The sequence below is a fragment of the Cydia strobilella genome, chromosome 2 (assembly GCF_947568885.1).
Source record: "Cydia strobilella chromosome 2, ilCydStro3.1, whole genome shotgun sequence".
NCBI classification, from domain to species: Eukaryota; Metazoa; Arthropoda; class Insecta; order Lepidoptera; family Tortricidae; genus Cydia; species Cydia strobilella.
In genome coordinates this window covers 26,446,611-27,023,326 of record NC_086042.1, presented here as the reverse complement: position 1 = coordinate 27,023,326, position 576,716 = coordinate 26,446,611, and the positions used below count along the sequence as shown (strand labels likewise).

Below are 576,716 nucleotides of genomic sequence, written 5' to 3'. Positions count from 1 at the left end.
GCGTCCGCATCAGTAGTAGAGGCGGACACAGCTCTTGCGAAGTCACGATCTCCCGCCATCTCTCCCTGTTAGCAGACTGTGTAGCACGCTCAGATACGCGGTTTCCCACTGCGATTTGCCGCGCGATCTGGTTCCCTCTACTCTTCCTTGTACGACCAGTCACTCTATGGAGTCGTTATTTCGCCTAGAGACATGTCCAACGTACTGTAGCATTATGCGTGACTGTACTACGCACCCAATCCCAAGCATCTTCCTCCAGCACCTCTTCTCCTTTTCCAACTCGCGCACTGTCCACGTCTCTGCCGCGTAAAGAAATATGGGAAATACAAGTGTTCGCACGAGCCTGTCCTTAGTGGCTTTGGTAATGTTGCGATTACTCCATACAGCATACTTACTGACGGCTTAGAACCTCTTAGTCTTCGGAGAGACGTTGGCTCTCTTTGCATGTTCTACCGTCTGTACAATGGGGAATGTTCCGAAGAACTTTTTGATCTGGTGCCATCGTCTCGTTTCTATCACCGCACCTCCCGCCAAAGGAGCAAAGCTCATCCTCACTTCTTAGACACATGGCACACCATGAATAAGCGGGCATCCCGCTCGTTTCTTCCCAGAACGTGCAGAATGTGGAATGAGTTGCCTCCTGAGGTATTTCCTTTGTGCTACGACATGGGATTCTTCGCGAAGCGGGTATTTAGGGTTCTCAAGGGTCGGCAATGCTTAAGTGGCTCCTGTGATGTTGCTTACGTCCATGGGCGACGATGACTGCTTCCCATCAGGCGGCTCGTCTGCTCGTTTGCTGAATATCACATTAAAAAAAAAGCAGCAGCATCAGATAGCAGTTTTGGTAATGGCCATGGGTCGTTTCACTTCATCTACGCAGCCGCAGTTCATCTGCATAAAGGCATAAAGGGTAACCCAACCTCAACTCAAGGTGACTATGACTGTGTTTTTAAGATACTTATTGATTTCAATGTTTTTACTTAATTGTCAATAATGTATATAGGTAAACATCATTACAAAAAAGTCATGATGAATTCATGATTTTAAGTAAATACATAACTTATGTTTTAAACTAGGCCGAACTATGAGTTTTGCAAATTGCAGGGCATTATAATATATTTATATAAATATAATAGCAAATGCATCGATCTCAATCCTCACACTTTGTCCCGAGCACTATGGTGATTTGGTGGTGGTGGTGGTGGTGACTAAGCCATTCTCCAGATTCGTGCCTGCGACTAAACTCCATCAAATCATACTAAAATTATGAACGGTTTGACGGAGTTAAGGCTGACCGCAGTCATATAATTTGAGAACTACCCAACTAAGAGTTTACTTGACTTCAATCCCGGGTAAGGTAAAGGCGTTCCGCAATTGGCTCCAAACAGCGAGTTGAAATTCCGACGTCCCCGACCAACTTACCCTACATAGTTATCTCGCACTAAAAAGTGCTCCCAAGTTCGCCGCAGTTTGCGCGAAGTTACAGAGAAGGAAATGAGCCGCCGAAGTTGATGCACTTTTAAAAATCGGTCAAGCACGAGCCGAATTGGGTAATGATGGTTTCATGTTTAAAATAACTTTTTAGTAAATGCTTACTTAGATTTGAAACCCCGTTTTCTTGAGTAGGGGGAATCCGGGAGACTTGCCCGGGTGGGAGACTTGGACCATTATACATGTTTTAAATGTATTTATCATGCAATGACCTTTTATTGATAATAGACGCGTGACGTACATAGTTGACAAAACTAAAATGCTGGCAATATGTAGCAGATAATTTTGACAATCTTGACACATTGGCGTCAGCCGTACGACTTACTCAATATAGGTTCCGGAACGTATATTTGATGGCTCACGATCGAGCGCCTGGTGCCATATCCATTTACTTACATCCATGGTATGTCCAGATAGGTATCGTTAGGTGATACTGGAAATAAATAATTTGATTTTAGCACTTTTTTAAATAAAGTGGTCCAAGTCTCCCACCTTGACAAGTCTCCCGTAACCACTAAGGGCCGATACTGACGGACTGCAAACCGACTGTAATTTGTATATGAACTGCACGCCGACTGCATGCCAACTGCAATGTCGACGTGCTGTTCCCATACAAGTTGCAGTCCGTCTCTACCGACCATAAAAGTGACATTCAGTCTCCAGTTCATTTAGTAAAGGAATCGACATCTACAGGAAAAGATAAGCGACCCCTTGGGTACATAACACTTCCACTGCACATTACTAAATGATTTCATCATCATCATCATCATATCATCGTCCACTGAGCATAGGCCTCTCTTCGAGTACGCCACTTATCCTGGTCCTGAGCCAATCTCATCCAGAAGTAACCCGCAATCTACCGATTGTCGATCTCCCAACGAGCCAACGACGCCAGGCACTCCTTTCCTCCGAAATTGTATTGTATACCATTATAATTATTGTTCAATTTGGAATGTGTAAAAACGTGCTGCTTGCTGTCTGGAATGAATTTAACACATTCACCACCAGTTACGCGTTACGAGCGTAGCCGTTAACACGGGAAAAACTGTACATATGTACCGAAAAGCGCCTACCAGCAAAGAACCCGCCTAGTAGGTCACTGCCGTCACTGGCAGTGAATGTGAAAAGGTAAGATCATGATTCAGACCGCACTAGCGGTCACACAAATTTAATATAATTTCACTTGCCTGACCTAAATTTATTGAACCCTAATATTTTACAATAAACGCGTCCGCTCGATACCAATGCGATATCGCGGTCTTCACTTATTGCTCAGTTATTTAATGATTCGTCATATAAACTGTTTATTATTATTATTATTTAGCTTTATCCCACATTAGTAGGGTATAAGCCTCCTCCATCTGTCTCCACCTCTCTTTGTCGGTGGCAACATCCATCCATTTTTTTCCCGCAGCCTGTACAATGTCATCTGCCCATCTTTTTCTTTGCCTTCCCGCTCTTCTCTTTCCAGCTGGGCCTGGCCATTTTGTTACAAGATTTGTCCACCTTTGATCCTGATATCTTGCTACATGACCTGCCCACCTCCACTTTTGTTTCAGACTAAACTGCAGGGCATCTGTTATCTTTGTTCTCTTGCGGATGTCTATATAAACTTTAGACATAGATAAATAACGTTATAAGTAGTCGACTGCTCAGTTGTGTGTAATAGGTAAATAGATTTCCATTTATGTCAGTTATATTTCCATTAATGTTACAGTTATGTTCTATAAATAGACTTTCATATAAATAATTTTTATAGGTTTTAAAGTCTTATAAGCAGTCTAATAAGGTTTAAGTCTGTTCAGAAACAAATATAGTCTGAACTTTTTTGTGGCTTTCTATTGATTTGTCAGTGTAATTATTTTTTTTATTTATTTAATAAAATACAGAGTATTCATACAATAATCATAGCTCCGCAAAACTCAATAATGAGTTTGACTGTGGGGTCATCAGTCTCTAGTTACATAACTTAATTTTATAGTAGGTAGTGCAATTACTACAAAATATTGAGGTAGTGTATTTTTAACATAGATTTAAATTTAGACTTCTTATTTTCACATCTTATGGCTTCGGGCAAACTATTAAGCAAATATGGTATTCTTTTCCTAAGGGTTCTATCCCCGTAGTAGTTATTAATTCTAGGAACGCATAGTTTGCCTGAAGTCACAGCCTTTGTGATGTAAGTGTGATTAACTGGTGTTAATGCATCCTCTGAGCTAAGCTCCCGCCGGCCATGATTATTGATCGCAAGTAGGTATTTATGTTTTAAACTGACAGGTAAGATGTTGCAAATTTTGAATAGAAGTCTGTAGTTACCTTTACATTTGAGTTTAGTTTTATGGTTAACAAGTAATTTTAAAAATCTGATCTGCATATTTTCTAATTTATCGATATTGGTCTTAGTTGTGAGTCCATAGCTGTCAAGAGCATAGCTCAGTATTGAATGCTCAGTATTGTCGATTTGTGTTATCAATAATCAAAAATCTTATAATTAGCGTCAGCCCTTTATATTAAGAGTTAGAGTCTGCAGCAATAACAATGTAAGTTGGCAATATCCCCGCGAACTGAATCAGACCACATTTAATTACGGACAACACGAACACTACTACTGTGGAAATAATAACGCAAATCCATGGGTAGCGCCGGGTGGGACAAGTCATGAGAGTAGCGTTTCTTTCATGCGGGAGACAAACGAGCAGACGAATTGACTGATGGTAACCAACTACCACCGCCCATGGAACACCAGAGGGGTTGCAAGTACGTTGCCAGCCGTTAAGATGGCAGTACGCTCTTTTCTAGGAGGTTTGAATGTCGTAAATTTAGGTTATAACGTTATAAGTAGGCGACTTGAGAAACTGCTCACTTGTGTGCAATAGGTAAATTAAATAGATTTCCATTTATGTCACAGTTATATTTCCATTAATGTTACAGATATGTTCTATAAATAGTTTTTTTTTTTTGACGCAGGGGGACCTTATTGGGGGGGACGGTATGTGGGACTCGCTCCTCCCAAGGCTCCCTCTGCTAGGCATATTACGAATACCCACTAACATCCCCTGCGGCGTTTTCGTCACCTGCCGTTGACGGGAGGCGCCATGTGATGATGTGTGAGACTGCCAACCAACTAAGTGGTGACGAAGATGGAAATTTTGCGTTGATGTATTACTAAAATTGGAAGCGATATTCAACTATTAAGTAGTGTTGAGGTACCGTTCGGATTAGACTACACCAACATTAGGTACTGCAGCAGTATTGCGGTGCGACATTGCTACTGCAAATCCGGGCCACAACATGAATTTTCAACAGCAACAGTCTTCACAGGGTGGCCGAGCGCCTCGACGGCCCGGTTATAAAGTTTTGGTTGGAGGTGACAATGGGAGAACTAAATAAGTAGATCTGCACTCCTCGTCTCGCAATGGCCACACAATATCTGTCAAATGCTCTTAGGTTTTAGTAATTAGTTTTTATTTTCATATTATATTTTTTATTCGTTCTTTTATTTTTATTTTCTTTAACATAGTTTTTAAGTTTACCTATACCTACTTATAACCATATGAATCAATGATCTAAAATACACGGTTTTTATTTTATTACTAGACTGCATCGGCACTTACCATCAGGTGAGATTGCGGTCAAATGCTTGCCTTTAAAAAAAAAAATTTTTTTTTGACATTGCATCAGCAATGATGTAGGCAGTTATGTCGCGCTGTAATACTGCTGCAGTACCTAATGCTGCCGACTTCATTACTCCCGCATGTCAAATTTAATATAAATTTCTTGATAAATTGACTTTATTTGACGTTTCCTCCCGTTGCTGCTTGGATTTTTGACATTTGCGGCAGTAAATGCAGTCGGAGTAATGTCGCGCTGCAATGATGCTGGTGTAGGTACCTAGTCCAACCAACCAAACGGCAGCATAACCCATCAATATGGCACCTTTCATGACTTAAACTGCACCCTTAAGCCTTAGAGGGTTGCATTGCAGAGATCAGCCGAATAACCTCATTTGGTTCGTTACATAACTCCTCGTTTCACGACGGAAGCTGATGGGTTATCACGTAACTTTGAAGTCCGTTTGGTCCATATATCCCCTAAGGATTCCGACAACAATCGAATAATTATGTTATTCGAAAGTTTCGTGATCTAGACAAGATCTTCGGTCCACCTTGTTTCTCACGTCAGTGTAAAACAAGCATACGCCCTGTCTGATGATCCCGTGAAGCCGTGGCTTTGGGCGTGCTCTACACTCTTGGGGATGGTTAGCCGAGAGTGAGCTGTGAATGTTCGGACTGAACTGGAGTGAGGCCAGAAGGATCGCTGAAGTTTTGAAGGCGTGGCGCGAGTTCGATAAGGTCCTCTGCACCTCTCTTAGCTGTCCTAAAGCACCCCGCCTTAGGACAACATCAACATGAACACCTAATACAGTTCCAGGTATTACGTTACGCACCTTTAGAAACGTGTACATTTATTTTTATCCCCAAACAGTAAAGCGTCGAAAAAACTGGGCTAAAAAGTCATTTCGCAGCCGCAGCATTTGCGGAAGAAAATTCTTGTGAAACTGCTCAGCGCACTAGCATCCAGGATGCGAAGATGGAAGGCGACGCGACGGCGAAGGTGGTAGAAAACAGCTTGTTAGGGGCTTTTTCATGCTCCGATACGCACCTACAGTTTTATGTCACTCGTGAGTAACTTATTACTATAATTTAGTGTACTAAAGGCGAACTTAGTGCCATGAGGCATTCTCTATCGGTCAACCTTACGACAAAGCAGAGGGTTCTACTACTATGCTTTTGTAAAATATTATAACCTCTGTGGTTTCCTATATTGACCCTCCGCACCAGTCATGTCTAGAATTATCCGCCAAATTGTTGGCGGTTCGCTAAACGATTTACGCCAACCTTGTTCAACGTACGTCAAAAATAAGTACACATTTATCGCCGTATTACAAAGACGTAAGGTGCAAAAATGTTCATTTATTTTGACTTGGAGCTTACCTTGATTTGTGGGTGTCCCTTCGCGGGTCGGCATTGTTGGCAAACTTGGAGAGTTATGGTGGGTCATGGGGTATTATGGAATCTTTTATATAATTTTGTGTAAAAATGACGTGTTTGATTTAGGATACTTGCAGCGATTTTTATTACAAGGTATTATTTAACTTGACTTCGTGTCTAAGTAGGTATAAATGTAAAGAAATTTTTAATCGGCTGTCCTAAATATATCAGTTTTAAATAAAAAAAATGTACGTGAATGGGTAGATAAATAACCACTGTTTAAATCAATTCATATCTTGTAATATATTATAATATTATATGCTTTATTTATTTTTCTTTTTAAGTTAGGTTTTTATAATATGGATATAAAAGTAAAATACAAAAAGTTATACAAAATTGATACAAAATACATATAAACATATCATAAAAAACCTAACCTAAGGGTTCCGCCAGCAGCGGGGCAAGGCCCAAGCTGCCGGTGGTCAGGGCCGCAGAGAGAGGAACCAGCGGACTATCGGCACCGTGTCCAAGATCACCGCCTTCTGCATCTGACCCTTGATCCAACCACCTAGCGAGTCTCTCTTGATATTGAGACTCATCACTATTAGACATCGGGAATAATTTGCCCTTATTAGGTTTTACAGCCTTACAAATGTGTGTCTATATTGACTAAACTTTTCAAATTATTTTCGACCACTGTCCGCGGCCGGCTAAACGTCCCTTGTCGCTTGCCATAAAGACGCATTGACAGGTTATTCGTATGATACAAAATCTCTTCCTTATGTTAATCGACAAAGTGGGACGTTTTGCCGGCCGCGGACACATAACACAGATGAAGTGTCTGCCAGAGATCTGTCCACAGCTAGCAGGATATAACCAAACGGAGTAGCCATTAACAGGCGTTCCCCTCTGTCGAAAATAGTCGGCCAATGGTCATACACGATGTATGGACTGACGTTTATCAGACATGGCTATTTGACGTTACGTATACATTTGACATTCCCCTCCCGCGCAAAAATCGGCAGACTTTTTTGTACAGAAAATAACAGACGTGGCGTCTTCGTTTGGTTATATCCTCCTAGGTCCACAGCCACATCATCTGTTTAAAGGGTTCGAAACGTCGTAATAAATTTTAAATAATTAATACACCATAAACTCCGTTTAAATAGTTTTATTTTACAAGTAAAGTAACTAAAGGAATTATAAATGACAAATTTTGACGAGACAAAGTGTTAATAACAACAAATTTACTACGAGATTGCACCAAGCTGAAGCTCTTTATCTTATGTTTATCTTTATCTTTATGTCTCACACTAAGTGTTGTGCCGGCAGTAAATTCCTATCTTACCCAGTAACGTTACCAAAAACTGGTAAATACAATTTCTGTGGGCGGCCCACTGTGAGCTGGATTGGCCGAAAAGAGGACATTCGTACGTTTTTGAGAAATGCTTTTTTTAAATGCTATTCGATGGATAATTGTGTAAGGAACAATAAATGTAGTATAATTTTTTTCAAATAAGGCATATTGAAAGCAGAAAAAAATAAAGTCTGTTTTTTTTTATGGGACCCAAAAAAAGGTGTCTTGTTTTTCGGAAACTATTAGCGAACCCGTCTTCTACCTTTCAGCACTTGATTTTTCTACTTTTATAGAATACGAAATGATAAGCAGGTTTTGTTCTGTAGGTGCGCGTTAATTTCTTAGTCGAGACAAAAGTCCACAGCTCACAGAGCCATTAGATAGCTTTATCATAAAATAAAATATCATACTTTACTCTAAAGTATCTTACTATAACTAAATACTTAATAACAATCAAGGTACCTAAAGATAAAATTACTATTTCTATTCGTATTTAACAAAAGAAATACCATAACAAAAGTAAATTGTCCCACGGAAATTGTATTTACCGGTTTTTGGTAGCGTTACTGCGAAAAATGGTAATTTACTGATAAATTTCCCAAATGGGAAATTACTGGTAATGGTAATTTACTGCCGGCACAATACTAAGTGTGAGACATACGATAAAGATAAGATAAAGATAAAGAGCTTCAGCTTGGTGCGATATCGTAGTAAATTTATTGTTCTTTATTTCCTTTTTCTACCAGTAAATGCAGATTCCCCTTCTCACTTCTACTGCATCTGTTTGTTTGCGGCACCTGAACAGGCATCTATTTTTATATGTAGTATAGTTTCCATTTAATCTCGTACAGACTGGAAGGTACACATCCGGACATTGTTTACATGGCACCTGTATAAATATAATACAAGAGTAAGTATGTTTAATTATATCTTGCATGATTAATGATTATTCGTGTTGTATTGACTAAATGCTGCGTGTATTTTTGATTCGTCCACATAATTATTCTAAAGGGACCCATTACTAGTCCGCCGGATAAAATAAGATAAGATAAGATATTTCTTTATTGTACAACGGTGTTACAGAGGTGTTATGTGGTCATCAGCCTGTCAGTCCGAACTGTCAAATTTTTGTTCTAATAACTGTCAATGACAGTGACAGTTCTTAGTGACAGTAAGATGTCATTCTGATACCAGACTACCCAAGGGCCTATAGAGAAAGATAGCCTTATTGCGATTCCTATAAGAGGAAAGAGAAAATAGTGCCATGCTTTGTCCTTATCACCGACCGGGTTTTTTTTTCATGGTCGGTTTATGGCAGCATAGGTAGGAGGCGATGGCGAAATACCGAAATGTATAAGAGTGAAAGAGAAAAAGGATTATGCTGCCATATAACATTTAAAACTTTCGCGGTTTGAACACATATTAAATCACATTTAGAAACGGTTCTATCGCGAATTTATTTTGTTACCTTTATTTACCGACGTTTCGACACAGGTTTCACTGGTAAATTGTGATTTAATATATGCTGCCATACTTAACCTGTCAATACATGAATATGTCTTTCTCTTACCCCTGGTCGCTCGGTTTCATGTCTTAACTACAATACTATCTCTATGAGACTACCAGTGTACGTTCAGATTGGCCTGTAATGTATGTACATTCCCACTGACCGATTGGAGTCGGGCCGCACCGGAGCGCAATTTCAATGTGTCTATACATTTTGTATGGCAGAACAGAAGCGATGGAGTTCGTCCGGCCGGAGCCGGTCGCGTCCGCGAGGAGCCGACGGGCTAGCTGCCGCAAATGTGAAATGCGCTCTGACTCCGCCCAATTCACTATTCGCATAATGATATAAGCATTGCATGCTTATAATTAGTCACAGCGGTACGATACCGACTGTCAGTGTCAAAAATCACATTTTATCAAATCGGTATCGTACCGCTGTGACTTCTTTTAAGCATTGTCCAATCGGGCCGCAATACAAACCGTTAAATTCATATTACGCAAAGTAGCTTGGAAGTATTTTAATGTAGTAGCTCTCTGATGTATAGCTAGGTTCGGATACGCTCTAACAGAAGCGTTAACGTATTGATTATCATAGTAGCGAAGCTCGCCCAACACATGTTGGTATTGCATTTCTTTGTCTGACTGGAATAATGCTCCTCGAAAAAATATCCCAATGAAAAATAGCACCAAGTCTGAAAATTATTAAGGTCTTTCAATTTTTAGGGTTCTGTACCTCAAAAGGAAAAAACGGAACCCTTATAGGAACCCAATTTGTTGTACGTCTGTCTGTCCGTCCGTCTGTCTGTCAAGACCCTAAAGGGTAAATCTCGGGAACGCGTGGAGGAATTGAGTTGAAATTTAAAACCATATACTCAGGTCTGCAGTCCATTGAAGGTGTTAAAAAATTAAACTTCTAAGTTAAGACCGTCACATTTCGCAAGAAAGAACGAGAAAGACAATGCGCGCCAGGTGTAAATTTTGATCGAATTTTGTCGATTTTTATTTATTTTAAAAACCTCGCCTTACAATATCGAAATTCGAAAGCTGTCAAATTACTATATTCAATTTAAGATTGTTTTTGTTTTTTTTTTGTTTATAGTGTCACATAATAAATAACCGAGTAAAGTTTGATTAAAAGTTCGAGTTAGAGGTTACTTTGGGAATTAATTGTATCGAGCGAAGTGTCCATAATTCGTGTATCGGAAGCTGTGTTATTAAAGATAATATAATCAAGAACTACATATAGGTATATTTTTTCTACGTCTACGAATATCAACGTCTTTTAGAAAAAATATGATCATATATTATAAGGAGATTTTTCGCCTTCTGGCTCAGGGAACGGCCTTCACGTAAAAAAATTATACGCCCGTTTATGCCGCAAAAAACGTTTATTAAGTACTAGCTTTTGCCCGCGACTTCGTCTGCGCGGACTTAGTAACAGCAGCTAAAGTAAGTATAGCGCCTGGAAAAAAATTCATAGCAATTATTCACTTTGAGCATATTATGCACACAAATTAGCAGACACTTCATTAATTATCTCAATTCCACCCCGCTTTTTACTTTCTTAACGGATGATTTTCGGGATAAAAACTATCCTATGTCCTTCTCAGGGACTCAACCTATCTCTATGCCAAATTTCATCTAAATCGATTCAGCGGTTTAAGCGTGAAGAGGGAACACACAGACAGACAGACAGACAGACAGACAGACAGACAGACAGACTTTCGCATTTATAATATTAGTATGGATTTCGACACTCTCAAGGGAATCAAAATTATAGGGTACTTTGCTCCCGATTTGGTAATTGTGCTCCAGCAGTTTTAAAATATGAAAACTACATAACAATCTCATTTAAGTGATACCTAATGAGAGCAGTGATGGTCTACTTTAAATCGGCTTAATATATTATACGAGTATATAAGCAATACGAGTATAATAGTTTGTAACGTTTTCAACCAAAAGGTACCACATTGTCGGTTGTCGGTATGGTTGATTTCAAATTAAAGCTACATGGAAATAGCGCCTTATTGACAACCGACAATAAGTACCCTTTTGGTTGAGAATGGCACATTTTAACTGAACGCCACGCCGATCGTACGCGGTGCGTCATAATGAGCCTTATCGGAATGCAGGAAGGTTGATATTGGGCAGTAGCCGGGCGCGTCAGTTGACGTCCTTGGCGGTCAAAGGTTTGAAATTGAAATTAAGTCACAGAATAAATAATAGTACTACCGTACAGAAAGGAAACATCCTACAAAACCGAAGTTTGATAGCGGTTCGGGGTCGAATCATGCTATCCCTTTGTAATATATGGCACTATCCCTTTCGATTATTTAGGGTTGTCAAAATTCAAGTCATTAGCTTATCTGTGGTCGTGCACTCAAAGGGACTTCAAGTTGTGCCAACCCTAATAATTGCTCGGAGCAGTTCTGAGCCGAACGCAGCCGAGTTTGCCCGAAGCGAGGAGTTTCGCACCCCTGATTAAGTTTTGAATTTTGGAACCAAGAAGGCACATTTTACGGTAAACTTTTTTATCGGTTTTTATAAAACTCCCCGCGACTTTATCTTTATAATTTCCGAAATAAAAACTAGCCTGTTTGTCTTCGGCTCTCATAATATCTCTATAGGTACAAAATTCATCTAAATCGGATCAGCGGTTAATTGTGAAGTGGTACTGGTAACAGACATAAAATAATAAAAAATCGTACTTGGAAAGTAAAATGCTCTAGTGCAGAAACGTATCACTTTCTGCACACTTTTTAGAACAACGAAGACCCTCTTTCTGAGCATGAGAAATAAAAAATATTTATAAGTCTTTCCAATCACGGAACAATGGTTCGCCAGACAAAAAAGTTTATTGGAATGACATTCTTAAAAAGTTATACGTTTCAGTTTCGAGGACAAAATCTACCCTACCAAGCTCGTAGATTAAATAATTCTTCAGATTATAATAAATACCTATAACGGATACTTACATGTGATTGCCATTTTGCTTGGCACCTGCCTCCTCTTTAGTGGTTTTCTTTTGATAGCGAATGAAATGGTATATAATTACTTGTGTTTTGTTTCTTAATTACTATGTACAACGTGACTGCAATTTAGGCCTTAATGCCCTTAATCACATAGTTGTACACGTGCAACCATTTACGTCTAATTACCTAAACACTTGAATTTGGCTATACTTCGTATATTTGTATATTAATCATGTCTGCTTCAAATTTTGTAACTGAAATATGAACCTTCATGGTATCTCATTCAGTTGAAATGTATCGTAATAGTCCTCCACATCGATTTCGATGACGATGACCTCAACAATCAAGGCTTTTTCCTCTCATGAGCTCTTATGTGGCTGGCCAGGCCAAACTTGCTCTTAAAAACTCTTTCACACTCACGGCAGTAGAGTTGACCGGCCGTATTGTACGTATACACGTAGGAGGGCTTAGGTCTTTTCTTGCGCAATTGTCGTTTTACATCTAACGTCGTGAGGCGGTTTTCCTCAAACGACTTGATGGATTCGAAGATGGTAGACCGCCAAGATGACCGTTTCGCAGCGAGCTCCTCCCGACGTGTAGGATCGATAGAACATGCGTTTAGGTGACGCTTAAGCATATCTTTATATCGAAGATGTTGACCGCCGTGCTTCCGCTTACCATCTGCTAACTCTGAGTAGAAAATAGCTTTAGGCAAGCGGCGAACATCCTTTCGGGCATGTTCTCCGAATGGATGATCGCCGCTTGCCTAGCACTTCCAGTCCTCCTGAGCTGGCGCTGCATCAATAGTGCCTTCATACCGTACATCCAGAAACGACGCAGAATCGAGCTAAGGCGCAAATTAGAAAGCTCTTTTCTTTGACAATCTTACACAGGTCGACCTAGCCCCAGTAGCGACGATATACATACGTATATAGATAACTACATACGTATATAAATAGAAAACACCCATGAGTCAGGAACAAATATCTGTGTTCTTCACACAAATAAATGCCACCCAGCGCTGCGGTGGACTACCGCTCCCTCGGGTAGCACCACCACCACCAAATAATCTAGTTTATTTAATTCCATCATCTTCCAAATAGTCCTTACACCCTGGCGGGTGATGTCTCTGCCGCGCGTGGTGTGTGCCCTGCCTACGCAACAGGAGGTCCTGGGTTCGAATCCCGGCAAGGGCATTTTATTTGTGTGTTTATCACAAATACTGATTCCGGAGTTATGGGTGTTTCCTATGTAAATAAGTTTATAGATATACAATAACTATATATTATTGTAATGACATTCATTATTCTAGCACCTAAGTTTTTTGTCAGAAATTTCATTCTTGCTACAAACTTTTACCGCTGACTATACTTTTCTTTTAACAGGCAACTAATACTCATCGAGACAATTCTAACAAACTTATAAACAATTAGGGTGCACTGTTTTATCACAGAGTTATTACGGCCACCTCCTGTGTTCATCAACAGATCAGCTCGATGGTACCATAAAATTACATCGTCACTCAACTTACATTATGTACCTACCTACTTATGTGAAGGTTCAGCTCAATCGAATAATGGGAAGTGTAAATAAACTTTCTGTAAAAAACCCTGAAATAAAGGCCTCAAATGTTGCTTCTTTTGCCTTCGCAGGTAAGTGAATAGGTTATTTATTTTATTAACAAATATTGTAAGTAGAAGGTTATTAGTTTGTCAAAGGACTGTCTCATTTCAAACATAGACAGAGAGAATTATACTATCTTTATCATACTCTAGTACTAGCAACCAAAAGAAAAGGATGAGACTGAGAAACGAAATTTGATCTTTATTTTAATTCATCTTTATTTCTGGTATATACCGACAGAAAACAAATTAAACCATATCCCAGGTAATTCCATAGTCGTGACATGCTCCCATATAATCAACGGTAACAGTTTCACCTTCATTATTTGCGTAATTATCGCACACCATGTAGCATTTATTCGTAAAGCTTCGTCCATTCGATGCGCACACTGGTAAATACACAGTAGGGCAATCTTTACAGGTGGATGGTTCACCCAGAATTGGTAGATTTGTCTCCGGGACAGGTTGGAAGAATAAGGAATTCCACTTTTCTACAGATTCCTTTTTGTAATTCACCATTCTTACCGGTTTTTTTGTTTTTTTTGTCTCTGTTTCGAGAAAAGTAGCTAATACAAGCGTCAGCACTGAAAAACAAATATACAGTAGGTAGTTAGTGTACTCCGAGTGATTAGCGTTTAGCGGAGCGTTGGGCGGGGCGGGCAGCGTCAATCTGTGACTAGTGCAGCGTGCAATCAGACTCGCATGTATAATATACTCGTTTGCAAGTATAATAGTGCTCACTACTCTGTCACAATGTCAAAACAGGTGTTGCTGTCCAGATTTTTAAAATTTGTGGCCGCCGCTGTATCTGTTAATTGCCTAGATAAAATGAGTGACGGAATGAACGTTCGAATCGTGACTGTAATGTGGCGGCGAACGTTACTAATTTTATGACAGAAATTGACAGTTATAAGGTGTTATTTCATTGCCAATTTATCAAAGACATTGATTGATACAGCGGCAGCAGCAACGACGCCGCGACAGTAATTCAGATGCGGTTGAAATTCGAATATATATATATATCACCTTAACTGCCTCAACTATGCTCGCCTGGTAAAATCATATTTCCTGCCCTTAGTGTGAATCTTCTATTCTGTAATATATATTTATCCCGTAATGTAGAGCTAATCGAAGAAATTTGTTTTAAATTTCAATTCTTACCAAAAAAGCGGAACATTTTCTACAAAGGTGAAATGGTAATGCCTAACTTTACGGAAATGAAATGTTATAAAATTGACATTGATTAAAATTAGGGGCTATAATTAGCAATTTTATTATGTTTGCACAGCCTTAATTACTCATTAAAATTTTACGGCTTTTTAATTAACTTTTATGAAAATTTATGGACATAAATGAAGTTATATAAAATAGATAATATGTAATGATAAGAATAGTTTTTTATTTAATAGTTACATAATGAAAGCCCGTAAAGGCGAGTAGGTAAGTACTTACCGTGTTTAGTTACCGATGGTAGTACAAATTACAAGTGTTACTTTTCCTTGTTGGACTTTACCTATAGAATAGATCGTGTCATTCACGGAGACGCGTGCCTTGACTCGTAATGTCACGTTATTAACCTGTTATCTACCAAGCTGTCAAGAAAAACCCTCTAATTACCCCGGTCGGAGATTTCCGTCCAATATTTTGTCTCCCATATTCAGCAGCAGCATGCTGAGATGGGGCCATTTCGTGACACTTTATTTTCATTATGTTCTTTTAATGTATGTCTATTGTCTGCGTGTTTACGAATAAAAACTATTCTATTCTATTCTATATTTGTTACGGACGGAGATCGCCGGCCATTTTAACCACAGTCAAAAAGCAGTGTTTTTAAATTTAATAAAAATAAAGCTGCTTTTCACCTGTGAAATTTTCTCGGGTGCAAAATAAATCGGTCGTTACAAACGTGGGGTGGCCCATACGGGTGGGGAGCGGGAGACAAGGGCAACTTACAATTTGCCGGAGAAATCCGTTCCGTACGGTTAAAGGTTAGATTTGCCAAATCTGCGATGAATCGTGGATGACACGAACTATAGTTTTATGTACATTTTCCAGTTTGCTATTATGAACGTATGTCTTCTTCTTCTTCCTCGCGTTATCCACGCGCCCGGCTCATGGAAGCCTGGGGTCCGCATGACAAATAATCCCAAGAATTGACGTAGGCACTAGTTTTTACGAAAGCGGCTGCCACCTGACCTTCCAACCCAGAGGGGAAAATAGGCCTTATTGGGTTTAGTCCGGTTTCCTTACGATGTTTTCCTTCACCGAAAAACAACTGATAAACGTGTGTATACCTACGTTCTTGAATTAAAATTGGGGTACTGGTAATTCAGTCACTCTATATACCTATAATACTCTATTAATATAGATTTGCAGAAATGTGATGCGTCTTTTCTGGCACTTAGATCAGTTATTGTTTTTCTCGTCGAAAAATGTTCGGACAACGTTTTATTTTACTGCAATTTAATAGAAAAAGTCTGTTTAACTTTGCAATGACTTTAACAGCACAAAGTGAGGGAGTGTCATTAACAACGACATATTTTTATAGTTGCAAGAAAAGAGGGTGGCAACCTCGAAAAGCTTTTTGTGACCGGCAAAGTGGAAGGGAAAAGGCCTGGAAGGGGATTCAGTCCAATACGTTGGTTTGACCAGATCCGCACCGCTCTTGACTCCACAGTTCACATGGCTCTCCACACCGCCAAAGACAGAAGCAGATGGAGAAAGATCGTAAGAGAGAAAGTGTTACAAAAGAGAGGTCACGACCCTCAACACTGAGGAGTACGACGCAAGGAGGAGGAGGATTTTTATAGTTGACAATAAGGTCCGTTTCATACGGACTGAAAGCCGACTGCAACTTGTATCCAGAGGGGCTACCGCGAAACCCGAAATTCGCAAATTGCGGGGATCTTTCTCTTTTACTCCGATGTAGGCGTAATTAGAGTGACAGAGAAATATGCCCGCAATTTGCGAATTTCGATTTTTGCGGTTATAGCAAGTTGCAGTCGGGTTGCAGTGCGTCTGTACCTAGGGCCTGATACTGTGATAGAGAAAGATAGTCTTATTGCGATTCCTATAAGAGGTAAGAGAAAATAGTGCCATGCTTTGTCCTTATCACCGACCGGGTGGCATCATAGGTAGGAGGCGATGGCGAAATACCGAAATTTATAAGAGTGAAAGAGAAAAAATCCTATGCTGTCCAAATTTTATATAATATTCTTTCTCTTACCCCCGGTCGCTCGGTGGAGCGTCTATAACTACTTGTATATACTATGTCTTTGGTCTGTATCGACCCTAAAGGTGTCATCGCCATACTTTTTATTGCAATTAAATGCCATGCAGGTGCAGCAGATTGGCCCAACTCTATGTCAGTTCAGGAGTGGCTGACAGATATTAAACACTGCACCATGAGTTTTGGGAGAGTTAAGAGGCCCACTGATTATCAGTCCGCCGGACGATATCAGCCTGTCAGTTAGAACAAAAAGTTGACAGTTCCGAACAACTGACAGGCCGATATCGTCCGGCGGACTGGTAATCAGTAGGCCCCTTTATAGAAAACTTACGTCTCGGCCACTGTACTCGCGCTCCGTAAACGCTCGACGCTTGTTAAAACAAATGGTATGAACCGTCATATAGCTATCTTAGGCTTTGAAGTCAAAATTGTAAAAAGCGGCCGCCATCTTGAATGTCTTTATTTTGGCTCTTATCATGATGAAAATTGATATCTGAGTATTTTGCGAGGCTCTATACTATAAAACTCCGAAGCCAAAATTTTGAAAACTCGGCCGCTATCTTTTATCTTTTTTACTTTAATCAAGATGAAAATTTATATTTAGAGATCCGAAAGGAACCTTAATATGAACTACGAATAGTACGAATAGTCTATATTTTATTGTAAAAAATGGCCGCCATCTAGAATTTCTTTGTTTTTGGTATGACCATGCTATAAATTTGATATCCGAGGATTCGAAAGGCTCCGAAAAATTGTAAGCGTCAGCGTTAAGCGTACACACGCGCGTAGCGTGCGTTCTGTGATGTGTGGTCTTTAGGTTACTTACCATGAGAAATTATCATTAAAACATATTGAATATTTGTTATTACATTACGATTCCTCATAATCTTCTAACCAAGTGTAGCAATTACCCATGTGCAGCAAATATACGGGTTTCTCTAAAGAAAAGAAAAGTGTGTTATTATGATACACATAGCCGAAAAAAAGCGATATTTTGTTTTCCATGAAAAGACAGGTCTACGCCAACAACTTTACTTTCTATAGATTAAAATTTACTCTAGGGGTTCTGGTGTCCCATTTAAATGTCTAAACAGATATTTGTGTAACTAAGTCTATAAAAAAGTTTGGGGGGTTATAAACATGTTTTAATAGTTATGTGTTGCTAACTTAAATGGAACTGGGCGGGACATGTTGCCAGACAGAGTGATGGCAGGTGGGCCAAAATGTTAACGGAATGGTGGCCGCTTTCAGACGAAAGGAGTGCTTGGCCCGTTGGCTCGTTGGGTGGACGACATTCGGAAAACTGCGGGTGACTTCTGGATGAGATTGGCTCAGGACCGGGATAAGTGGCGTACTCGAGGACAGGCCTATGCTCATCAGTGGGCGATAAAAGGCTGATATGATGATGATGATGAATTGTTATGTGTACAAAACGCGAAAGTTTTAGCTTCAGTAGTAACCGTTTAACTAATAAATAAGATTAACGTAACAATAAAAACTGGTCTCTGCTACTCTTTAGGGTTCCTTACCCAAAGGGTAAAAACGGGACCCTATTACTAAGACTCCACTGTCCGTCTATCCGTCTGTCTGTCACCAGGCTGTATCTCATGAACCGTGATAGCTAGACAGTTGAAATTTTAACAGATTATGTTTTTTAATTCAGTTTTTCACCTTCATTAGACCTTCCTGCTTAAGGCGCGTTTTATGCGTACCTTTTTTTCCTAAGAGTCCGCAGCAAGCTCGGTTCTCCATACAAACGCTCTCATTTTAAAACGACTAACTAGATTGCTCTGAAACTTTGTACATACAATAGGATAAGGTACATTTAGCCCTGTTATTAGTTTATGTAGCTTCAGATACCATAGTTAAAAAAATACAGCGAATTTAAGTTTTTAATACAAAACATGTTTTTGCGCTATTTGATTTGTTTTATAAACTGGAGCTATACAAACTAATTAATTACAGGATTAGATATAGGTACACGCCTCATGTCATTGTATGTGCATTGTGCATATTTTCATTAAAATCCAACGCGTAGTTTTAAAATGAGAACGAAACTCCCTATGTATGGGAAGGTGAAATTCATCTGAGCTTGCTAAACCACTAATTACTTACTTGCCATGTTTCCCCAGCAATTCATCCAGCATATATTAGTATACGTTCTCTTATTAGTAGCACATACAGGAATATGGATTCTTGGACACTCGTCACAATTCTGTATTTTCTCTAAAGGGGGCAGCAGCGAAAATTCGTTTATAGGACGTTTGAAGTATTCTTCCTGCCATTGTGCTACTGGAGCTGAATTGTAATGTATTAGTCCAAGGGCTATGGTAGTTGTTGGAGGTTCTGTTTTAGGCGGTCTGGTGCCAGGTCGTCTGCTACCGCCAGGCTGTTTGCCACCGCCAGGCTGTTTGCCACCGCCAGGCGGTCTGCCGCCGCCGGGCGGACGTTTACCACGTTGTCCGAAGCATAAAGATGTTAGAAGAAGTAAAGTAACTAAAAAAATAAGAAGTCCAAAACGAATGCGTGGTAAAGATGTAGTGCATAATTATTTTCTATTGTATTTTCACGGAAACGTAAAAAAAAGCGAGTTTCTTTATCTGTTTATTCGGCGGTTTATGGATTAGATATGCCAGTGTCAAAAGTGACGTTGCTTCAAACAAAAAAGTCTCTTTTGACACTAACATATCTAATCCACATAGTATCTAGACGTAATATTTGACGTTACATCTTAAATTTCGAATCGGGCCGATTGTCACTTGTCAACGAAAATAATTATTATAATATGAATACTGTATTCATGAATTAGTTTTTCTTATCCTGTCAATATATTGTTCAATGGCTTTTTGGCAAGTCGGTTTACCGTAAAATAAAATTGAGTGCATAAAAACAATATAATATTTACTGTCGGCCGTAAAGCGTCCACTTTCAGCCCACTGCGCTAAACAAAGTTGCCGCTTTCCGGATTCGTCGAACAGAAAAATAGTATAAACACCTCGGTCAGTAAGTTAAAAAGCATCCGACTTTTCTCAATTTTCTGCCCTCTCAATAACTATACAATTTACTTACCAGCAGTTCGTACCGAGAACATTTATTGTTTAACGTTAACAATCCTCTTTTAACATAATATACTTCAATACGCAGCAAGTATCAAAACACTAGAATGCTAATTTAAATTTAACGTTTTATGACTTTTCGAAGATTGAATTGTAATTATTTATTGTACGTAATTTTAAAATAAATTATTTCTTTAGATTAAAGTTGACGTAATACCTATTTAATCATTATTATTTGTTGCAATGATCTCTATCTTGGTATTGTACTTAATTCGTGTATTGTACAGTATTTTTTAAACACGAAATATACGATGACAGGACAGGTGTGATCTCAATACTCTTTCGTTACTCATGAAATAAAACTATGAAAACGGATTATATCGCGTATATTGAATTTATAATACATCCCGACGTTTCGAACTCTTTACAGCGTTCGTGGTCAACGGGTGTATTATAAATTCAATATACGCGATATAATCCGTTTTCATAGTTTTATTTCATGAGTAACTATCGCGGTAACCGAAGACAATATTACTCTTTCGTTACATTTAGCGTTATAAAACTGCAAGTTATTTATACCGAGAGTTCCGAACACACTCAATTATCTCATATAAGTAATAAACATAAAATACTTTTGACCAGAAGTTTAGTATACTAAGCATAATTATATACAGCGCCATCTATCGGCAAATCGGCTAACTAATTGGCGAGACCTGTAATATTTATGTTGGTTTCTCAGGGATCATTAATGTGAACCGATTTCAACGATTTTTATTTTATTTATAAGAAGGTGTTTTAAATGTAATCTCATAGAAATTACAAGTATATGCCCACCTTGCCAGCTCATTGTGTGGCCTAACCTTCATTCAAAACTTTTGTGTTACTTGGGATGATTTTCATCGAGCGAAAGTCAGAAAATTAACAGTCGAATCGATGAAGTTACTAGAGAAAGGCCTCAAGATTCCTAATTAATTTTTTGATAACGGTAATCTAAAGAAACGCTACGATTTTTTAGAAAACTGCTCTATGAACCTACGGCACCCTAAGCAAATTTTAAGGCTGCGGGCACTTCGGACCTTGAAACCTCGAAGAAAAGAGCGTACTTTCCCATCTTAAAGGCCGGCAACGCACTTACAACCCCTCTGGTGTTGCGGGTGTCCATGGGCGGAGGTATCGGTTACCATCAGGTGATCCGTCTGCTCGTTTGCCTCCTATATCATAAAAAAATATGCCCTACGACTAAATGTTAGTACCTATTGACACTACAACTTAGAATCGGCCTCCTAGGATAGTTGACAAATTTGTTTTTAAATTTTAAATTAAAGGAAAAAATGGAAAAGTTACATTTCCGGCAGGATTTGAACCCGCAACCTGTGCGTTGCTCTTAACCAATTGAGCTACGGAAGCCTACGAGAACCTTGCAAATCTTTCCATTCCTTCCCTTATGTATACACGCCTTTGGGGTTTGGGGTTGGGTGGGGTTTGGGGTTTGGAATATCGCTCGCAGACGTATCTGCATGTAATTTTTTTTTTTAATAATATCAGTCGAACAGGTTTGTTTTGAGGATCAAATGTCTGTATGGGATCCGTTGTCTTAAAGCAATACAAAAGTCTCAAATGATGTTCAAAGTCTGGCATCGCCACTTTACTGAGCAAACGCTCTAACACAAATGGCAACACATCGTGACGTCACTGCAGTGTGACTTTGTTTCGATGTATGGAAAACAAGGAAATTGCGATTTTGTCGGTGAAATGTTGCGTTTATGTATATTGTTGCCATATAATAAAATAAAATAAAATGTTAAAAATCGGATGGTACCGTTATTTTTGTCCTATTTGAGTTAAAATTTTTTTTTAAACAGGTCTAGTATTCTTTTGTTATTCCCATATATTTTTTAAGTTTCCAATTTATTGTGATAAATTGTCCATTTCCTATCTGTTTAACTAGATTTAGTTATAAAATTCAACATGTGTCAAGTACCCTATTCTCGAAAGCACCAGCCGTGATGTCAAAGTCGTTGCAAAATTGAATTTCCTCGTTCCGAGTGAGAATTTTTCTTCATGCGACCACATGGCTTCCGCTCGAGGGATTGAAATGTCGGAAATAGTCGGAATATTTAAATATTCGAGAGCAGATTTAACGGCAATGCTAGGCAAGCGCATTGGACCGATTGATTTTTACAATTGTAATAGATAAAAGTTGCAGCGTTGTGATTTTAAAGATCGTTCGTACTCAATGGGTTCTGTAAATTTATTAAAACAAAAAGTAGTGAGAAAACCTACTGAATCGAATTACCTAGTGAATTGTTAGATAAGTACTTACCTATTGTTTTGACTATGAAATTTATTTTTGTGTAAAATCTTGACATTTAATTTTCTGTAATATTTTGGTGGTACATTGCTTGTTTCTTAATGTACTTGTAAATAAGTATTGCATGCCTTATGTGGTAGAACATAAGGCATTCTTTTGAATGTTTATCACCTTATGTAATTCAACTATGTATCTGGCAATAAATTATTGATTGATATTGATTGATTGATTGATTCTGGGAGTACCGGAGTTCCAATTACAACCTTGTATTTTATGTACAGTCCTGCAATAATATGTTGCTCTTCGAAGGCCGCAAAAATATGTGACACTCTCTTATGGCTATACAAATAAGACCGTGTCAGATATTTTGGCGGCCTTTGAAGAGTAACATATTATTGCAGGTGATTGTACGATAGTAGATAGATTCAATGTCACTTTGCTGCCGCAGTTGTGACTGCGGGCTTGGCTAATTTTTTTTTGCAATTGAAAAATACTACATAATATTATCTTGACGCGTCTCTATTGAAAAACACTTTTGAAAAATAAGTCACAGCAAATATGTAACAATTATATAGCACACCTATAATTTTTATTTTTATTTATTTACAGCAATACAAAAATTAATACAAATCATAGTGAACAGAAAACATAGCCAATAACAGATGTCCACAAAACTACAATTAACATGCAATAACTAAGTGGAAACACAAAAAAAAGAAGGGAGTAAAAAAGCATTCTATACAAACTAGATATGGCTTGCATAACATGTGTACGTGTGTGTTTTGAGTGATTGTGTGTGCGTGTTCGTGTGTGTGTGTATGTGACTGTGACTGAGTGTGTAATGGAAGACGGAAAGATTAAGGTGTGTAATTATTTACCTAGTTAGATTTCGTCAATTGTCGTTATTTTTAGATTTCAGTAGCAGTGACTGAACTCGTTTTTTTAAAGTTGATTTTGTGCAGTCGAACAAGTCGATACTATTAAATTGTTTATTATAAAGTTTTAGAGTACGATTTATGGGCGAATTTTGAGCATAGTTGGTATGAACTCTGGGTAGACTAAACAGGCAGCGCTCAATTATGTTCATTTCCTTTCTGTTAGTTTCATGAATACCATAGACAGTTACTTTTTTTAAGCGTTTTTCATATAAAAAGACACGTAAAAATCGCGTAGTATCTTCTAATGCTAAAACACCGAGGTAAGCGTCAAAAGTATTAGTAACTGCCATCATTAACTTTAACTCGTTATCGATTTCCAAATTCAATTAAAATAAGGGTTGGTAAAATTATCTACCGTAGGGAACCCTAACTTCACCGTTAATGCTCAACTTCGCCTGAGTAAAATATGTAATAAAATAACAATTAGGGACACCATTAAATGGACGTCCATTGAATTATTAAAAAATAAAGTGAAAACATTAAGTAAAAAATACAAATTCTAAAATAACTTCACCACCCCTCCCCAACTTCGCCTAATATTTTTTATTATGAAAATTATACTTAAACTTCCAATTCCTCTACATATTGAATGACTAAAACTCTAAGAACAAATTAAATTATTTTATATGAAAATATTTTTAATTTGTTTTTTTTCAAGTAGACACACTACTATTTAAACTATAAACTGAAATAACCGTGACCGGATTGCCGAGAGGTTCAGGCACCTGTCCGGTAAACGGGGGACGCTGGTTCGATTCCAGTTCTGGACACTGAATTAGTAAAAAGTTATAGTAGACTATGATTTAATGCTAGTTAAAAAGTTATGTACTAAAGGCGAATGCAGCTTTATTTTTAATGAACTGCAACATTGATAACGGGGTTTGGTAACTACCACCATTACCATTTTCTAATGGCTTTACAAAATGAGATCATGCCTTTAATTGTGAAACAATTGGAGTGTGACGCTGCGTCTTACGTAGGCGAACACTCGCGAACGCGAACCGAAGCGGCGCTGCGCGGCGCGGCAGGTCCAAGGTGTTCGCGTTCGCAATGAGATCGCTCACGTAGGACACTTCCGACACTATCAGATAGGTATCAAACAAGGGCCTGACACTCTTTGATAGAGAAAGATAGTCTTATTGCGATTCCTATAATAGAAAAGAGAAAATAGTGCCATGCTTTGTCCTTATCACCGACCGGGTGACATCATAGGTAGGAGGCGATGGCGAAATACCGAAATTTATAAGAGTGAAAGAGAAAAAAATCCTATGCTGCCCACATTTTTTATGAATATTCTTTCTCTTACCCCCGGTCGCTCGGTGGCGCGTCTATAACTACTTGTATATACTGTCTATGGTATCAAAGGATTTGATTCACCCCGCTCCGCGCCGCGCCGCTTCGCGTTCGCGTGTTGTTCGCCTACGTAGTACCGTTAACGCTGCGTGACAGTTACGTTTGACGTGTTCTTGTTGACTGTACAATATTTTGTATCTATGGAGTTATACCACTGCAAGTAGATACAGTACGTGTGTACATACGTAGAATGTATTGGATCCATACATTTCACGACTCTTTTCGCACAGACTATTATACAGTAAAATTTGGTACTATTGTAAAGTACTCTCAGCTATAAATCGTGTTTAAAACGTTCTTTTCTGAAGAAACTAATTATAAAACAATGTCTCACTTTTTACTTTTTTTTAATACTACGTCAGTGGCAAACAAGCACACGGCCCGCCTGATGTTAAGCAGTTTCCGAAGCCTTTGTACGCCTGCAACTCCAGCGGAGCTACATGCAGTTTTTAGTTACATAAATAAAACTACAATACCATTTTAATCCTCGGATTTATTTCTCCAGAAATTAAAAACAATTAAAACACAGCATTGACGCCTTCAAACACTTAGCAAGGCCCCATTCTGTATTTCTTAAAACACAGCATTGACGCCCTCAAACACTTTGCAAGGCCCCATTCTGTATTTCTTAAAACACAGCATTAACGCCCTCAAACACTTTGCAAAGCCCCATTCTGTATTTCTTAAAACACAGCATTGACGCCCTCAAACACTTCGCAAGGCCCCATTCTGTATTTCTTAACTTTAAGAGAATCATTCGTGTTTTTATTTCTAAAATTGAGGCAGGCGATGAAACATTCGTTGGTAAATGTCCTGTTGTTACTCCCACACACTGGTAGATAGACATGAGGGCATGCCCTGCAGTCTTCAGTTCTAACGATTATATTGGCGAGAGACTGAACATCTGTGGTCCAGGGGTTGAAAAAGGACATGAATGCTGGTTGCATGTTCCCGATGGTGACGAATGCTGAAATAAAATGATGTTTAACAGGACAGCCAGGAAACATGTTGTCAGTAAAACCATTAGCTTAGCATACCTGCATAGGTACTTACATGCTTGTATGCAGAGACGCTGACGCAGCGTCTTACGTAAGCGAACAACTCGCGAACGCGAAGCGAAGCGGCGCGACGAGATCGCCCACGTAGGACACTTCTATAGGTATCAAAGGATTGATTCACCCTACGTCGCATCGCTTCGCTTCGCGTTCGCTTGTTGTTCGCCTACGTAGTACGCTGCGTAAGCTAATAACAGTAATAACTTTGCTGACTATGCCTACGTCAATAGTTTCTATAACCTAACCTAAGGACGCTTATTATATTTCCTGACACCATGTGACTATGTCACATGATAAGCAGTCTCCGTGTTCTGGTGCTGAATAAACAAGCATTGTAAGTTAAATAACAATCTTTTAAAACGTATATATACAGGTAGGTTCATAGGATCATAAACTTTAAACGATCTTTATTTTTATTTATCAATCTCGATAATCGTTAATTTAATATTGTACATGTCTGATCAAATTCATATTTAAATATAGCGTTTATTGTGACGCTACCACAATTTGTCACTTCCAAAAATCCCAACATGTTCGCAAATATAAATTTGTAGCTCAAGTACCTCTACTAGTGAAAAACAGTTGGCCAGTTGTTTAGTTCCTTACAACTTGTATGAAACTATACTGTTTTGCACCAGAGCCGACTTAGCGTGCTTTACCTGCACCAGTTAGTGCAAGCGAGACGCCTTATGAAGCGACTTTCATTACCATCTGTGTCCAACAATCAGCGTCAGCGATTGCGTATCAAAACAAGAGCTAAAGCTTAAGAAACTGTTAAATCAGAATTGGCCCCTTGGCTTGCCAAGGCTTTTACAGACTCGTATCCGCATCGCCCTACGTGTCTTTAGAAAATCGGGCACATAATAGAAAATGTGAATAATAAGTTAATTCAATCAAATACGTGACTTCAGACCCCATTATGACATAACCCCTATTAGGGTAAAAAATCGTTTTCACTCGGAAATCGAACCCGGAAACATTTCAAGGGCCGACCCATTAATAGTAGGCCAGTTGTTGTCATTCAAATAAGGCATTCGCGGAAATGCCGGAAAGGCGCACTTAAGCCTTCAGGTTAAGGTGAGGTTCTTCGACCAGCTTAACGTTTAGGGGCTGTACTCCCTTTTTGGCGAAAATTGTATTGCCGAATTTCACTTGGCAACCAACTTTTCGCCAAAGTTTCATTCGACAAACCAATCGTTACCAAATAATTATTTCGCAACCATTTCACTTACCAACCCCATAGTTGGGAAATGAAAATGACGTACTAGGTTGGGTTAGGTTAGGGGTGCAGGGCTGGTAGACCTCCTTGTGGTGCACCCTGGGAGGGGGAGGATAGCCGCTCAGTTGCGCGTTTGCTATTCTCCCTCTGCAAACTACCAGTCACAGTCGGCAATGGCAGTCGAGTTTTCTCCTGCGCTGGCTTTAATGCCGTGTTTTTGTGTACTCCAATGATCCTCAGGGCTATGCCGGACAGGGCCTCCCTAACCGGACAGGCCTGAGGAGAGGGGTCCCGATGTGCGGCTCCGCGTGTCCCTCTGAAACCAGCAGAGGGCACAGTGTGAGACGCCAGGTCCTCCCGGGACGGAGTCGGTGCTCCAAAACGAGCTGCCGTGGGTTGGCGCAGACCGCCTGGTGCGACGCTGTGGTTACGGCCACCGTCGGGCAACCCGTAACCTGCACTGAGCGGACCGGGGCCTGCCTCACTGAGAGGAAGGTCACGTGGAGTTAACCACTATAAAAAATCCCAAATCCTAAGGTGTGGCTGGCGTGCCGATAGGATGCGTGGCTGGGGGGAGCCCAGTCACTGTTGTAAACAATGTAATAAGGTTGTATATGTTCTATGTGAGATAGGTATATTAGCTTCTCACTCTACCCCTTTTTGTGTGTCATGGCGCTGCTAGGCAGCACGTTATGTTCTGTGTTCGTTAATTAATAAAGTATATTAATTCATTTAAACCTAGATTTCATTCTTATTTTATCTGGTTATGGGCCCAGGTCACTAACTAGAATGAATTGAGAAATATAGGCTTAAATGGTTGAAAAACTGTAGTGCTAGAACGTTTTTGATAATACCGGTTTGCGGGGCGGCGACCATTTTGAATTATCGCACCGGGAAGGAAATTACTTGGTCGGAGTATTCGTCCAAGGAAGGAGGGCCTACAGGATGGAAGACAAAACGGATCCTACACAGATCGGGGCAGTCGGGGCTGCAATTAAATTGGAGGGTTCCAAGAATTGGAACGTATGGAAGTTCCAAACGTCGGTATCGTTGAAAGGGCAAGGACTTTTCAAGATAGTAGACGGGACGACAGTAAAGCCCGAAGATGAAAAACAACGTGTTCGTTGGGAGTCACAAGATGCAAAAGCACAAGCGCTGATAGTGACAAGAATGAAAGAAGAAGTAATGTTGCACATCATGTCGTGCGAAACGTCAGCAGAGATGTGGACGAAGTTACAGAGTGTGTACGAGCAGAAATCTGAAACTAGTATTCATATAGTTCAGCAGCGTTTCTTCCAGTTTAAGTATGAAGAAGGTACGGAGATGTCCGTGTTTCTGTCAAAGATACAGGAGATGAAAAACCACTTGAAACAGTTGGGCGAGACTATTTCAGACAAGTTTGTAATAACGAAGGTACTCATGTCTTTACCTGAAGACTACAAACATTTCGTCTCAGCATGGGAGTCTGCTCCGGACGACAAGCAGACATATGACAACTTAGCTGCTAGACTGCAAATAGAGGAAGAGAGAATGAAAGAGAAAGATAAGAATTTGCCATCAACGTCGGCTTTTGTGGCAAAGAAGGTGGACAAGAAGACTGTAAAATGTTTTTCATGCAATAGGCTCGGACATTATCAAAGTGAGTGCAGGTATAATAAAACGGAGAATACGCATCACAACAAGGACAGTCGTCCAGTTTTAAAATGTTATTTTTGTAATAAACCGGGACATTTGAAGAGCCAGTGTCGCTTTAGAAAGGACAAAGAGAAGAATGCTTTTATGGTCAATAGTGTGGACGATAATGAACATTTCCAAAGTGCGAGATTTCTTGTCGATCAAGGTGCGAGCGAGCATATGTGCCGTGATATTGAACTTTTTTCGTCTTATTCGCGCGTAAATAATAAATACGTGGTCGTAGGAAACAACTCGAAAATTAGTGTACTCGGCATCGGACAGATGGCAGTGCAAGTATGGAACGGTACGGATTGGATTGACACGACCTTAGAGAACGTACTTCACGTTCCGGAATTGAAAACTAACTTGTTTTCTGTCTTTTGCGCAACGTCAAAAGGTTATATTGTTGTTACCGGTGCAAATGAAAGCAAGTTTTACAAAGAAAATAAATTGATGGCTATTGCTGAGAGATGCGGAAGAATGTATTATTTTGATTTTCGTTTTTTGAATACATGCTCAGCTAATGTGGTTGGTACTAAGTGCGCGGACTTACACGAGTGGCATGAAAAGATGGCCCACCAAAACATGAAGTATGTGAAGGATGTCCTCAAGAAATATAACATCGAAGTTAACGAGTCCCAAACCCAAACTTGTGAGGGCTGTTTAAAGGGCAAAATTCACCGCTTGCCGTATCCAGCGAGTGAAAATGTTAGCACAAGAACATGTGAGATTATTCATGCAGACACTTGTGGACCAATGGAGGAACCGTCAATTGGAGGCTCTAGATATTACGTAGTATTCAAAGATGACTACTCTAAGTACAGGCGGGTATATTTTGTCAAAACGAAAGATGAGATTAAGGCGTGTGTTAAAAACTTTATTAATCAAGCAGAGAAAGAGACGGGTAACAGTGTAAAGATTTTTAGAACAGACAACGGCACGGAATTCTTAAACAGAGAGGTCAAAGAGTTCCTTTTAGCGAAAGGTATAACACATCAAACGTCAATTCCGTACACAGCGGAACAAAACGGCAAAATAGAGATTGAAAACCGTGTACTGGTAGAAGCTGGCAGAACCATGTTATTATCTAAAGAATTACCAGTCCGTCTGTGGGCGGAGGCTGTGAACACAGCCGCCTACGTATTGAATAGAACTGGGAAAAGCCGGATAGAATTAAAATCGCCATATGAGTTATGGACAGGAAAAAGTTATGATATTAATAACCTAAAAGTATTCGGGACTTCAGTATATGCCCATATTCCGAAGGTGAAAAGGCACAAGTGGGATGCTAAAGGAGAAAGAGGCCTCCTAGTAGGATATGGTGAAACAACAAAAGGGTACAGAATTTATTATCCTGACAAAAATGAAGTTGAAACAAAGAGAGACATTGTGTTTGTGACTAAAGATAAGATCACTTCACCAACCTCGAAAGGATCAATGATACCGTGTGAAATGCCAAGTCAAGAAAAAGAAGAGGCTCAAGAGCAGGATCAAAGCGCAGTGAGTGACTCGAGCCACGAGGTACGACCCACTGATGATTATACTCAAGTAAGTACAGAGGTCCTCTCAGATTCCGATCAAGACCCTGTTTATCAGGAGGCTGAGGACAGTATCATACAGGTTGACAATGGTGATGACAATGTCAAGGTAAGAGAGCTTGAAGAACCTCTAGGTCGAGGTAAGCGGATTAAGAAACCTGTTATCTGTGATTGTAACAATGTGTTGAGCAATGAAACGGAACCTAAAACTTATAGTGAGGCCATTCATAGTCCAAATGCGTCTGAGTGGAAAAGTGCAATGCAGAGGGAACTGCAAACCCTAAAAGACAATAACACTTGGACAGTTTGTGATAATAAGGTCAGTGATAAGGTAATTAGTAGTAAATGGGTTTTTAAAATGAAACCAAATCAATATAAAGCTAGACTTGTAGCTCGCGGCTTTGAACAGAATGATGAATTAGACCTGAATGAAATTTATGCGCCAGTTGCCAAGCTTGCTACTTTCCGACTGTTCATGGCAGCAGCCACTAGACTAGGTTTGCCGGTCCATCAGATGGATGTGACAGGGGCTTTTTTGTATGGGGAAATTGTAGAGGATGTTTTTATTAGATTGCCAGAGGGAGCTTTTGAAGATGGCAAGAATATTGTAAAGTTAAACAAGGCATTGTATGGTTTAAAAAAATCCCCTAAATATTGGAATGACAAGTTTAACTCGGTAATGATAAGGGAAGGTTTTAAGAGGTCTCAGTCTGATTGCTGTCTGTATTCAAAATGTGAAGGTAAGGAACAAATGTATCTCCTTATATATGTTGATGATATGTTGATTTTTGGTACAGATGAAAAGCAGGTCATGGAGTTAAAAGCAGTGTTGAAAAAGGAATTTGAAATGAAAGATTTAGGCTTAATTTCAGATTTCTTGGGCATAAATGTCAAACAAAATTTAGAAAGTCATGTTACTGAGTTATGTCAAAAGAAGTATCTTGAAAAAGTTTTAAAAAGGTTCAATATGTATGACTGCAAACCTGTTAATACTCCTATGGACTACAACTTCAACACTCAAGTGCTTGAAGGTGATAAATGTAAAGGTAGCACAAAAAATATTTGTAGGCAGATCATTGGGTGCTTGATGTACGCGGCTTTAGGTACAAGACCTGACATTTGTGCTGCTATGTCCATACTAAGTAGGTATCAAGATTCGGCTAGTGACATGTTGTTAGCAGCTTTAAAAAGAGTACTGCGGTACATCAAACACACATTAGACTATAAATTGGTGTTTAAATGTAATGATGAGATGCTTGTAGGTTCTTGTGATGCTGATTGGGGCGGAGACCTGAAGGACAGAAAATCTACCACTGGGTATTGTTTTAGTTTTGCTAATTGTTTGATTTCCTGGTGTTCTAAAAAGCAAAGCACAGTCAGTATTTCTTCTACTGAGAGTGAATATGTTTCGCTGACTATGGCAGGTACTGAAGCTTGCTGGCTGATTAATATCTGTCATGATTTAAACTTGAGAAATGTGTCCCCAGTTGTGATTTTTTGTGACAACCAGTCTGCTATTAAAGTGGCTCATACAAATAGTGTGAAAAGATTGAAACACATAGATATTAAACACCATTTTATTAGAGAAATGATAGAAAATAAAAAAGTAATTGTTAAATATGTCAAGACTGAAGACCAGGTGGCAGACATGTTCACAAAGTCCCTGAAAAAAACCATGCTGTTAAAGTTTGTGAAAATGTGTGGTCTGGTTAACTAAGTTTATTTTTGTGTTCTTAATTTTGAGAAGTGTTTCAAGTTGAAAGTATTTTATGTTAGTCAAAGAACTATAATAGTATTATGTTAGTTAAACATTATTACATTGAAAGGGGGTGTTGTAAACAATGTAATAAGGTTGTATATGTTCTATGTGAGATAGGTATATTAGCTTCTCACTCTACCCCTTTTTGTGTGTCATGGCGCTGCTAGGCAGCACGTTATGTTCTGTGTTCGTTAATTAATAAAGTATATTAATTCATTTAAACCTAGATTTCATTCTTATTTTATCTGTCACTAACGTCGCAGGAGGGGCATACCTCCCTAAAATAGCAAAAAAATAAGTGGCAATAACGAGTATATACTACCCCAGGAGGTCTCAATCCTCTGTGACACCACAGAACGGGCAAGTACCCGCGCTGTGGTGTCATGCTGCCCACCGTATTCTGGGGGGGCACACCGCTCAAGGACGAAAACCGACGACCATGGCAAACGTTTACTGGACAACGATGCATGCGGAGTAGTTTTAAGGTTGCGCGGAGGAGGGGACGAGGAAGGGGCGAAAGCGGTTGCTACGACACCCTCTCCAAACCCCCCAACCATGGAGTTCCGACCAGTTCGAGACAGTCAGGGGCGTTTTATACATCATGCCGTCCCTGGTGGCGAGGACGGAGAGGAGGAGCCCGTGGCACCGCAGGAGTTCGTGCGGTCGCCCACACCAATCCCTACGAGAGTGTTTTGTGGAAGGAGGGCTCGCGGCGCGCCGGAGAGGCTTTCGCCAGGAAGGGAGGAGTTCTTTTCCCTGTTCTTCTGGTCGCCGGTGCAGACGGACGCCGACACTGAGACAGCCGATTCGGATGGTTCGGTGCCTATTCCTGCCTCAAACCAATCCGGGGAAGGACGGAAGCGGCTGCTAAGCGAGGGAAATGGATCGGAAGTATCCAGTGATGATGCTTCCGACCCCGGAGCAAGGCCTAGCTTCGGGCCCAATAAGAGAGGACGAGGCCACCCTGCAACAGCACATGGCGTGGGGCTGGCCCGGGCCCAATTCTTAAAGTTAAACGAGGAGGAGCTTAAGCTGCAAGCTGCGAAGGAGGCGGCGGATGCAACCCGTAAGGCAGTGAGCAGGCGCCTTACCCGCCTGCCAGAGTCTCCCCGGACACCAAGCGGAGGCGAAGACGGGGACGCTCGCTCAGCCCTGGCCCTAACCCAGCAGGTGCTGGACAGCTTAGACGTCGTCAACCACGTCGCCACTAAATCCAAAAACTTAAAAGGGACGTTTGTGCAAGCTAAAGCAAGCCATTGATACGATCCGCAAGGCGGTCACGGAGTTAGGGGGGCGCTCGGTCTCGGACGAGACCGAGAAACTGGCCGCGGAAAATACGCGCCTAAAGGCTGCCGAACTTCGCAAGGAGATGGGTGAGCTTCGCGCCAGTCTCACGGAACTGAGGGTAGGCACAGATGGCCAGCCGCAGCCATCCAGAAGCTCCCGCAAGGATACTGCAGGGTCCCCGGACACGGAAGAAACGATGCGCTCAATGACGGAGAAGATAGGGCAAATGCTAGACGCGAGGTTCGGAGCGTTGAAGCTGGAGGGTAGGCTACTGCCGGCCCAACCAATGCGGCCCCCGTTGGCTGCTGACCGGATGCACAAGGCTCTTCAGAGCCAGGAGTCCGAACCCGCTCCCAGGCCAAATCCAAAGGTTCGGCGAGGTCCTCCAAATCTCACAGAGGAGCCCCAGAAAGGGAAGAAGAGGAACAAGAAGAAGGCTACCCTCGCAGCAGTCGAAGCCGCCGCGGCTCGTACTGCCGCCATACCTGCTCCTAGGTCTCTGCCTTCAGCCCCTACAACCACGGATAAAGCGTGGAACATGGCGGCTAAAGGAGGCAAGAAAAAGAAAGCGGAAAGTAGGGGACTGCAGCAAAGGGAAAAGCTCGCAGCTAAATCTCAGGGCCAAACGCCACCACGGTCGCAAAGGCAAGTTGCCCGTAAACTGCGCCCGCCCCGCTCTACTGCTGTGGTTTTGTCCTTGCAGCCGAAGGCCGAAGAGAAGGGCATCACTTATAAAAGTGTGATTGCAGCCGCCAAGATACAGGTTAACCTGTCTGAACTCGACATCCAATCTGTTCGGTTCAAAGTTGCAGCTACCGGCGCGCGACTACTGGAGGTACCGGGAGCCGCCAGCGGCCCAAAAGCAGATAAATTGGCTGAAAAACTTAGCCAGTTGTTTAGCCCCGAGGAAGTTAGAGTGTCTCGGCCTACAAAATGTGTCGAACTGCGCGTATCTGGCCTGGATGACTCGGTGACATCAGAGGACATCGCTGCGGCGATTGCGCAAGCTGGTGACTGTGCGATCCAGGAGGTCAAAGTGGGCGAGATAAAATCGGACCCTTGGAGTTTAGGCTCGGTGTGGGTTCGCTGTCCTATCGCTGCAGCTAAAAAGGTGGCTGGAAAAGGAAGACTATTGGTTGGATGGGTGTCGGCGCATGTTAAGCTGCTCGAAGCGCGCGCCCAAAGATGCTACCGGTGCTTGGAGCCGGGTCACGTGAGGGCGAAATGTCCTTCCGACATCGACAGGTCCGAACTATGCTACCGTTGCGGCCAGACAGGGCACAAGGCGAAAGCATGCTCGGCGACGCCACACTGTAGCGTTTGTGCAACGTTGGGCAAAGAGGCGGGTCATAGGATAGGGAACAAGAGCTGTACTGCCCCACCCAAGAGAACGAAGACAAAGGCTGGCGATGGCTCCCGGGCCTCCTCGCAGCCTGTCAACCCGTCCACTGCTACTGTGGATGTGACACAGGGGGCTTCAGGAATGGACACGAATTAAATATGGCCATCCAAGTTCTGCAGACGAATCTTAATCACTGCGCCAGGGCTCAGGACCTCTTATCCCAGAGTATGGCGCAGTGGTTAATAAATATAGCGGTGATAGCAGAGCCATACTCTGTTCCTGCGAGAGCAGAATGGGTCGGGGACCTAGACAATACCGTGGCCCTGGTGACGCGGAGCACTGCTAGCTCCCCACCTTTTCAAGGCGTCATAAGGGGTCATGGTTTTGTGGCAGCGACATGCCAGACCATTGCAGTCGTTGGCATCTACTTCTCGCCCAACGATAGTCTGGCGAATTTCGAGCAGTTTCTGTTAGAAGTGGGTACCATAGTTAGGCAACTGCACCCCACACCTGTTTTGGTTGCTGGAGATTTTAATGCGAAGTCCAGGGGGTGGGATTCTGCGGTAACCAATCCTAAAGGACGGTGCCTGGAGGAGTGGGCCGTTGCGTACGGGTTGGTTGTAATGAATCAGGGGACCGTAAACACATGTGTGCGGCAACAGGGTGGTTCAATTGTCGACATTACGTTTGCGAGCGCTCCTCTGGCACGGCGATTACACGACTGGAAATGTTTGGAGGATGTAGAGACACTTTCGGACCATCGCTACATTAGGTTCAATATCTCTACACCCTCGACCGTAGCGATAGGCCCTAGAATTCCTCCAAGGGGAAACAACCCTCGATGGGCGCTAAAACGACTAGACCGTGAAGTACTGGAGGAGGCGGCCCTCGTTAAGGCCTGGCTGCCGGCACCCGAAGGTTCTTTAGACATCGAAGCTGAAGCCTCATGGCTAGGAGATGCCATGACCGAAACCTGTGATGCTGCCATGCCTCGAATGGGGCCCTTTCTCCCGCAACGCAAGGTGTACTGGTGGTCTGCAGAACTGGCACAACTGCGAGAATCATGTGTCGCAGCGCGACGCCAGTACACAAGGAGTCGCAGGCGGCAACGGCGAGATGCTAACGAGGAGGCACATCTCTATGCAACGTACAGAGAGCTAGCTGTCTCTCTTAAGACGGCTATTGGCCGAGCTAAAGACCGGGCTAAGAAAGAAATGCTGGAGAGTCTCAATACAGATCCTTGGGGGCGACCGTATAAGATGGTGAGGGATAAACTCAGACCATGGACACCCCCGCTGACACAGACTCTTCAGCCCCAACTTCTGCAGAGGGTGGTAAACACTCTTTTTCCGGATACCGCAGAGTTCACACCACCCCCGATGGCGCCGATTGACGCTGGTGCAGACGATACCAACATACCAGAGGTTACCGAGGGCGAACTGGGTGCCGCTGTGCTCCGGCTAAAACTAAAAAATAAAGCACCAGGCCCCGATGGCATACCAGGCCGTGCTTGGGTACTAGCACTAGGTCCACTCGGACCCCGGGTGAGAGCACTATTCAGTGCATGTCTCGAACAGGGCCGGTTTCCGCGGACGTGGAAAACAGGGAAACTGGTGCTTATGCAAAAGATAGGACGTCCGGTCGACTCACCATCGGCTTATCGACCAATCGTTTTGCTCAACGAGGTGAGCAAGCTCTTCGAGCGTATTATCTCGCTTCGTCTCGTTAAGCACCTCGAAAATGTTGGGCCAAATCTTAGCCACAATCAGTTCGGTTTCCATCGCTTCCGATCCACAGTTGACGCGATCGCCAGAGTTAAGACCCTGAGAGAGGAGGCAGTGTCCCAAGGCGGGGTGGTCCTCGCAGTATCTTTGGACATATCAAACGCATTCAACACCCTGCCTTGGGGCTGCATCAAGGAGGCACTCAGACACCACACGGTGCCGAGGTACTTGCGCAAGATTATCGAGGCGTATTTATCAGAGAGGGCTGTCAAGTACCCAGTGCCAAATGATAATGGATGGGACCTGAAAACCATGTCGTGCGGCGTTCCGCAGGGATCGGTCCTAGGACCACTCCTGTGGAATATTGGGTATGACTGGGTGCTGCGCGGCAGAAATCTTCCGGGGATTGAACTGACGTGCTATGCCGACGACACCCTAGTTACAGCGAAGGCTAGTACCTTCAGGGAGGCGTCACTAAAGGCAACGGCGGGAGTGGCTCAAGTGGTTACAAGGATCCGTAGGCTGGGTCTAGAGGTGGCTCTCCATAAGTCGGAGGCCATCTGCTTTCATGGACCCCGAAAAGCACCTCCAGCTGGCGCTCAACTTGTGGTGAGTGGAGTTCCCATCGGCGTTGGGTCGACGTTGAAATATCTGGGACTCGTCCTCGACAGCCGGTGGAACTTCAAGGAGCACTTCAAGCGTCTGACTCCTAGGTTCTAGGAGCAGCCGGTGCGCTTAGCCGACTCCTACCAAACGTGGGAGGGCCGAATGTAGGATGCCGCCGTCTATACACGATGGTAGTGAGGTCGATGGCCCTATACGGTGCACCCATCTGGGTAGATGCCCTTAGCGCCGAAAATCAAACCCTTCTACGAAGACCCCAAAGGATCATGGCGATAAGGGCCATTAGAGGGTATCGCACCATCTCCAGTGATGCAGCATGCGCCTTGGCCGGCACCCCGCCCTGGGATCTGGAGGCAAAAGCCCTGGCGGAAATGTATAGACGGATTGCGGAATCACGAGCAAGAGAGACGGAGCCTATGCTTGAGGAAGTGAACCGCTGGCGGACAAATGCTCAGGTCACCGTTCTCCGAAACTGGAGTGAGAGGCTTGAGAATCCATGCGCCGGTCACTGGACAGTCGGCGCGATTCAGCCTGTCCTCGAAGAATGGATCGGTAGACAACACGGTGTGGTGTCTTTCCACCTCGCACAAGTACTCTCGGGCCATGGGTGTTTTGGCAAATACTTGTGCGAGAAGGCCAAACGGGAGCCAACGCCAGCGTGTCACCACTGCAACAGTGCAGAAGACACAGCGCAGCACACGCTGGCTGAATGCCCAAGTTGGGTGGCGCCGCGCAATAACTTGGTTGCGATAATCGGGCCTGATCTGTCATTGCCGACCGTCGTAAAGGCAATGACAGAAAATAAACGATGCTGGAAAGCTATGACCACCTTCTGCGAGGTGATCATGACCCAAAAAGAAGCAGCGGAGCGCGCGCGGGAAAAGGCTGCGGAAGCTCACCCGCTGCGGCGCAAAAGAGCAGGGCGGAGGCGGGTCGCCCATGACCGCCGCCTGCCGCCTTAACGAGGGCCTAGGGGTGGCAGTCACGGGGACGACAGCCATCTAACTAAAACTAGGTCCTCAAGTCGAAGGGTGTGTCAAAAAAAAAAAAAAAAACGTAGGCACGCCCCAAATGCCGGTTGGGAAAGCAATTTCCCGGAGATGGGGCTTAGCAGCCGGCCGCTGCGAGGTCACGGTAGTGTGCACTTGGTGTTCCCGTGGCCCCGCCTTACAGCACCGAGGCGACAGACGGGGGGGTTGTTTAGTGGGTAGACTTGGGGTCCCATCAGCCCAAAACAAGGAGTCCCACATAACCACTCGGGTTCGTCCCCGCGCCCGAGTGGTATGTGTAATTGCATTTTTCCCCCCTAAAAAAAAAAAAAAAGGTTAGGTTGGATTATGTTAAGTTGCGAAATGATATTCGGCCAAAGGAAACTTTGGCGAAAAGTTGGTTGCCAAGTGAAATTCTGCAATACAATTTTCGGCGAAAAGGCAGAGAACCCGTTTAGGGACTTATTGCTCTGCTTTCGCAATGCGCAGCGATTCACCGCTGCCTATATGTTGAGAAATAATGTGCGTACTGCATGTACATATTTACTAGACTTATATTGACCGGGATATAGACCGTGATTACCTTTTGTATTGTTTTGAAGCTCCCGATATTTCGACGCAGTTACATGCATCTTGTTCAAGGGTGACTGAAGATAGCGGGTGGGTGGCGGTCAATATAAGTCTAGTAAAACTAACCGTGAATCATTCAAAACTCTTATTGTTCATATTTAGATAGATACATAGGATAGGAGTAAGATTTCTAAAAAGGATTATTTGTCTGTTTCTGCATCATAGACGGTACCTAGTGGGTCTCTATTGTTTCCAATAAAGTTTTAAGTCAGAATGTATTGTTTGTCCACATTTTTCGTTAGTCATAATTTGGTTTTTCTCAGAAACGCGTAACTTTTCAGGATTCCCATAAAACAAACCTAAGCTATAACCTATCTGTAGGATAACCTTACAAAAATCCTGAAAAGTTAAAGGTTTCAGAATTATGACTAATGATAATCTGACAATCATTACATTATTACTTTCAATAATTACGTCAAAAAAAGGGACCCCGTACCTAGTTTTTTTTTATTTTTTTTTATTTTTTTTAAGCCTACTAAGTGTCCCACTGCTGGGCAAAGGCCTCTCCCCTTGATTTCCACGACTCCCGATTTGGTGTTTCCTCCGGCCAGTTGTTCAGGAAGCTGTCCAGGTCATCCCGCCATCTCCGTTTGGGCCTGCCCCGTCCACGCCCCTCTACCGGCATCCACTTGGTTGCTAAGCTAGCCCACCTCTCCGGATGCATGCGGTGGACGTGACCGGCCCAGTCCCATTTGAGCCTAGCGGTTTTCTCGCCTACGTCAGCGATGCCGGTTTTTGAGCGCAGCGTGGTGTTTCTTATGCGATCAGCTAGTTTAACGCCTAGAATGGTGCGCTCCATAGCGCGTTGGCAAACCTTCAGTTTGGACTTCTGGATCTCTGTGAGTGACCAAGTTTGGGCACCGTAGGTTAGAACAGGCAGAACACACATGTCAACGAGTTTGCGCTTCAGTGGCAATGGAAGGTTACCCTTCATTAGCTCTTTTATAGACCAGTAGCTCTTCCAGGCATTTTGAACACGGCACTCAACTTCCTTGTCTTGCCCGTTACTGAAAGAAACTAGCTGGCCCAAGTAGATGTACTCGTCAACATAATGTATGATCTGCCCGTCTACCTCGACACTATCTCGTGTCTTGCTATTGGTCATCACCTTTGTCTTTGCGCGATTCATTTGAAGTCCAACCTGAAGGCTTGCGTTGCTCAGATCTTGGAGCATTTTCTGTAGTTCTGCTGCAGAAAGGGCAAAGAGAACAATGTCGTCGGCGAATCGAAGATTAGATAGCCTCCTATCACCGACGACTATTCCCTCAGCCCCCCAGGAAACCGCCAGGCTCTTGAAAACTTCTTCGAGGGCGCTTGTGAATAGTTTAGGAGACAGCGGATCACCCTGTTTAACACCTCGTTGTATAGGGAACGACGGACCGGAGTACTGAAGTTTTATACCTACCTAGTAGATAATTATTTTTGTAATAACTGTTTTCAAATGTGCCTGACCCAATAATAGAAGACACCGAGGTGAGTTGCAACAGAGGTAAGTTGCAACAACGTCAATTTTGTGGAATTCATAATCGTCTAGAGGCAAGGACGCATATTGTGGGACCAGCGGACGGTTGTTGTTGTTCGTCCTGGGGCACCCCAGAGGTGCATAGGGCCTCCCCAGCTCAGCCAGTCTTGGTTTCGTTCCAGCTCAGTCCTACGGCTGTTCGTATATGTTACCAACAGAGGCTGCAAATCTATGAGACATGGACTTGTTGCGATGTAAATAAGATCGTGTTAGATATTTTTGAAGCATGTAATCAAAAAATAAGATAACCTAGCCTTAATAAAGCCAACATGTTACTAGCGGCAAAAGTCGGTCGACAGAAAATGGGTCAAGATACGCGTGCGAAACAAGATCTAAGAGAAGTTACAAATGCGGTATCACAAGAAAATATATCGTAGATTTTTAAGAGAATAACGGAACCGCTTCTTTTTTTCTCATGGGTATTTAATATTATAGAAAATATTTTTACATAATTTACATTTTAATACAGTGTTATTTTTGCATTTATAGTATGCATTAGTATGGATCGGAAATCCCCATGAGAAAAAATACCGATGACCCATGAGCACTTTCGTTCCTTGCCCCAGTGTCTACCAGAACAGAATACAACACCTCTAATGTCCAACAAAAAAAAAGTGTGTGTTACTAACACTATATGGATCAAAACGATTCGAAATAAATAATTGAATTGAATTGTAATATTTACGCGCGATTGAAGTTAAACTTCTTTGACGATGACGTTTATCGCTATGTTGGCACTTTGAAATGTGTCCTATTGTGCGTTTGTCACTACTGAGCGTTACTTCCGTAAAAAAAAACAGAGATACCCTCTAGTCGCGCCTAAAGAAGTTTTACTTCAAAAAAGAAAACCTTAAATTTACCCAACAACTGCTATTTAATACTAACAACATTTGGAAACTATTTTTGCAAAAACTTATAAGCCAACAATCGTACATTCCCGGATCCCATTTCCAGAAAGCGTGGTAAACTTATCTTATAACCACATAAAGGCAAACGGTGTGACAACAGAAATAAAGTCGCGTATGTAACTATCCGCATGCCAAGAATGCTAACCCTTTTGCGTTCTAACCCTTTCTGACCCAGGTCCAAACATAATGACCGTTTACGAGTTTTACCATACTAGCCGTTGCTAAAAATTGGGTATCATTTATGTAGGTGTCTACAAACTACAATAGCGACATATTCATTTCAACTTCGACCTTATTTTTATGGGGATAAGATTCGGAATATGCTTGCTGGTTTAGAAAGGTGTTTCAAGAACACAATTTTCATTATGGAACTTCGTATGCGAGTTGAAATTATGACTGCCACGGGAGTGGGGACATCTTGTGTGAGAAAAGATAATAGCGGGTGTTAAGACCTATCTTAACAAGTAGCAGATAAGTAGGTATTAGCATACCTAAGTACCTACTTACCTAATCTAGACAGATTAAGTCTCTCAATCGTCCTATGATATGTAAAGGTGACATCTACCGAAACTATTGTGTACTAGTTTAAGTGCTCAATAAGCTGTTAGCTATGTCAATGTATGTAATAGTTCCTAACCAATCCGTAGTGTCATAGTGTGGCGCTGTACTTTACTATATAAGCTTCTACATGTATGTAGATAAGCACTTTTTCTAACCAGCCTTCTGTAAAACATTAAATTAAGATATCAGATTCTCTGCTTTCATTTGGTCGCCATTACCTCCAACGCTGAACAGCGGGAATGTGTTGAAACTATGCTTATTCGGTTTCGTTACTGTCGTTTGCCGATGAGGGAAGATTTAATAACTAGTTAAAATTACTGTATAATAGATAAAAGTTAAGCTTACCTACATACACATACACATACACACATACATATAGCACACACACATAGCTTTTATATATTATTGATGTCAAGGCGGTATGTAGGCAAAATGAGATTATTATAGGTACCTAGTCTTCGCCTACATTTGGCGTGCAATTTCAGCCATATGCAGTGGAAATTAGGTAGAACTAACATTGCTTATACTCGTATCGATAGTCATACAGAAATAAAATCATATATTATACCTAAAAGCAGAATTACGGGATTTCAGAAACTATGCAAAAGGAAGGTGAGCAGATCTGTATGGACACATTAGACACTGTATGGCCACTAAGAATAAACGACATATCATCGGCATATTTTTATATACTTCTTTATTTTATGGCGAGACTTGTCAAATCAGTCAAATCTCTGTTTAAAAAAAATGATAAACATAAGAAAACGAATAAAATACTAAAATATCGTGACACAAAATCAACGACAATAACAAAACCTTCATGATTTGTGACACTGGAACTTAAATTAGTATGGAAAAAAAGCTATATTTATTCGTCACGTTTCAACTGACACTACATACTTTTAGTGGCGATAACTTTTTTCATTCACACAAAGATACCTGCCAATAGTAAAAGTTTTACTTACAACTTAGAATTACCTATCCGGTGACACATCGGTTGCCCTTATTGGTCACAAGGGTCAATCAGCCCACCCTCCATTGTTCTTAGTTTTATGCGAATGCCGTCGAGTTCCGGGACTTCGTCTGGGTTTTGGCATATTTCTCAATAATTTTCAAAATTACACGTATTTGGGATCGCGATGATTAATATCGGTTTAAAGGTTTAAGAATTTGTACAAAATGAACTTAAAATGAGAAATATATACATTTTTTTTACATATTCCATGTCACAAATTAAAGGAGCAATATATGATTTATAAATTATTTTAAAAGAAAGGTTTTATGCAATTTGAGCTATTTCAACGTTTAAGGTAGTTCTGTTGGAAGGTCTAATTAATTCATCTACTCTGTTCTGTCAGAAAAAAAACTTACATAGCATCAAAAAGATCGTATATCGACGGGTTTCCATGACCTGCTTGAAAACAATCGAGAATTTAAGTGTAAGTGCCAATTAAATTCAGGAACCTAACTGCAACTGTTTTTGGATAAGGTTAATTAAGCATACGCGTGTGTTTTCTTAATATTTAATATCCACATTAAGATCAAGGGTTGTAAAATATTAATTACGAAATTATACGACTAATTTACAGTTAAAGTCCCTCATAATGTTGAAACATACTGCGCATTTGTCAGTGAAATTTGAATCTACAATGTAAGCAACAGAGTCGATTTTATTTTGTTTAAAAATAAGAACGGAACAAATTGCATTTGCAAATCTGTTCATATTAAAATGATTTAAATTTCATCGAACTTTTACTGCCTTATCCTGTAGATAAGATAAGATATGGACCATTTAATATAGATTACATTTAGCACGTCATACATTGCAGTAGATTTAAAAAATTTAATAAAAATGTATGTCATAACTACATAGTATAAAACAAAGTCGCTTCGTGTTGTAAGTACGGACGTAAATGACTATTGTATTATTTAGTTTTTACGATGTAGTTTGTTGCTTGTACTTGTACGGACAAGTACAAGCTACCAATGCGTTACATTTTCAATAATAAAATCGCCAGGAATCACGATCTCCACATCCTTTCGCGACGTATTTTTCCAATTTCGCGGCATCACAATACTTATACTTTCCATTTCTCTCCTATACTTAATACAGGGGCCCAGTCTTCTCAGGATCTTTTTGTCACAGAGCAAGATGCAGTGGTTTGGATAGGTAACTCCCTCTTCACTGCAACACGGCCAATAGACTCTAGGACAGTAGCAATCCAACATTTTTTCTAAGTCTTCGAAATCTCCGTGTCGCCACTCGTAGGGGTACAGGAGGTTGTAAGTTTTCATTAATGCATGAGTATCCTTTCTTTGCTCCGCGGATAAGGTTGTTTGGGGGGAGATTGGGTAGATGAAATATGCAATGAGTACTGTAAAAACATTGAAATTATGTTCGCACTTAAACTATCGTGAGACATATTTCAAAATATATATCAGTACGGTTTTTACTCACTACCACCACCAGACCACTCCTACCAGACCTTCACTTAACGACTCCATCTGCGAACTGCCCCACGCCCCCCGCCCCCGTGCGCAACGAGCGACGAGGCGGGCGGCGCGGGCAGGGCACGACGTACAACCGCCGCGGACACTCGTGCCTGAGGAAGGATTCCCAAAGAATCCGAAACATGTCGCCAAAAGCGACTAAAAATAATAGTGAGTAAAAACCGTACTGATAAATATATTGAAGTTATGTTATTTTATTTTTAAAGACCTATTGAATGACGTGCCAATGCCAAGTGTTGAATTGTGTTAAGTCATCATGCACGTTTCATTTTTCTTTACTAGAGGCTCACAAAATACGCCTACGTTATAAATTTAATTTAAAAATATAATTATCTTATAGGTACTTTCTGAGTAAAATGGCTGTGACATATGGACAGACAGACGGAGCTACCTATAAAGGTTCCGTTTTTGCTATTTTGGCTACGGAACTCTTCGAAAATTAAGTAGGTATATTAATGGGGCGCGGAGCCAACAACTTTTCTTTGGGAACTGTGTCATCATCGAAATTTGGTTCAATTTGGTTCATTTATTAAGACTTATGGCTAACTATAACCCCACATTTCATGAACATAGCTCAACCGGTTATTAAGATACAAACATCTAAAAATCCGGATTTTTCTCACTGATTGCCTTATTGACTGACTGTGTAAGTACGTACTGACTCACTTAACATCAAAAACCTAAACCACTTCCAGGTGACCTTGCAAGTTGAAATTTGGCATCCAGCTGGGTAATTATGTGGTTACGAACCTAAACTCAACAAACAGTGTTGTTTTTACGATTTGTAAAATTTTCCAAAAAACAGTTATTATTTAACTAAGCGCCTAATATGCAATTTGTAATAGCAAAAATGAATTTTAGTTTAGAAATCAACTATGATGCATAATTGCGTACCTACTAATAATTTCTGTACAAAAAGTAACAATATCCCATCAAAAACATAAATGTTAAATGAGAGCCAAGGTTTAACATTTAGAATATGTCGCAAGCATTTTGTAAGAATCCGCCGTTTACAAACGGCGTCGTCGCCATTTACGTTTGTAAAAGGCGGATTCTTACAAAATGCCTGCGATATAATATATAGGTATAACTATTGCACAAAATACTATTTTGGCGAAAAATATCATATGAAATTAAATAATACCAATTTTAATCCACATTGTAGACGGTTAACTTTACTGAATCTTCATTCAATTTCAGAAGTTTGATTATCTTGATTTGGACATCATTGGAATCTAGAAAAAGTGAGTATTGTCAATAAAACCCTAACACAGACAGAGAAATTGAAGTTAAGTACCTAAACTATCGTGATTATGCGCCATGTTAGTATGAATGTCATTTTTATGATTTCAAAGGTACCGTTCGGATTCAAACTGGCAACAGTATTAAATAAAATAACCATAATACCTAAATATTAGAGATGTGACGACCCCATCGTCCGCTGGTTTTACCAGTGCAATCAGTCAATGCAGGGCAGCCTATGGCGAGCTGTTAGGGATTAGCGACCCCACGTACTCGAGTGCTCCTGGGGAGTTCTGTCACCCGAACCGAAAAATGTACTTACAGGTAAGTACTAGTGGCTCTGTGAGCAGCTGTAGACCTTGCGATAAGCTTAATAAAAAACAAGTTTTCAAACTAAAACCACATCGAACTCGCAATAGTCTTAAGCGCCATAGACTTTAATGGCGCTTAAGCCCTTGGTGGCAATTTCCTATTATTAAACATTTTACAAATAAAACGAACAAAAACATTATTATGTCACTATCGAACCTGCTTACAAAATTTCACGAAAATCGGTTATGAAATGCGACTTTTTGAAAAGCTGAAACAGAGACTTTCGTTTTAGCGAAAAAAGTTATAATTATCGAACCTGCTCACAAAGAACTGAGGGATGCGAGGTGCAGAGGAGAAAAGCTAAATGAAAGCTTTTTTGTCCAAGCTGAAAGAGACGCTTCGCGCTCGTTCGTTAAGCGTGTCAAGGAAATAATACTAGTTATCAAGAAATGCTCATTTACCTCTTTATGCGCCATTTTGCGGCATGCATCGACGCCTGAAGTTCGCTGTTCATAATTCAGCGCACGGCATTTTCTCGAGCACCCTCGAGGCTCCGCGGTCGTGTGAACGTTACAGACCACTTGCCGTAAGACCGTTTAAGTTTGTCCAGCATACGTCCATCAAGCTTATGATGGAAGGCTTAATTCATGTGACAAAACTCGTGGTGGCACAGACATACGATGTCATGACATGATTGTTTAGAAAACCAGTCAAACCTTTATGCACCATTTTGCGGCTTGGTCGGTGCCTGAAGTTTGCTGCTAAAGCACCCTCGGTTTTCTAGTAAAACTGTCCAACTTTGTCCAGCCGACCTATATTATATTATTCATGGGACAAAATAAAACTCGGTTTTTAATTCCATGTCAAGTGCATAACCGCCATCATCATATCGATACAGTACAGTCTAAAGTTCGCTGCTCATAATTCAGCGCACCCTCGAGGCTTCCCTGGTCGTGTGAGTGACAGCTCACTTATCGTGTAACCGTCCAACTTCATCCAGCAGGCCTATGATGGATGACATTGTCTAAATAAACGTTAGCTTTTAACATCGCGGTATTGAATAAAACACGCAATGTTATCATAATGTCACATCACATGCATAACCGTTATTATCGGAACAGCCGCTGCCTGCCGCCTGAAGTTCGTTGTGTATAATTTACGGTGCACGGTTTATTCTCGAGGGCCCTCAAGTCTCCTGCAGTCGTGTGTTAACTTTACAGAAAAAAGTTAACAGAGACTGAGAACCCTTGATCTAGTAGGCAAGTGATCAATGGCATAAGTCTTCTTAGTCTTGCCAGAGCAATTGGAAGGAACCTCTAGAACTTGTTGTCGTCTCTTCTAATATCTCCAACTATGTAGCGTAGTATGTGGGGAGCAAGAGAGGAGGTGAGAGGTGGGGTTAGGTACGCACCTAGATAGATAGAATACTCTTTATTGGCACAGCTCAGTAAATAGTTACAAATAAAAAACAATTGATTAAATGTAGAGGCAGACAACAGGCGCTTGTCGCTAAAGAGCGATCTCTTCCAGACAACCTTTGGGTAGCGGAAACAGAGAAATTAATCGAAAAAGTAGGTGTTGCAAAAACGTTATGAAGCCTACATTTACATACACACACAATTACAGTGAATAAACATACACATATATAAGTAAAACAAAAAGACATACATAAATATATAATAAACCGGAATATAGCTAAATATGACAGCAGCATGTCAGCCACAGAGTAAAAACTAACTATGTATGTACTATTCAAACACTAAAAGATAATTAATGTTATTTAAGTAATTTTTTGAAAACAGTAAGAGATTGAATTATTGAAAGTCATAATGTAATGATTGTCATATTATCATTAGTCATAATTCTGAAACCGTTAACTTTTCAGGATTTTCCTCAGGTTATCCTAGATAGGTTAGGTTAGGTTTGTTTTATGGCAATCCTGAAAAGTTACGCGTGTCTGAGAAAAACCAAATTATGACTAACGAAAATGTGGAGAAATAATACATTATGACCTAAAACTACCTATATATGGGAAACAATAGAGACCCGTTGAGCGCGTCTAATGCCTAAGAGATCCAGAGTCGGAAAGCTTGAAAGGTAAATGAAGTGTCGTAAAATGTTGAAGAAGAAGATGGGACGGAAAGAAGCAGACTGCGCGACAGCCTCACAGAATTTAGATAGTTGAAACGCTCCTTGAGATAGCGGGGAGTTGATGGAAGGAAAAGAATATAATATAGGAGAGACAGAATATGAAAGTTACGACGAAGACGAATAGGCAGCCACTTGAGCTGTGAGCGAAAAAGAGAAACATGGTACTACTTGCGTAACCCAAATATGAACTGGATGCAAATATTTTGGATGCGGTCAAGTTTATTAAGTTGCTCCTCCGTTAGATCAGGATATGAAACGTCAGCGTAATCCAAAATGGGAAGAAGGAGGGTTAGGTATAAGTATGAATGAATACATGTTCTTTATTAGGCAAGTTACCTGTTTTATACATATGAAGTTATCGCTGAGACAAGCAATATGCGTCTCATCATCATCATCATCATGTCAGCCGATAGACGTCCACTGCTGGACATAGGCCTCCCCCAAGGCTCGCCACTCCGACCGATCCTGTGCCGCTCGCAACCACCGAATTCCCGCGACTTTCACCAGGTCGTCGCTCCATCTCGTTGGAGGCCTACCGGCAGTTCGTCTTCCGGTACGCGGACGCCACTCCAGAACCTTCCGGCCCCACCGGCCATCAGTTCTGCGAGCAATGTGCCCCGCCCACTGCCACTTAAGGTTTGCAATTCTGCGAGCTATATCGGTGACCCTAGTTCTACTGCGTCTATGTCGCAGTAAACTATAGCGTCGCTGCGAAACACTAAAAGTGGGCATTTACCACATTAGACCAGTATTACTTCTACAGTAATGTCCCGCCGCATTACTGCAGCAGTAATGCTGGTATGGTCTCAATCCGAACGGTACCTTTAAGGTTAACAAGGTGTCCAGACCTCTAACGTGAACAGCAATTCAGCTGCTGTTGACATCCAAACGTCACCTTTCCAACAACAGCAATTCTGCCGTCACAATCGGAATCTAACCTTTGTTGCGGCGGCTATCTAAATTTTTCGGTTTATTTAAATAACAATGCATTACCTTTATATAATATTCATTGTCTTCCTTTAGGAAATAACTTTTCTTATTGCGTTTTTTCCTTTGTTGTTGTTTATTTAAAAAAATACATGCTTTGTATGTTCAGTGGTATGTAATATTGTCAGGTATGCAACATTTCTATTTTACGTTCAACAATAAAATTTGTTTTAAATTTATTATATTACATACCATTTTCTTATCTTATAATTGAATCGGAAAATAATAAACCTTTTGTGATTTAGCCTCAGTATTTTTTTCTCGCTCGGTCAACACTTACTCGTATTTACTTACTTGCTGCTGTGGCGCACCCGAAGTGGATCTTGGCCTCCGACAGCCAAGACTTGCTTCTCTGTCCAAAGCCGTTTCTGTCCATTCGACGGCGCTGAGTTCGATACGGTCTCTCGGTCAATAATCTCTCTTAACTAGTGGCTCTGTAATCTGTAGACCTCGCTAAACTCAAGGCCACACCATTCACTAACCCGGGGTTAAGTCCCCGGCAAGCTCGGCCGAACTTCACCTTCTCATACAAATGGACTTTCGTTCTCATTTTAAAACCACGTGTTGGATTGTAATGAAACTTTACTCTTACAATGACATGAGATATATCTATAAAACAAACGATATGGAGCAAAAACAAGTTTTGTATGAAAAACTTAAATTCTTTGTTTTTTTTTTACTATGGTATCTGGGTCTGTAATTCATTATTCATTGAAAACTCGGCACCATCAAAACAAATGAAAACCTGATACTCCTATAATGGAAGCCTTTCGTCATCGAAATGAATGGCGTTCTCAAGTTTCGTGTAAAAAATCGACTAAGTATTGGTGGAAATTGACACGCAGCGGCTTTGCCGAGTCCATCATAAAGTTCCAACATTAATCTTCCAAGTCAATTCAGATTTATCTTTGTTTTAGCAACTTTCTAAATTCTCCCTCCCGGGTTGTTCCTGTTTCTGCTTGGGTTTTCAGAAAAAATGTTACCATTTACTTTTTTCCGAAAACCATCAACTTTTGGGTTATTTAGACTCAGAATTCCGAGTACTATTGAATGAGACAAAGAAAAAAAGTGTCCCCAGTTTTTTATAAAAATTTTGAGTGTCAGTTTTGTAACGGTCCCTACAAAACGTATGTGAAAATGCGTTACAAAACTGAAAGTTTTTGGGCATATTTTTTTTCTTTTTAAATCGATAGTCCTCGTGATTCTGAGTAGAAATAACCCAAAAGTTAATGGAATTTGAAAAAAAAGTAAATGGTCCAAGAACGTGTTTAGGTAATAAATACCTAAGTTTTAAACGAATCTCCTTTACTTAAAGCCGCTAAAAATTCATCAGAACCAAAATGATCACTATACAGCCGCGAGCCGGTTGAAATTAAGTGCACTTTTCGGATGGCGAAGTTGTAAAAAAAGATTTCCTTTTATTATGATATGACAAATTTTGAAATTTGGTGGCCAACATTTGCGGTCAAACAATGTGTCAAAACGAATTGGTTTATCTACTTAAGTAATTACATAATATGATACACACGCTAACATTTCATTCCTTTAAAAAAACGATTATGACCTTCAGCAATCGTAAATTTTATTCAATTTTTTTTGGCACTTGCAGAAAAATAGAGTTTTAATAGGTACTTATACTTTTCCCTAAAAATAGAAAGACGCATAGATACGTATCTACTGCTATTAGTGTTTAAAAGATGACTCACGTTAGACCGGGCTGGATCCGGGCCGGAGCTTCCGTAGCTTTATTTTCTATGGAAAGCATCACGTGATTTCCGGTCATCTGTCATACAAAAGTTTAGTAAGCGCCGGAAGCTCCGGCCCAGATTCGGCCCGGTCTAACGTGAGTCATCCTTAATAAATGGGAAAAGTTATTTTATTAAAGAATACGATAGAAAGCGGACTAACCCTATACCAGATAAGGTGTAGAATTTCGATCGCTCCGAATAAATTAGGGCAAAGTTTCAATTCGGAGTGGAGTTGAGTGTGCGTTCACGCTACCGTGCTTCTACTTCGTCAGTTGAATAGACTATTAATTATTACTGTGAGGCCAGAGGTTAGTGAAATATTTAATTTATGAAGTTCAATGGAACCGTAAAATCACCCAAATACGGCCCAAAATCTCCCAGCTAAGGTTCAAAATTAATTTGAACATATCTTTGTTTAGGCATGACTATTATTTAAATGCGGCAGTTCTGAGGATCTGGGGCGTTATTTTCAAAAAACCGGACAAGTGCTAGTCGGACTCGCCCACCGAGGGTTCCGTACTTTTTAACCGACTTCAATTTCATAGAAGGAGGAGGTTCTGTATTCGGTTGTGGCTGTTTTTTTTTTTTTTTTTTATGTATGTTCACCGATTATTCCGAGACCCGTGGTCCGATTTGAGTAATTCTTTTTTTGTTCGAAAGGAGCTACTTCCAAGTTGGTCCCATATTAATCTGGTTCTGATCTGATGATGGGATCCCTGAGGAATTGAGGGAACTCCTCAATTTTTAAAGGCACATGTATGGTGATTTGGGTGTTTTCATAAGCAACTTTAGCATTTTCTCTCGAAAACGACCAATTTGATGAATTGCACCTGATGATGATGATGATTGTTTTGAAGATAGTGATGATGATTTTTTTATTGTAGGATGTTCAGCGAATACTCCGAGACCCGTGGTCCGACTTGAACAATTCTTTTTTTGTTTGAAAGGAACTACCTCCAAGGTGGTCCCACATTATTCTGGTGCTGTTCTGATGATGGGATCCATGAGGAATTGAGGGAACTCCTCAATTTTTAAAGGCACATGTATGGTGATTTGGTCGTTTTCTTAAGCAAATTGAGCATTTTTTCTCGAAAATCACCCATTTGATGAAGTGGAGCTGATGATGATGATTGTTTTGATGATAATGATTTCAGCGATTACTCCGGCACCCATGATCCGATTTATTCTTTTTCTGTTTGAAAGAAGTTACCTCTCCAAGGTGTTTTCGTAATATTTTTGGTTTTGATCTGATGATGGAATCCGTGAGGAATTGAGGGAACTCCTCAATTTTTAAAGGCACGTGTGTGGTAATTTCGGTGTTTTCTAAAGTAACTCAAGCATTTCCTCCCCAAAACCACCAATTTGATGTAGTGCAACTGTAGCCTAACCACGAGTTTGACACTAAATATTCTTCGTAACTTACTTTGTACACTAATATGCTAGTACGAGCGAGATGCATAAACAGTAAGTTACGCACACGATAGCGAATATATCAATGTCAAACTCGTGGTAAGGCTACTGATAACTTCCCTCGTATGTGTATTATGATTTTTGATGTAGGTAGTGTTGGAAACAACCAAAGAGACTGAGAGGTGAAGGTAGAGGGTATTAGTGTTTGGGGGGTTTGAGGTTGGGGGTTGAGGGGAGGTGAGTTGATGGGTCGGGGACTGTGGGGTTGGGAGTTAAGGGATCGGGGGTTAGGGTTAGAAGTTAAGGGGTCTGGGGTTAGGGGTCGGGGAATGGCGGTTGAAGGGTTGGTGGTTTAGGGTCGAGGGGTTCAGTGATCAGGGGTTGATGTGCTGTGAGGTTGAGTGATCACCGGGTTTGAGGGATTGGGTCAGTGGCGGGGCGGAGAATGGATTTAGTGACAGGAATGATTTCCCAGACGGACTCGAGGAAAATTCTGATTATTTAATAAAGTTTACGAATTTACAGTTAAACATCATTATGTTTTTCATTCATGCGTCACGCTCTTAACAATGTTTTAAAACTAAAAATGGAAAAATAAAAACTTATAAAAAAAAAGATAAACCGACTTCAAAAAGGATGAAATAAAATATTATCCTTTTTAGGGTTCCGTGTTTAAGTATATGCGTTACCAACTGATATTTTTGAAGTCGGTGCCAAGCCAAGTACTCCAAGTAGTAACAATACCAGTCAAAAATAATCAGCTTTATGTCTATAAATCCCATTACAACTGTACAAATATTATAAACGTGAAAGCAATTATGTCTGCCTTTTTGTTACCTTTTCATGGCTAAACAACTGAACCGCTTTAGCTGAAATTTTGCATGAAGGTTCCTTGAATTGTTTTATATTTTGAAATGTAGTCCTCTGGATAAGCGACAGTCCCAATCCCACACTTGCGTGCTATGACTGTTCAAGAATTAGTAAGAAATGCTCTTTAAAAAAATACGACGACAAAACGTATTAGATTTACACTAACGTGCCGACAAGCATGGTACGAACTGCGCCAAGAAGGTTCAACCGTGTGTTCTGTTCTGAGGTGTACAGAAAGTTCGTTTATTGTCGTCGTGTACGCTGCGTCTTACATAGGCGAACACTCGCGAACGCGAAGCGAAGCGACGCGGCACGGCGCGGCCGGCCCAAGGCGTTCGCGTTCGCAACGAGATCGCCCACGTAGGACACTTCTATATCTATGTATCTTTATCGAGTTGCACCAAAATCATTATGAATATATGGTTTAAAATTTGGCTTGGCACCGACTTCAAAAATATCAGTTGGTAACGCATATACTTAAACACGGAACCCTAAAAAGGATAATATTTTATTTCATCCTTTTTGAAATCGGTTTATCTTTTTTTTTATAAAAGTTTTTATTAGTATTTGTTGTTATATTAGCGGCAACAGAAACATGTCATACTACATACAATTGAAAAACATAACTTAGTAAATCTGGTAAAAAAAAATCGTTTTTACGATTGTAGCGTAGATACATACGCTACAATAGTAAAAAACCGGCCAAGTGCGAGTCGGACTCGCGGCGAGGGTTCCGTACTTTTTAGTATTTGTTGTTATAGCGGCAACAAAAATACATCATCTGTGAAAATTTCAACTGTCTAGCTATCACGGTTCATGGGATACAGCCTGGTGACAGACGGACAGACGAGACGGACAGCGGAGTCTTAGTAATAGGGTCCCGTTTTTACCCTTTGGGTACGGAACCCTAAAAACAGAGACACGAACAAAACACAAATACACACACACGCCAATACACAAATGTTGTTCACAATTTTTTTATTCAAATTTGAAGCGTATACTCCAAAAATCCATTACATTTAACGACAACCCTTAAGACTTTGTATCATCTTTAGACATTACCCCGTCATAACAATAAAACCCAAACAAAACGATATATTTGAAGTATATCACCCAATTTCCTTTTCGACGAAAATGTGCCTCATTTTAGCTGGAACCAAATAAGTGATATATACTCGTAGCAGTAAAAATATATACGTCGCAAATAAAATTTTCATGCCACATTTTTTATGTTAACATACGCGTATTGATTAGATGACATTGAGTTCATAAAAAAAACCGGCCAAGTGCGAGTCGGACTCGCACACGAAGAATTCCGTACGATTATTAATAAAAACGGTCACCCATCCAAGTACTGACCCCGCCCGACGTTGCTTAACTTCGGTCAAAAATCACGTTTGTTGTATGGGAGCCCCACTTAAATCTCTATTTTATTCTGTTTTTAGTATTTGTTGTTATAGCGGCAACAAAAATACATCATCTGTGAAAATTTCAACTGTCTAGCTATCACAGATCACGAGATACAGCCTGGTGACAGACGGACAGCGAAGTCTTAGTAATAGGGTCCCGTTTTTACCCTTTGGGTACGGAACCCTAAAAAGTACATTTATTCCATAAGGTCTTCGGATCCGTACCATAATCGTAATATGCATATGCGAGGAAATAGTACGTCTTGCAGTAAATAATACTGTCAGGATGCGGAATACTTATTGTAAAAAGAAAACTAGATTCGGAACGGCAGCCCGCTTCAGATTTAATAACTTGTTACGATTTTGATTCTATTTAGATACGACCTTAATACAAAAGTGGAGGACCCGCGCGAAATCGTTTTTTCATACAAACATAGTGCTAATTTTCCTCTGGATATTATCTATATTGAAAATATGTCGACACAATTTAATGTACATGAACCACACATAGTTAGGAGCATTTAAAAATTTGTATGAATTCTGTTTAATTTATACTTAAAAAAAAAAAACTGTAATAGATGTCATATATTAAAGAAAAAGTGACGAAGCCCTCCAGTGGTGAAGGCCGGATCAAAATATTTCATAAAATAATTTGATTTGTTCCCAAACTTGATAATTTTACTTTATTTAATCGTATGGCGTATATACATAAACATTCTATATAAAATTGGATAATATCCGAAGAGAAAAATGGGGACTACATTTGTATGAAGAAGCGACCGTCCCCTTTCCTCTTAAAGATCGTTCACGGTGATTTGCTGTCTGCGCAATTAAAAAAGTTGTGCGTGAATTGTTCCAATCACCAAAACGATCGTCAAGACCGTATAAAAACTAGTTGAAACCCATAACAAGTTTATAAATCTGAATGGGCCTCCGGGTCTTTATCTTACAGAGACGTTTTGGTTAGCAACTTCCATTTTCGCTTGACATCTTTATAGATATTCCCGCAAAATGATAAAATGCGATACAAAGCGGAACAGCAAACTTTGTGAACGACGAGGTAAACTGTTTATTTTCTTAAAACTTCTTATCGTAGTTTTCTGTTGATACTTTCTGTATTATGAATTTGACCAACTCTAAGGGAGAGCAGTACGTGCTCGCATACGAATCCTTGGATTACGGTATAGCGAGAAAGATGGTGCTGCCATCTATTCTAGTAGGGAACAAATCAAATTATTTTTATTTTTTCAGTTTTTCTTTGGTATATGATATATAATTATTTATGTTTATAATTTCAATATAGTAGTGTGACTACTCGAAAAGCACAAATCAAAATATTTCATAAAAATAATTCAACATCTAATGTTTGTCAAAGGACTATCTCATTTCAAACATAGACAGAGAGAATCATACTATCTTTGCATTACACTAGTTTTTTTGTTCTTATTTACTGACAATTTGGTTTGACCAACTATAATACATTTTACACATTTCATGTGGTGTAATCAGAAGCATTAGTGTGTGTTCATGTTAACCAGATACGACAAGACATTGAATCAACATGACACGTGTCCACTGAGTGGAGTTATATTGTCTGTGGTGATACATACATTTACAGTAAGTCCAACGTGGATAACCATAGTGATGTTATGGACAATCTGAATTAGACATCATAGACAAGTATACGGGGTAGAATGTTGCCAAACAGTTCCATCGCTTTGCCGCTGTCACTGTCACATTTCGCAAGAAAGAACGGGAAAGATCATGCGCGCCAAGTGTCAATTTTGATCGAATTTTGTCGATTTTTATTTATTTGAAAAACGTTACCATTGTCAATATTGTAAATTGAAATTCGAAAGCTATGAAATTACTATTTAAGTTAAGATTGTTTTTTATTCTGTTTTTGTTTATATTATCACATAATAAATAACCGAGTAAAGTTTGATTAAAATTCCGAGTTAGAGGTTACTTTGGGAATTAATTGTATCGAGCGAAGTGTCATAATTCGTGTATCGGAAGCTATGTTATTAAAGATAATATAGTCAAGAACTACATATATTTTTTTCACGTCTACGAATATCAACGCATCTTAGAAAAACATGATCATACATAAGGAGATTTTTTGCCTTCTGGCTCAGGGAAACGCCTTAAGGGGTGAGATTATGCGTAATGCTGTCCTTATGCTGTACATAATCCAAATTTTCTTTTATCTACGTTTTTATCTTTTTCGCAATGGCATTTATTTGTAGATTTATTGGGTGTGGGTGGGTGGAGGTTGAGACTAAAGGATGACTCACGTTAGACCGGGCCGTGTCCGGGCCGGAGCTTCCGGCGCTTACTTTACTATGACATAACAGGTGATCACGTGATGCTTTCCATAGTAGTAATAATAATAATAATAATTATAATTGTATAATGCTTTAAATGTCACGGCCATAAGCCTCAATTTCTGTCCATATGTAGTAGTACTCTATGTTACATAATTAGACACTTAACCTATAGGTATAGACACTTAGCCTTAAGAGACTTGACTGACAGACTGACCAACGTAAATCCCTAGTAGCTAAGGTTATTAGCATTAGCACCTATCTTTACCTTTAGACTTACTTTTTTTTCAATCTAGTTTTTAATTCACTAACTGGTCGCCCAAGATACAGGCTATGCCTAGTTTGGGGACCCCTGTTCATACTGATATAAATGTACCGCTGTATGTGCGCAACCTGGACCTCATGTATACTCCATCTGCAAATTCCCATCCTTGTGTGTGAAAAATAAATATATTTTTCATTTTTCATAGAAAACGAAGCGCCGGAAGCTCCGGCCCAGACACGGCCCGGTCTAACGTGATTCATCCTTAATTTTTAATTTCACGTGTTTGCTTACTCGAATCCGGCCAATGAAAAACGAACCACCAGAAACACTACCAATTTCAATAATTTTGTGAGCATAATTAACACTATGATTTTGAGAATATCATGGTCATATCATGATACTTTTGGGTCAAACACATTTTAGATATAGGTCACTTCTGTGGACAATACAATAAAATATTAACGACTCTGGTACATACACATCATGTTTTTCTTATTTCAGTCTCAAGTACTGAAAAAATTTATCCCGCCTGTAAAGGTGCCGCGTGAAAATTAGCTTTAGATTCCGTTGAATTTGCGATGTCCACAGAAAAGACGCGAACAAATTTTCTATAAAATGTGTATGACCCTTTTATGGTTTTGATTTAACATTGTTAGGTTGTTTGGCATCGACAGTAGGTTGAAATTTAGTAATATATCTTAATTATGTGTGGACTGAGCGAAGATGTAGTGACAAAAATTGAGAAAGGTATGTTGAGATGGTTTGGACACGTGGAAAGAATGAGTGAAAGAAGGCTAACAAAGAGAGTGTATAAGGGAGAGGTAGAAACGGGAGTTGGAAGGGGAAGACCTTGGCGGACTTTCTCTGATCAGATCGGGGAAATCCTGAAGAAAGGCCAGGTCAAGAGCACCCTAAACCGGCGAGCGTGTATGAGGAATGTTATGAAAGTGAAGGAAGCGAAAGAGGTATGTCAGGATCGTAGCAAGTGGAAATCCGCGGTCTCTGCCTACCCCTCCGGGAAATAGGCGTGATTATATGTATGTATGTATCTTAATTATGTATATTGTATATTATTACAAGTTAAGTTATGTATATTTGTATATATATATATATAAATTCGATGTATATATTTATGTTAGTAGTACTCTATGTTATTATATCACGTCGTCCACAACGTGTCCCGTCCCGAACTATGCTGTCCCGCACACTCCGCTGGCTCCACAGAAAACCAGCGCCGTTGACCACGCTAGTCGTGCCAGCTGCATTGCTGAGTGGAGACCATTTCAGCTTCACATCTCTATTTCTACTGTTTCGTTTATCTTTGTCTTGTATTTGCTATATATGTGTTGTATTGATGTGTTGTCTGAATAAATGATTTCTATTCTATTCTATTCTATTATTCGTATATCAATAATTAATGAGAGTTTGATTTCTAATATAAAGCGAGGTACCTATTTCTTAATACAACGATCAGCTTGGACTTTTAAATATTATAATTTTATAGAACACAAACAAGCAGTAAGAAAACAGGTGGAAATAACTCGTGCCTAGAGTCCCGCGGGAAATCTTAGCTGTTTGTAAACTTAAATTACGAGGAAAATATTGGAAAGTAATCTTACGTTGAATTGAGAAGTTTTTAGAAGAATGGTGCATTGTTGTGAAGGAAATCATTGTTTGTTATTCTTTAGACTGCCAATTTTGGTATTTGATTTGTAAACTTTACACCTTTGTTATTTTGCACTGCCCATTTTAACTTATTTCTAGCCACTGAAGGTTGTCTGGAAGAGATTAGCGATAAGTCCGCCTGTTGTTACCTACTCACTCATGTCCTGTCTTTGTTTATAACATGTATTTTTCTTTGTAGTGCACAATAAAGTATTTTATTATTAATTGTATCTCCTTCTGGATTTCACGGGCCTATAAATCCCGGTCTTTTGATAGGCTTGCGTGGGGATATATATCCAACACGTAGAGGCCCCTTGGAGAGCTTTAATGTCATGTAGAATGCCTGCTGGAACCCGTTCACAGGTGCAACAATAGACACCCATGAACCGGTCGCAGCAGGCATTGGGACTATTGTAGAAAAAGTGAGCAGTATACCGGTTTATGGATTGAAGTTTGGCTGGTCAAAAGATTGGGCTATTGCTGAGAGGTCCGGACACCTGCCATAACAATGTCTGTACACGTTATCGAGGCAGGCGGTGACTTGCCGCCGACTAGATGGGCCCCTGAAACTGCCGTCGTAAAGACGACCAGGAGCAACACCGGTGTGAGCGGCTCAGGGGTGTCGAGAGGTGTGCGCCGCTTTCTACCCAGTGGCTGTTACCAGCCACTGTGCCAACTCGCGTCTTATGCATCTTTCACTTCCACCCCTGGAGCATATAGCTCTTACGACTCCCCTCTGGACGGCCAATGAAGGCAAGCCAGAGCTGAGAACCCTGCGGGTCCCCTTGGGGTCCACTCCGACCGACGAAGACACGCCGGAGACGGAGACCCTGACCGACTCTCTGGAGCACTCGGGTCCGTGGGGTCGTCACTCCCCAACAGCTCGCCACAAGCTGCCCTGCGGGCTTATTATTATTATTAATATTATTATTTGGTTAAAAATACTCTGAATTAACAAGAAGGGAAATGAGTGCGCTTGTTTAGTTTTGATGTTTTATTTCGTCATTTATTGCGCAGTATTACAAACGGGCGGGCGCGACCTTGGTTCGTGGTCCGCCTTAAGTTAGTTAAGGACGCAGCTATAAGTGAGAGCGAGAAAGAGATATGTTTACCGAACCTAGGTCGCGCTCCTGTACGCCCGTCTGAAGCGACTTTAAGTAGGTATTAGTTGACCGCCAAATTGAAATTTAGCGAAATTTAGAAAGAAAAGTTTATTTTTTAGGGTTCCGTACCCAAAAGGTTAAAAACGGGACCCTATTACTAAGACTCCGCTGTCCGTCCGTCTGTCCGTCTGTCACCAGGCTGTATCTTATGAATCGTGATAGCTAGACAGTTGAAATTTTAACCGATGATGTGTTTCTGTTACCGCTATAACAACAAATACTTAAAACAAATACTAAAAAAAAAAAAGTGATTTTTTGCCGTGTTTTGCATTCCATTGTGTGCCATTGTGTCTGACAATGGCACGCGCCGTAGCACGCGCTTAGACTCAATGGCACATAATGGCCGACCGCTCGCATAAAAGGAACAATGGCCTTTGTTTAACAGATTACCGTCTTAGGCGTAAAAATCATTTGAGGGGATGCTGACGAAACAGAACCCTTCGTGCGCGAATCCGACTCGTACTTGGCCGGATTTTATGATAGGAGCCAAACAAGTAGACGAATCGCCTGATGGTAAGCGATTACCGTTGCCCATGGACACCCGCGACACCAGAGCAATTTGTTATGGTGTTGAACTGGTTCTGATACGAGCAATACGACATTTACGATTATTTGGCACGCATCTCAATCACGACTTTAGCTTTCATTCCGTATGCACCAATCAGCATGACGCTCTTTAAGGTGGTATCAAAACAAAAACCCGTAACAAAAAGTTAAATCAGAATCGGACCCATGGTCCATATTCTTATTTCTCTTACGCAACTCTTTTGCCTATAATGATTTTACACTGATTTTGTAATACAAATTAAACACGATTGTATGAACGTTTATACCAAGACATTCAACTTGAGTTCTACCGTAAATAATGTAAACTTTCTTAAACAATTCAGTAGCAAATTATACAATAATTACTTCATTATTTGAGACGAAAGGTGTAAAATAAGTAACAGAGTTAAGCGAGTTTAGCAAACTCTCTTTCGTACTTGAATACTTCGACTTTAGACCCTTTTAATATTTATATACCTTGTTCTAAAGAATTTGAAAGTTTACTAGTGTACTCTTGAAATCTAGTATTTAACTTTAACTTTAGGATTTATTAGAAAGTTCACAATCTAAGTTATTTATAGAGCTTAATTAAAAAAGACTTAATTCCACTTGGATTAACTTATCTTTTCCAGTATGTTTATAATTAAATTGATTTAGTTAAAAACTGTAATAGATGTCATATATTAAAGAAAAAGTGACGAAGCCCTCCAGTGGTGAAGGCCGGATAAATTGATTTAGATTAGAAATATCATCATCATCATCATCATATCAGCCGCACTTTATCGCCCATTGCTGAGCATAGGTCTCTCTTCCAGTACGCCACTTATCCCGGTCCTGAGCTAATCTCATCCAGAAGTGACCCGCAATTTTCCGGATGTCATCCACCCAACGAGCGTTGGCCAAAAATATAAGAAAGAAAAATGCAAAAGACGTTTGGTTCGTTTCCAGCCTTCGGTACTGGAGGCCTTGATCACTTTTTCTTTCATTATATGACCTCTTTTTCGGTCCTTGTACTTAAAATGAAATTCATATACTTCATTCAAGATAACATTAGAATCTAGAAGATAACGGAATCAGAATAAGTAATAGTACAGAATTAAACAGTGCCTCGTTTAGTTATTGCCTCGCAAATGTTGTTTTTTAGGGTTCCGTAGCCAAAGGGTAAAAACGGGACCCTATTCCTAAGACTCCAATGTCCGCCTGTCTGTCCGTCTGTCCGTCTATCTGTCTGTATTTCATGAACCGTGATAGCTAGACAGTTGAAATTTTCACAGCATTGAAACGCTGATGTATTTTTGTTGTCGCTATAACAACAAATACTAAAAAGTACGGAAACCTCGGCGGGCGAGTCCGACTCGCACTTGTCTGGTTTTATTATTTAGGATAGTTTAGTGTTAGTGTTACTAACATAATAATATATAATTAAGTTTAGTATGTAGCGTAAAACATTAAATATAAAGAGTGTTTCTTAATCTACAGTCTACAAACTGTCATACAGTTAAGGGTTTTGTGTAAAAAAAGTATATTTGTTAAGTATAGTAAGCTTAATATGTTTCTAATAAGATTAACGTATTTCAATTTCAATTTCAAAATATTTAATGTCAAAATAACGTATTCTCAATTAACAGTGTAGATGATTGTAATGTATAATTATATTCAAGTACAGTTTTTATTTCACAGTATTATTTATATTTTATTACTTTTCCACGAGAAACGAACACAAACATGAATGAACATCCCACAAAGCATATTTTATTTAACACTTTGGGAATATCAATTTCCTGAGGTTCCAATTTTAAAACACCCACATATTCATTAATATTACTTTTTAGGGTCATGCGTGGATATGCGTAGTAGGATTACCAACCAGCCGGTGTATGATGGTCACTTTTATCAACGCGATTGCTTAATTTAATTAATTCAACCCGAAACGTCACTTTTGACACTGGATTTCATATTCATTACAAATCTAGATGAAATTAAAAACCTGTTATTACAATTAGAATACGTCTAAGTCGAACTTACAATATTTTCATATACAATTACTTCGAAAAAATGCATCTGTAAAGCAATCTATCAAATACTTCAGGAGTCCATTGCAGTTCAGCGAAGAAACTCGTCGGGAATAATGGGGACCTTTAAGGCAGGTACGACCCAGGCCGCGTTATTTTAAATTGAATTTTTTAATATTGATTGATGAAATTGTGTATTGATTGTATTTTATTGTTTTAGAATTAATTGCTTATTTATTTCTTAATCATTAGGATTACCTATGTCATAGTGACGTAAAAGAAAATTTAGAACTAGCGGAGGTCTCAGCACATCCGCAGAAAAACGCACAGCAAAACCACAGTAGCTTCTTGTTATTCCACCACACTCAAAATGCACCCTTACCATGAGTGTGACACTGAAATATTCACTAGCGACTGCGTAAATTAACTCACAAATTGTGACACAATGCATCTCCCTCCTACCGACATTGCTGCAAGCGAGATGCACTGCGTTTGAGTTGACTCAGTCGCTAGCGTTTAAGGCCACGTAAAAACTCATGCTGAGGGTACAGTCTAAAACATAAGCTTTACTCTACATTAACAGATTTGCCAGACACAAACCAGGCAGATAAAACGAACAAATCTGTATGTATATTAGCTATCCAGTCACTCGCTACCCTCACTCATTTACATGGTAACATCGTCTGAAAATTGCCCGCTGGTGTCGTGAATATATGAATTTATATGGGAAAATATTGACAGCTAGCCCGTCACGAATAACAATGAGATTTGTCGGAATGAATCTTTCCGCTGAGCCGTTGGCTTATTCGTACCTACTGGCTACTGATAAGGAGATTGTAGCCGTGATTATGCGTGTTTTGAAAGCATAAGGCTAGAGATACGTTTAGGTAAAGCCTGACAATGACAAGATTCTATTTTTCCTTTGCCATGTTGCGGATTTTCATTATTAAGTATAGTATGAATTCTCTCAGTTGTTTTTTTCGGGCTCGGTCCCTAATCTGTTTAACAAAAGGTATTGTACATAATTCGATCTTAATATATATTTAGTATGTCTGTGTCTCACAGTTTTTTAAATCCCATTAAAGCTTACCCACACTTCTGATAGTGCAAGTCAGCTTTAAGCGTCAGCTTTAATGTTAGACACTTACTGGAAGCTAGGTTCAAATAGCTCCAATTCTAAGTTCGGTCCATACTCAGCTATCAAACTTGAACCCAAAAGCGTCATTCGAATTTTACCAATAATTTGCAATTTGATCTCATAACTCGCAGCGCATGGCCTATAGTTAACGCTATCTCTACTGAGCTCGTTCACTTACGTACTAACAATGGTATTCTGTTAAACAAAAGCCATTATTCCTTTGTGCCTGAGGCTCACACACAATGGCCATGCGCCCAATCACAAAGGCCACGCGCTAAAGAAATAATGGCTTTTGTTTAACAGAATGCCATTGTTAGTACAGGTAAGTGAACGAGCTCAGTAGATAGCGTTAACTATACCTGTAACACCAGAGGGGTTATGGTTCATATTTTAAAGGTGAGATTCGGATTGCCACTGCAGCAAACTTGATAGTGACAGATTGTACATTCTAATCGTGACAAAAATGCGCCTTTGTTACGCATCTCGATGACACATTTTAAACTGGTTCTGGTTCTATTAGCGTTCGACTCGCCGGCACTCAATAACCGCAGAGACCACACACAGCCTCGCATTATATTTTTCCATTAGTTTATTTTGAATCTTATTCCAATTACCATAGGAGTCGTAATTCATTAATCGGTTAAATCGATCCAACCATTTTTTTATACAGGTAGTAGCAGGCGCCGTTTTACTTAACAATAGACAAAGGATAAGCCGTTCGGGGCCCGTTTGAAATCAAAAGACCATATGCAAATTGTAAAATCGTATGGGTTACCATGGCAATACACTAATAATATTAGTTTAATACAATTAAAAAAATTGGTCCCTGTTATATTTATTTATATATATTAACATCGTCCACGTCAATGCTGCCAGTCGTCATCCGAATGCCACAGGCTGCGTAGCCAACGTGCCAATCGTTTACGCTCAGTAGCGAACGAAACACAACTGGCTCTGTCGCACTATTATAGAAGAGTGATAGAGAGAGATGACTACCCTACGTCACAAAGCGTTAACGATTAGCATATTGGGGAGGCACCCAGGTGTGCAGGTGGTATCAATACGGAATCAATTTATATTAAAGTTCGAACATCACCGGGATTCGACTGAACATGTCCACCTCTGAATAATGCAGTGGCCTGGTCGTCTTAAGGCGCGCGGGCGACGTGAACTTATTAAACTCCAGTTAACTGTCACTTAACTTGGCTGGTTAGTTAGTTTGTTAGTTACAAACGCTTTGTCCATTGTTGAAGTTGCATCCTAAGTTATGGCGTTGAGACGGTGATAATTTCTGCTTAGCATATTCATTTTACCCCGTAGGGGAAACGAACTCGTAGTACTAGTATATCGACAGTGGATATTTCAAATCTCGTAAGGGACAAACACTAGTTATAGTAATAGTTATTCAGGATAACCAAAAAACTGTTTTTTTTTTGTTTTATCAAAAGCACATTACATTATAGCGTAGCATTGCGAATTGACTATGTTAAGCGACATGTACTAACCTCTACATATAAAATAATAATATATATATTTTTTAATACAAATATTTTGTTTAGGTGTAGGTAATGTGAACCAAAAAATCACTTTTAAAACCTGTTTTCACATCACATAGGGTAAATAATAGAAAAACCGTGCCTACCCCCTCAGCTGTAGGAAGGCCTGATAGGCTTGAGCAATTTAATAAATTATTGGGTTTTCCCACAGCTGAGGGCCAACTTTACGTAGAATTTACTGCTAAGAGTAAACGACGACGTGGACGACTGGGTAATCGGAATAATTCATAAGACTCTGGCTTGGTTTGGTATGGGTATCCCAAACTAATATTTTCTTCGGTTACCGCGATAGTTACTCATGAAACAAAACTATGAAAACGGAGTATATCGCGTATATTGAATTTATAATACATCACGACGTTTCGAACCCTTTACAGCGTTCGTGGTTCGAAACGTCGGGATATATTATAAATTCAATATACGCGATATACTCCGTTTTCATAGTTTTATTTTATACCAAACTAGTTAGAATTTTATGAACAACGGAAGTAAAAAAAAATGTAAAACCTGCTTAGAGTAAAATAAAAAAAAAGTGAATTAAGGTTATTAAAGTGCAAAAAAGTACAAATGCTTTTAACTCCCCAAAACCTGTGTCTATTCAGGCTTGGCAAAAATGACACTTCGATACAGAAGATTGATACCCTTTTTAAATGTTGCAATCAATGCAGGGCTTTAGCGATCTTATCATTCAGTTTCCTAGAGAAATAAACCATCAATCATTTAAGACCATTAAGCTCTTGGGAGTTTAATCGGCTATTTCTAGGGTTCCGTATCAACAGGGCTACAAACGGAACCCTATAATTAAGCCTCCGCTGTCCGTCTCTACGAACCGGTCCGTAATAGACAGGTGAAATTTAAACAAGGCCAATTTCATATCAAAATGATGTCATTTTGTGATCCATCGAGCGTGCATTTTGACTCGCCTGTGTTCGTACATGTATTGACGTAAGCTAGACACACAAGTTCGGATTAACTCAAGATGAGTATTTTTCTATTGCTGCTACAACAATAAAACATAAAAATAAAATTAAATAGAAAATGAATAGAAGATTCTCCCAATAGAAGAAACGTATAAAACTTGGTATGATAATAAAAATAAATATACTGCATACTTACCTACTATAAAACTAGCCAAGCGCGGATTTAACTTAAAGGAAAACGTTAAACGTTGTGAAAAATTTAGAGACGATACGGAACCCACGGTATGCGAGGCTGTCTCGCGCTTACCCGACTTTCAAAGGTTTTTGTAGAATATTGGAGTTTTATACCTATAAAAAAGGTGTAGACTGAATTAATTTTAATCATTAAAAACCTTATAGTATTTTTAATTAAAGAGGGGTGTTACAAGTTCGCTATGTGTGTGTGTCTGTCTGTGGTACGTAGCTTTTAGCGGGTTTACCAATTTGAACGCAGATAATTTTTATTAGAACGCAGGTTTTTCAACGCTGGTTATTATTATTATTTTTCAGAATCTGTTCATCCATTTCATTAAGTCGGGAGTTTTTTTAACTTTTAGAGTATATGAAGTTATAGGTACTTAAATAAATTTAAATGATACTTAGAGCTTGATAAAGAAGTTTTTTTGTTTGTTGCGTGTTGAAAAATGGCGGATGCCGTTTCAGTTGCAATTTCAATTGAATTATTGGAATATACTTTAGATGTAATAGTTCTATCACTTAAATTTTCAACGACTAAAAATGTACAAATGCAATTTAATTTAATTTACATGCGATTAATTTTTCCCATCAGAGTAACTAACGACTTTTTTATTTTAATCCCGAATTCACACAGTGCTACCGGCCCGTCCAAAGTGGGTGCATCACAAGGCACATATAGTATGTGCAACAGTAATCGAAAGCGAAACCATTAATGCTCGCCCGACATGGCTGGACTGGTTAATCATTAATTTTCGCAGTTCGGGGTGCAACCGGGCTACTGAGACTAGATACCATAAAGTGTGCACGTAGGCACAGAATAAGTAATAGTATTATCATACAGAACGGCCACGCACCGCCCCGCCCCGACTCGAATTACCTCGCCCCGCGACAGCAGATTGGCGGCCGTTTGCCGGCCGCTCTGTACTATTTTTAAGCAACTTACTCACACTATGACGCATGACGCGTGTACAGACGTGCCGTTCACACACAGAAACGCAAGTGATTTTTGATGTTTAGCGTGTCCTCCCTGTGACGTAGGTAAAGCCTTGATTCACTAAACATGGTTTTAAAAATGTATATATAATAATTCTGCCTATATAAATCCCACTGTTAGGTATCAGCCTCCTCTCATAGGCGAGAGAGGGCTTAGGTTAGTCCCCACGCTAGCCCAATCCGGGTTGGAGACTTATATTGAATTTCTTCGCTGATGTATGCATGTTTTCCCGCGATGTTTTCCTTCATCGAATAGAAAGCTAGAGGTAAATATCAAATGACTCATTCGTACCAAAGAGGATATAATAGGATAGAGCGGTACTGTCATAGTAAGTAGCGGTCACGACGGGCGGTCGTCACGTACTCAGGCACTGTTAGTGCTTGAAAATCGCGCGAGTGACTAAAAAAACGTGAGTGAAACCGCTAAGTTAGCTAAGTTAATATGTCTCACGATAGTTTAAATTCGATCAGTACCCTTCTGTTTCTTTCTGTCGAAACACCTAGAATTTGGCCAAAAGTTTGAAACAAGACGTAATAAAGTTGTAACATTTGCAACACGTTGACGTACCTTTCTTTAACAGCCAAATATCAGTCTGCGGCAGGACCCCAACTGAATTCTTAAAGGTCCCGTGTGGTAGATTCTGATTACACATTTTGTTATGGTTTTGATATCTTAAACTCAGGTAACTTTAGTCCACAACTTACAACTATGGTCCAAATTCAAGTTCCAGTAAAATATGTATAAATATTTTTCAAATTATGTTTATATAATATAGAAAACCGGACAAGTGCCGTGCGAGTCGGACTCGCGCACGAAGGGTTCCGTACCATTACGCAAAAAACGGCAAAAGAATCATGTTTGTTGTATGGGAGCCCCACTTACCGCGAAGCAAAGCACTTTACACAGAAATAGATAAACAAAAATTTTATTATTACGTGCCAAGGGCGAGATGTTTTGAACATCAGCTTTAACGAATTGACATGAAACATTTTTTATGTTTATCTTTTTTTTACATTAAATCATATACAAAGTTGTTACTATTATTATTAATTATCAGGCATCGTAAACTGCGAGCGAAATCCATTAAAGTACTAGGCTTTTCATACGTCATTTAAATGGATTTCGCTCGCAGTTTACGATGCCTGTTAATTAAACATTAAGATGGCTCCTTTTCCAACCCCAAGTAAAATAAATGTATAAATTAGTAAGTTAACTACAAAACAGTTCTGGTTTTCGAACGATCAAACGCCACAAGGATAAAACGAGATAGATTTATACGATTCCTATAGCGTCATCCTTTTCGTGTCAAAGCGATTCAGTTGCGGACCAGAGACAAATATCGGTCTTTCATTCACTTGTAAGCGATTGAGATTCGGCTCTGAACAGTTGAGGTCATGGTAGCAAATTGAGAGGAACAGTTTAAGGTTCCTAAACTGAACTGCTCTGCGTTTGGATAGCTTTTAAAGATTGTCATAAGGCTCAGACTTATTGGCGTACGTGAGATGCCAATTAAGACGATTCACGGTCGTATCAAAACGAAAAGAAATCATATCAAATTATTTAAGCAGAATCGGCCCCGCGTGAGCAACTGCACGTATCTATGTGCTTTTCCTTCCTTATTTATTTACGTTGCACCATTTTTACGTCGACATAAGCACATTGGACGTCAGACTGTGGCTATACTATGGCGATTATAGTTGCCCCAGTTTTGTGAGACACGTTGACTATTGTTATAAAGTGTGTTAAAAGTACTTTAAAGAGATATTCAAAATATCTGCTGTCTTAGTAGGAACAATCAATAATAAGTACTTAGTAGGTATTTCAATTTTTCGATAATAGTTTTGACAACCACCGAATTCCCGCGACCTTCACCAGGTCGTCGCTCCATGTCGTTGGAGGCTGGTGAAGGTCGCGGGAATTCGGTGGTTGCGAGCGGCACAGGATCGGTCGGAGTGGCGAGCCTTGGGGCAGGCCTATGTCCAGCAGTGGACGTCTATCGGCTGACATGATGATGATGATAATGATGAGTTTTGACAAAGTCGAAATCAGATCAAATCGATGGCATTCTATAAAAAGACGTATTTGATGGCTCAAAGTCCCTCGAACATCTTATCAAAAATTACCCCATTAAACATGTCAGTGTGACGTTTTTGTTTGAAGAAACGTCACTTGACACTAACATATCTAATCCATATCGTATCTAGACGTAATATTTGACGTATCTTAAAATTCGAATCGGGTAATTTTCGTGTGTTATAAACGGACCCGCACGTGCCGAAATATGCACAATTTTGTACGAAATGTGCTTAGATAATAATGGGTCGCGGATCCACAAATACATATCAAACTGAATGGACAGATACAATCCTGGTAAATTAAATTGAACACCATTTGTATGCATACTGCGATTTGATAATGGTATTTCGGTATAGATTATATTAATACTTTAAAACTCAAAGCATTTATGAGATTATTAATGGAATTTAAAGCATTCTATGTCTCCAAGGCTATTTGCCACTTTTTAGGTAAAGATATAATTATTCAGTTCGTAAAAAAATACTGTATGGGAGGTACCCTAAACAAAAAAAAACTTGTAGTTTTGTATTTTACCGTTCCGTCGCCATGCATGATTTACGTAAGTATCATGCTAATTTGCAGCTTCCTAGCACTAACGATCACGGAGCAAAACCGCGGACGGACGGACAGACGGACATAGCTAAACTATAAGGGTTCCTAGTTAACTACGGAACCCTAAAAGGCGAACTTGATGCCATATAGCACTCTCCTGCATCTGTTTTTCTCATAGGCGCTTCCGACAACTTTAATCATGTTGGAGCCGTGTCAGCTGTCGCACCGATAATAGAGGTATTCGTTTGTGTGCGTAAGTGTAGACTTGTGGCGTTATTCATAAACGCGTTACATGCCTGAATTTGTTATGAATCGTTTGTCTTTATTTGTCATTATTTGTAAGAAAAGGATAAAACATATTTTAACTAAATCAGGCCCGTAAGCCACCTGAAATGGAGTTGCCTGGACGAGTTCATGGAGCGTCTCGCGCGGGTCATGTATGACCGTGCGGACAACTGCAGCCACGACCATTTACGAGGGATCGCGCACACTACACGCGACCACCGGACCTATACGGGGCTCGGCATCTCCCCGAGCCCTCTTACAACCCTCTAAGACACAACACAACACAACAATCGGATGACGCCAACACATAGGCACGACGCACACGCCAGCCTAAGCTGCCGGTCGCCTTCACTGCGTCCCCAAAACCTGGCCCCGTTCAAACGGTAACCAGGCTAGGGGTCGTGGGGTTAGATAACGGCCGGTAGTGACAAAGCTGGCAAACACCAGACAACAATCATCCAGAAAAAGACGACGGAAGACCGCACCACGAGGATGGGGCGCGAGTGGATACAGTTTCCACAGCAGGAATGCGATCGAGACCTCTCTCACCCTTCTAAAAAAGGGTGTCGAACGGAAATACTACTACGCAAAATCAGCACCAGATTTCAGTGTACAAACTATTAATATCAATTGGCAACTTTATTAGCTGTTAGAATGCAAATTTATCTGCATCCATTTATTTCGATTTACGTGAATATGCAATTTCATCGTTAGCACATTGTAGCATAATGCACGGAACGTGACCGGTTGTTACCGAAAGCGGGCATAAGCATAATGTCATTTCAAATGTTCGGATTTGCGGGTGCTTTCATGAGCAGAAACAATACGATTAGCTCATGTTTGTAGTTCGCAAAAGCACAGATTAGTAAATAGTATAGAGTGGTAGTCTGTGCGGAAGGAGAATAGTGGAGTATAAGGAAACCAATACATTCTATGACTCTAATCTTCTCTTTCCGCACAGACAACAGTAGTTAGGGTGGTCAGCTGTTTTTGGTTTATAAGGAATTATTCATTTTATTAATTTATTAAACAAAAACAGAAGTGTACAATACCTAGGTCATTTATTAATTTAACTTGGCGGAATTTACAAGAACTGGTAACAGAGCACAAAAAGGACAATTCGTGTAAAAGTGTAGACAAATAAAGAGCATGTAGTTGTAGGAGCATACACCGTCGGCCCAAACTAACAACAGAATCTATTAATTAACCAAAATAAAACTTAGATCTTAACTATTCTACCAAAAACTAACGCTTGCGCCATGAATCTAGTTCTAGACGCTAACGCCATCTAGCGAAGCTTTGCACACAAGGTGTAATAGGTAAATCCCGTGAAACTATGAAAAACAAATGGTTGCGTGATGTATCTCGACGCCCGCGCCATCTAGCGAACGGTTTGCACACTAAAGTGTACTTATTGGAATAAACTAGGTACTGTTATAAAATCAATATCAATATTTTAAAGTTGTAGGCACCGATCCAATACCAGTTATACTAAGGTATAATAAATAAGTTAAAACTATAATTTAATTTCCTTCATTAAGTAGAAATTTACCAAGAGGCATTACCGGTATTCTTAGAACCCAACTCGTTTATCAGCGAAAAATAAATTGCCTAGCAACTAACAAATTATCGGAACTTGGTACCTATGAATTTTGGTGCAGATACCTTAATTTTAAATAATAATAGGATAGGTATGCTATTCCAGTTAACCCAGACAGACACAATAGCTGATTCTGAGTAAAAGTGGAACCGTATCGAAAATTCATTTTCAAAATTATCAAGGAAAATTACCATTGAATTATATATCTGCAGTATTAGTACACTAATTGCTCTCTTTCTAAGGTATTAATACTTAAATATACCAAGGTACAAGTGAGAAAAGTAGGAGTGCGAATTAACTATTCACACGTGTATCGTACAACGTTTTACAGTAATGGCCCTTTACATTTTCGACATAGGCACGTAGTGCTAATTACCCCACTAGTGCGATAAAGTACTGTAAATTACATTTTTGCATACTTCATAATATAAATCAGCTTCAAGTATACCTACTAGTCTGTAGCTGACCATATAAACTTACCATTTTCTATAACAAACGAAAGTCGCTCTAATTTACTGTACAACAAGGTTCAAAATAAAATTAGGGAAACTATATGGTGGGCCTGACGAGGCTATATGAACGTATTGCGTGACCTCCAGCCCTAAAGGCTTCTAATTCACCACCAAATTGAATCGATGTACATTCGATTTAGTGGCGAAGTGGTTTGCGGTGCTACTAAAGCATATTGATTGCGCCAGAAACTTGTGAGATGCATGGTACTCCAACGTAAAGTCATTTAGGAGTACATGCAATGGAATAGCTTTTGGAATTTAGTGCAAGCGTTTGAGTGTTCTGCAGCAAATTTGCCAAAACTGCGTAGAAGAAAATAGTATTAACAACCAGCCAAATGTATTAAATACGCTAAACGAATTAAATACATTATTCAATTCGCAATAAACAAAAAGGGGATTATTGCGACAAATTTAAATTTATTTCAAATATTATTATTATAAATCACTAGAATTCATTGTATTTAAACTGACAAATACAACAGTTTAAACAAAATCTTAAATTTTTAGAACAAACACTCAATAGAAAAACAGGTTACCCCTCTCAACCCCCTAAATTACCCCCTAAAATAAGAAATAAGCGGTTTTGACTTATTTACAATATTAGTGGTGGTAATTGCTATAACTATTAAATCATTTTACGGTTTAGACTCACTTGTTTTAGTCACTCGCGCGACATGTTTCGGAGAGCCTAGGTCTCCTTTCTCAAGCACTAATAGTGCGAGCAGCGTTCACGACGACCGTGTGTTGAGTACGCAAACAAGTGAGTCTAAACCGCAAAATGATTTAATATTAGTATGTCTCACAACAGTTTAAATTCGATTATTGCTATAACTGTTTCAAATTTTGGGTATCTATGTCAAACGGTCTCTGAGAAAAACGCATTTAACTGATTTGCAAGACCGAAGTGATCCCATATTAAGTGTTCCGTTTGTCAAAACGAAGTTTTGCACGGAACACTAAAAACCACGATTTTTTGGATTTTCCTTTTAGGTACTTGAGCTACTTATAGCAATCCCAAACCCGTTTTGTACTCTCATCTTGTATAAACCGTTTTGTAATATTGTCTTAATATATCTTGCGAAATTTTGTTTCTAGGTATTGACCTAATAATATTTTACCATTACCATTTTAGGTTACCCTATAATTTTTTATATTCATATTTATTTAATAATTTTGATTCCCTATCTGAGAGTTTAATTAGACCGCCTCTATCTTTAATAAATTGATTTTTTTTTTGTCTCTTTTACTGAGACAAAAAAAAACAATAAAGAGCAAATATTCTATCTATCTTGATGTTAAATTTAACTTGATATTTTCCTTCTCGGGTTTTTGCAGACGGACAAATTACATTTTATAAGGTTTTTAGGGTTCCGTACCCAAAGGGTAAAAACAGGACCATATTACTATGCTAAGACTTTGCGGTCCGTCCGTCTGTCTGTCTGTCCGTCTGTCACCAGGCTGTATCTCATGAACCGTGATAGTTAGACAGTTGAAATTTTCACAGATGATGTATTTCTGTTGTCGCTATAACAACAAATACTAAAAACAGACTAAAATAAATACTTAAGTGGGGCTCCCATACAACAAACGTGATTTGTTTGCCGTTTTTTGCGTCATGGTACGGAAACCTTCGTGCGCGAGTCCGACTCGCACTTGGCCGGTTTTTTCTTTTTCTGGCACGGGACCCTTAATGTGTAACAATAACAGTACTTAATTAAGAAGGATCATATTTAACGCTAGCTAGCTTTAAAAATACAAAATCATGAAAGAAAGTCTCTAAAATTCTTATTTTAATTAATAATACAATGAAAAAGTAAAAATAACGGCGCCGAATACAATTTTGTTCTTTTTGGCGTCGAGACCCTTGGCCCGTGAGGTCCAAGTGCCCTAAAGCTTATTACGTAAATTTCCAAAAGGTTAGCAGAGGTCACCAGTGACCGCAGAGCTGGCAGCTTCCTCGCTCAAAGAATAAGTCTTGCAATACAGCGAGAAAATACTGCCAGCATCTACGGCACCATCCCGCCGGGGGATATTTTTTTGTATTTTATTTTAAGATTAGTATTATCTCTTTGTATTTTCTCATATTTATTGAAATTTCGTATTAACTAAAACTGACGATAATACAATATCACAAAGAGATTAAAGGGGCCCACTGACTATCAGTCCGCCGGACGATATAGGCCTGTCAGTTGTTCGGAACTGTCACATTTTTGTTCTAACTGACAGGCCGATATCGTCCGGCGGACTGATAGTCTGTGGGCCCCTTTACAATAATAAAGTTACACTCAACAAATTCCTGTTCTCGAATAACAAATACAATTAAATAAGCACTTACCTCTATTCCCTGTTTCTATTTTTGTATAATTAAAGATACCTCCAATATTATTACTGCGGAAAACTCCGAAGAAACATTAATCAAATGCCTTTCGCTGAAAGAAAACATTACGTGAAAACACTGTGAACCTTCGCTGGGGAGTTTTTAGCTCGGATAAAGGGATCGGTGCAAGTAAAAGGTGATAAGCGAGCATATGAACCGTATGCCAGTAACAATTTTTATGACTTCATCAAATGCTTCATCCACATCCACATGGACCCGGGTATGTCCTTAAACTACGTCCAAAAGAGAGGTATGGGCACTGTGAATGACATCTCGCTTTGTGTGGTAGGGCACAGGACAGCGGATGTCATTCCAGATCTAGAACAGAGCCCAACTGGGGAGGTACCTCCACCTTACAGAAAACCGCAGCCAAATAACACTAGACCCTACTAATAGTGTTGTGTTCCTGCCGGTGAGTAAGGTTGCCAGAGCTCGAGGGAGAGGAGTGTTAGGGTCGGCAACGCGCATGTAACTCCTCTGGAGTTACAGGTGTACATAGGCTATGGAGACTGCTTAACATCAGGCGGGCCGTATGCTTGTTTGCCACCGACGTAGTATTTAAAAAAAAAACATGTTTCGGTGAATCCCATCTTCATAGAGACAACTTCACCTCTAGTCTGACCTTTAAAAGGGAAATTTAAATAAATTATATTTCCCTCAACTATTAGTTATCGGGCCGATCCCTTTAAGTATAGATAAGAATTGAGCCAAGTGAAAAGAAGATAAACTATTAAGTAAAGCACCTACAAAAGCAAAGACAGCCGAAAAGAAGCGAAAAACAGCAAAATTCGGTATAATTATCTGTTAGTCAAACAAATAGTAGTAATAAAATAATCCGCTCATCTTTACTATACTTCTGTGATGTTCAGCATACGACATATATCATAATTATAATCATGATGACAATGACTGAGTCATATGTTCAGCCCAATGTGTGTATGTATATACTTACCGTATGAAATTTTGTTACGTAATTTTCTGTAGAGCGAGCTTTATACTAGCAAGAATTTGCATGCAATTTTCATCACATTGCGGTATGTGATCAAACTTTTGAATGCCGTTTACCTTAGTAGTCGGCAATGTAATGTAAATTGCATTTTTTTTTATACTACGTCGGTAGCAAACAAGCACACGGCCCGCCTGATGTTAAGCAGTCTACACATGCTTAGCCTATGTACACCTGTAACTCCAGAGGAGTTACATGCGCGTTGCCGACCCTAACACTCCTCTCCCTCGAGCTCTGGCAACCTTACTCACCGGCAGAACCCAACACTATTCTAGGGTCTAGTGTTATTTGACTGCGGTTTTCTGTAAGGTGGAGGTACCTCCCCAGTTGGGCTCTGCTCTAGATCTGGAATGACATCCGCTGTCCTGTGCCCTACCACACAAAGCGAGATGTCATTCACAATGCCCATACCTCTCTTTTGGACGTAGTTTAAGGACATACCCGGGTCCTTTTGGACGTAGTTTAAGGACATACCCGGGTCACGGGCATGCAAGTTCTTGCTAGTCTACGCCTCGCTTTAGACCTATAACTTGCATTAAATCGTTATGTCGAATAAAAGCCGAATGAAAAACGATGAGACTTTAAATGGGACATGACAATAATAACCCAACAACTTATTGAAATTTTGTCGAGCATAAAACTCTTATGTTGACAGAAATACTTGTAAACTGAAGCGAATAATAAAGGTAGATTGTCTTTTCCGACGGCAGGCAAGCGTAATATTCTGCGCTCCAGTCACAACACGCACCGCCATACTCATACTCGTTTATTCATAATATTCTTAAAATATTACATGTCAAACATCAGAATATAAATTATTATCATCACATAATTGATAATGAAAACAAATTATGTCTAGAATTCAAATTACAATAAATCATTATGTTCAGTAAATTAAAAATAAATTATAAATAATTATGTCAAGATTAAAATATCATGTCATGTTAGTATATAGTTAGTACATAGGTCGGGCATGTCGAATAATTGCATTACAGTATAAAAAGTTTTATCAATTAGCCATTTTTAAGTTTGTTAATAAACATATTCGTACTGTCTAATATTTTGATGGATAGGTAGAGATGGGCGAAATGTGTCAATAAAAAGAAAAGTGATATATATCTTTCTCTCACTGGGATATATATTACTCTTTTATATCTTTATATCCGTATGTATCACTGGTCCCGCTCGCAACTATGCACTTTGCGTCATCTTATGAGTGAGAGAGAGGAGACTAGAGTAGTTATTATACCGTGGCGAGATTGTTTATTCTTGTTCTTGTTTCTCATAGGCACAGTTGTGCGTATGCTTCGGCAGAGAGGAAATAGTATGAATGCCGTCTCCCTTCCCGGTGTTGCTCGAAGTAACCTAACTCTGTAATTCTTCAGTCCAGGTGACCTGTTACTTATAAAACAAACCCTAAAAACGGAATCATAAAGTTTATCGCCATCATTTTAAGTAACCTAACTGAAATTCTTCAGTCCAGGTGACCTGTTACTTATAAAACAAACCCTAAAAACGGAATCATAAAGTTTATCGCCATCATTATAAAATGAATAGGACAGAAACACAAAAACTATTAATTTTTACGGTTCCGCAATCAATTTGAAGTTATATAAACCGAGGGCCACGAAACGCATTGTTTTAACCAATGGCGGACAACGTCAGCGTCGAGCGTAATTTAAAAGATAAGATAGTTTATTATTAAAGTAGGCATATTACAATGCACTTATGAACGTCAAATAAAGTTACGCCAGCTCTTACCCTACACCTCTGCCTCGAGAAGATTTAAATCCCCCCTCAATTGGAGGAGGGTATCCCAATCGCACGATCGCGAAATGCACGATCACTAAATGACATCATTCTGATATCTATGTACGTTTGAATTGGCCTGTATGTCAATACAAAAAATAAGTCGAGCCCCCGCGTAAAGAGGCCCACTGACTATCAGTCCGTCGGACGATATCGGCCTGTAAGTTAGAACAAAAATTTGACAGTTCCGAACAACTGACAGGCCGATATCGTCCGGCGAACTGATAATCAGTAGGCCCCGTCAAGACTTTCAAGTAACCAAAACGATACTTATATAACTTTACGATTGAATCGATTAAAACCATTTATAGCTGTTTTATTGAACGTGGTTTTTATTCTAAGTGCTTTCGGATCAGATCGGCCATATTTTATTAATGGCTGAGTTAACGATGCGATTACTAAATTAGTGGCTAATAAAAAATTGGGTTAGCGACGGGTTTGTTTTTTACGTTAACTAGTTTACTGCTGCAAATGTCAAAATTTCGGGCAGCAAAATTGGCTTTGTCTGATTATGGGAACCATTAATTTATAGCCCACAATGACCCAATAACAGCTGAGTTAAATTGGAGAGCTCCGTAAGCATTTGGAATCACCCCAGGATGGATTGTTAACCTATTTATTTTAGCCGAACGGCCTATCAATCTGCGGATTATCTTCTAACGCGGACCGTGTTTCATTATAGTCAAATTATGCGTTAAAGTTTCACGTTAAACTGTTATTAAGCAAATGATAACAGATTTTAGGTGTCCTATTAATGTACCTAGATTTTGTTAGTCTTAGTCAAGGAAAAAATAATAAAAGAAAATATAATGTGCTGCCACTGATTGAGAAGACAAATCAAAACAACAGAACATTTGTTCTGTTGTCCTTTCTAGACTGTATCATGTACCTAGTTTGTATAAATACTTTCTATTATAAATTTCTCAGTGTATTAGTTCGCTGTAATGCTGTGTAAATTTTTGAATTAATAAAATAAAATAAAAAAATAAAATAAATGCAAGCTGACTTATTGCATAGTCATTAAAACTGCCAATAGGTACACGGGTTGTTTTTTTATCCCTTAGCCTTTTTTGGTCCTACTAAAAGTTGCTTACTTTTATTATGGGAACAACCCCAAAATCGCAAAAATGAAAAAAAAAAGATCCTCTGATCAGCAAAACAGTATGAAACAGCCAATTGGTTTTGAAGAAAAAAGTAGTGGTCTGTATTTTACGTTAACTATCTATCTTAAAGGGAATATACGTTATTAAATTAAGGCCGTTCCATCGGTTTGCCACTGTCTTTGTCACATTTCGCAAGAAAGAACGGGAAAGAACATACGCGCCAAGTGTCAATTTTGATCGAATTTTGTCGGTTTTTATTTATTTTAAAAATGTTACCTTACAATATCGAAATTCTAAAGCTATGAAATTACTATTTATATTAAGATTGTGTTTTTTTATTTTTTGTTTATAGTATCACATAATAAATAACCGAGTAAAGTAAGATTAAAAGTCCGAGTTAGAGGTTACTTTGGGAATTAATTGTATCGAGCGAAGTGTCATAATTCGTGTATCGGAAGCTATGTTGTTTAAGATAATATAGTCAAGAACTACATATATTTTTTCCACGTCTACGAATATCAACGCCTCTTAGAAAAACATGATCATATAAGGAGATTTTTCGCCTTCTGGCTCAGGGAACCGCCTTAATGAATATTACAGAACTTCCTTTGTCACATATATTAAGGCTTACAGTAATCTCAATTAAGCTTGTGCTGTGGTTACAAGACAATGATAAGTATACATAGATAATTAGATAAATCCACGATACGAACCAATTAGATACGTGGAAAACATTCACGAGACTAATATGAATATCTTTTTTCATTACATTATTATATGTCGCAAGTCGCAACCTAGTTTCGAACCCAGTTCATAATCATAACCAGACTAAAATGTCCGATAAATCTTGTTTTATTATTATAAATTATCATATCCACGGGGGATGTAAATTATCAAATTGCAATTCGATTAACAATTTGATTAATGCGCAATTTATGTACTTGGTATAGTTACCCCCTTACTAAAACTTAGTAAACCTTTGTTACATTTTGTCTCACTCTAACCAAATAGTTACTTTTGTCAAAATGTCAGGGAGACAAACGCTTACCAAGATTTGTTATAGTTGACCAGGGGCCTGACACTCTTTGGTAGAGAAAGATAGTCTTATTGCGATTCCTATAAGAGGAAAGAGAAAATAGTGCAATGCTTTGTCCTTATCACCGACCGCGCATTTTTTCATGCTCGGGTTATGGCATCATAGCAAGGAGGCGATGGCGAAATACCGAAATTTATGTGAAAGAGAAAAAGGATTATGCTGCCATACATGAAACTGTCAATACATGAATATGTATTTCTCTTACCCTTGGTCGCTCGGATGTCTATATAACTACTTGTATATGTCTATGTAGTTGACAGACGTTTATGAGTAACGATATTAGTAATTGAATTAGCTTTGCAGAAAACAAACATACATTAGTCGAGAGCCTCTTGCCAAGAGTCTCTGCACTGATCCGACCGGAGAACCGCGAGACGAGACGAGAAAGAGCGAGATGAAAAGGGAACAGTATGTACACACTCGTTCTCGACCTGTCTCTCGACGAGTGTGTATAGCCCGCATTAGAGTTAAAGATCTTACCGTTTTAGTATACGGGATGTACAACAATTTTCATATTCTTCTACAGCATCCACTGTAATTCTGTTTGTGATTACTGATTAGCACTTACTCGTAAGGTTGCTCTTTATTGCAAAATCAAATTGACAATATATCCAACAATAACCCATTTTCAGTCAATTCAAAGCATTCTGTTGCCCTAATTATTTCTTCGCTTACATCCATATCACGAGATATTCCTCTCAAGCGAATTGCAACCTTAAGACCCACGTATAAAATTGAAATTTTATTGCAGTTTCATCATCGACAAATCTGCTGCCAGTTTTCTTTTGCGCGTATTGTAGTATTATTACAACGGGGTAGGGTTGCTTTTAATCAGTTTTAAGTGTAAGTATATACGTGTTTGTTATCAGTGAATAGTGTTGTGCTGAATCCGGAAATATTACTTAGACTGGATTTTGCTTTTAACGCCATTATCGACTATCAGTTAAAGATATTATAGATAACATGTTGGGACCCGGAAGGAATTTTCTATACACCAATTAAACAGAACAATTTCCTTAACTAAGAATAGTTATTTGTTTTACAAGGGGGAAAAGTTGTTGTCCTCTATTGATACCCGAGCAAGCGAAAGATACCAAAATTGAACCACGAGCGTAGCGAGTGGTTCGAAAAATGGAATCTTGGGCGTTGCGAGGGTTTCAAGGCACGAGGGTTAAACAAATTTTGCCACAGTTAAAAACAAGATTTTTTACCACACAAATACTAACTGTAAAATATCAAACAAAATCAAAGCAAACCGATTCAAAATGAATGTTATTAAATATTTAACAATCAAAATCATCATTTAAAAGTCAATTCTACCAGCAGGCATAAGAAAACAACTCAAAATTTGCATTTGATTACTTTGCCTCACATGCGGATAAAATGCAACTTTCTTATCAGTGTTTGAACAATCAAGAGAGCCTTTACCAGCCGGTGTGATGAAAGTATTTAATACTCTTAAATTAAATAAAAAAGGTAAAATTCAAATAAGCTCTCATGGGGTTATTTGTGTACATTCTGTAAACGTGTGTATTTTATCTTAATACCTTAATACATTTTAATATAAACAACTTACATCCATCCAATAGTTTTCTTCCTTATCTATACCTAAAATTGGGTGAATTACGAAATCACATAGTTTTGTTGTTTTGCTAATATACCAAAAATATTATATATTGTTAATTCCTTCAAAAAGAGACTATTGTTTAAAGAACAACGCCTTATATTCCCAAAAATAGGAGAATTCCGGGAACGCAGTTATTTCATGACATCACTAGTCGGTAGGTAGATTTTTATTGCATCTAGTCACGTACAATGATGCCCACGTACCGCCTTTGCGGAAATTGGTGTAACATGCTTGACTTTTCTATTAATATTTTTATACATAGTATACCTAGATTCCTCCTAGAATCCTCGGTCCAACGCAGATACCCGATGGCAGTTAGAGAATCCGCAAAAACGCCGAAGTTGAACAATTAGTTGCTGAACCAAACATCATTGGTGTGACAAAGGCGCAAAGGCTTCGGTGGCTCGGCCATCTGGAGCGAATGGGAGACGATCGGGCGGTGAAAAGAGCGTTTGAGGGAAAAACGACAGCACGCCGCCCGGTCGGGCGACCTAGGTACCGATGGGCGGATGTGGTGGACGCTGATCTGCGCGAGCTCCAGGTCCAAGACTGGCGAGAAACTGCACAGGACCGGGATCAGTGGCGAACTGTCGTGTTGGAGGCCAAGACACACTTTGGGTCGCTGCGCCAGAGGAGTAAGTAAGTATACCTAGATTTTTTTAATGAGTCAATAAGACTAGCTAATAGATCTGCCGTCCACGCAAAATAATCGTAGGTTACAATTGAAAATTCATTAATTTACTATAACAGTTTTGAATGATTCACGGTTAGTTTCACTACACTTATATCGACCGGGGTGAAACGGGGGGTCGAAATATATGGAGCTCTAAGGGAGGGGGAGGGGAGCGGGAAGAGAAGGGAAGGCTATAAAGGGGGGGAGAGAGATATGTCTAGTCTTATTATAATTAAAACATCCAAAAAAAAACTAACGAAGGGTAAAAATCTAGCTAATATGGTTAATATACATCAAATTGCTTTTTTTCTAAAATATTGATATGAAGAGAGGAAAATGGGTACCATAAATTCGAGTTACATTAGCCCTAGAGGGAAATTTTACCCACCTATAAAAACCAGTTTTACTCAATCAATAAATTCTTTAAGTTCCAAAGATTACCCTAAACGAATTAATACATGATGTCGTTTTTAATAAATTATTTAACCATTATAAAAAGTTTCCGTGGATGGGTAATGTGCCCTTAGGGCTAATGTAACCCGAGTTTGCGGGACTACGTTGGTATTGAGAAGCGGTTACAAGATTTCGTCCCCTTTCGTCTTAACGCTACATACGTCATTAGCAATTAATTACAGCCACAGATACACTGACACAGTGGCACTTGAGAGCGAGTTTACAACCATTGAGAGTCTTAGGCCGAGCAATGACTAGAAAATAAAATAAATTAATTAAAAAATTAAAAACACGACTGCGGAATTTTAAGCGAACTGAAAAGCTAAAAATAATGTTGATGTTAGTTACATAACTTGATAAATTTAAATTAGAATATAAATGTACACTTACGGTCATTTACAGTAAATACAAAGGTTTTTGCACATTTATGACAGTAAGAATCAAACGCATATGTTGCATATATATTTTGAATCGTCTCTCAACGCTCTTCATTTTGATACCCCACTCGATAAGTTTCCAAGATTTTTTTTTTTCCAAATGTCGCACGTTATTGTGTATTACATCCGCCATGTTGTTTTTATAATGACGTCACATAGCCTATGTTACCCGGGATGACGTAAGGATTCTAATGATATATCATACATCTAAATTGGTTAAGGCATTCAAGTTATGGCGGAATAAATAAACTCACATACATACATACAAACATGAACGCTGAAAACAATACACTCCTTTTTTGGGCAGTCGTGTAAAAAAAGAGAGAGATTGAGTTTTAAAAACTAGTTTTCAATTTAAATGTTAATATATTATGATGGGACGTACCACATATGTCGCTAGTGACGTCGTCACAGTTGCAATGACTAAATTCGCGTTGATTGACGGCAGCGGCGGCTGGTGATTCTATATTATGGGTGTTCACTATCACAGTAAAAAACTACACATTCAATTAACCGACACAAAATACGGTCATTGAACTCTCTTATAGAATTTCGCTATTACGAATATCTTGACGACCGATAGACGCTAACTGCAGCTCATTTTACAAATGGATTCTAGGTTGTGAATGTTGTTTTAAAATTTTATGGAAATATGTGCTAAATTGTTAACACATCGGTTTCGGTCCAAGCAAACTCACCGCACAGCCGTCGCCCGGCCCGCCCGCGCCCGCTCCAAACAAGACATATGTACTTAGGTAGGTAACACGATAAACTAAAACACCTAGTTACTTTTATCACAGCGACATAACACAACCACGGTGTTTTTGCATATTGATAATAATAATAATAATAATAATAATAAAATACTTTATTGCACACTACAAAATAAAGGTTACAGAGAATACATTGGAATTGATCTTATTTAATGACATATAAGTTTTTGTTTTTGACGAACATTGTTACGAAAGTTCAAGGTTTTCCTTTTATATTGAACTCGAGTCGATTTTGTAAACTTTTTTCACATTCTCCCGTTAAATTCATTCATTTTAAATACCTCACAACAAACAAATTATGTGCACTTACTGCTTAAACTCTTGGTTAATTATTTATAATAAAAAAATGCCAAAATTCCATTCACGCGCGTACTTTAAAATTGACTACTAACTAAGGTCTGTTTACAAACAAGTGACAATATGGCGCGCACAATGCGCGCGCATTCGACGAGAGGGCGCAAGGTCAAACGGGCTACGGAGCGCCGCTCCAATTTTACCTCTTTCTTCATAGAAAATCTTCTGTTTCACGTGCGGAACTGTAGCGAAACTTCTCTTTCGCTCTCATTGAATTTCCTATTGATTTTATGTACTAAATCTTTTTCATAGGAGCGCAATCCAAAGCGCTCCGCTTCGCGCGTTACCTATGATTCCTATGAAATTATAGGAGTAGGCCGAGTAGTATAGGCCGTCTATAAACTTATAATGAATAAAGGTAATTATTTAATTGGTATTTTACTTTTGTACGATAGATCTTAAAGAGTAATATATTAATTAGGCACTATAATTTCATTATGATTATTTATGGGAGTGCACTGCACAAGCGCTCCTTAGAGGAAGCCGCGCCTGATTGACGGATTGTCAGCTGGCGCAATTGGTAACGCATTGGACCGGCAATCCAAGGATGTGGGTTCGAGTCCCACGTTGACCAGTTGTGATCATCGTTAATTTTTTCATTGTGATTGACATCTGTATATACAAATTTATAGATAGTTTTCAATTTGTACTTTTATTACTAGCGACAAGCGCTTCATCTTAATTTAGCGAATACTCCACATTGTACCTACCTTATATTATGTATTACACAATATCAGCTGCAGAGAAAATGTACCCCCCTGCATAGAATTTTGTATGCAAAGGTGCTAAGCGAACAGTATTGCTGACTGTACTATCGAACAATCTGATTCCTGATCTTTTCACATTTTACTACGTCATTGGAATTACATTGATTTAACCTTTTGTACGCCAATCACCGATATATACGCACCGTAGGTTCAACGCCAAAGACTGATTAATCGGTCATAGACCACAGAGCAACATAGACCTATTGCTCATGCATAACGTTAAATTTCAGTTTTGACACTTCGGTGACGTGGCGTCTGGATGACAGCTTTTGTGTTTGACACGGCGTCGAAAAGGTTAATTTTTTTTTTAATTTTTTATTTATTATAAACTGATCGGAGATACACCCTAGTCACACCTGATGGAAAGTGAAGACAGGACCTAAGATGGAGCTCACCGGTTCAGTAAAAGCCTATTCACTCTTGTTTTAAAGAGACCGAGGTCATATTGATCAGGGAATACAGATGGCGGGAGCGCATTCCATTCCTTAGCCGTCCGTACCAAAAAGGAGGAGGCAAAATTTTCAATTATTATTGAAATTACCGTGAAAACTCAATGGTGGGTCATAAGTCAGTTTGTTCGATGTAATGTAGTGACGTTTGTCTTTTGTGTTCTTAGATTCATGTATATTCCAAGTGCTATAAATAATGGCTGGAGTGACTGAGTAATGCAACTATGAAGAATAATGAAAAAAAAAAACCGGCCAAGTGCGAGTCGGACTCGCCCCCCGAGGGTTCCGTACTTTTTAGTATTTGTTGTTATAGCGGCAACAGAAATACATCATCTGTGAAAATTTCAACTGTCTAGCTATCACGGTTCATGAGATACGGCCTGGTGACAGACAGACAGACAGACAGACGGACAGCGGAGTCTTTTTAGGGTTCCGTACCCAAAGGGTAAAAACGGGACCCTATTAAAATGAGCAGTATTTTACTTTGGTACAACATACACTAATAAATGACGATATTCGAAAAACACGTGAGTGAAACCGCTATGTTAGTTAAGTAAATGACAATATTATACAATAACGTAACGTCCTCATCAGGACATTCTTAAAAGTGATCATTTGCCTTATCCATGCCGATGCAATCTAGACCTAAGTTACTGCACAATATTGCACGTTTACTGTTACAACTAATTATTATATGACCCATAAATGTTAGCAGCTGTCTCCCGGCCTATACATTGTATCTGACACTGACAGATAATGCGAGCAACAGTGCTTGCAAACAATTTGCGACGCGTTGTGAGCCGTGACAGAATGTGTCATGGCAACACAGTTGGAATGCCCGTGAATGCCCGTTATTTCTTGAGTGCTGTTGTTGAGTACACTGGAACTAGATTAGTTAGCCAGATTTACCTCTTGGCGTCGAAGTGTAGGGTGAGAAACACGTGTTTTCCATGTATCTAGAGGTAGATTCAAAATTCTAATTCTTAATATTGTCTTCGGTTACCGCGATAGTTACTCATGAAATAAAACTATGAAAACGGATTATATAGCTGATGTGTGGCTGATGTCAAGCACCGTCGACCTAGGTCTGCAGTCTGTGAGCATGTCATGGATAAAGCCAATCACTCAATCAAGTTTGATAAGCCTCTGGTTCTTGCCAAGGAGAAGCGTTACATACCCAGAATGCTGCGCGAGGCCATTGAGATTAAGAAATATCCAAACTTTAATAGGGAAGATGGCTTTTCTCTACCACCAGCTTGGGATCCTGTAGTCCATCTGATAAAGGAGCAAGCGAGACATAGACTGTGAGACCTTAGTGTTGGATGATGTTGGACATTAATATGTTTTGAAAAGATGTGTCCCGCCGAGTTTGTTGCCGGTCCCATATTGGGATACCCCCCTACAATTTGGGAGGGAATTAAATCTTCTCGGGTCCGTGGTGTAGGGTTGGAGCCGGCGTAGTTTTTATCGCGTATATATATATCTTTACTTGAAAATAATTGTAGTGTATAACTAGCCTTATGAACCGATTTTGCATGTACAACCAGCCTTAAAGTTTATAGTCTATGATTGTTCATTATTTTAGTATGTGGGTATTTTTGCACTTTGTAATTTTTCCTCAGTCACCCGTTGACCACGAACGCTGTAAAGGGTTCGAAACGTCGGGATGTATTATAAATTCAATATACGCGATATAATCCGTTTTCATAGTTTTATTTCTAATTCTTATTTAACAATCTGTAACTCTAAATTCTAATTCTAATTTAACAATTTAACAATCTGTTACAGTTTTGAACTGGCTTTTTTGAAATTCCTCTTCGCGATTTAGTTGAATGGTATATAGTTAGTTCTGGGAAAGGACATAGGATAGCTTTTATCCAAAAATCATCCCTTGAGGGTATGAAAAGGGGGACGAAAGTTTGCATGGGAAATGAATAACCGCTGAACCGATTTAGATGAAATTTGGTATAATCTACATTTTTGATTTAGTTGAAAATGATACCGAACCTAACATGTATTATTTCTAACCTGAAACATACGTTCGAGCTTCGCAATCTTGTTCAGTGGAGAAAGTTAATTCCGATGGGTATTGAGTTAAGATTGCTCTACAATAAAGTTACCTAAGTATACGAGGATATAGTACGTACCATAAACATAAGTATCCACTTTTCTATATAGCTAAAGACAGGACGCTTAGCACAAGGAAGGCTGTTTCTAGGTACAGTACAGGTTTATAGCACGACGTGGATACTTAAGTTGGGGCACTTACTGCACCTAAGGTAAGTACTGAAGATATATAGGTATAATAAACTGAACTTCGCCAGAACACAAACTCGTTAAATCAGTTTGGTCGAAGCGATACATTATCTGTTTTTATCTAATCCCCGCTAAGGACGAATCCAATTTGACAACTTTGCCAATCTTGTCCAAACTTTGCCTGGCTACAAGAGCCACTCTCAACAGTTTGTCCTATCGCTTGTTGTGAATTGTGATCCACTTGTTGATATGAGTGAATTTACGAGCCAGCGAGCGGACAAAGATTTATTTATTTTGATCGAGTGATATTTCTGTGATTTATTTCTATGTATTTTTGTGCGATAATTTTGATGCCGACTTTTTTTGTGGGATGATTTATAGAGTATGGTCAAGAAGTTTGATTTCTGTACTATTTCGTACTTACCTCTATATCGCGTATTTTTGTCAACGTGACACTAATATGAGATTCCTAGCTACATTCATAATTATTGATTCTTAAGGGCCCACTGACTATACTATCAGTCCTCCGGACGATATCGGCCTGTCGGTTAGAACAAAAATTTGACAGTTCCGAACAACTGACAAGCCGATATCGTCCGGCGGCTGGTATTGATTGTTGACACTAGGAATTAATCGCAAGGCGTAAGGAATTCGTTTAGGAGGTGCAAGCGCGCACTGCTTGCCCTTAGAGCTGGTCAAAGACGCCTAGTCTTACTAAGATGGCATATAGTCAAGGAATTGGGACGGGTACCGCCGTGACGAGGTGGCCTAGGGGTTCATGGCGTTAGCCGCGATAGCTAAAGACGCCGGTTCGAATCCGGCCTTCACCACTGGACTATTACAGTTCGCAATTATCTTATTAATGATATAGGAGGCAAACGAGCACAGGAATCGCTTGATTGTAAGTAGCTACCAGTCGCACATGGACACTTACAACACCAGAGGGGTTGCAAGTGCGTTTGCCGGCATTTAAGATGAGACTGATGATACTAGCATGTTACTTAAGTCTTTCTGAAACATTTATTTTCCTTTAATGTCCTTATGTTTTGTGTTGTTGCCATTTTACTCTTGAACTCAAACATTTAATTTATCACCTGCACAAATAAGCACTATGTGCTTAAAGAACTACACAAAACAATAATGCAAACTGAACGTGAACACAAAAGGAAATCGACGCCCGGAACTAAAATCCGCTAAGGCTGTTATAAGAAAAAACAGTGAAAAAGCAATTGTATTTCTAGAACGCTTTCTTCAGCGAAAACCGAAGTTAGTGCTTTGTCGTCAAATTATTTCTCAAATCACGATAAAGGGGTGACCCAATTATTTCTTTTTTCGAGAACTGCCTTCATTTTTGACCCGGTTTAGTTTAAAACGGAGAAAAAAGTAGTTTTTAGGGTTCCGTACCCAAAGAAATAGAAATAAAAATAGAAATAGAAATAATTTATTCGTTAGATCACACAAATAGAAAATTATACAAAACAGAGAAACATAAATAAAAAGAAAAAGTGCCACGAAATGGTCTCACCTCAGCATGTTGCTGGCAAAGGGTACTGGCTGTCTGTCTGTCTGTCCGTCTTTCACAAGGCTGTATCTCATGTACCGTGATAGCTAATAGTTGAAATTTTCACGGTCCGTGTGACACTAAAACCTGCCTAAGAGGTTCCAAACCGACTGAGACCGGGATCACCAAAAATACGAACTGCCCTCCTTATTCCGTGCTGGATAAGTAAAATCACAACTTGTCCCGAAAAAATGTAGGTTATAAATTTTCCGATACCATACTGTTTCGTAACTCAGTGGTAGATTTTTTAGGACATACGGTGGAATTGCGGTTATATTGTACTAAGGGAACTCCTTTCTTTTCATCACATTTTATCGAAATCTGACAAAAGAAATCAACAAAATAAAATTCGACGCAAGTACGAAATATTATTTGAAATTTACCAGCAGGCTAACGGGAAAACATATTGAGGATCACGTTTCTTAACGACGTTTTTCCGTCACCGTACTGCCACAAACCTTAATTATAATTACATTGGGGGGAGTAGGGGGATGGGAAAGAGACTACAGACTAGGTACCTTAATCCTCTTATTTAGCGAGCGAAGGCCTGTGTCAGTGGGAAGTATACATACTGGCTAGTAATGAGTTAAAAACGCAATAGTAAATCAAATAACCCCAAAAATCAAGGAAAAAACTTCTTGTTAGCTCTACTCAAACTTATACAGTTATTCTGGTTCGTTGAGTGTCATACACACATACCTTAGTTAGAACAATGAGGATATAATAAGATAGAGCGGTACTGTCATAGTAAATTTTGTAACCACTTTAAATTCACTGCCATCTATCGACATACTTTAAAACTAAAAATGAAGATTTATAAAAATACGTTAAAATGTATTTAAATATGGATAAATGGTTTTTTTTTATTTGCATTAATTATTTTTATATGATTTTGACCCATGTTCTTTCACTGGTATGAGTTAAAATTATAAATAACAAACGAAACAGTCCCTCTATACGAGAGTAGTCGAAAACTAGTGGCGCCATTTTCGAGGCACGTTTTTTCCTTAGACTGTATCCATCTATTACGGAGTTATATCTATCTTTGGTTAGAAGTAATTGTAATCGTATCAAAATAAGCATTATAATGTCATTGATATAGTGTTGGTTACACAGTGTATACAATTCTGACATGGCACTATTTCAACAGGTGGCTTCATAAATTATGGTTTATAAACAAATTTTATATTGTAAACAAAGGAATGTGAAACTAATTAAAGTTTCTTTGTGAAAACCACCTAGCGTGTAATTAAAAATGACTTTAAAGCATAGTTTTGAGAAACGCGCGTTGTATTTAATTTGTTTTATTAAAACTAAATCCGCTGCAACGGATTACCATTCCACAAAGCCGGAATGCTATTGAAATATTCATGAAACATTCCATTTCTTGGAACAATTTTAAATTTTCTAGCTATTCCGAGTGGTTTTTAGTTCGACGGCTTTATGGCGTATGCCATTATTGAGATAATTCTTTGGTATTTTATGTAATAAAAAATACCTACTTTAAAGCATAGTTTTGAGAAACGCGCGTTGTATTTAATTTGTTTTATTAAAACTAAATCCGCTGCAACGGATTACCATTCCACAAAGCCGGAATGCTATTGAAATATTCATGAAACATTCCATTTCTTGGAACAATTTTAAATTTTCTAGCTATTCCGAGTGGTTTTTAGTTCGTCGGCTTTATGGCGTATGCCATTATTGAGATAATTCTTTGGTATTTTATGTAATGAAAAATACCTACTAGTAATTGATCATTTCATAAGTATTAAATTCCACAGTTTTCCCATATTAAATTTGACACAGATTTAACTTTTGTTTTTTCACGTATTGTTGAAGTAAACTAACCAAATAAACATTCGAGCGATAGCAAAATGAAACAAAAATGAAATAGAACAAGTTTGGGAACAAATCAAATTATTTTATTAAATATTTTGATTTGTGTTTTTTTAAGTAGTGACACTGCTATATATAAATTAAAAACTGTAATAGATGTCATATATTAAAGAAAAAGTGACGAAGCCCTCCAGTGGTGAAGGCCGGATCCGGTTTTTAAAAATGAAATAGTTTAAATTATACCAAGAATTAGAAAACAAAATAAAATTTGATCTAACAATAGAGTTATCTCAGATACAGAGGTAATAAAAATATTAATTAAAACATAGTCTAAGTAAATAAAGCAAAATACACTTACTGTTTCAATTTAAGAGGTAATTATGATCCCAAGTATCGCTTAGCCAACGTGCCAATCGTTAACGCTCCTAGCGTATCGTAGTTATCTCTCTCTATCACTCTTCTATATAAGTGCGACGTGCGACAGTGACAGTTGCGTTTCGTTCGCGTGCACGTTGGCTACGCAGGCAGGTTTGTTTTGTTTTTTCTCACTATCAGAGGTAATTCAGTACTTAAGTGTCGGCATCGGGACCTCAATATATGAACGTTTCTCGCTTATCCAGGTACCACTTAACTAAGTTTTACTGTAGTATAAGAACACAACGTAGCAGTATAAAAAAATCGGCCAAGTGTGAGTCGGACTCGCGCACAAAGGGTTCCGTACCATTACGCAAAAAACGACAAAAAAAAATACGTTTGCTGTATGGGAGCCCCACTTAAATATTTATTTTATTCTGTTTTTAAGGGGCCCACTGACTATCAGTCCGCCGGACGATATCGGTCTGTCAGTTAAGACAAAAATTTGACAGTTCCGAACAACTGACAGGCCGATATCGTCCGGCGGACTGATGGTCAGTGGGCCCCTTTAGCATTTTTTGTTATAGCGGCAACAGAAATACATCATCTGTGAAAATCAACTGTCTAGCTATCACGGTTCATGAGATACAGCCTGGTGACAGACGGACAGACAGACAGACGTACAGCGGAGTCTTAGTAATAGGGTCCCGTTTTTACCCTTTGGGAACGGAACCCTAAAAAACCACAAATAAAAAACACTACATAATAAAATTACATAATACCTACACCTTCAAAATCACGCAGCCAATAATTGGCACAGAAGTAAATATTAAATATTTGATTTTCGCCCGTTGTAATAATGCCCATTATTAATAAATGCACACATTGTTTGCGCACCTTGATTGGGTTTTGTATAATATAAATTAACTTTGTTTTATGTGACAGCTATAATTGAGTTTGAAGATTAATTTTAGCCAAATTCTGCAGAGCCTCGAACACCGTAGAAAGGTAGCTTGTTTATCGGTATTCTACAGGATCCATTTGGGGGAGTGTGCGATGGGATTACATAATCTAATCCCCCCATCTCCGTTCTGCCACAGTGGGACTAGACGCGGACTTACGTTTCACCCTTACGTCGTTACTCTGCCACTGATTGGTACTAAACGGCATCCAGTTTTATCATGCGAACGGCTAAGGAGACGTGGAATTCAGTTCCTGCAAATCTTTTAGGTAAGCATGTTCCATCCTAGACTGCATCGTCACTTACCATCAGGTGAAATTGTGGTCAAATGCTTATCTTTTTCTAATAAAAACAATATTGGTGAGGAGTCAGCTTAAATTAATTCTAGACTTTCTTCACTACCTACTTGTATAAAAGTGCATTGGGATAACTTCGAAAGCGGGGTAATTTTGAAAATGGTAAATAAATTATCAACTAAACCAGAAGCACTATTTCTACTGGATGAATAGCACAGAATAAATAATAGTACTAGGTACAGTGCCAATACAAACAACGCGAATAATGTCTAATATTACAGCCTGACATCATATTTGTCGGAGCAATATGGAAATCGACCATAATAGCGGCTTGTCACGGCAGCGCGGAACCAACTAGGTACAATCCTTGCAAATTTCATGCGATACATACAACTGTACGAAGCTTTAACAAAAAGTATTTAGTACCTGTAATTAATATTACCAATAAAGTATGAGTACATAGTACTTTTTCGTAGAGTACTAAATATATTATGTCTATAATAACGTATCTGAGTGCGTCTTTGAACTTTAAAATTTAAACGAGTGATGATCGAATGTGCGACAGATATTGCGATACGCGATGTGACTGTGACGATATTTTTTTAGAAAGATCGGAATCGCGAAAAACTGCTCGACAGAATGGTTTTGCGATCAATGTTTGTCCGAAAGATCGGTATCCAGTAACATCGTTTTCTCGGGATGTAACAAAAACGTTTCAAACAACGAGATGTAACTCCGTAAAATAATCTATTTGAGCTAAGTTATAGAGTAAATATACAAACGGACAGTCATGTGACGCGAAAGGTATTAAAAAGGAATGTGGAGGAATGTAAGAGGAAAGAATTACCAAGGAAAAGGATGGACTGTGTCAGAGATGATCATATGAAAATAAAGCAGGTGAATTATGAGATAGGTATGGAGAAAAAAGACATGCTGTGCCGACCCCAGATGATGGACAATAGGAGGAATAGACATATATCATTATTATTATTGTTTATTATTGTATACATATATATGTGTATATATCATATAACATAGTTAGGCGTTAAGCGTAAATAATTTTCCCCACTTCAATCTTTAATCAGATTTGTTTTTTCAAAACAATAGTTGTGCTTCGCTCGCAAATTATTGAGGATGGTTCCCTTTTGCTAAGTAAAATAATATATTACCCATTTTCTACCTCGGACCGGAGTTTTCAATCAGGATCAGGACCCTATTGTATGAAAGTACCCGGATTGTTTTCGACGAATCTTTACAGCAATATTTCGTACAATTTTGATCATCGGTAAGGGGGTATGTATGTCCGCAGCTAAATATTTTTACCATTAACAACTGCAGCAAATTAATTCAAGCCAGCATTATAAATGAATGCCAGACGGAGATAGGGTTCAATTGCAAATTTAGAAAAGCAATCTCTTCAAACACTATATGTATCAAAATGGCAAAAGTTATATTATTGAGACTTTAGGTATTGCAAGCACGCGATATCGTAGCTAACGTCGTAGTTCATTTATATAAGTAATTTATCTTCAATCCATTGACGGGCTACTGATAATCTGATAGACTGTATCCATGCGATATCTGTTCGCCATAAGTACTCTTCACCTGCCGAACTTGCTCGTTTTGCCGCCCCAACTCACGCCTTACGCAGCCATGAAGAACGTTCTATCTCAACATGACACTGTTTGAATAGTTTGCCACCACAGATAGGTGCTCTTTTACTTGAAGTACGAGTACTTACTTGCGATTTGCAGTCCTATTTTATATCATAACAGCTCATAATTGCCACTTGAACTCAGTTTGTGTTTATATTAATACTAAATTAGTGATCTTCATTCATCATTATAAGTTGGCATCTAGTTTCTGCAGGGCTGACAAAAAACGAGGAGGCACTTGTATTTTATTGAGAAAAGGGATGGATTGTAAAGCGCTACCATTATGCAACGAATCTTCTATAGAAAAAGTATTTGAATGCTGCGGTATAGACATACCGTCACTCAATTGTATTGTTATTTGCATATATAGAGTACCACAAAATAATTTAACTCAGTTGTTTTTCCAACATTTGGAGAATCTTCTTCATAAAATTTCCGGTAAATCAAAAAAGAAAATAATAATTACAGGAGACTTAAATATTGATATTCTAAAAGAAAATACTGCGTCATGCGCACTGAAGGGACTATTGAAAAACTTTAACTTAACATTGCATATAACTCCGCCAACACGTTTAAAATCATGCATAGATCATATAGCAAGTGACATCAGTGATGCTAAGGGGTATGTCTTCCCTGTCCAGTTATCTGATCATGATACTTGTCAAGTCATTGAATTTCCGATAAAAGTTAACACATTGAATCACGTGGAGGAATACTGGTATGTGATTAAACGAGACATGTGTAAAGACAATGTGCAAAAGTTTAAGGAGTATATATCCCAAATTTCATGGTTTGAAGAGTTTTCCGTTACTAATTTAAATACGGCGTTTAATACATTTCATGATACCTTTATGTTGTTCTACAACCTTTGCTTTCCTGAAAGTAAAATAAAAATTAAAGCAAACAGCTCTGGCCCTAAATGGATTACAAAAGGACTTATAAAATCTAGCAGGACGAAAAGAAAACTTAGAGCCTTGTACTATAAAGAAAAAACTACCCAAAGTAGGCTAGAATTTAATTCATATTCAAAACTGTTGAAAGCATGCGTTATTATATCCAAAAAAAATGTTAACAATAAATATGTACATAAATCGAAAAATAAATGCGGAGCAGTTTGGAATATCATTAAAAACAAGCATGATGGCAATACATCTCGACAAGAAATCGATTCCATCGAGTTCGATTCTAAAACCATAACCAACCCAGCTGAAATTGCCAAGGTATTCAATGACTTCTTGATTGACTCAACGAACGTCAACATTAATGCTAAAACGACAGCACACGGTCAAAAGCCATCATTGAAGGTTGAAAGACTTCGGGATAGTTTATTCCTAATGCCATGCACAGCAGATGAAATAGAGAAAATTATTAAATCATTAAATAATACAAACTCTGTAGGCTTTGACGGTATAGCAACTAGTGTCCTCAAAGAGTGTGTTTCGGAGATCTCTCCAATTTTGACTCATCTAGTCAACCTATCCTTCATTGAAGGTACTTTTCCTGAACGGCTTAAGAAATCCATAGTAAAACCTATTCACAAGCAAGGTAGTAAAACTGACGTAAGGAATTATCGACCTATAACACTGGTTCCGATTTTTTCTAAAATATTCGAACGAGCGTTCCACAATAGAGTTACCCAATTTTGAATAAATTCAACATAATTGCCCCGGAACAAAATGGGTTTCAGAAGCAAAAATCGACTACGCATGCATCATACTCACTTGTTCGTAGAATGACTCAATATATTGATGATAAAATACCAGTAGTAGTAACATTTTTTGATATGACTAAAGCATTCGACTTTGTTGATCACAAACTGTTGATTCAGAAGTGCCAACATTATGGACTTAGAGGACCTGCTCTTAGCTGGATCGAGAGTTATCTGAGCAATCGTATGCAATGTGTCGAATTAAATAAACTTGACAATTCCAACCTTAATGCCGCTTATCGATCGGAGTACAGATGCAATGGGTACGGGGTCCCTCAGGGAAGTATTCTTGGTCCACTGTTGTTTCTTTTATACATAAATGACCTACCTAAGGAGACACAGTACTCGATGTCCCTGTTTGCTGACGATATAGCCGTTATAATACCTGCTGATGACACAACAGTTTCTTATACAAACCAATTGAATGAAACAATAAACGCAATATACTCATGGTTAAACAGAAACAACTTACAAACTAATACATCAAAAACATGTTATATTCAGTTTCGGAACTACAAAACGGAACCAATGGACTTAGAACTACATTGTCGGAATCAGATAATTGAGGGAGTTAACGAAATGAAGTTTTTAGGCATTATCGTAGATCAACACTGTACATGGAAAAATCATGTAAAACTAATATGCGACAAACTCGATAGGTTTGTCTACGCTTTAAAACAGCTTAGGACCGTAGCTGGAAAAAAAACAGCATTGCTTGCCTACCATGGCTATGTTGCATCAGTGTTAAGATATGGCATATCAATATGGGACAATTGCACAGATGTTAATAAAGCGTTCTTGATTCAAAAAAAGTGTGTTAGAGCGGTATGCGGAGCTAAGCCGAGAGACTCTTGCCGACCTTTGTTTAGGAAACTTGGACTGCTAACCTTATTTGACATGTACATACTAGAATTAGGGTGCATTGTACGGAAACTTCCACTTTATTTTAAACCGTCATCTACTAACAATAGATTAAGAGCCAGGGATGAATTTAAGCTACAAATGCCCCTATGTAACACCTCTTTATTTAAAAAAAACTGCTATGTAATGAGTATTCTTGTGTACAATAAGTTGCCATATGAAATCAGACAATTACCTGACAAATTATTTACCACCAGATTACACAAATGGCTAAAAGACAAATGCTTTTACTCATTAAACGATTTTCTGACTGATTCTGTTTACTAGACACTAGACTAGATATAATTATAATACTTAATGGATTATTAAATAATATACTTGAATGTATGTACTATTAAACTTTATGTGATTTGTTATAAAAAAAATATATGTGACTTGCATGTTATATTAATCATTTTAATAAATTTGTTTTTCAATATTAATTTTGAAATTGTAATAAAAGTTCTTATTTAGTTTTAAATTTGCATGCCATTTTTTGGCTTAACATGTGATACTAAATCAATTAATTTATAACATCTGTATGTAATTACCATGTTTAAGCAAATAAATATTTCATTTCATTTCATTTCAAACAATGAGCGTCCTGCATACAAAACCTACTAACTATAATTTTATTATAGTACTACCAGGGCCACCTAAAGCTAGGTTTTAAGAGGAGCGATCATTCGTAGTATCCATTTGATCGTTCGGAGATGAGGTACTTTTAGTTCTTATACTCTGCCAGTGCTAAGTTAGTTGCTGAAACGTTTAGCCGAAGGATTGGTTCAAAGTTTCAACATGGTTGTTCAAAGTTTTGTTTGTTATTTAGATTTTCGTGTTCAAACGATTGAATATTAGCTTGCATTTGACTAAAAGCTCCTAATCTTTGAAAAACATTATATTATAAGGTATACTACTGTTCGTCACTACCGCCAGTACATGTTATATTTAAACGTACGTCATTAGCAATATGAGTCTGGTACTTGTGATCTTATATCTATTGTCCATTTCTTATTTTGCTCCTCATGTTGGCATGCTTCTTAACTCTCAAAACTTTCTCCTTTTCTGCTCTTTTTCTAATAAATTGCACATAACGTCCTGTGTTGTCTGGGATATCTTTGTTTTAGGTTCTCAGCACAATTCCTTTTACCAAATCAAAAGTATTCATCGAACATTCTTATGCGTATCTTATGGTACATCATAAAAAGTCGTCATTGGCAAAATCCCTCCTGCCAAAACCCACAAGAGGGGAAAGCCATATAAAAAAAAAACAATATGAGTAGAGGTAGCCAGCCAGCAGGGTGTCAAATATTGGACATTGGCTTGTCGAACAATGATAAGTTTACTATCGCCCCCTAAAAGAGCGACTGGTGTTGTGGGTGTCCATCGGAGACGGTGATTGCTTACCATCAGGTGTTTCGTCTGCTCGTTTGCCTCCTATATAATAAAAAAACAAAAATTGAATTGTGAAGAGTTTCTGTGCAGAATTATAGAATTCAAAATATTGTTTGTTCTTTAATATCATCATTTGGATGCAAATTGAAAGTTTCTTTAGAAATTGAAATAACTTGGACGGGACGCATTGAAATTGAAATTGTAGCACAATTCAATATTCAATTTAATTATTTTCTTTTCATCTTGAATGGGATATTATATGAATGTTTTTTTAATAAAAATATGGTGTTCGTAAGAGTAAGAAATGATTCCTCCATACTAATAAAAATACTTTTTATTGTACAGGTATTTATATGGCTACAAAATAAATATAAAAAAAGAAATTACAGTTAATGAAATTGAAAACAATAAGAGCTCATCGTTATCGAGTATTAACTTACAAATAAAATTTGGTTAGGAGCCACTTGAAATGTTTATCAAATACACAGCTGAGTAACAATAATAAGGTAATTAAAGTAAATAACATGTACAGCTTGCAAAACGATATCGTAAGGCACTCTGTCAAAAACCACAATGCACCAAAACACTTTGCCAACATGCACAAATCCCTATAAAATGCATTCTTGCTTGCAACCCAAACTACGTCCTTTAAGATTTCCCACATAGACTGAACAGTTAAATACCCGGTGAATACTGAACTCATTGCCCTCGTTTTGCATTTAAACCCACCCACTAACAAAATTCATTCCTTTATCAAAAAACTCGACTTTAAGTCATGCATTTTAGGTGGTTGAATCGTTTTTCGAACGGTAAAATTAAGTTGGTAAATCGGTAAGAACCAAGCCTCGACTCTGCCAAATTGTTTCCAGAATGTCTTAATGGGAAGAGTGTTCTTGCGTCAGCCAAATTAAGCGTAAAATTTTACATTTCGAAGCATCGGGGTTCTTGCAAATGCGCGGTGTTACTGCCACGGGTTTGGAGAGTAAATACATATTCAGATGCGCTATGCGGAAGAAAAGTCTACCACTTAAGTGAGCTATTGGGTAAGATATATTATGGTTGGACACACACCAATGTAAGAAAAATACTAACTGTCCCTACCTAAACATTAAAAGTCAAATTCAAATGAACGTTATTAAATATGTATCATTCAAAATCATCACTTAAAAGTAAATTCTACCAGCCAACATGAGAAAACAACACAAAATATGCATCAGATTTCTTTGCCACTTAAAAAAACACTTTGGATAAAATGTAACTTCTTCATCAGTTTATGAAGTAAAGTGAAACAATATTATATTATAACAGAGTCCATTCATCAAAATAATGAAACTGCCAAATAAAGGTATTTTTTAATTTAATTTTCTTATACTATAAATTGATGGCATTACAACGTTGTGTAATGTGTAATTGGTATGCTTATTATACAAAATTGTATCTGACGTGTACCTATATCGTACCAATAAAGATTACCTTATCTTATCATTATTTAAATGGCAATCAGGAGAAACGATTCAAATTGATTATGTCAAAATTTTAACATTAAATCGCTTGCATATACGAGCACTAGATTTGGATTTCGATTCAGAATCGTACTGGACTGAATTTTGGGACTGACATCGCAATTTATCGGTTCAAATGTTGGAATGTTAATTGAACAAGTGTCAAATTCCGAATAAAATTACACCAGAGTGCATTAAAAACGGGCTAGTAACAAACAACCTGTATTTTTTTGGCCTATACCTACTTGTATTTATTAAGGCATTAAAAACCAAAATGGTGTTTTGACTCAAAACGTTTGAGTCTCTTCAGTAGCTGAAGCACAAGTAGGCATCACAATCCAGCGAGTGACTGTAGCCTTATGGGCACCCATATACATATGGGAATATGGGGTTTAAAAAAAACACCGAAGCGCTTAGAGAAAAGGTAGTTTTTATTGTTATTTTTAGGCAGCAGTTCTTAGGTATAAATGTTTTTGACGCTTCTGAATGTTTTAATTCATCCAAGCAAGATAATGAGATAGTTTGGGACGTGTCCTAGCACTATAAGGTAGGATTGTAATTAACTCTACTAATTGTTGTCCGTATTTGCGCAAAAACAAGACTATTTAGCCTAATTGGCGAAATTCTACTTGTAATCCTTTCCTTAAGCGAGAAAATTATTGTTAATTTTTTATTGTGTCTTACTCTTAGCTATTTTATTTAGTATTATTATTGCACTATAAATAAAAAATAAATAAATGTTATAGGACATTGCTACACAAATTGACTAAGTCCCACCGTAAGCTCAAGAATTAAGGGTGCACCCGAGTAGTATGCGGAATTCATTTTCCCCCCTATAAAAAAAGGGTACTTAATACAACGATATATTATACCTATAATATACAAATACTTAAAACAACTAACTAATACACAAACAACAACACACAACAAACCAACAAACAACAACAACAACACACAACAACAAACAACTAACTTATTAATATATTATGGAAATTGAATTTCTGAAATAAATAATTATTTAATTTAATTTAATTTTAAAAACATAGAAAACACCAATGACTCAGGAACAAATATTGGTGCTCATAACACAAATGCCCTTGCCAGCATTTGGACCCGGGACCATTGGCTCCATAGGCAGAGTCACTACCAAAGGCCAATGAGGTCGAATAAAGTGAGGCCATGGAGCCCGATTCAGATCAAACAACTTGTTACGTTGTTGAACTAGTTTTCACGATTTGCGTGCAACTCACGCACGACTTAACCAATCGACGACACCAATCACCGTAGCGATCTTCAAGGCCACGTCAAATTAAGATCAAAACCGTAGTAAGTTTGATAAGCCTCTGGTTCAGCCAAAGCCAAGCTAACACCAAGCCAAGCCAAGTGTGTTGGTGGCCAAGGAGAAGCGATGCATGGCCGTTGAAATTAAGAAATATCCAAACTTTAATAGGGAAGATGGCTTTTCTCTACCACCAGCTTGGGATCCTGTAGTCCATCTGATAAAGGAACAATCGAGACATAGACTGTGAGACCTTTGTGTTAGAATATTGGACATTCTGAATATCATACAAAACAGATATAACAGAGTACAAGATGTAAGTATGCATATGTACAGAGGCGAACTTATCCCTAATAAAGATTACGACGATTTCATTGTTTACGACTTAAAATCAACCTGTAACCATGTTTGCGATACAACGAGGAAATACCGCCAGCATCCTTGGTACAATGCCTTAAGGGCCTATTCTAGATTTAAGCTAATTATTAATTTAGTTTAGTATTTTTATTGTAGTACCTCCGTATATTTAATTATGTAAATAAATGTTTTTTTTCAGTAAACAAAATAAAAACATGTTTCGTGCTATATAAATTATACATGTCCCGAGAAACTCAGTACAAGTTAAGGTTTGAATTAGAAATGTATATCAAACCAAAGGGGCTGCGATCCACGCTCCGGGTCGTATCTAGTGCAGGGGAGTTCGTTGGTTAAACAGCGTGGAAACGCTGCTAGTGTAATGGGAACTTTTGGGCCGGATGCGGTTCGGGACGGTCCTTTTTGAATGACTTTGTATCAGAATAATTAGCATAAGGGAAAATGACGGAGCTTGTTGTGGATAGCTTTATTGTTTGTGTGTAATGACGACGCCTGTTGTTGATGTTTTACCCACCTGACGAAGTCTACGTTGCAGATTTGAATTTGTCACCTAAGTGAATTAATAATGTTGTTAAATAATTTATACTAAACAACATATAACTACCACTACTCCAAAAAAAATGGCTGTTGATGTACAATGTCATCTTGGCTAGGTCTGCAATCTTATCCCCACATAGGTATGTCATGACATATCCATGAAATGGAGTAATAACAAACAGTGTGCTCGGTGTAGTTCAAACTGCCCCGTGGGAAATCTAACGCCAAACCGAACTAGCGTAACGTTATAGAAAGATAAATAACGCGCTCTGGAAGATATTTAGTAAATTAAATAGCCGAATTCTTGCTTTAATAAGTATTTCTGTCTATATGGCACCAATTCCTTTGATGCGATACAAAATTAAGAAACAAAAAAAGTGACAATCGTACATAACGCACAAAAGACGTCTAAGTATGGAAAAGCGCCGTCTGAGCTACGGGTATCTGTCATACCCGTTCAGACGGCGCTGTCAGTCGCCGCAACTGGATGCGTTCAATTTTACGAGGCGTGCCGTACAGCTGCGATCGTGGCCCATAAATGGACTCGCCGGAAGATCAGCGCTGACACTTGGGTAGGCATAATGCTGAGGCGAGCCCATTTCGTGGTAAACACTGCAAATATGTTCTAATTTAATTTTCCTTGTAATGTAGGTTTATCACGAAATAAATAAATAATTATGATTTATGACTATGAAAACAAGAAAATTGTCATTTAACCGTAAAATAATGCGTTTATCATCATCAAATTTTCCTTGCCATATCCGGCAATGGCGACTCCATCAACAGTTCTTGTCCGGATTATGACATGCTCTAATGTAACTCGCAAAACCAAACTTTGTATTGAAGATGTGGTCATACGATGCACACTTGTTGTCTAGTCGAGTTGCGGATGTACGTGTAGGAGGGCTTAGTTCCCGTCTTCTAGGTCTTCTAGCATCTAGGTCTTCCACTGCTACTCAAATCGATCAATTATCTATTTTTTGCGTTTATATATAGTTGCTATACAATTTATTTTCCATTATAATGTAAAGAATCAAATGCTACCATTTTTATGTAAGAATGGTCTGTATGAAGCTGAAGATTCTTAGTTCCAGTCAGTTTGCGAGTTTATCATTAATATTTTCAATTCAACATTACACCAATGACGACCAATGGCGAATTGTCTCTGGCACGCTAGACAAGTAGACAGCCCACAACTTCTGCAGGCAATCAATTGGATAGTTCCTCGCCCGCACTCTCGGATAGCAAACTTTCGGCCATTCTCGTATAAAACATATATAACCAATGTTGGATCTCATAGCATTATATCAAGAATAGAAGACTTATTACAAATGTCACATAACCAATTTAAAACATATTTGCACAAACTCAATGCCAATTGTTAGTTTCAAAATAATGTATCAACATTTTAAAATTCGTTAAATATGTATTTCAAAAATTTCTATGCAGTTTGTTAATTAACTTTACATTTGCGATTTTCTAGCTACTCAATATATATAAATTTACTGCTTATATAGGAAGCAAGAATTGGTTTTTAAACTACTTAGTTTAAGTACTGCCTTGGGTGAGACTTGAACTCACGGCCTCTGGATATCCAGCGGCCGTGAGTTCAAGTCTCACCCAAGGCAGTAATTTTTCCACTTTTAAATTTATTCTAAGTTTACTTAGTTTAAGATTTATGTAAGCAATTACTTTCATATGCATGTATGTTGTGTTTGCCTGTTATTGGGTGAATACTCGAGCAATTTGTTTTTATTGTTACGTTTTCAATAAGTTTAAATATGTATTACATCTGTTGGCAAACCTTAATATAATAAAATAAAATTAGAACAACTGGGTTATGCCTTGTGAAATAGATCCTCATCATCTTCTTCCTCACGTTGTCCCGGCATTTTGTCACAACTCATGGGAGCCTGGGATCCGCTTGGCAACTAATTCCAGGAATTGACGTGGGCACTAGTTTGAACGAAAACGACTGCCATCTGACCTTCAAACCCAGAGGGGAAACTAGGCCTTTTTTGGGATTAGTCCGGTTTCCTCACGTTTTTCTTCACCAAAAAGCGACTGGTAAATATCAAATGATATTCCGTACATAAGTTTCGAAAAACTCATTTGTATGAGCCGGGGTTTGAACCCGCGACCTTCTTGCCTTGTGAAATAGATCCCATTACCATAATATATAAAGTGTTACGCATGAAAGCGTTAAACGTAGCAACATTGTCACTTTCCAAATAGGTCATCACTCGACTTAAGAAACAAGGCAAACAAATTGTTTTAGCTACGATCGTTTGATGTGTAATGAGGCTCGGCAGAGTCTGTGACGTACTGTCGCACTTAGACTGGGGGCTTTTACATCACACGTTCAGTAACAGGAAAACCTTAAGAGGAATGAACGGGTCACTTGTCACATACAGATTGGCTAAAAATAAGTGCATTCCCGTTGCCAGGGAGGTTTTGGGATTATACTGAGCAACTTTTACTATGGGACAAACCACGAAATCGCAAAAAAAAAATTTACCCTCCCATAGGAAATGAACCAGCCATAATGTATGAAACGGCTAATTTTTTTTTTCGATTTCGTGGTTGGTCCCATAGTAAAAGTTGCTCAGTATAATCCCAAAACCTCCCTGGCAACGGGAATGCAATTGTTTTTTAGCCATCGTGTATACTAGCTAGTGTAGAGCTGTAGACCTCGCGATAAGCTTTATAAGCTTAAAAAATGTACAAGTATAAAATACTTAGTTCGTTAAGTCATTATCACAGCGAACTTAAAATAGTCTTAAGTGCCATAGACCCTACTGGCACTTAAGTCCTTTATGCCAATTGCCACCATTTGGAACATTTTCAAAAAACGAAACGACAAAATAATTCTATCTGACTACCAGACTTGCCCACAAAATTTCAAGTGAATCCGTTGAGAAATGCGACCTGCAGAGCGAAACGAAAGCATTTTATTTTTAGCCAAGCTGAACCTTAGACCCTTGATAACGTTCGGTCAATTAATTACACTCACAAATTGCTGCGCCGATTGATGTGTAATGAGGCTCGGCCGAGTCAGTGACGTATTTCACATCGTATAGTTAATGATACAGTGCATCTGGTTTCTGAACTTAAAATTGAATGGTGGTAAACTGAATTCTAGGCTTATTTTGTTTGATTTGCGACACTAAGTCCATAAATAACTTGCATTATCCTCCTGACGACCGGGTATCAATATGTATCCGGCTGTCAAATTAACAAACTCAAAACTTAATAAAATTGGGGCCTTTTGTAATAAGTAGGTATAGTTTGAATCTTCTCAAATTATTTTTACGCCTAAGACCGTAATCTGTTAAACAAAAGCCTTTGTTCCTTTGAGTGAGCGCGTGGGCATTGTGCCTGAGCGCGTGGCCATTGTGTGCGGCGCGTGCCACGCGCTGACACACAATGCCCACGCGCTCGCTCAAAGGAACAAAGGCTTTTGTTTAACAGATTACGGTCTTAGGCGTAAAAATCATTTGAGAAGATGCAGACTATACGATGGTCGTCAGAACCCCTAGTGTAAATTTCATTCGATAGCGTGACGGACACGCGTTTGCGTGAAGACGTAAGCGGAGGACTCGCGCGATATCACCCTTTCATACAAACGTAGTCCTCATTTTCCTCTCTAGTGTCCAGGCGGACAATAAGAAACCCAGCAATACTTTACAAAATTTATTACTAGGTTCACAGTTTGAATTAAAGTTACGAAAATAAAGAAATTGGCTCTGAGCAGCGTGCGCGTGCGTTAGAGAGGACGCGGGCGCTCGTTCACTATAGATATTAATATTATTGAAAATATTTTGACACAATATATGTTGTATGTCAACCACAGGTATGCCCCTTGAATTTTTTAATTAGTAACAGAGTTAGGAGAATTTAAAAATTTGTATGAAATATGTTTTTCACTCCTAACTTTTACAATAATCAAAAAATCTTCAAAAGTCAAACGTAGGGGGCATAGCTATGATTAATATACATCAAAATATATATACATTATGACGTCATTATCACATCATTATGACGTGGCTGACTTCACTTTGCTACCTGGAATCTTGTATTTATTTTTTAACGCGGATATCATAAACCGTGTTTAAGTTTAATCGAGTGTGATGTGTAAAGTGCCTTGCGACGATCAGCGTGTACCTATATGAACCTTGGCATGCCTCCGAGCGCCGCCAAAGTGCTTTAACGAACGAGTCGTCAATAATTTGTGAATCACTTCTTAAGGAGCATGAGAAAGCATTCAAGTATGCAGACAATATTTTGTTCAATTAACCCGTATACTCAACGTGGCCCTCTCTACCCTTTGAATGATAGGAGTGATAGGATTTAATCGAGTTATTCAACATCTATCAGTACTTGGTGAATAGGAACTGCTTGAAAACTTTGTAATGAAATACTGAATCCTAGGCTAGCTTGGACTAGGTAAATATTTTTGATATGCGATGCACTAAGGCTATAAATAACTTGCATTATAAACTGTGAAGATGATTTTTTCGTGAAAATATATTTTCGTAAGAGATAATTTCGAAATCGAGGCAATTTTGAAAATTACTAATACCTATACTAAACCAGAAGCTTTTCATATTTTGGCAACACTTACGCCAATGCAACGCCTACCAAGACAACTCGCTTTTTTTTGCTACAACATAAAGAGGCTACGGAGACTGCTTAACATCAGGCGGGCCGTATGCCTGTTTGCCATCGACGTAGTATAAAAAAAAACTTCTAGTTTAGTAGATATGTGTGTGGCGTTCCATGGCTAAAGGGTAAGGACTCTTTAGGATGCTCGATATGAAGTTAAGAATAGAATAGAATACCATTTTATTCGTAAGCACAAACAAACATTACATTATAAAAAAACATAGAATAAGATTAAAGTGCCACGAAATGGCCTCATCTCAGCATATTGCTGGTGACTTCCAGCGCTGATCTTCCGATGGGACCATCAAGTGAGAAGAGTCACAGAAGGTAACAGACAAGAAGAAAAAACACATAAAATAACATACAGTGAACACAGTTAAATAAGAAATAAAGTTACACAGCAAGAGGATACAACATATAGTTTGTCAAAGGACTATCTCATTTTGAACATAGACAGAGATAATCATACTATCTTTGTCGTACACTAGTAAGTAAGTAGTTAAGCATGAATGTACGTTATATAAGCTACCTAATACAAAAAATCATGACCATACTTTTTTTAAATCATCAAACCTAGGTACACTTGCTAAAACCGCGTTTTAGAGAAAAAGTTAAAATAAGTTTGATACATAAAAGTTACATAGATGATGATTGATTATGTATCTTTAATACATAAATATTTATTTCAATTTTACTTACATATTGTGAAAAAATTGGTTTTGATTACAGCAAGTCGCCGAGAGTATAAAAAAAAAATTGTGTGAATTATTCTTCTATATTTTGCTATCTTGGACCCTTCTCTCATGGCAAGGAACTTTTGCTTTTGAAGAAATTTCCCTTTCCCGTTTTATAACGTCGTGTTATAAACATCGAAGGTAACATTCAATAATTAAAGTCCCGTTATAGTTTAAATAAGATTTAGTCCTGTTTCTGTTTGGCAAACAAGTAAAAGGTCAGGCTTGTCATCAAAGCATTCAACCCAATTACTGACATTAATTCACTATACACCTTATTTCCAAGCAATACGTCTCAATTTACAACCATCAAGTATTATTAAAGTAAGTATTTACAAACAAAACGATCTCCTATTCAGGATAATGAGTCGGTGCCCGATTCACATTTAACGAACTTGTTACGGATTTGAACGACCTTGACGATCATTTATTTAAACTTTACTACTAACTAAAATATAGAAAAAATTTAAAGGCATTATCTACCAGTCAACCATAGGTCTAAACAGATCATCATTTCGGTGATTGGCGTTCATCTCACGCACGACTTTAACTTTATTTCGCATGCACCTTTGGGGGCGTTCAAATATTACGTAACGCAATTTTCGTAGATTTTTAACCCCCCTCCCCCCGTGTAACGCGTTGTAACGTTTTCGTGTACCCCCCCTCCCCCCTACCTAAAAGTAACGTAACACCTTGTAAAAATGACATTCTTCTATGTAATAAGCTGCATTTTTGATACATAAATAAATCATTTTTCATTTTCATTTTATTTTTTATTTTCAATGTTCAGCGAAGTATAATCATAAAATTGCCTACCATTCCGGGAAATAGGCGTGATTATGTATGTATGTATATTATTTAATAAAAAAAAAAACACTGTGTCCTAACGCCTTGCTCCAACACCCCCTCCCGCCCCTGTAACGCATCGTAACGTTTTACAAGACCCCCCCCCCCCCCAAATTGCGTTACGTAATATTTGAACGCCCCCTTTTAGTGTGAGCAATCTTCAAGGTAACAAGTTGTTAAATCTGAATTGGGCGCGCTATTTAGTAAAATGAGTCGCTCACATAAATTGCCATCCGAATGAACCGAATGAGACGGCCCGCTAACTAATTATCAATCATAGTGTCCTTTGATCCCAAATTAGATGGCCCATTTGCAAATACTCGGGTTCCTGTTTTGTTTATGGGAATACTTATTTGAATTCGGATAAATGTGAGGAGACTCCGAGAAACGAAATGTATCAAGAGATTGATATTATCATGTAATAAATAAATAATTATTATAGGACATTCCCACGGTAAGCCCAAGGAGGCTTGTGTTATGGGTACTCAGACAACGATATATATAATATATAAATACTTAAATACATAGAAAACACCCATGACTCAAGAACAAATATCTATGCTTATCACACAAATAAATTCCATTGTTCTTAAAATTTGAATGAAATAATATTATCGAAATCGATGTTATTATTTAGCAATAATAACATTTTCACAGATAAAAAAATTGCTGTAAGAAAACAGTTTATCTTAATGTTGGCCATTATTTACACATTTTGAAGGCATTATAAAGGGTTTATGATATGAGTGTAGATAAATTATGTTACTTGCAAATTTAAAGCACGACTTCTTATTGTTGTCCCATCGCAGACAAATCTGGCCCATAAACAGAGGGTTAACTGCGAAAAACAGAAACTGAAATTTCGTCAGGTATCTGCCTTTTTATCGCTCTTCCGTATTCGTACGATAGAGAAGCCGATAACGAAATTTCGATTTTCACAGCCCTGTGATTACAATCTCAATACGGACCTCAAAATCAAGTGTATTACAGTATTATTTACGTCTTCCATCATAAAGGTTTATTTGCCCGTAATATCCAAACGAAGGCTTATTGTTGCCTGAATTTGATTTGTTTATTTTGTACATTGTGTCGGGTTGCTTTTGATTGGTTCTTATTGAAGGGTTTGACTTCATTTTCTTGACTTGTGTATCAGTGTTTAACAAACATTTTCACCAGTTTAACTTCAAAAATCTTCAAATTAAGCTCAACACTGCCGAGTCGCTGCGGCAGTCCCAGTCGGCCAGTCAAATCCGTAACCGTTATTGGATGATACTTAGAAATAAAGGAAAAGTGGAAAAACTCACTGTCTAGGGCTAGACTCAAACTCTAGGAATACCAGCCCGCCGCTCTACCAACTGAGTTATCGAGACTTACCCACTTTTCCTTTATCATTTCTAGACAATGTGGTATCGTTAATACAACATTAATTCTGTATGGGATGAATCCGTTTTAAATTGGTATTAATTAGATTCCGGAACTTGATAAAGCCACTCTAATTCAAGATGATTTTTGTATCATGAATCACTGTTTTGAGCGGAACCAAATTTTACTCACTGTTTTTAAATATTAAAGTAACCTTGTTCAAGTTTCTCAGGTGAAAAAGATAACTATTACGTCTCAATAGAGGCTCAAAATTCAATTCCTTTAAAACTTCACTATCTATTTGCTTGGCCGATATAGAGCTAGTGGGATTCTAAATTCTAAAAGCTAAACTCTTCGAGTACGTACTTTAGAATATGAAAGGCACCCTAGTTAACACCTTCAGTTACGGTTATATCTAAGGCTTAAATCTAATTGGAAGTTTAGGTACGCTACCTAGCTTACAAGTAAATTCATTAAGGTGGGAGATAGACTAGAATAGTTTAGGTGTGTTGATCTCTGGGTTAGGGGGTCAGGTAGTTCTAACAATAGTGTGTGTTTATTAGAGCTAATTAGCCAAAGCCAGACAGACGTAGGGTTTATGGTATTAAGACTGCGTCTTAGACAAAATGATATTATCTTATGGTAAGAGTATAGAGGTCTCAATAGAGCCTCAAAATTGATTCTAAATAAAATTGAAAACTTTATATCGTGTTTTAGTACCGTCCGGATTTCTAAAGCAAAAACAAATTCCATTAAAATCTTAAAGCTCCTAACTCTTATAATAATAAATAATTCGAAGAAAATCAAACGAAATGGCATAGATATGATTAATATACCTACATAAAATTGTGTAAACATATTTTCTATAATGTTAAGAAAGTAAAAGGGTCTACGTTTGTATGGAGAAACTATCACCAAGACGATCGTCAAGGTCATATCAAAACAAGATCAAACCCACAACAAATTGTTAAATTAGAATCAACTTCCTGGCTTTATGTGAACGAACCACTGGACGAACAGAGCACTGATTTAAACTGTCACGATTTTTATTAATTTTTATTTCTTATTTTTTACGCAATTTAGTCCCGTTTTAGTAAATAATAATTAACCTTAACAATTTGGTGTCCATTCTCCATCTTGCTTATAGTAATCGGCACGGGCGGTGCCACACTGTGGGATTCCAAACAAAAATCTTAATATGGATATGAATGGACATGACTCAAATGCAGCGATCTTGTTCGAAAAAGTAATTCTATTGAGTTATTTTAAATATTATTGTAAAAAAAAATTGAATAAGATTTTTAATCGGAAACCCGCCTTGTAGCACCGTCCGATCATTGATTATAAAACACCCCGCAAAGGTCCTAATGAATCACTGTTAACCTTTGTCCACGACCGGACGTAACCTTCTAAAACTTCGACATTATTTCATCAACAAACGCGAACTGAAATTAAATTTCACGTAGCGATTTATCTCTTCAGAATTTTCATTAATGTGTTCGTGTAATGGCAACACTGATAAAAGGGGGGCATAAATCAAGTTCACGCCGGCTATTGTTAATATATTTTTCATAGTGAAACACCTAGGGTTGCGGGGGTCGAACGTGGAGTGAAGAAGTTGGAAGAGCCACGAAAAAAAGCAAATAAAAGATATGGAGAGAACTTGATACCGCAATGAAATGCACAATGCTTTCCCATAAAAGTGATGCTTAGTCCGAATCTGCCACGGTGGAACTTGTCGAAAGTACAAAAAACTTCCGGTGAGAAATAAGGGGGAGGGGGGGGTCTGAGTCTGTTTTTTTTTAACCAAAGCATGGAATATCGTAGCGACCGACCAAGATACAATATACTTCCTTCAGTATTTCCTTAGCTAAACTGTGAAATGAACTGTCGCCCGCGGTATTTCCGGACGGATAATACCTCAAACTTTCAAGAAAAGAGCGTACTTACATCTTAAAGGCGTCAACGCACTTGCCACCCCTCTGGTGTTTTTTCTGCTTGTTGGCCCGTATATCACAAAAAAAACTTCTAATAACAAAAACGAGTAACGTTCACAAACAACAATCTATGTAAAGTGAAGAGTTGAAGACACATCTAGAGCAACGTTTTCAATGATGCCTTTAACGGTTTACACACAAAGGTACCGACGAGCCAGGCACGAGCCTACGGTGGGCACATTAATTATCAGGTTGACCTTGAGGAAAATGACTGATTTTCGATTGTAAATTTGTAATGAACGGCGTGAAATGATATATTGCTAGGTGATAAGTTTGGCGATAACATTAGAAAGCCGATTGTAATTTGAAAACTAGTTTTAGTCTTGAACTGGTTTTGACACGACCTTGACTATCGTATTGGTGATTGACGCGATGACGCGCATCTCAATACTCAATATCTTTATTGCTAATAACACGCACGTCTCACTTCATTTCACATGCACCATCCATCGCGAGCGATTTTCAAGGTCGTATCAAAATAACATCAAAACCGTAAAAAGTTATTCAATCTGAATTTCACCAATAATTATGTGATATACTTATAAGAACTTACTGTAAACACAGCTTAAGCTATAAATAATAAATTTTAAATAATAATTGTACCTACATGAAATAATTATCTTATACCTAATATTATATAATTATAGACTGATGTAACCTAGATATAAATAGTTGTAAATATGATATACTGTGACTAACATGTAAAACTATGTTTTTTCAAGTAATGAATGTATGAATGAACCGGCTCTTCGCTAGGTGACAAGTTTGGCGATGGCAACAGGAGATTCTCATTCACCAATTTCTAATAGTGATCTCAGTACAAGGTGCATCTCACGCGCACCAATATACACGAGCGAGATGTCTAAGGACACGACGTTCCAGTGCATGTCAGTCAAAACAAGATTAAAACCATAACATGTTGCTAAATTTGAATCGGTCTCCAGTTTGAAATGGCTGTCATTAAATAAATAATAACATGTTTGAAACATAATTACACGATTATTTATAAATAACCTATTACATCCATAACGACGGAACTGAACTAAATGTTTGTATTTTGTAGGTAGGTACCTATTACCTATGCATAATAAATAAAAAAAATAACTTTTATTTCTATTACATTTTTTATAAGTATTTATTATATTATAAATTCAGAAGTATAAAAATATTTTTTAATAGTTTTATTATTTATATAGAACTAAGTTATTTAAAAGCTAACTAAAGTACCTATTAAACTTGAAGCTTTAAATAAATAAAAAAATACAGTTTCTACAAAAGTGCTACTTTACGTAGCTATTTAGCGTTCGCAAAAGTTGTTTTTTGCGAACTAGTGCTTTTACAGCTTTTTAAATTTAATTCTGACCGTAATCGAAACGTCCACACCAAAGAGTTTGGATGTTCAAAGACGTTATATATTTTTCATTTCTCATGCTCTGAAAGAGGGTCGTTGTTGTTCTAAAAGGTGTGCAGAAAATGATACGTGTCTGCACTAGAGCATTTTACGTTCGAAGTACGATTTTTTAATTTTTTTTAGGATAAGCAATTGAAATTTTAGTTTAAATGGATTTGTTATACATTTTCCATTCTGATATTAGACTGTCCATTCCATAAATAACGATACTTTTGCATAAATTGTTAACTGAAAGTACCCTTAAAAAAACCACCACCATACCATACCATACCATAAAAATGTATACTTAGTCATGTCTTAAAGAAAACACAATTCGAAATGAAAAGTAGAGTGTTTAACTCGGGTGAAAGGCATCATTTCAGCCTCGGACTATTGGCGCTCTCACTGCGTTCGAGCGCCAAAATACCTCGGCAGAAATGAGTGCCTTTCATCCCTTGGTTAACAATCTACTATTTATTTTACTATTAGAACATTTATTACGTACAAAAAGTATTGTTACATGATGGATTATATAATAAATATTTTTTTATTATATAAATAAACCGTGATTATCTCACATACATATTATGTATAATACACGGGCCCGCGCACCGGCCGCCAGGTACAACAGTGGCAGTTTGTAGGTATAGCACGTTTTGGACTTTATTGCTCAGTAAATTCGGATCGCAATAGATGATTTTATGCACTAGAGCATAAAAAGCAGCTATATGCCGCCATACACATGACTTAAATTATATAAACTTTACGAGCAAGAGAAGTGAAAAATGTAAATCTAAAGTAGCGTTCATGAATAACGGCATTATTACGACCGGGCCCGAAGTTTATTATTAGAACGAATTCAACTTGAAATCCTTGTATAAAGTTTAGATTCAATAGCGATGTTTAGAATACAATACCGCTGAATGAGGCTCTAACGAACTTTTGAGACGTCTTTAGAATTTATACAACTTCAAAGACAATTTAACACTTTGAATCACACTACACATTTTAGACACAGTACCGTAGTGACTAAGCTACTCAATTATACAGGTGATCGGACGCTTTTCTCCGTTGATAATATAAATACATACATTAAAAAAAATCAAGTTCATAGTCTGTCAAATAAATTTATTATCGAGCGCTTCTCGAGAAAAAGAATAATTGAAACTTATATTTTGATTTCAAAATTATATAATATTGTCTTCGGTTACCGCGATAGTTACTCATGAAATAAAACTATGAAAACGGATTATATCGCGTATATTGAATTTATAATACATCCCGACGTTTCGAACTCTTTACAGCGTTCGTGGTCAACGGGTGACTGAGGAAAAATTACAAAATGCAAAAATACCCACATACTAAAATAATGAACAATCATAGACTACAAACTTTAAGGCTGGTTGTACATGCAAAATCGGTTCATAAGGCTAGTTATACACTATAATTATTTTTCAAGTAAAGATATATATATATACGCGATAAAAAAAAAAAAAAAAAAAAAAAAAAAAAAAAAAAAAAAAAAAAAAAAAAAAAAACTATGCCGGCTCCAACCCTACACCACGGACCCGAGAAGATTTAATTCCCTCCTAAATTGTAGGAGGGTATCCCAATATGGGACCGGCAACAAACTCGGCGGGACACATCTTTTCAAAACATCAGAATGTCCAGCATCATCCAACACTACGGTCTCACAGTCTATGTCTCGCTTGCTCCTTTATCAGGTGGACTACAGGATCCCAAGCTGGTGGTAGAGAAAAGCCATCTTCCCTATTAAAGTTTGGATATTTCTTAATCTCAATGGCCTCGCGCAGCATTCTGGGTATGTAACGCTTCTCCTTGGCAAGAACCAGAGGCTTATCAAACTTGATTGAGTGATTGGCTTTATCCATGACATGCTCACAGACAGCAGACCTAGGTCGACGGTGCTTGACATCAGCTATGTGTTCCTTCACCCGAGTGGAAATGCTCCGTTTCGTCTGCCCGACATATGATAGGCTACACTCACAGTCCAGCCTGTACACTCCTGCAGTCTGTAGAGGGGTATTGCATTTTACAGGCCTCAGGAATTGTGACATCTTCTTCATTGGCTTGACATATGTTTTTATAGAAGCACGCTTCAAGATGTGGCTGATCCTGTCCGTGACCCCCCTGACAAAAGGCAGAATGGCAGGCCTGCGCTCAACTGTGGGGATCTTAATGTGGGACCTCTGGTTGACCCGCGGTATCCTGAGCTCGTTTGCCTGGAGCGCGCGCCTGGCATGCTGGAGCTCCGCGGCCAGATGCTGGTCATCACATATCCTCTGGGCTCTCTGAAACAAAGATTTGCCTACTGTAACAAGTTGACTGGGATGGTGATGCGATTTGCCATTTAAGTACCTATCAGTATGAGTAGGTTTCCTATACACAGTGCGACCTAGGGTGTTATCAGGATTTCTTTTTACCAATACATCTAAGAAGGGGAGAGAACAGTCTTTTTCCAACTCCATAGTAAATTTTATTTTGCTATGGATGGAATTTAGGTGATCCAAGAAAGTTGAAACACTACTTTTTGGAAGTATAGTAAAAGTGTCATCTACGTATCTTTTAAATATCTTCGGTCGCACAGGAGCCAATGAGAGTGCCCTCTCCTCGAAGTCCTCCATAAAGATGTCAGCGACTACTGGAGACACCGGAGACCCCATGGCCACGCCGTCGACTTGAAGGTAGAATTCACCATTCCATAGCAAGTAGCCAGATGTAAGGCAATGTTCCAACAGCTTAGCATATTCCTCTGACATGTTCTGCTCACATAACCTCTTCTTGACAATTTCAATGCAGTCTTGTACCGGTAGGCTTGTAAATAGCGACTGGACGTCAAAACTGACCATGATCTCATCATCAGTCAATGTTAGGTCTTTAATCTCACCGATGAAATGGTAAGAATCCTTTGTATGCGTGCTAGTGTTACCACGTAATGCTGAGAGGGCTCCCGCGAGGTACTGAGCCAATTTATATGTGGGAGCATCTATCTGGCTCACTATGGGACGTAGTTCAAAATTATATCTAACATCATCATCATATCTTCATAATGTCTCTTAACAACCTTCGGATATCAACAGCATCATTGCGACCTCGTTGTTGCCGCCACTGTATCAGATAATTTACTTCATAAAATGAGTGACGTTCGCCGCGGAATTGCTACCCTGATTGTGACGTTCATTCCATCATTCGTTTTATCTAGGAAATCGAATGAACGTCACCAGGCTAGGCACCAAAAACTAGGACGCTTACCGAATAAATATTTATACATCGAAGAAATGTAACAATTAGATAAACATACAACTTATAAACTAAATAAACCTATAAGAATAAGTAAAACTAAATAACTTTGTTTGATCCTACACCAAACCTAACAAATACAATATTACCCCCTTAACAAATACGTGTAAATGTAGCGTAGAAGATACATTTTAATCCCAACATGACCAGAACGTGAGAAATATGGACCCAAATGAATTAGCAACCGTCAAACCTCTTCATCATCATTATCGTTCTAGCCTTCAGTCGCCCACTGCTGAGCATAGACCTCTCTTCGTGTACGCCACTTATCCCGGTCCTGAGCTAGTCTCATCCAAAAGTACCCCGCGATTTTTCGAACGTCATCCACCCAACGAGCCAACGGACGCCAGGCGCTTCTTTCATCCGAAAGCGGCCACCAATTCGTCAATATTTTGGTCCACCTGCCATCACTCTGCCTGGCAACATATATTATCCCGCCCAACTCCATTTAAGCTTGGTAATGACATCTCCCACATCTCGCACCTTGATGCGGCGTCGGATCTCGACATTTCTTACTCGGTCTTGAAGTTTGATGCCGAGCATGGCACGCTCCGGGGCTCTCTGTGCTACTCGTATTTTATGCACAGCCTCCTTAGTGAGCGTCCATGTCTCGGCACCGTATGTCATGGTGGGCAGAACAAGTTGATTAAATAGGCGAGTTTTCCGGCATTGTGGAACGTTATCGGATTGAAGTATGTCCGCTAGTTTGTTGAATGCTGCCCAACCAAGCTGGATGCTTCTGGAGATCAAACCTCTTAATCCTATTATAGCGAGCTAAATCCCTCACACCACATGCACACCCTTTGAAGTATTTTCTTATTTAAAATAATATTTAAATGGACGTCTGATCAAAAGCAGTAACGCTCAAAGGAGTTTATTCATTCGTGTCACATTTCAAACCCTGATCAGTCTTGCATGAAACTAGAGTGGTATTCAAAGTCGTTTATAGTCAAATTGAGACATTTAAGTATAAGGTTGTTACGTGATGGTAAGTTTGATATAAAACTCCTTCTACGGTCATTGTTGCCGAAAATGTCAAAATCGATGTCACTGCCCGGATTTATAACGTTTGCGACAGCAATGTAGCGCCGCAATAATGCAGCAGATGCTGGTTTAGCCTGAATCCGTACGGTACCTTAAACGGCACCTGAGAAGATAGCCGAGTGACCTGTCATTGTTGCTTACTTATTTCCTTATGGTACAGTCAAGTGTAAAAATACTAGTTCTTAATTCGCTGACAGCTAGCTGTGGGACATATGACTGTACTGTAACTGATACCTGGGTCAAAATTATTTTCGTTGTCTTGTATTTGTCCTCAAAAACTGTGACGGAGTGGAGCTTTTCGTCTCGGGTGAAATTCAGTTTTTTTTTTTTAAGAATTATAATCTACAGCTAGAAAGACATGCAATTACACTCAACTTTTTTATTTATTTGATAAAAGACAAAAAAAAAGCGTGACAGAGTGGTCAGAAAAAATACAACGAAAATAATTTTTGACCCACCTACTCCCTAGTTAATCTGAGTGTTAGCCTCGCCTTGTAACAATCGGAATACAGCCCGTAATGTGTATTGGCTAAGCAATGCTCATAATTATGGATTATCTAGCAAGCTGCCAACATGCCTGGTTAGGCCGATACCACATATTACATGCCCAATGCCCAGTGTTGCATTCAACCTCAAATGTACGTGGGGTGTACGCACCGCAGTTGACTAATAGTTCTGCAGCTTTGACCTACCGACTACTACCATGTGTAGCTGTTTGAAATATCATAGCAATTAATTTAAAAATTATAAATAAATTGAAACTATAATTTTAGTTCAATCATATTGTAACTGTTAATTACGCCTCTGCATTACTTAACATTATAATACACATATAAAATAACTATAAACTTTGTAAATTATATTGAAAATAAAAAATAATCGTGAAAACCGGTTAAATTATTTCCTAGCAAAAATTCTTACTAAACTGGAAAACCCAATGAAAAAATATACAATTGTGTATAATTATTTCACTTTAGTATCTTGCCTATTATTTTCAAACGAAGCTCGAAGCTTAATATCTAAATCCATCTCACTATATGTAACTTTAATATACGATATACGACGATCGGTCTTGCTGTACTTATGGTCTGTTATTTGTATATAAGGTATTTATATGTAATATTGGCCTTGTTCCCTGTTTCATATTTTGATATAAATAATAAATAAATATAATAATATTATGCAATACAACTCCAACGTACATTTATTGAAGCATTTCCATTGGTCCTCCAGTTTTATTTCTTAACATTTTCCTATCCTAATATATCTTCAATAAAACGAATATTCCCCGTAACTAAAGTAAAATCATATCAAAGGTTACAAAAGCAAAATAGATTTACGCTCGAAATTTTTTGTACAACAAAAGTCATAGAAACGACCCTTTAGCTGCTACCCAATTAGGCCAACACAACATTTTTATAATGTAGCCGTGCGTATGCCCCGGATTAGAGACTATGTAGACACGACTTAACCTGGGAATTTAATTTAGGGCGTATGTCTAAACCCAGCATTATGTTTGCATGCATGAACGCTTTAAGCTGAACTGATGAAGTGGCTTGAGCTATGGCATTTTTATTACGAAGATAAAATTTTGCAACAATATTACAGCAACATTCTAAAAGTATAAGTACGTGTACTTTTTACAATGTTCGTGTTGGCACTAACTATGTCATTGTGTGTGCGTGTGTGTTTTTATATAATGGGGTTGGCAACTGTCAAAGGTTTGCAGAGATGGCGCCATCATAGCTTGCCCCTTTTTCTATGAGATTTCGCTTAAAGGGCTGGCATCCAGGGCATTAAAAAAAAAACAAAAATTTGACACAATTCTAGCGATTGACAGGGCAAGCAAATCTGCTAATTATTTCGACCGGTCAACCCTATTGTGTTACCGTAAAACCCGTTTTTAGTAAAAACGCGTTTTCCCTAGTTAAAACTACGATTGCTTACAGTTCCATTAAAATTTCTTAACTGCAATCAGGCATTTTGCCTTTGGCTGATTTACTGAACATGCCTGATATGTTTCAATCAGTACTTCAAATATCTATAAAAAGATATAAAATTGTATCGCGATATAACTTTGGAAATTAGCAAATCAAACAAATAGTTTCACAAAGCGACTGCAGTTCTTGTTCCCTAAATTTAAATGCTTCTGGTTCCCATTTAACCTGTAGGTACATCTCACATGGAAGCAGTGTCAGCTCTACTTCGGTAATCTGTAGCTTACCTCAGTTAATTATGTTCCCTATCCCGCACGAGATTAACCCGAGGGATTCCAATGAAATTTCATCCCGTGGCATCTACTTTACAAATAAGTTACGGTTTCTGAGCTAGTGCCCGCGGGGACAGACGGGATCTTGGAATTCTAACATCACATGTATTTCAGACCAATTCTGAATGTAGGTAAATTTAACAGGTAAAGTCAAAAAAAATAGAAGTAAAGTACAATCTCACTAATCCGGCACTAATGCTGACACAAGAGAAACGGATTACTGGAAAATTCGGATTACTGGGATATTTTGAACTTTTTGAAGAGTTTCTTAGCTGTCCATCTGTCAATAGGCTGTGACAGACGGACAGACAGACAGACGCGCGAGTGATCCTATAAGGGTTCCGTTTTTTCCTTTTGAGGTACAGAACCCTAAAAACATAGTAAAAATTTGAGTTGCCATTCGAGTCATAAATAGTAGATTGTTAACCAAGTGCTGAAAGTCACCCATTTCTGACGAGATATTTTGGCGCTCGAACGAAGTGAGAGCGGAAATGGTTCGAGTCAGAAATGGGTGACTTTCACCCGAGTTAAACACTCTACTTTTCATATCGAATACGAGGAAAGTAAAAAAACCGGCCAAGTGCGAGCCGGACTCGCGCACCGAGGGTTCCGTACTTTTTAGTATTTGTTGTTATAGCGGCAACAGAAATACATTTCAACTGTCTAGCTATCACGGTTCATGAGATACAGCCTGGTGACAGACAGACAGACGGACAGACGGACAGAGGGTCCCGTTTTTACCCTTTGGGTTATGGAACCCTAAAAAAACACAGACCGAAAATTTTATAATATGTTTATTCAATGTATACAATTATTTGAAATTAATGGAAAAATTAGAGCAATTTGCAAATTTAAATGTAACATTTTTGCCTGGAATATTCACATTAGATATAGTTTGTGAGATTTGACTTTCGTTTTGAGGTATATCAGTAAACGTCGGAGAAGGCATTCTTATGTTGGTCAGTGACGCTCGTAGATTGTCTTTTACTGGGTCCAAGACCTCTTCTGTACTTATATATTCGTGTTTATTAAAGTCTTTTGAACTGCCTGGACGCGGCGTAGTGCAATGTAGGTTTATTTTATTAGAAGATATTTTTTCCTTATTCTGCACTACAACAGGTACAGTTTGCGAGACTTGAGTGGTGTTTTGAGGTGCATCAGTAAATATTTGATAAGGTATCGTTGCGTTTGACGCTGGTTGATTCACCTTTACTGGTATAAATACTTCTTTGGTACGTAACTTTTGGAACTCAGCATAGTCTTTGGATGTACCTGGACGTGGCGAAGCGCTACGTATGTTTATGGTATTTGTAATTTTATTAGATATTTTGGACTTATTTTGCACTGAGTCCTCTATATACCCTTCTGCCACTGTGCTCGACTTCCATCCGCCGTGCCTTTTCACCATTGTCAAGTCGGCCCCAGAATCGGCTAAGAGAGTTGCAGATGTTCTGCGAAAACAGTGTCCTGAATATAGATCAGGGTTTGGCAGTTTCAAAAATTCTGCAATTTTTCTGGGCATATTTGAGATTTTGTTTCTCCCAATATTTTGTCTTAGACATCTTCCTCTCTGGTAGTTAATAAAAAAACGATTTGTTTGTAAATTAACGGGGCGAAGCGCTTGATATTTTAACACAATTCGAACGAATTCTTCCCTCGCAACGAATATTCGGTCGATTTTTGTTTTTGTATTGAGAAGCTTTACCAATAATAATTCACCGTGCTTTTCTACGTTGTCTACTGTTATGTTTGTAAGTTCAATGCCTCTGCAAGCACCGCATATACCCTAAATTAGCGCCACCTGAAAACAAAACAATTATAATTAGAGATACTTAGGTATTTGTAAATTACGTAGGTATTTGGCAAAAGCTATTTTTTTACCATTTCTATAGAAATTTAATTACATTCACACTAAAAATATGATTTTTTTATTACCTTAGTTGCCAAATAAACATCATCAGGGGCTTCATTTAAGAAGGTTTCTATCTCATTTGCAGTAAAAATTTTGGACTTTTTGCTTTTAAAGCCATCCGACTGCCTTTTTAGAAAAGATGTCAGCTTACTGTAGTTCTTTAAATTCACATCATGTTTGGTGCTTAAAGTGGCTTTAAGCATCGAATATATACTCCACAGCGTTGATGGTTTTAATTTCTTCGATAAATCACTGAAATAAGTTAGCATCACACTTTCCGAGAATGATTTTACTCTCTTTTCGGACCGCCATTTTATAAAATCGGTATATGATTTCATATATCTTTCTTTTGAAATTTGCGGTAAAAGGCCTTCCACGATAGATTGGGCTTCTGTTCTGATTAAATCAGGCGTTAAGTCGGTTTCAGAATCACTGGATGAACTCATTTTAATCGCGAAAAATAATTTTACTTACATTCGCCTTACAATACAAAAGTTCGCACTAGTTTTGCTTCCCCGCTCTTTTACTTTTTTAGGCGTTGCGTAACTTTTTTCAAGCACCATAATGCAAGTAATCATTTTTTACGCGCGTTTGCGGTGAATTAATCGGTGTCTTAAATAGTATATTTCTTCTACTTCTAAAAACGTCGCCTTCGAACGAGAAAGAGATATCTCTTTCTCGCTCTCATTTATGGGTACGGCGCACCGTGACCTTGGTGCGGTGCGGTAGTCTGATACGGCCATTTAATATTAAACGCTTGTTTTTTGTGAAAAACTAGTAATAAATATTCACATATATTACAATAATTATAATTACTATTGTAATTTGAATATTTTCATATTATTTGTATTTATTATTTGGTTGTATTAGTTTAAGTGTGGCTGTATGCGTTTCTGCCTTGGCTCACATGCAGAGCTTTAAGTAAAAAAGGTTTGTAGCTGCATTCCACTTGTCACCACCTCATAGAGCCTAGTGAATACTTCAGCTAAAATAAAAGTAATGAATTTACAACATATACTTATTTTATAACTCATAAAATAAATTCCATGAACTAGTAAAAATAAAATTATTTCCCTTTGTCAGTGGCGGGGTAAGTATTGATATTAATTAGAATGATTTCCCGCATAATGCTTATGAGGCGAGGACTAATTGGAACACACTACTTTTCTGCACTAGAGCAGAAACGTATCACTTTCTGCGCACTTTTTAGAACAACAACGACCCACTTTCAGAGCATGAGATATGAAAAACCATAATAGGCACTAAAAGATTCCCATAAAATAACAACATAAAATCTAGCCATAAATTAACCATCAAATAATTAATCTGCATATCGCTGCTTCGTAACCACCAACGTTGACTTACATCAACTAGATGGCGCGTAATTATAATCATCATCAGAAAAGCTGCGCTCTTGTCGGTGAAGCATTCTCCAGTTATTTCTTTCCTTGCCCTATTCCTTGACAGCCTGATAAGACACGACGTTCACTTTCTCATTCCCTTCGTCCATGTATGCCCTTCTTGGCTTTCCTCTTTCCTTCGACTTTCCCTATCCTTCTCACAAGACAAATTTAAATCATGTGTAGTTATTGTAGTTACAGCGTGACTACCGCAGTTGACGAAGTTTCTTGATAAAGGATGACTCACGTTAGAACAGTCCGGGCCCGGGCCGAGGCATTCGATACTTCAGTTTTCCGTGGAAAATATCACGTAATCACCGATCACCTGTTGAATGTTGTTGTTGAGTGAAGTGTGATGTTGTTGAATGAAGTGTTGGAAGCCTCACGCTAAACCGGGCCAAACTCGGGCCGAGGCGTCCGACATGTCATTTTCCGGCTGATCGGTCATCACATGGTGGTGGTGGTTTCCATAGAAAACGAAGCTCCGGCCCGGCCCCGACCTGGTCTATAGCGTGAGTCATCCTTAATTCTATTGTTTTTAGGGTTCCGTACCCACAGGGTAAAAACGGGACCCTATTACTAATAAGACTCCTATGTCCGTCTGTATCTCATCAACCGTGACAGCTAGACAGTTGAAATTGTCACAGATGATGTATTTCTGTTGCCGCTATAACAACAAATACTAAAAAGCACGGAACCCTCGGTGGGCGAGTTCGACTCGTACTTGTCCGGTTTTTTTTCTCGTGTTTTTCCCCTGCATTGGATTAACAATGCTAAATCTGTTTGAGGTGGTCAGTGATAACCCAACCGCAGCCGGAAAGGTTGTTATCCGAAAAAGAGAAATGAGGCCATCACGTCCCAAGACCCATTATGACTAATTGATGGTGCAACTTTGACGAACTTCATCCATTATGGCAAGGGCGCGTTGTCATTGATGACGCGAGACTTATTAAAGTAACCAGTGTAGCGTGGCCTTTATCGAGTAACCCCCTTCTTCAGAACCCCTAGTGTACATTTCATTCAATAGCGTTACGAGCATTTGTCTATTTTTGTATGGGATTTTGAACAGCGCGCCAAGCGGGACGTTTTGGAAACTCAAAATCCTATATAATATGTCACTTAACGCATAACATAAATTCATGTAGGTCTAGCATAATTTATAATGTAATTTCATATTATGAGAATAAATATCTAATCTAATCTAATCTAATACATAAAAACACGGAAAACAGGCATACATGGAGACTATATAAAGGAGCCAAATCTCTATGTATGAAAAGTGTCCATCAAAAAACAGTAATTAGGCGGCGCCACCATACACCGAAATACTACCAAAAACAACCTACGTAATTTGGTCGGGTTATTTGTTGCCTTATATGGTTCATGTTATACTCGTGTCCCAGAGCCTTACTAGCGCCACCGGAGAGATTAGGAACTATTATTTAAAGCTGAAAGCGGTCACTTTTGCAACAATTCTGCCATAAGAGATTGGCATCCTTTCTATACTATCCATACAGGCATAGCTTAGGTAAATCACACTTCTGACAGTTCGGGACGCGCCACTTGTAGTGTGACCATCGACACCGACCATAGGGTTGCGCTCAAGCAAACCACATAATTGGTTATCATTACCTACATTTTTTCGTCTCAAATTTCCTGTTTATTATGAATAAAAATCGACAACAAATAAAATAATGTAAATATATGATCGCCCTAGCTCGCGCTAGGCAAGGGATTAATACATCTGAGGGTCTACCGCGAAACACGTTCGACGTGTTGCCTCTCTGTCGCACTTGTAAATTCGTACGTAAGTGTGACAGGGAGGCATCCACGTCGAACGTGGTTCGCGGTAGGCCCTGTGGTCTCCCTGACATCCCTCAATAACCCCACCTAATTTGGCACCCTTTACCCTTTTTATGGGAATCAAAGTTCTTTAGCCTTGGAAAAATGGGTGACTCGGGAGTCAAAATTTATCACGAATACTTGGAATGAATGGGTTATATATTGAATATAAAGCAATCGAAAATTGTACAGATTTAAGAACATGTGGAAGTCGAGAACAAGCGGTTATCTTCGGTTAGCAATAATAAAACCGTTCTTCAAACTTAACAGCTTTTTATTTTTCTTCACACAATATTTACACAGAAAGTACAAACACAATTCGGAAGTAAATTATGCTTGAAGCATTAGAGCGCTAACAGTATTTAAAGATTTAAATAAACGCAAATAGGATAATTATCTTGACGTGACAGAGCATTGACACACAAGAGATCTCGATAGGCCTGCGCGATTGCGCGCATCAGCCAGTGCTTGCCACAAACCAAGGGCCTGACACTCTTTGATAGAGAAAGATAGTCTTATTGCGATCCCTATAAGAGGAAAGAGAAAATAGTGCCATGCTTTGTCCTTATCATCGACCGGGTTTTTTTTCATGGTCGGGTTATGGCAGCATAGGTAGGAGGCGATGGCGAAATACCGAAATTTATAAGTGAAAGAGAAACAGGATTATGCTGCCATACATTAACCTGTCAATACATGAATATGTCTTATCTTACCCCTGGTCGCTCGGTTTCATGTCTATAACTACTATACTATGTGTATGCCATAAAACAAATTTAATCAGTTATTTTAACGTCACGTCATGCCTTGTCCTCGCTTGCATTTCAAACACTACGCACATAGCTAATAGCCAACGTGTGCTCTATTAAATACTTAACCCTAAAACTCCCACATAATTGGGCCCAATCCTATAGACGAACTAGGAGCCAGTTGCCTACTCCTGAACAGCCCTAACTTTGTCTAGTGCCTGCGTTGAAGTTTTTTCATTACTAGCCCGAGTTGAGCGATGACAGAACTTCGTGATTTAACTTAATTGTCTTGTTTTGGCCTAGTTTGCTTCTAGTTTTTCATTTCGATAATAGGGAATATTACGCGAAATTCTGCGTAGGGGGCGCCACAATATGAGGGTATATCGCGAAACAAGAAAAACGACGAAAATGTGTGAGTTTATTAACCTCTATAACTGGTCTCTTAAATGTTTTTATAATTGTCATTAGGATGTTAATGGGGAATTGATGTTTTCACCCGTAGTTTTACGATCTGTACATATATATTATATAGATCGTTTCACCTTAAATGCCTGCGTGACATTCTGAACATCTCATGGTCAGATTATGTCAGGAACACAGAAGTGCTACGCCGTGCTAATGTCAGCGGCATTGAAGCCTATATAATGCGGCGTCAGCTGCGATGGTGTGGTCATGTCTCCCGTATGTCCAATGACAGAGTTGCTAAGCGCATCTTTTACTCGGAGTTGCAGAGTGGGAAGCGGAAACAGGGCGGCCAACTTTTGCGATACAAAGATGTACTGAAGCGTCACATGCGGAGATGTGACATTGAACCATTGCACTGGCAGACTTCGGCACGAGATCGACCGAAGTGGAGGCATACAGTGAGTACAAAAGTGCAAGCCTTCGAAGAGCAGAGACGAGTGGAACTCGACGCGAAGCGTGACGAGTTAAAGGCCCGACCACCTGCGGTCATCAACTACAATTTTGTCGGAGGGGTGCTGACCTGCGGTGAGTGTGGCCGTACATTCACTGCAAAAATAGGCTACGTCAGCCACCTGAGAGCTCACGACCGTCGCTCTCACTAGCCAGTACAAACCCAGTCGCCGTGGCCGAAACCGGCCAGGACAGGATGATGATGATGATGATAGATCGTTTGTATATGAGTTGTTAATTGGGCTTTTGTTTTTGTTCGTTTACTTATTCAATTAATGATTAATAAGATTATTATGTTTTTAATGCATAGTGTAGTTTACCGACTTTTAAACTACAAGTAGGGTTAAAAATAATGAAATCAAATAGAAAAGCTACAGCTAATCAATAGTAAAGATAAATAATTTGTCAATTTATTACAAAAAAAAGTAAAAAAAACCCGCATTGAATAGATAAATAAATTAAATAAAACTGATTAAATAAAATAAAAGCAAACAACTATATCGTTTACGTCAGTAGTCAATATTGAATTAATCAATTGCTCCATCGTTATAGCTAAAGCAATAAAAAATATTTGATTATTAAAAACTCTTATAAAATTTGTTTTATTGATTACCAATCACAAAATTGGGTTGCGGCTTCACGCTGGCCAAATTAGGTTACCAGACGGAAAACCTACCCCAGTTTAAAATATCAGAATGTAAATCTGGCTTTAACTTTGTTTGCAGAAAAAAACTTTGTTTCGGAACATGAGTTTTGGTGTATTCTGTCCTACTTACACAACCGACGACCGGTCTTTTTTTTTTTTTTCAAAAAAGTATAACACATTTTAAACTTATACAAGTTTCGCCAAACTTGCGTTTAACGGCGAAATGGTGCACTCTGGCCTAGTGGGTAGTGACGCTGCCTAATAAGCTGATGCGGTAAGGGCATTTATTTGTGTGATGAGCACAGTTCCTGAGTCATGGTTGTTTTCTATGTATTTGAGTATTTATATATTATATATATCGTTGTTTGAGTACCCACAACACAAGCCTTCTTGAGCTTACCGTGGGGCTTAGCCAATTTATGTAAAAATGTCCTATAATATGTATTTATTATTTACTACATAAGGTAGCTGCACCAAAGAAGGCCCACTGTTATTTTTATATTTTATATTTCTAATAAGTATTCAATAAAAATTTGCAGTTTTATCAACGGTACTCGTTACAAATTAAAAACACACACACCGGTGGATACAGAATTAGAACACATTTTCACTTGTAAAATTATGAGATTTTAAAAGGAGGCAAGCTTAAAAACCGGGGGGCTTCTTTTGCGCAAGTACTTTATACATACTAGGAGGCGTTTTCTAAAATAAATATTGAAAACCTGATTCTGACGATCGTATTGATATTGGGTTATTTCAACTCAGAATCACTAGCATGTTCAATTTGATGATTAAAAAATGGCGCATTTTTTTCTGTGAAAATTTTACGTTCATGTCACGCACATACAAGCGAAAAAATTGCTCACACTAAAACGTGACGTAATGAAATGGAAAATCCCACCATTAAAACTGGTGGGATAGAGAATGCTGTCGATTCTGAGTAGAATGAGCCCAAGAATGTCCAGATTTGATTTGTGAGAATCAGGTTTTCAATATTTATATCTCTTTAATTTGTTAATTAAGTTAAAAAGTAATTATCCATTTGACTATTTCTCCATTTTACGCTGGACCTATAAAAAGTGTACAGAGGGGCAATCGTCTTTACTTTGCTAATTATGTTGTAATTTTTTCCGGGCAGTACGTACGTTTATTAAATTTAAGTTTATTCTTGACTAATCTGTCGTATTCACGGCGCGCCCTCGACCAGTGAAGACGTGTCGTGCTCCGTGAAGACGGTCCTCGTAAATTGGACCGAAACATGTCGAGCTATTCGACTTAATAATACCTGAGTAACCCGTTTAAAATAATTTGATAGTCTGTCGTATATGATCTAACTTTTAGTCTAGTCTGGATCAATTGTGAACAATTTTAATTGTCCCATAAGGTGCTCGTGATTGCCCGACCAGCAGTGTCGGGTAAACACAAACACTAAGAGGTTTAGTTTTTGTTATAAAAGTTGATTAAATAAAGAGAAATTAACACTGTTGATTGTAGTAGTTTAAAGTACGATAATTTACCTTTCAGAAGAAGCTATTACAGTTAACCTACAAATACTATCCTTTGATTTATTTCAAAACTCCCTGAGGTGTTCGTAATTACCCCGCCATCCCCTAATGAAATTTTATTTGCGTCTATTAGCAAATTTTCTTGATCAAAACCTTGTTTAATTATTCTCACTTTGTCTTAAAATATTTTTTTCTGATACCGCCACTGGAATTGAAAAGCTATCTGTCAATTTGTTGAATTCATTATGTTAATTGAGACGGGCCTTCAGTGGAAAAATTTAATAAATCTGCTAAGTCTTTTTTGTTTTCAAAACGTGCCTCAAGCGTTTTTTTCTTCGTTTGCTGACAGATGGTCATACAAATTAAATATCGAACGAAATCTATTAAGTATTTTTTCCTCCCTGTTTGCGTCGTATTCCTCAATATTGAGGGTCGTGACCTGTATACTAGGCGACGATATAAACATACTTAATAGATAAATACATACTTATACATGTTCATCACACAAATAAACCCAGGACCATCGCCAATGAACCCAATGACGGGTCGCGCGCTTGCTAGCGCCCTTTTTTTTGTTAACGGAGTGGGCGAATGCTGTTACGCACCGTCCAGAAGGCCATTGATGGGGGAGGGGGACTCGCCGCTCCTGTCCCCTCTCAACTGGCGAGAGGGGAGGGAGAACCTGGCCCTACCCACTAAACCCACTCCGCCGTTTCGTATCCTCTCTGCCGTTTATGAGGGCGCCATGGGATCGAGTACACTCTACCATGGCGCTCCCCGGCAGCCCCGGCTTGGCGCCAGGACACCCGCACAATGAGGGGGGGATCAGAAACGCTGGATCCCCCCCGACGACGTATGTGGGGCCGTGCAATGTGCTAGCGCCCTCCGTAGCCACGACCCCTGGTGGCAGAAACTTGATCTAGATGGAGTCGGTATTGACCAATCAGCAACCGTCACGTCACAACAAACAATGTTGCCTCTCTCAAATATTAATAGGCTTTGAATAACGGTACAGAAGCTTAATAATAATAATAAAAAAAAAATTAAGCCCGTTTGCAAGGATCCTATTAAATTTAATCATTTGACAAATTGTTGTCAATTCGATTTTTTGTTACTATAAAATCCGAACGAGATACACAGCGAGTAATGACAAAAAATAAGATATTTATTAGTCTTCTGTTTTTGATGTCTGGTCGAGCGTAAGCATACTTAAATACTCGTAATATACTTACTTAACTTATGTAGGTAATGTACTGTTATGCTTACAGTGTAATGGGTGTCATCAAGCTATTAGACTAATAGCTACATGCATCCAAGTTTCTTGCTTTTTTTCGTATGTAAATATTTTTATTTTATTTATTCAGCTATGGCAGCATACTAAATGAGCTTGTGTGAGATAGCGGAGTTGAATGAGCGGCCTTAATCATCGTGCGACGTCAGGATAACGGCCGAGATACGCCAACTCGTTTGTTTCAGGCTGCATCACACGTTAGGCGGAGCGGATTTTTAAAAGCTTTTATTCACCTCAGTTTTGCCTAGTGATCAATCAGTTTTCTGAATCAGACAAACTCAACAGCAAGCTAAAAAAACATTATTATTAAAAAGCAGAAAGCCGACTTTAAAAAAAAGATAAACTAAAATATGTGCCATTTTCAACCAAAAGGGTATTGTCGCTTGTCAGTAAGGCGCTATTTCCATATAGCTTCAATTAGAAATCAACCTTATCGACAAGCGACAATGTGGTACCTTTTGATTGAAAACGTCACATATTATCCTTTTTATATGCGCTACAAAATGATGTGTTTAAAGTTGGGGCCAATTCAAACAGTTGCAATACCGTCTATAATACCCCTAAACTACCACTGCAACTTACGTCTGAAAACTCATGGGACATCAATTCTACTATTTTATTATAAATATGAAAGTAACTCTGATCATGTATCTGTTTGTAACCTTTTTAGGGCTTAATTAGGTACCTAAGTACTAAACTAGTTTTGAAAACAAAAAAGTAATTTCTACGCATACTAAGCTTAGGGCACAAGGCTACTATTTATTTTGTTTATAAGTTACTTTAGGTCGAATGAATTGTCGGGTACATATTTTATTGTACCGTAAAATGTGCCTACTTTGACCCAAAATTCGAAATTTAATTTATATTTTTAAAATAATTATATTTTGGTAGGTTTGACAACCGGTCTGGCCTAGTGGGTAGTGACCCTGCCTGTGAAGCCGATGGTCCTGGGTTTGAATCCCGGTAAGGGCACTTATTTGTGTGATGAGCACAGATATTTGTTCCTGAGTCATGGGTGTTTTCTATGTGTTTAAGTAATTGATATATTATATATATCGTTGTCTGAGTACCCACAACTCAAGCCTCCTTGGGCTTACCGTGGGACTTAGTCAATCTGTGTAAGAATGTCCTGTATATATTTATTTATATTTATATTTATTTATTTATATATATGCCAATTTAAAGTAAATCATCACTACTATCATTTTGTAACACTAAAAAAATAATGAAGTTGTGGCATACTTTTCACGAAAGTAGAAAAACTATCGGCGCACAATTCCTAGGTAGGGAGTAAAGTAGGCATATTTTACGGTTACCATAATTCGACATTTCTCATCCCGCCCGTACAAAAGCCACAGCCTTACCAGGTTGACAAATTGATTTTTTGCCTGATTTCCTCAGTCCTTTGACACTTAGATTTGCTGAATCCCCGTCATCGGACTGACAGTTCAGATTGCTATCTCAGCTAGAAGCACTAATCAGGTACCTACGGCGATTTAATCACGTCTTTATCGGCCTACCGTTTAAATGAGTTGTGCATACTGTCCCTAGGCAGGCGAGGGGAAAACGGGGCGCGTACCAATATTGCAATTCAGTGGAAATCAGGGTTGGCAAAAGTATCAACCGTAGGGATTCCTTACTTCGCTGTTGGGACCCCACTTCGGCCTGATAAAATATTAAAAATATATTTTACCAAGAAATTGATATCTATAATTCACAATAAAAAGCTGTGTAAAAATAAAAATTCTTAAACAACCTATCTCAACTACGTCTTATCATTTTTTAATTATCAAAATTATACTAAAACTTACGTATTTCAAATTCCGTGTTGTGTACGCCCAACACGGGATTTGAAATACGTAAGTTTTAGTATAAATGTTGAATACGCCCGTGATCATGATACAATCTGTAGCGGATTTATATTTAAAAGCTAGTCCATAAGACGAAGTTAAGTTTTTTTTATAAATTTAAGATAAATAGTTTAGAAGTTATTTAAGAAAATAGGCAAGAAATATAGTGCTCAAATATACAGGGTGATTCATGAGACGTGAGCAGGACTAATCCTGCACACTCAGTAACTGTTAATTGATCGATCACAGTCGTATTTAGGGGAAACAACCGTATTTTTTCCTATTCTTTAACTTTATAGTGAGGACAAAATTTCATCAATCATGGTCACCCTACAACACCTAATTAATAAACATAAAACCTCTTTAACTTTAGTTTATGAAGAAAATAAACTGTCAAATTTGAGTGAGATACGAGTTTTCAAATGTAACAAGACTCAGATGACAGTGATGAAAGGATGACACTCAATTTGACACAAAATATCAGTAGTTTGGTACTTATTCTAATTGTAGGGCGACGATGCATGTGGTAAATAAATTAATAACTTTTTTTACAACGCGACTAAAAACAACGTTTATGTCACTAAACAGTTGCTCGTAATTTACGAAATGCGCAGTGTTGACCCTGCTCACGTCTTCTGAATCACCCTGTATAAAAAGCGATCCTGCCATGTGCCAGTTGCGTTCCTATTAAAACATTTCGGATTAAAAAACTGCCAGTTTGCCGGTGACATCGCTATTATTTCAAAAAGCTACTCTGCTAATACACCCACAGATAGAATGACAAATTCGTTTTTACTTTCGGGGTACGGATCGATAAAAAACGTCCGAAATCAACCGTTCTTTTTACAAAACGTTACTAAACATATGTCAGGAACAGGGCACGGGTTAATTAATCTAGTTATGTTGTCCGGGTGGAGATAAATCAAATATCCTATCATGCAGGGAGCGAGGACTTTTTACGGCCCAACTTCTGACCCCGAGTTGTGGCTCAAGTCAAAAAAGAAAGGTCATAACAGCGACACCTATCCATCATCATCATCATCATCATTAGCCACGACATCTATAGCAGATGATTGTTGCAGCGTCGGGTAAAATCAGCCCCCCACACCCCTCCCAGGTCCAGGTCAGGTCCCCGTAACAACTGATTTTACCCGACACCTATCCGGCAGATAGATAAAACGTAAGCTTTTACTGTTAAAACAATTTAAATACTTCGAAGACTTGAGCTGATGAAAGTGAATTACTACACGTTTTACGTGTGCATCTCTAGAAGAACTGTTGCTATTGCCTGCTGGGTACACGGTCTCTAAGAAGAGTCTTCCCCAAGTTGTCAATATCAATGAAACATACGGTTGTTATGTGTGGTAAAGCAGTGCTGTGATTCCATGCCTTGAAATGCGAAGTCACCAAAGAAGTACCAGATTTTCATAATTAAGATAGAAGATTTAGAGACTTTATGCCTTTCTAAGATTCATTGCTTGTGAATTGAAGTATTATACGAAAAATAATGCAAAAATATGGGCGAATAAAAGACAAGATCTTATTTAAGACCATTTGATTAGTCTCTTAAAATTAAGAAGTGATCTGTTTACTTTTTCGCTGCTTTGTGAGACACCACCCGACCTAGTATTATGCGCCTTGTCGCGTGGTAGGCTTCATTAAGAACCATTGCATATTTAATAAGTGGTTATCACACTTGCACTGATGTGAATTTGCAGATCGCCCCGAAGTATAAGGCTGACAGCGCTAATCGTATTTATAGCGATGTCCTGCCTGCACACCTAAGTGACATGCAAATCCACATCCAATGTGAAGACCGCTCTCTTGTGACTTGGGCCACGCAAGACGTGAGCGCGCGAACTCCGCGCATTAATCTCTGTACAACTCAGATTTTGCGAAGTTAGCAGCAATTTCCTCGAAAATCGGAAACAATTTACGAATAACAACAAACCTCATAATTCTAGCTTTCACCTTTGCCATTGTCGGTGACTTTGGAGCTGAAATTCTACGTGAATTGGATTTAATACTCAAGGTTTCGAATTGAGTTAAACATTTTGATTGTTCAACAATAACGCATTCTCCTTAATATTTGCTTTCAATTTAAATGTGAACGTTGTTCTCATTTATGAAGTAAAGTACTCGTGAATACAATTCAGTTACGGTTTGATTTTATTTTAGAAATATAGCAATGATTAGTTTGTGAATTTTTTGTTTTTGTTTTGAAACAAATAAAATCAAATTTACGTTACGTACTCCTCTGTACCTACTTATCCAGCTAATTTTTCTTAACATATCAAACCTACCAATGGAGCGGCAGCTGCCGTCCACGAGGGTTCATTACACACTTTAACCATTTTACGAGTTATCATCCAGTTATGATTTTTGTTATGGAAATCTGTTCCTGAGTTATGGTCTATAGCGAAGAACAGGAAATTTCTTCGTAGAAAAAAATCTTACCAGTGAACAAGCAGCGATCAACAATTTATATGTTACATATATTCTATCCCATTGGTTCTCCACATACGCGTACCTATGTCTTTAAGCTAGAAAATAGTCTATCACTCCTTTCTCGTCGCCCTTAGGACCGTTATCTACTAAAGGCTGTACAAGTCACAGGTGATGAAGCCTGTAGCTGATTTGTTGTTGTAAGCACTTGACGAAGCCTGCGTTGCTGATCATAAACTATGTATATTTTTTATAATAATTGTAATATAATATCATTACAATATGACTTTCCAATCTTGTCTTTCAATTTGACTTTCGCCTTTACATTTACTGTCTCCTCTCTGTGTTATGTACATGTTTTGTGCAATAAAGTGTTTACTACTACTACTACTACTACTTTCGATAATTATGTCAAACAAAGGGACTATATACAGGACATTCCTTGTTTAGCCGACGATTGCAGCCACAGGTGGAGAGGAGCTAAATAAGAACACTAGGGATACTTTTTGAGGTAAGTGTTAGAGCGCATGGACATGCGTGTATCGCTCGGCGGCGTATAGGGAACTGACTCATGATTGGTCGATAGCCGAGGCTCGTTGCACACATATGCATGCTCTCGCGCACACTTTATTCACACATAGAAAACAACAATGGTAAGTAAGGTAAGTACCTACATTTTTATAATATTAAACTAAAATGTATATTAATTACTAAGTTTTATGTTTCAGGTTATTCATTTCAGGTCCAGTTTATTGCGTCGTCTACACCTTGGTTAAGACCTTTTCTTTATCCGTGTGGAGACATTATCAAATTAAAAGGAAGTTTCTCACGTGTTCTAGGATACTAAAAGGCAAATCAAATATTTGTCATACGTGGTGGATTTTGAATTATAAAATTATAACAACCAACAACCTTTTTCCTTTTATAAACTTTGATCTTTGTTTGACAAAGTGCGTACAATAAACAAATATCCTGCATATATATTATGTTTCACCCAATACAAACTCGCCTAAACACTCAGCCCCTGCCCTTTCTAAGCAGGTACGCAAATATTATATAGGGCGGCTTCCTTCAATAGGCCTCTTTTAGACCAAAAATGACTTCTTTTGTCGGCATCAACAAAGCATGATTTATAGTCTAACCTCAAATATGTTAAATAGAGTGAATAATTAAAGTAGACGTGACATGTCTTAAATGGTCTGAAATGTAATGGTGTATATTCAAGGCTGGGTAAGACATCAATTATGTATTTTAAGATGGAAGCAGCTTACGAAGTGGGCGTAAAACTAAAATATTTGCAGGCAGCGTTTGCTACAACTTGTTCAACTTGTTAGGTACTTACTTAAAATAGTTTCGAGGTTTAGAAGATTGGGCTTTGAAAAAATGCCTGTTCATTAGTGACTACTGTAGTACTTATATTTGTTAGTTTGTTTAGATCAAAAATATTTCTTGGAGATGTTTAATTGTTGGAATTAGGTATTACCTATGAGCCCTACGACACTTCGTTGACATTGAAATGTAATGATTCCATGACTAATATATAAAATATGGAAAAAAACTGCCATTTTTTTTACTGGAATGAGATTTTTTTCTCTTTATTTTGGTACCAACAGTCATTACAGAAGAGTGATATTGAAAAATATTACATGTAATATTATTACATATATTGACAATACAGTGCCGAAAGCGTAATAGATTATAGTTATTCATTTTGATATGACATTAAAACAAGGAAGACGTCCAAGCGCTGACCACTATCCCAGTAGGTACCTACATGGCGCCTTTAAGTACCTAAAAGTGACAGCAGGGTCTCATTTATTGAGCATTGATATAACAGTGAAGGAATTCAATAATGTCGTTAGAATGCTTATAATACATTACAACACATATATGTTAAACTGCCTAATAGGTAATTAAACGAAAAACTTAACTAAGAAAATAATGTAGGTAAAATATCACGAGAAATTACCTAACTGCGATAAAACTGAAGTCACTAAAAATGAATCGTTATAAAACTTATTCTCAAAGTTATCGAACTGAATCGAAATTGATTGTAGAATAATGCTGCAGAAGCGAAAATTCGGTGTCTAAACTTGCGCCGGCGATGCGCCAAGTCGCCAACTTTAAGAAAACTTGATATGCACTTGGTTTTCTCAAAGTCGCTACTCTCAATGGAAAGTCGATTTTGGTCTTGGCTTCTTGTAAAGAGATTAGTTTATGAGCTTTTTGCTTGGCGCTGTTTATAAATATATAAAAATTTATTGTTTATTTCTGCAAAAATACGTAAACATTTTGAATATTTTGAAGATGTGTGGTTTTTTTTAATGACATTTTGTAAAATACTTGTATGTAAGAAAAATATTCCTATAATGTTTTTGTCAACGTATTTTTGGCCACTTCTACATACTCATACTTTATTGATAATATAAATTACATATTTAACTTACCTTGTCTTCGATGGGTTTATTTATACATTTATTTTCATCTTTATCAAGTTCATTCTTAAGTTCCTTCTTAACTCTGAAAGCGTTCAGCGTAGATATTTTAAACCTTCTAAATCAAAATTCTTCTGTCGTTTCGTTTCGCTTTGCAGTTTGAAATATATCATAAGTCTGAGTGTTTACCTGTTATTTACTGTATACTTATATAACTCTAAATATTAGTTTCTAAAATACACAACTAAAAGGTTTTCTCTTAAAATACTTTAGCTACATATTTTAATCGACAAGAAAAATGTGGGTCATTAATTGCCAGGCGCTGTCTAGCATCATTAATGTTGTAAAACTACGCTCCCAGGTTTAGAATGGATACCTGATTGGAATTTACTTTAAGACTATCATTACAATTTCAATTTAGAAATTAGGTACAAACCGGCAAGAAATACTAGAAATTTATTGAAGGCGCCGCTGAGCCCCAACAGGCAACACATTATGCAAAAGTCTATACATCCATATGCTTCTGGCGCATATTTGCACCTTTTTTAAAATTTTACGTGTACCTATGCAATTTTTGAAAGCGCTTTGCTTTTTGGCCTATTGTTTAAAAATGTTTTTACATGTAGTTTAAACCATATAATTCTTTTTATTTTACCAATCAAAGTAATACTTCAAAACACACTCAAACTAAACTAATCTTAATTTTCTATCAAACAAACTCTTCAAAACACGCTCAAACTCTATAAGTGCAACTAATTCAATATGAAGTTATTTCACTCCACAAAATATAAGTGAGATATTTCCCAAACTGAAGATATTTGTTACCGTCAACAAATGCGGGTTGCGCAACCCTTTTACCCCAATAATGTCGATTTTCGGACCTCGCCGACATATTGAACGCTGATAAAAACCCTTTTTTAAGCCTAGAATTCTCGGACCGACAAACAGCTGCGTCTTTAGATGAGGATAAATTTAAAACTTCAGCGACGGTTTAAAAAGAGCTGTAACGTATTGCTCACGCATGTATGATGTAAAAGATTATCTTACTGTAGGGAGAGACTTCGCACAAGACAACACATCGTTTATATTTTTGTACCAAAGAAAAAACGACTGCTTCCGGCAAGATTCGGACTTGCGACCTTTTGAAACACCGGCCAATCGCTCTTAACCCACTAAGCTACCGAAGCTTAACAGAGGCGTGCGAATTTTTCCATTCCTTGCTATTGTTTACACGCCTTAGGGAGGCACATAGCAACATCTACCGTAAGAATTACGGAGTCGGAAGTCTAATCGGAAAGAGAAGATGGAATGGAATGGGCTCCATACATTCCACGACTCTTCTCTTTCCGCACAAACTCTACAGTAATGGTACCGAGGAGTTTCTTGCAATTTTAAAAATAATAACATTCTTAGAACACAGGGACGCAAGAAAATGCCAGATACTCGAAAGCCAGGTAAAGAAAATATCGTGACCTAGTTTTGCACGTCGTTTAGAAAAAAAGCTTAGTCGTACGTTGTTACTTGACTAATTTCATCATTTAAGCATGCATCCAGTTTCATCGAGATAAAAGCCATTACTCACGACGGAGACATATCTGGAGCGCCTTGGACACAGATTCCTCTACTAGATGAAGAAATAGTTATTTATGATACTAGTGTGGAATGTAGGAAATTTGCAACGAGTGGTGGGTGATAAATCAAAACACGACTAAAGGGAGTGTTTTAAATCGACACGAGTTGCGAATTACCTATTCACACGTGTATTGTACAACGTTTTACAGTACATAATATGGACCTTTCAATTTTTGACATAGGCGGGAAAGTGCTTATTCCCGCACTCATGTCGATTTAAAACACTCCCTACGGTCGTGTTTTAATTTATCGCCACTCGTTGCGAATTTCCTACTTGCCGCACTTACATCGTAAATAACTATGTTTAATTTTCAAACGTTTTAAACGTTTCAGCATGGTGTTGCATATCTTTGCAAGCATTTTTTGGAAATTAGAGCTGGTTTTTATCAAAATATTGCAAGAATTTAATGTAATTTTAGAAACAAGATCTAGAAAGTCACTCGCTGTTGTTGGGGCAAAATCGTACAACTCGCTTCCTGCTGAAATAATTGAATCAAGCGATACAACATTCGATAAAAAAACTCAGAGCACTTTTAACTGAACTGGCGTGTCACGTCGTCGACTACTTTGTCAGTAGGGTAGCCAACCCAACCACATAAATAATCAGATACGTATTTGTAAAATGTATAAAGTAAGTAAATGAACCCCCCCACCCACTACCCACCCACTGTCCAACTATGTTTACCACTACATTTTTGCAAATAAATATATCTTATCTTATCGTTGGGCCCTCTCGTCTTTTGTTTGGCAATGCAGAATGCAATAACGGCTTTAGAATCACCTTTGAATGTTTGGTACCTTGATGATGGCACTATAGGGGGTGGTTCTGAAGCCGTTCTTAATGATATTGCTAGGCTCTTGCCGGCGTTGCGATCCATCGGTTTGGAAATCAATTCCTCGAAGTGTCCCTCCTTCCGGAGGAGCACCAGCTTGCCTGTTTTCCACCTATCAGGGAACCGCCCCTGAGTCAAGCACGAGGTCAATAACTCTCGGACGCTTTCCTCCAGCTCACTGAGTGCGACTGCCAAGGCACGCCCAGGTATGCCGTCGGGCCCGGGGGCTGTCTTTTTAGAGCGGAGCTTGACGACTGCCACACTCATTTCGACCTCTGTCACCGGCGGTACTTCCGTCACCATTTGGCGTGGTCTCATGGTCGGCGCCATAGCTGGTGGCACGAATTCACCTCTTTCAGGGAAGAGAGCGCCCACGACTCGGTTTAAGAGCTCTGGTTGGAGGCTGCTTGTTAATGGGGGTGCCCAAGATCGGAGCTTTTGCCTTACAGCTCGATACGGCCTGCCCCACGGATCCCTATTGAGCTTATCTTGCCACTCCTGCCAAGCTGCCTCCTTGGCCTGTGCGATTGCCGTCTTTAGGTTTGTACGAGTGGCCCTGTAGGTGTCGTACAGAGCATCTTCCTTGGCTGGGTTTCGGATCCGCCTTCTTCTGTACCTGGTGTACTGGCGACGCGCGGCCACGCAAGTGTTCCGCAGTTGGCGGAGTTCTGGTCGCCACCAGTACACACGACGCTTTGGACTGAAGGGTTTGGCCCTGGGCATTGCTGCGTCACATACGCGAGTCAGTGCGGCGCTAAGATGTTCGGCCTCTCGTTCTACCTGCGCTGCCTCCGCCAGGCCAGTGCTGACATTCCAGGACTCGACAATGGCCGCCTCTTTTGCAAGCTCTCTATCCATTTTTGACACTAACCATCTTGGGCTGTCCCCTGCAGCGGGTCGGTTTCCCCTCCCAGCGGCAGGATGTGTCGAGACGTCGAACCGGATATATCGGTGGTCCGATGCCGTCTCTGCATCCACCACCACCTTCCAGTTTTGAGCACGGCGTGCCATGGCGTTTGACGCAAAAGTTATGTCCACTATGGACTCGCCTTGTGGCCGCACGCACGTGCTTTCCGACCCGGTGTTGAGGACAGCCAGTCCTAGTGATATAGCCCACTCTTCGAGAACTTCCCCTTTGACGTCTGTTGCTCGACATCCCCATGCCGTGGATTTCGCGTTAAAATCTCCGGCGACCAGCACAGGTATTGGGGATATCTGTCCGACCAGAGCGCCGACATGTGAGATCACCTGCTCGAACACAGCGAGCGTGAGACTGGGTGGGAAGTACACGCTGATGAAAGCAATACCACCTATGACGGCATGCACGAACCCCCTCCCCCTCACGATGTTCTCAAAGGATTCAGATGTAGCGGATGTTATGATGGCCACTGATTTGTCGTGGTCTGAGACCCAGTCGTCCCGATTGGGAATAAAATAAGGCTCCGAGACCATAGCTACTCCTATATCCCACTCTGCCATGGTTTTGCTTATATATGACTTAACCTAGCCCTTGACAGCCCTCGACCCCAGGTCAGACCAAAAAATCGATGGCTCGATGTCGTGAAAGCCGATATGAGCATAAACGGGCTCACACGAGAGCACGCCCAGGATCGCACAAAGTGGAGAAAGGCAAGTAGGAAAGCGGGCCCTGGCAAAGGCCGGGATAACGCTTAGGTAGAAGAGAAAGCAACCGCTACAGGAAGTAATCTAGGGCCTCAGGATAATAAAATAGAGTGCGTGCAAGTGAAATAACGCAAGGTTTACTTCTAAAGTAACGTTGTTTTGACACTACTTACCAGGGGTGTAAGTAGATTAAACATGAAAGCGAAACTTCGTTTTTGATTGTTGTTCAATTGACTAAATTGGAAGTATTTTTTTCATTTAATTAATATATATTTTTTAAAAGTTTATTTATACCTAGTTTGTATCAACTTAAATGATATATTTTTTCCTTTTTTATTGTGGGACGTACCACATTATTACAATCTATAAATTGTATGTACAGATGTCAAGTCTCTAAGTAAGTAAGTGTCTAGTTTGTATCATTCTTTTTAAGCCTATTTGTATATATACACACATGTATCGTTTTTTTTTAATTAATAAATAAATATTTAATATGATAATTAATTATAAATTGAAATAGAATGATGTCATATATTCCTACAAAAGAGAACTAGTGGTAGTAGTAGTTTTCAGTTAATAATAGTAGTGTGACTACTTTAGAAAACACAAATCAAAGTATTTGATAAGTAAAATAATTTGATTTGTTCCCAAAGTTTTTCCGTTCACTGGGTTACAGTCATTGCGTTTGGTGTACTTCCGTTTGGGCCAAATACCTTTTGCCAAATTTCACTTCCCAACAAACTTCATCATCATCATCATCATCATCATCATGTCAGCCGATAGACGTCCACTGCTGGACATAGGCCTCCCCCAACAAACTTATTGCAGTAGTTTCATTTCCCAAATAAATCTTTAGCAAAGTTACACTTCGCATTTAATTTATTTGGTCAAATTATCATTTGGCATGATTTTACATTGTCGTATGTTATTAAGGCAAAAACTTACTTAGCAAACGTTTTTTATTGGCTAATATTATATTCTAAAAAGATGTTTAATCAAATTCTCACGCCGCAAATTTGGCATTGGCTTGGTCATTTTTTCTTTAGTGTATGATATCTATTTCAGTTAGTAATGCTGCCATCTGCAGGAAATATCTAAAAGTTAAAAATGGATGTTGCTGCCCGGAAATGTGCCATTTGCGGCAGCAATGTACCACTGCAATACTAACGCAGTATAATTACTGATGTAGTCTGAATCCGAACGGTACCTTTAGATCTGATATCCCAATACCTTTGCCTGCTAGATAACTGACATAACCGTACGTCTCTGCCTTCTACGCTGTTCTTCTTTTACAAGTGCTTTCCTTCATCATTGTCTTCATATAATTTTGTACGTATATATTTTCTTTAATACTTAAAAGAACAGTACAGATAGTATTTTACAACCTCATAAGATAAAGCTCATAAAATGAAATTTCCTCCCTCCCAGCGCTCGACAATCTTTTTATAACATTATTATCTCAAGCATTATGAGTTATTAATGCGTTAATGCGACCATATTTTATTCGACCCAGATTAATTGCGTAACTTGAATAGGTAAGCTGGTTGACAGTGGGTTGGTGGTGCACAGTAATTATTGCAAATTCTGAGAAAACGCAAAATATTTCAAATACTTTTTTCCGCATAAAGGTGCCCCTTAGCAACAAGTTTTTACTAACCTAAGTACATCATATTCTATAAAGTGAACACAACGACAAGGAGATCTGCTTAAGTGAATTTTCTGCGTGGGCAAATATTTACGATTATTAAAGATTACTGTGTTTATCCGAAATATATAACTGTATGAATTCATTTATATTTTTATTGTTAACTAGTTTAGCATTTATATGGCGATGGTTTAAAACTCATTGTATATTTTTTAATTTAAATTTATTCTGTAATTTAGGCCTGGGTCGACAGTGGATCGACTGAATCAGGTTGACAGTGGGTCAAAGCTCGCTAAAGGAACCCTGACATTAAACATTTTTAGCGAATAAAAAGTTAATTTTGCTTTAAAACTGCCTGGAGAAGTTTCCTAAGTAGAAAATCATTGTTTTATTGGCTGAGTTGCTTAGAGTTGTCTAATTAGGATTTTACCTCATCTGAAATTAGAAAATTTACATCAATACTTTTTTTTACTTATTTCATTGATCAAATATGTATTTTCAAGAAGATCGCAAGTCGTTTGAGCAAAAAACCAACAAGTGGAATTATTTAGCAGACGATTTCCATCTTTGATTAACTGTAGACCACCGGGTGATTCAGTGCACCCTACCCCCTGTTGCACAGTGAGTCGATTTCCATTTTTCATTAAAAGCGTAACTGGTGCTAAATCGTTCTAAATTTAGATTTTAAAGTATAACATAATTAAACATGAATAAATTATGTCTACTAAATTCACTGTTATTATTCGAGATACGGGCATTAGAAAATGGGTTGATCCAGTGTCAACCATCTTACCCTACAGCAGAAAGCGTGTAATAAGTAATAAAAGAAAATGTTAATTCAAACTTCAACTATATTAACTTTCACCGTCTTTTTTAATGAATTTTCTTTCGCGGAATCGTAATTTAACCGCAGTTAAGTAGCAAAGTGGCGTTTTAAAATGGCCCAGGCAGTCAATTAGCCAGTCTAACTTTAACGGATTTTTAATAAAGTTTATTTTATTTTATTTTAAGTATGCCATACCTTTAAAATGTCATTACATTGTGGTTGTACTCAAAATTTTCACTGTCTAGCTATCACGGTTCATGAAATACAGCCTGGTGACAGACAGACGGACAGCGGAGTCTTAGTAATAGGGTCCCGTTTTTACCCTTTGGGTACGGAACCCTAAAAACACATTTCAAAAGAAAACTAACAAGTTAGTAATTTTAATAAATTTTATATCAATAATCTATCTAGGAAAAATAAAGTTATGTGGCAACTCATAAATTTTACTGTACTTAGTGTAGTGGGTTACTAACAATCCATGTAGTTAACCTTAACCTCAGTAAAAAACCACCTTTGATGACCTAATCCCAGTAATAATCACTGAAAACTACAAACTAAATAACTACAAACATTTTCTACCAGTCAGTACCAAAAGATAAGTTCATGCATTAGTATTACCCATTATTGACTATGCCGTCGTGTGCACCACTAACATCTCTGAGAAGTACTTTAACAAATTAGATCGCCTCCGCAATAATGGCATAGGCTTCATCTATGGCCTTCGTAAATACTATCATGTGTCCTATTATCGCCGTCAGCTCAATTGGCTTTCCATTCGTCGTCGTAGATCCCTTTGCACATTATTTTCTATCTTGTACCTAGCCTTCTGCTCCAGACTATCTCAAAAGTAAATTTAATTTTGATGCCCCACGTCCCGGGTGTGAAATGCGTTCCTCCCGCTCACTTACTTTCAATCCTTCCTCACCGTACCGGTTTTATGTCTGATTCTTTCGCCGTTCAAGCAATCCGTCTCTGGAATGCACTCCTTCTCCCTATAAGACAAGCCCCAAGCAAATTAGTTTTCAAGCGGATGCTCCGTCGTCATCTGCTAAATTTAATGAAGAACTCGTCTAGTCCATCATCCCATTTATGTATTAGGATATTTATTTATATAATATATGTATAAATTACGATTACAAAAATTAAAAAAAAATCCATGCATGGAGCTAATTGCATGGAGAATGAATGTATTCATTGATAAAGTCACCATGCACTTTTACGGATGGTACATGCAAAATGAAATTAAAGTCGGGCGTAAGATGCGCGCCAATTGCCAAGGCGATCGTCAAGGTCGTGTCAAAACCAGTCCAAAACCATACCAAGTCCAGATGGAGCCATTAAGGGTAGATAGAAAGAAACACGTGAATTGTAAACACCAGAGATCGGCAACCTTTTATCACTCATTGAACCTTTAGAGCGTTTTCACATTGTCCGATCCGATATCGGATGTCAGAAGGAAGTAAGAATAGTAAGATATGTGTTTCTCTGGGTTTACTGATGTTTCGGCTAAAATTACTTGACAGAAATTACTTTCAGTTCCCAAACTATTTATCCCATATTTTTAGTTGGGCAAAATTTTATTTCGCAAATTTACATAATCCAACCTAACCTATCCCAACCTAGTACGTCATTTTCATTTCGCAAGTATGGGGTTGAGAAATGAAATGGTTGCGAAGTAAGGTTATGCCAACGATTGGTTTGCCAAATGAAACTTTGGCGAAAAGTTGGTTGCCAAGTGAAATTTGGCGAAATAAATTTCGCCAAAAAGGAATATTACTAAAAGAATATAGTCGCGCAGTATGCTGCCCCGCGCCGCACTGCACACCTCGCAGCGCTGGCTCCGCAGAAAACCAGCGCCGTTGACAACGCTAGTCGTGCCAACTGCAATGCTGAGTGGAGACCATTTTAGCCTCACATCTGTCTTTTGTATACATTCTTCTTTCACATTTTTGTTTAAATGCATTTTGTAATGCAACTAATGATGTGTTGCCTGAATAAACATTATTCTATTCTATTCTATTCTAATAACGCAAAAAAGGCGGACTTAATGCCAATGGCACTCTCCTGCTGTTTTTGTCATAGGCGCCTTCCGATATTGGAAAGGCGCTTCCGATAAATTCAGCCATGTCGGAGCCCCCTGTCAGCTGTCGGCCCTATAATATTTGTTTGCTTTTTGTAGTGTGCGTGACCGCTAAAGACGGCGCCCGGGCGCGCCCCCTCGGGCTGACTACGCGGAATGTAGGATCCTACATCCGATATCGGATCGGACAATGTGAAAACGCTCTTAGGCTGAATGGGTAAAACGATGCGTAAATATATTACCCACGCTATTTACCCAGAACGCTCAACGTGATAATTGTGTGACTCCAATACGGCCCCAGCAGGTATCGTAAACCTTTATTGACAATTTGTTTGCACTGACATGGAAGGGTTTCGTTTTTTTAGGCTTACAATCAACTGCCTTTACGATTGAATACGATTTACGTTCGATCGACTTTAATAAGGCGTGTGATGTGTGAGGGTAATTTAGTTCTATTTTAGGTAATGGTAGGGAGAATACTCTTTTATTATCTATTTGTAACAACAAAATATTTAAGAGAGTGTATAAGGGAGAGGTAGAAACGGGAGTTGGAAGGGGTAGACCTCGGCGGACTTTCAATTCAATTCAATTCAATTCAATCTTTATTTGCAACCAAGTAGATACAGTTTACACAAATACACATGCGACTTAATGCTAGGTAGGTACATACATAACTACTAGGACCCGGTAAGGGCTTAGTAAAGTATTAGGGTTTTTAAAATATCTTTCTCTGGTCAGATCGAGGAAATCATGAAGAAAGGCAAGGTCAAGAGCACCCTAAACCGGCGAGCGTGTATGAGGAATGTTATGAAAGTGAAGGAAGCGAAAAAAGTATGTCAGGATCGTAGCAAGTGGAAATTCGTGGTCTCTGCCTACCCCTTCGGGAAATAAACATGTTTATATGTTATTGTTGTTTTATTTAACCGGTATAATTGAATTTAAACTATCGTGAGACACACTAAGCTAATTCAAAGGTTTCACTCACCTCAAAATAGAGACCCTGGGTCAAATGGAGACCTAGGCTCTCCGAAACATGTCGCGCGAGTGACGAAAAATACGTGAGGGAACCCGTAAAATTAGCTTAAACTGCCAGTATAATTATTTGTGATTTTTTTACTTGACATTAAGGTTAATTTTCAGCATTTGACACTATTCCTTTAATCAGCAATGCATCGTCAATTTTATTAATAGTCTCAAGTGATCTACTTAACGTAAGTTGGATGGCTGGCTGTGGCTTTAAATTCTGGGTCGTACCAATTACTTTTTTGGAACTTATGTACGAATTGACGTTCGGAAATCACATTATTTTGCCTCACTCAAGGAGGAATGAAAAAGTTGTGGCTCCTGATTTTCGAATTGAGTTCTTATGATGTGTATTATTTGTATACATCCATACAAAAAAGTCATCAGCGCCTAAAAAATCGTGAATGCAATTTTATCGACATTTCATAATTTCAGGATTTTTTATTACGGAAACGGTAAGAGATAGAGCAAAATGGACTGCAGATTCGGACCGTCTGATATTATCGTAGATAATATCGACGTTTACGTAAATGTATGGGTATGTTTTTTATTTTATGTTAAAAAAAAGCAAAAATTTTACTTTTGTGATGAAATCTTAAAACCGAGGTTACCATAGGTGATGACAAAAATAAGTTATGAATTGTTTCATGCCCTGAAAATTATCGGATTGCCTTGAAATTTTCAGAGTACGTAGCTATCACTATCGCCTTCGTTGTTTGTTTGTTATTGTTGTTATTGTTGAAATTTATTGTTATTTCATTGTTTTTGTTGATTTTTCGTTAAAACGTTTGTTATTTGTTTTGTTATTGTTAGTGTGTGTGTGTGTGTGTGTGTGTGTGTGTGTGTGTGTGTGTGTGTGTGTGTGTGTGTGTGTGTGTGTGTGGGTGGGTGGGTCGTACTCCACTACCACTTACATATACTAAGAAGTTTTTAATTCACTTATCAGATATACATAATTTGTACACCATGAGTCTGTCTAACATTAAGGCATATGAACAAATATCAACAAAACCGATCGGGTGTCTATGGATGATTGTAAATTAATTGCTAGAGCATTAAGTAATACTACCTGCAAGTTTAGGTATGCCAGTCAATTGTTTAAAATAGTAAACAAAAACAACAAATTTAAAAAAATCCATTTTTGCTCTGGCGAAAAGAATGTTGACATCATAAAACTATCACAAAATGAATTGAAGCGTGCGCTGATTATTCATAGCTTACCACAAAAACCGATCTCGCATAAAAATAAGGAAACTATTTGTTATACAGTACTAACGAATCATTTCAAATTGAGAAACAACAGCAAGAATAGAAGGAAAATTTACAACTTATGGTTGGTGTTAGATAGGTCACTTAGAGAAACATCCCCCGGAAAGATCGTAGCATCACCTGTGACTTTATGTGATTCAGATTCGAACTATTCGAAAGTTGACGATAATAACATTTCTCAGGTACTGGTATCGAATGATGCTTCTTCGCTGCCAAAGGATAACTCAATAAGTCCTGTATATGAACCATCAGACGAGTATATACAGTTGCGTTTCGCCACTAGCACATCATTCGTCGGCTTCACTAGTGACTCAGGGTGAGGCAGTTTATCTAGTAGACACACTAGAGAATGACTCAGTTAGCCGCGTATCCGAGCCACCAGACGAGTGTAGTTTTGAGTGGCCACAATCACTGCCGGAGGTCAAGACCGGCTTTTCTAAAAAAACATTAATTCGTAATCCTGATCTGACTGACGAGGATACCCCAATCATTAAGTCTAATGGTTTAGTAGACAACCAAACAGTGCCGCCTAAAAGAGTTTCATTGCTCCCAAACAATAACTTAGTTTGCCGCGTATCCGAGCCATCGGACGAGTGTAGTTTTGAGTCGCCACAATCACTGCCGGAGGTTAAGATCGGCTTTTCTTCTAAAAAAACATTAATTCGTAATCCTGATCTGACTGACGAGGATACCCCAATCATTAAGTCTAATGGTTTAGTAGACAACCAAACAGTGCCGCCTAAAAGAGTTTCATTGCTCCCAAACAATGACTTAGTTTGCCGCGTATCCGAGCCATCGGACGAGTGTAGTTTTGAGTCGCCACAATCACTGCCGGAGGTCAAGATCGGCTTTTCCAAAAAAAAACATTAATTCGTAATCCTGATCTGACTGACGAGGATACCCAAATCATTAAGTCTAATGATTTAGTAGACAACCAAATAATGCCGCCTAAAAGAGATTCATTGCTCCCAGACAATGATTTATTTAGTTTGCCGCTTATCAGAGTAATCAGACAAGTGTATAGTTTTGAGTCGCTACAATCACTGCCAGAGGTCAAGATCGAGTTTTCTAAAAAAACATTTAATCGTAATCATGGTCTGGCTGACGAAGATACCCCACTCATTAAGTCAATTTTTTTAGTAGACGACCAAACTGTGGCGACTAAAATAGCTTCATTGCTTCCAAATAAAGACTTAGTTGGCCGCGTATCCGAGTCATCAGACAAGTGTAGTTTTGAGTCGCCACAATCACTACCAGAGGTCAAGATTGGATTTTCTAAAAAAACACTCAATCGTTATCCTGATCGGGCTGACGAGGAAACACCAAAATCACGAAAACATAAGTTAATTATTCCAGACAAGACCCTGAACACACATCTTAAGTTTAAAATAGAAAGGCTGGCTGAAGACCGAATTGTTTGTCCAGTAAACGACCTTTCAGACGCATCCAGAATACTTTCACCACTACCAGATAATAGCTTTTTGGCTTCAGTTTGTGAGCCATCCGATAAATTTTACCCTGTTACGCCACGTCCGCTACAAGAGACCGCGAATAAATTTTTTTATGGCACAAAATATAATTGCTGACGAAGATATTACAAAAACAAAAAAAAAACATTTCCCCGAGACTGCAAAAGTCGACAAAGACATATTAAATTTGTCAAGTCCGACAAATAATGTCCCTATTCTACCGCCAACTGCCAGCAATATATATGGTATTGACAAAAAGTTGAAATGTGAAGTACTAGAGGGTAGTTTCGCCATACCACGTGAAATGTGGAACAAACTTTTCAAAAATAATGAGAGAAAATTGGAAATTTTTACCTATGCGTACATTTTTTAGAAATACGCCAATAAGTATGTACGTAGTACGTTTGTGTTTTGACGAAGCATGTGGCGGATTACCTTTTTGTATGATTTAATTATTAAATAAATAGTTTATCGAATAAGTATGTTAACAACACATGCATATTAATAATTAATTACGTAAAGTACAGATCTAATGGAGAAATCATCATCAACTGCCAGTGCAAACATGAATGTTGCAAAAGATTCAAACTGGTACTCAAACCTAATAAAACTGTTGACGTTTTTAGTCAACCTATAAACTACTATCATTCTACTTTACTAACGTCACCAATTAAAATTAAAATATAAAATACCTTTTAGTACCCGTAGAATGCTATACATGTCACTAGCCGAATCGATAATTAGTTACAGCTTAAGTAGTTACGGCAGAACTTATAAAACTTACCTGGATAATGTATACAAACTACAACTAAGCCTGATAAAAACAATTGTACCTAACTCGATAAGGAAAATGTATAGAAATGACGAATCGAAGCTATTTGAGTACTGTAAAATAATTAATGTCTATGATAAGTTTAAAATGATGCTAGTATGTGATGAAATCGCTAACTTACCTAACCTTAAAAATAGATCTAGGTCACAAAAATTAAGAAATATCAATATACCAAAGTATGTATTACCGCCTTACAAGAATACCTATGGGAAAAGAACCTGGCAATTTCTGTTACCCGATACTCTAAATTCATGGCCTAATGATGTTAACCAAAATATACTTAATAACACACATAAGACTAAAATAATTTTAAAAAACATGTTGTTATCAAGTACAGGTGCGCGCCCGAGTTGTTTATCAACATCTCGGGCAAACTACTCGTAAATGCTGATTGCTTAACTTACTAGTATTTCCTTAATATTAAATTTAGATTTTAGATAGATACCTAACCGGAATGTAAACGAGCGACAATGGCGGCAGATAAACCGTACGCGGTTTTCGTTCGCTGTTTCCAATATTTGTACATAGTATTTTAAGATTGTTTTTGGATAAATAAAAAAAAAAAAAAAAATTCGAGGTATTGACAGGTTAATTAAAATCAAAAAACTTCAGGAAGTCAATCCTTCCACCTATAAAAAAATTTATCTCATTAATTTAAATACATTACATTTAACGAAAAATTTACAAAATGTTAAATCAGATTGTGCAGTAAGAGAAATAAGATCTAAAGCCCTGTACTTCAACGATCGGTCCAAAAACGACGTCATGGACCTCGTACTCTATCAGCAAGAGTAGCAAGACCATCCCAATTACATAATTGAAGTTTCATTTACGTTTACGATAAAAGTACTTAGTCACGAACAAATATTGGTTTTAAAGTCACAAAAAGGAAAGGGCCCGTTACTACAATTGGATGGTGAAATACAAATTCTGTCGCATAACAGAATATTTAGCGTCTTCGATATGATTACTGCATGTCATAACACAAACTCTGTTTATAAAATGCTTTATGAACTAAGACGTCATTGTATAGAAAACAATGCATGGCCAGTATTCTCAGGCGTTGTCACTGATATGAGTTTTGTACTCATGAATGCTAGTTGTCAAGCGTTTAACCATTGTAGCCTATTAGAGTATTTAAAACACGGGTATTATGATGACTTAACGCATGAAGAGGGTACAGAAAACCATAATTACACCGCTTTTTATGCTGCGCACACCTAATAAAGGAAACTTGTAAAGAAATCGATGCGAGCCACGTCATGGAAAAAATATGTTTAAAGTCATAATGGCCAATCTCGTCCTGACGAATTCATTGACGGAAATTCACCAGTTTATTGAAAATATTTTCATTTTATTACACAGCGTGTATGTGTCGGAGGTTCACTGTTTTGATCTAAATTTGGCGATAAAGTTGAATCCCTTATTAACATGGGAATGAAAGTTACTTCGCTACTCAAGGATATGGACCCAAAATCATCCATTTACAACAATAGTCCTTTCTACAGACGAACAATAATAATAAGAAGAGTCGAATACACCAATGTTGGAACGAATAAAAATATATTCCGTGATCCCGCGATATTTCAGATAGGTATTTACCATTTAAACCCATGTGGACAAACTTATTAAAAGACAAAAGAGTAAGCAATGCTCCAGAAGAACATTACTTTGGACATTTAAAAAACAATGTTTTAAAAGGGCAAAAATAATTGAAATGTTCTCAATTGATACGAAAACTAAGGACCGAGACAGTTTCTAATTCAATAGAAATAATACACAATATTCCAAAAACGAGACTTACAAAACTTCAAAAGGAAAATCAAAATCAAGCAGAAATATGTAAAAGAAAATCCATAAACAAAACTTCAAAAGGAAAATCAAAATCAAGCAGAAATATGGAAAAGAAAATCCATAAGTGATCAAACGCATTTTGTTGGTAAATTCTTGAAAAAACCGACACGCCTTGATGCCACGAAGTTAACACCCGATGTTTCCAGCTTACAACCAGCTCCAATACATTTAGTTTAAGCCGAAGAAGAAATTTTAAACTGCTTTTATTGTGGTCATGGAACTGGATTCACTTAGCCTGCGTAAACTACCGAAATGAATGTAGTCGATGAATTTTTCATTTGTGACATTTGCACGTTAGTTGCTAATACAACTGCCAGTCCGGTTTATACATCAGAGTTTAATCATAAAGATATCTCACCATATGAACATTTACCTCGGCATGTAAACGAACTTTTCAAAAATCCGAAATTTTATGATGCTTTACCAGACAATAGAGGATAATAATTATTTTGTAACCAGCTTGCACCTACCTAATAAAAACTCGAGAGGTCTTCTTATAGAGGATTTTAAAAGTTTAGATCCAGGTGAAGAACTGACCAACATTGTAATGGATCACATTTTTGCACACGTACAATTTCGAGACTAAATTTAATGTAATCAGTGTGGCAAAGTCTAATCCCATATTCGAAAATTCTAGCAAATTACCAGAATTTGTTGAATCTGTAAATTTATCCATTTAAAAAGGTAATGTGTTTCCTTTGTGTATTAATAACCATTATACAATGGCAATTTTATATTTGAAACAAAAAACTTTGCTATTTTTGGATCCCCTGGGATGGAAAAAAATATTCGAACACTACAAAAATAAAATTAACGAATTTCGTGCAATGAAAAAGATTTCAACGGTTATAAAACGAACCGAAACGCCTCGTCACGTTTTGCAGCAAGACAATTACAATTGTGGTCCGATATTGATTCATTTACTTAGCCTCTTTGTGCAAAATAAAACCCTTATCCAAAAAGAGACTTTGATGTATATCGCGAGGAACTAAAATACCGATTACTTGAATATAGTGACAACATGGAGCACGTATGCTTGTTTTGCAGTCAAACAATAAATTCAAAAGAGTTCAGTTGTTTGTGTTGCAAGAGATCTATTCATTACATATGCTACGTAAGTCAGGAAGACCAACAAAATCGATTAACAGTCAAAGAAAAAATTAGAAAGTTTGAATTTTTATTCGATTTATGCTATTACAAGAAATCAATGTTAGATTAAATGTCGTACTGGTGATTAATAATTTAATGATGTGTAATGCATGATGTGTGTAATGTCTGTCTGTCTAATGTACAAATTTAAATAAGACGCACACTGGACACTACTGCTTACTGACTACTTCTGAAGTTCAATCAATGACTGTGTCTGAGAAAATAACATACCTTAACAAGACTTGCCAACTGTGCAAAGATTATTCAAGCAATAGAAATTAATAAATACATGTACACTTGTCTGATTACATACCTACATTCTAATTTAAGGTTCACTTAATTTTGGAATTATTTGCTAAAAGCGAATCCCGATCTCCATTAAGATGCAACCTGAAAAGCGCTAAGTAAAAAGAATAGTTATAACAACTTAAAATTTATCTCACAAATCCATTAGCTAATCGCTAAATGCTATTCTCCAAGCTTCCGCTTATCTTTCGATAACGCTCAACACCACGTATTCTGAATTCTGAACCAAGAAATCAACCATCACTAGTTAGAGATACAGTTCATATTTAAAGAAAAAACGAGATCCAAGTTTGAAGAATTGTTATGAAAATGTGAAACTCAACATTGACTTTCATCAATCGAAGCGGACCAATTTGCAAAAAGCTACTGCATCAGCGGATTGCGTCTAGTTTTGTTTTGAGTAAAAGGATTAAATTGTGATGGACGGCAAGGCATCCGATTTGGTAGTCAGATTACAAATATAGAGCGCAGTCAGAGGTTTTCTGGACAGAGTTTTGGTAAACTGAAATAAATGTCATATACTAAGTAAAAGTGACTAAGGCCTCTGATATCGCGGCAGGTGCCTGTGTCATTCAGCCACCGGGCCACAGCAGCATAGGTCGAATTTTTCCAAGTATATGTACTTCTTACTGAAGGCTAATGTCGCCTCCTATGCTTATCGCGGCCCCCTAGGTTTATGGCGATGGCCGAATGGCACAGGCACCTTTATTTCAGTTTAATTTATATAGTAATATTTTTACTCGAAATAAAAACAAATTAAAAATAGCGTTTTGGTAGCCAATTGGTGAAAGTAATATTCGATATTTCTGCAGCATTGGCGCGAGCGATCGCTGTCAATCTCCCTTATAAAATGCGTTGTTGTTCTGATAGGAACGTTTAATCTGTCACTTAATTTATTAAGGAGATTGACAGTGACATCGCCAACGTCAACGCTGAAACAATAACGGCGTAAAAGGAACGCTACCTCATGCATTTACAAACCGAATGCGACTTTAAGGCGTGTAACTTTCGCGGGTTTAAAGCCCGGCAGAAAAAGTGGATATATCTTAAATGTGGCCTTGTAACTGGAAAGTGGAGGGGAAAACCGAGAAGACAGCCCGATTCGATAAAGTGATCAGGCAGCCTACTAGCTGAGATGACAACCGTACAGCAAACGCCAAACGGATAGAAAAAAAATATCGGTATGACTGATGGTACAAAAAGTCATGTGACTATATATCGCCGCTATACTTACTCAACCTCGTATCTGCAACACTCATTTGATGACAATAACAACAGTATTCTGAATGAAAGAAAAGCGACATTTCCATCAAATGATTGTTGCAGATATGAGGTTGAGTAAGTATAGCGACGATATGTCCATAAATTATTTAAGTTTCATCTTGGCTACTCAGATAGGAGGTACTCAGGCCCCGTAGACAACATGCCAATCGCTAACACTATACGTAGCGAACGAAACGCAACTGTCACTCTCACACTAATATGGAAGAGTGATAGAGAGATAAAAAGGCGATTCGATGGCGAAGCGATAGCGATTGTCACCTTGGCTAGGCCGGCAGATCCTCAACACCTCGATAATTACGACCTTATACCATTCCAAGTATCGACATATTGGAGGAAAATCATTAAACGTTTTTAACAAGGGGCGACGCTACGGCCTCAGCACTGAGAAAATCGACACAAGGAGGAGGAATAAATTTAAATCCCGACTAAGGCGCCTTTTCCAGACACATTTACATACTTATACAAAACCCTCAGGGAGCATATCGGAAGCTAATTCATGTTAGGCATGCAAATATTTACCGAAGCCTCCGAAGCCTACAAGCTATTGGAGATGCTCCAAAGTGGATCGGCCCAAGAAAATGGCCGTGTTGATAGAAGAGATGGGTGTTTTTATGTTGGTGGCTATAATGCCCATAATATATGGAAATCGTAATCCTATTAGGTATCAAACAATATAGACTCAGTGAACTTGGTTTGAAATGAAAGGGTTTGATTTTTACTTTTACAAAATTCTTTTAATCTTAGGTTATTTTTTACCCACCTAGGGGAAAGATTACGAACTTACTGATTATTATGCATTGAACTATTATTACTAACGTATCTTAGAACCGGCACAGAGAACCAGTATTTTGCGCTATGAGTTGCTGCCGTTTTGGCATCAAACCATAGAAGCGGAGCGTGATTTCCCGACCTAAACGCGTAAGCGCCATGAATTTTTGCAGCGTTTACGACGTTTTGGTCGCATAGTACAGGTTGTAATTGCGACAATTTCATTGTTTGGTATGTCGTCTCTATAGTTATAATAACTCAATGTTATTACGTCGAGTATTCCATCGTAGCATCAAAAATACTGAGCCTTTTCATAAGTGAGGGCTCAATCTATTAGTTTTTATGGCGTGGATAACTCAAAAAGAATGTTAGTAATCCAAAGAAGGGTACAGTCGAAGGCAAAAATATTGATCCAGACAAACGACTCAAAAATATGTGAACACGACTTTATTTTCTGGTTTTAGAGCGTAAACATATTTTTGAAACTTTGGGAATGTATATTTATTTATGCCTATACAAAAAAATCTGTGGTCGAGTTAGTTATACAAACTTGTCTTAGCTCGGAATGAATAAGTCAAATAACTATTGAATTTTGTCAAATTTGTTGTGGCTGGATTAAGGCTGATTTCTGGCGTTCCATTTCGAAACCAGGGGATCTGGGGGTACCTAATTCTTTCAACTCGAACCTACTAATGACATCTTTCAGTCTTACGTCTTACTTAAAAACGTCATTACCTACAAATAACTGAAGTAAAACATCAATAGAAATCCAACTCTGAATATGGACTCTAATGTGATGGTTATACGGGTGATTTTAGGAATTACCCGAATATACGTTACTGACTTGCTTTGTATATTTAATTAAACGAACGGGTCTACCGCGATTTAATTTCATTGTTTTCACCTTAAATTCCGACGTTAATTCGTATAATTAAATGTGTGTTCAAAACGCGAGTTTGAAGTGACTTGCTTTATTAGGGTCCCGTACCCAAAGGGTAAAAACGGGACCTTATTAATAAGACTCCGCTGTCTGTCCGTCTGTTTGTCCGTCTGTATGTCTGTCCGTCTGTCACCAGGCTGTATCTCATGAACCATGATAGCTAGACAGCTGAAATTTTCACAGATCATGTACCTATTTCTATCGCCGCTATAACAACAAATACTAAAAACAGAATAAAATAAATATTTGTTCCATACAACAAACGTGATTTTTTTGCTGTTATTATCGTAATGGTACGGAACCCTTCGTGCGCGAGTCCGACTTGCACTTGCCCGGTGTTTCAATAAAGTATTTATTACTTACCCATTCATTTAACTACTCTAATACTATTAATATGTAAACTCGAAAACTATATTGTACTATATAAATAACCATCCTCAGGTCTCACCTGCTGGCATTAGTTGCGTTCTCGCGTGTGACTCCATACATCCCAGGTAGCAGTGACGTCAGCGACGTCATAATGACGTCATTTATACGTTATAATGACGTAATGGACGTCATAATGACGTATAAATGATACCTGGGATCTAGCGCGATTTACGTATAGACTCGCGCCAGGGGTGCGAAACTCCTATCGGGTATTCTCGGCTCCGTTCGGTTCAGCATTGGTCCGAGCAATTATTAGGGTTGACACAACTTGACGTCCCTTTGCGTACACGACCACAGATAAGATAATGACTTGAATTTTGACAACCCTACATAGCCGAAAAGGATAGTGCCATATATTAGAAAGGGACAGCGTTATTCGACCCTGAACCGTTGTCAAACTTCGGTTTTGTAGGAAGTTTCCTTACTGTACGGTAGTACTATTATTTATTCTGTGCTCGCGCGCGAGAACGCAACTCATGGTAGTCGGTCAGAGATTAGATTTAGGCAAGTAATGATCATAATTACGATTAAAGCTTAATTGTGTGAAAGTTGACGTAGGTTTATCAAGGATTAGCTTAATCTAGGCTACGTCAAATAACGCCGTAGGTATGTATTGTTTTCGCTGGCTAGCTAACATGCCAATAGTTAACGCTCGTAACCTCTTTCTATCACTCTTCCGTATTAGTGCGACAGTGACAGTTGTGTTTCGTTCGCTACGGAGCGTTAACGAATGTCACGTTGGCTACGCACCCTAATCGGATACCAAGCATACGGTAGCACAGCATAGTATGCCCTTTAGGTCATGTTCACCTAATTGCTAGGCGCTGTCAACAGCCATAACTATTACTGGTTTGTCGTTTATGATGTCTTATTTTTAATGTCGTCATCGCGTGACAGAGGCCAGAAAACATTTCTCTGCGTCACATTTTAGTTTGACAGTGTCTAGACATCTATTCCAATACTATACGAATTCTGAAGAGAAGCTACAGTGCGCCTTAGCATTGAACTCGCCAACGCGCAGGCAATGTGAATGTGGCGGACTATTTGTAGCCGTAATCTCGCCTTAATGTCCCCGTCGCGTGACGCAGGCCAGCAATCGTCCTATGTGTCAATTTAGCGGACCTTCGCCTATTTGTTGTATCACGACAATCAGAAAAAGGATTATGTAAATTAGTAGGTAGGTAATAGGTAGGTATTAGTAGGTAATCTGCTAATAAAAGTGGAGGAAGTCCCGTAACCACGGACGGCATATAGTGTCGGACACACATACTTTCTCGGCAACTAAAAACGTGAGCATTTCAAGGATAAGTAAAGTAGCGTGGGGGGATGTACCAACGTCGAGAAACGGGATGTGCAATATGTGCATTGCTTGTGACGCGCGCAGTGACTGTGGGCGACAGCGGGCAAGGAAAAATGGAAGAGAAAAAAAAAAATGTTCGGAAAAGAGGGTGTGAAAAGAAGTGAAAATTTGATATATAAAGGAAAGCAAGCTACCAATATAAAAAGTAAAGAAAAAGGTGATGCTGAGGGGAACTAAATAAACAAGTGAAGAGCGATGTTAAAAAAGGAGGAAAAACAGAAGCAGCCATTGCTTGAAGCAGCCTGCAGTATGTTTAGATTATGGATACAGAGCTCCAGTTGCCACGGGTGGGCGCATGAAGCCTGTGTTTAACATTCCAGTATATTCATAAGATTATATTTGTGATCGGTGTCAAATGTTTTTAAACCGTCCGGTGCTAGGGGTTTGAAATGTAGTCCGTCCGGTATGAGTTTTTTTCCACTAAAGTTTACTTTTCGTTTTAGAATTAGTTTATGTAGAAGTTGTTGTGTTTTTTTATTTTGTTTCTTAAGTTTGTCGACTAAAGTAATTCATAAATAAAGATATGTTTTTTCAAATACTTTTTTATTTTATTCAAAAAGGCTTAGGTGTCCGCCACTGGGAGACTTCCCCCTATTTGCAAGTATAAAATCAAATAAATTTATATGTTTTTAGGGGGACTGGCTTAAAACGTGCAAAAAAGCCATTATATTTTCATTTTTTATTATTTTTTTTCTAAATAAACTGTCATTACAATCAGAATACGTGTATTAGTACCTATGTTTAATTTCAGAATATTCTCAACACAAACATAGTTTTAGACCTTGCTTAATGTATAATCATATTTGCAAACCGTTCATAAACTAGGTATTAACTTTATAAGTAAAACGTCGACGAAACGTAAAAATAAAAAACACCGGCCAAGTGCGAGTCGGACTCACGCACGCAGGGTTTCGTACCATTACGCGAAGAAAGGCAAAAAAATCACGTTTGTTGTATCCCAGCCTCACTTAAATATCTATTTTATTCTGTATTTAGAATTTATTTGTTGTTATAGCGACAACAAAAATACATCATCTGTGAAAATTTCAACTGTCTAGAGGTCTATTATTGTTTATGAGATATACACTACGAAAACCGCCTTAATATTATCAAAGATAGATATAAGTCCGTAATAGATGGAAAAAACGTGCCTCGAAAATCACGAAAATTTGATTCTCGATCAGATGGCGCCACTAGATTTGGCCTACTCTCGTATAGAGGGCGTTGACGGTTTCGTTTGTTATTTATAATTTTAACGCATATCAGTGAAAGAACATGGGTCAAAATCATATAAAAATAATCAATGCAAATAAAAAAATCATTTATCCATATTTAAATACATTTTAACGTATTTTTATAAATCTTCATTTTTAGTTTTAAAGTATGTCGATAGATGGCAGTGAATTTACAGAATGACAGTACCGCTCTATCCTATTATATCCTCTTTGATATTATTAAACCAGTTACAAAGCAGCAAAGCACATACCTGACAAATCAAAAGTTAGAAGGCCGTGTAGGCAAAAGTATCACAGCACAATATATCGTGCCTAATGGGGGGCGGAGTAACACAATTTACACAATGTACTCCTTGGTTATGCAGTAGCGTAATGCTATTATTGTTACCGTAAAATGGGGTGAGTAGGCGCAAAACTGACATTCAAACCTCGATAACTTTTTATTTTTACATAATATGTAAACTGAATGGTGTATATAATAAGTGTTCCGGACGTTTGTATTTTAGTTTTTATTTTATTTTGGGTAGTTCCATTTCATAATTTTGACGATAAACAGGAAATTCCACCTCACCCCGTAGTCCCTCGTAATTGGGGTGAGATGGGTTTTCATACAAAGGTGATTTTGGAAGATTGTTGGATCGTTTTTTTTAAATACGTGTATTACTGTAGCTCCATTTTAAATTGGAATAAATTATTTTTGTAGCAGTAGCCTTAAAAACCCATCTCACCCCCCTTTCATCCCTTCTCTCCCCATGCATAACCCAACTCTCCCCGCGAACCCTACTCACCCCATTTTACGGTACTGACGGAAAACAATCCATACTAATATAATAATAGTACTACACATATATTATATCTGTTTGTCCATCTTCATAACTATTAAAGCTGCAATTTTGCACCGGCTCCAATAAATATCCACCACGCTGTAATAAAAAACCAGACAAGTGCGAGTTGTACTCGCCCACCGAGGGTTCCATACTTTTCAGTATTTGCTGTTATAGCGGCAACAGAAATACATCATCTGTGAAAATTTCAACTGTGAGTTACAGACGGACAGAGGAGTCTTAGTAACAGGGTCCCGTTTTTACCCTTTGGGTACGGAACCCTAAAAACAGCTTTTAGGCTTAAAGTAAAAACGACTCAATTGATAGTGTGCAAAATAAATTTTGTTTCAAGAAGGTATATTGATCCAGCATTTAAGCGACATTTTTCACAGACTGGAATATAGAAAAGTACAATTTGGCTAATCCTTGTTTTCGCCGAAAACTTTCATGTTTATAATTGGATTACTGCCAACATGTGTACTGCAGTAAACGCTCGTTAGGTAAAAGTTCGTGTGAAAGTCGAGATGGCGAAGTTTGTCCCTAAATCTGGGTTAGGACAATTTCGCCGTCGTCGCGTGGATATTCATTAAGGTCACGTCATGCCGTGTGGCCGGCTGGCTTTTATATACTTATAATGTGAATCGTTTACTATCACCTCATATACACGCATTGTTAAATGACGATTGACGAATGTGTTTATATGCCCAATAAAGGATGTCACAATGTATAACGGTCCAAATCCGGGCCAAGGCGTCCGACACTTCGTTTTATATGACAGGTGATCACGTGACGTTTTCTATATAAAAAACAAGTGCCGGACGTCTCGCCGTGGACCCACACCGTTCTAGCGTCATCCTTAAAGGTGACCTTCGGATTGCGTAGCAATGGTGATGTTGAGTGTTACTGATGCAGCGTTGCAGCAGCGGAATACTTCCTTTCTTGAAGCTGTTGGATCTGGGTGGCTCAGGTGCTGCGGAAGGGCAGCCCTTCCGCCCTCGCGTGACAGAGCACGGTCACTACAGAGGGCTGCCCTCCCTCCGCGCCTCCGTTTTTGGAATTGCTCTGTAGGGGTAGGACATACAAGACCACATGGATAGTGGGGTATATATAGCAATAGACGCAAAGGCCAATGATGACACGACAAAATCTGGGCATTCATGATTTGGTAAATCTAAATGAATGTGCATTATCAAGCAGCATTTTTTTAATAATTCGTGGTTATCATACTACATAATAAAATTACAAAACATAATTTAACATTAGCTTGTCTGTGACTTAGACCATTATATATCCCACAGTACCTATATTTTTTGTACATGGTCATCTGACAGTCTTTACCAAATTCTCCTGTTGAAAACATTTTATTATTTTAATTTTACAAGCCAAATTATACGTTGTTACAAACATTACCTTTTCATAATAGTTAAAACTTTTTTAATTGTACTCAGATTAAGATAGTTCTGAGATGTTTTAACTTTAGTGAATTTGACTTTTTGACAAAAAAATGCCTCCCATATAAAAATGACTTTCAGTGATTGGAGTCGAGTCTTCCTGACTACCTCAAGTAGAAGAGTTAAAAAAAATATTTTTTGTTAAGATGACATTCGGATCAGCATAAAACAGTTTATAATTTTAATCTTTTTTTTTAAATTCAGTAAAAATATATACCAGATTATGCATGCCCGGATTTTGTCGTGTACATTCTTAATTTCGCTTTACGTGTCGCACTTCGATTGCTCCAAGTCATTAAAGCATTGGAGATTGTGGAGGAGATTGAAGATCTGGTGTCCGAGCCGAACATCATCGGAGAAACGAAAGCCGCCAGGCTCCGATGGCTCGATGGGGAAGATCGCGCAGTCTGGAGGGCGTACTCTGGAGTACCAAATGGCCGAAGACTGTCTGGACGCCCTAGGTACCGCTGGAGAGACGAAGTGCAGAAAGACCTCAGCGAACTTGGCGCCGTCGACTGGACAGAAACGGCTTTGGACAGAGTAGCATGGCGGTCTTTGGTGTCGGAGGCCAAGATCCACTTCGGGTCGTCGCGCCACAGCAGTAAGTAAGTAAGTAAGTAAGTAAGATACTTTTGACGCTTCGCTACTTTTGATGTTGACTGTACCTGGTCTACTTTCCTACTATAATAAATATTTTTAAAAAACCGTAAAATATATTAGTTTATTAATAAATGACGAGGGTTGCTTTTGCTTACCTAGTGCAAATGCAAACGTTTGTAGCCTAAAGAAACAATTTACTTATGAAGGTACAAAATATTAAAAAAGAAATACCTTTTTAAGCCGCGAAAACGCGTTATATCTTTTCAAGGCCAAAGCTTATTTTTTTACATTTTCCTCTTTTTGTCCCGATAACAAAGACCGGACTTTATGAATTCCTACAGATTTTATTCATACCAGTAATAGAGTGAATACCGCTGAAAGTATTTGTTGAATTTTATACCTCTCATCGTATTCTTCGTAAATAAAAGCCCACTTCATTCACATCAGTTCTATTGTTCGTAGAATAACAACTAACATTAGCGACTAAAAATGAAACTGATCTATTAAAGAAATTATTAAAACCATTAAGATAAAGGCGCCTAATACCGTGGGTCTCAAATTCAGCGCCTATCACCGTGATATTTTAAAATACGCATTTTGTGAGCAAACCGATCGATTTTCTAAAAAATATATTTGTGTTTTAGTGCCAGCGTGTGTGAATGAAACAAATAACTCACAATTCGCAAATTTCCGCAACCGCAGCGCAAAAAATGCCATACAAACGAGTGACGCCTTATGTAAGGGAGCTTGAATCTTATTTAGTACCGTAAAATGGGGTGAGTAGGAGCAAACTGACATTCAAACCTCGGTAACATTTTATTTTTACATATGCAAACTGAATGCTGTGTATAATAAGTGTTCCGGACGTTTGTATTTTAGTTTTTATTTTATTTTTGGTAGTTCCATTTCATAACTTTGACGATAAACAGGAAAAACCACCTCATGCCGTAGTCCCTCGTAATTAGGGTGAGATGGGTTTTCATACAAAGGTGATTTTGGAAGATTGTTGGATCGATTTTTTATTATTATGAGTATTACTGTAGCTCCATTTCAAATTGGAATACATTATTTTAGTAGCAGTAGCCCTAAAACCATCCATTTCACCCCCCTTTCAAACCTTATCTCCCCATTCATAACCTAACTCTCCCCGCGAACCCTACTCACCCCATTTTACTGTATTTTTTACTAATAGTTATTGAACTAATGTTATGGTTTTTAGTGGTTATTTATAGCTTTCTGCATGACTTCTGAGTACCTGTTATATGTTTTTTGGCTTAGATATACGCTAAAAATGTAAAATAAGCCAGCGGTGAAAGGCACAGTATAAATAAATAAAATAAATATTATAGGATCTTCTCACACAGATTGACCAAGTCCCACAGGAAGCTCAAGAAGGCTTGTGTTGTGGGTACTCAGGCAACGATAATATACAAATACATAAATACATAGAAAACACCCAAGACTCAGGAACAAATATAAGTATGTATAAGTTACTCTATGGTTTACGATAGGCGCTAGTGCTGCACTCTGGCGGCAGAACATTGCAGTAATACCCCCTATTCTCAACATCGATTGACGGATTGAACGTTCTTGAACTTGTAGAGGTAGATGGCGTTTTGTTATTTTTACAAATTTTACAAATGTACAGTCGAGGTCAGAAATATGTTAATAAATTTGCACCTTACTCCTTTGTAATAAGGCAAAATATGTAAAACACATATTTAAAGTCGATTATACCAGTAACCCTGAGGGTTATTAGGTTAATAGTCTATCAATTTAAGTTACTTTGGTTGGTGAACAAAGTAGATTAATTTCTTTAATTGAACAATTCGTCGAAAGGGCAACGTTAAACAATTATTTGTTTCAAGTTCAAGCTGATTTTTAGGGTTCCGTACCTAAAGGGTAAAAACAGGACCCTGTTACTAAGACTCCTCTGTCCGTCTGTCTATCTGTCACCAGGCTCTATCTCATGAACCGTAATAGACAGTTGAAATTATATTTCTGTTGCCGCTATAACAACAAATGCTAAAAAGTACGGAACCCTCGATGGACGAGTCCGACTCGCACTTTTCCGGTTTTTAACCTCAATATTGTTAACTTAACGAAATTAAGTTTAAACTTAAAGATAAAATCTCCCCTTCAGCGATTAAGTCATAAAAAGTTTCAACATTTCACTTCAGCGGTCGTAAAGTCGTGTCGTGAGTAGCGGTCTTTAGCCATAAATTAGTTGACGAACTAATAAAATAAATCTACTTGGTAAACATTAATGGACGGAGACAATAACAGTAGGTCATCTCGACAGTTTCGTTAGGCTAGCGGCAAATCAAGACCATCAATACATTGCGCTTGATCAAATGAATGACCGGCCTTGATTTGCCGCTCTCTGCGCTGCGTGCCGCTTACGACCAGTCCGCGGCCTAACGGCTCGGCCACGACTGGGCGACCGGCGACGGCGGCGGCGATAACTTACGCTTGTGATCTGTAGTCCACGCACCTTATTATATACATACGGCAACTACTAATCTATTCTACTATTATATCTACTATTTGGTTATGTAATGTATATACCTACGTTAAATATAGTAAATATCTGGGAGGCCGAGCTTTGCTCGGAAAACATATAAAAACTCAAAAATGCGCGTTTTCTTAGACATAAGACCTAGCTAGATCGATTGTTCGCCCCCGAGAACCCCCATATAGCAAATTTCGTCAAAATCGTTAGAGCCGTTTCCGAGATCCCCGAAATATATAAATATATATACATAGATAGATAGAGATATAAATTGCTCGTTTAATGGTATAAGATATATATTTTTTTTATATATTAGCCTATTTTGGTGTCCCACTGCTGGGCAAAGGCCTCCCCTCGTTTTCTCCACTCGACCCTGTCATCGCCATTTTCCCACCATTTGGGGTAGAATGCGTCCAAGTCGTCCCGCCATCTCCTTTTTGGTCTGCCTGAACCCCGGCCTGCACCGTCTAAGATATATCTAATCAGAACCCACTGTATTATTTCTCCTTTGCGTTTGAAACATTAATGTTTGGCCATTGGTGGAAACGATTACGCCTTGCTAATTCTATCGTCGATTTAACATTCCACCATCGCAGGCTTAATAGTTACGTAAATTAAATCGCTATGGTGTGTCACATCAAAGATAGATATAACTCCGTAATAGATGGATACAGTCTAAGGAAACGTGCCTCGAAAGTAAAGAAAATTTGATTCTCGATTAGATGCGTACCTTTGGCCTACTCTCGTAAAGAGGGCGTTGACGGTTTCGTTTGTTATTTAACAATTTCAAGGCATATCAGTGAAAGAGCGTGGGTCAAAATCATATAAAAATAATAATTGCAAATAAAAAAAATCTTTTATCCATATTTAAATACATATTATCGTATTTATAAAATCTTCATTTTTAGTTTTAAAGTGTGTCGATAGATGGCAGTAAATTTACTGTGGTTACAAAATTTACTATGACAGTACCGCTCTATCCTATTATGTACTGTAAAACGTTGTACGATACATGCGCGATTAGGTAATTTGCAACTCGTGTCGATTTACACACTCCATTCGGTCGTATTTTAATTTATCGCCACTCGTTGCGAATTTCCTATTTTTCGCACTTGTATCGTAATACTATTAATCATCAAACCTGCTCACAAATTTTCACGAGAATCGGTCTACAATTTGTGACCTGTAGAGGAGAACATCGGGACATACGAAAGCATTTTTGCTTAAGCTGAAACGGAGACTTTCACTAACGCTCGATCAATTAGTTCCAAAATATTTTATATATTTTCAGGCACAAGATTCGAACTCTCTGTTTGAGGGTCGTATGCAATAAACTCCATGTAAACTTGTTATCATTCGAAATTGAGGACTAAGGCAAATTCGGCGAGTCCTTGAAACTTATTCACAATATATGTGTGTGTCATAGAGTAACTTATACTAGAGCGGTACTGTCATAGTAAATTTTGTAACCCCAGTAAATTCACTGCCATCTGTCGACACACTTTAAAACTAAAAATAAATATTTATAAAAATACGATAAAATGTATTTAAATATGGATAAATGATTTTTTTATTTGCATTAATTATTTTTATATGATTTTGACCCATGTTCTTTCACTGGTATGCGTTAAAATTATAAATAACAAAGGAAACAGTCAACGCCCTCTATACGAGTGTAGGCCAAAACTAGTGGCGCCATTTTCGAGGCACGTTTCTTCCTTAGACTGTATCCATCTATTACGGAGTTATATCTATCTTTGGTGTGTGTATAAAGCTATGTCTACACCAGCGTGGTATATGTGTAACAGAGTCTTCCTCAAATGCCATAGCGCATGCCTTATAGTATTTTATTAAGACTGCCACCTACTTAATCTTTCTGGTTTAACCCATTGGTTGACTGTTAGAGAATGCCTTAAGTTATTATGTCCGCCACTTGTATTGTGCAATAAAGATTAAATAAATAATATATAAAATATTTATCAGTACGGTTTTTACTCACTATTATTTTTAGTCGCTTTTGGCGACATGTTTCGGATTCTTTGGGAATCCATCCTCAGGCACGAGTGTCCGCGGCGGTTGTTCGTCGTGCACTGTGCACAACCGCTGAACAACCGCCGCGGACACTCGTGCCTGAGGATGGATTCCCAAAGAATCCGAAACATGTCGCCAAAAGCGACTAAAAATAATAGTGAGTAAAAACCGTACTGATAAATATTTTGAAATATGTCTCACGATAGTTTAAGTGAAATAATATATAAATACATTTTCAAACATCTTGGTACGGTGACAGGTGGCGTCTCCGTACAATTTCTAATCTTAGAACGCAAAATCCTACCCCTGGATCCGCCTATGGCCTATGGTTAAACTCATAATTCAATAGGGGATATTACTGCAATGTTCTGCCACCAGAGTGCGGGACTAGCCTTTTTAGTAAACCATAGAGTAACTTATATATACAACTAATATAAACCTTTAACAGGTTTTTGACAAGTTTTCGAGATAATAAAATATCACGGATTTAGATTTTAATAAACCGGATGGAGTACACGGGCCAAAAAGTGTGTCCACATGAGAAGTCAAAGTGGGCGGTTGCATCTCGTTCTAATTAGGGTGACCATAAGTCATATGTATGTGGGATATTAGGATAAGTTGGAATGTATAGTTTGGCCAAGATCTTTTTTTCATTCATGCATAGGAAGTCAGAGAGAATGGATATAGTTTTTTTCTCCTCTGTAAAACGCTTCACAAAACCTTACTTAATTTAGTCGTTATAAAAGGTGTTACTGATGACATATACGTAATGGCTTCTCTTTTGCACACTTCAGCTATTCTTTAAGCGTCATCGTAGTTAATTGCACCATTTTTTTTTATTTGCCGCCTTTGTGTACTGACGGAAATGTGTATTCAACCTATATAGAATATTATGTATAAATGTGCCTGTAATATTTAAGGATTTTGGATTTAAATTTTGGCAATTATATAGCTCTCATTACGTGCACAAATACATCATTTATCTATCTATCTATCTATCAACCAAATAGTTAAACATGCCGAAATAAAGATATACTTATTTAGGTAAACTTATTTTTACATTAAGTAAGTACGTAGGTAATAAGAACTCTGTAAGGCCGATTCACATCGTGCCGACATCATAGTCACCCTAATGAGTTTGACAATGTTTTCTTGTATTTTTATCGTAAACTTTAATAGTTGAGGCTTACCTGTGAAAAGATATACCACAATCAACAAAACTTTCACTTCTGCAACCTTTCACACAACATCTTTTACCCATTTTATACTTTATTTCGCAAATAAATCTTGAGCGCCGCCATTCATGTATTTTGAAAATTTCTTGATCAAGTTGGGGATACCAATTAATATTCAAAGTTACTACAATGTCTACCATATTAAAATTAATGTATTTTTTGTTGTGCACATGCTTGGTTAAATCAGTTAATAATATTGACATTATAACTATTTACAAATTACGTAAAAGATATCAGAACCGCACTCTGAATATAGCACTTAAATAATATAAGAAGGTATTTAATTTTAGTAGTTATTGATATAAATACTACCAAAATGGTATTTTTTTAACATTGGCAACATGTGCGAGTGGGACACCGCGACCCACTTTTGCTATCTCATGTGGACCGTTTTCTCTAGTCTGGTACGAACACCTTTCTGGCTCAGTGATAAGGTTCAATTTAGTATGGCAAAAAAAGTGACAGCTCGCTCCTGTTTAGGGTATAACTTCATGTAAAATATGACATTGATGCATCAAGGCGGTTTGTTTACAGAGGACTGGACCTACCGGGAAACGCAAATTCGAAATTTGCAAGAGTGACAGAGATAACGAAATTTCAATTTTCTTGTTTCGCTATAGACCCTCAGATTGTGGTAGTGGCGCCCTGGCGCCCCCCACGCTGAGTTTCGCGTAATATTCCCTATTGAAATTACATTTTACAGTGCCTTACTCTTTTTATGTAGATGCGTTAAATGCGTAATGTCTATAGAAACATTTATTTTCAAGTAGTTGCAAAATGAAGATAAATGAATAAATAGGTACTCTTACTGATGTGAACGTAGCTTTATAAAGTAACTTGGCATAGTTCGATCAAAGCATTTAATGAGCAAGCCTAGACAATTGTCGATGCTTGCTTCATTAAATGCTTTGTAAGTCAATTACTTAAGTCATTACTTGACATAAGTTCTAAGCCTCAGTTTAGGCAGTAACCAGTTAAAGATAAATACTGTTCTGCATACAAATTCATTTTTGGTACAAGCTTTTATCGCTGACTGTACTTTTCTTTCCACAGGCAACTAATACTGATCGAGAGAATTCTAAAAACCCCAAACACAATTAGGTTGCGTTGTTTCATCACAGAGTTCCTATTACCACCTCCTGTTACCACCTCCTGACCTGTCTCCATCATCAGATCAGCTCGATAGTATGTACCATAATATTGCATTGTCACCCGACTTACATATGTATGCAAATTTTCAGCTTCATCAGAAACCGTAAAGTGGGTCAAATTTAACTTGCAAGATTTGACCCTTACAAACATAGTTACATATTACATATAGGTACATACTTACTTACATAGGTACATTGCAAGTTAATAAAAAGCTTGTAAAAGAGGCGTCGGCACTGTGAAAGTTTTTAGTTGTAAGCTATACCACAGATTATATATGGCTATACCATTAAGTTACAATTACAAAACCTCACCGTGACTTTAGTTTCGATGATAACTTAAAATTGGTATCGCAATTTAAGTTTAAGTTAGAGGAACGTATTAGGTATACTCATGGTAAGAAAAAGTAATTTTAAATAACACTGAAAAAAACCTTATTAATTTTGGACAAGATAAAAGTGTAAGAAACAGATGTATACTTTTTGTTGGTATGTGTTAAATACATAAAAAAACGAATTAAAGTCCTACACTAAAAAATACTTTAACCATGTCAAAAAAATCTTAATTCGTTAACAATGTTTCTTCATACATAAATATAGGTACTGTACCAAAACTGTGCAATTTGCCATGGAAATATCGATAACAACTCCCATTACGACGGCCATTAGAAGTTTTGACGATCGTTCAACCGCCATTAACCGACATCAAGTCAAATACGTAATAATAATAATATCACCGCAGGGCAGCTTGTGGCGAGTAACGACCCCACGGACCCGAGTACTCCCGAGAGTCGGTCAGGGTCTCCGTCTCCGGCGTGTCTTCGTCGGTCGGAGTGGACCCCAAGGGGACCCGCAGGACTCTCAACTCTGGCTTGCCTTCATTGGCCGTCCCGAGAGGAGTCATTAAAGCTATATGCTCCAGGGGTGGAAGTGAAACATGCATAAGATGCGAGTTGGCACAGTGGCTGTTATGAGCCACTGGGTAGAAAGCGGCGTGCACCTCTCGACACCCCTGAGCCGCTTACACCGGTGTTGCTGCTGGTCGTCTTCACGACGGCAGTGTCAGAGGCCTATCTAGTGGGCGGTAAGTCACAGCCTGCCTCGATAACTAGTAAAAACATTGTTTTGGCAGGTGCCCGGATGTCTGCAATATAACCCAGTCTCATTGTTCACCCAAACTTCAATCCATAGACCGTTATACTGTTCAATTTTTCTACAATAATCCCAATGCCTGCTGCGACCGGTTCATGATTGTCTATTGTTGCGCCTGTGAACGGGTTCCAGCAGGCGTTCTATATAACATTAAAGCTCTCCAAGGAGCCTCTACGTGTTGGATCTATATCCCCACGTAAGCCTGTCAAAAGACCGGGATTTAAAGGCCCATGAAATCCAAGGAGATAAAAATAATATGATATTTTTTATTTTATTTTAGACAATCCAAGATCATTGTGTTAGAGATATAAATAATCTTATCCAAGTGTTTATCCAAGTGGTAGAACTCCCGTCACCTGTTCACCCGTTGACCACGAACGCTGCAAATGGTACGAAACGTCGGGATGTATTATAAATTCAATATACGCGATATAATCCGTTTTCATAGTTTTATTTCATGTTAGAACTATACTTAACAACTATAACTGTACATTTATTTATTACTACGTGAAGCAGCAGTTATTCAGACACAGGCAATCAATTATTGCTAACATTCTCAGAATGCTGTTGGAGCTGGCCCTCAATTTACGTACAAGGAATGTAGCTTGCTTGAGTATGGTGGTGTAGAAGCAGTCTACTCGCGCCTCCGCGCACATCCCCGATGCACTACAGAATTTGGGCGGCTGCCATCAGCACTGAATGCGTTCTTGTTACATATATTGAACACGCAGAGCGCTGTACCGTTTATGAGTATAATCAGCCCACAGCAGGTTGCTCCTTATGTGTAGGGGCGTACAATAAGCCCTGAAAAGGGTGCCTTTTACAATTTAATGACATAATTAAATGTTTACCGTTTTGTTGGATTTTAAATGTTCGTTGTAGTTTGTGGCCTGCGATTTACAAAGCTACGGAAACTACTGCAAACCTCGAAAATATGAATAAGAATCAGAATATCATTTATTTGCCTACCTTATGTACCTACACTACAACACTGTTTGCTGTGTTCTATTTGTTTGCGCAATATATTTTCGAAAATGTTGTCGAATATTATGCAAGAGCGCCAAAGCTCGAGAATCGAAGTTTCTTCTATTTCCCTCTCTATTAGTAGAATATAATATAAGAGCGACGGACCTCGAAAAATGAAGTTTTGGCTATATGCCTCTGTATTGCAAATTGCAAGAGCGACAGAGAGGCGAATAGACGAATGAACGAATAAAATGGTTGGCATTTGTGGTATTTTCTATAAAAAGTTATATTGTCGATGGCGCTTAGGCCATTATTAACGATGCTCCGATATAAATACAATGCCGCGCGACGCTGTGTGGCGTAAGCGCCATCGACAATAAGGTCCCTTTTCATAGAAAATGCCCCATTTGTAGCCCAGGGCTTGCACAGCTACGAATAAAAGAAAAGACAGTTATTTCACTCCCACGTCCTCAATTGCTAGTTACTAAAAGGCTAAATGGGTTTTCTTTTCTTACCTTGATTAAATAAAAGAAATTAATTAAATTTGGTTCAAAGAAAAGATTCAATTTACCTAGCTGAGAGAGAAAAACTTTTTAACTAATTTAATAAGCAACTTTTGCACGCGTCTACGCGTTATTTTATTTGTGTTTTAGTCTGGTCACGTTGGAGATGTTTCTAAAGGAGTTGTACTCGTGCAAATACCTACCTACAATACGTCTAGAGTTAGACCAAGAAAAGTCTGCAACGATTTTGATAGCACTCGCAGTGCAAGTGTTATATTAAACGTCAAACTTCTATGAAAATATGACGTATAAATAACGCACTGCTTATGCTATCAAAATCGTTTAAGACTTTTCTTGGTCTCTACATACGTTGCCTACCGTCAAGTAACGGTCGTGGTCTCCGGTCGCGGTCTTCTGTCTCGGTCGCTGTCTGTGTCGCGGCGCGAACCGCCACCTTCAGACCACTTTTTCCTATAAGTACGTACCAGTAGGTACAATTTTGACGTGCGTGTGTCTATCGGAATAACTCTTAAACCTTTGTACTAACAAAGTCAAGGAACTTTATCGATATCGTGCAAGTTCGTTCCCATGAGGCCGCACGAAGATAAATAAACTCGGATAGCGAAGGAAAGTAAAACAAAAGTAAATTCAAGAAACGGTTTGTTTTAAACGGTGTATTGTAGGTTCGCCTTGGGGAGTACTGTCAATAGTTAACGTATTTAAGGAGGGTTTTATACAGCAGCTGTGCACTCACCCACTAGACGAACATCTATTGGCGCTCTCATACTAAGTACTTTATAACGTTAAGGATGACTCACGTTAGACCGGGCCGTGTCCGGACCGGAGCTTCCGGCGCTTACTTTTCTATGACATGACAGGTGATCACGTGATGCCCTCCATAGAAAACGAAGCGCCGGAAGCTCCGGCCCGGACACGTCCCGGTCTAACGTGAGTCATCCTTTACTCGACGTGGTGAATGATGGTCCCTTTGACAGTTCCGCCAATTCGCTTTTAGATAGACTTTATTTAAAAAATAATTGAAGAAATAGGTTTATACCGTCCTTTTATTACTTTATTGTTACATTTCTAAATAAAAAAATGTTTTATAAAACCCAAAAAACGGGCCAAGTGCGAGTCGGACTCGCCCACCGAGGGTTCCGTACTTTATTTTTCCATTCCGTTACCATTTTTCAAACACTTTGCATGGCCGACTCGTTCCGTACTTTATTTTTCCATTCCGTTACCATTTTTCAAACACTGCATGGCCGAGTACGGCGGTAACGAAATGGAAAGTACGTAAAATGTATGAAAATTTTGGGACATTGTTTCTTTCCTAGGAGCATGCAATCAGCTCATGATTCCGGGCACAAGTAACATTAAATTTACATATCCTAAAAAAAAGTCCAGTGCATCTATCTACAGAAAAAAATGCCCATATATAAAAATTAATCTAAAATTGAAAATGTATGTAAAAGCGCGAACATAAAGTAATATTAACATCATTATTAAAATGGCACAAAGAAATTTGTACAAATCATGTTAAAATGTATGATTCAGTTGTTAACACCTTTTGCTAGATTCATGGTGTGGGTAATTAATGTGGTTAGCTTCGGATCTAAATGTATTAAATTCCGATAAATCAGTACAGTCAGCGATTACATTTTAAATCGAATTTTAAGGATGGCTGCTTACGCACAAAAAAAAAAAATTATACTAATCTGAATCTCGGAAATAATATATCGGTCCGACTGCCTTAATTAACTGAGGTAAGTAAATACTTACCAAAGCTTGCTTGATCCCTGTGTAAAAGTAATTCTATCACTTTAATTAATTTTACGGGTCTAACGCTAAGAAATTTCATTATTTTACCTTTTCTCCGACGTTCCAGTGGGGACCAGTGATTAAGATGTTGAAACCAAGGGATCTATCTTCGGACCAGTGTGCGGATATTGTTAGTGTTGCGTGTCGTGCCGTGGACAATATTATACATAATAACCAAACGGAGTAGCCATTAACAGGCTTTCCCCTCTGTCGAAAATAGTCGGCCAATGGTCATACACAATGTATGGACTGACGTTTATCTGACATGGCTATTTTGACGTTACGTATACATTTGACGTTCCCCTCCCCCGCAAAAATTGGCAGACTTTTTTGTACAGCAAATTACAGACGTATCGGCTCCGTTTGGCTATATCCTCCTAGGCCGCAATAGTATTAGGTGCTTTAAATACGACTAAAATTGTACGGTTAGTGCAAGACAGTGTACGGTGATTTTATTAGCACTTGTAAAGCGATAGCTGGACTTTACAAGTAGCACGTGGACTTTTGGCCGTTGACTCCAAAATGGTAGTTAAACGCGTTTCAAGATTAATTCTCCATTCACTGCACACTACCACATTAGTTTACTGTGTAATAAGCTATCGATATTACACATTAAACCATTTTCAAAGTGTGCTCTGCGGACCCCTAGGGCTCCGCAGGGCCTCTGTAGGGGCTCCGCGAGAAAAAATAAAAAATAAATCAAAAACCAGCTTTTCTATGTCTGGTTCACGGATCAATGGTGACGGAAGATTTTTTTTTAATTTGGGGCTCCGTCTAATATTTTGCTTTCTAAAAGGCTTCCGTCACCAAAAAAGTTTAAGAACCGCTGCTTTAAACAATATTAATGAGCAAAAAACGAGGCGTGACTATCAAGATGGCGCTTGAACCGTAACTCCAACTTTAAGAGATTTAGGTACGTCAAAAATTTGCTATTGTCTAAAGTGCATTTTTAGGGTTCCGTACCCAAAGGGTAAAAACGTGACCCTATTACTAAGACTCCGCTGTCCGTCTCTCCGTCTGTCCGTCTGTCCGTCTATCTGTCTGTCACCAGGCTGTATCTCATGAACCGTGACAGTTGAAATTTTCACAGATGATGTATTTCTGTTGCCGCTATAACAACAAATACTAAAAAGTACGCAACCCTCGGTGCGCGAATCCGACTCGCACTTGGCCAGTTTTTTGTTTGAAGAAACGTCACTGACATAATATCCGATCCGTCGTATTTTTAGCAAATTTATGACATATCTTAAAGTTCGAATCAATCCGTTTGACTGTAATATCTGACTTTTGTATTCCTTAATGTAATGGGTCCCATATTGACATTTGATCCTCAAAACAAACCGGATCGACTGATACCATTAATAAAAACATGTCATCAAACCTATTCTGAGAAACACATAGTCACAATCTAGGGGTCGAACCCGCGATCTCTGGATTGAATATCACGTCTCACCTACCAACCCTACACCAGGTGTAGGGTTTGTAGGTGTGACAGTCAGGCCCTGATTGTAATTAGCAGCTATAATTAGTAGTTGCGTAACTGATGACCAGATATGCCAAGCTACAAAATTAACTGCCCTGTTTACTGATCTGCTGACGGTATTAAATGATAATCCAATGAACCGAATGGTCATTGCGCAATCGGTGTTCGTACTCCATAACCTAAAGTAGCTATTGATGCCACATGATGAATATTACACGACTTTGACGATACGAATTTGACGACCGGTCTGGCCTAGTGGGTAGTGACCCTGCCTGTGAAGCCGATGGTCCTGGGTTCGAATCCCGGTAAGGGCATGTATTTGTATGATGAGGAGCACAGATATTTATTCCTGAGTCATGGACGTTTATGTGTATGTATAAGTATTTGTATAAGTATTGTATATATCGTTGTCTGAGTACCCACAACACAAGCCTTCTTGAGCTTACCGTGGGACTTAGTCAATTTGTGTAAGATTGTCCTATAATATTTATTTATTTATTTATTTATTTATTTATTTATTTATTTATTTATTTATTTATTTATTTATTAATTAATTAATTTATTTATTTATTTATTTATTTATGTATTTATTTATTTATTTAATACATGAATTGCCAGCCAATATTAATCACACAGAGAATCATCAGTACGCACAATACCGACAACGCGACAACAATACTTACTGTATGTGTTAGAAAGAGAGGCGAACGGCGATTACAAATTGCGGAGACTTTTGCAAAATGCGACCCATGAGGGCTATTTGAACTTTACGAAATTATCTCATTTTGACTTCAGCACTCTTAATGTATCGTGCTTATTTATATACTACTGGAGCCCAATTCAGATTTAACAATTTGTATTTTTTTTATGAAGCAGAAACGTCTGCGAGCGTTACTCAAAATTTTTAAATTAAAGGAAAAATTGAAAAATTTACACCAGCAGGACTCGAACCTGCGACCACTGAAACACCGGTCCAATCGCTTCTGCCCTTACCCTTAAGGCGTTGAGGGAAGGGATGGAAAAATTTGCACACATCTGATAGGCCTCCGTGGCTCAGTTGGCAGAAGCGATTGGACCGGTGTTCGAATGGTTGTAGGTTCGTGTACTGCCGGTGTAAATTTTTCAATTTTTCCTTTAATTTTTTTTTAACAATTGCTTACGGTTTTGATCTCATTTTGATACGACTTGAAGATCCCTCACGCTAATTGGTGCATTGCATGCGAAATGAAGTTAATATCGGTCGTATCAAAACCAGTTCAAAACTAACAGATTCCCTCGTACTAAACCTCCGACTACTTTATACCCACAACTTTGTCCGTGTAGAAATTGCTAAATACTTTTAACTCCAATCTCGTCCACCTTCGAGTTTAATATAATAATATAAACAAGTTTTGGAAACAAATCAAATTATTTTATTAAATATTTTGATTTGTGTTTTTTAAGTAGTCAAACTACTATATATAATATTGTCTTCGGTTACCGCGATAGTTACTCATGAAATAAAACTATGAAAACGGATTATATCGCGTATATTGAATTTATAATACATCCCGACGTTTCGAACTCTTTACAGCGTTCGTGGTCAACGGGTGACTGAGGAAAAATTACAAAGTGCAAAAATACCCACATACTAAAATAATGAACAATCATAGACTATAAACTACGCGATATAATCCGTTTTCATAGTTTTATTTTACTATATATAAATTAAAAACTGTAATAGATGTGGTGAAGGCCGGATTCGAACCGGCGTATTTAGCTAACGCATAATTTCTTTTATTTTTCTTTAATATATGACATCTAATAATATATTTTCATTTCTCATTGCAGTAACTTTTCTAGAATACGCACATTTGTACGTGTCAAATGTCAAGATCCTATTTTCAACGGGTTAGGCTGTGCGTTATCTGTCTGTGTCTATATCTATATAGGTACAGAAACGTATTCGTTATTCGAAACTTTCAAACTAGAAATAAAATTGTATCTGTTGGAAGAAAACAGCATATTTCGTATTCGGACGAAAACATTGGCAAACAACAAGAACATTCCCAACTCTACTTGGCAAAAGGACCTCTGGACTTTTCTTTGTTAGTTCGAAGATACGGGCGGAGTTCCGAACTCAACCACTTGAAACGGCGTTCTTGTTACGAGATTCACTTGATTATTTTGTGATTTGGCTGGTGTTTGTTATCGACAGTGAGAAACAGAAATGTGACGTTTTCAATCAAAAGGTACCACATTGTCGATTACCATAATGACGAAATTGGTTTGTTTCTTTATACGAATAACCTGTCAGAGCGTCCTTATGGCAAGCGACAATGTGGTACCTTTTAACTGAAAACGACACAAATATTTATTCGTGGTGAACTACATTTCATACAAACGTATTACAAAAAAAAGTATATTTAAAACTATAAGTATATAGTTTACCACGAAATAGGCCTCAGTATAATGTACAACAATAATACCGTAAAACCTATTAATATTATTTTAAACAGGTTACTAATTTGAATTAACATTCGACATGTTTCGAACCAATTTTCGAGGATCCTCATCTAGGAGCGACGATTGCACAGCACCGCTTTTATAGTTTTATAGTTACCGTAACCACCAAACTTTAGTCCAACAGCTCCCAACTATGATAGTCAAAACTAACTGGAATTAGTTCAAGTGTAACAACTAATTGAATAAACTGAAATAAATGTCATATACCAAGAAATAGTGACCAAGGCCTCCAGTGCCCAAGACTGGAGTTAAACCAGCATCCTCTGCTACCGCGACAGTTGCCTGAGCCGTTCGGCCACCTGGGTCACGGCAGCATAGGTCGATTTTTTCCAAGTACCTATATATGCATTTCTTACTGAAGGCATATGGCGCCCCCTGGCCATCCCTAAGGTAGATCCCAGTATGGTTCGACCTTCTAACTGAATTAATGGAATCAACTCAGGTGGTGTCACTGTTTTCTTAATCTCATTCAATAGTACTCGTGATTACCATTTTTACCATATATTTACCGTATATACCATTTTTCTGAAAGCCTCCACTTATAGAAGGTCGGTAGATCAGAAGGAGCAAAGCTCTTCCTTTCTGTCTGTGTGTCTTGCTGAGGTATGTATACAATTACGAGAGTTCTTGTCCTATTGGACAGTAATAGGATAAGAACTCTCGTTCCCAACCCAACCCAAACAAAACCCAACCAAAAAATGTATATGCTAGTCTTCTTCACATTGACCTGATGGAAGAAAAAACTCACACGACACCAAAAGAAGATTCGTATTCAGACTTACGTATAAAACTTATGGACTATAGTCATGGTCCTGGACTGTAGTTGGTTTATTCATTATTACAGACATGTTGTTGTGTGCGTGACCTCAACTCTGATACCGTACCGTCTGACCTACGTATAAAACTTGTGGACTATAGTCATGGTCCTGGACTGTAGTTGGTTTATTCATTATTACAGACATGTTGTTGTGTGCGTGACCTCAACTCTGATACTGATGTCGCCTATACCACAACCTCAACCTCAAAAGATCTACGTATACCTATGTGGGAACAACCTCAACACATTGGCCCGGTATAATTATAGGCCACCTTTGTACGTCTGTCGCGAAGTGACACTTCCCTTCGTGTTGCGGTTCTGTGACGCCCTCATTATAGCCTGTTTGTGACACCAAAAGGTTTTGCTTTGAGTTTTCTCTCAATTCTAACTCTTTAGCGTGCGTTTTGTAGATACTACTTAGCTAAATTGAGCGCAATTAGAATAACCATTACATTGATGTTAATTTTATACAGGTGAGTGAGGTGACCCAAAACTACGCTGATAAATATTTTTTTCTGTGCATACTGCATACCTATTGTTGATAATTTTATCAAACTTTTGCGTATGTGTATCATAGCTAAAGCTTTAAATTTTAAAATACGTTTTGTAAAATAAACGTGTAAGTAAGTAAAATATTACGAAAAAACAATTTAAACGTATTTTTGTGCCACCGTGTAACGTTTTGCAAAGTCGGCAAGCCGACTCAGCTCCGATCCGATCTGAATCCAGATCTTACGAATGCTCCGTACAATTTCGATCTGTATTGCAAAACCTCAAGTCTTTGTTCCTATACATAAGATAAATCTTACCACATAGCTACACGTATATTAGAATCCGCTTATCCTTGGGCTGCAAATATACAAACAACACAAACACGTACAAAGTGAATTACTCTACTCTAGAATAGCGACCTCTAAATGATGTTTAATTGCGTTCAATTTTGGTATGGATAATTTTTCCGTATATTGGAATAAAAAGCCGTGTGGAAAAGGAATTTTCAAAACTTCATATTTTTGGACCACCCCACTGCTGCAGTACCTAATGCTAAGTCAGAATCCGAACGGCACCATGATGGTCCCCCTTTCTAAAGAAGTTGTGTGAAAGCACATATAAAATGAGGAACTTAAATTATTTGATCTTTAATTGGTTTTAAACACCGAATTAAGAGTAAACCCCCGAAATTAACGAAATCCTCTCATACGTCCCCTTTTAATAACAGTTGGTGCTCGTGCCGTGACAAATTAATTTCGGTCACGAGACATGTGCTTTTCGTCACACAGGAGGATATTTGAACCTTATTTTGAATAAAGTTTTACGCATTCAAATTGTATTGAAATCAGAGTGGGTTAAACTTATGCTCGTTATCCAGAATCAGAGAGCGTTAATGTCATAGTTACGTACGTACTTGTATGAGTCTTATCTTAGACTTTATGTTACTCTTATTTATATGGTTTCATACCATACTTACCTACATTTATTTATTTTTTAGGTAGATACGCTTTGTTTTCTAGACTGCCTGCTATTTGACTCTTTTTTAGGGTCCCGTAGCCAAAGGGTAAGAACGGGACCTTATTACTAAGACTCCGCTGTCCGTTTGTCCGTTTGTCTGTCACCAGGCTTTATCTCATGAACAGTGATAGCTAGAAAGTTGAAATTTTCACAGGTGATGTATTTTTGTTGCCGCTATAACAATAAATACGAAAAACAGAATAAAATAAATATTTAAGTGGTGCTCCCATAATTACAACAAACGTGATTTTTTGCCGTTTTTTGCGTAATAGTACGGAACCCTTCGTGCTCGAGTCCGACTCGCCCTTGTCCGGTTTTTTTATGATAAAGGAGGCAAACGAGCAGACGAATCACCTGATGTTAAGAAACTACCGTCGCCCACGGACACCTGCAACACCTCATATCGACCGGGATATGAACCGTGATTACCTTTTGTATTGTTTTGTCCCGGTCGATATAAATCAAGTGAAACTAACTGTTTCGTTGCTGGCCTTTAAGATCGCTCTTTACGCTCTTTTCCTGAAGGGTTCAAGGTCATACCTGTCTGGAAATACCACATGGTATAATTCCACACTTTGGTCGTGCGAGGCAGGAAGTTTCTGGAGAAACTCGGTTAAGCACAGTCACAACCATCTATCTATATGGTGAAGAAACCTCTAATTCCTGGATATTACTTGACGTTTTCAAGTCTTAAGTCTATTAGAAGACTAATCTTTAGACTCTTCTAGAGCTTTGAAATGTGTTAGCAATGGATACTCTAATTATTCTTTAATCGTCGTTAATAGGGATGATGACACATGTTGAATTTTATAACAAAATCTAGTAAAATATATAGAAAATGAGCAATTTATCCCAATAATGTGGATAATAAAATAATATATGGAAATAATACAAAAATACAGGACCTGAAAGTTTCAAAAATTAAACTTTTTAATTTCCAAAAAGGGAAAAAGTAAGGCACCATTCGATTCCTTACATTTTATTAGAAAAAAGATTGTATAGCAACTATACATATACTATAAACGCAATATTTCACCGACAAAATAGCATTTTTACTTATTTTACATACATTCAAGATGGGCTCTCAGTGAACTTGACGTCACGTTCACTTATCGTTTTGTTAGAAGCGTTTCGCGAGTGAAGTACGACTGTCAGACTTTGACTATCATTTCTGACTTTTGTATTGCTTTACTGCAATGGGTCCCATATAGACATTTGATCCTAAAAACAAACCCGATCGATTGATACCATTTATGAAAAATTTACATCTAGCCTATTGTTTCTCCATCTCTCCGCTCGCGGCTATATGTCAGTAAGCGCGAGAAATTCATATTGTATTGATAATTTTCTGAATAAGGCCCTTCAACTCCGAAATTCAACTAATTATGGCACTGAAATCAAAATCTCATTAAACTGAATCCACTTTGTGCTGAACCTTGTAAAGTAAACGGATACACGTCACGTTTAACGGTATCATCATTTAATTTTTAATGTCAATTATGGGGTCCGTTACAATATTTCCGCCACAGTGGACATTATTAAAATGTTCACAATGATAAGCACATATTATTAAAATGTTCGCGTAGCTGCCATTTGGCGCTAGTTACAAGCAAAGCAAAGCCAAGATGGGTTAGGTCTGATAATATTCAGTGATATATACCCATTTTTTTATTTTATTTAAAATCTAGTAATATGACTATTTTTAGCGTAACGGTCAAACCTGTTAATTGTAACTATAGCAAGGATTTTAATGATATTGATATCTTTAGCAGTTTGGATAATAACTTTGCTATTGCATTTTCGACAAATTCCGTTTATTTTTAAGCGGCCACCATCAATATGTGTGTATATTAGCGGCATAAGTAAAGGTTTTCACAATTAGAAAAGATTCAATATGTAAGTAATTACGATTTACCTTAAGATATTTCTAATATGCAGCAAGATCACTGATACAATGTATTCCATAGCTACCGATTAGCATTCACTAAAGGGCACATGACGAGGCGTTCTGTGGGGTGATAGACAGAGATATGACGTAGTTCGGAGTATCGCTAAACTTAAGTGCCGTAGGGTTGGGTATCACTCGTAAAACTGATGGCTGATGGGGTTCAAATTAATAGTAGCTATTTATAGGTACTTAGGTAGGTATGGGTTATTATCATTGGAACGCAAAAAACGTGCACTAGATACACACACAGTGCACATTTGTTAATTATTTCACATGATACGTGAAATAGACCCGTTTATTTTGAAGAAGGCATTAAGTATTAATATTATTGTGATAGCAAACTTACTTCGTATATAAATGTAGATTAATTCGGTACATTTGGAATCGTATTTTTGCGTAGTAACATTATAAAGATACAGTATAAACTATAAACTAAAATAGATGTCATATACCAAAGAAAAAGTGACCAAAGACTAAGCCCTGTGGCCGAGCCTGGAGTAGAACTGGCGTCAACAGCTTACGCGGCTAACATCTTAACCACTAGACCGCCTGGCCTAGGAGGGCTTGGTCACCGTATATTTCAGTTCACAAACTTATAAAGTTTACCTATACCTACCTACCCTCTATACCTAGTTGTTTAAGTGTACCTATTAATACCGGTTTCGAAAGGCAGTTATTATAGCCTCGGTATTATTGGTATCTCCTCTCAAATCTGAATAGGTACGCACCAACACTTGATCCTCCATAACTATCCCTCACATAATCGCTAACACCTCGGATTGTCCCAACTATGAATAGTGTCCGGGACAAAGAACACGTCTGTCCCCGACAGGCGTGTTCAAGATTGTGTATGAACACGGATAGGCGCAGTTTATGATTTTAAACCCTATTCCAATAGTGTTAAGATACAGTTTTATTGTTAAGTTGCTTGGGGAAAATCGTAACTTTTCAGTGACAAATGTTTTGATAACTACGAGGTTTACACAGAGAAAAATAAAACTTGTTGTGTTGCCAAAAGTTTCCGAGTTATCTGAATACGTTCTTTTTACATAATTTATGGTTTAAGTGGTTCTTCTACGAAGTACAAATTTAATTTTATCTATACTATAAAAAAACCAATTTTGTGAAGGAAACCCCTAAGTGGCTCAACAAGTAAAGTCCGTTTCTGTAACTGTCCCACCACGCATGACAACAAAACCCCGTTATCGATGTTGCAATTCATTGAAACTCAGGTTTGGCAAAAATACCTACCCTAAATTCGCCTTTAGTACACAAGTTCGACTAGCATTAAATCTTAAGGCCGCTATAAATTGTATCGTGGGATTCATGGACATATACAACGTTTAGGATTTGGAATAAGTTTTATCCATTGGTATGCTTTGATGTCGATGATAATCCTGATTTTCTCCTGATTTTTTATGCAATCGGCAGTATGTGGCGCTGCAATACTGGAGCTGTCATTTTGGTGCAGTCTTCAAAGAAAAAAAACTTTATTTATTAAAAATATGTATACATTTTTGTGATACAGGGGATGGAGCTGCCCGGTAAGCAAAACAATAGCAGCTTCTCCGTTTCCTCATAAGTTTTAGTTTTAAACCATTTAGTGAGATGTAATTTACATTCTTTTCATTTCATTACATTTACACATGTATGTAATTTGTAATTTACATGGTTTTGAGTGAAAGTCTATTCTCTGTTGATTTTATTATAAAGGATAATATTATAAAGTCTTAATCCGAATGGTACCTTTAGGTATCATTTTCGTATGGTTGATTTACTTGGTGGTGCAGGTTACTTCTTTCTCCTTTAATTTACTAAACTGCCCAAAAATAGTTATTTGTGCAACAAGAGAGGAAAGTTGGTTTTTCTTGCGAGTGTTTATTTTGAGTCCCGAGAAAGCGAAAGATTCTAAGGTAGAATCTTGAGCGTAGCGAGGGACTCAAAAACACGAGATGTAAAATAACTTTGCTCTCGAGTTGCACACATAATTTTTCACCTCAGTAGTGAGAACATATTAAAGGTTAAAATGTATTTTGCTAAATTGCTTTGTGCTTGTAACACGTGTCGTGTTTTTTTTTAATATGAAAAAGAGAAGTACATTAATTATTGCTACTTATCTGCCAAACTGCCAACTGCGAACTGTTGAAGCGATATTGTCTTTATTGTCCCGTGAATGAATGGTGTCACAGAACAAAGGACCAGCCTGTCTCTTGTAGTTACCGTTTGCAACATTCCATACACTAAGGCTGGACGCACATTGCACTCGGAGTCAATTACGGTAGATACTTATATTTTAACTTACCTAGTGTCTGACCGAAGATTCGGTTTCGGTTTCGGCCAATTTCAGCCAAAAAATCAATGTTTCGGCCGAACCTTTCGGCTAAGCCGAAACTTACGAAATGGTACTTCGTACTACGAAACTAAACTATGTGACACAAATCAAAAGTTGGGGAACAAGTAGAACAACATTAATATTCTGATTTATGTACACAGAAATTAATTGCTTTAGTATAAAACACAATTACCCTAATGACGGTCGACGCGGTCTTAATATGTGTATAAAAGAGGTTTTTTGACATTTTTTCAATGATTTTAACAAGTCTACAAAATATTGTCTTCGGTTACCGCGATAGTTACTCATGAAATAAAACTATGAAAACGGATTATATCGCGTATATTGAATTTATAATAATTATAAAAAAAAAAATTGAAAAATAATTATAGTGTATAACTAGCCTTATGAACCGATTTTGCATGTACAACCAGCCTTAAAGTTTGTAGTCTATGGTTGTTCATTATTTTAGTATGTGGGTATTTTTGCATTTTGTAATTTTTCCTCAGTCACCCGTTGACCACGAACGCTGTAAAGAGTTCGAAACGTCGGGATGTATTATAAATTCAATATACGCGATATAATCCGTTTTCATAGTTTTATTTCAAGTCTACAAAAGTTTCGGTTTCGGTTCCGGCCGAAACTAGAGCCAACGCCGTTGTTTTCGGTTTCGGTTTCGGCAAAAAAACATACTGTTTCGATGGTACTTCGTACCGGCCGAAACATACGAAATGGAACTTCGTACTATGAAACTAGACTATGTGACAAAAATCAAAAGTTGGGGAACAAGTAGAACAACATTAATATTCTGATTTATGTACACAGAAATTAATTGCTTTAGTATAAAACACAATTCGCCTAATGAGGGCGCCACTTAATATGTGTATGAAAGAGGTTTTATGACATTTTTTGTAACGATTTTAACAAGTCTACAAAAGTTTCGGTTTCGGTTTCGGCCGAAACTAGAGCCAAAGCCGAACCTTCGGTTTCGGTTTGGGCAAAAAAACATACTGGTTCGGTCCGACATTACTATTCACTCATTCACACGTAGTGGTACGCCGTAGTCGATAGGCTGGTAATCATAACAGGTTTTAAAGTCAGAATGTTTACCGCTATGGGTTAACAGCATTTGTTTGATTTTCTGAATATCTACTCAGCTGGCTAATTTTGAATACGACTTTAATGATTATCATTAATATCGGACCCGGGTATTGTCCTTAAACTGCGTCCTGAAGAGAGGTATGGGCACTGTGAAGTCATCTAGCTTTGTGTGGTAGGGCACAGCACAGCAGATGTCATACCAGATCTAGAACAGGGATCTTCCCAACTAGGGAAGTATGGACCTTGCAGAAAACCGCAGCCAAATAACACTAGACCCTACTCATAAAGTTGTGTTCCTGCCGGTGAGTAAGGTTGCCAGAGCTCAACGAGGGAGAGGAGTGGGGTCGGCAACGCGCATGTAACTCCTCTGTAGTTGCAGGCGTACATAGGCTACGGAGACTGCTTAACATCAGGCGGGACATATGCTTGTTTGCCACGGACGTAGTATAAAAATAAAAATAAAATAATTTGAAGCTGGCCCAAAAATCTTATTACACAAACTAGCAGAATTTATTAATAAAACAAACGAGCTTGGCACGTTGAATTCAAAATTATTATTTATTCTTAAATCCAAGTGTCGATAATTACATTTCTCTTATTACATACTTATTGTAAGTATTATTTCACAATTTATGTACATTAACATTATTGTACTCAACTGGTATACTTTTATTTATTAACTGTGATACATGACAAATCTTTGAAAAATATTTTGGTGTTTTTCAGCCAGTTTATTGCATTTTAATAAAATATTTTTACAGCTAGCGAAAATGATTTTCCAAAATTTGTATATTAAATGAAGGCGGTTCAAAAACAGTTTTGATTGTGTTTAATTTATTGGCAATACATTTTTAAATATACAGCAATCCAATTGAAAATTACCACATAATTAGCCAAATTCCTATGTAACAAATAAAAGTTTTCATTAAGTATTGAGGACATGACAATTCTAATAATGGCTTTCTAATATAATAATGGTTTTTTTTGTTTGTGTCGTTGGCGTATGTGTCGCCACCAACTCATAGTTTTAAGTCAGGTCCCACTGAAAACCAGCGCCGCGGATTACCGCGGCATTATGCTGAGTGGGGTCCTATTTTAGCGTCCAATGTTTTTTGTCTGTATGTTTCCTTTTTTTCATATATGTAATCTGTTGTGGCGTTAAATAAATGTATTTTATTTCTTTCTTTCTTATAACAACAAAATAGCTGATAAATAATATTAGTACAATCACAACAATATTATATCATTTAAATATAACATTTTGTCTAAAATATAGGTAATTTATATGGGTTTCCTAATAAACAATTCTAGGAAAAGACAAACAGACGTTAAACATTTGCTGAAAAAACACCATATTTAACACCAGATCATAATTATTTATTATAAACAGTAAAGGTGTAGGTAGTGAAAAGAAAAGTAGCTCAATGAATTAGACGCTTTATTAATAAGTCTAACGGAGCTAAATTTTAAGCTAAGTAACATAATAATATCCTAATCACAATAACATAAGTGGCAGCTAAACCAAAACACAATACGATATTAAAATATTTTATTTTTATTTTAGGAGTAAACTAAAATACACACCATCGTATGACTTACTGTAAAAAAAACTCAATATTGATATTGACGTTGACGTCCAGGCCAGTAGAAACAAACCTCAATTTTTAATCCATCATCTAGGCGTCCTTTGCGTTTATTTTGCAAAATGAGCTACTTTTCTTCCCAACTAAAGGGATAACAAAATATTATTTTACGCTTTTATCGCTATCCGTATTCTAAGGATATTTGTGTCAGCAAAAGTCTTAATGCCAATAGATAAACGAAGCTGCTGACCAGCAAGTGTAAGCTGGTGGTTCGGGCTGAAAAGTTGTTGCCGTGCTGCATTGCTGCCGGGGTTTCACCTGTGAAAGACAAATGTTTTTTAAAAGAAGATTTAGCCTCAGGAGGAGACGCCAAATGGTAAGTCGATTACCTATAGTGCGACCTTGAAGGTGAAATTCGGATGTCAGCTGCAGCTGCACTACTGCTGCATAATTGACCGATTGGCAGATACAGCATTAATGCAGCCACTGTATCTATCAATTTCATTGATAAAATGTGTGACCAATTTGGACATCATGAAATTTGAAATTCGTAAAACTGGTGATTTCTGCGGTTGGCTCTTCTCAAGTTTGCCGACCGCTGGCGTAGACGATTGACGCGATTTGATACAATCATGAAGACGAGTTGCGGCAAATTGTGCTAGAGCGGTGTATGGGCAATGACAGTGACAAAGGAATGTCATATATGTATACACGGTAGCTAAAAAATAAGTGCATTCCCGTTGCCAGGGAGGTTTTGGGATTATACCCAGAAATTTGGCTGTTTCATACATTTTGGCTGGTCCATTTTCTATGGGGGTAATTTTTTTTTCCGGATGTCGTGGTTTGTCCCATAGTAAAAGTTGCTCAGTATAATCCCAAGACCTCCCTGGCAACGGGAATGCACTTATTTTTGAGCCACCCTGTATACTGGCTTAATACCGTAACTTTAGCATAGTTTAGCATATTTTTTATAATATGAACTACTGAAAAAAGAAATTCGTTCCAAAATATTGTCTTCGGTTACCGCGATAGTTACTCATGAAATAAAACTATGAATCTTTGTTTCAGAGAGCCCAGAGGATATGTGATGACCAGCATCTGGCCGCGGAGCTCCAGCATGCCAGGCGCGCGCTCCAGGCAAACGAGCTCAGGATACCGCGGGTCAACCAGAGGTCCCACATTAAGATCCCCACAGTTGAGCGCAGGCCTGCCATTCTGCCTTTTGTCAGGGGGGTCACGGACAGGATCAGCCACATCTTGAAGCGTGCTTCTATAAAAACATATTTCAAGCCAATGAAGAAGATGTCACAATATCTGAGGCCTGTAAAATGCAATACCCCTCTACAGACTGCAGGAGTGTACAGGCTGGACTGTGAGTGTGGCCTATCATATGTCGGGCAGACGAAACGGAGCATTTCCACTCGGGTGAAGGAACACATAGCTGATGTCAAGCACCGTCGACCTAGGTCTGCTGTCTGTGAGCATGTCATGGATAAAGCCAATCACTCAATCAAGTTTGATAAGCCTCTGGTTCTTGCCAAGGAGAAGCGTTACATACCCAGAATGCTGCGCGAGGCCATTGAGATTAAGAAATATCCAAACTTTAATAGGGAAGATGGCTTTTCTCTACCACCAGCTTGGGATCCTGTAGTCCACCTGATAAAGGAGCAAGCGAGACATAGACTGTGAGACCGTAGTGTTGGATGATGCTGGACATTCTGATGTTTTGAAAAGATGTGTCCCGCCGAGTTTGTTGCCGGTCCCATATTGGGATACCCTCCTACAATTTAGGAGGGAATTAAATCTTCTCGGGTCCGTGGTGTAGGGTTGGAGCCGGCATAGTTTTTTATCGCGTATATATATATATCTTTACTTGAAAAATAATTATAGTGTATAACTAGCCTTATGAACCGATTTTGCATGTACAACCAGCCTTAAAGTTTGTAGTCTATGATTGTTCATTATTTTAGTATGTGGGTATTTTTGCATTTTGTAATTTTTCCTCAGTCACCCGTTGACCACGAACGCTGTAAAGAGTTCGAAACGTCGGGATGTATTATAAATTCAATATACGCGATATAATCCGTTTTCATAGTTTTAAATTCGTTCCACTTTAGATGACACTCGAGTGCTCTTCCCTGTCCCAGTACATGTCATCTTTAAACTTTAAATGACAATGGTTTAGCATTATTTCTTTCGAAGATATCATTTCTATTCTAATTACAAATAACAAAGAACTTCCAAAATTACATCACGCAACTGCCCTAGTTTACCTTACACAGCCAAAGTTCAGCTATAAACCTATATTAGTAAAATATAGCAGTTATATAAGCTATATAAAGCACGTCATTAGTACAGCGCGAGTAATACTGATGGCCGCCATCGCACTAATGTTGGGGATTTATCATCCAGTCATTTAGCAGGCGGTAAACATTTCTTTTGATTTTAGTTGCTTTTACTGAAGTATTTCAGTCACATTTTCAGTATTATTTCTTAAGTAAGTAAGTTCTTTATTGTGCACCACAAAGTTAAAAAAATACATAGAAAGCGATATATAACCTTAAGACTAGGTAACAACAGCTAAAAAGCGATCTCTTCCAGACAAGGTAATTTTTAAATCCCTATAAATTTATACCCACGACACAGTAAGCACGTCGATTTTCATTTTATTTTGTCACAATAAAACGTCTGGTTAGCATGCCTTCAGTGACACTCGAACAAATAAGAAAAAAATGTTGACGTAATAGGCCAAGCAATAAGAAGGTATAGAGGGAAATGCTAGGAACACAATTATTAACTTCCTAGGTTTGTTTGGACTAGTTAGGAGATGAACATATCAAAAGTCCCCGGCCGTAACCCTGGTGCTGGGGGGGAGAGGGGGGTTTGAAGGTTCCATTTTTCGGTTTTTCGATTATATCTCGGAAACTATGCGTCTGAGCGACTTGGCCAGTTATATAAAATGAAAAGAGATTTAATTTGTTACAAGTTTAATTCCGTCAAGTTTTTCGATATCTTGTATAGTTTTTGAGATATTCGCTCTTGAAGGTATATTTAGGGCTCTCATTTTTATCTTGATTACCTACATCAGTAAAGCTGCTAGGCCGGGTTTGGTAAGGGTTATGGCCGGGGACTTTTGATATGTTCACCTCCTAACTAGTCCAAACAAAGCTACGAAGTCAAAAATTGTGTTCCAAGCATTTCCCTCTATACCATTTTTTGGGCATTTATTTCCTGGCCTATAAGTTAGAATAATTAAAATTGGCCCACTCTTTTTGGCCTCTTAGAGTGGCACAAACGAACAAAGATATATCGGGTGTCCCTAAAACCAACGCCAAGACTTTAACACCCCGGGACTTCCTGTATATACTACATAGGTACATTTATAGACTGATAATCACATTATACACTCCTTTACGTCGGGTAAAAAGTAAATCATTTAAATCATTTCTAACCAAAAGTACGTTTCTAAAATTTTTCAAACAATTTATACAAAACTTGAACCGAGCCTGTCGCTGTCAGTTAAAATAATCCCACAGATTTCACAATGTCCAGTCGTCAAATCCAATCAATCAATCAATCAAATGTTTTATTCGTGATAAACTTAAAACTAAAATTACATACAAAAGTATAACTAAAGCTATAGGAACTCCATCCATTATCCATTTCTGATTTTCAGTTTTGACAGTTAAATCTATCCATGAAACAGATATCCATAATATTAAGATTCGTTTTTCCGAGCCATAAAAAGTATCTGATTGTAATTAAATAGGGCAAGAACTGAGAACCTTCATTTTCTGCCACTCGACCTAGATCAATGCTGGATTCCACCATCCTGCAGAGAACTCTTAAGCGGATTTAATATTGTCAAGTTAAGAACTTAAAGTACTTCCATCGTGCAAACTTTGTAAGTGCCTTTATTAAAGTTTTGTCTTCTATCCTGCGTAAAAACATTTCCTAAGGGAGGGATTTTGGCGAACTCATAATCAGAAAAAATATTCGGGATATCATCAACATGTCACAAAATTTATCATGTTTTGTTTATGTTTGGTATTAAAAAATTCACGCGCTTTATGTTATTCGTTTACTAGACTTAAAACAGTGACATGTAAAAGTAGTGTCACTTTTCCGATTCAATTTCTACTAAAACACGTTATTTTATATTAATAAAGCACCAGTGGTAAATAAATATGTGTTTGAATCAATAGATTATAACCTGCTACCCTAAGGTTGTCTGGAGGTGGTGCAACAATAATAGATTGTACAACAAGGGCATAAAGCCATTTTTATCCGAGGCAATTTATTGGTCTGAGCGCAGCGAGGACCAATAGGCGAGGACAAAAATGGACATTTATGCCTGAGTTATACACTCTGCTTCTCACTTCGATTGCGAGGAAAATATACAATATTATATCCAATATATTAAGTTACTTTACCGAATGTATTTAAGACTAAAGAAAATTGTACTCGGGCCGGTCGGGGGTGCGGGGTATGCTGGTCAGAAGCGCGCCGGCTGGCAGTTTGTATGGCAGATTTTAGAATTTATTGCTAAGTCAATAAGGGTCGTAATGGATGATTTTACTTTATACACTAAAGCTTAAAAAGCGATTTTATGTCGTCTACGATCGACTTAAAGTCGAACTTTACGAGCATGAGAAGTGAGAAAAATATTTATGTACCTACCTATTTGTTACAAGGTCAAACAATATAACAGAGACCGATGCACACGATAGAAAGCAAACAAAGGGAAAACAGTTTACACATAATGTGAATTAAAGTTAATAGTAGGTATAGTAAAGACATACTTTGAACGTTATTAGTAGAGCTCTATTTCATTTATTATATTTTAATATTTTACCAATTATTGGCTTTCAAAAAGTGTTCTGTTAAAATCTATTTTAAAATTGAAAATAAATAAAGGAACGACATTGTTTTGGAATAAAACCATTTTGTCTTTGACTTTGCTTCTAAACTTAGTGCATTAATTAATTGCAATTGTTTGGTTTCTAAAAGTAACCCAAGAGACGTCACCATCGCAACCAGATGCACGGAGGGATAAAAATAATTCACTTAAAAACAAGCATTTTCATCAAGCTGTTTAGTGTCCATTTCCACGCGATATCCGAGTACTAAAGTGGCTATTATGAGAACGTCTCAAACGTTATAGTCCATAAAGTGCAGTCTTCATACCGTGGTATCTCGTGAGGTATCTCGGTTCATTCAAACTTAAAGGACTCCAGAAAGAACGGTCCGGTTCCGGACTGAGGCGTCCGATACTTCAGTTTTCTATAAAAAGCATCATGTCTCGTGATCACCGATCGCTTAGTCATAGAAAATGAAGGACCTGAAGGACTCTAGTGTATTTTGGTATTTTGTTGCAAGTTCACCCCGAATATAAGACCCGGCCTGGAGGTATCTGGGTTTTCTATCTTATTTCATACTTTTTAGAGAGCGATTTTCAGTAGTCGGGTTTTAGGTTTTGAACTTATTTTTTATTTAATTAATTTTGAGATCATGATTTCATTATTAACTATTTCAAATCACTTTATATTTTGCGAGGGCGTCCTCAATACAGAAATGCACGCAGAGCGCCGCATATATCGGGCTATGCTAAATTGTATGCCTTCGGCGCTTGGCTTTGGACCGCGTGCAGCGCGCCACATAAGTACGTCGAGTAATAAATAGTACGAGGGCGCCGAATTTATCAGAGGTCTAGCAGCAGAGCTGGGCTGGGCGTACTTAGAACTCAATTCCTACAGGCTTACCGCGCAAGGAAAGGAAAGAAAGTAGCTCCGGCTCGACTATGAGTAGTGATAACGTTGACATAGAGCAAATTTTACGGCTTAACTCGCGTATTTTTTTGTCACTCGCGCGACATGTTTCGAAGAGCCTAGCACTAAAAGTGCATAAGTGGCATTCACGATAGCAGCGCGCCGCGTACTGTCGCTCACCGCGCGATGGTATAACTAATTCGGGGTGGTCTTGCACTGCTTGCTACTCATGCACTGTTAGGGCTTGAAAATGGAGACCTGGGCTCTCCGAACTAGGTGCGCGAGTGACTTAAAAATAACCCTGCCAAGACACAGGTTTGCGCGTTTACCGCAAAAAAGTTAAAGTTTGTCGTATCACCTCGTTTTGAGAGCACTCCCCTGACTGCCGCAGCCAGTATCGGAATCCTCGGCGTCGACATTTCGAGTGAAGTCCAGTTCCGCGGCCATTTAGAGGGTAAGGCCAAATTAGCCTCAAAAAAGCTCGGTGTGCTCAACAGATCGAGACAGTATTTCACGCCGGCCCACCGCCTACAGCTGTATAAAGCACAGGTTCGCCCACACATGGAATACTGTTCTCATCTATGGGCAGGGGCACCCCAATACCAGCTTCTCTCTCTGGACCGCATCCAGCGAAGAGCGACTCGAATTGTCGACTGCCAGCGTATTTCGGAACGGCTTGACTCCTTGGCGCTGCGTAGGATGTGGCCGCGCTCTGCATTTTCTATCGCGTGTATAACGGGGAGTGCTCCGAGGAATTGTTCGGATTAATCCCCTTTTCGCCATCGCCCTACGCGACAACATTACCATCCTCACCACTTAGATGGTTGGCGGTCCTCAACTGTGCGTTTCTCTAGAAACTTCCTGCCTCGCACAGCTAAACTGTGGAATGAACTGTCGCCTGCGGTATTTCCGGACCGATATGACCTTCAAACCTTCAAGAAAAGATCGTATTCCCATCTTAAAGGCCGGCAACGCACTTACAACCCCTCTGGTGTTGCGGGTGTCCATGGGCGGCGGTAATCGCTTACCATCAGGTGATCCGTCTGCTCGTTTGCCTCCTATTTCATAAAAAAAAAAAAAAACCGTAAAATTTGCTATATGTTAGTATGGCTCACGACAGTTTAAATTCGAATAATGTTGACGCACCGCCACTGCTGAGTAGCTTCTATTTTTCTCTACTGTACTTAGAGATAAAACAAATAAACCCTTAAAAAGTAAAACTCGTAACCAGAATCGGTGTTATTTTCAAAATGAGATAAAAGCGTAATTTAATTTAAATCTGATCAACTTTCCAATATTTTAGCGTTCCTTGAATACTAAGCAATTTATTTGTTGTCTTTGAAAATAAATTAAGTTCACCCCGCTTTTAGACTCCACTTTTTTCCCTTTCAAGACAACAATCATTTGCATTTAAACAGAAAATTAGTTTAACTTGAGAAACTTTTTAACGAAAGCTTTTAAGTAATTAAAAATGGCCTTAGCTCTTGTTTGTGCGAGTAATAATATAAAAACGCGGAAGGAAAATCCTGAGCGAAAAATATCTTGTACTTAAAAAACGTTATTTACTTATGAATTACCTGTGTTTGTGGCTGTATGGTTTTTTTAAGGAACCTATCTCACTAATATTGTTTTTTTATTAATGCATTTTAATCGAATATGTACAACATGGTTTCCAGACCGCTTAATTCGTGTTTTACTATGCTTTTATGATCACGAGCTTGCTGGAGGTCAATTCAAACTTACATTTTGATATCTGACTAAACTGACAGCGAAATGCATGAGCGACTGATATCATTCAGATATAATTTTGATGTATGGTAATTTACACTGAAAAAATAATTAGCCGAAGTCTTTTATGAAATCTATAATAAAATACAAAATCACTTACTCTGTACAACGTGGACGGTGACAGATGCAGCTTTGGCGTTGGCCGGCACGCAGGTGTAGTTTCCTGCGTGCCGTGGCTCCGCTTTCCCAATAACCAGCTCACTGGTCTGACGTCCGTTGTGAACGCTCACGCCGTCTGTAACAATTGAAAATCAAATATCAAGCAGGATTCGGAAGATTTCCGCTTAACCGCGCTCACGATGGTTTCTAGCAGGGACCGAAACAAAGAAGAAGTTAAATCAGCAGCTTTTAAAGAGGTCTGAGGAGTAAAACCCACGTCATTAAATGGTGTTTTTCCTGAAGCGAGTATATAAGTATATATATGACCGCTTCCCTTGAGGCACTTCGTCTTAGATTAGCAGACTATTATATAAAAAAATATTCCATTATCCATAAACCTGCCCACGGGGAATTTGTTTGTGTTTTTCTAACGGTGTCGAGCGATCCGTCTTCAGATAAGGAAGGAATTATGTAAAATGTTTGTTGAGGATCGATGGGTTTGAGCACCAGGGTCGCCTAATCTTTGCAAAGATTGCCAGTACAGCGAGCTGCAAAATTGTACGCAATTTTTTATAGATACCAAACCTTTATAAGTACACAAATTTATCTGTAAGCATTTGTTTAGTGAACTACGACGATGATTTAAATATTTATAGGTATACCTCCCCTAGCTTTTCCATAAAGCCAAAAATTCCTAAATTATTTTCATGGCTTTTCAGTGGCTTTCCACAGAAAGGTCTAATTTGCGGGGACGTGACGAATAGGTATGGCAGCTAGCTACTTTAATAACCTGCAGAAATCTGTATTATATACAGTTGAATTTAAAACTAAGTTATCGTATCATGCCATTATCGGTTTCTTAGTTTTATCAGAAGTGTTAAAAAATAGCATCATGTACCCGATACATTCTGGAATGCCTCCTCAGTGCATAACTATCACAGTCCATACGCTACAACTAGTACTTTCAATGGACCTCGTGATATCCCAAGAGACAAGACGACGTATACAATACAACTTTGAGATTCCTAACTTCCGAACCCCCTGGCCAAATCATGTTCAAAGTTACACAACCCTTGTTACAGCCATTCGATCTTGTTTCAATTTGTCAATTATTCGTTTAAAAACCAACACAATAACAACGAACAACAACGCATTTAATTAAATGAAAGGCTTGGAAAATACCTCAAATTACCTAAGCCTTTGGCGTTCCGCTAATAATAAATAATGATCGTAAATTGATCATTGGATATGTGTGGCTAGTTTCCCTTTTTGGTCATTTAGTCTAATTAGTAGTCCACTATTTTACCTATTTCCATTGTAGCGGTGTAATAATCACATGTTAACTGATTTATTTAGTAACTGTATTAATGCATGCTTGTAATTTTAACTGCGATATCTAAAAAAATAAAATAGTTGTGTTATGTACTTAGATACTGCCCAGGTAGCAAAATGACGTCAGCGACGTCATAATGACGGCATTATTACGTCATAATGACGTCACTGACGTCATAATGACGTATAAATGCTACTGGGGTGATATGCAGGTTGATTTTTAAGTCGTGAACAGTAACCGCATTTCCCGATAAATCTCCTTAATTAATTACCAATAAAAAAACTCCCTACTTATCAAAATTCATGTTCACTACTAGTCACGTGACTTAATATGGGGCATTTTCTATGAAAAGGGACCTTATTGTTGATGGGCTTACGCCGCACAGCGCCGAACAGTATTGTATTTATATCGGAGCATCGTTAATAATGGCGTAAGCGCCATCGAAAATAAGGTCCCTTTTTATAGAAAATACCACATATATATTATATAAAATACGTTTACAGATTTATGAATATTCTACGTACAAGTGTTTATACTAAACGTACAGAGTAAAAAATACAAATACATATCCCTTGAAGCGTGGCAGGAACCGGTTCCCGAACAATATACGTTATTTAAATTTGAAATTTGATTAATTTAAATAAAATCGATTTTTCAACAACTTAAAAGTGACGTATGCCACTTGAAAGCAGAGATCGATAACCGGTATATTTTTCATACAAACCGGTATTCAATTTCGGTATCTCGGTTGTTTATGTACATTTTTCCATTTCATTTAGGCGATCTGATAACTCATTGTCCTTACTTAAATACTATTCTACAATATCAAAGAAATATTTCGAATGCTACGTGATATTTTGATTTTAAGTTATACCGGTTACGATCCCTGCTTGAAAGGCTATTTACTGATCACGACTTATGAATATAGTGATCGACTTTTTAAAATCTTTCGCTTGCTCGGGTATCACAATATTAGCACGAGAGGTTAAACACCAACTTTGCTCCCTTGTGAAACATATAAATGAAAAAAAGAAAAATGATATAAAATGTACGTACTCATCAAACGAAAGGTAAGTATGATAAAGAGATTAAACGTCCGTTTTATAGCGTGCCGAAAATCAATGTTCATAGCCGAAATACAAGTAAGTGGATCAATTAATTATAAGCGAGTGTTCGAGCAATTAACAAAAACACTTTTAGGTAATTACCCACGTTTATTGCTGAGTCACGTGTAACGTTTGGGATCTTCGCAATCTATTTTCACGCAGGAACATTATTAATAATGCTAATTTTCAAAATGATTTATAAAAAAATACAGGTTAACTTTTGCAGACCTTGGAACAAAATACAACAAATTCAAAAATAAAACGGCAAAGAGAAAATGTGAAGAGAAAAAACCGGCCAATTGCGAGTCGGACTCGCGCACGAAGGGTTCCGTACCATAATGCAAAAAACGGCATAAAAATCACGTTTGTTCTATGGGAGCCCCACATAAATATTTATTTTATTCTGGTTTTAGTATTTGTTTTTATAGCGGCAACAGAAATACATCATCTGTGAAAATTTCAACTGTGTAGCTATCACGGTTCATGAGATACAAGACAGATCACGGACAGAGGAGTTAATTAGTTATAGGGTCCCGTTTTTACCCTTTGGGTACGGAACCCTAAAATGTACAAAAATACTAAAATAAAATGGCATGTGATATTAGATAATTGCTGGCTGTAGGGGGCAACGAATTCAATCGATCGATCAAAGGCGAAGAGAAAAAGAGACTTACTTTTTAACTTTAAGTAAAATAAGTAACAATTTAAATTAATAATGAATTTGAGCCTTAGTGCCCGTGCCATAAGACACGAAATTGTAAACGTATGTTTAATTCTACCAATATTCCTACAAACTAACTTTTCTGGTGACAAAATAAATATGAAAAGCTTAAGAGATAACGCTTTTTATTAAGTGTTGCATCTCAGTAGTTACGGACAATACGGATATTTTGCCAACATTTTAGTATGAAATTTTTTATAGTGACTTTTAAAAGCAGGCTTTTAGATACAGCGACTTGAAAAAGTACATTAGGGCTTTCAATAAAACTCGCTTAAGTATTTTTAATTTAATAAAGTTAAATAGAAGTACTGACTGGATCTAACTGGATTTTTCTAAATATATGGATTTAAGAAATAAAACTATGAAAACGGATTATATCGCGTATATTGAATTTATAATACATCCCGACGTTTCGAACTCTTTACAGCGTTCGTGGTCAACGGGTAACCGAAGACAATATTATATGGATTTAATTTAATTTAGTACTAAGAATGGCCAGCTATACTTAACATGTGGTTAATTTGATACCCATTGCCATTATTTTTACTTGGACATAATATATGCCATAAATAGTTACGCGTTCTATTTTACCACCCGCACCCATTCAATTAAAAATTAGGGTGAAATTAAAAATTCACCATAAGTAGTAAAACATACATACATACATACATGTATATTATAGTAAAAACTGGCCAAGTGCGAGTCGGACACACTCACGAAAGGTTCCGTACCATTACGCAAAAAACGGCAAAAAAACACGTTTGTTTTATGGGAGCCCCACTTAAATATTTATTTTATACTGTTTTTAGTATTTGTTGTTATAGCGGCAACAGAAATACATCATCTGTGAAAATTCCAACTGTCTAGCTGTCACGGTTCATGAGATACAGCCTGGTGACAGACAGACAGACGGACAGTGGAGTCTTAGTAATAGGGTCCCGTTTTTACCCTTTGGGTTCGGAACCCTAAAAAACAGTATTGAAAATTTTTGTGTATCGTTCAATATTGGACTCCATGGAAATACCGATAGGAGCTAAAATAGGTTAGACATTTGAAAACCAAGCCAGAATGTTTGCATAACTTATTGCACAGTCTTGCAAAATGGCTGGTGAATTTAAAACTAGGGCAAATATTGTTTTTAAATGTTAACGTTCATTAAATATTCCAATCAAATATCAAGTAGAATTTTGAATGATTCACGGTTAGTTTCACTAGACTTATAATTCATGTAACGTCGAAACACGCATAAATAAATCAAAAGGTAATCACGGTCTATATTCCGGTCAATATAAGTCTGGTTGTCAAGTGTTGCTGTCGAGATATATTTTTTGGAAATATTTAAAAAACTATTTGAGAACCGTAAACCGTAAAATGAATGATGATGAGGTACCTAAATATCTTCTTTTTAGTAACCTATTGGTCCTCCATTACCAGGTAGGAATGAATTTAAGTTTAGGAAAGTAGCATTACAAATACCTAATGGTTCTCTTACACTGGCAATTATATCCGCCAAGTCCGTACCGTCCAAAAACTATCATTTCACACTCATCATTACTCAAACAATTTATTACTATTACCATTGTACCGGATAATTACCCCAAAAGTATCGAATATTGTATATAAAGCATCGGATTAAAAGGCAAATTGTAGTTGATATCCGGTAAAATATTCTCACAAATGAAAATATCAACTACAATTTAAGCCTTCTAATCCGATCCTTTATATACAATATTCGATACTTTTGGGGTAATTATCCGGTACACAGTTCCGGCATTAATTAACACCGGGCTAAAGGAACTGAGATTGAATTGATGTACTTCTAAATTATTTTATTAACGGTGCATAGCCATCTTTACTTATATAAAATGCGATTGTGTATTGCATTCTTTTGAAATCCATTTTGAATTTCGCTTTATAATAACAATTTATATGTAAAATTACTTTGATGTCTGATAATTTTTTGCACATTGTAGCTTTTCTTCAGTCACCCGTTGACCACGAACGCTGTAAAGGGTTCGAAACGTCGGGATGTAGTATAAATTCAATATACGCCATATAATCTGTTTTCATAGTTTTTTTTGTCATATATTATTTGGATAGGATACTATATTATTAGGTATTTAAAAAAGGACGACAATTTTTTTGAGATGCCGGTTTTTTATTTGATAGAATGGATGGTGGAATGGCTCATTACTATGAAATTAATACCTTATAATTAAATTACTACTACAGCCTCCAACGCTGGCTTCGAAATTATGAAGCCAAGCTATAAAAGTATATAATAAAATATATTATTATTACTTTTAAAAATACCTAATTTGCCTAAATCTAGATTTTGAATTACGTTCTTGAGTGTGATTGATTGAGTTGAGCGTTTATTATTATCTTTCCAACTACTTAATGGAATTTATGGATCCTTCGTAACATTTAGATGATTTATAAGCGTCGGATCTTTAATAAACTGTTTTTATTACTTTTCGTTTACCGCATGTAATACCACAATATAACTAGGTATACTGCTATCTAAAAATACAAAATAGTTAGACAGACAACGCAGCCAAAATCCTTTTTTATGTTTAAGAGCTATGAATTGTTTTTTTTTTTTTCAGTTTCGACACCTAAGGTGACAATGTGTGTGTATGTTTTTATTAGCTTTAGTGCAGATGAAGTCACGGGAGAAGGATATTCACAGTTGTTATAAATCAGTGTGGCTACCACCAGTTTGGCACTGACATAAACGCTATCGAGGACGTAACTTACTTTCTATGCATCTCGCTCGTACTCGCATATTAGTGCGAGCGAGATGTATAGAGAGTAAATTACGTAGACGTTAGCGTATGATGTCAGTTTTGACAGTGTCAGTGACTGATGGTACGGACTTAGATTTCAATTCAGAACTTGGACATAATATGCGGCGTTAATTTATAAAAATCAAAATTTACGAAATTGTAATTTTTTTTAGCGATTTATACATTTACCACAAATAAACCGAAATACAGAATATTTATTTATTATTTATATAATAGGATAGGTCGGCTAGTATAGCCACCAAGTGGATGCCGCAAAAGAAGCGCGGACGTGGCAGGCCCAGACGGAGATGGCGGGACGACTTAGACACCTTCATCAGTAACTGGCCGGAAATAGCACAACAGCGGGAGTTGTGGAGATCAAGGGGAGACACTTTAACGGGCTTTAATAATAATTTATATAATTAGAATAACTTACTCAGGTCATAATTGATCATTCTGTTCTCGAAGTACCAGAAGACGTACGACGGCGGCTCGGTGGAGCGCCGCACCACGCACACTAGCCTCAGCATCGAGCCCTCGTGAATAATTTTCTCGGATTCACCCATGATCTCCGCGTAGGCAGCTGTTAAAGTAACATTTTGTTAATAATAGATAAAATAATAAAGTAGGTAAATACTTATTTATTGTGCCGAAAATTTAGAAACACGCAAAATAAAAATTCAATTTCAAAACTAGTTAATCGACCACAGGTGGTTTTATAAATTTGTGTGTTAAATGAGATCAGGAATTTTATTCTAAGAATTACTGGAAGTCAATTATCGTTGGAGTACTAGAAGGATTATGTTGTAGAAGTATTTATAATTGACGCTCACCCTATTTAAACAAATGAACATAACTACATTATACGAGTACATGCAGTTTTGAACAGAAAAAACTACATTTAAAAACTACTTAGAACGTGCTTTACACGTTTTTAAGCAAAACAAGACGTTTTAAAGTAACTTTGCACATAATTAGGTAACTTAATCTTCTTCGTCGTTCCCTCATGACTGAGGATCGTGACCAAGAACTATATCCCTCCATTTAACGCGATCAAGGGCTATGTGGGCTGCCCTCTGCATGGAACCACATGCTTGTCCATTAGACAGGTAACTTAAGAAACTAATTAAATCAAGGAAAAAATGGGTTTTTATATTTCTAGCATCTCAGAGGGTGAATTGGAAAATTAAGTGAAACGACATTTACCCAGACTCAAGTCCATAAATAATAAATGAAAATATGCTTAAGACTGTTGGCTTTTTAATTAAATGAAAAACATACCAACGAGAACTAGCTTAAAGAAGATACTCGTAGGCGGGTGCGTTGGAACTTGGCACTCGTAGTAACCACCGTCTGCAGATGTTGAGAACCGTATGTGGAGGGCCCAATCCTGGAACAAAAAAAACGGCATTGAAAACACTATGACCTAGTTTTAGTAGTCGTTTTTAGGGTCCCGTACCCAAACGGTAAAAACGGGACCCAGACTCCGCTGTCCGTCTGTCCGTCTGTTCGTCTGTCTGTCTGTCACCAGGCTGAATCTCATGAACCGTGATAGCTAGACAGTTGAAATTTTCACAGATGATGTATTTCTGTTGCCGCTATAACAACAAATACTAAAAACAGAATAATATAAATATTTAAATGGGGCTCACATACAACAAACGTGATTTTTTTGCTGTGTTTTTCCGTAAGGTTACGGAACCCTTCGTGCGCGAGTCCGACTCGCACTTGGCCGGTTTTTTAAAATTATAAACTGAAATAGATGTCATATATTAAAGAAAAAGTGAAGAAGCCACTTTTTCTTTAATATATTTAGCAATCCACGCTAACGCCTTGAACCCATAAGCCACCTCGCCACGGCGGAACCGGTCCCAATTTCTCGACTATTATGCCATCTTACTAAGACTAAGGGCGAGCAGTACGCGCTTGTATATAGTAGTGTGACTACTTAAAAAAAACACAAATAAAAAATATTTAATAAAATAATTTGATTTGTTTCCTGTCGTTTTTAAAGATAGAAATGCAGCAGGCCGTTTCAAATTTCACTTAGTATTCATCTTAAGATTTGTATCCTGACGACACCTGTTACGCATCTCTCTGATCTGATTATTGTTACGCATTAATCTCAAAATCGATGTTGCTGCTCCGATTTTCGATATTTGAAGTTGCGGCAGCAAAGCTGTCGGCAGTAATGTCGCGCTGCAATACTGCTGCAGTATTGCTGGTGTTGTCTGAATCCGAATGATTACTTTACTAAACTTATAACAATATCACTCAGAGCTAATGTTTATTTAGACATGTTGGTAACTAGTTGATAATTGTACACGAGGAATTATAGACGAAACAATATAAAAAAAAATATATTAGGGGACAACTTACACAAATCAACCGAGCCTAAAACTAAGCAAAGCTTGTACTATGATAATGGGTGCTAGGCGACGATATACATACTTATATATGTATATAAATACATACTTATATACATAGAAAACACCCATGACTCAGGAATAAATATTTGTGCTCATCACACAAATAAATACCCTTAGCGGGATTCGAACCCATGACCATCGGCTTCACAGGCAGGGTCACTTGACTACCAGGCGTGTCTCACTCCGCGATTTCGTCGCGTCGCTACAAGTACCTGCGGCCGCCTCAATTTTGAGGTTTTCCATAGTAATTGCCGCGCACCGCTACGGAACGCACGCCTGCCCGCTCTTGCGCCGCCTTGCGCGTAGTACACGCGTTTTGTTAGGGAGTGAGTCTTCTGTACCTAGTACTATTATATATTCTGTGTCACTACCCATACCCACTAGGCCAGACCGGTCATCTGGTCAATTAAAGCTGTAGCTTAGAGACGGTGCTTTGTCGAATTTAAACTATCGTGAGTCATTCTAACATTTAGCTAATTTAACGGACTTTTTAGTCACTCGACATGTTTCAGACAGTTCCATTTTCAAGCACAAAACAGTGCATGAGTACGTAATACGTGAGTGAAACCGTAAAATTAGCTTTACGGTGCTTTTTGTATTTAAAACTTTTAATATTTTTGTAGCGTTGAGACAAACTTCCTAATGCTGGACATACTCACACCGAGGACACCCTAATGTTACTTACTAGTACAGCGAGCTGCAAAACTGCACGGACACATTATAATAAATAATAATAATAATAAATTCGTTTATTGACAGGCAAGTGACACCCATAGAAATGTTACATACAAATAATTCAAATAATTCAACTAAAATACAAAGAAAAAACAAATAATAAAAATTAAAATAATACGATATGTACTAAATAGCACATATATAGTCACTTCCGATTCCCGTCCCGGTGCACAGATAGCCAATATTGGAAGATTTGACTATCCGGATCCCTGAAAATGGTTTTTATAATAACGTTTTCTGAACAACTAAGTCTCTCCCAGAAGGAAGCCACACGCGTCCTCATCACAGCATAAAAATCCGGCACTCGCGCGTCGGCAAACATACCGGATGCGCTGCAGCATCGCGGCAGCCTCATGAGGGCACGAAATGAGTTATTATATTGCACCCTCATGGTGCTATACGACCTGCGCGTGAAAGCAGTCCAGAGTTGGCAAGTGTAGAATGATGAATTATGAATGATGCAATGTTACGGCTGGGTGTACAAAGTGACAAGCACACGGACTACCTTTAATATCGCATAATATGTACGTACAAACGCGTTAATTTCAGATTTCACCATTAATTATAGTGATACATGACGTTTCATTATAATGATTACAGCTACATATTTGCATATTACATGCATTAATTTGTACATTTCGTGTTTTATAATAGTCATTGGGGACAGATCCATTTTATTACGTTCACTCCATTCCCAAGCGTACCCGAAAATTCCGTATTCATGCGATCGCTTCCACTATTAAAATATAAAATGATCTTTGCACACGTGCTCGTCCAATAAAGTAGTATCAAACGTACAACGGTTTCTACACCTTATTAACATCATAATAGAGTCACATTTGGTTTGAGCAAAACATTCCCAATAATGTTGGCAGTTTATGCCATGGATTTTTGCAAGCGTATGAAATGGAGCTCTTGTTAGGTACGCGGAAGTACGAGTATATAAAAATGAAGATGCTGTGAGTGCTTGAGAGAAATAATAAAATTGTGGCCTATGGGTTATTTTAATTTTACAATCTATGAAAGTAAAATTTAACTGATTTGAGCATGAGTTAAGAAGTTTAGATACTAATTGTCAGTACCACCATCCGCACTTGACAGACTGATCAACGTTAGCCGGCGCGCCGCGGCTTATGAAACTTTCCATACAATTACAATTTTGCGATCTCTTTAACGATTACAAACCGCTTGGGGCAACCGACCCTTAATGTGTAATTTTTTTACAGTTAAATTAAAACTACTACACTATATTATTATAAGCTTACTTACTTTCGTAAAATGTAAGCAATTCGGTGATAATGATTTTGATGATAAAGATCGAAAATCCGTATAAACAACACGTTTAATTTAAAGATATTAAAATTGTCTTGAGCTGATGGCTGTCCTAAGTGTCTAAGGAAAGTACAATTAGCTAATTTTATCACAAATATATTTGCTGCTATTATGAATCAGCTTTTCTAACCATCTCAATGACACCTTAAATGAGCACTTTTGCACCGTACAAGTATGCGGTAAGGAACTGCAATTATCACATGTTACTATATGTATGTAATCATTTTCATTTCAAATCTTCATCATTTTAAATTTAAATCATAAATGTATTCCGTGTAGTTTTAAATGTCAAAAAATTTTTGGCATTTGAAGGTAACAAGCTGTTGTCAACCAACCTAACAAATCCATTATTACTGAGAATTTCCAGTTCCCAATTACTACCATTATTCCCCTTTGCTTCAAAATATTGACAAAAGGGATGACAACTCTCCGAGACAAGAATAGAAACAGCCAAAGTTAGTTTAATTACTGTTGGGTTGACTTCGAGACCCGGAACCTTTGTTGTGTTTGTCTTTGTGGAAAAGCTATTCGGTTGATTAACTCAAACATTTTAAACGCAGGTAAGCACAATTGCCGTGAATATTTCATAATTATTATTTAAACACAAGGAACATAATACACATTTTATAGTAAGCTTTACTCATTCCCTGGAGACTGCACACTCCGAAACTTCATGTAAAATATCAGTCAAAAAAAGGAGTCGACTGAAAACTGTTAATTAAGTAGGTGTAGATAGTGTAAGTACATTAATTAAATGAATGTAAATTGGACATGAATTCTTAAACAAAAAGTGGAAAACTGTGAATAAAGCGACACAAAGGATATTTTACCTTATCGTCGACAATGTTGACTGACGTTTTGACTTTCATGCCCATATGAAACTAAAATAATTAATAACTAATTTCGAGATTACTGTCAATAGACCTTAGGAGTCCGATTCAGATTTAGAAATGTAATACAGTTTAGATAGAATTCGGATACGACCTTGAAGCGATCTTCAAGGTCGTGCATACTGATCTGTGCATGTGAAATGAAGTGAAAGTCGTGAATGAAGTCAAGGTCATATCAAAACCAGTTCAAAACCATGAACGACGTTAAATTGGGATCTACCTGAAGTTATATTAAATTTTTATTTAACATTAAGGCCCTTAGCACACGGCCTCGTAACGTAAAAGGAGCGTAAGGGCGTAGAAAATCCGCACACGAAACGTTGTTGCCGCGAATTGTATGAGATTACGCTTCGTATGCGGACTTGTTTGACCATATTGTATGGCCTGTTCGATTTTTAAGACCAAGTTCGCCATACATTTAATAAGGCGTACTTGATCTTAGATAAACGGACAGACTATACGTTCTCGTACCACTCTCGTCCTACGCGCGTATACGATACGCTTACGCTGCGTCTTACGTAAGCGAACAACTTGCGAAGCGAAGCGGCGCGGCGGGCCCACGGCGTTCGCATTCGCAACGAGATCGCCCACGTAGGACACTTCTATAGGTATCAAAGGATTGATTCACCCCGCGCCTTTCGCTTCGCGTTTACGTGTTGTTCGCCTACATAGTACGCTTCTCTTACGTTACGACGCCGTATGCTGAGGCCTTAATAAAATCACAAATCCTTCAGTTAGAAGTGTTTGAACTACTCTACAACCAGCTCACCGGTAACGAGTAACTATTGGGGTCAAAAACTTCTTGTTGATCGGCGTATACTGTTTACAACTTAGTTTATGAATTGTACGGAGTTTCTAGTTCCGAATGCTACCTCTGTTGCTAATAACTAAATTCCGTTATGTTGCAGTTGAAAAGGGCAAAAATATGTACCCTAAATTCGCCTTTAGTACATAACTTCGCCTTGACCAGCATAAAATCATAAGTCCACCATAAATTGTATCATGGGATTCATGGGCATAGTACAATTTTTGAAATAAAAAATAATAAGGCGATTTTGGAGACTGATTTTCAATTGATAACATTGACATTGATAACGAGGTTTGCAAATTACAATTCTGCCACATTGTTCCCGTTACCTATGTCGGGGCTATTAGCAGTAAGCAGTGTAATAATTGCAGAAGGAAACAATACCTTTTGTTTAACAGATTAGGGCCCAAGCCCGAAAAAATCATCTGAGATAATTTATACTATATATATGGCCTTTTAAATTTTCGACGTTGTTGCGTAATGTATTATTAAAGCACTGGATGTCGTAATAGAGCACCAGATGTAAGTACTGTAATTTTTTCTACCGTATATTCGGGAAATAAATTCCAAATTCAAATTGATTTATATTACACACATCTCTGAAAAACAAAGGAATTGAATTTGACATCAGTATTAGTTGAGATGACGTTTTATTTTAAATTAAATACCAATAATGGCATTATTATAATGCCAACAGTGTGATCAAATGCAGCGATGGCGTTCGTAACTTGCGATTTTTGAACACATTGAGAGCTTTGAGTATGTTCGCTGTAGGTAGTTAAACAGTGTAGGTATACTAACCTACTAATTTAGAAATTTATTTGTATTTAAACCCACGCTCTTATTTTAATGCCTTTCATTATGAAACAGTCACATAAACTACTATAAATGGCTACACGTGTTAAGGCAGAATTCAATAAGTAACCTAACCTACCTTCAATCAATAACGGAAATTTAAGGTTTCCTGCGGTTGTATTTGGCTAAGGTCTTAATTTGATCTGGAAATATTGCGCAACAAATAATCAAAGGTAAAAGACGAAAGATAACCAACGAAATCAACAAACGGTAAATTCACTATTCATTTTGTTAGCTGTCGACGAGATGTTTAATATTAGGTTTCTGCCTTTCATCTTATTTCAATTGAAATTTATCTTGGTTATACAATACTTGTATTGACTTAGTACCTAGTGACATAAAAAAAAAATGAAATCGGTAGATAATGCAGAATTGGAATTTATGGTTTCAACAGTTTGTGGTATTGGAAATCTAATTTTATAGCAAGGGCCTGACACTCTTTGATAGAGAAAGTCTTATTGCGATTCCTATAAGAGGAAAGAGAAAATAGTGCCATGCTTTGCCCTTATCACCGACCGGGTGGCATCAAAGGTAGGAGGCGATGGCGAAATACCGAAATTTATAAGAGTGAAAGAGAAAAAATCCTATACTGCCCAAATTTAATATGATTATCCTTTCTCTTACCCCCGGTCGCTCGGTGGCGCGTCTATAACTACTTGTATATACTATATCTATGTTTTATAGTCACGAAATTAATAATGTATAACTATTATTTAAAACGTAGTTCTTGCCATGTCTATTATTCCCAATCGTCGTCAGGTCGTTATAACGTAAAATTGTATTCATGACCGTACTTTTATATTCTGATATCCTGATGTCCAATAAAATAACATTATAAAGAGCTAGCCAACAGCTAGGTTGTAATTTTACAATACTAATAAAAACCGGGCAAGTGCGAGTCGGACTCGCGCACGAAGGGTTTCGTACCATTACGCAAAAATCGGCAAAAAAATCACGTTTGTTGTGTGGGAGCCACACTTAAATATTTATTTTATTCTGTTTTTAGTATTTGTTGTTATAGCGTTAACAGAAATATTTCATCTGTGAAAATTTCAACTATTTAGCTATCACGGTTCATGAGATACAGCCTGGTGACAGAGAGATGGACAGACGGACCATAATCTGAATTTCACAGTCCTTGTCCTAACAGCATATATTAGCCATACACTTGAGCACCAATCGATACCCTTAAACAAAAAATGTCATTACCAGCGTGCTCAGCGTACTCGTATCTTAGGACCATTTATTTTCCGAATCCCTCACTTATCTTTGTTTCCCGCATTACATGACTGTTATTTTTCTCCTTTACGAAGATAAACAATTTTATTGTGACCTCTAGACACACATATATGTTAGTAAAGTTAAGGTCAGATCTTTATTGGTTTGTTACCAATGGCTTCGTTGTGGTTGGAATAATCAGTAAGTGCCAAGCTACCTCCAATAGACTCCGCATTATAAAAGGTTTTTTTTTGTTACGAACACTTGTGGTCAGAAAAAAATAGAAGTTTTTACTTGAAAAACACTACAGAAGAAAAAGAAAATCCTTTTACACTTTTTACCTTGTTCACCTAAAAAATATTTTATTGACCGAAGCGTAGCGAAGGTCTACGTTTTGACTGGCATTTTGCTTTCGTATGTCCGGATGTTCTCCTCTACAGGTTGCAATTAATTCTCAACCGATTCTGGTGAAATTTTGTGACCAGATTCTATGATTAAATAAAAAAAATTGTCTATCCGGTTTTTAGAAATTTTTCAAAATGGCCGAGTCGTGATAGCTAGCGCCTTAAACATCAAACATCAAACATTTATTCAGCAAATAGGCCACAGGGGCACTTTTACATGTCAATTTTTACAAACAATAAAATTAACCCAAAATTACAAAAAACAATTACATAAATATAAATGTCAAATTACACAAAAAAAAACTAATAAAAAATATACAAACAACAGAAGTACTAAAATTGTTTAGAAATGTAAAAGTCTCTAGATGTCAGAGATAAAATGTATATAATAATAAAAAAGATCATCAAATTATCCAGAGATAATTATTAACTATCCAAGACTTGAATTGTTATATAATTAAAAAAAAGACAAGATATTAAATCAGACAAACAGACAAGAACCGAATGAAGTGCCTCACGTTAATGCCACTCAAAAGTAAGGTTACATAGGTAAAATAGTCGTATTGAGTTTATTTCTTTTTAAGACATGTTTATAGAGTAAATGGCAAAAACTGCAGAAAATTTGTATGGCTGCTTATTTAGATATTTAGTTTATACTCGATAATAAGTAGCCAAATTACATCAGCTTGGGTGGAGAAACAAAGTGCAGAAAGCCCTCAGCGAACTCGGCGCCGTCGACTGGACAGAAACGGCTTTGGACAGAGTAGCATGGCGGTCTTTGATGTCGGAGGCCAAGATCCACTTGGGTCTTCGCGACACAGCAATAAGTAAGCTAAGAGCTATCATGGCGCATTTTGCAAACATTCGCTTTAAAGTAGGGAGGTCCCTGGTTCGATCCCCAGTTATTGTATACTGGGACATAAACTTTTGTATTTTTTTTACACTTAAAATTCGTTTTTTTTTTTGAAAAAAAAAAATGATTTTTTTGTATTATTGATTGATTAAGGGCGGACTAAGCGTATTCGTTTCATTTTTACAAGCTTTTATTTAACTAGCCCTAAAAAATGTTTTTTTTTTTGTCATTTTAATCTCGCGAAGTCTACAGCTCACAGAGCCACTAGTTTGTAACTTACGTACCGTACAATACAAGTCGCAAAAGAGACCCATTATAGCCTATGTCCTGTAGTGTTAATTACTCTCAATTGAAATTTTAGTTCTAATAATAACAGTGGCTAACCAAATTTAGCTACGCAGCTATGGCTTGGAAGTGTAAGCTAGTTTTCTGTACGTTATGTACCCTAGCTGACAGCGCGGCTGTCATCGGAGCAACCTGTCGACCTGTCAAGCTTCTTGCGAAAAACATGGTCGTATAGGTAATTAACTTAAAAATATATCGTGTACTCAAAACTTGGTAGTCACTGATGAAATGCTAAGTTATCTTATGTGTGCCATCATGTATTGTCCGCGCGCCAATTCCGTGCATTCGGAGGTCGAGGAAGTGGGAGGGTGTGCGCCGCGCCCGTACGTACAAAATGACACTACTCTGTCATGACGCCCAACATTCCTAACATTCCTCAGCCGTGCACGGAATTCGCGCGGGGACAGTAAGTAATCTATGGACAGGGCTTACCTTCACATGTCGGCCATGGGCAGAAAAGAATCGGTTGTCTGCGCTGTATGTAACCAGCCCCACTGATAACAAGGAATAGTCTTTTTTTCTTATCCACGTTACCTGAAAAAGGGATTTCGGTAAATTCTTAACGTTATACAAAATCTATTAGAACGGTTTTGGAGATCGGCAACAATTAACTATTGGAAAGAAAATTCCTAAAGAGGCAATCGAAATTTAAAAATAGCTGGCAGAACTTTTTGCACGCACCAGTTATATGAAAGAAAACCGCTGGTAGCCTAGCTGTGAGAACGTGCGACTTTCAATCCCGAGGTCGCAAGTTCAAACCCCGGCTCGTACCGATGAGTTTTTCGGAAACTATGTAGGTACGATGTATCATTTGATATTTGCAACTCGTAGTTGCTTTTCGGTGAAGGAAAACATTGCGAGGAAAACGGGCTAATAAAAATAAGGCCTAGTTTCCCTTCTACGTTGGAAGATCAGATGGCGGTAGCTTTCGTAAAAACTAGTGCCTACGCCAATTATTGGTATGTGTTGTGTCGCAAAGCGGACCCCAGGCTCCCATGAGCCGTGGAGAAAAAGCCGGGACAACGCGAGGAAGATGATGAGTTTATATGAACACTGTGTAAAAGATCAATATCCATCCAAAAAAAAGTCCATCTCGCTCGCACTGATGTATTGGTGCGATAGAGAGGCGATTGAGTTCACGCAGTCGCTAGCGTAAATGCCAACTCGCGATAGCCGTGCTAAAAATTATAAAAGTATTTTGAACTACTATTCCGAAAAATGACTTAGGTACCTACTGTGAGTACTACTTAATTTTAAGGACTACAGAATTTTTGAAAGGCAAAGAAAAAAAAGGCTGAATAAAATACTGAAGTATTTAAAAGTAAAGTTTAGACCTACATAGATAACACACTATTATTTATGTCTACTTTAATTATAAGCACTTCCTGGAGTCTACTATTAAGTTGTTACTGTCGTCCTTGCAGCATATAATTTAAATTTCAAATGATAATTTAAACTTTCTGAAGAAACTGTAAAAGTCAAATGGATTAAAATTTAACTTTGATTATAGTGGAAATCGTAAATGTAGGTTGATAGTTCCAAATGAAGATGATTTAATTACTACTATAACAAGCTATGGTTACAAAAGAGACAGTTGTTAAATTCGGGTTAGTTTTAGGTGAATTCATAAGTCAACTCAAAGAGTAGATTTCATTTTGGCTCAAAAATGTTCGGGAAAATATAAGTATCGAAACATATAAGACAAAATATATAAAAATGCTTACCGTGTTCTCTGTGATATCGCTAACTTCACAGTGTAAAACAGCTGTAGTTCCTATCTGTGCTATAACAGTTGTACAATTCTCAGTCAAAAATATACCCGTCTTTCCAACCTTCCCACTTAACTTATTAGCGGCCGACCCCGCAGAATCTCTGTACATTTTCTTAACTTTACTAAAAGATTTAGCTAATGATGTTTCATCTAGCTCTGTAAATTTCTCATGGTGCTTATAACCTTCTATAATCTCACTTATTTCATCTTCAATTGCATTTTTATCTATATGTACATCGTAGTCTTTGTATGAAGATAGCCTTTGAGGTTTAGGTAGTTTGGGGTGGGGGGTGGTGAGGGTTTCGCTGGTGGTGAAGGGGTTGGTAAGGTCGTCCTCATTGTCCACAGCCGTCGTGTAGATGACTGTTGTTTGTGTTGTGGTGGTTGTTCTTCTTCTGTGACCTGTTGAAAAAGGTTTATTGGGTTAACATTCTTTTTTCTTTGTGTCAGGGTAAATATGATTTCTTGAAAAGGTAGGGAGCCACGTGCATAAAAGTAACTTAAAGCCATTAAACTTCTAATATAACATAAACGAGATAACGCCGCCATTTCGTGAAATACACTAGGTATATATTTTCTGGATAGGAATATACCTAGTTAGTTTTACCCGACTAGGGCAAAGCAAAAGTAGAAAATTAAATATAAAGAAGAGAAAGGAGCAAAAAAATATTGGGATCAATAAAAAAATTGAAAACTGACCGAGTATGGCAGACACAAAATTATCTAGGTACATCAAATGACTGAATGAACAAAGCTTTATAAACATCAGAACTTGAAATTTAATTAATCTTTCAAAGCTTTTCTAGATCCATATTCGATTTGAGGAAAGTAAACAATGGAATTATGCCTATTTAGCTCCTTTGATGTGGTCACATTAAATTTGAATTCAAATCATAGGTAATCTGCGGGGATTTTAAATATATATTTTCATATACATATTAATTTATAATTAAAACGTCTATTTTTTATACGGTTAATTCCGCGGTTTTCATTGAAAATTTAATGTAATTTATAACAAAATAGCATGTTTTAAGATAAATATATTTCATTATTTAAGTAGGCATATTTATTATAATGCGCTTATGAACTCCAAATAAAGCTACACTGGCTCTAACCCTACACCTCTGCCTCGAGAAGATTTTTACTCGACTTCTCGAAGTAGGAGGATCTCAATTCTGTAAATCCTTCAAAACAAAAAAATATAATTTTTATATCGCTCCAGGATCTTCGTGAAATTGGAGAATACCTACTTAAATAAATAAAATATCCTGTCATATTGTGAATCACTTCCTGTTAGAACTGGATAAAAAATTTAAATAGTTGTTATTGTTAAACCTTCCAACTCTTCTCTGGAAGGCCAATGTGTGCCAATGACACCACCATACCATCAAACATTTAAGAAAAGCAAAATTTAACTGAGTTATAAGTGAATATTATGTAATAAATAGAGTCCGACTGATTCTGCATAGAATTTTCAATGACAAAGTGTGGCCATGTCATAATTAATGCAATTTTTTTATGAAAATATGACACTGTTCTGTCCAAGTCGGTGAAAAGTTAGTTTAGACGGGCTCTAGTAATCAAAACATCGAACTAATATGCTACAACTGCCCTTTTGACCCATAGGTAAAATCGGGGACATTCCCATTGAATCACCTTAAGGCCAAAAATCGTTTAAACGTCAGGCGATATCATAAAAGTGATGATCAATAGCATGGCACTTGAAAATGTGGGTGCTGAAAGAAAAAGGTTAGCTCAGGTAAAGTTTATTGCCGTCCATTGTCTTTGTGACGGCTGGCATTTGCAAACTAAGATAAGTAATCCAAAATGCATCCTAATTGGTTATGTTCATGGGGAGGTGAAGCTTAGCCTAGATAACAACAATATTTTTTTTACCCTTTTCATTATTAACATAAATAATCCTAAATGCATCGTAATTGGTAATCTCTATGCGAGGCGGAGTTTAACTCGTTCGTAAGGATCGAGGAAAAAAATTTCTGAAGTGATTCACTGAGAATATCCTACTGTTCACCAGGAAACATAGCCATCAAGCTAAAAATAAACAAGTTCCTGATACAAAATCTTTTCCTACAATAAAATTCTACAAAAGACACCAATTTCCGCCGCAGCTTGTAAACGCCATAACGACAAAAGTACTGCATTGCGTATTACGAGAGACGGAGGTAATCAAACGCTTAGATGTACTGCAGCAACGTTAATGTTCGTTTGATGGTTATTCTTGGTTTTAATGCTCTTTTTGATGACTACGGTGCGTTAATAATAAATTTGATGTGATTGCTTATATGATTAGGTGAATAATTTCGTTAAACAGTCATTATGCTCAGTATTTGGGTCAGGAATTTATTAATCTTTAAAAGAAAAAAACCGATTTCATAAAGCAGTTAGAAACGCCATTTAAATTATAACAATCGTAGTGCATCTCATAACAATCACAATTAGCCTCATGACATAAAAAAAAAACTTTTGTTTATGGTTTTCATGATCAATTCCATTTCCTCCATTTCACACTACTATTTAAATGCAAATTCTTGGTTGTTAGATAAAAAATAAACAAAAAATGTTAGAAGTATGCATATAAGAGGTGAGCAGTTCCCTCAATTCCTCATGGAATCCATGAGGAGGAGGCGCTAAGGGGGTTATTTTATTCAAGCCTTTATAAGGCAGAAATAAAATATTTTCCACATGATTTTGATCTTTATTTCAAAGTGATGGGGTTCAAGTTAGCATAATTCCTGACACCCTTAAGCCTTATAAAGGGTTAAGTAAGTGACTTACCTTTTTTGTGATGTCTCGTATAATTCCCAAAAACACTACCCAGCCTCTGCTGATTCCTACTAATACATAGTTCCAAAGATTTCAATTCATCGGCGTTTTGCGCCAACAAGGAAGACCGCTTCGACTCCATAGCACCTGTGTTCACCAGCAACTCAGCTTCGAGTAACAGAACAATAGTGGCGTAGAGTAGTTTCAGTTCTTTGCAGCAAAACATTGTTTTGGCACGATTGTTTTGAAATGTCACAGTTTTTTCCCACTCAAGTTTATGGTCATTTTTACTGTTATCTGTTGATGCGATCGTGTGCGAACATTCTGGAATGAAAGAGAAAAAGTTTATATGAAAAGTACCTAACACAACATATATAAATAAAATACTTACAATATATAAGAAAATATCACAGCATTATTATAATATACATTTTATTTAAATGTTAATAATTGTATTTAAATATTGTTTTTCTGCAGAATATTATTATTTTTCATTAAAGGCTTATTTTTTAAAGACGGCCCATTTAGAGGATTTAACACGCGTAGTTTGCTTCTACAGCCATTTTTATTCAGCATGGCTGTAGAAGCAAACTACGCGTGTTAGATCCTCTAAATGGGCCATCTTTAAAAATTAAGCCCTGGTGGCCTAGCGGTAAGAGCGTGCGACTTTCAATCCGAAGGTCGCGGGTTCGAACCCCAGCTCGTACCAATGAGTTTTTCGGAACTTATGTACGAAATATCATTTGATATTACCAGTCGCTTTTCGGTGAAGGAAAACATCGTGAGGAAACCGGACTAATCCCAATAAGGCCTATATTCCCCTCTGGGTTGGAAGGTCAGATGGCAGTCGCTTTCGTAAAAACTAGTGCATACGCCAATTCTTAGGATTAGTTGTCAAGCGGACCCCATGGGCATCCCGGCATGAGCCGTGGCAAAATGCCGGGATAACGCGAGGAAGATGATGAGCCATCTTTATTCAGCAACAGAAAATAGAGGAATTTAATTATTTATAACTACGATTAGGAAACAAATAATTTTGTACCCGTTGTTGGGAATGAAGTAATTTGTTACAAATTACCTCTAGGCGGCTGATAACAGAGCCCGCATACCTCATGCAAAGCCCATTTCCTGTTTCTTTTAGGCCATTAGGGTACTATCTGACCACCAAATACGCACTTTCACGTCCTTCAAAGAATATGTAAAACATATGAATGTCGATCGCAATATTTACAGCTTTCATCTACATATCAAACATTCTACTCTTAACAGCTGATAGGTACATGTTAAAAAAACATCGCTCAATTTTTAATTAAAAAAAATCTCACAAGAATGGTTAATAAAGTATTCTGTAAAACATTGACATACAGTGCAAGTTTTCTTTCACTACTAAAAGTCACCACGGCTTTCACAACCTTTGCAATGACAGCAACTGCTAAAAACAGTGTGAAATTGCCAGCGCTAAAACATCAAGTGATACATAAATTTTTAATGAACGTACAAACATTCTGGAAAGTAGGACGTATGCCACAAGTTTCACCGTATCTTCTCATTGCACGATCCGGCCATTTATCTTAAAATCTAGGTAATTTGGCCTTGCTATCCGTAATAACTTCGCGTTATCAGAGGCCTTACTTACACTGGTTTTTAAGAATATTTTACACCCACCCTTGTACATCTAGTGGTAGGAATGAAAGCTCTGAATGAGGACGGAATAAATCCAAGACGACAGTCTGCGCAAAACTGCATCTTTTATATTCTTTTTACGTTTGCTCCTCAAATACAGTGTAATATTTAAGCTTTAGAATCTGTATTTCTCATGAAAGTTTTGTTGCAAAATATTTAGAAATTGTTTGGGATCCCGGGAATGGATCCTTTATTTCCGGCTTTCCTGGACTTTTATTTATCCGTTCTGACCCTGACTAATAAAATTCTGAGCACGTAAATTAATTTTTATATTAAGCAGAAACGTCTGCGAACAAAATAGCCTCCCTAGTGGCTCATATATGGTGGAAATTCGCTGCATTGGGTACGGTCTTGGTGGCTCAGAGCACTACTAGTAATCCAGTGGTCGTGGGTTCAAGTCCCACCCAAGACAGTGAATTTTTCCACTTTTAATTTATTTCTGAACACGTTTTTCACAGAAACGAAAGATAAATTTTAGACACGACAGCAATCTATCAGGGGGGCGATTTTTGAATTTCGAGCGCTCGATTTCGTCACTTGAAAATACTCATGTTAGTCATGTTGAAAACGGCGAATTGACATTTTTGAAATACGAGACGTTACGAGACTAAGTGCGGGTAGTTCGAAATTATCGCGCAGCTAGAAGATGTTGATGTCAAGCCAGGCTTTCTCCGAGACCACGGGGACAATGACGTCCTCGAAACATCTGAGGTAAGGTAACGGGGTACGACTAACATAGTTCATTTTGCTCGGGGCAAGACAAACAGTATGAGTATTCCATACAAGTGATAGTCTTATCCCACGTTACTACACCTTAACTATAAAGTTTAAGTAGGAAAGGTACGGGACTAAGTGCCGTTGAAGTAAATAATAACTTTCAACCTCATGTAGGTACATAATATGAAAGAAGTGTAATGATAACTATACTCGTACACTTTAAATATCGTCTACAACAAATTGAACGACATAACGCAAGGTCTCTATGCAAAATTAACGCCTATAGCCAGTCTATTTAGAGTAAGCTAATCGATACTCACATTTAGCAATACACTATTCATTTCCTATCGAAGGACGGCTCAACGATTAGGCTAAGTATAAAGTGAGCGATAGCCTAGAAGGTCGTACATGTAAAGTTTTACATAATAAAGCGAAGCGTGTTCTAGTATAATCCAAAATAACCTGACACACACACGTGTAAACACACAAAAACACACACATAATACTCACTCACGCGCGCGTACATAGTTTCATTATGTTTCTTTCTCTAATTTAAGGTAACAATGTTAAAATGTTATGTAATAACTTAAAGTTGCAATAAAGATTATTTTATATTTTTTTATTTATAATACAATATACGTTGGTGCCTATTTAAGTAAAAATATATATTATAAAATTAATTCGAATACTGATTTCCCACCTAAAGAATTGACTGGATATCCAAAAAAATTTTTCGAATTCCGAAATTAAATTACAATTTAATTTCCGCGAGTCTTGAACTAACGAAAAGCGACTAGATGACACAGTAACAAATCCAGTTAATAAAATAAGAATCAAAATGTTTTCCCTAGAAATACGACAGATTCCCTAAAAGTTACATTGGTCAGGATTTAATTTTCCGCTCCCATAAGTTCCGGACAACGTAGAAAAACTTAAATCAGTAAACCAAAGTCGAAAAACCGTCGATGCCGAAATATGCCAATGTTTTATTCATACGGGGCTAAAATGACGGCGTTCGTGCCGTTTTGCGAATGGTACACGCGCAAATAGATTTTTTTTATGTACAAGGTTATAAAGCATTCATTTCTGTTTTACTTACATTTTGGCTTATCTGCGTAGTTTTAGTACTCTTGAGAGTTAAATAATAAATCAGTCTTCAATATAGTGCATTTTTTTTTTTTTTTGGTTTATTGCTTTGATGTGTGATAGTGTGGTCAAAGAGTTATATTTATTTTGGTGTGGTGTAGAGAAGTTTTAAGAAGCAGTATCGCTATACAAAAATATCAATTTAAAGGTCCCTTTTTATAGTTGATTTCTTGATATTTTCTATTCATATGCCTAATGAAAAGTTTTCTCTAATCAGCTACGTTCGTATAGCGAGTAGAGGATATATATATATATATATATATATATATATATATATATATAGATAGATAGATAGATAGATAGATAAACTGTTTATTTGTTTGCCACAATACACACAAAATATTCAAATACAAAAATGACATAGGTACATTACAACAACAAATAAAAGTCACACAATTTTTTACATAATAGAAAAATAGGAAAAAAAATCATATAAATATTGTTTCATACAAATAATAATCCTGTGTGCGTCAAAAGGTTCTGGCTCAGTATTAAGCTGATTTTCTGCCAGGACCAGATCACGTCAACAAAAAAACAGTGGAAAATAATGAAATAGTTGAAAGTTAGTACTTACCTAATTAATTATTAATAAATAATAAATAACGATATAATAGTTATCCAGTTATGCTTCGTAGAGGCATAACGACAATGTGTCGTGAATGGGTTAATGTGTCTGTAAGGTACAAAACTACTCTTCACGACAACACATACTAAACATAAAGCCAAGGAAGGGAAAACGTATAATTACAATTGTGTAAACCTACATATTTATATTAATGTCGACTTTGAAATCCTCCTACAAGCATTGCAAGACTCGTATTTCGGCTCACTATGAATACAGCGAGACACAATACGTGTACCTATGCCTTTACAATATATTGTAGGCAGCATACGAAGCAATTCAAAGGACTTAGGCTTTGGACCGGTGCGACGGTGCAACGACAGGGACGTAATAGGATTGTAGACTGGAAGAGGCTCGGTGGACATGTTTAGAGATTAGCTAGGTATCCGTAGAGGAAAAAGATTAAAGGTAACTACTAGAACGATGAAAATTCTGTTAGGTACAGAGGATTAGTTTACATGTACTACATATATATATATCTAAATAGATATGTGGGCGACATGCCAAGACCTATTTTTTGATTGATTTAGCAAACTTTATGTACCTAATGTCGGTAGTTTGGCAATTTAACATCAAAGGTACTGTTCGGATTCAGACTACACCAGCATTACGGCTGCAGCATTGCTGACTGCGTTGCTGCCGCAAATGTAAAAATCGATGTTGTTGCCCGGAGTTTTGACAATGGCGGCAGCAATACAGTCGGCAGTAATGTCGAGCTGCAATACTGCCGTAATTATGCTGGTAAAGTCCGAATCCGATCGGTACCTTAACATTAACTGAATGCTTACGCGATTAGACAAGGTTCGCTCGATAGAAAATGAAATTGAAAAAAAAGGGTTACATTACCGTTATATTTATAAACTGAAGCGTAAAGTCTGTCATCTCTACCTAATCCGATTACCTGGGGAATTCTGATTTTAATGCGTGCCCCCTTTATTAGTGTATGTGTGTGAGTTTTTAGGGTTCCTTACCTCAAAAGGCAAAAACGGAACCCTTATAGTATCACTTTGTTGTCCATTCGTCCGTCTGTCCGTCTGTTCGTCTGTCCGTCTGTCCGTCCGTCCATCCGTCTGTCCGTCCGTCCTTCAGTTCGTCTGTCTGTCCGGGATCGTTTATCTCGGGAACGCGCGAAGGTATCGAGTTGAAATTTAAACCATATATGTATACAAAGTTCATTCAATCATATTTTGACGGGTGTGTGTCAATTATCGAAGGGTGAAAAACAGTCAGCTGTTCCGTGCAAAACATTGACATACTTAATATGATTAGCCGAAATGTTTGAAACTACTGTTTTTTTCCACGTATGTGGGGTTCTCTCAGAGTATGGTTAAAGGTAACAAAATCGTCTTGTTTATTATAGGTGTTCGAAGGTTGCGGTCGTAGTAAAGCTGTGGTCTCTCACTAAATCCTTAACAAACAGAAAAGACAATTTATTACCAAAATTTATACACGACCCAATCTTCCTATTTTAACATTAATAAATGTTCCTGTTATAGTTGAGCTTGTTTTTGCTTGGACAAACACAAAGTTGTGGGGTCCACAAACAATGCCAGCAGCATTCAAATATCAAAGTTAATCAAGCAAAGACCTAATCCCGGGAGTGGGACGTGGCTACTTGAAACCGCTTTCAGTTTTGTTGTTCCTAACGCAATCGCTTTCCAACGCAGCCAAGCGCACGGCACTAGGAAACGGTTCGGGTTTGAGCCGAGGAGATCGACACTTCAGTTTTTGAAGTAAAACTTCTTTAGGCGCGAGTAGAGGGTAACTCAGTTTTTTTTACACGCACAAACTTTTTTTATATAGAAAGCATCACGTGATCACCGATTATCCGCCATGGAAACGAAGTGTCAGAATCTTCGACCCGGACCCGGACCGTTTTAGCATGAGCCACAATTTCGATGCGCGGCGGTGCAATATCATTAAACCCTCATCATATATGAAGAAATTCAAATGAGTAAAGTCCTATCCGAAATGTGCCGGCTAATATAGCCCAACCCATCTTATGAGAGTTACGAGGACAGGCTTGTGCCTAACGTTGTGTCAGTGGGACACTTATGAAATAAAACTATTAAAACGGATTATATCGCGTATATTGAATTTTTAATACATCCCGACGTATAGTGCAGTGGTTGGTTGTTTATTTTCACTCACACTGGTCCTACCGATATGAATGCTCGCTTGAGCCCAATAAGCAATGTTAAGAACACCCTTGGTTTGTAGGTCAAACCGTCGTTTAGGGTTGGTTTGATTTCCGCAAGTATTTTGTTTCTCTTGTTCCTTTCTATTGGAAAGCAAGTGCCTTTTGAGGCGCTGTAATAAAGTCCCAAGTCCCAATAGCTTGCAGAATACATATAGCTCACTGATTTAAACAATTTGGTAACTGCTTTTAAATGTGAGCGTGATATCCACTTTTTATTTCTTAGGCTGATAAATTTAGTATGTGTGATGTATAAAACTCAAATTTATTTTCAATTCGATTTTTAACCCAAAAAAGGAAATTTTATTAATTTATTGCAATTTTTTTACGTTTAAATTACTATTTCGTTACTTGAATGTGCGCGATAGGTATGTCACAAGTAAAACTTGCATACCGGAGATAAGGGAGTATGAAAGGGTCAATCCGATGCTCGACCTATTTTAAATTTTTGCGAGGCCGAGGGCCAAACTGCAGGAAAGCAGAGATCGGGCTCGAATCTACGGGTGTTTAGGCAAAACGACGGGGCTTGCCCTGGCGAGAGGCCGAGCCTTCTGCGATGCAGAAGTTATATTAAGCTCCGCATAGGTACCGCAGGCTGCGGTGCGAGGTGGAAGGTCTACTGTGGCCCGTCCTTGGCGCAGTCTCCCCGTTTTTTCTATCTACAACCTTACGTAAAATTGAAATTTTAAATATCTACTCCCAAGTATAAGATGAACCCATTCAGTCGAACTAGCCATTTCCTTTTCTGATTGCCTCTGCTTCGTACAGCATTAACGTTTTAAACATTCCGGTCTGAGGAACGTCATTCGATCAGCTGCAAAAAGATCTAGAATCGGTTGATGACGTTTGATAACCTCCGAATAGGTAGCTCGGAAATCGCTGACAGAAAAAAATAAAAGCTCTCAAAGAATCGCCAATTCAATTTCTATAGTCGTTGATGCAAATATTTCCTTTTCTCCGTTCGTACTGAATTCGCTATGGATTGTAATATTTTAAGATGAATTCAACGCTCGTTGGGATTTGCACCTTATATATGGAATGGCGTAATGATTCTTGCCATTTCCATTCTATAGGGATTCGTTGTTCAATTCGGCAAAATCATTTGAGATTTTCCCGATACAACTTTTTTCTGTATCGAAAATTGATACCGAAAAAAAAAACCTATTTATATAGTGCAAAATAAAACATATTTGAAAAAAAGGGTTATGTTTCAAGTAGAAAATCTATAGTAAATCAGATTATCTTAATGGACAGTTGTTTGCTTTGGAAATTGAAATTGCGCAAAGAAGGCATAATTCCTAAATCGCTTAACCACGTACGGAGTAAAAACGAACTAGGTATGGGTCATAAAGGTTAAAAGTTACAAATGATTGCACCATTGCATGTTTGACGTATACTTGATATCTGAAATATGTTCGCTTCACATAATTTATATTACTTTAGGTATACGATATCATTATTTATCTTTATTTATAAATTGAAGTAAATAAAACAGGTCTGATGTGTTATACATACATGTTATCCTCAAATATTGTAGTCCAATAAGAAGCGGGACTTTTCTCTATAAAGTTACCATACTGTCGCATACATATTCGACTACACATTCTACATAACGTTGTTACCAGACTAAACACAGAAATCGCATTAAATTACATTTCACACTACATTACACGCATTACATTACATTTAACACTGTCCATTTGTTCCCTTGCAGCTAAACCACCAAAATATCATGGTCATATATCACTATGCATTTGCGGGTTAACCCCTCCCACAGTATTAGCGAGGAAGCACGTACCAAACCTCACCGCACGTGATTGGGCTTGTTACCGAAACGTACTATTATCAAGGTGGGAAAACTGGACCTGCCCTATTCAATTTAGTTCTGTTAAAGTTTAGACTAATTGAGGTTGTTACCTGTTAAATCACGTTAAACTCAATACAGTTTATTTAGACTGGGTAATTCATGCAGCGATCCGAACGCTGTTACTTTCTTGTCTGCACTTTTGTCCAAGTTGGTTTTCATGGCTTTCGTGAGAATAATACCTCCCTTAAATAACTAGAAATTATATCATATAACCGGTTTTTGACAAAGGAACGCTTGCACAAGTTCATTATATTTGATATACAAAAAACAAGGATTAAAGTTTTTCAGTCAGTCAAAGTTAAATCAAATTCTAACCACCAGATTTAATAAATGAACTTATTCTAGTCCTTTTTGAATAATCGTTACGACTTACTACAAAGCTTCGTACGGCTTTTATGCGCAATTTCAAAGAATTCAAGGCCAGATTTAATTAGACTTATAAGACTCAATTCCTCACCAACACTAGTTCGATCTAACTCTAAAAGCCTCTGGCGAGCCGGCCAATATTTGACAGGCGTATACAAAAAGGAAACGAAAAAGATGCTGAGAATAGGAATTGCTGCTTTAAACTCGCTTGAGTGGAAAATGTTAGAATGAGCTCAGCAAAAAGCGGATAACGAATTTTTGGCACTTTTAGCGTAAGCGTTTTTAATGTCGCCAAAAGTTGGTTCTTACTGAGTAATTAGCACTGCAAAGTGCGGAAAGGTATAGAATTTTTCAGTGAATAATTTGTTCGCCATTTTTTTCATAGCGGAGGTAATGGCCATTAAATTTAACGTTTTCACAAAATCAGCGATACTTACAGACAGCAGACAACTGCAACTTAAATATTTAAAGTAGGACATTTCGTTTAATAAATGGATGAAATAAATAAAGACAGAAACATTTCAAATGAAGTAGCAATTACTCGGCATAAAATGACAGTGAATATCGGGACGCACATTGTCTGAAATTCCGTCACTTATATTTTGTATCGGAGCGGGAAATGGAAAGGCTGCGTTAAGCATATTGGATTGTGTTTATGTTTATTTCATTACAACGGGTAGTGCGATTCAATATGTGACCCAATTTCTTGGTTTTCTTTGGAAACTGCTGTATGGAATGAAAATCTTGGACTTGTTTTGGCCCGTTTATCGCTTATTTGGGTGCTACTTTTTTATGATATAGGAGGCAAACGAGCAGACGGATCGAAAGAAAATAAATGTGTTAATTCACTTACGTATACTAAAGTATTGGAAGTGATTCGATGCAATTTGACCCATACATTTTCACAGCCAGAACGATCTACGAATATAATTATTAATATGACCTGTAAGCTCCCTTCGCAAAATTGTTTTTACTAAATTGCTGTTTATCTAGATTGATGTCTTATAATCTTCAAATATCTCGTCGCTACTGCTGCTGTATAAGTAAATCATATCTGGAGGATACATATTACGTGACTCACTAAACTTTCACGATTTTTACACATTATTAATTATAAAACAGATAGAACAGAAGTGCGGTACGAGCGTGCGACTTTCAATCCGGAGATCGCGGGTTCAAACCTCGGCTCCTACCAGTGAGGAAACAGGATTAATCCCAATTAGGTCTAGTTTTCCCTCTGGGTTGGAAGGTCAGATGGCAGTCGCTTTAATAAAAACTAGTGCCTGCGTCAATTCTTTGGATTAGTTGTCAAGCGGACTCCGGCTCCCATGAGCCGTGGCATGTCGGGATAACGCGAGGAAGAAAGAGATTTATTATAAAACAGGACTGAGCTATATAAACACTATAAATAAGTCAATATCATCAACATCAGCAACTGGTATAACGTTTAAATTTCTTCTGGTTCCCTACATACAGGTTTGCTTATGTCCTTTTCATGAATTGCATAAAAAATAAACACATATTTTTATAAGTAGTGAGTGTGTACGTGTAGTATAAGAACCCGTGATAGTTTCAAAAAGATCCATCAACTTCGTCTTCTGAAATGTTTCTGCAATGCACCTAAAGTTGGCGCCCAAACGTGGGCTTGAAATTTTTTTTATATTTTAAATGCTTCAATGATAAATCTGTCAGTAGCAATGAATATCTTTTTTTTAAATATAATTCAATATTTATATTTTATATTAATTAAATCCTCTTCAAAGCGTTGTGTTTATTTAAATAGGTACGTTAAAATCATCAAATACCCAAGATCTTGTGTTATTTTTGAAATAATCAATAAACAGTTTGTTGGGAACCTTAACAATTTTTACATAATTAATTTTGCACAATATTCAAATATATTCCAAAAAGTGGCGCCCAACAAGGGACCGGGGACCGGGCATTCTGAAATATTTTTACGTATAATGAACTTCATGTACCCTTATAGATGGGTGAGCGAGATAGGTCAGGACCGTAGGGAGGCTTTGATTAACTTGTCTGCCAATATAACAAGGGAACTTTTGTATGGGAATATTCAATTATATTTCAGGATGTTTGTTAGGGAATCGAGTTAAAGTTTGTTATTATTACAGTAAAGTTGTTAGTGGGAGTTGTTTCTGTAGATATACCTTGCTCCTTTCATAGTTAATCAAATGTATTTCACCCCTTAAACATACAGGAAATCCATGTTACTATAGAAAGTTTTTATAAATTTGATCCACCATTTTGAGCCTTGGTATTGTTCTTTATTAATTTTAAAACTTAGCTGTTACTAATTTATAGATCTATTTTGAGTGTATACATATAAAGGCGAACTGTATTTTTATAGTTAACTGTTATTTATTTTAAGGGTTCGTTTTCTACCTGCCCGTTATTAACTATTCTATACTTTTATCAGCCGTTTTTCCATCAAAACATTATTTAATATCCAGTCTGACTCATACTTGACCAAATTATTATATTTTCCTGTTATGACGATCAACTTAAGCTTGTTTTCTAATTCTTACTAAACTTTTTTTACTTGACGTAATATAGAGTTTCATAGGGAAGACTTTGAAGTACTCTGGGGAATAAATCCATGGCAGAATATAATTCTCTAAAGTCGGATGTATGACGATGACGGCGCATACACGATCTCGGTGATTACAGCGTACGAGACTTTAGTGCGAGTTAAATCTGGCCAAGTTGAAAATACTACCGTCAGTGCGGAAACGGATGCAAATTCCATTCGTTGAGCTCTGCCTCTGCAAGAATTCACGGACATCCACAGTAGCGAGCAAAGAGTGTTGGCGCTAGGACGCAGCCTTGCTTCACTCTACAGGTAACGGGGTTAAACAATTTTATTTAAGTTTTATTTTGTTTAACTTAAATAAAGTCGATACATAATCTTTATTTTTTATTCTCCTCTCTCTCCTAAATGAAACGTCATTTAAAATTCATTCCTGCTTCCGTCACTACTTTCTCAATAACAATTAACAATTATAACGGCGATTATTTAAAGCGGCATTGAAATCTACATAACCTCACTTCACAACTTTGACGTATGACATGACATAACATGAAAACAAAGTATGGCCACATTTAAAAAACTAAACGATATCGGATATTTTTTACATAGGTAGATGTGCCATTTTCAAAATTATCCCGCTTTCGAAGTTACCCCAATGCAACATATTAAATTGACACCTCTTTTTTCATCGCTAAAAAATAAAAGCATTCCAGTACAATCAATGCCACGCAGCTTGTAAATAAAACACTGTCACTACGCATTTTTCCACAACCTTTTATCCCTACATTTCGCGTGAAAGCGCACGTTCCGCTTACTGTGACATTCGTGGCTGAGCACCGTTTTCCATAATTGAAAACATTCTTTTACATCACTTTTCACTTAGCCGTCTTGCATGTTCTTAAATGCTCGAGAAATTCTCGAGAAGCGACAGCATATAGACGTTGATATTCGTAGACGTGGAAAAAATATATGTAGTTCTTGACTATATTATCTTTAATATCATAGTTTCCGATACACGAATTATGACACTTCGCTCGATACAATTAATTCCCAAAGTAACCTCTAACTCGGACTTTTAATCCAACTTTACTCGGTTATTTATTATGTGATACTATAAACAAAAAAGAAGAAAAAACAATCTTAACTTAAATAGTAATTTCATAGCTTTCGAATTTCGATATTGTAGGGTAACGTTTTTAAAATAAATAAAAATCGACAAAATTCGATCTAAATGGATACTTAGCGCGCATGCTCTTTCCCGTTCTTTCTTGCGAAATGTGACAGAGACCGCGGCAAACCGATGGAACGGCCATAAAATAGAATATAGATGTATCTATACTTTTTAAAGAAACGGGAACGCGCGTATGACATGTCAGGAGTTGCAAGCGCTATCTGTTTTCTGTCAGGCGAACTGTAAGTTTTCGTCATCAACGTGATACTCGTATGTTATCCGTGGTATAAAGAATTTCACTTCACAATTATACCACCACCCAGTAGACTTAGGACTGTAGGTACTATTCAGACTACACCAGCGTTTTACTTAAGTAAAGTAAGTCAAGAGTAACCCTTCAGGCAGTTTCAATTCATCGGCACCGTCCTAGTTTTCACAGCACTTGAGGTGACTAGATTTTTCCAATTTTGTCAATGGCACTTGTCGTTATCAGAACAGTAAGGATTTGTAAGGGTTTCTTTAAGCTGGGAGTTATTAGAGTGAATTTATGTGAAGTGTTAAATCTTTTTCTATCTACATGACTTTGTGTTGTTATTGTCCGAGATTTTCAGGCGATATGCGTTGAGTTATACGAGTAGATTGCGCTTAACTGTTATTGGGTATTTATAAGGCAAAATCAATTTTATTAAACCGTAAAATATATATTAAATATTGTATTAAATTTATTATATACAACACATAGTTCATGATCAGCAACGCAGGCTTCGTCAAGTGCTTACAACAATAAATCAGCTACAGGCTTCGTCAATCTTAAACACTAAATTAAACTAGGCCAAGTCCCCACTTCGGACCGTAGCCGGTTCAAAAGTCCCCATGACACTGGCAGCGTTGCCCCGTTGAATTGCCAAGGAGATCTGTTGGACCAGATACGATCCGGAGCGAGGATCGCCAACCCTTTCTCTTAGTCGCCGACCCAATTGCCACACAAACTCCTTAGCCTCCGCACCCCAAGATCCTGCAGTCTTCACCGCCACCGGTATGAACTCATACGTCGGTTCCAAGGCAGAGTACTTTATATGCTTTTGTCAACCGTAAAATTAGTTTAATGTTCGTATGTCTCAGGACAGTTTAAATTCGATTATAAATATATATATATACGTCCCACTCCCACTGCCTAGGCATAGGGCTCGTCTCATGCGCGAGAGAGCTTGGGCTATTATAATGCCCATGCTGACCCAATACAATAATAAAAAATATTCTTCATTCCTCAACAATATCAAAAGAAACATGACAGTCGAAATTAAGCATATACATATACACGCTAATCTCAATACGGGTAGGGAACTTGACATACGTACACCTTTGAATTTCTTCGCGGATGTATGCAGGTTTCTCCACGATGTTTTCCTTCACTGAAAAGCTAGTGAACTTAGAATAAATTTAAAAGTGGAAAAATTACTGCCTTGGGTGAGACTTGAACTCACGGCCTCTGGATAGATACTCCAGCGCTCTGCCAACTGAGCCACCAACCAAGACCTCATCCATAGTCAGCAAATCTTCCCACTATATGGGTCTAGGGGACCCTAGCGACATCTACCGTAAGAGTGTTACACTTCTTAAACGGCCACCGGAGTTCCAAGTCATATTGGAAATTCACCAGTTACGATGTGCTACCCATTCTAAATTAATTTTTAACAAGCAGAAACGTCTGCGATCGATGCTATTAAGCTTAGAATAAATTTAAAAGTGGAAAAATTACTGCCTTGGGTGAGACTTGAACTCACGGCCTCTGGATCAAGTCTCACCCAAGGCAGTAATTTTTCCACTTTTAAATTTATTCTAAGCTTAATAGCATCGATCGCAGACGTTTCTGCTTGTTAAAAATTAATTTTGAAAAGCTAGTGGTTAATATTTAATGATATTTCTTACATAAGTACCGAAAAACTCAACGGTAATCCTCCTAAATCATTATGAGAAAGACAAATCGCTCAAACCAAAGCCCAACCTCAAAGACTACCCTTTGAATACCCTCACTAGTTAGTAAGCCGTGAGACATGCATAATCATATTATGAGATTTTACAACTAATAACATGTTTATTTGTTATTGAAGTTGAACGTAATGAACATCGTAATTGGATTGGATCGTAATGGAACATCGGAACTGTAACCGAATTAAGTTTAATTTGCATGTCTATGCTTGAATGGCTAACCGAGTTTGATTTTGCTTATATGTACAAATTTATGCCAAATTTTATTACGCATCGCTGTTGACACGGTTCATTTTTTTATGTGAGATTTAATATAATGAAAGATAGCAAAATGACTAACTATATTTTATAAATCTGTGTTATTTGGCCTAAAAAATAACTTGGATTAGCAGGATGATCACAAATTGGTATTGTGCATTTATTAAAGAAATGTGTACAGATATTTCTCTGTACACATTTCTTTAATAAATCTCTATTCTAGTCTATTACCTCTTCACGCTTAAACCGCTGAACCGAATGGAGATAGTTTGAGACCCGGGGAAGGATAAGGATATATTTTATCAATCATCATAATTCTATGCAGACGAAGTCGCGGGCTGAAGCTAGTTATCTATAAGGTTACGTTAATTACTCTATACCTAAGTAACGGAGGGTTCTTATCACAGCATTTTAACCGCTTTCATTGCCCTGTTTCCAGTTTCTTGTTAGTTTTAGATATTTATCAAGATTAAATACTCAAATAACCAGTAATGGCATAGGTGTCGGACAGGAAAGGAGAGAGCATTATTTGTGAAACATTTATTGCATAAAACAAGAAATTTCACATTGGAGGGATAAATGCTTTTCCTTGCCCTAAGCGTTGACGCTGAATGATGAAGCGAAATGACATCAGAATCATTGTAACTAATATATGTCGGTCACGCCTTAAGATCCATCGAAATCCCGCTTTTAATGACCCGCCCGCTACTTAAAGTCTCCCGTTCTCGATAAGTACAAGTATATTTGAATAACTTCACTTATATCATTTACTTACACACTCACGATTACACAATGTTTTAGCCATGCGCACACATTTACCTACATTGCGCCCTATTTACTTTGATATTCGAATGGATTGAACTCACTTTTCCTAACAGCACTATGTAAATAATGCTTCTCACTGTATTTGCTATAAGTAATAACACGGGGCTGGACATGTAAAAACAGTAGTAGGTACGCTTGAATTCATTGTTGTCCAAGTTCTAGATATCTTATTAATTTTGTTATTATACATAGGTGACGATTTGAATGTAGCTAAAAAATAAACAAGTGAATGAAAATTTCAAACTTTTATTTGCTATAAATGTACGTACGTAATAGATTTTATCATAATTCATAATACACAGGTAACACATTTAGCCAGAAGGAATGCAAATAAAAAAAATATAAAAACATAATCCAAACATATATACAAAAACCATATATATTTACCGATATTCAAATAAATTTCAAAGCGTACTAAGTACTTATACCTACGTTATAACCTGATTTTTATTTTGCTGTTGATTTTTTTTCGGCCGAATTGGACAAAGCAGTTTAATATTTGAATATAACAAATAAAATACTATTTTTATTGTGACCTTGGATCAGAGGAGCAATTTATGTTGAAAGTTTGTTCATAAAGTAAAGCCTAAATAAACAATAGTACATTGTGATACAAGTGTGCTACGTTGGTCACACGAGGCGATATTGTGCGCGCAATAAGAAAGCCGATGTGTGTAATGACCATGAATCTAGTATAACTGGATCGGTCATGAGGAGTGGGGGAAAATGACCGAACGGGATAGTCTTATGTATCTTTCAGTAGGAGTAGCAGAGAAAGCGCTGTTATTGTTTGTCCTTGTCATAGTTTCACTTTTCCACCGCTGCCACAACCGAGGTTGTGGCAAACAAATAAGTACGTGACATGTCATGTTTGTTCGTTGCTTGTTTAATTATCGTTGTTTTGTATGAAATTGTGCTTTCTCTTATGAAATATAGTGACGGTTAGCGTTTTGAATGCTTGAACTTTGATAAAATACTGGTGAATTGTTCTGTAATCGGCTGTAATAGCCGCTCTGAGCAAAAATATGAGATCATAACCATTCACACGTAAGTACGGTATTTTACACCTTCCTCTTAACGCAATATGTGAGAATAACATCGTAAAATTACGTTACACTCAAAGCAATGTAGAATCAAACGATTTCAATAAAAATATCACAATTATTTACGCAAATTAACAAAACATTATTTGTAAAATTATCCGCCCAAATTACGTAGGTAGGTAGGAGTCTGAGGTCAGCCATTTTTAAACTTCTTCTTAATTTAGCTGCATAACAATCATGTTAGGGATACCAGATGAAAATATCATAATTTTATGGGTAATTTTGACCTCGAAGTTTTTTCGTACTTCTAATTCCAAAAAATAAATAAACAAATATTGTGAAGATTAAATGTGGTGTACATTAATTGGTGTGATTGCGATTTGTGATTTCTTTAAATTAAAACCCATAATACATTTTATTTTACGTTTTATTTACTAAACATGTTTAGTTTTGTACCACCTGCGCGAATTATAGGAGGTATTTCATTGTTTATACGCCTAAAAAGAACGGCCTATTGACATTTTATTTAACAGTTTTTTAATACCGTCAAACAAGCTAACTTTGCCTCCAGGGTAATCGCCCAAACGTGATATCATAGAGTAACTTATACTAGAGCGGTACTGTCATAGTAAATTTTGTAACCCCAGTAAATTCACTGCCATCTGTCGACACACTTTAAAACTAAAAATAAATATTTATAAAAATACGATAAAATGTATTTAAATATGGATAAATGATTTTTTTTATTTGCATTAATTATTTTTATGATTTTGACCCATGTTCATTCACTGATATGCGTTAAAATTATAAATAACAAACGAAACCGTCAACGAGTGTAGGCCAAAACTAGTGGCGCCCTCTGATCGAGAATCAAATTTTCGTGATTTTCGAGGCACGTTTTTTCCTTAGACTGTATCCATCTATTACGGAGTTATATCTATCTTTGGTGATATCAAATATTGGGGTAATTTTTACCAATATGGTATCCCCACGTTTATGACGTCATCTATGTCTATCCCTTACGGGCGCACGCGTATAGCTGGTCTATGTAATGCTAGGTCTATGGTAATGACCAATGCATTTCATACGACGTTTTTCTACACACTTGCGAGGAAAAAAAAGAAACTTTCATATTAATCAAATTTTAATTGTTAAAACAGCTAGTAAAAGTCTATAATCTGTCATACCGCCTGCCGCCCCTCGCAAATGAAATCAAATGAAAGAGCTCATTTTGAAAATCTCTTTTTTGTAATTTTAAAATAAATCGTTTAGAAGTTATTTAAGACAATAGCCAAAATAATGACCCTGAGCTATTCCCCCCCCCCCCCCCCCCCCCCGTTTTTTAAGGACATTTCACTCACGATTCACATAAAAAAAATACATTGTTAAAAATTGTGTAATGAAAACCCTTGGAACGCGAATCCGACTCTCACTTGGCCGGTTTTTTTAGAAAACGAAACCAAAAATCCAATAGAGGAATTTCAATATCGTAAAAAGCGGTCCGATATTCCAGTATTTCTGAATTCCGCAATACCCTAATTCATGCCCTAATCTCAACCCAATTTCTAGGTAAGACTATTAGATCGATTGGAATCCATCGCAATTTGTGTCACTGAAATAGATTGATAGTTCGCTGGCGAACACGTAACTTAATATTTATGATAGGTTTCAGTTTCATTCAATATATCTTTGAATAAGTGAGTGAGTGAATAATCCATGAGATTCCAATTTGAAATATAAGTATAAGTAATGAATTTTTAACAGTGCGAGCCTTATGGTTTCGTCTTGGCAACATTTTACATCAAAATGTTTTTGGAGGGATTACAATTTTCTCTAACGCGTTTAACAGTTGCATGCATCAAAACACGTCACTTTTGACTCTGACATATCTAATCCATGTCGTATCTAGACGTAATATTTGACGTATCTTAAAGTTAAAATCGGGTCGTACTCGTAACTGATGTTACTGGTGACCAGAGCGTTAGTTCCTTCCTTGCCCGGGGAATTGGTATCACTATAAAATGTGGCAAAAACACCAGCCAGGTACCTTATCATCTAGCGCCCAGCTAGTCCCAAAATTTTTCTATAAATATGTGTATACAGATATTTTTGTTCATTTATATGTAGTGTTATTTAGTTTATTTTAACTAGAAGGGAAAGTTAACAGGGGAAAAGGACGTTGTGGACATAGCTTTATATAGCTTACACCATCAGCATGTTAGGTAGTCAAAAGCCGAGCAGCATGCTAATCGTGCGGCGAAGGCCTAATGGGGCGGTTGAAGCAATTTGCCGTGACGAAGATAGAGCGGTCTTCATTCTTTGTTTAAAAAGACGTAACGTACCTGGTTTTCTTTAAATATTGCGTTTTTACGCACCCGGCTATTTAAGTAATTGTTTTCGCAGGAATCCATATGTTTTCTTTCGTTTAAAACGACGATGAATTTTAATTTATTTGTCAAGTCATGAAGCTGTTTACTAGAAGTAAGTACTAAACTGTTTTAACATTTATAAGTACATTTGGAGCTAACTACCTATTTTTAATTCATAGTTGGGTAACAATTTATCAATAAACAATATATACCTGACACAAAATCATTTCCGCATCCAAAATTCCGGGGTATCTATACCCTCTATCTGCCCAGAAGCCTATAAAAAGGACTCCATTGGATTGAAATTTGAATCTTTGTTTTGGAGAATTTTGTTTCGTTGACTAAACGATACTACCACCTTAGTATGATATCTTTACGGCAATATTTTACCTCAAATTTGTTCATAAACTAAAATAGATGTCTTTTACTATAGAAAAAGTGACCAAGCCTTCCGTTGGCCGAGGCCGAAATAGAAGCGGCTTCTTCAGCTAACAAGGCCACCACTATACCACTAGACTAACCGGCCATGACGGTACCCGTCCCAAATACTCTAGCATATGCATATGCAATCTTTGAAACACCAACCTCTGACTAACTCTAGAGGGCGAGCAGTACGCGTGCTTGCATCTTATCTCATTACTCTGGTATAGCGAGAGAGACGATGCTGCCATTTATACAACTAGTTTCTCTTTTTGATCATTAATACTGTTTACGTCTGGCACGCGTATATGGCTAAAAATTTTACTCTATCGCTGAGTGCTCCAAAACGCGTTAATAGCTGTCAGATCAGGCCCCGTAGCCAACACGCCAATCGCTAACGTTCCGTAGCGATCGAAACGCAACTGTCACTGTCGCACTAATATGGAAGAGTGATAGAGAGACACAAAGCGTTTCGTTGTCGAAGCGATAGCGATTGTCACCTTGGCTAGGCCGGCAGGCCGCGTAGCCAACATGCCAATCGCTTACGCTCCGTAGCGATCGAAACGCAACTGTCACTCTCGCACTAATATGGAAGAGTGATAGAGAGACACAAAGCGTTTCGTTGTCGAAGCGATAGCGATTGTCACCTTGGTTAGGCCGGCAGGCCGCGTAGCCAACATGCCAATCGCTTACGCTCCGTAGCGATCGAAACGCAACTGTCACTCTCGCACTAATATGGAAGAGTGATAGAGAGACACAAAGCGTTTCGTTGTCGAAGCGATAGCGATTGTCACCTTGGCTAGGCCGGCAGGCCGCGTAGCCAACATGCCAATCGCTTACGCTCCGTAGCGATCGAAACGCAACTGTCACTGTCGCACTAATATGGAAGAGTGATAGAGAGACACAAAGCGTTTCGTTGTCGAAGCGATAGTGATTGTCACCTTGGCTAGGCCGGCAGATACGAAATATTGGATGCACTCCCTCGCTCGCATTTTTTAATAAAATCGGAAACCTACATTCATTATGTTACTAAATGGAAACCCCCCGACGACAATATGTTTGTAAGTTCCAGCTGGAGTAAACGCGCCTGCTCGACAGAGTCCGCTCCGGTGACGACGTCGTCGACGTAGATGTCACGAACGAGAACAGTTGAACCACCTGGGTATTCGGCTGCAGAATCACTGGCCAGTTGAGCCATTGTACGAAGCGCTTGGAATGGCGCAGCCGAAACCCCGTAGGTTACCGTTTTGAGACGGTAGTCGCGCACAGGACCGACAGCAGAGGGCCGCCACAAAATGCGCTGAAATTCAGCGTCCTTTTCAGAGACCAGGATCTGCCTGTAGTAGTAGTAGTATTAGTAGTAGTAGTAATCACTTTATTGTACACAACACAGGTTTACAAAAATAAATTACAGTAATGGAGGTACAAAGGCGAACTTATCCGTATAAGGGATAATACGGGCCTTGATAACTTTGAACGCACCCGGCTTGAAGATCTTGACGCCAAGCGACAGCTCCGAAAAACTCGGCCCAAGCCCTCCTACAACTACACCTACAACTCATCTGGACAGCTCTACTGTGCTTCGTGCTGTCGGACTCAAAAACAAATTTGGATTTTGCAAGTCACGTTCGCGCCCATGCGCGTAATAGTTAATAAAAACCCTTTTAGAAATAATAATAATACAAATAAAATGCTTGTCGGGATGTCGCTGTCAACGGACATCTTCATCAAATGATGTATGCCCCTTTTGAGTGACTATCGTCGAATGTTAACGTAATAATTATTTGGGACATAAATAGAGAATGACGCCAGCAGTGGGTATTCTTGAATATTATGAGCTTTTAAAGGGTATAGCCGTGTTTGTTGGGTATAATTGATTGCCCTTTTGCCAATCTATTAGCCTAGATGTAAGATGCTACTTCACAAAATATTAACCCTAAAATGTTACAGGTTTTTAAGAAAATTAAAAAAAAAGAAAATTGGAATTGGAATTGGAGAATTTAGATGCAAAAAAAATAATATTTTTTTTTGCATCTAAACTACTGTTTCGCTTTTTTTGTAACTGATACATATTATGTAAGTAATCTATAGGTAGATAAAAAAATGGAGTTCCAAATATCCTTATAAGTAGTGAAATTTTCACTTTTAATTTTTCGATATTTTTTTTTTATATTTCCGAGATGATTTTATGTATAAACTAATACTCTATAACATAAGTATATTTTTTTCAGAAACATTCACTTACTTGAAATAGCATCTTACATCTGAGCTAATAAATTGGCAAAACGGCAATTAAATAAATAATAATACGCTTATTACCGAAATACAAACCCAGTACAGCAATTGAAGAACAAAAAAGCATTCTATACCTATAGTTATTATGAATTACATAATGGTGACATGGAAAATACTAAGTAGGTTTTATTTGCCCTCGCGCTGTTAAAGTCAAACTACAATACACGGGTAGAATAAGAATTAGGTACCCCTATATCTGGGTGCCTAAAGGCTATATAACGGCACTCACACAGCGATAGAAGTAATTTGTTATGTTATTTCACTCATGTCTGCGTTCGCAAATTGACCTATAATTAAAATAGCTTTGCGCCTGCACAACTTCACCATTTTGGAAAGTCGCATCCCAAACTGCGAATTGGCAACAATAGGCTGTAAAAACGTATATTCAATGAGATATGGTCGTTTACTGAACCGTGGTGTGGTTCTGCCACGGATCACTGACTTTTTCAATTTATACGTTGGAAATTTTTGCCTTTTATGTCTTTTTTCGCTTTCGACCGCTTAAATACAGCCGTGTGGGTAGCGTTCGAATTTTTATTTCATGTGTGTACCGGAGAGCATATGGCTTTCATGTTTTGTTTTAGAAAAAAAACCTACAGCTTTGGGCCGCGTATTGGATCTCGTGCAAACGTATTCAAAGTTTTAGAATTGATAAATTTGTAAAATCTTTTAGTTAAAAATAATCGATCTGAAACAGACGTGAAATTTCAAATCAGTATTCTATAAACTGAATTGAATTCGTCATCATAACTACACAGCCAATTGGTTCAAAACTGTTTTAGTACCCAGTATAAGCTAGGTTATGCGTGTATCCTGTGAACACCGTAAAATAAAATATATCAAAAGCGTTGACTATAAATAATACTGTTCATAGGAAAGGCCCCCGTTTTCCTGAACGTTTTGGCCCACTTCAGATTTGATTTTAATTACCTAGATTCAATTTAGTTTCGCTACTTCAGTTTAGTTTCAAGATGACTGCACCTAAACAATCATAATATATTTGTTTTCTAAGCCTAATAGCATCGTTCGCAGACGTTTCTGTTTGATACAATAGTTATTTGTTTCACAAGGGGGCAAAGTTGTTGTTTAACCGCTCGTGCTAATATTGATACCCGAGCAAGCGAAAGATTCCAAAATTGAAAGGTTCGAAAAGTGGAATCTAGAGTGTTGCGGGGGGGTTTCAGGGCACGAGGGATAAACAAATTTTGTCACCGAGTGAAACACAAAAATTGTCATCACACCAATAACTGTAAAATATCAAACAAAATCAAACCAAATCAAATCCAAATGAACGTTATTAAATATTTATCATTCAAAATCATCATTCAAAAGTCAATTCTACTCGCTAACATAATCACTCCTTTACCTACACGATGGGCCATCATACTGGCCCATTAAGATGGGCCAGCGTGTAGAGAGGGTAGTGGTGTCGGATGGCTTATGGCGCGGCGGGATGGCGATGGGATGGCAACGGTGTCAGTTTTTCGTCCGCACATCAAAGCCAGCGATGCAGTACGCATCTATCGGGTTGTTGCGTTTCAATCCTCGCATGACCATCTCGCTGGTCCAACTCTGGGCCATCGTGTAGAGGAGCCATCACCATCGCATGGCCATCGCGCTAGTCCAGAGTAGCCATAAGGAAACATCTCTAAATTTCCATCAGATTACTTTGCCCCACATGTGGATAAAAAGCAATTTTCTCATCAGTTTTCTAATAATCATGAGAGCCTTTACCGTGTGGTGTGGTGAAAAATTAATTTATGATTGAACATTTTATTATTGAATTGAGTTGGTCTCGCGAGTCGCGTTTTTGTTTTCATGACGCCGTCATGCTTGAAAGGTTATAATATATATTTTTGAAAGTTCTTTTACTCTGAAAAGTATTTTGAAAAGGTAATTACACCATCTTCCAGCCTCAAATGGGAACAAAAGCGAAGCAAACTTTTAAAAAGCTTTTCATATTCAAGAATTTTTATGCCAAACACATTGTTTTACAAACTTCTCGGGAACTTGGATGAATTGAGTTATGGCGTTCAATCGCGTCACATTCGTCTCTTTTGTTAGGAAGAATTCGAATGAAATGGAACGAACACTTGAAAAGTTCACTTGTCTGCGGTTCTTTGTTAAATGCAAAGCAATCCGGCATGAATGGCCAGTCTTATTTTTTAATGTCAATAAGTTTATATGGGGGTTGCTGTTTGCTATTCTTAGTAATAAGATGAAGTAAATATAAAGTACAAGTACAGATGTACAGATGTACAGAGGAAATAGTATCAAGGATAGCAATGGCGAAAACAGCTTTCAACGCCAAAAAACATTTGCTTAAGGCTAGGATCTCTAAGAGTACAAAAAAACGCCTAATTAAGATATACATCTGGAGCATCGCTTTGTATGGGTGTGAGACGTGGACAATGCGGCAGAAAGATAGGAAGCGATTAGAGGCTTTTGAGATGTGGTTGTGGAGAAGAATGGAGAGAATAAGTTGGACGGAGAAAAAAACGAACGAGGAAGTGCTGCGAATTGTGGGAGAGAAGAGAAACCTGCTGAGAACCATAGAAAATAGACGAGGCAGAATGATAGGTCACTTGATAAGACACGACACTTTCTTTAACACTATATTAGAAGGCAAGATAGAAGCGAGAAGAGGCCGCGGAAAACCACGAGCAAGCTACACACAACAACTGAAAGGGAAAGCAAATGTCGTGTCTTACAGGGACCTAAAGAACCTGGCCGAGGACCGAGAAAACTGGCGCATACTCCACCGACAAGAGCCATGCTCTTAAATTATGATGATGATAAATATAAAGTTTGAGACGTACTCTATGAGTAACCACAATTGAAATGAAACAGTACACAATGTCATATTGCAATTATGAAGTGCTCGCAACTTCTTCCACGTAGAAAATTGCTAATCATAAAAACCTTCCTCATAAAAATCTCATAACAATGAGTTTGGGTTGTGAGCTTCATACATATTGAATTAGTAGCAAGCATGTGACTGTTATGTAAAAATACAGCCGAAGAAGAGCGCTTGTGGGCGTTTTCTAAAATAAATATTGAGAACCTCATTCTTTCAAATCTGGACATTATTGGGCTCATTCTACTCAGAATCGACAGCATCTTCCATCGTGCCAATTAAAAAAAGATGTCTCAAAATGTCCATTCCATTACGTCTCGTTTTAGTGTGAAATTTTATTTAACTGGTATATGTGGGTGACGTAGTGGAATGTACATTTTTTTATGCAAATTTTTGGGACATTTCTTTATCATCAGGATTGAATATGCTAGTGATTCTGAGTTAAAAGAACCCGTAAACACCAGGATATATTTATTTTAGAATACGCCCTTGTACCTACCCGTATGAAACAAAAAAAAATTGACAACATTTTTAACGTCCTAAACCACTATCTGTTTGTTAAACCAATACAATACCAATAGGATAACACATCAGTCATCTATTAAATTGTATGTTTTTCAACCACTTTACCATATTATTATTAATAAGGTACGCCGTTTTCAAACTTATTTACCATTGAATTTTCAATCACAATTTTATTTGTTTTTCAATCAATGTTCAAAGAAGATTGTGATCCATTCCTCATTGTACAAAGAAGTTTGATGAACTCCCGGCAGTACCGTAAAATGGGGTGAGTTAGAGAGTTCACGGGGAGAGTTGGGTTATGAATGGGGAGAGAAGGGATGAAAGGGGGTGAGATGGGATTTGAAGGCTACTACTGCTACAAAAATAATGTATTCCAATTTAAAATGGAGTTATAGTAATACTCATAATAAAAAAAATCGATCCAACAATTTTCCAAAATCACCTTTGTATGAAAACCCATCTCACACCAATTACGAGGGACTACGGGGTGAGGTGGGATTTCCTGATTATCGTCAAAGTTATGAAATGGAGCAACCCAAAATAAAAATGAAAACTAAAATACAAACGTCCGGAACACATTATATACACCATTCAGTTTGCATATGTAAAAATAAAATGTTATTATAAAGGTTTGAATGTCAGTTTTGCCCCTACTCACCCCATTTTACGGTATTAGCAGTTCGACCCAAAAGCAAGTTTTGCAACATTCGTTCTACTTTTAAACTGGATTTTTCATTCGGTCCTTTTATGTTTTCATTGCTTTTTTGTAGCGGCTTTGTTTTCCTTAATAGAACATTTTTCTTTGTGGCAGTATAATACCGTAAATTTATCTGCTTCTTAAATTTCCGAGAGGTCTTTTTGATGTTTTTAAATCAGGGTTGCTTAAAAATCTAATTAAAAAAGCAAGATTTACCTATTATTAGGGTTCCGTAACTCAAAAAGAAAAAAACGGAAGCCTTATAGGATCACTTTCATGTCCGTCCGTCCGTCTGTCTGTCAAGATCCTTTATCTCAGGAACGCGTGGAGGTATTGAGTTGTAATTTTAACCATAATATATATGTACACACTCAGTTTTAATAACAAAACTTCCGTGAGGCACTGACATATTAAATATATTAAACCCGGTTTAATATATTTCATGTACATACTCAGATTTACGGTCCCTTGGAGCTTTGAAATAATCACTTCTAAGTTAACGTAAAACTTAAGATACGGCCGTTTATGCCGCAAAAAACGTAAATTTCGACACTCAAGGGAATCAAAATGTATAGGGTACTTCCCGTTGACCTAGAACTAAGAAATTTGGCAAATAATCTTTTAACTATCTTGCATAAAATATGTACTTATTTATTAATCTACCTAATAAGTAAATGGCGATATCGTCTTTCGTATGCAAATAATTATTATTCACGGACAGACGCTACTTGACAAAAACATCACCTGCCACAGGTATTGTATACCTACTAGGAGATCTTTACCATTGTAAAATAACCTGTATGTTTTAAAAGAAATAAAAAAAAAATCATTTCATTTTCATTTTTCATTTTCATTTTCGTTTTCATTTTTCATTTTCATTTTTCATTTTCATTTTTATTTTCATTTTCATTTTTCATCTTTATTTTCATTTTTCATCTTCATTTTCATTTTCATTTTCATTTTTCATTTTTCATTTTTCATTTTTCATTTTTCATTTTTCATTTTTCATTGTTCATTTTTCTTTTTCTTTTTCTTTTTCTTTTTCTTTTTCTTTTTCTTTTTCTTTTTCTTTTTCTTTTTCTTTTTCTTTTTCTTTTTTCATTTTTCATTTTTCATTTTCATTTTCATTTTTCATTCAGTTTCATTTCATGAAAGCTTTATCCCTAATAATACAAGCTGATGTATATGTTAATTAATTTCATTAAACAACTCTCAAAACTGGGCCCAAAACGTACTGTTATGGAATTTGATATTTGTGCCACTTCGTGCTATAATGTAGGCTGTCTTTGAGTAATAGCACATTACGATACAAGTGCGAAAAGTAAGAAATTCGCAACGAGTGGCGATAAATTAAAACACGACCGAACGGAGTGTTTTAAATTGACACGAGTTGCGAATTACCTTTTCTCACGTGTATTGTACAACTTTTACAGTATGCCCTTTAAATTTTCCACATACGAACGTATAATTAGCGCACTAGGGCGGTAAATTTTATTGGCAACATATATTATGTACTATAAAAAAAGTTGTCAGTCTGAAGTTTTCAATAGATTCTGTTCTGCTGGTACACGCTCGTGCCTTATTTCCATCCTCTAGAATCCTGAAATTATACGTACCTAGTCTAAGTGACAAAGCTTTCAGATTGATATCTATCTAGATAGCTAATATGAATGAATCATGAATGATGCATTTATTCGGAACACACATACACACGACTTAAATCTAAGTAAATTGTAAGTTACAGTGCTGAGGGTGGTTCCAGTAAAGGATCTCAGCATGTGTCGCAGCATATGAGTTACGACGCTGATTTTCAATGTACCCTTTGACACACAAAACAACACAGAATAGTAGCAGATTACAAAAGGAATGTGCAGTGTGCATTGTGATTTTAAATGTCGTAATAATTAGGTATATAAATAGGTACTCAAACACAAAGAAAACTCAAACAGCCTCTCTTGCCAAATGTGTGAATGAATTCTAACAAAATGAAGCGTGAATCTCCATACAATAAGATTCCCTCGAAACACATATTATTCCCTTAAAATAACGGAGGGCCTGTCAAAGTTAGGGTAGCTCCATTAACATGATAATGCATGCTCGTTGGAGCTACGTTACTTGACGTCTTGTCTCCATTTAAAGAAATTACCGTTTTTACGATGTTTTGCTTTTGTTGTTGTTTTTCATTGCTCGCGAAATTACTTACTAAGCGTCTTGAGTTGTTTATTGAGTTGCCAAGAATAGAAGTTTACATTTTTTACGACAATGATAAATTATAATGTTTCGTTAAGATTATCAGTCGCCTATAAATATTAAAAAAATGCATAATTACAAAAGATTCGATATGCCACCATACAATGCTATGTCTAAAATAAAAATAAAAATAAAAGATGTACTTACGCGAAATGGGCGTGGTAACATATGATATGAGTCAATACACTCAGACTTGTTAATAATTTGACAGACGACGATTTCAACGTCAAGCTTAGTAGGTACCTAAACATTTAATAATAATATCATCAATAATATAATCATATAAACGAGATATAATTGTATTTATTGCATAGGTACTCACTATAGTGAGATCAAAAAATATTCAGATTACATAAACAATTAATCAGATAAATATATAAACAAAATGTCCAGTGGAATTGATAATTAACGGTAAGAGAGAGCCAGTTCAGTAAAACTTTGAGCCAATTATACCTATTCAAAACTTACTATTGAACCTTTATTGACGAAAATAAGTTAGTATTTGCAACAGACGCTTCAGGCTTCTCAACAAAGTCCCAACTCATACGGAGCCAATTTATATTATGCTGTAAACTTTGTCAAACTTGCTAGTGCAATAATCTAACTTTCCTGACGTTATTACAAAGTTAAATAATAAACTAAGCACCTGTTTAACTCAGGTACAAATCAAATTATTTCATTAAATATTTCGATTTGTGTCTTTTAAGAAGTCCCACTACTTTAAATCCATACTAATATTATAAATGCGAAAGTCCTCTGTCTGTCTGTCTGAAAGTTTGTGTCTGTGTGTTACCTATTCACGCTTAAACCGCTGAACCGATTTAGTTGAAATCTGGCATAGAGATAGTTCGAGTCCCGGGGAAGGACATAGGATAGTTTCTATGTTAAAAATCATCCCCGAAGAGGGTGAAACGGGGGGGTGGAATTGAGATAATTCATGAAATACCTGTTAATTGAATTAAGCAAATATTATTAAGCATATGCTCAAATTTAATGATTGCTATTACATTTTATCTAGGCGCTAAACTTACTCTGGCTGCTGTTACTGATTCCACGCAGACGAAGTCGCGGGCAAAAGCTAGTGGCGATATATTATTGATATGTGAGGTAGAGGTAGCTTTACCGATATACAACTAATACAACACAAAGGCAAACTAATTATCAGCTACTAATGACATTGATAATGATAGTTGTCTCATTTAATCGTTTTGAAGGACAAACTGTGACATGAACTGTAATTATACCCTTCAACAATGATATTATGTGTATAACAATAGATAGGTTATATTCATACATAAGGAGCACAATAGGTTGTTATTTGTGCAACAAGAGAGGAAAGTTGGTTTTTCTTGCGAGTGTTTATTTGAGTCCCGAGAAAGCGAAAGATTCTAAGTTAGAATCTTGAGCGTAACGAGGGACTCAAAAACACGAGATGTAAAATAACTTTGCTCTCGTGTTGCACATATAATTTTTCACCTCAGTAGTGAGAACATATTAAAGGTACGTAGGTAGGTGGTGGCGGTGGTGGTTATGTATTTCGAATTACACAGAATAATACAGAGAAAAAAAAACAATTTGTAATGAAGTATGAAGTGGCAGTTCATGGCCTTCACTAAATTAAAAAGCTACATTGTTTCACTCCCTGAAGTGAGGAAAGTCGCACTTTCGTCACTCCCTGGAGTGAGGAAAGTCGCACTTTGCTCACTCCAGGGAGTGACGAAAGTAGGCTTGTTCGAGCTGCTGAGGTGAAAAATTATTAGTTATACCAGTCATATCCATATTAATATTGAGACTATATAATGGGTAGGTACTTCAAATCCATAAACATATGTATAAATTAAATAACAGGTAGGTACGGAGTTCCTATCTGTTACAGACTGAAAAATATGCTTATCTTATGGGTATGCCCAAATTCTAAGCGTGACTGTCATTGTTAATATGTGTCAATAGTAGGAAATACCACAAAAGCAAGCATTATTTTTTTTCTTTTCCGATTAGATACCTACAGGAAACGTCTCCCTCAATGTGATTGGCGTAAAGGAATTGCCATTTCGTTACCTTCCCGGCGCCTTTCAAAACAACACACGTGTAAACAACACATGTCATGGTGTTAACAAAATCGATACACGTGTGTAAATTTAATTTTAATCTCCAATTGTCACTAATAAACAAGGTTCTTAAGAGTCCCCGGCAAGCTCGGCCGAATTACACCTTCTCATACAAACGGAGTTTTGTTCTAATTTTAAAACTACGTGTTGGATTGTAACGATATCTAGGTTTAAAACGCATCATTTGTACAAAGCCGAACTAATCCCTTTCAGGGACCAGACATAGACATGTTACTTAAATATTCATGTCAATTTCATGTTAAATATTTCAGAATGTCGTTTAAAAATGAGAACCTAACTTCTATTTTATGGAGGCGAGGCGGCTAGGTTCGTGTGGGTTTTAATAAATAACTATCTAATGATTAAATTATTTCCGTTATACATGTACTTACGCACAATGGGAAGAAGAAAAAGTGGACTATGTTTTTATGGAGAAAATTGAACTCTCTTCTTCTTCTTCTTCTTCCTACCCTTATCCCACGTTATGTGGGGTCGGCACAACATGTTTTTCTCTTCCATTCTCCTCTATCTTTCGTCACCTCAGTACTCACTCCTTTCTTTCTCATATCCTCTTTCACACAATCCATCCATCGCTTGCATGAAGAAAATTGAACTATTATTAGTATTATTACTAATGTATAGAACCGGCACAGAAAACCAGTACCCATTTTGCGACATGAGTTGTCGTTGTTTTGACATCAAACTATAGAAGCGAAGCGTGAATCTATCGACTGTTCGATCTATCGACCTGAACGTCATCAGAAGCGCCATGAATTTTACGGCGCTTGCGACGTGTTTGTCGTGTGGTAGGTACAGGTTGGGATTGCGACAATTTCATTGTTTTGTATGGCTTCTCTATAGTAATAATAACTCAACGGTGGAGAAGCGGTGGTGGTCCACTATCGCCTTAACTGGTACTTATTTTAATACACTTCAAATTCATAATACGACATATAAATTGTTATCACCTTCCTCGGTAAGTTCAAGGACAAATGTATTCTTTTTTTTTTTATTACAAAAAGGCAAGCATTTGACCGTAATCTCACCTGATAGTAAGTGCCGATGCAGTCTAGGATGGATCATGCTTACCTAAAAGATGTCTATTCACTCTCGATTTAAAAAGATTCCCCTGCGAGTAACAAAAGAATTACGATTCCGTTTCCCTTTGATATCGTATCGGATATACAAGTTGGCGGCTTTACGCTTTCACTGACAAAATCGACAAACTGGCTATCGTGAAATATTTCCAAATTGAAGTTATGATTATCTACTTAACATCAAGTTGTACCCATCAAGCACCTATCGAGGGTAGTGGGACTATTAATCCGTCCGTGTATCAGTCAGCCTGATAACATTAAGATACACGAAAAATTTGCTAAAGATACGATATGGATCGGACACTTATGTCAGTATCAAAAGTTACGTTTTTGTTTGAAGAAATAATCATAATTAATAGTGTTTCTGTATATTCGTGAAACCTGTAAACAAATTTTAGACGGGTTTATCTTAAACGGCAAAAATTTACGGTTACAATGTAGTATGAAAATACGTAAAATATAATTATCCGAGTTGTCTTTAGAATTTATATAAGAAAACACTAATATAAATCGTGGTCGAAGCGTTGTTAATAATAGCGTAAGCGCTGACCGCCTTATGGTATCTTTCCGCGGAACGTCATATTTTAGTCACTAACTATATAGCAAAAAACACCTAGATACTTATAAAAAAAAAATTATATCTAAAACATGCCTATTTTATTCACTCTCTAATACAAAACACCCAAGTATTACATTTTCCCCTACCGAAAGGATGTGTACGTAACTCTGCCTAGTGTGATTGACGTGTAAGGAATTGCGTATCCCGCCTTTGATCTCGACGGGAGTACGCGCGGAGAATTAACAAAACTGTGTAATAAAAGTTGCGATTTCAGTGTTAATTAACAAGATAAAGAACTTTATCTACACACATATTATAAACCCTCTATGATGCCTTCAAAAACCTTAAATTACGCCAGCATAAAGATAAACAAAGGAATTTAATTTGACCTCATTTCTAGTATCAGTCGAGATGTCTTTTTCTTCGAAATGCAATGTCAGTTACACACAACAGTAACTAATAAAAAAAACTAAACAAGTTTTTTCATTTAAACATAATAACAAATACTTAATATTACAAAGAAATATATGAGATAAAAAAACTATAGTATATTTTTTTTGTTTTTAAACAACGTGTTTCAAGTTTTGGCTTAAATTGGGAATTTTTATTGTAATTAAAATATATTTATATTGGGGACTATTTCTTGCCCATCTCGAGGTAAGTCTTTGGTACCTAATAGTAGTTTACTTCTATATTGTTCTAGTGTTTTCCTTGTCTTGTTTTAATTAGAATAAATGGGCATATTCACGAGCAAAACGATCAGCTTGCAATTTTCTATGCAGATGACGAAAGAGGAGGACTCGCGCGCGAAATCGCCTTTTCATACAAACGTAGTCCTCATTTTCCTCTCTGGATATTAACATTATTGAAAATATTTTGTCACAATTTGTTGTATATCAACCACTGCTATGACCCTGTTAGATTTTTAGAAAAAAAAGATGTATGAGGGACCAAATTTTCAGTGCGGTAGCAACCTCTAAAATGTATTTAAAAATAATTATAAAAAAAAATTACATTGGTTTTACATTAAGCGGGTGCCCCGTAGAAAAACATAACTTCGACAAATAAGGACCACCCATATACCCAGAGAGGAAAATGGGGCCTACGTTTGTATGAAGAAACTGCCGTCCCCTTTCGTCTTAACTCGGTCGACGATGCGCGCAGCCGGATATGAACAAGAAGAAGACGATGTTTAACCGGAACCATACTCACACATACGAGTAGAAAAATGACATTGAGTAATCACTTGTCGTCCGATGCCCGACATCTGGGACCAAATTGTCCCGATTCTCCTTTCTCCGGGATTATTAATGTTAGGTTTTGGAAGTCACTATTAAGTTACTTAAGGAACATTTTATAAGTGTAAAGAATATAAATTGGTTGTCGGCGTATGTCTTATATTTATGTCACAAGCGATAACGATAAACCCTAATAATTTTATCAATAAAATTATAAACTGAAATAGATGTGTGAAGGCCGGATTCGAACTGGCATCTTTAGCAATCCGGGCTAATGCCTTGAACCCCTAGGCCACCCCGCCACGACAGAATCGGTCCCAATTTCTTGACTATATGCCATCTTATTAAGACTAGGCGTCTGACCACGTCTGACCAACTCTAAAGGCAAGCAGAACTTGCTTGCACCTCGTATACGAATTCCTTATGTAAATACGATATAGCGAGAAAAATAATTTGATATGAAATAAAACTATGAAAACGGATTATATTGAATTTATAATACATCCCGACGTTTCGAACCCTTTTCAGCGTTCGTGGTCAACGGGTGACTGAGGAAAAACTACAAAGTGCAAAAATACCCACATACTAAAAATAATGAACCAGACTATAAACTTTAAGGCTCATAGGGGTTTCATAGTTTTATTTCATGAGTAACTATCGCGGTAACCGAAGATAATTTGATTTGATTTTTTATTTAATAAAAATAATTTGATTTGTTCCAAAAGTTTTGTAATTTTATCAAGTAAAAAGTTACGACTACGGATTCGTTTTTATATAAAACGTAGAAATTTTTGGAAGGCGATTAAAAACAAAAATAGCCAATATCACTGGTGGTATAAAAATGGATCGATTGACACCTCATCCATCAAAATTTGTTACGTACCTTCGACACTAATTACATATAAAATTTATATGTAATTCCACAGCAGTGTCGAAGGTACGTAACAAATTTTGTTGGATGAGGTGTCAACGCACTTTATAAGAATTCAAACATCCATTCTATAATTTCTACTAAGTATAATATATATATTGAAACTCTAGGTCCATGGGGTCCCAGCGCGCATAAGTTGTTTGCAGAAATCGCGAAGCGTCTGGTTGACGTAACTGGTGACCGAAGAGCTGGCGGCTTTCTCGCACAACGTATCAGCATTGCGATACAGCGGGGAAATGCCGCCAGCATCCTTGGTACAATGCCTCAAGGGCCTATTTTAGATTTAAGCTAGTTATTAATTTCGTTTACGTAGTACCACTGTATATATCTTGTATGTAAATAAATGTTTATTTAGTATAATATAATATAAATATTATAAATGCGAAAGTAAAAAGACTGTCTGTCTGTCTGAAAAGTCCGTCAGTCTGTTACCTTTTGACGCTTAAACTGCTGAACCGATTTAGATGAAATTTGGTTCGAAGATAGTCCAAGCCTGAGAAAGGACATACTTAGAATAGTTTTATCACCATAATACTGATTTAAACTGACGATTTCTACACATTACTAAATTGTAAAACGGGACTTAATCAGCCAACTTTAGCCAGTCATCTCCGAGACCACAGGGACAACGCCGTCCTCGAAACGTCGGAGGTAAATCTTAAAACTTAAATACGCGATAAAGTCCCGTTTTACAATTTAATAATCACCATAGTTCCACGCAGACGAAGTCGCGGACAGAAGCTAGTATAATACCTAACTATAAAAATACACTGCAAGTTAGTTAGTTTTGCTGGGCATTTTCCGCAAATCGACATCCAAATGTGCCTATTTTGCGTGAAACGAGGTAGCGCTACTTTAAACACCCCTGCTCCTTCACGAAGCTTAGCAAAGTCTTCAGGTTGCTAGCTGCCTCCTTCAGTGTGCGCAGATTCCCTAGGTATTTGCTCCTATATACTTAAAAAAAAGTCATTTATTATTTACTTCTATTTGTTTACAGTCTAAATACACTGCTAATATCTACCCTTAGCTTCGCCGTAATCGGATAGACGAGACGCGAGACGATAGTAGGTTTATTAAAAAAAATAAACTTTTCTACTTTTTGGAAATCAGTTACAATGTAATATTCTCGAAGTTAGAAAAGACAGAAAGTGATATTAACCGGAACCCTATTCTAGTCTAATGTACCATGTAATGGATGTCATTGAGCGGTGGACATTGAGTAATCATGTATCGTCCGTAGTCTGACATCTTGGACATAATTGTCCAGATGCTCCTTTCCATGCCATTATTAGTCAAAGATAGGACTAAAAGTAAATTGTATTTATAGTATGTAATTTAGGTCGTTAAATAAATGTAAACAATGACTTTTACATTTTCAGGTACTTGAAACATTTATCGGATAACCAACCAAAAAGAAAACTGCCTGGATCTGTTCCTTTAATCGTATAATATTTTCATCTACCCTTAAATCTCTAAATATTCGTTTTTTTTTTAGGTTTTTACTAGGGCGAAGTAAGAGCGACTTTTATTGCATTTGACATGCACCAATCAGCTTAAGCGATCTTGAACGTAGTATAGTTTGTCAAAGGACTGTCTCATTTCAAACATAGAGACTCATACTATCTTTGTCTTACACTAGTACCTGCACCCAAAAGAAAAGGATGAGTATATTTTTTTTGGTTTTTACTGCCAATTTGGTTTGACCAACTATACGTAAACAATATCATAACTGTAACAAATAGTTTAATCAGAATCGGCCTCATTGTGCCTGTCGCCCCCGGAGACCGTTTGACATAGAAAAATAACATAATGTTAAGTACAGGTTAACATTTATGTTGGTTAACATACATTTATATGAGTATAAATGTAATCAGTTTTAATTACGAATGAAGCCAAATAATTTTGTTCCAACCGTGCACTATCAGTAAGAATGATGTTACTATAGTTATTTACGATACAAGTGCGGATAAGAGGAAAGTCGAAACGAGTGGAATAAATTAAAACACGACCGCAGGGAGTGTTTTAAATCGACACGAGTTGCGAATCTTACAACGTTTTACAGTACATATGGCCCTTTAAACTTTCGACATACGCACGAAAAGTGCTCTTTTACGCACTAGTGCGAGAAAGCAGCACCATATGTACTGTAAATAACATATTGTCATTCCTTCAACTTGTTCTAATTTTCATTCATTTGATAACACAAAAATGTTAATAAAAATGTCATTACCTACTTAAAAGAAATGTCGTTACTGCTAATAGTGTCAGGACTGAATCTCACTATATTAAGAAACAATACTATAAAGTACATATAAACTGAAATAGATATCATACACTAAAGAAAAAGTGACCAACAGACAACCCAAGATCATAGGACTTGGCGCAGGACAGTGAGGAGACCCAACCCCAAATTAAGGGATCAGGAGAGGAAGAAGAAGAAGAAGAAAGAAAAAGTGACCAAGTCCACCAGATACATCAGAGAATTTGGGACAGGTACCACCGTGGCCATGGCCTAGTGGTAAGGACGTTACCCGCGTAAGCTGAAGATTCGGGTTCGATTCCCGCCTCGGCCACCGGTGGACTTGGTCACTTTTTAGGTTTCCGTACTTTTTAAGGGTAAAAACGGGACCCTATTACTAAGACTCCGCTGTCCGTCTGTCAACAGGCTGTATCTCATGAACCGAGATAGCTAGACAGTTGAAATTTTCACAGATGATGTATTTCTGTTGCCGCTATAACAACAAATACTAAGAAGTACGGAACCCTCGGTGCGCGAGTCCGACTCTCACTTGGCCGGTTTTTTTCTTTATTGTATGATATCTATTTCAGTTTATAATTTACATATACATAGTAGGTAGTGTGACTACTTAAAAAACACAAATCAAAATATTTCATAAAAATAATTTGATTTGTTCCCTAGTTGAATACTAGAAACATAAAATTAACACTAAAATATACATCTACATATTTAAAACTCAAAAAATGGGACTACATTACGGCTACCATCAGTTTGGCACTGACATAAACGCTTCTTCTATGCATCTCGCTCGTACTGACATATTAGTGCGAGCGAGATGTACAGAAAGTAAATTACGTAGACGTTAGAGTATATGTCAGTTTTGACACTGTCACTGACTCATGGTACGGGTACTGAGCTCAACGCCAGTTGAAAACGTGCTACAACGATATATCTGTCGCAGTCAAGTTGTAAGAATCCACCTTTTACAAACGACGTCATTTTTCAAACGTGGAAATTATCTCCCGTACTCGGATAAAAAACGGTGCTCGTTTGGAGCGTTTTCACATTGTCCGATCCGATATCGGATGTCGGAAGGAAGTAAATTGGGTTGGACTAAAGCAAAGGGGGTGCCGACACTTAGAATAATATTCATAGGAGTGATGTTATTATGACACCTATTTTTTATTGTGTTATCGTAGAGAATACACTAAAATAAGTATGTTTTGTAGGAAAAACTTTTCTCTAAAATCAAAAATGGCCGAGATATTTGACCCGCAAGTTGAAACCACTACTTGACAAATTAAAATCAATCATTTGGAACAGTAAATTTAAGTAACAGAGACAAGATAGGTGCGACGACGAGCGAAGCGAGGAGGAGTGTGTTAGGTTGACCGCGATGATCGCGATTAAACAGAGCGCGAAGCCGAGCGAGCGAAGCGTGCGTGCCGCGGCAGCGGCCGGCGAGCGCCAGAACAGGCATGTTATTGTACAGTCGCCATCAGATGTATCGGAGCGGCCAAGGTGCTCAAAAATATCTGAACACGCACTCTAACGCCTTGACAATAGAGGCGTGTTCAGATATTTGTGAGAGCCTCGGCCGCTCCGATATATCTGATGGCGACTGTACCTACTAAAAAAAATCTAAGTCTTTTTTTGCACCCCCTTTGCTTTAGGCCGTAAATTGTAGGATATATGTGTTTCTCTGTATTTATTTATGCATTTAATAAATCATTTATTACTAAAAAACGATAAATAACGCAAAAAGGCGGAATCCGACATCCAATATCGAAAAGGCGCTTCCGATCAATTCAGCCATGTCGGAGCCCCCCGTCAGCTGTCGGGCCGATAATATTTAATTTTGTTTGTGTGCGTATGTGTAGGCATAATGCTTGTTCTAGTGTACGTGACCGCTAAAGACGGAGCCCGGGCGCGCCCCCTCGGGCTGACTACACGGATGTAGGATCCTACATCCGATATCGGATCGAACAATGTGAAAACGCTCTAATATAAATGCCTGACTATTCAAATCAGTTTCTTGTTTCAAATTGTAAAAACGATTAACCACTATAGAATTTGTATGAAACACAGAACAATTTACATCTCGATCAAGTTACCTAATCTTTATAGTTATATCCGATTTATTAAATATAAATTATTTAATAATTTTCTGGTGCTTTATATCATGCACGGTGTGATATAATTATTTTAAAATAAATACAGTCAAGATTTATTATTATTATGGTAATTAGGTATTATCATAAATATGGGTACTTAACCTGCTACCTATGTGTTATAAAAGTAGGACTACCAATTAATTATTTAAATTAAATGAAAAAAGAACAGCCCCAAAAGCCTTCCTTTGATCTAATAAAATTCTCTACAATATTTTAGGACCTGACTTTTGTTTTTTAATAAATATTTAAATAATTAAGTGACGATTAATCCGATTATTATTTTTCTTATAAACTTTTATAATAATTTATCCTTTTATAATAAACCTGTGTTAGGTTGAAGTTTGCGTCTGTATTGAAAAATAAAACTAATGCTGTAATATCTTCCCTCGAATAGATATTGAAATTAAACCTACCATTTAATTAATTATTTTTATTTACTCTATAAAATTACAAACTAAACCTACCTTTGATTCAGTAAAATCACGACACTTTCCACAAATCACTAAATTATCATCCACAGTTATAAGTCAAACACTATTCAAAACAAAAAAATCACAAACCACACCACTAAAAGTTTTCCCGCGATACCTTTAAAAAATCACGCACGCATTCGGAATTCAAAAATCGCGATCTTCCATCGTCGAGGAACGAAACGACCGACCGCGTCGAGAAATGGAAACGCACTAGTGTTTGTTCGGAGTGGTAGAAAGAGAGGGCGAATCGCGAAATCTATAGAGATAAGTGAAATACGGGGGCCGATTCCGTTCGACATGGAGCATGTTTGTCAATGAGTCAGCGTTTGCGTTTCGATGACAATGGGGTTTGATGAGTTTTTTGACGAATTGTTTTCCCTGTTGTTTCTAGTTGACAAATGTCAGATACAACTTAGCTTTACTGAAAACGTTGGAGTGTTACGGTTGGGTGGTTGTTTGTTATGCTGGCACCACACTTCACCTTATTTGGCAAATATTCGTGTTGCATCTCTTTCCTTTGACATACAAAACGAAAGGGATGCAACACGAATATTTGCCAAATACAGCGAAGTGTGGTGCTGGTTTTAAATGTTTTCGTTTCCAATCACGGACGGATCATAGTGAGGACTGACTATGTATAGGCAATTGTATATGCATTTGTTCACAATTATATTATGTATCTATTATGAAATAAAACTATGAAAACGGATTATATCGCGTATATTGAATTTATAATACATCCCGACGTTTCGAACCCTTTACAGCGTTCGTGGTCAACGGGTGACTGAGGAAAAATTACAAAGTGCAAAAATACCCACATACTAAAATAATGAACAATCATAGACTACAAACTTTAAGGCTGGTTGTACATGCAAAATCGGTTCATAAGGCTAGTTATACACTACAATTATTTTCAAGTAAAGATATGTATATACGCGATAAAAACTACGGGGGAAAAGTCGGGATGTATTATAAATTCAATATACGCGATATAATCCGTTTTCATAGTTTTATTTCATGAGTAACTATCGCGGTAACCGAAGACAATATTATGTATCTATTATTTGATTCACACTAAGTGCGGAATATCCTTCTAACAGAAATATCATATTTGAATATATTAGACGTTTAGTCATTTTACTGAATTTGAGCATAGTTACCCAGCAGCGGGGAGCAAAGTAGGACCATTTTAAGGTAACATAACATTAATTTTGGTTTAACATATTTCCTGCCAGCGCGAGCTACGCGCTACGTGCGTGCATGATAACACGGAAAAACCGTATGTAGTGAAAAGCACTTAGGAACAGACAACCCACCCAGGCAGCGGGTCGCTGTCAGTGAATATGTTAAATAAACTTGTCCTTGTACCTACTTACTGTCTTAGTACCTTCCCGATCATATCAGAAAGGATCCCGGGGTCCTCCCTAGACTTAGCGCACTAAGTTTTAGGAAAGCGGTTGCCATTTGACCTTTAACTCAGAGGAAACTAATAGGCCTTACTAGCATTAGTCCCAATTCCTAACGTTTTCCTTAACTAAAAAGCGACTCATCATCTTCCACGCGTTATCCCGGCTTTTTACCATGGTTCATAGGAGCCCGGGGTCCGCTTGGCAACTAATCCCGAGAATTGGCGTAGGCACTATTTACGAAAGCGACTGCCATCTAACCTTCCAACACAGAGGGGAAACTAGGCCTTGTTGGGATTAATCTGGTTTACTAACTAAAAAGCGACTGATTAATATTAAATTATATTTCTCACTGATGCGATATAAAAAAAAGACAATATATTATAGATAAGCATTTCTCGTACTTGTCCGTACATGTAATGATTGACTTTAAAAGAGCGATATTACGAAGTAATGAAGGTAAAACGGGATGTTTACATTATTTGCAAGTTCTATTGACGACGACTTTTGACGCCGACGCTCGAGAGGCTAGTGTGGGTGACCCTTTAATTTTTTGGAGTAAAAAAATGTAACATTTAAGTAATAAAATACGATAAAACATTTATGAAATCTCTTTTTTTTACTAGACATATTGACCGGGATATAGACCGTGATTACCTTTTGTAAAACGTTTCGTTTCGTTTTTCGTTTTCTCTTTTTTTTATTGAGCCTAACAAAAAGAAACTTGAAACTGTCAAAGGGACTATCAATCGACGCGAGAGGTATAATATTTGTTTAGAATCTATGTACTTTTGTGCTATACATACACGTGTAAGAAATACCACACGTGTAACAAGACGTGTACACGTGCCCGTATTGGCCAAATTTATTAAATTACCTTGAGAAATTGGACACCCGCCGCTAGTTATAAGACTGAATGAGATTAAAAGACCGATATCTGGTTGCTATTAATATTAAGGCGCTACACGCTGTTTTTGGCCAAAAACTGTTATTTTCTAGAGCCTATTTCTTCTTAATGGGACAACAAAAAATTATGAAAAAAATATTATATGCATCTTCATTCTATGCAAAACTAACAAAAATATTTTAACAGGTTCTACAAATACAACATAGCTTTTGTTAATCAATAATATTTTTTTAAGAAATCGATCATTTTTCCACATTGCATTATTTGATCAAACCCTTCTACCTGTGTACACACCGCCGAAGCGCTCACAAATATCTGAACACGCCTCTATTGTCAAGGCGTTAGAGTGCGTGTTCAGATATTTTTGAGCACTTTGGCTGCTCAGATATATCTGATGGCGACTGTACCTATAGATACTTGTAGAGAGTTGGCAATACGTATACGCACGCAAACGCGTGACTCCCCTAGAATGGGTTACATCAGTTACATGCATGAACAATATTTTATAATATTTGTTCAATAAATACTTTCAACATACGAAATTAATCCAAAAATGTGAAATCCGCAATTTTTGTTAACATTTTTGTACAGATATTCGAATTTAAAGCGTACAATCTTAATATATTTTTATCGAAATAAATGTCATATACGAAGGAAAAAATGACCAAAGCCTCCTGTGTCCAGAGCTGGAATCGAACCAGCGTACCCCGTTTACCGGACAGGTGCCTGAACCGCTCGGCTATCCGGTCACGGTGGCATGGGTCGCAATTTCCAAGTATATGACAATTACCGAAGGCTTGTGGCGCCCCCTGGCCATCTCTAAGGTAGAACAGTATGGTTCGACCTTCTAACTGAATCAACTCGGGTGATTACGGGATAGCGAAGAGAGATGGCGCTGCCATTAATACTAACTGGACGCAGGAGGCTTTGGTAATTTTTTCCTTCGTATATGACATTTATTTCAGTTTATAGTTTAAATAGTAGTGTGTCTACTTGAAAAACCACAAATTAAAATATTTTCATAGAAAATAATTTAATTTGATCTTAGTATATTTTTATTGTCTAAACGTATATTTAACACTTTTAATGGATTCCTTTATAATCGTAGTATAACGAGAAAAAACTTAATTAATGTAACACTTTAAAACTTATGAAAACTTATGGTAACTTATGGTAGCATTAGGTGGACCATAATACGCTTGTTTTAATAAAAAAAAACACAAATGATGTCTGAGTTCAATACTTCCCAGTACACTTGACATCATTCCGATTTTGGTCGCACTTTTGATATTTGACAGGAAATATTGTACATTCTAGACCTGTGTTTTTTTTTTCAAGTATTATGTTATTGACAGTTTTGTTAGTTTTACATGTGTTAATATTTGTAAAAATGTGTAGTGTTATTCATATTTTTTCCAAGCGCGTTATTGTTTTTTTTAGTTCCCCGCCACTTTACATACAGCGAATCACGAGTTGACTGAACTTGTTAAAATGACATCTGATATTTGTGATCTACAAAGGTAAGGTATTTATAGATTTCGTTGGAAGAGATGACAGCCGCAGATTATGTCCGAATGATCCTTGTATATTACGAAGAAGTACAAATAAAGACTAAGAACAATTGGTACGGGATTTTGTGTCTTATAACTTTACTTTTAGTATTAGATTTCTTTGCCTTGACAAGGTGAGACTAGTAATAGCTTCCTTACTTGTTGTCATCAGCAACAAGTAAGAAAGCAAATAAACTAGGTACTTTACTATCTGCAGCATACCAAATAAATTGCAAATATAATTTGTAGGTATACTTAATACGAGAGACCAGAATAAAATTAGACGAAGAAAGTCTCAAGTGGATTAATTTCTGGAGTTTGATTTATGATTCCTCTGTATCTGTTATCTACTGTATAATAAACAACAATTATACTTACGGCTGTTATGCTAGAAAAATGTTGGAAGCTTTCGAAATGTGGTGTTGGCGGAGGATGGAAAGGATTAGTTGGACTGAAAGAAAGTCGAATGAAGAGGTTTTGAATATGGTAGGAGAAAGGCGAAGCTTATTAAATAGCATAAGGAATAGGAGAGGCAAGATGTTAGGACACCTAATACGAAACGACAACTTTTCCTGAACATCCTGGAAGGCAAAATTGAAAAGACGAGAGGCAGTGGAAAGCCTAGAATCACATATCTGAGCCAAGTAAAAGAGAATGCATCGTACGAGCAAATCAAAAGACTGGCTCGGGAAAGAAAGGATTGGCAATTACTCCACCGACAAGAGCAATTTCACACTGACAACCGAAACGAACCTAAGGCTGCATTTTATATTAAGAAATCAGTTATAACAGCTTGTTACGTGCAGGGTTGAACCCTCTAAGCGACGAGGGGGCTTTTATCAGCTACTGAGTATGCGAGGGGAGTCTTGAAAGATATGGCCGACACCGGGTGTCTGTTCACGGTGTTTTTGTTTTTGTTTTTCAGTATTGTTATGTACAAGTAGAATGTATACTTTTGGTGAAGAATATTATTGATGTTTCGAAAATTTAGTTCCAATCCATCATATATCGTGTAAATATATTTTTGGAACGTGGGCCTGTAAATATATTTTTGAATTCGACCGTACGTGAAGGTTTTTCGGGGTTTATGTACGAGAAGTCAATGTATAATAGCGGAACGAAAAACAATGACCTCGGTCACCTTGAGTCAGCGTGGGGTTTATAGCCCAAAATCTCTTGTAAAATGAGAGAAAAATTGTTACCAACAATCAAAATTTTACACTTTACACATGATGATGATAAAAAAATGTAGTTGACATTAATTAGTTAATTATCCTAAGCTTTCCCAGTGCAACTTACATAATACAAATATATAAAAACCTATTATTTTAGTATGACTACCATTTCGTATGTATCTTTCTCAGTTACTTAGGATAGCTGGAAGAGATCTTTTAAGGGGATAAGTTCGCCTTTGTACACATTTTCTGTATTCTCTCAGTGTTATGTTAAAACAAGTATTTTGTGCAATAAAGTGTTTACTACTACTACCTATAATAACGAAGACAATATGCATGCATGGAAGACGAAATTTTCTTTGATATTCGCTATTTCGGTCCTTCCAGTAAAAAATCTGTTCCTTAAAAATGAAATAAGTACCTAATAATTATAAAACGTTAATTTTTTTATCGTAAACATAATTAAACGCAAATGAAAACGATTTCATCAAAACCCACGCTAAAATTTCTTACTGAATACATAAAGAAAATAAAAATAAAATGTTTTCCGAAACAAGTGCCGACCCATATCAATGTCATGAATTTCTTTTTTGTACACAAGTTGTGATGGGAAATTGCCGAGAATATTTCCGATTGAGAGACTATTCTTATGTTACGGTAGCATTATCAAAACTAGCATTTATTTAAAAGCGTGTGTTGTTTGTATAGAAACTAGATTTTTCTAATGATGAAATATCTTAGAAATACAAGATTCCTTATCCACATTAAAACCGGGATCATTTCACTTGGATTTCATGAATTACCGTAAAATTCTCATAAATTGCAAAGAAATTTTCTAGGTAATTTTATGTTTTACTATGGAAATAATTATGGTATATAAAAAAAAATATGTTGTTTCTGAGACCATATTTGCTTAAAAATTGCATTTTAGTGGTTGGCATGTATTTTAATCCTAGTTTTGATTAATCAAATTATAACTACATGTGAACGCATTAATTAGTCCCCTCGATAAGACTTGTTTCTACGAAAGTTCATTGTTGAGGTCACATAATATCCTTATTTACCTAATGGCCTCAGTACTAACGTTCTTTGGTACAATAGTGGTACCGTCAAAAGGGCGTAAGTTTCTCTAGAACACACGCTTCTTTAGATTTTTTTATGATTCTTAATTTTTTTTACAAATATAAGAAAGCAAAACAAATAAAGTATAGCAAAAAAAATATGAAAAGCTTTAGGAAACTGTTGATTCAGTTTCATAATCTCTTAAGACTTTCGCTTCAATTATCTTCAAATATCTTCAAATCATTTTTATAACCCTATTGAATGATGGGGCGTAAATTTATGTACGTAATTTTTTCTAATTAATTTTAATTTTCAAAATATCGCTACACCTACCTTACGAGTAGAAACCCTTTTAGGTATATGTCATATTTTCCATTTGTAATATTAATGACTCTTTTGTCAGCTCTACTCACTAAGAAAAGTGCAATATAATCATCAAAAAACTTAAACTTCCCTATTTTTCACGTCAGGAGAATATTACGGAAATATTCTCAGTAAATTACGTTACCGAAAGTTTCCCATGACGGAAACTTTCCGTTCGTCCATCACTACGCAACAGCCAGAATCGCACGTAAGCTGATAACGGAGCACCTATTAGATACCTTATAAAATAAATCGAGGAACGAATTTATTAAAAGCAATTTTGGAAAGGTGATACAGGTATTGATTTTCATATCAGCTAGTTATAAATAGTTTTCAGACATGATCATGTACAGTCACATAGTTCAATTTACTACCCATTTTGTACCAGTTTTGTACTGTCACAGTGACAATAGTGAGTATGAGGTCTCTAGTGACTCATATTGATTGTCATTGTGACAAGGTGCGAAATGGGTCGGAAATTAAAAAAAATGACTCTAGCTATTATCCGTCACCATTATTATTAAAGCAGTCCACTGAAATGCTGAGCATAGGCCTTCCCCGAAGATAATTATTCACGACTAGTCGTGCGCTACCCTCTTCTAAACATGTACTGCGATAATTAATGTCATTAACAGGTCTAACGCGATATAGTTTCATTATTTTACCTTTTTTCCGACGTTTCAGCTAGGTTGCACTAGCTGTGGTCACGGAAGACTGACGTCCCAGTAAAATATCAATTTGGAGATATTGGTAAACAGCAAACTACCCGACATTAGTTTATATAAATGTTAGGGGTAGACTAATAAATTATCTACCCGTTTCTGTTTAATGTTTATTGTGAACGGCACGACACGCAACAATAGCAATATCCGTAGACAGGTCCGAAGATAGATCCCTTGATTTCACTATCTGAATCACTACATTTTTTTAAAATGTTATTTTAGTTTTAATTTGTTTAGTTTTAACGTTTTTAATTTTTTTTATGTACGTGAATAAATTGAAATTTGAAATAGTTATTGAAATCTAATAGTTATTAATTAGATAATATGGTAAGTTGATAAACTTATTTAGGTGAAACTGATAGCATAGTTTATTTTCAATAACCTTACTAAAAGTAGGTTTTTTTATTTATTTCAAAAAATATACTTATGTCTAGGTATACCTCGCCGTCAGAGGCAACATGCTCGCTCGACGGTTTTCTAAGTGCAGCAAGGATGTAAAGACCACACTCTTCAAGGCGTACTGCTTAGGCATGTACACCTCTCAGCTGTGGATACCGTTCACGCAGAAGGCAATGAGCAGAATAAGAGTTCAGTACAATGACGCGTTCCGAGTCATCCGCGGTGCTGCAGCGTGTCGGGCATGTTCGCGGACGCGGGGGTCCCCGACTTTTTCGCGATAATTAGATCCCGCGTTCCCTCGTTCTGGAGGATACTGCGCTGTTCCGACAACAAAATACTTGTGGCTGTTTCTGACGATATAAGGATTCCGGTGTTTAAGCGCTGGATTTCTGTTCACATGGATCAGAACAGAAAATGACTAAACTAGATTTAGACTTATTTTTAACATGACTGGCACCCCTTTACAGTGTCAATTAGTTCTTAAGTAGTATTTAATTTTGTACGCAATATGGGTAAATGCCTGAAATAAAAGCTTTTTATTTTTATTTATTATTTTTATTTTAAAAGTTTCGCCAAACTATAGACATTTTAGAGTTTTGAATGATTCACGGTTAGTTTCACTCACCCGTGAACATGATGCATGTAACTGCGTCGAAATATCGGGAGCTCACAAATAATACAAAAGGTAATCACGGTCTATATCCCGGTCAATATAAGTATAAACATTTTATTGGCGAATAGTGCGCTCTCAATTATATTGTAAGTAAGTCCTTTTTAAGTACAGAACAAACTGTACTGTACATATATGTATACTATACTTAGGTTAAGTTTAATCTAAATATGTTAACATGCATACATCAATAATTTAACAAGACCAGTTTTGTAATAAAATAAATCGAATGACAACTGAAAATAGTAAACATCCACCGCGCTGTAATACAATTCTCCAACTTCTGTAATAATCTAAAGCCCGATTCCACGTAATTGGCCAAGAAGCCAAGTATTTTATCGTCTCAATAACGACAAGACCTTGTCCATACTGTGAACAACCCAAAAGCTATATCCGTAGAGATTACCGAATATTTACGAACGAATGTTGCCTGCCGGATTTGCCCCCCTAGGGTCGTAAAAAGTTAGTGCGGTATTACGCATCTATATTTATTCCTTTGACCGTGAAAAGATAGTAAAAGGCACTATGACCCGTAGACTTACGGACCGATTCGAACAATGGTCTAGATATCAACTAGATATCCACTAGATATGAAACAGAAACGATAACGAGATATTTAAGAAAGTTACGTCAAATTTGACATTTCCGCGATTCCAAATGTCCTCTTAAACGATCTCTTTAAGATTTGCTAAATAATATATTACTTAGACATCCAATGGATATCCCAAAACGTCACAATAATTGTAGCGTGAAATGAAAATTGGTTTCTCGAATTGAACTGCAAAAGATAACTAGTTGAAAACTAAACTATAACGTATCTTTTACATCTCGTATTGTTCTCGTATCTAGTAATTATCACGTTGTTCGAATTGGCCGGTCAGAGAGTAGAATTTATTACAAGTTTTTTTGTCAATGAAGTTGCAACACGTATTGTAAAACAATTATTTTTAGTTTCTTAATTCAAAATTATGTTTTCGAGTAAAAAATTTTAAACAAACAACATTTATTAGTTGAGATGCAACACAAAAGACAAAACAACTAAACGTTGACATAAAAGTAGTTCTTGTATTCGACATTAATGTTTATGAAGTGGAAGTACGAATAAGGAAAATCTAAATATACTTATAAGCTAGAGAGACATTTCGAAATCGAATATCGGCACCAGTAAGTTTTCGCACAAAACTGATTTCGACCTCGCTATACCTTTCATAAAATAATATCCCATTCACACTATCCAAATTCGGCAAAATGTAAAGAGCAAATAAATTCCCCTGGTCGCATGGGAGCCCGGATAATCGAATCACCCTGTGTAGCGTCCCCTAACATGAGTGGTCGTAAAGTAGTGATAAATGATGCATTTGATTTTTTATCTGGAAGCGAAGAAACATAACACGTGGTTTGTCCATTTTTGTAAGATTAATTCATTTTAAGGCGGTTCCCTGAGCCAGAAGGCGAAAAATCTCCTTATATGATCCTGTTTTTCTAAGAGGCGTTGATATTCGTAGACGTGAAAAAAATATATGTAGTTCTTGACTATATTATCTTTAATATCATAGCTTCCGATACACGAATTATGACACTTCGCTCGATACAATTAATTCCCAAAGTAACCTCTAACTCGGACTTTTAATCCAACTTTAGTCGGTTATTTATTATGTGATACTATAAAAAAAAAAGAAGAAAAAACACTCTTAACTTAAATAGTAATTTCATAGCTTTCGAATTTTGATATTGTAGGGTAACGTTTTTAAAATAAATAAAAATCGACAAAATTCAATCAAAATTGACGCACATGATCTTTCCCATTATTTCTTGCGAAATGTGACAGAGACAGCGGCAAACCGATGGAACGGCCTTAAGAGTCCCCGGCAAGCTCGGCCGAATTTCACCTTCCCATACAAACGGAGTTTCATTTTCATTTTAAAACTACGTGTTGGATATTGTAATGAAACTTTGCACATAAAATTACATGAGTTATATCTAGGTCTGTAAAATTTATATAGCTCTAGTATATTTATATACAAACGAAATTGGATAAAAACAAGTTTTGTATGAAAAACTTAAATTCGCTGTATTTTTTTACTATTGTATCAGAAGCTACATAAACTAACAGACCAAGATATACCTTATCCTATTGTAAGTACAAAGTTTAGAGCAATCTAGCTAGGAGTTTTAAAATGAGAGCGTAACTACGTTTGTATCGAGAACCGAGCTTGCCGGTGACCCTTAATGTATTCTCTTGCAGGTTAAAAAATCGTATTTTTTAAATTTTACTAATTAGGTACTACAATATAACGTTGCTTCTGCCCGCGCCTAGGTAAATCGCCCAAATAATAACCCAGATGTGTCTTGCAACTTCAAAGCGCTGTGTTCTATGCTAATAATTTAATTGTTAAATTTATAGGCTTTCAGAAATCATTCTCTTAGACGATTTTTCTATTCCCGAAGTTCAATGCGCCCCTAAACCTCAAAATATGAGACGCGAACATAATATGTATATTCAGAATTGGTTTTCAGAAAGGCAGCAATATTTTTTTTAATCGAAGGGAATTCTTTTAATCGAGGGTCTTAACCAAATCGGAGATCAAACGGAGATATTGAATAATATTTTAGCAAATCGACGAATTGAAAATGGGATTATATTATTCGTAAGAATTACATTAAGTAAATAATACAAAGTAGTATCGGGAACCGTTCGGATTCAGACTTCGTCAGTATAACTGCGGCAGTATTGCAGCGTGATATTACTGTCGACTGCATTGCTACAGCAAATGTAAAAAATCCGGGCAGCAAAATCGATTTTGACATTTTTTTATGGGAGTAATATAGCCGCCAGTAATGTCAAAATCGGTGTTCCTGCCTTGCGGTGCGAATTCAATGTTACGTCCCGGATTTTTGACATTTGTGGCAGCAATAAAGCTAGTGCAGTCTTAATCCGAAAGGTACCTTTAGTAATAGTAATAATATAATTGTCCCAATAGTCGTTTCAGCGAACGGCCTCATAGCGAAGTCTCGACCAACACCTTGAGAGACTCTTGCTAGTTGGTTGAATCAAGGGTCAAATGCAGAAGGCGGTGATCTTGGATACGGCGCGGATAGTCCAGCGGTTCCTCTCCCGGCAGCTTGGGCCCTGCCCCGCTGCTGACGGCACCCTAGGTTAGGTTCTTTACAATGTATTTACATGTATTTTTTATTGTTTTATAAACGTTTTTATATTTTACTTCATATTCATATTATAAAATGCCTAACTCAAGAAGAAGAATAAATAAAGAGTATAATATCAATAAAGTATTAATCGGTAAAATTACATTTCGGTTGCCTTGATATTTAATGTACCTATTCACTCAATTGAAGGTCTCTAAATATGTAATGGGAAATTAATGAGTTGTTTGTTGTTTCTTAAAGAGGGTCCAGAAATGTTACTTAGAAATACGAGCAGCAAAATGCTGGTTTGTTACGTTTTATTACGTTTACGTGTATTTATTATTCAGGACAAACCTTGGCTTATCGGTGATACTTGGTAATTCGGTGATACAGTATCACCGAGTTACCAAGATAATTAATAAGTTAATAACGCTGTATCATTGATACTCACTGATACTGCTTTATTAAGCTTCTGTACCGTTATTTGAAGCCTATATTTTAATATTTGAGAGAGAGCGATGCAGTTTGTCAGTGACGAGCGGTTCCGGTTCATGATTGTGCTGACATCTACCGGCATGTTTCCACTTTACCAATTTCAGTTTTAACCCCCTCCAACTTCACCAGCGACCGTGGCGTGCGGCCTCGGATTTAGTTCATTGGCGTTCTGTTTGTCGGAACGTTCGGTTCACTACAAAAAATTCATAGAAATTCTTAAATTCTTAGAATTTTTTGTAAGTACTAATTAAAAGTATTTTTTTTTTAAACGGTGTTACCGTTCGATTATTAATATAATTTAAATTTAAAACATTTGACGGACAGCTCGGGTTCGTTAAGTGTTTAGAGAAGCTGACACGTGATCGATTCACATCGCGAGCGCAGCGCAGCGGTCGCCGTAAGTAAGCGACTTTTATTTTATTTTGTTTACCGTGAATCGATTCGTCTTAAGGCACGGAACAGGCCCTTGAAAAAGTGAAAATGGCAATTTATAGGCCTCCGTTTTAGTGTCCTCCGAAAGGGAGGTTATAACGGTTTCTATTTCAAAATAGAACTGCCTAATTTCAAAGGTCTTAAACAGACGCGCTCTATGACGTCGTAATTTATGCTAAGTAATCACTGTGTGTTTGCATTTAGTATTTTTAGGCTAAAGTAATTACAGTGTTAATGATAGTGAGGATATACCTATAACCTGATATTTTCCGTGCATTTCCACATTTTCTGGTACTGTGCTGCTGTAATAAAAATTATTTTCCTTTGCATTGAAATCGAAATATCACAAAAATAAAGAAATGCCATATTTGGTGTTGGCACCATTAAACAGTTACTCTAGTCGCTTCCAAACTAGGGTCCTATCTGCCTTAAAGTCGACGAAGCCCAGCTGTCGCTGGGCTTCTATTTCCGCTCTGAAGAGCGAAAGGTAACTAACAAACCTACATCGAAAACCTCCCTTTTCGATCTTTGTGTCTATAGTCTTTGGAAAGTTTTCTCTTAAGTATTGCCAACTTTGGTTGCACGGTAGTCACGGTACCGTCAGCACCTTTGAATTTTATTTTCAATTAAGGGTTTTGTACCTAACAATAAATACTTAGCTGTTAAAAGCTGCCTGCTAGTTCAAGCAAGGGATTGGAAAGTGAAACTCTTGTATGTAAAACTGAGGTATCTCTATCCAGTTTGTGTTGTTATGAATTTTGGTTAATACGTATTTTTATACATACAAAATGTTGATTTCGTATATATATGTTTATGTATAACAGCATACAGGAGGGGCACTATTTTACCCTTTGCTATAACAATAACTCTTGTGAAAAAACTGAGTAACGTAATTGAGGCTGGGAGGTCTGGTGGTTACGGAGCCGCTGCCTGCACAAGGCATACATTCCTGCTGCATAAGCAGAGTAGTACAATGGTGCATTATGTTCTGTTGACTTAGCATACTCTAAGATTTCCCACCTGCGCAAGGTGTGGAGAAATTTACCACCATAACGTAACTTATATAATGGATATCCGCCAAGCCCTAAATACTACAGCAATTACCCACTGCGCAAGCGGGTATTGCCGGAAAGTTTATTAAAATATGTGCTGATAAGCTATGCTGTGCTATGCTTTAGAATTCAAATAACATACTTAAAATTGCCTGCCTGCGTAAGGCGTGTGAATATTATTATTTAGCCAGCTGAAGACCCGTCGCCTGCGCAAGGCGTGCGAGTTTCATTATCATGAGAAGCTAGTAGATGAAGCAAAATACTATAACACTGGTATAATACAATCAACATGGCTCCAAACGCCAAGACCTTTTATTACCGCCCGCGTAAGGCGTGTAAAAATGATTAGTCATTGGGCGAAAAGCTAATAGTTGGACATTGTTCTGGAACTGTTGTTACTGGGTTTTTAGTAGTTACAGTTACACTAAAACTGTTTAAGCTAGGTATATTAATATCATACAACATGCCTGCGCAAGGCGTGCAATATACATTAGCCTGCTGTGCAAGCGCGTAGCAATTAGTTCAGGAGTTTATTAACCAAATATTGCTACTACAAAGCAAATATGATACAAGTATACATGTTTTTCAATGTGTAAAAATGATTCGCCTCCATGTAAATCTCTGCCTACGCAAGGCATTTGAGAAATTATTTACACTTTCGTTTTGCTGCAAAAACACACCTCACTAATAAACATTAAATTCTCCCGGGGAGACCCTAAGTCTTAATATTATAAGACCCTAAAAAGATAAAATAAGTAACACACTCACTGCCAGCGACCCGCTAGGCGGGTTCCCTTTCGTAGACGCTTTTCGCTACATACTGTTTTTCTCGTGTCTCGCTAGCAACGCGTAGTTCGCTCTGGCATTGAGTGGGTTAACTGGCTTTTAGGGCAGTAAGATTAGAAATCACCATAAGCACCATGAACCCCGTTTTTAACAAACCAATCGATTAGGTTAGAAGTGGGTTCAGACGCGGTTCATTCAATCAAGCAAATAATTGTGTAATTCGTATGCCAGGGCCAAGGTCACGATTTTATAAAGTTCATGATACTAATCGTTGAACTAAAATTTTAAAATTTAATTTTGTTTGCCATAACCAGCGGGCCGCCCCGGCGCCACATATGATGCAAGTCATTGCGATTGCAAGTTAATGGGCCACTAGTGCCTAAAGTTGTTAATTTTTTCATTCATTTTCAGTTTATTCATTCATTAAAAGGTAGAAATACATTACTCTTGACTGGCTCAGGCCAAAAATTCATCATTTAAATGATGGGATTAATCCCATGTGGGTCAAAACATTAAGAGAAAGGTTCCTTCTCTGCATATAATTATAAATGTTTGATACAATGTATCCCACCTGCAAGGGTGCATTGTAAGAACTTTAGATTCCCTTAACTTTGCATTGTCTTCAGGAAAGACGTGAACGAGGTAAGCAAATTACTATATGTATAAAATGTGTATGACTCTCACATTGCAACTCATCTACTCAGAGTATCAGTCCAAATGAAACAAAGCCATTTTGTTTATCAATCCAGATGAATAACACACGTTAATGATATAAATGTCCTAGATTCCCTAGACAACTTCAGGTTAACAACAGAGCCCTCGCAGGCTCGCACGTTTTTAAGGAATGGGGACAAAGGTCATTTTCTGGAAAACTGATCCAATTCCTTAAGTTAATAAGCTGAAAGAATTTACATACATGTATCAATGGGTTAAAATCCAACAATATAAAAAACGGTCAGTTTGTTTCTAAATATCAAAAGCTAAAAATTACTCAGGAAGCAGTAATAAGGTAATCTCGATGGTTATTACTGTACTAATGCTCATTAATGGTGTCCGGTGAAATTCCTCCCATATTTATTGTTTTTGGTAACAATATTTTAAAAATAGTATTAGCTTTGTGAAAATGGTACAAATACATGCACGAATCAGTAAGCTCACTCAGATAACTATTATTTAAATCATCCTAATATAGAGGGTTGATAAGATTTAAAGCTAGGTGCCTGCGCCATAGCCCAGGGGCAGGTTGAATTGGTGCTCAAATCACGTTTGACACTTTAAGGCACTTCATTTGAAAGCTACATCACTATCTTTCTTTCGTTTCTCTTCAAAAACATAAAAAGAATAAGGGTGCTTAATGCCAAATGATTGAAGGCTGATCATTTTACACGCGAAGGTCATTGACCTTACCTACCTAACCCGCCAGATAATAACATCAGTTAAATCTATAATCTATATATAAATATATCCTGCTCTTTCTTGAGCTTGCACTACGGGTAGTACAAGTAATCCCGAAATAAGGTGCTGTGGTAGACAAAACGCCCTAGCTTTGTAGCCGTCTTCCGGGTGGCATGGCTGTTATAGGTTGAAATTATGCGAATGAAAATATTTGTTTTGAAACACTACGCAGATCTGTCGTCTATGCACGGGCCAAACCTTGGCTAAACAGAAACGCAAACAGAGTACCTAATGTGTAAAATATCAAACCGCACAAAGAACCAAGCGGAAGAGCAATTCTCTGGACAGAGCTTAGATTCAGTTGTTGTAGCTGGTTAACCGGAATTTACGGGGTTTTTATTACCAATAATACAGCACTTGCTTATGACTTTGATCAGATACGGTCACTACGTGTTTAATCTAAAACCAAAGGCCAAGTTAAGTTATATATGTCGTACGCCCTAATATACTAATATTATATACATCTTGCAGGATGTTACATATTTTCACAAATAGTAATGAGAGGAACATCTTACTGTTATTCTTGCGGTAATACAGCTCTCGGATTAATATTATACTTACCATACCGGCTCTAATTATTGCTCGTGTAATAAAATAAAACCACATAATAGGTTGGTTAGTATGGGCTTAGGCCCTAGAATATTTTGGAATACTCTGTGGAGTTAGGCTTTACTAACATAGCGACTATCATAGAAAAGTTTAGTTTTATACAAAATGTATATACCTATAACAAGGGCATTCACATTATGAATAGCTGAGGCTCAGCTGCTGAGCACTGTACCTACACAACAACAGAGAGTTCATGTTGGGTACCTGGCTGAGGTAACTCCTTCAGATGGGCAACAGAAAGTTGTTATAGCCCTACCGAAATTAACTTGTCAACATAATATCATTCACGATCTAATTGTTATTCAAGATTGTACCATAGCTAGAAAATAATGGTAGCTAATGAGTTAATCCTTTAATTGATTGACCGAAAGCCCTGATCACGTTTACACTGTGGTGACAAGTGCACTTTACATGTTAATTACCTGCCTCAAATACTAAGACTTTTAAAAAGAAACAAGTGAGGCTCGGAGGAATGTATTGAAAACTCGTTTTTGGGTGCCTGTAGAATAAATTGTATCCTGCCTTATCATTACTAATGTCGGGTATTATTACATGGGTAAATGACACTTAAAATTTTCAACAATCAAGGTTTATTTTCCTCGTTGCAAGGTAAATACGTTGAATACAATAATAAATATTGAAAAAGAATACAAACACAAATTATGGCCTGAATACATTTGTGGGATGGATGAAATAAAACATAATAAGGTTGTCAGAAATAATTTTTAATAAACATACTGATATCTATATACATTCAGTTTTTGACAACCCTAATTACCCACCTATAAATAATTAGGTGTAGTAAAATATGTCACTTCACACTTAGCCCATTAGTCTATTTCACATTCATCCATGTACCCGGATTGTTAAGTGCACTTGTACTAGTTGTTTCCACCAGTTTCACTTATGAGTATAAATGAGTCACATAAGTCACATTGGCGTTTTCTGACCACCAGGCGATCACAGACACGTCTCAAATATTAAAATATAGGCTTCAAATAACGGTACAGAAGCTTAATAGCAGCGTTTTACCTTACAATAAAACGCTTATTAAGCGAAATACCTTATTTGAAGCCTATATTTTTAACTTCGCCTGTGGCTACAACACTCAGTTGCAATAAACCACATCACTTTTATTTTATTATGCCCGTTGAGGGTACTTTTGGCACGCTGCATTTTAACCTATACCATGCAATATGCAAATAGCAACATCTACTGTCTTTACAGTTCAATGCCAGTGCATACCAGTGATACCAGTGTATGTCTTTGTTTTATTACACATCGGAATAATAAATGAACTCAACCCTTTGGTAAGTGGTATATTGCAACTTTGTTTTATTATGGTATATTTTGAGACCCAATGAACTAAATCCGAGGCCGCACGCCACGGTCGCTGGTGAAGTTGGAGGGGGTTAAAACTGAAATTGGTAAAGTGGAAACATGCCGGTAGATGTCAGCACAATCATGAACCGGAACCGCTCGTCACTGACAAACTGCATCGCTCTCTCTCAAATATTAAAATATAGGCTTCAAATAAGGTATTTCGCTTAATAAGCGTTTTATTGTAAGGTAAAACGCTGCTATTATCTTACGCTAAGCTTACAATGGTGAAATGTTAGGAATTAAATCGCTGCCAACCCGATGGCAAGCATCAAAATTGACAGCAGAGCTGCCATCGATTTTATAGCTCGCATTTCCTCATGATGAGATCTGTGTAAGATAATAACGCAGTATCACCGAATTACCAAGTAACACCGATAAGCAAAGGCCAAAGCCTACGTAGGTAACTTTTAAAGGAAAATTGTTTTGTAAAAGTATCTATATCACAGACGATATGGGTTTAGGATTCTATTTCCTATAGGGTAGACCGAGGAAAATCGGATTACAAGGTGCTGGCACATCAATGCAATAAATATATATTAGGGGACATCTTACACAGATCAACCTAGCCCCAAACTAAGCAAAGCTTGTACTATGGGCGATATGCGACGATATACATACTAAATACAAAACAAATACAAAATTCTTTATTTCATCAAAATATACATACATACTTAAATATATAGAAAATATCCATGACTTAGGAACAAATATTTTGTGTTCATCACACAAATTAATGCCCTTACCGGGATTCGAACCCAGGACCATCGGCTTCACAGGCAGGGTCGCTACGCACTAGGTCAGACCGGTCGTCAACAATATTTCAATGCAATATTTAAACTTCCGTGAGACACAGACATATTAAATATATTAACAACCGGGTCACTCGCGTATTTTGAGTCAAAAAGCCAACAATAATAACAAACAATAAACAATAATGCCGTAAACGAGGGTAGTTTCTGGCCCCCCCTGCCGCCACTGGTGCCCGCGCCGAGTCATCGGGCGCTCCGTCAACGCAAGCTCCCGATGACATTCCTCGGTACGGAGTGAAACATGTCGATATTTTTTCGACTTAAAATACTCGAGTGACACGTTGTTAATATATTTAATATCCATGGATTTAGTTTTTTTTACTAAGTTCGACAACCCTTAGTAAACCACAATACGTGGTTACGAGACAAAAAGACCAACTAGATTTGATTCCGCACATATTGAGTGTGAAGGCGCATGTAAGGGAAGACTAACTTTTGCCTTTATTACATTTTCCGACATTTTTCCGACATACTGATTTAAACTAACACGATTTTCACTCATAATTTTAAAACAAACTTACGTTTATTTATGACCTGACGTTTCGTTCGTAACGTCACGTTCGAAACGTCAGGCCATAAATAAACGTAAGTTTGTACGCGATTAATTCCCGTGTTTTAAAATTATTTTTCCCGACGTCCCAGATTTAAACTATACATGGTGAAAAAAAAAAACTCCCCTGAAGGGAAAGTGCCTTAAAACCTTCATTTAGCTCATGTTATTCAAAGGAAACATTCTTTAATTTTTAAAAAGAAACAAAACTGCATTGAAAGATTTTTAATTTTTTTTTCAATTTCGCTTGTCTAAAAATATTCTTGAGTATAAATATTCGATTTTATGGATATTTTGTACGAGAGACCTAATGTTTCTCGGAGAAATGTTATCATTAACATTAACTATATCTACTAGTAGAATAAAATAGCGACTTTTTGGATTTTTTAGTCGGTTCGATTCCCGGGCGAGACAAGCGAATTATAAAAATGTATTTGTATGCAGTTTTGTTCCTTTTTAAAAGTAAAAGAATGTTTCCTTTAAGTAAAATGAGCTAACTTAAGGTTTTAAGACACTTTCCCCCCAGGGCTCATATTTTTTTTCCACATTATCAAGTTGACTGAAAATACGGCTGCAGTGCTTAGATCCAGATTTAAAAATTAATTATTTTAATTATTTATAGTAGGTAACTCCGGAAGAAAGCATTTTTTCGCATGCACGTAGCTTTAATACTTGTATTACCTATGTAGATATTTATAATTTTCACACCATACTTTGTGCAAATTGTAATCCCATAAAAATATGTACGTTTAGTCGCTTGCCACGACCCGGACGAGCAAAGACGATAATTATTGATACGAACATGGCAAATGTTCAATTGTAATTATTGTATACAATATTTTATTTTAATTTCCTTACATATCTATGTAAAAGCGCCATTGTGTGCACTTTTACTGAATAAATATGCTTTTTCCGCCAAATTGCTGCACAATTTTCAAACATAGCCATTTTCAAAACCCATGAAATGAAAGTCAAGTCATTGGTGTACACCAATCCTTTTACCAAATCAAAATTAATTATGCACCGAACATTATCGTGCGTGATACGTCTTGAAACGTCGACATTGCCAAAATCCCTCCTGCCAAAAAACAAGAGGGAAAAGCCATAATTAAAAAAAAGGTTATCTTTATAAAAACTTATGGAAACGAATGCGCAAACCGCGTGCTTTCAAATGATAATGCATTACAAATTACGTCAACCAACGTTATACAAGAATCAAGAAAATATGGACTCTATATCCATGACGTAAGGGCTACAGGGATCTGGATTAATTTCTGGGGCGGTGGCTAACGAATGACAAGGTAATGATGACGGATAGGGCTATCTTTCCCATATGTTTCAGAGACATAAATCCTTAGTTGATTTATTATTGGTAGTTCTTACTGAACTGTCGGTTGTGTTTTTGCTTTGGTGTAATTAATTTATGTCGTTTCGCAATACCGTGTGTGTCTGGGTGCCTGCGTGCAATAGTTAGAGTTACCAAGATAAGTCTGCAACGATTTTGATAGCACACGCAGTGCAAGTTTTATTTATACGTCATCATTTCATAGAAGTTTGGCGTTTAAAATAACACTTGCACTGCGTTTTGCTATCAAAATCGTTGCAGACTTTTCTCGGTCTAACTAACTCTCCGTAGCGAACGAAATGCAACTGTCACTGTCGCACTAGTAGGGAAAAGTGATAGAGAGAGATGACTACGATACGCTACGGAGCGTTAAAGATTGGCACGTCGGCTACGCGCCCTGAAAACAAAATTTTTATTCGGTAGCGTGACGTGCGTTCGCGTTTGCTTTGTCTATTTTTGTATGGGGTTTTGAACAGCGCACCAAGCGGGACTTTCTGGAAACTCAAAATCCCATACAAAATGACACTTAAAGCAAACGCGTACGTCCCGTCACGCTGTTGAATGAAATTTACACTAGGGGTACTGAACATCGGGCTTTATGTGCCATATCTCCCGTCGCAAGTTTCAGCACGCCATATCTTTTGTCTCCTAATTTCCTAGCTTTACACCCCCTCTTAAAATCACCTGAGTGAAAATGAACATTTATTAATACATTAGGTTACATGTCAAAGTTAAAATTTGAAATATCAATACAATTTTTAAAGGTTTGTAACCTTTACAGCCTTTCTATCAGTAACTGGCAACAGCCACGTTTTGAATTTAGAATCGTATCGCCCTGTCAAATGGAACGGGAGTGCGTGTTCGCCATTCCTGAAGAGGCAGCCATCTAGGCTAGTCATATTTAATTGTTATTTATCTAACCAGTATGAAAAGAATATAATATATATATAGATTAAAGAAGAGCGTTTAAATATCTACCACATCTTCCCCAATAGGCGTATCGTTTTTACAGTACTTATAAGTATATTACACTTATTTGTATGTCATAATATACATGGTCCAACTTTATTACGGAAGTAAGAGCTGACTGTCCAAGAGATGTTTCCGACTGAGATAATATCGAATACGAAATTGACACATCTGTGGTATAAGTTATAAAAATGATATCAAACTTGTCCCTATAATATTATTATTATAGCTTGCTCCTAAAACTTCTGATATCGCCCGATATGGTAATTCGATGCAGACGTTACGTTCTGACGCATGTAAATCTGAATATTCCGTGTACTTTCATGTGTGGATATTCAAATCGAGCATGTGAGCGGGCGAGATGAGGCCTTCCGAAGAAACAGCGTGTCAAGAACTTAAAAATTTGTAACTACTACCTATAATATAAATATAGCCTGTTGTTTGTATATTTTTTATTAGTTTTCTTTTTATTTGTGTAATTCGACATTTAGACTGGATACATCTCTGACAAAGTATCTAATATTTTATTGATTCCATATTTGTAATTGTTTTTTGTAAATTTTGGTTTTGTATTGCTTGTAACAATTGACATGTAAAAGTGCCCCTGTGGCCTATTTTGCTGAATAAATGTTTGAATATATTATGTCAAATAATAAAATTATGGTCGATAACCGTGTGGTTGAAAGCCGATATAAAGGGACGACCAAAAGTCACTAATTACTACCACAAGTTAATAGCCATAGTGAACCATATTAATACCTAAAGAAGTTTGATTTTTGTTTAATTATTTTTTAGTAATAAGTGAGTTTTGGTTATCACCTGACGAAATACTTATGGTGATATTTATAAACATCTGTCAAATCGAACAAACTGTTTAGAGTTAGACCAAGAAAAGTCTGCAGCGATTTTGATAGCATCGTAAAAATAACAATTGCACTGCGTGTGCTATCAAAATCGGTGCAGACTATAAAACAGACATTTAAAACTTTCGCGGTTTGAACACATATTAAATCACATTTAGAAACGGGTCTATCGCGAATTTATTTTGTTACCTTTATTTACCGACGTTTCGACACAGGTTTCACTGGTCGTTCGGTTCTGGTGGTTCGGTGCAGATTATTCTTGGTCGAACTCTAACCGTTTGTCTTTATTCGTAAAAAATCTGTATGTTTTACCATAACGATATATTTGGTCAAAAGTCACATAAAATAGTTCATCCTTAAAGTTATTGAGATATTTTCTAAACTGTGGGGAAATTTTCTAATGCTAGCGGCAATATAGTTACACTGAACATAAGCTATTTTATCTACAAAATTAAGATCTTGAGGCCGATTCAGATTAAACGACTTGTTACAGTTTTGATCTTATTTTGATTCGACCTTGAAGAACGCCCATGCTGATTGGTGCATGCGAAATGAAGTGAAAGTCGTGTCAAAACCAGTCCAGAACATAACGATTTCTTAATCTAATCAAGCTCCTATTAATCTGAATCAAGTTTCTGTGTTCAATGTTTTGTTTTTCTCAAACACGTAGCGCCTACTATTTCATGGCGTCTACAACTTTTATCAGATCAGTCGCAGCCATAGAGTAACTTATACTAGAGCGGTACTGTCATTGTAAATTTTGTAACCACAGTAAATTCACTGCCATCTGTCGACACACTTTAAAACTAAAAATAAATATTTATAAAAATACGATAAAATGTATTTAAATATGGATAAATGATTTTTTTTATTTGCATTAATTATTTTTATGATTTTGACCCATGTTCTTTCACTGATATGCGTTAAAATTGTTAAATAACAAACGAAACCGTCAACGCCATCTATACGACAGTAGGCCAAAGCTAGTAGCTCCCTCTGAACGAGAATCAAATTTTCTTGATTTTCGGGCCACGTTTTTTCCTTAGACTGTATCCATCTATTACGGAGTTATATCTATCCTTGGTCGCAGCGATATCAGGAGCATGATGAGTATAAATTAAATTTTATTTTCCTTGGGAAAGAAATACAATAATAATGATACCTATGAAATGTACTTTGATATATTTTGCGATAACTCAAAAACGGCTAAAATGATCATGTTCGCTGTAAAATTCGATCACGATTTTTTTACATATTTTTTGGACCCATGTAGCAGTGTGTGTTGATATTAGTAGTATGTGTGTTTGTGTTTAATAGTCTCCATATTTAGCTCCTTGCACTACCTCTTGACTTTTGTAAGAGTTCTACATTTCCTGCTACCCAAAGGTTGTCTGGAAGAGATCGCTTTTTTAGCGATAAGACCGCCTGTTGTTACCTGGTTCTATTTTTCTTTAAGTATTCTTTGTAGTTTTACATGTATGTAAAATGTATAATTTTGGTGCAATAAAGAATATCTTACCCAAAGGTTCAAAAGTTAGAGGGTTTAGTTTCCTTACTACTTACACAGTGGGTATTTTCTTTCATGTACCCTTAAGTAATCATTTAGTCTCACCGATCGATTGCCCTAATCCGTGTCTCAAGTTAAATATGTAATGAACTTAGTTGCTTTCAAAATTAGCTTATTTCTAATTTATATGCGGAACAGTGGGTTTTCAAAGTTGTAATTTGACGGCATACGTGCATTGTTCATTATTTAAACATGCTTATAACCTACTTATACAGTAGAGACACAAGTGGTTACCCTTCTCACGAAAAATATTAGACGAAGTAATTTCCAAATAAGTTTGTTCTAGTTTTAACATAACCAAACACACATTTTTATTACAGAAGTCCTTTCTATAATGGGTCATCTACTTAGCATATAAGTAAAATGTACCTAGTGTAACATTTCTTCTAACAAACTATGCTAATAATAATATTGTCTCGTGCTCCTGTCTGCCGGGAAAGAATAACAACAAAAAAAAGTTGATCCAACCCAAAACCTTAAGCCTTCGTTAAATGTTAAATACCTAGGTTCAGTCTAAATCGATTTATTTACCATGATTAGGTGGTTAGCAAAAGGAAATCAAATTACAGCACAATCCCTTGACCCAAATGCTCAAGTCACTTTCGAAACTTGACCAAAGGACAAAAGGTCACTTAATTGCTGAAAAGCATTCATTTAGTGTTCAAGGGAGGGTATACAAAATCGTTCCGCAGGGAAATGAGTTTCGAATCCTAGTATGTAATTATACTAATCGATTGGCGGAGAGCCTAGGATACAGTAGGCGAGCGGTGTAGGTAGCTAACCTTGGTAGAGTGGTTGTTGTTAATGTTAATCATTTGTAATATGGTCTTGCTTTGGTTATAAAATAAGTGGGAGAGGAAAGCTCTAACATCTAGATTAATCATGGTTAATAATAAAAAATATTTATCTTTTTCAACAGACAGACGTTGTCAAGGCAGAGCTCGTGACGTAGGGATGAATATTGAGAAGATGAAGATTTTTTAAAGAAGATTGGTCCTAACAATGCAACGATTTTGGTACTAAAGAAAGCATGTAAGTAAACCCTTTATTCATTTAGAGCAAATTAAAAAAAACTTGTAGGGATGGAATGAGACGCCAAATGGAAAACCAGTATTTTATTGGTTGTAACTTATATTAGAACAAAATCAAGTCATACAAGTACCTAGCTATAAAACATCTACATGTGAGCGGAAAGTGGTATGCTGTGGCGTTCTCACTCCTTGCTCGATCCCTCAGGGGATATCCACCGCTAGACTAAAGGTTAGCCGAGGATGAAGCTGAGGGCGGTACGTAGCGACGTTCTCACCCGTGCTCATTTGTTGGTTTACCTTGAGGACAGCTGAGGCCGTCTCCCAAAGTAGACCGCTAGCTAACGAATGATTATCGACGGCCGCGCAGCGCCTTTTATTCAGTGCCGTGCGCCGCTCGCAACAGGTAGTAGTGTGCGAGCGAGAAAGTTCGGATCCGCGCGCCTCGCGAGTACTAATGTTATTCTGTCTCGCTACAAACTGACTTTTCGTACCCTTATTCATAACTGTCCATTTTAAAAATAGTGGTGTTCTTGTTTCAATTTCATTAGAAATATAGGTTTCATTATAATTAACGGTGGCTTTCTTTCATATGGATAATCTTCCTTCTTCTTATTTAAGAGCTGTGCTCTTATCGGTTGAGCAATCTCCAACTCGTCCTGTCCTCTGTCAACTCCTTAACCTTCTGGTATGACACTACCTGAACCTTTTCTTTTATTTGGTTGAAATAATTAAGTCTCGGTCTTCCTCTTCCTCTTTTTCCCTCTATTTTTCCTTCTATGATGTAGCAGATGTCAAATTAGTACTCCTCTTCTATTTTGTATTGTCTTTATTATATTTATTATCTCTTTAATCCTATCTAGAACTCTAACATTTGATATAATTTCTGTCCAACTAATCCCTTCCATTTTCCGCCAACACCACATTTCGAAGCTTTCCAATATTATTTTTAATTATAATATACCTATATTCAGGTAATGTTATAAATCATGGACCAATTACCTTGTGTGTCTGCCCTACGCCTTCTACGCGTACGCGCCGGATACGAGATAACCTTATAAATAGGTACTTTTTCCTTACGCTCGCTTCGGTTACAGTGTCTTCCTCGTTCCTACAACTTCTCCTTTAAGTATATTAAGCCTACTGTATTTCTGTATCCACTGTATTAACTGGCCACGACGGAGCTATAAATAAGGGAAAATTTATTTTTGACTTTAATTAACTATCATATTTAATTTGGTACTTATTTTCGATTATTTATTAGAGTTTTAACTGTCATTATTATATGTTACAGGCAATAACTCAAAACTTACGAAAAATCGATACACATGGCAAAGTAACTTTAAAATATGACCTTGGAATCAGTGGCAGTGATAAATAGTTCTAATAATGAATCAAAATGAATTATGAGTGCCACTTTTGACACAAAACTGGCATAGGTATTTTTGTATTAATTGTTTATTTAGTACAGTATAACGTAAAACTTAGTACGATTAATCATTATAAAAAAACCGGCCAAGTGCGAGTCGGACTCGCGCACGAAGCGCGCACGTAATGGTTTACGGAAAAAACAGCAAAAAAATCACGTTTGTTGTATGGGAGCCCCATTTAAATATTTATATTATTCTGTTTTTAGTATTTGTTGTTATAGCGGCAACAGAAATACATCATCTGTGAAAATTTCAACTGTCTAGCTATCACGGTTCATGAAATACAGCCTGGCAACAGACAGACGGACAGACGGACGGACAAACGGACAGCGGAGTCTTAGTAATAGGGTCCCGTTTTTACCCTTTGGGTGCGGAACCCTAAAAAATAGGGTTACATTGCAATTTTGTCTACATTGCAACGCCGTAATATTGTCAATTGCATTGGGAGGAATGGCAGCAATACAGGAAATAACAAAACTCTTTGTCAACATTACAAAAAAAATCTGATTGTGCTGAACCTTCTGTTCGCAAATCTGACTTTAACAATAGTTTGTTAAACTGAAATAGATGACATAATATTAAAGAAAATATTTAATAAAATAATTTGATTTGTTTCCTAAGTTGTGAACAGTTTGTTAATTAATGTGATTTTTTCACCCGTGGTTAATATGAATCATACATTGGTGCTTACAACTTACAACACAATTGTCGGGTACGTCTGTAAGTGCACAATGCAGACGCATAGAGGTAAGATTTGTTTTAATTTTGTCGCTTTAATATGATGATGTTGCTACTGTTTAGAATATTTAGATATTTCTGCTATTTAACTATGAAATAAAAAATATTTTTCGCTAATTCCGAGGTAGATATTTTACGGATTTCTGTAAAAAATTTAAATTCAATTTTAATTTTATAATGATAACAATGTGGTAGATATAGTGATACATATACATATGTATATGCTGATAGTAGATCATCAGTACTATCATGATATCAGTACGTTTAAGTGAGGTTGTGATTTAGTTTTTATATATAAAAACTGTGGAAGCACAATTAGCCAGTGGGAAGCAAAGGCACATTTTGCGATAGTCCCGAACTTTGTGGTTAAATAGTTAATTGACAACTGTTACTAATTGTCCGTGCGCGTGCGTGTCAGGATTTCCAAAACTAATCTAAAATGCCGGCACGTGCCCGATTTACCAGACACTGACTTGCCCATTCTACTTTTGCTAAGTTCAAACACACGTTATAGACGAAAATAAAATCGGTAAGTAAAGTCGAATTTAAGTTATTACTTGCGTATTTTGAACATTAATTGCATGTAAAAAATACGCAAGTAAGTATAACGGGTTAACACTGATTGACTAGCACGTTATCTTTCCGCGGATAAGCAAAGTAATATTTTGGTATTTTTTATTTTTTTTTGACTGCCGTATTACATTTATTTACATACAAGATATATACAGTGGTACTAACGAAATTAATAACTAGCTTAAATCTAAAATAGGCCCTTGAGGCATTGTACCAAGGATGCTGGCGGCATTTCCCCGCTGTATCGCAATGCTGATACGTTGTGCGAGAAAGCCGCCAGCTCTTCGGTCACCAGTTACGTCAACCAGACGCTTCGCGATTTCTGCAAACAACTTATGCGCGCTGGGACCCCATGGACCTAGAGTTTCAACTCCAAATGGAACGAAATGATACTCTCTACCGAGGCTCTTATATTTATTACTTTTTTTGGTATTAATTAAAGTCATATCAAAAATATCAAAACTGTAACAACTCGTACTACAATCAAAATACCGCTGGAATATACATTTCAGTAATCTGCAACGAAATTATGAAACTACTGGCTTTGTGAGCTGAAAACCTCGTAAACTCTCTATACCCGCCATTTTGAATAATTTCCAAAAATGAATCTACAAAAAACCGGCCAAGTGCGAGTCGGACTCGCGCACCGAGGGTTCCGTACTTTTTAGTATTTGTTGTTATAGCGGCAACAGAAATATATCATCTGTGAAAATTTCAACTGTCTAGCTATCACGGTTCATGAGATACAGCCTGGTGACAGATAGACAGACGGACAGACGGACAGCGGAGTCTTAGTAATAGGGTCCCGTTTTTACCCTTTGGGTACGGAACCCTAAAAATATCTAAATAATGATCAAATCTGCTCATTAAATTTTACGAAAATCGGCTGACAAATGCGACCTGTAGAGGGGAACATTCGGGCATACGAAAGCAGTTTATCGCAACCTGAAACGGAGACCTTCGCTTCACTCGGTTAATAAATGTGTTTCTCAGTAGATAGAAATAATCCCGGCCCCTGTAACTAATGTCTCCGCGTGCGTGTCCGGGAATTCGCGGGGCTAATCTAAAATGCCGGCACGTGCCCGTTTCCTGGACACTGAAATCCATTGCATTCAGTTTACTTGTGCCAGGCGTGTATCACTCCGAGTCAGTACAATAATATTTTTAGACAAGCGAAATTGAAAAAAAAAATGTAAAATCTTTGAATGCCCTTTTGTTTCTTTTTAAAAATAAAGGAATGTTTCCTTTGAGTAAAATGAGCCAACTTAAGGTTTTAAGGCACTTACCCTTCAGGGTCTATACATTTTTTCCACACTATATAATAAAGCTACTGACGCTCTAACCTTTGCTCGAACGTTAAAATGGGCGGGGCACGTGGCACGCCTGCAAGACGACAGGTGGACGAGAAGAGTAACTTCTTGGAAGGGTTCTATAGGAAAGCGTCGTAAGGCACGACCGCATACGAGATGGGAAGACGACGTCGTCAAAACCGCTGGACCTTCGTGGCTACAGGTGGCCCAAGACAGAGAGAGATGGAACCGTTTGGAGGAGGCCTATACCCAAACAGGGGTTCTTGCAACAGAACCATATTAATAAAACAATAACTAATGTACCTATATAATTATACACAAACAGAGTAATGAAGCATTATTTTAATAAAGTAAAAATTGTATATAGAAGTTAGAACAAAAATAAGAAAAAATATACATTAGAAAATAGTAATACTTAAATAACTAACATGAAAACTGTAATCTTAAGTGCAAGCAAGGAATAAAAAGGCTTTTTTATTTTTATTAATTTATTTTATTTCATATAATAATTATGTCGGCAATGTTTAAGCCCGTTTCCTATACCTAAACAGGGATTGTGTTGTGTTATACAGTGAGCCTTCTGTACGTAGAAGGTACTATTGTTTATTCTATGCTTGTGCTGAGTTATTAATGGGGAAAGTTTCTTATTAGATCGCCTCAATTTTCAGCGGAATAAAATATAGACACTAATCGGTATGTAAAACTTTTAGTATCTGTTTGGCTGATGGCAGAAAATGCCTATTCATATGAAGTCCGCCTTGGCCTTTTGTACTTTATCTATTGTGCAATAAAGATTAAGTAGCATAGGGTTCATTGTTTAAAATTTGCGAGCAAAATTGTATACATATAATTTTAAAGCGTGGTCGGTAATATTATAAGTGTGGTTGTGATATTTGCGGGTACTTCTTAATAATAATAAGGAATCTATAGGACCTAATCTATAGCCACCTATAGCAGAGCTACAAAGCCAACAACATGATAATATGGCTGCATTGTGCAATCTGTGTGGACCTCAAAATTGCTTACACCAAAACCGACACAGCGTTTCGCTGTGTTAAATTTTCTTAAGAGATTCCACAATCCTGGTAGCGGAAAGAAAGATCTTTCGTAAGATCCTGGGACCTATCAAGAGAGACAACGGCACGTGGAGGATACTGAAGAATTCCGAAATCGAGGAGGTGGTGGGTTAACCTAATATAATCGGCGAAACGAAATCCCACAGACTTCGCTGGTTCGGTCACCTATTAAGAATGGGAGAGGATCCCGCCAAAAGGGCGTACTTGGGAAGACGGACTGGTGGCCGCCCGGTAGGTCGGCCCAGATACCGCTGGGGAGACAGTGTAGAAGCGGATCTGCGACAGCTTCAAGCTAATAATTGGCAGGAAACGGCGCAGGATCGAGAAAAGTGGAGTGCTCTCGTTTCAGAGGCCAAGACCCTCTTTGGGTCGCTGAGCCATATTAGTTAGTTAGATTCCACAATAAGATGCTTTGCCAAATTTTGCTAGAAAGCATGGAATGATCGGCAATTATGTAAAGATACAGCGGCTGTAAAGATACTTGACCTGTGATTTCTAGGGACATGACGGTTTGGGTGTTCCTTTTTAAATTGGTTGTGTAGTGTGTGATCCAAGTGACTGGTGACTTAAGATAATTAATATTAATTAACTACGCTACGTAGTACTACGCTACGTATTTTTAGGTTTAAAGGCGGTTTAAATTAAAGCAATTAAAAGCGATTACATTAATTCCGTGAGAATAAAATTCAGACTATAGATAGAATCGTGACGTCAATCATTTTATGAAGGAAAATGACAGTCACAGCGACCGCGTCCGTGCCGCAGCAGTAATGCCGCTACCGTAATGCAGCTGCAGTTTCCATTTGAATGTCACCTTTTTCCTTACAAAAAATCTACCGTCCCTGAAACACCATATTTTGCTAGACATTTTTATGAAGCATGATAATTTATTTCAAATCTAGAAAGCCTAATGGTAAAACACAATATCTCGGCCTAATACATAATGCATGGCGTAGAATTATTTATATGAGATTTTTGCCCAATGTAGATCATTAGTCATACGTGTACCGGAACATTTATCTGAATCATCGAATGTTTTATTCATATCATTTTCAGCTTATTTTCACTCGACTGCGTCAGAAGGAGGAGATTGTTTTTTGAGCCTGTATACCTATTTATTTGGCACGCTTTTTTGACATATGAGGTGTCGTTGAATTCGTCAGGATTGTGGTAGTGACATAGGCAATATAAATTTTGAAAATGGCGCCCGCAAATGAAAACGGGGGTTGTTTGTTTTCTTACCATAGCAATATGGATCTCAAATGAAAGCTAGTGAAAAAAACATTTTCAAAATATATGTATCATATAACGTTTATATTAGGGTCACACAAATTGTCAAAACGCGTACCTATATTGTTCATTTAGTATTTGATCATTATGACCGAAAAAAACTTTAATTCTTTGACTCTCTAGTTGAAGAACCGATGTTGTACACGCGTCCGGTCAGCAGCTGGCACCACCGACAGGTTCAGTGTCACAGTAGGCTTGCACCAGGGATCGGCTTTAAGCCCTTACCTCTTCCTGCTAGTTATGGACGCACTGTCATCGGACATACAGGAGGAGGCACCTTGGTGTATGCTGTTTGCTGATGACATTGTGCTTGTAGGTGAAAACGAACTAGAGGTGCAGAGCAGACTTGAGAAATGGCGGCAAAAATTGGAGAATGTTGGCCTAAAGATCAGCAGATCTAAAACAGAACACATGTTCTGCGATTTTGGCGGTCTCTCCAGTTTTGCTGCCATAGAACTCGATAGCGTTACATTGCCGGTCTGCTCCGACTTCAAGTACCTCGGTTCGCTCGTACAGTGCGATGGCGATATTGACCGCGACGTGAAAAACCGGATTAGCACAGGATGGATGAAATGGCGACAGGTTACGGGAACCATTTGTGACTCCCGTATGCCCCTTCGGTTGAAGGGTAAAATTTATAAAACGATCATAAGACCTGTCGTCATGTATGGATCAGAGTGTTGGGCCCTAAAGGTGAAGGATGAAAAGAGATTGCATGTAGCGGAGATGAGAATGTTAAGGTGGATGTGTGGCGTGACGAGAATGGATAGGATAAGGAATGAGTATATAAGAGGAAGCCTGAAAGTTGCACCCATAACAGAAAAAGTAAGGGCAAATCGCCTAGCATGGTACGGGCATGTGATGCGGAGGGATGAAAGTCATGTGACGAGAAAGGTATTAAGAATGAATGTGGAGGGAAGTACGAGGAGAGGAAAACCGAGGAAAAGGTGGATGGACTGTGTGAAAGATGATATGAAACTAACGCAAGTGAATGATGAGATGACGGGTGACAGAGATGTATGGAAGAAAAAGACATGCTGCGCCGACCCCAAGTGAATGGGACAAGGGCAAGCGAATGATGACTCTCTAGTTGAAGAAATTTCTCTGTTAAGAGCTGACAGGTCAAATCCGTAACAAATCCAAATTATATTCATAAACGGTTATTACAATCAGAATAAGCCCCAAAGTCGTAAGCGGTCACTCAATACAAGAGAACCAATATCCAGTAAACAGGTTCCATTTTGTCTTAGTCGCGATCACACTGAAGAATTTGAACAAATGGGTTAGACGATCTAGATATCAAAATGAAGAAAAAAAACATACCTTAAATGTTTTAATGTGATTTTATTGTAGGTTTGCTTGTGATAGCGGTCAAGCAAGTCTAATTCAATTTAAAATGGTAGCAATATGGTCAGTTTATACATGCACACAAAGCAGTAAACACAAAATAGTAAATAGCGCCTACATAATAACGTGGCACGTGGCGTTGCAATGGATAACCACTCATTATTAATCTGCTCTCTGCTATCACACATTTTTTGATGGAAATCGATATCGGATTCCTTACAATAGTTCAAGCCAAAGAGCATTATCAATGCGGTGCAGTTTGTGCTCGATGAGAGGCAAGGCACGTGTCCTAACAGTTTAGATTAGTCGCGGGAATGACACTGTGCCAGACGGCATAGGCAGGGCCGGTGTCCTGAGTTACAAGCTTTGACGGAATCTGACGGCCTACCGCGAACTACTTTTAACGTGTCTCTCTGTCGCACTTGTAAATTCGTACGTATATAAGTGACAGTGAGCCAACACGTCGAACGTGGTTCGCGGTAGGCCCTCTGTATTTATTCACGTTGCTACCATACGGGACAGAAGACTTGCATAGGGTGCATCGTCAGTGAGGGCCGAGGGCTGCCACAGGATACGGTACTGCTACGCGAAATAGTTTAAAAGACCATCCCTAACGGATGACTTACGTTAAAACAGTCCGGTCCGGGCCGGAGCGTCCGACACTCGCACTCATTTTCTATAGGTAGAAAGAATCACGTGATCACCCGTCATAGAAAATTAAGTGTCGGACGATTCGGCTCGGACCCGGACTGTTCTAGCGTGGGTCATCCTTTGTTCTTCAATGAATTTTATACGAATTTATAGGTAGATTTTGGAAAACAAAGTACAGTCAGTGACGTGACGACATTGTCCGTTTAGACATTTTTTTAAGCAAATTGATTCCATTTTCTATCCATGATCTATTCTAAAGTTACATACGTACACACCAGGAAAGTCATTGGTAGCAGTGAATTAATTAATTAGCGCATTTTAAAATGTTACTTCTCCTACACTGGATTACAGGTACATAAAAATAATGATATAAACTTATAAAATTTCATTTTTTATCATCAGTATTGGAATTGCCAAATGAAACCTCTTAGATACCATTCAAATATGCCTTTTTCTTTATTGTACATAAACACATATTAAAAGTAACTTACAAAAATTAAAAAAAGCATGCAATTTATTAAAAAAATTGGAAATTCCAGTAATTTCTCCTTCGCTTATAACTTAAATGCACCGTTTTTGTCTGTCTGCACATTTAATTTTGATTTATTGCCCATAGTTAGGCCCGCTTCGGTTAGCGCGTGACATTTTGTTTCCATGTTGCATGGGGTGTTTTTGCAGGGTGAGCCAATAATTCAGGATTAATGTATTACTTTGACAGCCGCTTGCAAGGGGATGTTGAAGTAATACGTGACTTTGTTTCGTGATTTTAATTATAGGGTAGGTAAGAGTTCTTGTTATTTTGTTGTAATTGCGAAGTCTACAAACGGAAGGGGAACGTTTTTCAAGAGTACTTATGCATGTTTATGTTAGGCAAATAGTTGAATTTGTATGCGCACTAAATTTATTACAAATATTATGTATTTATGATATTTGCCTTATTCCTTTTAACCCCCGAAGGGAGATGGTATATTCTTTCTACGTTTTTTATATCTAAATTGTCTTGCTTGTGTTTACGAATAAAAAATATTTATTAAATTCTATTATTTAAGTCCCCGGCAAGCTCGGCCGAGTTTCACCTTCCTACATAAACGGAACTTCGTTTTCATTTTAAAACTACCTGTTGGATTGTAATGAAACTTTGCACATAAAATGGCATGAGGTACCTATATCTAGGTTTGTAATTAGTTTATATAGCTCTAGTAACTATATAAAACAAACGAAATAGAGCAAAAACAAGTTTTGTATGAACAACTTAATTCGCTGTATTTTTTTTACTTTTGTATCTGAAGCTACATGAACTAATTACAGACCTAGATATACCTTATCCTATTGTACGTACAAAGTTTCAGAGCAATCTAGCTAGTCGTTTGAGAGCGTAACTACGTTTGTATGGAGAACCGAGCTTGCCGGGGACTCTTAAGCGTAAGGTTTAAGGCTGCTTGCGTGTTTCTTCATACAAATAAATGATCCCATTTATCTCTTCAAGTTCTTGAATGATTTGGTTGCGATTTTCAGTAAACAAAGGTTTAAAGACACCACATACGGCCTGATTCGAACTTTAAGATGCGTCAAAAATTTGCTAAAGATACGAAAGGATCGGATGTGTCAGCGTCAAAAGTGACGCTTTGTTTGAATAATCTCTTTTGACACTGACATATACAATCCATGTCTTATCTTTAGCAAATATTTGACGTATCTTAAAGTTTGAATCAGGCCGATAGAGTTTTTATATAGGTAATTAAATGTTATCCGAGGTTTTTAAATTAAGGAGTTACTTATGTTTATTATAGGTGTGAGTAGTTGTAAATTCTAATGGCTTTTAATAAAACATACTTTTTTTTACTATGTGTAAAGTTGTAGACATTGTAAACTCTACTCTTTAGGGTTCCGTACCCAAAGGGTAAAAACGGGACCCTATTACTAAGACTCCTCTGTCCGTCTGTTTGTCTGTCTGTCCGTCTGTCTGTCACCAGGCTGTAACTCATCCACCGTGATAGCTAGATAGAAGAAAATTTCACAAATGATGTATTTCTGTTGCCGCTATAACAACAAAAACTAAAAAGTACGGAACCCTCGGTGGGCGAGTCCGACTCGCACATGTCCGGTTTTGTCTAATTTGCAATCTCAGGAGGAGTATTTGATCCATTAGTCCATTAGTGACACCCTGCAACGAGTAAGTTTTTAACACCATTGCGATAATTCAGACAGGGATTTTGAAATGCGGTGCTAATGAAAATGGTTGCGAAGCCGCATATTATTGCAGCGGCTCGTATTTTGCGAGCGCCGTGTACAGCCGTCGCCTGTTTCCGGCGCTGTCTGTGCAATGCAACCCTAATATTTTAAGATCAAATTACAATTTTAAAACTAACACTGACTCAATCGCGTACAAACTTACGTTTATTTATGGCCTGACGTTTCGAACGTGACGTTACGTTCGTGGTCACAGGCAGACTGGCGAGTAATTGTATCAACATCTTCTTGCCGCGCGGGTTTTGCGAACTACCCGCACTTGATCTTGATTATTAACAAACCATACCATGAACCATGATTATTAACAGGCCATAAATAAACGTAAGTTTGTACGCGATTAAATCCCGTGTTAGTTTTAAAATTATGAGTGAAAATCGTGTTAATTTAAATCAATATATCAATTTACATTTTGTCAAATTGACCTAATAAACACAAACACCTCTTAAGCAAAAACAAAACTACACTTAAAGAATAGGTCCCAGCGCGCATAAGTTTTTTGCAGAAATCGCGAAGCGTCTGTTTGACATAACAGGGTGACCGAAGAGCTGGCGGCTTCCCCGCACAACGTATCAGCATTGTGATACGAGGAAATGCCGCCAGCATCCTTGGTACAATGCCTCAAGGGCCTATTTTAGATTTAAGCTAGTTATTGATTTAGTTTAGTATTTAGTTTAGTTTACCTCTGTATATTTATGTATCTATTTCTATTATGTAAATAAAGAGTTCCGTTACAAAAACTCCGTTATAAAAAATCCGATTATAAAATCTGGGTCTCACAAGAGCCACCTGACTCAAAATTGGACTTGCAGGATCTCCAAGCCGATAACTAGCGGGAGATTGCGCACGATCGAGACAACTGACGTACTTATGTTTGAGGCCAAGACTAATTTTGGGTCACTCTGCCATTATATTTGTTTGTAAATAGGATGCGACCGCAGTGTGCACAACTATGGTAATCCCACTTACATCGCAAGCTGCAGCAAATCGCCATTGTTAGTGCCGTTGCGTCGCTCTTAAATGCGCAACGTACTTTGGAACTCATTTCCCCATGAGGACGAGTATGAGTATTGCTTCGGGGAGTTTCGTTAATAGGTTAGGATTGGAGAACCAAATGAGATTTTGGAATTTGGGAAGCTGTTTGTCCAAAGCAGCTTGAAATATAATGTTAATAAATGTGAAAAGTTTGAAATGGAGCTTTTGTTCTAGAGTAATAAACAAAATGTATCATTATTATATGTTGTTGAATTTTAAAAAGTATGATATACAACTTTTTCGCGCTTTGAAAACATATTAAATCACATTTATTTTTATTTATTTTATCGCGAATTTATTCCACGACCAGAAACGTCGGTAAATAAAGGTAACAAAATAAATTCGCGTTAGACCCGATTATAAATGATAAGATCGGCTGTTATTTACCTTTATTTTTTTCACTTTATTTCCTTATATTTATTGCAGTGCTTGTATCAATAAATAAAAGTGAGTGATATAGTTACATCATTACTGTATCAATATCAAATTAGTAAGTTCCTAAATACACAGCCCGTACTTAGGAACTCATTTTCTTTATGGTTATTATGAACATAGTTTTTGAGACTGGGCATTTCCGTTCATAAACTCTATGTTGTATAGACCGCGGGCCGCGGGCCATGCTTAAATTTAGTCACAGGTGACAACTAGTAAAGTGTGCGATGTGTAATGCACCGATGATCCTGAAAATAGAAGAAAGTTGGTACCTATATATACAAAATATGAATTAATATTCATAGCCGTAGGTAATAATAGCTAGTAAAGTAACAATTAGTGTATGAGTGAATTTCCACTATCAGAAATGTCAAGAAAATTAAAATATCTGCAAAAAAATTAACATTGCACATACAATCACTTTAAACACTCGTACATATAGTGTAAATCAATTGCTAACAGGAATTTTACACTTTTACAGTAAAACATTGCTTTAAGTATTTAATGCTGCTACTAGGTCTTGTAAGAAGTGAATTGCTGCAGCCAATTATGAACACACCCGCAGAATTGGTGAAAGACGAGACTAGTCAGTCAGCCCTCTGGGTCCCGGACTTTCTGGTCTCTCGCCAAAGCTGTTTAGGAGAACTTCTGCAGGGTTTCCTTGCCATCCTTGCACAAACCCGATGACTCACTGGCTCATTCCGCAAAAGAGAAAGCAGACCTTCTATGCTCTCTATTTGCGTCGAATTCTACACTGGACAACGAGGGCAATACACCTCCCACTATTTCGCAATGCGAGTACTCCATGCCCGAGGTGCGCTTTACGCAAAGCGCATTTGTTATCATCATGTTCAGCGAACCTTCAAATCAAAAAATCAAAATGAAAATAGTTAATTGATACAGTGAATATAATTTAAACAAGGTTAAGTAAATTTATTCTAGTTAAACACTGCTAGATGTTGTTGCAAGATATAGAAATTGCCCGTGACACCTGCACTAAGGCTATGCCTGTCTCGCAGGATGGCACTTTTCCTAGTTTGCCAGTTTTTTATTGCTTAGGCGCTAAAGAATACACTACTGTCAGCTAAAATAAACCTTAAGGCTGAATTCTATAATTTGTTATAGTAAAGTTAGTGAAAGTGCTGAAGTTATTTTTTTTATAAAACTCCAGTAATAAGAGAATCGAGATGTACAAACTTCGAGACATTCATATTAAATAATAAAGTTTCGGCCTGAATGTTGTAAAGAAACATTTCCGCCGAAAAATATTCCCTTTATTTTGCGGATTTTGTTTGAATAAATTATTTATAGAATATTCATTGCTGTCTAGACCTCATAACTTTGTTTTCTTCTGCCAAATATAAAATTTATTTGACTTCTTAAATCACTTAACATTAACAAGAACATGTAGGGTGACCTTCTTTTAGCATTGAAATGCAAACTCGTCGATAAATGTGTATTCTATTTGTACGGTCTAGTTCACAAACACCTTAACAAGCCAACGTTTTAAAAATATAGGCGGTACCTTGAGCCAGAAGGCGAAAAATCTCCTTATATGATCCTGTTTTTCTAAGAGGCGTTGATATTCGCAGACGTGAAAAAAAAAATATGTAGTTTTTGACTATATTATCTTTAATATCATAGCTTCCGATACACGAATTATGACACTTCGCTCGATACAATAAATTCCCAAAGTAACCTCTAACTCGGACTTTTAATCCAACTTTACTCGGTTATTTATTATGTGATACTATAAACAAAAAAGAAGAAAAAACAATCTTAACTTAAATAATAATTTCATAGCTTTCGAATTTCGATATTGTAGGGTAACGTTTTTAAAATAAATAAAAATCGACAAAATTCGATCAAAATTGACACTTGGCGCGCATGATCTTTCCCGTTCTTTCTTGCGAAATGTGACAGAGACAGCGGAATACCGATGGAACGGCCTTAACACGGCCTTATTGTTAGTGTCGTAGAGGCTTGTAAAAATATGAACTTGACAAAAAAAAAGAAAACTTGACTGTACCTTATCTCATCTTATATTATCTTATGGTTTTCAGGGGCCCTTGCCTGGGGGGGATACATTTCGACCCACAGGGATCTTTTGTGCAATTACCCCCTAGGAAGGATCCGTCAACTCCATGTGCCGGGTGATGGAGCTCATAGGTAGCATTTTGAATTTTGAGTTGTCTAGTAATATCTAGGACTAGCCTATCTTAACAGTCCGACTAAATCTAGGCTAGGTATAACAGCAGATAATACAGGGGCTTAAAAATTAACCCTAACTTACTAACTAGTTAAATTTGTCAGTCAAAAAGCGACCTTGATGTCTTAATTATGGAATTTAATTTAGACTCATTTCTCAAGGTTTTCAAAAAAGCTATCGAGTAGGTATGCTAGATGTAAAACCGGTCGACCAAAAACATCAACCAAACATCTACCGTATGCAGAGTTTGGTTAAAAACCGGCCAAGTGCGAGTCGAACTCGCGCACCGAGGGTTCCGTACGTTTTAGCATTTTGTTATAGCGGCAACAGAAATACATCATCTGTGAAAATTTCAACTGTCTAGCTATCACGGTTCATGAGATACAGCCTGGTGACAGACGGACAGACGGACAGCGGAGTTAAGACTCCGCTAGTGCAATAGGGTACCGTTTTTACCCTTTGGGTACGGAACCCTAAAAATTCCACGTGCCCTAAGATCGAAACTGAAATCTTTGTATAAAGGATGACTCACGTTAGACCGGGCCGTGACCGGGCCGGAGCTTCCGGCGCTTACTTTTCTATGACATGACAGGTGATCACGTGATGCTTTCCATAGAAAACGAAGCGCCGAAAGCTCCGGCCCGGTCACGGCCCGGTCTAACGTGAGTCATACTTAAAGCAGAAACGATAATGATAACAATACCACAATGCTTGGAAATAAACGAAAAGTGGAATAAACTACTCCACTTTTCACTTTTCATGTATTTCTTAGTATTCATTCATTCATTATTTATTTTCCATAAATTATGTATACAGATGGTACAGTTTTATAACATGTTGTTTTGTCTCAATACAATTTTACCAGATCGGTGTAGCATACCTAATTTGAAATAAAATATTTACAATAATAAAACTAGCGTGCGATACATTTTATCTTACATTTATAAAGTACTCGTTAAGGCTATAGGTACGGAAACAGCTCTTATTGCCATAAGATTAGATTAAACGACGTAACAGGCAGGCCGAGAAGGAGATGCCGTGAGGACTTATGTTTTCTTGTTACTGGCTGATAGCCGATAGCCTCTAAAAATCAAATTGTAGGCCTCGACCCATCAGTACAGCTCATCAGATCAGCTATTAAAAAGAGATCTCTATTATTATCACAAGGCTTAAACTGAAATGAGAAATATCCCTTAACCATTCTGACATAATAGACATAGAAAGACAAGAACAGAAATTTCTTCTTCAGCGGTGGCAGCATGGTTGCATTTTTATCGCTTGTCACTATGCCTGTCACTTTCGCACTTACGTACTTGTTAGAACGTGACAGGCGACAAAAATGCGACCGTGCTTAGCCCGGTCTTAAAGTTTCCGCTACAATATGTTGCACAAATTTACACATCTAAGTACTCTTGTACTATATTGCCTAAGTGTCTTGTATAATAATATCGCACTACAACTACCATCATTAATCAGCAAAGCATTAAGTAAGTAGACTTATATTGACCGGGATATAGACCGTGATTACCTTTTGTATTATTCGTGAGCTCCCGATATTTCGACGCAGTTACATGCATCATGTTCACTGTCAAATGTGTGGAATCCTGTGATTTGTTTGTGTAAAAAACCAGTGATATCCGAATCAAACACGCGTAGTGACACCGTGAGTGTAGTGTGTTTGGACAGACCAACGAGTGTGAACGCGACCGGACCAACAAGTGTGAATGCGACCGTTGGTAACGTTGAAAGTGAACGCAGCCGACGCGCAAGAATGAGGGTAGACAGAGCGCTGTCTACACAACTTTGACACCCACCCGCTATCTTCAGTCACCCGTGAACATGATGCATGTAACTGCGTCGAAATATCGGGAGCTCACGAATAATACAAAAGGTAATCACGGTCTATATCCCGGTCAATATAAGTCTAGTGAAACTAACCGTGAATCATTCAAAACTCTAATTAAGTAAGTAAGTAAACACTTTATTGTACAAAAAAGAAAGGAATCAAGGTTAGCATTAAACCTGTGTGAAAATGCATTAAATTCAAATCCTTAGCCAGACAATGTACTTATTGTAGAGGGCGACGACGACGGTACGAATAAACACGAATGGTGACAATGGCGCGATTTAATAATAATAAAAGCGTATTGTGAGCGAGTGCGGCCGGCCTAAGCTGGGATTATGGTTCGTAGTTCAGTCATTAAAAGCATCAATTGGTTGTATTTGTTTAAAGTTTATATGGGATGTTTTTTCATTAATTCAAGTCGGGTCAGGTTTAAGTTTAATAATGTATTATATACGTACTTTAATAATATCTTTTTGTTTTGTTATTAAGTAAATAACTACCTACATACTTAAGACTATATAGCTCAAACTTTGTTTTCGGTGAAGAAATTTCCAGGCCAAAAATACACTCATGTCCTGTAACAGAACTTCCGTAACACTTACCTACCTACTGACAATCAAGGTGACGAGAAGTAATTAAATACTGAAAATCATGCTATTTCTGTCGCACTGGTAGGGTCTTATACAGGCCTTATTGAACGTACACCGATATCAAAATGATATTTGAATGATGTCATTTAGTTATCGTGCTTTTAGTTTCGTGAGCAAAATGCATGATAACTGTCATTCAGATATCATTCTGATATACGAGTGTACATTCGAATTGGCCTGTAAAATCCTCATTAAAACCTATATTTTATTTCAGAGAAAATCATTTTAACCACCAGAATTAATTAGGCTTAATTACAGCAAAAGGATGGCAAACTCTCATAAATTAACAATAACAAAGCGGACAGCTTCCAGTCATAATAAAAAAAAATCTGTTTTTATTTTAGCATTATCTTAAAAAATATAATAATCCAATAAAATCAGAACGTTGCCTCTAACGAATAAGGGTTAAAATTGCATGAATCGTTGTGCTGTTGTAGTAAGTTAGGGAAGTTATTTTGTCTTTGTTCCTAGGGTTAGCAGATACCAAGTTTAAAATCCTTTGTTCTTGAAAAATATCAAGTTGTTCAAACGAAACAAGAAAAAAATATTGAAATACAGTGTTACAAGCAGGTCTATTCAGATGGTATTTTTAGGGTTCGGGACCCTATTACTAAGACTCCGCTGCCCGTCTGTCCGTCTGTCCGTCTGTCCATCTGTCCGTATGTCCGTCTGTCCATCTGTCCGTCTGTCCGTCTGTCCGTCTGTCCGTCACCAGGCTGTATCTCATGAACCGTGATTAGACAGTTGAAATTTTCACAGATGATGTATTTCTTTTGCCGCTATAACAACAAATATTAAAAAGTACGGAACCCTCGATGCGCGAGTCCGACTCGCACTTGGCCGGTTTTTTTTTTGTTATTAAGTTTCGAACGGTTCCTTTGGGCTAAGGTTAATTATCACTCACAACGCCTATTTTTTGTGAATCATAAATGTAAAAGCACTCGATAGAGTTCAATTTTAGTTAAAATTTGTGCATTTTTGCTTTTCAATGCCTGACGTAGCCCTAGCAGTATCCGCAGTGGTGCAGTTCCATTTATTTTGCAATCATTTACAATGTTCCCGCCATCTGAGACGAGAATTGTATCAACGAGAGATGTCTAGACTAATTTCATTGTGAAACTTGCTGCTTGTGTTCGCCAGTGTTTAAAAAGGTTAAAATTTAGTTTTGTAAGTGGCCAGCGTGTTTTTTCGGAGAAAAAGGAAAACATAGGGTTGAATTTTATAATTTACACACAAACAAAAACTCTCCAAGCTACAATTAAAATTTGTCAATATTATGTTTCAAAATACAATTTATTCACGGCCAATTTATAAAATTCTGGGTTGTATGAGGATTTAGATAACTTTTGGTGCACAATTTTAAAAGCTTATTTTTCATATTTTTTCCTAAGAGGTTTTTATATAAATTTTAGGACTTTTTAAGGCAACGATGAAAGAAAACACTTATAATTATAACCCAAATAGAAAGTCGAATAACGTACTCGTAGGTACAGTCGCCATCAGATATATCGGAGCGGCCAAGGTGTTCACAATATCTGAACACGCACTCTAACGCCTTAACAATAGAGGCGTGTTCAGATATTTGTGAGGGCCTTGACCGCTCAGATATATCTGATGGCGACTGTACATTAGTAGATAAATATTTGATTTGCCTGGGTAAACGAGTCTACACTTACCAATAAAATGGTCCTGGTTGTTAATAAAACCGAATGAATCGGAAAACTTTGTTACCATTGTTAGTTTGTGCTGAAAATATACTGTATAGGCGTAAAAGTAAAAGAAACAGCCGATACACTGCCTATCTGATACTTAAGTTACTTAACAGTTGAATAATTCGCGGTTAGTTTCACTAGACTTATATAGACAGGGATATTGACCATAATTACCTTTTGTATATTCGAACTCCCGATATTTCGACACAGTTTCATGTTGGTTACATGCATCTTGTTCACGGATAACTGAAGAGTGGGTGATAAGGTTGTGCAGACCATGCTCGGCCTACCCTCATTCTCTATGAGGTACAGAACATTACGGCCCAAAGAATCTGGAATTTTCTGGACTCAACGGGCATTAGTAACGAACTTTAAAGGGCCGTCACAATAGATCACTGCTTGGTCGACGTGACACTCACAGGCCCACAACACCCCAACAATAACAATAATAAAATAATACCCTCATTCGTGGGTGGAGAATTTTTCAACAAAAAATAAACATGCAAATTGCAATTTTGAAAAAAAAAAAAAAACTTGGCAATTTGATCCAAAAGGAAGCAATTGTATTAAAAGAGACTTAGGTACCTACTCGTAGTTAAGGGTAATTTTAAGTCAACCTACTGGTATATTGATACTGGTTCTGTATGACGCAGATGGATGAGGAAAATTAAGGTAGAATACGTAATTGCGGACAATTAATATTAATAAAGTACTAGAATGTCGCCTATTTCTGTACTGGTAATGTGTCCTATTATTCATTAACACCTAAGTTTCCAGGGGGATCGATCGAAATTTTCTGATTGTTCTGATATTGAGTTTTAGAGGACAGCGGCCTTCGACGGTGTAGAAGTCGTTAAAACCTTTGAACCCGATATACATTCAAAACACTTAACCAACTAGTTAGTTCAAATATTAAATAAAATTACCAGTGATCAATGACTAATGCCTGAATGGTAGAGGTACATACATTTTCGGGTTTTAACCCGTTCAGCTTCCAAAGAGGTAGCCTAAAATATGTTTTGGGTTAAAAAAAACACGCTGCTGTATAATATGCTGTATGATGTCGATATTTTCTACGTTTACATTAGAAACAAGTGTGATATTTTGTAACTATACTATACCTAACATTACAGTACAATTTTTTTACTATAATTGTGAAATTTTTCACGAGCAAATCAACAAAGAGATTAAGAAGACATAAGAGTACCGTAACAGTAACCATACATCAGTTTTGTTACCAAAATGTTACGTTACTTTCGTAGTCTAGTAGCGGAACTCTCAGTACTGCTACTAGACAATAGATGTCGCGGCAAATGGAGTCTAATGCTCATTGATTTTCAGCTAATATTATAACTGGATTAACCGGAACTCTATTTTCAACTCCTTCTGCTTATAATAGTAGTTACAAATTCTTAAGCAATACACTTTTCGTCAGTCGCGTCACATGTGACATCTAGTGTTGAGTAGCAGTACTGATAGTTCCGCTACTTGACGCTAGATGTAGACTTTGAAAATAATAGTATTTTTGATAACAAAACCGATGTATGTAGTGAGCACTGTCCTAATTCTCTTTTGTATCACTAAATAACAATATTAGGAATCATTCAAGTGTACAAAAATGGTTAAACAAAATAAAGGATGACTGCAGCGCTTCGGTTGACACAATATATCAAGCGGATCGCTCCCATTTGTCACATTTTGATGTATTTAGCATTTTGCGTGAACCGCCATTAACATTGGAGTTTGGATAAATGCCAAAGATTTGAAACTATTACAAATAGGGAATATAAATTATGGTTTGTGATGGACGTACATAAATACACAACAAAATACATGCGCATGCAATTTGCTTAACAGAAAGCAAGAAAAGGCACTAAGTAAATAAAACAAAATGGATCACAAAATTAATGTTTCTATGAATTCAGACGTCGTCTCTGTATAATGTATTACTAAAACAAAGTTTCACAGAATAATAGGTCTAGGTACATTACTGTGACGGTACGGAATCGCAGTGACGCGTAGTAAGCGTCACGATTTTATCGCATGCCCACACATGAGGCACGTCACGGTATCGTATAGCCTTTTTTAAGGGACTTACTGATTACCAGTCCGACGGACGATATCGGCCTGTCAGTTGTTCGGAACTATCAAATCTTTGTTCTAACTGAGAGGTTGATGTCGTCCGGCGGACTGATAATCAGTGGGCCCCTTTAAAATGAGAGCGTAACTACGATTGTATGGGAGCGGATTTTTGGCCGCGGGTTCGCGTGACTAAGTTACGCAGGTCACGCTTGATTCTCGTAGAATAATTATAGCTAATTCTAGTTACAAAGAAAATCTTTTTAGAAATATCCAAACTCGCCAGGTGAAATCCGTCGTTCTGGAAATTCATAGCATATTTACAAAACAAAAATTTGTTCCACTTCCATTCGGGTAAAACAAGGCAGATAAATCAAATTCCACATTTAATTAAACTCAATCGCGGAACAAAGCATTTTGTTCCAATACATTACAGAGGCGATAAATCGTGGAGAATAATTCTAGATCCCCTCAGCCTCTACATTGACAATGCGGTGACCATGATGTCGGTGTTTTTAAGAACTTTGCTTGTTTAGTCATCGTTTAAACTGGTTTGCAGGTTGGCATAAAGGTATCACTGTTGCGTCTATAACTACAGCCGCATCACTGTTGCGACTTTACTGCTGCGGAATCAACGCCGCCGCTGTATGTCGATTTTATGGCTGACATATTTAATTATACAAACGGGTCCATCGCCATTTAATTTCATTGTTTTTAACCTTAAATTCCGACGTTAGACTCGTTTGTATAATTAAATGTGTTCAAAACGCGAGTTTAAAGTGTCTTGCCGCCGCATTACTGTCGCGATTGGCGTTCAATCCGTCACTCATTTTATCAAGGAAATTGACCGTTACAGAGGCGGCATCAACGCCGCCGCAGTAATTTTGCAACAGTAATGCAACTGCAGTTTACATCAGAATGTCACCTTATTGGTGCTAGGACAGCAGCGGGCGTATTTAAGGTGACATTAAAATGGTCCTGTATAAAACACCCAATGATGTAAGTCTATGTGTAAGGCCTGAGTGGACGCTCGAGTTAGGCGTGCAGCGGGGCGGGGCGTACGGCGTGCGGCGTGCATGTTAAACAAATGCAAACGTATAGGAGCGGCCTTAGTGCACGCTGCTCAAATCACTTGTGAGCCCGACGCCACGCTGCACGCCCCGCCGAACGATCCGCTTCGGATTCGCTCAGGCCTTACACTAACAGCTACTGCACGAGCAAATGTAGATCAATCCATCACAGCAAAGAAATTGAATAAGTACCTAATCAACCCTTTGATCGCCAAAGACGTTAACTGAGAATAACAAACACGAATATAAAACATTTAATGTTCTCGTTTTTCGGGTAAAACAAGAGACACTGACACTCAAAATTTTACCTTAGTTCATGAACTAAATAGTTTTGAATTTAAATTTTGTTGTATAGGGTAGGGTGTGAAATATATGCCCTGAAAAAACATTTTCATGTAAAATGTTACCAAGACGAGATCTTCGGTCTGATTCAAACTTTAAGATACGTCTAACATTTGCTACAGATACGATATGGATCGATATGTCAGAGTCAAGAGTAACGTTTTTGTCACTGACATGCCAGATCCATGTCGTATCTTTAGCAAATTTTTGACATATGGCCGTCGCATATGGCTTGCACTGAAAAAAGTTATTCAGATCTCACTCACGCCCTAACTACACGAGCCCTAACTTAACAAACTCTACACCTTAGTCAAAATATGTGGCTTGACCGTTTCGTTACTACAAGAACTATTGTATAATAGAACTTAATGAACAGTGAATAAATGCAAAATGTAAAAAAAATAACGCCCATATCCATGTGACAGTAGCTTAGCAGATATTATACCCGCGTAGACTGTCTCATAAAATCCCATCGTATGGCATCCCCACACTATCACCCATCGCCGCTAAAATTTTAATACCTCTCCATTCATAGAACTAATTTAGTAATGACAAGGGTGATCGCACGGCCATTATAATTAGGACTCCCAATTTGCTAACGAATCACTTATGTGTGCTTCTAGTCTGTTGTTTAGCGGAAGTGGAGGGGTCAAGTTATGATGGTTACATGAGGACATACATGGTATGCCAGATGGTAGACGGGATTAAATGCTGTATTTGGGATGTGATTTGATTAAAATACTGTAGTTATGGGTGTACTGTTATTTATGTTTAAAATTCGGGGTGGACTGTAAATTTGTTAACTCAAAATATGTCGAAAAAATAGTTACCTACTTGTACTCCTACGAAGGTGTGAATTGTTGAAAATAAATTCATTCTTCATTTCAATCATTTTTATTAAAATATGATGTACATTTTAGCTTAGTAGGTATCATATCATTTGGGAACTTATGCACATGGAGCGTCACAAATAGTACCTGCCTACATTATCCAGAGAAGGTGGAAAATAGGTATAGATAGGCAAGCTAGCTCTTTTGTATATAGGTATTTGTGAGTTATATTTACGTATTAGTAAATTAAATATTCTATCCGTACAATTATATTAGGTGAAATAAATTTTTACTGAAACCGGGCGTGGCTCACTCCGCGATTTCGCCGTGCCTCTACAAGTACATGCGGCCCACACCAATTTTGGTGTCTAGCAGTGATTACCGCGCACCGCTACGGAACGGATAATTTTTTATTTTGATAGATTTTGTATTAGGTAAATGACATATGTACTTGACATTTCTTGCAGTAATGCAGCACTAATATTGCAGCCCAACAATACTGCCGACTGCATTACTACCGCAATGTCAAAACTCCTGGCAGTGACATCGATTTTAACATTTGCAACAGTAAGGCAATAATGTCGCAGTGAAATACTGCTTCCGACTACGATATTACTGCCGACTGCATTACTACCGCAAATGTCAAAATCCTGGCAGTGACGTCAATTTTGACATTTGCAACAGTAAGGCAGTAATGTCGCGCTGCAATACTGCTGCCGATCCAATCAGCAACGTTTAGGCACGTTCGGTATACCTACACAGGGGTTTTGTTATACAGTGAACCTTCTGTACGTAGTACTATTATTTATTCTTTGCTTAAACAAATATGTAAACTTTCAACATGAATTAAATATGTCGTTTGAAAGTCACCTATTTTTGACTACACCTACGCCTACGATTAACTGACACCTATTTTTGTCACTACCATACATTTTTAAAGTTAATTTGACGTCAATGAAATGTCTAAATTGAAGATATTTGTATGTATGTAACTATGTATGTATTTTCTTTATTGTACATAGAAAAACAAGAACGAGAACAACACAGTTACAAAAAGAATTAAATACAACAAAGGCGAACTTCTTCTCTTATTATTATCTTCTTAAGAGGCCGGTGTCGATTTTAGTCGCAAAAATGTAAAATTGATAGATTTAGTCCGTGAAATTTTACACCTTTTGTTACCTAATTGAAATAACAAGTACTGGTTTCTATTAGCACGTCTTCTTATCTTACCTTTTATCAGATCATTTTTTTAAAAACAGACTCACTAAATTAGTAATGTTTGCTTTTCTGATGGACGTTTAGGTAAACGCGCGTAAAGCACTGATTTTGTCGCTCTTATTTGTAAATTTCGTAATGTTTGGACTGCTAAACATGGTAATTTTGTATTACACATATCCTGTACTTAACGTTTATCAGACTACATTTTTATTATTATGACTTTGAAGTAGTGTAAATGAAAGTTAGACGAAATCAATTTTCTCCAGAAATTACTTCAAAACAAGTGACAATTTCTCTGAAAATCGACTTAATTTCAACGTAATTTTGATACTTAAACAATCTACAACATTTGCTGAAACTATTCTTATACATCAATTTGTATAATTTACCACCATGATTTTTTGATGAATTTTTAAAAACTGCCCCTTCTCTTCATGCATTACCGGTGACGCACGCTCGCGACCTCATTATTGAAAGGCAAGATGAGAAGACGTGCTAATAGAAATTAATACTTGTTATTTAGATATTACGTAACAAAACGTGTATAATTTCAACGACTAAATCTATCAATTTTACATTTTTGCTCCAAAATCGACTACGGCCTCTTAAATTATGTTATAGATAATTTATAAAGATAATAACAAGGGTTTGTATGAAACTTTTTTTTAATTATAACCAACACCCAGAGGCGACAGTTCAACATCGATTTGTTCAAACCAATAATTATGGAGCATAAAAGCAATTTCTGTAATAACCCTTTTACTTGCTATTAGCTTGGTAGGCGTCGAAATAAATTGTTTATAGAACTCTAAGGGGCCCACTGACTATCAGTCCGCCGGACGATATCGGCATGTCAGTTGTTCGGAACTGTCAAATTTTAGTTCTAACTGACTGGTCGATATCGTCCGGCGGACTGATAGACAGTGGGCCCCTTTAGGGATTTCAGGCCATAGGCCTTTATTTACTTCAATAATTAAAATAATTGAAATTTACCATCTCGGGGGAGTCAACTCTGGGACATCGGCACAATGCTCGCATTCACTACCAGCGCAGGCTCGCAGTCGACTACGTGGTTTATCCGCTTTGTAGCGAAAAGCGCCTACGAACAGAGAACCCACCTAGCGGGTCGCTGACAGTGAATGTGTTAAGAACTGTGCCACTAAAGCTCACCCAATTTCAACTAATATTTCCAGTAGCGTCTAGTGTCATTTACTGTAATTTTACATACAAGATTGATACATTAAAATAATGGAGGAAAATATAGTAAATTATGATACAAGTGTGCTACGTTGGTCGTTACAGTTGAGGCGATATTGTGCGCGCGATCTGGAAGCGAGCACGCAATAAGAAAGCCGATGTGTGTAATGACCAAAGTACATGTGTTTCATACGACTTTTTCAACACACTTGCAAGGAAAAAAGTAGGTACAATAAAAAAGTGTCAACATTCATTACCGCACCAGTTCGATAATTATAATGAAAAATGCACCACGGTTTAATATCTAGGATTATGAGCCTAAACACCAGGTCAATAAGTTCCACATTACGAGCAAAGCAAGTGAGTTAAAAATTAAAAAGAAAATATATTTTTTATTATCGACTGCATAGCACCACTAGATGCCTGCCTGGGTTTGTGTGTTGATTACAAAACACCCCTGTGGGTGTTTAGTAATCAACTACGAACGAAACTATTAATTTGTCCCCCGTTCGATTTACTTTTAACCCATAGACTACCGCGCACTAGATTCCTCATTATGAAACTATGTATCTCTATAGATCAATTCGGAAGTAAATAAAAAACCGGCCAATTGCGAGTCGGACTCGCGCACCGAGGGTTCCGTACATTACATAATTTTAACAATGTATTTTTTATGTGAAACGTGAGTGAAAGGTAAATTGCGGTTTACGATTTATGACGTATTAAAAAAAACTACTTACTAGATTTCGTTCAAACTAATTTTCCGTGGAAGTTTGCATGATAATGTACATCATATATTTTTTTCAGTTTTATGATTCTCTTATTTTAGAAGTTACAGGGGGGGGACACACATTTTACCACTTTGGAAGTGTCTCTCGCGCAAACTATTCAGTGTAGAAAAAAATGATATTAGAAACCTCAATATCATTTTTGAAGACCTATCCATAGATACTCCACACGTATAGGTTTGATGAAAAAAAAATTTTTTAGTTTCAGTTCCAAGTATGGGGAACCCCCAAAATTTATTGTTTATTTTTTATTTTTGTGTGAAAATCTTAATGCGGTTCAATACATCTACTGATCAAGTTTCAACAGTATAGTTCTTATAGTTTCAGAGAAAAGTCGTTGTGACATACGGACGGACAGACAGACAGACAGACATGACGAATCTATAAGGGTTCCTTTTTTGCCATTTGGCTACGGAACCCTAAAAATGTAAATGTTATGCCGTATTTTTTGGCCTTAGTAAGATTTATTTATTCATTGACAACGGAAAAATAAACTTCATCATGATAAAACTTCGTAAGTAAAAAAAACTACAGGTTCAAATTTTGGCCCAGATCGCCGTTGTTGATGATTGCGTAATTCATATGCATATTTAAAATATTTAAATAGTTTTTCTTACAAAGCAACACGATTAGGAAAGGATATATTTTTCAAGCGAGATACTTTGTGTGCTGGCAACTACATTTATCTCAAAGCCCTTTCCTTTCGGCGCGACATCGAAATGCGCGCCACCTAGTGAAGATAAAAAAACCCCCTGCCGTTGAAAACGAAATGGCTACGATCGCTCCGCGCTCCGATTAAAATAATTCATAGGTATTTAGAGTTTATCGTTGCAATATCAACCATAGACTGCTCCGTAACTCAGCAGATAAAAGCAAAGGATCCTTATTCGTAGACCACCACGCGGTTTACAAAGGTACTGGATTTATATAAGTTGTTGGCCTCTCAGTATATCTCAGCTACATATTATGTCATGTCATTTTAGCCTAGAGTTAAAATTTAAGAAGGTTGTAAATTCATTGTAATTACTTTGATCTAATCCACAAATTGATTGACTGAAGTGAGCATTCTAAACGTACCTATTTGTTTCGCTATGGTGATATCTAAGGAGAGTGATCTGTGTTGCGACCCTTTACACGGTGAATTAATAATAAACGTGACAGTTGTGTTGCCAATGCCATAATTTTACTTATTTTGCCATACGATTTAGAATGAACGCATTATAATATAATAGAATTATTTTATTCGTAGTATTATTAAGGTTTGGACCGAGAGAAAATCTAACGAGGAAGTTCTCAACCTTGTGCAGGAGAGGAGGTCCCTGTTGCAAATCATTGAGAGCAGAAGAGGGAAGACGATTGGGCACCTGTTACGACACGACGAATTCATAAAAAAATATTGTGGAAGGGAAAGTAGAAGGAAGGCGGAAGAGAGGGAGACCAAGAAGAACATACATGGACCACCTTAAGGAAAAGATAATCGTCGTGTCGTATCAGGCGGTCAAACGAAAGGCTCAGGAAAGAGATACATGGAAATTGCTCCACCGACGAGAGCTAGGCTCTTAAATTAATGATGATGATGATGATTATTAAGGTAGCTTTTAAGTTGCATTTAAACGCAGATGATTTTTTTAAAGTATAATTATACAGTAGTGTGCAATTTAATAGCAGTTTGTTTAGACTACAGTAAATTGTTTATACTTTATTTATTTAGTCAACACACATTTATAAGTACAATACATAATTAAAAAAAAAACAAAACAAAACTAATTATTACTAATATTGTCTTCGGTACGCGTACGGTTCAATATACGCGATATAATCCGTTTTCATAGTTTTATTTCATAATTATTACTAATTAAACCTAGGAAAGCTAAAACTAAAACAATACAAATTTAAAACTAAATATAAAAAATCTCCCTTAAGTCCCCCGCTTCCGGGAAACTCCCCAAAATGCTGGCGGCGTTCCCCCTCTGAATCGCCAGGCCCAGCCTCTGCGCAAAGAAGGAGCCCGCCCTATGGTCGCCTGAGACGCCTACTAGTCGAACCGACACCTCTTTAACAAACTTTTTAGTGTCGGTTGACCACGGACCCAACGTTTCCACCGCAAGCGCCGCAAAATCGTATTCGTTCGTTAAGAACGCATACTTGCGGCGCTTCAGTGTCTGTGCCTGGTCCGCGGCCTACAGTAAATTGTCACTATCACCAGAGCCCCTAGTAAACAAATCAAGTTGTTGGTTAAAAATCAACAACAAAATCTGAATGCTGGACCATTAGTTCACTCTGCGAGGAAGATCGTCTTACAATATATATATATATATATATACATATATATATATAAAGTTATTAACTTTTATGGCGGCGGCTCGGTTTGTGTGACTCTTATAGAGGGTGTCCTTAGCCATTGGACAAAGCCGAAATGTACATATGCAGGTATTTAGAACCAGTATACAAAATATCATAACAACCGGTGTAGCGGTTACGAAGAAATAAACAAATTACGATTTTTTACTTTGGAGCAGCCTGTATGTGTTGATAGCTCCTGAGGTAATAAATAGTATGAAACCTTCTTCGACCTTATTGATTATCTTTTTTATTTATGACATTAATAAGATTATGACTTTTGACAAATATCATCATTGCCGCACATATTCTATGGATGGTATAGAAAGGATGCCAATCTCTGGCAGAATTGATGCAAAAGTGACCGCTTTTAAGCTTTAAATAATAGTTCCTAATTTCTCCGGTGGCGCTAGTTAGGCTCTGGGACATGAGTATAACATGAACCATATAAGGCAACAAATAACCCGACCAAATTACGTAGGTTGTTTTTGGTAGTATTTCGGTGTATGGTGGCGCCGCCTAATTACTGTTTTTTGATGGACACTTTTCATACATAGATATTTGGCTCCTTTATATAGTCTCCATGCATATTCGAACAAGTTGTCAAAAACACTGCCAATGATTAATACAGTATGTTTCTTTTTGTTGTCGATCATTCGAATTAATTTTTGTTTGTAAATTTTTTTTTTTTATCTTTTGTCCAATGGCTAAGGTCACCCTGTATAATGTTATCATAAAACTTGAGTAAAGTTGTTTCATTTCAGAAAGGACAATCCTTGTTATTAAAGCAAAATGTCTCAAATAAATTAGAGCAACAGGGTTTAACCGTACCTAAATAAATATGTCACTAAAAGCTTTATTTGACATGTTAAAAGCTTTTGAAACATGCAAGCTTAAAAAATATTCACTTAATTATAACATGTGATAGCAAGAAAGCCTCTGGAATAAATATCTAAGAGCGTACAACAGTAAAGATTGAAAAATACTATTAGTCTGAGAGCTAGCTACGGAAATAGGTTTGCAATTTATAGAGCAACGAAATCCCTCTAGTTAGTGTGCCATACCCACCGCTGAACAGCTGCCAGGCGCCCAAATTAATAAATAATGATAGTATGGCACACTAACTAGAGGGATTTTGTTGCATCCGTAGCTAGCTCTCCGTCTATATCAGAAGGCGTATTCTTATTGTAATATCAGGTTAATATGATATGGATATGGTCTAGCAATGTCAAAAGTGACGTTTCCAGATCAAATTCATAACTTGTTGTTATGATTGAAATACGCCTCCCGTATAATATTTATTCGAGGCAGTATCGATTAAAAATTCACCAGTCTAGCTTCTAAAATATTAAACCAAAACATTTCAAAAGCAACTTATTTTCGCAAACTCTTATTGTTCTTTTTATTTTTTACAAAAACGTACCTTAAATACGCGCCATAAAGTAGTATTTATAATAACGTGGATATGATTATGACAGTTTGTGAAACATAAATATAATTTATTATAGCCTTTAAATAACTAAAGCAAGCCGCACTCGGTGGCCATTTGTCATTTCGGTGGCGTGATTTATTTCTAACATATACGGTTATATTTACACCTAATTTGTATCTGTTGTAAACAAGGTTGGATTAAATTAGACGTATTTTAGTGTTTACAATGTTGACAGTTAAGCGGCCATCTTATTTTCGTCATATAAAAAACAAATGACAGCATCCGTACTTACTTAAAGGCCAGACAACACCGGCTGCGTGTGTGTGTGTGAAGCCGAGCATGCACATGACACAATTAAATCTCGTATAAGAAAGAGAAAACTGTCAGTGCGAGTGTATATTTTATGAAAATTACCGCGTTATCATTAAATTGTATATTATCATAGTCACTTACAGATTGTACAGCGGCAGTAATTTCCGATTTTAAATTAAAATAATTTTTAAACGCAAAGTGCGACAGACAGGCCGATTTGATTTGAACGTACACTGACATCAGAATGACATCTAACTGATGTCATTACTATTGTGCATTTCGCTCGTACTTATCCATACATGGTATTGGCGCAGGCGAGACGTACGATAGCTAAATAATATAATTCAAGTATCATTCTGATGTCAGTGTACGTTCGAATTGATTGGATGTTGATGTTGGATGGGTTTAGCAGTCCAATTCGAACAATGCTTATAAAATGATTGTCACAGCGATACGATATCGATCTGTCAGTGTCAAAAGTGACGTTTCTGGTTAAATAATTCTGACATCTTATAAGCATTGTTCGAATTGGGCCTTTAGTTTCGTAAGTGTTGAGGATTAATTAGTAAAATCGTGCATATGCTATATATTGAGGCGTATCGCACCAAAATATTTTCATTTAGTACCGCAAGGCGTAAGGTGTAAAGGGGCCCACTGATTACCAGTTTAGTTTAGTTTAGTTTTGCTGGGCATTTTCCGCAACTCGACATCCAATGTGCCTATTTTGCGTGAAACGAGGTAGCGCTACTCTAACCACCCCAGCTCCTCCACGAAGCCTAGCAAGGTCTTCAGGTTGCTAGTTGCTTCATTTAGTGTGCATGGATTCCCTAGGTATTTGCTCCTATATACTTCTACCTGTTTACAGTCTAGGAGAATATGTTTTGTTGTTTCTTCTTCTGCCATGCACGCTCTGCACATGGGGCTGTCCGTTTTACCCATAATATGTAGGTGTTTGTTTAGTGTGTTATGTCCTGTTATTAATCCTACTATTTTACGTAGTTGGCTTCTTGGTGTTTTCAGTAATATTTTGGTAAGTTTGTGGTTCAGTTCCGGTAGAATTTCTTTGGTTTGCCTGCATGTCTTCATTTCATTCCAGTACTTGTTGTGCAGTTGTCTGTGATGTTGTTCTAGCTGGTTGTGTATGTAGGATATTGGTAGGGGCATGATTGGCTCGGGTCCATATGCCGGTGTTTCTGAACCTTTCCTGGCCAGTTCTCCGCTGCATCGTTTCCTCTTGATCCACTATGCCCATTACCAGTATGCCGGACGATATCAGCCTGTCAGAACTCCTGAACAGCCTGTCTGCCTGTTCGGAACTGTCAATTTTTTGTTCTAACTGACAGGCTGATATCGTCCGGCGGACTGATAATCAGTGGGCCCTTAAGTTCTGTTTCTGTTAAAAAATATTGTTTCTAACTGCTGTCAGATTACTCTTCTTAATTCTGGCCCCAGCAGCATTTATACGTCATTATGACGTCAGCGACGTCCTTATGACGTGATAATGCCGTCATTATGACGTCGCTGACGTCATTTTGCTACCTGGGGGGTGTCCCCGGCAAGCTCGGCAGAATTTCACCCATACAAACGGAATTTCGTTCTCATTTTAAAACTACGTTTTGGATTGTAATAAAACTTTGCACATAAAATGACATGAGGTATATCTAGGTCCGTAATTAGTTCATATAGCTCCAGTTTATAAAACAAAGGAAATAGAACAAATACAAGTTTTATATGAAAAATTTAAATTCGCTGTATTTTTTTAACTATGCTATCTGAAGCTACATAAACTAATTACAGACATAGATATACCTTATCCTATTGTAAGTACAAAGTTTCAGAGCAAACTAGCAACTCGTTTTCAAATGAGAACTGAATGATGTAATTTATATATCATGCGTGTCGCCCGCGCCAATACAAGTACGAGCGAAATGGTGATAACTGAATGACGTCATTTAGATTGGTTTCGAATTGGCTTGTATTATTAAACAAGAAACAACTGATTCATTTACCTTACATTACACAAAATTACGTGATTATTACAATCCTTGTAAGCACGTGCTTGACTAAATCAAACATTATTCAGGTTATTAGTTTGCCGATTGGTTCAATTGCGAATTCCGTCAATTACTAATTGACTGATCATTGAGTATAATGTAAACTTAATTACGTATTGTGTTTCCTCAGTATTGAATCTTAATTGCATTTCCGTGTTATTGTTATTTCCACTTTCATCATAACATTTATATTCAAACTTATACGTTAAACTTATTTATTTAATCTTTATTGCACAAAAGAAAATACAAACTTAAAAAAGGCGGAAAGGAAAAGCGGGAGCGGGAGGAAGGGAAAGGCGGGCGGGCGGGCGGAAAAGGTGGAAGGAATTCTCTACCAGTCAACCTTCGGGCAAAGCAGATAACTTGTTGGCGATGCAACATCATGTTGTAATTACAAAACAAAATAGGTACATTTACACAACTCATACAACTAAACAAATACAAGTAATATAAATAATACATAGGTATAATACATACATATATAAGTAAAAAACATATAAAGATACATATACATACACATACATAAGAAATCAGATGAAACTAACGAAATAGAGACGCTAAGAATTTGCCCTTCTGCTATCAAAGTACTCACTTAAGGCTTTTACTAATGTGGAAATACAAAGCTTAAATTGTTAATATAACATACTAAATAAGTGTTCCATTTTGTACGGAACACTAAAAACAGTAATATAGTAATACTACATGTATACACTGTAGTGTCGCGAAATAGTACATTTCGATGCTAGTGCGGAAAGTATGTCATTACTTCACGAGTACCGAGATATCGGGACGAGTGAAGAATGACATTTCCGCACGTGTATCGAACGACGTTTTTTAATACAGTTGCGAAAAAATAAGAAAAGCAACAAGTAAGGAATGGAATTCGAAACTTTTATATTATTAATTCTGTGACATCATTGACATTGACATTATGAAGAGGTGTTTTTCTAGCTTTTATTCGGCTAGAATAGATCTTGTTATTATTATTGAACCCACTTCAATGAAAGTTTTTTTTTTTCAAATGCATGTTCTATAAGACAGAAACAATTGTAAATATTAAAACATTGTACTATTATTACCTAAATATCGTTATTTACGATTATTTCTGTATCGTATATTTATAAAAACAATATCTAATGTTGCCTTTGGAAACTTAAACATTCTTGCAGTAAGAGAATACGCCTCTTCTTTGACAGGCGTTCCGTTCCATTCAGACAACTTATTAAGAACGGTTTTTCAACATTAAAAAATAAACGTGTTATAATACTTATGATGATGAACAGGTAAGTAATAAAATATGAAATATGCATATTTTTCGTATTCTTGCATTAACAGTAGGTTTTTATGTTGATTACGACGTTTAAAGGAAACTAATATAAACACTCATCAATAAGTAGTCATGAATTGGAACAAGTATAAATTTAAAAAAATTGAAAAAGTAAAAAGCACTAGTTCGCGAAAACCAACTTTCCGCACGCTAAACAGCCACGAAAAGTAGCACTTTTTTAGCAACTGTATTAAAAAATATATTTTAATATGACGTGCTTCCTTTATTACCATATTACTTAAAGTTCCTGAAATTCCGACCGCAAAAAGCCTGGTGTGACATTCAGATTCAAATATTCTTAGAGAATGCGCCGGTCGGGTTTCGACTCGGCGATGTTATTAAAGAAAGGAGTCAAGATTGCTATTCATATTTTTGGCTATTGTATTATGATTTATAAAAAGCGCTACAATTTTTCTAAAACACTGCTGGCTGAACCTACTGCACCTTAAATTCTGAATTCCGCTGGTTTTATACGACTCCATTATTTCGACTAGCGATTACGCATGACTAATGTGCATGATAATCTCTGTCGTATTGTTCCCCCAGGAATCAGATGTGACTATGTGTGCTAAATTGTTGATCGCTTTTCATATCCTATACCACTACTAATATAAATAAGTATTTAAGCAATTTATATGTAAATTAGTGGCTCCCTTATATGTTATAATTCTATAATATTATAATAACAGTACATATACGTAGATATAAGGTAGAGTAAACCCGCATTGGTGGCACGCCTAATTCGGTGATACAAGTTTTGAAGTATGACACCCAGGAAAGCTAGTGAATTAGGGCCTTTTAAATGTGACCTCACGGCTTCACGGCTTCGGCGGCTTTAGGCCCCAATTCACTAGCTTTCCTCGGTGTCATGCTTCGAAACTTGTATCACCTTAGAAGTTTACCCTACCATAACAATCATAACAGGCTAGCGATTGCCATGTCGATATACTCCTCATCATTGGGACTAACAAAAGCGAGATCGATCTAACGAACTTCGTTCGTGGTTGACCGAGCGTGAGCGTAAGGTCACCGTTTTAGCTTGGGCAAAAATGCTTCCTTTGCAGGTCGCATTCCTCAAGCGAATCTAGATAAATTATGTGAGCAGGGGGCCGATTTTTTAATTTCGACCGCTCGTTTTGGTGCATTTCGTTCAATAATATCTCCACTACTAGGCATTTAAATTCATACTAATAGAATTGAAAATGAGTCGTCAATACCACTCGATTCCCAATTTCTATCGCTCGTACTTCAAAAATTTGCATTTCACCGTTTTTCACTGATTTTCGAGTGACGAAATCGAGTGATCGAAATTCAAAAATCGCCCCCAGGTTCGATAAAAAAATAAAAAATAATAAATCATTTATACATTTACTTATTCTGCCAAACTGCAAGACAGTTTGTTGGCAGAGGGCGAAAGATAGATATTACTTTTATCATCGTATCAATAATGGTTGAATATGAATACCACTCACATGCTGACAGCAGCAACCGTTAATTTTTAACCGACTTCAAGATTTCAAAGGAGGAGGTTCTCAATTCGGTTGTTTTTTTTTTTTTTTTTTTTTAATGTTTGTTACTCCATAACTCCGTCATTTCTGGACCGATTTTGAAAATTCTTTTTTTGATTGTAAGTATATACATACAGATTGGTCCCGTTTTTGTCAAAAAGCAGTTCTGATGATGGGATCCATGAGGAATCGAGGGAACTCCTCAAATGTTAAAGGCATAAATATAGTGATTTTAGTATTTTCATCAACAAATCAAGCACTTACATTTAAAAAAGTGACATTTGATGAAGTGGAACTGCTGATGATGATCAGAACGGAACTCTTCAATGACGCATAGTTCACGTTTGGCGATTTGTCCTCTTCGTTATGTTTGTTAAGCAAGTTAGGTTTTCAAGAAACATTTTTGTCAAGCTCGAGTTCTGATGATGGGATCCATGAGGAATCGAGGGAACTCCTCAAATGTGAAAGGCATACATATAGTGATTTTTGTATTTTTATAAACAAATCCAGCACTTCCATTTTAAAAAGTGACATTTGATAAAGTGAAACTGCTGATGGTGATCAGAACGGAACTCTTCAATGACGTATAGTTCACGTTTGGCGATTTGTCCTCTTCGTTATGTTTGTTAAGCAAGTTAGGTTTTTAAGAAACATTTTTGTCAAGCTCGAGTTCTGATGATGGGATCCATGAGGAATCGAGGGAACTCCTCAAATATGAAAGGCATACATATAGTGATGTTTGTATTTTTATAAACAAATCCAGCACTTCCATTTTAAAAAGTGACATTTGATGAAGTGGAACTGCTGATGATGATCAGAACGGAACTCTTCAATGACTCATAGTTCACGTTTGGCGATTTGTCCTCTTCGTTATGTTTGTTAAGCAAGTTAGGTTTTCAAGAAACATTTTTGTCAAGCTCGAGTTCTGATGATGGGATCCATGAGGAATCGAGGAAACTCCTCAAATGTGAAAGGCATATATATAGTAATTTTTGTATTTTTATAAACAAATCCAGCACTTCCATTTTAAAAAGTGACATTTGATGAAGTGGAACTGATGATGATGATCAGAATGGAACTCTTTAATGACGCATTGTTTACGTTTGGCGACTTGTCCTCTTCTTTATGTTTGTTAAGCAACTTAAGTTTTTAAGACATATTTTTGTCAAGCTCGAGTTCTGATGATGAGACCCACGAGGAACCGAGGGAACTCCTCAAATGTGAAAGGCATACATATAGTGATTTTTGGATTTTCATCAACAAATCCAGCATTTACATTTAAAAAAGTGACATTTGATGAAGTGGAAACTGCTGATGATGATAAGAATGGAACTCTTCAATGACATATGTTTCACGTTTGGCGATTTGTTCTCTTCCTTATGGACCCAGACCTAAACTAAACTTGGACCCGGACTCGGACCCGGACCCGGGTCTGAACATGGACCCCAACTCGGACCCGGACGCGGACCGAACTCTGACCCAAACTTGGACCCGGACAGCCCGACACGTACCCGGACTCTGATCCGGACCAAGACCCGGACCCGGAAATGCTACTAGAAAAGTGGGTTAGGTGGGTGGTTGGGTTTTGAACTGCGATTCTCACAGAACAGAACTGCTATCAGAAAAGTAGGTTAGCTTAGAGCTGTGACCCTTACAGAAACGAAATGATATCAGAAAAGTAGGTTAGGTTAGGTTAGAACTGCGATCCTTACAAAAACGAAATGCTACTAGAAAAGTGGGTAGTTTTACCTCCTTTTCTACATAATTAGGCAAAAGATGCTGTCTTTTTCATTTCATTGTCTGGAATCTAAGAGTGCACCATCAACAATAAGTGAACTTTCAGCGGCCCCCATTGAAGTCGGTTTTTTTTTTCTTAAAAATTATTAACTTTAATTTCGTTATATATATATATATATATATATATGACTCGCAATGACGCATAATACGCATGCCTAATGGAAAAAAAATGTGCCGTTTCTTGACTGACCCGTGACTACAGTTAGACCAAGAAAAGTTTTATTTATACGTCATAATTTCATAGAAGTTTGACGATTAAAATAACACTTGCACTGCGTGTGCTATCAAAACCGTTGCAGATTTGCTCTAACTCTAGAAAACATGCTAAATTCTTGACCGACTTTTTACATTATTGTCTTTTTATATTCTGCAGTAATTGTAAACATAAAACACTTTTCTTTCTTTCATTTATTTACGTTTTATTTTGACGCTTGAAGAGCTTCAACACGAGAGGAAGTTAAGATTCAAAACAAAAAGAAAAACGGGCTCCGGTGCCCGTTAAACAGCCAGAAAAACGCTAATAAATATTAAAAGGGAAGACTTTTATTATACTTACTTAAATATTTTTGTGAAAAAAAGTCTGTCTTTTGTGTACGCCCTAATAATCACGCAATTTCCACGTTTATCTTTAAACACGCTACATTTCTAAATATTGCATTGATGACACCCGTAAAAGACTTATTGTCGATATGAAACAAAGCAGTCAGATTGAGATGCTTGTTCAACCCACACGGAAATTCTTGAGCCCCATTCAGATTTAAAAACTTGTTACGGGTTTGATCTTATTTTAATACTTAGAAGATCGCTCACGCGCTGCAGTGTCCAATCATGATTGGGGGCATTCCATGAAAAAGGTAAGTTTTTCATCTAGTTTTTTTTACAAAATTCTTTATTTATACAATATCTACGTATAGGACAAAGTATTGGCGTATTTTGCATGCGAATCGCGTACGAAATATTTGCTTTAATTCCGAATTACTTTTTCGACTTGCGTATTATAGAAAAAGTAAATTAAACAGTTTACTAAGAAAACAAGCAGCTTTAAGACGATACCAATATCACTACATATAAAACAAAGTCGCTTCCTGCTGTCTGGATGTCTATCCCTATGTATGCTTAGATATTTAAAACTACGCGATTTTGATGCGTTTTTTTTACAGATAGAGTGATTAAAGAGGAAGATTCATATGTATAATACATCAGCATTGCACACGTGCGAAGCCAGGGCGGGTCGATAGTTACACTATAAAAAGGCAAGCTAAAAAAGAACCAGGCTCGGAAAGTCGAAAAAATGGGTCCGAATACGTAACGGTACCTAACGATGGAATGCTCCGTTGGTCCATGCGGAATGAAGTGAAAATCGTGCGTGAGATGCAACTGATGCAAGTCAATAAACAAGACGATCGTCAATGTCGTGTCAAAACCAGTTCAAAACTGTTACAAGCTGTTCAATCTGAATCTGGCTCTTGATGAATTACATTCCATAAACCGTAGTCATTGTTTATGTGAAGAACAAAAGAGCAACGACTTCACATGATCGAGCTGTATTGTTTCGTGCGATGGATGATTTGTTTTAATTGTTTCATCAAATGATATAAAAGCATTGTTTCAATGATAAATCTTTTAATGATAAAGTAAATTCATGCATTTATAGACCCACTTTCCGCCTTAGAGCTACGGATGCAAATCCTTTGTAAGCCTGCGCAATCATTTAGGGTTCCGTACTCAAAGGGTAAAAACGGGACCCTATTACTAAGACTCCGCTGTCCTTCCGTCTGTCACCAGGCTGTATCTCATGAACCATGATAGATGATGTATTTCTGTTACCGCTATAGCAACAAATACTAAAAACAGAATAAAAAAAATATTTAAGTGGGGCTCCCATACAACAAACGTGATTTTTTTGCCGATTTTTGCGTTATGGTACGGAACCATTCGTGCGCGAGTCTCACCCGCACTTGCCCGTTTTTTTTTTATTAATTATCACATGGTAGTGAAGATTTCGATCGTCATCTTCAAGCGTTGTCTTTTTGCCACGGCTCATGAGAGCCTGCTGGGGTCCGTTCGGCCAAAAGCAGGCATTTTTCCCTGTCACTCTAAATACACCTACATTGGAGTAAAAGAGAAAGATCCCCTCAATTTGAGAATTTCGGTTTTCGCGGTAGCCCCTCTGAACAATTCTAGCGCGAATCCCATTCAGCTGAGGCAAACGAATAAATAATAATATTCGTCCAACTAATTCGTATTCGTATAGTGGTAACCTAAGAGCGTTTACACATTGTCCGATCAGGCATACCGGATATCGGATGTCGGAAGGAAGTAAGATATATGTGTTTCTCCGTATTTATATACGCATTTCTTAAATAACACAAAAAAGAGGGAATTTAATGCCAAAGGCACTCTCCTGCAGATGTTTTTGTCATAGGCGCCTTCTTAAGGATGAATTCGTCATTCTGAATGGCTTAAATGGGTTGCGTAGCGGTCTAATATTAACAAAATACTGTATAGGTAGTAGGATGTCCCACTAAAAATATGAAAACTCGATATGAAGTATAAATTAATAAATAATCTGCTACAAATATAGCCACAAAAACATTACCTATTAGGTATATGTGGCACTGGCATTAAGGCGTTCCTTTTGTGGCATATTATGCCGATCCATCAAAGCCGAGTAGCACTGTCGCATGTGCAAACGGATTTATGACGAAACAACTGAAACTGGTGGCCGTACGCATTTGGTAAACAAAGGCGAAGTGTGTGTGTGGGTAGTTATTATAGCGGTTAAAAAGAGTAAGCCTAAGCCTCAAGCGTCGCAAGTATGCCGCTTTGGGACACAGCTACATATTTGAGGCGTGTGTTGTTGAAACTTTGGGGCCATTCTGGTGACAAGAGGGCTGGCCACTATTTCGTACAGCGTATTAAATAGTATCGCCATACAACGAGGAAATACGGCCAGCCTTCTGGGCACGTTGCCCGTTGACGGCGATCCGGGCCAATTTTTTTTTATCTGTAGGTTTTTTTTTGTACTTAAATAGTAAGTTTTATTATGTTTTTTATTTATTGGTTTTTATGAATAAATAATGAGCATTTCTTTAACTTCAAATGTATCCATTTTTTAAATGCATGTACTTCGATTAATATATTGTCCGCATGCTGCAAGGAAAGTATTTGCTTTTGATAGACATAATAATCTTACCAGTAGTATTGTATAATATTGAAGTACCTTTGCCTTCCTAGAGCGCACCTTATTAGAAAAGAACTTACAAACTTAATTTTTTTCCACGTCACAACAGCAAGTATTTAAGAATAAGAAAGAAAAAGAATCTTATTTGTAGAAAACAATTCGCAAACGAAGAGTGCGGTACTTAAAAAGAATTGACGCAGAGAACGCATTCTGCCGGTCAACATTTTGGGCCAGAATTCAGTATAAACTACATATATAAATAGCAAGCTCTTTCAAGAATTTCAGTTTACGTTTTTATTAATACCTGTATAATACTTTTTAGAAAATTCAAAATACTCTTAAGTCCCTCGAAATAAACTAACTGGAGTGGTACGCTCCGAGTAGCGACCATTTAGCCTGCAATGTGTGGAAAAGTCTTATCATTTCTAAAAATCTAAAACAAAATCTGGAAAAACAAAAAAATGGTGTCCAAAGTCCGTACATTCACTACAGTAGTCGCTCAGTCATTCATCATTTTCATATCTGCGAGATATGAGATATTTTGGCGACAAAAACTCGAACAAATGCCGGGCATCCGCGCTGCGAACATTAGTTTTCTTTTGGATATTATTATGCCTAAATTGGACCCGTTTAAGTTTTATACAATGTTGAATGTTTGACTTCGACTTTGTTTAAATGGAATTGCTGTATTTTTTTATGTTACTATGTTACGATGGAGTAAGTAGGAGAAAAATGTTTTCCCCTTTTTGTATTACACAGTCCATCTTGCAATATTGTGCTTACCATATGGCGCATCAAATCTAATACCAATTTCACCCCCGCTTACGTAAATATACCTCAGAATATTTTAGATGCATCACTATGGGGCTAATATGCGTAAAGAGGGTGAGTTAACGTATATTGACAGTTGGGGTGACAGAGGGGTGCGGTTACATTTATAAAATGAAGCTCGGTTCAGAAGCGACAAAGAATGCAATATGGTAGTTATAGTGAGTACAATAGAAAGAGATTAGAGGTATAGGGGTGGATTCAGCAACTGAAATGTGATAAGGCGTTGGTTTTATGTTACGTTTTAAAATGACATAGTATAATAAAACAGAGTAACATTATGATTTTAAACACTATGTAACAGTAATTTTCTTCCAAAAAATTATAATTAGGTATATCTTTCCCATCACGGAACAATGGTGTTCCGGACCTTTAGGAGGCGTGCGCGGAGCTGAAGCCAACACGCAGAGTCCATTTTGACACTTTAATGAAATGTAAGGGGTACACCGAGCGGATGCTGCCTTTGCCCGTGTCATGGGGCGCACGCAGAGGCAGCACCCGCCAGGGTGTAAGGACTATTGAGAGTTGATGGAATCTAAACTGAACTAGGTTATTGGGTGAAAGCGATGGACTAATAAGTACTTAGCTATGGGATAAAAAAAATAGGTATAATATTATTATTATAGACAACTGTTTGGTAGAGCACCACATTTCTTTCTGTCACGTTATCTACAAGTCCAAGCTTGCAAGAATAGGTAACCAGAAATGTCACATCTAAACACAGAGATTTTACTGCTTTCTGCTAAGGGCGTCGTAGGGTGCATTCCTTGCATTATTGAAGCGTGGCTGGGGTAGCTTAATATTGTTACCGGTGCAAGGGCGCAATATTACCAATTTGTTACGTTGACAATTGCTTGGTAAATGTTGTGTTAAAACTAGTGTAACCTAGTGTAGTGTAGTGTGTGTGTATAAATGACTCATTTTACGATTGTTACCACAAAACGCATAAGCGTAAACAATAATGTATTGAAGCTTAATCTGGGTGTTTGTACGTCTTTTAGTTTGTTAGAAACCTACTTTGAAATACTAACCAATAATTAGTTACAAACGTAGTGTTGTGTTTCTAATAGTGGACACTGTACTTTTGAACTACTGTTGTGTACTACAGTCAGCAAAATTATGAGTTTAGCATCCGAATACAAATATGTATGCTGATGTGCTAAGATTTTGCTGACTTTACAAGGTTATGGCTTCCATATGACTACAGGACACATTGGTTATTTGACTGATGATAAACAGTATGAAAAACCGGCCAAGTGCGAGTCGGACTCGCGCACGAAGGGTTCCGTACCATTACGCAAAAAACGGCAAAAAATCACGTTTTTTTTTTACTTAAATATTTATTTTATTCTGTTTTTAGTATTTGTTGTTATAGCGGCAACAGAAATAAATCATCTGTGAAATTTTCAACTGTCTAGCTATCACGGTTCGTGAGATACAGCCTCGTGACAGACAGACAGAGAAACAGACAGACAGATAGACGGACAGTGGAACCCTAAAAATGTAGACCACGAAAGTCCCAAATTAATCTTTGCTTTTGGTTCACTCACTACGTTTTTCACACATAGCCAAAATAGTTAATACCACACAAGTACATCACAATTGTGATGTTTACGACAAATAAACACCTATATTCTTTCCCGTACCCACCGTACTCGAATATCTCGGATGTTCGCTAAATGAACTCGGATATCAGGGGGCCGATTTTTGAATTTCGAGCGCTCGACTTCGACACGAAAATCTCTGGAAAACGGCGAATTGATATTTTTGAAATACGAGCAATAGAAATTGGGAATCTAGTGGTATTGACTACTCGTTTAAATAGGGAATATTCTCTTCTTCTACCACAATCTGAGGGTCTATCGCGAAACAAGAAAATCCAAATTTCCGTATCTAACAACTCTGTCACTCTTGCATATTCGAGCGATAAAGAGGCAGATAGCGAAATACCAGATTCGCGTTTCCCGATAGGTCTTCTGTAAACAAACCGCCTTGATGCATCAATGTCATTTTATTATCTCTGAAAACTTGTTAAAAATCTGTTAAAGGTACAGTATGTATAAGTTACTCTATGCTTTACTAAAAAGTAGAATTTAAATACCTAGTAGTGGAGATATTTTGAAGGCATTCACAGGAAATCGAGCCCTCGAAATTCAAAAATCGGCCCCCAGTACGGATAGAGTAACACTTATTTTATCACGAGGATAAAGCTATCCATAACACGCCTACTGGTGTGACTATTATTCAAATGTCGTAGTTCTATGGCAAGATATTCTTACAAAAAAAACTCGGAATAAACGAAAAATAACCTTGCATGGTTAACAATACTTAATTATGTGCTGAACGATAGTAGTTGCAGTACCTTATTTCTATCTTATTTCTACAAAAAACACATTTTCTCCCAAGCATCAAAAACTCCGTACCCCATGTTCATACAAGAGATATTCAATAACGACCACTGATAAACGAGATGGGCCCAGTTACGAGCCGCGGTTATCTCCCGCGCCAATAAAATTGTGATAAGCCAGGGATTTTTGCGAACTGTCGACGCATCATAAAGCCGGAATAGCCCCTTGGTTGACGTTAAAGGTTTGATTTTCAATCTACATTACGGATGGGGTTGACAACTGTCAAATGTTTTTAAAGATGGCACCAGCATAGGTTTTACCTGTCTCTCACTCACCATTTTGTAATAAAAAAACAGTGTAGGTATTAAGATGTAATTGTGTTTTTTTATCTTAAAATTTTACTTAAAGTAAGGATGCGATCTAAGGACTAATATTGTGATGAGCCAGGGATTATTGCAATTTTTTTACGCATCATAAAGTCGGGATAGCCCCTCGGGCGACGTAAAAGGTTTGATTTTCAATCCACTATTTACAGACTGAAAGACTCATTACTAATGTTCACTGATGATGAACGTTGTAGAGTGAAACAAAGAAGGCAAATAAATAAAGAAATATCATAAGAAAATCTTACACAAATCGACCTAGCTCCACATTAAGCTCAATAAGGCGTGTGTTGTGGGTAATAGACGACGATATATATAATAAATACGATAGATGGCGCTGTACACAAGTATACTTAGTAGGTTTCCCTTCTTTCTTACTTTTCCTTTCATTCCTATGATCTGCTCATAATTTTTTCGTGTTTATTATGGTGATATGAGATAATTGAAAGTTTGTACGGAACCCTCGGTGCACGAGTTAAACGAACTCGCACTTGACCGATTATTTTTTCTATCGAGCCAACTACCCTTTTATGTGTTTTGGTTGGAGTCTGCCCTTGTCATAATTTTCGTGTCAATTTTATCATGACAATGCCAAGGGCATTGTCATGATAAAATTGACACGTGTAAAAATTAATCATTAAAACGTGTAAAAATTAATCATGAAAACTACAACTTAACACGCTTAGTCTATTCCAACACAAAACAAGTCTTTTACAACACCACAAACCGCAACAATATAACGGCCATATCGTTGTACAGTATTCGCGAACTACAAAATGGAAACTTTGCATAGGGCTGTTCAAGCATCTTGAATTATGTAAAGTAACCAGAAACTTACAAAGGAACCCAGACAAGATAGTTCAGCCATGAGATATTTCAGTATGTGTGATGAACCTGCCTCTCTTTCAGGTTGTGGTTAAATATAAAACGAGGCTATTTCGATATAGATTTAAGTAAGCTTTCTCGATTTTCCCACATTATTATAGATTAACTGTATACTCAGCATCAAAGTAGCAATAGCGGATTAAACTACATGTCAAAAGTACCATTCTCTAACAGTTTAACAAAAAGAGATAAAATTATCAGTGGCTGTTTTAACCCCAACGGCGTTTATCAGCCACCCATCTTGATTAAGCCTTCATCGAATTAGCCGAGTTTGCAATAAATCGATATTTTCAATCGTCGCGATTCGTATGCAGCACGCGCGCGCTCTCGGCGCGGCGGCCAATTTTCCGGAGATTTTCGATGCAGAAGTTTTGGACTTTTCTAATACCCGCGGGTACCAACTTTATCTTGTACGTCGGATACTGCGAACATGGAAGTTAATTTGAACTTACATTGGTCTGTCATAATACTGTCATTATTTTCCCGTGCGTGCGTATCGCTCGCGTCAAAACATGTACGAACAAGTACGAGCGAAGGGTTAAGTACGCCATTACCAGCCATTATGCATGGTCGGACACGTACCGGTTTTTATTTCGCGGGAATAATGAACTCGTCCGTGTTTTATAATTTAAATAATCTATATAATTTGTAGTTTTAGCCTCTTGCCTTGAAATATATTATGACTTAATTTCTTTAGTTACAAAGGCCACGAACTAGTTTGAATTCACTCGTTGTGCACAGTGCACGTGATTAAAAGTATTTGGCAACAATATATTATACGCAAAAACAAAAAAAAATAGAAAAATGTTATTATAGTTTTACCGTTTTTTTAGTAATTCAACAATTTGTGATTTGTGAATAACGTTTTTAATATAAGAAAAATGTTCAAAATAATATATTTTACATTTTTGTCTATGTCTATAATGGCAATAGAATATTCCAAATTTGATCAAGGCATATCTAATGGATTTCTTTCAGACTGTAAGTATAATTAGTTAAATGATTAATGAAAAATGAAAAAATGAAAAAGCATTTATTGGTTACAATATTGTGTACAGCAAATTATGGTTGGAATCTCCAAGTAAGTAAAATTATACTTGTGGCAGGAGATCCCGCTCTTCCTACCAAAGTTACATACAAAGTAACCGAACATATACTTGAAATGAATATCTTACAAACTAAACTAAACTAAACTAAATTTAATTAAAGCTAAGATGTGTGTGTGTGTGTGTGTGTGTGTGTGTGTGTGTGTGTGTAAATAAAAGTTGTGTGGGGTGTAAATACATATATATTTATTTATTTATTTATATTTATTTTTATTTTTTATTTATTGTCTTTGTAAAAGTGCTTCTGTTTCCTTGTAGTCTAACCTGTAAACCCCGGGATAGTGAATTGGTGCAAGTGCATTATAAGGATTTAAAAAAAAACGGATATAAATTATTCATAGTATTACCTGCCATCTGCCAGGAAATTACGGTTCGTTGTGCGGTTCTTGAGTAATAATTATTTCTTGTTCCTGCTCCATAAATTTAAAAAAAAATTGTGACAGTTTTACCTATTTCAATAAAAAAACCGGCCAAGTGCAAGTCGGACTCGCCCACCGAGGGTTCCGTACTTTTTAGTATTTGTTGTTATAGCGGCAACAGAAATACATCATCTGTGAAAATTTCAACTGTCTAGCTATCACGGTTCATGAACGGTTCACGGTTCGGTATCTCATGAGATACAGCCTGATGACAGACAGATGGACAGACGGACAGACGGACAGACGGACAGACGGACAGACGGACAGACGGACAGCGGAGTCTTAGTAATAGGGTCCCGTTTTTACCCTTTGGGTACGGAACCCTAAAAATAACAAAAATAACGATTTCGGTTTCTATGTCAATGAGAGCCGAATTTTGTCCCACAGTGTGGCGCTTAAAGTGGTTAATAAGGTAGCCTTCACGAGGTAGCAAGATACGCGCTCGAGTAACTACAGAAATCCCCTCTTGGGCTCCCTGGCTATAATAAAGAAGTAAATATTATAAGACAATTTTACACACATTGACCTATATAGTCCCACCTCAGTATTTTAACTCAATAGGGCTTGTGTCGTGGGTACTAGTTAGTTATATATAAAAACGTATATACATAGAAAACACCCATAACTCAGGAGCAAATATTTGTGATGAACATGCAAATAAATGCCCTTACCAGGAGTCGAACCCGGGACCTCCACCAGCTCCGTAGGCAGGGTCACTACCGACTAAGCTTGAAGGCCGTTAAATCAAAGTATTATTTGTTGCTAATACGATAAATCACATTTCACGAGCTATATTTATTAGCACTAAAGGTCAGATACTACATCCTAATGCAAACATAAATCCATGCAACTTCTATATTTGTTACTTGTATACTTGGGTACATAATATATTTATTTATATATGTATATATGTATGTATGTATGCATGTTTGTTTATATGTCGGTATATATTGCTATTATTCTTATATGTGTAAGTGTATAAATAGAATATTGTCTAAAATAATATGATTTGTGTTTTATATTTCCTCTCGCTGTTTACAATCCTGCACTAACTACACGTTTCTGTTTGACCCAATGGTTGACTGGTAGAGAATGCCTTGAGGCATTAAGTCAGCCATTTGTACAATTTTATATCGTGCAATAAAGTTTAAATAAATAAATAAAACTATTTTATAAAATATATTAATATTTGCGTTAAATTCGACGCGTACAGACGCCATCAGATATATCGAAGTGGCCAAGGTGAGCACAATATCTGAACACGGAAATAGAGGCGTGTTCAGATATTTGTGAGCATCTCGGCCGCTCCTATATATCTGATGGCGACTGTACTTCCTAAAAATTGCAATCGAAATTATTCATCACGCGTAATAATCTCCGCAGTCAAGGTTGCTCTTTAGTGACTACATAATATGAGTGAAACCAGTTTAGTCGTGGAATATTTTAATAAATTCAGATGTCAAAACATACCGTAATTGTCAGCTACAAGGCTTGTTGATAAAATAAATTGAATTGCAAAATTATTTTAATGATAATATATAAGTAATTCTGTATGGAAAGAGAATGACAACACGAAATGCCTTCGTGTCAAAACTGTTGTGTAATATGTATTTTAAAATACTGTTAAAAACGGGGCATTTTCCATGGATGTTTTTTTTTATTAAACATTTTTAAATGAAGACATTAGAAAATAGAAGAAATTTTTATATTTAATATTTTTATCAAAAGTTTTAAGTGGTTTTATAAACTGTCCCAAATTATTGTCAAAATTTAAATGTAGTGTACTTTTTAAAAATCCTAGAAACCCTATAAACCTTTTTATCTCCGCCTTTCCGAAGGACTGTCCTAGGCTCTAATTCCCCGATTCCAAGACTATGTAAGTTGCATAACAACTACAACAAAATTAATATGTATTGCTCCTCACAAAATAGTATTTAGTTCAAGTTCCTAAGTAAGTAGGTAAGTAGTTCCTTCAAGTAGGTTAGTAGTTCCTACAAGGAATAGTAACTGGCTCCCGGATAATTACGTTAATTAAATTTGAAATTTGATAAATTAAAAACTGAAATTTTGTAGGTATATTATCATATAACTTTATTTACATACAAGATATATACAGTGGTACTACGTAAACGAAATTAATAACTAGCTTAAATCTAAAATAGGCCCTTGAGGCATTGTACCAAGGATGCTGGCGGCATTTCCTCGCTGTATCGCAATGCTGATACGTTGTGCAAGGAAGCCGCCAGGTCTTCGGTCACCAGTTAAGTCAACCAGACGCTTCGCGATTTCTGCAAACAACTTGTGCGCGCTGGGACCCCATGGACCTAGAGTTTCAAAACTGAAATAGATGGCATATATTAAGGAAAAAGTGACGAAGCCCTCTAGTGGTGTCTTTATGTTTCATGTGTAAATTGTAAATTTAATTTTGAGGCAAGCATTAAAGAGAATTTGTATTGTATTGTACAGGTCCTGGATCGACAAAACCTGCCACCATCAAGCCAAAGTCCTTGGAACAACTAAAACTGGCCGTCCTAGGACCAGGCAACGTACTATTAGCACAATGGACTGATTACAATTACTACCAAATGAAGAAATTATCCAAAAATCCTGAAATAGACTTCACGAAAAAGACAGTTATTTATATACCTGGATATTTTCAAACGAATGGGCTCCCCGGTCCAAGAGTAATCGGAACCTTATACAAGGAATTGGGATATAACGTACTTATTCTGGAATACTTTTATTTTACCATCAATCATTTTCCACTGTAAGTACGAATTGAACAGAATATTGAACAGAATAGTTTATTAAGAGGAAACGGCACGGCCGCTTCTCCATACAAACGTACTCCCCATTTTACTATCTGGATATTGAAATTATGTAAAATGTGTAATTTGATGTATATTGATACAGTGATACAGTGATACAGTAATTTATTGGTAAAATAAATATATACAATTACACGACATTTCATTACTTAATTACTATTTACATTTTATTCATTATTATTAACCATATCCATGCGACGTTTGACGTTTTTAAATTTTTTGGTTATTGTAAAAATTAGGAGCGAAAAACAGTTTTCATACAAATTTTAAAATGCTCCTAACTCTTATAATAATGAAAAATTCGAAAATCAAACGTGGGGGCATAGTTGTGGTTGATATACAACAAATTGTGTCCAAATATTTTCAATAATGTTAATATCCAGAGAGGAAAATGAGGACTACGTTTGTATGAAAAGGCGATTTGGCGCGGGTCCTCCACTTTCGTCTTAACCTTTCGTATGCGCTGTTAAAAATTGCTATTTCAAAATCAATCTAGACAACTTCATGTTTAAGTAGAACATAATATATATGGAGCAGATCTGCTATTAAGCATACCAAAGGTTAAGTATATTCTCGATTTTATTTTAAAGTTTTTTCCAGTGTGATACCTTCCTACGGTTTACAATTTTGAAAGAATATAACGAATATTTTTTATTAGATTTTACACAAATCATTAATTTTATTATCTTTGTTCAAATAAAACTGGAAAAATTGCTCACGAGTACGATTAATTGTTTTTTATTAAAAGCACATTACGAGAATGAATAACTACTCATTATTTATGTTCACGTATTTATGAACCCTTCGATAACTCAGCTGGTCCTAGGTTCCCTACCGTATTAAAAACTTTGGACAGGCATTGCAATCAACCAATATGGGATAGCCACTGACCTTGAGCACACGCCGATGATTTTCGGGGATCCTGGTCCTTCTTCAGCTAGCTAGCACTTCCAGGGTCTTGGGAGGTCGTCACACACGACTTGTAAACTGATTGTTCGCAAACACCACCGAAATACCGAATTTTGGAAATATTAATACACAGAGGAACATGCGTTGCAGGCCGCGCCCGAGCCGAAGTGATTGACAGTCCGAGGTGTTGAATCTACCTCCGAATTTGCTCCGAAACGGCATACCCTCATATTAAAAAGATTACAATGCCCGAACAATTTACCTAGTGTTATATTAAGTAAAATTGTAGACAGTTTCATGTGTAGAATAGTTTCAGAAGTAAAACTTTTTTGGCGCGACTAAAGGGTAACTCAGTTTTTTTTTCTGACGGAAGTAACGCTTAGTAGGCACAATAGGACACACGTCAAAGTGCCAACATAGCGATAAACGTTCATCGTCAAAGAAGTTTTACTTCAATCGCGCGTAAAGATTACACGCACACACTTTTTCTTATATTAGTTATTAATGTAGGTACCAATTTCAATTTCAGGGCAGCACGCATGATACGGCCAGTGGGAAAACATGTAGCCGAAATGCTGGCTAATCTAACAATGCACGGGCTAGATCCAAAAAAACTAGAGCTAGTGACCCTCAGTCTCGGCGGCCACACCGCAAGCTTCATAGCCAAAAACTACCGTCAACTGACCGGCAAAAACATCTCTGCTATCACAGCTTTAGAACCATCTGGGCCTTGCTTCAGATACCTCGGACCCGACCAAAGACTGGACCCATCTGACGCAGATTTCGTATTTACTGTGCATTCAAATATAGACGCTTATGGCATAGCAACTCCTCTTGGACATGTGTCAATCTATGTCAACGGGGGTGAATACCAGCATAATGATATTTGGAGTGTACCTTGTCTTATAGTTTGTAGTCACGTTAAATCATACTTCTTGTGGATGTCAGCACTTATAAATCCTGGTATTTTCGTGGCGATGCAATGTGATTCTGTACAGCAGGCGAGGGATGGAGATTGCTACGAGAGGGAACCTAAAGTATCGAACACTATGGATATATTTGTCGATAAAAGTAAGCCGGGTATATATTATCTTCCTACATTTAACCGATACCCGTACGGGCTGGGAACGAAAGGTTTGAAGAGGGAAGAAAACCAGTATTTGAAGCATTTTAACTGGCTCAATGCTGAGGAAGTACTGACGCTGTAGGGGGAAGAAGGACAATGGCGGGCGGCGAGCAATGGCAAAATATCCAGATTAAGTTTAATTAATAAACTATGAGAAGCATTTCTAATGAGGAAGTCATGAGTTACTCGAATTGTGAGCACTTAAGTACCATAGTCACTCAAAGCCCTCATATATATAATACGTACCGTTGGAGTAATTAATTACAAAAATATTTACTTACAGTCGTATTCTTGTGTCAAATACCAAGTGTAATGTGTTATTGAGCCCGTTTTATTTGTAACTTATCTGTTATCAATTTCAATGCGGTCATTAGGTAAGCGATAATTACGAGTAAATTCTTTTAGCAAATTGAGTATTAATTTATTTTAACTCTATATTAAGTTATCACAAATAGATGTATTGAGTACCTTTCCCATCGTAGTTTCTCGGAAATGTTCGTATTTGTCGTGCTACTTCACTTAGTCCATACAAAAAGTACTGATGCGTACTGAAATAGCATGACAAATACGAAAGTTTCCAAATAATACAATGGATTGTTAACCAAGGGATGAAAGGCACTCATTTCTTTCGAGGTAGTTTGGTGCTCGAACGCAATGAGAGCACCTAGTCCGAGCCTAAAATGATGCCTTTCACCCGAGTTAAACACTACTTTTCATTTCGAATACGAGGAAAGTAAAATACATAATCTAAAATCTACTTAACTATTACAAAAACATTCACCTAAATTAAACTAAATCCTAAACTAACTAACAAGCACAAGAACCCTTCACAAAATACGCCCCACGCCCCTCCAGATGCAAAGGAGACAATCACGCTCAAGGCGTTGCCACCTTGAATATCAGCGATGGACAACCTTTGCATAAGGAACGACCCGGAGCTAGGGTCATGACCACTCTCCCGCAAACGTCTGACCACCTCTCCTATAAACGACTTGGCCTCAGCACAACATACGTTTAACATAAGACGCTACCATCCCATACATTAAAATGCGACCGCCTAAAAGCGCATCGTTACTAGATGGCGTCACTGAAAACGCGCTGTTGCCTATCATGGAGACCAGATGGCGCTAAATCCGAAACATAACACTTCTTAACAAATATCATCAACATCATGTAATATTAGAACTCCTAACGACATCTATAGGTATATATCTTCGTTGAAAGTTATCTCATGTATCTCTTGAATTTTTCTGGAACTAATCGACTTATATGGGTCGGACACTCTTTATATGAATTTATATAAAGTAGAGGACATTTACATCAAACCGGCAATATTGAAATGTACCTATCTTATAAAATTCAGAGATGATGGTCAAATGGAAATGTTATCATTTGATTTGGCCTAACGATAATTTCGCATAATGATTAATTTCGCAGATGTTCTATTGTCTAACTTAACTAAATAATTTATATTGCAAATTTTTAAACTGTCTTTTTAAGCATTAATTTGGAAACCGTAGCTCGTAGTCTACGTAGTAGTGACATCAGTAAATCTGTTTGTACTGAACTTGAAATTTATTGCTCAAGAATTCGGTAAACCGTAAACAACTTCCGAAAATACGACATATTTGCAGAGTGCTTTCAGACAGTTATGAGACTACATTTGCATAATTCTATTCAGATACCATAATCCGGGGTGAAAAGACACAATTTTCAACCTTACGACGATTTTCACCAAGAATCCAAATGATAAAAGTAATAATTTTGACATCATTATATCATTAGTCGTTTATAGGAGAAGTGGTCAGACTTTTGCGGGAGTGGTCATGACCCTCGCTCCGGGTCGTTCCTTGTGCAAAGGTTGTCCATCGCTAATCAACGTATTGATGCCAGAGCACTGAAAACTAAAATACGACCCCGATCTAAAAAAGGTACGATTTTACCAAAAAAAGTACAATTTCATTTTTTGTTCCAAAAAACAATATAAACAGCAGAAGTGTTTTAGAAACGGGTCATTTTTTTAAACTGATAATCCACGAAACTACAGTACGCAAAATAGTAAGGTACAAAAATACCAAAACAAAAAAGTCACAAATTTTTACGCAAATAAATCGTACTTTTTTGGTCTGTCACTATTATTTCTACGGCATATTTTTGAACCGCTCATACGGATGACTGTTTTAAGGATTACTCACGTTAGACCGGGCCGTGTCCGGGCCGGAGCTTCCGGCGCTTCGTTTTCTATGGAAAGCATCACGTGATCACCTGTCATGTCATAGAAAAGTAAGCGCCGGAAGCTCCGGCCCGGACACGGCCCGGTCTAACGTGAGTCATCCTTTAACCAAAAAGTACGATTTTAGAACGGTTTTGGGCGGGGTACGTTTTAAGTACGCATGCTGTTAAAAAAGTACGTAAAATCGTACTAAAAGGTACGATCTGGCAACGCGTTGAGCGTGATTGGCTTCTTTGCATCTGGACGGGCGCGGGGCGTATTTTGTGAATAGTTCTTGTGTATGGTAATTGGTTCAATTCAGGTGAATTCTTTTGTAATAGTTATGTAGATTTTAGATTATTATGTATCTCTGTTCGTTTTATCTTGTCAATAAATAATATTTTAATCTAATTATATTCTACGTAATATAAAAAAAAGTTTAACGTTTATATCATGATTCTAGTATTATACACTAACTAGAATCTAACAAATTAAAATATTGTTAGATGCTTTAAGGTACAAGTATGTAGGCACCTATTACAAGTTTTTTTTTCTGTAGGATTTTTAAAATGAAAAAAAAAAATGAAAATGTTTTAATGAAAATATATTTTCATGTGCGTTAATATGCATCTAAAAAGTACTACTTATTTATATTTGCTACTAGCAAAGTAAGCCATGTATTACTCACTTATTTAAAGCAACAAATACTACATAATTACAAGTTTATACATGTATCATGTAGGTACACATCACTTTCCTCATACTCACCCTATTCGAAATGAAAAGTAGTATTTACCTCAGGTGAAATGCACCATTTCAGTGGCGAACTATTGGATTATTATACCTAATACCTTGACTGAAATGAGTGCCTTTCATCCCTCGGTTTACAATCTACGTCAATATACCTACATATAGTTTTGTCTAAGATACGTATTCAAAAATCACAAATTGTGTCAAAATCAGCAGCTGCTGCGTCGATAGTCAAATTTTCCAAAAAATGCCTTCGGGATAATGGAATTGAGTTGCATAATTTCAGAAGTTCGTCGTTTATTAGCAAGGGCCTGACACTCATTGATAGAGAAAGATAGTCTTATTGCGATTCCTATAAGAGGAAAGAGAAAATAGTGACATGATTTATCCTTATCACCGACCGGGTGGCATCATAGGTTGGAGGCGATGGCGAAATACCGAAATTTATAAGAGTTAAAGAGAAAAAATCCTATGCTGCCCAAATTTTATATGAATATTCTTTCTCTTACCCCCGGTCGCTCGGTGGCGCATCTATAACTACTTGTATATAAATACTATGTCTATGTTTATTAGTTTTACTTACACTCCGTGTTTTGTTTTTGTGTGGAAGATCTAACACGTCTGGCAAAGCTTCAGTTGATGGTATAATGTATCTGCGGATAATATCTACTTCCATAAATAACTCTAGCATATATGATTTTTTTGATACACGTGAAAAGAATCGCTTCTAAATTCTACACCAGAAGGTATATTGTGATATTGACGTATTTAATTTCCTGGCGAGCTGTCATAACCTCATGACTATCTCTGGTAACTCAAGATACAACAAATAGTCATGACAATGACATAGGAAATGTGAGTTACGTTCTTTTTTCATTTGCATTTTCTCATAATGTAAGAGATATTTTCACTTGTTTTCTTTATGGGGGGTATAACATTACTTGGCACACTATATTCATCGCAATCAGACGCATCACGCGTATCGTCAATAGATCCGAGAGCACCCCCCATTCCTTTGGAAGATAACGAGAGCATACCGCCAATAATAGCCAGTGAAGTCAGAAAGGCATTGTACCAAATGAAAGCCGATAAATCTCCTGGCGAAGATGGCATTACATCTGATCTACTTCGCGCTGGTGGTGACCCCGTCATTAATGTCCTTGTAAAACTTTTCAATCAGGTTTTGCAAGGTACTCGCACACCAAAATCATGGAAAACTGCCGTAGTCACCATCCTACATAAAAAGGGAGATATATCGAAGCTGAGTAATTATCGCCCCATAAGCCTGCTTTCCCATACGTACAAACTCTTTGCAAAGGTTTTATGCAACCGTCTAACTCGTATCCTAGATGAATGCCAACCTCCCGAGCAGGCTGGTTTCCGCAGCGGATTCTCTACGATCGATCATATCCATGCGGTAAAGCAGTTAATGGAGAAAAGTCATGAGTACAACCGGACCCTGTGCATGGCCTTCGTAGATTACGAAAAAGCCTTCGACAGTGTCGAGCACTGGGCCGTGTTTGACTCTCTCCATCGCTGCTCAATCGACAATCGCTACGTTGATCTGCTCCGGGAGCTGTATACCTCGGCAACAATGCAAGTTCGGCTTCACAAACTCAGTAACCCAATATCCATCCAAAGGGGAGTGCGTCAAGGGGATACCATTTCACCCAAGCTTTTTACGGCGGTACTAGAAGACGTCATAAAAACGCTTGCATGGGACAGGTGTGGTATCAATATCCATGGTGTCTTCTTGTCGCACCTGAGATTTGCTGATGACATTGTATTGTTTGCCGAGACCCTGGAAGATCTTCAAGGCATGGTTGAAAGCCTTTACCATGCTTCTTTGAAGATAGGTCTTAAGATGAATATGTCCAAGACTAAAGTTATGACGAACATCCCCGGTAAATCGATTCCAACCATTATGGTTGGGAACGAAAGACTGGAGGTGGTCGAGCAATACGTGTATCTTGGACATATTCTATCATTTGACAAAACACATCAGAAGAAGGAGATCTCCAGGAGAATCCAGCTGGGTTGGGCGGCATTCAATAAACTAGCGGACATCCTCAAACCCGTTAACATTCCACAATGCCTGAAAACTCGTCTCTTTAACCAATGTGTCCTGCCCACCATGACCTACGGTGCCGAGACATGGACGCTCACTAAGGAGGCTGTGCATAAAATCCGAGTGGCACAGAGAGCCATGGAGCGCGCCATGCTCGGCATCAAACTTCAAGACCGAGTGAGGAATGCCGAGATCCGACGCCGCACCAAAGTGCAAGACGTCGGATACGTCATTACCAAACTTAAATGGAGCTGGGCGGGACATGTTGCCAGACAGAGTGATGGCAGGTGGGCCAAAATGTTAACGGAATGGTGGCCGCTTTCAGACGAAAGGAGTGCCTGGCGTCCGTTGGCTCGTTGGGTGGACGACATTCGGAAGACTGCGGGTCACTTCTGGATGAGATTGGCTCGGGACCGGGATGGGTGGCGTACGCGAGGAGAGGCCTATGCTCAGCAGTGGGCGATAGAAGGCTGATAAGAAAGAAGATAACATTACTTATATGACTAAATGAATGCCGTCGACCTTGTTACCACTAACTTTAATTACATCAATTAGTCATGACACGGCAGTACTATAATAATGTTGAAATAATATCTGAACGTTACATACCTGCATAAGGCTTCTGTCACACGTTCCACGGGCAGACGTAATTTGGAAAAAAACTGCGTACGTAAAAGTTTAATAAATTTAAGATTGAAATCTTCAGGAGACAAACAAAAGTCACTAATTGTAAAAATATAAGTAAGTAAACAAAAACCAACATTGTGTATTGTGTGTTGTGTATTGTATTGTTTTGTTTGTATTGAATTGTATTGTCTTTTTACTAAAGAACTGAACTCGTGATAGTAATTAGTGAGTTTTGGTTTTGGTATTTAATTAGGTAAGTAATACCTGGGTCAAAATTATTTTCTTTGTCTTGTCAAAGTCAAAGTCAAAATATTATTTATTCAAATAGGCCTAGCAACAAGCACTTTTAAATTGTCAAGTTTTACAAATATTACCTTAATCTAAATATCAGAGCAATTTATTGATGCAGTTATTATTATTATTAAAAATATTGAATTATTATAGATATGTCAAACGTTATAATAAGAATTTCACAAAAGGATCGTCAAACACCAAAATTGTATAAAAAAATCCTAGTCTAGAAACTTTCTAGAATAAAAATCTAAATGTCAAAAAATACGGATTACCTACTATAGGTATTCATTGAATTATCAATTTGATCATTATTAACGTAATAATAAATAATTAATTATTTTCAATCATAATCCCATTTTCATCATCAATCTTGTTTTTTGTCCCCAAAAAATTTAACAGAGCTTTTTGTATGGGGTGAAATTTAGTTTTTAATTTTTTTCATATTATTTATAATCTACAGCTGAAATACATGCAATATAACACTGGACTCTTTTTATTTATTTGATAAAAGACAAAAATACAAGCGTGGTAGAGTGGTCAGAAACAAGACAAAAAAATAATTTTGACCCACCTATTAAAGATGACCGGATAAAGGTTTTGGGATCATACATCATACATAGCAACGTTTACTATGGGACCAACCACGAAATCGCGAAAAAAAAATTACCCTCCTATAGAAAATGGACCAGCCAAAATGTATGAAACAGCCAAAATTTTTTTCGCAATTTCGGGGTTAGTCCCATAGTAAAAGTTGCTCAGTATAATCCCAAAACCTTCCTGCCAACGAGAATGTACTTATTTTTAGCCACGGTGTATAAGAGAAAACAATAATGATGTTAGACTACTCTACTAATGACAAGCAAGCAAGCATGCATAAGCAATGGCAAGCATGGATAAATTTATATCAAATATATAAATGAAATGAAATCCAACAGCCGACTCTACCCTGCCAACCAACGGCAATGTAGCCGACAGCAAATACATCAATGTCACGTTCTAATGCAGTCACAATTCAAAGGTGCAGTAAATTCGAGTTCTTCTCTCACTCTCACTGAGCTTAAGCGTGAACGAGATGGAAGTGCGTACCCGGGCTCGCGGATATCATTTAGTTTAGACCAATGTTCGTGATTTTTTTTCTATCGAGCGAAAGACAAAAACTCAGGATTCGAATCGCTGAAGTCCCTAGAGAAATTCCTCAAGATTTCTAATTAAATGTATGGCAGACGTAATGTAATCCAGAAAAGCGCTACACCTTTTTTAAATACGTTTTCTGAACCTACTGCAACTTAATTGCAGTCATTGCGGGAAACCATCGCAAGCGCGGGTTTCGCTGAAGGATGTGGTAAGTCGGTGGTTCACGCTAAACCGGAACACGGTGACGCAGCAGAAAACGATTCCGTCGCTAAAATGTTTCTTTTTTACGATTGTTATTATATGTATGTTAATCTGTAAGTTGTGGATAGGCCTTAGTTGCCGGCAAACAAATGATATCTTATTTTTTTATTAAAATAAATTTTATACCTCTTAGTTTCCGGTATGACCGCGCCTTAACCAACTCGTGCCGCCATTGTTACCGTAACGCCAATCAGATGTCTTCATTAATTTTCCCATCCACAGATAATAACTTTGTATCCAATTACAATGGGTTATGGCACGTTGTGCCCTAGGGACTTCAGCTGTTGGGGCAAATAACGAACGTTTGGACAAACCTTTGCCTTGTCTACATAGTCTGAGCATTCATAAACCTATCGTCTTGCGTGAAATAATTGCTACATTAAGAGTACACGTGTTTGCTGTCCAAATTAAAAATAGTGAAAAGTATTTGCAATTTCCTAGGTACTTTTCCGTTTTCAATATTTGAAATTGCGAAAATATCGGTCGGGAAATATAAGTTTGAAAGTGGTTCTGCCGACCGTGCGCCTGTACCTGTGTATTCCTAGAGCTTGTTGAGAGACATACACTCAGGTGATCCAGCTGCGATCTCGAGAGTTCGATGTTTATTGGCTCCGATTTCCGTACTTAGAAAATATAGGGACATTGAATGTGATAATGATGCCAGATGATGGCAGACGGACCTTAATGAATGAACTGAATGGAACTAATGAATGAATGAATGTTAGTTGTAATTAATGGTGGCCGCTTTCAAATGAAAGGAGCGCCTGGTGTCCGTTGGCTCGTTGGGTGAACATTCGGAAGATTACAGGTCACTTCTGAGTGACATTAGCTCAGAACCGGGACAAGTGGCGTACTAGAAAAGAGGCCTATATGCTCAGCAGCAGTGATACGGTGACGACGGAGAATTAACATGTGTAAACCCCAACCAATTACACAATTTAGGTTTTTCTAATCGAAAGTGTTAGTTTATCGAGATGGTGTTTTGATCAAATATTTCAAACTCACTTAATTGCGGTGTTTTAATTAACACCATTAGGGCCTAATATTTAATACCTGGTCTATTATATTTAAATGTGAAAGTGACTATGTCTGTCTGTTACCTATACCCTAGAACTGCTAAACTGATTTAGATGAAATTTATGGAGATATTTTGAATCCCGGGGAGGGACATAAGAATAGTTTTTATCCCGGAAACTATCACTTAAGGCCTACGGGAGTGAAAAGTTTGGCCGAATTTATTATGGAAGTGATATGGATATACTTATTTTACGCGTACGACGTCGCGGGCAGAAGCTATTGCAGTTAAAAACATCTAGGATCGAAATGTGACTGCGATTATTGGTTTAAAAGTAGCGCATAAAGCGATCCATTTTTATCCGAGGCAATTTAGTCGAGGATAAAAATGGACATTTATGCCTCAGTTATACACTCTGCTTTTCACTTCGAGTGTGAGTAAAATATACAAAAATATCCAAATATTTGTGTTATTTTACCGTATTTATTCAAGACTAAAGTAAACTGTACTCGGTTGTGTCGGGGGCGCAGGGCATGCCGGTCTCCAGCGCACCGGTCGGGCGCGCCCGGGCAGGGCTGGCAGTTTGTATGTCAGATTTTGGACTTTATTGCTAAGTCAATAAGGGTCGTAATAAATGATTTTACTTTATGCTCTAGAACATAATAAGCAAATTTATGTCGTCTACGCACGACTTAAAGTCGAACTTTACGAGCATGAGGACTGAAAAGTATCTTGTTGGTTCAACAGAGCATTCGACGCTCAGCAAAGGGAACTTGGCCTGGTAACAGTCGATTTCCGTTATGGTTATTGGCACATCGGATAGTTGAGGATCTCGATATCAGGCGCGGTAACTAGACGGTAAAAAAGTTGACGTTTCAGGACGAACGTCTAGTCTGATGACCAAACCCCGGTTTGACAGCAAAAATACACTTCTGTTAGTGCTTAGGAAATGAAAATGAATAAAAATATCAAAATACTAGCTTTTGCCCGCGACTTCGTCTGCGTGGACTTAGTAACCGCAGCTAGAGTAAGAATAGCGCCTGGAGAAAATCTCATAGCAATCTAAATTTGAGCATATTATGCACACAAATTAGCAGGCACTTCGTTAATTATCTCAATTCCACCCCGCTTTTTATTTTCTTAAGGGATGATTTTCGGGATATAAACTATCCTATGTCCTTCTCAGGGATTCAATCTCTATGCCAAATTTCATCTAAATCGGTTCAGCGGTTTAGGCGTGAAGACGGAACACACAGACAGACAGACAGACTTTCGCATTTATAATATTAGTATGGATGGATATGGATGTATACCATATAAAACATATGGATAAATGTTTTTTTTTTTTTAGAACGCCATATGACTTTGACCCATGTTCATATGTGTTAAAATTGATAAATATCAAAAGGTGTCGCCTGATAATTTTACTTCGATATTATGAGTTATATTACTAACATCTAATTTTGACCAAAGTGTATGGAACAACATAAAGTACTTATCAGGCAATTGATACTTTGATAGAATTTCTAAGTTTTCCTTAAATGTTCGACATATTCTAACTAATTCCAATGCAGTCTTGGACTTCGCTGCTTCACAGTTTAATATCCTTTCATAGAATATACCCGCACTGACCCTTTTTTTCTCAAAATGTGTTTTTAGTTTGTTATATGCAATGAAATAATTTTCATCACATATTAATTAATTTAGGTAATTTTTAATTAAGTCAAAAGCATGGTCGGTTACACTCGACAACAAATAGTGCAACTTCTCTACTGCCGAAATATTTTTACTGTGAATTAGTGAGTCAAAAATCTGGATAAACGATACCCAGTTTTCAAATTTCGAATCGAAAGGAACCATATTAATCTTAGGTAATTTAACACTCGAGCTTGAACTACAACTACTGTCACTTTTGTTTACCATATCTGGCTTTATTTCCGCTAAACATATTTTTATGGATTTTACCATTTGTTCGAACTGTGATGATATTTCCAATTCACTTGACCTATCACCATTTGGAATCGCAGAAAGCAATTCAATTTGAAAGGCGTGAAATTCACTTTCAAGTTTAATTACATCTTGTAAACAATATCCTTGCAAATCGGAACTCTGTATATACTCCATCCGCACAAACGCATAATCCCGACCTACACGGCAGCACTGCAAAATGCGCAATCCGACATGACACGTTCTCGAAAACGAGAAGGGAGGAAGTTCTTTTTTTTAAAAGTTTAAACGATAGTGTTGCCATGCGAAATTATTTTGAAGCTACAATCCTTAACAGCCATCTACACGAATATAGGCCAAAAGGAATGGCGCCATCTTTTCGAGCATACATTTTTCTTGATTTTCCGAGGCACGTTTTTTTTCTTAGATTTTTTTTTATCTTATAGGTACACTTCATAGATCTTTTGATCATATTAAAGTAAATTTTTGGAATACCCCAACATTCCGAACTTTTCACAAGTAACATTTGAGCCTGAAAGGCTTGAAATGAAAACGTTTATGATGGTTTTTTTTCTGTAATAAAAAAAATAAAAATAAAAAATAAAAAATCATTTATTTCGGACCACAGAAATCCATAACAGGTTAGTCGAACATGCAGGAACTTAAAACTATGTTAGATACAATTAATTATTACTTAACTTACTAGATATCTACAACAATACACAATAATAACATTCATGTTATGAATTCAAACATTTATTTTCTACTTTTAACATTCTTGAAAATTTATATAACAAAAAACATTTATAATCGTAATTTTTCGCGAACACGCACAATAAATCAATATTATTAGTGGAAAATGTCTCATTTCAAAAAGGAATTTGCATGTTTGTAATTACTATGATCTCTACATCTATACATTTACATTTACATTTCGTGGCTAATATTATTTGTGTCATGTAATGTAATGTTAAATATGCGTTGTAATACTTGTAATGTTATACGCAAGTTTGCCTTTCGTTCCTATTGTTGTACCACGAATAAACTATTTCTATTTCTATTACATCAAAACTAGTTTACTAATTTAATAATGACGGCGCCCGACAAGGATATTAAACATCCCCACGCAATAGTTTTTAACATAATTAAAGTTGGTATCTAGACGAATACGCTATTAAAACTTTACTCTATCCCAATTAAAATTTTGCCATTATGACACACTTTGCTGTTTAAAATTATATCGAGCTTTTTAGTAGTTAAGTGATATTGCAGTAAGTAAGACGTACTAATTAGGCAGTTATTCATTAAACATGACAACGTTTTTAACTAGTATGTAATATGTAGTATGTTGTTTGTTACAAAATTACAAATTTGACGCGTAAAATGTACCTATATTTTATTAATAAAACATATTTTTTTTACAATTTATTTAGGTAAACAAACAGTCACTACAAGGGACCTTAAATATAGTAGTTTTAACACTATTTACAGTATGTGTGACCAACACCGTTCACCACTTAATAAATACAATTATTTTGATTATTCGGAGCTTATATACCACTGGAGCTTAAGGCTCCGGGAGACATTGACAAAAGAAAATATAAGTATTATTAATACATTATAAATTCTCAAGCCTGGGAAAAAGGAGGACGATCCTTCCAGCTATCGCCCTATTGCACTGCTAAGCAATTGCTACAAACTGCTCGAGAGACTCATTTATCGTAGGATAGCTCCCCTGATAGATCGTGTAGTCCCAGTAGAACAAGCGGGATTTCGATCCGGTCGAAGCTGTACAGACCAGGTCCTGGCTCTTACGACACACCTAGAAAACGGCTTCCAGAAGGGATTGAAGTCCGGAGCCGTGTTCGTTGATCTTACTGCAGCTTACGATACCGTCTGGAGGGTTGATCTTCAAGCTTCTTTCGGTTGTCCCAAGCATTGCCGTTGCTAGCCTGATTTCCAACATGCTCTGTCAGCGAAAATTCAGAGTATACTTGGGCTCTAATGTTATTGATTTCAGAATGCTAAGTAATGGACTCCCCCAGGGATCAGTGCTGGCACCGATACTATTTAATATGTACATATCTGACCTCCCAAGCACCAGCGATAGGAAGTTCATATACGCCGACGACATCTGCCTAGTATCTCAACACCAAAACTTTGACAACCTGGAACTTACACTATCCAGTGACTTGGCACTGTTGGCTGACTACTTCAGAGTTTGGCGATTAACTCCTAGCATAAGTAAAACAGAGGTCTGCTGCTTTCATTTGCACAACCTATTAGCGAAGCGTGAAAGGTGACCCTGAATGGATCGTTAGTTAGACACAATTTCACCCCCAAGTATCTCGGAGTCACCCTCGACCGCTCCATGACGTTCAAACAACACCTCTCCAACACAGCTCGCAAACTCCAGAGTCGCAACAACATCGTGCAAAAACTAAGTGGCACCTCTTGGGGAGCAAGTGCCGAAGTGTTGCGAACATCAGCGCTATCCCTGGTGTTTTCAACAGCAGAATACTGTGCAGCGGCGTGGCTAGGCAGTGCTCATGCCTCCAGAGTAGATGTCGAGCTGAACAAAGCCATGCGAGTCGTATCCGGGACGCTCCAATCTACGCCTTGCCACTGGCTCCCCGTGCTCTCACGGATTGCCCCGCCAGAACTCAGGAGGAAGGACGCCTTGCTTCGGGAAGTGTCCAAGATCCAAAAGAACCCTAACCTACCATGTTATGCAGAGTTTTTAGAGCCAAACAAGCAACGGCTCAAATCCAGGAATCCCTCGTGTAGCATCGCCAAAAACCTAGCCGATACTCAATTTAATCTCAAACGCGAGTGGGCAAAATCGTGGGACTTGTTAATGGCGGGAAAACTAGGCTCTGATATCACGCCTGGCTCCAGAATAATGGGATCGGACCTCCCTAGACGAGACTGGTGCAAACTTAATAGACTGCGTACTGGTCATGGTCGATGCGCCTACTACAAACACCGCTGTGGGTGGGTGGATTCCCCGGCCTGCAGTTGCGGTGCGGAGCACAAACCATCCAGCACATCATTCATGACTGTCCTATAACGCGTTATGTCGCCAGCCCTCCCGAAGACCTGATCACCCTGAGCGACGAAGCCATAAAGTGGCTGACTGGTCTATGTGTAGATCTTTAATTACTTATACAACACTTACACTGTTTCTATTTCACAATTACTATCATGCCATACGATTAAAAAAAAATTATAAATTCATGAAGAAGATAAAAAAAAATCCTTAACGCTTACCAGTTAACAGTGCAGTGCATGCAGTATTACGTTATATAAAAAAAATTGAATTGTATTGGAGTCGATGTTACATATAAAAATCTGAAAATCCTCCATTTTTTTAATAACAAAAATATTTCCGTTTAGTTATTATGTGTGTGTTAATTATGCTTTTCATTGCAATTACACTCAAGGCACCTTATTTAAAATAAAAGAAAAATTTGTGAAATCGGATCACATGATAAAGAATTATCCCTGAAAAACCTACATACCGTCGGTGCGAGTAAAATAATCGCCATGTATTTTTAAGCTACTTTTCAGGAGACAAAAAAACTGTTTATTTCTTTGTTCGTAATATATTTTTTGCGCTAGTATTTTTCTTATAATAGGCCAATGGTTTTTACATGATACTCAAAAAAATATAGTTTTTCTCGTAAAATTTTACAATATCAATTAATAGCGACTTTAATTTGGTTCACAAAATAGTTAGCTGATCTGGTGAAAGATTGTACTGTGCACTACTTATAGATAATTAGTATACTTCTGGTCAAAAACATTTCATGTTTAAAGTTGCATGAGATAATTTAAAGTTTGTACGGAACGGTGCACGAGTTAAACAAACTCACACTTGACATATCGTTCACCTAGATGATCAGTAGTCATCAAAGATAGATATAACTCCGTAATAGATGGATACAGTCTAAGGAAAAAACGTGCCTCGAAAATCACGAAAATTTTATTTTCGATCAGATGACGCCACTACCTTTGGCCTACTCTCGTATAGAGGGCGTTGACGATTTTGTTTGTTATTTAACAATTTTAACGCATATCAGTGAAAGAACATGGGTCAAAATCATATAAAAATAATTAATGCAAATAAAAAAAAAAAACATTTATCCATATTTAAATACATTTTATCGTATTTTTATAAATCTTCATCTTTGGTTTTAAAGTATGTCGATAGATGGCAGTGAATTTACTGTGGTTACAAAATTTACTATGACAGTACCGCTCTATCTTATTATATCCTATATTTGCACGTATGCATACAGCACGAACTTTACACTAAAATATAAAACTTAAGTACATTGTCATATCAAGAGTTTCCAATCATTTTTCAGCGTCTATTTTCGGTACTGTTCAAGATGGTATGCATTTCAACCGGAGAATCATCATTTTCCTCGCGTTATCCCGGCATTTTGTCACGGCTGGCGAAGTCTGGGGTCCGCTTGACAACTAATCCTAAGAATTGACGTAGGCACTAGTTTTTACGAAAGCGACTGCCATCTGACTTTCCAACCCAGAGGGGGACTAGGCCTTGTTAGGATTAGTCCGGTTTCCTCACGATGTTTTCCTTCACCAAAAAGCGACTGGTAAATATAAAATGATATTTCGTACATAAGTTCCGAAAAACTCATTGATACGAGCCGGGGTTTAAACCCGCAACCTCCGGATTGAAAGCTGGTGGCCTTCTTGGAGATTAAATTAATTAAACCCTAAATACAAATAAAAGCAAACACTTCATCTTATTTTACACTGGTTTCGTTCTATTTTCAAAGAGAAAAGCGTGTTTTAAGCCTTGTTTTCTACGTTTCCGGATATCAAACAGACCTCTTGACATGGCGCACATCTTAAGCTCGGCCGAATTGCACCTTCCCATACAAACGTAGTTCCGCTATCATTTTAAAACTACGTGTTAGATTGTAATGAAATTTTGCACATACAATGACATGAGGTATATCTAGGTCTAAAATTAGTTTATATAGCTCCAGTTTATAAAACAAACGACATAGAGCAAAAACAAGTTTTGTATGAAAAATTTAAATTAGCTGTATTTTTTAACTATGGTATCTAAAGCTACATAAACTAATTACAGACATATAGGTAGATATACCTTATCCTATTGTAAGTACAAATTTTCAGAGCAATCTAGCTAGTCATTTAAAAATGAGAGCGGAACTACGTTTGTATGGAGAACCGAGCTTGCCAGAGACACTTAAGATCTGTAGAAACTTTTTCAACTCGGCACTGGTAAATAAATTCATAAAAGAAGGGTAAATTTCGTAGTAGGGTTAAAACTTGGCCTATTTATAAAAGATTATTCACACGATTAAGAATGCCTAAATCTTAACGAGGCTAATGAATGAAGTATGTACTTGTCTCTGTTTGTCTGTGTGTGATTCAATTGGTGGATGAATAAAAGCATTGACCAGAAAATTTATAAGCATATAGATTACTAGATTTTGCCCGCGACTTTGTCTGCGTGGACTTAGTAACAGCAGCTAAACTCAATATAGCGCCTGGATAAAGTCTAATGGCAATCATTCAATTTGAGCATATGCACAGAAATTATCAGGCAATTCATTAATAATCCAATTCCACCTCGCTATTCACCCTCTTAAGGGATGATTTTCGGGTTAAAAACTATCCTATGTAATTCTCCGGGACTCAAACTATCTCTATGCCAAATTTCAACTAAATCGGTTCAGCGGTTTAAGCGTGAAGAGGTAACACACAGACAGACATACAGACTTTCGCATTTATAATATGGGGCATTTTCTATGAAAAGGGACCTTATTGTCGATGGCGCTTACGCCGCACAGCGTCGCGCGGCATTGGCGTAAACGCCATCGACAATAAGGCCCCTTTTTATAGAAAATACTACATATTAGTATGGATTATTTGACCCCGTCAAAGTGAATCTAAAATATTATTTTAGTCTTGTGTCAGGTCAGATCAATTTGTGTAAGACTGTCTCCCACTATTTAAAGATTTCCCTTTTGACCCCGCTATTACCCTTACCCTTTTGATACAAACCCTGAATAGATATTTCGAATCCAACACGATGTAAGCCGATTTAATCGAATCGAACAGATCTAATCGTTGGTCACCCGCAAATTTGCAAGATTGTAAATAATCGAAGTTAATTCGGACCCTTGAACGGTTCTCGCTGCGAGCTGCTCACTTGACCCAGTTGATCACGTTTGCTTTGTGGAGACTTCTCTATAAGTCTAAGTCATAACAAACAGGCGGTTTTCTTTTACTTTTCGCAATTTCTTTGTCTTCTTGCTTCTTTATATTATCAGGTATTTACATACAAAACACATATTCAATTACATATATGACTAAACTATAAAACCTAAATCTAAAAGTAAAATAAATTACTTAAAAATATCGTATAATAATTTTATTCATTAATTTTATTAAAAAAAGCGTTGCTTGCTAAGCGGTAAGAGCGTGCAACTTTCAAAACGTAGGTCGCAGGTTCAAACCCAGTCCCAGTCTCAGTCCCAGACTCGTAGGAACGAAGCAGATTATAATCGCCTTGAAATGTTAATATCGATTAACGACTATTTTTTTTAACAATAGACTACAAAATACACTAACTAAATAATGGCTAACATAACTTTTTTTGCATTTTACAACCGTCGACACTCAAAGTGGCTAAGGTGGATATGATTTCACAAAAGATTGAATATGATATTATCTTTTTAGACCATTTTAACCCCATTCAACAAGGAATAAGGTTAAAAATTCAATATACATGCAATGCACTACTAATTTATTTTGTAAGTAACTGGTTGGCGGCTACGAGAACAAAACGAGATAATAGTAATATTGTAATAATACAATGCCATTGTTAGTACAGATAAGTGAATGAGCCCAGTTGAAATGATTTAAACTATAGAACAGTAATTTATATAATAGTGTTTCTACTTGTAATAATAACACAAAATAAAATATTTTCAAAAAATAATTTATGCTTTACACTTATAGTGAAGATGATGATGATGCTTGTTTTTGTTAAATAGGCAGTCAGTTTACAAATTTTACCATACATCATACTGTCGAGTATCCGCCATTGTATCCTTTGGTCTAATTGCTTGGTTGGAGAAGATGTAGCTTGATGATTAAGGGACGAAGGATCTTCACCTTTTCATTAACTTTATTTGATCTAGCTGAATTGAAAAAGGATAATGTTGCAAAGACTTCCGTGAACAATGATTTTGTTCCAAGAACAAATTAAATTATTTTCAATGAAAATATTCACACATATATTTATTTTTGACATTTATTTCAGGTTAATGATTTTGTTTTTACATTCTCAAAGTAAGCTTTTGTTAAAAAATAATTGTTTGTTTTCCTTGGTTGTTCCGAAAACGGTTAATTGTTTTGACATAAGTAGAATATTAGGGTTTATTCAGTTAAACGTTTATAGCTTTGTAATTTGAAAATAAATAGTTTAGAAGTTATTAAAGAAAATAGACAAAAAATTACAACGCCACCTCTTTATCTCCAAATCTACTGGGTATAAAATTTTGGAAAATTTACACAAAATAGTTCTTTACCTGACAGGAAAACCTATTAGAAATGTGCAGTCAAGCGGGTTTACGGGTTTTTAAAGACATTTCACTCACGTTTCACACAAAAAAATTGTTAAAAATTGTGTAATGTACGGAACCCTTGGAACGCGAGTCCGACTTGCACTTGGCCGGTTTTTTGCTCCTAATTCTTATAATAAACAAAAAACTAAAAATAGTAAACGAAGGGGCATATGTGGTTAATCAAAATAATGTATAAATATTTTCAATAATGTCAGAGACAAAAATTCCAGAGAGGAAGATTCCTCTTATATCAACTTTCCCCACATAAATGAGAAATGAAAATTGGTCTCGTTAAGCAAGTACATTGTAAAAACCAAACAAAAATGTTCCCGATGTGTTGTAAAGCGAACTTTTCCTATCCAATTTGAATTCTAAAAACTCAGTTCACAATTTTTGTTGGTCCCAAGCAATCCCATTTAAATTTAATTTGACAATACGGAAAGCTTTTACAATCTATTACTCTGTGAATTGAAAATTTGAGTTTTACTCGATCGTTATTTTAACATGTACCTACATCATTCAGTTTTACTACGTTGTAACAAAATTTCGAATATGCGCGTTCGCTAGCTGACGCGCACGCGGGTGCCATTATTATATAGGTAAAATCTGTTACGCCAGTTAGTGTTATTTATACCTACTCATACTTTTTTCGTTAACCCGCTCACCTCCGGGCAACCGCGCTAGCTAGCGGACGTCCTTACTACATTTCAAATGTAATGAAAATATACCATCGCGTCAGGTTAGTTTAAATCCTGAGAAGTTTGTTGTCCTCAAAAATGACATGATATGATTATCAAAATTATATCTTTTATTTCTTCAAACATCCAACATTTATTCAGCAAATAGGCCACAGGGGCACTTTTACATGTCAATTTTTACAACCAATAAAATTAACCAAAAATTACAAAAAACAATTACAAATATGGAATAAATGAAATATTAGATACTTTGTTAGAGATATATCCAGTCTAAATGTCGAATTAAAAAAAAAAACTTCTTCCACATGTTATTAATAGACGAGCGCATATAGCGCATTACAGTATGATTGGTAAGTGGATGTTTTGTTTCAAAGAGGTTATGTAGTTAAATAGTAATGATTTTAGCCCATTCAGCTCTTAGGGTCTTCTGAATTGAGTTCTTGGCATGTTTTTTATACAAACATTATTTTGACCTGGGTGTCGTAAATATAGTTAATATGTGTGATGACTACGAAAATAAGAAACATTTATTTATTTTTATGTTATTTATGATTTATTGCAGATAACATTTATAATAAGTATTAAATGTAATTAAAAACTACGTGATGCTGATTTTATGTTAATAATTACCAAATGTAATTGTAATTGTAATTGCGTTGTCTCTTGTGGGACGCGACTTGTGTAAGCACCTTTGCCGCGTCCCACCTGAGGCAAACCTCACGGTGTGCTGGCTCGGCGGCGGAATCCGCCGCCAAGCTAAAGCACACCAAATACTCCGCCCTGGAATCAAGCTATGACTTCGTGCCGGTGGCAATAGAAACCGCGGGGCCCTGGGGCTCTGAGGCTCGGCGTCTGATTGGTGAACTGGGGAGGCGTCTACGGGAGAGGGGCTGCGACCCCCGCTCTGGATCGTACCTGGTTCAACAGATCTCAATTGCAGTGCAGCGAGGGAATGCTGCAGGCATCATGGGGACTTTTGAGCCGGGTACGATGCAGGGTGGAGGCGCATATTAGACCTTTAGCTTATTAGTTTTAGATTATTAGTTTTAATTATTGTTTGTAAATGATTATATTGCTTAATAAATAACTATATACTTCTCATTACCAAATCAACCGCATAAATAAGTAAAATGTTCATTGCTTAATCACTTTTACATAAATGTAAAAAAACGTTCTCTCCCTTTTATCGGAAGGTAAAAAACGACTTGTTCCTGAATAAAATTAACAAGACCGAGTGCATTTATTATATTACAATTTTTAACAATTTACGCCTAGCCCACTTAGGGAAAAATACTCTGTAAACACATTTTTCAATGCAAATGAGGTTGTTACCGGCAGCAAGAATGGGTTGAATTACATTAAAAACACACAGCAAGTGCTCTGGTAAAACAAGGGTTAAATTGAAATGTTTTCCGGGTTAAATGAAGAAATGAATATTGTTAAAGTAATTTAAAATACATGAGGGTTTTAAACTAAAGAAATTATGAATCGTTTTAAATAACATATTTTCTCTAGTACAACAATGATGTTTAAGTTTTATCATAAAACGAAGAATTATATTGCATTTACGAGTTTATAAAAGTACACAAAACGGAATCGAAGTAGGTAAATTGCTTATATGCTTATCGCTCATTACTTGAGCATAAATAATGAAATAATTGCTTGCTTGCATTTGTCTTGCGTAGTCTATATTAATCCGAATATAAATATTTAAATAGATATTTTAACTAAAAGCGAATGTTATAAATTGTTGATACATGATTGTTCTTAAAACGAACCAGATACGCAGTGATAAACAGTTTGAAATTTCTATCAGTTCACATATTAAATCACATTTAAAATCGGGTCTATCGCGCCACGACCACGACCAGTGAAACCTGTCGAAACGTCGGTAAATAAAGGTAACAAAATAAAATTCGCGATAGACCCGATTTTAAATGTGATTTAATATGTGTTCAAAACGCGAAAGTTTTAAATCTTATATTCTATTAGTCCAGTCTAGTCTAAATATATATTGTTTTGCTTCATATTTTACGTAAAAAACGGAACAGGGAAAGTGAAAACACATGTTTCCGGGTGACACTGCGTAAGCATTTAAATTCCAAGGTAAATTCCGTTAACGGTCCCGGCTCAACGTGACACAGAGCTTTATGTGACGTCACAACTGGACACGGCTCAGATAATCTCGGGAATCCACGGAAAGATCAACTTGTCGGCCTCGAGGACAGGCCAGTTGCTGTTCACGATGTTATCGAGAAATCGTCTATGACCTTGAGATTGGTCACGATTTTCTGGAGTAATATTCAAATTTTTTGTAAAAAGCTGGAAAATACAAAAGTACACCACGTGGGGTACTTTTCAGTGCAATTAAATAATTTTTTTGTGAATAAATGATGTGGCTATAATCGCTAACTGTTGACATTGCAACTCAAGCGTAAGGCATTAAGACTAAATTTAGGTACTTATCATAACTATGAAACTTTATCTAATGATTTGGTGTGTTTGTATAATGATATTTTTATTTTATTGATGCAAAAAATTACACACCATTACAGCGAACTAATGTAATGTGAAATTTAAAACAGACAATATTATACAGACTAGGTACATTATACGGTCTTAAGTAGAGGACAAACAGTAGGAACAAATGCAAAAATGAAAAACTAATACAAAACAGAAGATTCACGTTTATCCATCCTCTCACAGAACTTCATACACTCTTTAGAAATATCCATCCAACTACTTGCAAATACATCACATTCCGGTGCTGATGCGAGGAGCGCGTTAATATATTGAAGAGCGCGGACTAGTGGTGATTTTCCATGGGACAGTGCGTGTTTTAGGCACAGCTAATCAGTGACGACTTCGCGGTCGGAAATTAAATTGAGCCTTAGCCATAGAAGGGACGAACAGGTGTACATCATCTATTATACTGGATGGTTGTTGGCGAATGGTCAGAAAGTGTCAGGAATACAGCAACACGGGACAGGTGCAGGGTCCGACTGGTTTGAGCATCTGAAAAATAAATGTGGCTATTTTGTAGGGCAGTAAGGTTACGTTCTCGGACAAACTGCAATAATAAAGTCAGGAATTCGAATATTTGCAAAAATAAATAGGTGTGGTACCGAATGGCTTACAGTCATTTAGTGGCCATACCGGTTGACTGGTAGATAATAGTTTACGAGTTATTTACGAATAACTAAAGAAAATTACCTTTAAACTCCCCCTACCCGTTAGCGCAACCCCCATCCATCAGTACTTTCAGTATGTTGTGCACCTATTACAACTATGCCAAAATTCGCTTATACACGAATTATTTTCCCAATTTTTCCTACGTTTGGTGTACTATAACTCCGTATCTACCTACGCAGCACCTACACAGATGCGCATAAACAGTAGGGTGTTGTTAAAACGTGTATGCCTGATAAGCTTCACTGCTAGACAACGGGTTCTCTCATTCATGGTTCGCCAGGGCAGCTCTATTCTTCCAATTCTGTATGCTTGTTCTAATGAATTTGAAATCTCAACCTACTAAAACTTTACTCAGTATTTTTAATTGGTTTCTTTTGAAAAACAATTTTGGCTCTTTTCAATATCCGCTCGCGGATTTCAAAGCGTGTCCTCAACGCCCTTTGTACGATTTTTTTCATTGCTTACAAATTGACGGTTAAAGTTACTTACATCCGGGTCGTAAATCCGCGCCACACCCGTACTTTGAAATATAAGAATGGCTTGTTTACTCACATACTGACAATAAATCAGGACCTTTTTCCCATATCCAAAAACCGCCACAAAAAAATGTACTTAATTTTATTCGAATGTAAATAAATACACCTATTACATTATTTCTTCTTCATCTTCTATTATTTAATGGCGGTCTATAGTCAAACAAGTTGGCACCAATTTGCCAATGTCAAGTATTTTGATGTCTGCACCTGAGGACAGAGGACAGATTACATTATTTAAGTAAAAAGGGAGTTAAAAACTTGTATTATTGGAAAGTTTTTAATTATTTAAATAAACTGTAGATAATTATTTATGTGTAGTGGGAGTGGGTGGTTTGAAAATGTGATGTCTACCCCAAAGTTTTTCATACACTTTTCGTCGGGTAGTCAAGCAAATCTCTGTTTTGACATTTTGCTGATACGTCAGTTAGCCACGACCACGACCAGTGAATCCTGTGTCGAAACTTCTGTAAATAAAGGTAACAAAATAAATTCGCAATAGATCCGATTGTAAATGTGATTTGATATGTTCCAAACGTCAAAAATTTTAAATTTTATAACTGTAGATAAAACAGCAAACCGCCTAGCAGATCGCTGGCAGTGAATGTGTTAAAACGGAAAGAGTAACACATGAAAAAAGGCAAATATTTATATTTATGAAGTAAAACTTTTTAACCTGGCAAAAATGCGTATAATTAATTAGTGCTCATAAGTAATACTAATTAGTGTTTCCAAATGTTACGAGAATTTTTCTAACCAACGGAGTTTAAAACTTTATTTTTGCTGTTCATTTAGGAGGACGTCCAAACAAAAGTTTATCCATATAATTTCATGGTTCTAAAATTTTAATATTTTTAATATAATTACACAGTATCTAAAATGTAGATGAAAAATATTGTTTAAATATTAATTAAAAGGTGACGTGATAATATATAGGGATGGAAATAAATACCTACTTCTAGTGTTTTACCAAATAAATCATATCAGCATTAAATAATTTTACGGTTTAGACTCACTTGTTTTATTCACTCGCGCGACATGTTTCGGAGATCCTAGTTCTCCCGTAAAACCATAAAATTATTTAATATTAGTATGTCTCAACAGTTTAAATTAAATCATATCAGCATCATTCATAAAAAACATCAATAACTCCGTAACAAATATCCTTGCTTTTTACTGAAATAAATGCCCTTCGGTTCAAATCATGGCTACCAGCTTCATGGCCAATTACTACCCACCAGGCCGTACGACCGTATATTGTCGGCTAAAATCGCAAAATCGTAAGTACCGCGAGCGATCGTAGTCGAGATTTCAAAATCTAAATATGGGGCATTTTCTATGAAAAGGGACCTTATTGTGGATGGCGCTTACGCCGCACAGCGTCGCGCGGCATTGTATTTATATCGGAGCATCGTTAAAATGGCGTAAGCGCCATCGAAAATAAGGTCCCTTTTTATACAAAATACCACATATTATTCCTGGAGGCCTGTTCAGATTTGTATAATTAAGTGATTTCTTCTTAAAACTCAAATAAGTAATTTATTGTTATGAAACGATTAAGTATATAATAATATTATGGTTTAAGAAAAATCACTGTCGATAGCTGACGATCATATCCATAACAAAACCGTAACAGATGTAAAAATCTAATCTTGAGTGTATAGACACGAATACACAATCTTGACTGTATAGTAATAGGACACGAATTTTATTAGAGCTGATAAAAGTTTTATACTTACATGAATTCTCATAGGCAACCATGTATTTAACTGGATAGTTAGAAACATTACTCGTATCCTACAAGCCTTTATATGTTACGAACCTTGCACTAACTTTAAATCATTACCTCCCATAAACCTAAGAGCAAATTTATATAGCCTCTCGGGATTAAGAGCTTAAACGCGTCGACATAAGCTTCAAAATGGAATACATGTGATGTTGCTACGGAACATACATCACTCAGACATATTACCACTTATATCCACAACGTAAAAGTTGCAAGTTACACTGCAGTGCACTTTCTCTGTGGGCCGAAACAATATGGCGTTACATATTGAGCAATTAAACTGTCACTATGAAAAATTTATGAAAGGTGAGCTTTATTTTATTTTTATTTTATTGGAAATGATCGAGTGGATCTGACGAAAAAGCGGTGGTGGCCGAGTGGATCTGACGTTAGGCATCAATCCGGCCAATGAGTTTTTCGCAACTTATGTACGGAATACCACCTGATATTTACCACTTGCTTTTCGGTGAAGGAAAATATCTAGAGGCAACATGCATACATCCGCGAAGACATTAGGTGTATGTGAAATCCCCAACTCGCATTGGGCCATCGTGGGGATTATAGCCCAATCCCTTTCGTGCATAAGAGCGTTTTCACATTGTCCAATTCGATATCGGATGTAGGGTCCTACATCCGCGTAGTCAGGCCGCGGGGGCGCTTCCAGGCGCCATCTTTAGCGGTCACGCACACTACAACAAGCATTATGCCTACACATACGCACACACAAAATAAATTATGACTTACACATACATTATCTAAAAATCTACCAAAAAATACTTACAGTTTTTTTTTCGACAGCGAACTTTTATAGCGGGAGAAAAGTACAAAAACTGTAATTTTGTTGTCGATTTAAAATTGACAACTAAAATGTCAAAGAGATTTGTTTTGACAACTGCCATTTTATTACGTACGGAAATCACCCAGTCACCCACTTTATACTTTACGGAATTGACATTTTATGGTCGTTGTACTTACTATGGTCGTCAAAAAAAACATTTGTTAAGTGGTACCTATTGATACACTACCTGGTTAAGGGTTAAAATATGTTATTATTTCAATATTGATTAAAGTAATCGCACTTAAACTATCGTGAGACATATTTCAAAAGTGCACGAGTATTTAGTGCACGACGTACAACCGCCGCGGACACTCGTGCCTGAGGATGGATTCCCAAAGAATTCGAAACATGTCGCCAAAAGCGACTAAAAATAACAGTGAGTAAAAACCGTACTGATAAATATATTGATTAAAGTCGTCGTGAATAGAACTTGCAAATAATGTAAACAAATATGACAGATTTTGTTAGCGTTTGACACATAACCTAACATTTTTACGAAGATTATTTTTCCCTGAAATATTAATAATTAACATTTAATTTTATTAAAAATGTATATAAATAAAATATTTAAGTATATAGACTTTTAAAGACTCCTTTTAAAGAGCGAGATTACGAATTGGTTTGTTTATATTATTTGCAAGTTCTATTGACGACGACTTTAGCTACGATTATTATTAATAACGAGATAAAAACGATCCGTAACCCTAGTACCTTCATAGAATGTAATCCCGTTAATGAATACAAGCCCCGACAATTACGTTTTCGTTTGCAGCGGGCCTCTCTAATTGTAATGTCATGATGGTGCCGTTTAATGCGAGCGGTCGTGAGAATTATGATTTGTAACGTTATTTTATTTAACCTACTGTATTTATTACATGACGATTTTTTTAATAATTAGGTACAATTTTCAATTAAATAAATGACGATTTTGAAAAAAATAACTAGAATCCCGACAAGTTGTCAAACTACTTCCTTCAACTTCTTTCATCCATACTAATATTATAATCCATACTAATATTACAAATGCGAAAGTCTGTCTGTCTGTCTGTGTGTTACCTCTCCACGCTTAAACCGCTGAACCGATTTAGTTGAAATTTGGTATACAGATAGTTTGAGTCCCGGGGAAGACATAGGATACTTTTTATACAAGAACTCACCCCTCAAGGGGGTGAAAAGGGGGGTGGAAATTTGTATGGGGAATCAATAACCGCTGAACCGATTTAGATGAAACTTGGTATGGGGATAGTTTGAGCTGTGGGAAAGGATTTAGAATAACTTTTATCCCCGAAATCATCCCTTAAGGGTATAAAAAATGGGGTGGAAATGTATAGTGTGGACCAATTTGGGGGTGAAAAAAGGATGGTTTAAAAAGGAGATTTGTTTAAGAATTAAGGTACCCAAATTACTAATTCCACGCAGACGAAGTCGCGGGCAAAAGCTAGTATATAATACTTTAACATTTCCTTGTTTATTGAACATTTTTTAGTGAAATACCGTTATTCTAGTTTTACTTGTACTTCAGATATATTTTTTATCTACGTGATAAACGGCGCGATTCGGGAAATGAATTAGATTCACTAGATATGAAAAAGTAAAGATATGTGAAGTCCCACGGGTAAAGGTACCTTATGGCGGCTGGCGCTTACGCTATTATTAACGCCGCTCCAATTAATATTGGATGGCGCTTACGTCGCATAGCGCCGCAATAATTTGCGGCGCTATGCGACTTAAGCGCCAGCCGCCATAAGGTACCTTTTGCTGTGAAACGTCAAATATATTATCTTTAATATTTCAAATCTAGTAAATCTCTAATTCATTTCCCGAATCGCGCGGAAAGTCTAATCCATTAACGTCCGGAACCAAAATGTTCCAGCAAGAAAATGTGTCGGTTTCAAGCAAAAGGTACCACATTGTCACTTTCCATAAGGACGCTCTGACAGGTTTTTCATAAAAAGATACAAGCAATTTTCGTCCTTATGGTAAGCGACAATTAGGTACCTTTTGATTGAAAACGTCACAAATGACTATGAACTTTAAAATTTAAACTTTATCTTGATTATCTTTACTGTCTCGACATCATGTCGATAGGAGGCAAATTTACCTGTAAAAATTGCTCAATACAGTAAAAACTACATGTTGCACCTTGCATTGGGGTGACTTCGAAAGCGGGGTAATTTTGAAAATGGAAAACAAGTAGGTATCTGCTACTTTATTATTCATGATAAAGTAAAATACATTGTATAAATTATATAAAACTCCAAACTGTGAAGTTTGATGGCAAGCTAAAAGCACTTTCTAAATACTGTAGCAATAATAAGCAAAATGTCGTGGCGTTTCAGTAGCGTAAGTAAGCGCCACTTGCACCATTCCACTAACCCGGGGTTAACTGGTTAAACCTAGAGTTACCATGGTTACCAGTACAATTTGACACTGGGTTAACGGTTTAACCACTTAACCCCGTATTAGTGGGATGGTGCAAGCTCTGTTTCTATGAAGTGCTTCTGGTTTTATAGATATTTTTCATTTTCAAAATTACCCCGTTACCACAATGCAATGCACCTTAATATTAAAAATGTAATATCAGCAATGCTGTTACATTTTCATACCAACGTTCTTCCACAAGGATAAAACAAATCCAAATCAAACAAAGTGTAAAACATGGCACGAATCCTATACATCAGTATCTCTGTTTCTTGCGCGTTTCGCTTCGCTGGAGCAAGGAATTACTTGGCTGGCCCTGTCATTTTCCGCCTCCTAGGTACACTCTGTATATAGTACTTATGGTTCCTTTGAAAGGTTTCTCGATTTCTGTGGGTCTTACATTTCATTTGAAGTTATAGCGAAAGTATTAAAATGTTTAAATTATTCGAGGTCGTTGAGATTTCTGGTGTTTCCGTCTCGAATTTCTAATAAAAGAAACTTTTTGTACCTGTCTACATACGTGAAAATCTTAATAGACCGCAAGACAGGAACAGATTTCCATGATAAAAAGCATCTCGGGCGGTAACTCGTATAGTGGTTAAGGGATGCTATAATTATTTGGTTAAGTGTTTGGGTGGCTGCCATTCTTTAAACTACCAACGGAGCAGCAGCTGACACCTCGCTTAACCACTATTAGTTATCGCCCAGGATGCGATGACCGACGTAGTTTGCGCCTGGCCCGATGTCTAATAGGATAGTTACATTGCACAAAATATTTAAAATAAATATATGTTCTTGTGATTTATGATTTCTAATCGTCTCTTAGATGCGTAGTATGTACCTACATCACATTTTCCTCGTAAGTACTTTTCCTTATCTAAGCGAATGAAATGTGACGCGTGTGAATCGCAAGCGTGCTCTCCTACCGTAATATACCTAGTTAGTTCATGTTTTTCTCAGTTCGAATCGTAAGGACCAATGTGCATTACAATAGGGTACCTAGTTGAGATTTTTTTATTAATGATATCAGTCGATTAGGTTTGTATTGAGGATCAAATGTCTGTATGGGACCCATTGCCTTAAAGCAATACAAAAGTCACAAATGATGGTCAAAGTCTGGCACCCGCACTTTACTAACGAATCGCTTCTAACAAAATGGCAACGCATCGTGACGTCACGATGTAACGTCGTTATTGCTTAGAAGCCGTTTCGATGTATGGAACACAAGGAAATTGCTATTTTGTCGGTGAAATGTTGCGATTATGTATATTGTTACCGTGCAATATTATTTTTAATAAAACGTAAGGAATTGAGTAATACCATTATTTAATTTATTTTTTCCTTTATGGATGTATAAAAAAAACGTAAATTTTGAAACTTTCAAGTCTTGTAGGTATTTCTCTATTATTCCCACATTTTTTTAAGTTTTTGATTTATTGTGATAAATTGCTCATTTTCTATCTATTTAACTAGATTTAGTTACAAAATTCAACATGCGTCAACAATCCTCTGTTTCAATCTAATTAGAACCTTTCGTTAACTAAATAAAGTAGTATTTCTTTAGTTCATTGTTTTGTTAGATACACGAATGTCATCCTAACTTACTATATGTACCTATTATGTACCTACAATAAGGTTGAAATTCAAAATATTAGGAAAACTGTATGGTGGACCTTACAACGTTATTAATTAGCGTTTTTGTCATTCTGATTTTACGTCAACTACTCCATTACTATTAGCAAAGATAGATATAACTCCGTAATAGATGGATACAGTCTAAGGAAAAAACGTGCCTCGAAAATCAAGAAAATTTGATTCTCGATCAGAGGGCGCCACTAGCCTACTGTCGTATAGATGGCGTTGACGGTTTCGTTTGTTATTTAACAATTTTAACGCATAACATGGGTCAAATCATATAAAAATAATTAATGCAAATAAAAAAAATCATTTATCCATATTTAAATACATTATATCGTATTTTTATAAATCTTCATGTTTAGTTTTAAAGTGTATCGATAGATGGCAGTGAATTTTCTGTGGTTACAAAATTTAGTATGACAGTGTACTATCTTATTATATCCTCTTTGTGTAGATTAAGTTTAAAACTAACAATATGTGGACCATTATGTTGTCTGTAATGAATAAATAAAGTGAAAAAAAAAATAGACAAAGGAACTATTTTGGTTATGTACGCTTAAAACCGTAAAAAGAAAATAATTATTACATTCATTATTTGTCTTTACGTAACACAGAAAAGTCTATTTATTTATCACGCCAATTTATTTTGCATTTTTAGGGTTCCGTACCCAAAGGGTGAAAACGGGACCCTATTACTAAGACTCCGCTGTCCGTCTGTCCGTCTGTCTGTCTGTCACCAGGCTGTATCTCATGAACCGTGATAGCTAGACAGTTGAAGTTTTCACAGATGATGTATTTCTGTTGCCGCTATAACAACAAATACTAAAAACAGGTTAGGTTAGGTTAGGTTAATTAGGTTCTGGAGTGGCGTCCGCGTACCGGAAGACGAACTGCCGGTAGGCCTCCAACGAGATGGAGCGACGACCTGGTGAAGGTCGCGGGAGTTCGGTGGTTGCGAGCGGCACAGGATCGGTCGGAGTGGCGAGCCTTGGGGGAGGCCTATGTCCAGCAGTGGACGTCTATCGGCTGACATGATGATGATGATGATGACTAAAAACAGAATAATATAAATATTTAAATGGGGCTCCCATACACCAAACGTGATTTTTTTGCTGTTTTTTTTCCGTAATGGTACGGAACCCTTCGTGCGCGAGTCCTACTCGCACTTGGCCGGTTTTATTTGAATTTCGATCGTGCTATTCAGGCTTTCCACTAGTGCAACCAAATACTTACTTAGTCCTATCACTATATTAAACTAAATTTAAATAATTCACCCTGAAGTTAATTTCCTGAATAAGAGTATAAATAATCAAAACTTCAATTAAAGTTTCACTAACAGGCAGAACCCAGGGACGTACATAATGAATGAGATCAGCTCTATTGGGGCCGGAAATATTAAAACTTGGCAATGAAATTACTCGTATCGCCACGGAATTAAAAGTTATATGCCAATATTGCCAATCATGTGCATGTTAAGATAAGTTTCTTACATAGTAAATTAGTGAATAAGTCTGTAAATATAGGTTACTTAATAAGTTTATTGTACCTACTTATCTTAAATAAATATTTTATCATTTTCATTTTTTCATTTTCAATCAAAATAGATTGTTTCGAAGAATAATTCCCAGCAAGCTGGAAATCATTTTGATACCTTCATGGGGTCCTAAATGCGTGTAATTCAACGATTTCGGGGTAGCTCATGGCACAGAATAAGTAATAGTATTATCATACAGAACGGCTACGCACCGCTCTGCCCCGACTCGAATTACCTCGCCCCGCGACAGCAGATTGACGGCCGTTTGCCGGCAGCTCAGTAGGTACTATTTTTAAGCAACTTACTCACACAATGACGCATGACGCGTGTACAGACGTGCCGTTCACATAGAAACACAAGTGATTTTTGATGTATAGCGTGTCCGTCCTGCGCTCATGGTAAAATTGGAGGTTAATTCTAATTTTACGATAACGTGATTTTCCGTTTTATACCGAAAAAGGCCTATGAGCAGAAAACCCGTCGAGTGGCTCGCTTTCAGTACGTTAATTAAAATTTTCACTTGAGTAAAGGTACAAAAGTCAGTCTGTGTATTTATTAAGTGAAATAAAAATGAAAGGTACATAAGTAATTAGATAAATAAGTTGAAGGGCAACTTATTTAGTTATTTACTTGTGTACTGTGTAAAGACCTTTCATTTCTATTTCCAGTTTTCATTGCTCCGGGCTAGAACGTGTCAGTGCTTTATGAATCGCTGAACTATTAAAAAAGGAAAGATCAGATATTGTGCTACTGTATGTAGTGGTTCCGTACCTATCAGTTTTTTACTTCAAAAAGGATGAAACAATATATGATCCCCTTTAATCGCACTTAAACTATTGTGAGACATATTTCAAAATATTTATCAGTACGGTTTTTACTCACTATTATTTTTAGTCGCTTTTGGCGACATGTTTCGGATTCTTTGGGAATCCATCCTCAGGCACGAGTCCCCCCCCCCTGATGATCCCCTTTATATGCGCTAGCAACTGATATGTTTGCATTTGGTGCCTTTGCTGTATTTTTGCATTTGTAGCATTTGTTAATAGGGTTGTTGACATGAATCGAGAATATATAAAATGTTATGTTTTTATTTTACCATAGCAGGGAATATTAGAATGCTGAAAATCATATTTTGTAAGTGCTAATATGCGTAATAAATGGTTTAAAAATAATTAAAAGTATTTAAACTAATGCCCAGCATCACGTGACTGCAAACGCAAATCGGAGCGCGTGACGTCACGGTGTGAGAAACACGCACAGACAAGTTGTCAAACCTGGTGGTCCTCTGGCACTGTCAGCAGTTTGTTTATCACATCGTGACGCCATCCAGATCATGTGACAGCTTGGAGCGTTTTTGCGCGAAATTTAAACACTAAACTCATTAAAGTCGATTAATTATTAAAAATTAATGAATATTTTTTTTTTAATAATTACGTGTCTATCTATAAAATGAATCAGTTCTAAAAAAATGACAACATCTCTATGTATCCTTTCTGTCGTCGTTTTTGTTAGGATTTTGCGCTTCGAACTATGTACTAACTAGTGTCAGTGAAGCTTTTTGCGGAACCCCACATTATCCCACTAACGAACTTCAGTCGGAACGAAATAAAGCTTTGACGCGATATTTTTCATCTGTACCTTTCAGTTTTTACCCCCAGCGTTCATATTTCATCTAATCATTTTATCAAACTCGTATCTCCCATTTCCATTAAATTGAAAAGTGAACTTTATGCTTTAAGGTTAGGGTTGCTTTTATAATATAACGAGTATCTGTAGTGCGACGTTTGTGGTCGAAGTAGATTTTTGCTATCTCCTGGGGCTTAAACGTGACTTCTTACACGAACAGATAAAGATTCTGTCGAATGTCGCAGAAAACCTTGCTTTCTTGTGTGAAAGATATTTTTATCTAATAGTCTCCTGCGATTCTATTTAGTGCAGCTTTGCAAATAACACATAGGTAGGCTAGTTATATTAGGAGAATTTATTTTTTAAGTTGAAGTACATACATTTCGTAGTTTGCAATTAGGCCACGGATTTAGTTGAGCCCAATGTATGAGTATGAATGGCCTTAATTTCACTTGCGTCCAGTCCGAGGCCTTATTGATTTAAGAAGAAAGAAAGACGTATTATCGTGCCGTTTAGGTACGTAATAAGAATAAAAGCTTATTAAAAAAAACATTAATGGCGTGAGTAGCGGCTCACAAAATACACCTTGGTATAGTTTTCGAGTAAAATGTCTATGACATACGGACAGACAGACGAATGGACGGGTCGATGGACATGATGAAACTATAAGATTTCCTTATATAATGATTTCTCGGTTTCGCGGTAGACATATAAATAATTTACGTACGAAGTAATGCTGTTATTATACGAATTGAGGTATGTAGCCTTATTTATTATTATAAGACTTCAAAGATTAAGGAAAATGTTTCGCATTAAGGTTGTTATGATATTTAGCTTATAATAAACTAGCTTTTGCCCGCGACTTCGTCTGCGTGGACTTACTAACCGCAGCTAGAGTAAGAATAGCGCCTGGATGAAGTCTAAGAATGGCAATCATTCAATTTGACATGACTTTCTTAAATATCTCGTTATCGTTTCTGTTTCCTATCTAGTGGATATCTAGTTGATATCTAGATCATTGTTCGAATTGGCAAGTCTCGGTAAAAGTATACTTAGTAAATAAAATGTCTCGTAAAAATTCTGATACGTTTTTAATGATTGCTACTCAATATAAAAAGCAGTCCTTTACCTAATGCATTGTTGACCCTTCTTCAGCGACGTTAAGTAGTGAGATTATAATCTGTGCCACATTGCAAAATGTTGCTTATACCTGCCCTTGTATAAAAGATTTTGGCGTATACTTAACTTAGGCTTAAGCTTTTTGATAAGTAGTATATTAATTCTAGAGCTAGGAGAATACGAGTAATTGTCTAAAGAAATATTTTCTTACTGTTACTATAAAATGTTTTATTCAGGAGGTAAAAAAACTGATAAAACATACATTAAAATAATAGATGAGCTAGTGTACGGACACGTGGTGGCAATATGAACAAAGAAGAAAACAGAGTCGTTATTATCTTACAAATTTTTATGATTGAATAAATAAATTATTTATTCTTCTTCCTCGCGTTATCCCATTGTTGTAGTTAAAATAGTTAAGTGTTGCATGTTGCTAGGTTTACATTCTAATACCACTTATGTTCTCGGTGAGATATGCTTAAGGAAACAACACAATCTATAATAGTTATGTATATTCTGTCTATATTGTTCTTCACTTGTATGCTTCTGTTTTATCTCCTTGTAATAAAATAATAATAATAATTCCGGCACTTTGCCACGGCTCATGGGAGCCTAGGTTCCGCTTGACAAGTAAGCCCAAGAATTGACGTAGGCACAATTTTTACGAAAGCGACTGCCATCTGACCTATCAACCCTGAGGGGAAACTAGGCCCTATTGGGATTAGTCCCGTTTCCTCAGGATGTTTTCCTTCACCCAAAAGCAACTGGCAAATATCAAATGATATTTCGTACATAAGTTCAGAAAAACTCATTGGTACGAGCCGGGTTTTGAACCCGTGACCTCCGGATTGAAAGTCGCATGCTCGTACCGCTAAGCCACTATTTATAAAATATAATTATTTATAAAATCGATTACTATGTATGTCGAAAATGTGATGTTACATATTATGTCATTTTATTTAGTTTACAATTCTCACATCACACTTAATCGGTAATATTTTCTACTCATATACAATTTTCGTTACTGGTCAATTACTTCGTAAATTATAGATCTGATGTGATATTTTCAATTTACTTTAAACAACTGTTTATAATATTTGTAGAACGTACTTTTGTGTTCATTTTATGTGTAGTCTATGTTGATGATTCAATATTTACATTTCTAAACTTTGTCACTACTTAAAGAAAAAGTATATGTTTTAGAGAAATCAATCATTAAATCATTATTCGTTTAATAATAAAATATACCTAGGCGACTCCATTGCCCTCTCTGTCCAGAATGCCACCACCTGTCCGTACGCTATAGCTACTATCATCGACCGATAAGGGCGTGGAAAGTAAATGTTTTAGCAGCTTAAAAAAGTGGGTTTTATAACTGGTAGATACTTTCTAGCCATAAACCACTGCCATTTTTTATCTAACACAATAAGATAAGATAGCAGTCCAGCCTTTTTCCAAGAACATTATAATGCAAAAACGTCCTAAAATTTTCAGATAATTCCGAATGAAGTCCTTATTTAAATACGCAATGATTTTTTTAAGCAATTTATTCCAAGCCTCTCATTTGCAGGCGTCTCAAACCGTTGGCTCACGAATTAAATAAACGAAATAGTCTAAGGAAAGTATTTATGTAAATTTCTACAACACTAGAGTGCCAATTTGGCCTTGTAACCACCACACAGGGGCTAGGCAGAAGGAAAATTAAACAAAGGGTGTTTTGTAATGAAATTTGGGAAGTTTCGGACTCTTCTGTTAACACGTTTTAGTCTTTTGTGTAATGGCTTGTATTAAATAATGGTCATAAATGAGATTATACAGGTTGCTTTTGTTATCACTGACCAAACTCTGAGGGGTGAATATGTATAAGTATCACACTGAACAACTTTTACTATGGGGTCAACCCCGAAATCACGAAAAAAAATAAGCTATTCTATAGAAAACATTCACTCTGATTCACCGAATGTATAGCATATGTCTATCTTTGTCTTTTGTATGTTATGTATTAATTTTGTTGTTCTTCTTGTCACCGTCGTGATTGTGTCACCGGGTGGTGTCATCGGAAGATCAGCGCTGGAAGTCGCCAGCAACATGCTGAGGTGAGACCATTTAGTGGCACTTTCTCTTTTTTATGTTTCTTTGTTTTGTATAATTTTCTATTTTTGAATCGTTCTACATACACATATCTTCTTCTTCTTTGTCGGTCCCTCATTGATAACTCTCGTGATCACTGGGTTTAGCAGCTCCTGTCATTTATCTCCATCGGTCTCCATCTCCCTCACCGCTTGATGGAGTTTGCCTGAGGTGGCCTTTTTACCTAGGTCGGACCATCTAGTTGGTGGAGGGCTGTGAGGTATTTCGCCTTCCATTTTTCCGAGCACGATCACTTTTACCAAGCTTTCATCACTTCTACGCATAACATGGCCAAAGAGATTATCTATTATTGTTAGCCTGATGCTTTAAGTTTTGATGCTGACAGTACAACACTTGCGAATATTTTAAGAACTAAGTGAAATTTAGTATCTCACTAAGTTTTCGCACTTCATCTAGCACACACTGACAGTGTTAAAGCAGCTATCGAGTTCATTAAGCGAGATGAGCTCATCACGCCCAAGGCGATTATGTGCAAACTCTGCATCCTACTGCACATCTACATACGGTTGTAGCGGATTAAAATCCCTCCAGCCGTGTGGTTTGACAGTCATGTCGGACAACAAGGAATTTTAACTCCTTACTATCCGAACACTCAGACCACAAGAAATTTTATATTTCACTTGGTTTGACCATAGAACCATAGGGAATTCTAAAATTCCACTTAGTTCGATCGTCGAACCACGAGGAACTCTAAAATTCTACTTACTTTCACTGTCGAACTATGGTCATGTTTCAGTTTTCAATCGAACTAAGTGGAATGAAAAATTCCTTTTAGTCTGATTGGTCATGGAGTAAGGAATTAAAATTACTTGTCATCCGACACGTCGGACAAGCTTGTTGGAGTGTCGGATCACGCGGCCGGAGGGCTAAAAACTCAGAGCATCAACAAAAGCTTTGGAAAAGTCTGTTTTTGTAAACTTCAAGTTTATTATGTAAACCTCAGCCAGGGCTCTGGCGGGCGATTTCCTTTATTTTTTGCTTATTTGTATGTGAACAGTCCTACGACAATTATCTTAGCACGTTCTAAGCCTAATTGGGACTTTTTATGGTACACTGTTGAATCCATGTAGTCCGATATGACCTACAAACCTTTAAAAAAGAGCGTCTCGCTTACGGCCGTCAACGCACTTCAAACCCTTCTGGTGTTGCCGATGCCGGTATCCACGAAGAAACGATGGACGAAGATTTTGTCAAGGACGTTATTCAGACAATATCAATCAACGTCTAAATGTTTTTCACTCCAGCTCTCCGTGTGTCCGCGCGACGCCAAGACGCTAATCTCAGCATGTTTACAACCTAATACGGGAGCTAATTACTACATAATTAAAACGTTTCTGAGTATCTATTATATATTCAAGAAGAGCCAAATCATTTTAGGGATTTGAGATTACAGCTGATTGACTCACTAACGCCTTTGTCTATTATTCTGTTACAAGAAACTGTTTTAGGATTATGTTAATTAATAATAGGTAATACTTACATAATGTACCCCCGAGTATTCTATGGTAAATAATTTTCAGTCGTTGAATTAAGGTACCTACACCCACGTAGATTAGGTGTAGGCGTAGGCTGTTATTAAATGAAAGATTTCTAAATGTTGTTTTAACATTTAACTTAGATGTGGCAAATAAATAAAAATATATGCTACTTTAATGATATTTTCCTCACTAACGTAGTTTGTCGGGTTTTTTTCTTCCAGAATTTGAAACCGTGGCCTCCTGCTTCTAGGCTACTAGACTACGGGGTAATTAATATTCAATTATTTCCACCACAAAACAGCTTCATTAAAAACCAGCGACCTGACAAACTAACAGCGCCTAACTTCGTAAATCTCATCACGACAAAAGGCCCCGGAATATCACAAGTAACAATAATGATGTGTAATTTAAATGCAAATGCGAGGGGCAGGTAAGGAAGCTCAACCTTTGTTACAACTTCCCAAATTGCCAAGAGTTTGAAACTTGGGCTGCTTAAGCCACTAGTTGAGACAACACCTAGCCCTGGAGGTTGATTCTAATTTAACAATTCGTTATAGTTTTTAACTGGTTTTGATACGACCTTGAAGATTTGAATTAAAGAAGAAGACGCTGATTCATCATCATCATTAGCCTACTCTCGTTCACTGCTGGACGTAGGCCTTTCCTATTGTACGCCATTGACCACGATTTGCGGCAACTGATCCAGCTCTTGCCAGCCGTCTTGCAAAGGTCATCGCTCCATCTAGTTTGAGGGCATCCTACGCTACGTTTGCCGATACGCGGTCTCCACTCGAGAACTCGTTTCCGTTGTCGGTTCTACGGCTAATATGTCGCTGATTGGTGCATGAGAAATGAAGAGAAAGTCGTACGTGAGATGCGCACCAATCAGCAAAACGATTGTTAAATATGAATTGGGCTCCTGCAGGCCCACCATCAGGCAGACACACACCATCTTCACCGCTTAGATGGTTCGCAGTTCTTAATACATCCTGCCTAAGCTGTGGAATGAACTATCGCCCGAGGTATTTTTGGACCGATACGACCTTCAAACCATCAAGAAAAGAGGACTTCCATTTTAAAATCCGGCAACATACTTTCAGCCCCTCTGGGTCTGCCTGCAACTATTGGCTATCGTTGGTCAAACCAAACCAAATTGACAGTAAATAAGAACAAAAAAACTATACTCATCCTCATATGATTATCTCTGTCTATATTTTGAAATGAAACAGTCCTTTGACAAACTATATGAGCGACGGTAAACTGCTCACCATTAGTCGATTTGTCTGCTCTTTAGCATCCTATACTATATTAATAAACGTTAATGCAGAATCGGCCTCCTAGCCCAGGTTGTTTTATGGACGTCCGGCTAAGGTAATTAGTGGAATTTGTTGCGAAATTTTAGATAGCTAAGAATCTGGTGTAGTGACAATATGAACTACGTTCGTTAAAAGTTTATGTTAAATTGGGAGTTTGGAAAATGTTTGAAAGGCGTTATTTTAACCATCTGACCAGCGTTCAGACCACAATAAATTTTCTCTTTGTCAATTTGACAGTTTAATTTTAAGAGGCAAATTTCCCTTCTAATTTCCTGGCTCTACGCCCCCTCTTAAGAAATACGCCCAATGTGGAAACAAGAAGTAACCCTATGGGCAGCATACGTCATTTCTGACAACCTTAAATGATGGATGAGGGAACGATTGCAAACGGTGTCCCTCGCTAAGTACTCAGTACCTACATTATATAAAGGCGGGATTCCACTAGTGTGCGGCACTGTATATTCAGTATAAAAATGCTTGTGCCGCACAGTGCCGCACATTGGTGGCATCCGGCCTTTACGTTATTAATATAAAGAAAATCATGTTTATTTTTAGCATTTTTTTTAATTAACGGACATTATTCTTCTAAGAATCCTAATTCGTCCGAAACCTAATTATAATAAAGAGAATTTATGTTTATTTTTGGCATTTCTTTTTTAACAGAGATTATTTTTGGCAATAATGTAACTTCAGAACGAAACAATTTTAGTCTTACATTTAAATTACTGCTAATTGCCATGTCTAAGCGGTGTAAAAGCGCGCAGCTTAATAAGATTTGTAGTAACAGATAACGAAATAAGGCATCAACAGGTTTCTTTGATGTTTCTTACGTTATTTTATTTACTGATGCTCAATAGTAATACTCGGTCGGCTTCAAAGGTGCACTGCCACTTTATGAATAAATTATATTCATAATGTGTCCATGGAATTTTGCAGCTCGCTGTTGCTTGAAATCGACATACCTTCAAATTATTTTAATAGCAAACTAGGCGATAGTTGCTAAGAACCCAAAGTATTTGGGTAGTTGCCGTTTCTCACCCCACCAACGGAGTGGCAGCTGACGTCCCCAAGGGTTCATTACATATTGCCCTCAACCACTTCACGAATTATCGCTCGTGATGTGATGACCGGCGAAATTTGCGCCTGGCCCACGGTACCTTCTGCTGCTGACTTCTTAATGATACAGCAACATTTTACGTGTACTTAACATAATTTTTAAAATTACCAATTTCAACGTAATAACTTCCAATAACTAATTTAAACAGAACTCTTATATGTCTCTCATTCTTTTCTCTTTTTGTCCACGTTCTGATATTTTCGCATTTTTTTTATATACATAGATATTTTCATAAGTTTACCTATACTAAATTAATTAATTATAACTACATATGCGGAAAAACCTCTGCATAATTTGAAAGCTAATAAACTCTGTTGCTAAGAAATTTTAACAATAGGCAAAAACGTTATTTCCACTTCTAAATAATAAGGCAAAATGATGCTAATATTGTCAAACATTCCGAAATGGAACTGCGACAATTTCCTGAATATTCCTTGCTTAATAAATATTTGTGATAAATATTTATAATAACAACTTTGTAGCTTTATTGTGAAGCACTTCATTCTTTTGATATAAATTAATTTACATAAAATCTTTCATTTCAATTAATTCACTTAAATTGCACCTATTTGATTCACGGTTAGTTTCACTAGACTTATATTGACCGGGATATAGACCGTAATTACCTTTTGTATTGTTTTTGAGCTCCTGAAATATCGGGAGCTCAAAAACAATACAAAAGGTAATCACGGTCTATATCCCGGTCAATATATGTCTAGTGAATCTAAATCTATTGTATAATTATACATATTACAAATCGTATTGCAGACAATATCTTCTTTGTACGATTATAATTCAACCCATTTATATAAAAAAAATACTTATTCTGAACACAACAGGAAGAAAAGAAGAGAGCAACAAATTTTTTCATAAATAATATTTCTTTTTCAAGTTCCCGTCTGAATGGGGTGGTTAATGTTTATTGCCTTTGTTTTCAGTACAAGAGACACTTTAATTTCACGAAAACGAAGTATTTATTTCTAACAATAGACAAATTACAATGGGGTTTTGTCTCATGCGTTTCATTAAAGGTATAACTACTTGGAAAACTCGTGTGTTTTATTGTAGCAGTTCTTTCGACATAATGTATTTTACTAATTTACACTGCAAAAAATATAAGCTGACACTGTAAGAAAAGTTTGCATAACAGAAACAAAAGTTATTGTAGCCGCCGTGCAGGTCTCGACGACAAATAAAAAGACTTCGATTTGAAGTAAACTTATAATTAATAGGTGCTGGTTACTTTACAAGGTGTACCTTGTGCTGGTTACTTTGACCAAAGATAGATATAACTTCGTAATAGATGGATACAGTCTAAGGAAAAAACGTGCCTCGAAAATCAAGAAAATTTGATTCTTGTTCAGAGGGCGCTACTAGTTTTGGCCTACAGTCGTATAGATGGCGTTGACGGTTTCGTTTGTTATTTAACAATTTTTACGCATATCAGTGAAAGAACATGGGTCAAAATCATATAAATAATTAATGCAAATAAAAAAAATCATTTATCCATATTTAAATACATTTTATCGTATTTTTATAAATCTTCATTTTTAGTTTTAAAGTGTGTCGATAGATGGCAGTGAATTTACTGTGGTTACAAAATTTACTATGACAACATATACAATACAATGTACCGCTCTAGTATAAGTTACTCTATGCTTTGACGTAAACGGTTAAAAGTGTAGAAGTGGTGGTAATAGTATGGAGGCTGATGCGAAAGTGATTTAGCTAATTTACCGCTCTAGTATAAGTTACTCTATGCTTTGACGTAAACGGTTAAAAGTGTAGAAGTGGTGGTAATAGTATGGAGGCTGATGCGAAAGTGATTTAGCTAATTTACCGCTCTAGTATAAGTTACTCTATGCTTTGACGTAAACGGTTAAAAGTGTAGAAGTGGTGGTAATAGTATGGAGGCTGATGCGAAAGTGATTTAGCTAATTTTGAATGTTAAAATGGTAGTCTAAATTTAGGTGCCTCTAATTGGCCGCGATACAGGTTATGTGGAGCGCTCCTATTGGTGCATTTAAATAAGCCTCCGCATAGTAAGCGAGCCCAAAGGCCACGAGGGATCCGAGTGGTTCGAAAAATGGAGTCTTGAGCTGGGTTTCAAGGCACGAGGGTTAAACAAATTTTGCCATAGAGTAAAACACAAAAAATTTCACCACACCACAAGGAAAATATTAACTGTAAAATATCAAACAAAATTGAAGCAAATCGATTGAAAATGAATGTTATTAAATATTTTTATTATTATTCAAAATCATCATTTAAAATTATATCAATTCTACCAGCAAACATAAGAAAACTACTCAAAATTTGCATTTGATTACGTTGCCTCACATGTGAATAAAATACAACTTTCTTATCAGTTTTTGAACAATCAAGAGCCTTTACCAGCTACTGTGGTGAAAAAAAATGTTACTACTCGAAAGATGGAACTTGAGAACTATGTGTTCTTATTTATTTATTACATAAGTTCAGTTATTTATTAAATTATTACTCAATGAGTTCGGCTAATTACTTGGATATTGTATAAATTAAACAATGTCATACATAAGCACTTAAATATTATATCACTTACCATTTTATGAATGTAAAAAAATTATAACAGACTGGCTTAAATGTAAGAGTTATTATGATACAGAAAACTTAATTCACAATGTTTTAGGAACCTAAACACATACACACACACACACACATTACACTCACACGCACACGCACGCACACACACACACACACACACATACACACACACACACACACACACACACACACATTACACACACACACACACACACACACACACACACACACACACACACACACACACACACACACACACACACACACACACACACACATTACACACACACAGACACACACGCACATTCATATGGACTTGCAAGTCCATCTTCTCATTAGGTAAAATTAAGCTATAAGTAATTACTTTTGTTATTCTCTGATATTGTGTTCATTTTATTTCTTTAAATAAATTTATATTTATATTTTAAAACCATTTATTACCAATTTTAAGGAAGAGCGGTGCCTCTTAACACAGGTATTTTCTTACTTAAAAAGAGGCACCAACACTTACCTGTATAAGTAATTCTTAAACGAAATAAACAATTTTTCATTTTTTTTTTCATTGTAGGTTACTCTTACTATTCGATTTTTAGTTTCGACCTGACTGAGACCAAAGTTTCCAGAAAACTGGTTTATCAAGCAGATAATTACGTCTGCGAGCGATAGCTACTACAAATTTTAACAACAAATTACGCTTCCTCCGCTACTATTTAGGGTTTCGTACCCAAAGGGTAAAAACGGGACCCTATTATTAAGACTCCGCTGTCCGTCTGTCCGTCTATCTGTCACCAGGCTGTATTTCATGAATCGTGATAGACAGCGACAGACACATAGACAGTTGAAATTTTCAAAGATGATGTATTTCTGTTGCCTCTACAAGAGCAACTAAAAAGTACGGAACCCTCGGTGGGCGAGTTCGACTCGCATTTTTGTGTATTTTTCCGGTTTTTTATTATTAGTAGTAGTTTTTCTATTTTTCCTTGAATACAAAATTTGTTTCCAGAAAGCTGACACGTGTACAAATATTTCGTGCTATCTTTATTTAATAGTTTCACACCAATTTTGAAATAAAAAAGGGAATCAAATGACAAAACGATAAGAACAAAAATGTTTTAATCTCATCTACCTATTTTTTTAATGAAAAGCGGAAATTTCATTGCAACTACATACGAAACGATGTAGGTATTTCTATACCTAATTACCCTTTTTAGTAAAAAAATGACCAAATATTATTCACCACGTGAATTCATAGCTGCTGCTTGCTACATGTTTTTGTATTTTTTTGTATATTTGTTTGGATTTCCTGTGATAATTGCAATTTAAGCTTATTATACCAATAATATTGTCTTCGGTTACCGCGATAGTTACTCATGAAATAAAACTATGCTGTCTGTGAGCATGTCATGGATAAAGCCAATCACTCAATCAAGTTTGATAAGCCTCTGGTTCTTGCCAAGGAGAAGCGTTACATACCCAGAATGCTGCGCGAGGCCATTGAGATTAAGAAATATCCAAACTTTAATAGGGAAGATGGCTTTTCTCTACCACCAGCTTGGGATCCTGTAGTCTACCTGATAAAGGAGCAAGCGAGACATAGACTGTGAGACCGTAGTGTTGGATGATGCTGGACATTCTGATGTTTTGAAAAAAGATGTGTCCCGCCGAGTTTGTTGCCGGTCCCATATTGGGATACCCTCCTACAATTTAGGAGGGAATTAAATCTTCTCGGGTCCGTGGTGTAGGGTTGGAGCCGGCATAGTTTTTTTTTATCGCGTATATATATATATCTTTACTTGAAAAATAATTATAGTGTATAACTAGCCTTATGAACCGATTTTGCATGTACAACCAGCCTTAAAGTTTGTAGTCTATGATTGTTCATTATTTTAGTATGTGGGTATTTTTGCATTTTGTAATTTTTCCTCAGTCACCCGTTGACCACGAACGCTGTAAAGAGTTCGAAACGTCGGGATGTATTATAAATTCAATATACGCGATATAATCCGTTTTCATAGTTTTACTTATTATACCAATTTAACTTTTTCAATGTAAATCGGCTCATTAACTGTGGTTACCGCCCTTAGTTAACTACTCGGAACTGCCGGTTAATGACGTGGTTAATTTTAAACTGTTATTTGGTACCTAGCGGTCTCCGGGGAGCGTGAAACTTATAATGGCGTGGTAATTATTTTAATTACACAGTTTGAGAGCATGTGAATCTATATTAAAAGTCATGTAAGAGTCAAACACCTTTAAAGCCTTCAAGAAAAGAGGATTTAAATATTATAGGACATTCTTACACAGATTGACTAAGTCCCTCAGAGAAGGCTTGTGTTGTGGATACTCAGACAACGATATATATAATATATAAACACATAAATACATAAAAAAAACACCCAAGACTGGAACAAATATCTGTGCTCATTACACAAATAAATGCCCTTACTGGGATTCGAACCCAGGACCACTAGGCCAGACCAGTCGTCCATAGGCAACGGTTTGCTTACCATCAGGTGATTCATCTGCTCATTTACCTCCTATATCAATAAATAAATTGGTAAGATCCGGCTATTCTTCTTCTTGTTCAAAAATTCGTGATTTTATCGCTACACGGCATAAATTCACGCGGTCATCGCGGTTTTGAATAGTCTAGTTCTTGGTGCGAGGCTTGTTTGGCCCTGCGGTCTAAAGATTCCTGTTATTGGGTATTTTATTGTTATTCGTGTTTCCCTTCAATGGCCACTGAATTAACATCCTGTATGTCACACGTAAAAGCGGCCGTCTGCAGTACAGCATACAGCTAATATGATTGCTGGTACCCATTGTTCGTGCCATGCCATGGTACTCAGAAAGTGACGTCCTTAGAAAGTGGCGTTCTCAGAAAGTGACGTACTCAGAATATGATGAACTCAGAAAGTGACAAAATCTGAATGTGACGTACTCAGAAAATGGCGTCCTCAGAACGTGACCTGATTCGAAAGTGACCTAAGAATGTGACTTACTCCACTTAAACCACGTAAATCAATCCCATACTGAAATTTGTAATATGGCGTTAGTTGAGCATATTACTAACGCCATATTCCAATTCACACACACACAGACACACACGCACATTCATATGGACTTGCAAGTCCATCTTCTCATTAGGTAAAATTAAGCTATAAGTAATTACTTTTGTTATTCTCTGATATTGTGTTCATTTTATTTCTTTAAATAAATTTATATTTATATTTTAAAACCATTTATTACCAATTTTAAGGAAGAGCGGTGCCTCTTAACACAGGTATTTTCTTACTTAAAAAGAGGCACCAACACTTACCTGTATAAGTAATTCTTAAACGAAATAAACAATTTTTCATTTTTTTTTTTCATTGTAGGTTACTCTTACTATTCGATTTTTAGTTTCGACCTGACTGAGACCAAAGTTTCCAGAAAACTGGTTTATCAAGCAGATAATTACGTCTGCGAGCGATAGCTACTACAAATTTTAACAACAAATTACGCTTCCTCCGCTACTATTTAGGGTTTCGTACCCAAAGGGTAAAAACGGGACCCTATTATTAAGACTCCGCTGTCCGTCTGTCCGTCTATCTGTCACCAGGCTGTATTTCATGAATCGTGATAGACAGCGACAGACACATAGACAGTTGAAATTTTCAAAGATGATGTATTTCTGTTGCCTCTACAAGAGCAACTAAAAAGTACGGAACCCTCGGTGGGCGAGTTCGACTCGCATTTTTGTGTATTTTTCCGGTTTTTTATTATTAGTAGTAGTTTTTCTATTTTTCCTTGAATACAAAATTTGTTTCCAGAAAGCTGACACGTGTACAAATATTTCGTGCTATCTTTATTTAATAGTTTCACACCAATTTTGAAATAAAAAAGGGAATCAAATGACAAAACGATAAGAACAAAAATGTTTTAATCTCATCTACCTATTTTTTTAATGAAAAGCGGAAATTTCATTGCAACTACATACGAAACGATGTAGGTATTTCTATACCTAATTACCCTTTTTAGTAAAAAAATTACCAAATATTATTCACCACGTGAATTCATAGCTGCTGCTTGCTACATGTTTTTGTATTTTTTTGTATATTTGTTTGGATTTCCTGTGATAATTGCAATTTAAGCTTATTATACCAATTTAACTTTTTCAATGTAAATCGGCTCATTAACTGTGGTTACCGCCCTTAGTTAATTACTCGGAACTGCCGGTTAATGACGTGGTTAATTTTAAACTGTTATTTGGTACCTAGCGGTCTCCGGGGAGCGTGAAACTTATAATGGCGTGGTAATTATTTTAATTACACAGTTTGAGAGCATGTGAATCTATATTAAAAGTCATGTAAGAGTCAAACACCTTTAAAGCCTTCAAGAAAAGAGGATTTAAATATTATAGGACATTCTTACACAGATTGACTAAGTCCCTCAGTACCTAAGCTCAAGAAGGCTTGTGTTGTGGATACTCAGACAACGATATATATAATATATAAACACATAAATACATAAAAAAAACACCCAAGACTGGAACAAATATCTGTGCTCATTACACAAATAAATGCCCTTACTGGGATTCGAACCCAGGACCACTAGGCCAGACCAGTCGTCCATAGGCAACGGTTTGCTTACCATCAGGTGATTCATCTGCTCATTTACCTCCTATATCAATAAATAAATTGGTAAGATCCGGCTATTCTTCTTCTTGTTCAAAAATTCGTGATTTTATCGCTACACGGCATAAATTCACGCGGTCATCGCGGTTTTGAATAGTCTAGTTCTTGGTGCGAGGCTTGTTTGGCCCTGCGGTCTAAAGTTTCCTGTTATTGGGTATTTTATTGTTATTCGTGTTTCCCTTCAATGGCCACTGAATTAACATCCTGTATGTCACACGTAAAAGCGGCCGTCTGCAGTACAGCATACAGCTAATATGATTGCTGGTACCCATTGTTCGTGCCATGCCATGATACTCAGAAAGTGACGTCCTTAGAAAGTGGCGTTCTCAGAAAGTGACGTACTCAGAATATGATGAACTCAGAAAGTGACAAAATCTGAATGTGACGTACTCAGAAAATGGCGTCCTCAGAACGTGACCTGATTCGAAAGTGACCTAAGAATGTGACTTACTCCACTTAAACCACGTAAATCAATCCCATACTGAAATTTGTAATATGGCGTTAGTTGAGCATATTACTAACGCCATATTCCAATTCTGTTTTAATATTTGACCACATAATATGGTTGCCATAGTTTCGAATAGCCTGCGACAAACGGTTAAGTACAGTAACGATTTGTAAATAGGAAACTGTGTGTAGTTTCCGTTTATCTAACAGCGGAAGCCTGTTAAAAGGCCAGAACATTATCTACAACGCTTACCAAGTGCATCGCTTCTGTATCCAGTTTATGTGAACTCCTCATAGTGTCGACAATGACTTGACCAAGCGCTCCAATTCCCAGGGCTGGAACGCTGCGTTCACCAACGCAGCGTCCTCTGCATTCGCGGCAGATGCCTAAAACCGCTCGGCCACGCGGGTTAGTTCTTTTCGACTCATATTTTTAGATTCTTGATATTATTTACAACAAAACTTTTTGTTGATTTGTTAAATAACTACAGTTTTTGAGTCTTAAGTTTCATAAGATTATTCTTTTTTGGCGAGAAATAATAAAAAATTGAATTATGATATTTTAAAAGAACTCAAAATTAAATAAAAAATTAATACACTTTTATTTCGACCAACTAGGATCATAATTTAACATTATAACAAACAATACACTCATATAATTATAACAGACTTTTAGCAGCAGGTGCCAAGGAATCCGGCGCCTGGCTATTACACGCCTTCCCATCGGTACATACCGGTACCTTCCTGGAACCGCACACTGCGCGTTGCTGCCTGTCTGCGACTCGGCGTCCGGGTCTGTGCCCCACATAGGTGCCCCTGCGGCACTGACGTCGACGCCCTCGGACACCACGGGCTCTCCTGCTAAAGGAGCGCCGGTCGCTTTTCTAGGCACGCCGCGCTTAACGATATTCTCCGCCGGTCTCTTGCCAGCGTCAACGTGCCAGCTCTTCTCGAGCCTGCTGGTATTGTAAGAGACGATGGTAAGAGACCGGACGGAATGTCACTGGTTCCGTGGAAGATGGGACGGGTGCTGGTGTGGGACGTCACATGTGTAGACACCCTAGCCCCGTCTCATCTCCACGGCACTACTGCAAAAGTTGGCGCGGCGGCAGAGGCGGCTGAGAAATTAAAAAAGACAAAATATAGGGGTCTCGGCCCCGAATACGATTTCGTACCTTTTGGGGTCGAGACCCTTGGCCCGTGGGGTCCGAATGGGTCTTCATTATTTAAGCAATTGGCAAAAAAAAAATAGACGTCACTGGTGATCGTAGAGCTGGCAGCTTCCTCGCACAAAGAGTAAGCATTGCAATACAGCGAGGAAATGCTGCCAGCATCTACGGCACCATGCCGCGTGCCGCAGGGGATTAGTTTTTAGGTATTTATTTTAAGATTAGTTTTATTTATTTTTAGTTTTAGTTTTTTAAGTTTTATATGTATTTCTAATTGTTATTACATGAATTAATTATAACAATAAATTACATTAAAATTACTATAAAAGTTAAACATAAAATTACAATAATTACAAAAATGTTACGGAACCATATAAAAGTTTAGACGCAGACTCGAGTCTAAACTAAACGCTGTTAAGCACAGTTTCGTAAAACTGAATATATTTATTTTAAATTGAAACTAATATGGGAATCTTATTTAATACTTTATCACCTTGACTCGCTTTGTAGTCGATAGTAAACATTTCGATATCATTTAATTACTTGCCGGCCGTGAGCGATTTAATCCATTAGACAGACCAGTATAAGAGTACACCTCAATTTTACATAATAGTGATGTTAATACAGTCCCGAGTTTTTGTTACTGGTTTATCCTGAGTTCTCCCGCGCTCGTGGAAACTGCAATGAGAATCTCCGGCCAGTACTTAGTATGAAACGTCGCTAACGACTTTAGTTTGCATAGGCCGTTACAGCCGTCTTTCCAAAACTGAAAGGGCGTAACTGACTAGTAATGTCTAGTAATATACAGCCTTTTCCAGTAGGATTAGCTGTAAATGCCCTGCAATTACCCGCCGCTTGCGCTGCATACAACTTTGTCGTTTGGTGACCGTTGTAAATTATTTTTAAGACACTTAATGCTCTTAAATCTGAATAACTGAAGCGACAACGTGTAGCGAGCAAAGCGAAGTGAAGCCCGTTTAAGATTTAACAACTTGCTAACGATATGAAGTAAAAGTCATATGTGAGATGCACGCCAAGCTCTAAAGGGGCCTACTAATTACCAGTCCGCCGGATGATATCGGCCTGTCAATTTTTGTTCTAACTGACAGGCTGATATCGTCCGGCAGACTGATAATCAGTGGGTCTCTGACAATAGTCAAGGTGGTATCAAAACCAGTTCAAAACCTTAACAGACTGTAAGTCGTCAATGAGTGGTTATACAGTACATTTAATTACGACAAAGTACAGTAAAGACAAATTAAAAGAAAACTATTAAATACCTCTAAATTTTTAAGAATAACTTCATCAGTGGTAGTAACATATACACGAGCCAAGTCGGCATAGAAGTTTCCGAGCATAGAATACCTAAAGATCATTATGTATGGAGACGCTTGTACAATGGGCTGTGCTCTGAAAAATTGTTTGACATGATGCCAACGACCGCTTTCTATCACCGCACCGCTCGCCGTCGGCAGGGTGTTCATCCTCACACCCTAGCACCTAAATGGTCGCGTACTGTGCGGTTTAAGAGGCATTTCCTCCCGCGGACGCTTCGGCTGTGGAATGAGTTCCCCGCCGAGGTTTTTCCTAGGAGCTACAGTATGTATTCTTAAAAAAAGGAGTGTACATGTTTTAAAAGGGTCGGCAACGCGCATGTAATATCTCTGGTGTTGCAGGCGTCCATAGGCTACGATGACTGCTTACCATCAGGCGGGCCGTGTACTTGCTTGCCACCGACGTAATATAAACAAAAAGACTGCGAAACAAGGTGATGGTGCTGCGTAGACTTTTTCTGTAGAACATAGAACATAAGAGTCATACACAGGTGAGATACATTGTTTCAGTACCTTAAAATAAAAAATAAAAAAGTGATATATATATATATAAAGTACCTGTAACTCTTATTGTATTGTCCAAAGAAGTGACCTTTTTCTAACATGTGTATGACCCATAACCCATATTTCAAGCAATCTCATTTATTTGCAGACATATTATAAATCAACACACATTTAGAAGGAAAATACTATTATATACCTACGTAGTATAGAATAGATTCAGTTTAAAAAACCGGCCAAGTGCGAGTCGGACTCCAACTCCGACACGAAGGGTTCCGTACCATTATGCAAAAAACGGCAAAAAATCACATTTGTTGTATGGTACACTTTAGTATTTATTTTATTCTGTTTTTAGTATTTGTTGTTATAGCGGCAACAGAAATACATCATCTGTCAGAATTTCAACTGTCTGGCTATCACAGTTAATGAGATACATCCTGGTGACAGACAGACAGACAGATGGACAGTGGTGTCTTAGTAATAGGGACCCGTTTTTATCCTTTGGGTACGTTACCCTAAAAACAACAATGTTATCTAAGTTAGCGTTAGTATCGAAGGAAAATATCATGTGTTACCTCGACCATGCAATATATTTCAGTTCTACAACAATCCCCTAACATTTTTACCGTCTAAAATAAAAGTGCTGGCATCGATAAAGACATTTTATTGTATAGGCAGTGCCGTGCTATAAAGTGTTATTTATATTACCGTTTCCACAAATAGGTGTACCGTGCAGATTGCTGCGGATCAGTTTTTATATATTTTAAAAGTTATAAATATTTTAACCTCACCTTAATGCGGTACACTGAAACATAATTAAGCTTCATGATATACCAAATTCATAATTGGTATTATTGTGTAATTTTTTTTTGTAACAAATAATTTACACGATAATATGTTAATTATGACAAACATGTTAAACAGTGTATTACAAAATATAACCATCCACCCTATCTCATAAATGTAACATCGTATTTTCAAGCCGGCCGGGCCGCTAGTAGCTGCTATGAAGCTCAGAAGAGATCACGTTTTTTCATTTGCAGTCTGCCGCTTTGTAGCTTATGATAAAGTTACAAAATTCAAAAAAGTTAAGCGCCTCTGTCTGTCTGGCGCTCGACTCTATCGGATTAAAACATATGAAGGGTACACGGAAAGAACATGTCTAGTCACTTTAAGGTGACTGTCCATTTGTGACTGCCGCTGCACTGCAGTTGCGACGTTACGCGGTCCAGCACTACTGTAGCAGCACGACTGCTGCTGTTGCGGCGTGCAGTCGCGACAGCGTTCGTTGATGGCTTGTCAATGTCAAGTCATATAATGTCAGACGTACAAATAAAATACTTATTTTAGTTTTGTATTTTTTACGTGAAGAAGCGAGTGACGATAATGCTACATGTTACATGAAAAAGAAGACCAGTTTGCCTTTCTACAATAGTACAATAGTCAGAGTCCGACGAAGGCAGCTACGCAATATTAATATAAAATCTGATATTTAATGGTGATCGTTTATTCAGGGAATATTGCCGATTAAATGAAAAGCAATTCAACATTGAATGAGACTTAATAATTGACGAAATACAACCAAATTCCTCAAATGAAATTAATGCAGAAGAAAAATATTATTCTTAACATTAAGGTAAGATCACATTGTGAAATTTTCTTCCCCATCCTCTTGCCTGAATGCGTGACCACCGCACACAGCAAGCCGACGCAAACGGGACTCATGTAGTTCGTGATATATACTACTTAATCCACCTGCATCAAGTATAGGTACCTACTCGGCCGTCAGAAACGTGCGGCTGGATTTAGAAGTCTGTGATAAACGTCCCCCCAAAACTATGCCAGGTAGGCTCTTTATCAGGTCTTTCATTGATTTCTGCAGTGATTCGTGGGTTCCGGAGATGGCGATGCGACACGTAACAATAAATTATCCAATGGTGGGCAGACAGTCGTTCCGTATTAGCAAAGTATTACAGATTTATCTTTCTAAGTATTCATATTAAGCCAATTTTACTTTCTTTAGGTACCTAACAATGAAGTATGATGAATAAAATAATTTGTAAGAGCTATAAGTAATTGCGCAATTTACACTTCATATTGTCCAGTTTCGTATTTCAAACTGAAACACAAATTTAAATCTTATAATTCCTCTCGTGTTGCAGGTGTCCCACTCTTCATGATATGACCGCACCATCCATATAAAACTTGACGGGCGAGACAAGAAATCCTTAAGCTATTTCCCTCACCTTGGCCGATAGAAAGAACTTTTAATAAATTAATTTGAATAATAAATGGTTTCCTCGTGTTGGTGTAATGAAAAATTACGTGTTGCACTGTAACAAAGTTTGTTTAACCCTCATGCCTTGAGATCCCCGCAACTGTCAATATTCTAAATTTTAAAGCATTCGCTTCTCTCGTAGTTCAATTTTGTATCCTTTCGTACGTTTGGGTATCAATACCATGAGATATTAAACAACATCTTTGCCCCTTGTAATAAAAATTAATGATTGCTTCTTTTATTTAGCTCAGGAATGGCTTTGCAATGACAAAATGAGAAAGTGTCACCATAAACGACATTATATAATTATAGTTTGTCAAAGGACTGTCTCATTTCAAACATTAGATGACCAACTATACTATGATATTACGACTAGAGTTGCCAGGAATATTCGCAACTATTCGGTATTCGGCCTATTCGGCCACTTTGCCGAATATTCGGTATTCTATTTGCCTCTCTATCGCTCGTGCCCTGTCGAGCTTATAGGCCTTATGGCTATCTTCGCAAAACTACGAAAAAATATAAGAACAGTTTATATAATGAATTTATCATGAAATGTTAAAAAAATCACATAGGAAAATATAGGGACTGTCTCAATTGAAACAGACAGAGAGAATCATATACTATCTTTGTCTTGGGCTAGTATACTATAGCACCCAAAGGAAATGGATGAGTAGATTTTTGGTTGTTCTTATTTACTGACAGATTTGGTTTGCCCTTCGAGCAACACGGAAGGGAGTCGGCATTCGCACTATTTCCCCTCTGTCGAGGTACAAGATCAATTGTGCATGCATACAACCAGCGCGGTACGTACAACACACACCTCGTGTTGCACACAATAATTGTGTAATGCGCTCTTTATTATAAAGAGATCGAGGTGTGCAAGACTTGTCTTTGACGTGTGTCATTTTCTATGTATTTGTGTCATCATTAGAGATTGGATTTTGTAAGTAGTGAGTGAGAAGTGCGACTGTGTGCACGTTTTCCTCCGTAAAAAATGGCAGAACGATTTGTACGGTAAGATATCGCTTGGGCTCCTCCCTTCCGACGTGTCGGAAGCCGGTGTTGCTCGAAGTGTTTGCCAGACTATAGTTAACTTCTGAATTTGACGCTCTCTTTTCGGACCTATCATTATAGTTTCCTGACTGGCTCTGTGACATGGCTCAATCTAGGAGGATATTACCAAACGGAGCCGCCACGTCTGTAATTTGCGGTACAAAAACGTCTGCCAATTTTTGCGGGGGAGGGGAACGTCAAATGTATACGTAACGTCAAAATAGCCATGTCAGATAAACGTCAGTCCATACATTGTGTATGACCATTGGCCGACTATTTTCGACAGAGGGGAATGCCAATGGCTACTCCGTTTTGTTATATCCTCCTAGGGCTCAATATAGATTAGCAAAAAAGTTTACAGTAGGTACAGTCGCCATCGGATATATCGGAGCGACCGAGGTGCTAAAAATATCTGAACATGCACTCTAGCGCCTTGACAATAAAGGCGTGTTTAGATATGTGTGACCTCCTTGGCCGCCCCGATATATCTGCGATATATGGCGACTGTACCATCGGGATTCTTTGTCCGTGGGTGTAATAAGCTCCTTAGAACGTAGTGGTTATATCCTCTTTGCTTAGAACTACTAATATCTGTGACCAAAGACATTTCAGTGCAGGTGACAGATTTGACGTGCGGTCTGCAGCCGCAGTTGCAATAATACACCAAATACGCAAAAATGGCCATGCTACGTGCGGTCGGTCTTGTCATTCATTTTACTATGGAAATTGACAATAACACCGACGTGTCGGAGCAGTAGTGCAGCTGCGGTCGGGAAAACGTTAAAATCACCATATTACGTGCAGTCGATATCGTCATTCATTTTACTATGGAAATTGACAATAACACCGACGCGTTCAGGCCGCTGCAGTAGTGTCGGTGCAGTCGCGCAGCTGCGGTCAGAAATGGACTGTCACCTTTAGTAACATTTTTAATAATCGCGGTTTTAAAATTTCGAACCATGTCAAAATGTATGGTAATTCCGTGACCAGGTATTTTTTAACTAAAAAAAAGTTGTGTTATATATTTTATACAGTGTCAGCCACGACGTGCGAGACATCATGAACATCAAATGGATGGACCTGGTCAGAAATACAAACGTCCTGAGGCGCGCAAATGTCGGAGGCATTGAGGTGTATCTGATGAGGCGGCAGCTGCGGTGGTGTGGGCACGTGTCTCGGATTCAGAAGACAGAGTGGCGAAGCGCATCTTCTTTTCAGAACTCCAGAATGGTAAGCGTAAAAGTAGTGGCCAGCACTTGCGATACAAGGATGTTCTGAAAAGACATATGAAGAGATGCAAACTACAACCCTCGGTCTGGGAGCGGAAGGCAGCGCAGCGGCCCGAGTGGCGGCGCCTCATTCACGATCGAGTCACTGATTTCGAGACTGAACGCTGCAGTGAGCTCGACAGGAAACGAGATGAGCTTAAGGCTCGGCCGCCAACCTCGATTTGCTACAACTATGTAGGTGGTGCGCTGACGTGCCCAAAATGTGCTCGAGTATTTAGCAAGAAGATAGGGTACGTGAGCCACCTAAGGGCGCACCAGAGAGCGGATCAGCTACACGCTAATAACGCGAATTAAAAATTGCCTACTCCAGAGCACACAGTCGCTGTGGCCGAAATCGGTCAAGAGAGAGCATCACAGTGTCAGCAAAAAATATAACTAATAGTTCATTAAGAGCTCTACATTTTGAAATGAAAATCTCATTTTCCGAAAAAGTGACTAGACATGTGCTTTCCGTGTACCCTTCATATGATGTAAACTAACCACGAATTAGAACACAGAGGCTGGCTCTAACTCGGCATGTTTTCATGTCGCGTTGATTGTCTACGGTAGAAATAGAAAACGGGGAAAGCTTAACGAGGCTCCACTACCATGATGCCAATTCTGTTTGGTTTGGTTTTCATCTTATTTTAATACGACCAGCGTGCGCACCAATCAGCGGAAATCGTGAGCCACTAACGCAATCAAGCTTGCACTTATCCGTGCGCGTGGCATGTCTTAACCACTCAAGATCTTATCAAATTACCAGTCCACAACTACTATTTTATAGGTTCGAACTGCTTTTGATAAAGCCTCGAAGATCGTACCGTCTTGGTTATTGCCGCGCATCTCATGCACGACTTTTACTTCATTTCGTATGCACCAATCAGCTTGAGTGATCTTCAAGGTATCTCAAAAAAAGATCGAAACCGTATAAAGTTGTTCAATCTGAATCGGACTCCAAATCTAACTCTTTTTATTATTATTTTTAATTTGAAATACGGATTTATTTATTTTGCAGGTTTAACTAAATGTAAACAACGTTCGTGTTTGTTGTCAGCCACAAAGCAAATAAAAACGTTTTGGTAGTTCGATTGAGTTGAACATCGGATTATGGATTTATAAAGTTTCTATAACCCCTCAGCCGTGGTATCAAAGTTGATGGAGCCTGTCGGGCTTTCCCACAGCTGAGGGGATAAGTAACTGTATTTTTAATGAAGTTAGGTTTGTTTCGATAAGTTGTAAGTGACGATCATAATATAAATTCGTATAGATTAAGTTAAAATAATTTATAATGTAATTTAATATTATGAAATAAATAAATCTAAATCTTTCTTTTTGTTCATTTGTTTTAAACAGAAATAATATACTACAGCGTAATGCTATAAGGTACATCGGGGAAACTTCGAAAGCGAAGTCATTTTGAAAATAGCTAATACTAAACCAGTACTATTTCATACTTTAGCAACACCTACTGCAACGCTTATCATGGGATCTTTCTTACTGTTGCTATAATAGAAAGCTAGTTTAGTTAATATTTATTAGCTACTTTCAAAATTACCCCACTTTCGAAATTATCACAATGCACCCTACATATTATAACCATGGGAAAATAATAATCAAATGATGTATGTCGATTACGAGACCCGTCCGAACTATAAAATTATAAAATGATGTAGGATACAACTCACTGTGCTGCTCGCGGCTTAGAGGGTTGTCACACAGCACCGTACTTTGATTAGATTTTACAGTACAAAGGTACTGTAAAATCTTGATTCGTGTACAAAAACACATTGGCTCCGCCTCTCCGTGCGAAGGTGCGAATCGCACGACAGTTCGCGAATTTGACATCTAAAATTGCACTTTCGTGGTGACCTTGCGGTCTTCATAACAAAATGGTGGTTGTCGGTGACTTAGAGAGGGGTTGCGATGCTTGCTCTGGATTGTAGGTAACTAGTCAAACTACTTGGCAATTCAACTGGGAAACACTGGCTGCGTTGCAAACGTCACGGGGATGTTTGGATAGGCTACGTTCCGAAATAACCTAAGTAGTTTAATTTTAGTGCTTAAGATAGACAAAGCCTGTTGCGGATTACATAATTTGTTGGTAGGTGACGAAGCCTGTAGCTGTAGCTGTTTGTGTCCACTTGACGAATTAGTAATAGTGACTTGAACGAGTAGAGTTTCTGTAGTAACGCTGGCTATAACAAGAGCCGGATTTTGACCTGTGCCATCAACACGCCGCGTCGCCAAACGAACCAACTTTGTTGTTAAGGCGAAGAGCTTTGTAATAACTCGTATTTACACTAATAAGGTACAGAAAAGGATAAAATACATTTATTCATGACAAACATAAAACATGGACGAATATGTACAGACAAAAGTAGAAAAAAAACAGAACATTAAGTGTATCACGAAATAACCCAACTCAGCATAATGCTAGCTAAATATGAAACGAGCGCTGGTCTTCCCGAGGGCCTACTCGGTGATGCCACGAACGATAACACCGTCATTATTATTATTATTCAGAGCCCACTGTGTCCCACTGCTGGGCAAAGGCCTCCCCCCTCTTTTTCCACTTGTCTCTGTTTAGTTCTACTGGCCAGTCCAAGGCTGGAGACCAAGTTATCCCGCCATTGCCAACGAGGTCTATCGGCTCCTCGGTTAGACTTGTGGGGCGGTTATCTTGGCCCACAAGTCGTCCGGCATTCGGCACAGTCTTAATGATAAATATTTACTTGAACAATATTTAGAGTATATTTTCAGTAGTGTAACGCTCGCTTTATAGCAAGAGGAGGTTTTTAAGGGTTAACAACGATATCACTGGAGTTGCAAAAGTTCACGTCTCTCCTGTGGACATATCGAAAGGTAAAATAACTAATGTATTACCAGTGTGATAAAATAATTACTTCTTTGCACACTAGCTGTTAACTTTTGTTCACAGATTTGACCTTTTTTATTTTAAATCCGTGTATATATGATCCGCTAGCTGCGTAACGCATGGCAACTGCAGCTTTGCTGCATTACTGCATTACTGTCAATTTACTTGATAAAGCTGCATTACTGGCGCGATAATGAATTTATGACTCACGTCGCTTTACAAACAAATAAATAAGTCTTTTTACTCACTACCCCTTAAGGCTACGTTTAGACAGTTTTCTACCGTAGCATTTTAAACTATGGTTGTCCGTTCGAGGCACAACATACGGAATTACGGACAAGCTTACCGAACAATATATTTTTGGAGCACAGTCCAAACAGGGTATCGTTGCTAGTGGAAAATATTCGTCCATTTTTATTTCATTACGCGATTTACAGCCGTGCAATTTGACAACTGGACTTGGCTTGGTGTCAAAAATATATACACACGTATAATGAACATGGAGTTAATGTATTAAACTACGGTTTTTAGGGTTCCGTATCAAAAAGGTAATAAGGGAACCTTCTGGTGCGACTCTGTCCGTCTGTCTGTCTGTCACATCGCTAAATATCTTGATATGTACATAGATGTTACAAATTATGTAGTTTCACGTTGACCCCGGTGGGGTGTAGCAATTTTTCTTATAACTAGCTTATAAATTATACAAAGTAAACTTAACTACTTTCATAATGAAAGCCCTAGGTGGGTACATATTTATAAGTTGTGAATCGAGATATAGAGGCTAAATTGTAAAAATAAATTAATTGAAGGGTACACGGAAAGAACCTAATCTAGTCACTTTTTTCGGAAAATGAGATTTTAATTTCAAAATGTAGAGCTCATAATGAACTATTAGTACCACTGTATAATATATGTAACACAACTTTTTTTTTAGTTAAAAAAGACCTGGTAACGGAATTACCATACATTTAAACATGGATCCAAATTTTAAAACCGCGATTACTCAAAATGTTACTAAAGTGACTAGACATGTTCTTTCCGTGTACCCTTCAATTGTGTCTTCCATAAACTCTTTAACAGTATAATAGGTTTTTTTTTTCAAATGTTTCTTGAGTTTAGTTATGAATAAGTTTTTATTTTCAACGTTTTTAATATCGGTTGTAAATTTGTATTTGTATAGCTTGGTAATTAAAGCTATCGATTTGTTTTTTTTAAATTCAATATAGAAATTTCTCATTATGAGAGGGAGCAAAAGGTCAGTCTAGTTAACTAGGTAGGTAGGTAAAACAATGGTTTATGAATGAAAATGTATCAAAAATGCCATTGGCGTTTTCTATCGATGATTATCATCTTTTAATAACAATTTTAATAGCAAAACTTTCGTGAGATACAGACATATTATAGTACATTTCGATGCTAGTGCGGAAAGTATGTCATTACTCCACGAGCACCTACGGCTCGTGGCGAGACTCGGGACGAGTGAAGAATGACATTTCTGCACGTGTATCGAACGACGTTTTTTAATACAGTTGCGAAAAAAATATAAAAACAACAAGTAAGGAATAAAAACAATATTGAATGTTACCTTTGGAAACTTAAAACATGCTTGCAGTAAGAAAAAACGCCTCTTCTTTGACACGCGTTTCGGCAGCTATTCCTACCTCTATCTTCCATAACTATTCCGTTCCATTCAGACTTTTTCAATATTCAATATTAAAAAATAAACGTGTTCTAATGATGAAGTACCTAAATATGAAATATGTATTTATGTTTCATATTCTTACATTAACAGTAGGTTTTTATGTGGATAACGACGTTTAAAGGATACTAATATAACACTCATCAATAAGTAGTCATAAATTGGAACAAGTATAAATTAAAAAAAATTGGAAAAGTGAAAAGTACTAGTTCGCGAAAACCAGCTTTCCGCAGGCTAAACAGCTACGTAAAGTAGCACTTTTTAAACAACTGTTTTAAAAAATATATTAAGAACGGGTCACTCACGTATTTTAAGTCGATTGTTTCCTGGCTGTAAGGTTCAAATCTACCTTTTAAATCAATTAGTAGTGTAATCTGTCATAATTTAAGTTGTCTCCGAATATTGTAATAAATCGATGTCTAGAAAGTTTGCCCGGTCGGGCTCTGTAATAGAACTATTAATGATGTTTACCTATTTTACCGCATTTACGGAATAGAATATTTTGTTCCATTTGCTTTAATTTTGAATTTGGATGACTAGAGATAAATGTCAGGCTTTTTCTTATAGGAGCATTCCTAAGGGACATTCAGATCCATTTTTTCGATTTTCCGAGCTTGGTTCTTTTTTGGCTTGCATTTTTACAGTGTTATATTGGTATCATCTTAAATCTGCTTGTTTTCTTAATAGACTGTTTCATTTACTTCTACTACAATACGCAAGTCGACAAAGTAATTCAAAATTAAAGCAAAATTTCGTAAGCGATTCGCATGCAAAATACATCAAGACTTTATCCTACATGTAGACATTGCATAACTAAAGAGGAAAACTAGATGAAAAACTTACCGTTTTCATGGAATGCTCCTATAGCGGATAGTTATTTATTTAAACTAAAATAATTGTCATATACGAAGGAAAAAATGACCAAAGCCTCCAGTGTCCGGCACCTGTCCGGTAAACGGGGTACGCTGGTTCGATTCCAGCTCTGGATACTGGAGGCTTTGGTCATTTTTTCCTTCGTATATGACATTTATTTCAGTTTATAGTTTAAATAGTAGTGTGTCTACTTGAAAAACCACAAATTAAAATATTTTCATAGAAAATAATTTAATTTGTTCTTAGTGTTATTTATTTAAGTTAGGAAACATAAACCAAAATAAACAAATACAATCGTAAGTATTCGTAATCGTAAGTCGTGGGTAGGGCTGAAATAACTTAAAATAAAAATAAAACATGTCAGTACCCACACTACATTTTTCAGATGACATTTATGCTTATGTACCAACCCCCTGCTTGTTTCTTCGTCCAAATTTATTTGCCAGTAAAGCGAATATATTATAGGAATAAATAAAAGGCTTCAATGTAGAATATTCATTCATATCATCCAGTTTGCAAAACAAACACAAAAACATTAATTTCGTACTCGTTTTATTACGCTGCAACAGGTGATAATTAAACTGCTTTTTTTTCTAACGTTAAGTTTCCCAGCTTTTTTATTACATACACTACACTAAACGTCAAATTTTGTATTAGAAAACAATCCTGCTGTAACATAAAGAATAACCACTTAAACTAACGTGAAACATATTTAGGTTTTGAGTCTAACCGTCATATAATTTACGTACGTTCTTAATCTAATGTGACTAAACAAATTTAAACTTTGTAGATAAAAACTTCCCTATGGTAAAGTTAACCAGTTGCACCAATAGAAACATTAATTATTTAATCAACGGTCAGAAGTTAAACATGGGCTTAACTAACTGCTCAAAATGCGGGCGGCGGACACACGGAAAACAAAAAAAGTTTTATTTTAATAAAATTGTTGACTTAAAATGTACTCTATAACACCGTATTAAGAACAGATATAGGTTGCCTGAAACTTGACATGTTGCCTTTTGGTCTTGTTGCATCCTCTTTTAAAAGCTGCTGGGTAGCGTAACGTGGTTGAAATTGAGGAGTAAAGTATTGTAGCGGAACTAAAATAATGAAGATTGATCATTTATGTTATGAGCATCTCATGAAGCTTTTTGCGAGCAGGTTTTCATAAAAATATAGATGAGAGAAAACTGATCTAAAAAAGCACTGTTAAGACAAAAGTAAAAAAAGAAAATGTATTTTTCGCAATATGCTAGTATCTGTTTAATTTTGCCTTATCCAACAGTCGTCGGGAGTTAATATTAAACTTTTATCTGGAATTCTTACACGGACGGTAGTTTTTCAAGTAACGTTCCGAGTTTAAGCTGGCTCAACATTTTATCACATTCCCACTGCGCTAGTGATGGAGCATAGTGTTGATGCGGCTAGCGAACAAACCGGTTAAAACTTTTACTTTATTACAAACTATATTATGCATAGCGATATATGTATATTATGTATAGGTAGGATGACAATAATAATCATCATCAATACTGGGCAATTTCGGGGTCGTGATCCCGAATGTCAAAAATGTTTTAAGTTTCCCATGGGGCCGATATGAAAATTGTGAAAAAAATATCCCTGGCCCTACGTTACGTCTGGGGTGCTACGGACAGGAAACCTAGAGTGCCGAGTCCCTTCTCATTCCTCGTGATCAGCTGGTCCGGGGGAAAGGGAAGGGCTCTTGGACGGTGCGCCCCGGGGGCACCGGTAAGTAATCTCTTGGCTTCCAGGTAACTGCTTACCGGTGCTGCCAATGTCCTGTCGTGGGGGGGTTCCGCACACGGTGTCCTCTCAATGAGGGAGAGTTGGCCACGAGGATGACCACCTCTATAAAAAAATCGCTAAGGCAACCTGAGTTTTCTTCCTTTTCCTTCTTCTCCCGGCGTGGAGGTTGTTATGAGGGACCAGTATGTGGTGTCGCTTTGCATACTACCTTCGAGAGGGGGAGCTTCGGCTCCAGGGCCTTCGGGTCCAAGGAGGGGACAGCCTCGGCTGTCAGCAGCAGGACGTGTTCGCGGTGGAATGCTTACGCGTCCGTGTCACTGCCACCATTGCTGCGAGACGGGCATACCGTGGATGGTTTAGTCGGTATTTCCATCCATCCTAGTTCCCCGGCTAGGCGGAATGCCTAAATGCATGACTCCATGTAAAAAAAATAAGTTACGTTTACTTCTGGAATTCAATGTGTCCATTCGTTTTATGTGATTTATCCATGACTTGGGTCCGCTGTGTGAGGCGTCAAAAGTTAGAGTAAGCCGGAATAATTTAGGCTTATTATTTTCTTCAAGACTAGCTGAAATTCTCAACTCTCCTTACCTATTTATATTCTCTCGGCTGTTTTCATTGCAGATACGTTCATTGTCCAAACATTTTTAAGACCCTTGCCTTACACGAAGTTTCTTCGTGGTATTATTGTAAACGGCGTATTTACCATGTTTATTTGTTTGGGCGAGTTCCTGATAATTATAGCACAGTTTCAAATACCATCTTTACGGAGTATTAAACGTGCTAAATATCAGCCAACACCAATAAAATCCAACCAACTACCAATAAAAGCTAATAAAGGCCCGTTTTTAATAATATTTATAATAAAAAGGGCCATTTTATTGAAGTTTACATTTGACTTTTTTTAGGTTTGAGAATTTTTATATTATTTCCACTTAGAATCACAAGCTTTTTCGATCCTAATAGGAGAAAAAAGTGCCCCAAGCTTTCAATACATTTTTCGTTCCTTCTATTCCGTTACCGCCATACAAAGTCTATGAAAAACCATAACGGAAAGGGAATAATAATCTTGGGATACTTTTTTCTCCTACTAGTGTACATATTTAAATAAAATGGCTATGTTTGCTTGAAATCGACTTTAGGATAGTTTGTCCGTGTGTAACATCTATTAAATATATCTAAGGAAGCCCGCAAGTTACATCGCGCCGTGTGGAGCCAAGAATCGGCAGTAAATCTCGGATTTAGCGACGTAAACCAAATCTAAATCACTGGAACATTCACTTACTAGCTTACCACGTCTACTACTAATATCATCTTATGAGAAAAGCCTCAAAAAGCTTGGACGTTCTTCTTCAATCGGTTAGTGGAATAGGTTGAGCTTGGTGCTTTTTTTTGTTTGATTGTTGATTTTTTATTGGAAAGTTCTATGAAAGTAGTGGAATTTAGTATAGGTAAATCGGATAACTGAAAGAGCGAATGCGATCAACTAAACACTGGTGGATGGAATCCACCACCAGTGTTTTGTTTTAAATAAAAAAATGTAGAGTCAGCAGCAGAAGTTGCTAAGCGGGCGAAGTGTTCAAAATTATTATGACGCGACTTTATTGTTAAGAGAATAAGAGCGTGTCAAGGTAATTTTGAACACCTCGCCCGCTTAGCAACTTCTGCTGCTGACTGTACCCGATAGTGGATATATTGTTATTTGATTTTTGCATTTAAACTAAATAAAGAAAATAATAAACAGTTCAGTTAGAAAAATGATAACCAATGTAGAGTATTTAGTGTATTCTTGTTTTTTGATCTAAAAGCCTTTTAAAAATAATTTAAAACTGATGTTCATTACAAATTATTATTTATTTACCTGTGACATTATTTTATTGAATGAATGAATATTCTTTATTTCAGATCAGATCCATATACATTTGAGTTATAACATTAGTAGAAATATAAGAACATGTCATATACGTAAATACGTATTCTTATGTGGCACATGATATTACTGCAGTGTCATAGCTTTCATTAACATATATATAAACACATAATAGTTATGCACGCTGGCGCTAGTTATGCACGCTTAATGTCGCGCCACGATATGGTCCGACCGGACCGGCACATGTTCGGTCGGTTGATCCGTGTAACTTAATGTTATGTACTTATGTTATGTTCTTATGTCGTCATATTTTATCTCTTTTTGTATTAGTTTGTGTAAACGATGTGTAATTTTATTTTTCGCCATATTTTATGTCTCTTTCTTTTATGTTGCTTTCTTTTTGTCTGTTACCTTCCGTGATTCTACCTGATGGTCTCATCGGAAGATCAGCGCTGGAAGTCGCCAGCAGCATGCTGAGATGGGGCCATTTCGTGACACTTTATTTTCATGTTCTTTTAATGTATGTCTATTGTCTGTGTGTGTTTACGAATAAAGTATTCTATTCTATTCTATTCTATTCTAATAAAAGCAAGAAAAACAACTCAGTACTTGTTTACTCAGTTTTTTACATAACAAAGCCCACAAAGACCCAGTTATCCCTTCCTGCATTATTTAACATCGGAATCACCTTCAATTCAGATACTCTAACCTCTTTATTAACTTTCAGTAAAAAAAACATACTTAATATTGCATTCTTGAAAATTCGCAACGTGACTTTCACCTTTTTATTACAGACTCATAAACGCCTAGCAGGTAGTAAAGATTTGACGACATCGTAAAGCGACATTAAAAAAAAATGTTATGATGTTCTCTAATAAATGTTTTTTTTTTATATACTGGTGTACTAAGATAGTGTCATTATTATGTAAAAATTAATTTACGTATTTTTGTTAAAATAGTAGTAATAAAACTCGCGTTTTGAACACACATATACAAGAAACAAAACTGCATTCAAAGATTTTTTTAATTCGCTTTCCTCTCCCGGGAATCGAACCGACTATAAATTCCAAAAAAGAAACACTCGCTATTTTATTATATTAATATTCGATACAGTTAATGTCAATTAACATTAACAAGAGACATTAGGTCTTACACTCGTCTGTCGTACAAAATATTCATAAAATCGAATATTTTGTCCTCAAGAATATTTTTTTACAAGCAAAATAAAAATTTAAAATCTTTGAATGCAGTTTTCAGTTTTGTTTTTTTTTAATAAAAGAATGTTTCCTTCAAGTAAAATGAGCTAACTTAAAGTTTTAAGGCACTTTCCTTTCAGGGCCCATTAATTTTTTCCTACCTGTATACCTAATATGAATACTTAAATTAAACACGTTAAAGCGACTGACTGGCGTCGGATCGCACAGGAACGATTGGCGAAATCTAGTGTCGGAGGCCAAAATCCACTTCGGGTCGCTGAGCCAGTGAAGTAAGTATAGTTGGCATACTGTCCGCGCGCCAATTCCGTGCAGTCGGAGGTCGAGGAAGTGGGAGGGTGTGCGCCGCGCTCGTACGTACAAAATGACACTACTTTGTCATGACGCCCAACATTCCAAACATTCCTCAGCCGTGCACGGAATTCGCGCGCGGACAGTACATAGTTTGATAGGTTTTTATTTCGTGATCGTTTGTTGCCAGCAGAATCGTCACATTTTTTTTTTAAATAGCCTTTATGTTAGATTTGAACTAGTGATTCTAGTTCCACCGATCCACCCAGCAGACTCATAAACCTTCTGTTTGTTTGTGCCCCGGGGAAACGTGCCAAGCCTTTGACGGGCCGACTAATTCAATCAGTACTCAGTAGACGAAACGTGATTACGCAAGGAATGATTAGGTTTAGTTTGTATTCATGTATATTTATATCGAATTTGTGTTTGAAAATAACTGCTATCTATGTTTTACTAATAATTATCTGGCGCTTTATTTCATGCATGGTGTGATTTTTTTTTTTAAATACAGTTAAGGATGACTCACGTTAGACCGGGTCGTGTCCGGGCCGGAGCTTCCGGCGCTTCGTTTTCTATGGAAAGCATCACGTGATCACCTGTCGTCATAGAAAAGTAAGCGCCGGACGCTCCGGCCCGGACACGGCCCGGTCTAACGTGAGTCATCCTTTATACAGCTTTGACGTACCGCCAAAACTCGGAAACTTTTTTTTTATTGAAAATTTAACAAGAATTATAACATTATAAGTACCTTAATCTAATGTTCGCCAAACTGTGAAACAGTTTGTTGGCGGTGCGCTCTAAAATAATCTTAAACTAAACAGGTACACTAAAAATTAAGTAATCAGTTAAGTAGGTATAGCATTAGGAACATACTTATACGTAGGTATCTTAAATCTATCATGCGAGACAGTACCAACTCTTAGCATAGTTCCGCACAATAATCCGAAACTTGCAAGTTATTAAATCAATGTAACTACAGCGAGTTGCTCACATACTTCACTGCGCGCTTGAGAAGTGTGAACAGCGATAACTGACGCAGAAGTTAGGTTATAGTTTAGTCACTTTGGGTATATTAAAGCCGGGGAAGATTTTGGAGCGCTTGAAACCCTAGGTCGATTCACACACTGCTGTAGTGACTAAAGCAACACATATATAGGTAAAACCGTATAAATGAAAATTAATATAAAGCTGAGTGTAAAGTATGTATAAATATGTAGTAGTGAAGTATTCGCATATTAGATATTCCGTATTTGAAATTTGTAATATAACCTAATATAACGTAAGAGTGAGTGAGCTCGGTTCAGATATTTTAACAGTTTGTTACGGTTGATCTTATTCTGATACGAACTTTAAGGATGACTCACGTTAGACCGGGCCGTGTCCGGTCCGGAGCTTCCGGCGCTTACTTTTCTATGACATGACAGGTGATCACGTGATGTTTTCCATAGAAAACGAAGCGCCGGAAGCTCCGGCCCGGTCACGGCCCGGTCTAACGTGAGTCATCCTTTAAGATCGCTTACGCTGATAGGTAAAAGTCGTGTATGAGATGCACCCCAAGTCATGAAGACGATCTGAATCGGGCTATGTGGTGAGTGAAGCTACACATTTAGAAGCGGATAAGGTTACATTCTGGTTGAGACTTCAAGCATGCAGTGCCGCGCAGCATTGTAGCTGTGGTTGACGACTATTACTATTGTCAATCTCTTTGGCAAAACAAGTGACGGAGCTATATTTACCAATCACGGCAGCATAACAGTAAAGGTAGACAAACTTAACTAATGAGATTTGGATGGATTGATTAGTAGTCGCTAACCTGTATCCACTTTTACTCAGATATCAATGAAGTGGTTGTTTCTTTATTAATGTGATTTAGTTGTTCTAATCTGCGACGCTAAGTATAGTCTCTGATGCACACTGCACACTAGAATGCCTAATCGATGACAAACTTAAAGCCAGGAACAACCATTGAACTATTATTATATTACTAACGTATAGAACCGGTACAGATAATCAGTATTTTGTGCCATGAGTTGCTGTCGTTTTGACAACAAACCATAAAAGCGGTGTGAATCTCGCGACCTAAACGCGTAAGCACCATGAATTTTTCGGCACTTACGACGCATTGGTCGCGTGGTACAGGCTGCGATTGCGACAATTTCATTGTAATGTTAACACAATGGGAACAACATATTATAGATCGTGTTAGGTAGGTATAAAACTACAATTTTTTAGTTACACAAAATATTTATAGACTGCACTTTTTAAACACTTTAAGGTCTTCTAAGGTAGCTGATAGTGATGATGTTTGTTACGATGCTCTAAGTTCCACACAAAGTAGTACCACACATAGTAGGTTAATGCTCTTACCATGTTTCAAACCAAAGTTCAAAACTTGGTAAGAGCATCTACTTTGTGCGTTTATGACGAATATTTATTTGTTTCTGTGATATTTTATGTATTTAGGTACAATAGTGAATAGGTGATCGAGTTGAAAAATATTAATTACCAACCTAAATGGAATTCAATACGCGAGACCCCACGCAATTTACTAAACTATACCTATTTAATATCTAATTATTTAAAAAGTACCGCTTCCACAAAGAGAAAGATTAAACATGAGATGGACTTCTTGATATCCGAGTTTATTTCATCAGATTTGTTTGCGAGGAAACGCCGCACAATATCTTATTAATCTCGCAATCTCACAGGACATTAGGTGTGTTCTACACGCGGCATATGGGGTTCCTTTATTGCTGGGGTGCATAGCAAATGCAGATCGATTAGGTGGCTTCTCGAGAAGACAGGGAGCCGATCTGTAATCTGTAAATGCAATGCCGCGCGGCACGTTCAATAATGCAATCGTTATACCCATAGTTATGCTGGGCATTTTCCGCAACTCGACATCCAATGTGCCTATTTTACGTGAAACGAGGTAGCGCTACTCTAACCACCCCAGCTCCTCCACGAAGCCTAGCAAAGTCTTCAGGTTGCTAGTTGCCTCATTTAGTGTACATGGATTCCCTAGGTATTTGCTCCTATATACATCTACCTGATTACAGTCTAGAAGAATATGTTTTGTTGTTTCTTCTTCTGCCATGCACGCTCTGCACATGGGGCTGTCCGTTACCCATTTAGGAACACAGATTTATGCAACTTGCGAGTGAAATCAGCTGTTTATACATACAAATAAACTGTTTTCAAAATTAATTTTTAACAAGCAGAAACGTCTGCGATTGATGCTATTAAGCTTAGAATAAATTTAAAAGTGGAAAAATTACTGCCTTGGGTGAGACTTGAACTCCAGAGGCCGTGAGTTCAAGTCTCACCCAAGGCAGTAATTTTTCTACTTTTAAATTTAAACTGTTTTCAGTTCAGGTTCAGGTTTTTCTCTCACTTACTGAGCGTAAGCGTGAGCGAGATGCTGTGCGTGCCCATCAGGATCGCGCATATCATGTTAGAGTTAGACCAAGATAAATCTGCAACGTTGTTGAAAGCACACACAGTGCAAGTGTTATTTATACGCCATAATTTCATTTACATAATATGTATAAAGACCCAGTCCCTCAGAATCTCAAACAATGTCTTCTTTTGTAGTTTATATGGAATAAAGTTAAAAATTCCAAGCCCCATTTCACTTTAATAATTTTACAAAATGTAAGGCGTTCAACCTGTCCAATCGAGATGATAACATACGGGGCCGGCACCACCCCCACACCGAGTGTGGTTAAAGATTAACTTTACTACTGATTTGGTCCCGGCACTAAATTGGATGGGGAGCCATCGGAGCTAGACGAATTGTTAAGATTATGTCAATCGCGTATTGCGAGATTTGAGAGGTAGCCTCAGTTTGGGTTCCGTATATAAGTACCGATTGTTCATTCATTATTATTTCTCCAATATTAGCTGTTAGTACCTAATACAAAAAATATAGAAAAAAAAATTCCACCGTTGTTCGCTTAATTTTGTTGTAAAGAAAGTTACATAGTTCACAACTTGGTGACATTGATCAGTCTGGTAAAATTGTGATTGATGTTCTGGCCCTTTCGGCGCGATTCGGGAAATGAATTAGAGATTCACTAGATATGAAATAGTAAATGTGACGTTCCACTGCAAAAGGTACCTTATGGTGGCTGGCGCTTACGTCGTATCGCGCCGCAAATTATTGCGGCGCTATGCGACGTAAGCGACATCCAATATTAATTGGAGCGGCGTTAATAATAGCGTAAGCGCCAACCGCCATAAGGTACCTTTACCCGTGGGACGTCACATATCTTTACTATTTCATATCTAGTGAATCTCTAATTCATTTCCCGAATCGCGCCGTTTATCTCCTGAAACACATAATATACGTATTTATACATGTATTAACCTTACTTACTTACTGCTTACTGCTAGCCTTTCTCCGCAGACGTCTTGTCTGGTTGCCCTTGGCATAGGCCTCTCCCATATTCCTCCACGAGTCTCTGTCCAGAGCCTGTCTTCTCCAGAAGGCTCCAGCCACCTGCCTGAACTCGTCTTCCCATCTCATTTTTTGTCTGTAATTTTAACCATTGTAACACTTATAACACTTTAAAATGTCAAATAATGAAATTTTATCGGGTTAGACCCGTTAATGATTTTAATTATGTCATTGTGCTCTCTATTGCCCTCTCTTAACGTTTCCTGCACAGTCCCATTTCACGTTCACGGGCTTATTATTTATTATTATTGGGGCGTTGTGGGCCTTTGAGTGTCACGTCGACCAAACAGTGATCTATTGCTCATTACTAATCGGGCATTACTAATGCCCGTTGAATCCAGAAAATTCCAGATTCTTTGGGCCGTAATGTTCTGTACCTCATAGGGTTGCAGTACGTGCCGCCCTAAGTAGGTACTTCTTTTTGACATTAGTGATCCACAAGAACAGAGAATGTGCATTGCAGTCTCCTCTGACTCCTTCACGGGCTTAGTCAATTAGTGTAAATATTTATTATTTATTTATTGTAAGTTAAGGAACAAATATCAACAAAAATGGAACATTTTCTGCAATCAGATATTATTCGTATTAAATTGTAAAAATTGAGTCAAACGAATGGACCTACGTGACAATCCTACATCCAAGGGTTGCCACTATACGTTGGAATCATATTTACTTATTTATTTTTTCGCAACACACATAATCCTACTTTTTATTACAGCTAGGCATCTTTCTCTGTTACTCTCATTACCTTAATTGGAGTAAAAGAGAACGATGCCCGCGATATGCGAACTTCGGTTTTCACCGGAATACAGTTGCCATCAGATATATATCGGAGCGGCCGAGGTGCTAATAACGGGTCACTCACGTATTTTAAGTCGAAAAACGCTCGACATGTTTCACTCCGTACGTGTCATCAGCAGTGCCGGTCCGTCACCATCAACGCAAGCTCCTGATGACACTTTTCGGTACGGAGTGAAACATGTCGAGCGTCTTTCGACTTAAAATACGTGAGTGACCCGTTATTAATATATTTAATATGTCTGTGTCTCACGGAAGTTTTGTTATTATAATGAAATAGCACTCTAATGCCTTGGCAATAGAGGCATGTTTAGATAATTATGTGTAAACCTTGGCCGCTCCGATATAGATCTGATGGCAACTGTTGTACTATTAGGTCCTTACTCCTTCCCTATGAAATTGGCGTTTTTTTCACAGATATTATTTTGTACGTAATTTATTCATTTCAATTGCAACTTTCAATTTATTTATTTATTTCAAAGCACAATATCGCCTCGTGTGTTAAGAGTGATTTTCAAAAGAGTGGCATGTCCTGTCATCGAGTTTTCGAATTGAATGTATGCTTATTTTCTGTTTTTCGTAAAAAAAATATTTATACATAAACAAAAACAATGTTTATCAAGGCCAAGTAATTTTTTGTATTTAAATATAATACTTATGTTAAAAAAATTAATAAAGAGTATCACTTTTTACTATAGCCTTACATTACAATGACCAACGTAGCACACTTGTATCACAATGTACTAACACACGAATTTTGTCATCACCATTTTTTTATCAATTACCATTGTGTCTCGCTCGCGGCAATATAATATACGAACAAATACGAGCGAAATACACGCGCGAATAATTACAAAAGTACATATGTAATTTTAATATCAAAATGTACGTTCGGATTGGCCTACATGTAAATACTCCCGCACCAAATTTTACCCCACACTTAGAGTATACTAATCCCAGGGACAAAATAAAGAATTAAATATACGTGCAGTAATTGTTAGTTAGCATCTCACTTTGCCTTGTGCAAGCGGTTAGTTAGTTAGCGGTATGCTACCTACATGATTACCTCTCGCAAGAGCGAAACCTTAATGTCCTTTACATTAACCTCGCGTATTTCAAAAAGTTATTGTGTTTACTGTTTAGATTCAGACTAAGTATTCAAATCATTTTATTTTAATAAAATATTATATTTCTGTCAACCCTATGTTACCCCATATGAAACCCAAAACGCTACGTATCCCGCAAAGGTTCAAGAAACTAAAACTTGTTTAAAAGAAGTCGATTGCGTGCTACGTGACTGAATTACTCATCCGTCGGACTGTAGTCTGAATGCGCCCTAATGATTCAAAAGAAACTTGAAATAAAATCTTCACTGTGTTTATACCGAATGTAATTTTAAGCTATTTTTATGACGTTTTTTTTTCATAAAGTCGTCTATTCAATTTAAACTTTTTAGAGCCACTTGCGTGACAGAAGGGGTGAGATAATGTATATGATTTAGGTATATATTTTACTATATAGGCACTTAGGTATTTATAAATGAAACAGAGTTTTTGGGCGGTCAAATACGAACTGGTTTATTCATCGAACTGTAAGTATGGGTCGTGACGTCACACAACCACAGGGCGGCTATCATGCGCGTTCCAGCGTTAGCCAACTAAATTAAACTGTTAAAATCTGTATAAACTGTTAACTCCGAGTTAGTTGGCTAACCCTGGAATGCGCAAGTAGCCCTTACGTTTTCAATTTAGGTTTACAATTTTAATATTGTCATTAAGTTAATAAATATAAACTACTGACGTAGTATGGTCGCACTTGATATGACAGACATTTTTCCTTCATAATTATGTTAATTTCTGACACTTCGCGTACTTAAGCACTCTCAAGTCATGCCATCCCCTAACTCCTTAAGTGGCATACGTCGAACTTTGATTCAATTAATCAAATTTGAAATTTAAATGACGTAATCGGTCGGGAGCTGACAGCCTACCACACCAAGGGAATCAAGTTGACGTGTCTTGATACAACGACGGTTACTTAACACTATGAGAAAGATCAACACAGAAACAGGGTTTCGTTTCGAAAAGTGCACGGGTAGCATCTTGAGTATCGTGACAACAGTTACTGGGGAAGAATGATTCTTGAACTAAAGACTGTGTACCAGAAGACCAACAGTGAAATCTGACCAATTTTTTTTATATCAGTCAATTTAGGTGTTCCACTGTTGGGCAAAGGCCTCTACCCTTGATTTCCACAATACTCCATTTAGTGTTTCCTATAGCCAGTTGTCAAGGAAGGTGTCCACGTCCCACTCTCCGTGTGGGTCTGCCCCAACCCCACCCCTCTACCTGCATCTACTTGGTGGCTTTGTTAGCCCATAAAATCAAATTCATGACCTATTTGAGCCTAGCGCTTTATTCGCGTACCTCTCAGCAATGCGCCGGTTTTATTAAAAACGTCCAAAAACAGGTCACATATGTTTAGTTAATTCTCTAATAAGTAGGGTCAAGGAGAGAACAATGGCAGTGGTAGTGGAAAATAGTCGTGTACAACTCAAGCCTGTTATGCGTAAATGGCTTGAGCCACTGTACCCGTCTATTTTATACCGAGCCACTCTTCCCTCCTTGACCCTAATGCCTGTAGCATCTCTGATCTTGCATAGGTACTTAATTATGTTACGCGTTACGCCTCTCAAGCTCTGAGCGGGTTCACAGGAAAATCAAGACGTTTTGACAAAATCCTGTATTTTATACCTTATTGAGGTACTAATAAAGTCTACTTATATCTATTTCCAGTATTGAAAGCAGCTGCTATATAAAATACACTTTAAGTATTTTAAGCCAGACTAAGTTTTCTAATTAATTACAAATTGAGATACTAATTTCCGGCTCTAAACGAAGCTCAAATGCCCTAGAGATGGCTACTAGAATTTGAAATTTAAGAAAATTGAAATTGTAGCTTTAGGCGCTTCTAGCACACTGGATCCGACGCGCAAGCGGGATGTCGCTATAATACGCGTATAGCGTTGTCTTGCTCAAACATTGGAGCGACGTGCGAATCGGATCCAGTGTGCTAAAGTGCCTTAAATCTGAATATCATCAAAATAATAATGCTAACAAGTTTTAAATCGTTATTCCTGATTTTCCCAAGTTTAAATCTTTACTTAAATCGTTTTCAGCATTATTGTCAAATGATCGGCATACATCGCGGTTTTCGGTGCGAGAATGTTTGACATTAGCCAAAGAGTAGGTATTGACTTAAAAAACAGAATGTACCTAATAAATAATTAATGAAACAAAAGATGAAATTAAAAATTATTATTCTTCCTGCCCTTATACCACGTTATGCGGGGTCGGCACAACACGTTTTTCTCTTCAATTCTCCTCTATCTTTCGTCACCTCATATCCTCTTTCACACAATCCATCCATCGTTTTTTGGGTCTACCATTCGCTCTCCGTCCATCAACATTCATCCCTAACATTCTTTTGCCTATATGGCATTCATCCCTCCTCATCACATGCCCATAACACGCTAACCTACTACTTCTCATCTTTTCCGTTACCGGTGTTACTTTCAAACTTCCCCTTATATACTCATTCTTAATCCGATCCTTTCTCGTCACTCCACACATCCATCTCAACATTCTCATTTCCGCGTGCACTCTTCTTTCAGCCGTCACTTTCGTCGCCAAGCATTCTGATCCATACATAACAAATCCAAATTAACGTTATTTAATACCTATCATTGAAAATCATCGTTTAAAAGTCAATTCTAACCGCCGACATCAGAAATCAACTCAGAATTTTCATCAAATTACTTCTTCACTCTTGTAGATAAAATGCAACTTTCTCTTTTGTTTTTAAAACATAAATAGGGTCTTTACGAGCTTGTGTGGCACAAATAAAATTGTATCATAGTAAGTATAAAATTCACAGATAGGTCGTTATTCATTAGGCATAACATGATGTTTTCTCAAACAAACCTATCTGTTTATCTCTACTCTTACTCGAATCACTCCCGCACCAAAAACCCCGATATGAATTTATGGGTTGTACACATCATTTGTCATTCGCTAAAGGTTCGTCCACACTGACCACCGATATGGTACAGTCCATCCCCCAACGCGTGCTCCGTTGAAGAAACTACTCGTTATGGAGCGAAATTTCGAAAAAATGACCCGTTTTAATATTTTTAATACATGTTCTTATATGACGATTCAACAAATCAACATAATTATCCCATCACAAAACAAAGTCAAATCCGACCTGCAGCCGCACAGGGACCTTGTTTAATGTTTAACTTAGTCCTTCATTACGTACGGTTTATGGACGCGTAGCCACTGGGGACATGACCTCAGTTCGTTGCTATTATTTGAGGGGACTACCTGGGTCTTTAGCTATTGTTTGCTATAACAAACGTAGTGGTTATATTCTCTTTGGGTATAACATTTTTTGTAATATTTGACATTGTTTTTATTATTATATACCTAATTGTAATTTAATTGTATTTTTTATGTAATTATGAAAAACGACGTGTAATATGAATTATTATGAATGTATATGAATATTAACATCACTTAAAATTGTCCTCAACATAAATATAAATTTCAAAAACAAAACACTGTTAGACTGTTACGTTTGTATCCATTGCCAAAGCGGCAGTTCGTCATGATCACGTGCAATAACGACTGACGCGCTATGCTGTGTGACGCGCGACCGACTGTGTTATGCGACGCGACGTGACGGGCGACGTATACAGATTGATGGGAGCTTTGTCTATGGTAATATAACGCTGTTTTGTTTGTACCCCTGATCTTGATTAAGTGCATAATACAACGCCTTTTCATTATTATAATCATCAGCCGTAATACTTCTTCTGCTTTAGATAAACCTATGCTAAGGTAAACTATTTTTTTTAAATTTCAAAAAACCGGCCAAGTGCGAGTCGGACTCGCCCACTGAGGAACCCTCAGTACAGTACTTTTTAGTATTTGTTGTTATAGCGGCAACAGAAATATATCATCTGTGAAAATTTCAACTATCTAGCTATCACGGTTCATGAGATACAGCCTGCTGACAGACAGACGGACAGACGGACAGCGGAGTCTTAGTAATAGGGTCCCGTTTTTACCCTTTGGTTACGGAACCCTAAAACGGTCACATCCGTCAAGAGATATCGATATCGTTGTACAGGAGGCCTATTTAAACTTTAGAAATCTCAACTCACGTGTATCACGCGCGCGATAATAACCGAGCAAGTAATGTTAAGGTCGTATTATATACACTATTATAATATAAGTCATTTAGAAAAAAAAAACAAAAAAAAATGCAGGTTCATTATTTTTTTAGATTTCCAAGGTTCACGAGAATCTGTTAAGGCATGCAACGATAGAAGAGATAATCCGGACAGAAGGACAGATATATATACGAAAGCATTTTTGCCTAAAGTGAAAATAAATCGCGCTCGATCGATAAAGATCAAGTTAAGATTTCAAAACATGAATGCCGCTACAGGTAAGAACTTAAGAAGATTGTTAATGTTGTTATATCCTAAATAAATCAATTTCGGGTATCTCCCATTCAATTATGCCAGCCCATTGTGTTCAATCATGGCCCAAATTGACAGGAAGCTCAGTTTACTTAGGCAAATATTGGTTACAGAGAAACTGATAGCGGGCCGCCTCAAACAAAACTAGCCTACAAATTTGATAATGCTACTCGTATACAAGAGGTATATTACTCAATTGTTCGGGCGTACTCAGCTAGGTCACGAGTATCACGACTGCTCAACCATTTAAGTAATTGATGCGGGTGCACGGAGCGGGCACACGCATCACGCGGGTGCCATTGTAGGTAAAATCCGTCGCACGCCACGCGTCCGCGCCAGTTAGCGTTAATACATACATATATTCACGCCTATTTCCCGGAGGGGTAGGCCGAGACCACGGATTTACACTACGATCCTGACATACCTCTTTCGCTTCCTTTACTTTCATAATGCTTCATACACGCTCGCCGGTACTCATACGTATTTGTGTCGTTTTCAAGCAAAAGGTACCACATTGTCGCTTGCCATAAGGACGCTCTGACAGGTTTTTCGTATAAAGATACAAGCAATTTTCGTCCTTACGGTAAGCGACAATGTGGTACCTTTTGATTGAAAACGTCACATTTTATCGCTAACCCGCTCACCCGCTCCGTGCAACCGCACCAGCTAGTGGACGCCCTAAAGAAGGCAACGTTTCGAGTGTTAGAAACTGTCGTCCTCTTTCCCTACTATTCGGCTACCAGTTACTTTAAATATCATATAATATCACATTTTTTCACAAATACGACCAGTAGTCATGTCATTATTAAGACGCTTCAAACTGGGCATATGTCTGCTTTGATGGGATATAGTTATTTGTGCAACAAGAGAGGAAAGTTGGTTTTTCTTGCGAGTGTTTATTTTGAGTCCCGAGAAAGCGAAAGATTCTATAATTGAATCACAAGCGAAGCGAGTGATTCTAAGGTAGAATCTTGAGCGTAGCGAGGGACTCAAAAACACGAGATGTAAAATAACTTTGCTCTCGTGTTGCACACATAATTTTTCACCTCAATAGTGATATTAAAGGTTAAAATGTATTTCGAATTACACAGAATAAACAGAAAAAAAAGTATTACAATATGTACGATACGATAAGATACGATACGATACGATACGATACGATACGATACGATACGAGACGAGACGAAACCGGACCGGCCAGACTGGACCGGACCGGACCGGACCGGACCGTACCGTACCGTACCGTACCGTACCATAAAAAAAATGTAATAGAAGTATGAAGTTCATGACGTAAATTAAAAAGCTACATTGTTTCACTCCCTGGAGTGAGGAAAGTGCGACTTTCCTCACTCCAGGGAGTGACGAAAGTAGGCTCGTTCGAGCTGCTGAAGTGAAAAAATAGTTACCCATACCCATATGTTTACAATTACACTAAATAAACAGTTGTGTCAAAGGATTGATTCACCTCGCGCCGCATCGCTTCGCTTCGCGTTCGCATCTTGTTCGTCTTCGTAGTACACTGCGTTAGGGACGAGGGTGAAGTTGAAATTTGATTTTGATACAAACAAGCTGTGGCACCGACAGTCCGAAACATACGTAGTTTCGTGTCCTAATTTGCTAATTACTTTCGAAATACCTCGGAAACTCTTGTGTACCAGATATACAAAACCGAAATAAATAATCACATTTATAGAGCGTAAGATACCATTTTATTATATTTCCAGTAGATTTTGATGACATTACCGGTCACCTGGAAATGCCATTAAAATGATGGTTCTCATTACAATCTGTCAAAAATAATGAAGAAGCAAACGCTTAATAATGACCCAAAAATATACGTGTTTTCTTATACCACAATAGTGGCAAATAAGCACACCTAATGCGGCTACCAAATCCTATAAACGTTTTCTAGTCCTGAGGATACACAAATAGCCGATAGGTTACCACCAGAACCCTATAAAAAGTCTCCTGTTGTCCGCCTGCCCTTCCAGGTGGAGGTACATTCATTTATTCATTCTTCGTAAATTATGGCTTCAATCCAGTGAGACTATTTCGCCAGTATCAAGGTCTTAGGAGCTTTAAATACGACTAAAATTGTACGGTTAGTGCTAGACAGTGTACGGTGATTTTATAGTTTGTCAAAGGACTGTCTCATTCCAAACATAGACAGAGAGACTCATACTATCTTTGTCTTACACCAGTACTAGCACCCAAAAGAAAAGGATGAGTACAGTTTATTTGTTCTTATTTACTGCCAATTTGGTTTGACCAACTATATAACTATTAGCTCTTGTAAAGCGATAGCTGGACTTTACAAGAAGCACATGGACTACCGGCCGTTGACTCCAAAATGGTGGTTAAACGCGCTTCAAAATTAATTTTCTATTCACTACACACTACCACATTAGTTTACTGTAGAATAAACTATCGATATTACACTTTAAACAATATTAATGAGCAAAAAACAAAGCAATTAATCACGAGGCTAAGTATCAAGATGGCGGACGAACCGGAAGTCCGGAAGGTACATAATTGGGTCATTATTACTGTTGACAGTTAGACCTGTCAAGCACCTAATAGTACATATGTACCTACAATAAAATCTACACTATATAATAGCTAGCCATACACGCACGGATTTGCCCGTCGGATCTGCCTGAAAGATGTGTCTGGCGGGCACATCCGTCAATGTGTGGCGAGAAATAGACACAGATTTGTCCGCCGGATGCCCGTCCGCTGCCCATCTGTGTCTATTTCTCGCCAGCGCCACACATTGACGCATGTGTCCGCCAGACACATCTTTCAGGCAGATCCGACGGGCAAATCCGTGCGTGTATGGCTAGCTAATAATATCATGCCTGTCATCGTCACCGGTCTCCTCGTTATTACGGTGTAAAACAAAGCGCAGTTAGTTAGTACAGCAAGAACACAATTGTAAGTACGCGGCGACGAGCAAGCTGATGTGGGTTGAGTGGTTTTTGTAGTTCGGGGCAGCGGACACTGCACTGGTTTGAATTTTCATGACTCCATATGGAGTACAAGACTACAGTCGCAGACTTTTTTGAAATTTTCACAGATGATGTATTATTTCTGTTACTGCTGCTATAACAACAAATACTAAAAACAGAATAATATAAATATTTAAGTGGAGTTCCCATACAATTTTTTTTATTTTTTGCCGTTTTTTGAGTAACGGTACGGAACCCTTCGTGCGCGAGTCCGACTCGCACTTGGCCAGTTTATTGGATAGGTATTGACGTTATGTTTCTCAAGGAGAGAAATATTGGTTGTGATTTGAGAAAGTTTATATGACTTTGTAGAAAGGTTGTTTAGGTTATTGACATGACCGCTGGGTCCATTTTAGGAACTTTGTTATAAATCAGAAATGTTATGACTGTTATGTGGGCTGATAATAAAGACTTGTAAACTAGAAAAGCGAATGAATGGATAATTATTGACTGGAATTATATCTGGGCGTTTTCTAAAATAAATATTGAAAACCTGATTCTCACAGATCCTGATGTTTAGGAACACAGAATCACTAGCATATTCAATCCTGATGATAAAAAAAATGTCCCAAAAATTTGTATGAAAATTTTACATTCTACTAAGTACGTCACGCGTCACTATTACGTGACGTAATGGAATGTACACCTATCCTGACATGCCTACCTAACTACACAGGTAAAAAGCAGAGTAACGAATTTTATAAACTTAAATTTTTTACAGTTGTGTGGGTGACTTTTCACGGTTATTATTTACATGTTAGTATATCGTGCACGTTTTGTGCCTCAATCTGTACTAAATGATAAAAGGACTCCATCTTACCCAACTTTGCATCAATTTGAACAGATAGAAAGGGAGGGAGTATTATTATATATGTCATATTTTGTGCTAGGTTCCTTTCATTGCATTTGTAACTTATAGCCGTTCAAACAACTTTGTCAGTAGGAAAAGGCGCGAAATTCAAGTTGTCTGTGGGACGATTATCCTACGCGCGTACATTTTTTAATTTACCGCTTTTTTCTTCTGACGGAAATGGCTTGACAGACTATACTAAGTCTGGAAGCTATCAATGATATATAAGCCTGTTGTTTACCTCTACTTGTGGTACAGTTTTCTGTATTGTTTTCTTCTACTAAGGTGTTCAATAAAGAGTATTTTTGTGTTGTCATCTATTTTGTGGTATAAAGCCGCAGTGTACGCTCACCCTTTAATAAACCCTCCCGGATCGGATTAAGCCTCGCTCTGTTTTGCGTCACTTCTGGTCTATTTTCACCTCAACCGTACGTAATAACATTATGGAGCATAATACATAAAACTGATGAGCATACTTTAATATTAGCGATTTCAGATTAATTGTTTCATAAAAATGTGCTGTAAACAAATATCGGATTACTTATTGGTGTCATTACTCACAATAATGTGAAGAAATAATTGGGTTAGATTTTAATTCCTTATCATTAGTATATTATTGCGAGTGGAGTTTTTCAACAGTCTGCACCCGAATGGTACCTTTAGTTTCATTTTAGGCGTAAGCAAAATACCACCAACCACAAACAATTTAGAAAACTACCTACTCTTTTTTAGGGTTCCGTACCCAAAGGGTAAAACGGGACCCTATTACTAAGAGTCCGCTGTCCTGGTGACAGACGGACAGATAAACAGACGGTGTTTATCTGTCCGTCTGTCACCAGGCTATATCTCATGAACCGTGTTAGTAAGCCAGTTGAAATTTTCACAGATGATGTATTTCTGTTGCCGCTATAACAATAAATACAAAAAAACAGAATAAAATAAATATTTAAGGGGGCTCCCATACAACAAACGTGATTTTTTTGCCGTTTTTATAGATCGGTACGGTAGAATGGCACGGAACCCTTCGTGCGCGAGTCCGACTCGCACTTGGCCGGTTTTTGTCTTTAATAAATATACCTACACTTTAACAAATTGACATGGTAGTTGGTTAGGTGTACATTTATATGTTTTTTTTACGACGAGTACGAGTATTTGTACGATTGTTCATTTTCGGTTTCAATAGTTTCAAACAGCGTGGGAAACATAATGTCCAATTTGTTACTTTTGTGCAACAGGGCGATGTCACCAAAAATTTTGAGGCACAATCCGAAAACAAAAATCTGTGTACAACAATTTGAAATAAAATGGCCCGCTTAAGGATGACTCGCGTTAGACCGGGCCGTGACCGGGCCGGAGCTTCCGGCGCTTACTTTTCTATGACATGACAGGTGATCACGTGATGCTTTCCATAGAAAACGAAGCGCCGGAAGCTCCGGCCCGGTCACGGCCCGGTCTAACGTGAGTCATCCTTTACTTATCAAGATTGTTACATAGATAAGTTTGTGAGGAGAGTCAGGGTGTCCCCAGTGAATTACATACCTACTTAAAATATAACTCAAGTGTTTGGTTGCTTTAACATACTCTTCGTAACAAGTCTATTTCCACTTGCCACCGGCTTATTTCCTGCGGCTGAGCGTTTCCGAGGCGCAAGTGAATTTCGCTCGCTGCACACAGAGTACCGAAATAGTTAGAGCGTAAACAAATGCAAAATTCAAAATAAATTATAGGAACACAGACATGCCAATTAGATCGTACACTGATATCAGAATTGCACCTAACTGATGTCATTCAGATATCGTGCATATCGCTCTTTCTTGTCCGTACATGTATTCGCAGAAGTGAAGTGAGACGCTCGATAATTAATTGATATCAGTCCGATATGATTCTGATGTCAGTGTAACAGGCATATTCTGATTTTAATAACAAGTTATGAATTTGATCTGTACGGATATGATGGTCGTTCTTGTCTACGTGACAGCGTGATAAAACGGTGTCCGTCACTTTCTATCCCGCGGTGTTAAAAAGTGACAGTTATTTTGTCACGTGAATAAAGCCATCCATAATACCCTGCAGTAGGGCTAAAAATGGCTAAAATAATATGAAAATTGGCTATTTCCATACATTTGGGCTGGTAAATTTTCTATGGGAGGGTAAATTTTTTTTTCGCGATTTCGTGGTTGGTCCCATAGTAAAAATTGCTCAGTATAATCCCAAAACCTCTCTGGCAACGGGAATGCACTTATTTTTTAGCCACCCTGTATATGCTTGTAATTAGTTTTCATTGCTAGAAATAGTGACACAGAAAATAGAGCGAGTAGAAAATTTACATACAAAAAATATAATCGCTATATCTCATTTGTGTTGCGATTTCTAGCAATTTATGGAATAAATGTCTTTTTTCTTCTTCTTCTTCAACAAAGAGAATAGAGTGTAGGTATAGAGGGTTGTAATTGTCATAGTAAATTTTGTAGTCACAGTAAATTTACTGCCATCTTTCGACGACACAGGATTAAAACTAAAAATGAAAATTGATAAAAATATCAAAAAATATATACATATGGATAAATGATTTAATTTTTTTTAGAACACCATATGATTTTGACCCAAGTTCTTTTACTGATATGTGTTAAAATTGTTAAATATCAAACGTTGTTGCCAATGCCATCTACACGAGTATAGGCCAAAGGTATGGCGACATCTATTCGAGCATACATTTTTCTTAATTTTCCATTTTCTTTTAAAATCTAAAATTTAAATCATGTTATTCTAGCATGTCATTATTAAATGAGAGCGTCACTGCGATTGTATGAAACAGAAAATTCGGCGGCTCTGTACTGGCGACTCTTAATGAGGGTACAAAAGCTAGTCTATTAAAATGACTTTTGCGAGTATATTGTATATATGTATGTCATACATACTAATATGTATGACATACATACAGTCCATCTTATCTATCTTTGCATCAATTTGAACAAATCAACAGTTAGCACATAAACAGGTTTACATAAAACAAACACAACAAGATATACCAAACAAAAAAATTACAAAGGCAAACTTGTCCCTAAAAGGGATCTCTTCTAGCTAACCTTTGATGAAATGCGAAAAGATCAAAGTAGAAGTTGAAAGACAATTTATAGCAATATGGCAATTTCGGACACAGACTATTCGCACAGAAGAGTAGGTACATCGTCTGATAAAGTTGCTAACTGTATCTTATTCTGTTTGTACAAAACAGTCACATAAATGCAAACTTCGTCCATTTCTCAAGCGACTTCATGAAAATCTATTACGGGTACATTGAATAACGACCCTAAATGATGTACGACTGGTAAAGAATTGCCACAGCATAAGCTTAGTATAATTTATGTGACCGCAGAAACTGGGAAGTTAGGGATAGTTCGGATACTAGCTGAGCGGACGCGAGGTCGTTAAATATGCGAGTTAGGAAACCCTTGTCGCATGCAGTATATTTATATTTTTTACTAGTGTGAGGTAAATAACTAATATGCTTTATATTTTTTAATTATTACAATACTTACTTACAAATTCTCTTTCTTTCAAATCTCAGTTCTCAGTCGCACGCACGCGGGTGTCATTATAGGCAAAACCTTTTGCACGCGTCCGCGCCAGTTAGCGTCGCTAATACTATTTTTCGTTAACTCGCTCAGCCTTATTTTGTTAGGTATGTTTATTGTTTACATTATTCAAATCATGTAAATCGCCTTAAACAGTTTTACAAAGGCCAAACACCGTCAAATTGATGAGACTATCGCAAAACGTCACCCAGCAGTTAACTAACTACAACAAATTCCCGACAGTTCCAGGAAATCCCTAGTTACCAAGTCAATCACAAGTCAAATTTGATTGTGTTAATTGTCTTTGACCGAAACCTAGTCAGGTACAGAAGGAAGTAACCGTCATTATTTCTCTATTCAGTTGTGCCTTCCTAAGTGTTAGCAGTACCTATAGTGAAATTGATTCAATTGGTTTCGGGTGCCACCGCGCCGGCCCCTTTGACGATCTTAAAATTGGATCACTATTTGTCAAAAGAGGTTAAGCGGTTTGGATACTAGAATTGCAAGGTTTGGTTTAGTGATGAATGTTTGAAAGAGTCACGCGTTCAGCTTCAAGTTATAATACTCCTAGAATGTTTTGACATGCTATAGTAAGTATCTATAGCAATATGGGTCTCAAATGAAAGCTTGTGAAAAAAACATTTTCAAAATATGTATCATATCACGTTTATATTAGGGTCACACAAATTGTCAAAACGCGTACCTATATTGTTCATTTAGTATTTGATCATTATGACCGACAAAAAACTTTAATTCTTTGACTTTCTAGTTGAAGAAATTTCTCTGTTAAGAGCTGATAGGTCAAATCCGTAACAAATCCAAATTATATTCATAAACGGTTATTACAATCAGAATAAGCCTCAAAGTCGTGAAGCGGTCACTCAATACAAGAGAACCAATATCCAGTAATCAGGTTCCATTTTGTCTTAGTCGCGATCAGACTGAAGAATTTGAACAAATGGGTTAGACGATCTAGATATCAAAATAAAGAAAAAAAACATACCTTAAATGTTTTAATGTGATTTTATTGTAGGTTTGCTTGTGATAGCGGTCAAGCAAGTCTAATTCAATTTAAAATGGTATAACCAATATATGTGAGTACTCTTTTACACATTGACGATGGAAAACAAGCGTTAAGTTTCTGGTGAGAGGAGGAGGCCACAGCTTATTGATATTTTGAAATCTAGTGGTGTTATAAGCGCGATGCTAAACCTTCATACATAATATATGTAACGGTTCACATTGTTGACAGGTTAAGAGGCCAATGCAAGCATCCAACGCCAACATGTATAGTGTCCTACGTGGGCGATCTCGTTGCGAACGCGAACGCCGTGGGCCCGCCGCTTCGCTTCGCTTCGCGTTCGCGAGTTGTTTGCTTACGTAACGCAATATATGTATGTATAGTTTACTTTGTAATAAAGTTTATATGACCAAATGTATACTGTATAAATGCTTTCTCGGTAACTGCGAAATTTTCTCTAAGATTAGAAAACTGCTACGTTAGGTATATACTTACCTTTCTAATAATTCTAATGAATAGGTAGTAAAAATAACATAACTTCTGTCATGTGGGGGAACTTCCCCAGTCGAGGTAGCTTTTATTTGATTGGTTTTTAGGGTTCCGTACCCAAAGGGTAAAAACGGGACCCTGTTACTAAGACTCCACTGTCCATCCATCTGTCTGTCCGTCTGTTACCAGGCTGTATCTCGTGAACCGTGATGGCTAGACAGTTGAAATTTTCACAAATGATGTATTTCTGTTGCCGCTATGACAACAAATACTAAAAACAGAATAAAATAAATATATGTGGGGTTAATACAACAAACGCGTTTTTTTTTTTTGCAATTTTTTGCGTAATGGTACGGAACCCTCCGTGCGCGAGTCCGACTCGCACTAGGCCGGTTTTTATTTTAATTTAGGCCCTAGATTCAAACGCTGAATCACAAAAACTAGTTTTGAGCATTGAGCAATTATAAGACAACCAAATTTGCATTTTACATAGATCTGCCTACACACCATTATTTATACGTTAAGTGAAACATCACATATATTTAATCACTCGCAAAACTAAAACGATAGCACAGAATAAGTAATAGTATTATCATACGATAGTTGGATCCGTAAGTACTTGGAGCGGAAATGTTATTGATGAGCTTCCATTGAGGCAAGTTATTCATATTAGTGAGGAGCTAAAGATGTAGGTATTCGTATCGTATCGTATCGAGTATTAAACAAAACTTAATATTTCAACTAAGGTGTTTCAACTTTTCTTATCATTGGTTATAGTCTCTTGGTTTACTTGTAAGCCTAGGTTTTATAGCATTTTAATCTACCAAACATAATTTTTGCGGTTATAAGCCCTTTCCACAATGGCCATTAACCAAGCACGATAATATAACGTGGTCAGCTGCAGAGAAAAGGTACCCCACGTCCATACTAATTTACAGAACTGTGTATGCAGGGGGGGTGCCTTTTCTCTGCAGCTGAGTGTTCTTACGAATTTTGTTACTATTGTCACCTGGCTGACGCTACAGAATAAAAACAAGAAAAAGTTGGCCCACCCACTTGCACTGAAGGACTTTTGTTGATGAAGTTCTACGATGTGTAGGCACAATGAAGAATTTTCACTAAGGTGTCAACCCTAATATGTAAGAAAACATCACCCAGGACGAATAATTTCGCCTCGCTCGCACTAATACATGTACGGACAAGTCAGAGAGAAATTAACGCGCGATTGAAGTAACTGCCTGCCTAGCCAAGGTGACAATCGTTATCGCTACGACAACGAAACGCTTTGTGTCTCTCTATCACTCTTCCACATTAGTGCGACAGTGACAGTAGCGTTTCGATCGCTACGGAGCGTAAGCGATTGGCATGTTGGCTACGCGGCCTGGTATGATTCCTATTATGATTTAAATATCGGTTTCACGTCAGCCGGCCTAGCCAAGGTGACAATCGCTATCGCTTCGACAACGAAACGCTTTGTGTCTCTTTATCACTTCCATATTAGTGCGACAGTGATAGTTGCGTTTCGATCGCTACGGAGCGTTAGCGATTGGCGTGTTGGCTACGGGGCCAGGTGTAGGTACGTTCGTATGAGACAGCACATTTTTCGTAATTGGAGTTTATTCAATAGTAAAAGTTTCAACTGAAAAATTAATTTCCTAGAGTACCTTTCTATACCTCTTTCGGGAATCCGAGATGTTTTGCCCTGTATGGGGCCACTCCGCTGCATTCCAGCACCACGTAAGAGGCTGTTTCTTCTGTCTCCATGCATCCTCTGCATAGGGGACTGTCTGTGACACCTGTTATAAAAAGATGTTTGTTAAATAGTCCATGACCTGTTATATCACTGGTTACCATGCTCAGTCGGGTCTTTCCTAATTGAAGGAGCACCCTTGTGAGCTTTCCGTTGATGCCAGGCATGTCTTGTTTGGCCTGTCTGCATCCAGTCTGGTTTAGCCAATGTTCTGTGTGTAGTTTCCCTGTACGTGCCTTGAGCGTACCTTGCTAAACGCTATCGGGAGGATCGGTTCTATGGGTATCTAAGTAAGTAGTCCACGAAGTCGAAAATGGGAAAACATGTTTTTTGATTCTTATTATTAGTTATTCTGTGCCATTATGTTGCTTCTGAAAATCTGACTTCTTCCAAAATAGCCTTCTCTATTTTAATTAAAATATAAAATAATATTAAAAACATGAATCGGAAATCGGAATCGGACGAATAAAATAATGCTGTATAAATTATGTGGTTCCAAAGCGTTGAAGTAAAAAGCACAAAAAGTTAAAAGCATTGAAAGTGGAAAGCTGAAAAGAAAAGTAGAATAACCTGGATAATAAATGAGCATGACGAAAAGGTTCCTTTTAAATAACCTGCTTTTAATCTGCATCTGTGTTTTATGAATTCTGAATTCGCTCCAATAGAATGGACGGAACACATTGAAGCTGCAATAGTTAAGTCTGATTCAGATTTATTAATTTGGCATTTTTCTAAAACTCTTCTAGAAATCGATTTTCGCTTATGTCATCTCGGATATGAGTATATTAGGTATCGGCGCATTCAGTATGATGTCCTTAACACAAATATATGAGATGACACGCGCGAAATTGGTGGGGGTAGTAACTGTGACGTCATAAAGTCGGCGGTTTTTTTTTACCCATATCCGAGATGACATGAACGGAAAGTAACCTAAAACCTGATTTGCCGCCTTACTATAGTATACAGTATACAGGATGGCTAAAAATAAATGAATTCCCGTTGCCAGGGAGGTTTTAAGATTATACTGAGCAACTTTTACTATGGGACCAACCACGAAATGACCAGCCAAAATGTATGAAACAACCAATTTTGTCTCCCGATTTCGGGGTTGGTCCCATAGTAAAAGTTGCTCAGTATATAATAATCCCAATACCTCCCTGGCAACGGGAATGCACTTATTTCTTAGCCACCGTGTATATTATGGATTTAAACTGGTTCTGATACGACCCTGATTGGTGATTGCGAAATGAGGTGAAATTCGTGCGTGAGATGCACTTACAAAAACGATCTGCTAGGTCGTATCAAAACCAGTTCAAAATAATAACAATTTGATTAATCGGAATCGGGCTTATGAGCTCAGAAATCACCCCATACAAAAACAAAATGTGACGTCATTCAAACTCATATTAAAACCTGATCAGTAATATATGATCATTGTCAACAGGGCGCTGTTATTTTCATGTATAGGGTGACAGTTCAGTATAGTATGAAAATACTAGTTCCAGTGAAATTCCGCAACATGGCGCGTGATCATATATTCCTGGTACTTATAGTGCCTCAACATCCAGTTTTAGTCTAAGATCCATTTGCCAAGTTTTCCAGGGCCAATGCCTGTTTCTTTACGTAGCAGGCATATTTTGAACATTTCTAAACACTATCGCATTGGGCAACTGTTAGGATAGTTGTATTGTTATTATCAATAAATAAATTAAATCACATTTACAAACGGGTCTTTAGCCTTTTTTTGTTGCCTTTATTTGCCGACGTTTCGACACAAGTTTCACTGGTTACGCGGTAGTTTTAAATGTTATATTACTAGATTTACCCTTCCTGTAAAATACCTAGTAAATAACAGGTATTTAATACTTGTAGATAGTTTCAATAGATTGCGTTTAATACCAAGTCGCGCTGTAATCCTGACTCATGATATACGATCGTGTTATTCGTGTTTGTCTTAGGGCATGTTAAGTTAACATGTAAGCTCTCGCCAAAATGAACGAATGTAGCGAGTTGATTAGCGAAGTATTTCGGTGAGTTTGTAAACAAACTTCGTCTTAGTCTTTGATGTGTAAGTTCAGACGGTCTATTTTACGACTAAATTGTATGTAAACGGAACATCAATTGGCTGGAACCTGGAAATAGGAGGCTTTTTGTAGATTTTGCCGCTGTGGTGGAAAACTTGTTCCAGATTTTTGCGATAAATTATCGTATCGATGGATCATTTGGCGCTTTCAGTTGAATAATATTATAAAAAGATGAAAAAGAAATTTGAATCATCATTAGAATCAAAACGATAAAATACACTGACAGATTGGGCATAGCACAGTCACACACTAACTGATCTTAGCCGCTGACTTAAAGGGGCCCACTGACTATCAGTCCGCCGGACGATATCGGCCTGTCAGTTGTTCGGAACTGTCAAATTTTTGTTCTAACTGACAGGCCGATATCGTCCGGCGAACTGATAGTCAGTGGGCCCCTTTACTCTGAAGCAAAGCACATACTGACATCAATTAACTACAAAGTCACAGAGACGTAATAGATATTAGGCCATTAATGAATATTTAATGGTATGTATTAACTTCAGGGAACCACGATATACCTACATATTAGAAATGGTAAAGTACGTTTAAGGGAAGCGACCCAAGCCAATTTCCAATTTTAATTGGATTTTAATGGAGCTACATTGCCTTTCGCGCGACAAGTCAAATATTACGTTGGTTCTGATTTGAGGTTACGACTTTAAAAACATTAGTCTTGCCTCTTACTCATTTTCTTACGTGTGAGAGGGAGCTAGAACACCACAATCAGCGTATGTCTTTAGCGCAAATGCTAGTTGATTGTAGACAATGAGACATTATCGCCGGCGGGTGTGCGGAAGCGGTTTCCCTTGTATCTATTATCGTTAGATATGAGAGTAATAAGCGAGAGGCTGCTGTGATTGTGAGGCACAATACCTCAATTGTGAGGTATGCCCACCTCGTGAAGTAGACCTCCTGTGTGTTACTTGAGCGCTGGATACATTCGTTTTTTATTTGTATTTTTTATTTCAAACTATATATTGTATTAAAGTATGTGTTTACGTGTTTACCATATATGGCATGTTTTGTTTGCACCTGGTTATACGCAGGTATACTGATTACGATTATATAAGACACTTAACAATTATTTGCTGGTACCATCTAGCAAATTGAAGCATTTGGCACATAAATAACAACATGTGAAGTACATTTACTTTATTTCTGCTATAAATATACTAATATGCAGTTAGGAAGAGAAATCGCGTTAGTGCTGGCTTTCCTTTCTCATTATAAGCTGAGCTAAAAAGCACTGATTCTGGTATCACATCTAGGGTTGTCATATGAACTCGCTACCATATGTTATAGCTACAGCATAACCTCTCCTTTGCTCAACTCTAAGCTTTTAGCTAGCTTCGCAGTCTTCTTCATTAGTTCATTAGTCAATCAGGAGGTCGCGGGTTCAAACCCCGGCTCGTACCAATGAGTAATTCGGAACTTAATATGTACGAAATATCATTTGATATTTACCAGTCGCTTTTCGGTAAAAGATAACATAGTGAGGAAAGCGGACTAATCCTAACAAGGCCTAGTTCCCCCTTTGGGTTGGAAGGTCAGATGGCAGTGGCTTTCGTAAAAACTAATGCCTACGTCAATTCTTAGGATTAGATGTTAAGCGAACCCCAGGCTCCCATGAGCAGTGGCAAAACGCTGTGATAACGCAAGGAAGATGTATTAGTTACTTGAGGATTTCTAAAACACCCTGACACAATCTAAGTCCCCCCACAATCCTGACAAAGGATCAAAAATCCTGACATATCAGAGGAAATCCTGACGTATAGCTACTAGGGTGTTTAATTTTTCAGAATTTTCGATTTCATGTGACTGCTCGAATTCTGGTTCTCACTGATGAAAAAATGATATATGCCAAAAAAATTAAACGGCCAATATTTAGAGGTTGCACAACAATCAACATCAACAATTACTTGATAGCCAACGACTCTTCAGTCGAGGGTAGAAAGAGCTATAAGCGGCTACCATCGAAGTGGAGAGTATAGTGTGTTACTGAACTATCGGCATATAAATAAATTTGAAAATTAATAGTAAACTTAGATTTTCGTCACTTGCTAAATGTTCTAATTAAGATTTTTCAGTTTTTCTACCTATTTCCAAAGGAAAAGTGCTTTTAACGTGTTTTTGATGCAAAATTCGTTTTTTTTCCATTCGATTTTAGTATCGGTTTATAATATTTTATTATTTAATAAAATAGTTTATTTTCACGCAATGTATGGCAGTTATCGCTCTACCTTTTTCAATTTGTCAATCCCTAAACGTTGTTTGATTCTTTTGAAATTGGGAATATAGATAGTTTTTAGTTTAGGATGATCCGATTGGTAAGACAGGAAAAATATCATAACTTTTTTTTCTTTATACATAAGTGAAACACCCTAATAGCTACTCTTATCTCACCAAAACACACCCTGCAAATTAAACTGTTTTATTTTTCTTATCTACCACATTCCAGTTTTTGCACAAAGAATGTTTCATAAAACCGATGCATCAATTATTGTCACGGATAAGCTATTCGGTATTCAAATCGACTCCAGGAAGTAGATTATCGTTCGTATCTCGCCCGTTTCGTGCATCAATCACTTCGCTGCTATTGTTCCGTTGTGGTCTGGGATCCTGGAAGCCTATTTATGCGGTTATCGCACTGATACGATTCAGATTCAACCATTTGTGACGGTAGTGATCTTATTTACCAAGATAGTCGTCAAGGTCTTATCAAAAGTTCAAACCCGTAACAAGATGTTCAATCTAAATCAGGCTCCAGTTTTTGCGCAAATAATAGGTATCTAAAAAACCCTGAGACACGCTTGGTCCCCACGCAATCCTAACAAAGGACCAAAAATCCTTACATATCAGGTCAAATCCTGACGTATAACCCTAATCTCACCCAAACCCACTCTCTGAATTAAATTGTTTTTATTTTTCTTCTTACCTGCCATATTCCAGTTTTTGCGCAAATAATGTTTCATAAAAGTGAAATGTATCTAAAAAGCCCTAAGACACGCTAGGTCCCCACGCAATCCTAACAAAGGACCAAAAATCCTTACATATCTGGTCAAATCCTGACGTATAACCCTAATCTCACCCAAACCCACTCTGTAAATTAAATTGTTTTTATTTTTCTTCTTACCTGCCATATTCCAGTTTTTGCGCAAAGAATGTTTCATAAAACCAAAGATAGGTATAACTCCGTAATAGATGGATACAGTCTAAGGAAAAAACGTGCCTCGAAATTTGATTCTCAATCAGATGGCGCCACTACCTTTGGGCTACTCTCGTATAGAGGGCGTGGATCAAAATAATATAAAAATAATCAATGCAAATATTGCAAAAAAAATCATTTATCCATATATAAATACATTTTTTGATATTTTTATTTTTAGTTTTAATCATGTGTCGATAGATGGCAGTGAATTTACTGTGCCTACAAAGTTTACTATGATAGTACCGCTCTATCCTATTATATCCTCTTTGATAAAACTGATGCATCAATTTATACGCAAACATTTATCTTAGAGGGTGGTGAAAATTCGCTTAAACTTCATTACAACATCTATATTTCTATTGGCATACATTTTATCACCTTGAAGAAATTCGTTCTCTATTTCAAATGCGAAATATCTAGCCGCCGTTTTGTCCCATGTCAGCCGTGAATGAAATGTCGGCTGTGACGGAGGTGATTCAAGTCACCTGTCTAGTGCATTGCCTCTTTTAATAAGGGGTCTAACCAGTGACGGAATATAATATAGACGAAGCTCTTATAGTTCGTTCGCGAAGAATGCAGTAAATTAATTAATGTACGCTGTCCTAGCCACGCCCGTAACCAATCAAATCGTCCCAATTAAAACGTCTAATTCAAGGTGACCAATTTGAAGGCATTTTTTTCCTTATACATTGCAGGTAATGTAACTCGGTTATGTACGAGTAACAAGGGGGCATACTTTCTAACTAGGAACGATTTGATTAGTTACCGGTGTGGTTAGGCCGGCAGACAATAATGATGTAGCTAGTTTTAATTTAAGGTTACATTTTATTCTAAGTTTGTTATGTTTTTGGTATTAATAAATGAAAGTTGTACAATATTTGGCTTTGTTAAACCATTCCCTGGCCTGTGATGTGAATTGAGTCGCTCACGGAGCAATACCCGTGGGGTCATTTTTGAGGACCCATTCACGCTTTTATAGTTATTCTATTTCAGGTTCAGGAAATCATCGAAGCTAAAACTACGAGTATTAAGGTATTAATAAAGTGGACGACCGTGCGGAATCGCCTTTTCATACAAACGTAGTCCTCATTTTCCTCTCTGGATATTAACAATATTGAAAATATTTTAACACAATTTGATAAGTATATCGACCACATCAGCTATGCCCCATTGTTAGATTTTATTAGATTTTTTCAATTATTAGGTTCGATTTATAGTTTAAATAGTAGGTAGTGGGTCTACTTGAAATATCACAATATTTTTTTTTACTGAATTAGTTTTTCACTCCTAATTATTTTATCAATCTATGCTATGGTTAATATACATCAAATTATGTAAAAAAATTACCGCGAAAGGTTGGTACCTATAAAACTATTAGTGATAAAAATATGGTTGTCTGTAAAGTCGGTTTACGGACGATAATTTTGCGGGATAACGTCATAAGAAAACATTGATGAAAAATTGCATACTTTTATTTATGAATTTAATTGAATTATTATCACTGAATTATCATTATTTTGTATAATACAAAGGAGTTAATTAAAAAATATATTTTTTTTCGATAAATTTACATTTATTTGCTTTTGGCCGTAACGTTTCCATGGAGATCTGTCCACAACGTGACACTTTTTCGTGCATGCTACCGGTGTTCATCGATTTATAAGACGTTATTACGTAAAAAATCTATATTAAATCACATTTAGAAACGGGTCTATCGCGAATTTATTTTGTTACCTTTATTAAGTGTCGGTAAATAAAGGTAACAAAATAAATTCGCGATAGACCCGTTTCTAAATGTGATTTAATATGTGTTTAAACCGCGAAAGTTTTAAATGTAAATAATCTAGTCAAAATCCAGTGAAGAAAATGGCGACTAAATACGTTTGTACGGCGAAGCGGACGCCCCCTTTCCTCTTAAGCCAAAGCGCTTGGTAAGCGACAGCAATAACTACCCTAGTGTCGTGATTACGCAGGATGTTAATTTTCTTTGTGTGCGAGCAGGATGTAACTACAAAGGCTTTGACGCCGTCGCCGCGGACGGTATGTACTCGTAGCTGCCATTAGACATCAAGTCAGCAAAATTTGTGGTGCAGTCAAGTGGAAGTTTATTTATTGTATTGTGGTGTGTAAAAATTAGAGAAAATTCTGTTTTAAGGCTCCCTCTATCAGTCCGCCGGACGATATCGGCCTGTCAGTTAGAACAATAATTTGACAGTTCCGAACAACTGACAGGCCGATATCGTCCGGTGGACTGATAATCAATGGGCCCCTTTAGTTTTAACGTTTTGTTCTGTGTTAAGTAGGTACGTTTAATGTGATGTCCAAAAAATTGTGAAATAGTGTGATTGCGGACAATGTGCTAGAAGCTTTATCTATATTACAGTGTGTAAATAAAGTATAAGTATATTGAGATAAATTTTGCTTAGAAATACAATGAAAATTTTAAACATACAAAATAAGTCGGCAAGCAATGTAAAGCAACACACTAGTAATGAGCTTTTTAAAGTAACTGTCAACGCGTGTTGGCAGTTACTATAAAAAGCTCGTATCTCGTAATGCTATGTCATTGTTATGTCTCATAATGTTTTCAGTACATTGCTGGTCGGTAAATTTTCAAAAATTAATTTCGTGGTCGTAATTAGGTGTAACTTAAAAAACCTCTTAATTAATGATTACACGGATATATTCTGTATCTGGGCCGTGTTGCATAATACCCTGTGAGTTCTGCTTGTAATATTATAGGTAGTTGTAGTTTATTATGCAACACGGCCCTGGTTTAGTTTATTGCCCATATTGGATTAAACACTGTATAATGCCGTCGTTCGTTAAGTGCCAAAGGCGTACCTTGATTAAGAACGATAAAGACAAAATTGTACAACTTATTATTTTATTCAGAATGTTATCACACGAACAATAAAAACATTTTGTTAACAAGAAAGCAAATACAACAGGAAAACTGTGTCAACAACGTTCTCTTAATTATTTTTTCCGGAACGAATATTTATTTGCACCTCGATTCCGGGCGAGATGGGCAATATCGGCTGCGCAGTCGGAACAATTATTTAATTGAACTCTTGGGACCTGGATTCAATATTAATTGGGTTGAACAATAGATTTATACAGTGATGTGACTTTTTAGTTTATTTGGGCTGGTACACAATTAAATGACTAATTATTTATTTACATCATGTTTGACACGGTAAACAATAAACTTATTCTTATTCTTATTCTTAACACTCTCAGCGCCACGTGGGCCGCCGGCGGCCCACAAATTTTCGAATACAGTGGGCCACTATGATTTTTGAGTAACTTTATCAGCGGGCCACGTCGTCCGCCTTCGGCCCACAAGCATACGAGTGCAGCAGGCTACTATTATTTTTCTTAATTGTACGGTCAGGCCACATAGTACGCCGGCGGACCACAAAAGTTTCAATGCCGAGGGCCACTATGATTTTTCATCAGTTCTAATTAGCAATCAGCAGGCCATGTGGGCGGCCAGCGGGCCAAAGTGTAAACTTTACCGGCAGGCCACGTGCTGCGACTCCTCTTTTCGTATAATGCAGATGCAGAAATTGCAGAATAGGCTTACGCGTGGTACGGCGTCAAAAATAGGTTACTTTCCTTCTGTTTTGAAATAATGAATTTTGTTTTCATTTAACAAAATCGACGGTCTCTTTAATGGCGTCGCCCTGAGTTTTGTGTTACCAATGTGCCAATATATTACTAATTTACAATGCCCATGTTAGACGTGGGTAAATACCTACTAGAATCAATTTTGAGTTCATATTAAGTAAATCACATTTACAATCGGGTGTATCGCGAATTTATTTTGCTACCTTTATTTACCGACGTTTCGACACAGGTTTCACTGGTCGTGGTCGCGGCTAACTGACGTCCCAGCAAAATGTTGAGTTCATAGACATAAAACTAAGAAAGTGCTTAGACAACATTTGTATCCATCACCACATTGCATCCATTGTATGACACAGGCATCGACGTGTAAGGGACACTAGAGAAGTCTTGAGAACCTTCTAGTGCTCATTGTATGATTGTGTGTTTTAGGGCCAATTTTATTCTTAATTTAGGATTGAGCTGCATAATTCTTATATTAAATAAAATAAAATAAAAATAGCCTTTATTCCACCATAATTAAGTACATTTTTTTTTTTGTATTTCCTTTGCATGCATAAAGATTCTAGTTGCACATTATTGTATTGTATTTAGAATATAGAATTGTATAAGTGACTAGTAGTAGGTATTATTTATAAAATATAAAGATTTATTTTAACATTCTATTTCAATTTCATTATCTATTTTTATCACAGTCTTTTAAAATTAAAGCCATTTTCACTATTACAACTAGGTATGAAATATATTATATTAATATTAGTATAAGTTTAATAATTACTAGTACATACTTAAACATTAATTTTAAATACTTAAAACAATTATTCTTCATTAATTATGGAAGTCGCCTCTTTGGCGTAGGCCTCCCCCAGTGTTCTCCATGTGTCGCTATCTTGAGCTAATCTTCTCCATACTGTTCCACAACGTTTCCTAAATATGTCTGCCCATCGTGTCTTTGGTGGGGTCTTTTTTTCTTTTGGTGGGGTCCATTCTATGATTTTCCTTGTCCATCTATTGTCGTTTATTCTACTAATATGTCCAGCCCACTTCCATTTCAATCTTCGTATTCTCTCTATGATGTCAGTTACTTTAGTTTTCTTTCTTATATTATCGTTTCTTACTCGATCTGATATTCTAATTCCTAGCATACTACGTTCCATCTTTCTCTGTTCTATAGCTAGTTTTGTTTCATGTTCTTGACGTAGAGCCCATGTCTGGCAGCCATATGTTAGACAAGGCAGAATTGCAATTTCATATAATTTTCTTTTTGTATTTATGGATATGTCCTTATTTTTCATAATTTCCCGTAAGCTCCAGTACTTTCCCCATGACAGGGCAATTCTGCGTTTTATGTTTTTATCAGTCTGTTCTTCAAAAGAAATCAGCTGGCCTAAATATATATAATCTTTAACATATTCTATTTCCTTGTCATCTACGTAAATCATTATCTTTGGACCATATATAATTCTTATATTACACGGTTGTTAACCCCCACGGCTAAACCGGCGAGCGTGTATGGGGAATGTTATGAAAGTGAAGGAAGCGAAAGAGGTATGTCAGGATCGTAGCAAATGGAAATCCGTGGTCTCTGCCTACTCCTCCGGGAAATAGGCGTGATTAGGCCTACTCATGGCTTAAGTATGGTATAATACTATGGGGAAATAGTACGGATGTGAAAGATACTTCAAAAAAAATGCATAAGAATTTTAGCTAATATTTACTGCCCAGAAAGCTGTTTACAATATTTTAGGGAATATAAACTTCTTACGCTGACCTCTTTATACATCTTGGAAATGGGTAAATTTGTTAGGGAAAACCCAAACCTGTTTACCTATATCCGAGATCAGCCGCGACGATATGAATCCCGATTTAAAAATAACCTGGCAACAATAACAGGCTCTAATTTAAAATTATACAGCTCAAGTCCGTACGCCATGGCAATAAAAGTATACAACAGAATAGATAACACTATAAAAGCAGAACAATGTAACAAAACATTCTTGACTACACTTAAAACTTACTTGATTGACAAATGCTACTACACTCTAGAAGATTTTTTTACAGATCCGTCTGATTATTAACACCACTATTTTTGTGCACTAATTTTAAATTTTAAATTTGGATAATATTGTAGATAAGGTTAAATTGAATCAAATTATTGACATATTGCACTCTAATATTAATCCTATTTCTAAAACATTTACATTCTTATTATTTTAATACTTATATAATTTGACATCACTTAATAATAATTATTTGCCCGTTTATTTCTGTATTTAATACACTGACAATTATCTGATTCAATTCGGCTCATATGTATAGAAACTACTAAATTGACCTACTTTTATATTATACACATAGATTTATGATTGCTATACCCCCACGGGGTCCATGTGGAACTACCAAGAATTTGTAATACCTATAAAACCATGGTTGCAATAAATAAATATGAAATATGAAATATGATTATATGTATGTATGTACACGGTTATTAGATTTAAAAATACCGTGGCGCTTATCAAATTAAAACAAAAACATACCGAATCAAAACGTGCCACTGTACAAACGAGATTTGAAAATAAAAATAACTATCGTGTTTAAAACTAAAACTTTTAAATAAACCTAACCGAACTATAACCAGAACTACAGCACGCCGCCCGGTCGGGCGACCTAGGTACCGATGGGCGGATGTGGTGGACGCTGATCTGCGCGAGCTCCAGGTCCAAGACTGGCGAGAAACTGCACAGGACCGGGATCAGTGGCGAACTGTCGTGTTGGAGGCCAAGACACACTTTGGGACGCTGCACCAGAGGAGTAAGTAAGTAACCGAACTATGACAACTCCATACGACATTATATATACATCAACGAACCCTCACAGTACTAATAGCCATTTACCAAGCAATAGGAATTTAAATTGTCTAAGCGTTACCTCAACCACTGAAGAATTTGCCTATAAGCCAATATAATTATCTTAGTTTGACTGGCCAACTCAAATTGGATTCGTGCTTTATCTAAAAGGATTGGGTTTGGGCAGAGGCTAGTAAATAAAGAAGACTGACAACCCCCATACAACGTAGCGAGAATAGCGAATGTTGTAGATGACCTTATTTTATGTGTATGAAAACTAACAGGCTACTGCATCTTCAAAACGAAATATTTGACTTGACTGACCGCAAATATTATGCTTGAATTGTACTTTTGTGCACATGACACCGGCCTAGCAATGTGCCAAAAAGCATTTTTTTAAATGAAAAATGTTCTCGGTAGGTTACCTACTTTTTTCTGCACGTTTATTCTTCTTACAGTTAGTTTCGATTTCTATGAGACTAGAAAAGGACGCTAATGAGTGACGTAAATTTAAAATGGAACAGTCGTCAACAGCTAAAATCATTGACTAATAATCCCTAATCTGAACGGGAACTTTCATGGGAATTCTCTCATGAAAGTTTCCAGAAATTTTGAGAATTAACGGCAATTTGTACATTGCTATATCGGCCAGGAAAGTAGGAAAGTAGAGCAGTAAGTGACAGATATTATACGTAAAAAGCTAAAATAGAGAAACAGTAAAACGTGCAAGAAACGCGGTGTCGACGTCGTATGGAAGTTGTTCGTTTTGAATATTTACTAGTCTCTGATTTAGGTTGTTCAATAAGTTTGTTTTAATTGGATGCCATTCATCAGAGGAGTTTTGTTTAGAGCAGTAATTAATTTTGCTGAACATGTTGCTGTGGTCTATTAGTTTTTGTCTGTCTTAGGCAAATAAGGTTATTGACTTTATTGTTTAATCGCATATTAAATAATAGTATGATAGTAAGACGGACGCTACACCCCGCGTTGAATTTTATTTCCTCACTCTGTAGCTCTGGACTGACAAGACAATCTATTGACATACTCACAGTTAGATACATAGACTTGTTTTAATTCTAACATAATAAAGTAATTAAAACAAACTAGAAAGGGCCAACCTTTGTCAAATAATATTCAAGGCAACTTTGCCCAATTACTAATGTAAACGAATGCACGGGAAAATTATGCGAAAGTTTGAACTTTTCCGCGGTAACGAAAACACAAATGGCTGAATTTAAATTTTAAATTGTGATTGGCTAGGGGGCACCTTAAATTGGGGAATCACTCACTATGGTAGTATCATTAAACAGGGGACACTAAACTACTTAATTCCCCTATAGAGCCTACAGCCCGGTTGCGGGCTGCCCGCTGGAGCGTCGCAGTTGAATGCACACCGTGATCATCCGCCGCCCCGTTATAGGCGGAGGTGACACATACAGGCGTGACTCACTCCGCGATTTCGTCGCGCCGCTACAAGTACATGCGGCCGCCCCCATCTCCGAGGTCTAGCCATAGTATTTGCCGCGCACCGCTACGAGCGGACGCCTTTTATTTTTTTTTATTTAATAAAATACAGAGTATTCTTACAATAATCATAGCCCCGCAAAACTCAATAAAGAGTTTGACTGTGGGGTCATCAGTCTCTAGTTACATATGTACTTAACTTAATTTTATAGTAGTGCAATTACTACAAAATATTGAGGTAGTGTATTTTTAACAAAGATTTAAATTTAGACTTCTTATTTTCACATCTTATGGCTTCGGGCAAACTATTAAGCAAATATGGAATGCGCCACCTAGCGGTCATATCTGTCGTAATAGACGCGTTCTGTTAGAGAGTGAATCGTCTGTATCTACTATTATTTATTCTTCACTTGCCCCATCCCGCTAACCCGGGGTTAACCGGTTAAACCTGGAGTTACCATGCTTACCAGTACAATTTGACACTGGGTTACCGGTTAAACGGGTAAACCCCCGGATTAGTGGGATTGTGCAAGTGGCGCTTAGAGTACTTATAGTGCAAGTAACGTATAATCAAAGATGGATACAGTAATAGCACGTTACGTATAAGCAAAGATGGATGGAGGCAAAAAACGTGCCTCGAAAATCAAGAAAATTTGATTCTCGTTCCGAGGGCGCTACTAGCTTTGGCCTACTGTCGTATAGATGGCGTTGACGGTTTCGTTTGTTATTTAACAATTTTAACGCATATCAGTGAAAGAACATGGGTCAAAATCATAAAAATAATTATTTAATGCAAATAAAAAAATCATTTATCCATATTTAAATACATTTTATCGTATTTTTATAAATCTTCATTTTTAGTTTTAAAGTGTGTCGACAGATGGCAGTGAATTTACTGGGGTTACAAAATTTACTATGACAGTACCGCTCTAGTATAAGTTACTCTAGTCTATGCTATAACCATAGAGATATAAATGGGCTTTGAGCTTTGAGTGCTCACTCCATGGCTTTCCTTACTTAATAATAATAAGTTGTAAGGAAGGTATGGTTAAACTTATGATTAATAAATTATAAACTTGCTTAAAACTTATTAAGCTTCAATGCATAAATAAGTTTTTGCTAAGCTCGCTTAAAACTTACTGTAAATGGATTTTTATCTATGTAGTTATGCAGTGAACAATAAGCTTACCTTCTTATTTCTATCTACGAGTATATCGTACTTTTTAGAGAATCTCCTGCTTATTTTTTTTTATAAGTTTAAATTAAGCACTTCAGTCCACAATGCCACAGTATATTTTATATACCTACATAATATTTCCAAAGAACGAACGTTATGTAAAAAATAGCCGGGCGCCCGGATTCCTGGCATACATTTGTCAAGTGGCGCACGTTTCTTATAAACATTTCACTTTATTTGAGCGGCAAAGGCCCACTTCATCTTACCGACTGACGCGAAGTTTTGGCGAGGATTTTGTACTTAATATTAAATGAAGTTACGCAGCGCTTGTCGACCTTATCTAAAGTATTTTCGAGTGTTTTTACTATTCTGAAATTGTAATAAGCCGTAAAGAAATAGGCTTATACTTTTGGAAAATTTTGCGGTGTTTTAAGTTGGTTAGTTATCTATTTTTGTATTTTTTTATCATTTTGATATATAGATAATATCGTATTTTTTTCTCATTCCCTTCTATCCTCGTAAGATCCCCATAGCAATTTTGGTATTTGTAAATTTAGTTTTTTTATTTTATTTCTATAAGCACCACTTGCACCATCCCAATTAAATAACCCGAGGTTAACCGGTTAAACCGTTAACCCAGTATCAACTTGTACTGGTAACCATAGTAACTAATGGTAACCATACTAACTTTTGCCGGTTCACCCCGGATTAGTGAAAGGTGCAAAGTGGCCCTTATGAGTTCAAAACTCGAATTGAATTTGTACTTGTACAAGATGTCTGCGGGAACTTACAAAGTTAAATATTGATTATATTTGCCCTGTTTCACCACAGCTAGAACCTTGAAATGCATTTATATTGGTTGCTTTAACACACAATGCCAACATATTCGTAATATTTTATAGAACACATGGTGCTCAGTGCTAATACTGTCTTAGATGATATTGCCCACGGGGAAGAATGTTCGTTGACCTCTGGACCATCTCAGAGCATCGATTCTCTTACTTGCCGAGATCAGGTGAATTCAAAACCAGTGTAATTGGATATATCTGCCAAAAATACCTCCGCTAACATTATTATATTGGAATGTATTCCATATCAATATTGAGAGGTTGATCGTTCCAAAGAATATATTGTTAGTTTTATTTTCCTATTTCCTTTACCTTTTTCCATGGTAAATAACGGTAAAAAAACGGACTGTGCGAAAAATGTACGAAAATATTGGTACACTTAATTGTACTAAGTATTTGGATTGAATTGAAATAACTATCAGTAACAAACAGCTCATTTAATCAGTATAAATATGGATGGTCCAATGAGCATCCAGGCTATTTGCCTGTTGAATAAGCGATTGGAACATTAGCCCAGTAAATTGCCGAGATGAAACCTGAAATGAAATTTCAAGGCGCGCCTAGCGCTGAACGGCTCAAATTCTAGTAAGCAATTTGTTACACATTATTGTTTGTGCACAACATACTATGTATAACCCGTGAGACTCAAATATATTTTAAAACAGGTCGAGTTATGGATAATATGGATTACGTGTGACCAATTTTAAAATAATATTAATTTACTATGTAAAGCCTTGTAGCATTAAGTCCGCCTTTTGTACATTTGTATTTACTTTTGTGCAATAAAGATTAAATAAATAAATATAGTGAAAATGCTAGTTTTTTTCCATGTTCGATTTTAGGCCAACCCGATATAATTGATCATTTTCTTTGGCAAATATACTAATATCGTTACTTTTCCCACAGTCTTATCTAGTTAAGTATAGGCTAAATAAGATGAATAAAAAATATGTTTCTATTCCTATAAATCTAACTCTAAAAAGTTTTAAAAACTTTAATATTTCTTGCATAGAACAAAAAATTATAAATAAGTGTACTTAACCTTCACGTTAAATAATCCCTTTTATATTTTTCACCTAACTAGTATTTGAATTTTAACAGAAATTCAATTTCACGTGGGCAAAACTAAATAATAATGTTGCTATAGAGGACTCGCGAGAGCCTAATGCAAGCCAAGCTACAAATTACGAGCAGGATGTGACCCAGATCTACCCGCTGGACCGAGCTGAGTTAGTGCTAGAGACACCTCGCTATTACCAGGAATTAAGTTAGTAGGGCTTAATTTGCACAGATGCAGACATATGGTGTTACCGTATTTTTATTCATTAAATGATACATTTCTTAATAAGTTATTGTGTTGAAGTTCCCAAAAAATCTCTACAAACGTTTTACGTGACAGCTAATCCATATAAAAATGAAATGTCGTAGGATCATCCATGGAGACTATATAAAGGAGCCAAATCTCTATGTATGAAAAGTGTCCATCAAAAAACAGTAATTAGGCGGCGCCACCATACACCGAAACACTACCCAAAAACAACCTACTTAATTTGGTCGGGTTATTTGTTGGTTCATGTTATACTCATGTCCCAGAGCCTAACTAGCGCCACCGGAGAGATTAGGAACTATTATTTAAAGCTGAAAGCGGTCACTTTTGCGGCAATTCTGCCATAAGAGATTGGCATCCTTTCTATACCATCCATAGGATCATCATTTGCCGCGTTAGGTACATTAACCTGTCATTATATAGATACTGACAGAAAAACGCGCAGCAAATCATTGAAGCTATAGTTGGTCAAACCAAATTGGCAGTAAATAAGAACAAAAAAAATTATACTCATCCTTTTCTTTTGGGTGCTAGTACTAGAGTGTAAGATAAAGATAGTATGATTCTCTCTATCTATGTTTGAAATAAGACAGTCCTTTGACAAACTATAGAAACTTTGACAATTTTGAAATTTGACAGAAGACTAAATTAAAAAAATGGAGTTAAATATTTATGACCACTTCTACGAGAATTCGCTGACAATAGTTCGTTTTAAAAAGTATAATAGGTAAATACCTGCATACAATAGGGAGTATTATTGCAGTTCTGCGGCCAGAGTGCAGCACTAGCACAAACCGTAAACCATAGATAAAATAACATATATTATACTATGCCGTAAACAGTTTTTTTGTCATAAATTATATTTGTTAAGAATAAATATGACATTGATGCGCATTGATGAAAGTCACTCGAAGTGTTAATAATGATTGCGGTTGACAATAGCTTAAGTGTCGCTAAAAGTGAAGTACGGAACACCTATTTTGGCCAAAATTTAGTACAGTCGGCATAAGATATATCGGAGCTGCCAAGGTTCTCACAAATATCTGAACATGCACTCTAGCGCCTTCACAATAGAGACGTGTTCAGATATTTGTGGGCACCTTGGCCGCTCCGATATATCTGATGGCGACTGCACCTACATTGTACCAAAAGGCCAGGGAGGACAGATACATTTTTTTGCTTGTTTTAAATTGTAAACTTGTCCTAAATTTCTCAAACAAAAACTGTTTCCTTTTCACTGCAAAACAACCTATTATGGCACTTAATGAGGAGCAAAGTTACCTAATAAAAGAATGATGCAAAATTAGATAAAGTCGCGGGCCAAGTGGTAGTGCAAGCTGAGCTACAAATTACGGATGTGACCTAGATCAAGCTCGCTGGACCGAGAGACCTAAGTTAGTGCTTCTGGGGACACCTGTCCTAGCTACTGGCAGGGAGAAATAACATAAAATTATTATAGTTAATGTTATAACCTGTCACAGAGTTTCCAGTGGCAACACTGAGACATGAACTGTAATTCATGCCATGTAACGGAACGCATGTGTATACCTGTTAATAAACCGTAATTAATTAATTTACAGTTTTATTTGGCTCCAAAATATAATAATAATAATGGTTAATTTATTTTAATATTGTCTTGTGAGTCACCCGTTGACCACGAATGCTGTAAAGGGTTCGAAACGTCGGGATGTACTATAAATTCAATCCGATTTCGATTTATAGTTAGTTAAGTTGCAAATATGTAATGTATTTATGTTACTTGTGACTTGCATAATTTTCTCATAGTATACAAATAAACAAAATGATACTTAATATTAGGTACGTGTGCTACTGTCAATTGACACTATTAAAGCCACAAATTATGGATGGTATAGAAAGGATGCCAATCTCTTATGGCAGAATTGTCGCAAAAGTGACCGCTTTCAGCTTTAAATAATAGTTCCTAATCTCTCCGGTGGCGCTAGTTAGGCTCTGGGACATGAGTATAACATGAACCAACAAATAACCCGACCAAATTACGTAGGTTGTTTTTGGGTAGTATTTCGGTGTATGGTGGCGCCGCCTAATTATTGTTTTTTGATGGACACTTTTCATACATAGAGATTTGGCTCCTTTATATAGTCTCCATGCCACAAATTTTATCGTCCGTTTGACAGTTGTTCGGAACTATCAAATTTTTGTTCTGGCAGGCTGCTATCGTCCGGCGGACTGATAATCAGTGGGCCCCTTTACGCTCAATCTTGGAAGATATAACCAAATGGAGACGCCTTGTCTGTAAATTTCTGTACAAAACAGTCTGTCGATTTTTGCGGTGGAGGGGCCTGTCAAATGTATACGTCACGTAAAAATAGCCATATCAGATAAACGTCAGTCCATACAATGTGTATGACCATTGGTCATAGAATTTCGACAGAGGGGAATGCCTGTTAATGACTACTCCGTTTGGTTATATCCTCCAAGTACTCAATAGACGTATTTTCGCTATCAAAATATTGTTTACATTACAACAATATTTTAATGGATAAAGGCTCAAACAACGTAGCAGAGATCTTATTGTTTCGTTTAATCAACGGAGGTCCACTATTAGTCACATGGGTAACAGTGGATTTCATCTTATTACAAGCTTTTTACAAGCTTGCAATGTACCTATGTAAGTAAATATGTATGTAACTATGTTTGTACGGGTCAAATTTTGCAAGTTAAATTTGACCCACTTTCCGGTTTCCGATGCAACTGAAAATTTCACATATGTAAGTCGGGTGACAATGCAATATTATGGTACCATCGAGGCTGATGATGGAGACAGGAGGCAGCCATAGGAACTCTGTGATAACAACGCAACCTAATTGTGTTTGGGTTTAGAATTGTCTCAATGAGTATTAGTTGCCTGTGGAAAGAAAAGTAGAGTCAGCGATAAAAGCTTGTACCAAAAATATTTTCTCAAACTCATTTTATTTCTAAGCTTCCTAACAGGTTTCTTTTTAAATAAGGTTTAACAGTTTTATATTAATACTCTACGCCAATTTCAAGTTAAGATGGCGCAAAAGCTCTTACAAAAAAAATGATCCACCTTGACCCACTTTCCCCTAAGTAGATAAAATAACAAACATTCTCACCTAAAATAACGTTAAGCGCGAACCAATGAGAATTTAACTCGATTACAATTTCCGCATTTAACTTCTGTCTTGGATAACGCTTCACAGCATTCGCTCTCCTTGTCAGAAAGAGACAGATGCTTTATCTCCGAGGCGACCGACGTGAGTTATGTATGCTGTTTGCGAGGCAATAACGCAATCACATGAATAATCTCCGTTGAATGCAATCACAATCAGACGGTTTCAGAAATTATGTTGAACGTTCAGTCAGATTCAACATTCAGCGGGTGTCCATGGGCGGCGGTGATCGCTTACAATCAGGTGATCCGACTGCTCGTTTGCCTCCTATATCATAAAAAAAAAGATATAGTTTTGAGTCTTAATCTTAAATTAAGACTCGAGTCCTTCGAGTCCGCCTTAAGACTCAACTTAGTTTTTTACTCTTACAATTTTAAGTCGAACCTTTTTTTTCAACTTTTTAATGCCCCGAGTTTTTGTAGACACGTGAGTCCTTTTCAGAAAACTAATTTTTTTACAAAAATAAACCATTATAATAAATTTATGGTACTATGTACCTACACAAATCATACGATAACGTCTATTTTCTCTATAGCCTTTATTAGGAGGCTCGGATCCGTTTGAGTTCCGTTAAAAGACTTAATAAAGACTAAAATAAAATTAATTTATTTCAAGCTACAAGGTTCATAATAAGTTTTAAAAATATCTTATTTCTAGATGACTAGGTATGTCATAAAATACTGTACGAAAATATGTAAAAATAATCAAACTAAAGTAAGCTCTCAGTCTCGTGAAAACAAGTCGATTTTCAAAAAAAAGCTAAAGGAGACACGTTATGGTCAATCTTCACCAATATAACCTTCACGAAACTTATATTTTGAACATAAATAAACAGGGTTGCCTAAAGAAATATGGTCAAGGCTATTTTTAATAATTTCTTGCAAAAAAAAAAATCTTCAACTTTTACCGTCAGAGAAAGAAATAAGTTCCAATGGAAAGTATACAACTTGTACAACATGAATCAACTAGTGTGCCTATCTTTTTCCGGTCACTATTATGTAGTTGCCGTGTTTAAACAGATGAGTTTTTATCGATAATTGCACTCATCTATATGATGCTTGAATTATATGTCAAAATAATGGTAATTTTTATGGATGGTATAGAAAGGATGCCAATTTCTTATGGCAGAATTGTTGCAAAAGTGACCGCTTTCAGCTTTAAACAATAGTTCCTAATCTCTCCGGTGGCGCTAGTTAGGCTCTGGGACATGAGTATAACATGAACCATATAAGGCAACAAATAACCCGACCAAATTACGTAGGTTGTTTTTGGTAGTATTTCGGTGTATGGTGGCGCCGCCTAATTACTGTTTTTTGGTGGACACTTTTCATACATAGAGATTTGGCTCCTTTATATAGTCTCCATGGTAATTTTATTGCGAATACAGTGGTATAGGGTTGCCTGCAAAAATCCGGTCACAAATAGGGGTTGCCAGGTTTTTAAATAAAATAAGAAGGGAAGCCTTTTAGCGATAACTCATAAACGGCTTAACTGATCACAATTTTATCTCACACTGTTATCAAATGTGTTTGTTAAGCACTATTTTTGGGGTTTTTTTTTTATATTTTTTGGACTGATGGTTCAAAAGTTAGAAGGAAACCCCTTTTTTTTCTAAATGATTATATGGCTTCTCGAGCAGGCCTTTTACGACCATGGGGAGTTATTAATACATAGTTGTAAGACGCTAATAATAAGAATGCTGTTTGTATTTTATCTTAGTTAGTTAGTTTTGCTGGGCATTTTCCGCAACTTGACATCCAATGTTCCTATTTTGCGTGAAACGAGGTAGCGCTACTCTAACCACCCCAGCTCCTCCACGAAGCCTAGCAAGGTCTTCAGGTTGCTAGTTGCTTCCTTTAGTGTGCATGGATTTCCTAGGTATTTGCTCCTATATACTTCTACCTGTTTACAGTCTAGGAGAATATGTTTTGTTGTTTCTTCTTCTGCCATGCACGCTCTGCACATGGGGCTGTCCGTTTTACCCATAATATGTAGGTGTTTGTTTAGTGTGTTATGTCCTGTTATTAATCCTACTATTTTACGTAGTTGGCTTCTTGGTGTTTTCAGTAATATTTTGGTAAGTTTGTGGTTCAGTTCCGGTAGAATTTCTTTGGTTTGCCTGCATGTCTTCATTTCATTCCAGTACTTGTTGTGCAGTTGTCTGTGATGTTGTTCTAGCTGGTTGTGTATGTAGGATATTGGTAGAGGCATAATTGGCTCGGGTCCATATGCCGGTGTTTCTGAACCTTTCCTGGCCAGTTCATCCGCTGCATCGTTTCCTCTTGATCCACTATGCCCCTTTATCCATTGTACTCTTACTTTGTTGCCTTCTTTGCTCACTTCAGTGAGGCTCCGATGGCATTCAAGTATAAGCTCTGAGGTAAGTTTGTCGCTGCATAGCGCTTGTAGTACCGATTTACTGTCTGACAGTATTAGTATGGTTTCGTGTTTCACTTGTCGTCTTGTAATAGCATTGCAAGCTTCTATTATTCCTACACATTCAGCTTGGAATACCGTATTGTGTTCACCAAGGGGTTTTGTGATGTGAATGTTCAGGTCCTCTGAGAAGACACCACATCCTGTCCCTTCGTTTGTTTTTGAGCCATCTGTGAATATTCTTAGGTTTGTTTGGTTTAGTCCTTCTTTCGGATCTTCTGTTAAGGATATGGCGTAATCTTTCCAGAAGATCATAGTTTTTGGTATTTTGTCGATAGGCGCTTCCAGCATGGGCATTTTTGAGATCGTATTTTCATAGATCTTCTTGTGCGATGAGCTGAAAGATGTCCATAGGTTTAGATTCTTCAAACGAAGAGCTGTGGCAGCCGCTTCTTTCTGTATGTACATGTGTAGTGGCAGGAGTCCTAGCATTATTTCTAGAACTGCAGTCGGAGTAGTTCTCATGCAGCCCGTTGCAGCCACACATGCTAGTCTTTGTGTTTTATTTAGTTTGTCTATTACTGTGGTTAGCTGGGTGCGGGGCCACCATACAACCGCGCCGTAGCTGATCATTGGCATTATTACCATTTTGTACAGCCATAGTATTATGTGAGGGGCAAGTCCCCATCTTTTGCCTACCATCCTCCAGCATTGCCAAAAGGCTACTGTTGCTTTGTTCAGTTTGTTGTCCAGGTGTTTGTTCCAGTTCAGTTTATCGTCCAGGATTATGCCTAGGTACTTTACATCCTTTGAAAGTGTCAGTTTTGTGCCAAAAAGTGTTGGCATTTCGTATGTACCCAGTTTTCGTTTATGGGTGAAGAGAATTGTGTCGGTCTTTTTTGGGTTTACCGATAGGTCATTCTCCTTGCACCATTTCTCTACTATCTTCAGTGCTGTCTGTGTGAGATCGCACAGTGTGTTTATTACTAGGCCGCTGATTAGTATTACTAAGTCATCTGCGTACCCTATGGTCATAAAATGTTTGTTGTTTAGTTTTGTTATCAAATCGTTTACAACCAGGTTCCAAAGCAATGGTGAGAGTACTCCTCCCTGGGGGCATCCTCTCATGACTAGTGCCTGGTGATTTTGATTTTCTGTTAGTCTTATTATTCTCTGTCTTAGCATGTTCATTATCCATTCGATTATGAGCGGGTTGGTTCCATGTCTATGTAATGCTTGTTGAATGCTGCTGAAATTGGTCTTGTCAAAGGCTCCCTCTATGTCGATGAAGGTGCCTAGACAGGAGTTTTTCCTCGCCAACGCATTCTCTATGTTGCTTACTACAGCGTGGAGAGCTGAGTCAGTTGATTTACCTTGACTGTAGGCGTGTTGGTTTGGATGAATTTCTATGTTTTTTAGAGCCGTGTCCTTCAGCTCTCTGTCACATAGTCTTTCTAGTGTTTTTAGCATGAAGGACGTAAGGCTGATTGGTCTGAAAGACTTAGGATCTGAATAATCGGTTTTTCCTGGTTTTGGTAGGAAAATCACTTTCACTTCCCTCCATTTCTGTGGTATATATCTAAAGGCTATACAGCTGCACAGTAGATTGGATAAATGTTTTATTAATGTATGTCCTCCCCACTTTAGTAGGGCTGGGTAGATTCCGTCCGTTCCCGGCGATTTAAAGTTATCGAAACTATTTACCGCCCAGGTCGTTTTGCTATGTTCTGTTATGCGTTCTGCTGTCTTCCATTCTCTTTCAGTTGGATTGTAGTTCATTGTATGTTGTTCTGGGTCTTAATGTTGACATATAATTAAATACTACCAATAAAATGAATATTAATATGATGGCGCTACCACCTTTGGCATATTTTCGGTTAGATGGCGTTAACGGTTTCGTTTGATATTTAACAATTTTAACACATATCAGTGAAATAACATGGGTCAAAATAAAATAAAAAATACAACAAAAAAATGTAGGTATCCATATATATAACTTTTTTGATATTTTTATGAATTAATTAATTAATATTTTTTATTGCCTGTAACACATGGACACATATTATAAATTTTAATTTTTAGTTTTAATCGTGTGTCGATAGATGGCAGTAAATTTACTGTGACTACAAAATGTACTATGACAGTAACCCTCTATCTATTCTCTTTGGTTAAAATGAATGGTTTACCGATAACTGATTTCTCATTTGCCTTCCTCTGAAATGCTTTCCGTAAAGCAAACCCGAGTGACTGGATTCTCATTGCACTTGTGTTCATTTAGTGCTACTAATGAATCTAACTGTGTACAAGACAATTCCGACGCGAAGTAGTTTAGGGTCATTGTACACAGAGCAACAATTATTAAAAGGAACGCTGGCTTAACATGATTATAATTATACTAATACTACTACCACTTAGGGCCACTGTCTACTACTTAGGGCCACTTGCACCATTCACTAACACGGGGTTAACCGGTTAAACCTGGAGTTATAGTGTAAATACTGTTAGAAGTATTAGAACAAATTAAATTATTTACAAAAAATACTTTAATTTGTTTTTATTTTAAGTAGAAACACTACTATATAAAAATATAAACTGAAATAAATGTCATATACTAAGAAAAAATGACCAAGGCCTCCAGTGCCCCAGGCTGGAAACGAACCAGCGTCCTCTGCTATCGCGGCAGGTGCCTGTGCCATATAAGATTACATACCAAATTGGCTGCGTCAGCCTGGGGCACTGGAGGCCTTGGTCATTTTTTCTTAGTATATGACATTTACTTCAGTTTATAGTGTAAATCTTTTTGAACTGAGCCAGTTTACTAAAAGAGTCTCAAGAATACAATACCATTGGTGGTATACCACAAATTAGGATAACTACCTCGTAGTAAAAGATCATAACCGCCTTGAAATGTTACCAATAGACTATCATGGTTACCAGTACAATTTAACACTGGGTTAACGGTTTAACCGCTTAACTCTGGGTTAGACTGGGATGGTGCAAGTGGCGCTTAAAGGCACAGCGAGCCAAAATGAGTCTTGGCCTCAATGGCCTCCGACTCGAGTAAACGCCAGTTGTCTCGATTCTGCGCAATCTCCCGCCAGTTATCGACTTGAAGATGCAAGTCCGCTTCAACCGATTATGATTATGATTTAGCATTATTATTGTGAGGTAGAAAGATAGGAAACGATTAGAAGCTTATAGAGTGGCTGTGGAGGACGGAGAGAATAAGTTGGATGTTTAGTTTAGTTTAGTTTAGTTTAGTTTAGTTTATTTCTTTCATAATGATAAATTACAATATAAATTATTCTTACACTAATCTATATGAATTTATATTATGATCGTCAATTATTCGGCATGCAAACATATAATTATAAAATGTCAACAATGATAAATCAAAAACAATACAAATTATGAAAAACTAGCAATTATAAGTTAAAAGGTATTGGAAAATTACCGTCAAAGATGGTGGCCGTAAAGAGAAAAATGAACTAGAAGTGCTGCAAATTGTTGGAGAGAAGAGAAACCTACTGGACCATAGAGAATAGACGTGGCAAGATACGACACAAATATTTAGCAGAACTCATTGATTAGGTATTTTACAATAACTAAATTTTAAGAAATATTTTTTATTTATCAATATCCTAAAACCGATTTTATTGTTACAAACCGACCTGTTGGCCGGTGTAACACATAGTTTGCAAGTCCCAATTTATTGTAAGTAGTACAAAATAATTTGTTACTATTAAACAAACATTTTATTTCATTGTACGTAACGCCACGTTTCACCCGCTCAGTGCGAAAGCCGCCTAACTTGTTTTTCTCCTTTTCCTGACCCAGTTCGCTTGGGTTAAACAAAATGAATCATAGATACTGTATACTATAGGCTTTTATACTTTTATCTAATTGCCTTCTTGTTATCATTTGTTCGTAGGTTTCTTTGGACTAAGCTGAAATAAGCTTTGTCTTGATTTATTTTTGAAAAAGTTTAACGTAGGAGGAAACGTTAAAAGCTTTATAAGAATAGTTATTTAGAATAGTAGTGCCTAGTTTGGCGAACAAACGCTATTATTTTATATATGGGTAAGTTTTTATCAAATGATATTTTCAACAATGCTTTTATAATCGCACTTAAACTATCGTGAGACATATTTCAAAATATTTATCAGTACGGTTTTTACTCACTATTATTTTTAGTCGCTTTTGGCGACATGTTTCGGATTCTTTGGGAATCCATCCTCAGGCACGAGTGTCCGCGGCGGTTGTACGTCGTGCACTGCCCGCGCCGCCCGCCTCGTCGCTCGTTGCGCACGCGCTGATGGGGCGGGAAATAATAGTGAGTAAAAACCGTACTGATAAATATTTTGAATGCTTTTATAAACTACTAAGTAGTTTATAAATATGTTTTTTAAGTACTAACCTATACTAATATTCTCTATATACTTACAACATAATATTAATTAATGTCATTAACGGGTCTAACACGATTAAATTTCATTATTTTACCTTTTATCCGACGTTTCAGGTAGGTTGCACTAGCTGTGGTCACGGAAGAGACGTCCCAGCAAAATGGTCAATTAAAACGTCGGATAAAGGTAAAATAATGAAATTTAACCGCGTTAGATCCATTAATGACATTAATTATGTGTACAAAATGGGTGAGTTTAAAGTGTTATACTATAATATTGATAATGCGAAAGTAGCTCTGTCTGCCTGTCTATTTGTCTGTTGTTACACCTTCGCGCTTTAACTGCTTAACCGATTTAAGTACATGAAATATGAAAAATATGGAATGAAGATATTTGTGAAAAGGGTGTAGTTTTTTTCGACGTCGAAAGTATGAGAATTGTAAGGATAAAATTCAAGGGGCTGGTGGTAAAAACTGGCAACTTCAGCCTGGCAATATCGAGTTTCTTAAAACCTAAGAGCAGTCTACAAGTATCAGAAGGCAAACTGCGGTCTAATAACTATGCATACGACACAGTTCTAGAGATTCTGGTCTATTATATATACAAAAGAGACTGAAATAGATATCATACACTAAAGAAAAATATCTATTTCAGTTTATAATTTCTATATAGTAGTGTTACTACACCTGAGGATGCCGAAGGCCGGGCAAAGTGGTGAAGATTGAGTAGGAAAGCGGACCCTTAAAAAACACATCAAAATATTTCATAAAATAATCTGATTTGTTCCATAGTTGGATACAAAAGAGACACGAGTTGTGAGCTGTAAAAGCAGCTGACTGCCATTTATTTCAAGTTAGTATTTTCGAGCAATGCAAATATTCCGAGAAAGGACTTCGGCCATAAATAATACACATCTGTGGATGTGCGGAGACGCGTGTCTGAAATGTCGATGCACCGACGACAGAGATTTGTAAACTATGTACAGTTCACTGAACATAAACCTTATTGCAACGAGACAAGGTCCATTATTGGCCAGTTAAATGCTTTGGTAACTATTTCAAAGTAGGATATTATAAAACGAATTTAAATGAAATAATTGACATATTTAAAGTGTCATACGTTCACTTTGTATAGTCGAGTTCACAAAAATCCTTGCAAGCAAACGTTCCAAAAATAATTATATATACAAAGCGTGTATAGTCTGCATCTTCTCAAATGACTTTTTCGTCTATGTGTACCATTGTGTGTCGGCGCGTGCCACGGCGCGTGCGGCGCTCACACACAATGGCACGCAATGGCCGACCGCTCGCATAAATGAGACAATGGCTTTTGTTTAACAGATTACCGTCTTAGACGAAAAAGTCATTTGAGAAGATGCAGACTATAAGACGGTACTCTGTTAAACAAAAGCCATTGTTCCTTTTGTGTGAGCTGTGGCCCATTGTGTATCATTGTCTCTGACAATGGCACGCGACATGTAAATAAATTTGGAACGTTGGTGTGTAAAGGATGTTTGGGAACTCGACCGTACTAACAGAAAAACATTGGATTAGTCAGTTTAATGTTTTTCGTTAATATTTTACTTCGATGTAAGGGCGTCCGCTAGATGGCGCGGGTGTCATTGTAAGTCAAAATCCGCCGCACGTGCCGCGCCAGTTAGCGTTGCCAAAGATAGATATAACTCCGTAATAGATGTATACAGTTACAGTCTAAGGAAAAAACGTGATTCGAAAATGCAGATGGCGCCAGTACCTTTGGCCTACTCTCGTATAGATTGCGTTGCCGGTTTCGTTTGTTATTTAACACTTTTAACGCATATCAGTGAAAGAACATGGGTCAAAATAATATAAAAATAATTAAAGCAAATATTGCAAATAAAAAAAAAACATTTATCCATATATAAATACATTTTTTGATATATTTTTTTTAGTTTTAATCGTGTGTCGATAGATAGCAGTGAATTACTGTGGCTTAAAAATTTACTAAGACAGTAACGCTCTATCCTATTATATCCTCTTTGGCGTTGCTACTATTTTTTGTCAACGCGCTCATCCGCTCCGGACGCCCTATATCGTCGTTCACTACACCTCGTCTAATTTAACTTTTCTAAAAAACTAAATTTTATTAAAAGTGCCAAGAAAAAGTAATTTTGAAGTGAGTTTTTTTTTCTTTCTAGACTGTTCATCGTTCAAATACAAGCTTGTCTTTACCTATTTGTAAGAGCGTAACGCATAAGTTTTTGATCAATACAAGTTATTCTAGGCCATCAAACAATACCCATTATTCTTGTCGTAGGTACTCGTAGTTATGATATTACCGAACAATTGAAGTGAATGCTAAAGATCCAATAAATTGTCGTTAGCTGACCATTATTACTACAACTAAAAGAGGTATTTATACTGTACGGCGCTAGCAGATTCAAGTACGAATTTAATGGTAGAAATAAAAATAAGAACACATTATAAGCAACTTAACCCAAACACGAGACACACACAGAAATACACTTGACCCCAAAATTTGAATTATAACAAAGTTTATAATATAAATGAAATACTTAAGTATATTATTTAAAAACGAAATATAGTTACAAGTTTTAACAAGCAGTAATGGAAACAGATTTATTATTTACAGTAATACCAAACCATAATTGTTAAAAACTGGAAATATCTTTGTAGATGTTTGATACAATATTATTGATTAAGTTTTGACTAGTCGCTGGCACACCACTTTTTATGGGATAACCTTTTTTATCTTTTATAGGCTTGATTTTATTAATATGATTATACTTAACATGATGATATTATACTTCCTATATTTTTCCTCCGTTTAGTGAACAAATCGTTTTCAGTAACGTGTCTAATTTGGTAGGTAGTTAAGTAATAATTGGTGTAAAATACTCGAATAGTAATTTTTGATGTCAGATGACAGTCAAATTGATGAAAGACAGGCCATAATTATGCCTGCTCCTATCCGTGTGGAACGCTGTCGTATCGTATCCGGATGGTGTTAATATCTAGGGCATAAATAGAAATTCCTATTACTCATCGATGTTCCAAAGACTTCTTAGCAATAATCTAACTTACACTCGAAGTAAGCAAGTTATCTTTGTTATATTTGCGTGATGAGCACAGATATTTGCTCCTGAGTCGCGATGTGTGTGTGTTTTCTATGTATTTAAGTATTTATATATTATATATATCGTTGTCTGAGTGCCCATAACACAAGCCTCCTTGGGCTTACCGTGGGACTTAGTCAATCTGTGTAAGAATGTCCTATAATATTTATTTATTTATTTATTATTTATTTATATTATTGTTATAAACTGAAATAGATGCCATATATTAAAGGAAAAGTAACAAAGTCCTCCAGTGGTGAAGGCCGGATTCTTTATTAGCAATGCCGCCTTGAACCCCTGGGCCACCTCGCCACGGTGGAACCGGTCCTAATTTCTTGACTATATGCCATCTTAGTAAGACTAGGCGTCTTTGACCAACTCTAAGGGCGAACAGTAAGCGCTTCACCGCTACGGCCTTCAACACTGGAGGACTTCGTCTTTTTTTAAATATATGACATCTAATTCAATTTATAATTTATATATAAGTAGTGTGACTACTTAGAAAACACAAATCAAAACATTTAATAAAAAAATTTTATTTGTTCCGATAGCAATGCGTATATTATTGTTGTTTATTTGTTTTCATAATGTGGAGGGAGGTACGAGGAGAGGAAAACCGAGGAAAAGGTGGATGGACTGTGTGAAAGATGATATGAAACTAACGCAAGTGAATGATGAGATGACGGGTGACAGAGAGGTATGGAAGAAAAAGACATGCTGCGCCGACCCCAAGTGAATGGGACAAGGGCAAGCGAATGATGATTTGTTTTCATACCATAGTTAGTATTATCCAATAATCATATTCACAAAAGCTTGAAACCTTGTTGGATTTTTTTTTCGTAAGAATTGGATAAAATTTGGCTAGTTTGAAAAGATTCTGGGTATAAGAAAAAAATTATGTAATTTTCCGTTAAGTTACGGTAATAACATATTTTTCATAGCTCAGTGGAAGATTTTGTTGAACATACGGAAATTGCGCTTATTATGTACAGAACAGGGAAATGCTATCCACCAAATTATATCGAAATCTGACGACATAAATAAATCGTGCTGAGGCTAATAAAAATCGGCCGTTTACGTTTTCGGAATTATTTAGGTTTTCATTTTAGAATCGTCATCATTTTAGTCAAAGGACGTCTACGACGTCGCTAAGGGCCTACTGCAAACTTTGTTCGACGTGTTGCCTCTCTGTCGCTCTTGTGAATTCTTAAGTAAGTGTGACATAGCAACACGTCGAACGTGGTTCGCGTTGGCCCTCTGGACTGAACTTCCCCAAGGATAACTACGTGAGAAGATTTTGAAGTGCCTGTTAGAGTCCGCCTACACTCTCTGCACCAACTTTAATATAATATTCCCACACTTTGTCGTTACTAATGCCATGCAGTTAGTTTGGTCCGACGCTATTTTTATTGACATGGTAAATATGTTTAAAAATAAGCCGTTAGAAATAAAATTAATCACCATTAGTTTTTCCTTTTCCTAAAATACGTACCTAAATTTAAACGTCAAACGCCTCTTAATTTTTAACTAAAACTGAAAATACCCCAACTCAGTCGACATCATTTTAGGGTTCCGTACCCAAAGGGTAAAAACGGGACCCTACTACTAAGGCTTCTCTGTCCGTCTGTCTGTCTGTCACTAGGCCAGGCAGGCCAGGCAAGAAAGATTCTCATGAACCGTGATAGCTAGACAGTTGAATTTTTCACAGATGATGTATTTTTGTTGCCGCTATAACAACACATACTAAAAAGTGCGGAACCCTCGGTGGGCGAGTCCGACTCGGTTTTTAAGCTCCGAATTTAACCGAAATTGGAAGTTTGAAAGCCACTAATCTCTTTTTATTGCTTTATGAGCGAACGCTCGTCCGTATTTTAAAACTTAAACGCCTTTTTGATGTCACTGTACTTAATTTACGAATGTCAGTACAAATAAAATGTTAAAGGCCAAATCAATTTCAATCCTATCGCTGTCGGAATAAGATTGAAATTTTCTTAGCTCTGCTGACCGTAGAATATTAAATGAGGGAAGCGTTTTCTGCTATTTAAGACGCAATTTATGAGTCGTGAAATCGTTGTATACGCAAGCTATTTTAGTTATTTGAGCCATTAGTGGGATCGTCGTTTTACTTTTTTAACACTTAGTTTCTTTTAAGATGTTAAAACGTGTAAACTTCATATTTAAAGTCAGTCGCTTTGATCTTGAAAGTTTTTTGTATATTTCTTAAAAAGAACTAAAATCGTTTTTAATGGCTTTCGTTTTGTATTTATAAATATAATTTAGGGAAGATCTCGTAGAACACGACTGACTAAAATTTAAATATAGCATCAATATCACAACTGTTGAATTCTTTAGCTCATGACCAAAAGTAACCGCATCACAGCATCTATTTCTAATTTTATAAGGAAAATTGCGTCTTTTCAATCAATCAATCAATATATTTTATTTCAGACTAATGTCCATAGTGTTAGTGTACATTCCCTTAAGCCTATGTTAGTTAAACCTATACTAACTTATAATAACCTATAAACTAAGCCTCTGGATCCCATATGTACATTGTCCCAATGTTTCCAGAAGGCGCAAGCAGGCGACTCTAACACTAGGCGCACGAGGCTGTTGGAACCGTCTCGCACGCGACGCATCAGGGAGGCAGTTCTTTTGCGTATTATCGCACCGAAGCAGTCCGTACGCGCCTCCACGAACATACCTGACGCCCTTTATAGCCTTTATAGCTTTATGGCTTTTTTTTTGCGGTCTTTATAGCCGAGTAGCAAGCTTCCGTAGACTATACTAATAAATCTAATAATTATTATATACAGTGTGGAAAAAACTAATGAGCCTGGAGGGAAGGTGCCTTAAAACCTTAAGTTAGCTCATTTCACTTAAAGTCAACATTTTTTTTATGTTTAAAAATAATCAAAACGAATTTTTAAAAATAATCATAATGAATGCATTCACAGATTTATTTACAAATTTGCTTGTATCTGTATCCATAATTAAATATTGCTTTGCTTGTATCGCCTGGAAATCGAACCGACTAAAAATTAAAAAATTTGAGGTAGGTATATTCCGTCGCTGTCTGAAATTATCTAGTTTTCAGCCTTCTATATTTTCTTCTATTAGGTATCATTGACCTAAATATTTATCAGTACGGTTTTAATCACTATTATTTTTAGTTGCTTTTGGCGACATGTTTCGGATTCTTTGCGAATCCATCCTCAGGCACGAGTGTCCGCGGCGGTTGTACGTCGTGCACTAAAAATAATAGTGCCAAAAGCGACTAAAAATAAAAGTGAGTAAAAACCGTACTGATAAATATTTTGAAATATGTCTCACGATAGTTTAAGTGCGAGTATCATTGACCTCGCTTATGAGAATTCCAATTTTGTTCCTAATGTATGACACCAAAAAAGCAACGGAAGCCGTTGACGTTAATCAATCATAATAAACTGAACAGTCAACCGCGATGATTAATTCACAGTCTCGTTAGAGCTACGCTTCGGCGTGAAATTAAAACGCCATAATAATTTGTAACGCCAAACATTTGGGAAAAATTATCGTTAAATATAATGCGAGACAATTGATGAAATTAGTCTTTGTGGTGTTGAGAATAGGATTGAATTTCGCTTGGAACGCGATAATATACTACGTTTATGTAAGAGATTTTTTTTAAAGTAAGTACCCTAGTCTTAACTCTTACGAGTAAGTAACAAATGCCAAATTTATTGGTTTTAGTCAATAGAACTTGCAGATAATGTTAACAAATATGACAGATTTTGTTATTTTATTTTATTTATTTATTGAAAACACATTTACATGACATTACAGTGTAAAACTAATGCGCCATGAAAGTTAATTACATTTAAATTACAACTAGTACTATGATATATTTACAACACTAAATTATTACAGTTGAGCACCTATCATCCATCCTCTCACAAAACCTCAGACATTCACTGCACACAGCCGTCCATCGCTACGCAAACATATCGCAGTCAGTGGCTGATGTCAGGAGCGCATTCAATAGTGTGAGAGTACGAAGAAGATTTACGCCTTATCGTTTAACACATAACCTATCATTATTACGAAGGGTATTCTCTCTGAAATATTAATTCGATGAAAAGGTAATAGGACTTATTAATATATTTAATTTAACGTTTCCTGCAGTCCGCAGCATTACTGCTGCAATACTACTGGCCACCGACATTGATCTTGACATTTGCAGCAGCAATGCAGTCGGCAGTTAAGTCGAGCCGCAATACTGCAGTAGTAACTAGTATAGTCTTAATCTGAATAATAATTTAACGTAAGCTATTTTAAAATGTTCGTAAAATGTGCCTTCTTCACTCCAAAATCATTATTTTAAGTATTTAATAATTATTATATTGTGGTAGCAGGCGTGGCTCACTCCGCGATTTCGTCGCGTCACTACAAATACATGCGGCCCACACCAATTTTGGTGTCTAGCTATAGTAGTTGCCGCGCACCGCTACGGAACGGACGCCTGCTCGCGCTTGCGCCACCTTGCGGTCATATCTGTCGTAATAGATGCGTTTTGTTAGATAGTGTACCTTCTGTACCTAGTACTATTATTTATTCTGTGGTAGTAGGTTTGTTGTGTAAATAAGATTTAAAGAAGACCATCACATCATGTTGTAACACTTAAATGAGGTTGTGATATAGTTTTCATATATTATAAAAATTGTTGGAACACAAATACCTAGTATGTATGGAGCAAAGTAGGCAATGACCGCAAACCAACAGAACTTTTACCAATATCTTTAAAAACAAGAAACCACAAAGAAACTAAGCTATTGATGCCTATAATAAACGATCCCTCAAGTTTCCACTCATCATTTACCAAGCAGGCTTACACGAAGTTTGGTTAACCCTTCTTTATGATACCGACATATGGGTACTTAACCCTTACCCTAATATGTTGCGGTAAAAACTATAGGAAATGTTTATGTTAATGTGTTGTTTGTTGCTGGTAAAGTTTGATACACATAAGTATGGACGGTATACATCAAGGACCTGACAATCTTTGATAGAAAAAGATAGTCTTATTGCGATTCCTATAAGAGGAAAAAGAAAATAGTGCCATGCTTTGTCCTTATTACCGACCGAGTTTTTTTTTCATGGCCGGGTTATGGCAGCATAGGTAGGAGGCGATGGCGAAATACCGAAATTTATAAGAGTGAAAGAGAAAACGGATTATGCTGCCATACATTAACCTGTCAATATAAATGAATATGTCTTTCTCTTACCCCTGGTCGCTCGGTTTCATGTCTATAACTACTATACTATGTCTATGGTATACATAGAAAGGAAGACAATCTCTTATGGCAGAACTGTTTCAAAAGTTACCAGCTTTCAGCTGCTGTAAATAATAGTTCCTAATCCCTCCGGTGGCGCTAGGTAGGCTCTGGGACATGACCTGAACCATAGAGGTATAATAATGTAGAGATGAACTGGGGGATGGGCTACAAATAACCCGACCAAATTACGTAGGTTGTTTTTGGTATGTTGTCAGGAATGTTCAAACGTATTTTTAATTTGGTCGCATTGCGTATGTTCTATCCCTTACCACCGCCACCATTGCTGCGAGACGGGCATACCGTGGAGGGTTTAGTCGGTATTTGGCCCCTTGGCCACGAGACCGACATATCCGTCCTAGTTCCCCGGCTAGGCGGAATGCCTAAATGCATTTAAAAAAATGGTAGTCGCCATGTTGAAAACCGGAAGAATAATGTCGGGCTTAACACTTCCAAAGTTTTTTGCGCGGTGCCATTAGTACAAAGTCTTACAAATTACGTTCTTACGTGCAGTTGTTTTAAGAGGAAGCTTGGGAATGGACGACACAAAATTATTGGTGCAATTTAATTTCGGGGTTTTCATTTAATTATTTTACTCGTACTTTTTATTTAATTATAAAGTAAGTATATACTTAGATTTAAGTTCTAAATTGTCTTTTTTGTAGGTAAATGTTATGAAAAAATGTCCACAGTTTTTTTATAGCATAAAACTGCGTTGGAATATATTGTGTGAGTTCATTTCATTTATTCCTTGTTTAGTGCGTGTACAAAAGATCTTAATATTATGCATAAATCATTACTTACATGTCTCAACACAACCCTGTGAGGGTATTGCAATACATTTAAGAGCTAAGAACTAAAGTACCTATACAGAATAACATTTAATGTAGAAATGTAATAAGTTAGGCATTTGAAAATACATTTTAAATTAATTTAAAAATATGACAAAATATAATTTAATTTAATATGCTTTAATTTAATTTCGGAGAACTCCGAGACCACGGGGACAAAGCCGTCCTCGAAACGTCGGAGGTAAATTTAAAACTTATTTTACGCGATTAAGTCCCGTCGTTGTAAATAATAACGTACACATAGTCATATTAACGTCACGTGTACGATGACTTGTACTTACTTGTAATTTTAATTAATTAGATAAAGATAAAATAATAAATGCCTTTTATTTTTATCTTTATCTAATTGGCGCAGCGCAATTGATACTCCTAACACTAGGAAATTAGGCATCGTTAGGAATACTTAACACAGTTATGGATTAGATCTGTCAGTGTCAAAGGTGACATTGCTTCAACCAGAAACGCCACTTGACACTGACAGATCTAATCCATAACTGATCCAGATCGAATTCATAACCTGTTATTAAAATCAGAATAGATATTCACTGCCAGTGCTTTTATAGGCGGGTTCTCTGTTCGTTAGAACTTTTCGCTAAAAAGCGGAAAACACGTGCTATCGGCTACGCTCGTGCTGGCAGTGAATGTGTTAACTTTTTTGCATAATTATGTGTACAACTGTACGTAGACGGCTTCACTGTCATAATTTCATAAGAGTAAGTTTTTATATACATATTATTGGGAAACGTAAAAAGAAAATAAAATAGGTAACAAATACCTACATCAAAAAAGTTCCTCGAAGTTCTGACGTTGACTAGCGCTTATATTTTATTGTTTTGATTTATATTACTATATTATTATCACTATCGAAAAGGCAGAAAGAGCAATTCAAACTTACACAGATATCAGAATTATATCTAAATGATGTAATTTCGTTATCGTGCGTCTCTCTCGTGTCAATTCATGTACGAACGAAATGCACGATAACTAAATGACATCATTCAGATATTTTATGATTCTGATGTCTATGTAGGTAGGTAGGTATGTTCGAATTGGCCTGAGAGTGTGATTTGCCAGTAGTTGAGCCAGTTTTGACGTTTAATAACGCGACGACAATTTATTGTTTCCGAAACTTGTTGGAACGAAGTTTCTCGCAAGCTTAGACAGGGCTTTACATTTTTCACAACACTTAGCGACGTAACGATGTGACAAAACTGCCACTTACCAAGCTCAGGGTTAAAGCAGACAGGCGAGAAATTGGATAAGCGATACTCGTAACACCACAGATGAAAACTGCTTTAGCGGAGTAAAATAAAATTCTGATGAATATTGTGTAAATCTGATTGAATAAAACGAGTGAAAATAAAAACATTTTATGTTTTAACGCCAAAAGCTTTATTTTGCTACCCATTTATTTTAGCTTACAGATAAAAAATACGATAACCGGAACAAGCAAAAACAAAACGCAATAAACAGGAAAGTCGGCCCGAGGTACTTTAAAAATAGGTACTTATACAAATATCGATTTAGTGTCTTAAAGCACAACCAAAGCACTGCCCTATCAACTTGACGGATTAAACGTATTTTTCTTTAGGTTTGTCTTGGTTGTACAAGTGACTAATATATTTTTTAAGCGTTTGCTTTTTGACTTTCTCTTGTAATTTTATAATTATTTAAGATTTGCTATCTTAGCCATACGTATAAGTTACCAAGGTACCTTTTTAAGAAAGGTTTAGGCTTAAGCTTTTTTAGGAAAACGGACCCCGTCACAGTACGAAACAAGCGCCTACCTGCATCCTAGGATGATGATGATGACCAAGGTACCTTTTTAATTACAAAGAGATATAGATAATCACCACCGCGCTCCAGGGAAATCAAGTTAAATCCGCACCGAAAAACTTCCGACACAGTATTATGAAAAAGTTCGATTTTATTGAAGCTATAGATTTCCCTAAAGTGTCATTGATAGGGCATTACAAAGAAAAATGGCTGCTGCCGTCTGTCATGGCCATATAAAGGTTTTATTATGCACGGACAATAAAACAATAAGGTGTGACTTTAACGGCACGAGTTATAAAAAATATTTTTATGGTTCATTCGCCGTGCGGGATGACCGTTGACGAGATGCGGGTTTATAACTCTTTGTGGCCAAAATTGGAAGATAAATGATATGTAAAATGGTTTATGACTAACGAAATTGAAAAGCACATAAAATGATTTATTTTGTTGCTTTTAACCGTAAAAGTATCTTAGCGTATATTTAAATTATCTTTATTACACAGGTCTTCTCATTTAAAAAGTCCAAAGATAAACATTATAGATTTGTATTGGGTGGGTTGGGTTGTCTAAATCCATATTCGTTTCTACTCGTATATTTTGGATAAAGTCCGATGTGCAATCCTATGGAAATATTTGATAGTCCTTATCTCTAATATTAATTTTATACTTATAAAACATTCACAAACCTTAAAAAAAACTAGCCAAGTACCGGCGAGTCGGACTCGCCCACCGAGGGTTGCGTATTTTTTAGTATTTATTGTTATAGCGGCAACATAAATACATCATCTGTGAAAATTTCAACTGTCTAGCTATCACGGTTCATGAGATATTGCCTGGCGACAGACAAATGGACAGACAGACAGACGGACAGTGGAGTCTTAGCAATAGGGTCCCGTTTTTACCCTTTAGGTATGGAACCCTAACAAGACAACTTCCTTTTGTTTGTAGTAGCTAATAATGAAACGAGGAATTTTCAAATTTTTTGAGTTCTACAAACTTTTTAATTAATATAGTTTAGGTCTTTAAAACTAGTTTTATCGTCTAAAACGTTTAATTTAAAAAAAAATATATTTGTAAAAATCCTCGATAATCCCTAAAATGTTTTGAGATTGTAGAACCGCGTCGCGAAATAATCATCTTAATATCACGGGCTGAATGTACTCTCGGACAAAGAGTCTTTCATCGGGGCCTATTGTAGTCCCTGATATATACCTATAGCTTAGCGTAGTAAATGTAGTGATGCTCTACGTTTAAATCAGAATTGCATTTTTCATAGTTTTTAGGGTTCCGTACCCAAAGGGTAAAAACGGGACCCTATTACTAAGAATCCACTGTCCGCCTGTCCGTCTGTCCGTCTGTTTGTCTGTCCGTCTGTTTGTCTGTCCGTCCGTGATAGCTAGACAGCTGAAATTTTCACAGATGATGTATTTCTGCTGCCGCTATAACAACAAATACTAAAAAGTACGGAACCCTCGGTGGGCGAGTACGAGTCGCACTTGTCCGGTTTTTTTTTACTAGGAGTTAAGCATACAGAGAGATTTACAAGAGGTGCTGCCAAACTCGTAAAATCATTATTTAGTTGGTAGCCAGACAAATATACCAGCACAAACGGAAAGCCAATTTCAATACTTATTAGTCTCCCTGTTTCTCAGAAAGAGATAAATTTAAATATCCATAACAAAAATTACGCTTTTCTCGTTTAATACTTTGTGGAGTGGAGAAAAATCTTGTAAACAAATCAACATCCATCCATTATTCAATTTCCACTTTGACAAAGTCATATTATATTTTTACAAAAGTCGCGAGGGCACGTTCCTCGCTTGTGTCAAAGACAATTCACAATTAGCGGTTTACCGGCCGACATACAAAAAACATTAATCTACCAAATGTTAATATATATTTTTTCCTTTTTAGGGTTCCGTACCCAAAGGGTAAAAACGGAACTCTATTACTAAGACAGTCGGGTCGATTGCCCCAAACTGGTTGTCATCGTTAAAGAGTTCGCTAAATTTTATTGTATGGAAAGTTTCATAGTAAACCGCCGCGGCGCGCCGGGTGACGTTGATCAGTCTGTCAAGTGCGGATGGTGCAACTCGCACTTAGTCTTAAAGTCTTAGTAAGAACGCTGTCCGTCTGTCTGTCCCCAGGCTGTATCTCATGAAACAGCTAGACAGTTAAAATTTTCACAGATGATGTATTTCTGTTGCCGCTATAACGACAAATACTAAAAAGTACGGAACCCTCGGTGGGCGAATCCGACTCGCACTTGGCCGGTTTTTATTGTGGGACGTACCACATTATACACATCTATCATGTATTATTGACATCTGTATATTTATACAATTTATATGTAGATTAATCTACCAATTTCCGCCTTGCGCTCACCACTAAAAGCTTGATGTAAGTACGGTCCAACTGTCAACATAACACTCCCTAACCGACTGGTATCTTCCATAGAGTGACTTATTGCCCGTCTCCGCCAATTTTCAATGGCGCAAGTTCTGAGGGCGATCGTCGTTTATTTCCAATAGATTTTTTCAAGAAGTGACGCGGACCGAGCGTAATTGCCCGAGTTTTTAAAGTTATGGAGAGAGAAGTTTTGCTTTTGATCGGTGATAAATTTTAAATAAACTTCCACAGATATAAATTATAATTAGGCTACTTTAAAATAACATTAATACTGCACATCGGTTTTTGGGAAGAGACAATTGGCTGTGTACGTCGATTTCCGAAGACTATTAGACTAGGGACCGCCCATCTATTATTATTATTAAGTGTCGTTTCATATCAAATAAATAGGGAACTTTCTGGACTTTATTAGTTTACGTCAAAGAGGATATAATAAGATAGAGCGGTACTGCCATAGTAAATTTTGTAACCACTGTAAATTCACTGCCGTCTATCGACATACTTTAAAACTAAAAATGAAGATTTATAAAAATACGTTAAAATGTATTTAAATGTGGATAAATGATTTTTTTATTTGCATTCATTATTTTTACATGATTTTGACCCATGTTCTTCAACGGATATGCGTTAAAATTATAAATAACGAACGAAACGGTCAACGCCATCTATACGACAGTAGGCCAAAGCTAGTGGCGCCCTCTGATCGAGAATCAAATTTTCGTGATTTTCGAGGCACGTTTTCTCCTTGGACTGTATCTATCTATTACGGAGTTATATCTCTCTTTGGTTTACGTCAAGTCATTGACATGTAAATTTAAAATTTTATATGATATCGTATGACCAAAGATAGATATAACTCCGTAATAGATGGTGTAGTGTATTGACGCTTCGAGCGCTTACGTCATGGTGACATCACTGACAGTTAGGGTCAGTCGATATTATGCGGTGAGCAGAGCCGGACGTACCGCGTGATGTTTGTGTTGGCGAATCGTTGGAAATACATTACATCGTATGATATACTGAGGTAAATACAGTACATTACATGTGGCGACGAGGACAACAAGAAAAGAGGAAAGGGAAGACAGGTCAGTCGATCTCGATTAATTATCAAGTTTTGTCAGTGTGCAAAAAATTGGTTTAAAATCGAATCCACTGTTTCAAACAAGTGATAAGTGAGAGTACGCACTGGTGGTACACCTTTCACACTCACTTCTAAAAAAACAAAGAAAACAATATTTCCATTCGGTAACGCCATCTAGCAATATGATCTTTGAAGCGTTGAACGTTACAATTATAATTGTAGGCTTTAAAGTTGGATGTGCGACTAACAACAATTAGATCTACCTACAAATAAAAAAATCATCTCGGAGGCAGCCAGTGTTAATAGCACTGTTAAAAGCTTATAGCCTGCCAGGCATCAACACTGCAAATAATTGCATTTGACTTCCACTTTTAAACGTAGGTAGGTAGGTACAATGACACTACATTCATGGTGACATGTTCACACTGGAGCTTTATTATTGCAACTTAGTTCCATCAGAACGCAATTGTGTGATGCAAATGTAATACATAGTTGGTTTATTTAAATATTATTGTAGTGAGAGGAAGAAATTATTTACTTTGCTACGAGTAATGTGAATATGTAAGGTGATTCCCAATCAGGAGCCCAAGTGACTTGATTATTTTGAAACAGCAGATTACAGAATCTGGACATTAAATTGTCACACGTAACATTATGGATGGCATAATGAAACCGATTTATGAAAACATAGCAGATAGATTTATCTGGTTATTAAGCTTCTAAGCGTTTTATTGTAAGGTAAAACGCTGCTATTAGATTGACATGTAACAGCTGTAGCTAGCAGATTACCGAATCTGGACATTAAATTGTCATGATTTATGAAATCATAGCAGATAAATTTATCTAATTTAGATAGACATAAAACAGCTGCAGCTAGCAGATTACCGAATCTGGACATTAAATTGTCACGCAAATAACAGTTACGATAAAATCAGTTACGACAGATAATTTGATCTGGTCATGAAATTGACATGGCGGGTTACCGAACCTGAACATTAAATTGTCACGTTAATAACCAATCTGATTACAAAATCAGTTACGACAGATAATTTGATCTGGTCATGAAATTGACATGGCGGGTTACCGAACCTGGACATTAAATTGTCACGTTAATAACCAATCTGATTACAAAATCAGTTACGACAGATAATTTGATCTGGTCATGAAATTGACATGGCGGGTTACCGAACCTGGACATTAAATTGTCACGTTAATAACCAATCTGATTACAAAATCAGTTACGACAGATAATTTGATCTGGTCATGAAATTGACATGGCGGGTTACCAAACCTGGACATTAAATTGTCACGTTAAATAACCAATCTGATTACAAAATCAGTCACGACAGATAATTTGATCTGGTCATGAAATTAACATAGCGGGTTACCAGACCTGACATTAAATTGTCACGTGAACAACAAATCTGATAACAAAATCAGTTAAGACAGATAGATTAATCTGGCCATTAAATTAAGATAGCGGGTTACCGTATCTGGACATTATATTGTCACGTAAATAACAAATCTGACAACAAAATCAGTTAGAACAGATAAACTGATCTGACCATTAAATTGAGATAGCAGGTTCCCGTACCTGTGCATTAAATTGTCACGGAAATAACAAATCTGATTACAAAATCGGTTAATACAGATGAATTGATTTGTTCATTAGATTGACATGGGTGCTTAGTACCCTAGCAGGTTCCCGATCCTAGACATTAAATTGTCACGTGTATATTAAAATCTGATAACTAAATCGGTCAATGCAAATAGGCATATCTTTTGTCTGCTCATTAAATAATATAAATATAGACTGAAAACACCAGGTTTTAAAGCCAGGACTAAATAGTCATGCTGTGTATAGCAAAATTGATGTCAATCGACAGGTTCATTAAATCGGCATCGTACTATAGTACGGCCTATTGTTTAATACATTGATGTTGTATTATATCGTCATACAATTGACAGCAAGGTCACACGTTGTATTAAAATACATGGGTATACCCTGTAATAAAGCCCAATAAAGCGTTTCTAATATGACGCAAGAAATCGCTTGAAGACCTCAATATATCTGCACATTATTGTTTTTTTTTTTTCAAATATATATATATATATATATATTTGAAAAAAAAATATATATATATATATATATATTTGAAAAAAAAAAACAATAATGTGCAGATATAATAAATTATCAGCGAACGCAAATAAAGTAAAATGTATATGGGTTATTTATAGATTTGATTTTGAGGTACTGGCATGACCATCCATAGTTATACTGATAAAAAAAACTGGATAGTCTACAATCTAGTCAGTATACTTTTGATTAAATTTATAAATAAATGAGGTGAGGTAAAATTTATTTGTCTACCCCGAACATTTATATAAACTAATGTCGGGTAGTTTAGTGTTGTTTACCAATATCTTAAATCTCAATTGACATTTGCTGGGACGTCAGTCTTCCGTGACCACAGCTAGTGCAACCTAGTTGAAACGTCGGAAAAAAGGTAAAATAATGACATTTAATCGCGTTAGACCCGGTATGGACATTAATTATGTCTACAAAACGCGAGAGTTTAAAGTGTTAAATGAGGTTAGCTAATCAAACAGCTACCTAATACAGTAATATGTAATAAAAAAAGGAGTATTGCCGATATAAAGATATAAATTAATTAAACAATGAGTTAAGTAAGCTTATTCCATAATCTAGTGGATATCAATTGCAAATACTTTAACTTGGCTGCTAGTCAGCGACATCCAATAATTATATAAATATAACGGTTGCAGGAAAACACTTACTGGTCATTCGTGACGTTTATATTACATAGCTAATAAGCTTCGAAGATTTAAACGAAATTCGCAGACCTTTACATGGACACTGCATTCATTTGAAAAGGAAGGGATGAAGGTGTCTGCTTGAAGTGATTATTTAGCAAATTCATAATAATCACTATAATTAGTTACTAGTGGCTTTGTGTGAAACACTTGGTTCGTTGAGTCGTTGTCATTATCATAGTGAACTCACAAGGGTCTTAAGCGCCATGGACGCTATTGGCACTAGTTATTTAATGCCAATCTACGCAGTTTGAAAAATTACCAAAACCTGGATCGGATAAAATATATTTAATCTGGTCACAAAATTTCATGATAATCGGTCGAAAATTGTGACCTGTAGAGGAGAAACGAAAGCATTTGGCTCAAGTTAAAACGGAGACCTTCGCTAACGCTTCGGTCAACTTTTGAATACAGTGTATAGCAAAAAACTAAATTGTGAACGTTTCATTACACAACTACGGTACATGAATGGATACTTGTAAATAAGTACCAGTGATATTAAAATAACATTGTGACTTCAGACCAAACGTCACATGTCACACGGCTACTATATAAAAAAAGAAATTATGAAATAATAAACATTGAATGTTTTATTAGTAAACCTACGTCCGATATCTTCCATAGGCATATTATTAGCTACCTACGAGTTGGTATGTCAAAGGTTGAAAATGTGAATATATGTTTAAATTTAAGTGGATAGCCATAAAAATAAATCCAACTAATATATAAAATAAAAACTAAATAATTATGCTATGCAGCTAGCTTATGTATGTATGTAGTTCGTAGTTTTAACCGTCTGCACGCGCATACTAGACTACATGCGGGAAAATAAAGAATTCTAGAGAAAACATGAAGTCCATTTTAGTGGTGAACGATACTACACGATAGCATGTACAATATATTTATATGTATGTACAAAGAACATAGCGAACAGTGCAGTCATTATCATATATAGGTATGTAATGAAAAATGGGTAATGAATAAGCAACTGCCTGGTTTCACATTACCACAAGTATCTAACGAATTTGCTCTCGATTGTATTGTAGAAATATATATATATATATACAATATATATATATATATACACATAAACACATTTGCAGGTCTATAGATACTATGTATATAACTCGTAGTTAATGGACGGGACTCATACATTTGAAAACCGATTTATAAAGCATCTTGTGTATAAAATATAAGATTACAATAAATAAATATTATAAAATAAGTTTTTATTGGTCTAAAATGTAGGTATACATGTTATTTGAACATACACAGAAAATTGCACAAGCTAGCAATTATCATTGACCTTCTGAAAGTGATAATAAAAATAAAACTAATGTTGGTTCAATATTTTATGTATAACATGCTGTATCACTGACTCAGCACAAATTGCATAGGAAGCTTATCTTCGTGAATTTGTATAAATGTTGCACATAATAAAGTAAACAGAAAATGTACGTGCACAAAGCGTATGTAACTAAACAATCACGTTTCAAAATAAAAAAGGTAAACATGAATTTCACCAGAATCAATGTGAGATTGATGTAAGTGATACTGATGGTTGTCAATTAATTATTAATTCTATGTATAAAAAAAAAGAAAGAGATGTGCTACAAACAATCACATATGGGTTCTTGATTTTCTGAGAGACAAGGAATTTGGAATTTAAATAGCTAATCCGTAGCACTGAAAGAAAAGATACAGCTCCGTAGCTCCGTTCTGTATTCACTTTAAAGATGAAAGTAGCAAGGTAATTACACTGCACTGTGGGTACTGTGTAACTTCTAATGTGGTTATAATATCTCATATTATTAGTGTAAGCATAATTAGATCTTTTTATTCGGATGACTTGTCATTCGCTTCTGTAAGACTGTTAATTGTGTCAGAAGTTCAAACATGCAGTTAGAAAAAGGAGAATAAAAACTAGAAGTGGCTAGCGTAAATGGAGTCCTGTAAGGCCTCTTTTACTCACACAGAAGTATAAGAGTGACCTTGCCTGCTTGCCTTTCTTATAAAAAACTTCCAAGTCTTGAGGCCCACCTGAAAAAATGAACTTTTGAATTTTGTAATTATACTGTTTAGTCCACAACCCTACCTTGTCAAATCAAAGTTGGTTGGAGTTCTGTATATTGTATTAATAATAATGCATTGTATATAAGAACAACTTGGTTTATGTTGGCAGTGTAGCTTACCTATAGCTTAAGTGGCATTGTAACCTGTAAGTACACTTGTACAGTATTGAAAGTTGAAAATAAGCAAAAGAATGAGATAAGATAGTGAGCCATTATCGAGTACTCAAATAGGATTCGTTAAATCACTTTCGGGTCGTAGAAAGCTACACAAGGTGTAGAGAAATTAAATTTAACAATAGGAAATGTAAATAAATAACAAACGGACCAGAGATAAACCAAAACATGATCATCATGTCAGCATTCAATCGTCATGGGTTATAGAAAAAAAAATGAACCGTCATTGTCACCAAAATTGAAGAATGTCATTAATACTGTAATGATTGTTCATCTCTTATTGTCTAGCTAATCAAATATAAAGAATTGGGGCCACAGTTTTATTTGGTAGAACTGTTTTGGACAATTAGGCGAAGAAAAATTAAAGGCCTTGCATCATAGTATTTCCACACAGACCACTCCCAAATGATAAGCTCATTAGCTCATGCAGTGACTTAGATGAGAGGTTTCTAGAGGGAAACTACTAACTCTTGGAGCAGTTGGAGCTTCATGAAATCATTTCATAATTAATACAGATAATAAACTCAGTACCTAAATAAGTTAATTATCACAGACTGAGTTGGCTACGAATTGTTTTGTTAGGCATTACCCGATGATGTAGTCCACTATCCATATCACGAACATTTTAGGAACGGTTTTGACGATTATAAAAACAAGGGGATTAAGTATAAGCACTTAGACTTTACGGAAAAAGGGGGAAAGGAAAAGGGATTCAGGTATCAGACTTAAAGGAGCTATCGACAATACAGTGGAGAAATTGAAGATTACAAAAGTCCCAAGTGGGGTAAGTCATAGATCTCGGAGTCTTGGAGATGTCCACCCAAGGCAATGGTACCAGCGCATTCATAGAACGTTGGGTATGTATTGTTATGATTAACTTAGTTCTCGAAAAATAAACAAAGGAAGGGATGTAGTGTATTGACGCTTCGAGCGCTTACGTCATGGTGACATCACTGACAGTTAGGGTCAGTCGATATTATGCGGTGAGCAGAGCCGGACGTACCGCGTGATGTTTGTGTTGGCGAATCGTTAGAAATACATTACATCGTATGATATACTGAGGTAAATACAGTACATTACAGATGGATACAGTCTAAGGAAAAAACGTGCCTCGAAAATCAAGAAAATTTGATTCTCGTTCAGAGGGCGCTACTAGTTTTGGCCTACAGTCGTATAGATGGCGTTGACGGTTTCGTTTGTTATTTAACAATTTTAACGCATATCAGTGAAAGAACATGGGTCAAAATCATAAAAATAATTAATGCAAATAAAAAAAATCATACATTCTATCGTATTTTTATAAATCTTCATTTTTAGTTTTAAAGGGTGTCGACAGATGGCAGTGAATTTACTGGGGTTACAAAATTTACTATGACAGTACCGCTCTAGTATAAGTTACTCTATGGTATGACTAAAGACACAAAGGTAGTGTGTGACAACGCTCTACGAAGCCAAAATTAGCCGAGTCTATTTCCAAAACTCACAGTACTTGACTTAAATTAATTATTATTACTAATTTGGTAAATTACCAAACAATTTAAACTACTCCAGCACCATAAAATAATTAGTAAACAATAATTGAAAATTTTCAAACATTAAATGTTTCAAAACACTTTTCCTATACCCTATTTATATACCCCTAACCCCTTATGTAATAATAATATTGTTAGTTGGCTAATTAGCTTCGATAATTCATATTCATGCCCGGTTTTAAAAACGTAGGTACGTTAACATTATGAGACACAAATTGAAATTTTACGTAATGGTGACAAAGTATACTTTTCAAAATTAAACTCGAATTTGTGTTTTCCTACCAAAATGCTGCAATTACCCAATTGTAAATTCAGCTTATAATTAAAATCCAATTAACTAGATGGTTTAAATTTATGGCTATTGGCTGTTTTGGCCCTGGTTTCCGCTTTACTGGAAGAAAACGACTAGGCATTAATTAGGAATACAATTTATAATTTTGTATTAAAGGAAAAACAACAATTTATAATATTTACAAATTTACTTTTTTTTCTGAGGGCCTGTCGCGAAAAACGAAAAATCTATTGTTTTTGTCTGCCTCTTTATCGCTCTTATCACATTTGAGCGATAGGGAGGCAGATAAAGTAATTTCGATTTTCATTGTTCGGCTGTACGGCTTCTGCTACTCAGTTGATTCGTCCTACATTTAACCAATTCAATGCAACCTAAGTCATAAATTTGAAATTAGTATTAATTCTACAAACAATAAAAGTTTTTTTTTAGTTCACTATTCTTCAAATTGCCAACGTTACATTAATATTTTAATTCTTTCGTTCCATTCCAAATTTCATACTATTTTATTTCTAATCAGAATTACCGTCTACTTTGCCAATACTAATGTCATTACTTAAAATTAACGTCACTCTTACTGATAGTGTCTAGTCCGCAATGAAATGCATCGCCTAAAATTAACATTTCAAATAGTTTTCAACGTAACTGTAGAATTGTTTCGTTTTATTCAGCGGAATGGCAAACGAACGTGCGCAAACTTTCTAAATGAAACTAAAAAACAGCTCGGTCATTTAAATTGAAAATGCTTTTAGTTTTAGTTTTCTCTTTGTTATTTTTCTTACCGATTCATTAAAAGTTAAAATGTAATGGCCCTGTATTCGCATTAATCGCCATGTAAAGGCGCCTCGCACAGCTGTGCAAGGCGCCAGGTGCAAGGTGTGCGTGTGTGTAGTACAGCTGTACTACGCACACGCACTGCACACACGCACGATGGTCGGAACACTGTCAAGTTTTCTTTACATAATTATGCCTTGACGACCGGTCTGACCTAGTGGGTAGTGACCCTGCCTGTGAAGCCGATGGTTCTGGGATCGAATCCCGGTAAGGGCATTTATTTGTGTGATAAGATGATATGATATATGATGATGATATGATATGATATTTACGTAATTGCTCCCCGAGCCAATCACGGATTCAGTAACCTATAAAATGACCTCTTAAAGTGCATAACAAACACTCGAGAAACCGCTAAATGTGGTATTATCTATAAAAAGGGACCTTATTGTCGATGGCGCTTACGCCATTATAAACGATGCTCCGATATAAATACAATGGCGCGCAACGCTGTGCGGCGTAAACGCCATCGACAATAAGGTCCCTTTTCATAGAAAATGCCCCAAATAAATGTTAAAACGGCTTCCTTATCGGGCAGTTGGCGCGCCGCCAGCCTGTCCCTGACAGTTCCATTTTCGGATGCCGCCGTAACAATGCTCGATATTACTGAAATAAGCATGTGGAGTACATCTATGTGGAATCAATGGTAGGAGGTTAAGCAGGGAAATCTTCTATAAAATCAGGTAAAATAGAGCCAAACGGTATTTTGGAGTCCGAGTACGGTCAAAAGCGCTTATCAAGCACCTAATTAGTTTCCTGCTATATTAAGGTTGTCAGGAAGAGATCGATTTTTAGCGATAAGGCCGCCTGTTGTTGCTTAGTTTTTTATGTTAATTAATATTGTTTCTAATTGTATTATGATTGTGCACTATATGCACAATAAATAATAGGGGTGATGACACATGTTGAATTTTATAACTAAATCTTGTTAAATAGATAGAAAATAAGCAATTTATCACAATAAATTGGAAACTTAAAAAATATATGGGAATAATAAAAAAATAAAAGACCTCGTTTCAATTTTTATATTTATTTCCAAATAGGAAATAAATAATGGTACCATTCGATTGCTTACATTTACATTTACATTTACGCAAAATCTAAATTTTACCGTCAAAATCTAAATTTCCTTGTTTTCCGTACATCGAAACGCTTCTAAACAATAGCGACGTTACATGGTGACGTCGCGATGTATTGCCATTTTATTAGGAGCGTTTCGTCAGTAAAGTGCGGATGCGGATGAACTTTGACCGTTATTTGTGACTTTTGTATTGCTTTAAGACAATGAGTCCCATACAGGTACGAAAAACGGTCCATATGACTGACACTTATCCGAAACATTTCACTGAAAGTTATCCCTTCTCCATAAATATACCTCGCTCGCAGCATTGAATAATACCCAATACCTTTCCCGCTATTAAAAAAAAGTCGTGATTGGTCAATAAAAGTTTTGATTGAGTACAAACAGTACAATTGAGTCGCTCGCGGCACAATTCCCGTGGGCTAATTTTTGAGCTTTAGTCAGTCAGACTTCTAATTGTTATTCTGACACCGTTTTGTTTGACGACAGGTCTGGCCTAGTGGATAGTGACCCTGCCTGTGAAGCCGATGGTCCTGGGTTCGAATCCCGGTAAGGGCATTTATTTGTGTGATGAGCACAGTTATGTGTTCCTGAGTCTTGGGTGTCTTCTATGTATTTATGTAGTTGTATATATATATCGTTGTCTGAGTACCCATAACACAAGCCTTCTTGAGCTTACTGTGGGACTTAGTCAATCTGTGTAACTTATAATATTTATTTATTTATTTATTCTAGTTCATTTGACATAAATATTATAATAATAAATATAGTAAGTTAGATAATAATCAGCACTCGGACGTCTACCTTAAGTACTGTGTAAAGATTTCAATAAAGAATGTTATAGATACTTTCATTAAATATAGAAAGCATGCGCCATCTTATATTATGCATTTACTTCTCCCACAATAAAGCTTTAGATTCTCACGTCCTAAAGCATGATTAATAGGTACGTGAATCACATCGCGGCACGGGCGGGCTATCTTCACAGAATAAGGAGCCATCAAGTCACAAAGGCCCTGAATATAATGGCCAATGGGCTTTCTTCGCAGCAATCTTAATGAACGTGTAAGGTCCAACAGATAAAACCTGTCATTTTTTCCTCCCCCTCATTAGGGCGGGCATTATCTTTTATCGGCGATTTTATCTCCTTTATGACTGACTGCTTTGTCTAAATGAGTTTTGGGTTTTCGTCTAATTATGTATTTCATGATACTTGTGATTAGCGATTGGGAAGCTTCACGATGGACAGTAAAAGGAAGTAGGTACGTTAAGTCTCCAAGATCAAAGTATATTGAGCCTGTTCTTCGAAAATGTTAATAGGGTATTATTTTTGCCTTTTCCTTTCATGGCGGAAATTATTTTCACGAATTTAATTTAAGTACTAATTATTTACTCGTGGATACCTTCACTAAGTGTTTTTTTTATAATTCATTATTTATATTTGATATTCATGCGATACAGGACGTGAATTAGTAACAATCAAACCACGCAAGAGCAAATATGTCTAATCTCGCCCCGTATGACTTATTATCACGCGAGAAAAAAATTCGTGGATTAAAGTTTCCACGAGTTACAAATAAAACAAATGAAAAGTTTAACTTTCATTGCCCCCTCACATGGTCAGTACGGGAGACCATTGAAATTAGTCGTCACCCAAATTTTACCCGTGATTGTGGTTGGCCAGTGCCTCCGAGCTGGAAGCTATTTTCGGTTTGCGTCGGTGGTCAGTGTTGACGAAATTTTAGCGAATGACGAGTGCGACCCATCGTTTGAAAATAACACCGAAAACGAGGGTAGTTTCACGCCTCTGCCGCTGCCGTCGCCCACGCCGAGCGATCGGTCGCGCAGAGCTGCAACCCGCAGTCTGCGTCGGTTCGCCAACGCGAGCTCTCGTATAACTCCTCGTTATGGAGCGAAACTTGAGTGGCCCATTTTAATATAATATATTTATTATCTCACGTGGTTTATTTAAAATTAAGATAACTTCTTAAAACGCCTGTCTGTTACGATAGTAGAATGTAATAAAAATGCATAAATGCACGTATAATTACAAACATCTGCATATTACAGCAAACTGCCAAATAAAACTCGTTCACATTAAGAAATTGTTCATTCTTAACAAGCTCTCAAAGAATTAAAATCTTAAATATCAATTTAAAAATCTCAAAAACACCTTGTTACGCAATTCAAGTTAAATTTACGTCGCGTATAGTAAATTAGAGGGTGGTTAATGGCGGGCAGGTAATGGTGCCCGTAAAAGGCTTCTAGACATGTCTCAAGAGGCCAGCGCGGTACAGTCAGCAACTCAGCATCCGTTTTAACACTGTCGCGCCGCTTGGCTATTTTAACGAGTTCGTGAGATTTACAGATTAAATTTGTCAGGTTTCTAGAGTTTTCTTTCAGGTACTTTACTCGATCAAAGAAATTGAAACAATGTTTATAACTATAACTATGTACGAAGTGCGTGGTGAAAGAAGGTAATGATCACACTTGACATGATATACATTTTGGTGGGTCAAATTTTTATACATTTTGACACCTGTCAAATACCAATCAGATACCTATTATGATCAGCAAGCGTTAGGTATCGTATGAAACCTAAATTGCCCCACACTTATAGTACATTACAGTGACATATAACAATTTTAGTGGATTATATCGCGTAGAATGAATTTAAAATACATCCCGACTTTTCAAACCCAGCATTCGTGGTCAACGGGACACTGAGGAGCGGGTGATTATTCACCTAGAGGGTTCAGAACGCCGGAATATATTTTTAATTAATTATAGGTACGCGATATAAGCTTAAACTTGCTTGCTTCTATCTGTGGTAACTTGTAATTGGCTCATTCTATCTGTGGAATCTTGTAATTGGCTCACTGTTTCTTTGTTATTACCCAACTTGTTACTCTAGCTGTAAGTTTTCCTAACAAATAAAATAAAAAATAAATTAAATTAAATAAAAAAGTTTTATTAGATGACTAGGAAACTATCGCGGTTTTCATAGGACCATAGAGTAACTTATACTAGAGCGGTACTGTCATAGTAAATTTTGTAACCCCAGTAAATTCACTGCCATCTGTCGACACACTTTAAAACTAAAAATAAAGATTTATAAAAATACGATAAAATGTATTTCAATATGGATAAATGATTTATTTTATTTGCATTAATTATTTTTATGATTTTGACCCATGTTCTTTCACTGATATGCGTTAAAATTGGTAAATAACAAATGAAACCGTCAACGCCATCTATACGACTGTAGGCCAAAACTAGTAGCGCCCTCTGAACGAGAATCAAATTTTCTTGATTTTCGAGGCACGTTTTTTCCTTAGACTGTATCCATCTATTACGGAGTTATATCTATCTTTGATAGGACTCTCAAATCTAAAAACTAATAATACTCTAAAAAAAATTACGACTGGTAGCTGCTAATTATATGACTAATTACTAAGGTATTAAAATTGTATTTATGATACTGTCTGTATTTTTGTTATTACCATTACATAATTCTATTCCATAACAGTGACAGAAAAGCATTATTATTTCTGTCCTCTAGGTTTTTTATGAAAATGGAAGGTAAATGCGAGTACATACCTAAAAAACTCTTATTAATTTGCAATTTGAATATCGTAAGGGTTGCCGGTATATATATAAATTATATGTTTGGACTGAGATAATAGGTATTTTACCAGGTCACAGGTGCAGGTTTACCTATTGTCTAAACCTGCTTACCTAAAAAAATAAGCTGTCAAAGTTACTTGATATTTGTATGTAAATATGTACTTGATGCTATACTTAATGTCAAAAAGCAATGGAAACTAAAAATAGCAATATTAGTATCCTCTACACTTATATCTATATTTATCTCGATTACGATGATTAGCTCTTACTTAAACGATAATGTTTGCGTAAATGCGCATGTTCCTGTGTTAAAATAAAATACATGCGTACCTACCTATCCCAAGAGTTACATACAAGGTGCGAGTAAAATAATACTTTTCATAGCCGATATCGTGTAACAAAATCTAAAAGGGCGCGAATATAAAATAATTTTGTTCTTTAAAGTTGTATTCAACTTTTCCTTCCTTTCCCGTATGAAAGGCGAGATTATCTGAATAAGACTATAGTCCTGTTAGAATTACACAAGACGGGTACAGAAATAGTGAGGCCGTTTCATTTCATTAGCGTCGATGCGTTCAGCGAGTGCGGTGGGACCCGACGGGCAGAGGCGAAGGATACAGGATCAGTAGGCCAGTTACTACTTCGCCCCAAATACGACCTCATAATACATTTACAAAATGTTCTTTTACCTTCCAGTTGAACTTCCTAACCGTACTCTTTAAAATAATAATTGTATACGGCCGTGGATGATACATGAGTATTAAAGCTGTCGGCTTTTAGAGAGTAGCGAAGGGCGAATTTTCACATCACGGGCGAATAATATATCTAGAAAAACCGGCCAAGTGCAAGTCGGACTCGCGCACCAAGGGATCCGTACTTTTAGTATTTGTTGTTATAGCGGCAGCAGAAATACATCATCTGTGAAAATTTCAACTGTCTAAAATTTCAGCGTGTTCGAGCCTGCACGTACCAGATTCTACACTTCGGAACCCGAGAGCAGTCTGCGCTCCACACTTACCCTACCTAACCTTATTGCACAGTTTACAAGAAATCAGACCTACTGTTCCCATTTAATGTGCGATCCACCATGTCTGATTGTATTTTATGTGGTATAAAATAGAAAAGCGCTCTGGGGGAAGTGGGGTTGAGCTCCTTCTTAGGAACGATAGTTTCTCCGCAGTAAAACCACTCGTTCGGCTACCTACTTATTGATAACTGTACATCTGACACTTTATGTTAGGTACATTCCGACGTGAATTGTTGAAACCTTCTCCAAACATTGTGTACACGTACTTGCACGTAAGTAATCATCATTCCTGCCCGGTCTACACAACTGAGAATTGCTCAAGTAGATAAATCTTTCATTCAATTCATTCCATAATAACTACTGTTAAATAGTACATTACTACAGAGGCCGGGAAGGAAGGGGTTGCCGGCCGAATATAATATACGGCCGAACGTAGTGAGGCCGGATAGTTATGAGGCCGACAACCCGTTTTCACGCCGATGTATGTATAGTGCTTTTCTCAAACCCGGCTACCATCCCCACACAGTCCTACCGCTCTAATGCCATAGAGCCCGTCAGGTTAAAAAAAAACTTTTTTTTCTAATAGGCGTATTGGCAGAACGTCATAAACGAACCAAAAAGCAAATATTGCTTATAGTTTTTTTTAAATGGCTGAATGCCATGATGCTGTGCCACAATTATATGTGAAATAGAAATTTAAAAAAAGCCACTTCCCGGCCTAGGCCTGCAACTTTGTATGAAATTTCATTACAGACCTCTCGTCTAGCCGCGCCTGAAACGTGATACTTCCCAGCCTAATATAAAGAACGTAATATCAATATTACATAGCATGTTTGAGAAAAATAAGTTATTTACCGTGTATATTTGATTTACAGCTTCCCAAGATTTCCGTAAAGTTGCACCTGCCAACAAATAAGTATAGGTATCTCTCTAGTTATTCCATTTAATTATGGCAACGCTTGTCGATAAAACAGCGGTATCACCGGCATTGTACTGAAACTTTACCGTTCAAAATGCATTGCACCTGCGAATTCATGTCGTCGTTATGATAGCTTCAATAGACACAGACACAACAGTAACATACATTTTATCGTGCTTGAATTATGACCTGTTAGCGTTTGACTCCCCGAACACTGCAAAATTCGTATAAGACACAATGTACGCGCCAGTGTTTTTACAAGCGATAATAAACTTACATGTTCGTATAGGTACCTACCCTGACAATATTTGATTTGACTTTAAACTCTCGCGTTATAAACACATATTTAATTATAAGAACGGGTCTACCGCGATTTAATTTCATTGTTTTTACCTTAAATTCCGACGTTTCAGCTGAGTTGCACCAGCTGTGGTCACGGAAAGACTAACGTCCCAGCAGCAGCAGGAATTTGAGGTAAAAACAATGAAATTAAATCGCGGTAGCCCGTTCGTATAATTAAATAAATATTTGATTTGGACTTGGCCATGTTGCGGATTCTCAACGGTACTACTAAAAGTACCGTTAGAATTAATATCAGTATAATTAATTAATTATACTGACAAGAAGGCTCTCAACACAACATCTCTTTAAAGGATGACTCACGCTGAAATCACCGCGACAGTCGGTCCGATCACCCGTCATAGAAAACGAAGTGTCGGACGCCTCGGGCCAGACCCGGACCGTAATAGGGTGAGTCATCCTTAATTCAGGTGCTGACAGTCCCCTATGCCGAGGTAAAATGGAGACAGAAGAAACCTAACCCCCCGCTACTCTACGAGGGAACTTCTCCGTAACAAAATACAATACAATAAAATAGGTATGCGTTTCTAAAAAAAAAACCGGGCAAGTGCGAGTCAGACTCGCGCACAAACGTACCATTACGCTCAAAAACGGCAAAAAATCACGTTTGTTGTATGGGATTGCCCCACTTAAATATAGATTTTATTCTGTTTTTTTTTAAGTATTTGTTGTTATAGCGGCAACAAAAATACATCATCTGTGAAAATTTCAGCTGTCTAGCTATCACGGTTCATGAGATACAGCCTGGTGACAGACAGACAGACAGCGGAGTCTTAGTAATAGGGTCCCGTTTTTACCCTTTGGGTACGGAACCCTAATTAGCATCGAACAACGACGTATTGCATTTTATTTCGTTGCAAAAACATTATAACACCATATGGAATTCTAACCCACAACACGTTATATCCGTTCAATTGGATATAACGTGTTGTGGGTTAGAATTCCACTCCACATAGAACACGTTATATCCAATTGAACATGCCTTATAATTATGAGGCATTAATTATACCTCTCTTATGCCGCTTCAAAAGAGGCATCTCGAGTAAACAGATGCATTCTAACTGCATATTCTTATCCATTCATGGCACGCACTCTGGCTAATGACTGCACATATTAACATGTGTTAAATACAGCTGCTGCAATTGCTTTATGTTTTATAGACCTACCTACTGATGTGCTGCTGTCGGAAAGTTTGCGAAGTTTCCACTTGGAAAAATTTCGGAAACTTCTCATATAAGAATAGATGATTTTTCCTTTTCTAAAATTTCCGAGAACTTTTCCAACTTTTCGGAAACTTTCCGCAACTTGCAAATCTGTCGGTTTACCACAAGTCCCAGGAGGTTGGCAAATAAGTTGTTCGTTTATTTTTTTTAGGTAGAGGTAGTGAAATTTTGGGACAAAAACTAGCTTAAGAAATTAAAATATTTTCATAGAAAATATATTTTTCAAGTAGACACACTACTATTTAAATAAATGTCATATACGAAGGAAACAATGACCAAAGCCTCCAGTGTCCAGAGCTGGAATATTTCAAAAACTAGTTTGTTATTTTTTTTCATATTTAACATAATACGAATCAGCTTTTTGGAACTTCTGTACGGAATATCATTCCCACTAGGTTTTCGGTGATGGGAAACATCATGAGGATACATACATTCATCTGTAATGAAATTCAAAGGTCCCCAACCGGCATTGGGCGCGCGCTTGAGAGGAGGCCTGTGCCCAGCAGTGGGACGTATATAGGAGCTAAATAATAATTATTATTCGAGTATTTCAATAACACAATTGCGGTGTTTGAATTAGCTGTGCTTTCTAGGCTGTTGTTTTTGTTCTTGCATATTCATCACAGCCATACCGTAATTAAGAAATACTATTCGTAGTTAGTTAGCTATCTCTTGAAGTGAGGAATTGTTTTACTCATATTTTAATGGGTATAATACCTAATATTAGCGCTCCTAAATTATGTTATATTTTGTTTATATCTATGAAAGTATGACTTTTGTTATGAGATTGAGAGATTGAGATATTTATTTTTAAAATTATAAATAACTTTATACGTCACACAGCATAAAGCATAATATATAATTATCACTTTACTAAGTTTCTTTATTTAATAATATTTAATACAATGGTTTATAACATCCCTAATTTAAAAAGATCCCAAAAATAATTAAATAACTTAAAAACTACGACATACATAACATACATTATCACTAGATTAAATTGTTAGTTACAATTTATTGGGTAAGGTAGATTGATTACAAATAGTTACATTTAGTAAGTATTTAAGTAACAAATAAGTGAGCGGATTACGCTGAATGGTGCTCGTCAAATGCAATTAGAGTCGCCTCATTATCACTTTCTCGCTTATTATTGCGCGTAAGTTACCAAAAGACACGACTCAATGTCCTGTCAAAACAAGCTTAAAATCTTAACAGATTATTAAATTAGAATTGGCCCCTACGTATTAAAACATGGAGATTTCATATTCAACATGCATCAATATTTTAAATAACATATTCAAGAAAGCACCGAAAGTAAAAGCAAATACTCTCGATGAAACCTGTAGTTTTATTATTCTATTAATATTATATGAATCCGTATTTGAATAGTGAAATAAACAGTGTAAAGCTTTCTGCGTAGATTTATAGTGGGAATTCCATTAATACGTGCTTATATTTACATACTGTATCTTGAGACACACAGCTATGAAGGTAAAGACCAGGGCTTGTAACCGGTTGTATATACATGTTAATATCGTTTAAAAACCGTTATTTCACTCGTTCAGAACCGGCTAATTGATAGAACTAATCAAAATCGTTCTCTCTTCTTATCGGTAAGTAGAAAACAAAATGTTTTGGTTGCCGAGGAACAATATATTATTGTACCGGTTAAACTTATGACGTTTGAAAGAGATGGCAGTACTTACTTGTTCTATCTTGCTTTGACATTTTTAATCTGACCGCTTAATTTCGTTTCACAAGAACTAACGACAAACTTGGCATAAAATGATATCTCAATTGACAGTTATTTAACCGGTAACCGCAAACGGAAACGAAATCTTTTTCATTAATTACATTATGAATTCATGATACAAGTGTGCTATGTTGGTCATTACATTCGAGGCGGTAGGTATTATTGTGTGCCCGAGCTAAAAGCGAGCGCGTAATAAGAAGGCAGATGTGTGTTATGACCAATGCACACATTTCATACGACGTTTTTAGGGTTCCGTACCCAAAGGGTAAAAACGGGACCCTATTACTAAGACTCCGCAGTCCGCCTGTCCTTCTGTCCGTCTGTTTATCTGTCACCAGGCTGTATCTCATGAATCGTAATAGCTAGACAGTTGAAATTTTCACAGATGATGTATTTCTGTTGCCGCTATAACAACAAATACTAAAAAGCCCTCGGTGCGCGAGCCCGACTCGCACTTGTTCGATTTTTTTATTTATGTAGTTTTTTACTGATGAAGTACCAGCCAGTGTGTCCATACCAGCACCCTCCTTGTCCCATTATAAATTCACTTACAGCAGCTCAAGGTAATCACCCTACACTTACATGCTTTTAATAAGGGACGACTCAAAAAACACTTGAGGGAAAAGAAATATTGATTTAGGGGGCAGAGGTATCCCCATGTTTGAATAATTAATTGACAAATGTATAATTTATAAGTTACTTGTTCTTTTGTTGGTTTTGGTCTGCCGGTAGAGCGGTACCTTTGTTTGAATTTGTGTTTATTAAGGCCTATTTTATAAAAGCAACAGAAGCGGAGCCGGATAAAAATATTGAAATATGTTGTGGTAAACGTAAAACTTGTAGCAGTTTTACGTTTACCACGAGTTAAAATCCAATTTATTTATAAACTATAGCGCCCGCCCGCGGCTTCGCACGGGTGCAATGCTGATGTATTAACCTTCCTCCTCTACACTCTATCTATTAAAAAAAAACCTCATCATAATCCGTTGGGTAGTTTTAAAAATCTAAGCATACATAGGGACAGACATCCATTCAGACAGCAGGAAGCGACTTTGTTTTATACTATGTAGCGATAATCAAATACATAGGTAATCCGCCATATTTTTTTTTATACCACGTCGGTGGCAATCAATACGGCCCGCCTGATGGTAAGCAGTTACCGTAGCCTATGGACGCCTGCAACACCGGAGATATTACACGCGCGTTGCCGACCCTAACACTCCTCTTCCTCGTTGAGCTCTGGCAACCTTACTTACCGGCAGGAACACAACACTATGAGTAGGGTCTAGTGTTATTTGGCTGCGGTTTTCTGTAAGGTGGAGGTACTTCCCCAGTTGGGCTCTGCTCTAGATCTTGAATGACATCCGCTGTCCTGTGCCCTACCACACAAAGCGAGATGTCATTCACAGTGCCCATACCTCTCTTTTGGACGTAGTTTAAGGACATATCCGGGTCCGGACGCAGTTTAAGGACATACCCGGGTCCGCCATATGCTTCGTCAAAACATGTAATCCGCACAAGCACCGTCATTCTACATTAATACTAAAACAAACCATAAATTCTGCAACAAGCTTCGTCAAATACATCTATAAACTTACGCGTTTTAAAGCTTTGCGTTTTATATGTTGTTAGTAGTAGTAGCAGTAGCACCGCCCACAATCTCTCTGCTTCGCCTTAAGGTTGACTGGTAGAGAATGCTTTTGGCATTAAGTCCACCTTTTGTACGACAAGGTTTTCTTTTGTGCAAGAAGTATTAAATATAAATAGGTAAACGCCCATCCCCACCCTGCCCGGCCCAGCCCGAAAGTTCCCATTATGCTGGCAGCGTTCCAACGCTGTATGGCGATGGAAACTTATTGGACCAGCCAAGAGCCAGAGCGAGGATCATTATCCTTCTACCGCAAACGCCTGCCCAACTGCCTAAAAAGCTCCAGAGCCACATTACCCCAGGCATTTTCATTCATCATCACCGTTATTTTCAGTTTGACGTTATTGACAAGTACTCTGCCACTGTTAAATCTCTTTTTACCCAGTTACTTATTTGTCTTATTATGCTTTAGAGATAATACGTACCTACCCGTCGTACCAAGTTTGGTAAAGGGTAAGGGGTGGAAAAACTTATTTTTATCCTTAGCAAAGTGAAACCAAAAAAATCTGTATTTTTCTTTTACTGGGGATAGTTATTCTTATCATTAAAATAATATTCAAGCTATTTTAAAATTAAAAGAATAAAAAATAAAAAGTGATAGTTATAGGGCGTAAAATTAAAAGATTTAAAGTAAGTAATAGGTATAATGGTATGAAGCACTTAGGTATAGTAAGTACTGTTAATAATAGTTATTATCTGGTAGCGTCTATGATCTATAAGGAAGATGCTTGATTTGAGCGCCCTTGCAAATGAGAAATTTTTCATCGTTAGATATTTAAATGAAAAAGACAGGAAATAAATTATATCGAGTACAGATGTAGTGCATAATTGATTTCCTTCGTATTTTCTCGGAAACGTTCGTATTTGTCATGCTACTTCAGTCAACCTCAGTACTTTTTGTATCGAGACTGACTGAAATCGCAAGACACGTTCTTACGTTTCCTTGAAAATACGAAGGAAAATAATCATCCATTATATACATCTGTAATATCCGTGTTTGATATTATGTTATTATAAGTGGTGAACTCTGGTGAACCGATAAAAATATCTACGATGGGTATATAGTATATAATGTAACATAACTTTCATGAAACGAACCTCATGTAAACGAACACAAAAAGCGGAGATATATTTCTTCCTTCAGTTATTCCTAAAAAGCAAGCACACGACAAATAGAAGAATTTCTGTAACATCCCCGTTCCAAACGTTCTACACGACCATTACACTGAAGCCAACGACTCTTACTGAGGTAATACTTCGACAATTGCCTTAAAAATTTTGCCTAATAAGATTTTATAGTGCTCTGAGAGGCGACACAAGGCATAAGAGTTAGCAAAATAGTCGAAGTTTTATCAATTAAGTATTACCTATTTCTTTGAAATTACAAGTAACCTAAACAAAATCATGTCATACTCGTACCAAATAATATCTGCCGTACCTCAACCCACTATCGGAGCGGCAGCTGACGTCCACAAGGGTTCATTACACATCACCCTTAACCACTTTTAGTTATCGCCGATTCGCCGGCGATGCTATTGGTCATGGAAATCTTTCTGTATCTGTCTCGCGAGCTACTTGCTTAGTCTGGCCTCGTGAGTCCCATCGTACTTGTACAAGTACAAATTCAATTCGCGTTTTGGACTCTTACAGAAGTAAGAGAAAGTTCCAAATTCAAAAACGCAAAAATTTCCCTGGGTCTTACGAGGCTACAGAATTGAATGGGTGTAGAATTTTTCGGCTATTCGCTTACTTCTTATACCGTTTCCTAAGGAACACTTGAGCTTTCCTAACTGTTTCATCCAACTTTGTCGCACTTGATATTCTAGTGCTCTGTTCAGTGCTTACTCTTATTCCCTTCACTTGAAACACCCAGCTCATTCATGCCAACCAGTGACATTTTAAAGCGACATTCTAAAGTAAACATTAATTTTGACTATAGTTTTACCCCTTTTGGTATGGAAACACGGCCCGCGGGGTCCCAGTGCCCTGAAATTTTTCGCAGCCTTCTCAAAGAGGCTGGTGGATGTGACTGGGGACCGTATGGCTGGCAGTTTCCTCGCACAGCGCATTAGTGTTGCAATGCAGCGGGGTAATGCTGTCAGCATCTACGGCACCTTGCTGAGGGGTGAATTTTTATTTTAGTTTAGGTTTAGGAGACGGTAATTTAGTTACGTTTAGTTTATAAGTTTTGATATCATATTTATATTTATTTGTTCCAATAAAGGTTTTGACATGAACATTCAAATTCTATAGTTATATTTATATCTGGTACTAGTTTTCATTGTTTAGAGATATTGGTAAACAACACTAAACTACCCGACATTAGTTTATACATATAAATGTTCGGGGTAGACAAATACATTTATATACCCGTTTCTGTTTAATGTTTATTGTCCACGGCACGACACGCAACTAACAATATCCACACACTGGTCCAAAGATGAATCAATGGTCAAGTTGACGATAATTTGTACCCGTCTTCCCTGTTAAAATGATTCGGGCGTTTTTTAATTTCGATAGCTTCTCTTACGATCCGAGGAAGGCTCCGTGGAGAGGACTTTGGGTTTGTGCAGCTCAATCCAGTGATTAGTGTCTGTTGTCAGCAAGTGCTCAGCTATTGCGGATTTGTGTACTTGGCGATTTAACAGCCGCTATATGTTCCTTCACCCTCTCATTTCATTAGTTATGTGTACAAAACGCGAGAGTATAAAGTGTTATATCTCACACGATCTCAAGCACGACTTTCACATCTCCAATCAGCATGAGCGATCTTCGAAGTCGTATCAAAATAAGATCTAAACCGTAACAAGCTGAATCGAGCTCCTCGTCGCTTTTTCGCCATCGAGCGGACGCTATGTAGTTATTTTCAGATATTTATCTTTATTCACGATCCGTAAAAGCATTTAAATTTTCATGTTATCGTAAAGTGTCATCCCCATTTCAAATTATGGCATTTTTAGTTTAGATTTCCCGTTTATAAATAAAAGTGCAACTATGTTGGACTACATTTTTTCGACTTAATAATAAGTGAGTGACCCGCTTTAAAATAATTTGATATGATAAATAAAAGGTTTGTATTATAAATACACGCTGTATATTTATTTCCTACTTTTTCTTGCCGCACTAATAAATGGTCTATAGTTACCAAAGTTATTTGTGCCGTCTGCAAAAAATCGGCTGAAAACCATCTTCAAGTGGGTAGCGACTTGTTTACCGCATAGAAATGAGATTTTATCTTATCATTCAATTCCAGACAAGTTTTCGATTTTCCGCGTACTGCTTAAATTGGTTTTATAAATAAAAATATGTGGCAGACTTCAATTTCTTTGAAGTTAATTTTTACGTGGGACCGTGTGTAGAGTTAGAACTAGAAAAGTCTGCAGACATTTTGATAGCACACGCAGTGCCAGTGTTATTTATGCGTCATAATTTCATAGAATTTTGACGTTTAAAATAACACCTGCACTGCGTGTGCTGTCAATATATCTCTGCAGACTTTTCTTGGTTTAACTCTAAACTTGTTGTTTGTATTAAAAAAATGAATTTATTTTTAGGGTTCCGTACCCAAAGGGTAAAAACGGGACCCTATTACTAAGACTCCGCTGTCCGTCTGTCCGTCCGTCTATCCGTCTGTCTGTCACCAGGCTGTATCTCATGAACCGTAATAGCTAGAAAGTTGAAATTTTCACAGATGATGTATTTCTGTTGCCGCTATAACAACAAATACTAAAAACAGAATAATATAAATATTTAAATGGGGCTCCCATACAACAAACGTGATTTTTTCCGTAATGGTACGGAACCCTTCATGCGCGAGTCCGACTAGCACTTGGCCGGTTTTTTTATTTTCATTTGAATCTGAGTCACTTCTAAAGTAAAATCTGCGTCTATAGACCTAGACTCTTTAAAGTTAAGTTTCTATTATGTATCCACGTGTCCTTATATTTATACAGACAACTAAACATTACACTTGTGTTGCCAAAAACGATATTTTGGTATCCTATCCAAAAGAGTGGATTTTATGGATTAACAAAAAGAAACAACGGAATAATAACCAATAACGGGACCAGCGCGGTGGCAGCATGGTTCCATTTTTATCGCCTGTCACTTTCGCACTTACATATTGTTAGAACGTGACAGGCATGGTGACAAGCAATAAAAATGCGACCGTGCTACGGCCGCAGTAGTTTGGAAAAATTCATAATAATTCGTTTTAAGTTCAATCACGAAAAGTACCTACACTTACTCTGAAATCAATCGGAAACCTATCTCAATACAATAACGGGTTTTTTTCACTAATATTTTTGATGTAAATAGAGTTTATTTTTAGAATATTGATGATACCATAAAAATGTTTATTCAGAACGAATAGCAAATTTGCATTTTTGCTTAAATTTTTCGTTTGGCTGAAAATAGAAATTAATTTTATTATTACACGAAACCTGTGAAAGGATAGGTAACTATCCTTTCAAAAAATAATGAAAAAACGTGTTTAAGGGTTGAACACAAATTCCGATTCTAATTTGCTTTTCTTTCCCCAAAAGTTTAAATAAAATATTGGTAAAACAAATATTCATCATTTTAGTATCGGCCAAAACTAATGGGTCTGGTTTTAGTCACAATCGTGGATTAGGCTTCATTGTTCTTCATTTTCTGGCACAGAAGGACTAATTTTGTTTTCCTGTATTTCATCATCTTCCACACGTCCCGGCTTTTTACCATGGCTTATGAGAGCCTGGGGTCAGCTTGGCAGTTGGAATTGAGCTATCATTTTGTTTCGTCCTCTTGACCGCGGCGAGCTGTGATTGGTCAATTTCATTATAGTTGACTAAACCGTTTTGAAATGAATATTATAGTTGAGTTGGAAGCTCATACATGAAAAGTACCCAATTACAGTTTGGTATTCGAAATCTTAATTCAACAATTACAGTCGACGAGTAGAAAAATGTTTTTTGGTGTAGAAATAAAAAAATAAGTATTTATTAGTTGTTGATGATGAGGTGAAAAAATTGGATTATTTACTTTAGTAAAACAGTTTTATTTTAATTTACATAAAAGTGGGATTCTCCCTTATTTACTTAGACACCTATTCTAAGCCTTAGTCTAACAAGAGCGACTGTCATGCGACCTTCCAACCCAGATGGTAAACTAGGCCTTATAGGGATTACCTTAGTCCGGTTTCCTGACGATGTTTTCCTTCACCGAAAAGCAACTGGCTAATAATAATAAAGTCTAGATATCACATTACAATCCGTTAATAATTTTTGCGTGGTTGAGCCATGATGATGATGACGAAAACACATCAAATTATATTTCGTATATAAATTACCAGACTTCAGTTTGGAAGCCGCTTGCCCTAGCGCTACACAAATTGATGACACATGTTAAGTTTTATAACAAATTCTACTTAAATATAGTCTGTCAAGCCATTTCCGTCAGTAAAAAACCGGCCAAGTGCGAGTCGGGCTCGCGCACCGAGGGTTCCGTACTTTTTAGTATTTGTTGTTATAGCGGCAACAGAAATACATCATCTGTGAAAATTTTCAACTATCACGGTTCATGAGATAAGTACAGCCTAGTGACAGACAGACAGACGGACAGCGGAGTCTTAGTAATAGGGTCCCGTTTTTACCCTTTGGGTACGGAACCCTAAAAAAGCGGCAACACACAACAAGTTATTTTTCGTGGTTGAGCAAAAAACGTCCAAACATCCAAACATTCAACTTTCACATTCATTATTTGTATTAGTACAACGGGCACCTCAGAATCACAGACTAATTGAGATTTCAGGAAACTGCAATCTAATTGACCTACTTTCAAACTAAGAGGGAATATGTACTTTAAGTAGGCCACTAGGCCAGTCATGGTTAATTACGACACTATTAAGCCACAACATCCCATTTACTTTGGCCTTTTAAATTTACTTATTTAAGTAATTAAGTAGACTCCCCAACTCAAATTGGCATAACGAAGAAACTTCGTAACAATGTCAGTGGGTATCACGTTTATTTAATGTCATCGTATTAAACAAAATATTCTAACGAGTAACTGTGCGAAGACCACGCTTTACTTAAGGCAGCGGCTTCATTATTGGCGATTAGCGAATAGAGGAATTAACCCGTGACGCTTCTACTTTCGTAAAATTTCAAATAACCCGTGACGTCGATGTGTAAGTAAGTTACATCTAAATGTGGTATGCATAGGACAATATTACGCTATGTGATGCCTGAGGCAATTCTCTGAATCAAAAAGTAACTTAGGTACATACATAATTATTTTCACCACACCAGCTGGTAAAGGCTCTCTTGATTGTTCAAAAACTAATGAGAAAGTTACGTTTTATCCACATGTGAGGGAAAGTAAATGCAAATTTTGAGGTGTTTCCTTATGTAGGCTGCTAAATATTTAACACCGTTCATTTTGATTTGAACTCGCGTTGGTGTGGTGAAAAATTTTGTGTTTCACTCGGCGGCAAAATTTGTTTAACCCTCGTGCCTTGAAACCCTCGCAACGATAAAGATTCCACTTTTCGAACCACTCGCTACGCTCGTGGTTCAATTTTGTAATCATTCGCTTGCTCGGGTATCAATATTAGCGCGAGCGGTTGAACGACAACTTTGCCTCCTTGTAAAACAAATAACGATTTCTCACTTTTACGTTAAACGTGCCTTTAACGTAAAACAATACCGATAAAATGTGTCGGTAAATGTTACCCGTGCTGGTTTATAAGAACACAGTCGGTTCGTTAATTATTTTAGCATCGAACAGGACTCGCGCACGAAGGGTTCCGTACCATTACGCAAAAAACGGCAAAAAAATCACGTTTGTTGTATGGGAGCCCCACTTAAATATTTATTTTATTCTGTTTTTAGTATTTGTTGTTATATCGACAACAGAAATACATCATCTGTGAAAATTTCAACTGTCTAGCTATCACGGTTTATGAGATACAGCCTGGTGACAGATGGACAGACATACAGACGGACAGACAGACAGCGAAGTAATAGGGTCCCGTTTTCACCCTTTGGCTACGGAACCCTAAGAACGGTCTACATGACTGACACTTGTCTAAATATACGCAGATAGGAAATGAAACTTTTGATATGGACGTTAATTCGCTTTGCTCGTAATTTTGAAATTAAATTTTATTTATATACGGCGATTTATTTCTAAGTCCGCATTTTGACACGCGTGTTACCACACCGTGTGTAACTACCGTTAGTCTGCATTATCTCAAATGACTTGGTACGGAACCCTTCGTGCGCGAGTCCGACTGGCACTTGGCCGGTTTTTAAAGTAAACAATGAAATAAGAGTTTCGAATATCTTATACACCTTATAAAACAGCCCCCCGCCGCATCTGTCTGTCTGTATGTTCGCGATAAACTCAAAAACTACTAAACGGATTTTCATGCGGCTTTCACCTATCAACAGTGATTCTTGAGGATGCTTTAGGTGTATAATTTGTTAAATTTTTGTGTAACCCGTGCGAAGCCAGGGCGGGTCGCTAGTAATATTTATATTCCGTCGCCGTATCAAAGATAGATATAACTCCGTAATAGATGGATACAGTTTAAAGAAAAAACGTACCTCGAAAATCAAGAAAATTTGATTCTCGATCAGAGGGCGCTACTAGCTTTGGCCTACTGTCCTATAGGTGGCGTTGACGGTTTCGTTTGTTATTTAACAATTTAAGCGCATATCAGTGAAAGAACATGGGTCAAAATCATAAAAATAATTAATGCAAATAAAAAAAATCATTTATCACTATTTAAATACATTTTATCGTATTTTTATAAATCTTCATTTTTAGTTTTAAGGTGTGTCGATAGATGGCAGTGAATTTACTGTGGTTTCAAAATCTACTATGATAGTACCGCTCTATCTTATTATATCCTCTTTGGCCGTATATAAGACCTATGATGACGATAGATCGCTCCCGCCCGTTCTGCGGCCCCAAGCTTAACCTAAATAAATGTGCCTCGTCGTTCCGCGCCCGAGCTGTGCATTTATTCTACAGGTAATTATAAAACAAGGAATTTCCTCTTTTAATTTACACCCAGAGAATTCTCATATCCGTCTTGTGAAGCCCTTTATCCTTGTCATAAGTCGTTTTTGGCTTTGGCTTTTGTTTTGACGGTTACTTAAGATTTCTTATTAGAATCTCTTCATGCATGGCTTTCAAATTATTCCAAAGTAGATTAACGCTCGGTAATTGCGTTGCTTTTGAATAACTTTAGTGCGCTTTAACTGTGATTTAGAAGTGTGTTTTTAATCCCTTGTTCATAAAACTACAACCTCTTATACTTTTGTTTAATTTTGTCTCTTAATAACAAACGGAAATGTTAAAATGACGGGTAGGGACAAAAGATTATTAACGGTTAGTTACATTTTGACACACGTTTATTAATAACGCCATTAGGTTTATATGTCATCCAAAAATGAAATATCCTTTCGTTTTCAAAATGGTTTTTTAGATTACTAAATGAAATGTTAAGACCCCATATTCGACACCTTGCTGTCAACTTTATTGCTATGACATTATGATTAAAAATGTCGATTATTGGAGCTGTGTACTAGCAATGGAGCCTTTACGCTGCCGCTACGTTACCCATAAATAAATAACCCCTAAACTACGTCCAAAAGAGAGGTATGGGCACTGAATGTCATCTTGCTTTGTGTGGTAGGGCACAGCACAGCGGATGTCATTACAGATCTAGAGCAGAGCCCAACTGGGGAAGTACCTCCACCTCACAGAAAACCGCAGCCAAATAACACTAGACCCTTACCTACTCATAGTGTTGTGTTCCTGCCGGTGAGTAAGGTTGCCAGAGTTCAACGAGGGTGCGGAGTGTTAGGGTCGACAAAGCGCATGTAACTCCTTTGCAGTTGCAGGCGTACATAGGTTACGGAGACTGCTTATCATCAGGCGGGCCGTACGCTTGTTTGCCACCGACGTAGTAAAAAAAAACACATGATGTCACGATCCTCAGCATTGAGGGGCCGACTGAAGAAGAAGAAGTATAAAAAAAACCTGTAATAAAATTGCAAACAAGACATTTGCGCCTTGTGCACGTACCCGAGTTGGCCCTTAAATTTTAAACTTGATTTTGATTTGATATACCTAAACCTAATTTAACCTAAAAATTACCCCTTAAGGTGACATTCGGATATCAACTGCAGATGTCACTGTTGACGTTCTAATCGCGACGGCAGGTAATACCGCAACGACCTTAAGACGAAAGTGGAGGACCCGCGCGGAATCGCAATTCTGTACAAGCGTAGTCCTCATCGAACCATGTTCGACGTGTTGCCCCTTTGTCGCATTTGTAAATTCGTACGTAAATGTGACAGGGAGGCAACACGTCGATGGCCGGCGGGCGCGGAGGTAGATTCTATTTTAACAATTTGTAGTTGTGGACTGGTTTTGAAACGATTTTGATGATGCGCATCTTTCACTTCATTACGCATGCACCAATCAATGAGAGTGATCTTCAAGGTCGTATCAAAATAAGATCAAAGCCGTAATAAGTTGTTGAATCGGAATCGGACACTTCGGTCCTTGTTAAATTGTATTACATGAGAGAGTACCTTTCTAATACTGGTTCGTACCCTCCGACTCGCTCGTGCTCAAATAGCATTTAGAAAAACCGGTCGTAAAATATGTGTTTTCCTTTGATTTCTCCATTATTTATACTGTCCCGGTAGTGTATAAAGATTTATGGTCGTTTATGAATTTTTTGATTTATTACGACTGGGCTACGCAAATTTAGACGTGGATCGTATATTACCTTGTTGCGGGGATTTGCGATGTGTGAAAGGATTGGTTTTGATGATATACTGGATCGGGAAAAACGTAGTTTTATGATTCGGAAAAATATAAATGCTCGCCACTGCGATTTTTTTTTTGTTCTGAACCTGAGATAGTAACTAGTTAGGCGCATGGTAGGGCGTAAAAACGGTAACTTTTTGAGGACTTTGTTACAAATACCTAATATAAGCAATGTTGTTGCAAAAGATGAACTGTACTAGGGTGGTCCTTTATTTCATCGAAGTTATATTTTTCTACGGGGCATCCGCTTAATGCAATATCTACTCATAAAAAACTGTTTTTTTTTTCAGAATTTTTAAATATATTTTAGGGGTCGCTACCGCACTTTAGGGGTCGGACCCAAAATTTTGACCTTCCATACAAAATGTATATTTAAATTTTTCAATATTTTTTTTTAGATTTTTCGTTGAGGGGCGATGAGTCAGGGTGTATTAATGTGCAACTTAACATAAAATAACGCCGCTGATTTTTAAAATTTATTTTTTTAATATTTTAGGGGTTCTAAGACTTCTAAGTATCGATTTAGAGGTGCGTCCATACTTTCCGTTCCTATAAACACAAATAAAAAATATTTAAATAATTAGCAATGTTATTATAAGTTAAATTGGACATAAATAAGCTTTGAATCGTCGTTCCACAATAAAAAAAAAAAAAAAAAACATCTTGTATGGAGGGTCCAAATTTTCAGTGCGGTAGCGACCCCTAAAATGTATTTAAAAATTCTGAGCAATAATTACATTGTTTTTTAGTGGTAGATGTTACATTATGCGAGTGCCCCGTAGAAAAATATAACTTCGACAAATAAGGACCACCCGAGACTGTATCCCTTTCCCCTTAACAATGGTTAAAATAGACACAGAAGTATATATACCTACTAATTATGACCAAGATTACGTATTAAACATATTATTAATAACGGGTCACTCACGTATTTTAAGTCGAAAACGCTCGACATGTTTCACTCCGTACCGACCGTCCGTAATACGTGAGTGACCCGTTATTAATATGTTTAATATGTCTGTCTCACGGAAGTTTTGTTATTAAAGATTACGTACATCAGGTTGTGTACATTAAAAACTAAGTACCTATACATACTTAGAATACCGACACTGCTTATTATGCTTAGGTATGTTTTTCATCTAAAGGGGCCCACTGACTATCAGTTCGCCGGACGATACGGGCCTGTCAGTTGTTCGGAACTGTCAAATTTTTGTTCTAACTGACAGGCCGATATCGTCCGGCGGACTGATAATCAGTGGCCCCCTTAAAACACCTATTGTTATGGCTGTCTCAAATATTTTATTTCACCTTGATTTTCTTTCGTATTTTTTAATGGATCACTGACTGACCACTGCTTATTACCTACTAGCAATTTAAAGGCACTTAAAACATTAGCTAAAGTATAGTTTGAATCTTCTCAAATAATTTTTAAGCCAGACCCTAATCTGTTAAACAAAAGCCATTGTTTCTTTTGTGGGAGCGCGTGGTCATTGTGTCTGAGCGCATGGCCATTGTGTCTGATAACGTAGCCATTGTGGCCACGCGCTCGCACAAAAGGAACAATGAATTTTGTTTAACAGATGGTGTAAAAATCATTTGAGAAGATTCAAACTATAACTAAATTTGGCTTCATAGCAATTTAGTTCTCTATTGTTAAAAGTGCAGAGAGGTCGCAAAGAAAAGCTCTTATCAAAGTTTCACGTTTAATTCCTCTATCGGGCGGAATCAGCGAGTCTCAATCACGGCGGGTGGCGGGGGTCAGGAAATTACAGGATTACTTCCAAACGTGATCTAGTTAAGGTCCCTACTGTAAGTAGAAGTAAGTGGACGAGGTATTCAAAATGATCTTGGCATGACTTTATTATTATGAGTCATACGAAAACATCTTATTTTGATAATTAAATAGCAATTACCTCCAATCATCATTCTGTTTTTGGTGGTAGTCATTTTTAACAAAGAAACTGGAAAACTGTCATTCTTCCAATGATATGTTTTAATATATACTTTAAAACAGAAAAGTTAAAATCGACGATTTTGTTAAATTCTCTTAATATGCGCTGACCGCCCATCGGGGCCCCGCCACGTGTCTGCTTTTGCGCAAATCCGCGGCGCTACGCCACTTGACTACTTTTCGCGTTTTCGCTGGCGCCACTTGAAGGGCATACATCCAACGAATACGCAAGCAACGTAGAAACTTGTATTTTTCATTTTTAGGCTTAAATTTCTGCAAATAAATGCATTTTACAATATTTATTTGTGAAAAAGCATTCAATATCAGCATTTTCTATAAAGTTTGTGGACCGAAATTATTATCGTATTTTCATTTACCACGTACCAGCAAATGTTATCTTTCATGTTTCTTTTGATACCAAACTGAGACGTCGTTCTTGTCATCTTGAATGTGTTCACTTCTAAAACAAACAAAAAAACATTAACTCTTCGTGCCCACAGTGCCAAGAACGCTTATATGATCGTCACGGCATACGATTTCAATGAATTCTTCAAAGGTTTAACCATAACAAAGTTAAAAGGGCTTTGAAATTATGGAATGGCTTCGAATAAAAGAAGGTAAGTACTGCTGCACTTTTTTTTTCTCAATTTGGAGTGCCAGATATTAGCTCAGTTACGTTCATGATTGGTTATTATCCTTTTGAATAGGTGTGAGACGTTCCCTTTCGAAATTGTGTCTGATTACTCTGATTTGAAGTTACCGTAAAAATTGAAAGCAAATCTAATGCTATCACTTAACAACAATCCAATCCAAATCCAAAGATTGTCAAATCCAGAGATTTCGTTGTTCGGTCGGGATCAAATTAATAGCTGATCAAACTATGCGTCAAAACTGTCTACCATTTTCTAAGAGCTTGACAAAAAAAGATTTGTCTCTATATATCGAAAACCTATTCCGTGGCCGATAATTTTCAACGCAAACTGTAGCATCTCTATTTATAAGAGAATTCCAGGGTGGCAGATACATTTAAGGCGTCCGCTACCTGGCGCGGGTGCCATTGAAGGTAAAATCCGTCGCACGCGTCGTCCGCGCCAGTTAGCGTTACTCATACTATTCACTCGCTCCGTGCAACACCGCGCCAGTCAGCGGACCCCCTTACGCTGCGTCCGCATCGCTTCGCTTCGCGTTCGCGTGTTGTTCGCCTACGTAATACGCTGCGTTAGAGCGTTGTTTCATCCGCTGCTATTGATTCTGACTGTTTAACTTTCGGTTTGTATTATTTATTGTATTTTATCACGTTCATACTGACCTCATGTTTGAAACGTCTGTATAAATAAAATATAACTGTAACCACTATAATAGCAATAACAATATACGTTGTGTACGGCACGCCATTGAAAATTGAGTTGGTCATTCAAAACATAAAATGCTCGTACAAAATAACTTTAAAAAGCAACGTTCCAAAATAATTTATTTTCATTTCACAATATGTCATGTTGAAGTGACGTAAAACACAATGACACTTCGTAATTTTTTTACGCGGCAAATAACAATTCCAAATAGCCACGTTTGATAGAATAATTGGGGCATTTTCTATGAAAAGGGGCCTTATTGTATATTATTGTCGATGGCGCTTACGCCGCACAGCGTCGCGCGGCATTGTATTTATATCGGAGCATCGTTTACAATGGCGTAAGCGCCATCGACAATAAGGTGCCTTTTTATAGAAAATACCACAATTATTGTTTCAGCATTGTGAAAAGTTTTTTATATCATATCATTCAATTCTTGTTTAGATTTGTTTATAGTCAATAAACTATATAAATTAAATAAACATAACTGAAATAAAATAAATCATGTATTATCTTAAGGAGCTTATTCACGAAACTTTGCAAACCTCTATAAATTTCTGTCCCTTTCAAATAAACACAAATGTCAAAATGACGGATAAAGACAAACGATTATCAAGGGCTTGGAGGCTATATAAAGGAGCGAAATCTCTTTGTATGAAATGTGTCCATCAAAAAACCGTAATTAGGCGGCGCCACCATACACCGAAATACTACCAAAAACAACCTACGTTATTTGGTCGGGTTATTTGTTGCCTTATATGGTTCATGTTTTACTCATGTCCCAGAGCCTAACTAGCGCCACCGGAGAGATTAGGAACTATTATTTAAAGCTGAAAGCGGTCACTTTTGCAATGATTTTGCCATAAGAGATTGGCATCCTTTCTATACCATCCATAATCAAGGGCTTGTTAGCCTGACACTCCCGACAGTCCCGTAAGTATATTACGTCCCAGTGAATTTGGACTGGACTTCCGGTTCGAGCGCCATCTTGATAGTTAGCATCGTGATTAATTACTTTGTTTTTTGCTCATTAATATTGTTTAAAGTGTAATATCGATAGCTTATTATACAGTAAACTAATGTGGTAGTGTGCAGTGAATGGAGAATTAATTTTGAAGCGCGTTTAACCACCATCTTGGAGTCAACGGCCGGTAGTCCCCGTGCTTCTTGTAAAGTCTAGCTATCGATTTACAAGAGCTAACAAATCACCGTACACTGTCTTGTACAACCGTACAATTTTTGTCGTTTGTAAACCTCTTAATACCTTGACACTGGCGAAATAGTCCCACTGGGCTGAAGCCATAATTTTAAAAGAAGAAGAAGAATTTGGACTGTTATAGACTAGATGACAAATTTTTATTAATGGTATCAATCGATCAGGTTTATTTTTAGAATCAAATGTCTATATGGGACACAATATATACAATTTAAAGGTTATTAATTCAGTAGCAAATTTTTGACAACGGCTTTCGAGGGGTTAATGAATAACGCATTACAGCATAGTATAGTAGTTATAGACATGAAACCGAGCGACCAGGGGTAAGAGAAAGACATATTTATGTATTGACAGGTTAATGTATGGCAGCACAATCCTTTTTCTCTTTCACTCTTATAAATTTGGGTATTTCGCCATCGCCTCCTACGACTCCTACCTATGCTGCCATAACCCGACCATGAAAAAAAACCGGTCGGTGATAAGGACAAAGCATGGCACTATTTTCTCTTTCCTGTTATAGGAATCGCAATAAGACTATCTTTCTCTATCAAAGAGTGTCAGGCCCTTGCATTACAGTATAAATATCTATGCTACAAAGTGTGGATAGGACACCTAGCTGCAAAAGTTCATGGCTACTGTATGCAGCTCGCTGTACATTCGTTTGAACCGATGCATGTACAGTCAGCAAATCTATTAGCTTAGCACTCCTACATAAAAAAAGTATGTAGGTTTGCTAAGCTTTTGCTGACTGCATCGGTCAGCAAATCTATTAGCTTAAGGGGCCCACTGACTATCAGTCTGCCGGACGATATCGGCCTGTCAGTTAGAACAAAAATTTGACAGTTCCGAACAACTGACAGGCTGATATCGTCCGGCGGACTGATAGTCAGTGGGCCCCTTTAGCAAACCTACATACTTTTTTTATGTAGGAGTGCTACGCTATAGTTTTGCTAAGTATACATGGCGGGTTAAAACAAGAACGTTTCATTCAAAGCAGTGTTAGGCCCATAGACACGAGCGCTTTTTTAACGCGCGTTAAAAAAGAGTTTGAATGACACAAATGGAGATATGTGTATTTATTCACACGATGGCGGTAGCGCTTTTTATCGAGAGTTGTTGGATTTTCAATTTTAGGCAGATTCAAGCGCTTTTTTAACGCGCGTCGAAAAAGCGCTCGTGTACTGTCAAAATCTCTGCAGACTTTTCTGGGTCTAACTTTATTATTATGACTTTGTGACGTTGCCAGGTCTATGCTTTATGCTATGGATGGTATAGAAAGGATGCCAATCTCTTATGGCAGAATTGTTGCAAAAGTAACCGCTTTCAGCTTTAAATAATAGTTCCTAATCTCTACGGTGGCGCTAGTTAGGCTCTGGGACATGAGTATAACATGAACCAACAAATAACCCGACCAAATTACGTAGGTAGGTTTGGTAGTATTTCGGTGTATGGTGGCGCCGCCTAATTACTGTTGTTTGATGGACACTTTTCATACATAGAGATTTGGCTCCTTTATATAGTCTCCATGCTTTATGCCTTATGCTACTGCGAAAAAAGTAACATTGGTCATTCAATCAACAGTCGAACAGTTTGAAACTATCGTACTCGTAAATTTACGGCATCAAAACCTACTTTCTGCATAACAACAAACTGAACTGTAAACTTTTACTATTTTTGGGTTCCGCAAGCCTATTTTAACAAGGTTAGCGATAAGGTTTCAGAAACTGAACATCGTGGTTTCCCTTAGTCGTACTAAAGAAAGGACGCTAGGCAAGAATAATTTCGTACCCTGACCCGCTTGTTCCTATCTCTATCGCACGCGCGTAATTATATAGCTGTCTCGCCCATGATGCCGGCTTATGCGGTGAAAGGAGGCCTGTGTCCAGAAATGAGAATGAGAGGTATATAGCTAGGGACGCAAGGGCCTGACACTCTTTGATAGAGAAAGATAGTCTTATTGCGATTCCTATAAGAGGAAAGAGAGAATAGTGCCATGCTTTGTCCTAATCATCGACCGGGTGGCATCATAGGAGGCGATGGCGAAATACCAAAATTTATAAGAGTGAAAAAGAAAAAATTCTATGCTGCCCAAATTGTATATGAATATTTTTCTCTTACCCCCGGTCGCTCGGTGGCGCATCTATAACTACTTGTATATACTATGTCTATGTATATATTGGAGGGTTTCCATCTTGTTGATTATATTGAAAACTCAAACTTGACATAAGACTTCACGTCAATAACTAAATGGCTACTCTCTGTAGTATGGATGGTATAGAAAGGATCGCAATCTCTTATGGCAGAATTGTTGTAAAAGTGACCGCGTTAAGCTTTAAATAATAGTTCCTAATCTCTCCGGTGGCGCTAGTTAGGCTCTGGGACATGAGTATAACATGAACCATACCAACCATACCAACCACGGCTAAGGAATGGAATGCGCTCCCGCCATCTGTATTCCCTGATCAATATGACCTCGGTCTCTTTAAAACAAGAGTGAATAGGCTGTTACTGAACCGGTGAGCTCCATCTTAGGCCTTGTCTTCACTTTCCATCAGGTGTGACTAGGGCCAATCGCCGATCAGTTTATAATAAAAAAAAATATATATATAAGGCAACAAATAACCCGACCAAATTACGTAGGTTGTTTTTGGTAGTATTTCGGTGTATGGTGGCGCCGCCTAATTACTGTTTTTTGATGGACACTTTTCATACATAGAGATTTGGCTCCTTTATACAGTCTCCATGCTCTGTAGTATCGTTGGAAGGACTGCCATCTTGTGACTAAATCGCATACTTAAACTTGACATTGATAAGCAATAAAGAATATATTTTGTGTAATTGTATTGATATTTCACACCACTAAACAGGGGCTACTACTTTATTTATTTTATTTTATACAAGTCCAATGTGTTAGTTTGATTCAGAAGCAAGCCACTCCACAAAGAATCGCACAAAAACAAACCAATCATAAGAGCGATCGGATTTATCGCTCGGAACCCCTATCGCGTCAGCGTAAACACTCTTAGCTAATTATTTTCTCCACACTTTGCAGTAACTCTCAAAGCATTCTTTCCCACGTTTATTTTACTCGAGCACTAGAGATAAAGTTTAACACGGAACTACTCTGTACTGTACAGTGGTATGTAGGTACAGTCGCCATCAGATATATCGGAGCGGCCAAGGCGCTCACAAATATCTGAACACGCCTCTATTGTCAAGGCGTTTGAGTGCGTGTTCAGATATTTTTGAGCACCTTGGCTGCTCCGATATATCTGATGGCGACTGTACCTACATACCACTTTGCCGATTAGATGGAGCATTTAGGCTGCTTTTCAACCAGAGATGTGGGGAAGCGTTGCGACTAACGTCCTAAGCTGAAGACGCGGGTTCGAGCCCCGCCTCGGCCATCGGTAGACTTGGTCACTTTTTCTTTAGTGTGTGATATCTATTTCAGTTTAGAATCCAAATATTTCGAACTTATATTAGGCCCCGCACGTTGAAGTGACACTCGAGTGTAAAGGTCACTTGAATGTCATTTTGTCTCAGTCAGTGAGCAAAATGCGATTTCGCTCACTATTTCTAGGTAGCAAAGTACCATTGTTCGAACTGCTGAGGTGAAAAATATATTCTCAAACGCAAGTCAATAGCGACTCGCAATATATTATTAATGTTTAAAAATAATTATAAATAAAATACTCTCGTATAATTAATGTGAAACGCGAATTACTACATCTACGGGAGGTAATCTTAGCAACACTGTTTGGTGTAACTGTTATAAAGAAAATGTATTGGCTACTTTAAACATGTCGGGAACGACTTACTTTATCGCCTTCCATTCGACCAACGCAGGCAATTTGTATCGTACAAAGTTTGCATCCAGATTTGTAAGAAAACATTGATTTTATTGCGGATACTGTTTAGTTTTGTCGTTGACATAAAGTGTTTGTAGCTCTCGAAAATTACTTTGATGTTAACTTCTGAGTTTTAAGAAAATGTGACACCCTAGAACCAAAATGGTCGCGCACTGTGCGGTTTAAGAGGAATTACGCGGACACTCCGGCTGTGGAATTGAATGAATGACTGAATGAATAGTATTTATTTCAGGACAGGTCCCATATTGTGACATACAATTACAATTATAAATATATCAACAAATAAAGTTAGGTACATATTAGGTTAGGGAATTAGCTTCCCTACCGAGGTTTTTTCGAGGGACTAAATGATAGGGTTCTTCAAAAAAGGAGTGTACAGGTTCTTAAAGGGTAGGCAAAGCGCATGTAACAACCCTGCGTTGTATGGTAATTGATTACTAATTGTTTACATATTATTAAATATATTTATATTTTCTGCCCGCAACTTCGTCTGCTTGGGATGAAGATGATGATTGATAAACACTATCCTAAGTTCTTTCTTGGTTCTCAACATAACTCAATACTAAATATCATCTAAATCTGTTGAGCTGTTTTAGCGTGGATAGGTAACAGACAGACAAACAGAGTTAATTTCACATTTTAATATTAGTAGGGATTTATAATTTTAAAACGAACACGGGACTTAATCGCGTACAAACTTACGTTTATTTATGGCCTGACGTTTCGAACGTGACGTTACGCCATAAATAACCGTAAATTTGTACGCGATTAAGTCCCTTGTTAGTTTTAAAATTATGAGTGAAAATCGTGTTAGTTTAAATTAGTAGGGATTTGTTAATTAAATATGCCATTTTGTTTTATCTAGCGCATAGAGCTCGCTAATTGGCTATGAAGCAAGAATTACGTTTTGTAGCAGATGGTCATTCAGACAGCCGCAACATCTGCTCTGAATAATAACTTAATAACTTTACAGTATTATACTAAGGTTAGTTATTCTCTTTAGTAATTGAACTTGTTTTAGTTTATCTTATATTTCAGTACAGTCGCCAACAGCCATTGCCGAAATCTAGAAACCATGTCAGTTACGTTTACCTGAAGTAGTTCTGAGACAGTGATGTGTATTACACTAGCTCACCGAGCTCTCAGGGTCGATTTTTTTTGACACGACCTGTGTATCCGAAAAAAGATTACAAATATATTCTAGACAAATAAAGATAGTGATGAGATATTATAATATTGTCTTCGGTTACCGCGATAGTTACTGATGAAATAAAACTATGAAACCACCACCACGCGAGCGCGAATGACCGGCCGAAACGCGCGTAATGGATATGATTCAATATAGATTGACGCGCCGATATGAATGGTCAGTTCTATCAATAAGACGCCCTAGACTGGGGCCTGGAGTGCTGTAGATGCGCTGCGTAATGTAGGTGATAGCTGTGATGGTGCCATTTCGCGCACGCCCGAACAGCGCACCTTCCAGCGATGTACCGAATGATGTGATATGTGCTATCTCCGTGTAATATAACGTTTTCGAAAAAGTAGTGTGTTTCGTTTTGCTCCGCGTTCGTGTGTTGTTCGCCTACGTAGTACGCTGCGTTACTCGTATATTGCGACCTCCACTTGCCTAGCGACGGGAAGATACAAAGGGTGCCATGAAATATGCAGAGGGCACACCTCTGTATCAAAGCCTTTTGAGACGTGTGGATTCGGGTAATAGCATGTTTGCTTAGATGTCAAGAATTCGTGTGAGTCGCTTCTTTGATATTGTTTTTGCTGAATGTCTGCAGGCAAAACTACTCTGTTCATGTTCAAACACGTTTTTGACAAATTGAGACTTCTCAAACGTTAGTAAATAAGTAGTATCTGGAGCCCAATTCACATTTAACAATTTGTTATGGTTTTGGACTGGTTTTGATACGATCTTGAAGATCCCTTACGCTGATTGGTGTATGCACGTCGTGAGTGAGATGCGCGTCAATCACCAAGACGATCGTCATGGTCGTCTCAAAACCAGTTCAACACCATAACAGATTATTAAATCTGAATTGGGCTCCTTGTTTTACAGTTTCCAGCGCATTTGGAATGCGGCGGGTCGTCAATTCAATAGATCCGTGAAAACTTTGCTCATGGAGCAATTATTTTAATTTAAATTCCCCGATTTCTAAAACTGGGCTGGAGATTAAGATATCCTGTACTACCCCGGGGTTAACCGGTTAAACCGTTAACCTGGTATCAAATTGTACTGTAACTCCAGGTTCTTCAGGTAATTCCAGGTTTAACCGGTTAACCCCGGCTTAGTGAATGGTGCAAGTGGCCCTAAGAAAGCTTTAATTCTCTAAGATTTCCGACAGCAAAATAAACACATTTTAGCCTCCTAATTCCATTACCCGGATCTATCTTGCTAATTTTCCTGCTAATAAGTGTGTTTCAAGTTGAATGGAAGAACTTCGCGTCACGTTAGTCGATAAGGCCACATTCTCACGAGCGCTTTCTCAACGCGCGTTAAAAAAGCGTTTGAAAGACACAAATGGAAACGTGTATTTATTTATTCGCACGATGGCGGTAGCGCTTTTTATCAAACGTTCGATTTTCAACTTCAAACTTTGGTCTTTAAATCGAATTTGGCGTGCGGGTAGATTCAAGCGCTTTTTTAACGCGCGTTGAAAAAGCGCTCGTGTGTAGGGTCACTTAGTCATGGGCAGTCATGACGACTGGGGCGAGCGGCGTTCCATCGACGCGTGATGGCGCCTGAGATAAGTAGACCTATTTAGTATGGATGGTATAGAAAGGATGCCAATCTCTTATGGCAGAATTGTTGCAAAAGTGACCGCTTTCAGCTTTAAATAATAGTTCCTAATCTCTCCGGTGGCGCTAGTTAGGTTCTGGGACATGAGTATAACATGAACCATATAAGGCAACAAATAACCCGACCAAATTACGTAGGTTATTTTTGGTAGTATTTCGGTGCATGGTAGCGCCGCCTAATTACTGTTTTTTGATGGACACTTTTCATACGTAGAGATTTGGCTCCTTTATATAGTCTCCATGCTATTTAGTTTGATAATTCTTGACAGCAAAAGGTCTATGGTGCGTTCCATCGACACGTTATAGCGTTTTTGCGCTCAGTGTTAAATCAACTAAAACACAGACAGTACGCGTGCCCAAAAGGCCTTTGACGTCCAATGTTAGCTCGTCGATCTCCTAGCGTGCTCGAATTTCATCCAATTATGCCTTCGGCCTCGTTTTACACAAGGACCACTTGCCTAGAGCCGCGTGAAACTTAAAATGTTAACTTGATTGGATAGTAATTTGATTCTAAGATGCGGCAATGAAAGAAGTATGAATGTATTTGTTGCGCCAAACAATTAACTGAGTTTTCCAATGGATGTTAAGACGCATTGTGCATTATGCGTGGTTGGACAGCACAGTCGACAAAAGGTGTAATTTACATGGTTCAGAAAAGTTGCGCTTTTTTGAACCATGTAAATTACAGATGTTTTCAACAAAAATTGCTAAGAGTAGGCAAAGGATATGGTCATACACATTTTATAGTATGACTAACTCGTTCGAGTCTTTCCTGTAGACATCGCAAAGTTAAGGAAATCGCAAATTTTTTACGCTGATTTACAGGATACATTTCTTTCAGTAATTAAGACTCAAATAATAAAACCGGGATATATATGTAGCAGTCGTTATTTTTTATTGTATTGTCCATAGAACTGACTTTTTTATAATATGTTTGACCCAATACGGAGTCTATGTCAAATAGTCTATGTTTGACACAGACTCTCAACATTGCATTGCAACCCCTTTCAATCAAAAATGGGACGTTTAAATGCCAGGCCGTACCGGAACCGGGAATCAAAGCGAAAAACGCTGGGGCTCTCGAAAAGGGATACTAGTATCGCGAGTAACACATTGGTGGTACAAAAGAAATGGATTGAATTAAGTGGAGGCGGCGATAAGGCTGTGGTGCCAGTGGCAGCGGGTAAAAGAAGTAAACATGGATTTTGAGACCACAACGGTAATAGAGATTCAAACATACAATATAGACGCACGATACAGAAAAATAAGGTGCGTATTCTTACTTCAAGTGGTGGACTCTATCACCACTTGTAGACCTCTAACCCTATATGGTTCCGTCATTTATCAAATCTGGTCACAAAATTTTATGAGAATCAGTTGAGAAATCAGTGTGTAGAGAAGAAGAGCCGGACATACAAAATACAAAAGCATTTTTGCCAAATCCCAAATGGAGACGCTTCGCTCACGGTTTGCACTCGCTCGCTTAACTATGACATAAGACCTACTAACACTATTGAATTCGATTTTTTATCAGATTTTTAAACTTTCGTCATATAAATATCGGTCTGTCTATTGAAAAGTATCGATCGTTTCACAAAGACGAGAATCAATAATTCGAAAAATGCGAAATAATGTAGTTTGAATTTGATTACATTTTGACATCGCTTACACCTTATATGTAATTAAATATCATTTATTTTCAGGTATACACACCTTACAAACTAACATACAGATAATAATAAAATACTTAAAAGCTAAAAATCATTTTGGTGATACAGTTTTCTGATATGTACGAGTGATATCAAAATTAGACAAATTAAAAACCCCTCACACTAACACCCCGTCCGAACAAATAAATTGAGGATGACCCAATAAGACAGCTCGTTTGCCTAACGATTTTTGATTTCTGCCGGCAATCCGCCAGGGAAATGGATTATAAAAATCGCAACGGCGGAATTTAAAGCCTTTTCCGCCATTTTCTTCGTAAAGAAATTTCCGTACTCCATTGCCGGGGGTATAATGTACGTTAGAACTTGACTTGATCATGAAGAGGCTTTGGAATATTAATGGGTTTGCGAATCGAAGTATTTCAATGGTTGAACTCACATAAATATTTAAGTTGAGCGACTTATCTACCGTAAGGAAACTAGGTCATATAAAAAATTGTTGATGACATTCGTTTCCAATAAAGACGAGTTTAAATAAAAAGTTTAGAAACTTTACCACAATTTTTGTTGTTTAGATACTGTTCCTTTTTGGAAGACGGTTCAAAATGTAACTTATACCTAATACCATTTCCTTCATTAAAATCGCATTAGTATAGGTAGCATCAGCGTCAATGTTGGACACATGACGCTAACAAACAATTTTCCTTTGGCTTTACTGAAGTCGGGTAAAAAGGAGGTTCCACTTTCACAATGTCATGACACACAAGTCACAATGCCACTTTAATATCAGGAGCAGATATTTATTACAAGAAAGATAAAAATAAGGGAATCTATATCCTTAGGATAACGCCTATCATTGGCGAATTTGACGATAAGTGAACTAAGTAGCGGCTCACAAAAATTTGGAACATAAGGTTATGTTCCAAATTTTTATTTACAAATGTCTTATTATTTTCGAGGCAAATGGCTATACAGATAAACAGACCGACGGATGAACGAGCTAATAAACGGACACGATTAAATACCTTATAATATTGCAGCTTTGTTGCAGTTCTGTCCCGATCCTAAAATGTTCAGCTAATCAGTACGCAAATTGAAACTCGATATTCGAACCATTTTATTGTGCATTAGCGTTAGTGCATATTGTGATAGTGATAGCATTTGGGCGATCGCCAAACTCGTAATTTAGAATTATCCCTGGTAATACCGTGTATGGACTGCCTAATGTTATGAGAACTATTGGTGACAATAGGAGTCTATTAGGGACGATATTGGAAAGCTTAGTGCCGTGGATGTTTTTTCGAAACTAAGTACGCAATTGGAACGTGTAGTGTGGCTATCGTCCGCGCGTGAGCCAGAGAAATATAACAAAGCATCACGCGATTTTGGAAGAACCACCGAAATCATCCATCAAATATTTCGTAGAAACTCAAGAGTCACATGGACCTGCCGCCGAAAATCCGCTCCCATACAATCAAAGTTATGATTGTTATGAACATTTAGGTAGCAATTTATGTCTGGTGCTAGTTGTAGTTGTTAAACATTGTTACCTATACTAAGAAAATAAAGTGATGAGTAGATTTGTATGTAAATCATCTACTCGCTCTAATTTCTTTGTATTACAATTTCTAGCAACGAAAATGTTATTTCAGAATAATTAGATCACCACGGTTACACTCACTAGTATTTTAGTCGCTTTTGGCGACATGTTTCGCCTGTTTCAGACTCGTCGCGAGTCCTTCCTCAGGTTCGAGTGCCCGCGTGCGCTGATGGGGCGGTGGCGGGGGGCGCGGGGCAGTCCACAGCCGGAGTCGTTAAGTGAAGGTCTGGTAGGGCGGCTGTATCGACCGAAGTCAGTGTGCTTGACTCACTATGTTTGAAATATGTCTCACGATAGTTTAATTTCGATTATTTCAGAATGTCGTTTTAAAATGAGAGCGTAACTTCTATTGTGTGGCGGCGCCTAGGTTCATGCCACTCATAATATTTTAGCCAATGTTGCTGCCAAGTAGTATATATGACATCAACAGTTGCGAAACAAAGCAATGTCGGACAATACGAATCATTACAATAGGGATCCGCACAATGCAACTGAAACTCGTTGTTTTCGGTTTATAGGTTTTTAATAAAGTCAGGATAACTTATTAACGACTCGATACACTGATACAATACATCTTTCTGCTGGAGCGGTATTCTGATTTTAGAGTTTGTAAATGATTTGATATTGTTATGATACGACTTTGATACGACTCCCTGTACATCCTTCGTGCCAGTAAGTACCTACGAACGAGATACCTATTGACACGAATTTTCATTTCGCGCACACTAATCAGCGCGAACGATCTTGCATATTGTATCAAAACCTTACCAGATTTCAAAATTAGAATACTGCTCCTAGTGGCTCAAAAACATTACGGAAAACCAATCTAATGGACGTTAAACTATAGTTTGTCAAAGGACTGTCTCATTTCAAACACAGACAGAGAGAATCATGCTATCTTTGTCTTACACTAGTATAGTGCACCCAAAAGAAAAGGATGAGTGGTTTTTTTTGTTCTTATTTACTGACAATCTGGTTTGACCAACTATATTTGGATGCATTTTGCATACTTCCTGAAAGCTTTTATTATACAGCTTTTAAAAACCCACCTCCAGGAAGAAAACTAGGCTTAAAAATCAGCTTATTTTTGAATGTCCACAGAAAAGACGCTAGTAACTATACTCGTCGGCTGAGAACACGTTTGTGCCATATCCATTTTAGAGCAAAACCTTTTTTTAATGATCCCTAAAATAACATAAAATATGCTATAATTGACACTAATCGGTTTAAAAAAAATATTTTTCAAAAATGTAGTGCCTGTTTCGGAGAGCCTAGGTCTCTTCAAGCACTAACAGACACTAAGGGCCACTTGCACCATCCCACTAACCCGGGGTTGAGCGGTTAAACCTAGTTACCATGGTTACCAGTACAATTTGACATTGGGCTAACGTCAAATTGTACTGGGTAGGTAAAATAAGACTAGGCTCTCCGAAACATGTCGCGCGAGTGACTAAAAACACGTGAGTAACCGTAAATCTGCTTAATGTTGGTACAATCGCCATCAGATATATCGGAGCGGCCGAGGTGCTCAAAAATACCTGAACACGCACTCTAGCGCCTTGACAATAGAGGCGTGTTCAGATATTTGTGAGCGCCTTGGCCGATCGATATATCTGATGGTGACTGTACGTCTCACGAATCTCACGATAGTTTAAATTCGATTAAAATTGATCATTAAAAACTCCTGCGTCAGTTTCATTCATCGTTTATTTGATTCCATTCGCATCAACTTAAATTCCGAACCTCTGTTGCTGCAAATGTCCCAGTAACTTCAATCTTCAGAAGCGTTTTATCAGAAATCGCACCCCACACAATTAGGTCAGTAAATAGTACAAATTACGGGCCATAGATTTGGGCAGTTCCGTTTCCGGATCCGGGGCGCGTCCGGACAGCGTCCGGGGTTGACCCGGATTGATGGCTTCCGGGAGCTAATTGTCAGGCTTGGAATTTGGATTTGTCAACGATTTGAGACTGTTCAAGGAGTTTAAGGCTTGTAACTAGATTTTTTTTCATGATTGCCTTGGCCGATTACAATTATATATTCTTTTAAATATATCGTCGTTTAGTACCCACAACGGCAACATATCTCAACTCCAAAATATGTTTGCTCGGTGTTTCATTTGCCGAATTTTCAAAAAAACGCGTTCGGTCAAATGAAAATTCGGCAAATGAAACATTGCCAAATTTTCATTTGACCGAACGCGTTTTTTTTTCAAAAACCATTAAATTTTCTGAACTTTTTGAAAATAGCATCCTGCAGAAGCCATGGGTTTAGGTTAGGTTAGATTGGTGGCCCTTCTAAAAATTCAACGGTTTTGAGACGTTCCGTCAAATGAAAATTTCGGGATTATAATAATCAGATTTAAAAAATTTCGGAGATGAGATTATAGGTAACCATTTTGCCTAAGACAAGAACAACGGTACAATGTATCTCTTTACCCTATCCGAATTATTGTATCCAAGCATTGAAACTAGATTATTAATCAAAACAGCATTCTAGCTTCTATTGATTCCGTCTGTCAACATTATCGATAGCGAATAGTTGCCCCCAACTCTTCGAAACGTGCTCCGAATATTAATTAGCGAAAATACGAGATAATGTATACGATGCGATTACTCTTCCACAAACAAGCCAATTCGATAACTTCTAGATTGAATTAATTTATCGCTGAGAACTACCCAAAAGAAAATTATTTGGTTTGAAGCTGTTACTTTTTTGTACCTTTAGGTACCTCCATTAAAATTTGAGTTTGCGTCTCGGCCATTCCGTTGAGTAAGATGGCCAGGAGGTAATTCTCTTGGTAGTAGCTCAACAATTGCTTTCATACAACGTTTCAACTAGATATTTACAAAGTCGATACCTGCAGCAAATGTGAACATATATTTAATGTCTTAAGAGTTCCATGACTTGGAAGATCTAGACGGAACTTTCATTTTCATCTTTCCTTTAAACACAGCTAAGTACCGACTTTTGCGCATTTAATGGTTTATATTTATAAACGTCGCGGATAGAATTTAATCACCCACAAAAGGCGAAGCTCGGCGTGAACATTCAAGGGGCACTATTAAATTAAATGTCAAGCAACAAGCTTTGACAGCCGTCAATTCAGAGGGTGATACAGCCGCGCGGCTGGAATCTCAAATAGTACAGGCAGCATATAGTAGCGGATGAAATAACGCGCCAAAAGTATTTGCCATCTTGAAATACTTTTCCAAATAGAGATATACTTAACAGTTCCCGTTCAAGAGTTTCTGTCACAGTCTTATTGTTCTTCGTACAGAGAGTCTTTTTTTAAGTTATTACTTAGATATTGGTAGACACTTTTCACGGGTAGTCTGATACGCTGCTTTTGATGCTGACTGAACCAAGGTTCGGATAGCTACATATTATTAATCTGTGGGTCGGATACCGGTATTTTTTGTATGGCAACGAAAACGGTATTTTTTCTTTCTTTGTTAATTATTTTATTTCTAGATGGGTAATCTAATAATACGAAGTCGTTACCTAAAAACACAAGAGACTCCTACATTTCAAGTCTTCCAAAAATACGGCTATTTAGAAGTTTTTGCAAAAAACCGGTTCCGATCCCTGGACTGTACGCTTACTGACTGGAGAATATCTCTAGTTCTACTCTGTATGTAAGTAAATCTATTATCGAGCCAGTTGGCCCGATTCAAACTTTAAGATACGTCAAATATTAAGTCTAGAAACAGTACGGATTAGATATCACTGTCAGAAGTGACGTTTCCGTTTCTTCAAACAAAAAAATCAATTTAGACCCTGACACATCTAATCCATTTTTTTTTTATATATAATACGCTTTGACGTATTTTGAAGTTCGAATCGGGAAAAGTGACTAAAAAACCATAAAATTTGTTTTACTGTTTAATTTTTATGCTATTGAAACGAGTACCCAAACTTTTATTAAATCAAATTATGACAATTTGAAGATTAATATTCCAAAATGTTGAAAACCTTATTAACTTTCACGATAATAAAGGTAATTTATGTAGGTCAGTGAAAACTGAGATAAAGGGACCGGAGAACAACGCTCTTAAAAGAAGTTTCTGCAAAATCCAAGGAAGGAACAGCGGAATTTCTCATACAAAGGGTCCTTGTTTTTAAAGAAAGAGATACAACTTCATAAAATCTGAAACTGTAATAGATGTCATATATTAAAGAAAAAGTGACAAAGCCCTCCAGTGGTGAAGGCCGGATTCGAACCGGCGTCTTTAGCTATCGCGGCTAACGCCATGAACCCCTAGGCCACCCCGCCACGGCGGTGCCCGTCCGAATTTCTCGACTATATGCCATCTTAGTAAGACTAGGCGTCTTTGACCAGCTCTAAGGGCAAGCAGTGCGCGCTTGCACCTCCTAAATGAACTCCTTACGGATTTAAGTTGTAGCGAGAGAGACTGGTGCTGCCATATATGAACAAGTTTGGGAACAAATCAAATTATTTTATTAAATATTTTGATTTGTGTTTTTTTTTTTTTTTTTTGTAAGTAGTCACACTACTATATATAAATTAAAAACTGTAATAGATGTCATATATTAAAGAAAAAGTGACAAAGCCCTCCAGTGGTGAAGGCCGGATTCGAACCGGCGTCTTTAGCTATCGCGGCTAACGCCATGAACCCCTAGGCCACCCCGCCACGGCGGTGCCCGTCCGAATTTCTCGACTATATGCCATCTTAGTAAGACTAGGCGTCTTTGACCAGCTCTAAGGGCAAGCAGTGCGCGCTTGCACCTCCTAAATGAACTCCTTACGGATTTAAGTTGTAGCGAGAGAGACTGGTGCTGCCATATATGAACAAGTTTGGGAACAAATCAAATTATTTTATTAAATTTTTTTTTTTTTTTTTTTTTGTAAGTAGTCACACTACTATATATAAATTAAAAACTGTAATAGATGTCATATATTAAAGAAAAAGTGACAAAGCCCTCCAGTGGTGAAGGCCGGATTCGAACCGGCGTCTTTAGCTATCGCGGCTAACGCCATGAACCCCTAGGCCACCCCGCCACGGCGGTGCCCGTCCGAATTTCTCGACTATATGCCATCTTAGTAAGACTACACCAGTACACCAGTCTCTCTCGCTACAACTTAAATCCGTAAGGAGTTCATTTAGGAGGTGCAAGCGCGCACTGCTTGCCCTTAGAGCTGGTCAAAGACGCCTAGTCTTACTAAGATGGCATATAGTCGAGAAATTCGGACGGGCACCGCCGTGGCGGGGTGGCCTAGGGGTTCATGGCGTTAGCCGCGATAGCTAAAGACGCCGGTTCGAATCCGGCCTTCACCACTGGAGGGCTTTGTCACTTTTTCTTTAATATATGACATCTATTACAGTTTTTAATTTATATATAGTAGTGTGACTACTTACAAAAAAAAAAAAAAAAAAAAAAAAAAAAAAAAAAAAAAAAAAAAAAAAAAAAAAAAAAAAAAAAAAAAAAAAAAAAAATTTAATAAAATAATTTGATTTGTTCCCAAACTTGTTCATAAAATCTGGTTAATTTTGTTTAAATGTAGTTATAGTAGGTCGGCAAATAAGGTTACAGGTTACTTTCCCACCAAAAACATTTCATGTATAGTGTTGCCAAGACTAGGCGTATAAAGATTTTACACTAGGTAATGTTTACAATAATTTTTTTTGAGCTTGTACCGGTCAGCAAAATTTTATCAGCGCGTGACGATAACGAGACAGGCTCTGTGATAATGAGTAACAATTTCACCCTATATACGCACTAGTTAATGTACGATTTCCACCGACGGGCTGGAGTCGGCCGCGCCAGAACGGCATTTCACAATGTGCCTACATTATGTATAGCAGATGCGATTGAGTCCGTCCGGAGCCGTCCGCGTCCGCAAGAAGCCGACCGACTTGCGGCCGTACAAATGTAAAATGCGTTCAGATGCCACCCGGTGGGTGGAATTCGTACAACACGGAACAAATTAGTCTAACAGAGCCAACGGTAACTTTACGGCTTGGCCACGACATTGTGAGACTGTTGGCGGCAGTTTGAGCGAGACACAGTGATCGGACCTTTTGTTCCCACCTATGGTTGCCGCCGCCGCTACCGCCGATCGCGCAATGTCGTGGCCGGGCCGTTACTCATCCTGCCGCGGACCTTAACCTTTTGGACGTCAAGAGCCACTAAATAGGTCGTGTGCCGTCGTGCCTGCCACGTCAGCGACCACTAAAGTGGTCATGGCGGACGCTGTCAAAGCAATTGTCCTGCTGACAGAAGGTTTATATTCGTTATTCACTAGGCGATATTGGCGTGTCTTGACGCTTGAGGAAAAGCGTTCAAAAGGTTAAAGAACGCTTAATTTTTTAAGTGAACTAGCTATTATCGTCCCTGTGCTATGAACTAATTTATGATATTTGAGACTTTATCTTCGTACTTATTTAGCTTAATGCCTAAGGCTCTTAGTCAGGTCAAAGCGAGCTTAAGGATTTTAACTAGGTCATCAAAATAACTCACTGTCAGCTTATTTCTAAGTTCATTGTCAGTAACATTGAAGAAGTTCCTTTGTTAATGTCAGTAGACTGTATTGATTAATTTTGTGAAATGTTTCAAATTACAACGTTGAAATGTTGTTCGGTTTCCGCGAATATTTACTTATTTAATTAAAACGATTTGGAAGGAGTTTTTGTCTGTGTTGGTATTTTGATTATACCTAAAACCCTTTAAAGCGGTTTGTGAGAAGTTCATTATAGTATAATAAGCTGCAGAGATAACTTACCCGTCCTGCATAGAAATTTTTGTTTGCAGGGGGGGTCGGTTATCTCTGCAACTTACTGCACTTTGTATTGAAAGGTTTCATCGCAAGCTAAAAATAAATACATATTTACCTACACTATATTTCGTTTTAAACTAAACTACCAAAAAGTCACTTGTGTTCGTTGATGTGACTACCGGTCTTCAGGATTTAAGCATGCCTCACGCTAGACCGGGCCGGGCCCAGGCCGAGGCGTCCGATGTTATTTTATATGAAGCGTCGGAAGCCCCGGCCCGGTCTGCTGTAGTCATCCAAAATGCATGGGTAAAGTTACTATTAAGTACCTTTAGCTTTTTTAAGCTAATCTGTAATGTAATTGGTCTCAGGGGCCAATGACAGCCCGATATTTGGCCACTGGGTGAAATCGCACGCGCCATATGCCCACTATGAAAAGTACGACGTTAGATGTAAAACGACAATTGCGCAAGGAAAGACCTAAGCCCTACTACGTGTATACGTACAATGCGGCCGGTCAACTCTACTGTCGTGAGTGTAAAAGAGTTTTTAAGAGCAAGTTTGGCCTGGCCAGCTACATAAGAGCTCATGAGAGGGAAAAACCTTGATTGTTGAGGTCGCCGTCATCGAAATCGATGTGGAGGACTATATATGAAAAGTAACTACACTACTACTATAAACTACACTAAACACTACACTACACTACACTACACTAGTATGTAACTTTTAGTTAAATATGTAAGTTATTTTAATTTTAGTTTGAATTTAATTTTAATAATATGTACTTCTATGGATGTATAATCTGAAGAAAAAAAACTTTTTAATTTTTTAATTTTAATTTAATATGTATATTTCAAACTCGACGGAATTCGTATAAATATTAACTGATTCCGTCTGTTTTCATAAAACAACCTGTTGTATGTTTTTCCAATAGAACCTATACGTTTGAAATGTAGTACCGAATTAACTTAGAGCCCCAAGTTCAAAGGGACCCCGTGGCCCGTATATCGTTACAAGAATCCATTTGTCCTTGCTATGCAAATTCGAGTCATTGACACATCAAAGCTATCTCGAAATAAAAATAACAGACGGCAATCGCTCTAAAAGCACGCGAAATGGCTCTAAATCCGCACGCTACTCCGTACCGAGCCCGAGCTAACAAAATAAATAAAAATAAAACAAAAATAAAAAAAAAAATTGACGATACAATCCATATTTTGTTAGTTACAAATATATTTAAATTACTATGTAATGAAAACACATCAGAAGCATCAAATTACTTTGCCACTCTTGTTTCTCATCAGTTTTTGAAAAATAAAGAGATCTTTTACGAACTGGTTTGGTGAACGTCACTCATTTTACGCTGCGTCTTTTTTTTTTTTTTTAGGCATTGCGTCGTTTCGCGTTCGCGTGTTATTCGCCTACGTACGCTGCGTTACGGTGTAAGCTGATCCTGAAGGGTTGTCTTGCTATTTTCATTTCATTAATGTAATAGCACTTTAAAGGCACCCTTTCACCGAACGAGTTGAATCGTTATTCTAAGCATTGTTGACCGATCGAAATGCGAGTTGATTTAATGTTTTGTGGTTGTTTTTATGAGGTTAATAAAACGACAGTATCGGTAAAGTTATTGATGTAAGCAATAATAAAGACAGTAATAGTGACAAAGGGAAATAAAGATTATACAGTATACGTATAACGATAATGCACACCCACTTAGAATACTGGACGACCGCTTCTCATACAAACTCAGTCCCCATTTTCCTCCCAAGATATTGACATTATAAAAAAAAAAAAAAAAAAACGTTTATTCAAAGATCTTACTTACAACTAAATACATATTTTCTTCTGCCAAACCACACAGTGGTTTGTTGGCAGACGAGGCTCTTTTGCGTTTGTGTTAGCTGTTGATATGTAACTTAACTTTATCTTAAACCTAAACTTACCTACTTAACCCTTTACTGTATGCGCAGCCTTATATGGTTGTTATAGAACATATTTTTAGACAAATTAATTGTATAATTAGTTAATTACCATAGCAAATTTTGCCATGTGGAAATTTCGAAATTTTGGAAACTCCAAGTCGCACATCAGTAGGGTCAGGTATATTTTTCTCACATCTTTGTCCATGTGGTAATTTTACTAAATAATTATTTAATCGGTCTATTTAATTTCATTGTTAACGGGTTTAAATCAATTTAAATGTGCAATAAGATGAGCAACAAACAATACCACAGAACGGTGCTGTGAGCAAAGTGATCATTTTGGAAAATAATTTCACAATCGCTGCTTTCACCGATAAATTAATAGTGATTCACACAAAAGCCCTTTTTGGCAACTTTTATACCTCGAATATTTCGTAAATTAATTTTAATTTTATTGTATTGCAGTACAGCGGTCTTTATTCGCCGTATATTGTAGGAAGCGTTTTCATCATTGCATGACAAAAGAAAGTCTGGATACAATGGAAATAAATACCGAAGCATTTTTATAGTTGGTGGTGTATATGACTGCTACGTAATGAAAGGAATTAAAATACGAGTGAAAAAAATCACACGAGTGTTTGAATGTCTAGTAATCAGTCTATGCAAGGAGGTCACCCCTCTATGCATCTGACTGTACGTTACATACACTGCATTATCTACACACATAATAATGACAAGTTCTCTATGGTATGTTCAAAAACCGCATGTTACGACCGCCATTGTGTTTGCAATTGACATTTCATTGCGAATAAAGCTGTAGTTGACTGCATTACTAAATGTCAAAAAGGTAATTTTATCGAGAAATTCATATTTAATTTGATGTATTCTGCAGTAATGTCGATCTGTAATATTGCTGCCAGTCGACCGCATTACTGTAGGAAATGTCAAAAAGATTTTATCGAGAAATTTATATTGAATTTGACATTTTTTACCACGTACACGTACGACAACCTGTACCACGCGACCAAAACGTCGTAAGCGCCGTAAAATTAATGGCGCTTAATCGTTTAGGTCGCGAAACTCACGCTCCGCTCTTATGGTTTGTTGTCAAAACAACATCAACTCATGGCACAAAACACTGATCCTATACGTTTGTAATAATAGTAATATTGAACTATTAAAAGCTAACGCAGCGTACTACGTAGGCGAACAACACACGAACGCGGAGCGGCGCGACGCGGCGCGGGGTGAATCAATCCTTTGATACCTATAGAAGTGTCCTACGTGGGCGATCTCGTTGCGAACGCGAACGCTGTGGGCCCGCCGCGCCGCTTCGCTTCGCGTTCGCGAGTGTCCCTTAGGCCAGGATTACACTCGTAAGTTTTACTTACGTAAGTAGGGACACAGCTATACTACAGAATGAGATATGAATATCGTTATCTCATTCTAGCAAATAGCTTTGTCCCTACTTACGTAAGTAAAACTTACAAGTGTAATCCTGGCCTTACGTAAGACGCAGCGTTAGTCAAACATCACTCCAGAGACATACCTACCGCATAAGTTAGTATGCCATTAATACATTATCGTTCCCAGGACAGCGTATGCATAGTTTATATGTTTACTCGGTCTCCACATTGGATGCGTCATGCGTCCTCGCTCCGGTCTGCGAGAGGGACATCGCTATATACTTCCAACGTATGTGGGTCAAAATTATTTTCGTTATCTTATTTTTTTGTCCCCAAAAATTGTGATGAAGCTTTTTGTATGAGATGAAATTTAGTTTTTAATTTTTCTCATGTAAAATGTAATCTTATTCGATAAAATACAGAAACACAAGCATGACAGAGTGGTCCGAAACAAGACAACGAAAAAAATCTTGACCCATGCGTTATCGTGCGAATATTTGATACTTCCGATCCGAGATCTTGAGATACCCTCCTGACCTATTTTTGTCAAGGATTGTGTGTTTTTAATCTATATAATGCGAGAATTCAGTGTTTTTCTAAAATATGCAGTGAAAAGTGGAAACACAATGGATATCAAGTGATAGTATAAAATAAAATCGAAGACGCTTCAGTTCCATTTGTTCTAAAGTACATTCGGTCTGTGACAAGCTGTCTCTGAAAAATTCTAACGCAACGTAGTTGAATAAAACGCTTTCAATTTGTCATATGAAAAAGAGATTCGTTTAAATGGAGTCCTTATTCCGGCAAGTATTTTAAGGGGTGTCTTTTTATCCGGAAAGTCGGCCTGCAGTCACGTCTGACGCTTTCCTGTTTAGGATCCGGTTTGCGTATCACATAAATTATTGGATTTGGCGATTACGCGTATTTAAAAAACCGGACAAGTGCGAGTCGGACTCGTCCACCGAGGGTTCCGTACTTTTTAGTATTTGTTGTTATAGCGGCAACAGAAATAGATCATCTGTGAAAATGTCAACTGCAGATCAGAATCAGACAGACAGACAGACGGACAGTGGATTCTTATTACCAGGGTCCCGTTTTTACCCTTTGGGTACGGAACCCTAAAAAAGAAGGCATTGGGGAACCATCTGGAGTTTTCATATATCGTTATTTAATTAGAAAGCCCACGGGGCTTGACCGCTTCGTTGTGATCGTTGGCAATTTGCATTTGTCGTCGCAAATGAATCGTAAGTATGTATGTAGACTTGGAACAGTTTTGCAGGGATGGTGCTCCAACACTGGCAGTTTTATAACTGACGTCAAGATCAAGTACCGTTTAGTAAGGGGCGTTCGCGCGTAGAGTGTCAATGTCTAGCCTAATCCATACTATAATATTATTTTTAATACAGTTGCTCAAAAAGTGGTACTTTTTGTGGCTGCGTAGCGTGCGAGAAGCTCAATTTCTCGAACTAGTGCTTTTTACTTTTTAGTTCCAAACTATACTTTCGAAACGCAGTTAAAATTGAATTTAGCGCGGAGCAGGTACCAGGGCCTCATGAGTTATGAGGAGGTGTCGTTGACCAACCCGCGCCGGGCCCGCGGCGGCCGCGGCCGGGGCGCGCACGAGTATGAAGGTATCGCGGGCTGCGGCAGCTCGCGTATCTTAGCTGTATAGGTACTTTTGGTTTTGGTTTGGTTTGGTGGTATGATTCTACTAATGATATATTAATTTATTATTTTTTCGCAATTGTATTAAAAAACGCCGTTTACAACACGTGTGAAATGTCTTTTCACACTAGTTGTAAAATGTACTATAATATTATAAATCCGAAAGTCTGTCTGTCTGTCTGTCTTTCTGTCTGGGTGTTACCTCTTCACGCTTAAACCACTGAACCGATATAGATGAAATTTGACATAGAGATAGTTTGAGTCCCGGAGAAGGACATAGGATAGTTTTAATCCCGAAAATCATCCCTTAAGAAAGTGAAAAGCGTGGTGGAATTGAGATAATTAATGAAGTGCCTGCTAATTTGTGTGCAAAATATGCTCAAAAATTGAATGATTGCCATGAAAGTTTTTCCAGGCGCTTTACTTACTTTAGCTGCTGTTACTAAGTCCGCGCAGACGAAGTCGCGGGCAAAAGCTAATAGGTTATAACGTAAAATTCAAGGCGGACAGGAGCAGGCAAAAACACCCCGTACTTCCGCGAAAAAGTGGTAGCAGTATCAATTTGACTGCACCTATAGAAAACATGGCTGGAGTATATTTAATTTTATCACACGGTATCGTTAGCATTCACACTGCAGGGAAGGTACAAAACATACTATGAATAAAACATACACTCTATGGCGGTGTCGGCCAAAATCAACAGGAAAACATACATACCCACACTTTAACCCCCAACCTCGCAAGTGTAGCAACAAATTTATAGTAAAATCAACTTAAATCTATAAGCCATAAGGTGCATAAGGTGTATTTTGCTGTGGAATCTGGTGTAAGATGTGAGGATTCGAAAGTTGTCGGTCGGTGTGGGGGTGTTGAATATTGTATGAACAATTATTTGTGCGATATATATACAATATACATGTGTATTTAATTTTGTGTATGTCATTTAGGAAGTGGTGTGGGGAGCATGGATTTTTACTACGCCTTTTTGGGAGGTAATTTTTATGGTTCGTTTTATACTTAGTCAATATTTTTCTATACGTTACTCCAATGTCTTTAACTAAATATTAGATGGAAAAAAAGACGTTTTTTTTTAGGGTTCCGTACCCAAAGGGTAAACACGGGACCCTATTACTAAGACTCCGCTGTCCGTCTGTCCGTCCGTCTGTCCGTCTGTCCGTCTGTCTGTCACCAGGCTGTATCTCATGAACCGTGATAGCTAGACAGTTGAAATTTTCACAGATGATGTATTTCTGTTGCCGCTATAACAACAAATACTAAAAAGTACGGAACCCTCGGTGCGCGAGTCCAACTCGCACTTGGCCGGTTTTTTGTACTTCCACATGGCCGCATTAATATTACCGATTTTATTACTACATAATTGGTTTAATACCTATAATTTGGTATAAAAATCCTTTGTTATGTTGGGTTATTACCGGGTTAATGATGAAAACTATACTTGTACCAATATTTTAAGCTTATTCGTTTGTTACAAACATAATAACAACCAATTTACAATAAATATTCCAAGACGTCTTCACTTACATCTGCTTGAGCTTGGGCAGTTTTAAGTGTCGCCTCAAACGCTGGCTTGTTGAGCATCCGTTTTATGACTATGACGAGTACCTAAATTTCCACAAAAGGGATGTTAACTAGCTAATTCTTTTATTTCTATATTATTACGAATAATGTGATTTATGTGACGTTAACGGCATATGTAAATATGTTCCATTTTTATAACGTGTAAATTAGCTTTATGAATAAATGACTTATGACTTATAACTTGTCCGTACTTGAACTGGCCACTTGTCACTGCATACCCGTCTTTTTATAACAATTCAGAATGGCGGGAACCAGTGACAAGTAAGAGTCAATTGATACTCTTTTATAATCAAATCATAAATAAAAGTAAGAATGATCAAAATATAAGGTATTAATAAATATTTATCCACAGCTACAAGCTCCACCATGTATGCGTATCCACTTATTAATTTACTAACTTCTACCCGCGACTTGGTCTGCTTGGGACGATGGTGATGATTGATAAAAACCGGCCAAGTGAGAGTCGGACTCGCCCACCGAGGGTTCCGTACTTTTTAATACTTGCTGTTATAGCGGCAACAGAAATACATCATCATCATCATCATCTGTGTGTCTGAAAATTTCCACTGTCTAGCTATCACGGTTCATGAGATACGGCCTGGTGACAGACAGACAGCGGAGTCTTAGTAATAGGGTCCCGTTTTTACCCTTTGGGTACGGAACCCTAAAAATTACTCTATATCTCAGGTCTTTCAAACTAGGTCATTCTAAAGACGAGGTTTCTAAAGAATAGAGCATTAACATTAACATGCATGAGCTCAGTTAAAGAGTAAATCCCGTTTTACTGCAATATCTTGAGAGCGGCTATTAAAGCAGATCTAACACAGCTTCACTGGTCCTGCAGCACTTAACTTGAAGATTCGGAGTCTATTGGCAATAGCGTGGCAGTAAGTAAAAAGTAATAAAACGAATACGACGAGGACGTGACTATTTCCAATTTCCATACATGTTTTCTATCTACGATTGTGATTTCGGCTTGGCCCGCAGAACTAATAAAAACATAAGCCATTAATTTCATTAAAATACCGAATACCATGAATTTAAAGGTGGTTAAAAATGGGTAGAACCATAGAAATTTGACTATGGTAGAACACAAAAATGTTAGAGAGCGCTTTATCCGCCAACAAACTTGCACCATTCCACTATCCCACGGTTAAACGTGGAGTTACCATGGTTACCAGTACAATTTGACATTGAGTTAACGATTTAACCGCTTAACCCCGGGTTAGTGGCATGGTGCAAATTGGCCTAAGTATTTTAACATGGCAAAGGTATGAATCTTTGCTAGACTATTTGGTATGAGGTAGCAATATCGAGCCTATATCTTAGGTAGGGCGTTACGCTAGCGGTTTCCCTTTGGCCGTGTTTATTAGGTTATAGCAGCGGAATATTAGATTCTCCTTCATCGAACGCTTGACGGTGTGGCTCAGATTACAAGCGAAGCGGGGGAGGTGCATTTTGTGTCGAATTTCTCTCAAAACCTCTTAGGCCAATTCGAGCGTACACTGACATCATAATGATTTTTTAATCATGTTACACATTTACATGACAACATAATGTTGTGATTGATTACTAAAACGTAGTCAGTCGCAATCGCAATATAATTGTGGTTTAAAATTTTGTAAATTAATGCATTAAATTCGTGTTGTTATCAATGTTTGTATTTCATTTATAATGTTTTTAATTTATGACACTTTAAATATCTGTAGCATGGAGACTGTATAAAGGAGCCAAATCTCTATGTATGAAAAGTGTCCATCAAAAAACAGTAATTAGGCGGCGCCACCATACACCGAAATACTACCAAAAACAACCTACGTAATTTGGTCGGGTTATTTGTTGCCTTATATGGTTCATGTTATACTCATGTCCCAGACAGAGCCTAACTCGCGCCACCGGAGAGATTAGGAACTATTATTTAAAGCTTAACGCGGTCACTTTTACAACAATTCTGCCATAAGAGATTGCGATCCTTTCTATACCATCCATAATCTGTAGGATAAAAATTTCGTAATGGCTGATTGTGACATTTGGCGCCAAAATTTAATACCTATCAAACGTCTTGCGTGACATTACAATATTTGACGGGGTAATTTTTAAGCTCTACTCAGACTCCAATACTTAGTTATTCTAGTTAGTTAAAAAAGGGCTAAAAATAAGAAAAGAAGGCTGTAAATAACTCAGTCAGTCGTCATTTTCTTATCGCACGCAACGCTAGTTCCATTTGATTGAATCTCTCGACCTGTCCGAAGGAGGGGCCTCGCCGGCGAGGGGCTCTCGATTGAATACCGCGCTCTATAAAGCATATTAACACGCTTGCTTAAGACTTAGATGTTTAGTGACACAATTTATTAAAAGGGAAACTAGGATATTTTTACTAACCCTTACAGCGTAACATTGTTCGATCCAATACCGGATGTCGGATACGACTAAAAAGAAGCCAAAATTTAAAAAGTGCCTCATGTTTTTATGCATTTAATGATAACAAAACTTCCTTGAGACACAGACATATTAAATATATTAATAACGGGTCACTCACGTATTTTAAGTTGAAAAACGCTCGACATGTTTCACTCGGTACGGAGTGAAACATGTCGTGCGTTTTCGACTTAAAATGCGTGAGTGACCCGTTATTAATATATTTAATATGCATTTAATGATAATTTGACGACCGGTTTGGCCTAGTGGGTAGTGATCCTGCCTGTGAGGCCGATGGTCCTGGGTTTGAATCCCGGTAAGAGCATTTATTTGTGTGATGAACACAGATATTTGTTCCTGAGTCTTGGGTGTTTTCTATGTATTTAAGTATTTATATATTATATATATCGTTGTCTGAGTACCCATACCACAAGCCTTCTTGAGCGTACTGTGAGACTTAGTCAATTTGTGTAAGAAAGTCCTATAATATTTATTTATTTAATTATTGTTTGTTGTTCAAAAGATAGCGATAACAAAATAAATTAAAATAAAAGGACTTGATGCCACAGGGCACTTTCTAGCAACTGTTTATCTCCAAAGGTCATCCGACATCCGATATCGGATCGGAAAATGTGAAAAAGCTCTTACAGGGCTTCTGTACGGCTACCACCAGTTTGACACTGACATATTCGCTAGCGTGTGCGTAACTTACTATCTATGCATTTCGCTCGTACTCGCATATTAATGCAGATGCAAACGTTAGCGAATATATAATGTCAGTTTGACACTGCTAAGGCAGTCGTGATAAAGGCTACTGGCAGGGGTGCGAAACTCCTCGCTTCGAGCAAACTCGGCTCCATTTGGCTCAGCATTGTTCCGAGCAATTAGGGTTGGCGCAACTTGACGATCCTTTGCGTGCACGACCACAGATAAGATATAATGACTTGAATTTTCACAACCCTATATCGCCGAAAGGGATATATATTAGAAAGAAGGAAAGGGAAGGGGAAGGGAGCTATATATTAGAAATGGACATCATGGTTCGGCCCTGAACCGCTGTCAAACTTCGGTTTTGTAGGAAGTTTCCTTTCTGCCGGCCTAGCCAAGGTCACAACCGCTATCGCTACGTCAACGAAACGCTTTGTGTCTCTATCACTCTTCCATATTAGTGCGACAGTGACAGTTGCGTTTCGATCGCTACGGAGCGTAAGCGATTGGCATGTTGGCTATGTACGGTAGTAGTACTATTATTTATTCTGTGCTACTGGTTGTATAAGTTGTATTTAAATAACTAAAAAGTTTGAACAATTTGAACCTGCTATGATTTTTAACATTTTCTGCTAGCCTTTGTTTTTTAAGAAAAAAATGTTTGGAAGAATACCCCTTCGCCACAGTAGCTTCTAGTTCTAGCTGTCTCAAAACCATTGTAAATAATGTATGCTTTTCTGCATTTCTGGTATGGCCGGCGCCGCCATTTTCAAATTCAATTTCCGACCTCATATTTCATAAGTAACTGCCGAATCCGTATCACAGTTCAGCACCCTGGTTTAAAGTAAGAAGGCAAATAAGAAAACAGGAGTATTAAAACAATAATTCGTTAATATTAAAAGGTGAAATGCGAATTGGCGGAAAACATTTTCAATTTCAAGTGCGATAAACAAAAATGTACGGGTACGAAGTAAAGAAAATGCGACACTCAAACGAGGTTGGGATTGTATTAACCATTTTTATTTAAACTTTATTCAGGGTAATTTTGGGGTCGTGATCACGAATGTCACAAGGTATTATGATGGTCATCCTGAACAAGGTTTTCCATGGGACCGGTATCAAAATCGTGAAAAAATTTTGCCTCTGGTCCTAGTTTCGTCTTCTTGAGGCCTTTACTGTGTCCATTAGATTTTTCTCGCGATGTTGTGGTGAGACTGGTGAGTGCCATGGGGAACTTTGTTTAGTACACGTTTTAAACATTCAGGATCACTACCTTAAAATCACCCAGTATAATAATAAATATTAGTAACCCTACCAATCTCTACGGCTCCGCGCACGCCTCCCAAATGTCCGGAACACCATAGTTCTGTGATGGGAAAGTTACCCGACCAATTTTAACCATACTTTCAAACGACTGTTTAGTCATCGCAAAGTATTATAAATAGTTAAAACCACTATGTTCACAACGTTTTCTTCATTTTCTTGTTATTTTTCTAAAGTGCCCTCCACACTCGTGCGCGAATTGCGGCGCGATGCCGCGATCGTGAGTGTGGAGTCTAGTTCGCTAATCAGCTAAACATTTAAATAGGAGCGGCTTGGCAACTTCGGGACGTACACAGCACAATGTATTTAAAATATCTTTAAAAGGGTTTAAAATTATGAAGTTTTTAATATTTTAAAGTTTTACACAAATCAAATCAAAACCAGCTCATAGCGCCGTTAAAACTTGACGTCATTCTGCACTTTCATATAAATTGAACTCCCGCTACTCATATATGAGTCGGTGTCCGAAAATATATGATTGATTAGTTTCATTTTCAAATCCGGCTGCGATATTTCATAAGCATCATTCATCATTTCTATTCCACCTTTCGATTAGATTGAAAGCACAAATCGTTATGTTACTCATACATTGCTGTTTTAGCTACCGTGAAGTAAAAGGTCGATAAACCAAGCGAGCATTCGATATGAAATGTTTCTTTAAGGACATTTTATTTAGAATTTATAGGACGTTATAGTACCGTACATAGCAGTGGCAAAATACGTAACATTTGTTCATTTTTTATTGCGTAGCTGCGGGGCATAAATCGAGAAGCGAGAAATATTCTAGAACAAGAGTTACGTACAAAAATCTAATTCGTGAGTCGAAAATTTCATTTCGTTCCTTATATTTCACGGCCTGGTATTGAATTTTACAGGCAAAAAAAAGAATATGCTAGAAGCTATGAAGGCTTTCAATATGGAAACATATTCTATCTACGCTTCATACATAGGGTAAGCTGATCTAAGAGCACGCATCCGATAAGAGTACGCTACACCAAAATCCACGAAGCTGTACGCGCTTAATTTATGTTGTATTTTGAACAAAGGTTAGAAGTGCTGTGCGGAAAATAATGAAACAACCAATGAATATACAAAAGTTACGTAAGTTTATTTTTTTTTTCTTACAATCTTATTTATTTTTAACATTTTGGAAGTGTTTTTGACACAAGACTAATTATTTTCTAACAAAGAAGTATAGTTGAATATCCAAGGATGTTGCCATCCACACGTTTACCATATGGTCACTGTGTGCACGAGTCCGCAGTAATGTATCGTGTTAGAGTACGCGCGTACTCTTGCACGCTAGCTGCTGATTTATCACAGAAAAATTTGATTACGTATTTATCACATTTTTTTTTTTGAATTTTTAGGACTTTAAGTGCGTACTCCTAGACCAGCTTCCCTACATACCCGAAATATAAAGAGAGAATGTCGCTGAATTTCTATGCAAATATTAATATAGTCTGGCTGACCATCTGTGTAGTATCATTAGGAGCAAAAAACCCATATGCCATTCCTTTATACTGGCGTAATAAAAAGATAGTATTATGCTGTCTGCCAATTCTCTAGTGACACCAACTGCTAACTAAACTGTATTGTAGTAATAATGGACCTGGGACCGTAGCCCGTAGCCAAGATAAAAATCGTATATCGATAAATGCCAAACAGTTAAATAAATAAAAAACCGGCCAAGTGCGAGTCGGACTCTCGCACCGACGGTTCCGTACTTTTTAGTATTTATTGTTATAGCGGCAACAGAAATAAATACATCATCTGTGAAAATTTCAACTGATGATGATCACGGTTCATGAGATACTGCCTGGTGACAGACAGACGGACAGCGGAGTCTTAGTAATAGGGTCCCGTTTTTACTCTTTGGGTACGGAACCCTAAAAATGTATCGGAAAGATGCAACGAAATGTAACGTGACAATTCTATACACATAGGTGTCTTATTTATTTTTATCATCATCATCACTAGTCTATTCGACATGTCCTACTGCTCGGGTCATATACCTCTCATGGTTTAGGCCTTAGTTCCTTAAATCATTTTACGGTTAATTAAATCATTTTACGGTTTAGACTCACTTGTTTTAGTCACTCGCGCGACATGTTTACATCATGGTTTAGTTCCATTCTCTGTCATAATACGCCATTAGGGAATTCACACTCGCTTTTGGTTTTGTTCGCAGATTATGCAAGTTTCATCACGATGTTTTTATTCGCCAAAGCAGCTGGTATAATAATTAATAATTAATTTGTACATAAGTCCGCGGACACTGCTTTGTTTACACATCAACATTGTTAACTAGAGCTGCAAAAACTTTAATGTGACTTTATTTATAGTCACTGTCAATTCCCCTATAGTTCAACGACCATCTGTAATAAGTACTCGCCAATACAAAATAAAATATGTTTTAGATTACGTAAAATTAGTCTTTAATCCATTGACATAAAGTGTGACTGGATTGTCTGTTAAGGTTGTCGCGGTTTGGGTTGTCTCCGCCCGCAGCGGAGTAAATCTTCGTTTTTGCCAACCCACCATCTGTTAGGGCGAGTTTGTGGCTTCAGCAAACTCGATGTATTTTTACTAAGACCGCCACTCTTTCACAAGATTTGTGGGGATCGGGTGTTCCGGTTCAGTGTTTTAAATGTTCATTATATGGATCTAAGTTTTCACTAAGCGAAAGTTTGGGACGGTGTTCTGGAAACTTTGGGCTCTCTCAACTCTCATGTAGTCACTACTGAAGCAAAATAATCTGTTATATTTCTGTACCTACTTACAGACCCTAGTAAGGCCCAATGTGCATTATAATGTACACCGTTTCAATCTAATTAGGACCCTTTATAAAACAAATATAGTTGCATTTCTTTTGTTTCATAGGTTTCTCAAACAAACGAAATTCACCCCAATTTACGTAGAACAATGTTAAAATTAAAAATAGGAAAATTGTGTATGGTGGGCCTTATGAGGATACACATATTAGCTTGTTCTGGGGGCCTATTCAAGATGACAATCATGCATCGACAAACGCCGAAAGAAAAGAAAAAAATGTATCGGGATGGCAAATGCAACGAAAAGTCACGTACGTACCTAATCGATTTCATAAGTACCACTTAAAAATGTGGGTGTTGAAAAAAAAGGTTAGCTCAGGTAAAGTTTATTGCCAGACATTGTCTTTGTGACGGCCGGCATTTGCAAACTAAGATAAGGAATCCAAAATGCATCCTAATTGGTTATCTCGAAGCTTAGCCTAAACAAAAAAAAAACTAATAAACTGTCCCTACTACCTATTGTTTGTCTCATTACCTGTTTAATTACTCTTTAATCCTAAATGCATCGTAATTAGTTATCTTTATGGGATGCGAAGTTTAGCTCGCTCGTAAGGATCGAGGTGAAAAAAATTCTAAAGTGGATCACCGGGAATGTCCCCGATTGTACATTATCTAAGTTTCGATTAGCGTTTTCTATCTACGAACTATTCGAACTATTTTGATATCTAAATGATGTCATTTAAGTAGTTATCATTTGCGCGTGTATCTCAGTCGTAATACTTGTCCGCAAACGTTAACAAAATTTGATGTCAAAATGAATGAATGACCCAGGGAACGACACAATGATTTTTACGATTGATCTACCTGATATAGTTGCAATTAGCTTTACGAATTGTCATTGGTTTGCAATCTCCGAGCGGCTGCGGGCATGAGTAAAATTTGCTAAACATCCGATCTGAGGCACGAGGCAGAAGGCACGAGGCATGGCTGATCAACGGTATTAGCGCCGCGAACGTGGCCCGAACGTGGGGCAAACATCCAACTGCAATCCGAGAGGGATTATTCTGACATATACAGATACTGATAAAATTATGAGCAATTTTTACCTATATCAATAACATATTATGAAAACTCATATTGAAACAATTAGGTAAGTATTACAATCGAACGAGCTTTCAAAATACTTTGCACATGCGATAACCTTAATTCTTTATTATAGCTTAATAAGTTTTTCGAGGTACGGGACGTCTTAATTTAGGCGCATGCTTAAAGTGACGTTGGTAATTCTAAAGGGGCCCACTGATTATTAGTCCGCCGGACGATATCAGCCTGTCAGAACAAAAAAATTCCAGTTCCGATCAACTGACAGGCCGATATCGGCCGACGGCCTGGTAATCATTGCAGTGGGCCCCTAAAGCACTTTTCTTTCTTAATAAACATCCAGAAAATACAGCCAATGCTTCCCAAATTGGAGAAATCTGATTTTGTAATCGCGCTTGCCTATGCACTTCTCGAACTTTAAATTTTCGTTTAGCATCAAATTTCTACAACTCCATATTAGTTGCTGAAGTAATTCTCCCTAGTTACAAAGTTGCAATATTGCCCAGGGACGTTCGGAATAACACCGACGTTAATGAACAGTTCGGGTATCCCTCTGCAGGCAAATAGCTGTAGCCCGTGACGATTCAGTACTCGCATGGCACATACGTATCAGTTACTTGACTGTCATGAAATGTAACTGCAGCTGCCTTACCATTGCGACAATACTGCAGCGCCGTTGAAGTCGCCGCAGAATCTATTAAGAGGAAAGGGGACGGCCTCGTGTCCATATAAACGTAGTCCCCATTTTCCTCTCTGGATATTTACATTATGGAAAATATTTTTACATAATTTGATGTATATTAACCATAGCTATATGCCCCTACGATTGACTTTATGGATTTTTTGACTATTGTAAAAATTAGGAGCGAAAAACAGATTTCATACAAATTTTAAAATGCTCCTAACTTTTATACTAATTAATTATTCGAAAAAAATCAAACGTGCGGGGCCATAGCTGTGGTTGATATACAACAAATTTTGTCAAACATTTTCAATTATGTTAATATCCAGAGAGGAAAATGAGGACTACGTTAGTATGAAAAGGCGATTTCGAACGGGTCCTCCACTTTCGTCTTAATTTCCTTGATTAAATGAATCACTTTCGAACGAACGAAACAACCCACATTATTATGACATTCAATACGTCAGTCACTTTATCATGCAACGTAAATAACGTCGCAACAGTAATTAAGCAGCAGCTGCCATCCATAATGTGACCTTTGCTGTCGCAGCATTTCTACTTCAGTGTTACCGTGGGCGCTGTCACTATATATGGATGGCTCTGGTGGATTACTGCGAATTTGACGAAATCGTAGATCCATGGGGATCCATATTGGGAGCTATGACGCGTTTTCATGTGCGTATAGTCACAACGGATCGTACGCGTTTGCGTTGTCTAATTTTGTATGGGATTTTGAGTTTCTAAAACGTCCCGCTTGGAGCGCTGTTCAAAGTCCCATACAAAATGAGACACAACGCAAACGCGTACGTCCGTCACGTTATCGAATGAAAATTTAGGGGTTCTGGCTCACACCGTGCCATGCTCTACGAAGAATGAGCGACATTTTGACTTTAAAAGTTTAAATATTTATAAAAGTTTTTGGTATTTTGTAGAGTTGGCAACAAAATCTAAAATATAAACTGACTAAAACTGGCTTATAATTATTATTAGGTAATCAATTTAATAGGGCTGGGAACAGTTCCATCACGATTTTAATAACGCTAATAAAGTAGTAAATATCACGTCACCTGACGTGATATTTACTACTTTATAACGATTAACGCCAATGTATTCAAATTTTATACATTTCAATTTATACAAAATTATACATTTAAATTTGCAGCTGGAACGTTGGAGAAACAGATAAATTCGGGAAGTCCATTCTGTATAAGCAATTTCTTATGGTTTTCATCATATTTTGATATTACTTTGAGACCGTGCGCGGCTGCACCAATCAACGTGAGCCGCTGACGCTGATTGGTCAAAAGATTCAATAACTAGACGTCTCATAAGTAGACTTCTCCTCGCAACTTTTTCTCGCAAAAACGAGCGATTGACAAAATTAAATATCGAATAGTCTACTCATAAGCTAGGAGGATATAACCAAACGGAGTAGCCATTAACAGGCGTTCCCCTCTGTCAAAAATATTAAATTTGTCCAATGGTCATACACAATGTATGGACTGACGTATATCTGACATGGCTATTTTTACGTTACGTATATCTTTGACGTTCCCCTCCCCCGCAAAAATCGGCAGACTTTTTTGTACAGAAAATTACAGACGGCGTCTCCATTTGGTTATATCCTCCTAGACTCAAGGCGTTGCAAATATTGCGCGTGCGATACCTGAAACCGGTTGTTACGGTTATGAACTGGTTTTGCTACGATTTCGACGATCGTCTCGATGATTGGTGCGCATCTCACGGCTTTCACTTCATTTCACGTGCACCATCAGTACGTGAGCGATATTTAATAATAATAATAATAAGAAGAGAAATAGCGAAGAGTCTCGACCAACACCTTGAGAGACTCTCGCTAGGTGGTTGGATCAAGGGTCAGATGCAGAAGGCGGTGATCTTGGACACGGCGCGGATAGTCCGCCGGTTCCTCTCTCTGCGGCCCTGACCACCGGCAGCTTGGGCCCTGCCCCGCTGCTGGCGGCACCCTAGGTTAGGTTTTTTATAATTTGTTTATATGTATTTTGTATTGTTTTGTAAGTGTTTTTATATTTTACTTTTATATGCATATTATAAAAAACCTAACATAAGAAAAAGAATAAATAAAGAGAATATAATAATAAAAAAAATGTATTATACTTTTATATCCGTATTACAAAAACACTAACCTGAGAAGAAGAATAAATAAAGAGAATAATAAAATAATAAAAGTTATATTTTTAGTTACATATTTCGTGTTTGTTAGTTTGTGTGTGTTTTGTTGTGTGTGTATTGTGTGTTAGTGTGTGTGTATTTTGTGTTAGTTATAAGTTGTATTCAAATAAGATCAAAACCTTATCAAACTGTTAAAGCAGAAACGGTTATCAGTTCAAATGATTCTATGGACTAAATTAACTCCTTATTATTTTAAGCCAGAATTACAATTTGGTAACGATAACGCTTGGGAAATAGAACGCTACCATTACAGTATAATTTAGGCGTCTTTAATTACTTAGTAGATATAATTTAATACCTAATTAAGTACTTTAGAAATCTAAACCATAAATATCTACTACAACGTATCTCTTCTGTTTTATGTTACGATGTTTATTGTAGTATTCTGAATTAGATAAAGGAAGTTTAAAACTAGCTAGAGGAAAATAACAGTAATTTGTATAATCTCTGATCTATGCAATTTTATTGGCAGAAGAGAGGGAATTTTTCGAGATTTTTAGTAGGGAAAATTGTATGAAAAAACCGGCCAAGTGCGAAGATTCCGTACTTTTTAGTATTTGTTGTTATAGCGGCAACAGAAATACATCATCTGTGAAAATTTTAACTGTCTAGCTATCACGGTTCATGAGATACAGCCTGGTGACAGACACAGACAGACGGACAGACGGACAGCGGAGTCTTAGTAATAGGGTCCCGTTTTTACCCTTTGGGTACGGAACCCTAGAAATCTACGATTATTACGCTACTACGAACGAACATCTATTCACACTCTAACGCTGCGTCTTACGGAAGCGAAGGCGCGACGCTGCGGGCCCACGGCGTTCGCGTTCGCAACGAGATCGCCCACGTAGGACACTTCTATATGTATCAAAGGATTGATTGAACTGATTCACCCTGCGCCGCGTCGCTTCGCTTTGCGTTCGCGTGTTGTTCGCCTACGTTAGTACGCTGCGTAAGGAATTTCAACGTGCGAGATATGTAAATGAAACTTCGATTACTCAATTTCGTGATTCTAGCCTGGTTGATAAAAAATCTCTAAATATCCACGTAATTTTTTTTTCTCCAAATGAAGTTGAAACAAAAAGCAGAAAACGTGTTTTTATATCCTCTTGTTACATTCTTCACTGATTTAATTTGAAAAACCACTTTAACCTTCTCAAGTTCGTATTCTCGATACGGTAATAAAATATTCCCTTTAAAATGAATTTTATCCAATGCCGGCCGCCATAGAAAAGTTTTTGTTGCGTTGTAACAAATTGTCCGCAAAGGCCCAATCATCGCTTCATAAAGATATTAAAAACTAAATTAAATGATACTACAAAAAAAAACTTAAAAAAAAACTAATGCTTCAATAAAATAAACTTAAAAATACTTACGCAGAACCTCACATTACATACTTATGTTTATTATTTTATACTTGTTAGGGTTCCGTACCCAAAGGGTAAAAACGGGACCCTATTACTAAGACTCCACTGTCCTTCTGTCCGTCTGTGTCTGTCTATCTGAAATTTTCACAGATGATGTATTTCTGTTGCCGCTATAACAACAAATATTAAAAACAGAATAAAATATATATTTAAGTGGGGCTCCCACTGTCACACACACACACGTAGCAAACGTGATTATTTTACCGTTTTTTGCGTAATGGTACGGAACCCTTCGTGCGCGAGTCAGACTCACCCTTGCCCGTTTTTTTTTTATCAAACGTCTTATTTTACTGCGTTTAAACGTTGAAATTTTTACGGTCGCTATTCGCACAAATGCGGGTACTAATATAGAAACGTTCACATTTGTATGACCCAGCTGTTTGTTTCTAAGTAAACTTGAAGACTACGGAACAATCCGCTCTTAAATAATTGTTCTTATTACCCTTTTCAACTTCGGTGCTTGGCGAATTAAGACCTCCACAAGGATTATCAGTATAACAAACCGGCTCGGTTAACTGTGCTCTCTGAATGAGATATTTGACTGGGTAAATATACTCTGGCCAGCTAACTTTATCAGTAGGACCAGGGGCGAAAAAAAAATTGAAAATCGATCCTTCGTGCCTACATTCTACTGACAATCTGACTTCCTTAGAGTATAGATTTTATTTGGATGTAAGCTTGTAAGATCATACATCGGTGTTTTTGGTGCGGGAATGATTTGTGTAAGAGTATAGATAAAGATAGGTTAGTCTGAGAAAAGATCATATTATGGTTAATGAGTAACTTATACATAATAAATAAATAAATATAAAACTCCAACTTATACTTACTGTACCTTTAACAGGTTTTCAGAGATAATAAAATATGACACATGCATCATGGTGGTTTGTTTACAGAGGATCTACCGGGAAACACGAATCCGAAATTTCGCTATCTGCCTCTTTATCGCTCGAATGTGCAAGAGTGAAAAAGATGTTAGATAACGAAATTTCGATTTGCTTGTTTCGCGATATACCCTCAGACTGTGGTAGTGGCGCCACCTACGCAGAGTTTCTCGTAATATTCCCAATTTGTGTAAGAATGTCCCTATAATAGTTATTTATTTATCCAGTACAGACTATACTCAATATTAACAACCTTATTTCAATGTACTTTTTTTATTATTTGAGCAAAAAACATGTCTATGCTTGACAGTCAGTGTCACACTTATTGAAGTGGCTTATTTTCTAGAAGATTTATGTTTGATAATATTTGAATTTATTTTTCGTGCATTTCTGATTTAATCAGTTATTATTATATGTGAGTATAACGTACCATTTATAGGTATATTTATGTTGTATATGTGCTTTAAATCTTGTAACTTAAATTAGAGCTCAAAATGGGCATAAGCACTTATGGCATACTTCCGTATATCCGACAACGATGCAATAATATGTTAACATGGAGATCTGATGATGCAGTCGGAAGATAGCCAAAAGAACTCTTCGATGGAAAAACAATATTTAATCACATTGAGTTTAGGCTTATTTAAAAGATCTCGAGAACTTGATTAACATACAAACGAGAGAAAGTACAGTCAGCAATAAAATTGTGTCAAATTTTTTTTTTGACGGTAACTTGTTTTTTACTTACTTTCAGATGAGTGACATCAAAATAACAGTTCAAAATGATAATGATAAGGATCTCGAAAAAGACTATATACCTGAACAAGCAAGTGTGGATACTTCCCTTGATATGCGTGCTGATGAAGATGAAGAAAAGGATGTACGAAGAAGTATACTACATAAAGAAGAACGTGATACGGGACGAGACGAATTAAGAAATATAGAAGATAGTAGATCTAATAAAATCATTGGCATTTTCGGTGAGATTACTTTATGACGTTATTCATAAAAGTTTCTTCTTCCTCCTGCCCTTACCCCACGTTATGTGGGGTCGGCACAACATGTATTCTCTTCCATTCTCCTCTATCTTTCGTCAGCTCAGCACTCTTTCCTTTCTTTCTCATATCCTCTTTCTCACAATCCATCCATCGTTTTTTTGGTTTACCATTCGCTCTCCGTTCATCAACATTCATCCCTAACATTTTTTTGCCTATATACCAAGCGTTCATCTCTCCTCATCACATGCCCATACCAAGCTAACCTACTACTTCTCATCTTCTCCATAAAACTTATTCATAAAAGTTTGTGAAGTCTAAACAAGGCGTTTATGTTTGTTAGAAAGAAACGTGATTTAACAAAGGTTTGCTAACTTTCAGAATAAGAGGTTAATCGCTTAATTTTTCCATTTATTCTGTACTAGCTTTTGCCCGCGACTTCGTCTGCGTGGAGTTAGTAATTTGCGTGGTTAATTTTTTACCCAATCTGCTTTTCATCGATTCCCCATACACATTTCCACCCCCCTTTTCGCCTCCTTTAAGAATGATTTCTGGGATCTGTCCTTCCCGGGACTCAGACTATCTCTATACCTAATTTCAACTTAATCGGTTCAGCGGTTTATGCGTGAAGAGGTAACAGACAGACAGACAGACAGACACACTTTCGCATTTATAATATTAGTATGGATTAGGTAATTTAATTTAATTTATAGAAACTAGATATTTAGTTTTCATGTACATGAATTAGGTTGTATAAGGGTTCTTTTTACATCTATTACAATATATGGTAGAGGTGTTTCTTTTATTGAAGTACTTATGCAAAGAGAGGCTGTAGTCGTAATATTTTACTCAGTTTAAAAATACTACGTAAGTAGGTAGGTAGGTACAGAGTAATTCCTCGTGTGGTCTAGACGACTTTCTAATGTAAATGTGTGACTCTAGATTGTTATAATTTAATTGTTATAACATAACTTTTACTGATTTCCATCGTTTATTATAGATCAGGAGTACATAGTTGCTTACAACCAGCCACCTCCAAACTGGCAGCAAGATCAAAGTCAAGGGCAGGGATGGTTTTCACAGGGACCACAACAAGGTCAAGGGCAGGGTTGGTTTTCACAAGGGCCACAACAAGGGCCACCACCAAGCCAAGGCCAAGGGCAGGGTTGGTTTCCACAAGGGCCACCACCAGGCCAAGGCCAAGGGCAGGGTTGGTTTCCACAAGGGCCACAACAAGGCCAAGGGCAAGGACAAGGGCAAGAGCAAGAACAGCCCAATGATGGTCATCGTGCACGGCATGCAGGTATAAAGATCAAATATAATCTAATAGGTATTTAATTATCTTCCAACAGTTAAACAGGTACAGTCGGAAAGTCGGAATCAATTGTAAAGTGACAGCCAAATGGTCAAATATATCGTAACACAAGCTGATATGATAAAAACACTCCCAAATGAACTAAATTCTTAAATCTTTTTTATGTAGCGTAGAATCCTTGATGATGTTAACTTTAATCAGTACCGTTTAATCCATTTGGGAGTCCGTCATGCTGGTAGCCTAGCGGTAAGAGCGTGCGACTCTCAATCCGAAGGTCGTGGGTTCAAACCCCGGCTCGTACCATTGAGTTTTTTGGAACATAAATATGAAATTTAGTATCATTTCATATTTACCAGTCACTTTTCGGTGAAGGAAAACATCCTGAGGAAATCGGGCTAATCCCAATAAAGTCTAGTTTACCCTCTACGTTGGAAGGTCAGATGGCAGTCGCTTTCGTAAAAACTAGTGCCTACGCCAATTCTCGGGATTAGCTGCCAAGCGGACTCCAGGCTCCCATGAGCCGTGGCAAAATCGGGACAACGCGAGAATGATGACGCCGATATTGCCGATCTTTCCCACATTGACAGTCATAAAAGTTTGTATTTTACCTAATTACAGAGTATTCATCAGGCCCGCCTCTAGAGTATAGTGAAGACAAAGAGGATCGAAATGTTTTTGTGAGGAAAGTCATGCTGATCTTGCTCGTTATGCTACTGGTCACTACTGCGTTTATGTTGGTAGTATTGTCGGTGTAAGTACATACATAATCTCCTTAGTTCTTAGCAAACAAACAGAACGTGAAACACCAAAGGCAAATTTATTAAAGAAAGAAAGAAAGAAAATACATTTATTTAACGCCACAACAAATTACATATATGAAAAAAAGGAAACATACAGACAAAAAACATTGGACGCTAAAATAGGACCCCATTCAGCACGTATTAGTACGTTTTGTTTCAATTAAACTATTGTAGTTATAACTTCGAATGAAGTAAGAAAAATATCCCTAATAAAATTCGTCGACGTATTTTTTTGCAATTATAATTAATATTATGCGCGTGCGATAGAAATAGGAGTCAATTTACGAATTCGTGCCTAGCATCCTTACTTTAGTGTCATTACTCTGTGTGACTTTTACAAAAATAACTGCGATATATAATTTTTACCTTACCTTTAAAAAAGTGACTACTATTTCGTTTATGGCGGGAAATAGAATCCTGTTTCTGATCATTATTTATAAGCCTGGCGTTTCGAACGTGACGTTACGGTTGTGGTCACAGGCAGACTGGCGAGGAATTATATCAACATCATCTTGCCGCGCGGGTTTTGCGAACTACCCGCACTTGATCTTGATTAATAACTTGTACGCTAAGGTTGTCACTTTGCTTACACACAACACTCACGACATCCGATGGTATGTGGTGGGATGTTTTTCCCCCTTACATTTGCTAATTACTCCAGTAATTATATTATTTATATGATCCAAAGCATCTCTTTATTTTCAGGACGCCATTGAGACGAATCTTCCGAAGATTTTCTTTATATATACTTATTCCTTGCTTGTAAGTTTTTATTATTGATTTCACTTGTCTAGTAGACTATGTCTACTCTTACTCACTCCTATCATGTATAACCGCGTAGGTTAGTACACTTCAAAAAAAATATTCAATTATAGGTTGTTCCACGGAAGCTGGCGCGGATAATCTATGAGAATGTAGACAGTCCAGTATAAATCTCGCGTCAGCTCTAATGAATCTACCTATATTGATCGTATTCCCTCTATAAAAGGGTCCGCTGATTATCAGTCCGCCGGACGCTATCAGCCTGTCGGTTGGAACAAAAATTTGACAGTTCCGAACAACTGACAAGCCAATATCGTCCGGCGGACTGGTAATCAGTGGGCCTATTAAATTCTAAATTCAAATAATTTTTCACCACACCAGTTCGTAAAGGAAGAAAGCTGGCAAAGTAAAAAGATGAATATAATGCCCTATTCACCCCAGCCATCCCTATTTACCCCGGTTGACAGTATTCCCTTCATTATTAAAATAGTCGTTTTCAAATTTCACTTCTTAATTTTTTTTGAAATGTCATTCATAAAACTAAGGGCCATGCCCCACTCACTGGTGCGTTGCGTTGCGTCGTCGGAACGGCATAAAAAATACATGTAAAGCATCGCTGCGTTAACGCTGCGACGACACTTGCGACAAAACAATATGATGCACCAGTGGGGGCCCTTTCTAATGTTCTAATGTATGTTTTATTATTTTTCATTTAGCATCATGTTAATTATAATGAGTTGCATTATGCCGTCGGCATCGTGTGCACGCAAAAGTCCAACTAACTACCTTTGCTTAGTGATAGTTGTAAGTTAATAATCACTATAATTTGTAGAGTTAATTTTTAGCTTTATAGCATATAAACCTGGTCAAAGGCTTCCACCATAAACTTCCAAGCTTCCCAACTACTCCAGAGTTACGTTGTGACACCCACTCCGAGGCTAGTTTAGTCTTCTTTAGGCCTCTGTGAATGCATAAGTCGTCCATAGCCTGCCCAGTTTCACTTTAGCCTGGCGGGTTTGACAACATCGACAAATGCCTGTTTTGGAATGTAACGTAAATTTCAGGGTTGATATATTATATTGATGATGAACTATTTCGAAAGTATTTCTTGTCTATATTTAGTCTGGCAGAAAGCATTTAGGCCTTGTGTTATATCCGGGAAGATAGGCCCTGTTCTATCTAATATGACGCTAAAGTAGCGTGCGGCGTCAACTAGAAAATAAGGCCTTCACGGAATAGCTGGGCAAGGTACTTACGTGGCAGAAGATCTTAAACACAAGTGAGACTACTCTCGCCAAGTTCAAGTATAAATACAAAGAAGTCATAAAAAGTGATTGTTTATTACCTAATCACTAGGGCTATACAATTTCTACAATACATTACATAATGTCACCGCACATATTGATGCCGCGTGCCGGTTTAGCTTTTATGATAGGTAAAGTTAAAACTAAATGACTTAGGGTCGGTTGCACCAAACTGTTTGTCATCGTTAAAGAGTTCGCTAAATTTTATTGTATGAAAAGTTTCATAGTAAACCGCCGCGCGCGTCGGGTGACGTCGATCAGTCTGTCTAGTGCGTATGGTGCAACTGGCAGTTAGACACCTTCATCAGTCACTGGCTGGAAAAAGCACAACAACGGGAGTTGCGAATATGAAGCGGCTGCCTTTGCCCAGCAGTGGGACACTATAACGGGCTATTTAAGAAAAATAAATTAAAACTTCATTCTTTACCGGTCGACGTCGGGTCAAACCCGACTCGGAAAACGTTCCGCTTCGACTCGGGCCGTCCGAGTCGAAGCGGAACGTTTTTATCCTTTTTAGTCTTTTTTACGATATAAGTAGAGCTTTTACGGGCCGGGTAAGACAATTTTTACATACTACTAATAAATGCGCTCTTCTGGTAGGTATCAGCCTATAGTGTCTCTATACAAGAAAAAATATATATATATTCCTGGCAAGTGTGTTTTAGTATTTGACTCCCTATTAATTATTATTCTTATAGAACAATGGACTTTCAGGTGATATTGGAGTCTCTGGTAACCGCTACAATAACCACAAGATACAGAACTGAAATTATACTACTAGCGTTTATAGCCACGCTGGCATGCGTGACTCTCTGTGTGATATTAGCTTATACAAAGGTTAGCAATATACTTACCGACGAACTAAGTGAACGTAACGCTACTTGAGCTAGAGCGTGTGTCGTTCATGCAAATGTAGGTATGCGAGCACCCTTAGCATGGTACACAGATTAAGGTATACCTTCGCCAAAAAACCGGCCAAGTGCGAGTCGGACTCGCCCACCGAGGGTTCCGTACTTTTTAGTATTTGTTGTTATAGCGGCAACAGAAATACATCAACTGTGAAAATTTCAACTGTCTAGCTACCACGGTTGATGAGATACAGCCTGGTGACAGACAGACGGACAGAGGAGTCTTAGTAATAGGGTCCCGTTTTTACCCTTTGGGTACGGAACTCTTAAAATGACCATCGTTATTTTTATTGTTCTTATGTTCAATATGAACTTGTAGTTTTGTCTATAGCAGAGAACATAATTCGTCGCTTGAAAGCAATAATGCCATACTACAATCGTATTGCGGGTTACAGCATTATTGCTTTCCATCGATGATATATTATGCAAAATTTGAACCCATTCGCACTTAATAAAAGTATAAAATTTTCAAAGCAGGTAAGCTTAAAACCGGGTCTTCTTTGGCACAGGTACCTTAGTTTGTGGAGAAGCTAATTTCGGCATCCAATGCGTCAGATTTACGAAAAATCTGAAATTTAAATTATCATTTAAATTTATTATCATATTTCAATGTATTCCAGCTGTATCCGCACCTTTTTCATTACTTACACAATCAAATTTAATTGTTGCACAATGCTTAGATAAATACTTAATTACCTACTTGCTCTTTATACCTAAGATGGACTAATTACCTTATTTTATTTTATTTATTAATTACAGCCACATCGTATTTATTACATATGTTGCATTCAAATTGTGTCAAAGTACTTCACCTGATACAGTACGACAATTATGGAGTACTTAGCGTTGACTAAGTATAATAGGACTGGGAATGAGATCTTAAACTATACATAAATAGAAACATTACATTTTTAGAACAATTAACTAATATATACACACTATAACTAGCTGTTCTTATAACTAAGAACAGCTGTAAAAAGTAATGAAATAAATGCATTTGTATTGTATTGTATTGTATTGTATTGTAATTAAGAGGAAAGCAGACGACCGCTTCTCCATACAAACGTAGTCTCCATACAAACGTAGTCTCCAGATATTAATGTTATAAGAATTATGTTTATACTAGCTTTTGCCCGCGACTTCGTCTGCGTGGACTTAGTAACAGCAGTATAGCGCCTGGAAAAAATCTCATAGCAATAATTCAACTTGAGCATATTGTTATTATGCACACAAATTAGCAGGCACTTCATTAATTATCTCAATTCCACCCCGCTTTTTACTTTCTTAAGGTGATGATGATGATGATTTTCGGGATAAAAACTATCCTATGTCCTTCTCAGGGACTCAACCTATCTCTATGCCAAATTTCATCTAAATCGATTCAGCGGTTTAAGCGTGAAGAGGGAACACACAGACAGACAGACAGACAGACAGACAGACTTTCGCATTTATAATATTAGTATGGATAATTTAATGTATATTGATCATAGCTATGCCCTTCGTTTGAATTTTTGATTATTATAAGAGCTTGGAGCGTAAAATAAATTCAATACAAATTGTTAAATGCTCCTTACTCTTATAATTATTAAAAATTCAAAAACAAAAATTAACATACCACTGGAAATAGCTGTGGTTCATAACATCAAATGGTGTCAAAATATCTTCAATAATGTTAATAATTAGTGAGGAAAATGGGGACTACGTCTGTATGGAAAGTTAAGTCGTCCACTTACGTCTTAACGCCACCCTACACTAGCGTCTTTCGAGCGTCGGCGTCAGTGCTATGGTAAATTTCGCTGCGTAGTTACGCCAACGACGTTTTGTGGAGCATCACATCACCCATAGAGTTGGCTATAAGCGCGACGCTCGGGAGACGCTACAGATGTAGTGCATAATTATTTTCCTTCGTATTTTCACGGAAACGTACGAACGTGTCTTGCTATTTCGGTCAGTCTCGGTACAAAAAGTACTGAGACTGACTGAAAAAGCATGACAAATACGAACGTTTCCGAGAAAATACGATGTAAAACAATTATGCACTACATGTTGTTGGATTATTACCGGGTTGATGATGAAAACTATACTTATTATTACAAACGTAATAACAACCAATTTACAATAAGTATTACAAGACGTCTTCAACAGAACTTATCCGTACTCGAACTGCCCGCTTGTCACGCGTGCCCGTCTTTTTGTAACAATTCAAAATGGCGGGGACCAGTGACAAGTAAGAGTCAATTGATACTCCTTTATAAGCTAATCAAGTCATCATAAATAAAAGGAGGAATGATCAAAATATAAGCTATTAATAAATAATGATCCTTACAATCTGTACCCTTAATACTTTTTTCTTTCAGTTTGACTTCACAAAGTGTATACTGATCGTACTCTGCGTCATGATGGCTTTAGGCGTCCTGGTATTAGCGGTTATGATCGCACGCCTCGTGTTTGGATTCTACTCGAAACCTCTGATGATAGTGCTACTTGTCGCGTTGACAATAGCTAATGTTGTGGTAAGATTTTATTTATATCTAGAGTACTGTCGGCGCGCGAATTCCGTGCACGGCTGAGGAATGTTACCAATGTTGGGCGTCATGACAGAGTGTAATGTCATTTTGTACGTACGGGCGCGGCGCACACCCTCCCACTTCCTCGACCTCCGAATACACGAAACTGGCGCGCGGACAGTACATGTCGCCATTATATATCGGAGCAATCAAGGTGTTGTGTTAAGAATTTTTACAACTTTTTGGAACCTTTCTGCAACTGTACCATCACGCTCCGCCATTGTTACGCCATTTAGGGTCCTAGTTAAATTAGTTGTTCCATACTTACACTATGGAATGTCCAATTTAGCTAGAACCCTAAATGGCGTAACATACACATAAACGTTTGCAAGTTTTTAAAAGCTTGAAAGGTTTCCAATACTATGGCGTACCCGCCCTGTGGTTACGTACTAGATGTAGTGCATAATTCTTTACTATCGTATTTTCACGGAAACGCATGAACGTGTTATGCTAAGTCAGTCTCAGTACAAAAAGTATTGGCGTTGACTGAAATTGCATGACAAATACGAACTTTTTCGAGAAAATACGACGGCGCAGGATTATGCACTACACCGTGTCCAATAAGTCCGAATAGAGTACTAATATTGAACAAAATAAATGTATGAATAGTTACTAAAATTAAAACTATATTTTATTAATGCCACACTTGTATAATATATTTAAAACAAATGTGTCGGAATAACTCCTTTAACTTTTTTTACCAGCCTCAAACGCTTCTCGAATGAACCACACGCAGCACGCACCATTTCCATTGACATTTCGTCCCAAATACGCTCGATAACCTTTTTGAAATGATCCAGGTTTATGATTTTATCATGCAGCGTCATATCAAATCATTGTGTTACAGATGCTTATAATCGAGCTGCAGATGGTGCTGGGAGGTAGATCTGTTGAACTGAGCGAGGAAGACTACGCGCTTGGCGCTTACATGCTGTACACTTCCATAGTACATCTGTTTTTGCACCTTGTACAACTTCTGGGGATTATTGATTCCTAGTCCTTTTTGTTACGGTTTTTTTATTAAACTGCCTTAAAGATCGATCAAGCTGATTGGTGCATGCGGAATGTAATGAAAGTCGCGCGTGAGATGCGTAATGTGCAAGTTGCAGAATGTTGGATAAGATTTTGGGATATTTCAGGAAAGATATAGAGGAAATTAGGGAAAGTTGAATTTTGGAAATGGACAATTTCGATTCCCATAGAGAAATCGAGAAGTTCCCGAAATTTTTCAATGTGGCAATTTCACAGGAAACTTTCCGACAGCACATCAGTAGAGATGCGCATCTATCATCAAGACGATACTCAAGGTTTTATCAAAACAAGATCAAAACTATAACAAATTATTGTTTTGTATGTAATTGTATTACGTGAAGGACCCGAGGGCCGCGAAACGCATGCTCAGAGCGTCAGGAGCACACACGACGCTGACGTCACACCTACCTACCATGAACACCGAAGTTAGCAAATTGCAGGCATCTTTCTCTGCCACTCTAATTACGCTGGTGTAAAAGAGAAAGATACCCGCAATTTGCGAACTTCGGGGTTCGCAGTATAGGCCCTCCAGATGCATGGCGGTCGGCAAGCGTTCACGCTCGTTTTGATGGAGCTTGCGTTCCTTGGCCCCTGGCCGAGCATAAAGGCCTAGTTTCCCCTCTAAGTCTAAGGCCTGAGTGGACGCTCGAAGCGGAGCGTTCGGCGGGGCGCGCAGCGTGGCGTCGGGCTCACAAGTGATGTGAGCAGCGTGCACTAAGGCCGCTCCTATACGTTTGCATTTGTTTTACATGCACGCCGCACGCCCCGCCCCGCTGCACGCCCAATGAGGGCTAACGCGTATGAATTCGCCGCTAGGGGCGCTAGTGTAGATGGTGGTCTTTTCCATAGTTCGAAATGTCAAATGGTACTTGTCACTTCAATGACTGACAGCTTTTCTATAGTCTTTTGGACCACCATCAACAGAGGCGCCAACTGGTGAGCAAAAAAACGATAGCCCTCATTCCAGCGTCCACTCAGGCCTTACACTAAGAAGATCAAATGGCAGTCACTTTCGTTACAACTGGTGAATTATGTCAATTGTTGGGATTAGGTTACCGACGAAATGTAATTCTTTTCTAGTACATCTTAAAATGCTGAGAAAGCAATATTTGGTCTATGAATATTTCATGACTTTATTAACAAATTGGCAGCATACACATTTGATTGAGATAGCTGCCATACAAGAATACTCCTAAAAAAATAACATGTATAAATTAACTCTAGAATATCAGTCCATTTGGAACCTATGTATTTTCAAGTTAAGACATTTACTATTAAGGGAAATGATGACCCTGTTCACGTTGTTCAAGGTATCTATAGAATTTTCATAAAATTTTACCTATTTATTTATATATAGTTTATATAAAGCTTTGATATACGTCATATGGTTCATAGTTATTTATAATTTAATAAATTTAAATTGTATTAAAAGTATAGTTTTATTTTGTAACTACTTACTCTTCGAGTAGAGAGCACAGAGTAATTAATAATACCTATAGGATAAAGAGAGCCTACTTTTTTAAACCATGTTTTAAGCGCCTAAAAATTAAATTGATCACCCCCTTATAGCTTATAGTTGAGATAAAATTACCAAATTGCGTATTTTATCAACATGTAGCAAAATAAGGGGGTGAAGGGGGGAGGGTCAGAACACATTCTGACTAGCGTTTTTTCCCGTACAAACGTGAAACACCATATAGGGAATATTAGGCTAAAGTCTGCGTAGGGGACGCCACTAGCACAAACAAAGCGCCTACCGCGAAACACGAAAATCGAAATTTCGTTATATGTCTCTATCGCTTGCATATTCGAGCAATAGAGAGGCAGATAAGGAAATTTCGATTTTCGCGTTTCGCGGTAGGCTATCTGTAAACAAACCACCTTGATGCATACCTAAATGTCAAAATTATTCGTAACCAAGGCCCTAACGTTGTCTGTTCCCTTCATTTACAAGCAAATAATTTAAAGACTAAATATAATACAGGTACAATATTACATTAAAGTAAATGTAAGCAAAATATTATAAAGTGACAAGTAAGGTAAATACTGAACAAAGGTGAGTATAAAAGTAGATTATTTTTATTTAATTTGAAGATGGTTTTATTTTCTATTTCCAATATGTTCAACGATATCGCACAACAATGCGGCATTGTGAAACAGGTACATACCTAAACACTCACTCACAGCACAAAATACTCTTCAAAGAGTAGTATAATATATAGGAGAAAGAGAGCCCTCTCTTGGAACTTTTTTGTATCCATTTTGAAGCGCCATCTGTAAATCTGAACAAGAAGCATTAACGTCAATATTCATACCTACAGGGCCTGTTTACATATTGATTAATGTTTAGTACGACTTCATACATTTGCTAGAAATGTATTAACTCACACTAAACAATAATCAATATGTAAACAGGGTCATATATCTATAATTTGTTATATCGAGTTTGCTTTTCTAGTAGCCATTAATCAACAACTTTATTATAATATTTGCTTGATGTAACATATATTGGCAAGCACATATTGTAAAGACATACAGGAAAAGTAAGTACAATAGAATGTTATATAATGATACTCTTTCGGGGACACTTTTTGGCAAAGTAGGTAGTCATATATTATACTACTCTTTGAGGTAGAGTCAGAACAAGATAACTGCAACGATTTTGACAATACAGACTGTGCAAGTTTAGTGTTATTTATACGTCATCGTCATCATTTCATAGAAGGTTGAAGTTTTAAATAACACTTCCATACGCGGGGGACAGGCTGGGGTATCTGCAGAGGTGTCTTGGTCTAATTCTACTCACTAGGTAAGATGAACACTTCCATAGGCTGGGGTATTAAAATCGCTGCAGAGATGTCTTGGTCTAACTCTACTCACTAGGTATAATATAAATAAATAACAAAGATAGATGTAACTCCGTAATAGATGGATACAGTCTAAGGAAAAAAAGTGCCTCGAAAATCACGGAAATTTGATTCTCGATCAGATGTCGCTACTACCTTTGGCCTACTCTCGTATAGAGGGCGTTAACGGTTTCGTTTGTTATTTAACAATTTTAACGCATATCAATGAAAGAACATGGGTCAAAATAATAAAAATAATTAATGCAAATAAAAAAAATCATTTATCCATATTTAAATACATTTTATCGTATTTTTATAAATCTTCATTTTTAGTTTTAAAGTGTGTCGATAGATGGCAGTGAATTTACTGTGGTTACAAAATTTACTATGACAGTACCGCTCTATAATATTATATCCTCTTTGATAAATAATACATCTATGGCATCACTAACAAACTTATCTATGAATATTGACATTTCTGCTTATTGCTTCATGTCATGTTCATGTCAATAACGTGACATGTCTTGTGTCATTTTCTATATGTTTTATTTTTATTTTGAAGCTACGATTATTTACGACTATTATTTACGATTTTTATTATTTTACGACGCTTTGTGATTTATTATTGTATATTTTATGTAAGTTCTGTTTGCTTTGTTTCTCCTATTTGCAATGGGTTGCTTGTTTAAGATAAATATCATCATCATATCATCCTAAAGACGTGCACTGTTAGCAGGTGTAGGAGTTCCCCAAGAAGATAAATAAATAATTATTAATTTACGCACAATCTCAAGTCCCTGGCAAGTTCGGTTCTCCATACAAACGGAGTTACGCTCTCATTTTAAAACGACTAGCTAGATTGCTCTGAAACTTTGTACTAACAATAGGATAAGGTATATATATATCTAGGTCTGTAATTAGTTTATGTAGCTTCAGATACAGTAAATAAAAATACAGCGATTTTTCGTTTGTTTTAGATATACCTCATGTCATTGTATGTGCAAAGTTTCATTACAATCCAACAAGTAGTTTTAAAATGAGAACGAAACTCCGTTTGTATGGGAAGTTGAAATTCCGGCGAGCTTTCCGGGGACTCTTAAGCCTCTTAAGGGCTCAATTAGACGGTGAGAGAACTCGCATGCGAGATTCATTACATTACGGTAGGTATTTGATCGGTCGGCTGAATTGTACTGAACAATTAAATCAATCAATCAATCAATCAAAATATTTATTGTTGATCATGAGTTACAGGGATGTTATTCTAATGTACAATGGTCTTCATGTCCTGCCTCAGAGAGGCGTACAATATGGAAACTTAATTCTAAATGAGATCATTTATGTAAATATATTAGCTTAAGCTACACATTACAAAATTGGTTAACATAGCGTTTTATATTATTCTGTTAAAAAATCGGAGATGCTGTACATTTATAATAGAGGATTTATAATATTTATAATAGAGGATTTATAATAAACATTTATAATAGAGGATTGCCCCATAACGCGCTATGCCAATGGACCTCCTGAAGACCTGATCGTGCTTAGCGACGGGACCATCGAGTGGCTGATTGGAGTAAATTTGTATTTATAACTGTTTTACTATTCCATACGATTAAATAAATTAGACTTAACCTCAATAGTATCTATGTAACTAAAATCGCATATGAGTTCGCGTGCCGTCTAAATGAACCCTGCTCGAAATACTACTTTTCTAACAACGAGCGTAGCTAATATTAGAGTAGTAAATATTAGCACGAAGAGTTAAACAACAACTCTGCCCCCTTGTAAAACAATAGTACATTGTGCAACATGGGGTGTAAGTTAAATATTGCAAATAAGAGTATAGTTAAATCGCGACGGCTTGCCGGGTCTATAGACTTGAGTTTGCAAGATTATTACGCCCCGAGTTACAAACAATGTTTTTCATCACACTTGCGATACAAAAATGAAGTATAAAGACAAAAAACTGTTAAATATGGTACTAGAAACTTCATAACTCCCTAGGGAAAAAGCTTTTTCTATAGTTCCCGCTAAGCCTGCGTGCAATTCCATATTTACTGAGCGAGTGTGATGAAAATAACTATTATTGTCTTATTCCCTAGATGAGTGACAAAAATCCTATTCGAAATGATAATGCTAAGGATGTCGAGGAAGGTAGTTTATCTAAACAAACAGGTCCTCATACCTCCTTTGATATGTATGCTAATGAAGATGAAGAAAAAAGTGTACGCGAAAGTGTATTACATAAAGAAAAACATAAGAAGGGAAGAAACAAAATAAAGGCAGATACTGAATCTAGTAAGTAAACTTTTTATGCTTGTGTGTAAGGAGTTCTTCTTTTCTTTGGTACACAGGATACAGATATTACAGACTTACATTTCTTGAAGGGTTTTTTCTTTAATATGTCTATACAGACATAGATATGTCTATATACATAGATAGGTAGATTGATATTTACCTATTGAATGTAAGTTGAAACATAATAGTAAAAGGTTCAAAATGATGTGCCATTAGAAGTATTTTTTAAATAATAGACGTACATATTAAACACATTAATAACGGGTCATTAGTTTTGTTATTAAAATAGACATACACCTCAAAATTATCACTAAATGTACTGAGCAGTACAGCACCATTTATTGCAGCTGACAAATTTTAACCTAATGACGAAACAACGCTATAAAGTTGATGATGCCCTCACCTCATTATCATGTGATAAAGACAAAAAACTGATGTAGGTAATTTTTATTCGTAAATTGTCAACACAGATTTAACAAATAAGCAGCAGCACCCAGACACATTTAGGCTACCATAGATTATTAAATTTGTTACAGTAAAAAACCGAGAATACGTCGTGTTGTGGTTCGGAAGTCAACCAGAACCCGCAGGTGAGCAACCAAAGAATCTAGCCAAGGAGCCAAATCATCCGCAAGTGCCATATTAACCGCAAGGGTATATCCACTGCATGCACCTTATCCACCTTTAAAGCCATATCCACCGCAAGGGTCAATCCACTGCATACACCTTATCCACCTTCAAGGCCATATCCACCGCAAGGGTCTATCCACTACATGTACCTTATCCACCTTCAAGCCATATCCACCGCAAGGGTCTATCCACTGCATGCACCTTATCCACCTTTAAGGCCATATCCACCGCAAAGGTCTATCCACCGCATGCACCTTATCCACTTTCAAGGCCATATCCACCGCAAGGGCCATATCCACCACAAGGACTTTATCCACAAGGGCCATATCCACGCCAATGGCCTAATCCTTCTATTTTATTTATTTAAAATAATTTATCTGGGCAGTGCCCCCGCCAAGTCGTGCAAAACAAAGAGTCACGGCCGTAACACCATCCTTTTCTCGAAGCCATTCAGGCCATTTTCGACGTCCTGTAATTTTGTGCTGGCTTGGATTTTCTAGGTGAGCTGAACAAAAAAAATACTTAGTTCAATATTAGCATGGCTCACGACAGTTCAAATAGGTAACTTTCAAAATAGTGGTGTTTATTAATTTAATTCTTTCATTTATGATTAAAGAATGATATCAAAGCTAATTATATATTATTAGAGTTCCGTACCCAAAGGGTAAAAACGGGATCCTATTACTAAGACTCCACTGTCGGTCTGTCTATCTGTCCGACCGTCTGTCTGTCTGACAGTTGAAATTTTCACAGATGATGTATTTCTGTTGCCGCTATAACAAATACTAAAAAGTACAAAACCCTCGGTGGGCGAGTCCGACTCGCACTTGTCCGGTTTTTTTTACAAAATTTTGAATCTTGTCTGTATGTGTGATCAATAAACCGATTTTATGTTGTGTGTCTGTTATGTTTGTATCAATCGATTCGTCTTTAATATTTGACATCAGCTAGGCTACAAATTCTTCAAACTTCCAAAAGAAGAGGTTCCAAATGCTAAAAATACTGTAGGTAGTATTCTAAGACTTAATGTTTTTTTCAGGTTTCTATAGCGAAGATAAAGAGGATCGAAATGATTTCGTCCGAAAAGTCTTCATCATTTTGTTTATTATGCTGCTCGTCACTTTTGGGTTTAATTTACTAGTAATGATGCAGTAAGTAATAAGTATACAGTATAGTATAGTATAGTATAGTATAGTATAGTATAGTATAGTATAGTATAGTATAGTATAGTATAGTATAGTATAGTATAGTATAGTATAGTATAGTATAGTATAGTATAGTATAGTATAGTATAGTATAGTATAGTATAGTATAGTATAGTATAGTATAGTATAGTATAGTATAGTATAGTATAGTATAGTATAGTATAGTATAGTATAGTATAGTATAGTATAGTATAGTATAGTATAGTATAGTATAGTATAGTATAGTATAGTACAGTATGGGATGTTAGGAAGTCCTAATGGTCGTCACTATCCCAGTAGGTATTGTTGGAATTTTCTGAGTTGAGTTTAAACCCCTAATTTGTTAAACAAAAGGTATTGTTTGTTTTAGTTTTAGTTGCTTTAAAAAGTAATTTTACTCGCTAACTAACTTTAAAGCATTCTATTTCGAATAAAATACCTATAGGATGTTAAGAATATTGCAGTGACTGCTATAGTAATTCACCACTCCTATCAAAACAGTAAGAAACAAGCTAATTGAAACCTTATAGTTTATAGTGGCCAATTACTATGTAGTGGCCACTAACTATTATAGGTATATAGCAGTCACCCTACTCTCTATTATGTTAAATTAAAAATTCTAATGCACGATTTATTTTCGTACGTTTTCAGCGAGGACTTGAGAGACTTCTTCAGAGAGTATTTTCTCTATATAATGATTCCTTGCATGTAAGTTATTCTTTACTTTTGTTGTGCACAGGAAATGAAAACAGGCGATGGACATTTCTATAAAAAGTACCCCGTTTTCAATGTTCATTATGATCGTAAATTTACTATCTTTTGACTCCGTCAGATTACCGTGAAAACTAGTTTTAAACATATCTGTTTTTTTTACCGATAGATTTTCTATGCAAGAAACAAATTAGGGTCTTCAGTGGGTTTGGGTGGGTTAGTTTCCTATGGGGTACTTACATAAAAGAATTATAATATAATTACTAAAAACAGTGAAAACTAGTTTTTACCTCGGTACCTACTTTGCGAAAACTAGTATTGTTTGAAAAATTATAGTAAAAGCTAGTTTTCACCAAGGCGTTTCAGAAATCTAGTTGTAACGGAAAACTTGAAAACGCGTTTTCACTAAACGGGTTTTTTACGGTATTATATATTATACCTACATACATAAATTATATACTCTTTTTCGTTTTTAACAGCATTGTTTTGGCGGTAATGGGTTGTTGTATGTCAACCTTGGAATGTTGCCGGCGAAGCCCTACAAACTACATATGTTTAATAATAGTTGTAAGTTTAATTTTAATTAAAAATCAGGTTTCTGTCAAAAATATCATTATTGATACAAGCTTTTATCGCTAACTGTACTTTTCTTTTAACAGGCAACTAATACTAGTCGATACAATTTTAACAAACCCAAATACGATTAGGTTGCGTCGTATAATCATAGAATTTCTATGGCCACCTTCTGTGTCCATCATAAGGGGTCAATTGCATAACAAATTGTAACTAATAATTAATTCATTCATTATGAGCCCATATTGTCCCACTGCTGGGCAAAGGTCTCCCTCTTATTATTCCACGTATCCCTATCCCCTGATGTCTCCCACCAGTCTCTGTCAAAGGCGTCAAGCTCGTCCCGCCATCTCCAACGAGGTCTACCGTGACGCCTTACAATTTAAGGGACCAACGGGTGGTTGATTTGGCCCACAGAGCATCTAATAATATTAGCGGAATAAATTTTGTCATTACTTTAATAGTTACGTCATGTCCGTCAGACCATTCGTTAAAAACTAAAAATTTGGAACTTGGGTGTATTTTGGCAGCCGCTACTTAGTTTAGAAGTTTATTTAATTTTTTTTATTTAAAACACCGCACTTACTTCCATATCACAGCTATCAAAGCTAGAAATACCTATAAGAAGTAAGAATAAAAAAATAATATTGTTTCAGTGGGGGGCCCCATACATGTAACTAAAAAAAGTAAAAAAGAAAATGAATTATAGTATTTATTGGGTGTTGTTTCATATCAAATAAATACGGCACTTTATAGACTACATTAGTTTACATCGAATCGATAGCATGTAAATCTTTAATCTTTTATCTGAGGACCGAAAAAAAAAACAACTTGTGACAAACGAAATTAGCCGAGAGGCCAATTCAAACTTCAGTCGTCGATTTTTATCTTGCAGGTAATATTGTATTCTCTATTTTGCGCCTGCTACACCGCCCGCTACCGCACGCATATCATAGTCATAGTAAGTATTTTTAAACACTAACAAACTTTACAAGCCTCAATTAGTCGTATGTTATGTAGGTATCGGCAAGAGCGTTGAGGTAAATGGTTACACACATATATAGCTACTAAGAGTTTAAGTCGCGCACACAACAATAAAGTTATGTAATGACAAGGAGATTTTGAAATTTAGTATTTTCGTATCGATATTAAGTTGAACTCCAACTGCAAGATGGACCAAAAAGTTTTTTCAATGTTTTTTTTTTTAACCTAATATCGTGCACTTAAGCCACATTCACTCATTCATTCATTCAATACTGTTTTTGCGATTTTTATAGAAATAGAAATATTTTATTTGGTTTAAAACATAAAACTTAACCTATTACATCTTATTTTAATATATTCTAACACCAAAATGGGTGCCACTCAGCATACTAAGATGTTTAGCCATGGCGCTGGTTTTCAGGGCAACCAGGGAAAACACAATTAAATTAAATAAAACAAAACTAAGCTAACATGTGGGAGAAAGTGGGTTTGTGCTTTGAATAATTAAAGAGTAGGTGAACTAGTGGTACTGTGTAATCATTGACCTCAACTCTCCTGGCGATACCTATACTTATCAATATTAATGTACTTATCTGTCCAGGCGCTGGTTGCAACGCTCGGGGTAGTAGCGGTCTGCGTCGCACTGGCGTGTACTAATGTAAGCAGTTAAGTTAATACAACTTTCATACTCAATCAAATCTAATCTAGTACCTTCTCCAATAAATAGAAAAACACATACATGCGCAAATATAAATTTAAGAGCCTCTTAAAGTAATTTTGAGAACCCTTTGTTTTGCGTTCAAAAATATCTGGCGAATTTTACGGGAAGGTGAAGAAGTAACGCATGCAAAAGATTAATGACACATGCAAAAAAGTTCTGTGTCGAAACACGAAAAGACACACGCACATTTAAATAAAAAAATTACATTCTCATTTTGACGCACACGAACATAATTATCACTCATTGTCTTTATACGATTTTTTGCACATTGTGCAACGTTTATGACAGAGAGGTTAGTTACTGAAAGGCTACTTCATGTCTAGTATGTCTAACAATCCACCCGAATAATTTTCTTTAATTGAGCATTTAATTTTTCAGTTCGACTTCACGAAATGCATACTATATGTAATAGTTGTCTCCGTTGCATTGTCCCTCCTCGTCTTAATCGTCGTGATCATGATGTTGGTCTTCAATGTGTATTCGAAACCTCTCATGTTAGCACTCATATTTGTCTTGACTTTAGTCAATGTCGTGGTAAGAACATATTTTTAAATAGTCGTTTTTATTGCATTTTTAAACGCCTCGGATTCTGGAATCCAAACCACGACTTTAAGTAGTTATAGATATAGAAGTTGTTTAATTAACATCACAAATATCGCATTATTGGTAAAGGAAATTGAAATAAAAAATCTTGAACACTCGTTATGAGTTAACATAATATTAGTTATGGCATTCAAACAGCGTGATGGTTAGAGTGCAAGTTAACACTTTTTGTGCATGGAGGTTAAGATGTATATAAAGTATAGTTCTCCCTTAGACTACTTAGTTGAGTTTGCAGTGTAAATCATAATTAATGTAGTTTTATTTTATAATTAAGTTGGACGCAACGTTTTATTAATTTGTTTCAGATGTTTATAATTGAGCTACAGATGGTGTTAGGAGGAAAATCTGTCGAATTGGGTGAGGAAGACTACGCTTTGGGAGCATACATGCTGTACACGTCCATCGTACAGCTCTTCATAAACATTCTTTTAATGGCGGGCTTGGCTGACAGTTGAAAAAGGTACAGGACAGGACGAACCGCTATAGAAACTCTTGTAGAATCACCCCAAAAGATGAGGCCATGGTTGGTAATGAATGGCACGTAACCATGGCTATACTTAAAATAAAACTTTTGGCGGATGCACAGAATTAAATTCATTTACTTGTATTTATTAATTGCATGATGCAATATGTGTAGCACAGCATAATAATGGATTTTATACTAAATACGGCTTAACATACGAGTGCGCTGTGCGTTTGATTTTTGTAATTGTATGTTATTATTTAATTAAACAATTTAATTATAAACGTCCATAATTTTTGCTACTAAGAGCAAAATTAAATCAATGTTTAATACTTAAACTTGGGGCAGTGGATAGTGTAGGTAAAAACTCTCATAACATGACTAAAATTGTATGCTTGTTTTGGTTATGCCTGGGAAACGACGACACCTGGCCGTCCGCAACGCTGTGGACATAGCATATACTAATCTATAACTACAATTACCGTTAGTAAATTTTACAAAAATATTCTACAAGTAGACTTTAAGTGCTAAATAATCATTCTAATTATTTCATCATAGGTGTTAGTTAAACTCTTTTTATTTGCTTCTTATTATAATAAGCAAATAAAAAGACTATCTATAGATAGTCCTTCCGTGTGTCTTGGATATTAAGACTTGAATCGTTGTTGTAAATCTTGAATTGAGTAAACGACACAGCGTCCAATAAATCTCTCCTAACTACAAAAGCACTAGAGAGAAACAAAAGATATGAGAAATGACTTCAGATACATCTGGCAGGGCTACCATTACCATTGCATACCAAATACAGGGTGGTTAGGGAGACGTTCACGAATTAATAAACTAGTGGATGTGAAATGACTCCTATTTAGTATGAAAACCAGTGTCGCTAAACTCACACATTCATAGCCTCGTTAAAATACGTCACACACTTACAAAATTGCTCTGATTCGTAGCAACTTTCCATACCAAAAAGTTATTACCGGTGGACATTTTTCGAACGAATATCAACTGTAGGCTACATGAGTGACGGTTTAAATTATAATGTCAAAGCTATATGACATACGACTCTTTCATTATCTCATTCATCTCACAAAAGCTCGCTCAACGTTCACCTAATACAACTACTCAACACCAGATGGCGTTAATTTATATAATTTTAAAATCACTTACTTAACAGGCGAGAAAAGGGCTAAAAAACCAGTATAAGTAAGGTCTAATTACGCATGGTTTGTTACGGATCTCACGGTCACGTTACACTGGTGTTTTCGAGACCTCTACACGCGTGCGAGTAGCTAACCGTTGGAACTTCTTTCCATTCGACGATATAGGGAGGGGACAGTGTAATCGGAGTGTTTTATCGATATTTGTGTGTTCAGTTAGGTATTGATATTTCATTACCGTATGTTTTAACACATTTAGATGATACTTTATTTATGATTATAATATAGGTAGTGATAATCGTGATTGTATGAAAAATAATATGTAGTACAGTACAACAAATATCTAACTAGAAATTTGTTTCTTATTAATTGACCAACTAGGTTGTTAATGTGAACATTAAATATATCAAAGTCAAACAGATAAAATCATAGTTCTTTAAAGGTCTATTAACTCGGTATTGCTGTTATTTTGTGATCACAAATCTGCAATTACTTACATAGGTAAGTATTCGTCTTTAACAATATTTACTTGTAGCAGCATTTAAGGCCAATCTAGACGGGACAACCTGATTAAATTGTCAAATTAATTGTATGGTGTGAAAGCATACATGAAACTGGCTCATCGATCCCACTTGATTTGATTGTAAGATTGTGACCTATCAAATCAGGAAGGGGGGCGGCAAAATTCCAATATTTTACGCTAGTTTGCGTGGTACGGAACACTTTTTATTAATTAAGTGAGCCCGAATGTCACTAATAATTACTAAATTAGTAACTAAGTTTTAGGCGTGTGGACGCTAGATGAGATGTATGGCAATTTTATCCCCAGAAATCTTTCTCTAAGAAATGCTCCTAGCAAATGGTGCTATATTTTTGCGGAAACTAATTTTCTTGCCCAGTAGCATTGACCCATTTATTTTTAATATCGGCATCTTGTGGTAACCTACAATAATTAATAATAAAGAAATAGAAAATATAAAACGTTTATTCATGGCACATTGCATGCATTGTACGCATAAGTGCATTAAGTACCTAGTCTAATTATATTAACGATGAAAATATGATGGGTGTAAAAAACAAAAACGTATGTAAAGGAATACGAAGGTTTGAAAGGTGGCCATGAAATGACCCCGACTTAACTTAGTGCTTGATGACCAGAGCTGCCATATTTACTAAGACATTGATTATCCCAAATAATAATTAGAAACGTGTCTAAAATAATAATTTATTACCGAACTACCAAACATCAAACTTGAAATATCGTAACTTTAACTTTATCGATATAAATATCGACATTGCGCAGCATCTGAGTAGCGAAGTTATTTGACATTTAGGATAGCGATTATTCCAGATAAACGTAAAGAATATTGACAAAGGATTGTGAACTCTAAGTTCTAACTGATAAAATATAGATTTACTTAACGAACATTCGTAAATAATGCAATAGAAACAGATTTTTCGTATTTATCGGATTATATTTAAATAAATAACCACCGGTGATAGGAAATACCTCCACGTGAAAGATTTTTTAAACCGCTGTGATTTCTGCAGCTTAATACTGCACAATACGGCATTTTAAATTTAATTATCAATTTTTGTTAGACGAGCGTACGTACGACGTGAATGTCATTCGAGCATGAAGTTTACACAACAACTGAGCATAGTCTGTGCATAAAGTGAGTCGGTCGCTACTAACTGTCGGATAGACGGGAACGCCCACTTGCCATCTCCATCCTACTCCGTGGAGACGTTAGTAGGATCAGTTAACGATTATCTACTGTTTTGTATCAGTATTAGTTAGATTAGCTTTTTTTATGTTAAATAAATACAAAATGTTTAAAATTATATACGACACAAAGTTCTGCCACCAGAGTGCAGCTCTAGCGCATATCGTAAACCATAGAGTAACTTGTAACTCGTACACTACGCCTTAAACAGTTTTTTGACGTTTTTGACTGGTCCAGCTCTTCGTGCTCTACGAGTACAATACAATACAACACACACACTTCTGAAATTGACAAAATCTTCACAAATTTGAGGGCAGCCATTTTATAAAAGAAAATATTAAATTTCGAATCGCCTTCTTAAAGAAGCTAGAGCACTTTAAAGGGGCCCAGTGACTATCAGTCCGCCGGACGATATCGGCCTGTCAGATGTTCGGAACTGTCAAATTTTTGTTCTAACTGACAGGCCGATATCGTCCAGCGGACTGATAGTCAGTGGGCCCCTCCACAGACCTGTAATTTTTATGCTTGTCATCCAGTTCTGTGCTTGAAGCGAAGGGAAATTCAAAATGAAGCGCAGTTTGTTAGTAGAGCGACGTAATTAAGAAATCCGACATGGATGCTAAAGCCGGTCGTAATAGGCTGACTAGTCTTTTAGCACTATTTCGCAATTAAATATGAAGAGATTTAGCAATAAAATAGTTCTACCTATATTTAAAGCCTTTTCGGCTTATTCGGGTAACATTGTGTAGTATATTTATGCATTATCTTTAAGTTCTTTCCGGCGACGAATGCACTAAATTTAAAACACACTAATAGCCAACAGACTCTTATATTTTAAAAGTACCTTTGCTCATAAGAGACGAGATCCACATTTCAATATTCCCAAAAACTTCTATCAGTAGTATCAGTAGTAGTTCTTCTAGTAGTATCAGTGTCTTTTCCATTGCGAACTAGTTCCAAATTAACTTTATTTGTCTGCATTTGATAGTGGCGAAATATCTCATAATCACAAAACATCCTAGTCCCAAAATATCCTATTTATTATTTCCAAAAATACACCTTCAACGAGCAGACTAGCATTGTAGGTATTCGTCTTCCACGTTTTATAAATAATCGACGACATATTCCTAGCATTTATGCAGATTTAAAAATATAGCGGAACATTTTCCATTGCCCATTTTTCCCGAGTTCATCACCGACAATCGTATTTCTGTTGAGGCTCCAAATAATCAAATAAATTCATTTTAATTCATATGCAAGAGATGAAAATGTCCCACAGTGCCAATTTATAACTAGTTTATTTGTTGTTAATACCTAACTTTCAATTCCATTCGCAATGTTTTACAATTAGTATTATCCTCGATTTGCCTTGCAAACCTCGCAACGCTCAAGATTCTACTTTTCGATCCTCTGTTCGCTGCTCGTGGTTCAATTTCGGAATTTTTTGCTTGTTTAGGAGTTGAACAACAACTTTGCTCCCTTGTAAAATAAACAAAACAATTTAGTATGTAAACAATGTAGTTCTATCACGTACAAACAGCAACAAGGCTTACGAACTGTCAGCACAGGGCGGACACGCTTTACATCAAAAATCACTTGCATTTCTATTTGGAAACGGCACGTCTGTACACGCGGCATGCGTCATTGTGTGAGTAAGTTGCTTAAAAACAGTACTGAGCGGTCGGCAAAATGTCGTCAATCTGCTGTCGCGGGGCGAGGTAATTCGAATCGGGGCGGGGCGGTGCGTGGCCGTTCTGTATGATAATACCATTACTTATTCTGTGCTGTCAGCTGACAATGTGGGTGATAGTACTTGCAAGCAACGCGTAATTCGTCACCAAAAAATGGTCGTTAAGTATAAATGTCATCCGTCGTCTATTTCCCCACCTTCCCCTTTCAATCAAAGAAGCAATCGCTTACGCCTAAGCACACATAGTTCCCTTAATGGAGATTAAAAAAACGTTTCCACGCATCGAAAGTGCAAAGCGTTAAGTAAATGGCATCCGGACAAGCAATAAGGGCAAATAGATTGCTATTCGTTCCTTTTCCATTTGCGATTGTCGGGTATTTCGCATAATCACTCTGGAAAGAGCGCTTTCACATTGCCCGATCCCATATCGGATTCGGATGTCGGTCATATGTGTTCTTAATTTTATTAAAATTTATTTATTTAATAATCCATTATCACTAAAAAATTATAGATTATGCAAAAAAAGGCGGACTAGATACCATATCATATGGCACTCTCCTGCAGCTGTTTTTCTCATAGGCGCCTTCACTCATCCGATATCGGAAAGGTGCTTCCTATAATTTCAGTCATGTCGGAACCCTCCTTCGGGGTCGGACTGATAATAATCGTGAGACATGTTACAAAATATTTCGACCAGGAGCGGTATTCGACATGCGTTAAGTGACGTTTCGTGTTGAACTTCAGTTGAATGGAAGAAATCGTGTGTTGTCAAATAGGTAAATTTGACATTAGCAATCCACAGTTAGGTGACAACGAAACCAAACCGAACCACGCAGAGTTCAGAGCCATTTTAAACCGTATAGTAGTAAGAAAACAAAGTTGATTTTTGTTGCATAATTTTTTCAATGAATGAGTTTTGGTGTACAACCAAATGATACTTTCCACAGTTGATGAACAAATGATTCATTCCACTGTTGAACTGATGTTGAAGCCGAAACTGACAGTTGTGCATCTCGAATAGGGCCCCAGTACGGTTTCACTCACTATTATTTTTAGTCACTTTTGGCGACATGTTTGGTGAAATGGCGCGGGCAGTGCACGAAGTACAGCCGCCGCGGACACTCGTGCCTGAGGAAGGATTCCAGACGAATCCGAAACATGTCGCCAAAAGCGACTAAAAATAATAGTGAGTGAAACCGTACTAATCTAAATATTTTGGACCGATAATATTTGTTTGCACGTATGTGTACTTGTGTAGGCATAATGTATGTTGTAGTGTGAGTGACTGCTAAAGACGGATGTAGGATCCTCCATCCGTCATCGGATCGGACAATGTGAAAACGCTCTAAGGGTATGGTGGGGCCATAAATTCCGGTGACTGATGGAGCAGCGGGGATCCGAAAGGGTCTCAGTTACGGTGATAACATTGTTTACAAAATGTTGCAAGGCGTAAGTTGTTACTTCTAAGAGACTAGTCTGTTTTCTTTGATAAGATCAGTCTGGCGGGTTTTTCGACTTAAATAAATTGACTTACCGTAAATGAATGAATGAATCTTTATTTCAGGCAACCCAGGTACCAGTGACGTCAGCGACGTACAAGTGACGTCATGTACGCGTCATAATGACGTAACGGACGTCATAATGACGTATAAATGGTACCTGGGAACTAGTGACCCATAAACTGATACCTTAAAATTAGCATATTTAGGTACATATTAAATAAAAATATATTTTCAAATAACACTACAAATCACATTAAGGTTGGTTGATTGGTAAAACCGCTAATGTGTCTCTGTCACACTAAGGAAAAGTGATAGAGAGAGATTAGAAGGCGCAAACGATTGGCATCTTGGCTAGGCCCTCTGAACTAAGATTATTTGAGTTAGTTTTGAACCATAGTTAGGAGCTTCGGGACTATAGTTAGATGGTTGCCGACACACTACATATATAATTTCCTTAAATAGCTAAAAAGTTTCATTAATCTTATTACTTAGTGCTATATGTAATAAATACCCCCTAGTGTAAATTTCATTCGATAGCGTGACGTGACGTACGCTTTTGCGTTAAGTGTCATTTTGTATGGGATTTTGAGTTTCCAAAACGTGCCGCTTGGCGCGCTGTTCAAAATCCCATACAAAAATAGACAACGCAAACGCGAACGCTATCGAATAAAATGTACACTAGGGGTTATGGATACGAAAGTAAACTTCACTTTGAAACATTCGGTTTTGAAATGAAAAATGAAAAATATATTTATTTTGCACACACAAAGATGGGAATTTGCAGATGGAGTATACATGAGGTCCAGGTTGCGCGCATACAGCGGTACATTTATATAGGGGCCCACTGACTATCAGTTCGCCGGACGATATCGGCCTGTCAGTTAGAACAAAAATTTGACAGTTCCGAACAACTGACAGGCCGATATCGTCCGGCGGACTGATAGTCAGTGGGCCCTTTAACAGTATGAACAGGGGTCCCCAAACTAGGCATAGCCTGTATCTTGGGCGACCAGTTAGTGAATTAAAAACTAGATTGAAAAAAAAGTAAGTCTAAAGGTAAAGATAGGTGCTAATAATAACCTTAGCTACTAGGGATTTACGTTGGTCAGTCTGTCAGTCAAGTCTCTTAAGGCTCTTAAGGCTAATTGTCTATACCTATAGCTATTATATAATTCAAGTGCAACGCTAAATGTATAATGACATTAATGACAATGCGTATATGGCGAGTGGCCTTCGAGAAATAGGAAATCCAACGAATGCAGCAGGTAGCCTAAAACATGCAATTTCATAACACTTCTTAATATCGTACCATAAATATACATGTATATTTTACTGCTTGTAAACCAGGACTCGTCTCACATCATGCATTATGGATAGCTTATTTTGTTGCGTGGGCGTAATATACAGACAATCTATTTAGACTCCACATTCATAATGTTTGAGTATGAATCGGGTTACTGCTCACGTGTGATTGTGTGTTTGATTGTGAATTACTGAGAAGTAAATAGCCTAGCCTAGTAAATAGCTAACTTTGGTGTCCCACTGCTGGGCAAAGGCCTCCCCTCGTTTTCTCCACTCGACCCTACCATCGGCATTTTCCCACTAGTTGGGGTAGAATGCATCAAAGTCGTCCCGCCATCTCCTTTTCGGTCTGCCTGCACCCCGGCCCTAACCTTCTATGGTGTTCCGTGGGTCACACTCAGTAACTGTTTTGGCCCACCTTTCCGGATGCATGCGACATACAGACATGTCCAGCCCAGTCCCACTTAAGCTTAGCGGTCTTGACGCCTACCTACATCTACAATTCTACAATTCTAGTTCTGGAGCGTAGTTCCGTGTTTCTGATTCGATCAGTTCGGTCCATCTAAACCCGAGTCTAACCGGTCAATTTGAACAACGTGATAATTACTAGATACGAGAACAATACGAGATCTAATAGATACGTTATAGTTTAGTTCTCAACTAGTTATCTTTTGCAGTTCGATTCGAGAAACCAATTGTCATTTCACGCTACAATTATGGTGACGTTTTGGGATATCCATTGGATGTCTAAGTAATATCTTAAGCAAATCTTAAAGAGATCGTTCAAGAGGACATTCGGAATCGCAGAAATGTCAAATTTGAGATGACTTTCTTAAATATCTCGTCATCGTTTCTGTTTCATATCTAGTGGATATCTAGTTGATATATCATTGTTTGAATTGGCCCGAAAGTCTGACCGTATAAGACCGAAATGGAATGCTTAATCAAGCCACAAAACAGATTAAAAATCCTTCAATTGTCAGATGATTTTGGCGGTAGTAAAATGGGAGCGCCAAGGGTGGGTGGGGTGAGCACGAGTCTTCATGGTCCATCTACTTGACAAGCGGTCTGCGATGTAAGGTAAGAAGTAACACGGCCTGACATATCGCTGACTAAATCGGTTTCGTGGCAGGTTATTACGGGGTCCGTTTTATAAATAATTTCTTTATGGAATTCACTTTGTAACGAAGTGGAAATTCGCCGAACCGACATGGGAAATTTTCTCGTTTCTTAGATTTTTTCCCATTATGAATTCGGTGGGTTTTCATTATTTGCGAATCATGTGCGTCTATTAATGTCACTTTATTAATATTTAGAATGCGTAAGAGTTACTTACTGGGTTACATAAAATCAAAAATAAAATATGAAATGTGTAATATATTCGGTATCAAAAGAAAAACGCATTACGCAAAAAACGGCAAAAAAATCATGTTTATTGTATGGGATGGGTACTTGAATATTTATTTTATTCTATTTTTAATATTTGTTGTTATAGCGGCAACAGAAATATATCATTTGTGAAATTTTCAACTGTCTAGCTATCACGGTTCATGAGATACAGCCTGGTGACAGACGGATAGACAGACAAACAGCAGAGTCGTAGTAATAGGGTTCCGTTTTTACCCTTTGGGTACGGAACCCTAAAAACCCTTCGTTTCAACATTATACCTACAGTCTGTCACGAAAAAAAGTGGTCATGCATAATAGTGTAAATCTTTTATATGAATGAGATTTTTTTAATACCAATTTAACTTTTGTTCCAATAAGTACTAACTCTTAACCAAACTATCCGTCAATCTGTCCATTTTATTCGCTGAAATAGTATATTTGTATAAAATAAAATTGTTTTAAACTAGCTTCAACTAAAGTACTTGCTGTTTTTACTTGATACCTAGATCAAGGGTCAAATGTCGACAAAGCGCTTTGTGGCGAGCCGCAAATACTCGACGTCTAGGCTTTGTTGTCGTAACGCTAGTCTACGACCTAAACCTAGCGTTTATCTGTAGTGTCAACATACTTAGCCGTTTGATTTAGCACTTAAGACGAAAGTAAAAGAAAATAGAAAATCGCTAAACCTCCGCTCCCTGCCGAGGTTTTCCCGAGAGGCTACAGTATGGGGTTCTTCCAAAAAGGAGTGTACAGGTTTTTAAAGGGTCGGCAACGCGCATGTAATACCTCTGGTGTTGCATTCGTCCATAGGCTACGGTGACTGCTTACCATCAGGCCGTATGCTTGTTTGCCACCGTCGTGGTATAAAAAAAAAAGTGGACGACCGCTTCTCTATATAAACGTATTCATCAGTAGGGTTTTTGACGCATGTTAAATTTTATAACTAAATCTAGTTAAATAGATAGAAAATGAGCAATTTATCACAATAAATTGAAAACTTTAAAAATATATGGAAATAATTAAAAAAACAAGACCTCAGTTTCGAAAAAAAACTTTTTTTGTCAACTTTCAAATAGGAAAACAATAACGGGACCATTCGATTCCTTACATTTTATTAAAAAAAATATTGTACAGCAACAATATTACATACATACATAAACGCAACATTTTACCGACAAAATCGCAATTTCCTTGTTTTCCATACCATCGGAACGGCTTCTAAGCAAAGACAATTCTAGTCGATACAGTTAATGTTAATGATAACATGCACATAACATGTCTCCAAGAAACAGGTCTTATACTCGTCTGTCGTACAAAATATCCATAAAATTTAGTACTCAAGAATATTTTTAGGCAAAGAAAATTATAAATCTTTGAATGCACTTTTGTTTCTTTTTAAAATAAAAAAATGTTTCCTTTAAGTAAAATGAGCTAACTTAAGATTTTGATTTAAGGCACATTCCCTCCAGCCCGTTATTTTTTTCCACCTACTATGATTTCCCAGGCCAATCGTGAATTAAAAGTAAAACTAAAACTAACCAAGAATAACAATTAGTTTTGAATGATTCACGGTTAGTTTCACTAGACTTATATTGACCGGGATATAGACCGTGATTACCTTTTGTATTATTTGTGAGCTCCCGATATTTCGACGCAGTTACATGCATCATGTTCACGGGTGACTGAAGATAGCGGGTGGGTGTCAAAGTTGTGTAGACAGCGCTCTGTCTACCCTCATTCTTGCGCGTCGGCTGCGTTCACTTTCAACGTTACCAACGGTCGCATTCACACTTGTTGGTCCAAAATACAAAAGGTAATCACGGTTTATATCCCGGTCAATATAAGTCAAGAATAACAACTTATTAATAATAAAAATTAAAAAACAAAACTACTGTTAATTAAAAAACATCTAAATAAGGCCCCCGCGGCATTGTGCCAAAGATGCTGGCAGCATTCCCTCGCTGAATGGCAATACTTATGCGCTGCGAGAGAAAGCCGCCATCGCCAGCTCTCTGGTCACCGGTTGCGTCGACGAGCTTTTTGCTAAGTTCTTTAAAAAGATCTTTTGCGCTTGGACCCCACGGCCCCAGTGTCTCGACACCAAATGCCACAAAGTGGTATTGTGGGCCGAGACCTCGGTACTTTGCGAATTAATTTGTTTACCTTGGATGCCCACATTTCTCGTTAAGACGTTTCGTTTCTTTATGCGTTTAAAACGTGAAAGTTTTAAGTGTTATAAATCAGAAAATACCTTCTAGCTTCTATTCTAAAGCTTTGTGGACTTTGCCTTCTCTCTTTTTAACTTCAGCTGACTTATTTTGTGAGTAGGTAATAGTAAGGTACATTTTTACCTTCAATTTTACTCTTTCTTTACAGGAAAATCGTAAAAATAACTGTGTCGCTAACTTCAAACTCGGGGAACCATTCGACCCTCTCAGCAAATATCTACCCTATTACTCGTACCTTTTCTTAAACCCAAAATCGCATAATCTGGCAGATGGATTTACTCAAGTTTGCAGTTAAGCGACTCAACTTTGTATTGTGAAACTTGTTAAGAGGTAACGAGTTTTCACTAAAAACCTACAAGTGTAATACGCCGTATTGGCGTTTCAGCGAATTTCATTTTCCACCAAATTTATCGCCATAGCCCGGTTTTTCAGGGGCAAAAACGTACCAGTGTCAGTGATTATAATTAAATAACGACAAGTGTTATCGATATCGATAGCAAGCAATTTTTAAATCTTAATAACAAACATGACTGATCGTTGAAGAAAACAATATTAGTAAACAATATAAGTAATTAGCGCTGCGTCTTACCACAGAATAAATAATAGTACTACCATGGTCTACCACAAAACCGAAGTTTGACAGCGGTTCAGGGTCGAATCATGCTGTCCCTTTCTAATATATGGCACTATCCCTTTCGGCTATTTAGGGTTGTCAAAATTCAAGTCATCTTAAATTCAATTCTTACTCAAAGGGACGTCAAATTGTGACAACCCTAATAATTGCTCGGAGCAATGCTGAACCGAACGGAGCCGAGTTTGCCCGAAGCGAGGAGTTTTGCACCCCTGGTCTTAGGCCCAAGATACACTTTTGTAAGTTTTACTTACGTAAGTAGGGACACAGCTATACTACAGAATGAGAGATGAATATCGTTATCTCATTCTAACAAATAGCTTTGTCCCTACTTACGTAAGTAAAATTTACAAGTGTATCTCGGGCCTTACGTAAGCGAACAACTTGCGAACGCGAAGTGAAGCTGCGCGGCGCGGCGCGGCGGGCTCACGGCGTTCGCGTTCGCAAAGCGATCGCCCACGTAGAACACTTCTATAGGTATCAAAGGATTGATTCACTCCTCCGCCGCATCACTTCGCTTCGCGTTCGCGTTTTGTTCGCCTACGTAGTACGCTGGCTAAGAGTATTAGTTTCTTTGTATTTGCGAAACCTCTTTGATTCATTCTTATTGCAACTGCAAGTATCTAGCATTGATCCTAGTCATTCTGGCAATAATTAAAATTACATACAATTAATGAGTGATGATAATATTTAAAAATTACTTTACAGTACTGTTTTACGTCATAATTTTATCGAGATCGACTTATAGTAACGTGCACCGTCACTCCGAGTTATGAATGGTATCAGTCGATCAGGTGTGTTTTGAGGAGCAAATGTCTGTATGGGACCCATTGCCTAAAGGGGTCCACTGACTATCAGTCCGCCGGACGATATCGGCCTGTCAGTTAGAACAAAAAATTCATACATGGAGACTATATAAAGGAGCCAAATCTCTATGTAGGTATGAAAAGTGTCCATCAAAAAACAGTAATTAGGCGGCGCCACCATACACCGAAATACTACCAAAAACAACCTACGTAATTTGGTCGGGTTATTTGTTGCCTTATATGGTTCATGTTATACTCATGTCCCAGAGCCTAACTAGTGCCAACGGAGAGATTAGGAACTATTATTTAAAGCTGAAAGCGGTCACTTTTGCAACAATTCTGCCATAAGAGATTGGCATCCTTTCTATACCATCCATAAATTCATAGTTCCGAACAACTGACAGGCCGATATCGTCCGGCGGACTGATAGTCAATGGGCCCCTTTAAAGTAATACAAAACTACAAGTCACAAATGATGGTTAAATTTTGGCACCCGCACTTTGCTGACGAAACGCTCCTAACAAAATGGCAATACATCGTGACGTCACGATGTAGCGTCGCTATTGCTTAGAAGCCGCTTCGATGTACGGAAAAAAAGGAAATTGCGATTTTGTCGGTGAAATATTGCGTTTATGTACTTATGAAAAAAATGAAAAAATGTTTATTGGTTCTTTACAAGTAGTACAGCATGGGATGGGATTAGATATGCTTGTGACAGAAAACCCCGCTCTGTAAATATGTTTGTTTTTAATATTTTTTTTTTTTTTTTTTTTTTTTTTTTTACGTTGGGGAAATGCGTTTACGCATGCCACCTGGTCCGGGGGAACCAGGAGGGATGACGGACTAACCAGAGGACTACCGTCTAAAACCACCAACGAGTGCCGAATCCGCCTTAGATGGGGTGCCGCAGGGTCGCTAAAAGCATTCGACCGCAAGCGCCCCGGCGGGCGGCCCGCAGGCCGTTAGCATTTTTGGGTGCCACTTGGTGAGTGACCCGTCCTGTGAGCTAGAAAAACCGCAGGGACTCCCCCGGAGCCCTGCGCAGCCCGCTACGGTGGAGGCAGCAGGCGCGCATAGCGCCTGGCTCTGCCCCCAGCCCGTCGTCGGCGGAGTGGATGCGCGTTAGGGTCGTTCTCACGCGCACACTCCGCTGCCTCCTTCTGCGACATAATTTCGTCAGTGAAGGAGGCCATCGCCTTCCATGCCTCCTCGCTGTCGAGCATGGCCTTAACAATGCTCGCCAACGAAAGGTCTGCTCCTACTTTAGTTTGAAGGATGGCCCGCTGGGGCCCCCATGCAGGGCATTCTTCGAGAGTATGACGCGCCGTGTCTACCGGTGCGCCACACTCATGGCACATGGGGGATTCCTCCCTCTCTATGCGGCGCAGGTACTTACCAAAGCATCCATGGTCAGTAAGTATCTGCACCATATGGAAAGTTAGCGTACCATGCCTCCTTTCCACCCAACGTTCCAGATGCGGCAGTACTGCGTCTACCGTTATCAGCCCATATTTTGCATCGTCGAGCTCTGCCCTCCATCGGCGAAGTGTTTCCACTTGCGCTGATGCCCGGATATTTCGGACTTCTTCTCCATCTGGGAACTCTGCCGCCGCTCTTCTTCCAGCTCTGTAGCGGTGAACCTCCGCAAGAATGTGAGCCTGAAGGTCCCAGGGAGGGTCTGCCGCCAGGACCGTTGCCGCTGTGAACGATATCGTACGATACCCACGCACTGCTCTCAAAGATATTGTCCTCTGTGGTCCGCGGAGCAGAGCCCTATTTTCGGCAGAGAGGGCGTCAACCCATATGGGAGCGCCATATAGGGCCATACTCCGCAGAACACAAGAGTAAAGGAGTCTACATGTAGAGTTTGGCTCGCCCACGTTGGGAAGCAGCCGGCCGAGGGCTGCAGCTGTAGATATCAGCCTAGGGGCAAGACTGGCAAAGTGCGCCTTAAATTGCCAACGGCCATCTAAAAGGAGGCCAAGGTATTTCATTTGGGCCTTAACTGCCACAACCTCCCCATTCACTCTAATGCTCGCATTACGAGGGGGTCCTCTCCTCGGACCGTGGAAGAGCAGAACTTCCGTCTTTGGAAGGGACACCTGGAGACCCAGCTGGTGGATTCGTTCAACCACAATTGAGGTCCCAATGGTCACCTTCCTCGCTGCATCTTCATAGGAGGAACCCCGACACGTGATAAGAGTGTCATCTGCATAGGCCAGCACATTCATTCCAGGCAGGACTGGGCCCCGTAATAGCCAGTCGAACCCTACATTCCATAACGTGGGCCCCAGGACAGAACCCTGAGGGACCCCCAGTTCAACCGGTCGCCGATGAAGCTGACAATTTCCGTCTTCCCACGTTACGTAACGATCTTGTGTTTTTAAAATCTAGTATTTAACACTTAAATCTAAAACTAAGACTAAATACTTCTTTTATACTAAAAAGTAGTACTAGATGGATGGTTACAATAATTACATTCTTAACTACGCCACGTGCGTCAACACTTTTGCTGCTTCGCATATTAGCCGCACCGTGCGTTCGGCGGGGGCAGCGGCTGAGCTAGCGGCGGCTCGGAAGCGGGAAAAGTATGCGGTGTTGACGCACTACCTATTTGTCCCTCTTGCCGTGGAAACCACTGGCTGTTGGTGTTCTGAGGCCAAGACTTTTATTGGGGAAGTGGGCAGACGGTTGCGGGAGAGTGGTCATGACCCTCGCTCCGGGTCGTTCCTTTTGCAAAGGGTGTCCATCGCTATTCAACGCGGCAACGCGGCGAGCGTGATGGGCTCCTTTGCATCTGGAGGGGCGCGGGGCGCATTTTATGAATAGTTTTTGTGTTTGTTAGGTTCTAGTTTAGGTTAAGATTTTTGTAATGTTTTATTTTGTATGACATGTGTGTTATAAATTGTTTTTCCATATTTTTTTTTCTTAACTATTTAATATTACTTTTATATTGTTGCAATACAATATATTTTTTTATAAAATGTAAGAAATCGAATGGTACCATATTTTTTTTCCTATGGAAGTTATGTTTTTTGACAGGTCTTGTATTTATTTATTATTCCCATATATTTTCTTAAGTTTCTAATTTATTGTGATAAATTGTTCATTTTCTATCTATGTAAAGCCTGACCAGGAATAGATCACGCACCATGTTGCGGAATTTCACTGGAACTATTTTTTTCATAATATACTGAATTGTCACTCTATACATGAGAATAACAGCGCCCTCTTGACAATGATCGTATATTTCTGGTCAGGCTTTATTTAACTCGATTTAGTTATAAAACTCAACATGTGTCAACAACCCTATTAGTAAACTCAACCTTTACCCTATACCAAAGATAGATATAACTCCATAATAGATGGATACAGTCTAAGGAAAAAACGTGCCTCGAAAATCAAGAAATTTTGATTCTCGTTCAGAGGGCGCTACTAGCTTTGGCCTACTGTCGTATAGATGGCGTTGACGGTTTCGTTTGTTATTTAACAATTTTAACGCATATCAGTGAAAGAACATGGCTAAAAATCATAAAAATAATTAATGCAAATAAAAAAACTCATTTATCCATATTTAAATACATTTTAACGTATTTTTATAAATATTTATTTTTAGTTTTAAAGTGTGTCGACAGATGGCAGTGAATTTACTGGGGTTACAAAATTTACTATGACAGTACCGCTCTAGTATAAGTTTCTCTATGCCTATTCCAATGTCAATTGATATTTTTCAGCAAAAACGACACAACATATTTGAGAGTTCATCCTAACTTTTTAAATCTCATTAATAGTAATCTCACATTACTACGATAACAGACGTAGTTTTCCCTCGATGACCTTGTACTGAATACCTAATGTAGTTTTAAAACTTTAAAATCCAAGTTTTTACATCTTACAAGAGCTAAGAAAGCACTCAGCTCAGAGTTCCCAAGTAAGGTTAGTTAGGTCGCAACTTAATAAAACTAAAAGCGGACTCAAATGAAATAAAGTCGGTTTTCTATAGAGCCGTGGTGGCCGCTGCTAGGGATGTGATATTACAATGTGCGTAAAAGAGCACTTTTCGTGCTTATGTCGAAAGTGTAAATAGCCATATGTACTGTAAAAAGTTTTACGATACACGTGCAAATAGGTAATTCGCAACTCGTGTCGATTTTAATTTATCGCCACTCGTTTCGAATTTCCTCTTTTCCGCACTTGTATCGTAAATAACTATGGCATAAAGGGACGCGCAATTTAGAATAAATTATTATAAATAGTGTTGATGTATTCACTAGCAATCTCAGACTTAACTCTGTGAGCTGTAAACCTCGCGAGCATAACTTAAAACTGCTTAACTTGAGCTTTGAATGATTCACGGTTAGTTTCACTAGACTTATATTGACCGGGATATAGACCGTGATTACCTTTCACCCGTGAACATGATGCATGTAACTGCGTCGAAATATCGGGAGCTCATAAATAATACAAAAGGTAATCACGGTCTATATCCCGGTCAATATAAGTCTAGTACCTTGAGCTTAACTTAATCATCGAAATTGGTCACAGAATTTAAAGAAAATCGGTTTAAAATTGTGACCCGTAGAGGAAAACATCCGGACATACGAAAGCATTTTTGCCCAAGCTGCAACGGAGTAACGGAGACCTTCGCTAACGCTCGGTCAATATAAGCAAAAGTTTATTAAAAAAGTTATAATTAGCTTTTTTTTTAAGTTACGGGTTAATTAATCAAAGCTTGCGTCAATCAACTGATTCAATAACAGAATAAGAGCCTTGAAGATCGCTCACGCTAATTGGCGCATGTGAAATTAAATGAAAGCAAAAATGAAAAGATTGCACAAAAGTACAAATATCGGACTTAACTCCTGAAAACATTATCTACCAGTCAACCATTGGACTAAACAGAAATAGTTTGGTGCAGGATTGTAGAGAGTGGATATGAGAACATCCCAGATAGCATACTATAGCATCATATCTACTTACTCTTATTGTAATTGTGTTGACAATCCTTATTGGAGCTATAATTTTATTTTCATTAGTATTGTTATTATTTTCATTTTTATTTTTATTTTTATTTTGACGATCATGATAGAAATTCTTATATTTTTGACATTAATGCAAACTTATTATGTAAATTGTCTTTCATGAAATAAATCATCTAATCTAATCTAATCTAATCTAACGTCAGCGACGTCGTAATGACGTAATAATGCCGTCATTATGACGTCACTGACGTCATTTTACGTCATTTTGCTACCTGGGATCCACAAGTCGAGACTACTATGATAATATTCTCGTACTTATTACTTATGTAAAATAACAACCACTCTTGCAGATACTTATTAATATATTTTATTTTCTTCATTCCAAATTATAATAGTATTTGTCGACTCGGACAACCGTTTGATACCACGATTCCAAATCAACTGAGGGCGTTGGTCGAGTGTCGTTTCTGTTTATACCCAACCAATAACCGTCTTTTTCCATTTCAAAACTACCCTTAACTTTAAAACAAATTAACATAAACTATGTTAAATACCAAAAACTCCACACTTACACAAATATACATTTATAAATAAATAAATAAAATAAAAAAGCCTTTTATTTCTCGCAGATATAAGAAAAAGTACACTCATAGAATTAAATTTATAGTCAAAGGTGCTTCGTAAAAAGTTACAGTACATTTCTATATCTCCCTATTCTGTCATGCAAATTTTTGATAAATTCCTTAGTAGGCATTAATTAATTATTAATTAAGTTTAATACATTTAAGTAAATTGAATATACATTTAACATGTTATTACAATAACTCAAAATTCTTTTTTCCGTTTTTATGGCATTGATTACTTATTTTCTCCTTTTACCCTTGGCGCAACACTAGTCGCTAGTAATAAAAGTTGCAAGGACAAAGGACGGGGTTGAAAGAGGAACAATTCATAGCGCTTCAGAGGAATTACGTGGGGCTCGTAACGTTGGATTTACTGAATTAAATTTAATGTTCCATTCACTAGGGTTGTAAACGTAGTAGCCACAGACATGTTTACAAATAGATTTTTCTATTCCATTTTCTAAGTAATTATGGAAAATGACAACAATAAATGGAAATCCTGCCGAGGTTTTCCCGAGGGGCTACAGTATGGGGTTCTTCAAAAAAGGAGTGTACAGGTTTTTAAAGGGTCGGCAACGCGCGTGTAATATCTCTGGTGTTGCAGGCGTTCATAGGCTACGGTAACTGCTTACCATCAGGCGGGCCGTATGCTTGATTGCCACCGACGTGGTATAAAAAAAAAAAAAAAAAAAAAAAAAAAATCAATATATTATACCTATAGTTTACAAGTATATACTTTGGTTGCAAATCACACCTAGATGGTAAGCAGTTATCGTAGCCTATTGACTCTTGTAACTGCCGCTACCGCTCTTGGATCGAGGATGACTCACGCTAGACCGGACCGGGCCCGAGCCGAGGCGTCCGACATGTCATTTTCTATGACGGCTGATCGGTGATCACGTGGTATTTTCCATAGAAAACGAAGCGCCGGAAGCTCCGGCCCGGCCCCGGCCCCTGTCTATCATGAATCATCCTTTATTCGAGTGACAGTGATGAATTGATGATTTATTTATTTATCGTATGGCAGTTATATTTTACCCTGTCCATTTATTAACTAGCTTATAATCTAAATCTACGTTTGTCCAAGTAGGTGATCGCTGCACTCGTTACGGTTTTAAAATCTTGATGATGAAACACAAATTTCGATTTTCTAGGTTCGCAGATGCATGCGTAGTCTATTTATCGTAAATGCCTGTAGCAATAACGTTACTTTGCGCATTATTTAACTCGATTCCATCCTTCTGAAAGTTGCAACCTCAGACGTGGACGAAAACTTATTTTTACGCTTTTTCTCATTCTTAACTCAGTATGTGTATGTAATAAAAAGCTTTTTATTACTTATTTTCTTTAGCTCGCAATATTTCAAAAATTCAAAATTAGTTATTTCGTGTAAGTTACACACATAGAAAAAAAAGGCACTAAACATTCAACATAATTACAACTAGAGTTGAGCCATTCCCGGTAACATTCCCCATTTTGTATGGGGAAATTTCTCGCTCGGTAACATTTTCCATACAAAATGGGTAATGTTACCGGGAACGGCACAACTCTAATTACAACACATGAACACATAAAAAAATACAAATAGGTATAATATAGGTATTTACATTGGTAGCCAAACTATTCAATTTTAACTACCACTGTATCACACTTGTAGGGGGAATGTAGTCCCTCACAGTGCACATATTGCCTACGTGTTGTAAGTATTTTGCAAGCTTTTATTTATTTCACACACTATTGGTTAGTATATTTAGTTGCAATCAGAGATCAATTACTCGTCAACTTTAGAAAAGTCTGTCTGTTGTAGGTACAGTTCAGCCTTTATTTTTGTGCACCTTGGCTGCTCCGATGTATCCGATGGCGTCTGTAATGGCCATATTGTGTTAGCTGTAGGTATTTATTTAACTTTAGTGTTTACTGTATAATATAATATACCCCTTCTATACACGAATCATGATTTTTTTCTTAGAGAAGAACTCTTCTATGATTCCCTTTCTATCTTACAAGCAGTATAAAGATACAACTTATAAGTACCTATATTTAGTTCGTTAAAGTACCCACACCTTTGTACCTACTCGTATTACGGGAGAAGGAAAAGGGTAGATTTATTACCCATACAAAATTAAATCAGCTTACGAGCTCCTCCGGGCTTTTCTAATACCCTTGTCGTCTTATATGATTTCAAGGTAAAACGAGTGTATGGGAATTGTATAGGGTGTACAGTCAAGTTTCAAAAATATGTGTACGCTCTTACACCTTAGACAATTAAGTCGTGTTCACATTTTTTTTAACCATTTGTTTGCATCGATATTTTTGCCTTCGACTGTACTAACTACATGAAAGTATCAGAAAGCATACTATGTAGGAGTAGTTACTAGGAGCCTAATTCAGATGTACGGTTTTGAACTGGTTTTGATGCGAACTTGACGGCCGTCTGATTGGCGTCGTACGCACCAATCAGCGTGAGAGATCTTCAAGGTCGTATAAAAATTAAGATCAAAACCGTATCAAGTTGTTAAATCTGAACCAAGCTCAAAGAATTTGTCTCCGTGTGATGAGGTTTTGCTGACTTTAAAATAATAAAACGCGCAGTAACATGTTTGATCTTTTTTTAATGTATTTCCATAAATATGAATTCCATGACCAGTGTGGAACAATTTGATTTATCTATAGGAAACAATCGATCCTATTGTAGGTGGTTATCTATTAGGTGTCTGTAAAAACCGACTTAGGGCATCAATATGGGTAAATTTGTATTTCAAATGGTTTTTGTATCGACGTCTTCGACACCTACTTTATTAGATGAAAAATTCACGTAAGTACATAGAGGTACATTAATACTGTTTTTTTTTTCACATTTTCAGGCTGATCTATTTACCTTATACAATATGTAAAGAGAGCAATACAGATGAGAACCTACATAATTTGAATGTCTTGTGATAACGCCTTGTTGAATTTACGAAACATCTTTAAAAAAAATCGGTATGTTATTTTTCCCCTCAGCAGACTCCTATTACTTTATTGATTTACTTGCAAACGTGTAAAGCTGTGATTGAAATCATCTTTGCCCAGACATTCAAATATTGGTCCCATTTTCTTTAAATGATTGGTTTCTATTTATTTTTAATCTCATGACTATCATCACATGACTAAAATTTCTGTGATTGTTGTTTTGACAACCCTGAACATATTGCAAATAACTAAAGAGATATAAAAATAGTTTCAGGATTAAAAGTTACGGCATGTGCTGCGATCGCTTTATACCCCAACAATGCATTTTACACATACTTCTATAGTTATTCTAGTTCGTTGTTTGAAAGGCTGTAATTTACCGTAGTAGGTATGAAGGTTGTCTAGGTACCTACTCTATTGTGTGGATACTCAGAATCGAGATATCGATATCGAGATATCGAGTTCGGCAGACATCAGAGCATAAATAATTACACGTATCCTCCGGGCCCGATCAATCTCGTTCATTCGATTAGAGATAAAGGCCAGAATATATCTCTTTCGAGACGAATTAGCGGTAGGATAGACCGGGGAATTTATCCTTCAACCTAGAAATGGCGACTCACAGATAGCAATGTTCCAAGAGAATTTTCAAAAATTGTAAAGTTCCTAATTTCCTATGCAATTTTAATAACAGAACTTCCATGAGACACAGACATATTAAATATACCGACCGACCGGTAATCTAATCTGTCGCACAAAGCAAATAAAATAATGGAGTTTTCAAACAAGTCAACAATATTACATTTCCAGTTTAGTACAGTAAATGTTACTATGACACCAAAACACACACACACACACACACACACACACACACACACACACACACACACACACACACACACACACACACACACACGTTTTCTGTTTAACTAAATTCATCCCTGTTCCTGTAACGTTAATTTCAAAGCTAAAGTAATTTTAATATTAATTTTAATTTTAATTTTTAGTGTTGTTTTGTTTGTTTTGATATTAATATTGTCTTCGGTTACCGCGATAGTTACTCATGAAATAAAACTATGAAAACGGATTATATCGCGTATATTGAATTTATAATACATCCCGACGTTTCGAACTCTTTACAGCGTTCGTGGTCAACGGGTGGGGGGGGTTTTGATATTGTTACTAAGCAAACCTGTAAGAGCGGTGTATCTTAACACAAGTATCCTATTTACTTCAAAAGAGACACCAACCTGCATATTGTTAAGTTAATAAGTTACTGAATAAATCTTTTTTTTTTTATTAAAAAAAACAAGACCTCAGTTTCGAAAAAAAACTTTTTGTAAACTCAAATAGGAAAACAATAACGGGACCATTCGATTCCTTACATTTTATTTAAAAAAATATTGTACGGCAACAATATTACATACATGCATAAACGCAACATTTTACCGACAAAATCGCAATTTCCTTGTTTTCCATACTTACATCGGAACGGCTTCTAAGCAAAGACAATTCTAGTCGATACAGTTAATGTTAATGATAACATGCACATAACATGTCTCCAAGAAACAGGTCTTATACTCGTCTGTCGTACAAAATATCCATAAAATTGAATATTTAGTACTCAAGAATATTTTTAGGCAAGGTAAATTAAAAATCTTTAAATGCACCTTTGTTTCTTTAATTAAAATATATTATAAATTAAAATAAAAGAATGTTTCCTTTAAGTAAAATGAGCTAACTTGAGACTTTGATTTAAGGCACATTCCCTCCAGCCCATAATTTTTTTCCACCTTGTATACCTATACATAATATATACACTATGTACCTACTATGATTTCCCAAGTCAATCGTAAATTAAAAGTAAAACTAAAACTAACCAAGAATAACAATTAGAGTTTTGAATGATTCACGGTTAGTTTCACTAGACTTATATTGACCGGGATATAGACCGTGATTACCTTTTGTATTATTTGTGAGCTCCCGATATTTCGACGCAGTTACATGCATCATGTTCACGGGTGACTGAAGATAGCGGGTGGGTGTCAAAGTTGTGTAGACAGCGCTCTGTCTACCCTCATTCTTGCGCGTCGGCTGCGTTCACTTTCAACGTTACCAACGGTCGCATTCACACTTGTTGGTCCAAAATACAAAAGGTAATCACGGTTTATATCCCGGTCAATATAAGTCAAGAATAACAACTTATTAATAATAAAAATTAAAAAAACAAAACTACTGTTAATTAAAAAACATCTAAATAAGGCCCCCGCGGCATTGTGCCAAAGATGCTGGCAGCATTCCCTCGCTGAATGGCAATACTTATGCGCTGCGAGAGAAAGCCGCCATCGCCAGCTCTCTGGTCACCGGTTGCGTCGACGAGCTTTTTGCTAAGTTCTTTAAAAAGATCTTTTGCGCTTGGACCCCACGGCCCCAGTGTCTCGACACCAAATGCCACAAAGTGGTATTGTGGGCCGAGACCTCGGTACTTTGCGAATTAATTTGTTTACCTTGGATGCCCACATTTCTCGTTAAGACGTTTCGTTTCTTTATGCGTTTAAAACGTGAAAGTTTTAAGTGTTATAAATCAGAAAATACCTTCTAGCTTCTATTCTAAAGCTTTGTGGACTTTGCCTTCTCTCTTTTTAACTTCAGCTGACTTATTTTGTGAGTAGGTAATAGTAAGGTACATTTTTACCTTCAATTTTACTCTTTCTTTACAGGAAAATCGTAAAAATAACTGTGTCGCTAACTTCAAACTCGGGGAACCATTCGACCCTCTCAGCAAATATCTACCCTATTACTCGTACCTTTTCTTAAACCCAAAATCGCATAATCTGGCAGATGGATTTACTCGAGTTTGCAGTTAAGCGACTCAACTTTGTATTGTGAAACTTGTTAAGAGGTAACGAGTTTTCACTAAAATACCTACAAGTGTAATACGCCGTATTGGCGTTTCAGCGAATTTCATTTTCCACCAAATTTATCGCCATACCCCGGTATTTCAGGGGCAAAAACGTACCAGTGTCAGTGATTATAATTAAATAACGACAAGTGTTATCGATATCGATAGCAAGCATTTTTTAAATCTTAATAACAAACATGACTCATCGTTGAAGAAAACAATATTAGTTCTAAGTAATTAACGCTGCGTCTTACCACAGAATAAATAATAGTACTACCATGGTACTACCGTACAGAAAGGAAAATTCCTACAAAACCGAAGTTTGACAGCGGTTCAGGGTTGAATCATGCTGTCCCTTTCTAATATATGGCACTATCCCTTTCGGCTATTTAGGGTTGCCAAAATTCAAGTCATTATCTTATCTGTGGTCGTGCACTCAAAGGGACGTCAAATTGTGACAACCCTAATAATTGCTCGGAGCAATGCTGAGCCGAACGGAGCCGAGTTTGCCCGAAGCAAGGAGTTTTGCACCCCTGGTCTTAGGCCCAAGATACACTTTTGTAAATTTTACTTACGTAAGTAGGGACACAGCTATACTACAGAATGAGAGATAAATATTGTTATCTCATTCTAACAAATAGCTTTGTCCCTACTTACGTAAGTAAAATTTACAAATGTATCTCGGGCCTTACGTAAGCGAACAACTTGCGAACGCGAAGTGAAGCGGCGCGGCGCGGCGCGGCGGGCTCACGGCGTTCGCGTTCGCAAAGCGATCGCCCACGTAGAACACTTCTATAGGTATCAAAGGATTGATTCACTCCGCGCCGCATCACTTCGCTTCGCGTTCGCGTTTTGTTCGCCTACGTAGTACGCTGGCTAAGAGTATTAGTTTCTTTGTATTTGCGAAACCTCTTTGATTCATTCTTATTGCAACTGCAAGTATCTAGCATTGATCCTAGTCATTCTGGCAATAATTAAAATTACATACAATTAATGAGTGATGATAATATTTAAAAATTACTTTACAGTACTGTTTTACGTCATAATTTTATCGAGATCGACTTATAGTAACGTGCACCGTCACTCCGAGTTATGAATGGTATCAGTCGATCAGGTTTGTTTTGAGGAGCAAATGTCTGTATGGGACCCATTGCCTAAAGGGGTCCACTGACTATCAGTCCGCCGGACGATATCGGCCTGTCAGTTAGAACAAAAAATTCATACATGGAGACTATATAAAGGAGCCAAATCTCTATGTAGGTATGAAAAGTGTCCATCAAAAAACAGTAATTAGGCGGCGCCACCATACACCGAAATACTACCAAAAACAACCTACGTAATTTGGTCGGGTTATTTGTTGCCTTATATGGTTCATGTTATACTCATGTCCCAGAGCCTAACTAGTGCCACCGGAGAGATTAGGAACTATTATTTAAAGCTGAAAGCGGTCACTTTTGCAACAATTCTGCCATAAGAGATTGGCATCCTTTCTATACCATCCATAAATTCATAGTTCCGAACAACTGACAGGCCGATATCGTCCGGCGGACTGATAGTCAATGGGCCCCTTTAAAGTAATACAAAACTACAAGTCACAAATGATGGTTAAATTTTGGCACCCGCACTTTGCTGACGAAACGCTCCTAACAAAATGGCAATACATCGTGACGTCACGATGTAGCGTCGCTATTGCTTAGAAGCCGCTTCGATGTACGGAAAAAAAGGAAATTGCGATTTTGTCGGTGAAATATTGCGTTTATGTACTTATGAAAAAAATGAAAAAATGTTTATTGGTTCTTTACAAGTAGTACAGCATGGGATGGGATGGGATCTTCTTTTAAGCATTAGATATGCTTGTGACAGAAAACCCCGCTCTGTAAATATGTTTGTGTTTTTAAATCTAGTATTTAACACTTAAATCTAAAACTAAGACTAAATACTTCTTTTATACTAAAAAGTAGTACTAGATGGATGGTTACAATAATTACATTCTTAACTACGCCACGTGCGTCAACACTTTTGCTGCTTCGCATATTAGCCGCACCGTGCGTTCGGCGGGGGCAGCGGCTGAGCTAGCGGCGGCTCGGAAGCGGGAAAAGTATGCGGTGTTGACGCACTACCTATTTGTCCCTCTTGCCGTGGAAACCACTGGCTGTTGGTGTTCTGAGGCCAAGACTTTTATTGGGGAAGTGGGCAGACGGTTGCGGGAGAGTGGTCATGACCCTCGCTCCGGGTCGTTCCTTTTGCAAAGGGTGTCCATCGCTGTTCAACGCGGCAACGCGGCGAGCGTGATGGGCTCCTTTGCATCTGGAGGGGCGCGGGGCGCATTTTATGAATAGTTTTTGTGTTTGTTAGGTTCTAGTTTAGGTTAAGATTTTTGTAATGTTTTATTTTGTATGACATGTGTGTTATAAATTGTTTTTCCATATTTTTTTTTCTTAACTATTTAATATTACTTTTATATTGTTGCAATACAATATATTTTTTATAAAATGTAAGAAATCGAATGGTACCATATTTTTTTTCCTATGGAAGTTATGTTTTTTGACAGGTCTTGTATTTATTTATTATTCCCATATATTTTCTTAAGTTTCTAATTTATTGTGATAAATTGTTCATTTTCTATCTATGTAAAGCCTGACCAGGAATAGATCACGCACCATGTTGCGGAATTTCACTGGAACTATTTTTTTCATAATATACTGAATTGTCACTCTATACATGAGAATAACAGCGCCCTCTTGACAATGATCGTATATTTCTGGTCAGGCTTTATTTAACTCGATTTAGTTATAAAACTCAACATGTGTCAACAACCCTATTAGTAAACTCAACCTTTACCCTATACCAAAGATAGATATAACTCCATAATAGATGGATACAGTCTAAGGAAAAAACGTGCCTCGAAAATTAAGAAATTTTGATTCTCGTTCAGAGGGCGCTACTAGCTTTGGCCTACTGTCGTATAGATGGCGTTGACGGTTTCGTTTGTTATTTAACAATTTTAACGCATATCAGTGAAAGAACATGGCTAAAAATCATAAAAATAATTAATGCAAATAAAAAAACTCATTTATCCATATTTAAATACATTTTAACGTATTTTTATAAATATTTATTTTTAGTTTTAAAGTGTGTCGACAGATGGCAGTGAATTTACTGGGGTTACAAAATTTACTATGACAGTACCGCTCTAGTATAAGTTACTCTACGCCTATTCCAATGTCAATTGATATTTTTCAGCAAAAACGACACAACATATTTGAGAGTTCATCCTAACTTTTTAAATCTCATTAATAGTAATCTCACATTACTACGATAACAGACGTAGTTTTCCCTCGATGACCTTGTACTGAATACCTAATGTAGTTTTAAAACTTTAAAATCCAAGTTTTTACATCTTACAAGAGCTAAGAAAGCACTCAGCTCAGAGTTCCCAAGTAAGGTTAGTTAGGTCGCAACTTAATAAAACTAAAAGCGGACTCAAATGAAATAAAGTCGGTTTTCTATAGAGCCGTGGTGGCCGCTGCTAGGGATGTGATATTACAATGTGCGTAAAAGAGCACTTTTCGTGCTTATGTCGAAAGTGTAAATAGCCATATGTACTGTAAAACGTTGTACGATACACGTGCAAATAGGTAATTCGCAACTCGTGTCGATTTTAATTTATCGCCACTCGTTTCGAATTTCCACTTTTCCGCACTTGTATCGTAAATAACTATGGCATAAAGGGACGCGCAATTTAGAATAAATTATTATAAATAGTGTTGATGTATTCACTAGCAATCTCAGACTTAACTCTGTGAGCTGTAAACCTCGCGAGCATAACTTAAAACTGCTTAACTTGAGCTTTGAATGATTCACGGTTAGTTTCACTAGACTTATATTGACCGGGATATAGACCGTGATTACCTTTCACCCGTGAACATGATGCATGTAACTGCGTCGAAATATCGGGAGCTCATAAATAATACAAAAGGTAATCACGGTCTATATCCCGGTCAATATAAGTCTAGTACCTTGAGCTTAACTTAATCATCGAAATTGGTCACAGAATTTAAAGAAAATCGGTTTAAAATTGTGACCCGTAGAGGAAAACATCCGGACATACGAAAGCATTTTTGCCCAAGCTGCAACGGAGTAACGGAGACCTTCGCTAACGCTCGGTCAATATAAGCAAAAATTTATTAAAAAAGTTATAATGACTTTTTTTTTTAAGTTACGGGTTAATTAATCAAAGCTTGCGTCAATCAACTGATTCAATAACAGAATAAGAGCCTTGAAGATCGCTCACGCTAATTGGCGCATGTGAAATTAAATGAAAGCAAAAATGAAAAGATTGCACAAAAGTACAAATATCGGACTTAACTCCTGAAAACATTATCTACCAGTCAACCATTGGACTAAACAGAAATAGTTTGGTGCAGGATTGTAGAGAGTGGATATGAGAACATCCCAGATAGCATAACGTCAGCGACGTCGTAATGACGTAATAATGCCGTCATTATGACGTCACTGACGTCATTTTACGTCATTTTGCTACCTGGGATCCACAAGTCGAGACTACTATGATAATATTCTCGTACTTATTACTTATGTAAAATAACAAACAACTCTTGCAGATAGAAGAAGAAGAAGAAGAAAGAAAATACATTTATTTGACGCCACAACATAGTACATAAAAAAAAGAAAAGCATGCAGACAAAAAAAACATTTGGACGCCAAAAAGGATCCCCACTCAGCATAGTGCCGCGGCAAACCGTGGCGCTGGTTTTCTGTGGGGACCTGGCTTAATCTAAAAAATAATAATGGCGACACGTACGCCAACGACACACAAATAAAATTTACATTGACATAAAAATACAAACATTATTAAACAGAAAATTAAGACAAACAAAATATTAATAACCGCCTTTTTTAAATATATTTATAACGAAAGTTACAGAAAACCCCAACACCAGAACGAACTAAACTTAAGACTAAAACTAAAACAAAGACTAAAACTAAAACAAATCATCAAATTGCCGCGGAAATGTAAAAGTGTGTGT

At 37.4% G+C, this 576,716-nt stretch overlaps 3 protein-coding genes and 2 long non-coding RNA genes across 5 annotated transcripts; 2 read left to right on the top strand and 3 right to left on the bottom strand.

Annotated features, from left to right (window-relative positions):
• Positions 1-168,538: 168,538 nt before the first annotated feature.
• Positions 168,539-402,929, bottom strand: LOC134755231 (uncharacterized). The gene is made up of 3 exons (XR_010129015.1): positions 402,765-402,929; positions 244,804-244,930; positions 168,539-168,548 (listed from the first exon to the last, which is right to left on the bottom strand). It is a non-coding gene; the product is annotated as an uncharacterized LOC134755231 (long non-coding RNA).
• LOC134754948 (uncharacterized) lies at positions 185,327-253,376 on the bottom strand. Its single transcript, XM_063691436.1, has 8 exons — positions 253,062-253,376; positions 214,419-214,730; positions 211,576-212,024; positions 210,284-210,385; positions 201,264-201,372; positions 200,419-200,565; positions 194,035-194,169; positions 185,327-186,696 (listed from the first exon to the last, which is right to left on the bottom strand). The coding sequence occupies exons 2-8, from the start codon at positions 214,630-214,632 to the stop codon at positions 186,560-186,562; spliced, it is 1,293 nt and encodes a 430-aa protein (XP_063547506.1). The 5' UTR covers positions 214,633-214,730; positions 253,062-253,376; the 3' UTR covers positions 185,327-186,559.
• LOC134755494 (lipase member H-like) lies at positions 323,154-328,925 on the top strand. The gene is made up of 3 exons (XM_063692049.1): positions 323,154-323,263; positions 326,274-326,574; positions 328,074-328,925. The coding sequence occupies exons 1-3, from the start codon at positions 323,164-323,166 to the stop codon at positions 328,750-328,752; spliced, it is 1,080 nt and encodes a 359-aa protein (XP_063548119.1). The 5' UTR covers positions 323,154-323,163; the 3' UTR covers positions 328,753-328,925.
• An 85,066-nt stretch (positions 402,930-487,995) lies between the features above and the next one.
• On the bottom strand, positions 487,996-489,207 carry LOC134755493 (uncharacterized). Its single transcript, XR_010129049.1, has 2 exons — positions 489,010-489,207; positions 487,996-488,160 (listed from the first exon to the last, which is right to left on the bottom strand). It is a non-coding gene; the product is annotated as an uncharacterized LOC134755493 (long non-coding RNA).
• A 52,506-nt stretch (positions 489,208-541,713) lies between these two features.
• On the top strand, positions 541,714-547,770 carry LOC134755022 (protein lifeguard 2-like). Its single transcript, XM_063691503.1, has 9 exons — positions 541,714-541,905; positions 542,442-542,495; positions 543,575-543,686; positions 544,371-544,427; positions 544,910-544,997; positions 545,899-545,964; positions 546,589-546,645; positions 547,087-547,242; positions 547,617-547,770. The coding sequence occupies exons 1-9, from the start codon at positions 541,803-541,805 to the stop codon at positions 547,764-547,766; spliced, it is 843 nt and encodes a 280-aa protein (XP_063547573.1). The 5' UTR covers positions 541,714-541,802; the 3' UTR covers positions 547,767-547,770.
• The last annotated feature ends 28,946 nt before the right edge of the window (positions 547,771-576,716 follow it).

Bases quoted from the DNA above. Each gene is read 5' to 3' on its own strand.
- LOC134754948 (XM_063691436.1), bottom strand. From the start codon at position 214,632: ATGTTTTGCTGCAAAGAACTGAAACTACTCTACGCCACTATTGTTCTG. The intron at 210,386-211,575 runs GTAAGCATTTTT...TCCCTTTTTCAG, and splicing joins GCGATATCACAGAGAACACG to GTAACGTGGATAAGAAAAAA. The intron at 200,566-201,263 runs GTATGTTTTTCA...TTACTTTAACAG, and splicing joins CTTTAAGCTAGTTCTCGTTG to CTGCCTACGCGGAGATCATG.
- LOC134755494 (XM_063692049.1), top strand. From the start codon at position 323,164: ATGTTCAAAATAATATATTTTACATTTTTGTCTATGTCTATAATGGCA. The intron at 323,264-326,273 runs GTAAGTATAATT...TGTATTGTACAG, and splicing joins TAATGGATTTCTTTCAGACT to GTCCTGGATCGACAAAACCT. The intron at 326,575-328,073 runs GTAAGTACGAAT...TTTCAATTTCAG, and splicing joins ACCATCAATCATTTTCCACT to GGCAGCACGCATGATACGGC.
- LOC134755022 (XM_063691503.1), top strand. From the start codon at position 541,803: ATGTATGCTAATGAAGATGAAGAAAAAAGTGTACGCGAAAGTGTATTA. The intron at 545,965-546,588 runs GTAAGTATTTTT...TTATCTGTCCAG, and splicing joins GCACGCATATCATAGTCATA to GCGCTGGTTGCAACGCTCGG. The intron at 546,646-547,086 runs GTAAGCAGTTAA...TTAATTTTTCAG, and splicing joins TCGCACTGGCGTGTACTAAT to TTCGACTTCACGAAATGCAT.